General features: G+C 38.1%; 6 protein-coding genes, 1 long non-coding RNA gene and 1 other non-coding gene across 14 annotated transcripts; 3 read left to right on the top strand and 5 right to left on the bottom strand.

Moving 5' to 3' along the window:
• Nucleotides 1-3,254: 3,254 nt before the first annotated feature.
• Nucleotides 3,255-11,478, bottom strand: LOC124159027 (holocytochrome c-type synthase). The gene is made up of 7 exons (XM_046534518.1): nucleotides 11,387-11,478; nucleotides 11,024-11,166; nucleotides 10,882-10,941; nucleotides 10,641-10,763; nucleotides 9,899-10,018; nucleotides 7,875-7,987; nucleotides 3,255-4,330 (listed from the first exon to the last, which is right to left on the bottom strand). Exons 2-7 carry the CDS (start codon nucleotides 11,162-11,164, stop codon nucleotides 4,060-4,062), a joined length of 828 nt encoding a protein of 275 aa, XP_046390474.1. The 5' UTR covers nucleotides 11,165-11,166; nucleotides 11,387-11,478; the 3' UTR covers nucleotides 3,255-4,059.
• Nucleotides 11,437-24,015, top strand: LOC124159010 (S-phase kinase-associated protein 2). Its single transcript, XM_046534494.1, has 8 exons — nucleotides 11,437-11,624; nucleotides 12,341-12,699; nucleotides 12,829-13,058; nucleotides 14,993-15,095; nucleotides 15,821-16,001; nucleotides 18,280-18,407; nucleotides 18,496-18,658; nucleotides 23,055-24,015. Exons 1-8 carry the CDS (start codon nucleotides 11,545-11,547, stop codon nucleotides 23,239-23,241), a joined length of 1,431 nt encoding a protein of 476 aa, XP_046390450.1. The 5' UTR covers nucleotides 11,437-11,544; the 3' UTR covers nucleotides 23,242-24,015.
• On the bottom strand, nucleotides 24,013-39,413 carry LOC124159018 (translation initiation factor eIF-2B subunit gamma). Its single transcript, XM_046534507.1, has 10 exons — nucleotides 39,168-39,413; nucleotides 38,638-38,792; nucleotides 38,121-38,280; nucleotides 35,873-36,068; nucleotides 34,252-34,400; nucleotides 32,855-33,075; nucleotides 31,453-31,533; nucleotides 30,722-30,870; nucleotides 24,250-24,353; nucleotides 24,013-24,118 (listed from the first exon to the last, which is right to left on the bottom strand). Exons 1-10 carry the CDS (start codon nucleotides 39,322-39,324, stop codon nucleotides 24,066-24,068), a joined length of 1,425 nt encoding a protein of 474 aa, XP_046390463.1. The 5' UTR covers nucleotides 39,325-39,413; the 3' UTR covers nucleotides 24,013-24,065.
• A 54-nt stretch (nucleotides 39,414-39,467) lies between these two features.
• Nucleotides 39,468-87,043, top strand: LOC124158991 (cyclin-G-associated kinase). 4 transcript variants are annotated; one of them, XM_046534471.1, is made up of 23 exons: nucleotides 39,468-39,697; nucleotides 39,849-39,910; nucleotides 40,000-40,059; nucleotides 40,143-40,257; nucleotides 44,250-44,389; nucleotides 47,496-47,621; nucleotides 54,161-54,386; nucleotides 56,522-56,665; nucleotides 58,087-58,462; nucleotides 59,833-59,880; nucleotides 62,132-62,480; nucleotides 62,704-62,837; nucleotides 64,489-64,602; nucleotides 64,733-64,838; nucleotides 65,069-65,244; nucleotides 65,894-66,117; nucleotides 67,077-67,582; nucleotides 68,452-68,566; nucleotides 72,664-72,834; nucleotides 73,180-73,281; nucleotides 73,619-73,791; nucleotides 76,555-76,728; nucleotides 84,468-87,043. In XM_046534471.1, exons 1-23 carry the CDS (start codon nucleotides 39,565-39,567, stop codon nucleotides 84,576-84,578), a joined length of 3,885 nt encoding a protein of 1,294 aa, XP_046390427.1. In that variant the 5' UTR covers nucleotides 39,468-39,564; the 3' UTR covers nucleotides 84,579-87,043. The 4 variants fall into 4 exon arrangements, with proteins under 4 accessions (XP_046390427.1, XP_046390410.1, XP_046390419.1 ...); XM_046534454.1 differs by having other exon boundaries at nucleotides 68,452-68,662; XM_046534463.1 differs by lacking the exon at nucleotides 59,833-59,880 and having other exon boundaries at nucleotides 68,452-68,662.
• LOC124159036 lies at nucleotides 50,645-56,147 on the bottom strand. Its single transcript, XR_006864897.1, has 4 exons — nucleotides 56,052-56,147; nucleotides 55,897-55,946; nucleotides 55,643-55,787; nucleotides 50,645-51,124 (listed from the first exon to the last, which is right to left on the bottom strand). It is a non-coding gene; the product is annotated as an uncharacterized LOC124159036 (long non-coding RNA).
• Nucleotides 87,044-88,578: 1,535 nt separating the features above from the next.
• Nucleotides 88,579-119,185, top strand: LOC124158962 (leucine-rich repeat-containing protein 40-like). Of its 2 annotated transcripts, XM_046534408.1 has the most exons (11): nucleotides 88,580-88,909; nucleotides 89,014-89,207; nucleotides 89,292-89,498; nucleotides 90,504-90,627; nucleotides 99,268-99,437; nucleotides 101,945-102,087; nucleotides 105,593-105,817; nucleotides 107,683-107,829; nucleotides 111,418-111,609; nucleotides 115,110-115,295; nucleotides 118,394-119,185. In XM_046534408.1, exons 1-11 carry the CDS (start codon nucleotides 88,744-88,746, stop codon nucleotides 118,497-118,499), a joined length of 1,860 nt encoding a protein of 619 aa, XP_046390364.1. In that variant the 5' UTR covers nucleotides 88,580-88,743; the 3' UTR covers nucleotides 118,500-119,185. The 2 variants fall into 2 exon arrangements, with proteins under 2 accessions (XP_046390373.1, XP_046390364.1); XM_046534417.1 differs by lacking the exon at nucleotides 111,418-111,609 and having other exon boundaries at nucleotides 88,579-88,909.
• Nucleotides 119,186-119,324: 139 nt separating this feature from the next.
• On the bottom strand, nucleotides 119,325-370,881 carry LOC124158974 (ras-related protein Rab-3). 3 transcript variants are annotated; one of them, XM_046534442.1, is made up of 5 exons: nucleotides 369,920-370,881; nucleotides 141,515-141,754; nucleotides 129,855-129,973; nucleotides 124,924-125,095; nucleotides 119,325-124,289 (listed from the first exon to the last, which is right to left on the bottom strand). In XM_046534442.1, exons 2-5 carry the CDS (start codon nucleotides 141,752-141,754, stop codon nucleotides 124,143-124,145), a joined length of 678 nt encoding a protein of 225 aa, XP_046390398.1. In that variant the 5' UTR covers nucleotides 369,920-370,881; the 3' UTR covers nucleotides 119,325-124,142. The 3 variants fall into 3 exon arrangements, with proteins under 3 accessions (XP_046390398.1, XP_046390390.1, XP_046390383.1); XM_046534434.1 differs by lacking the exon at nucleotides 369,920-370,881 and adding an exon at nucleotides 238,139-238,469; XM_046534427.1 differs by lacking the exon at nucleotides 369,920-370,881 and adding an exon at nucleotides 201,985-202,126.
• On the bottom strand, nucleotides 246,042-246,146 carry LOC124173799. Its single transcript, XR_006868762.1, has one exon. It is a non-coding gene; the product is annotated as a U6 spliceosomal RNA (small nuclear RNA).
• Nucleotides 370,882-457,072: the final 86,191 nt, after the last annotated feature.

The following is a 457,072-nucleotide window of genomic DNA, read 5'->3' as shown; positions in this document are numbered from 1 at the left end:
TGTCCCATAGAATTATTGTGAAGCAGTTCTTAGGCTTCCATCTGAAAGATGACGTCCATGCTAACATTTATATAGAAGAGTAATCTATCGTCATCAGGGATTCTCAGTCCCATTGAAGTGATTCTCCACCACCATAATTAGAACTAAATTGCAAAAGTTTGGCCCATTTTCAATGATGGAGTTTGTCTGGCAACTCAAGATGATAATGGCAAAACATGGACATAAATGGATACTAAAGCTTTGGTAACCCATACACACTCCCCGCTTACATGCACAGGAAGAACATGCAGAAGAAATAAAGGACAAAATTCATGACCTTCAGTATCAAAACTGATGATACTCTTTCCATCCTTTACAGGTCATTTTTAAGCATTTGAGAAAATGAACATTTAAAGGTTGTGCATAATGCAAAAATCACAGCACAGGGAGAAATTTTAGGAGCATAGGCAGATATAGTGGGGGAGGGAGGTTGTGCCCCCCCAAATACTCACCCACTACTAATGACAAAAATATGAGGCATGACGTTTCTTGACCTGAGAGACGGAAGCAGTGAATTTTTGTCGCAGATTTTTCTACGCAGGAGAGCGAATGACAAAAATATGTTTCCTTACTCTCTCCCTTTTATGATGGTCACGGGTTTGCAGTCTTAGTTTTGGGACCCAACAAAGTGGGACTTAGCCCGTACCCTCGGAATCCAGGAGCAGGTACCCGGACCCGTCATCTTATATTACCCCTCTTTGTCATCAGGGACCGGGTCTTTCAATTGTTCATTCAGTCAGTTTTTGAAATATATATTTGTTCCTTTCTAAAAAAATATGAAGTAAGAATTGAATTCTTAGTCTTTTGAGCCGCATTTACAATTTTTAAACAAAATTCAAAGATAAATATTAACTTACACCTTCATTTCAGTATTAGCATAAAAATGGAAATTGTTGCTGCATTTAATGCATTAACATTGACGGTAGAGCTTCCTTAAAAAATTTGACGATTATAAGAATAAAACAAGGAATTCAATTCTAAGAATGCAGTTTATGTGCAAGCAACAATTATCCATATAACTAATTCATATAAACAAAGCATGATTGATCTCGAACCAATGCCGCTGGTAGGGCTATAAACCCTGAAAGTAGGGAGCCCAACTACCCTTGGAGTCCGAGATAATGCGGAGTCCCCGTTAAGAAGGGTCAAAAAAGTTTGGTGCTGAGAGTGTGTGATTATCCACGAGACCCTTCTTAATAAATGTCTTGCAAAAATTCTCAGTACAGAGGGGACGGAAGTGTCTTTGGGGCCAGTACAGCAGTCATGCTAAGGAGAGAACTCCAATGTCTTGAAAGGGTTAAATAATTGACAACATTTTTAATACAGTTATCATTAAGTTCGCTTTGCTTTACGGAGTCTAAATCATTTAATTTCATATAAATAACTATGATATTAAAATGAAGACAAATTTTTTTAGCAATTCTTATATCTTGTTTTTAATCTCAATTATGAGAAGATCGTTTGCCTGTAAGGTCTTGCATCCCCCCAGAAAAAAAATCATGGATCCGCCCATGGTTAGGAGTATACTAGAGATGGTATTAATGAAGGCAAGGCCTGCGAAATGTGAAGATAACTGGACCTGGGGTATAGTGTCACATGGCTCCACAACTCTTACATAAGTTTTCTTTGATTATTACTAGAGTAATACTCAAAACAATCAATGGCAAAATCTATGGGAAATACACCATATTCCAAAAAAAATCTCAGAGAAAACTTCCCAAATCCTAATCTTTTAGTATGGTTAGAACCACAACCACGAACAAGGAGGCTTGAATATAACTTCCTTTTCTTCTAACCTCCTGGATGATGAAGACTAATGGTTCCCCATACTCTGGACTGTCTTGGCTCCACATATTCTTATGAGAATCACTATTTTCCAATCCCTGATAATTTCTTCTTGTTAGTGCCCATGTTTCAGGGGCATAAAGGACAACAGGTCTTAGCACTGCCTTGCTTGAAATGATTTTGATACTTCTTGAAATATTTCTTCACTTAAAAATAGGCTGCCTAGCACAATAGGGTATAATGACTATGCTTTTTATTTCTATACTATATTCCAAACATTTTAATGTATTTGCTCCACTGATGTTGATTCACTTGCGATATTTATAGTATATACTTCATTAAGCCTTTAATACCCAAAAATACCATGGGTATGATTCAGGTGACTGATTACTGGCTGCTCGAGACTTAAAGGATGAATTATCCTTGGAAATTCAAACATAGGACAGAGCTCATCTACGTAGAGTAGAATCAATCTTTTGACACCTAAAAATAATATATTTAAAATGATATTAGGTTCTTCTTTAGGCATAAGAGGCCAAAATTGCTCTCTTTCTTCCACATTGTAAATTTACTCCCCAACAAATCAATGGCCATAGAGGAAAAATCCTCAGGAAATGAGCAACAAAACTTTGGCTTCCTAAACCACTGTCCAGACTACTACTCTATCCATGTTCCTTGATTCCCATGGAAATTTACGAAGATTTACAGTGGAAATTTTTATGTATGTACTTATGCTATAATGGTTCCCCTGATTTCATGTCCACCGCTGTATAAGGATGCTCTAATGCACGTCTGATACTTCATCTATGGGACCCATGTTAGTTCTTTTTTGTGATATGAGACATGCCCTTAGTTGGCTAGCAGAGTCTCTACTAGAGGTTTATTGTGTGGGTAAGCCAGCCATACGTTTACCAAACGCTTGGCTCCTACATCACAGTTGAAAATTCACTTTGGATATAAGTTGAATAGTGGCCTTTTCTGGTAAAAAACACTCCGCCTACCCTATTCCATTTTTCCAGAACAGGAACAGTTATAACAAATGTTTGAAGGCATAAAACTCCATAGGCAAGACATCCATCACCAAAAAATGGGTTTGATACATACTAATATGTTACAGATACCATTTCATTTAACCTTTATCGTCCGTCCAGTCCCGAAAGGGACCACCTAATGTTTTCCTTTATGGCCTTACGGTCCCTTAATGGACCACTGAGACACACTTCATTTAAAATTGATTTTTAATGAGTTTCGTTGCTGAGATAGTGAGAATATTTTTTTTTGCTCCTGGAATGACACTCGCTAAGATCAGAAAATAGGTTACACTTGCCGTTTGACTTAAAGTCATCCTTTAAAGGTTAAGAGGTATGAATCTTAACTTTTAAGCATCGAAGCAGTTGTAAATTGTTGGTCATCATTAAAAAATGCTACAATCTTTTTCTTAAAAATATATGTATTATTTCTAACAGGAAAAGTTAAATTATTCTATTAGCTATACATCCATTAAGTACAGTTGTCCATCAACAATATCAGTGAACATAAGAACAGACCTGTAGCCAATTTTCAGCAGCAATAATATGTGTAAAAAACAAATAAATAACTCTAATTATTCTTCAGTAGCTTCAGTTACTGGGACACTAAAATTACTGTCTATCTGTGATACTTTTGATATTAATGCACTAAATGGAAAAACAAAAATAATGGCTTAAGTCAGCCAAGTCAACAATAGAAAGATTTTCTGTAAAATTAACTTGGAAATAAATTATTGAAATCAGTTAATATTTATATAAACATAATGAAAATTACATTATGAACATGGATTATTATCAGGGATGAGAGATTTTTTTACTTCCTTAAAGATGATCATTTTGGAATGAAAACAATTTTTTACTATTTTCTGACTCGAACGAGGGTGGTAATAAATTATTCAATCAATGTTTTCAGTCAAATTTTCATTGAATCCTACCAGCAGAATTTGGTGTAAGGGAACATCAATGGCATTTTCCAACAGTCGGCTCACATTTGTTCTTGACTGAATTTCAATCAATACTTCTATTTACAACACTACTTCCACACCCATATATGGATGCTAAGATGCAATAGGTATTAAGTTACTTTAAAATAAAAACAAGTACAATGTTTGACTAATGAAGGCGAAAGAGTATGCAGTTCTTTTTGAGCAAACAAATATAAGGAATTTGGATCACAATTATCAGGACTAACTTCAGCTTCAAAAGTTCACCCTCCTAGTTTCTGTGTACTTTCGGATGAGTTGTCATGGATTTCACTTTCAGAATCATCACTTATTTCATATCGCCACCTCCACCAAGCAACCTTCATGCGGTCCCAAATATTTTCCCAAGAATCCATTGCTGGGCGCACATCCAGAAGAGCAAATCGGTGAGAGCTTCCGTCAACAACACCACCATCATAATAGTCAATTACATATCTGACCTCCTTACCACATCTATCTACTATCCAATCGTGGCGGTCAAATGGCAGTTCATAACTGTAAGAAAAATGAAGAGTCATTCCTCATTGTCATCTAAATGGAAATAGCAGTTTAGACACTTTTAAAATAGACATCAGTATAAATTAAAGAATGTTTCTGAATAAATAATAAACCGCTAACAAGTACTCACAAATAGTAGAATTAGTTTCATCCTCGTAAATGTTTTCTTCAAAAGAATTGGATGATTTAATCATGTTCCCCAGCAAATATTTTCTACACAAATCATTTCTCATTGAAACATAAAATTTTTGTTATTACAGAGGAAATTCTTGAAATCAATGTCACCTGCATTACTCCCTCAGGCCTTAGCCAATAACCACAATCAAAGTCAACATCTGTTCCTGGTTTTGTATGAATACTTTCCCCAAACTGAAGTATTTAAGTACGTAGTCTTTAGCAAGTTCAACACTTAGGATACAGGATCAATTTTGTCTCTTTTCAAGAATTAAGATGTTGCAGTAATAAAAGATAAAGAAATGTTACAGTAATGGTCTTCTTTTGGCAAATAAAATTCTGGTACTAGAGAAATCAATTTTGCCAGGTTTATTTCCCACAAATCAAAAGACAAAATGTAAAAGAAAAAGTAATCTCACTGGTGAATGTATTTATAGTGTATGTCATTGTAATTTCCCAATTACATTGCAATTTTTTTCATTCCCACATCCAATCGTCCGATTGCAATAATCTACATTTACCTTGCTCACATGTTAAGTTATACATATCCTTAGAACTAACCTCCTGCCAAACACCCTTTTACAGTGATTTTCATGTCCACTCAGTGACCCTTTGTTCTGACAATATGGTATGCAATATAAGTGTGTGCTGTTCTCGCATACATATAAGGTGTCTCCGAGGTTTTTTTATATTAGTTTTTTTATTTCAGTAATTTAAACATGCAGAGTTGATTTTCTCAAAACATTTTGCTATTCTTCTCTTTGCATTCAAGGAGGGACATTCTTTGATACCAGGTTCAGATGTTTCATTGACTTACAGATGCATCCATGTTGTATTTGAGTTGTGTAACCGCCTCCGATAGCGTAGAGGTATAAGAGATGTCATTTTTGCCCTCTTTCTTGTTACAAAAAAAAATGCAAATGAGTTCAATTAATGGACGTCCGTGTTTGAATCATGCATGCACTTCCTGATAATCTCCAAAGAAACTGCTCCTGACTCTTCGCTGTTTTGTTGTTTCTGTTGCTGTGTGATTACTTCATGTGTTTCTCTGAAAATTGAAGTGATTAGTGAACACAATACTTGCAAGGGTAAATGTTGGTACTTTTGACCATTTAGCTGGCAATAATTTTGCCTAAGTGGTTGATCTGCACTGGTTCTCATTTCTAGTGGAATTTCATGGCCGTCATTCCTTCAGTTTTATCAAAAATTCTACATGACTTGGTCCGTGCAATATATCTTACTGTTGAGTAAAATGTACAAACATTGTGATTCTCTGACTTCCATTGTCGTATGCCTATCTTCACGGAGACCTTGGCAGGATTTATTACAATTTATTTCACGGTAGTATAGTGGAGTTACCTCATATCTCCCCAGGTGTGCTATCAAAGACGACCTACCCTAGTATCAATCCTTTGCCCAAAATCCAATGCCTACATCTGAGAAGGCCGTGTCAGTTTTTATGTTTCTAGTCATGCTTATTAGCTGCTTTGGGTTTATTATTTATAAACTTTGTCTATTGCATGATGATTGAAGGCTAGTCATTTCCAGAATGTTGTATGAATGTGCATCTTTTATCATTTAAGTGGGTGTGGGACTAAGGCGTAAGAGGGTATTTATTGGTTTTCTGTTAGCCGAGGTCATTTATCTTCTGTATATGAAGAGTCAATAAGGCAGAAAATTGATGTTTGAATTATTTCGTTTTCCATTGCAAATTGTGTTTTACTCCATTGTGAAATTGCCTTAAGGACAGTGTGCTTGCGTCCTATAAGAACAATAACAGACGGTAGCGCCGTTTAACAGAGTTTTTGTCATGTTTTCCTTGCTGCTGTCTTTGTCTAAAAAATTCAACACAGCAATCAAACTTCTGTTATTTTCAAACTCCCTCCCTGTGAACATAATATGGTGCAACACCAGTGGCGTAGCGAGGGAGAGGTCTGGGGGGTCCGGAACCCCCTGAAATATAAAAGCTAACTTACTTTGCATCACAAAGGAAAACCAAATATTGAAAAATCATGCATTTACAAAAGATTTATTTGAAAAATAAAGTTTTTTCAATTATGAAAAGTGTTAAAATTAATTTAACACCCTTGGTACCTTGTTTTTCAAAAATTTCCCTCCCTGGTTTTGGACCCCCAGAACAAAAGTCCTGGCTATGCCACAGTGCAACAAAGTATATTATGCATATCTTTTTCATAGTGTTTTCTTTTATCCTCTGCTGCTGCTCCCCTTTTGCCTGGTTTGGACACTGGTGGTGCTGACAGGAAGAGAGGGTTAAAAGGGCATGCAGCGAGAGGAACCATTAACATGGTTTCCCCATTTATTTCTCCAGGCTAATTTCATTTTATCTCCTGGTGATGTTCAGGAAATGTATACAAGTTTTCTTTATTTGTGCGAATCTTGTTTTGATACAAAAGCAGAGAGATTCCTGTGTATTCATTTTATTTTCGAATACATTTTGCTTTAGCAAAAACAACAATTACTAGTGTTTGTGTGTGTGCAACAATTGCTCAAATAACATCCTTCACTCTCATGCTCAGCCTGAGATGATCCCTTCAGTGACACCCGTATTTTTTTAAATCTTTCGCGGTTCTTGCCAGAAACTCATGGTTTTGGTCACAATATGTATCTACAACATTCTCCCGGCAGTAAACTCAGGAAGTTTTCAATTTTCATACTTTTCTTAAGTTCTGTAGGAAATCTGAGCTATTCCATGGCCAACTAAAGGGCTTACAACAAAGGTAAATTTGTTCATTGTTATTCATTCAATAAGAAATAAGTAAAGTTGGAATAATTGCGATATGAAGATTCCAGTTTTTTCCCTGCAGCAAATATTTGGGTAGCCTAGGGGCAGTTTAAGGCAGTCATTTTTTTTCCATTACGTTCTGCTGGACTTTGGGGGCATGGAATACCCCTCAGCAATACTGCATCTGGGTCTGAAATACGTAGACTAGTAGCTTTTAGATATTCATCAATAACTAAATACAGTTTGTTAAGCTGCTAACAGCTAAAACAGCTAAAAGCTAAAAGCAAACTTTAACATCAATGTTTTCAATTTTTCCAGCCCCTCCCACCCCCACTTCTAAATCCACCACTAAGATGGGCTAATGTAAATATTACTCCACACCAACTCTATAAAAAAGTGGAGGATATTGTAAAAGCTTCCTATATTATGGCACCAAACTCATATTCTCATGCATAATAGGTGGAAGTATGTAAATTCAAACAATGACAAAAAAATTCTTAACATTAGCTCTGAAAAATAGGTGACTCTATTTTTTGTTGCTATACAATATAAATGACATGGGTAAAATTCAAATTTCTCAAAAAAAAAGGGTAAATGCATGCACAAGAAAAAAATCACACTGACCCCATCCAGTGCCTAATCCTTGCACGAGGGGAGTAATCCTTGGCACGGCCACCAAAACTCTTTAACTTCGGTGTCCAACACTCACGGGCATGAAGTGCTTCCCATTTAAGTACCTGGAATTCAATGACATTTAAATAATTATCAATTCCAACAATTTAAATGATAATTATAGTGAATTAAGAGCAATGAGGTTCCTCAATTTCAAAATATTTAAACAACACTAATCAAAGAGTCTATAGTATATACAGCCCAATGCGTGACTTAACACTCACTGATTCATTCATATATACAAATTCCTGACCACTTCCAGACGTGCTGGGAGTACAAAATTTTTTCCAAAGGTGGGGGAAGGAAAATGATCGGGGGAAAAATCCGAAAACTGCGACTTTCCCCCCAAACAAATTCAAAATCGCAGAAAATTCGTAAATTTCGGTACCTTCCGACACGGAAATCCAGGATGAGGCTTTCGTTTGACATCGGTTTCATCTCGACAAACGAAACCTGCACAATGATTCAACAAAGATGGAAATGAGTCGAATCCTTTCCCCAGCTCCCACAACGTTTTGTAACATACAACACATACCCCGTGGAGTTTGCATCCCACCGATGCACAATTTTCAGAATTTTTTTTTGCCACTTCCCGACGAGGTAGGGACACCAAATTTACATGAGTGATGTCTTTGATTGATTTGATTCGATTTATATTAATTGATTTGTTTTATATCTCTGGCTGTCAAGAGCATATGCTCCAGTTAATTTAGAAAAAAAGTGAGATTTTTTAATGCTTTGCCAATTACATTTCTCTCAGGCTTTAAGCATCTCTGAGATAATCATTAGCTGATTATGAAGCTTAATGATGAAGTTTGCCTGAGGCTCAATCACAAAAATTACTGAAACAACACAGACAAAATCTTGCAAGAGGATAGATAGCCAACATCTGCAGTTCACATACTGACACTGTAGGCATATATCATTCTATTTAGCATAATTTCTGACTAATAGGGCAAGTATTGTAAGTAGTATATCTATGAAAATGTTTGACGTTCGTGCACAAAATAATGGCAGATAGGATATTCATCTATCTAATATTACAACTAAGTTACAGTAATTTGTTTTTTGAAACCCTCTCTCTCTCTCAATGAATGTGTTGCTGTCATGTGTATTTTGGTCACTTCAACAACAGGGCTACGAACTACATTCTACCTTAGGATACCTAGCTCACCAACCCAGTAGAATCACTTTTTCCTCCGACAGAAACATGAAATAAGAATTATTTCATACCTGTAAAGTAGAAAATCCTATAAACTCACTTTAAAACACTACAACTCCTCACAATACCCTGAGCATGCACCTCTAATCTGATAACGTTCATAAAACAGAATCAGCACCTGATTGAATCTAACCATCATTATCATTCTTGTTTCATTCAAACTCTCAATAATACACACAAGAAGCATCATGAACCGGGCCTGATCCTTAACAGTCCGCTGACCATTGGTATTAGAACACATAAAAATTACCCAATGCCTTTTACATTATTGGAGTCTATATACTAGTTTAAAGAAGGAAGGACTGAGGAAGTGTTCTACTACTTAGAAGAATATCTAGCTAACTATCTTTTTCAAAACGCCTTTTGTACTTAAATTGCATTGTATTTGTAACACCTTGGTGCGTCTTATATTTGCTTGTTTAACTGTATTCGAGCCTTTCAGTTAAAATAAATGAAATCTTAAAAGGCTATCTCACCGAGACTGCATACCACAATGAGGATGAATTCATTTCTGAATGCTGTTTTATGTGCTATGCAACTATAAGTGTACTGTACGCTTCATTTGTATTACCTTGACATGTCTTATATTTGTTGGTGCAAATCGCTGGGCAAATAAAATTATTATTAAAATATTTCCGGGCATCTCTGAAAGTGCCTAAGATATTATCTTCATTACATCAAAATTAGAATCACACTAAATGAGATAAGCTTATATACAACTAACTACATTTGAAATTTTAAATAAAATAATCACCTCTTGCCAAGCCATCTCATTATTTGCATTATGAATTTTGATGATGTGGTCCATATCTGTTGGGTTCAGCTCAGATTCCTTCCACCTCCATCCTTTACGCAGCATAGCATTCCAAAACATCTGTGGAAAAATAATAATTTTTGCTTGCCATCATGACCAAGGTTACATACCAGAAAATTGTGATCAAGTCTCTGAAATGATATGGCAAATTATCAATTCTCAGATTGAAGTAGCACTACATTTAACAAATGAAATTATTCTTAATAAAATCGCATCCCCAATTTTAGAGTTATCAAAAAATCAATCACTCGTTCAGTGAATTAATTCAAAAAACGGGAAAAAATGCCTGGAGGTAACACCGTACCGGCTTCATAAATATTCTAAACGTGTATAAAAGTCGCTTATGAAATTTGTAGAGTAAATAAAGGTAATTCCGACTTAAAAATACATTTTCGAGCCTGAGGAATATTCAGGCTCGAAATCCATCATCCTCCATCGATGGATAAAAACCTCTCCGAGATCTTAAATAACCTCTTAAATGAACGACAAGGCAGGGTATTACTTCCCTGTATACAAAACGTTAATGTGACCATGCCAAATGCCATTCTTGGGTCACATAGCTAAATAGCAAGTGGTTATCTGCGGAGTCATGCTTTTACGGGGTCAGTTAAGATTTGGAAACTATAATAATGAGTATTAACCTAGGGGCACTGAATCTCTAATATACCACTCGCAATCTGACCTGTTGAGATGGGTACACCCAGAACTCATCCTTAGTTCCTGCTTTTGGTATAGTGGAGATTTCACGAGACGTGGGGAGGGGAAACGGTTGATCTGGAGCTGGCTGCTGATTGGGAGGAGGCATCTGAAAGCAATATTTTACTCGAGAATTATCCCGCAGGTAAATATATGCATTAAATATAAATAACTTCGATGATCATTCTCACTTATATCTAATAATTAAGTTCTTTCGGGTTGTTTACCATATTTAAAGGGTTTATATCACCTCCAACATCCCGTACTGGACATCCACCTGATTCTACCTGAAATCAAAATAATTTAGGCGTTTTTATTCCGATAGAAAAGAAATGGAATGTACAACGACAACAAACGGATCAAACTTACATTGTTCTTTCCCATGTGCATTGGGCATGTTGACGGTATATTAGAAAGACTGTACTTAGACTTAGATTCGGCAGTAACGAGGTCGGAAGAATTTAGTATCTTAGCGGCAGCAACTTCGGCGGCTGCCACTGTGTTCCCCATTTCTGAAAAAAAACATAATATTCTCAATTACAAAAGATTTAAAGAGGGACATTTTAGATCGCAAGATCTAGTTGTCCAACAACAACAACACCGAATTTAATAGACACAAATCAATACTCTGGGAAAAATCCAATAGAATCAACTAGTTAAAAGAGTATTAATAAAAATTGGAGGCTATAAATAATATATGAGGTTCTTAAGTATTCATAAAACTCAGTTCACCTTTTTATATTTTCTTCTGCTTCAACTTGCAACCCGAGCAATTTTCCAATTTCGTAAGAATTAATCTCATTGGTTAAGGAGACACGGATTTCCATTGGTTCATTCACCGATTTTACGCCGAGCCACATTGGATTGTTCTTCAAAAGACTGCGCCAAAAATGAAAGGTGGGAAAATTGCCTCTTCGGCAGTTTCTGAAAGCAATTTATCTAACAATAACACGAATGGCAGTCTAGAAAGGTATGTGTGTGCAATAAAAACATTTTTCATGATATTTGAGCTCGCTTTTATTCCTTTTAAACGTTGCATGGGTTAATGCTCCTTATACAAAAATTCTACTGTTTCGACCCAAAGAGAGTAAACACGTGAAATAATGTTATTTTTTGATTATTTTGTGTGTAAGGTGTAGAAAATATGGTTGTTTTTAAGAAAGACGACAAAATTTCGTCTCTCATCTTCACCCAGAACAAGGAGATATTTCGTATTTTTTATGTAGTCTGGTATAAACAAGAGTTTGGTGATGTGGCGCGAATCTGACTTGTGTCATGTTTTCCTACTTTACCGGCTTTAAAAAATTTATGTAGCCATAGTATTTCAGTAATAACATAGTAATTAATGTTTACAAGTCATTAATTACCAAAAATTCTGTAATTTGTCTAATATAAATTATTTAAGATACGAATTTTCACTTCCTACTTAATCCCGCCGATTTCCGCGGTCGTTATTTGAGGGCTGAAAATTTTTTAATCGACTTCCTTGCTTGAAAACGGTATCATTATAATATCCTAGGGTTCAAGGTGATTGAATTCTGTGTATTAATTTTCTCTTTTAGATAATTTCTTGGTAGTTCACTTGAATGTTACTTGAAATTACGTTGGACTTACGTTCATGCCTCTGAAATTGTCTTGGAAAAGCGGAAGCCGGTACGAATTTTAAAGGTAATTATTCATTTGCAGCAAGCGTAGAAAGATGGGAGAGGCTCAATCAGCTACTGATGAAAAATCATGTGCAGAAAATTGGAGTGACTCTAGCAACCTTCGTGATAATCTAGTGCTTGGAACTGGATTTGGAATGAAAGATTCGGATTTAACTGATAGGATATCTTTGGATAGTTCATTTGAAAGTGATCACGAAAACAATAATGGAAATGTACCCAGAGAGAAGAGAAAAAGGAGACAAAGTTCCAAGTGTGTGAATGATGTAAAGGATCCAACAAATATATCTCCAAGCCAAGATAAAAAGTCTAGAAGTTCTGTTAACTTGGAATGTTTTACTATCCGTCGTCGAAAGAAGTCGTCCCAGCTTCCTGGAAAAGGTTATATATTAGTTTGTTTTTTTATTGAAAATATTGAAGCTCATTTTGTTCATCAGTTCATAGTTCTGTATTCATCCATTACTCTCCTTATGTATTCAGAGACTAATGTTCCCAATATTCCTTCATTAGATGTATTCGAACTCCTCTCTGATGAAATGGTCATACAAGTATTCCGTTGGCTCCCAAAAGCTACCCTGAGACAATGTGCCCCAGTAAGTCGACGGTGGCATCGTTTAGTCAATGATGAGTCTCTGTGGACCCGTGTTGATTTGGGAGGTAGTGGAAGAACTCTTCGTCCAAATGCCTTGAGCCTGGTTTTGTCTCGAGGCACTCAAGTTCTTAGACTTGCTTCAGCAGAGGTAATGATCCTTTTGTACATAAGTATTTCTTCAGGAAAGTACTATTTTGGAAGGTGTTAATTAGTGTTTTTATCTTAGCTTAGTCCTGTATTTTGTCAGTTGTTATATCTGATATATATTATTTATCTCTTGGTACTATTTGGTCTATACTATCATTGTGTTTTGTGCATAAATTAGTAATCCTGATGCCTTTAGGAGCAGGACCCACATTTAGGCAATCAGAGTGATTGGTCCAAACTGGTGAATAGTTGAGGGCTTATCAATGATTTGAAGGGAATATTCTAATGGGCACTATGATGGATGAATTTAGTGTCATTATAATTGTAGGTTACTTTATACATCCTATTTTTTCTCAAAGAAACATGTGGCATACCCTCTGGCCTCTTTTTGAATTCAAATATTTTAATATGTTAAAGTAATTAATATTTTGAGAAGACTTTAAAAAAATTAGAAAAAGGAGTTCATTCTGGTTATTTATTATTAGAGGTTGCCAATTTGAGCTGATGGAGGAATTGGCAGTCTTGCTTTGTTTGTTTTATAGTCTTCTTTTGGCTTCTAATGGGAGTTTTGCCTTGAATGAACCCTTCACAATGAAAGATTAAAAATGGGTGTTGGCTAGCTGATATTTACTATTTTTTGCGTGTTTAACTTTGACATTTGATGCAGGCCTTAGAATTTTTGTAGTAGTGGTTTTATGAACTGGAGCATTTTCCATTTCTACCCGTTTATGAACTAGGGAGTCTGAAATGGGATCTTAGACTGATGACTTAAGTTCATGTCTAAATAATATGAGTAGTATGGTTACTCTTCAGAAATCTGTATAAGCATTATATGCTTTTTATCACTCCTTGCAAACATCACTAACAACAGAAGTTTTGGCTGTCTATCAGTGGTAGAGTGCATCTTATTTTTCAAGAATCCTAATTTACCCTCTAAAATATTTAGATACAACTTATGTTATGATAACTATTCCTGGACACTGAGATATGTTTTCTGCTTTGATATTTTTTAACTAAATAAAAATTGAAGAATGAGGAAGTATTTACCACTTATATCACATTTATGAGTGCTCTAGCTCACAATTTTGCAACAACAGCAAAATTGACATGCATCAAATCCACAATCAAACATTTCAGAAGAAATCGCACATATTCATGTTGCCTTTCTAGTATGATTTTTCAACAGCATGCACCATACTTAGAGCAATATCAGAGATGAACATCTGAAGGCAGTAAGTTGTGTATCTTCATCCCCAAATTTGGTATGTACTGTTGTCTTTCGCTTGAAATGTAGGAAAAACTCCTAGTTAGGGCAGCAGTAACTCTCATACCCATTGTATAAATCCTTATACAACCTTTCCTTTCTTATGAGAACCAAAATAAATAGGTGACAGAGGCAAGGTTTGGGAGAGAAGGTGTATAACCCTGATGTCATTGATAAAAAATAGGAGTAATATTACTGGAAGGTCTAAAATACAACAAATTATTACATAAGCATAAGGTTTCATGATGGTAAAAATACATACATATTAATTGGAAAACATTGAAACAGCACAAAATTATTGAAAAATTTATCAGACAAGTGGCTGGAGCAGGGAGAGCATGGGCTCACCCCCACGTATGCACACAGAACTGAACACTAGAAATAACTCTGCTATTAAGTCAACAGATCTAAGTGGCTGTTGTAAATGGGCATATTCATTAGGTAAAATGAAGTTGTGACTTTCATTTTTTGCATGAGAATGTGCATGCTCTTAAGAAATATAGTGGTCAGTAAGTTTTTTTAGAGACTGCTATAAATCTAATTTAAAATGAAAATAAGGTTTGAAATGTTTGTTTTTGCTGATAGCAAAGGAATTTCAAATCCACGTTTTATGATTTCTGGAAATTATTTTCAAGCTACAGCCTGTTTTGGTCATGAAATTTTAATTTCAGATTCCTGATCCAGTGTTTGCTCCTGATTCTAAATTTATCACTGAAAAAGCTATGTGCAAAGTGCAGTACCTAGATCTAAGCATGGCAATCATCTCTAAAGAAGGTAACTCCTTAAATACCTCCAGTGAATTGTTTTACAATTATGGGAAAATACAAGCAATAGGTGATACAAGCTGTAACTTTGGTATTTCTTATATTCTAAAGTCTGTTTTAGTTATATTTTCTCTGATATCTCTGACAAGATTGTGACAGCCCTATTTTATTTAACTTTCTAAAACATGCTTACCCATGTTTTAAACGATCTGTTCACCTTCGGCTGATGCTCAGGGTCAAAAGTTTTCCTACTAAACACGTCAGTGAGACCTTATATTCTCCTGTAATATGTGCAAGTACATTACTCGGCCTCTTGCTATGGAGAATGGCACTAAAATTACCTAAGGTTAAACATTAAATGTAAATTAAGATAAAGAGATTAGTGGAGCTATGTAACAGTTCCCTGGAAGATAGTGGCTATTTTCTATCGTCTTCCTAAGTTCACTTTGCTTCTTTGATGTATTGTAACACCTGGTGAGTTGGTACTCGTTGGGGTGGGTCAAATCATGTTGGAATGTTTGCTGGTTGGGGAAGCATGAAAAAAGTTCTTTTTGAAATTTGATTTGTTTCCTGGGTTCTTAAGAGTGGTGTTTTCTTAACCATATTTTTGTATAAATTAATGCCCAATCTTAAAAGAGTAAGTTTTTTGTGGCACCTTCTGCTTATATGCGCCCATATTTTTTTCAATTTTTCATTAAAGCAGAGATTTAATGTTTATTGTAATCTTCCCCAAAGGTTTGACAATGCTACTGGAATCCTGCCAGCAATTGAAAAAGTTAAGCTTGGAGCATTGTAGTTTACAAGAGAAAGCTTGTGTTGCCATTGGAAAAAATGAGAATTTAGAGGTTCTTAATCTCTGCTCTTGCAGTGGAATCCATGAGACTGGTATTAGAAGTATTCTTTCAGGCTGTTTGAGGTAGGTAACATCTCAATTTTTTAGTAATAGGGATGGAACAACACCAGAAATTTCTTTTACTGATGTCATTTCTAGTCTCTCCAGTACCATTTATTTACTACTTTGCCCTCAGCATAATCGAAGTTCAATGTGCCTCTACAAATATTTTTAGCCTGGCTCAATCAACTAAGAAACCAGGTCCTGAAAAACTACCATTACTACAAAATATAAGTTAATAGTCATAAGCTCATCTGCCTGCTAAATGCCTGATTTTCATTTTCCACTGTGGCTGCAAAAGATATTGTTTTGATGATTAAAATTCACAAAAGAAGCAAACTCTGTGGCGAAACTCACTGATATCTGAACACTGTGGTGGTACAATTCAGCACCTCGTTTAATTGGCCAACGTGGCCATAGAAGCTGAAAATTTAAGATACAATGGAATTGCGAAACAGCAATATTCAAGAGACTCGAGGAGCTGCTAAACTTGCTGAAATATATCTATTGTTAATAACAAGCACTCACTTAAATTGTTCAACCTTTTTTATTGGCTGTAATACTGTTTGGCGACGGCATCAGGATGTATTTTTTTGGCTATGTTCAGCAGCATTCCAGTCTATTTGCCATAGGTCTCTATGTTGCAGATTAGTAAATCATAATTGAAAATTGAGTTCAAGAGAATTGAAACTGCAAAAAAGTTAAATATTTTTTGCCTTCTACTGCTAATGTAATTTATGAAATTATGGCAGTTCCATGATGTCACCTTGTGAGTGACATTCCCTGTTTTGCAGCAGGAGCTATTTGTTCGTTGATACGTGGGTTCTTTTTGAACATGATATTATCAGAAATTTGTTCAATATCTTTGGAATTGGGCAAAGAGGATCACATTCTGCACAAATCATGGCTGTTAGAGACAAAATGTGTTCCTAATATTCTATCGCTGAGATTTGTTCATGCTTGTATTGGATTCTTCGTTGTTGCAATGTCTTCAGGGCAACAACTCCATTACCATATAGTGACTGACCAAGATGCAGTGTTGTGGTGTGCTGCGGTGCAGCTTTTTATGCATTAATGATCTGAGTGCCATAAATTAATCATTGCAGACTGAAAATTGACGAGTTCAAATATTTATTAAGTGGAATATCAAGATTGAATAATGAGTTTATTGAGTAAATTTTGGGAGCTAGACAATATTATTTTGAGTGGACATGGCATTGACACTCCAGCTTAGACCAGTTGTCTCTGTTTGTGGCACACAGGACTAGGTTTGCGTACCTCTCCGAGTCTTGTCCCCTAATTTCACCCTTCTCTTTTCTCTTCACCTTTCTTTGCATTCTGGGGCCTTGAATCGGTTATAGGTCTGGGGCTCGGGAAAAACAATAGGGTGTCACTTAGCTGTCATATTGATGTTGCATGAATCGTTATTTCTTGCTGGTTATTTCTGCGAAATGTAGATTAAGTGGAAAGCATTACTCCCAATTAGGGTGATTTGACTATGTAATCGTAATTAGAGGTAGTTTCTGCTGACACAGTGAACTATTTTATGCTACATGCCAAGTTGGGTGGAAATAAAGTAGTGAATCTCCCAGAGTACATGTTCCTAATTACTTTGGGTCAGTAATAGAATGCATTTAAGATATGTGAGATGTTTAGTATTATTAATAATTCTTGCATTAAATTGTAACTTGATATTCTCATCCATGGAACTCTATTTTTTATCATTACTGACCAATGGGTGTGGATGCCGGTAAGCTTTGCAGTCATTGAATTTTTATGGTCAGGAGATGCATCTTATGGTAATCCGATGATTGACAACTGAGCACATCTACTTTCTAGTGCAGGAAATTGTGAAACTTGGATGAATTTTGTAAGAAAGTGAAGAAACATGATTTATGCGACATTCAATGGTTTATATCATATCAGAGTTAAGGTTAACCTCAGTTATAATTGTGAAATTTCTTTATAAGGAACCTTTCGTATGTTTTGACATGTTAACTTTGTTGGGACCACAGAAAACTGTGAGTGGTTGTGAAATAATGTTATGATCTTGGTCATTACATCGCTAATATACTGCAATTGTACATATGTATGGGTAGGTGTCATTCTACAGTACAATTGCTACCACCAGCATATACCTCAGATCAATATGGATACAGGTCCATCCTGCAATGTTAATTCAAGCATTATAATGTTGTTCACCTTTTATAGGATGAGGTTAAAATTGTGCTTTAATAATGAAATAAATTAATACTTATCAGCCTCTCATTTCTTCTGAATTAATTTTTTTTTCTTTTGACAGATTACAGTCGCTCAATATATCTTGGACGATGTTGGACTTAGATTCCCTGAACTATCTCTGTGCTAACCTTCCTGCCGACTTACAGCGGCTAAACATCAGTGGTTGTCGCAAGGATCTTGAAGATAGCCGTAAGATGTTAATTTGGACTTAATGTAATTTTCTTTAATGCTTGTTGTAGAAGTCCGTTAATCTTTAATAACTTATTATTATTTGTAGATGTTGAATGTCTGGTTAACTGTTGCCCAGACCTGGTTGAGCTGGATTTGAGTGACTGTACTCTGCTGACTGAAGGAGCTGTTACAGCAGTTGTTAATGGACTAGCAAAAATTGAATACTTAGCTCTGAGTAGATGCTACCATATTCCTATCTCAGCCTACACGTGAGTATATAGCTTTCCTTGAATACTTTAAGCGTTCCAATGATGTTACCTTTGTTGTTTAATGTTCAATGCCTCCAATATATTTGTGAGAATACTTAGTATTTTTTTAATAAGAAGAGTCAAACACTGATTAGTTCTTGATCCATTGATGTAGAAATCCTTGTTACATGGTGTCCTTTCTTGATAGGATTGCCAATTTATCTGAATTATTTTTAGTAAGTCTAACACTTAAATTTCCCTGGAGTAATTCTAATGGTTTCGCTTGTATTATTGATTGATTTTTTAGCAGTACTTATCATGTTTCTATTCCAGTAATAAATGCTGAATGATTAAGGTTGGGATGCATGGCTAAGTTTGATTGCAAATATAAGATGCTCCAAATAGTAAAGACTTCACTAGTATTCCAATTTCCTGGAATTTTTGATATTGATTCCTATTTCTGGAGGCAATGTATGACTACTCCCATGCTAAATTTGTTAGGCGCAGTTTATTTTATCTTTGTGGGTGAGCTGGTGTGGCTAAAACCAGTGGGGGTGAGGGGAGGGAAAGTTTCTCGACACGTGACTTTCCCTTGGCCAATCAGCAATCAACAGACCTCAGTCAGTTACTCTCAGACCTCCATCGAGTGAACATCGTGAATCTGCTGGTGGAGCAGCGTTGCCAAACCTCACTCTTTCTCCTTTTATGTCTTTAGGTAATCCTTTCACCAACGGTCCTCATTCAGCATGGTAGCTGACAATGTCATGGGCTTATGTGAAGGGATTATCCTCAATATCTTCTAAATGAGTGGGTATTTTGTCTTGGCTCCTACGTTTTCAGTGACAAAGTAGGGTAGCTATGTACATTTGGCAGTGTTAAGTTCACTCCTCCTCTCTCTCTTGGTACTAGGGATGTGCAAGTACTCGAAAATTTGAGTTGAGTCGAGTAGTTGGTACTCGACTCGAGTATTTCAAGTAGAATTGTGAATGTCGAGTCGAGTAGCTACAGGTTACAGAGCTTTCGAGGCTAGTAGGTCCAGCAATCTGCCGGCAGGAAGTGCTATCATGAAACTCATGTGATAATACAGTTTTCAAAGCGTATATGTCATTCTGATGCCTTAGCCTGGTAGTTTCAGCTTTCTGTATACACTATAGTTGTTGGTGAGGGCACAGAATACCTTAATGTTAGCTGCGGCGGCTGATCGTCTTCCGACCCAGCGCACAGTGGTCCGAAATGGGAAAAAGGTGGACTAAAGTTAAAAATTACCTTTTTTGAGATAGAGACTTAAAAATTAGCATACATACTCATAAATTATTACCAGACATAGATTTATATTCCATTTTACATAAATGCGACCCTTTAGTGAGATACAGTGGCCCAAACATGACCAATTCTTCAAAAACCATGCGCAATATCGTTTTTCCTCAAAAATCTTTGAATTTTTCCAGGTGGTGTTGTGTTGGTATGATTTGCATGGAATAAAAAATGCAATATTCCGTTGACCTGGGGCTTTGCCTAAACTTTCAATGACTTTTGAAGATTTTGGCTCTCATCTGTCTGGTTTTACAACACAAAATGGCCGACCCGTTTTTCACGTGGAATTTGATATATAGGAGGCATTATCTTCCATTTACAAAAAGTATAACTCGGAAAATTTGAACCACAATGGAGAGTAGAGATTTCTTAGTAGTACTAAGTAGAAATCCTGGAAAAAAAACTTTTGCGGCTAAGAAAATGAGAGAAATTTTTCAATTGCGCATCAAAGCTGAGCTACTCGCCGTGGGACCCTGAGGTGCAGTAACTGGAGTAGATTTTTCAAGTTTTTGAAACTTCATTCTTGAAAATTGTCATTTAAAGCATAGAATATTGTCTTCATTGACCTAAAACACTAAACTGAGGACGTTAAAAAGGATTATGTATAGATCGACTTGAACATTTAACTAATTACTCGAGTTAAAAGTACAAAGGATTGGATATTTTTTGGAACCATCCCACGCATAAGCAATATGGCGCTGATATTGAAGTAGAGTGAAGAGATTTAGTCTGCGTGCTTAAGAGAGAGAAAAATGAACTGTTTCCGTGAAAGGCAACAACCGATACAGATCCCTTCCCACCTTCACCGAGGTGGGTAGTGCGGGAAGGGGAGTTTTCACATCATATTTAGCCTTTTTTATTACTACGTCCGTCTGATGTTATATTCATTTGTTGTGTTTAATTTCTTACTCGAACTTGAAAAACCAAGAGTTTTTAAGATTGATTAAACGATGTGAGAAATGTAGAATTTTTTTTGCTCTACAAAGCTAAAGCTAAGGTCTGTAATTCGTTCGCTTCGTCCACTTGAATTCCATGAAGATTCAAGATCCATAAAAATCATTGATACAATTTTTGATCAAAATTCCAAAAGTTCCGAAATCTTGCAATTTTGGCGGGAAAGTACTTGCCCAGCCGCACAAGTGTGTAGCAAAAGGCAATTTCCTGCAGGCAGTAACACTGAAACATGGAGACGTCAAAACCTGCTGGCTGAGCATATAGAACAATTGATTTTCCTACTTAAGAAGTTGAAAGGACCAAATATTACATTAATCATATACTTAGTATGTAATCTTTATTATAGCTGTGAAAATGACTATACTCAGGGCTCTCCCTTGTAGTTTGGATACATATATGACTTAAATAGTCGACATATTACTTGAGGTAAATTCATTTCAATTTTGCCTATGGAACTATTGAGGAGATATTAATTTTCATTCATCTCCTACCTCTGACAATGATCATCAACGATCCTAATCATATTTCCCTTCAGGCTAGGCATTCAGAATAGAAAATTGGAGTAGAATATATTGGAGTATGCATTTCTGTATTGCCTGGTTCAGAAATTATCATACTCGACTCGGCTCGATACTCGCGAGTAATTTTCAACTCGACTCGAGACCAAAAAGTGCTACTTCCACATCCCTACTTGGTTGCACCCCTGCCCCATTAGCAAAGCCCTCCGAGAGTGTCCGGGCTCTCAAGAAAGTTCACCCGCAAACATAAAGTGAATGGGTTATAGTCCCCTTGATAATAGCGTTGACTGTTTTGAAACTCAGGTGAATAGAAAATGTTTGAGGAACAGAAGTGTGCCGAGGAATGCAATCACTCTTATGCACTGCTCACCTTTAGTATGGAACCTTGCAGAAGTTCATAATGTTCGAAATGGCCATATTTTTATCTATGCACTTGTTACGAGGGCAGTTTTATTTTCAACCTCAGATCGCTCAGCAAAAACACCATACAAGCGACAGGCAGGTTTTTGCAGATAGGGCAACTGCGTATCCTCCGCATCACACGCTCAAGTCATTTCTGATTGTAGGTTGTTAGTTTAAGTTTAGTGGCAATTTCAATTAGTACACTGCCTCAATTGATTCTCCTGCGAAATGGAGCGACATGTAGAAAACTCACCAAATGGCCTCAGCATAATAATCTTTTGACCTTTATGTCAATAAAAGAGAATTTTTTAAATGAACAGTGGCTAGAGTGTGAAACATTATGTCCATTCCCATTTAAAACAAAAGAAGAGACATCCTAACTTCTGGAAGTGTTCTGATCCATGGCAACGGCCGTCATCTCAGTGCTGATGCTGACCAACTGCTCCTTTAGCAATTTAAATGGGACATTTTCGATCACCCACTATGCAATGCCATCCTAAAGCCCTAAACTTTACTGTGAAATGAAGATGTGGCTAGGAGGGAAACGTTTTCTAACGGCTGATGAGCTTCAGGACAAAGGCAGAATTCATTGGCAAGCCATCAAGTCAATGTTTCAAGTCTCCATACGAACCCTAGGCAAACCTCTTTTTTTAAATGCTAAAATTCTCACACTGTCTTCTTTATATATTTTGACATGTGATTGCTTCATGCACTTCACCTGGGACAAATTTTCTGCAAATGCCTCTTACTACAATTACTCTACCAGCTCCAGAAATAATATACACACTCAGCAATACTCAAGTTCTCTCTGCCTGAAAGGCCCCTACCACCCCGCCTCTGCAATTTTTATTAATATCCCAGATGAAATTAAAGCCATCGCTTCACCTGCTTTGTTTAAATTGAGGGTTAAAAATCTCCTATTCAAAAGGTGCTATTACAGTGTCCCTGAATACCTGGAAGACTTTCATAAAAACATATGATATCTGTATTGTATGATTTTACTTTTCTATATTTTCGCTGTATATGCATATATGGTATACGCATTTTTGGATGTCATTTGTATTATATATATGCTAACCTTGACGTAGCCATGCATTGTATTTTGCCTACGGTGATAAATAAATATTATTATTATTATTATTGAGTTTGAAATGAAATTTCTGTAGATTTTGCAGTGTTATTTCTTCTTTTAATTATCTGTTTCATCGTTTTCTTTGTATTTTTTCCAGTTTGTTGACACAAGCAGAGAGTCTCATGTATTTAGATGTCTTTGGTCTCATGAATGAGCAATCATTGGCAACCCTCCAGTGCCGGCTCTCCGAAGTGGACATCAATAAATTTTATTTCTCAAGTGTAGCTCGGCCTACTGTTGGGATACGACGCACAAGTATTTGGGGACTGAGGGTTAGAGATTAATTTAAGTGATATAATATTGAATTAATGGGCTTTGTAATATCCAATTTTGTAGAGGATTTTTGTATAAGCCCATTAGCTTACCTATGAGTTCTGGAAAATGAAACTGTTATGCAGCAATGCACTCTTTGGCTAGTCTATTGTGTAAAGTTTTGATGAGGATTTAATTTTAAGAATTACTTGTGATATGGCAATCTACAACTACTCGCTAACTTACTGAAACCCACCTATTTAATGGTGATTTCATTAAGTAGTTTGGCACCAGTTTACAGTGCCATTGTTTTCACTGATCAATTTAAAATTTTTAGTTGCTCTTCCATAGCCACATACTTCCATTTCTATCATTTGGGACCTTTTTACTCTTATATACAATGGGCATAGTAATGTATGTACTGAGTGAGGCCTTGCCTGTTGAATGATGGCAAATGAGTTTTTCCTTAGTATTTTTTATTTATGAGTATACTTTTTGTGAATTTTGGAATAGGTTTATTTTAATGAGATTTTTTCAATGTAGCACATTACTACAAGTAAAATTGTTTAAGTATTGAAAGATTTTCATTTTTACTGTCTCAATTGAAACAGGTAGTCTATAGAAACATTCAGCTGAAAAAGATGTTTTGATGTAGAAATTTATGGATGTGGCTGATACAAATGTGCTTGATTGTTACAGTGATTTCCATAATTGTGATCTTTATCGGAAAGGCTGATACCTTTCCTTGTTGTTATGAATGAAAATTTTTGTAGACTGATTGGGGAAATAAATTTAAAATACACTTATGCCAGAAATTCATTTATTAACAAAAATTACAAAATATTCTTTCCTGGCATTATATTTCCATAAGTCTATCTACATCTGTGAGAACTTCATTGCTGTGCTTGGCTGGAAAAGCAAGGAAAGTAAACTAAATAATTCAAGTAGTAGGAGCAATAGCATTATAGGTCAATCGAAAATATAGCTTTCAAAATTTCATTACAGACACTATTTTCAAAGGACAAAGAGTGCACACTTACCACCAGCCCGTACTTGATGGCCACTACCAACCAGGCATTCTTTCAGATCACTGTTGTTGCCAATATCAGCATCATCACAGATGACACAACCTTGCAGAGAAGAACTGTAAAAAAGGTAAATTTTTAGAAACTTGACCATATGTAAAAACATTTGTGAGCTTTCTTACTAAGCAAACAGCCAGATTTGATGCTCATGATGAGTTAAATCTTCAGTTAGCCAGATTTTACAAAAAAGCGCTAATTGTAAACAGTGAGTGGTGATTCAGAGGGCTCACAATTGAACAATAATGTTGTGTAATTAATTTTCATGTCCATGGGGATCTATGGGGAAACAGATGAAGATATAGGACTATCAATACGTTCTTTCTGAGATAATTGTGGGCATGTGGCCTCCCCTTTGCACAGAGAAGCAAAACATCTCAATCTCCGACAACACAGTAGAGTAAACTTGGTGTGAATGTTTAAGAACAAAATGAGTAAGAGCATGCTAGTACTCATCAAACTTTCTCCATTCCTAATCTTTGAGAGTCGATTGATAGCGATAATGTCTCGACAAGACATTACATGGGTCAATTCTTTGTTACCCCCACTCTACATTTCATAATGAGAGATATGTAATGCCTTTGTTGGTGCTGCAGAAGACTGACTTTGTAAGCAATTAGGTATACAATCAACAACAGACTCTAGTACCTCAAATTCTCTTCAGCTGTATGTTTCCTCCATGTTCCTAGGTTTAGTGTCTGAATCATTTAGATGGCATTGAATAGTATAATTATTGGTTCCATCCCCTCAGTTAGGCCTTTGTTAGGTTGCCCCTTTTCTATACCCTTTTTCCCAACTCTAGGCGGGTGACCTTGAATAGGCTTGTATCCCTTGCACTCTTCTGGCCAAACACACCAGAGTGGCAAGTGAAAGTGTGGAGGAGCCTTCATCGCTCTCCAGCTCACAGTGTTGCCAAATTGTTGTCAGTTACTGCCGTTCGTTCCACCTTGCATGCATTTATTCCCACAGACTGGCAATGCTGGTTGGCCACATGGAGGAAAGCGTAGGGTAAAACAGATTGATTGTTACAGTGATTCCCATAATTGTGACCTTTATCGGAAAGACTGACACCTTTCCTTTTTGTTATGAATGAAAATTTTTGTAGACTAACAAATAACAATTTAAGAACTACCTTTGTGCTACTGTAATAGAAATGCAATATTATTTTCAGTATATGAAAAGAAATGTTTGTAATTACAAAAGTTTGAGTTAGTAATTACAAAAATAAATTCATTGGTCCCATTAATTTCACAACAGCAACAACCTACTTAACTTAAGTCCTTGAAATATGTACTACGGTTGTCCTTAAATTAAGTTTGCCAAAGCCTTTTCACAGTGAGAAACAAGTTTTTCTGGCAGAGTAATGCAGTTTTGGAAAGCTTGGATTTTCCACTATTTGCAGACTCCATTGCTGTTGAAATGGATGCAATTTTGTATGCAGTGTACCATCTTACTTGTGCCTGACTCATCGAACTCTCCCACTCTGAACCTAGCTTAAAACCTCTTCTCTCAGCTCCTTTCTGATTCTGGAATGTGGCCCATTGAGGCACTTCTTCAATTCATGGATGAGATGGCGGTCAGTTGGGGCTATGTCTCCTTTTGAGCAGCTGCGCAACAGTGTCCCATCCAAATTTATTGATTAGATCAGTTTTTGAACCAGTGAATTTGGGCTTCCATTGTTAAGTGGTCTTTGTAGGCATTGTTGGGACATGCCTTACCTTGGCAGGCCTTGAAAGTTCTGAAAAATTCTTGTCATTGCAGATCTTGTTGATATTAGGAATCAGCATTGTGTCTTTCATTCTGATTCAAGCCTGAATAGCACAAGGTTTTTTGTCCAGAAAAGCGAAGCGCAGCCGATGATTTCCACCTGGCAGGAGTAGCAAGTGGAAGCTCCATCTTCAACAGTTGCCAATCCAGTGCCGATTGTTGCAGACAGTTTGCATGGGCAGGGACTGAGAAAGATGCCAAGATACACGTCCGCGTCACTGGATTGTGCTTTGCATCATTCTTTGGGACTTTAGCTATAAGGGAAACTTATTCTATGGACAGCATCCGTAAATACTAAAATCATATGATGAAACCACTGAATGTTAAGACTAGAAAGGTGTAGCTAAGAAATATTAACGAACCTCAGAACTCCTTTCATATGATAATCATTACCTAGTAAAAACGTTGAATAGGAAAAGCTCATTTAAAGACAAATTTTTAAACATCTCATTGTATGGACTCCAGTCTCGCTCAGGCAGTGAAGGTGAACGGTCGTGTTGTTCTCGGTCGCTCGGTTTTCGCTTGAGACCTATTCTCGCTCGCCTCGTAATGCCCAATTGCGTAATATGTGGCCTTCCTACAAAACGTGGCTCTAGCCTCTCCTACACTGCATGCAAGAGTTTGCAACATCCGTCCTGCAATTCTCTAACTGAGGAGGACTTCAGGACAATCCTAGATCTGCAGAAGCCGTGGACTTGCAGCAAATGTCTTGGGAAACATCGCCTAGACCGCAGAGAGGAAACCCCCGTGAGAGGCATCCGTGCTGCGTCTCCTACTCTTCCGGACGAGGAGGAAACCACAAAGGAGCTGTTGCAGACCCTTCTGCTGCGCGTCAACCCCACCCACGACGAGCAGATTGCATTTAAGGATACCATCTCTACATGGCAGGTATCTGTGAGTGAGCACGCGAAGTCTATTGAGCTTATTAATGATAACCTCTCAAAATTAAGTAATAAGCTGGATGAGCTCTTGAGTGAAAATAAAGTTCTAACTAGCAAACTGTCCGATTGTGAAGTTCGCTTTACCAAATTGAGCAGGAGCAATTGCGGAATGTGGTAGAGATTAGAGGTATTCCTACGTCTGACGTTGAAGTTGTTGATGCCCTCGTTATTGCAACGGGATTATCATTGGGGTTAAAAGTTGACATCAATGATATCGACTATGCATTCCGCGTTGGTAGTCGCTCAGCGGATAACCCAAGCCGTGCAATTTTAGTACGCTTCATGAGGTCCCGTGTTGCAGAGGAATTTGTCCAGCTACGTAAAAGGAAAAGAAATTTATACTTGAAGGACTTAGATGTGCCCCATTTGAAGCCCTATTCACTAAATCCCCTCATCTACGTAAATGAATCATTGACCCCACTTAACAGAAAACTACACAGCATAGCCTGCAGCCTAAGAAAGGAGGGTAAAATCAAGTTTGTCTGGATAAGAAATGGAAAAGTGTATGTAAGAAAAAGTGAAGGTGCCGATCGAGTCCAGGTGAACACCGAAGAAGACCTACAGAGGGTCAAATAGGATACATGTGCATGTATAAACTCTGAAATCAACACATTACCTTTTAGCACCAAAGCTACTGTTGTACGCGAGCCACAAAAACTTAGTGTATGTCATGTTAATGCTCAATCTTTATTTGCGCACATTGATGAATTTAGACATTATTTTTATGCAAAAAGTTATCATTTAATTGGAATATCCGAAACCTGGCTGAAAGAACACATAAACAATAATATGGTGAACCTCCAAAATTATCAGTTAATTCGGAATGATCGACTCGATAGAGTTGGTGGTGGTGTGGCTACGTATATCCATGATCACTTTAATTGTAAAGTCCTTGAAAAGTCCGATGGTACTCCTCGAAAACCTGAATTTATGTTTATTGATGTCTCTAATGCTAATGGCAAGTTATTGTTTGTAGTCATGTATAGACCACCAAATAGTTGTTATGTATGTGATGATTTTGAAACCTTAATATGTAAGTACATACCTATGTATAAAAATGTCATTATTTGTGGGGATTTCAACATTGATGTGCTTAAAGATACACGTAAGAGTGCTTATCTTAAGAATTTATTGTTTAGTTATAATCTTCATCTGCCTTCTTTTCAAGCTACACATATTCTGGAATCAAGTCAGACTTTGCTTGACCTAATCATTGTTGACGATGCTAGGAAAGTGGATGACTTTGGTCAACAATCTGTGAACTTCTTATCAGAGCATGACTTAGTGTATGTGAACTATATTTTCAACCAGACACCATATAAACCTCCTGAAATCTGTTTCCAGGATTTGGCTAAACTTGATTACGTTATGTTTGAAATGGACTGGAACGGTCTATCATGGGAGAATTTCTTTTTAACGCGTGATGTCAATGAAAAAGTAGCAATATTCAATTTCCACCTTACTTGTCTTTTAGATAGACACGCTCCCATAAAAAAAATAAAATTGAGACGTAACCCATGTCCCTGGCTCTCTCAAGAAATAGAAAATGCCATGAGTCACAGAGATTCTTTACGTAGGCACTTTCGAGGAACTCGGTCTGCTCAAAAATACAATGAATATAAGTCTCCCAAAATGAAGTGAAGCAAATGCAGCATAATGCAAAAGTTAACTACTTCTTTTCTTGCTTATCAGATAAACATGACGCTCGTTCTCTGTGGCAAGAAATTAAAAGATTGGGTCTCGGAAATTCCAGAAATGAACCCACCAATATTAATTTCCCCCTCAATGAGCTTAATACCTATTTTCTAAATAGTTCCACATCGTCTGATTGTATAGATGAGGAAGAGTGTCTCGATGTCAATACTTGCATTGAGCGTGAATTCAGCGATGAAAATCTTTATTTCCCTCATTTTACCCCAGATCTACCATTAAAATACATTTCAATGGTAAATTCAAACTCTACGGGAGTAGATGAAATCAGTATTAAGGTAATTAAAAAGATTCTTCATCTAGCTCTTCCAATTTTGCTTTCAATTTATAATTGCTCGTTAGATTACTCTAACTTCCCCTCCTTGTGGAAATCTGCTCTCATTCAACCAATTAAAAAGAAGCCCAATCCTGTAGAAATGTCTGACTACTGCCCTATTGCAATACTGTGTGCCTTATCAAAACCTCTTGAAAGATTCGTGTTTAATTGTGTTACTGAACATCTGTCTAAAAATAATTTTTTAAATAATTTTCAATCTGGGTTTCGCAAAGGTTATAGTACTCAAACAGCATTGATTAAAATAACAGATGACATAAGACTTTCAATGGATAAGCAGAAAATAACAATATTGGTACTCTTCGACTTTAGTAAAGCTTTTGATTGTGTTAACCATAGTATACTTTTAAAAAGACTATCTAATTTGAAAATATGTACTTCTGTTTTACAATGGTTCCGTTCTTACTTGAGTCAACGTTTCCAGGCGGTGAATGATCGGAAAAACAATGTACATTCTGAATTACTACCTGTCGAACATGGGGTCCCCCAAGGGTCAATACTGGGGCCATTGCTCTTTGTCATTTACATTCAGGACCTCCCAAATAACCATCTATACGCTGACGACTTGCAGATCTATATTGACTGCGATCGCAATGCGATCTCTAGCGCCATTGCTCAAGTTAACGAAGATATCTCAATTATATGTGAATGGGCATCTAAAAATTGTCTGACACTAAACTCACAGAAAACAAAGAGCATTATAATAGGCAGTGCCAAGGTCTTGTCTTCCATAAACATCGGCTCACTGCCTAAAATTCAAGTTAATGATGTAGAAATAGATTATTCTGAAAAGGTTAAAAATTTAGGGGTTATTCTAAATAAAACACTAACTTGGGACGAACACATAGCATGCATCTCTAATAAGGTAATTAAATCTTTGCACCAGTTAAAATGGTTCCGTAACCTAATGCCAATACCATTGAGACTCAAACTAGCGAATGCTTTGTTGATTCCTCATATTGATTACTGTTCTTTGGTGATGTCGAACATTAATAAATGTCAGATATCTAAATTACAGAAAATACAAAATTGTATCTTGCATTATGTGTGCAACATTGCATATTATGAGCATGTCACTCCATATTATAACGAATTAAAAATTGAAAAAAGAAAATTTCAAATGGGTCTCTTTATGTATAAACTTTTAAAAACTGAAACTCCTTGTTACATTTTCCAGCCTTACATAGATAAATTTATGAAAAAAACAAGGTTTACAAGAAATAAAAATAAATTAATTGTACCTATTCATAAAACAACCATGTACCAAAATTCATTTTATATTAATTCATGTCATGTATGGAATTCGATTCCTCAAGATTTAAAAATATCTCAACATTCAATAATTTCAAAAAGTCTTTGTTTTATTTTTATTTTTATGATACCTGGATTATATAAGCGTCCGCAACTTGCAACTTATGGGTTTGTATGTTTTTTGTATGGTTTTTGATTTTGTTTCATGTTTTTGGAAATCTGTATAAAGGTGGTTGTTTGAGTTGGTTGGTTGAGTGTGTCTCATGATTTCTTCTTTATTTTTATGTTAACCTTCTCAGTCTGAGTGTTTATGATTATGTATTTATTTAGGCTCCAAAGGAAAGGATTCCTAGAGCCAATAAAGTTTATTTATTATTTATTATTGTATGGATTGATGAAAGAAAGAGAAGTAATAAGATATACCTACCCTGAATGTATATGAACACCATCCATTACAATGCAATTTGCCAGTCTCACTTTTTCTTCAATAACACAACGACTGCCAATGACACAGGCTTTCAGTGATGTCTTCTCGGATACTTTAGTGTCATCTCCAATCATGCAGTGTTCATCCACCTAGGCAGGATTTAGAAAAAAGTCAACCCAATTAGATATTCTTTTGTGGTATACTAAAAATATTAGTGTGAAAGAAGGAACTGTAAATATGTATCAGGGATATATCAAATTGACTCTAGAACTCTCTGTAGTAAAAATATATAAAATTGCAAAAGAAACAATGTGCATTTTTAAGCAAGTTGCAAAGTTGTGTTGCTAAATTTTGTGTTACAGTAATCAGTGAAACTAGAAATAATGTTTTGTAAGCACTTAAGTGAATAGATTGTTTTCTTATTGGTTATAGTCTGTAAATCATTGGTGTAAAGAACACTCCTGTATCAGCAAATATCAAAGTCAAATTTCCCTCATGTTGTCACATCCTTCGAACGTATATTCTGTGACTGAGAGTAAAATGTTTTGGAATTATGAAAAATTTATTATGAAAATATACTTCATGTGCACTGTTGTGCCCTTTTTAATTTTCAGTAATTGATTAACAAAATCATAGAATCAACTGATGTGACCTTAATTTATAGAAGCAAAAGATAAAACTTATCACTAAGAATTAATTTATTGCATTTGTGACTTTTCTCATTTACTTACCTGAGTAGATTTAACAACACTAGTAGAACTGATTCGAGGCAGATCTTTTCCACCAGTTATCTCTTTCCATTCCCGGAGAACCTAAAATAATAACACGGATTCAGTAATAACGATAAAAGGAAATGAAGTAGTAGTAATCATCCACTAGGAGAATCACTTCCCTAGTTCAGAATTTTCAGCTTCTCCATTAACTACTAAAAGGGGATGATGCTTGTATGGTCTCTTGGGCAGTGGCAGATCTATGGAGGGGGAAGGGGTGGATCTATGGGGCTATAGACCCCCTTGGGTATCCAATTTACACTAGGTAGAATGGTAATTTTTTTTGACCCCCACTACTGCTGGAATTTTAAACTCCACTTAGCCCCCCCTTGTCCCTAACCTGGATCCGCCACTGCTCTTGGGTACTGTACTTAAATCAAAACTTGAAGTTTGTACATCGTGGAAGGGCTCCATATGATCAATGAAATGAAAAACATTTTGTGACTTCCACAATTTAACTTAAGAAGTGTGGAAGGACTTAAATTATGGAAGTCACAAAAGTGTTTTTCATTGCTAATAGGGCACTGTACTGATTCTCCTCTGAAGGGCATAGATTTAAGTTTTGATTAGGTTGATGTTTTATTGCGCAAATTCATTCTTATATTGGTAGTTTGTGGAAAGTGCTCGATTGGCTGAGTGTTGGCTGAGCCTCGTACGCAACAGCTTAATGTCACTTAACACTGCAAGTCCTGACTTGGTGTAGCCACATTGGCAGAATAAGGTTGTTGTTATAAACATTGTTTTCCAAGCTGATAAATAAAAAATTTCATCGATGAGCCTATTCAAAGATTGCCATTTTTCAATTTTTCAAGATATTTTGGGGAGGTTGCCCCACCTCCCACCCCTCCAACCCACTCCTTAATCCACAACTGCCTCGCCATAAGTTGAAGAAAGCTATGGAAGGACAAGGAGGGTGGTCTTACGTATTGACACACCCATTGAAAGTCCACTAAAATCAACTTCATGACTGATGAAAGTTGTCAACCATGATTGGTGGTAATGTCACAAATTCATGTTTTACTGTTTCCAAAAAGCCATGTTTTGCCAAATTAAGTTGTTGAGGAAGAGGCAAGAGAATATTCAAAGTTTCGGTGGCTGCATTTACTGCACACATCACTGTGTATAATGTGAATTAACTGTAAAGGGCCACAAAATAGGTGTCACTGGAAAAACATTATTACTCTGTCTACTCTTCTTAACACAAGTTACTCACCAGCTACGATCTTAATGACATGAAGGGTGAGCATGAAAAAATAATTCTTCCACTGACTCATTCTCCATAATTCAAGCTGAATTTGCATGAAGATGGTAACAATGTTATGTTTTCTATAACTTAGAATAAAGATCAATTACTATAAAATACCATTTGATTTATAGCACAGTAATTTGCCAAGGTATTTGCACGAATTCCAAAAGGCTTCTTGCTTGAATCTTTATTGTCAGTTGTCTCCGGAACTAAATCAGCATAGCACCGAATAGAATCCCCATGAAAGGCAGGAGACACATCATTGGAGTGATCATTCCACACTGACATTTGTCGAATTCTTAGAGTTTCATCATCTTCTTGGGCAAATTGGAAAATATCTGAAATTATTAATAATGACAAATAAGTTTTCACAGTCGAAATCAATGTTAACAAACTTAGAATGGCTGTTTACTATTTTTTTCTATAATTTAACTTGTTTAATGTTTTCTCTTAAAATTCCTTGCATGAGATTTAAAGGAACTTCAGAGGGGCTACACATCTAATAATTTGCTTCAACAGGACGTAGGAAGGGTGGAGGTTTTTCCTGATTATCATTCAAAAATACCTTTTCAGTTTCATAAATTCTCAATTACGCCATCATCCGTGAAAGGATTAGGAAAGAAATTTCACTTCATACATTCTATACTTTTATTTTTTTGCTATTATGTGTGACATTGTGATAACAAACAGCATTATTATCACCGTGTGGAAGCCTTGGTGCGGAAAATATATTTAGAGTATAAATGGAAATTTCTTTCCCAATGTATATTAATTCCACTAAGTACAGCCAGAAATCTTTGATTGTTGTTGGATAGTTAAGATCTCTAGTCCACAGATACGTTATGGACTTTCCATGCTAAAAAAATTACGAAAAAACCCTGTGCTTAGGAGAAATATATACATAGTCATACCAGCAAGAGCGAAAATCACCTCAAATATTGAATATATATGTACCTTGAAATTTCAAAATTCAGTGACTACCTAAATAATCTTTATCGTAACAGGCTCAACTTTGTGGAGGTTCATTCTAATAAATAAAAGCGAACAAACTATGTATAAATCCACCAATTTATTTTTGTGGTACTACTAGTTTCGACGCAGCGGCGTCATCATCAGGTATCAGGTACCTGATGATGACGCCGCTCCATCGAAACTAGTAGTACCACAAAAATAAATTTATACATAGTTTGTTCGCTTTTATTTATCTAAATAATCTTATTGAAAAAAAGCGCTATGTGACAGATAGTTCTTGCTCTTCCAACTGGGTGTGCAGTTGAGAGTAAAGTAGGGTTTCATATAAGAATTTAACATTGAAATAAATCTTTTGAGTTATGAGAAATTTAAATGATTACCCAACTGACCAACAGAACAGGTCCACTGCTTGGGCCATCACCAAAATTAACATCAAAGAGAAATTTCTCAAGTTTCTCAAACTGCAGATATCTCCTAGGTTATTCATATTAAAAATTGTGAAAGAAAAGTTTTGCTTCCAGCATAACTTCTTTGATTTTTACCTTTTTTGTTGCAAGAACTGTTAACAATGGATTCATCTTCTCCAGCTCTCTCAGATATTGCAGTCTGATCAGACATCAAATTCAGTCTTTTAGAAAGTTGTTTTTTCACAACATAGGGTAAAAGTTCACCCTTGATGGTGCTAATGGTCCTGTAATAGTAAATTCTCCAATTAGGAACCAAAGTAAATGTAGGTGGATCTCCATTAGGAAAAGAACATAGACCAGTAACAAAAGTCATTCCTAGAAGATAGGTTAGTTGTCTTAATCAAAGTAAACAACCAATCCAAGGCACCATGAGTTTGTGACATCATTAGAATTCTGATTTGTTTATTCGCTCAGATAGAACTTTTAAGAGAAGGGATCTCTTAGAAAGATGTTAACAAATACAAATCAGACAAGGCTAAGAAGCTGTGATCCCTTTGACATGAGCTTGAGACATCAACTTATCTGGGAAAGGGTTAAGGCAGGTGATTTGTCGTCAATATTAGCTCAATAAGCATGGCACGGATTAAAGTACAAGTCTCTTTATTTTTCATACTCTATTGCAATCAAGAGTAAAATAAAATTGGTAAATGAGCCCACTAGCAATGAATAAATTATTATATGCTTTGCAAGAATCTCAAATGAAATTCTTGAAAAAATTTCAAAATCAATATATGTAAAGGAATGGAAATCATAGAGGAGGAAATAATTACATATATAAAAAATTCCATATTGCAATATACAATATGTATCTGCAGGATTTAATGAGTGCACATTACATTAACAGAAGGTTAAACATGTGTTTTTGGAAAAATAAGTCTTACTTTACAACACCAACTTTAATTGGGTAGAAATATATCCATGTAACAAATACACTGGTAACTTTCTGCACAAAATATTTTATAACTCAACCAACCATGGTTTCAGCATCTAGCACCATTGTCAAGATAATATTTTCATATTGTATTCCAAAATATATCACATACCCAAAAATTAAAGAGAAGGAACATATTACATGTGACATGAGAATGAAGGTCGAGTGGGTACAACATGGAAAAAGCTGTACGCGGGGAATATCTCCAGAAATTGCCATAGGATTATCAGATGGGAGGGGGCGCAAGAGACTGATAATCCCCCAACCATGCTCCCTGACCTTCATCACTTTCCCTGGTTTAACCCTTACCTTACCCTCTTCCCTCCATTCCAGAGTACATTTTTCAAGTTATGCTTGAAAATTTTATTACTGTCACTAAATGTTATGAGGTGCTGAAACCATATTCGGTTAATATCTTCAGTATTTTGTGTGAAAACTTATATCCAAAAGCATCGAAGGTGATTCTAATTTTTGACACTAGTTTCAATCACTTTTGTCTAAATCTCTTATCACTTTGAAAATGAAAGTTCAAACATGAGAGACTTACGTGCTGCCTACTGCGCTACCGAGGCCTTTTTACCATTTTTTGTAATAAGGCATAAAGTAAACAGATTAACACATCAATATAAACTGAATGAGTTTATGTCATGGTGACTTATATGTTTGCAAAATGAGCCAGTTACAGCACTGAGCATAACTTATATATGTATCTTATTTTTTAATTTCAATAATTGCAGAGAAAAATTACTGTCGTATTTGACTAACCTCTCATGGGCTAAAAAATCAACCACCCATTTTCGTAAGATGTATAAATGAGAGTCAACAAGCCGACTGTACAATGAAAGCCGTTGATGCTTTTTCAACATAGCTCGTGGGAACTGCACACTGTCTTCAAAATCTGAAGCTGAGGCCAAAAATACAAGACGAGACGTAGCTGGATCCACTCCAACCAAATCTCTCTCTGCAAGAAAAATTGATTCTTTACTGATACATGAATGGTTATTCACTATATTAAAAACACAAAACAGTGCTAGAACAGGCCTAAAAAGTGCTCATAATACACTTGAAATTGCTCACTATATTGGACACTCACTACATCTGATGGTGAAGGATGTTAACCCTTCATTCCCATATTCTCCTATGATTACAGATTTTATTCTGTATCAGAACTAATTAACAAGGTGAATTTGCATTAAATTGCATATTTGTAGATAATTTTCTAAATGAACTGCTCTTGAATACTGGCTGATATTTTCACAGGCGAGGTTGCCCTTCCTCATAGTCAATCATTGCAATGTACTTTTCATCTAGATCTTCAAGATTGAGAGGGACCATGACAATCTGGCATGGAAACACCTTCTGACATACAAGTACATACATGCAAAGGATGCTACTGAGGTTCCATTTAGTTTTACAAATGGCATAAGATGTATTCACAAGGGAGTAGAAGGGACAGAAAATGGAAAATAACAAATCATTCCAAGGCTGAGATCAGTGGTGTGGGGAAGGCGTTGACAGATGTCAACCAGATGCTTTTCTGACTGGTCTACCCCCTGCAAACATTGAAAAAATCCTAGTTAACTCTACCATTTACCCACACAGTCACTCTCAGCTGTTGTTTAATTAGATGCATCTCCTTCCAATGCCAATACCACTTCCTGAATTCAGATTAAAGAAAAAGAACTGCAAAAAAATACGATCCCGTGAAAAATACAGCAGACAAGGCTTAAATATTTGAAGATTGAATCACCTGTGTGCGTCAATGTATATTATTTTCCACCTTTGACAGCACTCTGGTAAAACCTTGGTTAATAAAGCATGAATTAGTGATTGACAAAGATAAATTGCTTCAATAAATTAGAAGTGGAATAATAAATTAATGTCCAAGTGATGAGATGATTTAATAAGCATCATGGCCTGCATTTGTGTACTATAACACTGGCATTTACGTAAATGAGCATGATTGGAGAAGGTAGAGTTGCTTAGACAAATTATCAATACTGAGGTGATGCTCAGACTGTTCACATTGTAAATGTGGCACATACTACATTCTACCCTGTATCTGTCAAACGATACTGCTAGAAAACAATAGTTTGTGGTGAGATCTCTCCACAGATGTGGTGAGGCAGCGATCAGCCTGGCGTTTCTCCGATTAGTCCTGTGCATGGCCTAGACAAGCTCTTGATACTGCCCCCAATCCACAGTAGGCATCCCAGCACAGAGACTGAGTCTCCTTCCCCACAAAGTTTCACTGGCCTTAATGTTGCGAATCTTTCATAAAGATTCATGCCCACAAGCTGGGTAGTCAAATTCAGTTGTGTCTAGTGATTCAATCGGTGCGGTGACGTATATTGTACTTGTGATGCTTAGACATATAGTGGCTGGTGAAATAAATATAATACACCTGTTTATGAAGTTATGTATATTTTAGCTGTCTCTGGTAAAATGGGTGATCCCTGTTACATTCAAGTAAACTAGTTATGAACCACTCTGAAGAGATATACCCCATTATACCATGGGCATACAGAGGCAGGGACTTCTTGGTCTCCCTGTTTCCATATTTTTTTACATGTTAATCATTGCCTCTAGGCGGTAAACTACACATTACACGTTATATTGCCATTCTTGCCATGTGCTACACTCACTTAAACAAGCTTCTGTTGAACCTGCTCATACATGCATGTGCATTATGTTTCAACAGTTATTGATAGGAATGGATCAGGACTCAGATGTAGTAAATATGAAGAGAAACATTAAATGTATCTGTTAAAAAAAACTGAATTAATTATGATTAAAACAGTTAAGAAGAAAAATTCATTGCACATATGTAAAGGATATTTTTAATACTTCCTAAGAAAGACCATTATGTAATATTACTGCACAACCCGTGAGCACATATATATATCTTTATTCACACGTGACACAGAATTGGCATTTAATCTTGACTTTTAATAGCTATAATCTGAAAAGACTTTGAAGAGAATTTACATTAGCACGAAGAATTCCAAATTACCTGGCCTGTGTTTAGCCTTTGGTCCCGGAGTTGAAGCTACTTCACTTAGCGAGGGAAAGAAAACACCAACTAGGGATGCATCATACTTGCGGAATATGTTCACAGCTTTCATGGGTATAATATTTGTCACCAAATCACAGCTTACAACAATAATATCCCTCTGAAGCATAACAGAGAAGTAAATTAAGTCAAACACATAAAATATTAGGAAAAAGAACTGATAGAAAACAGAGTAAATTTGTTTGCATAATTTTCAAGTACCAGAAGTAATACTTCAGAGGAAAATTGACTTTTTTAATTACAATAATCAAACGACTAATGGTGAGTTTAGGGGAGGGATAAATAATAAATTACGCTTAAGGCAAAAGTTACAAGCTGGCCACGGGCTACATGGATTCAGTAGGAAGGTATTACAAAGAAATGAAATGAGCTGAACTGGCAAGATAAGCCATTGTGCACAATCGAGTCAGGATATATTTTCTTGATAAAATGTCAACATATTTAACCCAAAATTCACCTTTATTTTATCATGTATGTGACGAAGAGAATCTGCTGTGCCCCAATCTTCATCATTTGGCACCCCAACTACTTCACATTGTATGTTAAATTTATATCGATCAAGAATATTTTGCAATTCTACTCGAGCTGACTCTTGGGAAATAATTATGGCATCTGGAATAAAATACACAGATTAATCACTGCCCTGGGCATAGCATTAATATATTGTGCAGGAATACTATTCTCACTACAAATTACTATTAAATTTCAATCTCACCACGCATATTTTAACAAACAAAATAGATTAAAAGCATACATATTGACAATATAAATGCAATGAATTGTCTTCCCTCATCCTGGACGCATGAATATTCAAAAAGCAAAAGACATAGAAAATGCACAATAACAATATTGTGCAGTATAACGTTAATGAGAAGTAATGACGACAACCAACGTGAGACCACTGATAGGCAAATTACTGAAAATAAAATAAGGAGAGGGTTCTCAAAATCACCGCACGAATATAACCATTTAAGTGGCATAACTTACCTCGAAATCCAAACCTCTCCAGCATCTGCAGAGGGTACCAAATCATTGGGTGATTACAAATAGGCAAAAGACACTTCAATTTACAGGCTGTTAACTCCGTCATTCTTGACCCCTTCCCTCCAGCCATTACGACAGCCTGAAATTCTGGAGGTATCATTTTGCTTACAATATTTTTCACCGTACGTTTAGGTATATACCCTCGCGACACTTCAAATGAAAACAAACATGACGTATTTCTGGCGCAGTCGGTAATCTTTTGTTTTTATTTTAGTTCCCTTAATGACTGCGACACAGTAGCGCCAATTGAGTATCAATATTGCAGGTCAGCGATGGAGATCTAATATGCGGTGACATAGTTAGCGTTTCTGTGGTGATACTCTTTGACAGCTCCATCATTATGTCTGAACTTTTTAAATCTGCTCTTGGATATTTTAGTAATAGTAATTCTGCGAGTCAAGATAATGAATTGGTGGGGCAAACGGTTGAAATAGGCAATGCCAAACTTCGGGTCAAAAAAGTCATCGCAGAAGGTTTTTATCATTTAGCACACCTTAATTTTTATTTTGACGTATAAAATTGATTTTTAAACTGTCAATCCAAAACCTATGGTCTTGGTAATATTTTTTTTTAGCTTAAGTGTGATTTTGTTCTCTTTGAATAATAAAATTCCACCCCCTTTAGGTGGGTTTGCCTTTGTTTTTGTTGTGCAAGAATTAGCGTCTGGTAAGGAGTATGCACTTAAGGTGAGTTCAATTTTGATGATTTTATACTGTGTAATTGTTTATTAACTACTTCTGATGTATATTATCGTGTCTTTGTTGTACTTTGTTAGAGGCTAATGGCAGCTGATGAGGAGACCAATAGGAACATCATTCAAGAGATAAATATACTGGTAATTAGTAATTATAGAAATTTATTGAAGCACCTGAATGAATCTTAAAATTCCACTTATGACTGAATTTTTACTTTTTCTAGAAAAAATTATCTGGACATCCAAATGTTATTCAGTTCATCGCTGCAACTCAAATTGATAAAACGAAATCATCGCATGGAATGACAGAGTACCAGGTGCTAACTGAACTTTGCGTAGGTGAGTTACCCATAAAATTTTAGGAGTTATATTTGCAGTCAGACTTTCATCGAAATTGCATTTATCTTAGTTGAATTGAATCTTGAGAACTATACTTACACCCCTTCACCTGAGGCATCTAAAGATAGATAACAATTTTTAAAAAATTTGTTTGTATTTAAAACTGTGAAGACATTCTATATATTCTAAATGACACACTATTATTAAAGGTTATCAGTTATATCATTTATTGTTATCAGCAGGCTAGCATGCCAACATTTGTTAATCATAAGAGTTATTTTTTTTCACAAAATGCCAAATTAGTTCATTTTCCATCTTCAGTTATTTCAGTATTAGTAAAGCCTTTTTCCATGTGGATAGTGCTTCTTTTTTGTTTCATTTAATTTTATTAAGAAACTTTATTTTACTGTTTTAGATGCAGTGCATAGTTTGTGTTTATCTTCTTTCAAAATTGATAAACCTTAGATATGTCTATGCCTCTCCCAATGTTGTTGATGCTTATGGAGGGAGCATGGTGGCCTAATTGGTGGGACTTACTTTAAAAGGTGGCCCAAGGAAATGTTCCCCTGACCTAAATATTTGGAATGCTAGTGCCTGTGACTCAATATTGAGTGAGCTCTTCCCTCATCCCTAATCTAACCTAACTAACCTTCAGTTGCAGCATTTTTGTGATTTTTGTGCCAGAATTATTGTTACTGTATTATCAGTCTTTGAAAATTGATGCATGTCATCATGTAACACAGTTGAAACTCGCTTGAACTTTGCAATGGAGTCACTATAGGGGATTATCAGGAATATCGGAAATTATTACATTTTATAAGTACTGGTTTCCGGGAAACATACATCCATGGATGTGTGTTATGTAGTGACATGATAACTCATCTACCATGGAGGTTGGCAAGGATGAGTGAAATCACTGCACTAAATCAAAAATTATGTTCTCAGGCACTGCGTCGTTCAGTTGCTTGGAGCCAAAGTTGCCCATTATGCAACTACTGTGTTGCATGGGTTTGTGATCATGCTCTGCAATCACTCCATTCATAAACTTGGAAACCAGATTTATGGGGGACCCAATTAATAACTGGAGCTCATCAATCATTTGAGAACCTGTAGTAATTCACATTTCCAAAATAATGACTTGGAATTCTCATAACTCTTGAGAATGAGATACAGAAGCCCCAAGGCTATGAAAGCAGAACCTTGTAATATGTTGATTGCTGATATTAGATTATTGTGGCATCACTTCTTCCATCGCTTTGCTAGGACAGATAGGGACAGATTCAAGAACCATTGCAAACAGGAGAGAAATGACCACTGTTCAATCTTTGGGACTTAAGTTGAACCATGATAAAGGTTAAGAAAATTCTTTTTCCATATCCCATACCTACACTTTATACAGCTAAGGTCTATTGTGAAGTCACTTTGGAATGTATTAAGTGAATTTTTGTTTTTGATAGAAGTGATATCATGAGCTAGCAGAGTTTATTTTTGCCAGTAGCAGTTCAAGGTATGGAGTTCCAATTCCCCCAAGATGTTTTCGTAAGTGTTCCAAAGTGCCCCCAAAATTAATCATCCCCTTAAAAATTCCCTCCTGATATTATTTTTGCTTAAATATTGTGGTAAGTATAGGATTATTCTTGAATTTGTATCACAGGAAAATTTCTCTCCATTATTTCCAATTTTCTGATTATAATAATAATAATAATATGTTTTATTTGCCCAAAAGACCAAGGTACATTTGCACAGGTATAAGGCACGTCCATCAAAAAAATAAGTGACTTCACAAGCATAAAATCAGTGTACATATATATCACATATAATAATCACTCATTACAAAGAAAGGAAAAAAAATCACATTGTATAACATTCCATCAAGCCCTTAACTCATGTAAATATTCCTCGAAAGAGTAATATGAATATGAAAGAAGGAACCTTTTTAATTTATTTTAAAAGCATTACATTTTTTAGTATTTTTTACATCAGCAGGGAGTTTATTATAAAGTCGTACCCCCATTCCCTTGGGCCCAGTTTGTTTAAGTTTGTCCTTGTAGTAGTGTAATGTATGTCATGCTTGCATCTCGTGTGATGGGAGTGATGGTCACTATTAAGGGGAAAGCTTATGATATTAGATTTGATGTACAGCACAGTAATCATTATATAAATGCAAGGCAGTGGCAGAAGGCCTAGCTCCTTGAATAAGGGTCTGCATGAGTATCTGGTTGGTTTCTGGGCTATGATTCTAACAGCCTTTTTTTGAAGTCTGAAAATGCGTAATGAGTTGATATGAGAGGAGCCCCAAAAAATTATACTGTGTAAGATATGGGAATAAAACTCCCCATAGTACAGAGTAAGGAGTGTATTCCTTCTTACTCAACTACTGAGTTGTCTCTGTAAGTAACATGTGGAACTTAGTGTATGGCTCAAGAGATCAGTATGTTGGGTCCAGGAAAGATTTTATATTATGATGATGAGTTACATCAGATTTATTTATGATGATGTGTGTGATATCTGGTAGATTTATCGAGTATGAGTGACTTAGATTTAAAAATTGATTGAAAAATAACTTTTTGGTGAAAAAATTATAGCCCGGTATTATTCCATTCATATAATACCATTCGTATAAGTCATTATTCCAAGGTGGGAGTGTAGGTATGTATAGCATTTCATATCTTGGCGGAGGGATGAAATTTCTGCCTTAACTGTAGCATTACCTTTTCTGCAGAACATAATGGTAGTTCTCTCAGGTCTCTACCCGCTTATGGTTCCCTCCTCTAGTTTTGTTTGTTTGAAATTCCCAAGGTCATGGCTATGATGGCTCTTATTATAATGTTTCGTTTAGCCACTTATTTACTTTCACATTTATATAAATTTGTCTATATAATTTCATAGATGTAGCATGGAAAATTCAGAGCATGCATTAAACTTGCAAAAAATCACATTGTTTTCATAAAAATGGCAAATTTACAGCTTGGAAATTTTATTACTTCAGCCTTGAGACCATGGCATCATGTTTAGAATTTCATTTTGAATTTAGTGGACACCATGGAGCAGATGAATTGTTATTTTTAAAAGTAAAATCATTAAATTAATTAGGCCTTTGGTTAAAAATAACTCAGAAAAATCATTATTATGGTAAATTATAATTAACATTTGGCTTGTTAGAAGCCTCCTGCCAGCTTTATTTTTCATGTTTGCTGAAAATGGTATTGCAATATCCATTCTATCTGCTTTGTAAAATTGGAATCACAGATTTTTATATGAAAATTCATGTTTTCCTTAGAAATTTATTTTATTAATTATTGAAAGTGGAATGTATGGTGTGTATAGAACAAATTTGGGGTAGTGTATGTCTTTCTCCGTCATTTCAGCTTCTGTTGTTCATATTATTTAATTCCATTTAAGTCTCTTGGGGCAATTGAGACTAACTTTTGTGCAAGCAGTCTTGGTTATCTGTGAATATAACAACTAGCTTTTTTCAGCTGCTGCTTGTGGTCGAAAAAAAATCAAAATTTCTCTGAAGGTTTCTCTTCCCACTCATTTGGAGAATTTTTTTCTAATCAGAGGTTTTTATGTATAGAGCTGATACAGCAAAAGATATCATATGACAGCTTCTAACAGGAAAGGGTGGGGTGGGATCTTGCAAATCCTAGAGCCTATAGCTGAGCCAACTCACCACCTCATCCCCCTGCCAACTCTGGTGACATTGTCAAATCTAGCTGCATACCTTTCCCTTCCTTATGAGTTGCTGACCATATGCACGTTGGCCTAGACAATATATGTACCTTAATGTTATTTACGAAATGTCATGCTGGTCGTGTGTGCCATCCACCTCGTCCTTCAACTACTTTCCTTTGCTCTCACACCGTGGATTTTTTGTGTTATCAGTGATTTAAACTTTACCTACATAGATCTTTACAGAGGACTACCTGAAAACTGAATTGGTTATTCTGAAATGTAATGCCACTTTCTATGTATCTTAATCATGATTTCAGGTGGTAGCTTGGTAGATGTTCTCCGTGTACGAAATGGGCCCCTTACACCAGAAGAAATATGTCGAGTATTTTGGCAAGTATGCAAAGCGGTGCAGCATATGCACAATCAGACACCTCCAATTATACATCGTGATTTAAAGGTATGCTTTATATTTATACTTTTTCTGTTATTTACTTGTGACAGCTTTCCATTGTGTAAAAATGAAGTCATTGGTCATTTGCATTAGATAACTGACCCTTAAATCTACAGTTCTTGAGAAAGTAAATTATTGAATTATGTATCTTTTTATTGAAAAATTTTCACGTACCTGTAATCGATGTCTGTGTTCATCCTTTCCATATGGCGGAAGATTAATGTGTTACATGATGTGGAAATAGTGGTATGTGGTGAAGTAAATTAATCATGAGTAATGTTGGGAAGTAAATAATGATAATCTATAGGCATACTAAGTTGGTTTTATCCTTCAGTGAATTCAGACTGAATATGCATCAGATTTTAATTACATTTATGTTCTTCACTCTGCCCAGCTTGGTACCTTTTTTGCACACTTTTTGTTAACTTGCTTCGTCTTGCTTAGAGTTATTGAATTATTTTACACTTTTTACTAATCCCAAAACTTCATATCACCTCCTACACAGTTTTGATGGTTATTGAGGAGAAAATTGATTATAAAGTTCAGATTTTAAAAATGGATTTGGCACTGAAAAACTGCATTTGTATAGATGCAAAGGATGATACAGTTGATTCCAGTTAATGGGTCCATCAGTTATTTGGTACAGCCGCTTAATTGGGGCAAATCATGAAAAACAGAAACCAATAGAAGAATATCCTAGAGTTTCCTTCGCTTAACTGGGACAGCATGTCCTATTGGGCCATGAATCTGCAACATTGACTCGCGACAAAATTAAAATTTTTTTGTGTCAGAATACAGTTTTTAAATATTCTCCTCCTTTAATTTAGTCTTATTTTTCACAAGATTACCTATTCTTACATTATTCTTAAAGTTCTTGGTGTTATACTAATCTTTAGACGATTTGGATTCCATTGCCCGGCCATGAGACTTCATACAACTTGGTGTTGCTTTTAAGTGGAGAGGACTCCTGTGGCAGTAGTTGAGCTATAGATGATACATAGTGGTGAGGGTTTATGAGTGGGTATGAGCCAATTTCTAGGGATAACTGGCCGATGCCAAGCAGATGGGAGACTGGTCGAGATGAACAGTGTAGCTTACTGAGATCTTTTTGTGTGCAACATGTTGCACAAAATTAAACTGACTCATGTGGTCTATACCCTCTCCTCCTTTCAACTATTCAACTAAGCAATTGCCATTGGAAGATGTTGTAAGTGCAGAGGAGTGGAAGTAGAACAAATTGCCCAGGTTGATCCAGAATTTTTGTGCTGATGACATTTACAACACCGATGAAACGGAAATGATTACCCAGCAACACCAAATTGCTCTCTTCTTTACAGTTATGTAGGTTCCAAAAAAGCGATGAATCGCATCACTGTTTTGTGTTGTACTAATGTTTTGGGAACAGAGAAAAAAAAACTTCTGGTTATTGAAAAAAAGTACTAAGCCTCAATGCTTTAAAGGGTTAAGAATAAGCAGTTTACTAGTGGAGTACCTCGCCAATGGCAATGCTTGGATGACTGCAGGCCTCTTTGTGCAATGGTTGATCAGTTAGGATAAGGAATATGCAGGAAAATCAAGAAAGGTCCTTCTTGTATTTGATAGTTTTACGATGCATCCTAATTACTCAAGTGAGTTAAAAAATTTCTCTGAGAATAGAAATTTCTGCCTCCAAACACAACATCCATTGTGCAACCAATGGATATGGGGATTATTAAAAATTTGAAAGCACTTTACCATGGGAAATTAGTAGATTATATTCTGGAATGCATAGAAGATAATCTTCTGACATCGACATCCACCACCAGCAAAGCAAGTTCAAAGGTGAACATTCTGGATGCGATAATGCTTCTGGTTGGAAGCTGGTGTGATGTCACCTGCTAAGCAATTCAAAATTATTGTTTTCATTGAGGTTTCAGACATTCCAATTCAGTTTTCAACATTCCATGAGAACCTGGAAGTGAATTCAACTCGAAACTGCACCAAGTAAGAAGCCATGAAGATTTCAATAATATCGAATGCAAAATGAACTTCAACGGCACCAATGAAAACTGTGAAGATGATATTATTGAAACCATGTTATATAGGCAACAAGGTGAAGCTGAAGATGAGGATATAGATGGAGATGAAATCACACCTCAGCATAGCCTAATGAGATCTCAGGATGCAAGAATGTTCATTGAAGGGCTACGACTCTTCTTCATGCAAGAGGGCAACGAAAGTCACCCGATGCTGCCATTGTATGTCTGTGCTGACTTTGTTCATGGCACAAGGATGACGAGAATGCAGAAGATTATAAATGCATGAAAGATTTAGGAATCACATTTTCTTAACTAATAGCCGTGAATTTTTCTTAAATAGGACAATAATAGACATTCATCCAGCGTCGCATGAGTGTTAATAGTAAACCATTCTCACTGATTTATTAAGAAAATTAAGTTTAATGAACATTGTTTGTATTATAAACATTCTTTCATCTTCTTTCAATCATTTCAACGTTCGTTTATGCCCATACATGGGATAGTTCGCCTAATTGGGCCAGCCGCTTAAATGGGGCAAAGTGTGCCTGCCCAATGTGTCCCAATTAACCGTAATGTACTCTATTTGTATTAAATGTCATCTTTTACTTCTGGAGTATCTTTTTTTTTCTCTTTGGTCATTACTTCTTTTTTCATACTTTCGCATGCATGGGAGTTACTAGCCATTATTAATAAAACTTATTCTTGCCCTGGAGTGGGCTCACAAAATACTTCATTAAATAGTAAAATATAAAAATAAAAAGATGGAGCCTTCGGGGGAGGGTTCACCCCAATTTTGAATGGGACACAGACCATCAAAAATTAGAGCGAACTCTCCTGTAAACTCCATATTTTAATTTTTCACTTTAGGGTCAGAAGGAGTTACAGAAAAATAATTTCTTTTTTTTTTAATAAACATGCTTATATAAGGTTGGGACATTTGACTCTGTCTTTTCCCAATACTGAAGCACATGCTCCGAGACGGAAGAATGTGACACTGTCAAAAATTTGAAACGACACGTGTGAGTGTTTATTTTATTTGTGCCTTCATTTTTTTTGGCCTCTCTTGGCATATATATATTTTTTCTTCCTTACAGATTGAAAATTTGCTGATTGGAGCCGATGGTACTATAAAACTTTGTGACTTTGGCAGTGCTACTCTTAAAACTTTTTGTCCAGATGCATCCTGGTCTGCCAATCAGAGATCTTGTCTGGAAGATGAGGTATTTTATTTTTGTTTAGCAAAATCATTATGATTCGAGATTGATGTTTTACCCCCTGTAGAAAATAGTCCCTGCTTGGAATCTGCAAAGAGTTCTCCCCTCCACTCAATCTCTGGGATCAAAACTTGACCATGAGCAGTGTAGTTTCGAGTAATTTTGTTTCTTTCCTGGGAGTAAAGTTTCGTCCCGGGAACTAAACTCCTCGGTGGTTTTGATTTCCCGTGGGAACGAAACTAAACCCATGCCTCTTATGTTCGTTTCCCTCAAAATGAAACATTTTCCTTTCATTTCACTTGCCATCTCTGCTGAAAAATATTTGCTTGACTGACTTTTTTCTTAAATACAGGCAGTCCCCGACTTTCGCACACAATGCGTTCCCGAAAACTTGTACGAAAGTCGAATGTACGAAAGTCGAGCCATTGACTTCCATACTAATTAGGGGTTTCGTTCCAAAAGAGCGGAATATACATACTAAAACCTTTTTTTTTCACGGATTTTATTTCAATTCACTAAATTTTAATAATATGATAATAAAATTCCTCAAATCATCTAATTTCTTTCGAAAATACGCAGATCTTACTAGTTTTATTAAAAGCTATTTGATGATGTCTAGTCAACTTTTTTGAAAAATCTCTCCAAAGAAGGCTTTCTTCTTCTCTTGATGAAGGAGCCCATAACAGGCAGTCTCTCTCCCAAATAAATCACCTAGATTAGTCAATTACCAACAATTACCTTCATTGTATACGTTCGTATTATTCGCATATACTGCCATTTAAAACAATTGAATGTTGGGATGCGCATTAAACACTGCGGGAATTTAAAAAAATTACAGACCAACGTCCTAATTTAGCGTACGAAAGTCAAGTAAAAGGTGTCAATTTTGAACGTACGAAAGTGCGAATTGTACGAAAGTTGAGTGTACGAAAGTGGAGGACCGCCTGTACAGTCATTCCACCGTCCCTTTTTTCATCACTTTTTTGTTGTGCTCTATGTTTACAACTGTCATTCTGTTTAATGTCCAACTGGTCAAACGTGGCTTTGCAATCTCTGTTAGCAGCCGTAAGTTATTGCTGTGTAAATTTATTATGTGTCTGGAGCATTGGCACATGCTGGGAAATATGATGGATTAAGATAAGTTTTAAAAAGGAAATGATACTTCAAACGTGACTCTGAATTAATTTCACGATTTGAATATCTCGGAGTGTACTTAAAAATTATTTCTCATAAGTACTTTGTGGGCAAAATTTCTTTGCTAAAATAAAAGAAGTGTCATGATTGCAATGCACTGTAACCGCACTACCATAAATAAAAATCACCATTTAAAATAATAGTAAATTAAGCATAATAAAATAGCGTATAACAATAAATAACTGAGGATGCCTAAAATAAATCAATATTTACATTGGAGGAGTTCAGGACGATGCAAAATAATAAACAAGTAACAATAAGTGATGGGGGAAGTCAGGACAGATAAGTGAAGGAGATTAGATAAAATAAAAGCCATGCAAAGGAGAAAAGGAAGAAAGTTGAAAAATAAATATGGCACGAGGTGGAGACTAGGCTGCATCAAGGTGACGAAAGAGGATTCAGTTATTTATAGAGAAGCCAGCAGGAATCAGACAGGAGATCGAAAAAATAAACCATATAGCCCAGAATTTAGAAAATAAAGGAGGAGGCAGACCTCGACCCCATACTTTCAGCCATAGGGGTGAAGGCAAGAATACCCAGTGACCATTGGTGTAGCCTTAAAAGATAATAAATAGAAGAAGTGCTATAACCTCTGTAGCTAAAATTTTTCTTGTCTGAAAAATAACGTAAATGTATTGAGACTGGAGCATAGAGATTAACATCATAAATTAGGCACAAGGTTACCTCCTCATTAAATCAAAGTGTTACACTAATTAAATGATTGAGCGAAGTGTTTTCTTTTATGTGTTGTACATTAATTACCAGTAATCCTTTCAGCATGGAGATTAGCTTTGTAAGTGCTTTGTGTAATAGCGAAGGTGTAATGACATTATTTTAGACAAGAAAGAAAAGCATGACCGGGATTAGATTACAGCACGTGCTTAGAATTTTTTCAAGCATTCATTGGAAATCAGTGGATTGCAGACTGAACATAAATGACTTGTTAGTAAAAATAGACTTGTTTCCAGTAAAAAATAAAGAAACGGTAAAAAATCTTTGAAAACTGTGAAATTGCAAATAAATATTTCTGCCATGCCTTATTTTATGCCTTGACGATGATGATCAGGTTGCCTAATTAGTTCCTGTAGTATTTGAGCTCTGATATAAGTATTACCTTCTTTAATAATAAAATAAAAAATGAGGCTATGATATAGGCTGTGTCATTAATTATTTTAGGATATTTTGGGCAAAAAAGTTAGGGTCTATAGTCTGAAATGTTCAATAATTCTTTTCCAAATTTAATTTTTTTCCCTTGTTGTGTTCCTAAAAAGGGGAGGAATATGTTTGTATCACAATTGTGTTAGTCTTCGTGCTCGTCTCAGATTCGTGCGTATATGTATGTATGTATTTTAATGTAAGAAGATTCCTTTGATGTATATACAGTCGTTAATTAAGAATTTGTGAAATGAATTTTCATTTAAATGTAAATTAAAAATGTATTTTCCATATTGCAAAAAACACAATAATTGCCTTGGCCTTGCATGCCATTGAATACAGCCCAAGGGAACTGGAGATTTTGTTACACTCAGGAACGTTTACGCCATGACCAGTCAAGGTCAAAATGAAGAGGAAGGTAGTAGTGGAAGTGAATATAGTGAGGGAAGTGGAAGCAGAGATGAAGGAAGTAGATATCGCATGAGTCACAGCCAGACGCTTGCCTGGGTAGACAGTTTGCTGGAGTATATGGAGCAGCAGGAACATGAATACATTGGCATTATCTCTGCTAAAATGGTATGCAGTCGGGTGAAAAAAGCCCTCAACAAGTCCTTGAAGCAATCTGAAATAACATACTATTGCATTGATAATAATAATTATGCCTTTTTTATCTACATAAATTATCAACAATATCTTTGTAAAAGAGAATGTGTGTTTGTAAAGCGTTTCCATGCGGTGGCATGGATTGCGACCAAAGTTTGTACATAGGTGCATCTCATGCTCCCGAAGCTTGCAGTGCTACTTCCGGTTGCATCCGACATGTCCTTTTCATTGTTTTCTCTGGAAAATTTGTTATGTTAGTCACACAACTTCTGCAGTTTGACATCCTGCCGAGTAGGCACACCTCTTTACACACTCTGAGGTAAAACATATCTCAGAATATACTGCACCTACCCATTAATCCTCTTCGTGCAAACCTTTTTTTGCTGGGGTATGCATTCACACAATGCATTTGATCTATGCACGTTTGGACGTACAAAATGATGAATGCTGTGGAGTGGGATATACTTATCCTGTGTGCGGTGTACGGAAATCTTTTTTCTCATTGTTAGCTGTTCAGTATCTTCGTTCACTGTCTTACTTCAATTTTGGTCAACCTCCTGGTAAGAAATACATAAAAGTGAAAGTCTGGATTATCGACGTTATCCAATCATTCGTGTTGCCTCTTCACATTGTTAGCCCGAATAATTGGGAATTAACTCTAAGGTCTTAAGTTTTCCAAAATGTGGTGCAGTGAAATTATGTACATATTCCTTTATTTTTTCCATTTCCTGTCCTTTTTACTGAGGGCGTGCATAATAAGGAGACATTCAAGGTTTGAAGCTACAGTTGCTTTGGTAAATTTAAAATATATTGCTAGAAAAGCATTATGTCTATGTAAGTTTAATAGTTACATAATGCTTCTGATGAAACTTTACTTGGGGATATTTGCTTTCAAAAGAAGGCATTTCATGCAAATTGCATATGGCATACTTTGTTCTATTAGTCTCAAAAATGTATTTGATGTTATAATTAGAGATGTGCGAATAGTATCCGCGAATACTCGAATACGAGAAAGTATTCAATATTCGAGATCTCGAATAGTTATGCCAAAGGTACCGTCTCGAATACCTCGAATACTTTGAACTTCGCGTCATACACTGTCGCTCGCACGTCGGTGGTAGTTGACTCGGAAAAATGAGGAGAACTCTAGTCGTTTGGTGCACGCAGCGCTGTTTTAGGCAAGCTGACGAACTACATCAAATTCGCGGGTTAGAGCGGTGAAAAGAGTTCGACGTGGGGAACCGAAATTGATCGGGTGAAAAAAATCCGAAAATCCCAGGTGTCCCCCATCTGGAGAACCTCAGTGCCGTGGGATAGCAACATTGGCGCATTTCCCACGATCCGCTATCCCCTCCATTCAGCATTCACCCCACCCAATCTGACGATTTCCTCTTCTCCGAAATAAAAAAAAAGGTCCCAGCTCGTGCAGGGATCGTATTATGAAGACCTGGCTTGAAAAAATATCAAGTTACCGGAAAATAATAGAATCGCGTTTCACCCTTCACTCTTTCTCCCCCACTGACCATTTTCCCGCATCCATCTTTTGATAAAAATAAGACGAGGTATTTACCATGTGCACTTTGTGGCTAATAACTACAGGCACTTTTGAATCTTCCCCAGGAGATGAAACCACCATAGGGAGAAACTCAGTGCCGTGGGATAGTGACATTGGCGCATTTCCCACGATCTGCTATCCCCCTCCGTTCAGCATTCGCCTCTCCCACTCTGACGATTTCCTATCCGAAATCAAACAAAAGATCCCAGCTCGCGCAGGGATTGTATTACGAAGACCTTAGCTTCGAAAAAAATATCAAGTTACACGAGAACAATAAAAACGTGTCTCACGCCCCCCCCCCCCCTCTACTCACCCTCTGGCCTTTTTCTGATTACCTGCTTCGAAGTTCCCCATTTCTGGAGGTCAACTGCTGCATGAGTCATCTACTAGCCCAAAAGTTGTCTAACAATGACTTTCGGCATTTGATATTACACTTTTATTGGATTGAAATATTAGTAATATGCGCGTAATTTGAGAAAGAATAAGACCAAACACGACATATTTCTGACTTTATTTAAGCATTTTACGCAGGAAAATAAATGCCGGAAAGACGAAGAAATACGACGGAGGCTTAGCATTTTGGCGTAATGCTCAAATACGGTGCTCTCCTACTATTTTTTATAGCCTCAATCGAAATATTAATACTCCTGGAGTACGTATTTAACGCTTTTAGATTTCTATAAGACGATATCTATTTTTCGCGTTTAAATTAAAAATGAAAATTTTCAAGCGCGCGAAAACGCGACGGATAGTTATGAATGCCAGGAAATCTCCGTGTGACGCCATTCTGGTTCCCTCTGCCGCAAGTGAGGTGACCTTGGGGCGAGGCTCTGAGCGCTAATACGACTCAGGATGCTAGCAAGTAGCCGAGTACCATGCTAGCTGGTAGCGCTTGGCTTAAATAAGGATTATTAATACCTTATCAAACGAAGAAAACTTTCCGACCTTAGCCAGTTTAAATAGGTGGTTATTAAGACATGTTTCCCTGAGCTCTGTGCCTCATGCATGCATTGGTAACCTCAGACGATGTAAAACTCCTATCCTCTCGTGTAGAAACTAGGTCCCTGTGATGTCACGCGGAGTGGCATCGCATGGGCGCTAATCTGGCCTTTTTCAAATGAGGATAAAATTGACCATTGCCATTGGTCTAAACCGGTATTTCTAGAACCAAATAATTTGTATATTATGAATACCTCAATGGTGGGTAACGAATCACAATCAATGCCTTTCGTTTTCTTTAATGAATGAAACTACCCTATTGTTTACATAAAATTAAAATATTCCATTAATCAGCTAAATTCCTGTTTGAATCCTTTAAAGGCAATCACAATTACTCACCAAAATCTTGGGTTTCCTGCTGCATAGGCGACCTAGTCAAACATTTTCACATTCATCATTTAGTATTCGAAATTCGAGGTATTCGAATATTCGAGCAATGATTTGATATTCGAATTCGAGAAATCTACTATTCGACCCATCCCTAGTTATAATCCTTGTGCATGTAATTTATCCCAAATCATTTTGAACCTAATTAGGAACTGAAATGATTTTTTTTGCCTCTGTAACAGAATTTTATTAGCAATTTGGTTATGCATTTGTTTCATTCCAAGTTTTTCTCTGTGTAAATCTGTTCCAGAAAGAATTGATTTTCATTTCCCATTACTCTGGACCCAACCCATCCTATAGCTGCTTGTGTTATGAAATTTCATCACATTTCATATCCTGTCATACCAGTGAATTGTGTACGGTGTCACTCTTTTTTTTTCACTCTCTTTTGATTTTTCTTTTCTGGTATAATATGAGGTAATATTATTGCAATGAGATAAAATGATGAGGTATTAATTTTAATGAGTTAAAATGTTAGTCACTTCAATTTTTTAAGGGCATGAAATTGTTTTTTTTTTGCCCCTACTACTCTTAAAAAGCTGAATATGTAAAATGTAGCAATTACATCTTTTTCATCTTCTTATTAGGCATGAAAATCTCCAAATTTTTAACATGTACCCTTGAATATAACTTTTACCTTCTATTTTTGCAGATGTCTCGTTTTACAACTCCTATGTATAGAGCTCCTGAAATGGTTGATACTTGGAGTAATTATCCAATTACTGTTGCTGCAGATATATGGGCTTTAGGCTGTATTTTGTACATGATTTGCTTTGTGAAGCATCCCTTTGAAGATTCTGCTAAGTTGAGGATAATGAATGGAAATTACACCATACCTCCTAATGATGGGAAATACATTTGGTACCATGAGATTATACGTGAGTTTATATTATTTTCACAAGCTGTTTTATTGCTTTAAATTGTGTGCTTAATATAACCACCATTTGATGCTACCTTGTTTGCAGTTTTTACTTCAAATGTTTGTTAACTTTTCCAGTATGTATATTTACAAAAAAACTATTTTAAAGAAATACCTGTGTAATAAAACATGATTTTTTCATTGACAAAATTATTAGCTCTTATTGTTTCTGGAAGGCTTTATTGTTTTTCATAAGCTGAAATGCTAAAAGACTGGAATTTTGTGGCCTTACTTTGCTGAAATCTTCAGGGACAAGAGTTGTGATTAGTGGAAATTGATAGCAACTTGTACTACCTTTTGTCTTGGTGGAATGTTTTCTTTAGGAGAAGGAGTGCATGTGGTTGTCTTTCTTTGCTATAGTTCTTTGAGGAGATTGGTAATGACTGAAGGATTCAAGATTTGGTCGGTAAGTGTAGGCTGTTACAATGAATTCCTGCGTAAAATTCTCCCTGGATCTAGTCCCTAAATTTTCGCCCAAACATTGCCACAAACTGTCATGCAAGATTGATGATTTTTTTGTGGGATACACTAAGTGCGGTTGTCTATGAGCATATCTGGTGTATTTTTTAGTGTTTTAGTGCAGAATTAACTGAAATTGAGTTTGATTGTGAATAATTTAGTAATGAAAATAAATGTGCGGAAAATAATTTTAACTTAATTTTCCTTAAATACACCAAAGGATGAAGTTCGCCGTGAAAAAATATTTGGCTTAGCCGGGATTCGAACCCGGATCTCCCGATTGCCGGTCAGGCGTGCTGCCAGTTACACCACCAAGCCATCTTCTCAGAGCGAACTTCGAGATGGGTTTTACCGAACAAGATGTTGACGTCACAAGTCCACACTGTGGCACATGTGGCGATGAAATCTCCCGATTGCCGGTCAGGCGTGCTGCCAGTTACACCACCAAGCCATCTTCTCAGAGCGAACTTCGGGATGGGTTTTACCGAACAAGATGTTGACGTCACAAGTCCACACTGTGGCACATGTGGCAATCGGGAGATCCGGGTTCGAATCCCGGCTGAGCCAAATATTTTTTCACGGCGAACTTCATCCTTTGGTGTATTTAACTTTGCACCCGTGCGCGTGACTGCGTACAAAGTCACTTGTTCCTTCAGTGCTTTAATTTTCCTTGTTTAATCCTGTATTTCATTAGATAAAATTCAAGGAAATCAAATACATATTATAGTTTTCTAATATTTTTGATGAAAGAAGTACCTGTTTTTGAGGGCATTTGAGCAAATTGATTTGTATACTAGACGTGAGCTTTCTCCTCTTGTGATCCTTTGGGACTATTGTTAAATTCAGGTTGCATCATAGATGTATACTCCAATTTTATTGCTGTTTCTGTGGCCGCAGGGAACTGGGAGAATGGAAAGGTGACAATTCAGCAATGGTTATTTACCTTCAGCCAAGAAGTACCTACCGATAACATTCACTTTGGTTGGTACAAATTAAAATACTTTGCTGACCTTATAGTTAATTACACATTGGTAAAGGTGTGGGCTTGTGGATAACCGTGCTGTAAAGAAAGAAACTGTACAACACCCCAGTTCTGTTTTGCCCCTTTATTATGAAAAGTGTAACAGCTCTTTTTTTGAAGGACATGTTTGTGATTGTAACTTACACTATTTATAACAAAGATGTATCTCTCTTATATTATAATTTGGTTTCATCAAGGTGCCTTGTTCAATGTTATGAATTATCAAAGCTGGTATGTAGTTTGTTTGTTCACCCTGAAAAATTGATATTTACTTCTTTCATAGCAACCGCGATCAATACTTTAAAAATATATTTCTGAAATTGAATATGAGTAAAAAAAATGCTGGATTGCAAAAGGGATGTGGTGTAATAACATTTTATTTTTTCATTTTTTGTGTCAAAATAAATTTTTTTGTCATAACATATCGAAACTTGAGTGCATATAATTTCTGTGCCATTAGCAAGTGTTTATCCAGTCTGTTATATGGTATAACCATTGATGCATTTATAGATTTGTAAATTATTTACCCCTTTTGTCTCATGTATAAACTTATTTATTCATTCGGAAGTTTTTAAGGGTTAGCTAATGATTGTCAATTTTAAAAATATCATTAGGTGGAGCCCTTAAGGTTAATCCTGCCCAAAGAATGACAGTTGCTGATATCCTGGAGCGGTTGGCTGCCATTGCTGAGACACATGGCATATCTCAGAGGGAACCATTAAAACTGGAAGGGAAGCGTATTGACACCACTAGTCCAGGTACTTAGTAAAGTTGTATTGCTGTGCATAAATCATGCATCCATTCATGCTTAATGCATGATTCATGGAAGTTGCAAGGGAATGATGGAAGAACTCAAACTTTTCCATTAATTCTCTCTACTTTCAGCTGGATATGGATCAACGATATATAGTCATACCACACCTAGATGGTGAAATTTTTTATTACAGTAGGGCTCTAATTTTCCATCATATTGGAGGGGCAGCTTTATGAGATAAAAAAGCACATGAGCCGTTCACATTGTTAGCTTTTGTCTGTGTTGTCTTCTAATTGAGAGAGGTCTTGGCCACCTCACCCTTGAGTTTGACAAATGCTGTAATAAAAATACCTCTGTTGTGAGTTTATTCATAGTAAGCATGAGGTTGGCAGGTCATTGAAATTTTCAGCTTGGTTCTGGTCATTGTCAATACCATTGTGTATAGGTTTTAAATTTTGGGTCCAAAATCAGGGCGGGTCAGAAATTATTTTTAATGGCAGAATAATAAAAGGTAGTTGCACTTTTTCACAAAAGACCAACTATCTTTCATTTCAGTATGTTGGACTTCCACAATATCATGCCTGAATTGGTATATCAGAAAAACTTATTCAGAAGGGGATCGGGTTGATATGGTGGCTATAGTGTTGACTTCCCACCCGGTGGGCTCGGGTTCAAATCCCGTTGGTGGCTGAGAATTTTCAGAGACTTCCCGATCCTTGCTTGAGAATGTTGTGTGGAGGACATTTTAAGCACAACACTCCATCCGTCGGATGGGACGATAAGCCGTGGTTCCCTTGGTGCCTTTCGTTAAGAGCAGGCTAATGCCGACCCCGGGTTTTCTCTCCACACTTACTTCCATACCCTTCCCTCATGGTGCAAATGTCCTCAACTGTCGCTCGCCTCCTCCAAATACCATACCAACCTTATTCAGAATCATTGGAGTGGTAGTTGAGATGCTGGTGCATCATACAAGCAATACCTTGTTTGTAATTCCATAATTATTCCATAAAATCCTGGCTTTAATAAAATGTTATCCTTTCCCATTGTATATATTGAGTAAGGCTATATGAGTTTCCCATAGGATCAGTTTCAGCAATGTAAAGCCAATGGATCAGTTTAATTGAATTAAAGCACGTTCAAAGGAAGTTAGAATTCTGTGCATATACTTGGATGCAGTTGACTCTCTACCCTTAACAACTGTGCTTCAATGGACTTGGTGGGAAATCATGGTGTAGTCTTCATCAAAAATAGGCAATGTTGCCAGATAATGAGTATGACCAGATTTGTGATCTCTGGATTGAGAGTGTTTAGCTTCATATTCTACATTTATGAAAAGAGTTATGGAGGGCTTTCAATTAGTTCATGTGCATAGCTGCATTTTTTGTCTACAATTCACTCTTAAAAATGACACCTGTTTGTTTGCAGTTCACACACCAGCTGCAGCACCATCAACACAGCTTGGTTTTGGAGCCAATTCTGCTGAATCAGCCAATTTTGCAGATCGCCGGTCGCCACAACGCCCTCCAAGGCCCACTCCACCTCATCCGCCACCTCCTCGCCCTGGCCCACCCAGTCCCCAGCTCCCGGTACGTGGTCCCCCTCCACATCCCAATGCTCATCCATCCATGGCCATGCACCAACCATCTCCTCAGCACCAAATGCCTCCTGGTCACCCAGCTCATGCAGGAGTGGTTGCAAACACGGCCAGTGGGAGCCTCTTCTCATCTCTGCGAGGTGGTGCCGGTAGCTTTCTCAAGAATCTCAGAGATACCTCCAGTAAAGTAATGCATACAGTGCAGCAGTGAGTATTTTTATCAAATGTTTGTATTTTCCATTATCTTTCATTGTAGTAATTTTGGAGTTATTGATTTTTTCAAGGCAAATGATTGTTAAAGCTACAAATCTCAGTGTTTGCGGTAAAAGTGTATTGTAATGAATGCCGATGAAATAATGATTCTAGTCTCGAGTTTCTTTCTCCCAAGATGGAGATGCTGTAAGTGCGAAATGCTCTGACTGCCTAACTGTACTGGAACCCCCTCCTCAACTAGTTAAGCCTTTTAGCAGAAAGTAAAGTAATTAGCCCTACTTTTTGTTCAATTTGACACTTATTAATCCTTTTATTTAAAGTTCTTGTATAACTTATTTCACCAAGCTTTAATTGAATTCTTTATATTCAGTTAGTGATAGCTTTCCAAATTGCCTTTTTCTAATTGCAAATTACTATCACAAAACAGCGATAAGTAATTTGAATACTTGAAATCTCATGGTGTTCAGACACATTTTCTATTGTGCTGAGGAAGGTTATTTCCGCCATTGTGATTTTTACCAGACTGCTGTAAACCTACATATTTATTTTGAGAACTTATTTCCTAGTTTGGATGCTGGGATGTCTACAGCAGTTGAGGAGTGTTCTATGGAGTTTTGAAGGCAAAGCTTTACTAAGACAAGTGTGTATTTTTTTATAGATTCAGTTGTATCATGTGGGTATAGGAAGGTTCACAGTCATGGTCTGGGGTTAGTGTGGTGAATGTGTACCTCTAAATCCAAGCAATCCCTGTGATGTGTGCAAGCCAAATGGTGACCATTCCGAAATTGACTTATAAAATTATCTGGCAAATGTAGGCTGGTAAAATAAGTAGATGAACTCTACATGCTTTTAAAATTAATCAACCATTTCAAAAAATCCCTTGCCATGAATCAATACGGCTGTATGTGACCCCCTTGTTACTGTCACATGACAAGTACATTATTTCCTTGGCAATTATTAAAAAAAAAGAGGGCTACTTGCTAAACTTTAGTGCATTAATTTTTTTTATAAAAATATCCTGTGAAAATATCATTTGTGTCTGGCTTGAACAATTTTTATTGGAACAGAGGAACACTTAAAAAAAAATGGCCCCTGCCAAATGCTTATGGAACTTGCTGCTGGTTACTCCTGTGCATATAGGAGAAAGTTTTAGAGCAGTTAAAAATTATTTTTTTTATTTAGTTGATTGGTTTTACTTCAATTCTCATTTGAGAATCTGAGCAATTTTCTTGAAATGCATTTCTTGAAGCTTTTTTTTTTTTACTCTCTGCTTGTTTTTTTTTACTGAGTTCTAATTTTTGCTCCTCAAATTTTTATTTTTTTATGTTGATTTCTTATATTTTGGTTTTTTTCCTTTTGAAAAGGTCAATAGCCCGTTCAGACGGAGATTTGGGGCCATCTCAGCAACAAACGTAGGTCAAATATGCTGTTTGGCAACAACTTAATGCATCTCTAATTTTGGGTTTGGGCTCATCCGAATGTTGCCTGATTTGGACTAGCTAACTCAGATTTTTTCGTTTATTATTTAATTTCTATTAATCTTAACAGCATGCAGCTATGTGTTCTGTGCTCACAGCTTTTTTTTTCGAAATAGTACAATTTATGCAGAATATGAGCTCCTTAGAATGAGTTTCTTACTCTTTTCTCTGCCCTTCTCTTTGGTCACCAGGGTAGCTGAATTTATTGAAACTCACCTTCTGCCCGTACTGCAGAATGCACTGTAATCAAGGGCCATTTCTTCGTGTTTTCCCAAATTCTTTTTCTCAAATTCATCTTTTCACGTGTAACAATTAAACCGGTGCATGATATAAGTGCTCTCTTAATATAAATTCTCTAAGTGCAAAATCTTCTTGTTGATGGGAATGTTGTGTCTTCCCTCTAAACACATCTTATGTCCAGAAGGGTTAAATACTTAATTAAGATCATTTAGTCATTTATAAGTACATGGGCTTTAATTCTTATGTTTTATTCTGCAAATCTGATTTAGTATCTTAATTTTCATTTAATTAGCTAATTTTAAAGTCAATAGAGAAACCGGATTCACTTCATTAACAGAAGTTATTCAAAAATTTTAACAAGATCTCTCAAGTGCATGAACCTTGAAGGAATTCTCAGCAAAATATTTTCATACACCACAGTTTTTAAGAAGTGAATTTTCTGACCTGTCTGATCATCTAAGTCAATATGTGTATCTCATTTTGAGGGTCTTGAGTGTATAGATTATTTTGTTTATGTAGCTTAAGATCTGAAGATAATTCTCCCTCCTGTTTTGTGGTTTTTATCTGATGCAGTAAACTGTTGATAATATTGTCATTGGGACCAAAAAATGGGTAATTCATATAATTTCATGATTTTTTTATGAATCCTATTGAATGTTTTATTCAATCTGCAAGAGGATTCTTCCCCATCTGAAAAATTTACAACAGTGAACATCCTGGGAGTGGTCTGGATGTCAGAGGCCGTTGACCCTGGGCGTGCATAGAAAATCTATAATTTATGCTATTTTGAATTTTTTTGGTGTGGAATGGCAAGTAAAGTCAGGGTGTTTTGGAAATTTTCACCCCATAGTTTTCAGTCCCCTATGTTCGCAAAAATTTTCAGCTCCGCAGCTGTTCCAGAAGAAGATCGTTTTAGAATTCGGAGTATTTTCCCAGAAAAATTGACAGGAATTTCCGGTTTTCAAAATTTTACAGTACATATAGGGATTTTGATACGCTGTATCTCAACCAATTTTCAAGGGGACACCTCCTTCATTAGTGGTAGGAAAAAAAATCCCAATGTCAGTGTGTTGCGGGTCATTTAACTTACGAAACCTTTATTTTGGCTGTTGTAATCTCTGGAAAATGTTGTCTCGAAATCTTATCTTTGGTGGGATTTGGCAGAACTGAGATAGGGTATAGAGAAATTTGTGACACGCCGTATGGATTTCACATCTATCGTGCGTTCAAATAATTTATCCCACTTGATGTAAGGGCAATAGTTTTTTTTTTTTTTAGCTAGTAGTGTTTATGTGCTGGAATGTACAAAAAAAAAACCAAATCTTCCACCGATGTTCTTTTTTTTTTTGGGAAGGGGGTTGGGGGTTTTCAGATTTTTCCTCCGTATCATTTCCGGTACCCTACCACCGTGCCAAATTTCAGCTTTCCACCATTTCTGGAAGGATCTGGAATTAGTATCCATGTGTGAATCACTCACTGGGTTTTTGTACAGATAATAAAGATTTTGATTTGTCTTTCACTTGTTTATACCTTTTTGTTCAGTTTTGTGGCTAATGGCAGCCAGATTTGGTTAAGCCATAATTCTTGGCCCATGTTAAGCCTCCCTTCTCTGAACAGGTTGATAGGATTTTTTTCTCTGTTGATCAGTCCCAATACCTGTTAAATAAGCTAATGAGTTCATAATGATGATTGGTCTCCAAATAATCTTAGATATATGCCTCTATCAGGGGAAATTTGATAGACATGCATTCCAGCTGCAATGTTTGAGCAGATATCTATGATATTTTGCTTTGGCACAAATAATGTGAAGAGAAATACATACATAATTATTATTAGTTATGCAAATAAAAAGGTAGACTCCTGAGCCATTTAATGTTATGTAAAAATTAACCATATCTGGAATATAATTGTGACTTATTAATTCAGTTCGTATTCTTTATCATAGGTCCATTGCACGCTCTGATCTAGACTTCAGCTATGTTACATCAAGGTTAGCTGTGATGTCACAACCTGCAGAAGGGTTAGTTGAATCTGCCTATCGAAATCATGCTGAAGATGTGAGGGCCCTTCTTGAAGGTCGCCATAAAGGCCATTACACAGTGTATAACTTGTCAGGGCGGAGGTCTGGTGCCATGATCGGTGATGCTGCACACATGAGTGGTGGCAATGTAATGGACTGTCCTGGGTGGAGACCTCACAAAGCTCCTCCACTGTCAGCTCTCTATACTCTATGTGAAGTCATGTATGATTTTTTGGAGGCTGATCCCAAGAACATTTGTATAGCTCAGTGTATGGTAAGTTTATTAATTGATGGGCATCATTAATTTATTATTGCTTTACTCCTGCGAACACTGATATTTCTTTTAACTTGTTGCCATATTTGCATCAAAAACTAAATGTGATGATTATCGCAAGGGATAATTTTCTACAGTCTTAAAAATTGTTGAATAATAATACCTTCCCATTGAATTTCCGATAATTAAGTGTGTTATTGTTATTTGGCGATTTAATTTTCAGGATGGGAAGGCATCTTCAGCTACCTTAGTATGTGCCTTCCTCATGTTTGTGAACATGTTTCCTAGACCTGAAGATGCAGCTCAAATGTTTGCTGTTAAGCGCACGCCTCCTGGTCTTCAGCCTTCAGAAATGAGGTTTGTGACTCCTTCCATAGAGTAAGCCCGCAAAATACACATGTTTAAATTGCTTAGATCATAATTGGAATGAAGAGGCAAGAATTGAATAATTTTCCTGGATGAGTCCTTGTTTTAGCCCCTTTGTTTTCAATACCTGATGTGAAAATTAAATTTCCAATATCTATTACAGCTACACATTATCTTTCATCCTACTTAATCACACCCTGGCAAATCGATACCTCCACTGCAAAAACGCTCAACAATAGGCCAACGAGTCAAATCCGCTCATCTAGTAGACCAACAATACGAATGCACTCAGCCGGTAGCAGCCGGAGTATAAACGCTCACCTCTGAAGCTTGGATAATTGTTGAGCGTTTGTGCAGTGGAGGTATCAATATATTGCTTCCATTGTTATGTAATTTTTTGTTTTGTGTTCTAGCATTTAGATGAGGTTGCTTTTCTATTCATGTGGTGGGTATTGTATATATAAAGAATCACTTTGGAAGTGATGTCAGTTAAAAAGTTTTAGTAGTGACAGTACGCGTTTACTCGCCTACCGATGGGCCACAGCCTTAGCCCGGCTATTCTGCAGCGGTGGGCGGAGGTCGTAAAAGTGTTAGTGGAACAAAAGTTTCCTAAATTAAAAATGATTTGTTATCTGGACGATTGGTTGTTCTATAGTTGTGATGAGTTTTGTATGTACAATGTATGTGATTATTTAAATTCAGTGCTTGGTATTGAAATCAAGATGACCAAATCTATCTTGAGAAATGTCAAAGTGCTTAAATATCTAGGTGTCACAATTGACACAGAAGAAGGTACAGTGCAATTAACACCAAGTTCAAGAAAAAGAGGGCATACAGTGATCCCACTCATCCCCAAGCTAAGAAAAAGTGATGTACCCAAAGTGGCGGGCTATTTAGCATGGGTTGCTTATGTTTTAAGGTTACCCACCTTCCTCATTTCACATGTATACCAGAGGAACATCAAATGGTGGTTAATATTGCAAGTGTCCGAATTGTTCAATAGGAAAGTACCCTATGTTAGGGCAACAGAAGAACTGACAGTGTATACAGATGCCACTCCCACCCAAGGGGCGGTAGTGATACCAGTTTGGGAATTATCATAAGAGTTTTCCGATTCCAGAAGGGTTCTCGATCAATGCGGCTGAAATCTACGCAGCCTTAGAAGGGCTTAAACGCACCATGGACTTGTTGGATGCTTTCAAATTGTATAATGTTGCCTTAATTATGAATGTCGACTCACAAGTTGCGCTATACTCCCTCAAGAAAGGGCAAGGTATTGTTTTCAGAACTCATGAGATGTTAATTGAATTGTACATGAATATTCTAATAAAATATGAACAGTCACACACCGTGACCTGGGTCTGGGTGCCTTCCGCCGCCAACCTGGCTGACGAGCCCTCGCGGGCCGTGCGCTGACCGTTATCTGCTTCGTCGTCCATCTTGGTGGGCGGCGGGTATATAACGCGACACGCGTGCGCTAGCGGGGTTCGTCTAGTCTGTTGGTTAAGTAGGGAGGGCACCGGGGCCCAGCAGCAGCAACTTTTTAGGGCATGAATTTTTTTATTATGTCTTTAATGTGATATATATTAGGTTTGCATTTGTGATGCCTTGTATTTCTTATGAAATTCTTATTGATTTACAGGTATTTGTTCTATTTTTGGAATATAATACAGAATCCCCCAATATTGCCTCATAATAGGCCAGTGCATTTGGCGTACATTACTCTTCAACCAGTTCCATTGTTTACAAAAGTGAGGTAAGTTCATTTCAGGGAATTAGGTATGCATTGAATATTATTTTAAATTAACCTTCTTGTACAGTGATTCTTGACCAGCTTTAATGAATTACTTCGCGAATGATAGAACTTCTTTTTATTTTTCTCACAGAGATGGATGCAGGCCTTACTTAGAAATATATCAAGGTGAAGAAAGATTACTTTCATCTTTACAGGAGTATGAAAAAATGCAACTATTTAACATTACAAAGGGGAAGGTAAGACATGAGGATGGAGAATTATTTTTCCTAAAAATCTCTATTTCTAGCTGCTGATATTTTTTGTCTGAAATCTTTGATGAAGTGTGAATCTTAAAAATTAACTCTTAGGTCATTCTCAATAATTCAAACACTTATGTATCTAGTTTAAATAAAGTGCTTAAAACATAGTTACTTAAATCACATTCATATTTAAAACTATTGATATCTCTTTTCTCCTTTTTTTTAAGGTTACCTTACCCATTGAAGTTGATGTTTGTGGAGATGTAACAGTGTGTGTTTTTCATGCAAGGAATACCTTAGGAGGTGTGATGTCTCAGGGTCGCCCTACTGGCATTCATATTGCTAGGGTTCAGTTTCACACTGGGTTTGTTTCTCCTGATAAAACATCTCTTCAGTTTTCTAGGTATGTTGAAACTCTGTTGAAGTTTTATGTGTCTGTATTGTAACATATATGGTGTCCTATCTTAGCTATTGTATAGTTTATTTTTCTAACTTCATTATTATATAATTTTATATACTTATAGTAATGTTTAAATTGTTGCTATGCCTAGGATTTTGTTTGTAAAAAATTAACATTCAATCTGGGTTTGATGGCAATGCAAAGCTTCTGTCGGATTTGGAGCTGGGACCCTGATATGAGTTGCCTTACACTTTAGCTACTAGCCAGTCCATCATGCTCCCCTCATTATATACAGCCTGTATGCCGCCAAAACAAAGAATTAGTCAAAATTACAAATGCAAATCTTAAAAAAAGTTTAGCTCTTCAAGACTATAATTTCCATCTGCAAGCCCTGTTGCTCTTAACCAATAGAAAACTGATTTCAAACCCTTTGCATCTCAGTCAACTCAGGCGCTTCTACCTGTTTACATATAAGTCTCTAAGTGGTAAAAGCTCAGCTGTTTTGCAACTTGAGTCGCGAAGCAATCGAGCCAAGTATCGGCGTCTTTATATCTAATCCAACAAATCTAAGAAAAAAACTTTTCTATCTCTTTCAAATTGTTCACCTTTTTTTAATTGTGTTTTCTCATGAATGTCATTTTCTCCATCTTAGGTCAGAAATGGATGGAATGCAAGAAAGTACTGATCACTATGGGGAGGGGTTTTCCTTGACTATTACATTGTCAGTTGGTGAAGTTGGTTCAAGTATCTCTGGTAAACCATCAAGACCACCTCCTCCTGCACCCTGGCAAACCCATCCTCATCATGCGAGAAATTATGTTCCTGATGTTCTCTTCTCTACAAAAATAGAAATGGAAGAAAACTTTGACACATTTGGTAATTATCATAGCTGTGACAGTAAGAGTGACTTAAATTTATTTACCTTGATAATTTTTTCTTTGTACCTTGGAATTCAAGAGACCTCTTATTCATGATGAGTGTATAAAAAATTCATAAAAAGTGAGAGTATCCAAAAAAAAATACAATAATTTGTGATGTGTTTTGAGTTGAGAAGGATTAGAAATGGGAAACTTTTTAAAAAATGAATCAATCAAAAGTCCTTTTGAGAGTTTGTTGTGTAATGATGTTTGTTCTGGTTTCTTTTTCAATGGTGAAATAAATTTGTGAAAATGGTATTTCATGTTTTATGAATGATGAAGCTACAAATAATATCTCAACCATATGAAAAAAATACAAGCATTAAGTCTGAACTTGAGGTTCAACGATAATAATATTTTAATTGTTAGCTAGTTGTTTCTTTGTATGGTTAATGTTTGGAATACCAATACTCAAATCTTGCCGGGGAAGTGAGAAGTAATAATCTCTTAGATTGAATATAACCATGATTTTTTAAAGACATCTTTTTCTTGACTGTCAAAAGTTAAAAAAAATATGCATAATTAATACCAAGGTTATGCGGCTTTGTATAGCATCATGAGCAAGGAATGTGAGACTTAAGATAAAGGTGGGTGGGGAAAGACTTGAACAGGTAGAACAATTCAACATGTTAGAATAAAATGGATACAGTAGTAAGGACAACAGAAGAGAATCATGCTATCAAAGGAGGCATTGAATGAGGAAATGGTTGATGAAGAAGACTTATTTTTCATTACAACTAATCTTTCCAATTCTTCTTTTGAATTCTTTTAATGAATTGTGATTCTGATGTGAGGAAACTACCCCATTGCAAAAATTGTACGTAAAATTTTCATTCTATCAGCACGTTAACCACCCAATTTATTCTCTATGAAGGAAAGGCTCAAATTTCTTCCTCTTGCAATTTTATCTTTTCACAGTTCACCGGCCTCGAAATCAGCAGCCATCTCCTCACCAGAAACCACCCAAACCACCAGCTCCAAATATTGGCCCCCCTCATCCACCTCCCCCCCAGCCTGCCCCTCAGCCTTGCACCAAAGATGAACCAGAAGATAAAACATCCCTTGCCGAGCCCCAAGTTATTGAAGAATCAAAAGATACTCAGGAAGCTGACCTCCTTAACCTTGCTGGTAGTGGTGGAGGTGATTTAACTTCAGGGATCAATTTCTTGAACCTAGATGGAGGTTCTCAAGGTGCCTCAAATGGGAGTAATGTCGACCTTCTTGGAGGGTTTACAAGCTCTGCGAGTGGACCATCTCAGGCTCCTGGTGGGGCTGGTAAAGGTGGTGGTGCATTTGATGGATTTGATTTGTTTGGCGGTGGAAGCAGTGGGGGGCAAGCTGAGAGTCAAACCACTGCAAAACCTCAGTCTGATCTCTTTGACCCATTTGGCACTGCTGGATCTCAGTCTATACCAACCTTGCAGGTTTGTAAGACTTTGGAGCCTTCTGGATGTAGTGTCATCCTGCATCTCTATGGTCACCTTGACTCATTTCTATGTAGAGTAGAGTAACTTTTTATGAGTAGATACTTTAAAATGGTTTTAATTTTCCCTAAAATTAATTTTTACTTCCTAACTGCAGCATTATTGAAAATCTGGCTGTAGTAAATTATTACTGTTTTTTCAAATTTTGAATGAAATTGGTGGATTTATTTTCATATGTTTGCTGCCAGTAAATGAGGAAATGAATGACCTTAAATTTAAATGAATTCATTATTGCTTGGTAGTTTTGGTTTGGCATAAATTTTAGCCAAAATTAATCGTACTAGTTTTTACTTTTGAACCTCAATTTTACCTGTGCCCAAATGATGGTGTGAGGGCTTTTGAATGCAATTATACTTTCTGAAATTGCAGTTTCCATTCAGTTGAGAAAAAAAAGAAGTACACCCAAGCTAACATAACTAAGGACAATTGGCATGTATAAAACTAGGTGCCACTGGTGCTTGAAAATCATTTCTTGTACTTGCAGTGCAATGGAGTGCTGACAATCTATCCAATCACTGGCAATCACAAATAATCTCTCGTTGTTATGCCATGTATTCTGTCTTTTGGCATTATTTAATGCAATTTAAAATATGCAAGTTGCAATTGAGGATGGTCCTTGTCATGTCTCTCCCTTCCCTTTCTTCACTCCATGTTGTGTGTCTTAGAATTTGAACTCTTCACTCTGTATTGCTTTATATGCCACTACCAGTAGTGTATACATACTTATTTTCTATGTGAATAGCTTAATTCTCTGACCATTCATACATTTGGACATGCCTCTTTATGAATCCTGATTATTTTCTATCTAGCCTGGAGGAATCAGTACTTCTGCTAGTCAAGGCAGCTTCACAGGATTTGAAGAGGCGTCTAGAACAAAAGGAGATCAAAAGTCTGGCCCGAACTTATTGCTGGGAGGATTAGGAGGTGCATTTCCATCACCCAGTCCTAGTGGATCTATTCCAAGGAATGCCAGCACACCAAATTTAGAAAGTCGTGCAAGAGATCCTTTTGCTGATTTGGGTTTGTTGCATGTTTTTATTTTTCATTATTTTTGTTAGAAACAATTAAACGCCAATGCAACATTTTGAAATCCAACCCTCTTAGAGCCGAAATTTTGTTCATGTGCCGCTAGCCAGTGAATGGATATTGTTACTTCTTTTGAAATCCTGCAAGGGAAAATAGCAGTGGAAAGTTATGTTTCTATGTCTAAATGCAATAGTTTTGTAGTTACATGCATATTTTACATAAATTTAACTTAATTGGAGTTGTATAAATAGATAAATTGTTCGAAAATTCAGGAAAAGAGTAGATATTCACCCAGTAAATATGCTATTTTAGCATAAAATTGCTTGTGGTGTTATGTAAAGACGTTCTTGCTGTACTCAAAGGTAGCATATTGGTTTCATAAAAATGAATTTTAATGAATAGTGATAACTAGGGATGGACGGATCCAGGATTTCTTTCGGATCCGGATGCGGATTGGATCCTTGATTTTCGGAGTCGGATCTTTCGGATCGGATATTTTTGGATCCAAAAGCATTTTCAAATTCCTGCTATTAAACGAAGTAATTGTTCAAGTTTATTAAGGGCACATGCAATCAAAGGAATGCTTGTTAGATTTTCATACACATTTTAATGTTTTTATAAATAAAAAATCATAATTATAGGCTTTCAAGTTGTTTTTCAAAAACATCTTTACATGCTCAGGACCTAAACTGTTTAAACTGTTAACTGCTTGGGTTTGGAAATGAAAATAGGAAAAATCTTCGGATAATCTTCGAAGGAAAAATCTACGCCACTGACCAGTGGCGTAGCGAGAGGGGGAAGTCCGGGGGGTCCGGACCCCCCAAAATATAAACAAACAATTACTTTCCTTCATAAAAGGAAACCAAATATTGAAAAAACATGAATTTACTATAGATTTCTTTGAAAAATGAAATTTTTTTTTATTATGAAGGGTGTTAAAATTAGTTTGAAACCCTCTACTTTGTACCCTATTGTTTTAAAATTTTTCCCCGTGGTTTTGGGCCCCTCCCCTAACGAAATTGCTGGCTACCCCACTGCCATCAACTGAATTCAAATATTCCTCACGCACGTTTCCCCCAAATTTTGTCACTTCCTCATCGCATACCGACTTGTATTTCACCTGAAAATGCTTCAATATGGTGAGGAGCATTTAGCACTTCCTCGCAATAATTTCACGCCACAGTGCATGCACATGGCGTACATTGGTTCTCCTTATCTCAATAGAAATGTTTCTATGCAATGAAAGACATTTTTATCAGTGTATCATTAAATGAAATTGCAACTGCGAAATCAGCTACACAGTTAACAGCATTCAAAACAGCATTAACGTCATTTGCGACGAGGTGCTCGACCGGTCAGTGTGAGGAAGGGGTGGGCAGCAGAAGCGGGTAAAGGAGAGGGTAGGGAGCTTGCTCCCTCCGTATTTCAATCCACGAGGCTACAAAAGAGGGAGTCCAGGATGAACAAGTCACATCTTGCTTCAGTGACGTCGTTGCCTTCAAAGCAAAGCCATGCGAGCTACGTGATATATGCAGTTGGCGTTTCCAATCCGTCTCTACTTGTTTGAGGGGCTAATGCTGCACTTATTTCTTTGAAAATTGTGCTGTTTGAACAATGTTGCATATTGATATAGTCTAATTGTAAATAGAAACTTAGTGGCAATCAATTAGAGCTGAAAAATAAACAGAAATATCGTCAGGAATGCATCGGTTTGGTCTAATTCTTTTTTAAATCTCGTGCATGTCATCTAATTTTCGAAGCTATCGAGACATCTTCGGGCCCAGAAAGTCGCTCACCTAGCATTTGTCATCTAGAAATGGAGAATTGCAGCAGGTAGGCTAAAAAATGTCAGTTTGTGTGACGGGGTAGGGATGAAACACGCTTCAATTGTTCTCGTGTAATTTGATATTTTTCTTAGAAGACAATGATTTATGGTCTGTGTGATTTCGGAAAAAAACAACAGAAGCATGGGCTGATTAACGGCCGAGGATGGTTTTCTGAAATCTGAGACGTAGTTACTTTTGAAGTGGTTATTATCCTACGATGCTGAGATTCCCCTGATGATTGTTCAATCTCTTGGGAAGAGTCACACTATGTGCCAGTCGTATTTTGCCTTTTTTATTTTCCACGGCTGAAATTCTCCTACGTAACCTCTGCGAGAGCTTTCAAACAAAATGCTTCATGAGTAGGACAAGAATCGCATGGAACAGTGCATTTGAAGAGAGAACTCTATCCACCCTTATCCTTTTCCCTACTAAAGACTGAAATATGTGTGGACGTTTCTTGACCTGGGAGATGAAAGCCGCATATTTTCGTCGGAGGTTTTCTTACGCAAATGAACGAATGATGAATATATATGTTTCCTAGCTCTCCCCCTTTTATGACGACGATTGGGGGTGTAAGACGTCTTTGTTTCGGGGTTCTGCAGGGTTTAGGCTTTACACTATTCTTTGTCTTTTGAGCAGCGATTAAAATTTTTAAGCAAAATTCTATGATAAATATTATATCTCGAGTTCTGTATGAACTGGATTAAATGTGTTAATAATGACATTAGAACTATGTTTAAAATTTGAAAAAGGTCAGAAAGAAATGAGGAATTCAATTCAAAGTCAGCAATTTACGTGCAAGCATCAGTTATCCATGTGCCAAATACATATAAGCAATCCATAAGTTGACCACAAACCAATGCCGCAGGTAGGGTCGTAAACCCAGAAAGGAGGGAGCACAACTACTCTCGGAGTTCGAGATAATGTGGAGTCCCCACTGAGAGGGGTTGAAAAAGGTTGGAGCTGAAAGCTTGTGATTATCTGTGAGACCCTTCTTAACGATTGTCTCGAAAAATGCTCCGTACCAGGAGCGAGTCTCTTGCGGCTCAGCACAGCAGTCATGCTAAGTCAAAAACTCCACCGTCTAGAAAGGGTTATGAGGCATTGCATTTACTGAAGCTATTATTTAAAATTTCGGATCCAGATCCGATGTCTTCTGCGACTTTGGATCCGATGTACATATCCGATGAGGGGCAATATCTGCGGATATTTGGATCTGAGGTAACCGATCCGACCATCCCTAGTGATAACATGGCGACTAACTGCAGACTAACAATCTGCATGGTAACAACAGATATACCATATGATTTATGCATTACTTTTAGATGGTTGACTGTATGCCACCGTCCATTTTTTATCTAATTTGCATGGAAATCATGGAATATTGCTGCATTCGAGGTCTTAATTTTTTTGTGTCTATTTCATTATGTCCATCCTCATAATTAGAATGGGAGACTGTTTTTTTCTTGTGCAAATAATTTTGTTAATAATATGGTGGTTTCCTAATTTTTCCTATTTTTTAAAAATTGCCTTAATCAAAAGATAGATATTTAAATAATGATATCTATATCTCGCGATTAATTGAAAAGTAAAAATTTTCAAGTGCACAAAAACACGATGGCTAAGTATGAATGCCGGGAAAAGCCCGTGTGACGTCACTCTGCTTTCGGCTGCCACCATGTGAGGCCACCTTGGTGCGGGGCTGTGAGCGCCGCTACAATGCAGGCTGCTAGCAGGTAGCAGAGTAACCTGCTAGCAGGTAGCACGTGGCTTAAATAAGGATTATTAATACCCTATCAAGCGAAGGAAACTTTCCGACCATAGGCAATTTTAATAGGTGATTATTGAGAGATGTTTCAATGAGCTCTGTGCCTCATGCATGCATTTGCAATCTCAGAGGAAACTCCTGACTACTTTTATAGCACCTACGTCCCTGTGACGTCACATTTAGTGGCATCACATGGGCACCAATCTGGCCTTTTCAAGTGAGATTAAAATTGATCATTACCATTCATCTAAACTGGGATTTCTAAAACCAAATAATTTGTATATTATGAATACACTAATTGTGGGTAATGAATCGCAATCAATGCCTTTCGTTTTCTTTGATGAGGGAAACTACCCTATTGTGAATTTGTAATATGTATTGTTGATTGTATAAATCTAAAGGTAACCTTGGGGGCCTAGCTGGAGGTGGATGGAGTGGTTCTAAACCTACGACACCAAGAGCAGGGAGTCCAAGTCATGGAGGCCCTGGCCTTGCTGGTGGTTCTCCCCAGCACAGATTAAGTGGTGGTTGGCAGCAGCCGCAACCGACCACTCCAGCTAGAACGCCAACTGGTATGCATCACAATGGATCCTCTTTTAATGTCATTTACAAGAGATAATATTCAACATAGCATTAAAATCCACTGGAAACAATGAAAAAATATAAATTTGTTCTTTACTTTTACCTTTATCATAACATAATTTTTGTAAGATATTAAAGAGGAAGTTTTAAACGATAACTTGATGGTTAAGATTTGATATGACATCCATTTTAGAGTTGTAACTGGGCTGTAATACATACATATATGCTGTATGATATTATTTTAGTGTTTTTGCCAATACACCGAGCAAAAAGTGGTTTCGATGGCATTCTTGCCAGCCATTTTAGTAAGGGATGCAATTTCATTGCTCCACTAGGTACCCCACTTCACCAGGCAAGACCTCCTTCAGATGGCACTCCACGAGCTGCTGATTATAGCCGTTCACATTTTGACACTGCAAACAACAAGAATGATGCAGGTGAGCAATTCAAGTATTAATTATGTGCATGAATGTTGATGCTTCCTCTTCAATATTATTCTTACTTGTCCATCTCAGCAAACGTGGAACTTCAATGTTCCATGATTTTAAGGATGGGTTGGTTCCATTTTTCTGTTCATTCTGATTCAAGTTCGTTTCCTGGCATCAGTACCCTGTCTCAGTTCTCAGTTCCTGTTCTTAATCATGCATGTGTACTGCCACCTTTCAGATTTAGACAGTTAAGTTTTCAAGGATAGCATATTCAATGAATAGATTTTTACTGTGATGATATTGAACTGCCTATTCTATATTTTTGTATGTTATCTTTTAAATTAAGGGAAAGGATTTCCTGGAGCCAAAACAGCCAGTGGTGGCACTGGTGATGTTTTCAGTGATCTTTTAGGTAGCCAAGGTTATCAGTTTGCCTCTAAAAAGGATTCTGGTCCAAGGACTATAAATGAAATGAGGAAGGAAGATTTGGTCAAAGATATGGATCCTGACAAACTTAAGGTAGGTAGCAGAAAATTAGCAGTGACTGCAGAATTATGTTTCCACTATGGAGGGTCACAACCAAATGAGGAACTTGCATGGGTCGTAGATTGCTCTAAAAATTATTTTGAATAAGTCAAATGGATACATTAGCTCGCAAAAATACCTTCAGTGTCTCCATTCAACATCAAAAGAAATAAAAAAATTGCATTTAAAAAAGAGAAAAATTTCTCTGAGCCGACCACTGCGCGAAGACACCCGAGCGTTGCCGAGGCCAGGCATGACGTCATAGGTGCCTAAACAACCGTAGGGAGTAGGGAAATACGCTGAGCGCATGGTGTAAAATTTGTTTTGAGGGAGTATTTAGCCGCTCATCGTCACTTTATTTTGTTCTGTTATTCTTGGGCAAGTTTTCCTATTGCTATTGTGCCTAGATTATTACTTGGGATATTAATAATGCGGCATCGGGATGATGAAGTACAAGCGTTTCACTTCGTATGTTTTAGTTATCAGAGAAATGGATGATAACGTTGCCACTCGCTCGAAAAGTACACCTGAAATGCATCCACATCTGCATAATACCCCTTAAGCCGCCAAAAAGGCATGTGGCATGGGGTGTTAGGACACCAGCCTTTTTTTAGGACACCAAAAATTGATGCCACAACCCTCATGGAATTTGTTAAGACAAATTATTGCTATACGTCGGCGGCAAATTGAGATGTAAAAGAAACTTGTAATACTGGAGGAAAACGATCGTAAGCTGTGCTTTTGACATTAGAGTAAGCTGTGCTGTTGAATTTGGCAACGCCGAATTAGCGGAGAAGGTAGTCCTATCCGTCCTACGGTACGAATTCACAGCAAAACAGTCTGCACACAATCCACACGTGAGATCGTGAATCGGTTCCGCTTCCAACACACACACAAGCTACAACCTATTTCAATAATATAGGTAAATCCATAAACAATATACTACCATATGCCATAAAAATATAGTGGGAAATAGGCAAATACTCTTATCAAAAACTGGAAGTCACTGTCACATTCTTATATTCATCACGTACAACTTACAATAACAGAACTCGTTATGATGAAAACAACTATTTATTCACTGATTTCAACCCTTAAATTAGCCCACACAAGTGACACAGATGACTTTTCTCACTACTATTCGTTGAAATAATGGAATAACAAACTTCACACACAGTTTTTATTTCAATAGCGTGATCGTGAAATGTCATATCTATGGTGAACAACGGAGATTAGCACGTCACTGACAATTTTTACACTACTGTTAGACATTTATCGATAGCGTAATAGCACTTTTTTACAATTCAATTACGATGGAACACTGATAACTCTTGGCCGATATTTTTCAACCTTGTCAAACTTTGTGCATTACAACCACTGGCACTATGATTATTAGCAGTAGCTTAACGGGAGATGTCACGTTGAAAATAACACTATTTTGGCACAAAAATGTTCCTAGATGTCTCCAATCAGCGAGCAAAAGTTGCATTGACTGGAATTCACTCCATAATACAAGCAAAGACAGTCCTAAACGACGAATTCTCCGGTACCTACGAATAAACGGATGAAGTTATTGTATATAGAAGCTAAGCGGACATTAGTAAACATCAAAATCGTTCTAATTACATACTTAAATGAATTATATGCCGTCGATAACATCAACTTACAATTAACGTATCCCCCTTCCAATGGCCGTGGCTCAGACTCCTACAACGATGTTATTTAGGCATTATAAAATTTTTGGTTTAACTGCTCCAGTTTTATATTTTTTGCCCTTACTCAGATATTAATATTATAAATAATGCAAAATATGAGGGCTTCCAAGCCTCTATCGTCGGATATTTATGTATCTTTAAATATAAAATAATCAACACGTCTAACAAACGAAGCTCTCACAACTGCTGGAAACTATTTCAAACAATCACAACAATAGCTTCGCGTGATGTTTAGGCACCTTTGACGTCATCGAGGCTTCGTCGGCAGTGGCTTGGGGGGTGAGGGAGTTTTTCCCGCGCTTTAAAATTCGTTAGATTTATCATTGAATATCTCGCGAAGGAAAACTCAGATATACATGCAGTTTTCTTTGTTGTATTCAGAAAATAATTTTCTGTCCGCCTGTGAAATAAAAAAAATTCATGCAAGTTCCCCATTGTCTTTTCTAATGAATATTCTAAACTGCTTGGTGATGTTGTTACAATGTCTTTCAAAATCAATGCATTGTACAATCAATTCTCTTTCGTGCTTTGAGATTGCAGTTCAAATGTGTTATATATTTGTAAGCTAATGACATGAATCTCCATAATTGCAAGATTCTCTTTGAGTATCTCTTTGTAACATCTCTTTTTCTATTGTTCTAAAAAGCAGGGATCTAAAGCCTTGATTATCCTTGATCATTGAGAGGGAAGCCAAAATGGTTCAATGAGATAGAAAATCTGTTCATGATAATCTGACTGGAAGTTTTGGTCTTTTATTAAGTGTCATAATTTCTATGTCTTTTGCATCTACTCTATGCAAATAACCTTTGTATTTTAGGTGGAAAGGGAAATAAAGTAAGCGAGGGGAAGAAAGTAAGAGTATCAGAGGGCTTGAGGGCCAAAAAAGTGATTGGGGGATAGTTGAAAAATGGTTTATTGAACATTGGATAATGGACATCTACTTTATAATCATTAATATTTTTTCTATTGATGTTTTGTTATTAGGGGTTATTCTATTTTGTTGTGGAAAATTGTTGATATTTTGGTGCTCTTATTTTTGCAGATAATGGAATGGTTGGAGGGAAAACAGCACAACATTAGGGCACTCCTATGCTCAATGCATATGGTGCTGTGGGAGGATGCAAAGATGAAGAAAATAGAAATGTCTCAATTAGTCACCCCAGCTGATGTGAAGAAGGTGTATCGACGGGCATGTTTAGCTGTCCATCCTGACAAGGTAGATATTCTGAAGGCATGTGGGTGGTGTATGAGTTCTCTTGTGTAGGTAGTATAGGCCTACCTGTGTTTCTAAAAAGTGGTGTTCACACTTTGTAGGTGATACATTTATGCATGTGAATTTTCAACAGATTCAGGCTTCAATTGGTGACATATATGTAATTATAATTGGTGGTTAGACATATTTAAATAAATAAAAGATCGTAGCACTTTTCCACAAGATTTTTTATAAGTCCTTTTTTATAAGGTCTTGTACTAGATGATGGCTCAGTGAGCTGAAACGCGTTGTACGCATTAAAAATCTTGTGGAAAAGTGCTACGATCTTTTATTTATTTAAATGTATGAATATATTGTGATAAGTTTTGTAGAAATTAGGGTATCCATTTGAGAAGTGAAAAATTACATTTCACGTAAGCCTAAATAACTTTCCACTCTTAGCTGAATATGCATGAAGACACTTAGACTAGATGCACCAAGCACTGAGATGGATGGCAGTCTTAGATAAATTATCACTAATCAAATGAAATAGTTCCTTATGAAATGTATCAAATGAAGAAAACAACCTTTAATTAGTTTTATGTTACAATAATGTACTTCTTCGAGTATGCAGTGAGTCCTCGTTTAACGTCACCTACCGTTCCTGAAAAATGTGTCGATAAACGAAATGATGTTAATCGAAGCATAATATCCCATAAAAACAATGTAAAAATTGAATATCAGTTCCTAGACCTCACAATTCCTATGCGAAAAAATTTTAGCGTATCATATCTGGGGCATTTTTTACGATGGGAATGCCAAACTATGGCATAAATACGAGTTCCTGTCTTCATCGACGACAATAGCAGCAGTGACATAAATCCTTCTCCATTTTTGTATCTTCCCGCATTTGCTTTTCGGCTTCGTTATAGTGCGGTCCAATGAATACTACCAGACGCTACAGACCGGGGATCCGGTGCTCCGGTCCATAGGCCCTACCCTCGCTACGAGAATTTCTTTTCGGACCGGTCAGGAGCGAAATCAAAATGGCGCAAATGAGCGAGGGCGGGCAAACTGGGATTATGAAATCGAAGAGATGGTTTTAATTGCGAATTGAGGTGGACGGGCGTCGCCTGGGCATCATCATCGCTGAAACATCGTCGCAGTAACAGGAACCAAAATTATTGTGAACATTGTTTTCTTGGACATTGTCGTGGCAATGTCTCTGATGCTAAAATTTGCCAAAACCGTAATCGCAATTAACAATATACACACCGTTTTACACTTTGAATAGACTGACCGTATTACCCCCCACGAAACAAACAACCTGTAACGCCTGCCACTTCGCCTTTTTTCTCGTGCGAAATTTAAAATACGTGACGTTATCGCGAAATGACGTTAAACGGGGTGACGTAGAACGAGGACTCACTGTAGTCACCTCTATTTTGCCTAAAATCTCATGGAAAAAAGTCATTGGGGCACCATATAGGGGAGAGTATGTGACCAAAAGAATGAATTATGGAACCTGAACGCCACCTTCAAGGTATAATTTACGGCATGGCAGACTTAAGTATTTGCTATTTAATCATTTTTGAAGGTTACTAGGATTGTAAATTGTTTTGTTGACAGTGGGAGAGCAGAGTATTTCTGTCATATTCAGTTTGCAATCCAATTTTTGAGGGAATGATTGCAAGAAGTTGAAATGCATATGATGGAATCATGATGATTCTTTTATTTCTATAATTCTTCAGCATTTCTTCTTGCAATTACTTTCGGTGCCACCCTGACAGACCGCAAGTGGTAGAATAAGTTCTGCCAGTTGGGTTTTAATCGTTATTTCCTTTTTGCATTAATCTCTACACCTAAGTCCATTGTATTTCCCAGCGTGTACCACTACAGCAAACAGTGTAAATTTATTCATTGTAAGCTATTGGTTGCCTTTCGCTGTTATTTCAAAACTTAAGAATATCTTTCTTTTTAACCAATTATTTATGTGGAGAGAAGGCTCTTATTTCCTGGCTTAGGGATGATGGCTTAATGTATCAGCTACTGTTTAACTAGATACAGCTACATTTAACTAGTTCCATCTAGTTAAATGTATCAGCTACATTTAACTAGTTCCATCTAGTTAAATGTATCAGCTACATTTAACTAGATGGAACCTCGTTAAAGCGAGTATGGGCTATAGCGAGACCCCCGCTATTACGAGAGATAGCCGATGCACCGTCGATTGACCCTATAATAAGAATGTTAAAAAATTCGTTTTTACGAGGCCCTTTTGGTGTTGGCTGTCGCCATAGCGAGGGTTTCACCGCCGGAAAAACTTACGTCAAGACTCCTTAATCTCTGTAATTGCTAGCGATCTGTTAGAAATGAAGTTAATGGAGTGCTCAGTCTCAAATTTATGTGGTAAACTGTCGTTTGATAAATAAGTAGTTAATTTTGGTGAAAATATTGTGGCATTAGCATTCGCGAATGCTTGATCTTCTTTTGTTCCTCGGGCGTCAGAAAGTTGTCGTCATCATACCCGCACGTCCATGAGTTGCATGAATAGAAAGCATTTGATGGTAGACGCCATGGCCAAAAAAACACCAAACACGTCTAAGCGAGAAAATAAAAATAAAGGAGTAATATGAGAGCGTCGAAATTAATTTATCTTCCTATTCGCTCTTCACAATTCAAAAAAAAAAATAAAAGAGTCCAAGGAATGCAGACTATGTAGAGTTATAAGGAGCTTTGTTCGGGTGGTTTTGCCCACTTCAATCTGCGGGAACTTCTGAGAAAGGGGCTACGCCTAAGCCTAAAGCGGAATATTTCAGGGATGGACTGCGAATCGAGAATTTCAAGAGTGCGGAAGGTTGATTATACTAATGCAAAGCACCAAAGCGTTATCTCCCCTCATAATTGCTGGTGATGCCTGCAGTCTAAACCCGAAGTCGTGGAAGAAAGGACTCCGATCATAAGTATCTTAAGAAGTATTCCTCGCGTGATATAACATAGACGAAACGGAACTTTTTTACATCCTACTCCCCGACAAAATCCTTGCAGTACGAGGTATTTCTTGCAATGATGCCTCTAAAGGTATGTAGTGCGCCTTAGCGATGATGTAGGATGTACGATGCAATGATACTGAGCGTGAATTGTCCGGATGGACGTATTTATTCTCCGTTGCGGATTCACAAGGGTGAACTATTCGCGTCAGTGGTCGGAGTCGTACCGGCGTTCTCTTCCGTCACGTGGGTAGCCGAGTATCCCCTGGTGGCCGCTGGAAAAACTCAAAGAACAACTGACTCTCGTTTGCAGTGCCGTGGTAAACTCGGTGTATTATTTCAAATACGTCGCGAGCGTAACACTCAAAAAGGATTTTTTTTAACAACGGCAATTTTAATCACATAATTTTTCAAGCTTAGCAAACTTTTTACCGTAGATAATGAAGATATTACATTATCTGATAGAAAAAGTCTTCCAAGGTAGGAATGTTATACATTCACTGCCGCTTAATGTACAGGAACAATAAACGTATACCAATGGAAACATTTGAGGCATTAAATAACCGCAATACAGTTTTATTAGTTAATTTTTGAAATTTCAGTGGAAAATACCAAAATAATGGAATGATTACGTAAATGCTCTAATTAAGTGCATAGAAAAATGGCTTCGTCGGTTGTGCATTGGCATAATGATTGATAAAACAATGCTTTGCATGATTTTTATTCAGTAAGGTGCTTATAAATTGTTTGAATAGTAAGTCGTTGTTTGAGTAAGGAAATTAGTGATGCAAAAAAACATCACCTTTCGTCTGGATTTATGCTTACGTTCATCGGATAGAAATTTATCTGTCGCCGCACCACTCCTGTTCCTGTATAACTGTTCGCAATAGGTATATTGGCTATTATTTGCTCCACCTCCGGTAAAGCGACAATTCGCTATAGCGAGTGTTTATTGGTGCACCGTGGGGTGTCGTTATATCGAGGTTGCACTGTAATTCTCAATTTAGTTGGTGGTGTCATATTTTCATGTCTTAATTTTTAAGAGCAGAATAAGTAAGGGTAGGCATGATGTCACAATAAACTGTTGCTGATGAAAAACTAAAGTAGAAATATTATTTTTCTGTGAGCTTCTAATTTCAAGAAAACCACCAGAAGATGATGATGTGCCGCACACTCCTGACTCTTGATAGTACAAATGACACCCTTTTAGTAGCAGATAACCCGAAATTACACAGAACATATGTGGCTGGGGATATTAACTAATGGCCTCTCCTCCATCCCGACTCCCAGATGCCTTGCCGCATAATCCCATCCCCTACCCCACCCCAGTTTTGCAGGTAGCATTATTTTCATCCTCAAATGGTGACAAGGTTTAATGCATACGAATGAGAAACATACGTTCTGACACAGCTTTATTGCAGATAATCCAATTACAATAAAAAGGAGATATTTATTGAGTCACGGAATTGCAAAAATAAATTTACAAATACGCAAGCACAACATCATGGCAAATTTATAGTGACAAAGAAATCTCAGAACAAAAAAAATCAATAATGCTTGACTCGCGATATGCAATAAAAATTTTAACTAGCTTCTATTCCACTGAATGAGATCCTACAAATCCATAAAAAGAGGCTGCACTCAAATGATCTGCATGGTGAAATGAAGAAAAAAATTTTAAGTATGATGTCCACTGTCAAAAATCCGTGTTTTAATAAAAATCAAGGCTATTGCAGAATTTCTTGAATTTGAAATTGTTATTCACGATGCACATATCTCCATCTGTCGAGATAGGGAGAGAAGCACAGAAAGAGAATTGTATTCCAAGATGATTATACTTTTTTAGAGACCAAATGCTATCCAAGGCTCTCGAATAGGGATGAAAAATTTCATTGTAAATGATACAGCGGAATGGGCTGGAAAAGATGTAGAATTTTGAATTATGGAAATATGAAGAATCAAGGACATGATGGGAACGCAATATAGTATTATGTAGTTCTTGGGTGTATACCCAATACAAAGTTAAATGGGACTGAATTTTCACAAAATTCATCCAGGAAAAATTCAGTGAACAATTTTTGAATTTCATCCATGGTTGATATTGTTCTATAAGCTATCCAATAGGTCAGAGAGATGGCTGTTTATAAATATCAAATCACTTATTCCAATACATTTTGCAAAATGTAGGAATATGGTGATAAAAGAAAGTGATTCCATGGACTTACCAAATCTCAAATTAGATGAAACATGTTTTTTTTACAAAATGCTCAATCCCACTAGGTTAATACTTGTCAATGACGGGTGAACCAGATTTATGATGAGTTTGTTTAAGCAGAAGAATACAGTGCAACCTCGATATAACGACACCCCACGGTGCACTAATAAACACTCGCTATAGCGAATTGTCGCTTTACCGGAGGTGGAACAAATAATAGCCAATATACCTGTTGCGAACAGATATACAGGAACAGGAGTGAACGGCGACAGATAAACATCTATCCGATAAACGTAAGCATAAATCCAGACGAAAGGCGATGTTTTTTTGCATCACTAAATTTCCTTACTCAAATAACGATTAACTATTCAAACAATTTATAAGCGCCGCACTGAATAAAAATCATGCAAAGCATTGTTTCGTCAATCATTATATTTATCGAACGACAGTTTACCACATAAATTTGAGACTGAGCACTCCAGTAACTTCATTTCTAACAGATCGCTAGCAATTACAGAGGTTAAGGAGTCTTGATGAAAGTCTTCCGGCGGTGAAACCCTCGCTATGGCGAGAACCAACACCGAAAGGGTCTCGTAAAAACGAATTTTTTAACACGCTTATTATAGGGTCAATTGACGGTGCATCGGCTATCTCTCGTAATAGCGGGGGTGTCGCTATAGCCCGTACTCGCTTTAACGAGGTTCCACTGTAACTGAGAAAAATTTATATTCCTTTGTAATGGTCCACGCTATCTATATTTAATATGAACTTTCCAAATTATTACCTGAGAAAGTTATGCTGCCGTTTTGCACTCATCCAGGAACTACGGAATGAGGCTTACTTTCATGCCCATTTGCCCTCTTTCAAGTTGCACTACAAAAAAAGGTATGGCAATGCAACAGACTTAGGTGAACATCCTTGATGTTTGATACATGATGCTTCTATCTAGAACTTCATTTTTACGGCCTTAGGATATCATACAACAATACAAAAAGTCAATTTATTCATTCAAAATTTTCTGCAAATTCTTCAAAGTATTGGTGGAAACCACCGACAGAAAGTCAAATTTTGTTTAAGAGCAGAAGTGACAACATTCCATTCTTGGAAATGCTTTTTTGACTGTTAGTACCTAGCTGCATTTTTCCTTAAATCCTCACTAATGGCAGCTTTGCCATTGGTATAAGTCAGGAAAATTTTAAAAATATTAAGACTGGAAATCAGAGAAGGATGAGGGATATTGGATGTGGAAAGTTGGTATAAACCCTGTTGTTGAATGGAAAATTACAATTATGTTCAAGCTCTTCGGGATAAAAAAATTAAATTCCAATCTTGGGTGTGGGGCTAATTCAAGGAAGTATACATGTATGCAAATTAAAATGTTTTTAAATTATGGTACCCCATCCACGATTAACATTTTTTGATGAGTGAAAGCAATTGTAGCTGTTTAGGCAGCTAAGTTCGTGTGGTTGTTCGTCTTAAATTAATGGTGTTGTTTGATTTATCTTTACGTATATCATCTCCAAAATCACCTTACCATTTTATTTTGTAAACATTAGTGAGTATTCATTAGTGAATTAAATGCAAAATCAATTAGTTTTTCCATTTGTTTCAATTATGACTATTAAGTTGTTAATCTGGAATTAAATTAATAGGTATAATTTTTGCAAAAAAATGCAAAATAAGGCATTGCAAATAAAATCAACACGTTTGAAAGACTCCATTTCCCATTTTTCCAAACACCTGTCCGAATCCGGCCACAGCAGTGATTTTAATATTAAAATTTTACATGTACATGACAGAAGTGTAAAACTGGATATTTTAGAAATTTTAGAAATCACCAAATGCACACTTGCACGTAACATCGAAATTTTTAATGATATGACTGTATTCAAATGTTCTAATTTTTTATCTACTGTTTTAAAATCTGACTTCTTCCTTGATAATCCTTCCTCCTCCCCTTCCCATTAACCTCGTTACCACCCGACTTTCTATCTGCCTGCCCCCCCCCCCCCCCCCCAAGCTTTTATACTTTGTGTTTTGACCCTCCAATCCAACCAACAATGCTCCTCCTCATTTAGTTCCCCCCCTCCTCCTCCTTCCCTCACACTATTGTTGGATAAATAAGGCTGGGCGTTGTACGCTATTGCTCAGTTAGTCTTGATAATGACGGTGTAAACGTTGAAACTAGTAGACAGCTTAAATAAATTTTGTGGAATAGTACTGTGTTTTTGATTCACCATGAATAAGGCATTGCAATTCGAACTCAACCTTAAACTCGTGAGCTTTAGCCCAATTTGACTTCATTTTAAAATTTGGTGTTTGCTCAGCTCTATTTAAAATGAAAAATTGAATCATCCAGTTGAAACTAAAGAAAGAGCCAAAATAGATATAATCTCTAAATTAAATATAAGTGCTATTTTTCAAATTTATATCATGGCATGAAATATTTCTCCAAATAATGATGATGTTTTCATTTTATTCAAAGCTTAAGAGTTTGCCGAAGATTTTGTATTGTTTTCTACATTATCTAATATCAATCATGACCTTTTTCTGAACAGCAAATTGGAACACCAAATGAAAACATAGCAAAGTTGATATTTATGGAGCTGAACAATGCATGGAGTGATTTTGAAAATGATGCCAGCCAGCAGCAAATGTTTGGAAATTAAAATTGATGCAGAATCACTATTTTTGAAGTTCAATGGTGATTATATCGCTTATCATTCCATATCTCTGACATAAATCAAGAAGACAAAGTATGAAGGAAAAGAAGCTATTGCCACAATTAAACAGCACTGCACACTTGGTTAGTTCTCTCCCAAATACACAAATGTGATAAAGGTCTCATATGGTTTTGTGGCCTGTATTTTGAACATAATGTTTTTATATTTGCTTTGTTATTATTCTCGTTGTTGTACATTATTTATGAAAGATATAATTCATTACTAGACCCATCATTGTCAAAAGAGGTTATCTCATCAAGGCATGCAACTTAATGTACCTAATTGTTTTATTTTATTTGCAAGTATGTAATGGCAAATATAAACCATTGCCATTGTGAACAGCGTAAAACAAAGTTGAAATGTAGTGTTGCAGTTGAAAGAAACTATTGGTAATTCTCATCATGATTGCATCAATAGCTAAAAGAATCAACTCATGATCTCTTGGGTTTGTTGGTTTTTTAAGTGTTGTACTTACATTTGACTTTCCCTTTGAAACTGGCCACCCTCAACTGTATTGATTGGAAGCTCATGTAGCAAGTACACCTTCTTGTTTAAGAGATGCTCCATCTTGTAATTCAGGTATTTTAATATAAAAAAATTTATCTCTTCTCATGTGGTTAATTTATTAGAAGTAGCTCCAAGGTCAATTAATGCAGTCAATAAATATATTGTCCTTAATGCTTCTTGTATTCGATGCTAGGCATAAATGAAGGGATGAGAAAACTCTTTGGTAGAATATGATGTCTTTACAGTTTCAAACATCAAACTGATATGTGATCGCATGCCATAAACATTTGATGTTAATGCTTAGTACTTGCATGTTTCATGTTCTATTGTGTAAATGAAATGAACTTCATGGTGTCTGAGGGAAAACAAGAGTCTGGTGTTCTTAGGTTGGTTTCCCTATATGGTGGCAACATTTAATGAGTTACGCTTTCAGAAATTCATGGAATTTGGTCATCATTAATGCTTATGCGTTTTTTTTCCCAGTAGGTGAGTTTGTATTGCATTATATAAAATCACCATATCAAAAGTTTAATTTTCCAAATTCATAAAGAAAAAGTTCTTGTAGGAAGGGTAATTTTTGTTACCTGCTCTAATGTGGAAATTTATTTATTCTTTTATTCATTATTAAAATATTTTATGGTTCTTTCTTTGAATATTTTGTGTTATTTTTGTGTAACATGTGTGCCTAAGTCATACATTTTAAAGTGTCCCTGTATTTATGGTAATTTGTATTGCTTTTATTGTCAGCTTATTATTTGTTAAGTTGTAACATCATTTGCAAATTATGTCAATTAATGTTTAGTTCGTAATGTTGTGTTACGTGCTTATATTTTGGTGCAAAAACATTCACTGAGTTCTAAGGCATTCATATTCATTATATGTACTGTAGAATTCCCCGTAAAAATACTAAAGGTAATCCATTTATGAGCTTAAGTCTTCGGATTATGTTCCTAGTGACTCAATTGCAATTTATGTGATATTTTCTTTACTCATGTAGCATACTATGCCTGACTACAAGTTATGCAATTTAAAATTATAGTTTTACACTGAGAAATACTAATGAAAGTTATAAATGCACTGTGGAATTACCCTGATAACCGTGCATTTGTAAATGACACAAAGTGTATTTAACTTTTACAGCTACAATGGAATTTACTTAACTCCAAGAAAGAAAGTAGTACACGATTATGGAATGTAAAAAATAGATACCATAGGTAAAAGAAGTTGTTGCATTGCGCTGACATTGTACATTTCCAATTATTAAGTATTTATGTAAACTACTAAGTGTGAGCAATACTATTGGATGAAGTGGTTATGTAAATCTTAATGTTCTAAAGCATTTTCCCAGTTGTTTGGATTTATATACAGTATATACTAGATTGTATATTACTAGCCATTGAAGTCATGGCTTAGACCAGTGTTGCCAGTTGTATGATTAGTAGAAATGTAAAAATTGTAAATAATTTATGACTGTGATCAGTTGAGATTATATATGGCATAGTAATGCTAGTCATGATAATTGAATTGTAAATGATTTTCTTCTTGGAAGAAGAATCAGAATTTGAAAGCAATTCATGGAAATAGCTTCTTGAAATGGAGAAAGAGAGAGATCATTTCACTGGTTGCTCTGATAATAACAAAGTGAAGTACATTCCTGATGCATTCTTGGTAGTGAATAAATCTCCAAGGATTTGAATCCCTGTAATCCTGTCGCATAATCACATTTATGGATGTGTATATATATATGTATGAATATATATGTGCATGTGGCCATAACCTTAATTTAAATGGAATCCATTTAATGCATTTCAGTACTGCTGTTGATAACCCATGTAAACCTTAAAGTTATTTTAATGTATATAATAAGGCATTAAAGAATAAAAATATTTTTTTTGCTAATATAATGAGCATTTTTTTCTCTGCAATACGTGTAAAAAAAGGATAGTACTTGTGCCAGTTTTACTTTTGAAGAAAAGTTTGAATGGATCATCTTAGACTTTTGGAATTAATTTCTGTTGTTTGTATTCCAAGTCCTTAGCTATATGCATCTTATATCTAATGCTGTGAAGGCTCTATTGAATTGATAATTCAGTCTCAACTTCAAATGATGGGAATTGGGGTGAGGACCAGAATCCCTGATGGCCGAGCTTGCAATGGATGCAAAATTTTGGAAGACTTAGCTCCTGAAAAAAAATTAAAATAATCCTTGAAAAAAATCTTCAAAGTATCATAGTTTCAAAGAGAGATAGCTTGTCTGGCATATAGTTTTGTGAGTGAAATGAAGGGGTTCATTTCAGTCCAAAGAACAGTGGTTAAATGGTTAAATCAAATTCTCTTCTTAGAGGTCTTTGTTATCTTGTTGCATAAGCAATCATTAGAAGAATTGAAGACTTCAAGACTTTCTGCTGGAGATGGACTGGATGGGTTTGGTGAGAAGCTGTGAGCTAAGCAGAGCAGTGGGATAAGAAAGTTAACTATACATTACATGATATACTAAAACATATGTTGACAATCCTACAGTGCATGAATTGAAGGTTCAACCCTTCTTGGTTTCAGGGGTGCAGCTAGGAATTAAGGCTGGGGGGGGGGGTTTAGGTGAAACTAACACCGGGTGTGTGGGGGTATGGTATACCCACCAGGATAAGCAGTAGGTGCGAATTGTGGAATTTTAAAGATAAATGGTTCAAATTGGTGAGTTTTACGGTTCCCTGAGGGGTATTTTATTCATCCTTACACTATTCTATTAGTAATATCAATCCAATTCAGTAAAATGCGTTAAACTTAATAAATTCTTTGAGCTCGGGGGGGGGGGGGGGGGGGGTTTCATCCCCCAAAACCCCCCCCTTGTTGTGCCACAGCTTGGTTTTACCCGGAGCTCTTAAATTACATTTCCTTATGAATTTTACTGTCTACATGCATGCAATAAAGTCATATCTAAAGTAAAGTTCCATATTTTGGTCTTGAATTGATCCCCTGCTATGTATTTACTTCAAATGTAGATTTCTGGATTTTTGTTGAAATTATTTGTGAAGAACGTGCAATGGAATGAAAAATTACGAACAGCTTCTGGAGAGAACCGTTAACGAAAAGTGCATTTTTGATTGTTGCGTCTCCATGCTAATAAAATAAAACGAGATAGCAGAAACGCCGATCGGTAGACGCCTTGTAATTACACATTATTTTTTCTCTTTTCTAAAACAATTTTGTTTTCGCGAAACAACGAAAAATTTTCCATATATTAAATACTAGAACGCTCTCAATTTTTCTAACGTTCCTCTGATGCCACACGATGAACCTTTGCGATGAACGTTTTATTCGTGCGGCGCGCGCAACCTCGACTTACACGTACTACGTACTAAGGGTAGAATAATTTGAAATTCCCGCTACAAGCAGTGAGAAAGGAATGTCATTTGTTCTTTTTAGGAATTTTTTGCGCCGCAATCCCACGATCGGTAACCGCAAGTGTTTTTTATGCACTGCGGATCGGTTGTTTACATCGGTTAGGATGGCAGAGTTGCCCTTATATGTGCTAAGGAAAGTTTCTCGCTGCCCTACGGAGACATAAATCAGTGTGGCAAACCCACCTGGCCCTCAGAAGTAGAAAATGTCTCGTTATAAAGGAATTAAGTCCAAAATTGTCCACAGTGACCTGAACCCTGTGTTTCATTTACAAACGAAGGAATGTGATGCCAAGGAGTTATCACCGCACTTAATCAAGCTTGCACGTCGAAGTGGACAGTTAAATTTATCAGGAAGAGGATTAGGAACAGGTTAGAGCGGTAGTCATCCAAGAGAATAACTTTTTCGTCTCGTTTTCGCATGTGTCTTTTAGTGGATGATGTGTTTAATTTCTCGGAAAAATAAAACTTTTCAGCTCCAGAGAAAATTTGGGAAATCAATGATTTAGATGAGGCAGAAATACGATTGCTTGATGTCAAGCTAGATAGAGATTCAGATGGAGATCGGTGGTGGGAGCATGAGCCTCTTCACCATTTGGATTTAAGCTCCAACAGCTTGACTAAAATTTCGTCTAAAATACAAAACCTTTCCACCCTAACAACATTAAATGTATGTGAAAGGCCTAGATAACTAGTTGAACAGAATTCCTTCAATCGGAATTATTTTCCTTCATGTAATTACCTTGTCATTCAGTTACAGGATAATGGATTGGAAAGTTTGCCGTGTGAAATTGGTAACTTGCAGAGTCTTACAAAATTGAACGTCAACTATAACAAATTAACTGACATACCCAATGAATTTTTTCAACTACGAGAATTGAAGTCACTTGCCATTTCACACAACTTTCTTGAATCGCTCTCATCGGATGGAATTGGTGATCTAATAATGCTCGAAAATTTGGTAAATACCTTCAAGTATCATTATAAGTTATTGATTTGTATATCACTAATCAAATGCGGTTCAAGCCAACAAGGTCAATGAAAATGTTTAATAATATTGTGATTCATCCTCCCTGGCTTCAAGTGTCATTTTTTTTAAATACATGTAGGTTCAGTATTTTTGTGTTTGCCTAAGTTCAGTAAGGTAGCCAGGCATTTCGTTTGGGGAGGGGGAGAAAAGGGTGGGGAGTCCAAAACCAGGGGAGAAAATTGTTGAAAAACAGGGCACTAAGTAGAAGATTTTTAACTAATTTTAACACTTTTCATAACTGAAAAAACTTTATTTGTCAGATAAATCTTTTGAAAAGTTACGATTTTTCAATATTTTGTTTTCTTTTATGAAGGGAAGTAATTGTGAGTTTATATTATGGGGGGAGGACCTCCCCCTCTGCCTAAGTTCATGTTTTTTCTCAAAAGTTATACTGTGTGGCATGGCAGAATACTGAAGATCATAATGTTAAGGTTGAAAAGAAATGTATTACATAAACAACTTTTTAATTTCCACAGAAAAATTAATTGAACCAATCCATGTTACCCATTGCAAAAAATAACAAACCAGGGGCAGATAGTGAAAAAATTTCCAATCAATCTGAAAATGAACTGGGTCTAAACTAACATTTTCTGTAAAAGTATTGGCTCGTAGATGATATGACTTTTCAAATTGTATTCTAACTTAATCCATGATGGCTTTCGTCTAACTGTATTAGAAAACAAGCTTAGTAGATTTTTTTTATATTCTCAAGCAAAGATGATGTTTTCACTAGATAGTCATCATCTTTGTTCTTGTATTTACGTATCAACTTATATATTATTTAAGCCGTCATTTTTATCGTCTGATAAGTTTTTTATGGATTTCTGATGAGTTTGCATTTAATCTATGTTTAAGCTTTTCATGCATTTAGGACTAATGTTATACTAACCTACCTCGTGGGATATTTTGATGAATTTACCTTGCTATACTTTGCAGGAGGTATCACATAACAAATTGACGGTTGTTCCTCCTGGTGTTGGCTTTTTAACACGTTTAAAGCAATTGTCCATGTCACATAATGACATCAGTGATCTTCCGCCGGACATTGGAAATTTGAGGGGTTGGTATTTAATTCACATGTCCATGGTTATTTAAAACAGATATTTGGCACCATATTTTTCTGAGATCTGAGTTAAGGTTTTTATTATACCAGTTACTTTTCAAGTTATTGGGTGTGGGTGCAAAATTTATTTAAAATGGAAATATTTAGAATTTATGAATGCAATATTTCACCCAAATTCAATTTGTTGGCACCTCAATTACCTCCTTTATTTTGAAAATTGATTAATACATAGCTCTTTATCTTCATCGCTTTTTTTTTAAGCTTTTTGGTGACAGGCCTTCTCCTGGGTTCTTCTAACCTTTTCATGATTAAGGTGTAAATGCACATTAACATTATTACCTAGGTACATCATTGATGTGCATCATTAATGTTAACTTTCTTTGCTGACTGGATTTTTGATGAAAGCATAAATATGCCCTGTAAAATCCTAGGTAAATAAAATTCTTTATTTATTCATTCAGCACATTATTTTCAATTTAATAATCTATTTGAGAGGAAATGTTATTCATTATTTGATATAATATTTTCCATTATGTAATTTCACTTGAGAGGATTAATTGAACAGTAAGATCAATGCCTTGTGTTGAGTGGAGGGTTCTTAAAATTGCCATTCATAAATAAGTTACATATTGATATTTTGGCGACTAAGTTATTGTTAAGAGATTAATTTGGATGACCATTACAACTAATTATTATTATTATTCACCATTGCTGCTTGCTGGAATTCCTTTCCCTAATGATTAAGCCATATAATAACCACTTCTCATAGTATTAGAAACCTCAATATAGTATATAATTGCAAGGTGATCTCTAACCTCATTTTCAAGACCTGGGCCTGATACAAGGCCATAACCATTATTTTTAAGGTGATGACAACAGTGCTTAGTAAGCAAGACACTTAGAAGGGGAACACGTTTTTGAGGGTTCATTTGGAGCATGTACACTTGAAAAATCTCCTTAAAATTTTGGGGAAGGGGTTTGAACCCCAAAACACCCCATTACTACTGCAGCCTTGACGTGATATTAATTTATGGCCGTTAGTTCTATTGATACTCCTCTTGATGGAAATACTGTGTGCATAAAATATTTTCTTACTTAAAGCAATGAAATGATAGTAGAACTTCTTTTTTTAGGATCACTTGAATCAGTGTTTCCTGAAAACACAGGATCCTTCAATACTAGTCCTTTGGAATGTTTAATCAATACTACTTGCTTGGTAAATTAATGGCAGAGCATTTGTATTTGGAGGCTTTCAGGAGCAGCTGCATATTATGCTTATTTAAGGGAGCTTTTGCGGCCATTGCAGGGGGCATCATCATGCGATGAATAAAAAATTTGAATGGTGGAATTCGTTGATATACTTGACAACCCTTCTCACTCCACTGGAGTGCTACGGGTAGGGGTGACCCTGACGTCAGGGGATCTCTCTGCCCTTTCCTTGGGTGGGAACCATTGTGGGTAGGTGAATCATTGTTAAAAACATTCTGGAAACATATAGGCCATTGCTTCTTTAGAAAGGTTCTCTTCTATGTCTGGCTAAGTTTAATGCCATCTGCTCAATTAACATTCTGGAGGTATTTCTCAATTTCGATTGCCTTGCACATTAGGCGTCGGTGATAAAATCTTTCTTGCGTTTCGTCAATTAAAATATTATGTCCATCAGAGAATGCATGCATAGTTACAGCCTACTTCTCCGTGTCTTGATGTGATACAGTTGATGTTCTTCTTTTGAGCTGGCAGTTACGTAGCACCCTATCTGCACTACATAGGATTTCCCAGGTCAAGGCTCATGTGTAGCTATTTTTTCCGTCATATTTTTGTTGTTTATCAGCTGAAGAGTGGGATTTACCATTCCTGTTATTATTTGACTTGAAAATGGTATTTTGCTGCATGGAATTTAAGTCTTCACACTTAACTTCGGCTTTGCTCTACTTAGATGCTCCAATTGGCCTCCTTCCCCAATTGAGTAACTCTTTGATCACTCTGTGATGGAATCTTAATTTTTGCCCCCCCTAATGCTAAATTTTTTTCGGTGTAAGTGATAATAGAAAAATTTAGCTATAATTCGAAAATGAAAAAACTTACAAATCAATGTTTTTCACAGGAACTAAAAATAAGAACATGTATAACAATGTAGAAAATATAATTTTTTGCAAAAAACACTTTTTCTTAGTAAGAAATAAATACAGTGGAACTTCGATTTATTGTTTTTCCAGAGAATGGATGAAAAAAAAACAATGAACGTGGGAGAACGACCGATGCAGGAATGTTTGACTAGGTTGCCTACGTACCAGGATACGCAGGATTTTTGGCGAGCAATTGTGATATTCTTTAAAGGATTCATAGGAATTTAGTCGATTAAAGGAATATTTGAATTATATGGAAACACTTTGGGCATTTTGTTGATGCGACTAATACCTCTTTCAAATATTCTAAGGGAACACATCACCTAGCAAAAAATATTTACATGCTGTCTCGACACTTACCCTGCTACGTTGGATTTCTGTCTGATGTAAATCTTATAAATGATTCTTATCTACCAAACAGCATTTCAGCGGCATGCCCACCCGATACTCAACTTCGTCCAACTTCTTGTTTTCACCAGGTAGCTCGCTCTACCCCAACTCCTACCGACGTGTGCTAGTGGACAACCCTATGCATTTTGCAATATTAATGCACTTCTCCCGCTGATTCTTTTCTTCTTACTCAATTACTTTCATTCCATCTTTTAATGTTCTCACCTGCTTCTTCGGAAGGTCCATGATTCCATGGCAAGTAAAAATGAAACAAATGAACATGAAAACTGACTTTATTAAACCCAGAATGAAAACACTCACTGACTTGAAGTTAAATCGCGCTGGAAAGCACAGAACAGTTCGAACGAGGTGAAGTTCGGAGCTGACACTATGGCATGCGGTGTATGCAGAATCGACTGCAGAGGGTGAAGCATGACCAAATGACTGTGCCATTAAATTTTTTGTCCTAAAGAGAAGGCTACTTACCCACTCATTTCGAAGTAGCGTAGCACCAACTAAGCAGATGAATTCGAATGGCAAGTAGGGAGAAACAAAATATCCTGAGAAGATATCCCTTGTCAGTGACTGTGACTAGAGAGATTTATAGTGTAATTCCTAAATTGTTAACTGATATCTGTTTTGGGAAAAAAATGCTACATCAGCTTCAGAGAAGCTCAGCTGCGAGGATATTGATTTTTGCTAAAATGCTAAGTCTTCATCCTATTCTGTCAACTATTTCCTTGCTTAAAATGCGTAAATAATGTTAGAAATATGTCATGTTTGGTCTCATTCTTCTTTTAATTACGTGCACATTACTTACATTGCAGTCCAATAAAGGTGTTATACCAATTTCCGAAAGTCATTTTGGGACACCTTTTGGACTAATAGATTACTCATGCAGCAGTTGACCTCAGGAAACTGGGAACTTTGAAGCAGGTAGGCTGAAAAGGGTCAGTGGGTGAGAAAGAGGGAGGGGTGAGACAGGTTTCTTTTACAAATTCTCGAAGCTAATGATTTATGGTCTTCGTAACATGATCCCTGTGTGACCTATGCTATTGGATCTCTGAAGCCTTCTGGTTTGTTTAGGAGAGGAGGAAAGCATCAGAGGGGGGGCCAAGGGCTGATGGGAGGGGGATAGCGGATTAATATCCTATGACGCTGAGCTTCTCCCTATAGTAATTCTATGTCGTGGGGAAGATTCAGCAATGTGCCTGTCGTTTCATTTTTGTCAAAAGATGGATGCGGGAAAATAACACATCGGAACCATGATCTTCAAAAGATCAAGGCGGGAAAACTATGCTTTGGGAAGCAATAGATGTGGGAAAAAATTAAATTGTCTGTATGGGACTTTATTTGGGACCAGCGAATGATGTATGCGGGAAAACGATGAATGCGGGAACAATAGATTGAGGTTCCACTGTAATGGCCTAAGGCCACTTAATTTTTGAACATTTCAAATATTTTTGATGAGAATATTACAATAAGTTTTTGGAGAACATTTCTGATGTAAAAAGCGACAGATTTTGTGAAGAGACAAGAATGATTTATATTGACCAGTAAGTACATATTAGTTTTTTGTTTTTGATTACTGTAATGTTCTTCTTAAACTTTTTGTAACTTTCTCATTGAACATATGTATTTGAAATTTCCAATAAATTATGGGGTCATTGGCCATCAGTTTCTTTTTGTTAATAAAACATGTTTTTTTTTACCAAAAAATTATTTTTTTAAGAATTGTAATATTTTAGTGTCCAATTTAAATTATACCGGGACTAGCCGCGGTGATAACTTTTACGGGAGTCACCCGCAATGCACAATCGTGCGAAAGATCCACAGAGAAAAAATCATTCGCCTTGACCGGGATCCGGGTTCGAATCCCGGTCAAGCCGAATGATTTTTTCTCTGTGGATCTTTCGCATTTTAGTGTCCATTTCTATTAAGTATTTCCAGTGTAGGCTTGTTTATTTTCTTTTGAAGAACGCTTTATTTTAATGACAAACAAATCTTTATTGGTCCATTTTTGTGGAAAAATTCCCTGTTGCATTTGTTTGGTGACTCATTGTGGATCAACTCATTAATTGGAGACTCAGAGATTGTTGATATTTTCACCTACTCTCACTTCATTTTATTTTAAGATTTTTAATGTTAATGACACTATGTTTTTTTCTTATTATTTGACTTATCATCGGTTGACCAAAAAAGGACCTTTTCCTCCTCAGTAAAGAGTACATAGAGTAAAAAAAATATTTCTCTATTCAGTAGAATGCTCAATGGTGAATGATTTTGAAAATTGTTAATGATTCAAATTTCAGTAGTTAAAACTAGGGATGAGTCGATTCCAAATGTCGATTCTTGATTCCACCGATTCTCGGGCACGGAATCGGAATCGAGAATCGATCGCCTAAAGTCGATTCCGATTCCTTCGATTCCTGGAAGATAAATGTTTTGAGCATATACTATAAGTTTGGGGCATTAAAGGCTGCCACACACCTAAGCGGCCGCGGTGTCAGCCTTGCCCACGCGTAGGATACCCCCGGCACCGGGGTGCTGCGACGAACATGCCTTAGAGGCCTCGGAAACATGAAAATGTCGGCAAGAGAGACAAACCGACGAACCCTGAAATGGTGCGTGTTCATGAGCAACTCTCAGAGAAAAAAAATTGGAAACCACGGGATCGGAAAGCAATGCATGCGTTTTCCGTTCAATTATTAACCGCTGGTCACGGCAAATCAAATTATTGCGATTATGAATCACATTCGGAGAATTCTGGACCACCAATTTTAAAATATTATAGATCGAAATATATATTTTTTATTTTCAAATGATATTTGAAGTCTGATGATAATAAAAACGTGCAGAGAGCGAGTTTTCCTGTGAAAAAAAGTTTCTTATAAATACGTGCTGAGAGCGGGTTCTTTTATATAGAGCGGGCTTTTTTAGACTAACATGCGTCTGCGTCAATAATAAAAAAAATTAGACACATTCGCGTTTGTATAGCCCAGTTTCATCAATGCAACCCTTGAGAAAGTTGATACTTGCTTGGCATAAGCCGCGGCTTCCGGGCAGACTCGACAGGTTGCGTTCGGCCGCCACCGCGCACCCGCCAGGCTGCTCTCGTATGTATGGACGCAATGAACGCTACATTATTGTTTAGCCACCGCGGCCAAACAAAAATGTAGTCACCGTGGCTATTGTTATTTTTAGGGATGGTCGGATCAATAACCTCGGATCCAAATATCCGCGGATATTGCCCTTCATCGGATCCAAAGTCGCGGAAGACATCGGATCTGGATCCGAAATTTTAAATAATAGCTTCAGTGAATGCAACGCCCCATCAGGGTGGAAAGAGTTCCGATTCTCTCTTCGAATGCGCCGTCGCATGCGATTCTTGTCCTACTCATGAACCGTTTTGTTCGAAAGCTCTCGCAGAGGTTACGAGTAGAATTTCAGCCGTGGCCAGGATTTTCAGCTAGAAAATAAAAAAGGCAAAATACGACTGGCACATGGTGTGACTCTTCCCAAGAGATTGAACAATCATCGGGGGAATCTCAGCGCCGTAGGATAATAACCACGTGAAAAGTAACTACGTCGCAGATTTCAGAAAACCACCCTCGGCCGTCCATCACCCTGTGCCTGTTGTTTTTTTTTCGTTTCCGAAATCACACGGACCATAAATCATTGTATTCTAAGGAAAATATCAAATCACACGAAAACAATTGAAGCGTATTTCATCCCTACCTCGTCTCACCAACTGACCTTTTTTGGCTTACCTGCTTCAATTTTCCGTTTCTAGACGACAAATGCTAGGAGAGTGACTTTCTGGGCCCGAAGATATCTTGATAGCTTCGACAATTAGATGACATGCACGAGATTTAAAAAAGAATTACACCAAACGAGACGCATTCCTGACAATATTTCATTTTATTTTTCAGCTCTAATTGATTGCCACTCAGTTTTCTATCCACAATTCTACAATTAGACTTTACTGATATGCAACATTGTTCAAACAGCACAATTTTCAAAGAAACAAGCACAGCATTAACCCCTCAAACAATTAGAAACGGATTGGAAACGCCAACTACATATATCACGTAGCGCGCCCGGCTTCGCTTTGAAGGCAACGACGCGACGTCACTGAAGCAAGATCTGACTTCTACATCCTTGACTCCCTCATTTGTAGCCTTGTTGTTTGAAATATGGAGGGAGCGCACTCCTTCCTCTCCACCTCTCCTTTACGCGCTCCTTCCCAGTGGCGTAGCCAGGGGGAGGGTCCAGACCCCCCCCCCCCCCCCCGAAATATAAAAACACAATTATTGTCCTTCACAGAAAAAAATATATTGAAAAATCAGGAATTTACAAAATTTTTCTTTAACAAATTAAGTTTTTTCGATTATAAAAAGTGTTAAAATTAGTTTAAAAACCCATTTTTTAGTGCCCGGTTTCTTCAAAAATTTTCCCTACTGGTTTTGGAACCCCCCCGAACGAAATTCCTGGCTACGCCACTGCTCCTTCCCCTCCACTTCTCCTTTACGTGCTTCTGCTGCCCACTTCTTCCTCATACTGAGCGGTTGAGCACCTCGTCGCATGTGACGTTAATGCCGTTTTAAATACTGTTAATTGTGTTGCTAATTGTGCAGTTGCAAATCAATTTAATGATACACCAATAAAAATGTCTTTCATTGTGTATAAACATTTCCATTGAGATAAGGAGAACCAATGAATGCCGTGTGCATGCACTGTGGCGTAAATTATCGCGAGGATATGCTAAATCCACCTCACCATACTGAAGCATTTTCGGGTGAAACACAAGTCCGTATGCGATAAGAAAGTAAAATTCGGGGGAAACGTGCGTGAGGAAAATTTGAATTCAGTCGATGGCAGGGGGTAGTCAGGAATTTTGTTAAGGGGGGGTCCAAAACCAGGGGGGAAATTTTTAAACAACAGGGTACAAAGGAGAGGGTTTCAAACTAATTTTCACACCCATAGTAATAGAAAAAACTTCATTTTCCAAAGATTCATTTTTTTCATTTTTCATTTTTGTCAATTCATGATTTTTAAATATTTTGTTTCCTTTTATGAAGGAAAGTAATAGTGTTTTTATATTTTGGGGGGGTCCTCTCACTACGCTACTGGTCAGTGGTTCATCCTAAGATTTTTTCTATTTTCATTTCCAAACCCAAGTGTAACAGTTTAGGCCCTGAGTATGTACAGATGTTTTAAAAAAAACAACTTGAAAGCTCATAAAATAATTTTTAATTTATAAAAATATTAAAATGTGTATGAAAATCTAACAAGCATTCGATTGATTGTATGTACCCAGAATAAACTTGAATAATGACTTTGTTTAATGGCAGGAATTGGAAAATGCATTATGAATCGAAAATATCCGAATCGAAAGATCAGGCTCCAAAAATCCTGGATCCGTCCATCCATAGTTATTTTATTCCATTCAATTATTAAATTTTAATTACAGCAATACTACAGATAAATCAAAATCCCACCTGTTAGAAGGAATGAGAATCGATGGAATCGGAATCGAGAATCGGGAATCGATTTGAAAGAATCAAAATTGGAATTGGAATCGAAAAAAAGTGGAATCGACTCATCCCTATTTAGGAGTTTTAGAAAAAGTCACCCATTGCGCCAAATTTTTTTCCTTTTCTTTTCGCGTAAATACTTGGATCCTTTCCATTTGAGTTTTCATGTGCTTTTGACCACGTGCGCCTGTGCGATCACGTCATACTGAAGTAGCTGCGACCAATGGGATACTATGAGAGGCCAATAAAGTGACTCATTCTTCTGTTATTATGACAGAAATGGCATGAAGATGAAGCATGCATCTCCATCATTATGACCGAAGCAACAGTGAACGTGTTAAATACTCTGTTTAAATACTGTTTATAACATTGGATTTTTACGCTGTTTCATAGAATTAACTGTTTTATGAATCATCTTAATCATTACCATGATTTAAAAAAAGCTTCTATATTAAAATCACTTATACTCTACTCACAAAAATAAGTTTTTGTATATAGAGTAGAAGTGACGGTTCCTCACTAGTAAGTTTTTTAGTTTAATAAAAAAATAAGTTGCTCATTAATGAGTATGCTTTTTTTTTTAGTTCTGCAGGTTCTTGACTTGAGTTATAATAAACTCACCACACTCCCTCCCTTGGGGGAGCTTAGGAAGCTAGAAATGCTCTATTTGCAGCATAACCTCTTGTCTTCCACCCCTGATCTTGTTGGTTGTGCCTGCTTGAAAGAAGCTCATTTTTCTGACAATTCTATTAAGGTAAATTATGACCTTATTGTATCCAAGTGGTACAGCTGCATGATTTGATGATTTTAGATTTAGAAATGATTTTAATTTTTACTGTGATCATAAATATCTTAATGCAAGATGTATTTCTTTCAAGAGCCCACTTACTTTTTTGGTACTTCACTCATCTCAGATTACAAGGCATTATTAATGGTTGTAGTAAAATAAAGTGACTTTCACTCCTTTCCTCAATATTTAATTAAAAATATAAGATAGATGTATTATTTGTTGAAATGGGCCATAAAAATTTTCACTCTGATAAATATTGTGTGTGGTGTTAAAATATTGTAGTACCATAGCTGTGCCTTGGAATTTTATATTTCATTTGCAGATTTTTGAAGCTAGTTTAAACTTCTAAATAAAGCTAATATCTCACCCAAAAATAAAAGCTGCTGTGTGTTGGTTAAGGAGTAATTATTCTTTGTTGGGGGAATACTATGGAGCATTGATGGTTAACCCATTCTGACCTGCAGTGATCAGGGATATTTTAGGCCCGATGCCCATTAGGGGTAAAGATTACCCCATAAATGCTGCATTCGTGTGTCATGGCAGCAGCATCTACAATGCATCAACACTGACTGGAAGCAATACAGTCCTGCATATTTTTTGAATGACACCACATTGATGCAGTGTATCAGTAATGGCTGGCAGTCTTAATTCAAACACTGAGTAAAAGCTGGAGGGATGCCACAGTGTGATGGTGTCATGTGCATTAGTGCATAACAACAGGCCTTCTGCTGATAAGTGCAGGAGATTGATGCAGTGCAAAATGCTTGTGTACACCTGGCCTTAGGATTGTGTTGTCTTAACCATCACTCACTCGGAGATTCAACCCGATGGTTGGCATGGATAGTTGTAGGCAGGGGCGCAGCCAGGAATTAAGGCTGGGGGGTTCAGGTGCAACTAATACCAGGGTGCGTGGGGGTATGAAATACCTACCAGGACAACTGATAGGTGTGAGATGAATAAATTGTGGAATTTTAAGATAAACAGTACAAAATGGTGAGTTTTACGGCTTTCTGAGGGATAATGTATTTATCCTTTCACTATTCTATTGGTAATATCAATCCATTTAAGTAAAATGGATTTAACTTAAATATTTCTCTGAGCTCTGGGGGGGGGTTTTAACCCCCAAACCCCCCTTGCTGTGCCACTGGTTGGAGGTAGATCTCACCCCTGATTTAGCAGCTAGTGTGTGAATTTCATGCATTCGGGGTTTGGGGGGCCATTTACTTTCCCTTGGTCACCTTGCTCTTCTAGGATTTTGTTTGAGGGTGTCTGAAGGCTCCACCCTAGATTTGAACCTTAGGCCTTTCAATCAGCAGTCAAGCGCTCCACATACCATGCTCCCCACTGCTAGGTGGTACTCTTAAAAATTAACCAAATTTTAGCCCAGGAAACTTGAGTATGTTAGGGAATACTGTATTTCTCCGAATATTGTCCCCCTCTGAAAATATGTAGTCCCCCCCCCCTAATTTTGAGGCTTGAGTTTCCTCACGGAAATTAAAAAGTGCATTTGAATATAGTCCCCCCTTTTTCTTTTATCATGGGCATTTTTGGAAAAAAAAGGGGGGACTATATTCAGACAAATACGGTATCATAACTTTCTCTGACCTATGCACAAGGCCTTTGAAATTGGGAAAGAGGTCTGACAATTTCAATCTCAACGGTGTGATTTCAGCTCATTGGGTTTTGCGGCTGTTATTTTGAGTGAGAGTTGAGACAATCCTAGGCCAATGGAAAAGGTATACATATGTAGTAATAAATGGCAGAGACCGTGGTTGAGGATTAGGCAAGCTAATGATGATTATTTTTAAAACTATTATTTAAAATGAATTTTGTTATCTCAGCTTCACCATTGTTTCATCGTTACCTGATTTAGTGATTCCTAATGTGGATCTAGAGATGGGAATACATAATTCCAAGACTTGGAGCTTTGTCAGAATTTTGTCAGTCTGATTGTGGAATTGGGTTTCTTTAAAGCGTCACTTCTCAGGGGCCCTCTTTTTTGCATCCATTCTATTGGATCTTGGTGAGATAAAGCTGTAACCTAAAAGATTACATTTGATGTATCTTTTATGCCAAACCTCAATATTTTTTTGAGGTTGCCCCCATTTTTATGAAGCTGGTGAATCGGACTAGTGTGTGTAAACATATTTTTGGAAATTAAAGTTAATATGTATCAAATATGTGGTGAATTGTAGTTCTGTGTGATGGGCATCCTTGATAAATATTTTTGATCCCATTGTGACCATTGGTTATAGGTAGTTGTATTGGTGTAGTATTGCAGCACCTCTTTTAATTGATCAAATTATGAAAGGATCACAATGTATCAATATGGGTGGCAAAATTATGTTGCATTGAAGTTGAATTTCTTCTATTGCTCTTTATTCTCTTACATGGAAAATGCACCTGGTAAAAATAAGACATTTGATTCTAACTTCATTTTTTTGTTATTTAAAATTGTTGGCTATTTATAGGATGTACAACCAGAAGTTCTGGAGAATTTGCCGCATCTGAAAGTTTTGAATCTTCGGGACAATAAATTGGATGCCTTGCCTGATGAAGTCTCCTCTCTGCGGGCACTAATCCGTCTTGACCTTGCTAACAACACACTCACCACGTAGGATATTTTTCTAACTGTCACGAATAATTAGTAGTTTTTAGAAAATAATTCACTTTAACTAAATTTCTGATTACATAATTTTATTTACATCATTGCTTTTGAAATATGCACAGTAAAATTTTGTTTCTTCTCTTCTTTCTACTTTTTTCTTTGGAATTCCTATGTTATTGTTCCAATATTTTGCTTCAATTTTAACTCAATGGAAAACATGCAAGTATTTAATTTTCTAATATTATGTACTTGGAAAAATAGTTAATATTGTATGAACTTGGTATTGTAATGCTTAACTTCTTAATGTAATTGGGTATTAGAGGAATATTTCTGTAACTGAAGCACCTAATGTATTTAAGTTATTCTTAACACGTTAAGTAACAATTGGCTATTGGTTGGTTATTCAGTGGTAGTTATTTTGCATGAATTTTTATAAATTTGTTAAAATCTTTAATTTTTATTGGGGCTGTGCGATTACCTCAAAATTCAATTTAAGTCGAGTTGAAGAAAATCATTTCATCTTGATCACTTTTCAAGACTAACATCGAGTCAAGCTTTCAAATTTTAATAGCGGTGTTTGATAAAAGATTTAAACCAGACCAGGTAATCGGGTATTTTTATGCCTGGGAATACAAATTGCTTCTAATTTTTTAAATGTAAGTATTCAACTGTGATGATTAGATGACTCAGAATTAAGACCCTCTTTTTAAAAAATTAACAAGAAAGAAATAATAACACTGGCTATAATCAAGTACAGGTTACCAAACCAACCTGATATTTACGGCTGAAATACAAAATGTGTGGTGGATGATGTTACGTGTTATTCTCAAATTTTGAGCCATATTTCAATTTATTATTTTTAATCACAAATATGAATAAAAATGGGATCATGTTTGGCCTCCAATCCATGGATTTTGATGTGAATGTAAGGCAAACACAAAGTGCACAATTTGGACTATTGTTTATGATCTCGTTTTTACTGGGATAAGAAATCTGCTATCATGTATTTTTAAAAGAGTGTGAGTAACTCCCAGTTTTCAAATTGAATCATTGGATGTGGATTAATTTTATTTACAGCACACTCCCAGTTATCCGGCTGCGGTATATCTGTGTTGCGGATTATCCATGTATGATTATCACTCTCGCTCAATATTTTTGGCGATGTTTTTAAAACAATTAAATTGGACGCAAAATCATTGGAATTACCGCGTTAATGCTACGATACACCGGGCTTATTATTTCTGTTAGAATCCCCTTTGTAAAATGGAAGCAATCGCGTGCTAGCTGCATTCACGGGAGCACCATGTTCCTCTTTCCCAAGCCTCGCAATGTGCGACCGCACTCTGTGATCACGCATACACGTCCCGCAGCAGTTGCAACCCAGGCAGCGTGTGCGAGAGGCGACTACTTGGCATGGTGCCTTAAAGTGTTGTTTCCAACGTCGAGCAGTGGTTTTGAAGCATTCGTGCAAACCAATTTTCTGTATCCATGATCACACAGCCACGGAAGTGTGGTTTTCGAAACCAGGCCTTACATGGAGCATTAGCAATACGAGTACAACCATGTTATCGCCGCTAAAAAGATCGCACACTAGCGAAGAAAGCTCTCTAGGAGTCCGGGAAGCACTCTAAAATAACATAATAATTGCAAAGGTAATATGTAATAAATTTTTTTGTTTTACGTAAATGATGAAAATTACATGACATTAAAGTGAAAGTTTGGGGTTATCCGTGTTTTTCGATTATTCGTGCCGTCTCTCCCCATCATTAGCCCCGATAATCGGGAGTGCACTGTATTTGGTTTTGTGATCTTGCCGAGGAGAAAATATGATAGAAATCATTTCTTTTTTTGGTATTTTGATCATGGCTTGAAAAGTATTCTCTCATTGCTGAGAAAAAGTTACTGCGATGACATTCATTCAAAATTACAGAAATAAACTTACGGAATTGTATAGATGAAACTATGACCTATGAAATAAGTGTATAGCTATGATTATGATTTTATATCCGTATAGTCGGTATTATATTGCAATATATATTAGTATAATATTAGGAATTTTAACCCTGTGATTTCTGGCTTTTTTCCATCTACCACAGCATCGTTGTCCTCGTTCTTTTTCAACTATGTGTTCCTATCCCTTTCTTTCCTTCTCTATGAATTTATTTGTATGTTTGCGCTTTAGGTGTTATGTGAATGGATGAAGGAGAGTATAATATAAGGTATTTATATCAGTATTGGTGTAAGATTATGCCATCGATAGCATGGAGAGTAGGTATTTAAAAATGGTTGATTTTCCTATTCTGAATTCAAAGTGAAACCTTAATAAAGAAAATGTAGGAAGTATTCCAGGCTTATAAATGGTGGTAATTTAGTGACAGCACCGAGTGTAAAAATGGCTAATGTTTTCTCTCTTGATTAAAAAGTAAGCCTATAAATGGGATTAAAAATTTATTCCAAATGATAGAAATTTAGAAACAATGGAGACACTATAGAAGTTATAATCTTGGAGTAAACTTAGTCATATGTATGTAAATTTGGAAAAAAGCCTTAATGCATACTTTGCTCTTCTTGAATGGCTGAAAAAAAATATGGGGTGAATAGTTAAGGGAGTAGTATTCGTAAAAGGAAAATGGTATTTAATATACCATACTCTGCATAATAATATTGTTTTTTTTGGTGTGTAGAAGCGATTGTTAAGTACTGCTTATGAACCTTAGTCTAAAAGGACCCGTTTTGATGGACCCGTATAATCGGCCTAGTTGTGTTAGATTTACAATTCCCCTGCCTAAATTCTACAGTAGGGTTGCAGTTACATGCTCCAAAGTTATTTTACCATATTATTTTCAAAACAGTGGTAGCCTTTGTGAAATTTAATGCAAAATCAATTACATATTTTGTTTGATTTACTTTATGAAGACTATGTAGAAGCTAATCCAGAAATGATAAAATGTTATAATATTTTCAGAACTATATATTATATATAATTGTAATAATTTACATATTTTTTTACCAATGGATTTAATTTTGCACTATAAACATAAAATTTAGTACTGTAACTTGAACTCAAGTAGGCTCAATAGACGTGTTGAAAATTTGGTGTTCGCACAGCTCTGATTTTTTTATCAATTAGTAGTAATCAATTTCGGTATGATCAATCCATTAATAAATCAATGCATTCAAATCTTGGGTCTTTCTTGAAATATATGTATTGACTCCTTGTTAGTATATGGAAGTTTCTTTAAATTCTTGTTAGGTTATTATTGTGGTGCCGTGTCATATTCCTAGTTATTGGTGCCAATTGATGGTCAATTATGTTAGTAAATATGTACTACTTATGCATTATCCAAAATTTAATTAAATGATGGTGATGATAAATTAAGCTATCATAATGGGAATATAAATGGTATTAAGCCAAGTTTTTTTCATAGGACAAATTAAATGCACATTTGATTATCCGAAGATGCATGATGTGTGATAGATATGTGCTAATGTATGTTTCCAAATATTTCAGATTACCTAGCTCATTAGGTTTATTGCCCCATCTTCAAGCTCTTCAGGTGGAAGGAAATCCATTGAGAGGTGTTAGAAATGATATTATTCGATGTGGTACTGTGCGGCTGTTGAGATATTTACGTGAACGATGGCAGTCGGAAGGTAACACAATTGAAGGAGAAGATGAGCATGGTCCTTTGCCTGGTGGTGCTCCGGATCAATCAGCAAATGGGTTTCCAGATAGGCAAGTGTAGAATTGTGTATCTTGTAGTCAACTTGATTTTTTCACTTGTGTTTGCTTCTTATCGGATATTTGAGTTCATGTACAAATATGTACTTGATAGCCTGGGATTTTCAGTGATGGTTGTAATTGTCTGGTTGAATTTTCTTGCTTTGGAAGTTCACACAGTTTCAAAGAAATGTGTTGTGATAGTTATAATTACAGTGGAGGACCTCAAATTTGGAAAGCTTGGGACCAAAGGGTTTCTGGATTTCTGGTCTTCAGCACGTGAAAAAAGTGGTTCACCTTTTTTTGAGAATTTAAATGCCAATATGTCAAATCACGACCATAGCTTTGGCTGCATAAACTACACGTGCTTAATACTGGATGAGAACAAGCAATGAATACACCTTTTTTGTCATGCTCAATAGCTTTCGTAGACATTGCGATACCTAGCGATACCTTCCTCAGTCTGACAGCAAAGCTGTGCTTCGAAGGTATGCTTCTATGTTTTGTTAATTAATGAATTTATAAATTCATTCAGGCTCTTGTGCTTGATATTTGATATCGCTATGTGTCCCTGCCTAGGTTGTTAGCGTATGTTCATAGCTTGTGCTAACTTCCTCCTCATCCCAGCTCAAGGCTCGGAGAGTGGTGCCATGAGGTGGCAGGTTGAAACACTATGCAGAGGAATTTTCAAATGTTCTGGATTTCTGGTTTTCCGTGTTTCTGGATTTGAGGTCCTCAACTGTATTTTACTCAACTGTGAGGCAAAACATACATATTGATGGAGGCACCAAATTTTTGCATGGAGCTTTAACGTGATGATGGAGCAAACTTGATGTGGTTTTACTACTAAGATTTTGAGATGGTTTTGTAAGAAAGCAATCATCCAGTATTCAGAGGTGAATCACAATAGATTGTCTCTGTTGCTCCCAATCAACTAACCTTATTCTGCAACTTACTTTTATTTTAAGAAAGGTCGTGGAATGGTATACGGCAGGGATTGTATTGATTCTATGTGAACTACATTAATTAAAAATACGGTGGGGAAAATACCTGACAGACATTTATGGGACGTTTTATATAGATATGCATGCATATCACTGACTGTTGTGGTATTTACCACTTTTAAGCAGCCAAAATTCTTTCGAAATTGCTCTCAGATGTCATGTTATAATTAAGATAATGTGATAAAAATGCCCGTGAAGGTGGAGCAGGCAGCATTTCTGGGAATTGAGATGTTGTTGATAGTGTCGTCTTGAGAGCAGTCATGCTGGTTCATTATTCTACAGACTAGTGCATGTTTTGTTATTACATGGGTGACCTCTCCCGTTGTGCCTGAAGGGCATAGCGGATCAGTGAGGTGATGCAGCTCTACCTTGTCCCTTGGATGTTTTCACTAGACAAGTGCAATGCTGACTTTTAATATTGACTTTTTCTGTGAGTGTTGAAGGATGGGGCAAAAAAATGCCAGCAAACTAGAATGAATTTGTTATCTTTTCCTTGCACATGTGTTTTAAAATTTGTTGGTAAACCATATATGTATACCATGTATATTTTAAGCAATTTTTTATTGAAATTTTTTAAATGTATTCAAATTTTTATGATGAAGTTGAGTAATACAACTGAAGTTGACAGATTTGTGAGAAGAAATTTTAAGATTTTATTCACCATTAATCTTTGCCTCTGCATATTGTTATTCTCTTCATGAAGAAAACTGTGCCAAAAAAGTATTTGGCCCGTTTGCAATGGTTAATAGAAAAAGGAATCTGGAAATTAAAATCTTGTTTTTAAGTTAATTAAGAGAAAATTCCACTTAATTACAAGCTATCAAAATTAACTTAATATCATGTGTTAAAGTTACATGCTCAAAATTACATTTGCAGGTATAATATGCTGAGAGGAGGGAAGATCTTAAGCTTGGCCAACAAGAGTCTTGCTACTGTTCCAGCTGAAGTGTTTGAAGAGGCAAAAGCTGTGGATGTTTACTCTGTGGATGTTTCAAGAAATATAATTTCTGAGGTTCCCAGTGGGTAAGCTATTGGTGAATGCTAGTTTTAGGATGCATTAAGTAATCCTCCATCGTCCTTCTCATATTACAAATATGTCTTAGGGTAGTTGGTACTAATCTATAATTATTTTTAAAACGTCTTAGGAAAGTTCAAGTGATATTTTCTAATTAATTGTTGAGTCATACATAAATATGCATTTTTAATGAAATATTAAAAAAAATTAGTTTACCTAGACAATGAAAGCATTAATATTCATGAATTTAATTGAACATATAACTCTTTATGAAGGCGGAAGCTATCGTGTTTGGTTCTGAAGCATAGCATGGCATGCCTGCAGGTAACAAGCCCTTGTTTTCACTATTCAATGATTAGAGCATGTAGCCTTAGTTCTATTGTTTTCAAAATTATATTAACTATATTGGAGAAAAATATTGCAAACTTCCCAAAAATAGCCATTTTTGTTTGGATATTACTTGGCTCTACATTGAGGTACGAGAATGAATCCAAGTTGAGACTACGGCTTCATCTTATATCTTTTTGCCAAAATATCATTGCAGCAGGTGCATGCTTCAGATAAGGTGTAAAATTGTTCTGGGGAATCGATGTACTGGCTGTTGATGGATATGTGTTTACCGGTTTGCATTGCAGTGTTAGTGATCTGGTGCTGCTCTCGGCTACTGCCTTTACCTCCTCTAACTCTCTATTTCCCTACTCTCTGTTCTCTATCATCCCTGCATTGCCTTGGGGAAGGACTTTTTTTGGGGCTCAGTGTTGTGTTGTGCTTTCAAGATTCAGGAGTCAAGGTTCCTTATTGAGTCAAGAAGGATACTCTAGCATTTTGCTTAGCCATTCATTTGGTGGTGCTTTCTAGATATAGGAGATGGATCATTACTCTTTTCCATCCTACGTAAAAAAATATGTAAGAGAGAAAAGATTAAAGTTATGTTTATTGGGCATACATCAAACTCTGTGTGATATTATGTCCGTTGCATTAAATGTGGAGTATATTTAAAACCATGTTTTTCATAAATAGCTTTCTACCACAAGCCCCAGAATATACTCTAAAAACTTTTTGGCATCGTATAAAACGTTGAGAAAATTGTGTAGAGGGCACAGTCTGCTTTTCTCTGCTAGTCAAAAGAGATAATCAACTAAAGGTTGTGGGTCCAAACTAACATATTAGTAGCTCATTCCTGATGTCCATGGTAGCCTTGGCAAGCCAGAACATAAAGTTTTCTAAAATTTCTCAGCCTTGACCAAAACTTGAGGGAAAAATTAGAGATGGAAACTCGGGCACAAGATTTTAATGGAACTTGGCATACAGAGAGGTGGAAGAGGTTGACCGCTTCCTGATTTGGTCATACGTGTGGTATAATATTGACCATGTTGAAGGAAAAAGTAGGTGATGATTAAGCTGAGGATTTAGCCTAAAATGCATATTTTATCTTTTGCTTGGATTAGCAATTCCTTAATAATGTTATAAGTTCATTTAGGATCATTAATGGCAAAATTAAAGCCATTTTCAATGTATACAAATGCTTTATTACCTAAATATGCTTTTCTCTCATAAATGTTATAACTTTCTTTAAAGCCTAGAAAGAAAATTTTCTTCTTGGCATCCCCACACCTCTCTTTATTGGGCAGCCAGTCTGTTATTTCAGTTTCTTTTTGCAGAGTAAAATTATCAAAAGTTATAAAAAGAGTAGGAAAAACTTTGGAAATATTACCTGCTGTGTACTTGAGATGGTTTAAATTGCATACAACTTGTTTTTGAAGGCACCGCTTAGTATTTCTAAGTTAAAAGACATATGTACTACCCTTAGTGGATCTGCTGCTAGTTCTGTTCTTCTTGGTAACATGGCTAATTACTGCATTATTTGTTCAGTCTGTGCTTAAAAAGGGCCTCGATGGGAAAGGTTTGGGAGTTCTGTGTCCTTCTTCTCATTATCATTTTTGAGGCAATTTATTTAAATCCAAATCTAAGGTTCATCTGTGTAATATCATGGCACATTGGTAAATATGGCAAAACTTGAAAGGCCTTTCTTCTAAATACAAAAATCGTATGGAAATGTACCTTCGAAAAAATGTTACCCCCGAGGTATTTTTCTCCAAAGAAGCATTTGGACTCCATAAAAAAATTGGTACGTATTTCATTCTTGTGTACTTAAAAACATGCTCTCTCCTGACTTAGCGAAGCAAGCCTGAAATACCTTTTTTTATTGACTACTTAATCCTATTTATTCCGCAATGAGTATGAAAATCATCATCATTTTCTTCCATCATCTCAGATTCATCATCTGCAGCCATGATGCATAGAGCCATGCATAATGCATTAGTATGAATGCTCATGTGGGGAAATTTGAAGTTTTTCATTTATATCCTAGTTTAAATTTAAGTTTTACCTCACTATCATCTCTGACCTTAATGCCAGTACTGATTTCAAACCAATTCAGACACCCTGTTTAACAAAATTGTCTCAATGTTAGCACATGAGTTTGTGTGTAAAATGTAATAAGGCTAATTTTTTTCATTTTCAGCTAATTTAGTTAGGCTACTCTGTGTGTAATCAATTTATTTTGGTGGGTAAATTTAAGAGAGGGACATTTAAAAAAATCATGGATCTCATTTCAGTTGTCTCATTTAAAGTTAAGATTTTAATTTGAATGATTTGAAGTGTCATTATGATGATTCAGTTATCTTTACCAAGTGTGTCATTATAATCATGAAAATTTAACGTAATTACTCTTTTTTTGTTATATTTTTGAATTTGTTTTATTGTGCTTTGATGTGCTTTGTGTGGTAATGATTTTGTAAAAAGTTTTTCTGTTCGTTTGTAAGAATTATTGTGTACTTTTTTATTTTTTCGTGGTATGATTTGAGAAATATTTTTTCTATTGAAATATCTATCATATGGTTCCTAGTTTTGCCATGTAGTAAATTATTTGCATAAAGTCTTGGTATTTTCATGGGATCATTGTTCAGATGAAATCATGATTTTTCCTGTTAGGTACTCTGATTTACGTAAATCAGAGGGTGTTTTTAGAGATGGGAGCAGCTAAAAATATGACTTTGTGTAATGGTCTGTGTAATTATACCCTCAGATAAAAGTGTGCTCTTCCTAATTTGAAGGTCCACTTCCCTCCTTTTTCAACACATCAACAATCCACCTGGTCATCACGAGGACCAGTAAATTTTTCATGCTAATAAAATTTAAGTAAAAGAAGTAAGGAGCATTAAAAATATAAGTTAATAATCACCAATGCCACTAATGTGTACTGTCTTAACGTCATTAAAATCTTAAAGATTACTAGTGTATAGTTGTGATTGAGTTTATTCACCTAGATCAAGAGATAACCCTACTATTTGGTTTGCATTCAAGGGAAGGATTACATGATCAGTACCACCTGAACTTACTTTCCCTCCTTCAATTTTATTTGAAGTAGTGGTAGTTGGTATTAATTATTTAGTAGCTCAGGGCAATACTGAGACTTTATGTAGCAGCAGAACATTAGTAAGTAGTTGTTATTTTTGTCTCTCTGGTAAATTCTGTATTAAGTTCAAAGCTTTGATTGTGTTCTGTGTCAGTAAATGTTGTGAATTGTTCTCCAGTCTGTTCAGCTTGGGACAAACGTTGAAGGAATTGAACTTGGCATCAAATCGACTGACTGCTATTCCATCTTCCCTTGGATTATCTTGCCCTAATTTGACATTTCTTGATCTTCAAAAAAATTTCATTGAAACGTTACCAGAGGAGTTATCATCTCTGAACAGTCTGAGGGAGTTAATAATTGCCTTCAATAAGTGAGTGTGACGTATTTGATACTGTAATTTTTTTCTTAAGTAGCTTTATGTATATAGTTATATGTAATTAGAGGCACCCAATTTCTATGAACCATGATTTAGTGTTAGGTTCAGTTAAGTTCAGTAATCTATAATGGCAATGCCTGGCCACCAACAATGGGGAACATGGATGAAATGTGTTCATCATGCTTGTAAGTATCACTGAATAGACAATTTTCTCACAAGTCCAAATATATAAGCCAAAACTCTCCCAGTATTCCACAAACATCATAAATGCTAATTAAAAGTGCTTGAACATCGCTTAAAGTCACATGACCTGAAATCCCTTTGGACGTCATCAGATGGTACACCATTCACTTCACTAAGAGAGTAGAGCGGTAGAGTCTTGAATGCAAGATATCGAAGTAAAAATCGTCGTCGAGGTTTGAAGTAATTCCTCGAAGGACAAATTGACTCAATAGGGATTTAAGAAGGCACAATATGAAAGTTTACTTTTGGTCGACTCCCTTTTGGCGGCTGAATTTCTGAAAAAACAGTAATTCCATCGTCACTCTTGCAATGCGTGAAATAGGAGAAAGCAGGTAAATAATTATGCAGTTAATAAAAATTATATTATGAACGTTTTAAAATATCTATTTATTTTCAATTAAGATTTAATAGATCTAATGCTAGCTGAAAATCTATCTTATGTATTTACCTTGTAACCTACCATGCGGAACTTAGATAGTTTTCCCAGGGGATCGGGTTGGTGTGGTTGCTAGAGTATTGGCTTCCCACCCGGTGGGCCCGGGTTCAAATCCCGGCAGCGGCAGAGAGTTTTCAGAGACTGCCCGATCCCTGCTTGAGTGTTGTGTGGAGGACATTTCAAGCGCAACACTCCATCCGTTGGATGGGACGTTAAGCCGTGGTCCCCTTGGTGCCTTTCGTTAAGAGCAGGCTAATGCCGACCCCGGGTTTCTCTCCACCCTTCCTTACCTACCCTTCCCTCATGGCGCAAATGACCTCAGTTGTCGGTCGCCTCCTCCAAATACCATACCATACCATACCATAGTTTTCCCCAATCGGCCAGAGTTATGATTCCAAAGAGCCAAATGACCGTTAAAAGGTAATAAAAAGTATTTGGTAGGCACAGAAATAAGTTTGGAGTACTATTTACGCTTTATTTACTCCTGTAAATATAGCGTAAGTTCCTGTTTTTCAACCAATACCCACTGCCAAAATGAGATTTTGTGACCACGAATTTTTTAATCGGATCATTTTGAAAAAACAAGGGCTGGTCTAATGTGACAGTTTATAAAGGATGTAAAAGAAAAGTAATATGTCTCTTTGAAAAGGTTAGTAGATATGACAGAGGAATAGAGAGCTTTGTCAAACTGATCTAAGGGTTTTTGACTCATGATGATGATGAATGTTTACTTACAGAATCATTATAAAAAAATTCTAGTAATGCCTTAACAATATGTTAAACGTTTCCATATACATAGTCTGCATTACAAATATGGAAATAATCATTGTTGAAATGAACGGTGCACCATCTCAATTTACATAAATTCAGTGCCTCTAGTTATAATTATTGTTTTTATAGGGTATAATGTGGTAGTTCTATTATAAGCTCTATGTATGTTCATGCCTTTCTTCCTTCTTCTTTCTGCTTGTTCACAGCTTTCTGTAGATTGTTCAAATGCCTTTTATCTCTACTACGGCTATTGAATTATTGTTCATGTGTAAATGAAATTTTGCTGTGCTTTAATTATTTATTCAAATGTGAATTTTTTTAAAATAAACAGGTAAAGAAATCAGGAATCTGAAATCTGAAGTTTTTTTAAATTTAAAAATGTAGGTAGTTGACGGAAAATATGCTGAACTACAATCCCAGAAAATTTATTTGTCCTTTTCAATAGCTTTTTAGTTAGAGCCAATTAAAGTTAGTGTGCCCTCATGGGCATTCTTTGTCCTGAGTGGGGGATTAATCATGTGCCTAATTATGCACATTAGTTCGTTGAATGTTATATGTATACTTTTGATATTTTTCAATTGAGTAATGCGATAGGGATTTTAAGTTGAGTTTTCTAGCCTCTATGGTCTGTTTTAAAGGGTGCGTTTTGAAAGTAATGCAATTATTAAAAAAAATAAATCTAATGAACCTATTTGCCCAAAAACTGTAAATTATTCAAAGTACTTCCCATGTTGTTCTACATATTTTTTTCCAGCGAATCTACCATGACTGGTATGTGCTCAGGAAGGCTTCTTTGAGGACATCTTGCGAGGTCCTCATCACAACTGATTGTCTCTCTTCTAAGGACAAAAAATGGGTTCATTTCAAAGCTGCCTTAATCTAAAGTGACAGAAAGAAGTCTGATGAAGTGACTTAAGGACTATGAGGGGTTGGGGCAGTGTTTGAACGTCATATTTTGCCAGGAACTCGCAGACTTGTAGAGTATTGTTGTAAGGTACCTTTGTCGAGACGAATTTTCAAGGTAGTGGTGATGTCTTTTCTCGTCCTGATGACCCTATTTTGTAGTCTTTCTAGCGGGTATATGTAATAAGCAGCATTAACTATCATATTTACCCGTAGAAGCCGCACACCATTTATCCGGAAATTCTGGCAAAAGAAAGGGGGTGGGAGGTTTACAGGAGTCCTCCACATTTTTTATGTAAGCTGCGTACCATTTTCCCTCAAATTCTTTTCGTTTATTTCTTCTGAGTTTAGCATTGAACTGGGAAACCTTTGCAGGAATAACATTTCTAAATTTATTTAACCTTATTAATCACGGTAATGTAAATTTATTGATTTAGCAATGAATCCCGAGTACTTATATTAGACAGTACCCAAAAAGCATGAGAAAGTTTTTTCTTCCTCTCGAGCCAGCCCAAAAATTGGGGATACACGAGGGTGCGGCTTACACGAGTAAATATGGTATCTGTCCTTGGGAAACAAATTCCTTATAGAATACTCGTTTGCTGTCTAAAAAGACAATGAGCACGGACTTCACTTTTGATTTGCTCATTCTTGCCATTTTGGGGATTTACCTCTTCCCAGTCCTTCTTACAGGCCTTTAACCACCTTAGGACAGAGCAGAGTCCCCATAAGCCTCAGAAATAATTTTTTTTTGTCTCCACAAGAGATTTTTTCAGTTAAGCACAAAACTTAAACTTTCCTTGATTATTTGTTCCATTTTTTTCATGATACGGTCGGCACGCAGAGGTTTACAATAATTGTCAACCTGCAGCTTCCACATCTTGGAGAGCACTGAAACTGATTTCATTGTGAAGCTTAGCGTTGACCCCATCTATTCCAAATGGTTTGCTCCCATGCCGATTAATAGGAGTAGTCCAGGAAATCCAATTGCATTACTTTCAGTACGCACCCTGTATAATTCAGCTAATGGTTCAGTAATTTTGCGGGTATCTCTGTGTCAAGTACTGACTTATGTTGCTCTGGTTTATGGGTGAATAATTTGTTTAGGAAAATAATGTTTTGAAATATCTTTTCCATGAAGGATGAAAAGTATTCCAAGCTGTGTGAAGGATTTACCATCCCTGGAAATACTCATTGCCCGTGATAACCAAATCACAGATGTGGATCTTACTATTCTAAATGGGCCCAAGTTTTTGGCTACTTTAGACCTTTCAAATAATGATATCCATGTTGTTCCACCTGAATTGGGCCTTTTGGAAAAGTTAAGGTAAGGTTGTATTGTTGTGACTTGTACAACCCAATAGAAGGTTGAGTTTTTGTATTAAATAGTTGTTCATTGCAAATGTTAAACTTATGAATAAAATTAGTTAAGTTTAAATTAGGAGATGAATAAAAGGGATAAGAATGAGATCATCAGTCAGCTATCTTTATTTTTCTGAAAAGTAGTTCTTTTCATGTTGCAGTAATGGTATTGGATGGATGAAGGTTGAAATGGTTGTACAACAGTAGAGAAACGGACTTTTAAGGGGCAAAGCAAAATGATAATGCACTGCATCAAATGGTTATTAATGGAAAATCAAATCAATATTCACTGTTAAATAAGCAACCTAATTTATGTATTCCATTATTCATAATAATGTAGAATTTGGTAGCACCATGAAGGGGAATTGGGTAGATTGAACAGTGCTACAATGTGTTCAATAAAGGCTTAGAAGTAGTCTACTGGTTCATTCCTTCATTGAATTTGAGCAGTAAATTATCATACTATTTTCATACCTGCCAGGTAAATAGCAATGAAAATCACACGAAAAGCATGAGGAAAAACTCACCTAAACCAGATGTCAAATTGCAGACCTAGTTCTATCCTGCCTGAGCCAATGTAGAGTCTACAATGTGTTCTATAGAGGATGCTCTGTACTCAACTTTGATTGAAAATGCCGAGATTTAACTCAATTCTTGATTTCACATTATTTTGCTCTATTTCACACTAATATAGCTATATATTTTGGTCTCACCAACTGTGTAAAAACAAGGTTTTACTTCACCCTTAATTCTGAATAACCAGCTTTACCATTTAATTTCATAGCTATCTCACATTATCATCTCTTGTCCAAATGAATGCCATTATTGGAATGTAATGCTGCTCTTCAATTTTAAATGATATTCCTCGGCATTTGATTGCATTATTCAATGTGAAGCTCTTGAGCCGAAGTACAGTTGAGTGAGCTGTAGATAGCTGATTCAAAGATTTCTGTGGTAATGCAATGTTGGTGCATATATCTTCAGGGTTGTGTCAACATTCATGTGTAGGGAATAATGGATGATTTTTATTCTAGCGTCTTCAGTTGTAGAAGTTAGAGAATGCTTTCTTTCATTTTCACTTGGATGAACTTCAGAACCAAAGCTGCAATGTTACTGTGTGCAAGTTTGGTGCTTCATGGACTTTTTTTGTGCATAGTATCTATGTTCAAACCTTGTGTGGGAGCTGTGTTTTTTCTCTTTGAAAGTTGCGTGGAGTTGTAATGCTCACCTCTTTCTTCCTCCTCATGTTACCTCTAAAATGATGTACACATAGTATCAGATATTTTTATCGGAGTTAAAAGAACTTAATTTTACCTAAAAAAAACTTAAGAACTTAAAAAAAGTTAAAGAACTTATTGGGTTCAATTTATAACCTAACAAATTTGCAAACATAATCATCAATATAAAATTTATCAATGGTTTGAATTTTATCAATCTCAGGCCTTACATTCTCCTTAGTAAATACTACGTTTTCTCTTTGAGGTTACTCTTTTTCTATAATCATAAAGTTTGTAACTTTGATTTTTCACTTTACACGTATCCTGCACATTGGCGCTTGCTGGCTCCGTCAATGTTTCAATTTGTCCATATCTGTGTCACCTCTGGCTTGACTCTCACTTCTGCCATAACTCCTTCCTCTGCTGCTTTTTTCCCTAATTCTCAACCCTTTTGTTGAAACACCACGAAAAACTTGTAATCAGGCATTATGTATATTTTTCATTCCACTTTGCTTCTTGGCACCCATTCATACCACTGTCCCGTTACAACTTTCCCTTCTCATGCAATGTAAAGGAGTTATATCATCCATATCCAGTTTTCCTCAGACTAGAAGCTGTCCCCAATATTAAATTTATATATAATGAATGACTGACTATCTGTGTGTCAGTAGAGTTGGTGATTGCCTGTGAATACTTCATGCATGGCCTATGAGAAATGATGAAATTCACATTACATGAAATGAAAATTTTAATTTTTAAATCTTGATTTGGACTATTTGGCAATGTAGGAATGTATTTATGAATATTTGATAGATTGGTTAAGAAGCTTCCCAATTTAAAGTCTGGCAGATTATCTTGAGAGATATTCTAATGAGGATCATGATCACCTTATTCCATCCTCTCTGCTCCCTTTTAGTTTCCCCCAAGTTAGCTTGAGTTTCTCCAAATGGAATGTGCAAATTATCTGAGGGCAGGCTTTAGGTAGGTTGGACTCCAATTTATATAAATATCCTGCAGAAGCTGTACTCTCATTCACAAATAGAATTTCATGAAATGGATTGTTGATTTCTTCTCAAATATGGCTCAATTTAAGGATATGAATGGCTTTTGCCTTTGGTCCAGTTTCCCATTTCACAATTTTTTAGGTTTTGACACTCTACAAATGGTTGAAAAACTTAAAGAACTGTGTGTATCACAATCATGGATACAGCTTTGTGTACATCTGGCTTAAGTTTTGAATTAAGTTCAACAATTTTGTCCTCAAATTTCTTATTAGTGTTGCTAACTGATCTTTTTCATCAAGTGCTAATACGTAAACACTAAATAAAATGAGGCGTAGCCATGGGGGATTTTTTGTGTTACAACTTCCCCCTTGAGCCATTAAAAGAGGTGCCAAAAACAAGTAACATGGCCTCGTACAAAATTTCTATTTTTGAGTCCTGAAAATCACGTTTTAAGCATCAAAAATCCCCAAATTTTCCAGGCTAATACCACTACCTTTTTAGACTCTCTAAAAAATTATTCACCTTAGCTAAGAAATGGTTTATCAACTGGATTGTTTCCTAATTAGAACAAAAAATGATGAAATCAAATTAATGTGAGAGATTTTACATGTAGTGGTGGAATGTAAATACCAATACATAACATCTTTTATGCAGCACTTTCCTCACCAAAGGCCTTGTATTCTGAAAGCTAAAACTAGAGTCAATAATCGATTTTTGCTATTGTTTTTGATTCCTTTGTAGGCAAACACATATAATTTGCTACTTCAAAATAATTTTCTGATGGTTTTTAGACTGTATATGTGAATATTCACGTTTAAAATTAGGATTTTTTGTCGTTTTAGGTGCTTGGAGTTGTCTGGAAACCCTTTTCGTGTGCCTCGACATTCTGTCCTTTCTAAGGGAACTCCAGCAATTCTGTCATATCTAAGAGACAGAATACCTCACTAACAAGGTATAGAAATGAGGTATATTTCAGGTAAAGTCAATCTAATTAAGGATTAAAAGTAAATATTAGTGTATGTATTGTGGACTAGTGGGAAGCTAAGGTACCTGTTTAAAAAATGAACCTGGGAATAATTTTCCTGCTTATGCCATAAATATGATATTAAGCTCAGATTTTTATATATACATCATTTTAGATCATGTCTATTAATGTAGTGCGTTTGTTGTTTCAAGGAAAGAATATTATTGCCTAGCAAGTTGATGTTCCTGTGTTAGATAAACTTTATTTTTGTATGCATTTATGTGTTGCCTATTTCCTTTAGTTTTGCTAAACAGTATTTTTGTTGGAATTAGGTTTTACATCATTTGTTGTGGTTTATTGCTACTTGTGTGCACTTACATGTACAAAATATACCATTTAAGTAATTTTGAATCCTGATATGGAGAAACTAACTTGTCTTTCAAAAAATTCAAGTTCAGTTATGTGAAATGCTGTATTGGTTGTGTTATTGCCATCTATGACTGTACATAAGTGTGTGATTATAATACATATCTGTTGGTGATGTGCTCTTTGAGCTTTTAGAAACTAGCTTTTATGTGAGTTCCTTAGAAAGGCAGCCATATTAATTCTAAGCCATACATTGTACCACTATTGAGATTGCATATTTCAATAAAAATTTGTTGAAGAAAAATTTCATTTCCTTGAATGTTCTTCAAATCTTCATGCAGAAACTCATTTGGTGGTGTCTTAAGATGAAGAAGGGTTCTTAATATTTTATAGTTGATTAGTTGACATAACCAATAGGATCATGAATGCAATAAAAAACTCCCTTTTCCCATTCTGAAATTTTTTTGCTGTTTTTATCTGTACATAAGTACACGCACACACACACAGCCGTACATATGTGATAGGAAGTTAGTGGCTTGTGAAGTTATCAAACAAACATCCTTTTTTCCTATTTACAATGTACAATAATTAAATTATATTAACTATAATACTCTTTTATATTTATGGTCATATTTTCTTTGGTTTAGCTTGTTGGGAATTCATTACACCATTAATTCTCATTTGAACATAATAAATTTATCAGCCTCATGTGAGTTTGGTTGATGACTTCTCATTCTGTTATACAATCTTCTATGTTTTCAACAGTCTGTACATACCATGCCTACTTCTTATTATGAAACACAGTAATGAAAACAACTTCATAATTTTCATAACAATAAAAACAAGGGGTTCACAGTTTGCTACCCAATCACACACACCTGTACAAGTGCTACTCCAGCCTTTTGGCAAAATGGTTGCTAACCATGCCATTTCAGCTTCTTTGGAGCATTGAGAAATAAATCGTACCCTATTAATGATGTTAGAACATCATGCACTTAACCATCAAGTTTTGCATTTCCTAGCTTCTTTTACTTCTTCTAAATACTTCAACACATGCAGTTCTTTTATATTTGGTTATTTAACCTCCCTGTACTCTTTGAGGATTCTCTTCCATGGGTCTATAGCACACTGATAACACACCATTTCCTTGATCTAACTCCTTTACTAATGAAATTGACTATTCAGTACAATTGCTTATACTTTTAATTCTCGACACTTGATATGTGCCCCCCCCCCAATTTCCCCCCTCAACCATTCTCCTATGCCTTTGTACCCATATGAGAGTCAATGACCAGTGTAATTCTCTCCATTGTACACATTTTTCCCATGTTCCATTCGTTTGCTGAAAGGGAATCCTAAAAACCAACAAGCTATTGAACATACTAGTATTCCCTTGGCTGTTGTTCCAAAAGGCTGAGGAGGTTGAAACAGCATACAGACCTAATGCTATTAGATGTGATTGCATTCTTGTGGTAAGGATTATATAATATTTCATCTGCACTTTAAACTCTACAAATATTTTTCTGTATATGTTGTCACAATGATCTCGTTTGAAGTATGAACAAATGAATTGAAATATTTTAATGAAGTTTCCTCGTCCTCAGTCATTATGACATTTTTTTCAGATTAAGTCTTGATGTTTACCGGACATGAGTTGATCGACTCTGACAATTATCTCCAGAAATTTTAAGCTCACAGTTATCAGTGATAATATTATCATATGTTAACCATTCTTATCTTAACAGCACAATAAGACCAAGGAGAGGGAAAATAGTCATAATGATACATTATCTTACACATTAAACTTTCATCGCACAATGATTCTTACGGACAATCAGCATCTGGAGAGAAAAGCCCAGAATAAGCGCAACATTCAACAGTAACTATACGTATGTACTTTTAACCCATTCATTAATGGTTTAAGCCCAAATAGAGATAGATTGAGTGTGCCAGATGTACATGCTGAGTAGAGTCAGGTGACATCACTGTTGTAAGTTGCACTAAGACAGAGTTTTTCACTGCATGAAATTTTTACTTTTTTTTTTGGTTCATCTTTACATTTTGGAGATTATTTGATGTATACATAAAAGACCCCCACATTTCAAAAGCATGGGAAGCTTTCTTATGCATATTCACTAAAAAATATATGTCAAGTCCCACGCATAAGAAAGAGGGGTGTGTGCTTTCAAGTGGAATATTAGTTCAATGGATGTCAATATTTTTCACTTGTCTTCATATCCAGTCATTTTTCCCGCTCAAGGAAATTTTTTAAGGTAATTACTGAAGAATAATTCTAAACTTCGATCCCTGTTCATGAACTTATTTGGACAATGCTAATTATATATTTTTCTCTAATTAAAAAATAATATTTTAATGGTAAATATTTCATACGTGCGAAATATTCTGACAGTTTCTTATGGGACAGCAGGGTATTTCAACCTAATGGCATCAAGTTATTAATGATGTGAAACCTGAATCTTGGTTTGGTTGTGAAGTTTGAAAACTCGGAGGAAGAAAATATATGCTATCCTTGAACTGATTTGCCTCAACATATTTCAATCTTAAAGTTGCTCATATAGGATTTATTGGCTGTGATTATGAGGAGAAATATCATTTAAATATTGATAGTTGTGAACTTGGAAAGGTTGGTCCTGAAAGTCAGTGATAACATTATAGTAGATTTAACTGAATTAACCCTGAAAGAGTATCAGATTACACATAGACTGTCCCATAAAGTGTCTGTACTCATCATTAAGGGAAAAGATGGAGGAGTGTTAGAAAAATTTTGTTCATTCGATCTGAACATCTGCCCAAACTTGGGAAATTGTTACCTCAACCCTAACTGAGTTTTGTAATTTCATGGTTTGTTCTCCTAGCTTTGAAGGCCATACGCAGCAATAGGAAACAGTGTCACAAGAATGTCTGCCTTATGAAGTTGATTATTTACAAATTCTAGAAGGACTACTCGAACTAGTTCTCTTTTTGACCGAAATCTTTTCGATAGCACCACTTCCCATGATTTTTTTGACAGCATAGATAAGTCACTAGTAGAATGATCTGATGTTTTCGTGACAGTAAAGAAGATTGCATTTGATGAAAGTGAAACAAATTGTGGCCAATACTTAGTCAGAGGTAGTTGAGGGAGATAACACCATAAAGATATTCAAGAAGCCTGAGAACTAGCAAGTACTACATCATACTTTATTTAGGCCTCTTTTCTTTAACAATGATTTCTGAAACAAATTGAATCACGTATTTCACTCTTTCCTCTGCATATTTTTTCCAAATGAATTCCATAGTAAGACCTGTCTTTTTTGATATTTCTAACAATTCAAGAACAATGCACAAACAGGATAACAGGAAAAGCATGTATTTTACCTAATATATGTTTATATTATGGATGTGAAACAAAAAAGAAAAAGTAACAATGGAATATATATTCATCAACCAGGTTAAAATAATTTTGAAATTACATTTAGTAAAAATTGGGCTTACGATTGCACCCATAACAATTCAATCTCCTGCCTCAAAAAAATACTGCGTTGCTGTTGAAATGAACTCTTGAGGGTTTTGCTGATTAATTTGATTGCTCTTCCTGCTAATGAAGCTAATATTGCCAATAATTCAGTAATGGCAACTTTATTCTCACTTAATGACAACCACACCTGTATCATGCATTTCATTTATCCCTGAACACAGCTTATCTCATAAAAACAAACAGCAGATCACTTAATTTATTGACTTAATTTTTTGCCCTCCTCTGCTTTAATATATATCTTATATACTTTTTCTAACTTCACGTTGAAGGAAGAGAGAACTGCTGAAGCCTTTTTTCTGGCATTATAGGGCATTATTAACATTACCTTTAACACATAAATGGCTGCTTTAAAGTCCCAAGTTAAAGTGGTAGTAGTTTCATCAAGGAGGACATGAGAGTGTGCCTGATTTTATATAATAGGCGTCCAGAAAACAGTCAGAATTTTAGGGAGAAGTTAAGAAATGCACCACCGAGAGAGTGTGTGTGTTTTTACCATTAATTTCAGGAATTCCACAAAGACATAGTCACTCTTGCAACCACCTTAGCAGAGGTGACTAAGAAAGTGCTGTTGAGTCCCTTGAACTGTGACTAGCCGTACAAGTGGTGCGTGCATCATCATTGGAGGCACGAGGCTGCACCTCCTGTGCGTGGCTTTGTATTTTTTTTGGAGAGAATGATGGGGTTTGAAGAGGAGCAGAAAGGAGAGGGTCAGGGAGTCATGGACACAGGAATTTGTTCGGAGATAGTTTTTGAGGAAGTTAAAAAAGAGGAGAGGCAGTACTCACGGGAAGGATAACTATGTAAGAGCCTTACTTTTCTGAGTCGTGTGTTTATATTATATGTATATAGAGATCTTAAATAAGTCCTTTTCTTCATTTTCTTCAACAGCAGCGAGGGGTTATTGGAAAGAAAGAGGCCAAGATTGGGAGTAGAGGACAGAGAGTGTGTGAGAGACAGGGATTTAGGAATTGGGGAAAGTATCAACCAGTGAAAAATGCCAATTTGTTGGCGCACACTTAAAAAATTGGATCTCCTATACATGACACAAACAAACTGAAACATTTATATTTCACACCATCATCAGAATTTGCGTGGTCTTCCAAGTGTGTGCATGGCCTCCCCACCTCTCATGAACTGCACACCCCCTTCGTCTCCGTCCTTCTCCTGCACTTTCTCTGCTGATTCTTATCTTCGTTGGGTTGGCGAGGGCTTAACCGGAGGGCAGAGGCGTCGCCGAAAGGACAGCGACTGCTGGGTACGACGCTGAAGACGTCGACGACGCCCCTTCCCGGACAACCCTCCTCCGCTCTTCCTCCACCTCCTCCTCCTCCTCCTCCCCACATTTCGTGGCGAAGTGGTAGACTCCGGCCCCGCTGTTGATCTTCGTCCCCCATCCCCTTCCTCCTCCTCCTCCTCCTTCTACTCCCCTTTCGACCGTACCAGAGTCCGGGCGGCCGAGACCCCGACCTCCGCGGCCGGCGGCGGCGCTCGACCCTCCAGCTCCCCGCGAAGACGCCGACTCGCCGCCTCCCGCCGAAGCCGCCGGCGCGGCTTCTGCTCGTCCGGGGTGGTGGTGCGGTCGCTTTCGCGGGGGAGCGAGCGGGTTCGCTGACGTGGGGGGAGGAGGAGAGGGATGGTTGCGTCCCGGGGGGAAGGCGGAAGGGGAGGGAAGGAGGGAGGAGGCAGAGCGGTGGCGTCTCTGGTGGTCCGCAGTGGTGGCCGGTTAGCAGTTGCACCCGGCGTTCTGGGGGGCGTTCTGGGTCTCCGCAAGTCGCGTGCCGCCCTTGGAGGCGTTCATCAGGTTGGGGTCGGAGTCGAGGCTTTCCGACATCTTGTCGCAAATGATGTCCACCAGACGTTCAAAGACAGCCTATGGTCACAAAAAAAGAGAGAGGTGCAATGAGAAACGAATGCTATCACAATTAACTCGATCCTCCGAGGCTCGTGTGCATTGGGTTTTGCTCTTACTGTGCGCCTTCTTTCGTCGGTGTTTGGTGATGAAACGGGGAAAAATACTCATTAACACATTCATTGCGGGCCCGATATTCATGAACGTCGTCAGAATAGGCCGATAAAATAAGCAAGAAAAAAAGAGAGTGACTAAGAAGTGGATATTAGTCACGTACTGAGGCAGAGAAATGCAGATCACGTCAATTGACGTGCTCCGTATGTCGGCTTGGTCGGGACCACGTCAATTGACGTGCTCCGCGCTGAATGTGCTAAGTGACCACATATCCACTCCTTACTGTTTGAATAATATCGTTTTCTTTAGCATATAAAATTTTATTTTTCCTCTATCAACATTTCTGAGCTCGTTGCAAACCCCTCACTGGGTGCTAAAAGTTTCAAAATTCTGCTCATCAGAAAAATAATTTCAAAACTCATGGGCATTGCTCTCACGTTCAAGGGTTGAGGAAATATTACATGTACCTACGTATTGGAAATAATCAGAATATAGAGGCAGAGATGATGTGGAATAGCTTAATTTATCTGAAATATCTTACCTTGACGTTGACATTCTCTTTGGCAGAAGTTTCGAAGAACTCTATGCCTAGCTGCTCCGCCAATGATTTGCCCCTCTCAAATGAAATCACTCTTTCGTCCTCCATGTCACACTTGTTTCCGACAAGGATCACTTGGGCGTTGTCCCAGGAATACGTCTTGATTTGAGTCACCCTGAAAATAAATGGAATGAATATATTAAGAATTCAGAGCATGAAATATTTTAGATAAAAACATTAGTACCTTAGCGCAGTGGCGCATCGTGGGGGGGTTTTGGGGGATAAAACCCCCCCAGAGCTCAGGGAATTTTTTAAATTTTATCCATTTTACTCAATTGGATTGATATTACTAATAGAATAGTTTTAGGATTAATAAAATATCCCTCAGAAAGCCGTAAAACTCACCATTTTGAACCATTTATCTTAAAATTTCGCAATTTATTAATCTCGCACCTACCGCATATCCTGGTGGGTATTCCATACCCCCATACATCCCGGTATTAGTTGCACCTAACCCCCCCCCCCCCCGCCTTAATTCCTAGCTGCGCCCCTGCCTTAGCGCGGTGAATACATTTAACCCCCTCAGATAGGTAAAATTGTTGAAAATTGACGGATAAATTTTCCTCAGGAATGACGAAAGTAATGTTTTAGCTGCAGGAATTAATGCCGAAGAATATCTAAAAGACTTCCGATGGTATCGAAGGGCTACTCGCAGGTTGATGTAGTGACTCGAATGCGCGGCATGATCGAGCTACAATTGAAAATAAATGAAAGCACCATTGCGCATTTGCTGTTCATTCTGTTGCGGTCTATTGCACGCATAGAATATGTTATCAGCACGAATATTAAAAAAGAAATAAGGTAAAATTAGGGGAGTCAACCGAAATTTACGTTCATGACCTTCATGATGATGTGATTCACAAATATTACAAAAGGGAATCCTCAAGTCGGCCTCTAAATGTGTTATCACCCACCGCGTATTTTAATGGCTTTACAAAAGTCGCCACGCGTGTCGCTGACGGACAAATTGGTCCGAGTTTCACGGGGAAATAAAGTATAACTTGGGGTATTAACCGAAATTTATACACATGATGATACTATCTATAAAATTCATTACTTTTCAATGCTGTTTATCGCAGTGACAAACATTTTACTGTAAAATATTGGAAAAAAGTGGATCGCATTGCACTCATCGCCGCGCCGCAGATATTTTAGAAAACTGATTAAAATGCGACAGAAGAGGCAACAGAAATCACCCTCCCATTGAATACAGTCCCTTTGGTATGATTTATCAAATTCATAACTCCTCAATGCTATTCCTAGCATTTGTACAGACTATACTGAAAATTATGTGAAAAAAAAGGATCACATTGCACCCATTACCGCGCCGCGGACATTTTTGAAAGCAGTATTAAATGCGACTGAAGCGGCAACAGAAATCAGCCTTGTATCGGATGGAATGGGGCCACCTCTTTGCAGTCGCATTGGTTATTAGCATTAGAAAATTTTTCTGTCCGGTTAGCTCAGAAATATGGTTCGCTGACTGTTTAAAATGTTCATTATATCCACAGCTGATTAGAGTCTCGTGACGCAGGCAGTTAACCTCTAGTGTATTTAGTCTTCTTAAAGGTCGTCTTATGGGTCATACGTGTCTGTACTGTTTTCATTGAAGGGATCTCTGTGGAGGAAGGACCTCGAATACCGTAAAATCGGGGAGATGACGGTGAGTGACTTATCTGGACTGAAGAAAATTTTTGTGGCTTAGGAGCTTATAATTGGATGAAGTGCTGTTTCATGCGGCGGTGCTGATTACTTACACTTATCAGCTCAAAGATGACGGGATAAGTTTCCGATATGTGAGTACCTCTACACTAGTTCTGATAGTTTGCGTATAAAGCCTAAGTTTTTAATGTTACCGTTTCTTAAGGCCGTCGAACATACTCTTCGTGGATTGCGTGAACGTTTGTGTAAGTACCAGGCTGTTAGGTACCAGGTTAGTAAAGTACTAGTTGCACGAACGCATACCCGATGGTTGTTGACTGAACGGTGAATAGGGCTTGCTTCATTCATTCACACTCCATTCATTTATTTTGCTGGGTATACATTTCGATATATTCTGTTGTTAATTGTCTTATACCGTGTAGAAGGCCACAGAAATGAATCCAAATGTGAAACATAATGATGTTTATCAGTGATAATTCAGAAATTTCCCAAGTAGCAGAAAATATTGCATGGATATCCAAAAGGGGTTGAAAATATCCAAATGTCGTTACATCTCACCTGTGATATTCCATGAATATTCTAAGAATATTAGACAGTAATATTCATACAAAGATATCCAAATTGTTTTATGCCTTAGATGCCTCCAAATTTTATTACTTGAACAAAAGGGAGCTTTTGACACTTATTGGATAGGTTTCAAACTTATCTTTGATGTGAATGATGGAATTGGACAAATTTTTTCAACCTTATGTCAGATTTAGGTATTCAGAAAATCCAAATGGAGAGGCAAAACCAATAAATACATTGAAATCTTTGGGAAGGACTGCTTTAGTTAAGCTTAAATTCGTTCAGGAGGGAATAAGAAGTCATTGACCAGAAATTTACCAGTAAATAACGCTGATTTGTAATTTAAATTTTTTATAAACTTAAAATTTTTAAGAAAATAGTTCCTATTTGAGATGTATTTGTGAATAGCCCCAATCTAAGTCTTTTGATCCTGATTGCAATGGCAATATTTGTCACTATTATCATCCAATAAAGTCTGTGAAAATTTAGTTTATGATGTAGTCCTTCTGATCCAAATTCCAAATATGTGAGGAGGGAATTTCTTTGTTATAAATGTAGAAAAGGTAAAAGCTTAGGGGACATAATTCCAAACTGAATCATTTTTGTAAGCACATGTTGGTAGCAAATGTGAATGTCATTCTTTTCATTCAGCAATATTTAATTCATTCAATGTAAGAATTTGTGTGCTGATGAGTAGATTGACTTTGAAAATGTCAGGAGCTTGAAGTTGGGTTTAAAATGTTCTGCCTCTGAAGCATTCTAGCAGATCAAAGGTCACTTTGGATGGCTTATGATTTGGTATTGAGATGATCTGTTGGAATGCTATAGGCTGCTTCTGGCTATCATTGTTACTACTGTAGGGGACGATACAGTGTGAGAAAATTTAAATGTCATTATAATAAACAACGGGGAGGGGTGATTTTTGGTGCTCCGTGGATATTGTGCCTATAGATATCCATGTAACTGTTCTATAAATTCTATGGATGCTAGCAATTGATATTCATTGAATATATCTAAGTGGGAAGTTGGGATATTCTTCGCATATCCGTTCAAGGTTATATGAATATCTTATGGATATTAAGGAAGTTATTTTGTAGCATTAAATGGATATTGTATGAATATTAGCTGCTGCTTGGGTTCGGTGGGCTAGCAGTCAGGACTTCAGCTAGCAGAGGGATGTCAAGGGGTTCAAAACCCATAGATACGTTGGGAATATACTGCCTTAAAAGCTCCCCCACCGGTGAGCCCCTAAAGTCTACCACTTCTCCTCATGAGTCCCCGTTCGAATTTTTTTCGAGCCACTGCTCAGCTTGGACTTGAGGAAAGCAGTACTACTAACAAGAGCAAAAGTAGAAAATTGCTTTCAAATAGCAACACAAGTAATAAATATCAAACTGCCTCTAAAATCTTTTTTAAGGAAATTAGTCGTATAAATAGCGTTAACAAGTGGGTGAGCGTTATAGATAACTTGGAACAAAAGCATTTTTTTTGTTTTGTTACCGTTGTTGGGCATAAGACATAAAAAAAGAATTTATTGTGAGAGTTACCACCTATCGAATATGTTGGCGAAAGAGATCCAATCTGGATGATGGAATTTGGGTCAACCAGAGGTATTTATGGTCCCTGTGCAATGCTTTCTTTATTGTCCTTTCCTCCAGCGGTGCCCTCACCTTTAAGATCGCCCAGAATGAGAGAGAGAGGGGGGCAAATCTAATGCAAGTCAACTGTTTCCTTTATATTCCGAAAGTGAAAAAAAAAATCCGTTGCCGCCAAGATCACAAGCTAACTAATGTTTAGTGGAGTCAGTTACACTCAGGCAGTATTTATGGGGAACCGGAAAAGTTCGGGGGATGTAAAGGCCCCACCCCTCCACCCATGGTTCTGCTAGATAGGTTTCCGTGGCACAAGAATCTAAGTTCCATGGTTTCAGAGAGGAGATGACTGGTTGCCATACCTAACTCCGAAAGCAGGTGCCCACATCTATTTCATGTATATTTTTGCATACACCATCATATATATTTGGTATATATATAATCTGGATCCTTTCTTATATTTTTAACATGGGTTCCTCTAACAGGTTTAGTTTGTTTTCCTCCCCCTAACCCAACTTATGGGAGGAGGTCAATGAAACGCATTAGCCTTTCCGCCACGAAAGGATTATTGGGATGGTTGTTGTAGCTTTTGCGAGTAGGGGATTCATTATCAGTATGAAATACTTGCTATTCTTATTTCAGGTTAGTTATGACGATGAGCATATGAAATATCAGTTACTAACATAAGCCATGAAATTCTAAATTTTATTGAAAGTTTTTCTCTCCGAAATTAGTCATTAACTCGCATAGTATTTTTATTCTTTATTTTAATTTTGTCATGAATTCCTTCGTATAAATCACGCGGATGGAATTCAAAAGATGTAGAAGAAAGATGAAAGTCTCATGAAACGCTATATCTATTTATAAAGTAAGTATTATTGATATATTGAATGTTTTAGTCATTAATTGTACATCGGGGAATATACAACATGCATATTTTCGGTTGCGGGTAACATTTTTACTAAAAAACTATCATGGTTTTCACATATTAAGCATTAAGCAAAGCATATTACATAATGCATGAAAATTCAGTGTAGAAACATTCATACTGACCAGTCTTGTACACTGTTGAAAGATTCTTCGTTAGTGATATCATACATCAGTATGAAACCCATTGCACCACGGTAGTATGCCGTAGTTATGGTCCGGTACCGCTCCTGTCCAGCTGTGTCCTGTAAAAAATATCAGTGAGTGCATGTTAAAAAATTTAATTAGTGTTTGATTAATTTTAAGGTACTTTTGTTCATTACTCATTGATATTATCAACGCCTTAAAAAAATTCCCGCGTTGATAAAGATTAATCATCTTGGTATACCATGATTTACGATATTCGCGAGTTTCTTTCCCATATTTAGGACGGACAGAAGAAAAGGGGATGGGTAAAAGGAAATATCTGAAGGAAAGGCGCTGAATATGTGAACCGCGAGAATAGCCCAAGCAGTGCGGGGGTCAAAATCAGGAGAGTATGGTCAAATGAGCTTTGTTTAAATATAGTTCCATTCGGGTAGTCCAATGATGTGCTGGGGTCAAATAAGGAGAGTTTAGGGCCACACGAAGGAATGGTAAAACCGGTAGAGAAAAATCCAAGACAAGCAAGAGGTCAAAATAGAAATAAATAAAAACAATTCGAACTCACGTAATTAAGGGAACCACCATCACAAGCAAGATGACAACTTAATGTGTCATTTCTAATTCCTACCACCAGGTAGAAATAATGAGGGGATTCTATGCAGCTTTCGCCTACTTACCAAAAGTCGACGGCTTTCCTGCGTTTAAATTGATTTATATTACGCGCCCAATAATGAGGAAAAACAAACGAAAACGCCTAATGTGCATTTAAAAGTGTGCGCAAACCTGTTCAAAAAATGCACCGTGTAACCACCTATTCGTGGACCTTGTCCATGTAAATGTATACGAATCTGTAAAGGAAACCATTCAGAAAAATGCGCCGAATCTTGTACATTTTAATGAACCGTGTTAACCAGGCCTTAACTCGGCACAATCATACATCACATTCACATGGTAACCCTAACGAGGAGAGTAAATGTATGTCAAGAGTGATTGGCTCTAGTTGAAATAGGCGATAAATTCAAGATAATTTCGGGAAAAAAGGATAATGCTATAGAAATAGTCGGGACCCAGTGATTAGCGAAGTATCCATGAGTAAGGGTCGAATTTCTTATTTTTGTTCTAAGTCTCATCTCCACAAGGGGTGCTAATTATCTTGCGGTCAATCTAATCTCAAGTAAATGTGCTTAGTGAAGAGCAGTATAGGGTTAGGAGTGTAATGTGGGGAGAAGAGAAACCTACCGTCTAAATTAGCATACGCTCTAAAATAATATGGTGTATTAAAGAGGCGCAAACATCCTGTGAAGGTTAGAGATCTGTATTTAGCTAAACTATTTCTCCGAAAAAATGTGATATGGATTGAAGTAATCAATAAAGTAGATACTAGTGAATTCGATGCTTCTTGCAAAGGTGACTCCGGTTTTTACTTTAGAATCTTGAGATCAGCTTTGCGGGTTTCATGTCACAAATTAAATTAGTTGGGTGAGCAATGGTTTTTATGCAGTTTCACTGAGATTTTATAAAATATTTATAAACCACAGGGACTATAATTGACTCCAGATGTATGAAAAACAAGGATTCCATGATAAAAATTAAAATTGATTCCATGATTCTGATTAAACGAGGATTCCATGAGGATGTATGGGTGAAATCTAATAGGATACATTTCGACCTGCTTGGAGTGACGCCTTAATTTTCCTCGCTAAACTTCAAAATGTAGAGGCCGCTAGAATGTTCATCAAATAAACATTGTGAAATTTGCGCCGGAAAATAAACGAAATGGAGGATTGTGACGTTCACATCTGTTTCGGAAGGGGAGATTGAACTGCTTAAACAATGTGGTATTTTAGTAAAAATACTTTAATTATGAAAGTATTCGTCGAAAAAATCACTATCTTGACTCGTGATGCATATAGCTAAAAAATAATGATTTTTTTCAGGATATTCATTAGTTCGAGTGCATCCGTCGAGGTTATTCCCAGCTCAGCCGATGAAACCATGGATGAGAGTTCGACATTTTTTTTCCGTCGCGACATATTGATTGTATCTTCCTCATTGATGGGTGCCCGCTTTTTAACTTATAAAAAGTAAAAGGTAACAATTTTTTTCTAAACTTTGGGGAATGGATAAGGGGGCTAAAGTTTTCCGCTCCAAATTTTATGCGTATAGATGGTTATAATTTGAAATTTGCTCAACCTACCTCAATTTCCAAAACGGAAAACTGTAAAAAAGGATCAGTAAATATCCCGTATTTTCTCCGTGGGTTTAAAAAAACCAGTACGTGCCGATATCGTAAATGGAGGTTATTTATTTCTTAACGATGTATTGCCTATAAGTTATCATGAAGTCAATTACAAAACGTTGGCACTGTCTCAAGTGCAGCCTACTGTAATCAAATTTACATGTTCGACAACGTCTTATGAATCCTCGATATCTATTTTTCTTTATTCAAGACACTTCATTGCTTTAATTCCGAAGTTTATCAAATACCACGGCATGGTTTACTTATGTTGAAATCGACCTCAATGGCCTCACTCAATTCGTTTTTTGAATAAAGAGATCATCTGTGGAAAAGCTGCCCTGCGCCATAGCTTCATTCCGCGGTTTATGCGGATTTAGTATCGTGTCTTCCTTGGCTTAATTCCATCATTTGTCTCTGTTCAGCAGTACCAGCAGCAGCCAAACGTTGGTCACCATAACATGTGTGGCAAATAAAGAATAAACTTCCACCACGGTTGCGTGTTTTTATGCCAGTTCGTGCGTGCGTTTTTACGATGATTCTCTCGGATTCCGTAAATGGCGCCATTTCCGCTCACGTCCGCGTGACTGAGCAAGGTCGAGTTTATTACCCTCACTCCTTCCCTGTCATCCGTGCCACGAATAAAAGATTTAGGTTTCTCGTTCTCACGTGATATCTTGCGGAAGAGGATGTACCCTGTGATCCCTCAAATCATCTCATTTGTCCTCGCATGTTGGACGCATCTTAGGGAAGTGGCAGCTGTTATTAGCATACGTGCGAGGAATTGAAGTTTCTTATTAGGTAATTACGGGCAACTCTACGCCGTTTGTGCTGATAGGATGGTGGGAATCAGTGGATAGTGAGATATTACTCGCGAGTTCTCGAATGGGCGACGAAAGTAAGTTCCGTAATGGCCATGTTTATGGGCTCTAGATATTAAATGAGCCTTGGTTTTTCGTTTTGCCGGACGGATGGATTACTGTGCTCGAGTTGCATCCAGAATTTCTTACGATATCATCAGCGACCTGTAGGATGAATTCGCAGGCATTCCAAATTACAGTCTATCAATTTTGAGTGAGCAAATTCGTCCAATCCTGTCGTCGATTTGGACTGAAAAAATAATAGGAAGTTGGAAGAGACGTATGATCATCATCATCACTGGTCAACAATCCTAGGATTGGTTTGACGCAGCTCTCCACTCAATTCTCCCATAGGCTAATCTTTTCACGCCTACGTATTTCTTCTCTGTCACATCTCTCTTTACTTGTTCCATATATTTTGTTCGAGGTCTTCCTTTTCCGTTCTTGCCTTCCACTTGTCCTTCGACGATTGTCTTCATCAGGCCATCATGTCTCAAGATGTGGCCTATAAGGTTGTTCCGTCTTCTTATTAAGGTTTTCATGAGGCTTCTCTTCTCTCCTACCCTTCTTAGGACTTCCTCGTTACTAACTCGGTCGATCCATTCGATTTTCATCATTCTTCTGTAGCACCACATTTCAAAGGCCTCTATCTATCTATCCTTGCTTTCTCCGCTGTGGTCATTGTCCATGCCTCACTTCCGTATAGGAGCATACTCCAGATGTAGGTTCTTATAAATTGTTTCGTTACTTCCATATTTAGGTTTCCCGCTGTAAGCAGGTCTCTCTTTTGGTGGAATGCTCTCTTCGCCTGGGCTATTCTGCTGATAATTTCTTTCTTACTTCTCCCGTCACTAGTTGTCTTGCTTCCCAAATAACCGATATCATCCACCTCTATCAGTCAGGAGACGTATGATATTTTTTTAAATTAAACAAGAATAGAATGGAAACAATGAAAACATTTTAATGGTGAAAAATGAAATAGTCTAGAAGAAGCCTCAATATGAAATGCCAATACCAAGTGAGAATCGAGTAGATAGACAGAAAAAGAAAGAGGAAAAGATAGCGTAATTGAGTTATTGAAACAGAGGGCAATCGAGTATGAGAGGAAACATTCCAGAGAATTGCCGTTGTGTAGATAATGATGGAGGCTAGCCGGTGATTTCCTGACGGTAATTATATTTTTGCATTATCCGCAGCTTGATATTCGACCAGCAAATTGACTTCATTATCGTGTTAACTACAAGCATGGCGGAAGGAAGACAGTTTAATCTATTGTAAAAGGAAAGAATGCATTCCTCTTTACAGCGATTTCTTAAGTTATTTCATTGACAAATATCGCCCCCATAGCACATTAATTTATTTCTGTGATTAAGAATATTATCCTTAGAAAATGATTTAGTTTTATTCGGCCTGCAAAAGTTTTACTAAGGTGGCTCTAATTGTCTTCAATACAATGGGAATAATTAACGAATTTTTGATATTCCTCTTTATTTAAATATATGCCATTTACTGCCGTTGAAAATTTGTAAAAATGTGGTGACCTTTTCATAGAAATTTTTATGTGAGATTCAAAGCACAGATTTAAGAGTGTAGAAACGCAGAACGTACATTCAGGGTTTTCATCAATTAAGTATTTGCTTCTTTTTCCGTGCTTAGGCCGAAATTGAGACATGAATAGGTTAAGGTATATAATTAATGTATGTTGGTATGAGAATAAAATTATAATTGCCGTAAGATTATTGGGAAAGATTAGCGTCAACATAGTGGCATCCTTTTCCGCGTGTTTTTGTAACTCTTAATCTAATGCTGCCGAGTGATTGGAAATATTCCTGTTTTTATCATTTATTTAAGGCAATAATAAAATCGCATAGTCGTAATTAGGTTTAGACATTTCACTGGACATCGCTTTGGCCCTAAATTACTTATTTATTGTGAAAATTTTGTAGTTTTTCCACCTCAATTGGTTTTTCTTTCATCATCAATAATATTTTCCGTATACCACCGAGTCGATTTTCCCTTAGAAGTTACACTTTCAGCGAAAAAACCAAAGAATATGACATCAGGGTGGTTTTTAGTCTATAGTCATATAATTAAATTGCCGACTTTGAAGGAAAAGAATAAATTAGAATGTATCTTATCGCAAGAGAGAAATGAGGCGTAGTGAAGTTTTGTGCATCGAACGACTTTGTGAGTTCTTAAAGAAAGGCGTTCTATTCTGAGTGCAACGTTAGCTTGATTGAATACTCAATGAAAATTTTGGTTTTTTATTAATTAGGTAGTTAGGCTTATGGACAATGATTTTCTGTACCTGGAGAGTTAAGGTACTGAGAAATTGTGTTGCAGTTATTTATTTTTCATCGGATTTGTGCTACGTTTACCCTTTTTAATTTCAGATATGAAAAACAGATTGTTTTTTTTTCATACCCATGAATTATACTAAGTCTTGCTACATCTTTGGCAGTATTATTACAGAAAACTCTACTTTTGGATTTTTACCTCAGCGTCGTTTTTTCTTCCTTGTACAACACCCGGAGAATATAAAGTTCACTTAAACCTCTCAGTGTCGCATATAACAAGTTTGTTTTTGCTCATAAGTGAATCGGTTTGCAGCATGCACAGTCTGTTTTTGGAAAAGAGAAATATTTTTTTTCACTAAGTCCATCTGATAAGAAACAAGTAAATAAGTATCGCGTCGAGGTCGGGTATATTGAATCTGGATGAAGCTTTGTGGTCGGTTGTGAATCCTAATCGGTCACCTTCGTATTTTCAATCTATTTTGCTAGGTTTAATAATTTGTCTTGATTGGTATGAAAAGGAGTAAAGTGAATAATTGGTGGAGATAAAGGACCTATTTCTAATCGGCCACCTTTGTACGGTCCAGCTCTTATGTTAGGTTTCATAACTTATGTTACTTTGTGTGAATAAGGCAGTCCGTGAGCCTCTTGGCAGATTTTGAAAGAGTACTACGCGCTTTCCAATTTTAGGTAAAGACGAAAATATGAAAGCCCTATCCCATTTTTGGAACGCATTATAGTCACGAATGATTAGGGTTGCACACACAGGAACTCGTAAACAAGATGGGTCAATCCGTTCAAATACATGGCATGAACATCAGCATGTAGGGAGATTAAATCCTTACGTGCTGCTAGACGAATCTAAAGGTGCGTGCTATTTCAGAGGAAAGGAAGGTTGGCCAATGAAATCTTACTTTTGTTTCGACAGCGATTGAATAAGGCTAACGTTTGAAAGATTTCATGTGCCGTGTTTATGGAGATTAGATTGTATTTCCGCTGGGCAGGTGTTTTGCTATGAAGTCGGCGGTATTCCGGTAAAGGGGGCAGTCTTTATACATTCACGTTAGGTGCGTCGGTATATAGAGCAGGAGGAAATATCGTGCTAGAGGTGACTTCTACTCGAAGTTCAAAGAACCAGGTCACATGGAAAGAGTAAAAAAATTTAATCCCGTTAAAATTGTATGCGACACAGTTTCCGTAATGACGCTCATTGCAACAGATAAGGGCGGCAATTATGGCTGCGGCGATTGAAAGATAGCTAATAATAATGAATACGGCAGTCCGTGTTCACACAAAGCAACGGACAGAAATTTAGTATCCCCAAAAACTAGTTCCCTTATTTTTACAGTTAGGTACTTGTTGAAAACTTCATTTGGAGTATTAATAATATTCAAGGGCGGATCCAGGATATTTTCTGGGGGGAGGGGGGCACAAGGGTCTGACAGCCAAACAATATTATCATATTTGCGATTAAAAACAACATACGACAGTTACTCTAAGAAGTGTTTTACTTATTTTAACATGAAAGTTATTAATATGAAATTAAATGATTTAGGCTCTGTAATATACAAAACAAAACGAAAGTAATGATAACCGTATGAAAAATCTGTTCTGTTTCTTAAGCCCCTGGGGGAGGCTATTGGGCATGTTCACCTATTCCCCCTACCCTAAATCCCTATCGCCTATGCTAATATTTGTAGTGTTTCTTAGTACAATTCATCTGTTAATATCAATCGAAGCGTTCAAGTATTATGTAAGGTCGTTTTTGGCTATTTTTGAACTCCCACACGATGTATTAAAAAACAAGGATTAGTCGAACCCCTGAAATGGGCTAACTCATTATCCTACTTTCCCCAGGAGTGCTCACGTAATATGTATGTACCTTCTTGAAAGTCCCAAATCTTATTCTATTTTAGAAATTTTTATTATAAATTAGCACTGGAAATTTTTGGGTCTCCAGCTCAAGTGTATGGATATTTTTCTGTAATTCACTTTATTTTTTTAATGGTCTTAACTTATTATTATGACGTATTATTGCAGCAACGAGTTGCAGCTACATACATCCTGTAAGTTAGATAATGGCGTGCATAGTGAGTGCGATGCGGGTTGTCTACCATGAAACTTGGTGGCTCAATGCTGAAAACTGCTTGGCCACGATTTCAAGAATAGGGTGGTTTCCTATTATTTTTTTATTGCCTGAATCGAAAGATTATTACTCCTGGAGTACATATTTCACGCTTTTAGATTTTTTAATGACGATATATATTTTTCGCCATTAAATGAAAAGTGAAAATTTACAAGAGCGCGAAAACGCGACGGCTAAGTATGAAATATATAAGTATGGGAAAACCCCGTGTGACATAATTCTGGTTCGCCGGGCGAGGTGACCTTGGGGCGAGGCTTTGTGCGCTGAAACGATGCAGGCTGCTAGCAGGTAGCGCTTGGCTTAAATAAGGATTATTAATACCCTATCAAACGAAGGAAACTTTCCGAACATAAGTAATTTTAATGGGTGATTATTAAGAGATGTTACCCTGAGTTCTGTGGCTCATGTATGCATTAGTAATCTCAGACGATGCAACACTCCTATCTACTCGTATGGAAACTAGGTCCCTGTGACGTCACGTGGAGTGGAATCGCATGGGCGCCAATGTGGCCTTTTTCAAATGCAGTTAAAATTGACCATTAACATTAGTCTGAACTGGGATTTCTAAAACCAAATGATTTGTATATTATGAATACACTAATGGTGGGTAACGAATCGCAATCAATGCCTTTCGTTTTCTTTGATGAAGGAAACTGCCCTATTCAATATTTCTTGGTAGTATCGTTTCCAAAAGTTTGTGTGCAGCAGTTGTTTAACTTAACAAAAGTTTGTGTGGTCTACATAAAATCGTGAATGAAGGCTTAGTTATCGTAAACTGCACTTAAACCTAAGCTTCTCCGTATTAGATATGAATCTAGTTGATCACAGCAACGACTACTGGAGGAATTCGTGCGTTACAGTAAACACAAATGTGATATGTCCGTGTCTCGGTAAATTAGTAATCTCACTATTCTTCAATGTTACCAGCCTCGTAAATTTCACCAATAATCAAAGAAGAGATAAATATGATTATGTGTAGGTCGAATTCAAAAGGACTTCGGAAAAAAATTGTACTTGGTGCTTATTTTTACGAAAGCTTAAACACTACTTTCAGTTTCCATGAAGCTCTATGGCGATCCGATCACTCATTGCTTCAACTCAAAGGTTAGTTTGGATAAGGGAGGGTAAAGCTCCGCATATGGTGCCAGAGAACATGAATTTCACATATTCATTGTGAGGGTCGATTTCTTTCCCTTTATTTCCTCATATTTTTATGATTTTTATTGTAGGGTGTCTGAAGGTTTCATTCGAGATTGGAACCCGGGATCCATTCGTCATTAGCCAAGGCTCTATCCACGGCTGCCGCGCTCACCAAATAAAAACATGAATTTTAAATATTTAAGTATACCGGGACTAGCCACGGTGATAACTTTTACGGAGTCGACCGCAATGCACAAATAGTGCGAAAAATCCACAGAGGAGGGTAGCTTAACTGGCTAAAGCACTCGGCCGGAAATCGAGGGATCCGGGTTCGAATCCCGGTCAAGGCGAATGATTTTTCCTCTGTGGAGTTTTCGTGAATTTTAAATAATTATTAAATCAGCGGTGAAAGATATTGGTGAAGAGTGGACTCGGCAGTTATGATATTACGCTCCATGTTTATTATTTTTCCACGAAAAGAATCTGAAGCAGCTAGTTCATTTTATTTCGTCATTCTTTTCGCGGAAGCAAAGAAAATCTAGCAACGAAGCAAGTCACTTAAAAATCAGACCCTACCACCAAAGAGGTCTCCTCCGTGGTAAATCACCGAATGAAGTATGTTCCTCACTTCCCTATCTCTTCTGCGATGGACAGAAAATTATTATCAGACATCCACGGCCGATTATGCAGTTGAAAATATTTAACTGGAATTGCGTAATAGTTACGTACAAATGGATTTTTTATTCGGAAATATTCTGCCAAGGGATACCCTCAAAAATGGTACCTGCGGATGAAAAGGACGGCTTCAGAAAGCATCGTTACTTAACTGCGTGGAGAATTCTCTCTCGCGCGGGGGCTAATAGTTTCGGCTCACACCCCATCATAGTAATAGCGGGTCAAAACGCGGTCTTCAAAACTCTTTTTGACCGGCTGGAAAGAAGGCCCTCGCTCGTCCCTCCTATTGGTTATTTTTATTTGCAGCAGACGCATGGTTCAGCGGCATTACCAAGTCGGGACATAAGAAACTTTTCGGCTCTCGGGTGGTAAGATTTTTACTGTCCGGGATTGTATAAAATGTGGAATCAAGATTGCCGTTTGCTTTATGCAGAAAAAATAGAATAAATCGTTACGATTAAGGACAACAGCGTGAATAGCTTGCAGCATTGGTGAATGGAGGCTCACGAATACATTTGTATGGAGAAACAGAAGTTGCATATTTGTGTGGCAGTAAATCGTCTCCCTTAATGTGCTGCGAAAGCCGTTAACGAACGTTCTCCATCTCGATATCTCCTTTTAACCGTCACTCTTCCGTTGAAAAAAAAGATGTTCAAAATTGCAATTCAAGTGTTTCAGGTGGCGCGGTTCCAAAACATTTGACAAGGAGACGGCACGAGGCATTGTTATCAGGGCCTTTAGACCCCTCCCCACTCCCTCGCCAACAGGGAAATCAACAAGTGAGTCTGCCGACGACGACCCCTTGAACTAGGTGAAATTTAACGAACTCGGGGTGAAAGTTCATCACATCGTATTTAAGAACAAAAAGCCGATGTTTCACACGATAGCAATAACAAGATACATATGACTTTTCATTCTTGGAGCTTTGCGGTATTTCCTCGATTATTTACAGTCTTAAATTGAAATTTTCTTCAGAAATGATACAGCTAAGCCTTAAAATAGTCGGTGCATATTTTTCAATTATTAATGCTGGAATTCATTTTTTATTTTGTGGAATGAGATTCTTGTTTATTTATTGGTTAATTGTTGCTTGTGAGATATCTTTGAAGATGACCTAGAAGACAGGAATGAGAAAAGTTAACTTAATAAATTTTGCGGTAAGATCCCAAAGGGTTTTACGCTTACCTCTTCTCCATGGGGATATTTCATTTTAAATATATTTCAATGGAGAAGGATTCAAAACAAGTGAACAACTGTAACCGTACGTTTCGAAATAAAAATGCTGATTAAATATGTTCCAGCGGAAAGCAAAGCTGGTTGCAGACACTACTATGGTAGTTTTCAAGTCAATTTGGGTGAGAATCAATGCAATTCATACCTATGTAATGGGTCTATCCTAGGGCAACGCGCCCTGCGAGTATCGAAAACGAGTCCACGCCGCGACGCTGCCGCCAACTCATTGGCCCGTGAGACCAGACTCATTGGCCCATGGAAAAAATACTCAACATATACTGTCGGCACATCAAAGTCTATTCAATTATTTAGTAAAGAAATTTTCTATCTACGCAAAAAATTTATCTTCCAATCATGTATCCTGATTAGGATGTGAGGTCAACGTTTTCTTTCACAAAAATAGCTTTTCTTGGAATAATAAAGATTTAGATAAGCAGTAACCTTTCAAGCGCCATAATATACACAGTTTTATTCAGGAGTGAATGTGACTGTTTTTTGAAGGGATAATTCTTTGGTACAGCTATATAATTTACTATATAAGACACCGTGAGGGCTGCCACCTCGAGTTTTGACGAATGTCTGAAAATTAATTTAAAAAGCGCTTAACTTAAGTTTTTAAATAAATTTTAAAATATAATATAAACCTAGAATATGATCAAAATACAAAATAACTCTGGCTTAAATTAAAAAGTGTGCAATTGAATGAAATATGTCAGATTCCTCATACAGTGGACAGTCGAAGTTCTGCCCCCGTTCCTCAAACTGTGTAGCTCCCTGGGATACATTATACGTTCCCATATTTGGAAATGAGACACACTGTTTTTTCGAAACTTAAAAGATCGAGGAACAGAGGTTACATTAAATGCTCTACGAGCGGATTTGTGGGATTTTAACGACGTTTTGTTTTATTACATGCGGGAAGGATCTTCCCCTCTTCGCCAGTCCATTCCTTAAGGGAGGTGGTATTGGCTCAGGTCGGAGGGAAAGAAATTTCAATGCTGAGTGTAATTAAGGGCACAAAGGCGTGGAATTTAATTTAGTATTTTCAAGTGGCTCACCCATATTTGCAGTTTCACCCTCTTGTCGTGCCGGAAGACGGTCTTCACTTTGAAGTCGATGCCGACGGTCGAGACGAACGCAGAAGTGAAGGAGTCGTCGGCGTAGCGGAAGAGGAACGACGTTTTTCCCACGCTGCTGTTCCCGATGATGAGCAGTTTGAACATGTAGTCGAAGTTCTGGTCCGCCGCATCTTTCTGCCACTTGGGTTCCCCTTGCTGCCCGCCGCCGCCTCCCGCCATCTGTCGGAGGGCAAAAGAAGTAGAAAAGACGGTCAGAGGCGTCAGAGGTATAGTTAAAATGGGATGATAAATTTTGCCAGCTGGATGTTTATTTTTGTGCCAAAATTTTACATCGCTAATTTTACAGGCGTAACGTATCACTTGATAATAAATATCATATAAAATTAGTGGTGGAAAATGTAGGAGACAGGTTAAGGATCGATTAAGGATCGGTTAAGGATCGATCGTTAATTCGATATATACGGTCGCACCGTTTTAAAGTCAGTTCATTGTTGGATTGGGAAATAAACACAAATTTTAGGAATTCAATGGTATGTTACTCTATAATGTCTTGTATTCTTTATGCTTTTGGGGTATTAATTTTACATACGATTTCTGGCATGATCGTATGTGCTATGAAACTGTTAGGTTAACGTGAAAAATGTAAACAGGTATGACGATTGCGAAGACTACGGTAGTAGAGTAATTTTGCTTGGATAAATCTTGTCCACCAAAGTCATGTTAAAGCATGGTTATAATCTCCGCTTCTTCATGCAATGTATTTGAGACTCAGCGAGAAATCAGTGCGCCTTTGAATGCACTTCGACCGTCAAGAACAGGAAAAAATGCATTCGTTAATGAAGTTTTTTTTCATGCTGGGAGCGAGATTCCCCTTACTCATACCAACCTTTTGTTATTTTTTTAAGTATTGACTTTTTAGAACAAGTTCCAGTCGCCTCCTCTACAAAAATCTCCTTCATTATAAGAGGAAATGAAAATCTCCAAATAATATAAGGCTTTTAGGATGGATATGGTAATGTCCTTTCTTCATTCATTTTCTTTTATGAAAATTAGTTTCCCTTGAGAGTGTTTTATAATGATGCTGACTGGCAAAAAACTGATTGATTTATATTTTGGCTGAAATCGAGCAAAGAAAAGGGTTATATTTGCACTGCAGGAGTAGGTTTTTAAATGATAATTATATAGGAGGAAAATAGAACTTGCGTCATTTCTTGGCCTTCAGTAGATGGCTGAAAGCATTGTTCATTTGACAAAGTTGAGTGGAGATGTATAATCTCAATTTTTTAAAATTTTGGCATCCTTACTCATTTTTTGGAACTATTTTTGGGTCGTTAATATCTTCGTTTCAATTCAGAAGATGTACAATATGGAAGATATAATATTTTTTTGATCGGGGTTAATTAAAATAATAGTTAAACTAATGTAAATACTGTGAAAAGCATGAGAAGTTGATACGAGAAAATTCAGTTGGTGTATTTGAAACTTCGCTGCCATCAAATCTTCAAGTGATGACGACCTTGGATGACCTCTCCTTTAGGGCTCCTGGGGCTATATCTCGGAAATAATTGGTAAATTTTGATAATATTATATGAAGAACACATCAGCAGTCCAATTCACCTTTCCGTATGAAAATAAAGTAATTTTTAGGCGCTAAAGTGTCACTATCTCCCGATATCCCCGGAAAACAGTTATCAGTGTCTATAATTGTTACAACTGTGAGCGCGATGCGGTATGTTTTCCTCGTTTCCGAGTGCAATGATATTTCGAATAATTTATTTTCTGCACTGAATTGTTGAGGCCTTTACTTTGTAGAATTCCATATTTAATGTTTGGAAGGAAATTTCTTAGCTTTTCTACAAAAAAACACACACTTTATTGCCGACTAGTTTCGGTTACACTGTACCATTTTCAAGACTAGTGATACACATCAGAATTTGCCGGTATATATACTCTGTGGTCGGGTGATTGGAGGGGAAGGGGAGAGGTAAGTGACGGGAATGGTGAAGGAGGGAAGGGATAGGGGAAAAACCAGAGGTAGTTACAAAGAAGAGCGTGGGTTGGCGTCACAAGGATTTTTTGGGGTGTAATAGTGGAATGTCTAGGAGGGGGGAGTGGAAAGGGAAAAGGTGGTCATTAGCAATGGGTTCTTTCCTCTTTACAATTTTTAAAATTTCCAACTGTTCTCTGATGTCCAGCTGTGTTCCTTTTTTGACTCGGTGCAGCAATTCCGGGGTAAAATCCGCTTGGTGGCCTTCCTCCCGAAGATGGGTAGCGAATTGGGACATCCCAGTGTTGTTGTAGTAATCGCGCCGGTGTTCCTCCACTCGTACGGTCAGACTTCTTCCTGTTTGTCCTATGTATTTGGAGTCACAATCACCACACCTTAATTGGTAGACCCCGCTCTTGAGGGCTGAGTCAGTGGGGTCCTTGACTGAAGGTAGCATGCTCTTCAGGTTAGAATTATTGTAAAAGGCCGGTTTTATGTTGATTACTTTGAGTAATTTTTCCAATTTAATAGAAGGTTGGCCTAAATATTTTATACGTCGCCATGACTGTTGATCCGTGGGGGTGGTAGAGTAAATACCTCTGAGTAAGAATTTTCTCTTTTTGCTTTCAAACAAATCGTTGATCAATTTTTCGGTGTAACCATTGGCTATCGCGATTTTTTTGATGGTGGTAATTTCTGAAAGGAGATCTGAGGGCTCTAAAGGGATCGACAAAGCTCTATGCAGCATGCATAGAGCTTTGTCGATCCCTTTAGAGGACAAACAGGAAGAAGTCTGACCGTACGAGTGGAGGAACACCGGCGCGATTACTACAACAACACTGGGATGTCCCAATTCGCTACCCATCTTCGGGAGGAAGGCCACCAAGCGGATTTTACCCCGGAATTGCTGCACCGAGTCAAAAAAGGAACACAGCTGGACATCAGAGAACAGTTGGAAATTTTAAAAATTGTAAAGAGGAAAGAACCCATTGCTAATGACCACCTTTTCCCTTTCCACTCCCCCCTCCTAGACATTCCACTATTACACCCCAAAAAATCCTTGTGACGCCAACCCACGCTCTTCTTTGTAACTACCTCTGGTTTTTCCCCTATCCCTTCCCTCCTTCACCATTCCCGTCACTTACCTCTCCCCTTCCCCTCCAATCACCCGACCACAGAGTATATACACCGGCAAATTCTGATGTGTATCACTAGTCTTGAAAATGGTACAGTGTAACCGAAACTAGTCGGCAATAAAGTGTGTGTTTTTTTGTAGAAAAGCTAAGAAATTTCCTTCCAAACATTAAATTTATTTTCTCACTAAATGGCACAAATTGAACGACGGTCACGAAGAAAGTTAGATAATCACAAAATCAGGATCACACTAAAAAGCAGTTATTTTTAGTCATAAGTTTTCGAACTCATTCTATGGGAATTAAATGGTAATGTTGATATAAAACTTTGATCTCGATGCTTGGAAATTTCAAGGAGAAAATTCATTTTCATTGAACTGAACTACAACCGGGAATTCGCGAATTTGAGCCCGGTCCTCTAGCAAACCAAGAATGGATGGTACAACGAAAGTTACTACCTATTTATATTTTAGGGGATGACTATTGAGGTACTTATTATTCTCAATCGACATCGCTATATTGTTCTTTTTGTTTTTCGGAACTTCTTCTCACTCGCATTTTGTCCTTTTTTATCCTGAACGATATCGGAAAAGATTCCGAGTAATAATTGTTTGATGTAAACATTTTTCAATTACGCTCTTAGATGGGGTTGACATTTTACATCTTTTTGTGTGATTAAAAAAAAAGAAATTTTTTAAATGGGAAAAAGTGGAATGGTTGCCATATGCATCTGAGCCACATTTACGTCCGCCAGAATTCCAAAGAACTCGTTGAGGGTTGCCTCCTACTCATTGTGTGAATGGTGTAGCTGGGATGGAAATGTCTCCAGCAATGCGCTCGCGTCGCTCGCTTCTGAATCCATACTTGGAGGTGTTGTCCATCTTAAGTCCTCGGAGAGAGCGAAAAGCGCTTGCCTCTCCCCCGGAGGAGAAAAAAATGGTTTCCGACGTAGCGACTTCGCGCGAGAGAATGCGAAAAGGGGGATGGATGGATGGAGGGGCTCGCTGTCTTCGAGGTAATCCACGGGGACTTGGGATGAAGGCGACCGTATTCTTGGGGAAGTTTTTCATGTGGATGAGTCGTTGTCTTCCATCCAGTATCCACTCCGAAGCCGGTCTCTGACATATTCTTCTCCAAACTTTTCGTCTATTTACGTACTACATTTGGTCGCGGATTCGCGACACTATCAAACTGCAGTACACTTAGTTTACATTTGAAGATCCCTTGCGCTTTTGGAGGCAACGGTGGATGCGTCTTGTCATCATGGTCTTTCAATTGATATAGGTGATTGAACGATCTACGGCCGTTGAACAGTAGAAAGAAAATAACCATAAACGGCTAAAACTGATAAAAACGGCCTTGGGGAATTTATTTTCTTTCAAACGATCTTTCAAGCTGAGTTTTCTCTCAATTTCATGATTTTTTAAATTTAATCTGTGCTGGTGATATAAAATTATTATGAAATTACTTAATATGTCTGACACGGATTTCATTTGGATATCAGTCATCTAAAAAAAAAGGAAATTTCCACTATGATTCTCATCTGTAATTAAGATCTGCTTTTTGATTTTCATTACCGATTTCGCATCATTACCATATCGGTTTTTGTAACCTGGAAGATTCGCATGCTATTGGTGTGTAGCTTCATTGAGTATAAAAAATTAGGAAGTGGACAAATGGTGGACAAAAATTTTGCCAAAGGAATATGTTATTTATAACTAAGCTATTTTGTTGTTGAAGTTATCAGGGCTTCAGGACATCAGGGCTTGATGACGATGGACGACACGACCATCGAAACGTCGGCAGAGATGGAGAACCTTATCCGGTGGGAAACCCGAAATAACTTCAACAACATCATACGCCGGGAAAACCTCAGATCTTTCTTCTCAAGCTATTTTGGTCTAAAAAACCTAAGGGGACAGTATTACACATTAATATCGGTTGTAAAAATTATATTGGATCTCTTAAAAGTCTTTTTTCTGCTTATAGTTTATAGCTTCTGAATTAATTCGTCCTTTTGGTTGATTTTGACGTTTATTCATCTAAATTGAAGGAGGAAATGAGTCGTTTGCAAAAAACATTATGCGAAATACCATTGTCAAGTGGTAGAAAACTTGAGACGAGAGCAAAGCAGACTTTATTGGGATTAATACCTTGTGCATATTATTAAATTAAATATATTATTCCTTTGCTCTTATTAACGCTTTCCCATAGTATTCTAGTTGAGTGGACTTGATTACTGAGATTTATTCTATCCTTATCCATTCCTTCTAGAAAATATTCCATTTAAAGGAAATTCTCGCGCCTTACGATGTTTGTCTCGAAGGGAATTAGTGCACTAACTGACCGCGGAATTAAAGTTCTTATCTAGTAGAAATTTTTTAATATTTGGACTTGAAATTTAAGTGCCAATTATTTGGCGTTAGCTTGGTGGCGTATTGCCGGCAGAAAATATTTTCGCCCATTACTAGCCATTTATTCGTAGTTAAATATCCTAATATAATTTATATTTCCAACAATGAAATTGGATTTTGAAATTATATAATGGGATAGAATCTTGAGCTACTCACAAAAAGCATTCTTTAACCGCTATGCATAAGTTGCGTAAATTGCCAAATGATTAAACCGGCATTAATGTTGCCTTCTACGTGCAAGGCATCTTCAAGTGAAAACTAAGTTTACCGTAGTTTGATAGTGTAGTAGGTACAACAAATGTAGTAGGTAGACGAAAAGTTTTCTTAAGAATATGCCACAGTGGTCTTGTCGACCTGTGGTTTCAATCTGGAAGAGTGAGGGTGAATGTGTAAATGGGCATAAGGAGCAGCTATTTCTGAAAAAATCTTGTTTTGAAATACGTTTTCTATTAATTCAAAATGTCACATAATACCCGCCGGGTATTCCGACCGCTTCTCGCAGACGAAAATTTGAGTGCCGAAGGAGTGGTCGTGGAAAAATGTATGTGGTTTAACGGGCGAGTTGGAGAGGGAAGGAAATCTCTTTGGGATCCAGTCAGACGTCTCGAGTCGAACTCTTTTGAAAATTTCTGGATTCCTCACGCCGTTTCCCTTTCTCGCCAGCCCCGCGAACACCTTCCACACTTTCACTGTCTGGAAATCGCCTCCCCTGCCCGACTCATGAACACGCCCCCGAGCGCATTAAATATGTAAGCGTCCCACATTCTTCCAGAATCGATTTTCCATCCTGAATCTCGCCCCCACTGCTGTCGGCGAAGATTTCCTTCCTATCTCCCACTCGCGTATCATAGGTAGAGGATTATGCAAAGGAACGCAAACACCAATCGGTGATTTCAGTGGCATCAGCTTTTTGATTCAAATCGTGACTACCGTAATCGCAAAAACTGCCCTCAATGACTGTGATATCACAAAATTGAGATTTACGCGACAATTAAATACTCAGAGAAACGCGAAAAGAAAATTTTACAAAGCTACTGTCATATTATAATATTTTATGTAAACAGGGATAAAATTCATTTAAATTTATGCAAGAAAAATGTCTTTTGGGCCGGGATTTAATATGTCACGATGTTATCCATCATCCGGAGCGCACTTTAATGTATGGTGGGGTTTAATTTTTATCATCCTCCATTTCTCTGAATCTAAATCCATCGTCAAGCTCGCAGACTCTTCGTAGTGGATTACTTTATTTCAACCATTGATTGTCTTACAGAGCACTTGACTACTGTATAGAAATTACATAGCTGAGTTCAACTTGAAATCACGTTTGGAACAATAAAATTAAACATCTTTTTTATTACATGTTACATTAAAATCTGTTGTTTCCACTCTTTCCGTTAGATATTTTGTGAACGCATAAGTGTTGAAATATTTTCCTTTGACAAGGTTAATGAAAATGGAACGATAGACAATATTTCCTGTTTCCCGAATATGACATATCGGCATTGGCGTTGTGCTTATGGCCAGATGAATATTTGTCTACGGCTCGCTCATAAATGAATTCGACTGGAGGTAATCCTGAAATATTTGAGCTGGAATCTAGATGATTATCGGTGATTCCATCGTACCTGGCTAGTGCATTGGCCTAAAATCAGCTTTAACTATTTTATTTTTCATTTATCTTTTTATATATATTCATTACCCCGAAAACTGCACAATGCATCATCGGGGGCTACTACAAATAAAAATGGACGAACACGAATTTCCATGCCCTGAATAGTGGATAACCTACCCCGGCGGTTCTCGAACCCACGACCTTCAGTTTGGCTTGCGATGACTGTACCCCGCCGCCCTTGAGGCCGTAAATCATATCCCATGAAAAAAACCTAATATTTTTTTAGATTTTAATAACTATTACTCTATTTTACATACTTTCTTTTTCCTCTTCGTAAAAGTTAATTACGCACATTAGTCGGTGTACATATAGCTAGCGTCGCCCTACATCCTCCATTCTAGAGATCAACCTCCTGAACCTCTCCTTTAGTATTTATGTCGAACAGAGGGTTTCAAGCTAAAGTAAGGCCCCATGAGGCAAAAAAAGTTGATTAATGGAGGGAGCATGGCGTGCATAATCCCATACTGAGAGGGATGCGACTGTTAGGGAGACTTTAGTGGAGGGAAATGAGCTTCCAAAGGTACGGGCAAGTTGAAAAAGGTCGGGGACAGCTCGCTGGAGCTGAGCGTCGCCTTTCAGAGTTCACTCCTTTGCACGTTACCCTTTCACTCGCGGAGGTTCTCCTTAATTGTCCAGGGGAGAGCTGCCGGGGTAACCTCTCCAAGGGTTTAGAAGTGAAAGAGCCTGGGGGGGAGAAAGTGGGGGACAGGGGTTGTGATGGTGGTCAGGGTACCTCAGGGGACCGTGCCCTAGAGAGGTCTCCAGGGTAAATGAGAGACTGGGGATGGACTCCGACAAATTTTAGGGCTCGGGTCGGAAGAGGTGGTGACCGATCACCTCGGCCGTCGACCTGTCCTCCACGCGCTACGTCGAACTCCACAGGATGCATGAATAAGTAGTCCCCTCCATGAGACTAACCCTAAAAGTCGAGCTAACTAGACCCTCCACAACATCGTATGAAGTACGCAATCGATCATGATCTTACATTCCGTAGCTCTCCTTGAATCCAGTCACTTTTTACGCAGTCACGCGCAAGGCTGCTAAGTAAGTAAAATAAGCGTGCCCTTACCACAACCAAATTTGACTTTGTTTAAAAGATGTTTTTTGTACGTAGAAGCAAAGGTTTTTAATTTGTTACCCAAGTCATGCTTTATTTCAAAGTCTTTGAAAAAGTTTTTGCAAAATGCACATTCTTGGCTTCTCACTAAAGAAAGTGTAGAACAAATATTGTAATAAAATATTGATTTAAATGAATTATAAATACTACTTTAGTTGTTTTTTTCATGTACGCACTTAAGCTTTGTTAGTATAAATTATCAAGGTAACACAAAATGAGCTACACTATGTGTAAAGCATAATGTATTATTATTTTGGATGGTAGCCTCAAACAGGTTATCCTTCGCGGCTACCTAAAATTACTCAATTCTGCTATTGTCATATAATTTGTGTGTGGAGTAATTAAATAATTAATAATTAATTATTATTATTTGCTCTGAGGGTGAAATTTGCTGTGAAAAAAATGATTTGTCTCAGCCGGGACTCGAACCCGGATCTCCCGATTCCCGATCTGGTATGATACCTGTGACAATATTGAGACAACAGAATGTAAGACTTTTACACTAGGGGTTAATATTACATTCCGTAGTACGTAAAATTGGAGTCGATACATTTCTGGAAGCTGGTAGCTTGGTAACCTTAGTGAGTCGAGTGCTTGGCCATTGAACGACGGGTCTCGGGTTCAAATCGTTGTTGAAGCCTTTGAGCACCCCCAAACGAAGATACTCGAAATTCAAGGTGACCAAGGAAAAGAATCTTGCCCGTCTACCCTGAAAGTTTGAAATTCGTATCCCCGTACCCTTTGCTTTAGGTGGCGTTAGCTTTATCGCTACAGCTACATTCTACATTATTACATTCATAAGGAAGGAAATACAAGACGGAGAGAGGCTACGTGGCGTAATATATATATTTCTCATTGAAGCAAACATTATTTTCGTTTGAAAAGAACTGTACTTGTATATTTATGCCGTTCTTAACGGCTGAATATCGCTTCCATATGCCATCAAAGAAGTGGCTATACTCCTACTCTCTCAAAGAGTCAGATATGTCCATGGATAGGTGAAATACAATGACCACGGGAAGTATCTAATGAGTTACGGGGTGGGTACAGTGACCTATGCCTCATATTTTCTCGTCGTCTATCTCATTCCTGGATTCCGACTGCGCAGACTTGCCATGCAGAAATAAACTAGTTTGATCCCATACCATAGGAAACCCGCGGTTAAATGTGGATACCGGAGAGGGATTCATTAGTTATGGGATGGAATAGCGAAGCAGGTAATCGGTCAATAACGAGGCTACTAGCTTCCTGTCTTAAATGATTTCTCCCCTTTATTCCTCCTGCCCCTTTTCTGTTCCGCAGGGGTGTAATTATCCTATTGACAAGAAGGAGCTATATTGTTCAACACAAAGATCACAAAGTTGGATGATACGGGTTCTTCCCGGAGACATAGACTCATAATAATGATATCATTAGGAATGGAATGAGCATGTAAAGAAATCCATCATGTATATAATAATTTATTCAATTAAGTGCGCCGTATGATAATCGGTATTCAAAAGCAGAAAAGTGACTTACTTCATAAATTTAGCACGAGAGCGAAAAGAATTGTCTTCGACTTAATAAATGCTCATTAATGGCCAAACTATTAAAATTAATTTCATGAAGTTTTTTTTATATCTCCGCTCAATGTGTGAGACTAGGACAGGGAAAAAAGGACGTTTTGATGATATTGAATAATTGGACTTTCTCCCTGTCGTACCTAAAACTTGACATCCTTAAAATTTTTATTTAATATACTTCAAGAGCTTACTGATGGTAGAATCTACACCGTTTAAGTCAAGTTGTCCAGCAATGGCGTATAGTAGCGGCGATTTCACGCTGCTGGGTAACCAGCCTAATCGCTCTCCGTATTCATCTACGTCTACATACTACCCCTCAAGTCTCTTAAAAATAGCGTGCGGCAGGGGGTGTTGTGACACCAGCCGTCTACATATTAAAAGCAAGTATTTAAAAAATGAAAAAATTACGACTATCATTTACTAAAGTCCTTTATGGTTCTGGAGAAAAACGATTCTAACCGTATGATTTCCGTGAAGAATAGCAGTGCTGTTATCTTTACCAATGCAGTAGGGAGTCAATTCCTCCACCATCAATGTATCCGTCAAGTCCTTTGGGAATAAATATGGCCTGAAGTCGAAGCGGAGACGGATCTCGGGATAAACAATCCTCTCATTTTGTTTCCCCGGACAGGACGCCGAATCTCTCCTCGTTTAGACAGAAGACGAACGGATTCCGCGTCTCTCCTTTCTCCTTATAAGCCTCTTACTCTTCTTCCCCTTCCTTTTCTCGCTCCTTTCATCGAAATTTCTCTCTCCATCCTCGCACTCTTCCGCTCCTTCCTCTATTCCTTAAGCCCCTTCGGTGCCTACACACTCTACTTCATACTAAATACATAAATCCCCTCGTAATGTTCCACACTTGAGTATTTAGTTTCTCAAAGAGGTTTAAACACGTAAACGAATTTAATAATTGGTGTAGACAGATACGTTAAACGTTGTTGTTCCTATATATCATGCACTCTTTCGCACAATACCTGTTATTTTACTCTCTCTTTCCTAACGTCCATTCAAATGCCCTTGGCTTTATCCTTAGAGACCAAGAGCCATACTCACATCTTTAACATATATTTTATACTATACCTTCTTCTTATTAACTCAACTTATTCATCGATCACTTTGAAATTAAATCTGTTGAAGACTTCTTGACGGGAGAGAACATGGTGTGAATGAGGTGGGTCACTCTTGAAGATGACTTAAGTACGTTGAAACCGCTACGGGACAATAAATACGTAAGTGTGTAACATTAGGAACTATATTTTCAATACCGTTGGCAGCCCAATTCATGGCGATCAAGGGGATCAGGTTAATCCCATCGCTGTCGATCAATCTCATTTTCTTTCTCTCTCAAAGTATTCGACGGATTAGCAAGCTGGAGAAAGAAGTAAAAGATGCTGTGCTGGTTTGCGGGTTTAGGGAGATATATGCTGTGCAAGAAGCGAATGGTTCTAGATAAGGCTTGGGCGATTCATCGGCGAAGTTTTGGAAAATGTCAAAGAGATATAAATGTGCCTGGTACCCGACAATTATTTTTGAACCTTTGCGATGAATGGTGGTCCCATAAAAATCGTGATGTTTCGCCTTATAGCAAAATTCACAATATCGCGATAAAATACCGCAAGGTATGAACCGATAAATATCACCATATGTCATCGGATAAATATCCGATATTACGTTATATCTTCGGATTTCGATGAGGGTCTCAGCGGACGGGTAATTTCTAGAACAATTCAAAACGAGGTAACTTTTGAGATGGCTCTCCAATGAAAGTTTTTATTTTTAGCCGGTCTTCCAGCTTAACAAACAAAGCTCTAAAATAATTGACGAATGACTTAAAGCCACTAGTATACCTACGCACATCAAACCTCAGAAGCGTTATCGCTGAGAGTATTTGCATATCACCAATGCGCCATAGCAAATAATGAAGCGCCTCCATCAATAACAACGACCTTAATCTGCCCCTGATCGGTTATAACCCGATTCATCTTGAAATTAAATCGGAAGGTAATTTTTTTAGTGTGATAATTTTACCGGGGCTGATAAGGTGATATTAACCTTTCCGATATAAATTATCATAATGAGTAACTATTGACATTAAAAATAATGGTATTCCGATACAGAATTTTTAATGTCGTCCAGGCCTAGGTCCGAGAGCGAGCATTTTCCCGCCCATTTCTTCCATTTCGAGGGCAAAAAGTCAAGAAGGCGCGGTTGAATAGGCAAGCCAGGAGGAAATGAAAGACGGAAAAAAATAAACGCGAGGAGGCGGCGGAAAAAGAGATGGTTCGAATAGTGAATCTCGCGTCGGGGTCACAATTCGAGGGCATCAAGGCGAGGGGTGGGTGTTGGTTGTGAATGGATGTCTGGGACGAAGAGGTTTCTCTCGGAGAGAATCGAATGCGACGGCAAAACACAGTGCGGGGGAGGCACAATGGGAAAGGAGGAAGAGCGTAGTTGGGGGGAGGGAGGAGTCGTATTATGTCACACAAGAAAGGGAAGGGTTTGCTTGGAGACGCGGGGATCAGTGGAAGAAAATTGAGAAAAATAGCTGCAGCCTTGAAGATTGAGATTTAGTGGAGACGGATATATACACTGGGTCTGTGCGTGGAACTCCATCTTTTTGGTAACAGAGGGTGTCTGGATACGTGTAATATGGCCATCTGTTTTGGAAAAAAACATTGAAATCTTATCAGGTTGTAGGGCAACTTTAGCTTCGCAGTTTTGATTGACTTTATCAGCTGGATTGTTAACTTACTTGCAGGGGTATTATGTTCTTTCAAAGTATGAATTTGTAAAAGTAGTGCGACAAGGCTGTACATTGTCACCCGTAATTTTCAACGTTTACATTGAAAAAGCCATTAATGAAATCAAAGAAAAGGAATTGGTAGTGAATATCCATGGAGAAAAAATTAGCATGCTAAGATTTGCCGATGACATAACCGTTATAGCAGAAACAGAGAAGGATTTGAAAAATATTCTGGTTAATATGGGTAGGGTAATGAGTAGATATCAACTGAAAATAAGCACGAAGAAAACCAAGATCTTAGTATGCAGCAGAAGAGAAGAAGTCAAGACCAACATTAAAATAGGGAGGCAAAAACTGATAGAGGTGGATGAATTCTGTTATTTGGGAAGCAAGATAACTAGTGACGGGAGAAGCAAGAAAGAAATTATCAGCAGAATAGCCCAGGCGAAGAGAGCATTCCACCAAAAGAGAGACCTGCTTACAGCGGGAAACCTAAATATGGAAGTAAAGAAACAATTTATAAGAGCCTGCACCTGGAGTATGCTCCTATACGGAAGTGAGGCATGGACAATGACCGCAGCGGAGAAAGCAAGGATAGAAGCCTTTGAAATGTGGTGCTACAGAAGAATGATGAAAATCAAATGGATCGACCGAATTAGTAACGAGGAAGTCCTAAGAAGGGTAGGAGAGAAGAGAAGCCTCATGAAAACCTTAATAAGAAGACGGAACAACCTTATAGGCCACATCTTGAGACATGATGGCCTGATGAAGACAATCGTCGAAGGACAAGTGGAAGGCAAGAATGGAAAAGGAAGAACCCGAACAAAATATATGGAACAAGTAAAGAGAGATGTGAAAGAGAAGAAATACGTTGGTGTGAAAAGATTAGCTGATAGGAGAACTGAGTGGAGAGCTGCGCCAAACCAATCCTAGGATTGTTGACCAGTGATGATGACAACAAAACCAGTAAAAGGTTTTCAATGTAGGATAATTTGAAGAATAAGCCATTAACACTGGCATTCGTAATCACGTTTCATTTAATTAAGTAAAAAAATGAAAATTCCCCTATATAAACTTCGGGTTGAATCACTGATTCAGTCAACGTAAATATTATTTTTAGTTTTCATTCATTGCTTAGTACTCCTTAACATTCCGATTGTATATGTGCATGGCAGTTAAAATGTTTTTTTCCTCTACCAATCACTCAACTACTTATCCCTGGGTCCTTCTCGGGGGACATCTCCTTAAGTTTTTCCCGCCTTTATATTACCCGATTTGCTGTGTCTTGTGATATAACTTGTCCAGTGGGTATTCTTCTATTCTTTCTTAATTCCTCTCCCATTCTTCGGTACACTTATATGTTGATTCCTAATGAAATATCTGGAAGGAAGCAGCTACCGGTCACATTGTTGACTCTTTAAGGTTTTATTTTTGGGTGAAACCAAGGTGAAGTAAAAGGGCGACGGACATTTTCGTTTCAAACACTTAATCCTGCCCAGTTAGCCTGAATAGTAAGGGTTGTGGTTACATTGGTGGTGTCGGTGTGGTACATCTGTGTGGTACATCTGTGTCGGTGCGGCACAGACGACGAAGTGACTTTAAGTGCGGTGAAACCGAAGTGCCGCAAAACTTAAGGGTTTTCCTAGCGTTTTTAAATTCTAGTTGTTCCATATCCCACAAGTGGAAAAACCATTGGAATTTGAAGTCAATTTAGGTTCTTCAATATTACACCAAGACTTAGGGAGGACGCATCACTCCCAGAGCGAATATATTGTCTTTTTTGGTTATGCATTACTATTGCACTTAACTACTTTAAAACTTAAGTTTTCATCTTGAAAATTTCGGGATATTTGTAGAATAACTTTAATAACATTTGATTTCATCTCGAATATTTAAAAATTCTTTTCTGAGTAAAAACCGTGGTTACATTTTCAAAAGTGATATAAACGCAAAGGTTGAAGAGGGTCTAGTTTATATGCTCTCAAACCTTATGGGAAAGAGAATGTTTTAAACGAGTAAAATGCAACGAAAAGGAAACGGTGAGCCTGAGTGATGCTTCCTCTTAAATTAATCGATCCAGTCGTAAAATGACGGCTTGAGTCCAGTTCAAGAGGAATGGCTTGTTTCCTCTGAAATTTTACACTTGTGGGTGACTCCGTAGATATACACCATTATCTTGTCACTTAAAAAAATACTACTTTGAACTTAGTTATTTAGTGAATACGGGAGGTGTTCCTTGATGGTAACGTAAAAATAACAGTTTGAGGAGAAAATCGATATTGCTAGGGATTAAAATTTTCCTGTGGGAAAAATATTCTTAGTATCAAGCCTTCAGGTATCGATTATCTCGCTCCCTCTTTCTTCGCGGGGAGACAGAAAGTTTTCCCATGGTGAAAAACGCGGGAGTGGGGGAGAAGGAATGTGGTAAGATTGGGAGTGGTTCGGTTGAAAGAGGGGCGTCAAATAAAGTCCCCTGGTGCGGGCGGGAATCTAATTCGCTTTTGCATTGCTGTCAAATACTAAGCGTACCGATGGCCATTTGCATCATCGAAAGTCAGTCAAAAATCAGTAGATTGGTTTCACGCAGCTCTCCTCTCAGCTCTCCAATCAGTTAATCTTTTAACACTCATAAAATTCTACTGTTTTACATCCCTCAATCATCTGCTCCATGTATCCGATCCAAGGCCTTCCTTTGCTGTTATTCCCATCCACTTTTCCGTCGACGACTGTTTTCATCAGACCGATGTGCCTCATTAGGTGGCCGATTAAGTTGTCCCGTATTCTTGTCAAAACTTTCAAAGGGCTTCTTCTCAATTACTCGTCTTGAGACATCCATATTAATCTCACGAGATATCCTTTTGATCTTCATCAATTTTCTGTGGCACCGCTTACAGTCTTCCATCGTTGTAATTCGTTGTATTGGTAGGGTGAGCTATCTGGTGGAGGGAAAGCTGGAGGTTGGGTTATTTAATCCCTTGAGAGAAGAAACAAGGGAGGTTAACCTTACTATGCCGTTAGTCTGACTTTGACGAAAGGCTCCTAAGGGGCCGCGGATCGATGTTCATTCTGACCAACAAGATTAGATGGAATCCTTGAAGAACCATCAATACTTCATCCAAGCAGGAGACTTCCTGTGATGATTTGTTTGTGACCACTGGTTTTTAAACTCGATCCGCTGAGATGGTTAGCCTGAACGCTTTCATCATATTTGCGATATATCTTGGAGGGGAACATATCGGTTTTAATGGATATAACACATGAAAATTTAAAAAAATTAGACATGACTGTAATATCTTTTCTTAGCATAGCAGTATTTCAAAACCCTCAAGGAGTAGGCTGAAATGGCTGAAAGAAAGGGCTTGAGACTCCTACCCTACTTAATATTGGACATTAGCTCTCTATCTCTACGATTGCGCTAGTTATCCAGAAAATTTACAATAATTTTATTCATATTATGTGGCTACATGACACTAGTGTTGCAGCAATATTTCACGTAAAATTACAATAGAGCGTGTTACTTGAATATCTTGGGAACAATTCCTTAAAGTTGATTTTCTCTTTGATCGGCTCAGCCTAGCTGATTTTTAGAGGGAAAGCAATAGGAAGGGTGGTGCCGAATTTGAGTGATTTTTTTAGGGTGGCAAGAGGCGCGGTGGGCCAGGGGAAGGAAGGCGGCGGCGCGTTGTCGGGCGCCGGAGAAGAGAGGGAAGGAAGCCTCGCATCCGGGATCTGTAGACAAAATTCCCTCCACCCCCCACCCGGAATCTTTTTCATACTTTCACTTCGGCGGCAACGAAGGCGCTGCTCCGCTAAAGGAGAGGCAAGACTGGAGGGATGGGGAGACTTTGGACCACAAACCAGGTCTCTTGATCCTACATACACCATCCACCACTCTCACTAACCTCCACGACTTCTCCCCGCCCTCGTTTTTCCCCTCGGCTTCCTCGGAAGTCGTCGAGGACATTCAAATCAATGGGAGCCTCTGAAGATGGTCGCTACGGCGTCCAAGACTCCTTTGAAAGACTTTGGAGGATGAAATGGTCCCATCAAGTTCGTGATGTCAAGGCTATGCGAATGAAAGCTGATCTCACTCACGTTTCTGGGGCCATGTTTGATCCAGTTTCTGCTGGTTGCATCATTTTTGAGTCCGTAAGCCCATACCCAAGACCTTTCTTGGAGCATTTTCAGCCTCCTACTCGAGGATGTTGCATTGTGTGTCAGGAAGAATACTTTTTTATTGTCACGTCTAAGATTTTTTACAATTAGCATGCGTATAACTATTACATAACAAAATGCTCCGATCTGAAAAAGGAATATTTTTTAAGGTAACTGAATCTATTGCTATCGTGAGGGATTGAAGCTGAAATAACCATAATTAAAACTAAGGGGTTGTGTAATAATATATGTCGGAGAAAATGACAACGGATGTAATATTACTGGCCTATAGTCATATGCCTATAATCTGTTTCATTAATAATCTTCCTGCAATAAGGAAACACATATTCTCTATTCATTTTTGTAGCTCTCTAATTTCTACGATTTTGCTCGTAATCGAGACTTTTTATAGTCATTATATTAACATTTATGTGGCATCTTGAAACTTTCGCAGCAGAAATCTATCACGTAATATTACAATAATGCATGTTGGTTAAATATCTTGGGAAAAATGTCTTAGATTGGCTCACCCTATGAAGAGTTTAACGAACAAACAGGATTTATTGTGTTCTATATTACCATTTGAATCACCATTTCTGATCTGAGTCACCATTATTCACGATGCTAGGGAGTCAAGAAGTATGGCGGTATCAGAGTTTAGTAATCTCTTTTTCTTCTCAGTCCTTCCATCTCATCTCCGAATGCAACTTAGAGGAGTGATGGCATCATGATGACTCAAGATATGCAAATTCGATAGCATTAGTAAGAAACTGATACTTAAAAGACAAGGTCAACTTCAACGTATACTGTATTGGAATATTGATCCTCCTCCATGAATTATCCAGCTGGTTTGGTTCATGTGATGCATATGAGGTTTTCCTGGGTACATCTATGCGGTAACGAAATTAGTCTTCATCTGAAATGATGATTGCGACTCACTTCGAACCAGGGCCATTATGAGTGGCCCCTCCTATTTCTAACCTTTCCTCCTTCATTAATAGATCATGCTTAATTCCTCATTTTCCCCTTGTGTAGCCCTGCATGTATTTTCTGGAAAATAATCTGGCTCCTTTCGTACACCCGTATCGTATAATCATTTGAATGACGACTTTAATTAAGTGTGGTTTGACACACAATACTTTACATCATTTCTTAAAGAATGAGTAGGGGGGAAACTGGGTACTGACTTGGTACTGGGACTGGGTTGTGACAATTTTCATTTGATTGCCCTTAGCTCTGGAAGTAGGCTACTAAGCTGAACAAAGAGTGTTTTTTGTTCTAATTTGGGCATTATTACACACTTAAATATTAAATTTGTATCACTGAATACAATTGTTAGCTCATAGGAGCACGTTAAAAAAAAATTATAATGTGCCACAACCGACCACACCCTAAGGGCAGTTGTGATAGTACTTCGGTTCGGTAGTGACAGGTTTAAAAAATACTCTAAAATGGAATGAAATCATTTTATTTGCAAGAAATATTTAATATAAACAGCATAATCTTCTTTCTGAAAACATTGCAACTTAGTAAAAAAATAAATAAAATATGGGAACACTTCAATAATTTACAACTAATATAGCCGTATAGTATCTAAAATTATTATGCCAGTGTTAACATGTACGCTATAGTTAATACATCAGTCTTCATCAACAATTAGAAGTTGAGTAAATGTATCTAGCTATGCTTTAAAGGAATTCTATGGAAATTTAAAGTCCACAAGGAGATAGTCCAAAATTAAAGTCCGCGCTTCGTGTTAAGTATTTTGATAGCTGCTGCTGTTGTTCTGCCGAAAGGCGAAAACACTTTGTTGAGAGCAACATACCCCATACTGAAAATGCTTTCATTTTCACCCGCACCAGGGCTACCACGTTTAAGAACATATCTTAGCAAAGAAATTCGATTAACTCTGCACAATACCGCATTTCTCCGTAAAGAAGTCTCTCGTTTCACTTCTTTGTAACCGTATCCATAGTGCAAAATGCCACATTGTCCTCTTCTAGCTTTTCTCACGCATATTCTGGGCATCCAAAACAGGAAAAAACAACTTCTACTTGAATCACAACCGTACCCAAGAAAAATGTCACAGCCATACCCAAGCACTCTTTCGCAAAAAGAAAGCCATGTCGATACAAAATAACTTCCAAACAAAGTAATTCAGCTATTGAACCAATTACATCTATCTTAAGTTGCGAAAAAATACTGAAATTTCTATTTACATTCATATAACAAAAATCATCACAATAAATCGAACAAAAGCATACTTTTGAGTGCTGAAAACTAATATGGGCCCCTGCTAGCGTTTATGGCGCGCGATGGCTGACGCAATACTGTGACATAGGTTCAGATGTGCAAGCTGCTCCACTATTCTCTTGCATAGTCCGCTATTCCCAATAGTTTTGCTAGTAGGACGACTGTCACTACCGTACCCTGGCACAACCGTACCCAGTTTACCCTACATTTAAAAATAGTCTTTAAATGTCACTACGTAGGTTTCCGCGGTGTCGAGGTTCCAATGTCTCAATTCTTCCCGTGCTACCAATTACCTTTTTTCTACCAAATTTTCTACCGCGTTGTTGCTGTTGCGTAGGCTGTTGGTTTAAGATAAATGCTGTCTTAAACCAACAACCGATCGGTAGCACCGGAAGAATGGAGACAATGGTTTGTAAATATTTAATGTGTCCTTCGTCTTGTGATATACGTTTTATTTTAGCATATTTATTTCTCTTGTAATGTCATTTACGTGTGTGACTAATTTTCCATTAATAGAAATTAAATTTTAACTTTTTTTGCGCATTTAAATATTTTTGCTTACTCTTGATTGTGAAGGCTTTGTTTGAATAAAGGTCTGTTTGAATACAGCTGCTTAGGCTTATCGATAACATTCTTAAATTACATCAATTTAGCTGTCCATTCATCATAATATTATATAAAAGCGCTAATCTCGGTATGATATGTTTTGTTAAATTTAGCGTTTTTTACCAAAATTAGCCAAGCTGAAGTCGGTGGTACCTTTATTAGTTTGATAACCGTTTTAATCGTGGGAAGAATTCGTAAGTTTTCAACTTCATGTTTTTCTCAGTGGGGTAAGCAATTTTATTCGAATTATTGGAAAGGCTAATCATCAATTTGGGTATATTATTTTTTAATATGACGTTACAATAATGCATGTTACTTGAATATATTGGGAACAATGCCCTAAGTTTGCCTATATCTTTGATTCGCTCACCCTATGTAGTGTTTAAAGAACTAACAAGATTTAATTTGTTCCATGAGGAAGAGCATGCGCATGAATATTTGATTTTTCAGTGTAGAGTCACGATTATTCACGATGCGCGGGAATGAAGAGATGTGGCGTTATTATGAGCACTTTCCTTCCATGTAATTGACCACGCCTTCATGGATTTAAATGGTGCATTTTGATATTCACGTGCAATTACGCGTCTCGTGCAAAACAGGCTTAAGGTCTTGTACCTATCCATCCTTTCGCTAGTATTCCTCTTCATTTTCTCTCTTTGCGTGCTTTGCACAAATTCGCCGTCTCTCACTTTATCAATTCTTCCATTTTATTCCATACTCTTCTCATTCCGCATTCGCCTCGCGCTCTTCACATTTCAGCCAGTTTCGATTTCCCAGTCGCCGTCTCCGGCCTTCTCTTTCTCGCCCAGCATTTTCCTCCCGACTGACTGGCCCTTGCTACAGTTCCTGCCTCAGGGAGTCCTAGAATTCCACCCGTCGCTTCCCTTCCGAAAAACATTGCTATCCCAAACATTCCTTTCAAACCCATTGTTTTCTCCGTTCTTCTCGCTCCGTTCGCTATTTCCATTCTCTTTGATTTCCGCAAACCCACATCTCCCAGTTTGTTTTCATGAAATGAGAATAGGGTTGAATCACAGGTATTATTAAAGGATTCGATCAGGCATGGATCAGCGTAGGAATTTGGAAAACGTAAATGGCTTTATTTTCCTTTCTAAAAATCGTAGGCATTTTAAGAAGAAATTTATACTTTCTCCTGAATTGAAATTTTCAAACATTGAAACTCCATAAGGCAATATCGGGTTTTATCACAGCTATTATTAAAGGATTTGATCAGGTTGATGTCAGCGTAGGATTTTCGGAAACGCAAGTGGCTTTATTTTCCTTCCTCAAAAACCTAAGACTTTTTAGGAAGAAATTTCTACTTTATTCAGTATTGAATAAAAAATTGAAAATCCATTTGGCAATATTGGAATTTTGGTTTGAAACCACATTATGTGGTCATTCGCTGGGTCAAATCTAAGTCTGACCTGGCTAAGTGAGGCTAGAGATCCCTGCGGACTTATCCTCTGGCCATTCACACATTCAGGGAGGGGAAAAATTCCAGTCCGTGGGCCACCTTTCGCTTTACCTGGGGGATTATTATTTATCTGTAAGCTTCACTCAGGATTTAAACCCGGTATCTATCTTAAGCTCACCGCTTCACGCACTGGGTCATTTATGCGGTCGAAACAGCGGATATTGGTTGACTTTTCACATAACGTTCAACTTTTTCCAAAGTGTATGCCAAGGTTCAAAAAAAGTTTTCAGGTGCATCTAAAAGTTGAAGTCACAAAAAATCATGCATTTAATGAAGCATGATTAGCCCACTTTGTCCATGTAACATCCGCGAGAAATTCGATTTTGTTTTTCATTTTCTCTCAGGACTGCGTTTAAGAAGATGTTTTTTTTGTGCTAATTTTGGATAGATGCTATCTAAAAAATATCACCCTTGTTCTGTAATTGATGCATATTTTTTTACGGACGCTAGGGCATTCAGCTCGTTTTATTTCTTTTATGTTGAGACTGTGGGATTGTCATTTTTTAAATTTGAGAATGGGGGACGTGTATGTATTTAAGCATTAAACGTTGTCTTGTAATCAAAAGTGAAGGGAATGAGTCAGACAGCCACAATCGTTAACTTGGTCCGCGCCGTGTGATCTTGTTCGTTGTCGTAAACTGTTGCTGGTCCGGGGATGGAAAAACATGGTACACTCAACGGCCGTTGACATTTTGATGGATAGGTCGCGTCATGTCGAACAATAAAGCAAACTGTGTCCTTGTTTCGGGTGCTTAACACCTCCTCAGTGAATTTTAAGTCCTCGCGCTACATGTTCATGGCATCTGATCTCATGTATAACATTTAACCCCTCAAAAATTCCCCAAAAATCACAATCCATTAATGCATTTAATATGCACGATGCTTTTATCCTGCTTTTGCTTCTGCGAATACAATGGTTTCCTGTCCTTGTCCATTATTACGAATTCTAAACTGAATTTAAAAATTTTACGTTATTTTTAATGAATTTAATTTCTGATATTGCGGTCGATTAGTGTTCTATAAATTTTGTAAATGGTCTCAATATGATTTTTATAAGGAACATTATTGCTCCTCAAACCTATAAAAAATACGTTGGTGGTATGGTGTTTGATCGTAAGGCGGTGTAGCATCACGCGCAAATTGTGCAAACGATTTTCACCACTTGTTAAATTTTGCCTGTCACTCACTAAAATTTTAACTGTTATAATGAAAAAGACTTAAAATTTGAATTATATAAGTTAGTACAAGTTAAAGGAATCAGAAGAAAATACTTAAGTAGATCTTATGAATATGCTAGAAACTAATGAGGTGGTGGCAGTGAAGATATGTAATAAAAATTAAAAAAGATTGCTACACATATCTTCGATTAAATACGTATAAATTAAGTTAAACTCATAGTATTTTAATAATGTTATTCGTATAGAATTATCTTCTAAAACATTTTCCCTAAATTGTATACTCGCTGTTAAATACTTCGCCTTAATGTGTAGCAAAACGTGCCTAAATCACTGGTATTACTTAGATAGGTTAATGTAATATTAAATTTTCAAAAAAGGTGAATTGCAGATACTAAAATGGCCAAATACCATGTACTTTAATATAAAATGTTCCTGTTGACAACTATGCACTACATATACCCAGTTTTACCATCCTAATTTACTATTTTTTCCTACTCGTGTTTCAAATTAAGACAATCTCTCGTAAAAGCGGTCATTGAAGATTTCTGTTAATTGTTCCTGGGCGATTAATTTTTGCTTATGGAAAAAGATGAGCTGTATTTATCTTCCAATCGAAATTACTCTGAGTGAAGGCAGAAATGGCAACGTTAACGTCCTTCTCGGTATGCATAACACTCAAAAATCTTTTTTAATGCGCTGCTCGTTGTCTGAAAGTGCTTACTTGGATTTCTCCCTTTTTGTTTATGAGCTTTTTTCGTGCTTTATTTTTGAAATTGCCATAATATCTGTCCTCCTCCCTATCGTCACTGTCTCAAAAAATTGTAGCAAGTTCGCGATTATATCCGAAGCATATACTTCTGGATTTACTAAGAGATAATTTGCATTAATGCTTTTGGTAAATAAGAAAGAATCATTGGACCATATAAATGAGAAAGAACCATTCTTCCGAAGAGGAAAAAGGCGCAACTTTCATCTTGAGGGAAAAACTAAGTTTATCCTACCTTTATGAAAGGTATTGGCTTCTTTTTCGTCATGTTAACTTAATAAAATGAAGTATATCCCAAATGAATATTAAATCGTCAGGCGTTTTAGCTCTCCTGTTTTTGTATGCTATAAAATGAAAAAAAAGGTAAGTTCTTTAACCGGCTAAAATTATGAGGGAATTTCATCCGACTTGCTTGGAGATTCCGTACTTAATTCCAGTTTACAGCAACATGGCTTAATTTAACTTAATATCACCCAGACCTCTGATTGAAAAATCCCACAAATTAATGCTTAGGCCGTTTGCCAGCCGTGAGACCGATCGAAAAGAACTTTCGTTTCTTTATTCGATACAATCTGTCACTGAAACTATCGATAGAAATTACAGTTCTACTTACTATGGACTACTTTTAAAAGGAGCTTGTGCTTTTCTCAGCTAATGACGATTCCGAGTCCGAAGTACGCCGCACTAGAAATGCTCTCTTCACTTCAGTTTTCCACTCCGCATTTAGGCCAAGTTAAGTTTGATTCAGTTGGTGTGTACGAGTCCGCAGTGGCGGATCTATGCTCCCCCTCCCCCATCGAGAGGAAACATATGCTAGATAAAATCGAAATTTGTGGACGTTACCACTTTGCACAAAAATATTGGGTTATAGTTTCCGGTAAATTTACCTACTATTACGATTTGAATTACAAATTAGTTTTAAACATAGGGAATATTCGTATCTTTTTCTGTCAAAAGATTAGCCTAAAACAGCAGTTTTTGTACCTTGAAAATATCCCAAATTTCCGAAATTCCCTCCCTTCTAAGCTGGGAAGAATTCCCCAGACTCCCTGTTGACTTTTAAATATATATTTCGTTTTTCCCCGAAAATGTATGGCAGGCTAATTTGGGGGTTTATTATTTTCCACATATTTCGTTGATAGCGAGCTCACTCGTTCCCCCTCTTTGGTCCAAACCTAGATCCGCCACTGCGAGGTCTTAGCTAGAGGGCGAATTCTCATCGGAATGCACCCACTCGTACACGTGGGCCGCGACTCCGCTCCTCCGAATCCGTTCCTTCCAATCTCTCTTCCTCGTCTCGTCACTTCACTTCCCGGATTCATTTCCCTTCCTTCCATCCTGTCGTCGGCAGTCGCCCTTGACCCCTTAATTACAGGTGACCCGCGGGGCACGTACCCCTCGCCGCTCCGGCAACCCTCTTAGCTCGTCCCTCTCCACCGTTCGTCCTCTCCATTGAGCTCTATGAATGAGGCCCGGCTGCTCTAGCCTGCTCCGCCGGCTATGGCGTTCTCGAGCATCGCCAGAAATTAGTTTTTACCACGAAAAGAGCTCTATTTTCGCTTTAAGTTTTTTTATTAATTTTGTTTTCGAAATTATTCTCAATATTAATTCTTAAAAGGAATTGTAAATAGTATAATAATAAAAGGTTAGACGATTTATTTCTAGAATATGCTTCGTTTTTGAATTTACGGTAATGCATGTAAGGTTTATTTTTCCTCATACATATTTCGTTGATATATTCAGCTAGCCCACTCGTTCAGCACGATATTACTCCACGGTTCGTCTTCTCCAATACGTAAAGATTTCAGCATGTTGGACTTGCTGTGCAGTATTTTGGAATCTCCGCCGATATGTCACCGCATGACTCAACGATTCATAGTTTCTTGTGAGTAATTAAGAGTAATGGACCACTAAAATAGCTGGTGATAAGTTTTGGAGGAAAAATGTGGAATATGAAATAGATTATGAAAAAATGGAAAAAAATTCTTAGATTTCAGTTTTTCATGTGTTTTTGGAAATTATGGACTATGATCTAACTCAAATGGAGTAAAATTCACTTTTTTCCTGTTCTCTTTGGATCTTTTCTATGGAATTACATATGCGGATTCCAGTGATTGCTTCAGCCATTGTAGCTCTCAAGAAAGATTTTGCGAAAAGAGACAAAAAATGGATGATTTTCATAACACTTTACTTTAATATAAAGTGAGTGTAAGTGCAAAGTATATGTGAATTGATTATATGGTGCTTAAATGCCTATGAATACGGGGATCTGGGCAGCTTAGTGAGATGAGCGCTTGGCGCGTTATCGAAGGATCCCGTGTTCAATTCTCGGTTGAAGCCTTCGGACGCCCTAAAATAAAAACCCTCTAGCAGCAAGGACAGAAATTGGCAACCCTACCCTGAATATTTTATATTCGCACACCTTTGGCTTCGCATGGGGAGAGCTCAACTCTCACCTATTCAAAACATCTTACCGTTGAATCGCTGAGTGAGTGAGGGGAATCTGAAATATGAAGTAAATGATGAAAACAAATTATTTTATGTCAGTTTTTCTTGTTTTATTGGAAACTGAGGACTACAATTTAACTCGTATGGAGAAAAAAATATTTTATTTTCGTTCTGTTCGAATCTTTTCTGGCTCATATATATATGCGAATTCCAGCAAATTGCTCCAACCATTGTGTCTCTAAAGAAATACTTAGGGAATAGGAACGTAATTTAAAAAAATAATACATTAGAAAGTTTGTATTTATAAGTTTAGTCACCGTTAAATTTTCACGAAGTGGAGGCAGAAAATATCGAGTTCGTTGCCAGCTGTGCGCTCGTTCCCTCCTTCATCAATTCCAGACTCTTCACTCCCTCACCCCTTCTTTCCTTTTTCTTCATTCCCTCTCTTTTTTTCCTTCCCATCCGAAAACCTCCGGTGCCTACATCTCCCTCTCTCATCCTGTCCCTTTCCGTTTTCCCTCTCCACCAGCATATCCCTTCGTTGTCCTGTTTGCGCTTTTCTCCTCGATGGCCGTCGTCAGCCGTACCCTTCGCCGCGGCCTCATCGATTTCGCCCGTCGTGGTCCCGGGCCCACATGTTACGTTTTAGGCGTCGAAAGCGACATTATGTTGCCTTCCTTGCTTGTGTCAACTCCAGGTGGACAGGTCGATGTTGTTTTTATTTTTCCTGTCTGCTTCTTGAAGGGTCATGGTCGTTTTGTAAACTCCGCAAGGTTTTGATATTTTGATTTTATTTCAAGGTCTGGTTTAGCGCGTGATCTGACGGATTAAGTATTCAGATTAGGCATAATTACTTAAGTAACTCTAGTTGTCCGAATCTCACCGAAGTTCATTTTTCTTTCATTTACATATTACCATCATGATTTAATTTATAGTTCATTAACTGGTAGGTTGTTCTACCGCAGTCCATGAGAATTAAATTTAGGAATCAGAAATCGCTCATCATAGTGTATGAAGTGTCATTGTCTAAGGCGGTATTTCCTGACGATATTCATACTAAATATCCGCTTTTTCCAGCCGCGACTGATAGTTCACCCTGAAACTGATAGAAATTATTCCGTGTGCAGTTTTTCACCACAGTATATACCTAAAATTAAAGCTTCAAGTTTCCTAATTGTCACGAAAACACCGCATGGATGGGGGGCTTCGTTGGCAGAGAGAGAAATTTGCTGGGAAGAGAGGGATTTAGATTTGGGATTCTGAGAAGGGAAATGGAGAGCTCTGCGAATTGGAGGAAATTCTGAGAAAGATGGATGCAATTATTGGGAATTAGGTAAGGGATTAGTGATGTGCATTACGGTAACGAAGGTGCACGTAGGAGTATTGGCAGTTGATGGGCCTAAATTTGTGTAATTCTGTTTGATATCGGTGATTATTATGGTCATAAAATTGACTCGAAGGAAACTTTTTAAATTGATATGTAAATGTTTTCATTGCACATCATTCCAAAGGATAGGGTACCATCATTACATTAAAAACGTTTATCCAATTTATAATAAATAATAATAGTAATAAATAATAATTATAATAACAATAATAATAATTATATAAAATTATAATTTATTCAGAAGTTTGAATAAATTTGAAGTTACATATGCGAAAGTTTAATTTGAGCAGTCGAAAATCGCAAGAGCAAGATGAATAGAAGAACCTCTTAAGGGATCACTCTCATTCAATCACCATTGGTGTTTAATTGAAGGAGATCTTTGCGTAATTATTATTTCATCTCCCAAATCGTTAAGAGTAGTGGTTTATGGGGTGGTGGGCTCCAGAGTCGGATTACTAATCCTTGGGCCGTGGTTTTTAATTTCGCCTCAAGGGATTTGGGCAACACAAGGTGTGTGTTATTTACGATAAAGCAGGCTTTCAATCAAATGGAAAATCTAGTGAGAGGCTATAAATGGCTTTCGCGTCTTTTGAGTATCACAATAATAGTAATAAAGATTTTAGAACTTAATTTGTGGAGGAGCATCCAAAATAGACAATATTTCAGATATGAAAACCTTTTTTTTACTATTTTTATGTTAACTCGACAGAGGTTGATTTGCATGTGATTAATTAATAATTGAAGTTTAAGCATGGCTTAAATACATATCCAGGCATGAATTGAATTCCGGGAAGTTTGGCTTTTTCTTGAGGCCTGCTCATTCCATTTTGGTACGTGTGTAAAAGTAGGAATGTGTTAGCCTATTGGTTAGAGCGCTTGGCTGCTGATCGAAAGATTCTAGGTTCAATTCTTGGGACCTTTTGAAGCCTTCGGACACTCTTCACAAAAATCATCGAAGCGGGAGGTGTCCCAGGGAAAGGAAATTCTACGCTCATTCTATCCTCAACTAACCAAACCAACCATCCATGGAATCACGTCAGCGTGTTAGTGCAAAGAGCACGAGAAATTATTAACCTATGCGAATTAGACCCTCACGCTGGAATCTCACAGAAAAACAAAAGACGATAGAAATATTTTTTTATTAGCCCGAAAAATTGTCGGCTTCTAAGATAAGTACTCAAGAATTTATGATGGAATGAGGATATATTGTCCTTTTTTATTGTGTCACTCATTACAAGTTTAGGTTTTTTGTTTTGATTGTTTGATTTGAGCAGAGGCCAGTGTTGTTTTTATTTTTAATTTGTTTTGAAAGATAAACAAGTTTTTTGTTTGGTCAATATTGTTCTTGGCCAGTCGCTGTAAAATTGTCGTTGCTAGGAATTGAGTTCTAAATAAGTTTGAGCAATAAATGTTTTTTGCAGCTGGAGTTGCACATATTAATAATTTATACTGATTTTCCTTATCCTTTATCAGGAATTTCGCGAAATAATTTCCCTCTGATTATCTTCAGCCCATCTGTGGATGTTTTCCTTGATTGAACCAAAATTATTCCAGGACGTAATTTCTCCCACTATCAGTGTTTGATGCGTTGCATCTGACCCGCAATTAGTATTTGACGGCGCCGGCAAGTGTTTCAAAGCAATATATTTCGCGCGGCGCGTAATTCCGGGAGAGTCTTGCCTAAAGTTGTATCTTGCATGGGCATTACACCATCTTCAACCAGTGTTCTAACTCCCGCGCGCCGAGCCGTTGTCTTCATTCGCGTCATGGATCCTTAGCGCTCTCATAATCGTTTCCTTCCGCCCTCCCACCCAGGATTTCCTCCCATCCGCCGATCCCTCCATTTCCCTTCTCAGAATCCCAAATTGCTCTTCTCCTCTTCCTCTGCAAACGACAGGCGACCCAGCTCTCATTCTCGCAAACGACTTCACAATTATTGGATAGCTTTACATATGCATTTAGGTGTATTTTATTAAATTTGAACGCATGGCTATTTTTATCAGTTTCACTGCGTATAATTATCAGTTTCTGCTGGAATTCAGACGCTTTTGATAGATAAATTTTGCAATGATTTTGATATGGAAACCACTTCGCTCAATGAGATTGAGAAGGTATTGACTACAATCGCGGTCATAGTACAAATATCGATTTCGATCATAGAAAACTTCTCTGTCACAAAGAAACGGTTCCCTTGCAGTTAGTGTCTTAAAAAAAGCTTTATCTAATATTTTCAAACGAAATAGTGTATTGGCGTGGTCCTTATTTTTGTAAAGTGGGAAAATAAATGTTTTTGGGCTATTAAAAAAATCAAAATAGAGTGTAAATCCATATGCTTAAATCACTTTAAATTTAATATTGGCGAGCCAGTTCCCCAAAGTTTGTGTCAGCACTTCATAACGCAACTACGTAGTTCTTATTGACCAGAAATGACTCCATCCCCGTGTAAATTTCGTGAAGTTAAATTCATCGAAGAATGATGAAGATAAAATGGATCGACCGTGTGAGTAACGAGGAAGAGCTAAGAAGAGTGGGAGAAAAGAGAGGTCTTCAAAACAATTTAAGCAGAAGACGGGACAACTTAGTTGGCCACATTGTGAGACATGATGGCCTCATGAAAAACATCGTAGGAGGACAGATGGAAGGGAAGAAGGGTAAGGGACGGCCCCGAATGAGTTACATGGGACAGGTTATGAAGGACGTAAAAGAGAAAAAATACGTCTCTATGAAAGGGCTAGCGGATAGGAGAGAGGAATTTAGAGCTGCGTCAAACCAATCCTTGTTGAATAATGATAATGAGGTTTAAATTCCTACTTGCTAAAACATTTACGGTGGCTGATGTCTTGTTGAATAAATGTGAATAATTTGTTGCTCTTTGTATTAGTATATCAAATTTAAAAGCATTGAATCGACATATTTTATCAAAACTGCACGAAATATATTCGAACGTAGACGTGAAGAAAGGACAAAGGATGGAGGAGGAAGAAAGAAAAGAAGGCGGATACAAACTTCTCGATTTTCCTCCAGGTCAAGGCCTCCTTGCTGGCTCATGCTTCGATTTTCGACACGAGCGACGTCTTTAGGGCGACCGAGAGTCAAGTGGGAAGCGGTTATCTGCCAGTCAGGTGCCAGGTGATTAGTCGCAGCGGAGGGAGGGGCTCTAGGTGCCTTCTTCCTTGTTGGAATAATGCCATTGTGGGCGCTCAAGTTCGACCCAAAATTGGCGCCAAACCTAAATCCCTCGGCTTCATAGAAAGCTCCAAAGGATTTCCAGTGGAACATACTAGGATGAAGCCTTTAAATTCCCTTTTTGATAGGAGTAACTTGTTAAAATTTTCTACTTTGTTTTTAAGCCGCGTGGTTGTATGGGAATAATCTACCTTTTTTTCATCAATAACGACATTCTTAAATCCTGATTTCACCCTTTCATCAGTTTCAAAATTCTCCTCTTTTCATTCATCTTGTGTATCCCCGCTCTCTCTGCCCTCCGATCGAGTCCCATTATTCGGATACCTGCTCCCATTCACTTTCCCTCTCCCTATGCACTGCCATCCTCGCTCCTTTTCTTATTTTTCCCTAGAGGAAGTGAGTAAAAAAACTACCTGGTTGGTATTCTAGCGTAAGCGGTTGTTCTATCCACTTTGCATGCAATATGTTTGTCACATTTCGGTATGTTTTAGGCCCAATTTTCTACCCGGCTTCAAATATCACCTCTTTGTCGACCGATCCCCCGTTTCTAGATGATTGTATTATCTGCTGTTTCATTATGTCCCTGAAGTGCTATCCTATATTTTTGGCTTCCTTTATCTTGCGGGTGAAAATATTGCATCATATGGAAAAGTGTTGCGAGGTATATGTTGACATAATTACCTCCGCAAGTATCTTCTCTAATCGTTTTTTTCACTCATCACTAGGAGCCTCATCAATATACTAGCTAAGAAATACATTTTGCTTGTCTTTCGATGAAATGTTCTTCTAGTATTTTTCTCCCTTCAATTTATAGTATTTCATATCTTGGATACAATTATAGTATTGAAGTTTTATGAATTCCAGTTGACTAAAATACTCATAGGTTTCATCATCATCATCAGTCAATAATCCTGAGATTGGTTTGACGCAGCTCTCCATTTCTCTCTCCTATCCGCTAATCTCTTCATAGCTGCATATTTATTCTCTTTTACATCATTTATAACCTGTCCGATATAACTCATTCGGGGCCGTCCCTTGCCCTTTTTCCCTTCCACTTGTCCTTCAACGATTGTCTTCATCAGACCATCGTGCCTCAAAATGTGGCCAACTAAGTTGTCCCTTCTACTGCTTAATGTTTTTAGGAGGCTTCTCTTTTCTCCTACTCTCCTTAGCACTTCATGGTTACTCACACGGTCAATCCATTTTATCTTCATCATTCTTCGGTAGCACCACATTTCGAATGCTTCCACTCTTGACTTCTCTGCTGCTGTCAACGTCCAAGCCTCGCTTCCATAGAGAAACATACTCCATATGTAGCATCTGATGAATTGTTTCCTTACTTCTATGCTGGTATTTTCAGCTGTAAGAAGATTCTTCTTTTTGTAGAAAGCCCTCTTCGCCTGCGCTATTCTACTGTGTATTTCTTTCTTGCTCCGTCCATCGCTGGTAATTCGGCTTCCCAGGTAAGAGAACTCGTTCACCTCTTCAAGCTTATGCTTTCCTAGGTTGATGCTTGTTTTAGCCTCCTCTCTTTTACTGCAAACTAATATCTTAGTCTTCTTTTTGTTGATTTTCAGCTGATATCTGGACTCATAGGTTTATATAAGAGAATTATTTTTATCCCACGTTTTTGGATCAACTTGTTCAACTCAACAAGAAGTTGATCCTTATAGTTGAAAACCAAAATACATATTATTAAACTGATTTTTTTGGTGTTATCTCTATTTTCGTTACGTTTAGGTTGTCATCAAGAAACTGATTATGGTCATATTATATCAGTCATCACAACAATATGATGTATGTTCCCAATAATGCCAACCTTTATACTTATAGGCATAGTTCTGGATGATAAAATCGGTTGTCGACGTCACCAGTAATAAAATCGGTGACACATATATATATAGCTTTCCCTTAATAAGTGGAACCTGTTTAGTCCTTCGTGGATAAAGCGTGTAGTTGGATAATGGGTAGATAGGTAATCGGGAGTAGAGAATTACAGAAAACTAATTTCATGACTTCAGATGATGACGAAGTCCTTTCCATCTTATTCTAGTAGCAATTTTATACAGAAACTTTATTTTTAGCCCCAATCTATGATAGCAGTCAAAATGACCTGGACCATGCCATGACTCGTTCCGCGCAAGGTAGTAGGGGAAGGTGTCGTAATATATGAAAGAAATACTATCCATTTACGATTTTTTCCATTCGTTTGGGATATGCGTGGTTTCATGAAAACCTCCCAGAAAAACCCTGCAACCCCTCACGCAGAGGCGAGCCGTACCTTTTTCCCATTTCACTCCTCTCCTCGTGTTTTCTATTCAGAACCCTTCGTTATCTTCTCTGTCGCTTCATTCTTTTTTTCGGCATCGTACGTTCGTATGATGTTTTCTCCTCCTTTACCGTTTCCTTTTTTTTAAATTTTTTCCCAACCTCCCACCACCCTTCAGAGAGCACCCCACCCTCTCCAACCCATGGCTACGTCACCGTTCCACTACCCCCCTCACCCATCCCACCCCTCCTCATCTCCTCCTCAACCTCCTCCTACACATCCTCCTCCTCCTTCCCTCCGACTCGCGTATTGATTCCAGGCCCCTTGGCTCCTTCCCCACTCCCCTCCCCACAACTACTCCCTCCCCTTCATCCCCCCTCCCCTCGCGCTTCCCCACCGCACTCCAAAACACTCCCACGCTCTTCCTCGAACCCCTCGCCTCAAACTCGAGTCTCCCTCGTCACCGTCGCCCTCCCTCTACCTTTCTGCCTCAATCCTTCCTTCCTCCTCCTCTCCCTTCAGCAGCAGCCCAGAGGGACGTGGATTTCTTTTCCGGCCTCTCCGCGAAAACGCCACCTCCTTCCTTCTTTCTATTCTTTGTTCCCTTTTGTTCCATTCTTCTCTCTCTCTCTCCCTCATTTACGACGTCATCATCACCGATTCATTCGCGACGCTACTCTATCTCGCTTTCTCTCTCTTCCCTCCCTTTTCCTTTCTTCGACCCCTTCTTTCATTGATGAATACAATCCGTACACCCCCCAGCTTCATTGTTTTGTGGCGGGTAGCCGGGTATTAATGTTATCTACTGAAACCGAGATTCTTATTGCAATTACAGAAAGGTGGTGGTGTGCGGTGTTACTCTGGAGATCGGGTCATAATTGAGGAACATGCAAATTTGATCTGAATTCAGTTAAATACGTGGTTTTTGCAGATAGTTTCAGAGTTGAAAATACTGCATCCAACGAAACCTTGGACTGATGTGACTCCAATGGTTATGATGCTATGATATACATTTAGCTCATGTAAAAAAATACGGTTTCGAACTGAAAAATGTATGCAATAATGGTCTCATGAATATTTGTGACACAATCCTCAGTGGTTTATACTTCCTCTATTCTCCCCATTTCTCTCTCTATCTTCTATCGTCCACATTCAACCAGCCAATTGTTGAATGATGGCGATTCCAACTCCTGTTATCCATTTTCCACCTCTGCCTTGTGGTAGTTTCAGCCTTAATTTCTGATTTGCTTATCAAATTCGACTAGTACTCCTTTACTCTTATATCCATGGTACTTCTCATGTATATTGTTTTTGCTACATCCCTATTGTTATCTCTAAGTATTATTTGCAGTTAATTTAGCTGCTATACATTATTCCCTCTATGCCATAATATCATTGTCACATTTTTCCCCGGCTGTCATTGTTGGCTTTCCCATCTGCCAACAGTCATTTCGTAGAATGTAACAGCTATACCATTAAAATAATAGGGACGCCCTTTTTTTGAAGTTAGAGTTAAATCTACTGATTAGCGCATTTATATTCGTTCCATGACTTAATAATCTCGCACCGTGTTCACTGACATGATTCAGAGTGTTTTTTTAAAGGGGTATCGAAGTCTCTATGAGGAAATTCAGTAATATTGGTTATCTGGTGATAAACGAAAAAAACTTTGTGTACGTCCATAGTTTTTATTAGCATACGACGCATTTCAGCGAATCGGCTTCGCCATCAGCAGGTACAAATACTGTCATTAGGTATATCAGGTACTGATGTAATCTGGTAGTAATCATCAGGTACATCAGGTACTGACGATGGCGAAGCTGATTCGCTGAAACGCGTGGTACGCATAAGCGGATATAGGGTGGGAGGGGGGGGGGGAACGTGCCCCTCCCAAATCCTTAAGAAATATTGAAGATTTTTAATAAGGTCCCATTATCATTGCGTTCGTTTTGTATTACGAGGTATCCTTGTGCAGAACAAAATCTTGATACAACCTTACTTGTGCTCCCCCCCCCAGGAAGAAATCATGGACCCGCACCTGGTCGTATTCTAATAAAAACTGTGGAAATACACAAAGTTTTTTCATTTATCACTGCAATATGTTGCACAACATCTCGCCGAGTACCGTTGCATGCTTGATTATCTGGGTACCTCAAAACCAAGAAGCATTCATTTACATCTTACGTAGCTTTCTTCATTGAGGAAACACGACACAAATTCACTGTGTTACTGTTCATTAGCATCATTTGTTTTTTAGTGTAATCATATATAACGTCTATTTTCCATTTTGATTCCTTTCATATGGCCGCATTATGTTTTCAGGGTTCAGTCCGTAATGAGCCTAAAAGTTTTACACTGATTTTGTAGGTCTGGGCATCAAAGCAGTAATTAAGTTTGAATTTTTGCGGTTAGAAGATTCCGTGCAGGCTAAATTCTTCATGTTATGCTATCGAAGAAGCAGGAAACTGAAATGGATATAATGAAATAGGTCGTAGAGAGAAAATTGTAATACGTAGATAGAATAATTGTAATATAAGTTTTAGCAAGTTTAATAAAAATGATAATCAACTCTTAAAAGGTTTATTAAATCCATAAAAGCCTTTGCTAAATTACTGGCGAGAAGAAATATCTTTCTCACCGGGGAGAATATAGCAGTACGATTATGAACTTTAACTTTATGTAGCGTGAAAATATTTCGTCGTTTCCACAAAAGGTGGCATTATCACAAATGACTTCACACTTACAGGTGCAGATCTTGTTTTGAATATCTACATGCTAGACCATTTGCTTTGAATATTTCGGATGATGCCGTACGTGAGAATTGCAACTAGCCTATGAATCGATTTATGTCTGATTAAAATATATATTTGGCTATGGAAAATTATCGCAGATTAATGCTAAAACCATAAGCGCGTAGCATTACAGTTTAAGTCCAAAATAACATAGTTGTCCAAAAATGTAAAAAAAAGGTTTAAAAAATTTAAGATAGCCATTTTTGATTGTAAATTTCAAGTACATATATCAAGCAAAAGCTCTTACTCATCCCCGTTCCACTATTTCGCTCATCCAAGGCTTTAATCCACCCCCCCTGCCATTTTTTCCCCGCCTCCGGCCCCCGTTGGCTTTGCGACGGTGGGCGGCAGAATCCCGACTCGCGGTGCCAGGCTAACCCAGATTCTCCGAGGTCCTTCACTGCCGCGGCGTATGTGCCGGGCTCCATCCCATTTCCTCTCTCTCCATCCCACACACCTCCCCAACTGCCGGATTCTACGATGCATTTTTCCCCTTCCTCTCATTACTCACCGATCGTCCTTCCGAAAGACTGAATGCCGTCCTTCCGAAAGACTGAAATGCTTGGGGCGAGCGGGCTGGCTGCGCAGTCCGTGAAATAACCATTGATTGATTTTAATCAGAATGGACCACGTTACTGGTAGGTACCATCGTCTGATTTTATGAGCGAAATACCTGAAAAACTTCCTAGGTAAATAGCACCATAGTACTCATTGATGAACGATTAATACGAAAGAAGTAATTATTACAAAAAGAAATATTCTACATAATACCCCGCAAGCCACCTAAAAGGCGTGTGGCGTGTTAAAAGGGGGTGTTTGGACACCAGCCGTTTACAAATAAAAAGGAAGTGCTCTAAGGAAATTACGACTAGCATTTATTGAAATCCTTTATGGTTCGGGGGAAAAACGAATTCCCATATCTATCCGTTCGGCAAAACATCTATCTTAATTTATCGCTTCTATCGGACCTGGAAATACAGTGTGGCTCTAATATTATGTTCTCTACGTATTTCGATATATTATAACATTTGTTATAAATATTTCATGTTGTGAATTCACTCGTAATCTTATCTAACTTCAACTACCGTAGACCCCTGCTTTATAATGGGTTCGACTTGCGATGGATTCGGCAGACAACCTGTGCTGAGTTTTAAGCATCAAATTTGGTCGGTTTTTCTAGTCACAAATTTTTTAATCATTCACCGTATTTGTTTTCGTAAAATGTTTGAGCCAGCAGAATTTACATGCGCTGGTGCTCTTAAAACCTTCTCCGGAAACAATTCCGATACGAAACACGATGGAATTCGCTTCCACGAATGGAATTGCGCTCTTCCTCTGTGCGGCACTCTAGCCCTTTACTGCAAATTGCAAGGTATCCTCGCATTAAAACCTCAATTGTTTTTCGGGAGAGGGAGAATGGTGCAAGCCTGGAGTTTCTCATTACTGGTCAACAATGCTAAGATTGGTTTGACGCAGTTCGCTACTCAATTCTCGTGACAAATAATCGTTTCACACCTAAGTATATCTTCTCTATTATATTTTTCTTAAACTGTTCCATACATGCTGTTCATGGTGTTCCTTTTCCATTTTTGTCATCATCTTGTCCTTCGACAGTAATCTTTATCAGACCATCATAAGAAAGACTTAAAAAAATAACCGATTGGGTTGTTACGTCTTCTTGTAACTTCATCACTTACTCGGTCAATCCATTTGGCCCTCATCATTCTTCGATGGCACCACATTACGAAAGCCTCTACTTTTAATTTCTTGTCTGATGTCATTGTCCCTGCATCAGTAAGTCCAGTGTTGGTAATCAAATATCTGCTGTTGCTTGCGAGCGTAGAAAAGAATCGGTTCCCATTGGCTTACTGACCATTTTATCGCAGTTATTGAAAATGAAATGTTGTGAGTTTATACCTATCTGTCGAGTAAAAAATTCTTCAATTACATGATCCCAGTTCAGTTTAGTGCAGTCTAGTTCGATGACATTACTTAAAAAATAGGATTTAGATAACTTCAGCTACTTTTAGTCAACTTAAAAAGTAAACAATGAAGAATCTCTTTCTGTAAACTTAAGTAGGTATCCATCTCTTTCAAAATTACAAATTATTGCTAAATTTCAGACCAAAAAAATTAATAGCCTCTACAGCTTTGTGACAAGTGTTTGGTTCACCTTAAAAGATGTACCATTTTCTAGAAATTTTCTGATTCGACAATATTTTTTCAAGATTTTTTTTGCCTGTAATTGCTTGGAATAATGAAAGCTGGAGCACCGATCGAAATTCTCGGTTTATCTGAAGAATCAACTTTTCATCTTACCCCGATCCGATTTTAGGCGTAAAATTGGCAATTTTAGCCGACAGATTCCTAGTTTTAGTGAGAATAATTATACGCGAATAAAACTTATGCTGATTCGGTTTAATATTTTTTTATTTTAAATTTTGTCGGAGAACTTTAATGAGCGCGTTACACTTTCAGCCTCCCCCCCCCCAAACTGGCTGCACACTTGCCCTACCCGCTCGGCTCTCCCCACTGGTCGGCGCGGGTGGCCGCGTCGTGTGGCTGCTGGCGGCGGGAGCCAAGGGTTGATAACTACGGTATTATGATCGGCTTGGGTGTTCGGTGCGAGGGATGCAATAAGCGTAAGTGGGAGAGGTGGAGCAGGAAGGGTCTCGCGTTGAAATCAGCCCATTGATCCGATCATCGAAGGGAGACCAATTACTCACGCGTACGAACACTCACGTTGAACACGGCTACTCGAGCAATAGGACGACCAGGTAACGGGGAATGACGTGACGAAACTCTTTCAACTGAATTATTTCTCGTTTCATCGCGTTTACTTTTTCCTCTCGTCACTTATCGCATTCTCTTTTTCGTCCTTCCGTTTTCCTCTCGACTTGGTTGCTTCCTTTAGTGGACGGCTTAAAAAATCACATGAGGTGATGGAGGGCAGTGGGGGGTCGGTAAATTTTCACGAGGTATCACCTAAGGGTGCGGAGACACTTTCTTGTTTCAATTTAGTTACTTCAAATTAGTGCATATTTATAAATAATTAATGACAGTACATGAGTCACAATATAATTAAACTTTCACTTAATTTTTAACTTTCCCTTTAGAAAATCTGAGAAGCAACAATGAAAAGTAGTTCCCGTTAACGCTAGAAGAGATAACCCTATTGACAGAGGGATAGTTGTCATAAAAATGTCTCAAAATGTCAACGCATTGAATTGGGGTGGACATGCGGCCTATTTTTCGCTTCCGCTATTTGTGAACACCTTTTCATCGTCGGGTTTATACTTCACGAAACATGGACGTAGCGGGTCATCAAGAAAGTATCCTGCAAAGGATAATCTTCCTCATTTTGAGATAATAATTTACTCTAACATGGACTGGGAATGGAAAGTCGAAATTTTATACGCATATCCCATCGCCTGGCGGTGCCATCATGTTTTTTTCTGGGAAGGTTTCTCTGACGACGGAGGTGATTTTACCATGATAATAGTAGGATTATTATTTCGCGGGTAGGGTCACCCTTACATTTTTAAAATATCTGATTTATTTAAATCGTTTCCATAGAAAAATTACCTCATAAATATACTTAAGTGCATTGCTACTAATTATTGGGCAAGTATGCGAATTTATTAACGTAGGACGTAAAATCATGAAGCCGTTCAAATTTCAATATTGAGATATGAATAAATTGACGAAACATCGACGCAATGTCGGTTAGTTTAACATTCACTTTTTAAATTTGATTTTTCAAGACTTTAGCCGGAATGATATCCAGATGGTGAAACATTAATTGAGAAAGAGAAAAAGAGTTGAGAGTAATTTTAGAACATTTTTGAGGCCTGAAAGCACACCTGATATTGAAAACGGTACGAGTATTCATTTACCGGAACAGCAATCATAATCCACATCGATATTTTTAATTAATAAAATTAGTTTGACGCAGAAAGTTTTTTCAGAGTCTTATGTTCAGCAATCACATTGTCTGACGCATAACGGTATGTCCAGTTTTGATTTGGATTATATCCTTCTTTGGCTATTCATTTTTCAACTTTGCGTAAACGAGGAGCGCCACTTATTGGTAAACACGGCAGGAAAAAACAGATGCCGCTTCTAATGGTGAAACAGTAGTCGGATGCCATCAAAAGAATTCGCTCGAACGATTCCAGGAACGCTAAATTGCGAAAGGATGGCTCTTTTCTGGAAGGAAAAATAAAAGTAACACAGGGCCGCATCCTTTTATTATTTTTTTGTACACCCGAGTCCCTTTGTCCCATTTGCCGTTCCATTCTTGGAGATCGTTAAAAAAATAAAACGAAGTCAAAAAAATAAAATAAACTTCCCATGCGGCTCCGTGGACGTGGATGGAGATGTATTTCGAGCGGAGAGTTTGGGATAAGAGAGGGGTGCGGTGGAAGGGAGAGAGAGAGACTTCCAAATTAAAGAGACAGTGACGAATTACGTGAGCCACGAAATATTGCCCTCCTCTCCGGGGTTTTGCTGGTTGGGTCGCGGGAGTTGCCGAAGCGGTCCAGGGCGGAGTGGGTATTTTTAGGTTCGCAAGAGTTTATCCGAGGATCCACGGTGGGGACGGGAGTCCCTCAGGAGAGAGAAATCTCTCTCCTAGTTCCGAAGGTTCACGAACACCAACAGAATCGGAACACGGTCAAGGGAAGCATCCCTTTCACCCCCTTACAGAACCACTCTCCGTCCTCAATCATCCCCGCTATCCTGATACCTCCTACTCTTCATTCTCCATCTACCACTTTGCTTGCGATGTTTGAAGCCGTTCCCCCAGGATAAGCAAAATAGACCTCTCTCCCTACTGAAAAAAGTAAAGTACCCCCTTGTATTATGACTGAAAATAATACTTTTTGCTTCTCATTCCCTTGCAAATGAGGGTTTCATTCGGCGTATTTCGGTTTGCGTAGTGAAGGGTAGAGGTTGCTCTATAGCCTCAGGCGGGTGCGCTGTGTGTTCCACATTTTATGGGTGCGAGAGCAGTTCCTCTCCGTGGGCCTCATCGTTCTCCAAGGAATTTATCGTGGGATTCCGAAGGTATCACCCGGGACTTGAACCCAAAGCCCTCCGGTCAGTGGCCCAACGCTATACCCTCTGGGCTCCTCTCCTCCACGCTTGCATTTAATTGCAGTCTATAATGAATATCCTCCCTCGAAAATAAATCAAACATTCTCCGGAAGACCGCATACATATGATTTTTTACTCGTCACTGAGCGTAAACATCTCAACACGGTTGTTAATTAATGAAATGAAATGCTTAAAATGCAAAAATGAAATGTTTTCAAACTATAATTAGGGAAAATTTCATTTTTGTTCTGCGCCGGTAAATTATCAGATATTTTGGAAATACCTCTATGAAATACCCTCTTTCCTAAGAGGCAGCAGAGAAGAAGAAATGGAACGGGGAATTTTTCAGGTGAGGAGAAGAAACTGGTCGAGTAGATGGGGGTGTAGGTGGAGCTAGTGCGAATCGGAAAGCGAATGCTGTAAACCGTGATAAAGGGAAGGATGCCGGAAAGCCGGAGAGGAGGCTCATGAATGTAATGAAATAATTCGTATCATTTACCAGCAGTTTACTTTTCGCTCTCGTAATTCGGATTCCTTAATCTTATTTTGCCGACTGCTCGTATTTGCATCGCTAAAAATCTGTCTCTAATTACTAAAGAAATTTTATTTACCTTTTATGTACCAAAGCACCATCAAATTATCACGATACCTTTTGAAATAAATCATTCTGAAGCAACATCCATCCTGAAATGGAAATATGTTACAATGATATTAAAGAGCTTTGTCCAGAATTAAAGAGGGAAATTCAACGGAAGGGAAGGGAGACAGGCGGCGATGATCAGTGAAAATTGTGTGTAAACCTACTTAATCGATAGAACACCCGTGATGATGTCGTGGTCACTTGACGTAAGGCCTGTATCGACTTCTCATAGCTTGCCTCAACAATGCGGCCGCCTCTATTCTTCGGTGGCCACCCCAAAAAACCAGGGAGCCTTCAAGGACTTTCACCTGGGTTCCCCCAGAGTACGGGCGGATTCCGACCTAGGATGCGGATTCCTCGGGACTCAACAATCCCTTCTTTAACTTCCACACTCACCTCCCGGACCCCTTGCACTACCTACACCAGCGGCAGAGTTATCCCTTTGAGACCTTGAGAGAGGGACCAACTTCGCTTTGGCGTTCCTACCTTCAAAACCCCCCCCTCCCCCTCTCCACACCTTTAGCCATCTCCACTCCTCTCTATATCTCCCCCGTGCTTACTTGCAGTGCGAGTTTTGTCCGCCGCCCAGGAGGGAAAGATTGATTGGGTAAATGCGCCCGGAGTCCATCTTTAACCGCCATTTCGCGTGATCGCCGTCCTTTTTTCTCCTTTCTCTCTCTCACCCTCAGTATCTCTCTTTTTCATTTCATTTCATTGCCGGATGGATCTTTCTTTAGGAGAATTTGATTTTGAGGGGTATAGTAATGCTTTAGAGGTGTGTGTCAGGCCGCAGGAAAGAAAGAGGAAGGTAAATATATGTAACTACCCATATTAACAGACTACAAAAGTAAATGTACGTAACTTTTTACCAATATTATGATGACTTCTTTCGAATGAAATTAAATAAAAGACCGTTTATAGCCCTTTTTTCTTATCTGTAGTCCATTATTTTGCATTTATTCCCTAATGCTATTATGCTATCAGTGTATGTATGCGAGTAAATTTGTGTGCATCCATTTTTTTAGTCATCAGTTTCAAATATTGGGCGATGTAAAAGATGTGTCGCCGCAAAGTTAAAAGATCACGGGAAACGAGAGCGAAACGAGGTTGCTATGTGGTAGCACATGGTGTGAATAAGATATCAGAGGAATTAATATACAAGTGATTACGACTTGTAATTCATTTGAATTTTTTTGCGTACTTAATCAACGTCTAAACTTTTATAAGGACGACATTAGAAATCCAGCATATTTTATCAGTGTAATTAATAGCTTTTGAATCATCAATCGGCATGGAATTTGAATTTATGTCCTAGAATTTTGATTGCTCTGTTGAATGAGGATATCTGCACTACCAACTCATCCTTTTCACTGATAAATCTCAAGTCCACACTCAGTCCACACTCATCTTGATCACGACAATACAACTAATTTGCCGTCGTCCTTGCAGAGGTAATCTTGTTTCGGGTGTATGTATTTATGAAATCACGGCGAAGACTCATGGCTATACACAAAATACTCCTTGGTTACCTGAGTACGTGAACACGAATCCAGTCACGTACCTTCATGCATATCTATACTCGCACGCGCGCGTTCGTCATGTGAATTCTTTTCGGGGCTAGAAATATAAAAAGAAAAAATGGTACAGAAAAATATATGTGAGGAGACGAATCCCTTGTGGGGGTGGGGGAGAGGTTGGAGGCGGTGTAGGTACGTGTGCAGTCAGTCGTCCGTGACCTACTATCGACGTCGCTGTCCTCACCCCTCCCCCCATTCCCTTCCCTCTCCCCCGTCTTTAGGAAACCCTCTTCTCTCCCTTTTATTCTGTACTCGAAATGTTGGGTGTTTCCCATCTCACCCCCGCTGGTTTTGGGGTATTTGGAAAATTAATGTTGCTTGCGGAGCGGGACGTCAAAAGCACTGCGTCCGACGTTCGGGGATTAATTTTCCCGAAAACGATTCGATGTGAGAGCCCGAGAGTTTGTCCCTTCAGTGAGAGAGAGGGAGAAAATGGAAGAAAAGAGAGAGAGAGAGAGTGAGATCGTTGGTGGAAACAACAGAGCACTCGTCGCCCCTTCCTGGCTTTCTCATTTCGGGACCTCTTTCTCTCTCTGCCTCCTCCTCTTTCCCTTTGATCCCGAATGGACCACTCTCTCCATTCCTCTCCTCCTTCCTCCAGTCCGCTTTCTCATACGCCGATCTTTCCCGTTAACTCGCCGTTATTTTCGCATTATTCTGCCTCCCATGCTTTATGCCATTCCCAAATCGTCGGCCAGCCCAATTAACTACTTTCTTGTCTTCCCTTTAACAGTGAGTCAAAATAAAGGTTGTTTTGTGCAGGTGGTGATAGAACCCACCCCAAAATAAGCCTAAGAGATATTTACAAACCCCGGATGACACTCCCGAGCAAGTGCGAGGTGGCAAATCCCGTTACCCTGAATACGTGAAGATCACACGTAGGAGGCTTCTACATCTACCCTGAAAGCCACCTCTATAGGCGGATGGCAGGGGGTGTTAGAACACTAGCCATTTTCGCATAAAAAGGAAATTCACTAACGAAATTACGCCTAAAATAAAGCTCTGAAGAAGTTAGGATTCATCTGGCGTATGACGGGAAGATTTTCGGACGAGAAAGTAAAAGAGAGGTGCTATTTCGAAATCGTGCGTCTACACCTTGAATGTGAAGAGAGTATCTTGGGGTCCGGTGCAGATAGGCTTAATCCGTGAACTTAATAAGAAGGGAAGCTGCGCGATTCGTCAAAAACTGCCTCGAACGTACAAAAAGCGTAACACCGATGTTAAACGAATTTGTTGGGAGCCACTAGATTCTCGCAGGCTGGGCGATGGGCTTACATTGTTTGAGCAATTGAGAATGGACATCTTTAAGAGCGACACGGAGATCATCATAAATGAACCCCACAATATCTCTAGCTCCGATGGAAACGATAAATTGAGAGAGATATTTTGGCGAACGGATAGGTTTGGGAAATCCTTTCTACCTCGCATGATAAAGGAATTTAATTAATGCTAGGCGTAATTTCGTTAGAGCACTTCCTTTTTACGTGTAAACATCTGGTGTCGTAACACCCCTCCCCACACTCCTCGCCTATTGAGGCGGCTTTTGGGATAGTATGAAGATATGCCTTATACGTGTGAACATCACATAGTCAAGTTAAGGAGGGAGTTTCTTTCCATTTGCCACCTCGTACTTCGAGGTTATTGTTCGAGTGCTTCCGTAAAAGTCATCCGGGATTTGAAACCAGGACTATTCGATCGGCAACTAAGCTCTCTGCCCACGTTTCCTTTTCCCTAAGTCGATACCTTAGCTCAGTGTTTTTGCAGAAAGTTTGCTTTTTGGCTGTGCTCGAGAGAGATAACAAGGGAAAAATCGATGCTCATTATCTAATTATTGAGAAAATATAAGCTTCCATTCCCCTCAGAACATCAAAATCCATGCTTTTCTAGCTGTAGCTGGCGCTGCCTTAATAATAATGCGAGATTCTCTCTTCCTAAACCTTTTGGACGTGTCCTAACTTTTGAAATCTGTCGTGATCGTAACGGGGACACCCCCATTTTCTTAATCCTTTAAATAATCCAGTCTCTTCAGAGGACAGAAGGTTAAAAGTAAAGTACGGTTAGTTAAAATAGACTTTACCGGGGAGGATTACAGATTAAAATTCGGTGAGTAAAACTGTATGTCCTAAAAACTTCTCGAGGTATTATTTTTGTCATTATTCAATGTGAAATTGAAATAAATGAGGAAAACACAAATATTTAATATATAAGTATATAAAATACCCTATTAATCATAATTTACAGCTGTTAACTTGAAATTCTTTAAGAATTTCCGGTAATGCACATATTATTTTGATATACCATTTTTTTAATTTTACGACCAGTGTGTTGATTATCCCCACGATCGGCCGCCGATGCGACTCGTGGGATAATATCATGATGTAGAAATGAAATATTTTACTCAGAATACGGAGTAAAATATTATTTTGCGATAAATACCCAGGTATCAGTTGAATTTATGTACTTACGAATCGTAATCTGGAAAAAATTAAGGTCTGTATAAACCAGTGAAGATTCCAGCCTCTTAGTCATCCCACAGGGAGTCATACATACCTGGAAAAAAGAAAAAGTTATCAGAAATTCCATTTCCAATTGAAAAAGGCAAACAAAATGAAAACGTATTACAGTCAGATTTTCCTTTCGAATTTTTTTTCCGTCCTTCGTCGCAATTAATGCTTCCCTGTTTCATATTGGAGCCTGTAATTTATAGCATAGTGATACCACAGCGCAAAATGAAGAATTATACCATTATTATAGAATGCCGTAGAGGAATTCATTTAAAAAAAATAAGACGGCGAGCGAGAGAATTCAAACATTTATATATTAGATGCAGATTTATGATTTTTTTTTTAAGCTTTGTCTCGATAAAATGGATTCTGGGTACTCTCACTAATGGTTAAAAATAAATTCACAATGACGAAGAAGAACCATCAGCGTTGGGAAGTAAGTATGCACATTAAATAAAGTAAAAAAGTATCATATACCATGACAGCTAATCATCATTAGCTTATCAGCAATGCTTATGGAGATTGGTTTGACTCTTTGCTTTCCATTCTTCTTTATTATCAGCTAATATTTTAACATTTGTATTAGACTTCTGTTTCACATCCTTCATTACCCGCTCAATGTAATGAAAACAAAATTACCAATAATTAGCGAGTAATAAATGCGTTACGGACTAGCATAACGAATTTGACCAAATTTTATGTGCTAACATAGTAAAGAATGTTCACCGTCCGTCGGGCAACGTAAAATTTGAGGGATACATTTGAGAAATATATGGCAAAACGGCATTATCTGGAGAAATAATTTTATACCCTCCACAAAAACACTTCATTAATTTCGATTGGAATCAACGTAACATGATCATCATACAGCAGCTTGTTAATTTTTTTTTTAAATTTCGCTATTCAAGGAGCATCATTGCGTAAAGTTTTGTTATCACCAGAATAACGGGTCACTTTATGGTAGTTTCAGATCAGGCCTTATCTGAGAATGTATTTCAGGAAAGGAGGTCATTCTAATTTTGGCATAGCAGCCCGATTTGTTCTATCTGGGAAAAATGATTTAGTGTAATATCACAATCTGATCAGATGACTAGATTAAGATCCAAATAAACTCTGATCTGGAATCTATGTAAATTGAAATTTCCAGGAATGTGAATTAGGGTTTAACATTGTTTCTGCAATCGTAATAAAGTCAACGTAGAGGCAAGATAAATATTTTTACCGATAGATAGTTCCAAAAATCATGAACGGTCAGGGGTGTAACTTTCCTGAACAACTCAGAGTTTTCATATGTCTACTTAGTTACTTATCATTGTTTTCCGTAATAAAAATGAAGAGAAATAGAAAGTAGGTATATAGTATCCTAGAGAATACACTCGTGCTTTTTGTACTTAATGCGGAATAATGTTTTCAATCACCGAGGATGAAATGACGTCCCCATGTGGATGGAGAGAGCAGGATTATCTAATTTCGAAAATATAACAATTTACTTCTCTTTGGAAATTGTGCATTGTGAATATGGCACTGTGACGCCAACGAATAGGTCTTAATGTTGAAATTCGAGGAAGAACTTCGGGCGGCTCTCACGTTGTCGATCTTCCAAATGCAATATATAAATTCACGATATAAATAACACACTATTTCCTCATGGAATTCAACTTCTGGTAATCATTAAGTTTAATCCCGTCCTTTCACGACACACGCTATCAGTAAAGGCTATTCGGGTTTTCCAAAATATATTAATGTTCATTATTTTTTTATTATTTTGATGTGGTATAAAATACGGGTAGCCTTCTTTTGGTAATTATAATTAACGAAAATGTTTGGATTCCAATCAGCTGTCAAGCATGAAAATGAGTTGAACATAATACACTTTTCTATGCGGTGTCATTCTGGGCAACCTACCTCCGTGCATTACACACATGAAATTAAATAAGCATACTGCGTAGGATAAATATGTGGAATCAAGAACACGTAATAATTATTTTGTTCACTTATCTTACGGTCATCGATCATACTTCAAAGTTTGATTACATTTTTGTGTAACACACAATAGTTGAAGTGAAACGATATAGGAATTAACGAGGGGTTTGCTAAGCTAAAATAGCACAGTTTTTGATAATAACCACTGCGGTATAAAGTTTCTATTTACAACGTGCGTATCCGGGAATTGAAAACATTACGCTCATACTTTTCTCAGGCATTGTCGTGAAATGGATTCACTCAGTTTTCACTCAGCGCTCGAGTTTTCACGCCACATTTCCCGTCACGCGCCTCGTCACAGTTCTTCCTTGACTCCGTCACGGCAGTCAGAGTTGCGTAGCACCAAGAGCGAGAAGCGTGGAGTAAGCGCTTCAATGGGCCCATTTCATTAGGCGAGGAAGTGCTCTTAACGAGAAAGAGTCCAAAGATGAGGAGAAAGCCCTGAGGAGCTGCTTTAAAGGGGCGATGGTGGTTGGTCCAGCCCACGCGAAAGCTCCTGAGGGAGTCTGGAGAGAAACTGAGACATGTATTCTACACTATACGTTTCACGTCTCCTCGTGTCTCTTTTCCCGTTAGTCTACAGTATTACTTGATTATAACGTCATTTAAGAGGCCACAAAATAATTAAATGCTATATCAGAGTGACTTTTTGAAAGGGTTATTTAACAAATTGATCAGTAACACAGGAGAAATAAAAAGTTACGATTTGTCTTGAAACAAACACTTAACTGAGACCATAGGTGTAAATACAACTAAATTCATGAGTAATAGATCTTTTGCTATATAAATTTTATATAAAAAGTAATCAAAATGAAGTGTTTTATGCAACGAATACAGTATTAATTATATTATTATAAGGAAGGGCACAGTTGTGCCTTTACCCAAACATAATATTGTATTCGTTAGTGTAGTATTGATACAGTAAGTTAATAAAAATTCAAAACTTACAAAAACGTTTAAATGAAGTCCTACAGCTAAAAGAAATCTGAAATTTCATTGTGGACAGTCCTTTATTGCTTGGAGTCGGATTTTGTTGATGTTTTACACGATGTTTTTGAATATACCGACTATAAGTCCGAGGTTTTAGCAATGATTGCAGTTTAAATTTGGCGGGAATTTAGAACGAATGAAGTTATAGCCGTGTTGACGTTACTGCCGAGGTCATAATGACCAAGTTCCACTAAGTATACTTGTAGTAATCGAGATTTCGTTCATACACATTTCTCGTCTCCACTGGCGTCTCAAGATCGAAATCTCTATCGTGGCTGTATTCATTCCATATGTTTGACTGGAAGTACGTTGGATACTCTTTCAACTTCGTAAATAACTACAGAAAGACCTCACAGTGTTTTTATGACCTCTTCAATTTGCTGCCGCGCGGTGGTGGCGTTCTAATTTACCCTGCTGTTTTACAGCTTTTTTTTTCTTCAAAATTTCACTGTATTGGCATCATTGGCATGGCTCGGTATTGGCCTGTGGTACGTCCTGCATGAAGAAGACATATAAAAAAATTAAGACTTCAAACTTACTTGAATTTTGAAGTCGAGTTGCATTCTAGATCCTCATAATCTTTTATGAACAACTTTTTCTATGGTTTCATCTAGCTTTTTAGATGTTTTATTGTTTTTTAAATTCCCCTAGTACCTTGAACGTAATCAAAATGAAGCTGTTGTAAGTCAGAATTGATCTATGCTTACTAATTTGTGTGTATTCACTTCATTACTGTTACATTACGCCTTGTGACCCTCCCATATATGTTGGTATCCCTTTGTGAAAATAATTTCTTTGTAATATTCGAATAGAAAGTTTTGTTGAACTACACAGATCAGCAGCATGTACATTTTTGCATGTTATAAGGAGGGATATCACATAATAACTACATTTATCCCATGAATATGTCCGCATTATATAAATACATAGCATATATTATACAGCTATAGTATATGCTATATAACTTCAATGATAGACTTAGACTTAAGACTTAAGTCTATTTGATGAGGCGTTTGAAGGATTGAGTAAAATCTAATATCCATGTTAAAATGATTTTATTTTTATGGAGGAAGATTGTCAATAAGTTGTCATCCCATATTATTGAGCATTTGGATTATATTATGGATATTTTAAAAGGGGAAGTAGACGATTAAGGGACAGTTTTAATAACTTTGTAGATCTTGTAAATTTGATTTGAATGCAGTGATGCGTATTACAGTAGAAGATAGCTTAAACGCCGCATATCAGGATTGCGGATAATAATGAAAAGCATAGAGATGGACGCTCAACTTTGTGAATCGCTTTAAAGTTTATTAATGTAGAAAATCATCTTAAATACCTCATCTCATTACCATACCTCATCCCGCAGGCACTATGCGAAGGCGTGTACACAGTGCCATGCTCCTGCGGAAAGTCATATGTTGGCGAAACATGCCGAGGAATGGCGACAAGGATGAAGGAGCATGTGAGAGCTACCAATAAAAAACAACTGCACTTGTCAGCCATTGCAGAGCATGTTTGGAGTGAGGCCGGCCATAACATTGAATTCGAAAAAGCGAAGATAGTGGCAAAAGAGAGTCGCTACTACCCAAGGCAAATCAGGGAAGCAATTGAAATTTACAAAAGACAAAATATTAACAGGGACAACGGCTGCCCAATCAGCAACGTTTGGAAGAGAGTTCTGACCAATCAGCGCACAGGAGGAGATCGGCCAGTGCTATATAAGACGGCAAAAAATGAAAACTTCTCACCTTCGACCTGAAGACGGAAGCAGGATGGCTTCCGAAACTGTTGTCAACCAAAAACGACAGACGCGGCTGGAGAACCCGGAAATTAGCAGTCATCCTCATCTCATTACGGGTAATTAGTGGAAGACATGGAGATGGAGGTTCAACTTCATGAATCCCTACCATCCTGTAAGAATTTTGTAATAATTCCCCAAAAATCGAAAGTTACCGTTGGTGCGTTCTAACAATCAACCAAGATCGGGAATTCTTTGCTCAGCTTTTTTCTTCCATTCCCCTCAACCTCTTAAAAAAACGACCCATTTGGTTGGGTCCATTATCGCCGCTCCAAGCCCCTCCATTTTACTTTTATCGCACCCACCTCCGTCATATTTTTTTCGTTATCGTTCCCTTCGAAATCACACTCGATACACACGATCGTTCGGAGGAAAGTGGGCCATGAGTCAAGAACGGAATATTGAGCGGGAGGAACGGGAGGGTGGCGGGAGGGCAGTTCCTCGCTCACTCTCTCTCTTTGGAACCTTGCCTCCATACCCGCTGGGACCCTCGCCGCCACCTCCTCCTCGGAGTCGACGGCGAACGTTACGGCACATAAAGGGAACGGGCCTCATATCGCACGGGGTCGGAGGGAGGGACGGCCAGAAGCACGCCTTTAAAATGATGACGGTGTCTAACAAACGCTTCGTTAGCCATATGGCCCAAGATCTCTGCTCCTGCGGCACATTTTCTAGATGCGTTAGGCCATTACCGCGGGCGAGGAAAAATATATAATATCCTTGTAAACGACGCTCGAATTATCTTACGACGAGATGAAAAGTTGCTTTTCACGCTGGGCGAGCTACAACCACAATGTTTTTCGTAAAAGTTATGAGAGAAATGTGCTCAATTTATAAAACTCCGTATAAACCCGTCGAAGAGGTGTACCCATTTTTTAAGCGATTAAGTTAGAAAAGAAAGTTAGAGGTATACTTAATCCTATCACGATGTTTAAGGACGTTAAATTACACTTTCGGCCAATGTTCGTCCTCCTAATCCTTCGTCTTCGTTCCATAATTTACGCGAGCAAGCATCAGAGTCATGTTCCGAGGAGTTTATTAGGTTCAGTGAATAATAATAATTCATAGTGATGTAGAACGTAGCGTGATTTGTTCCATTATATCTACACAGCTGCAACTTCAGGATGTATGCAATTTTTTCTCCTAGATATAAAACTCTAAGCTCAGATAAAAACATCGACCTCATTTCCTATTAAGTTAAATTAATAATTTCGTTTAAATAGCAGGGTTTTTAAATTTTATACTACGTAAAATTTATTTAATGTGTGCTAACTAACCAAAGGAATTTGATTAGTTAGCTGTTGTTTACTTTTGATTCGTTTTCACGAATATTTTGAGAGTCATTTTCCGCTCCAAAATAATGATCGGGCGTCTCGCACCAGTCAGGATATATATCCGCTAACCATGCTTGTCTATGGGTTTGTTTATTTCCCCCCTCCTTCTCTATCCTGCTACCTCCCGTCACACTGTTCTCCGCCCATCTCCTCCAATGTCTCAACCCCACGTCACGGTGGTGTGGACTCAGCTGCCCTGTTTTTTTTTGCCCTTCGCGTGTGCGCGAGTGTTATGTGCGGAACACGAACGTGGGTTGCCAGTGTTTGGAGTGGAGACCGACGCGCCATCTGTGTAAGGCACTCATTGCGACCAATGATGGTGCAGCTTCGCCGCTGTCTGTCCCGCCGGCCATTCTTCACAGAACCCCTTCCCTCCCGCGCACACGTCCTCCGAAACCCCAGCCACATATATGCAGTCTCCCGCGGGTTTCTTTATCCCCCAAACCTACAAACACAGTTCCATTTTCCCCCACTACCTAGGTACACCTAATACGACTCCCTTAGAAAAAAAACAGCCGTGGATCAAAGTACGAGTGCCACTCTCACCAAACTCTCATGTCTTCCGGCTTAATGGACGATTCGGGCAGCGCTTGCTGCCTTACCATCCAAGACGATATTTACGACTACCGACTGTGCAACCAAATAAAACCATGAGTACTCAACCTCAGAGGGAACTGAGATGAGTGTATACTCTGCTTTTAAGTTTTTTTTTACTTAAAAAAATATGCTGAAAGATATTCCGATCCTTGGATGGCTCCTGCTTTTTTTATGCACGACTTTCCACCGAGTGGGCAAAAGCTTAGTAGAGAGTGGCTTTTCCAGATATGAGCTTCTGAGTTTTTTTTTCGTGCGTCAGGGATATTTATTTGGGGTTCCCTCTGAGCTAGGGCAAAGGAGATGCTCTTTGCGTTTATAAGTTTCTGCGCCTTTAACCCAGAATGCTTTACACTTTTTCTTCCAGTTCAATTCTTTTTTCTTCGAATTTTCATCGATAAAAATACCTATGATAAACATTTTATTTTTATTTTCCTCTCTCACCTATTCTCTTCCTTCTTCCATGGCAAAATAGCGCTTTTCTATCATACACAAATGCCTAAAATCTAATTATTTTTCCACAAGCCTTCTCCCGCATTTCGTCATCTTGGATAATCCCCTCGTTCTTTTCACCTCAACTTAAATAATCGTAAATCTTATCTCAATACATTCATCCCAGGTTCAAATCATCTATTTCATTATTAGTTCATACATTTCTCTTGGAATGTATTTTAGTGTACTCAAGCGGCTAAGGCAGATTGTGCAAATCTAGTTTCTTCACGCGGAAAGAATGATTTGATGGAACTTATTTATTTTTTCTTCATAGTGATCTATAACTTGAAATTTATTTAAAAAAATACTTAAATTCTGTTTATGTTATACTGAAAGCTGCGTCAGATTCGTTGCTTAAGAAAATTTGGATAGTCATTGCAATAATACGTCACTGTTGTAAGAAATACATTATATTAAGCTAATTCGTATTTTATACGATCCATAAACGTCTTTCTGGTGTTTTTGTGTCCAGACGATGAAGCAGTCGTAGGACCATCAGAGCCGAGAGACATATCTCTACTCGATATTTGGATTGCGTTACCTCAGCAGAGTAAATCAAAGTTGGGTCTATAGTTCGAAGTACTTTGTGTCTTTCCATATTTAGTAATGCATAAAATTTGTTCCGTGGGAATATCTATGTTAATTAGTAGATGATTGTTATATTATCGCCGTTTTTTCCTCGTTTAATCTCCTTGGTAATTTTATTTTAAATATCGAGACTGGAGATGAAAGATCGAGGGGTGAATTTTATAAGCTCCTCTAGTGTCACAAGGGGAGGTATTCCATTTTGTTTTCTATTCTGAACGATTCCACCGTTCTCGAATGGTGAAGAGGCAGAATTGAGGAGGTTACATCGGGATAAATTTAGAGAATGATTGTTCCTTCCTTCCATTCATCCTGCCTCAACTGGGCACGCCATTTGCAATTCTACATTTCATCTCTCTCCCTCTAAGGAAGGAAACGCGAGGGAGTAAATCCTTGGGTGAATTGCCGGAGGCAGGCAGTGGTGAATTTGTGAGAACAGCAGAGGAAACTTCTTCGTCCGGTGGGTGGATGCTCAAAAGAACTTCCGATGACTCCCCCAGTTGCATACTTCGTGAAGCACGTGGGCGCCAATATTACAATATACAGAACTCTCCAGTCGGCCTCTATGTGTTTTTTCACACTCAGCACAGTCAAATAGGTTTACAATAGTCGTCAGTTGACTCCCTGATCGATCCGAATTTTACAATGAGGTTGTAAATATCTGGAGGCATTGTTTCCGAGTTTTCAGCGTGGTCAAAGTTCCGCCATCTTGGTTTTACAAATTTTGGACTTAGTCTCCGACTGATATTTTGAGGTGGCTAAGTTTGTTCTGTAAATGAACTGCATTCGGTGAAAAATGCGACCATAATCACTAGTACATAGCCAGTGATTGTCATCGCATTTTCCCCATCATTCGCGATATTTCTATTAATGTATAAACTCTGTGTCTGTTAGCCACTTTACTCGTGGGGTTTCCTTGAAAATATACTTTATTACAGTAATTGTTAATTTTCCGTTGTCTATAATAAAATTAAATACCAGTATGAGTGCAGGTTAAAGACTATTTTACTCTCGTTAAGTTTTATTTTCAGCTGAGCTGGTTGTAGAACGCAACCATGGTGATTGATAACAATTTTTCCCTGGTAAAAAAATGTTTGAGTCATAACTTCGCGAATTCTGCCAATGAAGTAAGAAAAAAAGGTTTGCATCGTGCGTTCCTTAGGTTATTTTAATGTATTAACGAATTATGACCAAAACTTACACCAGATAGTAAGCATTGACCCTTATATGATTGTCAATGTTTTGGCTAAAGTGGGCGTGACTTGTTCTACCCAAGTACCCGCATTCCGGCAACACATTCGCAACACGCTCGAAACCAGTGGTGCCCCCTCCAGTTATTTAGAATCCTCCTTGGAATTTGACGAAGAAAGAGGAATTATTAGCCTGTTTACCGATAGTTACATTCATATCAAATTCACAACTTTTCAATGCTACTCGTCACTATTATTAATATTATTTAGCAAATAAATGGATCTTTCTGACCGCATCGCCACGCTGCGGAAAATTTTCAAAAATCTATTGAAATCCTCCTGGAGTGGCAACAGAAGTCAAGCTTTAACGAGACGGACTGGTGTCTCCTCTATGCAATCCTTTAGCGCGTGGGATATGCTGTGGGCGATGATGGCAGACCCTCTACCGGCAAAATAGTGGAGGCATAGTACGAACAAAGGCACGGTGGTATCCTCTGCGTCGAGCGAAGTAAATTAGAGCGATGCATGATGGGGAGACTCGAGTTATTGCCGCATGCTTAACGGGAACCCACTGTGAGCGCTCCGGTTGCTGTTAGGAACGCCTGCAGTTACGGTACGCTGTGCGGGCGGTGATATTAATTCAATGCGGTCGTAATTATGTGGCGGTCTCAGCGTCGGTAATGGATTGCTCACGCGCGAATTGCTACCCCTTGATGGCAAATTGTATACTCCTGAGATTGACGCGTTTGAGTCGTCTTTTCCTTCGAACCAAGTATCACGCCTCTTTTCCGAGTTACCTTTAATTTTCACCACTCTTGCTTAGTGCCTATGATATCAATGTTAATACTTAAATTTAGATATTATCTCCAATATCAAGGACGGAATTGAATTGAATTTTCATCGAGTTTCCCCTTTCCTACGATGATGTGAAATTGTCCCCCGCAAGCCTTTTTATTATGTCAAGCTGCACGCGTTAATTACTGAATAATATGATAACATTATTAAATTTCAAGTCATCATATGAATAATTGGAATAATAATAAAAAAAAGAGGTTGCTAGAGATATGAATGAGTTTTGGCTGTGTAGCGTGTGTTCCAATAAACTTTTGCCAGATAATATAGGGAGAAGTTTGTGTGAAATTGATGTAAACTTTGTGAGATTTGAAATAGCTACTAGTTTCTGCTCTTGCGATTTTAAATATATATGATACTTTCCAAAGCTTTTCATTCAATAAATAGTGCACCAGTGTGTGCTAAATTTGCGGAACGGGCGGGGAATGTTTCATCCCGCAGAGTTGAAAACTTTTTTCCAGCAAATCATCATCCTCTTGAGTGGGATAGAAGAGAAAATATTCTACTGTTGTAAGAATTATTTTTGCCTTTTAAAAATGTCAACTAATGGGATCTAATGATTCAGGCTCTCTGTTGTGTAGATATAGTGGAAAAGAATACGTATCTAATTTGAGTTGTATCAGTTTTGTTGTAGAGTTGTGGAATAGGGTATTTAAGACACATGTCACATTTACGACACACATTTTGAATTGAGATTCTATGAATGGCGATATGAAATAAAATAAACTCCTCGTTCTCGTTCCGTATTGTATATCTCGACCCTTGATTCAGAAAATGATGAATATTTTGAAAGACTGGAATTGGCACACTTTTTGTCGGGTATATTTAAACTAATGAGAATGGCTATTCCAAACTGGAACATTCAGCGAGGGTGCCGAAACATTCGTCAAAAACAGAGACAAAATAAATCACTTCGTTTAATATTGCCCCATGTACCGCAAGATAGGAATGAAAAGTGATTAGATCGTGTTAAACTTGCTCATTCCATCCCATGAGCTATACCCCATGGGCTGACATTCCATGAGCTGACGAACCACCGTAACATTTGATAGTATTTGGTTTTCAGGTGCATCAAGTTCATCAATTTATCGATCATTTAGCACCTCCTTTATTAATTTATGTCTTCATTTACTACTGGGAATGGTAATGGAGCATTTCGTTTTCCATTTGATAAAGTTATACCTCATACTTGTATTTTTGAAAACAGTTCTGTCTCATGAAGGACCGCATTAATATTATCTATGATAATGGGGCCATTACCTGGGATCTATCTAAGTTCATTAGACATTGAAAAGCGTTAGTAGTAAGTCTGGTATTTCAAACCATTGGTTTGTATCTTTTTCGATTTTTAAGCGATAGGAGTATTTTAATACGCTATGCGTCTGGGAAGGAGGGGGACGTGTCCCCCCCCCCCAGACGCTTAAAAAATAGACAAATATGTTTATTCGGTTATCACTAAGTTCGTTTTGTTTTCTTTTTTACGGATTCTCAATCATTTAATTTCATATTAATGAATTTAATAGTAAAATAAGGAGAATATTTCGTACAATATTTGCTGTATCTTGTTTTTACTCTTAATAATGAGAAGATCTTTTTACCTCTCAGACTCTTGCCCCCCAGAAAAAATCCTGTATTCGCCCCTGGCTATGAGCAATTCTCAATGTATTGATTACTACCTCTTATCATCTCTTACTTCTTACTGAAGACCACTAAACTTTTATGTCTGTTTTAGAAGTTGGCTGGTTCTTATGTACTGCCAGGTGGTGTTACAGGGTTTAAGAACTGAGTTTCTTGCACACGATTTCAAGTCACTGTGATGACGCGTGACGGTGACCCAGTAGCTTTTGTTTCATATAGGTTAAAATTGTTTAAAGGGATACAGCAGAAATAAAGTGAATGAATGCGTCATCGTGAGCGTTTAGTTGGACTTTAATTGCATTGAATTCAATGTAATTAGAGCGTATCTCCTTCGGTTGAAGAAGCGAAAATTAAAACAAAAAAACACAATTAAAGTCTCCCTTTTTAGGTGAGCGCGTGCTCGCGAGACAGATTCTAAGCGCTGTCTCAAGCACTTCGCCGGGAACATGTGCGCTGAACAGGTTAAGAGCGCACACACAAAACACGTATTATTTGCGACGCAACAAGTGCCCTCCCACATCGGGAGAATGTTTGAATAAAAAGCTTGTTGCTTAGTAGCGTCTCATCCCCTTCTTTTCAGAGGAGCGTCGGACTACTGCGTCGATGCGTGCGCAAAGAGCTTGTGGTACTTATCTGTGTGAATGCAAGGTTAAACTCGGGCATGAGAGCTATGAAACCTTTCCTAAGGGGATGAGAATACAGGTGGGTGGATGGTGGTGGTATGGCTGTGGAGATTACCTTTCGCATGAAAGATGAAAAGAAAATATTTATGCTTGCTTCTTGGAAAATCCCAACGGTTTACGTGGAAGGGGCATCGGAAGATCCGCTGGCTCGTCTTAAGGGCTTTAAACACCAGGAGTAATAAACACCCCAAGGTTGGGAAAGACCCAGACGAGACTCAAACCTGCGACTTTGGTTAAAGAAAGACAGGACCTTTGATCGCAACGCTCTTAAGTAAGATACCTTAGTAATATAGTAAGCCTACCAGCTACATTTAAATAGATTTTCTTTCGGGAGACTAGAGACTTGGGCTGAAACAGAGCCCCCTCGAGGATGATAGATATTTAAATAAATGATTAATCTTTCCATTCATTAAAACATGTGTGAATCGTTCTACTACATTTTTAAAAAACTAGACTTTTATCACATTATGAAAATCGTCAGTTCATTTTATTTAAGCGCCCGAAATATTTGTTTAGATTTTTCTGTTTTCCAAGCTTTTAAAATTACCCTCCACATTACTTTTCAATGTGAAAACCTTTATTGTGCGTCAAATAGCTTTTTAATTCGTATTTGTGACTACTAAGTTCAGCAAGATTCATGGACAAGCGTATAGTATAGTATTAACGAAGCCATGAAGTGAAGCAATATTGATTTACGAAACTCCCTGGGAGTGAATGGAGAGTATGGATGGGGTGAAGTGGAGTTAGTACACTTAAACTTTGCACCGAACGAATTGCCTTCGAGCTATAAGCATGTAAAATTATCCAATCCTATTTCATTCCTTTCTTCAATATAAAAAGCATCTGAAGATTAGTATTTAACATTCAGTTTAAAAAAATAATATTCACTGTACAACACCTGGAAATTCATGACTTTACAATATGCTTTATAATTTAAAGTAGCAAATAGCTCAAAGTAGCAAATAGCAAAGATTTCCAACATTTTTTGATACCATTTGGTGAGTACCGGCATTTTGTAGATAAAATGTATCCATATGTTATCGTATTGAAATTATTTTTTAAAGTTCTTTTGTCATTATTTACGTTTCACTCTGATTGGCACACATTTTTCGTCATGCGTAAAGTTATATAAAAATAATTTCTTGTGGTTTGTTTTTTTTCCGAGGGTTAATAATGCTGATCATGCAATTTGCCAAGAAATTTTAACATGGTATCAATTTGGGCCAAGTTTGGTGGACTACGATTCTTAATATCGAGAAAGAATGAGATCGAGGTAAAGTGGTTGACGGTCCAGACGAACGAAGTCATTGCAAAATTTTGCCGTTAGTTCAGATTACTTGCTATGAAAAAGAAATTGAGGCCGTGATGAATAAATAAAAAGTTACTGCCACGAACATAGGTTGTTTCTAGAACGCTGCTATGTTTTTTAATGCGTTATAACAGAACCCTTGTCGAGATGCTCCTATGGTCGTGGACTAATTGAATGCTGCTTTTTAAAATCTTCGTCTGTTTCTATTGCTGTTTATTTTTCTTTGCTCTCCGTAATATGTATTACTATTGATATGCTCGTAAAAACTCCGTGTGTTTTTATCTTAATGAAATCAAGCATCAAAACGGATTTTGGTGTTGGTCAGTGACTTGTAGTTGTCAAAAATTTGCACAGCTTGTCTGAGATCTCGGCAGCAAAAAGTCTGCGCCGTCTAGGGCGCAACAAGCTGCTTTGCTCTTTTGAGGGGAGGAGTTTGCGAGGAAGGTCTTAGAGAGAGCGTGAGAATTTTTCGAATTCTCTGGAATCACTATAAAAAAACTTACAGGCCGTCAGCGGAAAATGGAGGTTAGCCTAAGTGGTTGGGTTGAGGTAAAGTACCTATCGGAGCGAATGTAGAATGTGGTAGGAAACCTTAAGCCTCTGCTGAGCCATGCGGCAGCTAATATCGAGAGCAAGTTTATTCGATTGTTCTATTCATCGAAACCTTAATGAACGGTTTTGATAAAAAACGGTGATGTTACTGGCCTAAAATGTCAACGGAAAGCATTGATTTCTTTACTTTCAACCGTCGTTTATTATTTCTATTATTGTTATTGAAAATAGTTGTTAAAATTGGACAATTAGTCCGGTAGTAACAAAAAAAATTAGATACAAAAAAGATTTTCAAGATAGTCATTTCAATTATTTACTTGAAAATATTTTTAAATTTCAATTTTTGGGCTGGGCTCGAAAAGTTTTTCTGGTAGATCGTTCGAGTTAAGTACGGTTGTGTTCAAGAACGTAAACTTTTTTGCATCCTTTCTTTCTTTCTATGTTACCGGAACTTTATCTTTCACTGGTGATCATTTTGCCCCCACAAAACTGGGTTTCGTGACGTCTTTCCCAATTTCTTACCATGCTTTTTCCCCACTGATAATTCTGAAAATCACTCACACTTTTCCTCCTTAGTTCAAACTCTCACATACCAGTACTTAAAGCATTTCCGTAACACTTACTGTCTTCATCTGACGATGAATTACAAAATGCAGTGTCTGGAAAGCGTTTTTTTTTAGCAATACCTTCCACTCTTGGACCCCATTCCAAATTTTTGGACAAAGGAGCACCTAAGTATTCGATGCTGTCGGACTTAAATTGCCTGAGAATTCATAAACCCTGTTTTCGGTGTTAATTTTAATGCTGAAATTTAGGTATGTGCATGTTTTTACATTGATATCCATCCCATTTAATGATACCCACTTAATCAGTTCCTGTACTCGTTTATGTTTGCTCGCTCGTCTGGTCGAGCTTCATGATCTCTCTGAGTCGAGCTGCATGGTCTTTCGATAAATAATACAGTCAACTGTAAAAAGACTAACATCAGATTTGAAAATTTCTGGGAAACCCTTATTTTATTTGATAAAAATTTTTGGCACAAATAATCATTCCATCATAATATTTTTAAAACCCTCCCCGATTTTCTACTCGCTTTACCCTCCACTTACACAACCAGGGAACCTATTCCATATAAATATTTGGCACCCATTGCCATCCCCACTGGTAAATTGCCATGTTTTTCTTTTTTTTCGACCCTGTACGTCTTCTCAGCTGAGATAAGCGTACATGGCTGAATTATCTCTAATTATTTTGAGAACATAGACCCCTGGACCCCAATCGTTTGGTCTTAACAATATAACGTCGAGGGTATTCGATCTTTCGAGAGAGTTTCCTGCTGTCTTGTGAGTATCCCATTTTGCGATACCTGTCATCGATAACGGCCTTCATTGGTCAATTTAGGCCTTTCGCCTTATCGAACAAGCCAAAGCGTTGGTGTATGGCAGGCGGATAGGCAGGAAAGGATGAAGTGTCAGATTACCTGCGACATGACTGCGTTCCACGCCTCCGACATCGTCCTTCGTGCTTGCTGGATGTCTACCTGGGGGTCGTGGAGGATGTTGGCGGGGTTTGAGAAGACGGGAGAGGGTGCGTGCGAGGAGGAGGGGGAGGAGGGGGCGGAGGAGAAGGGGGAGGGGGTGATGGCGTCGAGGGTGGGCAGGAAGAGGGAGCAGTGGGGCGGGGGGACGGGGGAGTCGGGCGAGAGGGGGGGAGGGGTGGGGTCCTTGGTGTAGTTTCGGAGTATGTCCACCATGGAGACCATCCTGGCCGCCCGCTTGCGGATGTAGAAAGTCTTGTCGCGTAAGCCGTCGTCTGGTGGCACCGTGGGGTCGGGTGGTTGTGGTTGGGGTAGTTATGGAGCGGGCGAAGAAAAAATATTGGATGGGGAACATGGAAGGAATTAAATCATAGAAATAAATATTTAGCTAAACTAGTCAAAACAGGATTTTTGTGGATAGGGTATCACGAGTGTGGTGGAGATTTAGTGGTGGTGTTTAGAAGTATACATGAGTGGGTGATAAAAATATTGGATTTGGAGTATACAAATTGAAATGTTAACTTATAATAAAGTAATCATGTTACAGAAATAAACAATATCGAATAAAGCTACTCGAAAGAGATAGTTCAGGAAAAGATATAAATAATTTTAGAGGTGTTAATTGGTGTTTTTCTATAATCGAATGTGAAAAAATTGAATATTGGTAATTGGCATCAGCGAAATATTTTAGTATTTAATGAAAGGGAATAAATAGCATTATAGAAATGTACAATGAATATTTAGCATAGCTCCAGAACAAAAAATGCCCAGTGGGCTGCATTATTAGTTCAGGTGATGAATGCAAATAATAGAAATACTGAAAACATATCCAGCAAAGCAATTTCAATAAAGGATTCGTTAAGGTAGGGGTATGATTAGGCTCATCGAATGAAATAATTCCTTGAAACTCATAAAGGATGAACTTCAGCAATTTTAAAAGTAACTTAGCAAGTAAACAATAACTTAAATAGGTATGCCTTAATAGTGTTTAATAATGGTTTTGGAATAGGAATGAGGGCTTTTAATGGAAAATATCCACAAAAAGAGGTTAAGAGTACTCAAAATATGGGAGTGCATTGGGATTAAATTCTGAGCTTTAGAATATTGATGACTGTAGAAGGAAATTGTGACTGACGACGGCATGATTACAAGTATAAGAAGATAGATTGCGCAATTATACGATGGGAATGATATTTATATAGGGAATAAGCCTTATCAATTATTTATTTAGATTTTGATAGTGATGTTTACATCAACCTCTCTTCAATAGTCCATTGAGTTGTTCTGCTATGGCGGCTAAAGCGAGAAAGTAGATCGGAGAAAAAAGATCCGACCACCTTAATTGGAAGGAGGATCTTTTTTCCCCTCTAAAATTGGCTCAAATAGAGCATCGAGCGAGGGGATAGAGATGAAGCAGAACTCGCAGAAACCCTACCGAGCAATTCGGTCCCAGATCTTATTTCTCTGTGCAAGAAACTGCGATCAATCTTAGGCGGGTATAACGTCTTACGAGAGTAAGTACCTACCTACCGGGAAAGGCTGTACATTTTTTTTCGTCCGTCCCGGTGACAAATTTCCTGGAAACGATTCTCAGCGGCAGAGGGGAGGGGGTTCTAGAGCTTCCTAAAATCCCCGCTGGGCTCTTACGTTTCTCCATTCCACCGCCTCATGTGTAAAGGGAGCTTTTTACTTGCTTTCCGAAAGGGCGACCTCAAGTGGAGTAAATAGGAAGCAAGGCCGTTCTGGGAATTGGAAGAAAAAAGAGTTCGTTTTATTTTCTCCCAGAATTTTTTTTTCAACCTTTTTAAACATCCGCTCCGAGTTTCTTGCTCTTATTGCGAAAGGGATGGGAGTGCATTTGATTCAGGGAGAAGAATGAAGGGGGGATGTGGGTTAGAGAGGGGTCTAGGTGGGGGGTCAGGGACGATGCAAGGTCAGGAAATTGGATGCTGAGGTGACTCACAATCCTTCGAGATCCTCCTGGGATGATTGCAAGTAGTTTTGCTAAATGTTTCCTGATTAATGTGAAACCGTTTACAGGATCTCCAGGGCTGCATTTAAGCTGAGGATATCCAGGCTGCGGTCACGACCAAGGATGGCAATCGAAACTAAACGAGAGTCAAAACCAGTAAAATTTCAATAGTTTCGTTCCCGGGAGCGAAATGTGGAAACGAAACGAAATGGATTTAAACCCGGAGAGCTAAACTGAGGGTCGAAACGAAATCCGAGTCAAAACTATTTCGGGTGGAAACTAAACTAAAACTCAAGGACGAAAGGAAACGCAGATAATATTTCGCACCGGAGAGATCACGTGCTTTACCGTCGAACGGTTTAGTTTCGCCCCACACACCGAGTACGAAGTATGGTTGAATGAAGTGGAGATTCGGCCTACTGCCATTAGATGCATGGGGCACTCATATTTTACCACAAACAGGAGAACGGTGAACGCAAACTGACCATTCGATTTTTAAGCTAAATGTTTTAACCTCTCCTTACGTATGTCAAACATAATGGGTCGGAACTATTCTCTTTTTTTCCACTCCACTCAACTTTGGAGATCGAAACTTAACTATGAGCAGCGTAGTTTTGATTAATTCAGCTTCATTCCCGGGAGTAAAGTTTCGTCCTGGGTCGAAACAAAACTCCTTGGTGATTTTACTTTCGTGCAGGAACGAAACTAAATACAGGCCTCGTATTTTCGTTTCCCTCCGGGTCGAAACGAAGCATTTTCGTTTCGACCCGGAGGGAAATCGTTTCGTTTCACTTGCCATCCCTGGTTACGACAGCGCGGAGAGCTAATCATGAATCCCAGCCGTGGAGGCGATATATGTGCCCATTTGGAGCCGCCGTTGAAGTGACGTCGGCGTATTGACATCGATATTAATTTTGCTGCGTAGCTTTCGGACTTAAAATATTCTTGAAACCATCCTCATTTTATTCCGGAGAAAATGCATGTCATTCAATCTATAACCAAATGAAAGGCGTAAATGAAGAAATTCCAATTCTACGGATTTGAAATCGCCGTTAGATTACTTATAAATGCTTCTCACATCATGGAACTTCTTTCCTAACTCCAAGATCATGTTATATACCTCAGCGGGCATATTTCTAGCCTTAACTCGAAGATGGTCAATAAAAAAGGAAGTGGTGGTTTTCCAATGAATATTCAAAAGATCACCTCAATTATCATATGCTGGAATCTGTTGCATTGAAGAAAATTAGTATTGTTGGTATTGCTATATTTGCAAAATCCTATCTCTTTGGAAAATCAGCCTTCTAAGACGAAATAAGTTTGAACTATTTCTCTTTGAATGCCACCTTTCAAATAGACATTAAATTCATTATATCAACGATGTTCATGACTGAGCCGTATTACAATGGAAATTAAATTTTTAGGGTCTTTTTGTCAATGCAATAAGGAAGTATTTGCAAAAGATTGATCGGAAATCTTAATGAAACCAGATAATATATATGGGTCACCATATTAACGATAAATAAATTTGCCCGTGCGATCATTATGAGAGGAATACATTTGAGCACAAAGGTTAATATTTTATTCTGTCAACTAAGCTCATTCTGTGCTTCGGTTCGAATTATTCTTTTTTGTCCTGTTCGCTGCCAAAGGAATACATCCACCGGTTTAAATTGTTTATTGAAAAATAGCGTAAAAAGCTTTAGTCTCTTTGATGGAAATTTACAAATCGTCGGTGGGAAGAGGGGAAGAATTCTCTTTTATTTAAGCGAAAGGTGGTTGACGTAACCAAAGACACTTCTGCATGATAACATTTACCATTCACTTTTTTGTACATATCAGTTCATAATATTTTCAAATAATTACATTTTATAGCTCCAATAGTCCGTGATGGATATGAATTTTCTATCCTTAAAAATTTTCATGTGACACTGTGAGCTTTAATTTTTTCGATGTCATCTCATGATCTCTTCTTAGTCATTTGCATTTTATATAAGGGACATTCTTCGGTCTCTATTAATAAAGCCTTGTAGAAAAAACAAGTTACTTCCTTAAAAAATATTGCCGTGGAGGACGTTGCTGGTCTTCACATGATTGCAAATTCTTACACCCGGATGCTTCTGAAAAAATTAATTAATAAGTGATGAAATCCATCATAAATTTAGTGTTTAAAACGAAAAACGAAAGATAAATTGCAATCCTTTTATGAATATATCTAGTTGTCTGCGATTCTCCCTTTTTCCGGAAAGCTCATTAAAGTTCTCTATTATGCTATTCTTAAAACAAGTAACGTATAACATTGCAAACTATTCTGAGTGGTTGCGGTACCTTATATTCTTTCTAAAATTAATTCGCTTCTTAGTCCAAGCTATTAATATTTGCTCTATACATACAATAGCATGCTCCCTAGCTATTGCGCGTTACCATTAAATAATATGGATTAGATAATGTGTTACTCTAAAATTTTTGCCATACCAGTCGTTACTCTCGCAAGCTCGATCAAAGCGTGCTCCTGTTGTATGTCAAATGCCGTCCTGTTGTATGTCAAATGCCGTCCTGTTGTATGTCAAATGCCGTCCTGTTGTATGTTAAATGCCCTACGTGCGTCGTATCGTCCAGGGTATTGGCGCATTTTTAAAGCTTGCATTGGGAAAGGATAGAAATGCTGCCGAAAAGCAGCTTTAGGAATTGATCGCATCGGTATACGCTCGGGCAGCGTGGTCGTAATTTTGCTGCCGCGGGCCGAAAGTCCCGAAAGCTGGACGCGCTCGCAAAGTGGAATTCTTCCTCCTTTGGCAGACTCACCACCGACGGCACAGGGGCGATGCCCTTTGAAGTGATATCCTTTGTCACGTGACTCGGACGGAGAAGGATTAAAATGGGCGGTGGAGAGAGATGGAGAGAGAAGGAGGGAGGGGAAGAAGGGGAAGGGTGAAAGAGAAGAGTTTAACCCTGAGGGATCGAGCGAAATATCCTTTGCACGAGACCAAGGCATGCTTTCATACACTAACGCTCCCATCATGTTCTACAGTGGTCAAAAGTCTCGGGGGAAAAAAGAGCCCGCTGGTCTCGCGACACAGATATCCTTCAATTAAGGCATGAAGACGAAGAAGATGGTGTGCGAGAAATAGTGGAGAGAATTGGAGTGGACTCTGATGCTTCACCACCTCTGCTATTTTTCATCCGATCTCAATATTACACGTGAAAGGCAGAGCAAAATTGTAGCTAAGATTCATCAAGGGTGTTGTGGAAATATCCTCGGACAAAAATGAGCAAAAGAGGTTTTGCATCGCTGCTCTATTGCGTGGAGAGTGAGTAAAGTATATTTTTTAGAATACACTCGCAGATTTTCTGGTAAATGGATAAAATTTTAGTTTTCTTTCAAAGTAATAAAGAAAAAAGACAGCAGACAGCAAACGAATTTTAATCCGCAAACTGCCTTCAGTCAACAAATCATCTGGAATGCATTAAACTTTTCTCGGGTTTCTCTGGGTTCAGCGCAGAAAGTTGCATCCGCGTACATGCTAGCATGTAAAGAAAAGCGGGGAGATTCGTCAAAGGCTACCTCGAAGGAACAGAGTGCGTTTCACAGCTTTTAGATGAATTAGGTTTGGGGGCCCAAGTGAATTAGGAGAACTCAGGGGGCTTTGATGCTTTCAGCAAATTATAACATAAGTTTCAGATCAGTTTAAGAATATCATCTAAAAACTAGGGATGTGCGAATAGTGCTTTTTGATCTCGAGTCGAGAATCGAGTCGAGTTTGGTCATTTCTGGATCTGGCAATATGACCCTGCATGCCACAGCTTATTCTCATTTTTCTGATCCCCTTGGGAATTTTGTTTTCTGAATGCCTAACTTGATGAAAAAAGGAAAAGATAATGAGGAATGATGATAGTAATTGTGTTAGAATGGGGTGGTTTCCTATAATTTTTTTATTTCCTAAATCGAAAGATTATTACTCCTGGAGTACGTATTTCACGCTTTTAGATTTTTAAAAGACGAGATCTATTTTTCGCGATTAAATAAAAGTGAAAATTTTCAAGTGCGCGAAAATACGACGGCTAAGTATGAATGCCGGGAAAACTCCGTGTGACGTCGCTCTGGTTCCCGCTGCCGCAAGTGAGGATTGGGGCGAGGCTTTGAGCGCTGATACGACGCAGGATGCTAGCAGGTAGTAGAGTACCCTGCTAGCGGGTAGTAGAGTACCCTGCTAGCTGGTTGTACTTGGCATAAATAAGGATTATTAGTACCTTATCAAACGAAGGAAACTTTCCGATCTTAGCCAGTTTTAATAGGTGATTATTAAGACATGTTTCCCTGAGCTTTGTGCCTCATACATGCATTGGTAATCTCAGACTATGTGAAACTCCTATCTACTCGTATATAAACTAGGTCCCTGTGACGCCACGTGGAGTGGCATCGTATGGGTGCCAATCTGACCTTTTTCAAATGCAGTTAAAATTGACCATTGCCATTCGTCCAAACTGTGATTTATAAAACCAAATAATTTGTATATTACGAATACACTAATGCTGGGCAACGAATCGCAATCAATACCTTTCGTTTTTTTTCATGAAGGAAACTACCGTATTAGGAGATGAATGAAAATTAACGTGTCATGAACAGTTTCATAAGCACTATTGGAATGAATTAACCTCTAATGCGGTCAATTCAATTAATATACATGTATCCAAACTGTAAGAAACAGCCCTGAGTAAAAGCATTTGACCCTTGTAATAAGTATATGTTTCAAGATAGCGCCTCCTGTTTGGCAGATTTATGAACTTACTGGACTCGATAGTTCAGTAACCGAAACTACTCGCCTGGAATCGACTTTCGCAATGCTACTAGAATCACTCGAGTCGAGTAACAACTACTCCACTCGACTCGTATTTTTGAGTACTCGCACATCCCTACTAAAAACCACGCTTAATGTGCAAGTCCGATAGACGCGATAAAATAAGGAGGATATTTTTGGTTGAAACTGTTTGATACAGGCATTATTGTTTCCTTAGATATATATTATACTTAAATAATGAATGATGGAACTCAGGCAGTCAAAGCTGTCTCATCGCGTATCTTAACTTTCCTTTCCTTTTGCAGGTCATTGTCTGGTGTTCTGCAAATCGCCTATTGAGGCTTCTTGCGGGGTAGTATGTAGATGAATAATCTCTCCCATCGAAGGATAGTTTTTTTTTAAAATATCATTTTCAAGAATTGAATTTCTTGGACACAACATCAGGTGTCATTCATCTTTATCATTTTCTGCATTCCTGTGGTACCATTAATTATCTTAGTGTAACTGTAATATGCCAAGTTATATTTAATTAAGTCTCTTAGGAATAGAAGGGTCCACAAATGCGTAAAAAGATTCTAAAAAAAATGCATAGGTTTTACAGTTCTTTCTTACTATAAAGAGAAACTACCGGTAAATGATGAGAGACTTCCTCTTTTATATAGAAAATACTTACTTAGAGCATAATAAGATTTAATGAGATGTCAAGGGGGAAAAGGCCCCAGCGTGGGATGGGTTGGGAAAGCCTAGCCTACCTTTTCAGCGTCGAATAATGGCGAATTGAGATGAGATTGAGAATATGAATGGAAGGAGAGGATGAGGATCATGATACATGGACTGCGAGAGAAACTCTGTAAGTTGCTGATGCACTATTTGTGGCACGTGTCAAGTCTGAGTTAGCTTTTACCGTTAATGTTTTAGGATGATGGTATTTACTACGTTAAACGATGTTAGTTGGAGCTGTGAATAAATCTTGTGAATTTCCCATACCCGGTCACAAAAAAGGATTGCTGAAAAGGAAGAAAAGGAATGAAGAGATACCGCGCCTTGTTTTAATTTAATGAAAAAAAAAATGAAAACGAACGCGAAACCTAGCGAGAGTTGATGAGGGGTCGAATGGGAAAAGGCTTCCCTGAGTATAGCGGATTGGAAAAAGAGAGGCATACTAGCTTACCTCCTCAGCGGAGGAAAAAAATGGCAAAAGAGTTGAGATTGAAAATATGAATGGGGCTGAGGATTATGGTGCGTGGGAAGAGAGAGAGAGAGGGTTGAAGAGGGTGGAGTTAGGAGAGCGGATGTTGGTTATGAAGTATGAGTGGTGTGGGGAGCGGAAAAACGGGTGGCATGGCGTTTGGAGTGGGGAGGGTGAGGGGAGCTCTGTAGGGTTTGATTCAACCCTGGGTGCGGAGATTTATTAAGGAAATAATGGGGTGGTGGGCGTGGAGGGGAGTTGAACAAGGGAGGCGGCGGGAACGGCGAGTGAGTGGGCGACCGAGATTATTCCCGCGAAGGGTTTTGAAGGGGACGGGGGCAGGCAAGCAGGCAGGGTGGTTGACGGAGCGGCGAGAGGATGGAGATTGTTCGAGAGTCAGGGTAGGGGGGGGGGGGAATGTGAATATGTGTACGGAGGAATACCTCCTACCTCGGATCTATAGATGATGATGGAAGACCCTAGGATAAAAATGATGGGACTACTTTTTTACCGCGGGTGGAGAGAAGGTGGAAAGACAGACCCATTCATGGAAAAAAGTTCTCAAGAGCTAATTTTATCTTTCATTCTCTTTTCTACATGCTAGGTAGATTACGGTTATACAGGCCTGGAATTAGGGGTAGTTGCGTGCTTGCAAAAATGCTCCAGGACAAGCATCCAGGTGAGGAATAAAATTGACTCCGGTTCATTGAGATTTAAAGGCGTTAAAACGGGCCACTCTTCTGAGTCATTTGCCCATTAATTACGTCAAGATGTACAATTTTTTAACACTGGAAACCGACTACATAGTACATTCCCTCTTCTCTGAACTAATACCTAGCCCATTTCCTATTCCATCGTCTCCCTTTCCTCTCAATAAGTTATAAACGCAAGTGTCTATGCGTGGAGAGTGAGTCAAGTATATTACTTAAGTATATACTCTCAGAGTTTCTGGTAAATGGTTAAAATTTCAGTGTTCTTTCAAAGTAGTTAATTAGATAAAAGACAGCAGACAGCAAATGCATTTTAATCCGCAAACTGCCTTCAGTCGACAAATCATCTGTAATGCATTGAACTTTTTTTCGGGTTTCTGGCAAGGCTACTGAGAATGGTTGACGAGTCGGAGCCCGAAACGTCGGCGCTCTTCGAATATCTCACCCGCGCGGAAACGTTTAAATATTCTGTTTGCCGGGAAAGTGTATAATCACACATCTGAAAAGCATATTTAGGCAGCTGAATTTCCTCTGTAAAAAATCATGTGTATTTCGAATCGAATCATCGATGCCTGGAATCGATCATATTACAAGAGTAGAAATGAAAAAAATACATACAATGAAAATAACCCTAATGTTTTTTTATAGCAGGGTGTATAATGTGGTAAATGTAAAAAAGATGGGTGAAATACTAAATTTCCTGGAGAGAAGGAATAAGGAACTCGATCAATAGGCTGGACCTTGGGATGATTATTTTTAACTGAAAGAGGAGAGGCATTGATGGAGGAGTAGCTTTTATGCATGGTTAGCTGGATCAGATGAATCTCCACTGAAAAAAGTGGTATGGTTTTCGAGAAGGGAAGTACCGCTGAAAAATAGTTGGGTTCCCTATAAAATATTTTCTCATATCTATTTTTGATTTCTTCCTACGTTCGCCATTTGCATATTTCATTTCTTAGTTAAGTATTTTTAGTCTGCAGTGAAAAGTCTGTTGGAATAAAATTAATCAGTGGATAAAACCTCGTGACCACAGTATTAAATTGCTTAGATCCTGCAATTTTAAAAACTCAATCAAATTCTCTCTGCGGTTTCATTTTACATTTGCGAAAATGTACTCTTATAAATTAGAGACACGTATAAATTTCTTCCATGTCTATTTAATTTCTGTGGTAGTTCCCAGTATGAAATCGGTCGATTATAACGTATTTTATTCACAAGCGGGTAAAGCAATTTTCCATGTGTTTCTTGAAACTCAATTACGGAATTTCAAGAGGAGTTTAGATTAGTAATCCGTATAAAGCGAGTTTCAATACAATACTTCATTGGAATAGAATGCAATAGGTAGGATTCAGGTTAAATTGAAACTATTTCTCTCAAAATAATAATTTTTGATGTGCTCTGTCGAACAGATCATATCTATATTCCCTTTATTAATGACTCGCTCCGTATTCTCTATTTTTTCTAACTTCCTACAGTTTTACATCGATGCAAACCGAAACCTCTTCAGGAAGCCTTTGCAGCCACTACAGGCGTGTACAGATAAAATCGGTCTATTTAAGATTACGGATATCGTAAATGAGTATAAAGTTCCTCAATAAATGTTTGAGCAAGTAAAAAAAAAAAATTAATTCCTTGCCATTGCTACATTACGCTTTTGAAGATACTTCAGGGAAAATGAATCCAGCAATCCTATCTAAGGGGTCGGCACAAGTACATACATCAGCTCGCCCTAATATGGGAGTGCATGGATTAAAAAACATAGGGCTCTGAGGATGAGAAATATTATAAGATTCACGATTGGTAGAGCTTTATTGAGCCAATTCAATTATGTGACACGTGAGGTTTGAAAGGGTATGGAGGAAATGAAGTCAATGGACACGATATCGGACAAGCTATTAATTCAGTAACAATAGATTTAGGTCTCAATTTACAGATTTTCAGGTATGTCCCCGGGCGTCTCCATATGACCTATCGAAAGTATATGAAGTTAGGGCTTACTCGAATTTGTGAAATTGAATGAGTTTTCTTGAATATTACACAATTGCTTATACCTCTTATTTTTTACGGATCGCGACCCGGATTACGATGAATTATCATCATCTTCAGGCGCAAATTAAAAAAAAATAAGTGGTCATAAAAAGTAAGTGGTGTAAGTAATTATGTAATATCCAAGAAAACTTACAATGGAATACCACAAAGTTAATCATGAGTTAGTGAATTTTGAAATCGAATGATTTCAAAATTAACATCGGTTTGATTGAGAGACTTAACGCGGGATAATCTTGTTTACATGAATTGGAGAGTAAAAAAAAGGAGATGACTTGGAAAATCTTTGATAAAATCCATAAAGAAACGCTACATTTGGCGCCAAAGGAAATATACTTATTTCATTCAAATGTAAGAGCGGTTATACCTTTATTTCATAGAAATGGGTGGTGGTATGAAAGGAGGTATGGCGATGAGACAAATGTTGGGAGGAGAATGCTGAAAACTTCCGGACCGTGACGACGGTTTCAAACGCGTCGTTTCGATGAAAGGAGGATGCCAAGAGCCCAAGTGGAGGCGGGCAGCGAGAGAGAGAGAGAGAAGATGAAGTATTGTGAAAAAAGCGGTGCAGGACGTAATGAGGGAAAGGGAAGGAAGCATTTTGAGACGGTGGCAAGCGAAAATGACCGAATTCAAGCCGCATAGTCGATGGTGTGAATTCAAAAGAATCTTTTCGTGTAACTAAAACCCCGTTTTTTAAAGTGCAAACGTTAAGGAACACACAATATTTACATCGTCAATTAATCAGTCTTTAGAAGTTCCCCAAATAATGAGAATTCATAGGTTTTTCCTATTATTTTTATCTTCAATATGATAAACTAGAAATATTTCAACCATGAACAGCTGTTAACAGTCTGCCGCAGACACAACAATAGACATATTTATACCAACATCAATGAAAACAGCTTTTGGGAGTCGTGTTTCCTCTTCATGTATGTTTGGAATCCAATCAAACTGTTGCTATTTAGTTGTGTATGAATAATGCCTCCTATTTCTCCTAATTAGTTATATAACTATGTTGAAATCGGTGAATGGTTGGGGTCGTTTACAAATTGTTACTCGGGGACTTCTTTTGACTTGATGAAGTGCCATTACTTTTTATCAAAAGTCATATATAACATGAAAGTCTATTTAAAATTGGTGAGTTGGATTTAAACATAGACCATTTCATTTAGATATTTACGTCTTTAATCATAGCCCTACAATTATCTTAGTTTCAGATGTTTCCAATTGAAGTTCTTCGTGAAACAAGATGTTATTTTTCACCTGCTTACGCATTAGACTTCTAATAGCTTAAAAATAGCTGTCTCTAATTGTCCACGTACGTACAGTTGGTTCCTTCATTGACTTAACCATCCATTGCTCTCAAACAGTTCGTATTGATTTTTTTTCTGTTTTCGGCACAGAAAAATCAAATGAAACCCTTCGGAATCTCAAACGAAGTACATTTTTTTCAATAGCTACTTGATTCCTGTTAAGCCATCCAATTGCGATAAAATAGTGCTTTCACTTAAGTATCCCTTGCTTCGTTTAGCCCTTGTCTTATGGTTAAAGTATCCTTCGGTGATTATCTTCTGGGTACTGTTGCGGAGCAATTGGGAGGATGGGTATGAATGCGAGGGAAGAGAGGGTCCGATTCGGGAAGAAAGAGAGAGACCATTCGCCGGCGGCCATCTCAGCGTGCGAGAGACGGCGAGAGTTTTCGACCAAGTGCCGATGTCGGTCGCTGGAAATCGAACGGGGAGGCAATTCCGCAGTTACACTGCACTGAAGTGGTAATGGGGTTGCGGTGGTTTGCCACAAAAAGGAAGAGCATCCCGGAAAAGGCCGCGAAATGGAGTGGAAGTGAGTTTTCGTTAATGCGACATCGGGCGTGGTGGGTGCCTTTGGTGAGGCGAGCAGACGGATTAACTGAAGCATTCACGACGCCTTTGTCGGCAATCGGCCAGCTATTAATAGGTTTCAGCAAGCTGATTCCAATTTTTTAAAACTTTTTTATTTTCTATATTTAAATAATAGTTTTATGAAAGCCATATGAAGTTTATTACGCATTGATTTTATTAGAAAATATATTTTTTATTCTATTCCAGCTGTCGATTAAGATATTACTATAATTTTAACTACCTCGTGTAGGTATCGTGAGCTTCTTACCGTGATGAGCCAGAAATTATTTTTTACACGATCCTGTGAATTTCCAGGCTTAGATCTCGTTATGCATCAGGAAGGCGAATTGGGTGTAGTAAATGACACTTTAAATGTGTAAAAGCAGTTGTGTGATATTAATAAAATGATTATCTAGAAGTATAAATTGATAAAATAGAATATGCCCAAATATGTGCCCTTCCTAATTTTTGTTATTCTGTTATTCAGTTCCTAAAAACATCGCTCACCTTTACAACGACCTAGTATTTACGGTCGATTGCGGTGTTCGATGCGTCGCTTTTCCAGTCGTTGTAGTCATGAATCATCCCTTATTCAGCACCGTACGCCTGCTGCGGAAAGAAAAGCGAGCATGTGTGGTGTGCATCCGAAACGTACGTTTACATCCATGTTTTATCTTCCTGGGTATTTTCCGCGATAGCCTGTTGCACTCGGGAATTCAATGGCCTACATAACAGCGAGGGTAGTCTATTGTTAGAGGAGGCTCCATACTCGAGTTTGACGCCCAAAAAATTGCCCTTTTCTGGCAGAGGACTGGAGGATCAATATTTGTTAAATTTCAAGGCTCTTTGCGCAGACGAGATGCTCCTGCGTCCCTCTTCCGTAAATCTTTTTTCAACCCGTCTCGTCAATACGGCTGGCAATCAATACATAGCTGGACTGGAACATATAAAAGTTACATGAGCTCCGGAGTTTAGGTCGTCTGCGCCACTCTAGGCTGTCAACTAAACCGTAAATAAAGGAAGTAACGGCTTCGGTCCTGTGAAAGGCAAGTGTGGAATAATCGCAACGAAATGCTTATCAAACTGGCAATCTCTTTGTTTTGGGGTCTCTGATATGAGAAACAAACCAGTAATTACGTAGCCACTAATCCGACGATTTTTGGTGTAATGTGAGCGTTAAAAGGGAGATGGTACCGACGTAACGTCTTCATTGAAAAATTTGGACGCGCTTGAGTCATCCGTGTTAGGAAAATGAAGAGTGAAGATTCTATCCAAGAGAGAACATATTTCCTGACCGGGATAATAATTTTCTACATGGAATTTATGGTGAAACAATGGCTATTTTGCAGTTGTTTCGTGATAATTAAGGAGTGTGAGATTTGGAAGGATAAAAAGGTATATTAAAACCGTAGTCTATTCAAGCTTGTCTTTCAGAGAAATTTGATAATTTTAAAAATTAAATTAATTCTTATAGGCGAAAAACATGAATATTGTAATGGAGGAAGGAAACAACTGTTTTTACTCTAATATGATCCAATTAAATTAGATAGGTTATAAAGGATGTAAAAAATGAAAAGTACGTCGCTATAAAAAGACTAGCGGGTAGGAGAGAGGAATGGAGAGCTGCGTCAAACCAATCTGAATAACTGAATAAAATACAGGGGAAGGCCGCGCGTTCGTCAAAAACTGCTACGGACGTAAAGACAGCGTTACGCAGATGTTAAGCGAATTAGGATGGGAATCGCTGGAGACTCGGAGGCTGCGCGCTAGGCTTAGATCGCTTGAACAATTGAGAATGGATATCTTCAAGAGCGACACGGAGAACATAATATTAGAGCCACACTATATTTTCATGTCCGATAGAAGCGATAAATTAAGAGATGTTTTGCCGAACGGATAGATATGGGAATTCGTTTTTCCCCCGGACCATAAAGGACTTTAATAAATGCTAGTCCCAACTTCGTAGAGCACTTCATTTTTTATGAGTAGACGGCTGGTGTCCTAACACCCCTTGCCACACGCCTTTTAGGCGGCTTGCGGGGTATTTTGTAGATGTAGATGAATCTCAGGATCGTTGACCAATGATGATGATAATGATGATAAGAATGCATCTACTGTTATTTCCTTTAAGGTGAGGCGAGTCTAAGCCCCATTAAAGCCCTCACATTATCATTAAATAGCCAAAGCAATGAGCGTCTGCGAACATTGATTCATGATTATGGAGTGAGCAGTGAGCGATGAGGATTAACGGAGTGCGCTGATTGGCTAGAGGGACATTAATACTGATTGATTTTCTCCCGCTCGTCAAGGCAAGCTGCCATTATGTGCAGCCTGGTGCGTTCAATACCCTCTTCTGTTACATTGAGGAAGTTTTCCAAAATCATTTTACGTTTCTCCTTGATGCCTAATCACATCGAAAGATAATATTTCCAGTAACTCGATCGAAAAATCTATTTTTTATGATAAGCTGTGAAAACACATTTTCAAAAATGGAAGTGGTTTTTGGGAAAAACTTCTCATTGAGTCATGATTGAGTAGAGGATAGGGAACGTATAATGGTCTTAGAGCTCTCCATCATATTTTTCCGTCGGTGAAGTGCACCTTCACCCGTCTTTGCTCTGAAAAACGCAGCAGCGGCTGTGCATCCAATGTATGCACTTCAACGTCAGGGGTAACACCAGCACGGCGCTATTGTATATTTTTTTTGGCGAGAAGTGGCCGTAAGGGTTGGAAAGGAGAGGTGGATGGGGCCGTTACGGTCGCGTGGATACCAATTGGTGGGGCAGGGAACCACGGGGGCAGGTAGGTTCGGGCGAGGGGAGCGGAGGAGGAGGGTGAGAGGCCGTACCTAACAATGATGCGACTTCGATCGAGGATACTTTAAGCCCAAATTTCCCCCGCAACTCTCATATACCCTTCCTCCAACGCCCCCTTTCTGCATCCCTCCTGACCCCACCCCGCCTCAATAACCCCTTGTAGCCTCCGACCCAGATTCCCCGTGTCCCTCATCCCCGATTTACCATAAAATCTCTTTGACCAACACTTCAATCCTCTACCCGTCACATCTATCTCCCTCCCAATTTCCCTCTCTCTCCGTTGAAACTCTTAGCAACTATAAACAGGACTGAATAACACAACTTGATTACGCTATTGCCGTAAGACGAGGCCAGCATTTAAACCACCTGACTTCGAAATAATGCTAAGATCGCTTCAAAAACTTGAATGCGTTTGTAGATGATAATTTTTCTTACCCTGATCCCTCTGATTCAGTTTGCCCTGATAATTTTCCTTGGAAAAAAACGCAATTTCTGCTAAAATGAAAACGATGATAACAAATAAATCAGTGAATCGGGAGCCGTTTCTCTCGTGAATGTGGGGTAGGTCACACAATTACGGGGGTCTCAATTTAGCCGCATACGCAGAGGCCAATAATCGCTTTGCCCCATCTTTACTCCGTTTATGTGACAATAATTCGCATCCCTCACCGATATCATCACGATATAATGGCAGTTCAGCTCCACGACAACAAAATGCAACTCGATTGATTCGCTGGTCACGACACGTCATGCGGTAAGCCTGAAGACACCAGTGCTAATGAAAACATCGATGATATAAACCTTTCATATTCGCTGTTTTTGTGAAAATTCGTCTGATCAGGGTGATATTAAGAATACGAAAGCTGGAATTCTTCTCCAACATTTACGGGTGTAATATACTCGTAGTATTTTTTAAAATAAGAGGGCTCTTTAGTACCTAGATCATTTCAAAAGGCACTTATATATTATTGAAGGTGTGTATTTTGTACCTTCAGCTGAAACAGAAAATGTGTTTACGCTGTTAGATTTACGATTTACGCACTGAAATTTCTGAATGCACTATTCTAAGGCCGTTTGATTGAATGCTATGTGTGAATTTTAATTATTAATATTTATTATTTTAATTACGACCTGGATTTTATGATAACGCTTCTTTATATAACTAGAGTTCAATAGATCTAAGTTTTTTTCTGGCTTTCTCGGGGATTCCACCATGTCTCACGGTTATAAGCTCTCTGTTTCTGTAACATAGGGTTTCTGAGGCTGACTCCATCACCGCGCTCCGAACTCATGGCCATGAACTTTTAGGACCTCCCGGGTACCTTCACGCAACCTTCATTCCAGGAAAGCCGCTATATATTTCATATACAAGCCTGGAGATGTCGTATCTGGCGATACCGATTCGTTCTGTTGTTTTGAGATGTACGGAGTTTCTGTTTTTGTTTCATTTTCCATGTTTCCACGGAGTAATACGTAGCAGTGTTTATTTTATACGGATGATCACTCCAGCACCTCACTTCCATCGTTCATTCGCTCGCGAAAACCCAGGCTAACAAAAATAAATTCATTCCATTGTGGGATACGGATCCGCCTCTCCCTTCTTCGTCTGAAATAAAATCATCCATCATGCTGCGATGGAAAGATCATGATGGATGGATAAGAGAAATATAATTCATTGCAGAAAAGCATGAAATATCATTCTTTCCTCGAACTTTCATGCATAGGTTTTCGTTATTTCTCCGGCCGTGTCCCTAAGGGCTTGCATGGTCGGACTCTTTAAAGTTGGTCACAAGAAAAGGCAAAAGCACCAAATAAAAAGCAGCTGTACTTAGTTAAAGTTACTATTTAAGGTTAGTAATAAGTTGCAATTAGAAACTCAAATTTTAAATATCGTAAATTACCTCATGCATCTGAGTCACCTTTTTAAGCGAGTCGGATGTTTTGCGACGGAAAAGAAGCGATTTCTTTTATAAAACAGTCGATGGAAATAAAGGTGATAGATTTATTGGTACAGACAATATGTAGTTTTATTTTTATGAACGATTATTATTAACGATTTCATAACATGGTAACTTTCACTCAGTTACTGTTTTGTTAGTTTGCGATCTGGTGTGGATATTATAATAAAATCTATCTTGAATTTTTACTGCGTTTTGGATATCATGGACGTAAGCACTATAAAGATATCTCTACTGAATGATTCTCCTTTACGAAATCCACTTCCATTCATATTCATCTCATCTCCGAGAGCTAACTTGCGGGAATTGTCATTCCGAGTTTGTACTAGTCTATCTCCCTCTAACTCTTTTTCCGAGTTTCATACCCTCTTTGTACGCTCTACATCTCCCTTTCAAAACTTTACCTCATCTCAATCTATCGTTTGCCTTTGTCAGGATCCAGACTTAATCCGGGACTGTGAAGCTGGTAGAAAAATCACGGAAATCACATTTGGTTGTGGAAGTTGCTAGTCTCTCTAGCCGAGAAGCTGTCCTTCAACGGTATCCTTATGGTGAGTAAATTAGTGATTAGAAGCTAAAATTTTATAAGCAAAGTAGAAGCAACTCGTTACGGCTTCGAGTTGTTTTTCATGATAAGCGCAGCAAAGATGGGTATCAGTATTTTAAAAAATGCTTTGATTTGCTATTGAGAATGAAATTAACAAAAGTGTCTAAAGCTTCAAATTAAATTGCATAAAGAAGCTAGCAGAGCGGCATGATAATTAATTGGCCCAGTATTCACATTCATCATTGTATGACATAAAATGTTTCTCTTGTGCTTCTTCTAAATGCTCCATACGAAAACGCTATAGGAGCTTGTAGTGAGTACATGTGAGGAAAGTAAGTTGAGTAAAAATGAGAATAACTGGGGTTGCAGCTAGGAAGAAAGGAAGATATACTTTAAACTAACGGAATATATACTTTCATACAGCAAGTTGGAGAACTTTGTTTTTGAGATATTTTTGTGCGCGTGTGCGGCTGTGAGGGATATGATAACGTGTGAGATGATGAATAGAAATGTTTATTTTTAGTCTGAGAGATATTTAATCCTTGCGAAAAGGAGAGAAAGAGATATGTTTCCGCTTCATGTGGATAAAATTAGGAAAACTTTGGAGGAAGTAGCTATGAGATTAATTGATATGGAAGTAGAAGCGTGTCTCTTTATGTCATACCGATTGACTTAAGTGAGTTAGGTTGAAGGGGTTCTAACTGCTGACATATTTTCAAGAAAAATGATGAAAAGCTGTAATTAATATTCTGATATTACCATATTTCAGTACATTTTCCTACCCTTATATGTTTTCCCTTCTAAATGCAGGAAAAGTTGTTTAATTATTAATGTGATAATTCGATTGGCAGAGTTGATGAATGTTGCGTTCTGATCACTTTAATATGTAGCGTTATTACAAATGAGTGGTTGATTCTTCCATAAAGAATAAATTATAAAAGTGTGGCCCTGTATGCCTAAAATATATTTATGAACGCAATAAAATATGATAATATAAATTTCAGCTTTGAAAAAAAGGAATAATTACAAAATATTTTTCAATCGCTCTTTCTCCATTCCTTCTGAGGGCGTAAATATATGTTTAAATTAGAATGCGCAATATTTTAACAATAGCTTTTTCTATGAGATTTAATTTATTTTCAAAATCTAATATGCATGATAATTTACTACTGTTATGAATGCTCATCTACTTGCAGAATATTTGAGGTTAAAGCAGTCTCATGAATAATGAAATGCTCGACCTACCAAGATTAATGTGAAACCGCAGAGCGCGGTTGGAGCATGTGGTATGTGAAAATGCAAAGGGCCTTACGAGGGAGAAGGAAACATGCAAGTGAACGTTTTGTATCGAGAGTTTTGAAAGTTTTGGTGAACTTTCCACCGATCTTCATCACAAAACACGAAGCGCTCTCTGCGCTGCCGGTGAAAGAAAACAAAATGAGGTCGATGAGACTTAAAAAGAGGGTGCACGTGTAAGGAATGATAAAAATAAACCACCAAAAAAAAAGTAATGAAATCGAGACGCGCCCCCCTCATTTCATGAATTTGCTGGTAAACTCCGTGTTCCTTTTTACGCCACCAAAAATGCCAAAGGCCTTTCTTTTCCGGAGGGTCAAAAATCTGGTGACTTGGGGAGGATGAACGCATTGCCACACCCAAAGAACTTTCTTGAATCACCTCACTCGAGCGACGGAAGGGGAGGGTGGGAGTTGAAATTGGGGAAAGGGGAGGAGGAAGCGGGGAAGGGGAAGATAGGGGGCTACCGCTTCGTTTCCCGGAAGGAGGTGGACAGATAGAACGGCAAGGCATTAAAAAAAAAGGACTTTCGAGCAAATTTTTTAGATTGGAAAAATATTTTTTTTAAAATCTGTTTTGAAGGGGGAGAAAAGAGCTGTATCAAGGCACCGTTCTCACTCCTCGAGTTGGGGTGGATAACGCATTAAGGCGTTCCTGAAGAGGACGAGCAAGGAGCAAGAAAGCAAAAAAAAATGTTTTTTTAAAAATCCATCCCCTTACCTCATACTTTTTTTTAAACTTTTTAAGAAAAATCAGCAAGAGCAAACAGTGTCTCCCTTTCTTCACTTTTGATTTTTTCTGTTTTTTATTTTTCAATTTTATTTTAAGTCCTAACTTCACCTCTCCTTTCTCTTCCCCTTACGTTAATCCCTCTCTTTTCCTCGGCTACGAATCTGCGTTCCGCGCTGTCTTACCCTTTTTTACCCAGCGCCACCACCACAGGGTTCTCCCGCGAAGGATTTACAGTGGTGGAAACGACACTGGAGAAAGCAGATATGGGAGGAAAGCTCTACGTAGGGGGGGGGGGCGGCAGGGGTAAGAATTAGCAGTGGAGGTGGTATGTGCACTTGAGTGAGAGAGGTTTGGGCTCTTGGTATGAGAGAGTGAAAGGAAGTTTTTTTGGAGGAGAGGGTCTGGGAAGATGAGCATATACAAAGAGTTCGGTGAGGATTGAAGGGCCGGATTACTCACAACCGCTGAAGAAGGCAGGTATGGATGGAGAGCGAAATATTGCGGACGAATTTTGGGATGCCATCCTTTAAAGAAAAGGCTAGTGAAGAGTTTGATCTGTGGTGTAGTGCTTTACGTTGCGTAGACGTGGACTCTTAGTAAGGAGGACGAGAGAAGACAGGAGTCGTTCGAGATGTGGTTGTAGAGAGGAATGGAGAAGGTGAAAGGGATGAGGGGATGGAGAGGGTAGGAAAGATGAAGTGCTGGACATGGTGGGTGAGGAGAGGTAGCTTCTAGATGAGATACAGACTAGACAGAAGGTATGGATGGTGGGAATTCTTAGCGGGGAAGGGATGTCAAAAACGGAGTTAGAGTGTAGAATGTTAGGAAACGAGGGAGAGGAAGGAAAAGAAAAGGATTTTTAAATAGAATGAATAGGAGTAGACCTTATTTGAATTGAAGAGGTAGTAGTACATGAAGGAAGAGGAGGCTGCCAGAATTCTTCTCTAAGTACTCTATGAAACCTGCTTTAATCAGTAGAATACTTTTAACCCATCTAATTATTTTCAATTTCAAACATCCCGCTATGTTCTTGAAATTTTCTGTGTAGGTACATGTAATTATTGACTCTTGTATCTATTTTCCTGTATCTAACTTTGAAAATATTGCTCCAGTATTTTCTCAGATGTAAAATGTTTATATTTGAGGTGTATGAAAGTGTTGAACAAGATCTCTTCTGTAATTTCTGTTAATGTCAAAATATTAGCGTTAGTATTAAACAAGTAACAACGAGTATTCGACCGGTCGAGCGAGAATGATGGGTGCTATGAAGGACTGTTCAAGTCACGGTTAAAGGTTTTGCCGCTCTACTCAACAGATGTGCTCTGAGAACGAGAGGTACAAATTAGGGTTGGAATTAATTAGGGTTAATTTTTTAACGAATTTTATTTAGGGTTAACTTTTAGTAATTAGTTACTTTTTACTACTTCAACACTGAAGTAAATAGAACTGAAAATTAGTCCTTATATCTATCTCCTCTATCATATGCACCTTAAGATATGCAAACGACTTAGTGGTTATATCACGAGAATATGAAGATATGGAATAACTGGGTGGAAAAATAATTGAAGATTACCAAAATTGGGGTCTTGATATTAGTATCGACGAAACAAAACGTACATGTATAAGGGGAGTAAAGGAGGATCTTATACGAGAAAGAGAGCAAGAAATAGGACACTATAAAGAGTATAAATACCTAGAAATGTAGAATCCAAAAGAGCAGCTATTAGGGACGTAATGAAGGAATAAAATGCAATTGCATTCTTGAATAGCTTATTATTATTGGACTAGACAATATCCAGTAAAAATAAATTGAGAATATAGACTACAATAGTGAAAATCGTAGTGAATTACAATTGTGAAGTATGGTCACTAACGGAAAAATCAAGAGAACCGACGACTAATCACAGCAATGGGATTCTGATGAAGAGAAGCTAGCAAATAAAAAAAGAAAGAATACGGAATTCAAGGATAAGGAAAATCATGAATATTATCTAAAAAATAATAAATGAACTAAAAGCACAGTTGAAGTGGTAAGGGCACATGCAACGAATGGAAGAATCCCGAAACAAATGTTGCAATGGAACCAAGGGGGAAGATGAAGGAAAGGCAGGTCAATGAAAGGCTGGTTACCTGAGTTATAGAAAAAAATGGCTGAAGATTATATAAAGAGCTGTGGCAGATTCGGGAGATTGGGAATAGCGAAACTGAAGATTCAGTCACAATGCAAGAGTACAAGGGCGTACCCAGGATCAAAAATAGGGGAGGGTGGTAAGCCATGGCCGTTCAAGTGTTAACATTTTAGCATGGAAAAGGTGAATGAAAACAAAATTTTAAGAAAATTGTAACTGCGCTTTATAAGTTTTTTTAATTATTTGCCTGAAAAACATTTTTAGTCACATGTCTTACACTATTATCAATTTTAAAGAAAATTTTTCGAAAAATTTGAACTTCAATCCAGTCCTGAATTTTCATAAAGAAGTTTGCGATTTTTTCTTCTGGGGACGGGGGGGGGGGGGGGGGGGGGTGGTACGGTTTCTTCCCGTGGCGTAGGCAGGAATTTCGTTCGGGGAGGTCCAAAACCAGGGGGGGAAATTTTTGAAAATCAGGGTACTAAGTAATTGGTTTTAAACTAATTTTAACACTTTTCATAATAGAAATATTTCATTTGTTAAAGAAATATCTTATAAATTCCTGATTTTTAAATATACTTTGTTTTCTTTTATGAAGGAAAATAACAGAATTTTTATATTTCGGGGAGTCCGGACCACCCCTGGCCACACCACTGGTTTACGCCCCAGCTGGGTACGCCCATGCAAGAGGGTATGTGAAATGTTAGAAGGATTGCAAGTGAAATATCGGACCGAAAAAGATAACCACCACACTTTCAATTAGCCCTCCTAGAATCTCTACCTTTATTGTGGGTGAGTTAGCATTGATATATGGCTCTTGATAACTTTTAGTTGATTTCTGGATGTTCTTTTCTTTAAACTCACCTGAGGTCGACATTTCAGTGCACCCGAGGGCTTCACTTTTCTGTTTTGTGCGACTAGAGGGAGGCACTACGCCCACCCTTCCGGGCGGCGAACTTAATCACAGGGCGGGGATATGAAGCACAGAAACTGAACAGTAGCACTGACGTATATCCTAATACCCTGCCCGCCTATTCCACCGACCTCAAAACCCTGCGGACTTTCAGTTCACTCACGTGCCGGGCGCAATCCGGCTACACTCCGAAGAGACACATGTGGAACGACTTCTCTTGCAGTGCGTCGCCTCGAACACATCTTGCGTAATTGCTTGAGAGGACGATCTCGAGTAGCTGAGTTGCGGCACAAGGAGCGGAAGTATTACGTGTACAGGGTGGGCGATTAGAACTTCCTATCTCTCTTCCTCGAGTTTAAAAATGAAGGTTTGGGGGAAAACAAGCCATAGGTCTGTTTTTCCTTAGGCTGATGTTTATCTGACTACCATCGTTTGTGAAGCACCCAAGCGTGATTAAGTTTAGCGAAATTGCGTTAGTGCTGCTTTTTAACTCAGAGTTGAAGTCGTTTAGTTTAAAATAAAGACAGGATATTATAGCCGAAGATTTGATAGCATCGATTTAATCAATATCTTTGGTAATTTATAAGCTGGGTTGGGTACAAACGGCACAATCCATTAAAACACACGTCTTCTGAAAGTACTTTGGTTTAGGGTCATTCTGAAGGTACTTTGGTAATTCCGTTGCACAGAAAGTTTCATCCAAAAATTAAAGTATTTACAGTTTTCATTGGCTGAAATTTAAAAAAAATGATTAAGATAAACTTGAATATCTTGAATAAACTAAATAGACTGGGAAGAAAATGTATCATTGATGAATTCTTTTAAATTTATTTTTTTAATTCATTTTAGCCTGAATGTTGCTCATTATTTTAAATACAAAGCGAACAGAATACCCAGAATTAATGCCCTTTTAATTCTGCATACAGAGTACTTATCCTCGTGATTAAAACCGGGTGATTAATGTTGAGTGTTTTTTTTTGGATTTAGAAACTGTTTTTGCCTAATTAATTGGTACTGATAAAATTATTTTGTTTGTACTTAATATTTCCTGAATAAAAGGAGTGTTTTAAATTTACTAATTTACGTGTTTCAAATTACGAATCTGAATGAAAACATCCTTTTATGGGCAGCACTATGCGTGGTTTTCATGATTAAAACTATTAAAGAATATGCTCAACATGTGGTTGCTTGGCTTGGCAAAATTAAGTATTTCCCCAAAAAATAAGAATTGGTACTGAATCTATTGTCCTCAACCAAATGCGGAGGTGATTAAGTAATGTGACTTTCTGCCAGTCTTGATGAATGGCAAGAGAGGCCAGGGGGAACCAGGGGAAGTGGGAAGTTACGCAAAGGAAGGCAGGTTAGTAGGAGGAGGAGTATTTCAGTGGCTCTCTGCTAGGTGGTGCTGTCGCTGATGGACGCCTGTCCCGAGTCGGTGCTTTCCATTTCCGCCGAGCGGAGCGGTGTCAAGCGTAGAAAAGGGACGACATGGCATGACGGTCGCTTCCAGTTGCGGAAAAATAAAACGTTGGATGCTTGAAGGGTTGCGACAGTTGGAGACCAAAAGATTGAAGCGACGGGGATGGAGCGTCACAAGAGGATTACGAATCAGCCAGAGGACCAGGGGATTTGAATGATTTAATCGTGAACTCCGAATATATTTAGGGCCCCGGAGGGCTTTACCACGCAGAGCGTAGCAGTGGAGGATTCGCGTCCCGCCAATCGCAACCTGCTTCAATATTATTTTTACATTTAACACGATATTAAGATCAATATAAAAGGATGAAGGAAGATTTAGATAATCGATGGAGAACTAGAGAATGAACCTACATGGAATGCGTGTTAATGTAACTCGCGCACCTGGCTTCGCACCGTTTCGATGAACGACTATACCTATTATCGTTTTCAAGAACCGAACGATATTATGAATCGGATCTGTGGGATTGCTCGAATTCTAGGATAAAATGGATGACTGGATTCCTAAAGTTTTGAAACGTAGAAGATTATGAGAATCGAACCTAATATGAGACTCAAAGGCTTTAAGTTAACATGGATAAAATTAACTTATAGCCTGAAATGAGAAATATTTGACGTGTCCCTTTCGTATCTGAAAAGAGAAATTGCCGACGTAATTAGGAGCTCGACTGGTTATTGACTATTGAATGAAAATTGGAGATGTCAGAGTATATCAAGAGGCTATTTAAAATAAGTAAGCGAAAAAAATATTTAGGGAGCTTAATTATTTTTTTCAAATCAAGGTTCCCGCGTACATCTTTGTAATCATTTGGCCCTCCCACAGCGTAGCTTCCCACCCACTTCCTACCTCGTTTCCACTGACCTAATTACTTTCTGGGTGTTATTTTCCAAAATTTCATTTATAAAATAATAAATTTGGCTGGAAAATGTGGACAGGGAAAATTTGATGGTGGGAAAATAGCTTTAGATGGGAAATGGGAAAAGTTATTCCATAATTCTTTCTTTTTACCCTTTACTTGAAGGTTAGATGCTATTATTTTTCGAAATCCGAAGCAAAAAATCTTGAAAATTATTAGGGAGGTACAAAAATTGAACCTTGAGTATAATGGACCTATAGATAAATACAATTCCCTTAGTGCTTTTAAATTAGTAATCTAAAAATATTTCTCGGGCGTACTTCAAGTAATGGCTTTAGAGTTCTGGTCGTGGCTATAAATTACCATCATGATTTGTAGGAGTACGTGACACATGAATCGTATAAATGTTGGGAAGCACCTTTTTAGTCTTTTTTTGCCCTTGGTGCATGAATAAGTCCACATTTAAGCGTTAATTTAATGTTGTCGTCCAAGTATTCTTATTCATCGCAATTTGCGATAGAAGAAATAAAAAAAGGTTTTATTTTATCAATAGGTACATGCCATGAAAGAAAAATGGATACCCTCCTTTCTGATTGTAAGCAAACCTTTTTCAATAAAATGGAATATGAAGATCTTTAACGCACGAAATTCTTGACTCGGAAAGAATTTTATTCGTTTTTCTTTCTTATCCAAATATTTTCACCGTGTTACAAGTGCACACTATACAGTATGACGTGTGCTGGCTCTGCAATTAGCTTGTATTTGCCCAAAAAGCGGTACTTCGAAATGTTTTCTCTCCTCATCTCCGTATCATACTACCTCACATCAACAAGAGCACATATTACCCGTATTACTTTGCCTCATTATCGAGCTTAACGGTTAGATCACCATCATCCCAGAATGCGGTTGGAAAAGGTCAAGTTTATCTTTACACGATTTTTAGATAAAAACAAATATTATTTTATTTTTTACATTACATTTCGATTAAAATAGATAATTTTGTCCACGACTTTCGACATATTTGACTAAGAATTAAGAGAACGAAAATTTTCGAAAATATGGTCCTTTTAATCTAGGTGTTTGCATAGAAAAGAATTAATAATTTTGCATCCAAGTTTAACGTTAAATTTCACAAAATTTTCGCTAATGAATCACCGATTTATTTTAGCCTATCGCTTATTAGTGGCACTTGTTGCAATGTTTTCACGTGTGATCGATTCAAAAACTAACATAACCAAACGTTTTAGGCCAAAGGTTTTAAGCCCATATTTCCTCGTGTGCGTCACTCAGGAAAAAGCTTCCAATTAGGATATCTCTTCCTCTAGAACTAATAAGATAGATGTCTGGTCAAGGGCCGAGAAATAGACTTCGATAAGCGATCAGATAGAAGATCACAGATGCTTTTGAGTTTGGGGGTACAGAATGATCTGGATGTCCATCATATGGAAGTAATATGATAATGCGGAGTAGAAGCTAGAAGACGAAATAAAAGTGGAATAGACAGTACTCTTGAAAAGGAGTCAGTCGAAGTTAGGGAAACCTCGGATGGCTCAGGAATGAGAAGGTGGTGGTTGAATGCTCCCTCATCACTGATGTATCTATCTTTACTATTTTAAGAGACCGATTTATGGTCATTAACACCACTTTTTCACGAATTTAACGCTTTTCATTGTATCAATTGAAATCGGGAATGTCTGATTGTTGATGGTACAAACTGCACATTTTATATTAAAAAATATATTATACATCTTCAATATGCAAGTGTTTATGGAGAATTTAAAATTTCCCCTTGATTTTTAGTCACTATAGATCTCCAGTTATTGGTAAAGAAATCATGTGGTTATCAACTGTAGTAAAATCCAACCTTTATTTTGTCAGCAGTGTCCTTGATTTCATAACTGCCCTGCCTCTTTTGGCGGTGTGATAAATTAGAATATATGTGGTGCGCAAATCCTTCGGAATTCCTACTTCCTCATACTCTTTAAACTTAGAACACTATTTAACGTGAAACACGTGTGGTAATCAAGGATCATAAAAGAAAATCACGCCAGGGCAGTCATCAGATGTTAATGAGCGGTTTCAAAGAATGCTCGAAAGGGAAATTAGGTATTCACAGAGGCCTCAGCGGCCTCGTGATACAAACACGCCACACAATGGTCACGCTATTCCTTGACCCAGGAGATAAAAAAATGCATTTTTTCTCACTTGTGTATAGCTTCCAAAACGTACGTGTCGTAGTTAAAGGTTAAAAAATGCGTGACGGAATGTAACGCGTAAATAGTCAGGGTCATTTGACACGATTTCAAAGTGTGCAGAGGTTGAAGCGAATTCTTTGTTCGAAATATGTATGAAAGCGAACTGTTCAATTCTATGTCCAGTATAGCGAAAATATGTTGTCGCATGCCTCTTAAAAAAATCAACCCATATACTAAGTCTATTTGTCAATCGTATTTATGGCCATTTCATTGTCGCTGAGTTTCACCCAGAGTGCAGAGAGATACTTGTATATTATTGTTTAAGGATACTTCACACACAAATTAAGGATTACGAATCAAACACCATCACTCACTCAGTGACTCAATCCGGGGGTTGACACCGATAGGCGTGGGCTGAGATTAGTCAGAAAGGTACAATAGACAAATAGATATCCAGTATTGGCGAGCCAATTTCTCTTCCTGATTCACTTAAACTGTCAGGGATGTATGATTGCTTCTCCTGTAGTTGAACTGGAGAACCTTCGATCACTACACAAATACTTCACCCACTTTGCTTCCGTGCCCCACTGCCACTGACTCGGAAATGGAATCAATATACTCACTTCACAGATTTTACTGATAAAATTCATATTTATTTGCCTCTACAGTGGAAGGGGAAACGATAAAAAATTATGAGCGGAAGGTTGGTATCATTTTCGGAGCGGATGCTAAACCGGAAATCGCATAGAATTTTTTTTTGTCACCGGGAACGATAAGAAGAAAGAATGTGGGGCACCGCCGTCTATTGCAGTGAAAATTGCACTGGAAATTAACTTTTGTTATGCTGAAGAGGCTAAAAATCGCACACGCGGTAGAAGAGCTCAGTAAAAGTTATTCGCAAGTTATCGCTTTTATTTCTTAAATCGAAGAAGATCGTGCTCTGTGAGAGGACAAATCCTTTTTTTCTCGGCACGAGAACAAAGGATTTGTCCAAAAATTTGAACAAACATTTCTCCGCACCATTATCTAGCGTTGTGATTTTTATGTGGTCAAACATAAGGGTAAATGGCCTAACATTCCGCCAATAATACCTTGCATTCAATGTTTTTAATTGAACGCAAAGAATTAACGAAGACAGCTACCTAATGCTTGGCTAATTGACTGTTGATATCCTTCGATAGTCGGCTCATTAAGTTTTAAACAATTTATGAGCTTAGGGAACAAGGCATTACGGGGTATCCAGGAAAGTACAGCTTGCTCTGTAAGATCATTTGCGGGATAATATTGAGAAGACGATGAGGGACGATTTATCAATGGAAACATTTATTAAATCGAAGATTAGTCGAAGTAATTGACTGGAAATAAATATAATTTTCCGTAAGGGGCGTATCGATCTCCAGTAATAATCCATCTCTTTAAACCTGCCAATCGAGTGAAGCAAATGATAAGAGTAATATCATGCGGTCGAATTTCCTTTTATGTTGTGAGCTTTAAAAAAATGCATTGTTGTACGACGTAATGTGATACACTGACACACGTACTATGTCCAGATTCGCGGATATCCATGTAAATGAGTGAATAGCTAACTTATATAAGTATAAAATAGTTATTAAGATTCATTCAAGGTGGTGTTGGCAAGTAATAGTATTAGTGAATTTTATTATTATGCCGTAACTTTCGTTATTTCCTTAAAAAATTTGCTGTAGATGAAAGTTGATACCTTGAAGCACCCGTGCTTTTCAAATTCGTGAGTAAATGAGCGGAAAAATACCACTTCAGGATTTGTATTTATTAATATTAATTAATATTATAGGTATGCGATGGTGATCAGCTAAGGTCTATGAAATGAAAAACACGCCCCTGGACAACGAAGTCATCGGTGTTACATCGGAAGAGAGGGAAGGTGGGTCGCGACAAGCGTAATTTGACGAACACGGCGATGGTGTTGAGAGTGTGTGGCGGAGATAGGTGTAGGGAGGTGTGAAGGAATGATGACGAAATTGAATGACAACACGTTAGCGGGACGAGGTGGTTATAAAGGAAAGGAGGAGAAGTGGAAGAGGGGCATCGAATACCTTTTCAGGACGTGATCTTGATGGGTGTCGAGTTGTAAATCGCCCGATCTCCGTCTCGCAATTTTTTCATTCTTGTAGGGATCGAACATTGGGTTTTGTTGGCGGATTCTTTGGTAGTAAGAGGACAAGGTCGCGCCAAGATTACCGGGAAAGGGCGATGCCTTGATAGGAGACAGGGACGGGCGACACCAGGTAGGTTATATTAAGCTACATGAGAAAGGAGATAAGAGGAAATAAGGATCCTCACAGGACGCAAGATGGAAGGAGCAAGATCAGAGAATAGGAGACTGCGAATTGATTCTCGGAGGAGATTCTGGATAGGTAGTGGAAATACATCTTTCTAAGAAATATTGAAATAATTCGGAAAGGGCGTGAAAGGGCGGAAAATATATACTGCTCAGCACTGCTCTAACGTGATAACGGATAACAAAATTCCTTCTTGCGAGCCAATGAAGAGTGTATTCACTCCTCCTGTGGAAACGTCTATCTGAAGAAATTTTCAACGAAAAATATTCTTAGCCATTGATTATAGGAATCTCAAGTGTAAAGCAGGAAACGTAAAATATTTTTCATTAAAAGGATTTGAGGAAATTTTCGTATTTTCTTTGTCTTAGAAGAGTTTAATTTTTTCTTACTTTGGATAATTTCATTGTCTGTTTTCTGTTATATCGTTTTTATGAAGTTGAGCCTCAAAGCTCTAGTAAACCTAATGTTTTTTTTAGCCGTGCCAAGGTCACGTAGTTTTTGATGAAGCGCTTTTAACTACTCGGTAGCCTTTTTTTTAAAATGCGAATAAAACTCAAAAATGGTTTAACCATCGAAACCATGGTTTAACAGTAACGAAAGACGAAATTGCGCACAACGCCTTAACAGAGCACATTTACCCCGCTCTAACGATCGTATTTTTTCTTTTTTTCGTTACGTATTAAAAACTAACGCTCTTATCTTGTTAACCGCAGAGTTTAGATTTCTTCCTCGTAAAGCCTTGTTAATATTTACATGTGTTGAAAGTGTAAAAATCACACCAAGAAAATTCAGGGGAAAAATTATTATTTTAATGTTTTTTATACCCGCTGAAATTTTTCAAATGGCAGTTCAAGGTTAATAGAAGTGAAATAAATCAGAATAAGAGAACGGTGGTGCGGGACTGGCGCGCCCTCTAATGTAGGAAACATAGAGTTGCAAGAAGTTGACTTCTTTCGGAAAGGGGAGACTCCTAGGTTCCAAAAATTGATCTCTAGGAGGCTATGCGCTAGTCTTAAGGCTGTTTTACAGTGGTCACGCACTTGTACAATCGACGTGTGTGAGAAGGCGCAGTCAAAATTGCGTCGTGTAAAGCGGTGAATTGCTAGAACACATGCGGGAATGCGTGGACGTGATATTCGCGCAATTCCACGCCATAAAGAGAGATTAATGCAGTCCTTACCAGCGCAATTGCGTGCCCTGTGTTAAACGGCCTGTAGATTGTTTGAGCTATTGAGAATAAATATCTTTCAAAGCGACACAGAGAACATTATGTTAGAACCTCATTACCTTTAGGCCCGGCAGAAATAATAAATCAAGAAATACATTTTGCCGAAATCTTTTTTTACCCGAGCAATGAATAACATAAAGAAATAAGATAAGTGCAACTCAGTTTGAACATTTCCTTCCTTTTAAACGCTTTTATATTGAATTTCGATGCCTTTTTTCTCTGTTTGTCGTCCTGTGGATTCAAATCTTAGAATCGATTTTTCGCCCACTTCCGGAGGTGCTACAGCTTTGGTACGGCAATACAGTTCAGATAGCATAGCAACATTAGTTCATTATTTTTATATTGACGGTTGGTGTCCTGTCGCCTCCTGCCACACGCCTGTTGAGGCGATTTGCGGGATAGAACGTAGATGTAGATGAGGTTGGGGGAGAGATAGAGTAATGGCCCTGCGATCCGATGCAACCATCCACCTGCTCTCCGCTCTTCGCCGGGACTTTCACTCGGCACAGGCTCCCTCACACAAATTATCCTCGACGTCCCAAGCAGCCCCCTTGTTGCTTTTTCCGACTGGCTGGGTGGGTGTTGTAGGAGGAGGACGCGGGCGAGAGATCGAATGGGATGGAAATAACGGCGACGAAGATGAGGAGTCGTAGGTGGCGGCGGAATGGGACAAGTGGGGTGTGGAGAGGATGGGTGGCGGAGGTTATTATATGACCTTAGGGATGAGAGTGGGGCTTCCGTGGGAGTACTGGGAGAGGACGCTACAAGGGAAAACGCCCTTAACCTCTTTCATTACACCCCTTCGCCTCTCCAACCCCTACTCCATATTATCAAGGCCAATGGATGTGGAAGATAAATTGGTGAGCTTGAACGTCATGTTAAAGTATCTTGGCTGTGCTCTTCGCGCTGGAAAAGGAACGCATTTCGTTAGAAACACAATTTCTCATATTAGCAAATTTTCTTATAGTGTTGGAATGTGTGTATGAAGTGTAAGTGTATAACAAGAGGGTATAAACCATCTGAGGGAGACTATAGATGAAGATAAAGCGTTGAATCAGATGCAAAAGACGTGTGGTGGGTAAATTTTTTAAATCTCTGTTACGTGGATTATTACTCTTAGGGATATCCAATTTTTTGCGCCCATTAGCCCATTGATAAATCTTAAATGTCCCATTCTCTAGCGGATATTGTACAAGTCAATGATATTCTTACAATACTGTTTTTAAATATCATCTAAATTCATCGAGCCATTCACTCGGAATTTCCAATAGGGTGGTTTCCTAAAATTTTTTTATTGCCTAAATCGAAAGATTATTACTCCTAGAGTACGTATTTCACGCTTTTAGATTTTCAAATGACAATATCTATTTTTCGCTATCAAATGAAAAGTGAAAATTTTCAAGCGCGCGAAAACGCGACGGCTAAGTATGAATGCTGGGAAAACTCCGTGTGACGTCGTTCTGGTTCCCGCTGCCGCAAGTGAGGTGACCTTGGGGCGAGGTTTTGAGCGCTGATACGACGCAGGATGCTTGCAGGTAGCGCTTGGCTTAAATAAGAATTATTAATACCCTATCAAACGAAGGAAACTTTCCGACCATAGGCAATTTTAATAAGTGATAATTAAGAGATGTTTCCCTGAGCTCTGTGCCACATACATGGATTGGTAATCTCAGACGATGTAAAACTCCTATCTACTCGTATAGAAACTAGGTCCATGTGACGTCACGTGGAGTGGCATCGCATGGGCGCCAATCTGGCCTTTTTCAAATGAGGTTAAAATTGACCGTTGCCATTCGTCTAAACTGGGATTTCTAAAACCAAATAATTTGTATATTATGAATATACTAATGGTGGGTAAGGAATCGCAATTATTTGGTCAATGCATTTCGTTTTCTTTGATGAAGGAAACTACCCTATTCTGCCTTTTTTCCGTCGGCCTTTCATATTTGTATAAAAGATATTTCGACGCCATCCTGCCCTGCGGTTGGGTTGGTATTTGTTTGACAGGAAGTCAAGATTTTATCATGATTAAATACGGGCTACAGATTTGTTAAGGGCAGTAATTGATGGTTATATGAGAGGATCGGGTAACTGGGAAATTAAGCCACCATACCACCGAATAAAATTAGGCTTATTATGAGATAAAAGATATCTAGAATATCAAAAGTCTCAGCTCTGAATTAAGTCAAGGTTCAAAATCATGCTATTAAAACTAAAAGCTGAAGGACATCTCGATTATATAACCGCGTCCCCTCTTTCCATTTACAGTTTTGCTGTGACATAGAAGTATACGGGGCCTTGGAATAGAATCCTATCTATAATATTTCCGAACAATTGAGGTCATTTATGTATCCATAGAATATAAAACATCGCGTTGTCAATTGTCATTAATTAACTAGCATTTAATTCCTTTCATTAAAACTTCCTATCAACATCCTTTTAGCAGTAAAGTCTAATATTTTGGATGTTTAAACCTCCCCGAAACGGAGCCAAAACGTTTTAAACCTCATGCTTCTCCAAATCCGGCAAATACTTTGCGACGATAACTTATGTAACTAATTTTGCTTTCTCTTTTTTTAAGTACTTTATTGTTACATGAAGTAAGCCCCTCATGAATTGAAGCGATCTTATGCAAAACAAAACCTTTTTACTAATCAAAAATCCCAACCCCTTGGTATCGCTTTCTTGATTCGAGTGTGCTGTTTGTGTTCATTCTCCCCTTATAAATTATTTTTCCACATCTTTACTCAGGCTTTGTTCAACTGGCCCCGTCTTTTGCATTCATCCCTCATCAAGGCACACATACAACCGTCCCATCCTGCGAGAGAGAAACGAGTTGCCCCATGGTGTGATGGAAATAACGAGATGAGGGTTGGAACATCAAAACTTTTATTTTTCAACGTTGTTTGCGCAAAGAATTTTCAAGATGAATGAATCGTAATTCCAGCCTTGCTGATTTTTTTGCTCATATATTTCGAGATAAATTAGAGGTCATCGCAAAGCTTAGCCGTGGTGTAAGTGAAATAATCTTGAAATTAATGAAAATATCAAATTATAATTACGGTTATTACGATTGTGTTCATTTTCCAATTTTACATTATTTTTTCATATCCTTACTCAAGACTTTGCTCAACAGGCTGCGTATTCTGCATCCATCCCTCATCAAGGCACACATCCTACCCTTCTCAGGCGAGAGAGAGCAACGAGTTGCCCCTGGGGGTGTGAAGGAAATAACGAGATGGGGGTTGGAGCGAAAAGGACTGATGGGCGGGTGCGTTTGGGGGAGGCGAGGGAGGGAGGAGGGTTAAGGTCTGGGAAGGAGAATGTTGGAAGGCAAGAAAGGTACTTACGACCCACCTAATTTTCTCCAGGCTTCAGCTCGAAGGAGTGGGAATCAATTCCAATTTGTTTGCTCCAAAACAGTTCGTTTACGGAAAGAATCCAGCGATTTCCGTCGACAAGGGGACGAGGCGAAGAATGCGCAAAAGACTTTTCTCTCCCTTCCTCTCACTCCGTTTTCTCTTGCTCCTTCGCTTCCTTAGGTATTCATTCCATCGTAAGAAAAGTGGGAATGAAAACCGAATCAAGTCAGGGGGATCAAGGGGGAAATTTAACCCATCTCTTTTTATTCCGGACCCGTCGATTTTTTTATTGAACCCCGCGAGAAAATTGAGGCTGTTCGAGGGGATGATCCGATTCTAGTTTGATTATCCGCGGTGTCGTCTTTCCCCGATTTTGTGCGAATGTAACTAACTGGTGGGGATAAGACAGGAGTGGAATGGTTTTAAATCTCCTCTCCCTTCGTTGTGACACCCATGTGAATCGATTTTATTTCTGCGTTCTCGCTTTGGGGACGATGTGGCCGAGATTCATTCTGTTTGCGAGTGCAGCTACAGTAGCAATGCGGAGTAGGAGAGATTACCTAAGACGAGAAATTCAGGGAAGTATTAAATTCAACAATCAGAAATGGCATCAGTGTGATTATATCCACGATCGGGGAACCATATCATTTCGCTCATCAAAATGTTAAAAATGACGCCAGTTATTTACTTCATGATTTGTTACAACTATTTTATTTCAGTTTTTAAAATAACACCAAAAGTATGATATTTCGATATAGCTTGCATAAAGAATTTTCATGCTTAATGAAGAACGATTCCAGCTTTGATGATTTTTTTTAGAATGTAAATTTCGTGATAAATAAGAAGCCATCGCATAGATTCGTCGAGGTGGATTAGTGTTAAATTAAATAAATATATCAAATATTTTCACTATTTATCGAACAACTGCCAATCCACTGGCTTCATGAAGTGATTAGGCGAGTGAGCAAAAACGAAGTATTAAACGTCGCGTCGGTGAAGGAGGTTATACTAGTTAGTCTCTAGTATTTTTAATCATATAGAGATTCATTCATTTGCATTCTGCCAATTTAATATGAAAAATGTTGTCAAATAGCGTCAGAATTTAATTTACTATAAGATTCCATACTAAAAACCTTTCTCTTTTCGAAGTCATATGAACCGAATTTGTTACACCGTTACATAGTTTCCCTGGAAAATTTCATTGTGTTTCTCGCTGCTAGGAGAGTTATTCAATATATTTCAAAATCTGCCAAAAAATGTAAATATTTTATTCTTTCTCATTAAAATATACTTCCAACGGTGCGTTTTAGTTAAATATGCCTGAAATTAAAACTACTTTCCAATTTACTAAACATAACAAGTGAAATTTGGGTATTTGGAACTTCATTAAATTTAAAATCATCTTTCAGTCAAATTTTTCTCAGGCTCGTAACATTTAGAAATAAATCATTTAAGCTTTGCATTTTTTAAAAATAAATTTGAATAATAAAAAAACAATTTACATTCTTACCACTCAATTAAAATGCATTTCATCTTGTTGATTCACGAAGCAATAGAGAGCATTCAAATATGGATTTATGTAACCGAGCATAACTTCAATAATTATTCATCACGTTCCCTCTGCTTCAAATTACCCGAGTACCACTGAAATCTAAAGGATTTGCTCACCTCGTCTAAGATTCTCATTCCGGCAGTAGCGGCAAGAAATCCTCACTTCCCGCGAGGCTAGCTAGTCACGTATCACAGCGGCAGGGGGGCAGTGTGCCTACCCCGATATCCGTGTCGTTGCACAAACGTCGAGATAGGTGTAACGGGAGCAGGGCACTAACGAATCCCCGAAGGGGCCGCGCACAATCGCCGAGGGAAAAAATATCACGATCCCCGTGTTGTATTCGGGACGCCAGTAGGTCGAAGTTCTCTCTCAACTAAATCCCAGAACAGTAATTTTATCGGAGAGGAAAAAAAATGAAACACGAGACGTGAGAGCGTGGAACAAGGAGAAAAAAAAACACAAAACAAAATGAGAATGGTTGCAAAGGAATAGGCGGGGATAATCCAAGAAGGCTCATCTTCATGTTATATTTTCTTTTTACTATTTTTTTTCTCCTCCTTCAGATTGAGATGCTGAGGAGACGTATTAATGTGTGGGGTCGGAGACAAGAACATGAGGGGTAAAGGGACTGATGAGGGGAGGAGGTCGTGAAAAATAGGGTATATCACCACGAGTCGTGGGGATGAGGATCGTCTGGCGAAAATGAAAAAGTTGCGAAAACAAGGCGGGAGTGATGTCTGGGAAAGTCATGAGTGCGGGAGGAGGAGAGGAAAGCGAGAGTGTAGAGAGAAAGAGAGAGAGGGCACACGAGGAGTGCCTCCTTTTATGGTCGGAGGGAGAGAGGGTTCTTTTTTCTCCTCTCAAGAGTCATTGCTCCGCGGTTGAGACAAATTTCTGCCGTGGATGATCCGTGGTGAGGAAACATGCGGGTAGGATGGACGTAGGCTAAAAAAAGAACGAAATATAGCTAGGGGTCGTGTTTGATGGTGCTGTTTACTAAAAGATGATATGAATGTAGTATCGGTGTTGCGTGCAGTATAATAAGAAAAACAATTATTTTTCATCATGCAAGTATGTTATTTTTAATGACGGTATGAATGTGTGAAATTTACAGCTACATGAAATATAACAGGTTAATTTATTGGGTATTAATGCATATTAATATATTACTGTGGACATATATTGCAGAGCAAATTTCTCCATAACCTAAAAGTATCCACTGGGAAGTAAAAAGCACATAAATTATAATATGTGTTTAAAAGTACCATGAATATTTTCTGTGCCTGATTCTTTCACTACCATAAGTTCAACTACTCTTCTCCGACAAATAGATCTTCAGGCGTCATACCTAATTATCCCTCTCCAAAATAGTCTCACGTTAAAACTGTAATTTTACGTTTTATTAGCGATTTTTTTTCTTATGGTATTTTTCGGGTGAGTTGAGGATGATCATGTTAGACATTCATGGCGAGGCCGGAATTTCAATTAATTATTGGTTTCCTTCGTTTGGGACTCTATTAGATTCGATGCCGCAGTCTTTATGTAAACAAACAGTGGCTATGGTGGCATACGAAAAAAAAGATGAAAGAGGACAAAAGATAAAAGTAATCAATATCTCCTTTTTGATTTACTTAGCGACACCGGCGTTCAAAATGTAACCGCTGAATTGGCTCATTGTCCTGTGATAGGGTTTTAGAAATGTTTCCCGCCCAACTAATGGAGAGTAAAAGTTTCAGCGATCGAATTGAGCATATTGCGATTCTCTATTTGCAGCAGGGAAGAAAATTAACAGAATGCACATGATTTTAACCAGCGTAATAGCTTACCCTGACATTCGCAATAGCAATGATGTGACTTGTGACTCCCTATTTTTTCCCCACCCTTTTCACAGATTTACGACGATTCATTAGCGAAAGAGTGGATGTGTGGTTTTTGTTTCAGGAAAAGTGCGGGGAGATAGAGAGAGAGAGTGGGTAGAGTAGAATTGGAGGACATTCGTCTCAAGCGTGAAGGAGCCCTGCTACTCAGACACTACACGTACCACGCGTTTACTGCAATACTCATCCGTACTTTTTTTCTGCCTATTTTTTCCCCTGCGCAGTAGTAGTTGACGCTCCTTCGGAATAGCGTCCACGGTTTGCGTCAAGGAGGGCGTGGAACGTGAAGAGGACGTGGAGAAAGGTTTCACCGACATATACACACACGCACACATACAAAAAAAGCTCACACACTGCCGCACACACCTTGAGGCACCGAAACAAACAACAAACTGGCGATAAAATATTATATAAAATCGCAGCGGCGAGAGTGGAGCCCGCGGCGACGGTCGTTAACAGTGGTTTCGACGTGGAGTCGGAAGGCGGAAAAGAGATATGGAGGAGGTTGGAAGGGGAGGGGGAGAGTGCAGATATGACGATGATGACGACAAAGTCGAGAGGGAAAGGGGAAGGGGCTCTCTCTCTCTCGACTGGAGAATATGAGGAAACGTGATGAGGGAAGGATCTCTCTTCCTTTCACGAGAGGAGGAGGATTTTACTATGGGAATGGAGGGAGTGTAGGGAGGTTGTGGTCGGAGCCCCACCACTCGCTTCGGTCGCAGCTCCGGATATTTGTGGCAGCGGGAGGAGGTAGATTCAGAGCGATGGAAATGACTAGGGTTTTTGGAGCCCCAAGTTAGGACACCTAAAAGATGATTTTCAGCTCAAGGGCATAATCTTGGTCAGATGTCCTCATTAATTGTCACGGGGAATTCCCTATACCTGGAATTAAACTGAAGACGTTTTGCTTTCTGGGCCTCTGTGCATGCCATTCAAGTTTCTTGATTCCCGTGCAATTAATTTGGATTTTATCACCTCTATTGCGGCAGGATTGAATTATGCAGTAGACAGCATGAATATACCGGTACTTGACCAGATGCTCTCCCACCATAAAATAAGAAAGGCCGAGTGAGTGTCGCTATCAGCCGGCATACTTTTACATGAGTTAAGTGTAAACTGTACCGAGCGATATGCGGCGGAATAACTTTTTACAAAAAAGTGATAATTTATTCCACACGTCCAAGGGTAGACTTGCCATCATGAAGTGTTCGTGCGTGTAGGGAAAAATAAGTTTATCCTCTCTTTAAATTTAATTTTTTTTAAATTTAAATTTCATGCACACAGTGCCTCCTCCCTAGGCTAAAGCCAGAACTTCGTATGCTAGTGGGTTCACTATTGACATTGTATTAGGGAAGTTGTGTAGGAAATTATTCATTCATGTATTCAAATAGTGAGAAAATATTTATCCGAAGGCCATTCGAACCATATCGACGGCCTCTACATCGTCTAACGTTTCTCGTAACGTTAACGAGTTACGATGGAGAGGGAAAATTCCTTCTTTGTGTGCTCGAAAGTTTGGGAGGAACTGAACAGGGGAAGGAAGGTGGGGTAGTTCATGTGGAGGAATGTCTGTTGTGTGCGTGTGAGGTTCTCTGGGATAGTCGAGTGTGGTTCTCTTTCTCACCGAAGGGAAAGATAAGGGCTCTAGTTATGGGGGAGAGCTGTGGGGAGGAGGGCTGCCGAGGAAGTTCGTCGGTCGGAACCCTGGTCTCAACTCTTGCTTACTCCCTTTATTTCCCCACTGTTACCGGACTCCACGACTCGCTGCTCTCGCCTCATTCATTTCACTGCTTCAGAACTATCCCTTGATGTAGCGTCCTGGATTTGTTAGTACCAGCCATTTTCCGTTTGCTATGCCAATGCTGGGAAGTACTGTTGAAACTCTGAGCGAAAATTTCATCGGCCGGAAACATTTCTAAATTTTTTGTAGCTCCATTAAAATTTTCATCCCTTTGAATCTTAATGTAGTGGTAGTGCTTTCTCTTAATATTTTAAGGTAGGTTCAAATCAATAGTGAGCTTCTTTTCAAAGGTGTTAAATGAATGCTGCTCGTATAAGTTTTCTTTTTTCCACGCGAATTTAATATTTCCCGAATGATAGAAGTATTATTATTTTTCCATCATATAATATTTTTTTCTTATTTCGAATTCTGTTCCTCATTGCCTAGAATAAGTGGCCTGTAAATGCAATTTCAGCCATACGTTTCCAGTTATACCTAACGTAACTTCTCTCATACTGGCTCTAGGGTTATGAGAAGTGGAATAAGTAATGAATTAAATTATTAATTCATATCACGCTTAGACTTTTTCTATGTTTGACCACACATTACGTAAAGTGATGTAAGATTCGCCTTAAGTAAACTTTTATTTCGAAATAATAATTTGCCGGTTATAAGAAAAAATAAACATTTTCTTCACACGTGCTTAGAATACGTGGATATCAGCTATTTTTACAATTTCCTTCTGGTATTTATGAATTAGTGGGAGATCATTGCTTTTCCTTTGTCCAGATATATAGTGGGCCGGTGGAACAGATAAAAATCTCAACCTCCATAGCCTTTTTTTTTTTTACTAATGATAGACTTTATTTCGTAGACTTTTTACTTTTAGCTCTTAGTGCTCAAAATTCGCAATGGTGCTCAAAATTCAAAATTCAGTCATTACCCAGAGATGAATACCAACGCTCGCCTGGATATAAAGTGCATATCATTCCTTGATGATGCATTGAATTATCGACCCGGTTACCACGTGGTACCTGCGAGTTTCTGATCATGGAATTGATTTCTTTGTCATAGAGCCACTTTATTTCTCAAGACAAAAGGAGAGAATGCGGTGCTATTTTTGTTCAAAATGGAGTGTAGATAGGGGTGTACGTTCAAGATATATTATAGTCTTACTGCACAGATGCTGAAAGTTGAAATTGTCAATGGAGATGAAGTGGAAGTTTTTGTCCCCAATTCGTTGAAGAAATTCATAGCTTATTTATTTTTAATCTGATGTTTCCAGTATCAATGAGCCAATTACAAATCCATTTTTTTCTAGCTGACGTGATGTTACATCTAATTCAACATTATTTTACTTAAAAGCAGTCAAGTGATCTACTTATTTTTATTTTTGCATAAACTTAATGCAAGTTTTGTTACAGCGAAATTTGGATTCTAGTCACGGCAGATATTTTTCCTGTGCTTAGATCACTACCGAAATGGGAGCATGAGCAAAAATTATGGTTTTCGAATTAAATTAAAAAATATAATTCTGAAAACTTATTCTATTTCAGTATTCATTGTATGAAATTCTATTAGAACAGATTTTTCTTTGGAATTTAATGATGAATGCATTTCCAGAGATTTTCAGAGTAACCTCCTTTATCAGTGTACACATAATAAAATTTGACAGTTTCAACGTGGTTTATGTGGTATGTGAACAAAACCCAGTTTTAAATTTGCCATCATTGTATGTGTGTGATCATTGTGGAGAAAGAAGAAGACGTGCGCCGTGAGTCCTGGAGAAAGAACCAAGATCATCCTGTTCACCGAAGGAGGCGACGCCTTTTCTCCACGTGTTCGCTCGAGGAACCACGTCCTGATTCACAGCTATCGTCGAGTGCCAAGGTTCTTCCACTATTTCCTTCTCGTCCCATGGGAATGTTTTTCTTTTGAAAATTGTGCCGTGAGCTCGAGGTGGCAATTAGGTCGCGGAATGTATCTGCTGCACTGCAAGCACAGCGTCGTGTTTGAGCGATAATGAATTCTTTATGTGCATGCTCAGCCTGAGCGGCGGTGCAATCTTATCACTCACTTTTTCCGCGAGAGAAAAATAGCTCCACGGTTGGTCAGGACGCAAGTGTGAAAACATTTTCATCGTACCTACCTGTTTGTTCATGTAAGAGTTTTCTCGCTAGTATTTTTCAAGCTTTTGAGTTGGATATTCGGTCAAAATAGTCCATGTCGACAAAAACAAAACACTGGAATGGAATCAATATCTTGGTGTATCATTGCATCTCTATAGAACAATGATGTGAAAAAAAAACTGACTTTAGGTATCCAATTTTAATGGATAGTAAGGTAAAATATCTTCGTATAAAGTTTATACTCAAATAAACCGCGTCATATTTGCAGCAGTTGTGGTAAAGATACTACAAAAGGAATGCCTAGTAGTCCAGTCCTCCATAGGTAAGGAGCGCTTAGGTTTTGCCTCTCGATAGTCACATGTGCAGTTCTCAATCCGTCGGACCGGACGTTTTCGTCCATTATGCTATGGGCTGTAATTTCTTAATTTATTACAACAATTTCCCTCGATGCTACTGATGATGGCTAAATTACGTATTTCCGACATGCCAGGATAATACCAAGCGATGGTTATCCACCATGGAATTTGTGAAACTGCATTAAAAAATAGGCCGGAATTTCCACGTAATAATTTAACTGTCCTCTGGTTCGTATCAGTCTCAGCTACTGTGGTTTATGTCATGCCAGTCTTTTATTTTAATTGATCGCGATTGTATCAAATCAAGTATTTCACTGCTGCATACATTAACCCATTCTAACCCAGAGCTGCTTCTGGGAGAAATTAATTTTTAAGGCTTCCATTTTAAAAATATGAAAATTTTCTACTCAATCATAATTACTGTGGAAGCTGCATATTTCGACATTCAACTTTAAAGCAATAAATACCACGTAGTTTAAACCTTTGTATACATTTTTGATGTTATTAAGAAGCAACATTGGGTTATAATTCGCTAAAAAGTTTCATTGAGATATTGATCCAGAATTTTCATCAAATTGATAAAGTTCGGGTATTTATTTTGAAAGTAGGTATTAGAAAAGTATCTTAAACTACTTCTTCTACTTGTCTTATAATTATGTTTTGTTTGTATCTAATGCGTTTCCGTCGAGAGTCCACAGTCTTCTAAGGGTCCCTTTAACGCAGGTGAATCGTGAAGGAACACGAGAGAGCGTGCTTACGAGGCGAGGATACTAGCGGGAGCGTCTGCATCCACAAGAGGGCTCTTACTCCTGGCACAAACTATTTTAAAGACGTTTAGCGCCCTCTCAAGAACGTCACACGCTGCTTACTTCTCCCTCATGACCTCCCCCCCCCTCCTCTGTTTTAGTCGAAAATTTCATCATTTTCATTTCTATCATTTCCACGCTCAAATCTAGACTCCTAGGCTTAGCTACCATCACTGATTTCAGTTTAAATTTCACGGAAATCTTCTCAGAGTGTTCTGTCAGTTTAGAATAAATAATGCTCAAATGCTTCAATGGTCTGATATTCCTTCGTTATTCAGGAATTGACGATTTTTCGTCTCCTGCGTCATCTCCAACAAGAAAATGATGATAGAAGTGTGTAAGTGATAGTACTAGAGGAGGATAATCAATATGGTGTCTGTTTCCAGGCTTAATCTGGTGGAGTACCTACATTTCAATGCCATGCACTGGCAATTTTCCCCAAAAAAGTTTAGTTAAATCCGGTTTAGAAAGAGGTTGTTTGCGTATACTAATTAAACATTTTTGTGTGAAGTTGGCAGTCTGTTACATTATGAGAATAATTAGGATGAAATGGATGATGGGTTAAGAAACGAGGAGGTGTTCAGGCGAACAGGAGAAGGAGAAGGGGATCTGAATAGTTAATAAGAGATCACACTGAATGGGTCGTGCCATCATGAATGGTTCTTCCTCACCGAATGGGTCGCGCCATTGCGTCAGAAAAAGTATGGTTGGAAAAAACGAAGAAAACGTCCGTTAAAAATAACCAAAAGGTGAGACAATGGATCCGGTCGGAAGAACCCAAGGAAGAAAAATTCTGGGGTACTTAAGGAAGTAGATTAGGTTATGGAGGAATAGCGAATAGTTGTAAACTAGACCTAACGTTGCAGAACTATCAACGAAGGAATGGCTACGATGGCAGAGAAGGACATCGAAGCGTTGGTGTCAAATATTTATTTATTTTTTAAATTAAATATTTTTTTCCAACTTTCCAGTAAGCAGCGCATAACGGCCTCTACAATGAGGGCTCCAAAATTTACGTAGCACAGTACAAACATCCATGCCCTGGATAAGGACTACATATCCAGAAGGAATTCGAATCCACCACCTACGGTTTGGCCGGCGAGGATTTCCCACCAACGAGGCCGGCATGAAAATAATGTGGAACGCTTCACGATTTTACGTGGCATCCATGCGTAGGGGCCATGCTAATCTTCTCTTTTTCTTTCCAATTTTTTGTATATGTCTCGCCGAAGCGAGTGCAAAATATTCTAACGAGAATGCCATTCCGAGAAAATTTTATTTGTTCTTTCCACCGCCAAAGCTCTAATTGTATTGCTTGAATGATTTTTATCAACTTTTTTATTGAATTTGGAAAATGTTGCGGCACACTTTTATCGTTTTTTTGTTACAGTTTTAGTAGTTTGCATGGCCATTTTTGTTTGCACAGATTGATTGGATGAAAATTGAATTGGCTGAAAGAGTGGTCGGCGAATGGTAATGAAGCTATTGAAAGTCGCAAGGCGAAGCGGTCTGCGGTGTAAGGAAACTTGGGCTTTCCCTCAGCCATTGGGAGAAGTTTGTCTTTGTGGAATTCTATTTTAGTTCCAGGAGAAACTAAAGGTGTGAGTCCATCCGACCGAATTGAACTTACCTAAGAAATATCTTGGAGTAAGCTGACGACGCGGTAGTTTCGAAAAAAAAACGTGAAGGGCGTTATAATGTTAGGAATAACAATCTATTTCTCTGTTGGTTCGTTTATTCAGTTGAAATAAGCATAAAATATTGCGTTTGATATTTGCTAAACACATTCTTCCCCATGTATTATGACTTGTATAGAATAAAGGAACGTCAGATATTTATATTCGATTCGACTTATTTATAATGATTAAACATGTCCTCCAAGAAATCATCAGGTGAAATAAAAAAAATTAGGAGAGAAGCTAAAGATGTCCTCTGGGAATGAAGAACTATATTGCCTGAGAGTGTCAATTTGTAGAATAGGTCACGAATTTTTATATTTCGAAGAATAATTGTGCGTTGAATCGCTGAGTTGTAGTGAAAATCTGTCTACTATTTTTGGGAATAACCTCGTTGCATTTTACCACTCTTTTGAAGTTAATGGAGTTTACAAAATTGTTATTGCGAATTAACGTTACTTCTTAGGTAATGACATATCTTTATCATTTAAAGAGGCTTGGGAGTGTTCATCGCTATATTATAATAACTGAGTGTGGATAAATCTCTGGTGATTAGACACTTTTCTTTTAGACGACGTAACTGTGCATGGTAATATACAAATTTGCTTGTATCTATTTCGGAGCAATGAAAGTGGGTCGAAATTTATTGCTTGTATTGAAAATTTCATCTCCTTCTTTGATGAAATTACTGTACACATTTATAAAACATATTCCTTTAAATATATTAAAATCACTCAAATTGCCATTGATATGGTTTTACATTAATTAAAAAGAATGTTTACAGCTCAGGAAACAGGTTAGCAAGTTTTTATAGACGGTAAAGTATTCTGAGTGGCTGGAGAAATGGCAGGTAGCTGGGTCTATCATCATACGAGTAAACGTAGAATAACTGTGGCGATAAACTTATTTGAGGAATAATCATTCAATATTTTCTAAAAGATCTTTGCTTGCAAGCAAATGCACTGTAGCGTTTGATATTTATAAACCGTTATTTAAGGTTGTCAGGGAGTTGTTGATGAAAAAACAGAAAGGGGGATTGTTGAAATGAGGAGCAAAGGAAGTTACTTGAAGAAGTGAGACTATAAAAAATTTTAATTAGCAGTAAATAAAGAGTTTTTTTGGAAAAATAATCGTCTGACGTTACAGTATTTATGAAATAAGAATAAAAATTCTATGCATTGGGCACGTATTTTGCACTAAATTTTTCTCTCGCTGTTCCTTCCTTTTCGGCTCTCATCAAAGCTTCTCAAAGCTCTGAATTTGCATTTCCATCTTAAAGTGTTAGCCTCAGACATTCGGTTCGACCTGAGGCGAATTTGGAGCAGATTGGTTACTCTCCGCGGAATTGCATTACGGGTTCCCTCGGCCTATTCCTTCCAGCCGAAGTGAAATCCCGGTCTGGCGGAGCAGGAAATTTAGTTCGGGTTTATGCTGACGAGATACCTCGGCTTTGTTTCCGTTACATTAAGCCTCCTTTAAAGTTCTGTTTCTGAGATCATAAACACTAGCATTATGGCTTTGAAAAAATGTGATTTAGTTTTTTCGTTGCCTTTGAAACTCTATGACACTGGAGATTGGGGCATTTTTGACACAAAAAGGCGGTGACATGAAAGAAAGAATGAAAAATGGCTTCGGAAACCAAATAATTTGTACATTTTTTTAAGCTGATAAAACAAATTCATGAAAAACCTGAAAATATTAAGATGAACGTCAGTGGAATCTCAGTTATGAAACTGATTTTGGCATAAAACATGAAATGTCATTTCTTCCTATTACTTGATTGGGTATTACATGATTGTATATAGCATCGATCACTGTGTGATATTAGGAGAGAAAGAAGCACCATAAAACAGGTAGTGCACGACATTAGTCCTGAACACAATAAATTAATTATAAAGCCGTACATCGACTAATGTTTTGGTAAAAAATATTTTTTTTAAATGTGCATCATGACAAAATTATGCAGGTTCAAGGGAAACTATTTTAAATAAAGATAAAAATAATTTTTGTCCTCAGTAGCCTGCCGGAAAATGGGGGTGCACGGGATACACGAGTAAATAAGGTACTTCAAAATTATAGATTATTTTGAGTAAAATCTCTAATACCTAAAGTCTTATTAGGTTTCGTTGCAGAGTTTAACGCCTAAATCTCTTTAATAGAATGTTTCCCACTAAATTACTAAAATTTTACTAACGAAAATTACCAAGTAATACGGAGTGTTTCCTTTAAAGATTTAACTATTTTCATCGCAATGTTTAAAAATTCAAGTACGAGTTTTAGGACGACTCCTTCATGAAATACATTAAATTTTTATTGATTATGTATGCGCCTAAAAATTTCCATATTAGTGGCTAAACTCAGTAATATTTTTCTACTTTAACCTACGTTTGGATGAAAAACAGGCAAAAATTACTGCTTCGAAAGTTTAGCTGTACGAAAAACAGGTAACTTAATTGGCATAGGATTAATTGAGAAGGACATTTTATAAAAATTGCATAGTCTCCACTTTTTTTTAGATAAATAATGCCATCGTTTCCTGCTACGGCAAAATTTACTAAATAATTGTTTAGATTGATTTGACGAATTCAAAATCTTCTAATCCACTTGCATTTGAAAGTGGCTGAAATTGAGAACGTCCGGGGTTAAGGAGTCTCAGAGTCCAATATGAATCAGAAAAAGAGGGAAAATTATCTAATGCGTATGCTTTGATCCTTTCTGTTCCCTCGTATTTTACATTTTTTATTAATTTGAGTTTTATTAATGAAGGAGTATTATATTATAGCATGCCTGATAAAATAACTGCCAGGTGAAATTTGAACGACTGACAAAAATCAAAGCAGTTTGTCACACCAAAAAAGTTTGTCACACAGTTTTCTCAGTTATGAGTGAGCTGAGTTATGATCAGTTTTCATTTTCAAATAATAATAATACTCTAATAGTAAAAACGTTTGAATGAAATATTTTATTAGCCATCAGTTCCAGAAATATTTTTAGATTCAATTTCCTATCAACCTAATGCGATTTATTATAACCGTTAATTCTTTATTTTCAGAAACGGACATGCCCTGGCAGCGCTTATCATTACTTTTTTATGAACCCAGTGGAATAATATTTTTCTCCGCTGGATCACCGAAATCGTCACTAGAATAGCTATCAGTTTTTGCTTATGAGGTTTTGGTACGGAACGCATTTTTCATGACTTGACAGTTCCCTGATGAATTGCCTTACCAATTAGAATAGTCGGTAGTATATCCAAGCTGCTCACGGATGATGCTGTGTAGATAAAAAAATTGTCATGTATGAGATGCATTGAGGTGATATTTTGTTGAATTTCGTGGGGATTTTGTTTTAGTGATATCATTTTTCGTTGAATACGCAGTAAAAACTTGTGGAACTCGTTCCATTCGTTCCAAACAGACTATTTCTGTTTGATGATTGCATTAATGTATTAAAGGATTTACTAAAAAGGTCTGCTGCTCCACTCCCCTCATAAGACACATTCATCCTCGTATTCAGGAGTTCCAATGGATATTCAATCCCACAGATAGTCTCTGGGAAGAAATTCATTATTACAAGGGTATCTAGAGTTGTTTTTTGTTTTTTATCCATTATTGTTGCAATCAATCACTTCAAATTAATGTCTCTCTCTTTGCAAGTCATTACTTCATGTTTACCCACGTCTTCAACATCACATCGATTGCTCTCCAAAAAATATATATATCGATGTCCTGTCGATACTCTTTCTGCTCAATATTTGAAAACTGCTGAAATACTTATCAAGTGAAATAATTTTGGCAATGGAACATTCTTCGTGAAGAGGGGCGAGACCATGTATGTATATATTCTTTCCCATCAAGCCTTCTCGTATTTATGCACTCGATGGCTTCCTCCATTGTCCCAATCCCGGTCTTGGCCGTTCGCACGAAGAGCGCGCCCATGGGACGCAGTGGGAGGAAGTCAGTCGCCTGCAACGCCACCCTCGGCATTTCCCGTAAATAATTCACGACAAACCCTCTTCCCTCCGTCTTCCTCGCACGTCCAACTCCCACCCTTTAATTGCTAATTTTCGTCTTCTCTCGCCTCGTAAAATTTCCCCCAACTTTCCGAAACGTGTCTCGACCCCTTGTCGTATTCGTTTTTCCTTATCTCCGATCCATTTTTCCTCCTCTTGCTTTTTCCTCATTACCTAACACTTTCCTGAACTTCTTCGTTCGAGTGATTTTCTTCGAAATCAGCATGAATATTTCGATCGCTCTGAATTTTAATGCCAAGAGCAAGCTGGCTGGCTGTGTAACAGCGTGATATCCCCCTCCAAAATGTGAAATTTACTGGCGGTCAACTGCAAAGGAATCATAATGCGTATGTGTGTATTAATTTGGTCGCAAATACACAGGAATTTCCAAGCATGTGGTTACTATATTTAACTTCAATACATTTGTAATTTTAATGCACATAATATTAGTAATATTCTTGCCTATATTGATGGATGCGTTTATATATGTACCTATGCATGTATATGTGCCTCATGGTTTGCTAAATATTCATGGAAATGCCATGTAATTAATTAAAGTTGAATATCGAAGTATCTGTGGATTTCCCTGTCAAATTTGGCTTCAACTTGCTATAACTGCATGCTGTATCGTATTATTTGTTATCAGGTGATGGGAGCAACATTGTTAGAAGAGGCAGCTTTGTTAAAGTTTATAATTAGAACTTCTAGTTGGTTTATTCTCATTATTTTGTACCTAAGGATTTGCTAAAATTACCGATCGCTAACACAATAGAATAGCAATTTTTGTGAGACTTGCTTATTTATTCGCTTATTTTTTTAGCTAGCAGTCACTAATAAAAATCGCAATTATCACCCTGATGGCGTTTTTTTTTACGTTTTAATTGAATTTTGTGTTTTCTCTGTGCGCAGATGGACTGCCTATGCACATGAGATCAGTTCCTCACAAAGCCACAGTGGGGGTGAAAAGTAATAATTGAATGAACATGATATGATTATTTGTGTGCTAATTATCCGTATATTTATATTATTTTACAATATTAGCTTCATTTTATCTCATTATCGATATAACCTTATTACTATTAATTAGGGACTTATCTGAAAAATTCGTTATTGAAACGGACTAAAATTGAGGTATAGGTAATATAAATATTGCTTTACATAATGATGTAAAAATGTAACATTCATATGAATTCAATCACATTAATCTGTGCTGTTAATGAATTCGGTTTGAATGCTGCGTGTAATGAGAGTAAAAATAGAATATTCAAATAATATTACAATTTCATATAGAATAAATATTCGACGAACGCATAAAAAGCAAGGAGCGGGATATTTCATATACTCATTTTCGTTCCTAATACATTTTTCTCTAATGATAGATGCATTAATCAAGAGAATTTAAAAATGTATTGTATTACTGAGGATATGGCGTCGAAACTGAATGCTTAATATTTTTTTGAGCAGAGTCTGCAATTTAGGGTATGCATAGATAGCTACCTAATTTTATCTTTTCGACATGGACATGCCTCAAATGTTTGGGTGAATTTTACATTCCATCCTAAGTTATTTTTACCCGTAGTCTAGGCATATATAGAGCGAAAGATGGTCGTCTTGATGGAAATATGAATCACTTCAAAGGTAAATCGGTAAGAGATGAATTTTTATTTAGAAAAATGAGTAATGTACCTTAGTCGTGAGCGATTAAACTACTATTTTGATCTTATTTTGGCAAAATTAGTAGTAAATGCTCTTAGCCTGTCGAGCCTGTATTCTAGCAACTCGTGTATACTGAATTAATTTGTGAGTAATCCTCTGATATTTTTCCCGGACTCGTCAGAATAAGGTAATCAATTCAATTAAGTAATCTTTTACATGAACTCCTTTCGGAATTTCAGCCGGTTTAATTCGTTGCATAATAACAAAGTTTCAACTGACGGCAAGGTCATCATCATAAGGGCGAAAGAAGAACATACAAGGAATTTAACAGTCGGATATACCGAGAAGTCTTCACTTAAATAATTCGTCGGGAAATAATTACTTCATTCATGGCCTATTTCATATTCCCAAATTATATTTCTCGTACCTTTATTTAAACGAATTTAAATCACAGAATCTGGGTATAAATTGACGAAGTGCAGCATAAAATAAAATAGGTACTTTATCCGCGATTTTCATTTTACAGGAAAAAAAGCGCGTTCTGACAAATGAGAGCATAGTCATCAGGTGGTTGGTTAGATGTTCTATTTAAAATGTGAGTATATTCATTTGTCAACGTAGAGTCTGGTTAGGATGCAGTAATGCATCGAAATGCGAAAATAAATTTGGCGAAGGTAAGAACCTCGAGAGAGGAACTTGGTTGAGTTACATCTCGAGTTTAGAATTTATATTGAATCGTGTGAGTGGAATTTAGGGAGTGAATTAATAAATATTCATTTAAATGGCTAAAAACCTTCATGCTGTAATGAATTGAAATATAAACATTTTATGGTAGGGTTTTAAATGTTGATAAAGCCTATATTACACCTAAACATCAAATACAACGTAAAATTAAGTCAATAACAGTATTAATCAACCATAAAAATAAATATCAAATGTAACAATTCGTATGATGATTAATAATAAAACGTTATTGTACTTTTCCACACGATTTAATTAATACGACCGGTTTCGTCGCAGAGGCGACATCATCAGGTACAGAAACCGTTATAATAACAGTTATTTTGTAAAAAAAAACAAAACCGTTATAATGTCAGTTATTTTTTTACAAAATAACTGTTATTATAACGGTTTCTGTACCTGATGATGTCGCCTCTGCGACGAAACCGGTCGTATTAATTAAATCGTGTGGAAAAGTACAATAAGTTTTATTATTAAGAATGGATTTTCACAAAGTAAAGCCAGAAACAATCAAGCGTATGATGATTATTTGGCTATGACTCGCATCTCCTTCTGTTGCTGAGTCTTCGTATCTCTTTTCCACTTTTTCTTCATCCTTCACTGCACCTTCCTTAGCCTTCTCCGCTTCAAATGTTAACCCATCTCTTCTTCCCATCGTCATTTTGTGCGCTCTCCTTACCGACACTTTCCAACCACCCAAAAAAGCTCTTACGCCGCCCACCCTTTTAAACCGTACAACCCTCCACGTCACTCAACTCCTCCCAGCACGAGTTGGTCCGCATGAATATGCTACGGCCTTTCTTTCTCTCCTGGACCCTACCCTCTCTTCTTCCTATCCCCTCCCCTCAGACCCTTACAATACTCCCACACCCCTTCCATATTATCCTCCCTCTCTCACGTAATTGTCTCTTTCCCCTGTCCCGGCTTACTCTCCTTCGCTTTCCCCCCGACCCGCCCGCCATCTTCTCCCGGCGACTGAATGTGAGGCAGCCGGCGAAATTCCCTGGCGCTGCCCGAAGACGCGTGCATAGCGGAGGTCAGTGCTTAAATGGAAATGTCTCGAAAATTTTTCGCGTGCAGCGTCAAGCCTGCACTTTGAAGAAAGCACTTTCATTATGCAAAGTCATAAAAATCCTCTCGTGCCCCAGACGCGCTGCCATTATTGTTTTCAATTATTTTTTTTAGTCGTAAAGTCTTGCGTGCTACTCGTGTGGTGTGCTTTTTTTGTCTGCTTTTGGTTAAACTGTAGTAATTTCGAGGACGGTTGGGAATTACGGGATGCTTGCGAAGAGCGTCGCCGGTCTCCGAAACATTACTGCTACATTTTAATGATTTTATTTTCGTGTTGGAAAGTTCATTTAGATGTTCGATAATACAAGGCTTTTTCATCTCTTCATTCTTAAATTTTTTATCACCTTCGATAGACTGGTATATAAATTTGGCGAAGCTATGAACCTAGATGGAGGAACTTAGTTGAATTATATCTCAAGTTTAGAACTTCTTTTGAATCATCTGAGTGGAATTAACAACATGAATTTATAAAAATCCATTAAAATGGCGGCTTAATTCCTTCATGTAGGAATACACCTAGTCTATCAAAAATTATAAAAAAATAGCTGTTAATAACCCATAAAGGCTCAGTTCAAATGTAATTTCCTCTATCTTCACACACTGCCTAGCTTATAGCTCTTATATGTTCCCATTTAGAATGAGGTAACTTTTACGACTTTGTATGTACGCGTTCCCCTACATAGAGCATACGATTGAAAAATTGGATGGAAAACCTATCAATTGTGCCATTCTAGAAATTTGAAAAAATGAAATTAATGTCTCTTACGAATATTAATTGACATAATTAATCCTGAAACACCAGCGAAAATGCAACTTGGCGAATTGGAGTCAGTTTCCCGCATGGAGTCAAAGAAAGTTTTCGGGCTCCTAATTAATTATCAGCCGTTTAATCACCCTGTCACTTTCTTCGTTCCCAAGCAGTGGCACGGATTGGAAATAAAAATTAACGGAATATTTATGGGTGGTACTTGACCTCCTGGAAACTTTATCAGTAAACAAAATTTCCACCTCCGTTCGAAAATATTGTCTAGCAGAAAAACAACAACCCAAACTTTACAGTTCATTGATTAATGGAGAATCTGCCTGGTGTGGTGGCTGGAGTGTTGGTTTCCTATCCTGCGGATCCAAGCTCGAATCCCAGCGGTGGCTGAAATATTTCGCATCGAACGATTCCTGCTTTGTTGAGCAGTGGCGCAGCGAGGGGGGGTTTGGGAGTTAAACCCCCCCCCTCAGAGAAATATTTAAATTTAATCCATTTTACTTAATTGGATTGATATTAATAATAGAGTAGCGTAAGGATTAATAATATATCCCTCAGGAAGCCGTAAAACTCACCATTTTGAACCGTTTATCTTAAAATTCCGCAATTTTTTAATCTCGCACCTTCCGCTTATCCTGGTGGACATTCCATAACCCCACACACCCCGGTATTAGTTGCACCTAAACCCCCCCCCCCCCCCCCCCCCCGAGCCTTAATTCCTGGCTGCGCCCCTATTGTTGAGGGCACACCGAGTTCAGCATCCCATCCGACGGGTGGGACGTAAAGCCATGGTATTCTTGGCGCTTTTGGTTTAGAGTAAGCCATTGTCGACATATGTTAGTAAGTATAGTAGTAAGCATATATTTTAAAAAGAAATTTCCTCACGAAAGAGATCGAAGAGACAAGACTGCTGCGCGAATTCGCTTTCTTGCGGGATAAGGAAAAAACGAGAATAAGGGATATTTCTGCCCAAGGCCTTGGGATTACATTTGTGAGCAGGGAAAGGAAATTTTATTTATTCTCATCCGGAGTTAGGAGGAAGAGGAGATTTGAAAGGAGAGTCGGGGGACGTGTTGACGTCATCTCACGAGAGGCGGCCGGCCGGGAAACCGTCTTTTTAGGATTTGGGGAAAGCTGAGTGAGGTCGCGCGTCGCGACAGTGGTCGAAGGAAAAGGAGAAAAAAATTATAAAAAAAAGGTTTTTTCCCCTCCCTTGTCACACCAGAGTGAGGAATAGGGGAGGCATGGTTGTTTTCCGTGGAACAGGAGAGAGAGGGAGTCGCCTGCGGGCATCCTAGCGCCGCGGTTGGAAGGGTCCTTCCTTTTTAATGCATTTCACTCCTCGCCCTGTATGTGGGACACGGAAAGGATTTCGATTCAAGGATCCATGGAAGTGTCGAGGCAGAAGCGGTGTGAACCTCACTCTTCCTCCTCGAAGGCTCGCATAGTTTGCACCAGCCTATGGAGATGTGCGAGTGTGTCGGAAACGGATAGAATCTTACCGAATAAAGCGTGCTTAGATTCGATGCTCCCAGCGAATATAAATACGAAATGCTTCGAGCTGTTAAGTATTCAACGTGACGGAATCGCTTTTAAAGCTGGTCACTGAGCATTTGTTATTTTCCGAGTCCAGTCAATCGTGGATGTGATGCTTTTAAGAAAGTACACCTCCCCTGGTTAAGTTACTCCCGTTACTGTCGTTCTTTTCATCCATATTAAACTCGTGATTTGTCGGTGGCGCTTGTTTTATATTAGAATTTACCATCGTAACGACCGGGTTAAAACATTTTTTGTATATTTGTAGGTGCTTGTTTTTTAAAATTTAGTTTTTGGAAATTAATTCCTTCAGCTTCATCAGATATTAAGTTGGGATTTCCACCAAGGAACAGATGTAATTTTGTATCTAACTAATAAAGATTTGTCGAAGGAAGTTATTTTAGGATAATTGCTTGGATGGAGAGAAAGAGAAGGGAGTTTGCGAAGAAGATATGGTTAATAATTCTACCATTCCCTTATTCATCGGATGAGTTATTTTTGCATTTGACTTTTCCGCTGATGCTATTTTAAGGTAGTTCTAGGGGTCGAAAAAAGGAAAAGGGAGTTGAGCTGGAATATATTGCTAATTTATCTCCCCAAAGTGTTATGATTCCTTAGATGAGTCGGTTTAATTTTATATTATTCCCTCACTAAGGTTTCGTGGAATTTTCCATAGAAATTTTTCGGGGATCTTCCTCGTGATCCGCGGGCTGTCTCCGCTTGAGACCCTCGTGCCCGTCATGCCTTTTGACCGCAGGAATTTTTAATGCGCTCATCCCTGCATTATTCAAGCCTCGAAGCTAATAAAAAAAATGACTACCGTTTAGACAAGAGCAAAACCTGCATCACGGTCAGCGACTGATGCTGGTGGAAATTGTAATGCAAGGGAGATGGATAAAGACACTCCGAGCGAGACCGGGAAAATTTACCAGGGAATGGTGCGGGAGTTAATTAGCTTTTTCGAAATTGGGTTTTTTCTCATTTAAAGTGACGCTCCTGCTTTTTGTTCATCAAATATTTGTGAAATTAGCCCTGTACTAGTTGAATGTGATGGTGATCATGGTGTAAAGTATGTGGTATACGGTCCACCATGCTCTATCATAGAAAGATGCAATATTCACGACATTGGTCATGTTTATCCCGAGGTATGTATCAGAGGTTTTCAACCATTTTTCCTTCCGTACCCCTCTTTATGTATATGACTAATATTGTACCCCCAAAAATGTAACGTCCACATTTGATTGTATAATTTCACTACGGGTTGGTGACAATTTAAGCTATACATAATTATATAAGTAGAATATATGTGTTAAATATTCCGTATACTTATTTCCTGGTTAAGACTTACGGCGCTCCACTGTTGCCAGGCTACTATTAGAGGACGTACCGTCTGCCATTACCGATTATTTTCGACGTACTCCGGGCTTGTTTGTCGCGTACCCCTAAAGGGCACGCGCACCAATGATTGGAAACCGCTGATCTAGATGATGACAAAGTTTCTGTAAGTGCGAGTGGAGTTAAAGTTAGTAAAAGTTTTCCGCTCGGCTATTCTTAGCACAAGACTACGACATTCAAGATGCTGTGTCACTTTTTAACCTAACAAATGGTATAAATTTCATGAAAACTTTCGGATTATTTCAAGGAAAAACGAAGTAGAAGGTAGATTTGGAACGCAGCGCCAAAATTAGTGCATAAAATGCTGTTAATCTAATTATTTTATTTTTTAGTGCATTGCCTTTGCAGCTATTCGAGTCTATCGTAGCGCTATTTTCATTAATGAAAAAAATTCTTAATTTCCATGAAAACTGCAGAACTTTTTCTTACATCGGGGCTGACAACAAGTAACAACGGACTATTGCAAACTCCTATGACCAAGATAGGGGTAGCATACCCCGGCGGGACTCGAACTCGCGATCTCGCTAACACTTAGGCCGACAAATGTATTTTCATGCTAATAATGTAATTTTACTGCAATTACAGCACTCATTTCCCTAATAATTCAAACATTATTGCGGTGACGAGTTCTGTAATTCAAACTAAAGACGGTAGCTTAACTGGTTAAAGCACTAGACCGGAAAGTGGGAGATCCAGATTCGAATCCAGGTCAGGTCGAATGAATTTTTTCTTCTTTGTGGAATTTACACAAAATTCTAAAAGTTTCCTATTTCGGCATTCAAAACACCATGGCAGTCGTTTTTTACAAAACGACAGATATATTAGATCGTTAGAAAACATTTTTATATCGTCGTCAGTTGGCTAATTACCATTAGGAGAGCACGCGTTGAAATTTTTAGCGAAATGACATGAACTTTTGAGCTCAATGGTCACGCTCACGGAGATTCCGAGTCTGAACCACGCTCGGTCTTTCCTGAATGAGACCCCTGTTCCCATTTGTCCCCCCTCACTTTCTATCTCGATCAAACACTCTTGGAGGCTCTTCGTTTTAGTTTTATGCCTCCACTCAATCCGTCGCGTCGGGGGGATTCTCCACCTGCTGATGATTTATGCCCGTTACGAGGGCCTCTGTGTTACGGCTTTATGGCCTGTTCGTCCGCTGAGCTATCCTCGGATATGTAAAGAGGAAACGGAGAAAAAATTATAATCGGCCCAAAGATGAAGTTTCCCCTTGAAACTTTTATAAACGCCTCCCATATTGATTTATTATATTTTTTGATCGATCACGGGGACGTGAACTTTAGCCCATTATTTCCTGAAGACAATTTACATCCTCGTGTTCGACTCAGTAGTTTTCTTTTCGAAATCCATCGTAATAGAGCTGCCAGATGAAGGCTCAACTGGCTCTTACTGCTCTTCAAGAAATAGAATTGCTCACCATTTTTATTTATGTCGATTGTGATAGTTAAAAAATAAGTATTTTCGCTTTCATCGATCCGTCGTTTACTTTACATGCTATTTGCGAGGAAAAACTCGACGTCCTTTCTTATATAAGGTGATGACGTCACGAACTCTTGCCCAGCGGGTCACCGCTCTTCCGTCACTTCTTTTCCTTGCCTAGTACCCGCGAGGATTCGTTGATGTTTACACTCGTTTGAGCGAATTCTTCCATCAGTAAAAGGTTTGACGTGAAAGATTCAATTTATCTTGAACTCTAATAGCGTTACCAAATTATGAAAAGTTGGCGGCAACTTTTGCCTTTTCTTATTTTAAACTAATTTAAGAACGGCTGAGTGGGGTATTTTTTGTCTTAACTTATCTTACCCATCCATCAACCGAATTCTTCTGATTAACATCGATTTTGAGTGTAAGCTAACGACCCCATTCTACTCAAATGTTTAGATTCTGATCCCTCCTAAGGATCACACTAGTAATTCGTTAATCAAATTTTTTGGAGAATATTTTCTGAAAAAAAAGATTTTTGAGCTATATCTTTTGCATGATGCTCTGAATAATGCCGACGAAGTATACTTACTTAGTGTATTTCACTGCAAAAACGGCATGGTACTCGTCGTATACCAATGGATTTTGGGAAGAGCGGGTTTCCGTAGTTCCATACCGCATGATGTAAAGACGATCTTACCTGCAAGAAGATAGAAAAGTATGCATGAACTCGACGGAAAGTTGCAATGAAATCTTTGTATTAAAGCTAGAAAGTCATATAATCCATCTCTTACATTGCTGAAAGTGATTAAATAGTTTTTATGGTACCACTTTTTGGCTATTTATAAATGTATATACACTGAGGAAACTAAAAAAAAACATAAATTTTTAAAATCCCACGATACAAGATAAACCACTTTCGCACCATAATCTTTTTTATTATAAATGGGCTACTGAGGATTCTTAGAAGATTCATATTCAATGTTATTTAGTCAAATTATGCTTGTGTTCATCTGAAAATGCTCAGGTATTTTTATTGTGAGTAATTTTAGATTATTTCTGAGTAGTCCAGTCGAATAACCGCATATTAAAATTGTAAGTTGACCATAAATCTTTTGATCTAATCAGTCTCAAACAAAGAGCAGCCTCACTTAACACATATTAACTTCACGTATTATTATTAATCGAATAGCCCGAGGTGTTTACATTTGAAGGCCCTTCTCATGCATGAATGCTCATAATTTGTAACATGTAGAAAGTAAAATGTAGGCAAAGACATTTTGTAATACGTCAGCCATCATTCGCTAAATTTAAATTTTCAGTTGAATCTGCGGTACTGATATTCTCATGCACCGCGACCAATTTTTTTCCCTTTGGAATGAGTGCTTAGCGCAAGCAAGACCTGAGATCATCGGTAAATGCGCGAAAACATTAGTTTTCATCCAACTCATTGTTCTACTGATGTGGCGTAAAAATCGGCAGACAATTTCATTTTATCCAGAATTCGGATTTTTTTCTCTGTCAGAATTCTCATTGACTTAGTTGAGAAGAAATAAATTTACCTAATAATTATGGACCAAAAAATAAGAATCTATGCCTAATTTGTAAAAAACATAGTACAGTAACTTAACCCAGTTAAATTATTTTTATAGGAACTGGTACATTGTGAAAATTCCTCTTTCAGTAGCAATGCCACTGCCAGTAGGGGGGTAAAGTGGTTAAAACCCCCCCTGAAGTACTTGGAAGATACAATGGTGATTGTTATCCCTCCAAGTGAAACCCTCCAGCATGTTTTGGGCTACAGTCGTAGTAGTTAGAGTAGTTATTTTATCACCGTAATTCACGTTGTAATAGATCTATGGTTACACGGAAATTCAGTACAGAATGAATGGGTGCAAAAGATGCCACTTAATTCTTAGTATTCTTTATTTACATTGTTTTTCATTGGTATGTATCACCGTATGTTTTTCTGCCGATCTGAAAGCTCAAACAGAGAGGAAAGAGAAGAACGGGGAGTCGGAATATGGATGGAGCCTCGGGATGAAAATGTCGATAGATGCGCGAGGAAGGAGACCAAAATTCTTTGCTTCGTCGCTCGAGGGCGAAAGACGTTGGGGGGTTTACCTTTTAGACAGGAGAAGTAGTTGGAGCAGTCAATAAGGCAGGAATTCTTTGATGAAGGGTCAAAATTCTTAATAAAGCGACGCAAATACCTCTCGAGAAAGACACGGATTGTGCAATGTCTAGAAAAATGGACATCTCTCGGAATTTTGCGAAAGGAAATACCAGGCATGCTGAGGAGGAAATTCCGTTACCTTTATCCCAAACGTCGAACCGTTCTTTTCCCCGAAGGTTCTTTCATTCTCAGCTACCAATAATTTTCAATAAAAAGTATAGGGTATTGAGTTGACCTCATTCCATCATTGTTTACCTAGTCCTTTCAAATTCTATGGTCTTTTATCTCAGGTCTTTTCATGTTTGTGAGTTGCCGTTTAAAATACATTGCATTCTCGAAGAATGTGCGTTAAATTTTTGATGGCTCTGTATCTTTAAAGAACTCATTCGAAATGTTTTTATGGCAATAGCTAGTGTGATTTCCCTCTCCCAATGTTTATGTGCAATTTACAGGAAACGAAAAAGTGGAGTGTAGGCAGTGTTACCACAACCACCACGTTACCTCGTATAAAAGCCTCGCCGAGAGCAGCCTTTGAAATAGGAAAAATTGAGATCGAATGAGAAATAAGAAATTATCATGCTTAATTGTGTGTTTTTATACCTTGAAACGAAGTTCTGCATTCGTGCGACTCTATTCTCTAGCGCTGTCATTGAACATCGTTTCCGAGGATATTTCTGAATATAAAAATGTGAAAAAAATTATTGCATTTATCTGAAGCAGTATTTCCCATTCATTAATGTATTTATCACGGATTTCGGGATGGCAAGTAACTGATCAATCGCCATACGTGCTTGAGTTACTTTCTACCCCGTCAGAGATGAGACTATAGATGGAAAAGTATCTTTTAATCCATGGACTATTACCGTATGAGGTAGAGATGAAGAGACGAGGTGATTCATCACCGTCAATTCCAAATACGACATCTAAATATTGAACATTTACAATAATTAAAAATACATAGCCAATTCACATACCAGCCAAATAAGTATAATATTCAAAGGCGCTAAATGTATTGAAAATGTATTAAATTAATCAAATAATGCCATATTACTCGCTTAAGTGTCAATTTAAATTTGGAAAAATTCCATGTCGATACTTCCACTGCAAAACGCTCAACAATGCCCACAGGATCAAATCCACTCATCTAGTAGCCCTAGTAGTACTAGATGAGTGGATTTGATTCGGTGGGCGATTGTTATGCGTTTGTGCAGTGGAGGTATCGATTTTTTTGTATCAGAATACTCCACTATACTCCATTTTTTATTTTGTACCAATAAAACTCAGCTTTAGATCAAAATTAATGAATTTTCCCAACGTCATATTGCTTTAATGCCTTGCGGCTAATGGATTAAAAACGGAAAAAATATAGTAGCAAGTATCTGGAAAACCTATTACGCAGTATTGCTTACGACCCAAAATTGTTTACCACCCATAATATGTCTCGAATATGGAGTCAATGACGGCGTATTTAGGGAATTATGGTCATTGTAATAGCTTTTCAAGCGTCAATCAGCGACTAAAAACTGTTAAGAATATAATTACCCCCTCTCTCATTCCATTCCAAAAATATGTGATACCTTACAGTACGTTTTAGTTTAAGACGATTTATTGGGATTGAAGCATGTATCTACTCAATTACAGTCGTGGAAATTATCATATTCCACAAGGTATTTGCAGGAAATATTCCAATTTCTGCATCAACGAAAAATATCATCGCCAGGATTCTTGGATGAAGCCCCGTATCTATATCTTTTCTAAAGATGACTCAAAAAGAGTTCACCAATCCGGTGGGCGTAATTGTTATGAAAGTCGCTGGAATTCGTTTTGAAAACGAAATTTCATCTCTCGATTGAGAAAACGACAGATACCTTTATTACGATGATTTTATGAACTGATTCGTCTGCGCATCGCAAACGTAAGAATTCATCAATACGATGTAGATTTCAATGAGATGAAATGAGCTCTCTTCGAAGAAAAAAAAGTAATTTTCATTCCAATTACCTATAAATTAGAGAATCCCATTTATCAGGAAAAAAAAATAGTTTTAAATATGACCTGAAAAATCGTTGCCTTGCGAGATTATTAGAGCTCCCATTGTATTTTACCCTTTCCTTTTGATATGAGATTCTTTACGAACAATTGAGGCACTGGGGGCAAAGATTTTTCTCGCGAGAGAGGAGGCAATATTGAAGGGAATGCAAAAGGAGTAAATTATGGAGTGAGCGAATTACTCAACGCCGGATTCTTGAGCAAGGTAAAAAAAATCGTTCATTCAGTTGCATCATAACAGAATCGGAATGAAAAATGTCATAAGGGGTGAAAAGGAAGCGTTGTCGCTTTAAAATGAAAATATCATTTGAGGAATGCGAATGAAATTACACATTATCTATAAACCCCAGCCAGATAAAGAATCAATAAATACCTCGTTACCTAGAAAATTAATCAGTCACATATTTAGATCACACTTACTCCAACGAAATATAGTATTTCATTATTTTGCGATCCTTGCCATCCGTTTTGCCTAATTAAGGTATTGGGGTACCGACGAAGATATTTCCGCTTTTGATTGAAGTTAAATGGGTAGAATATGTCTTTTAATTGATTTTCTATCAGTTTCATTTACATATGGTGTCGCTGAAAGTGATTATTAAATTTCCAAAGTGTTAAGATGAAAAACCCTCGTCTTATACCAAAAACTAGAAAGAAAACCAAGGACAGTGAATACGACTTAAAGACAGTGTATCTTATGATCGTACCACGTAGAAGTGACTCTGGTAATGCTTTATTTTCTCATTTGTCTCGGTATTCTTACTCTCCATAATGTTGACATCCCATGTCATTATCAGGGGCGATAATAAATGCTTGGATGATGGTATTCTGCGTCGACAGAATGGTGGATGAAATTGCCTAGTGCGATGTGTTAACCTCTTGTAAAAGAACTTGAGGGATTCAAGTGCATTCATTTCTTGCATGTGGATCTTGTCGTTGGAAAATTCACTGAATATTTGATGCTATTCCCAAATTATGTCTCCGGACCTCACGCATGACTCAGTAAGGATTTTCAACGTCTATTCATTTAATTGATATAGCGCTTCATTCTCCTGCTGCAGCACGGCCTGGTAGAATCATCCAAACAACTACAGCATTGGAAAAATAACGCTGCTCTACATTAAAAGAAGAGAAGTGGGGGAACTTATGGGGGAATACGCTTGGCATACATCTTTCACTGGGTGCTAGCCTACCTTGGCTAGACTCATTTGCGTTGCGGAACTTTCTGTGAATGTTTACCTTTTCTGTTCCACGCCGCTTATTTGCTCTTTTTAGTACATGCAAGCGATGCATGCTTGGTGGCAGCTCACACCGGACTCATACGTGCGTTTACTGGAGCAATGTTTTTTTCACAACAGTGAAATGCACTGCGCTGTGGATGTTGGTGAAAACTCGGCTTCACCACGAAAAAAATGGTGGTAACTAGCTGGATTTGTGTGCCTAGATGTACAAAAGGAAAAAAAAACAAAATCCGTTGGAGGCGGAGACATGTATTATAAGGACAGAGACCCGAAGGGAGCAGGAGACAGACAGCAGAGGAGAGATGTGGGAGGAAGAAATCGTCGTCAGTTGTCTGTCGCCTGGGAGGGCACCTGTCCGAAGAAACTACGCGAAAGAAATCGTACGTGGCGAGTGGTCTGAATTAGTGGCGGACGAGAAAAAGAAGATATAGCGGTTGGGGATGGGAGCAGTGGCGTAGCCAGGAATTTCGTTCGGCGAGGGGTGTCCATACCCAGGGGGGGAAATTTTTAAAAATTAGATTACTAAGTTGAGGCTTTTCATAATCGAAAAAACTTCATTTTTAAAAGAAATCTTTGGTAAATTCATCATTTTTCAATATTTGGTTTTCTTTTGTGATGCAAAGTAAGTGTGCTCTTATATTTCGGGGGTGGTTCGGACCCCCACGGATCCTCCCCCTCGCTACGCCAGTGGATTGGAGATGCGCCGACTGAACAATTCGATTGCGAGTAGTCTGAAGATAAATTTTCGGCGCGTAATGACGCTTTGGCTGCACGCTACGGTGCACATTGGTCACCGAAGACGAAAAATTGAAAACCATTCGTTATGAAATGAAAAATAAACAATAAATATTGAGCGTGCATCAATGAATGAGTATTTTATTTAAAATTCACGATAGTATTTCAAGCAAAAGCGTTGTCAGAGTTGCACCGTGGAGCAGTTGTCGGCGGAAAACAGGTCTAGCATGCATATATTGGAACGGAGGGAAAGTTGTTGTAAGCTGTTACACATGTTAGCAGAAGCTCCACCCACTCTGGTCTGCACGAACCAGGTGTACTTGTATGCAAAGTGTCTTTGTGAGGACAGGTTGTTCGATGGGAGCGTGAGGAGTAGGGAAGGGAATGGAAGGGGTAATCCAATGAAGGGAGTGTGTCTGGTCTCCGCATCGACAGTCTGAGTCAAAATGATGGTAAAAATAGCGGGTGTGGGTGGCTGTGGGTTGGATTGAGGATGGGGGAACCGTATGATTTTTACTCCAATGAATAGGAGATAAGATGGATGGAGGGTGGATGCGGAGGAGGGCATTTTAATTTGCTTGCTAATTTATGAGTGGGTTCACCCTTTTCGGAAAAAAAACAATGTACAATTCGCCTCTAAAGATAATTGCACGGTGAAGCAAATGGTATTATTCCGGACCTACTGCGGAGCTCTAATTTAAGCGAAATGATTTTTCCCTTGCGAATCGCATCCTAGACACGTTATACTTCGTACGTGTGTACAAAGATAATGTAGAGATTTGGCGCGGATGACTTTCTCGTAGAGTTATTTTGATATCATTTAATGTGAGTAATGCTAAAAAATATATAATTCAAGTGATATTAAGTGGCCATTTTTTGATAACTACAGATAATAAGTCTGTCGAGATAATTTTTTTAAAGATAAATATATAATAATAAATACTTAATTCTAGTGATCCTTAATTCGTACATATAATTCGTTATTTTTGTAAATTTCATGGCCCATTTTTTGGTATTCTTTTCAATTACTTCTTTAAAAAAATCTTGAACGCTAAAAATTTAATAAAAGAACTCGCCAAAACAAAATACCAGCGAGAGTTTGTGCCTGAAATATAGAATTTATGAAATGGATGCAATCCGTATGAGCTTTTTTTTACTTTTACTGAAGGATAACGTATTACTCAATTCGGTTTCTTTGGTCCTAAACTGCTCGTTGAAATTTAGAGGGTGTCTATAGGATAGGAACAGCCGTTATGATGTCGAAGGAAAGAGAGGGGTAATGTTTTTGTGGGGCACGCGACGCATTCTTTTCCCGCGTGTTCTCTGAAGGAAAATGAAGATCAGGTGGTGGTGGGGGAAGAGGGCGGAGAGAAGGTCCTCCGAGATATATCGCGCGAACGTGCTTGTGCCCTCGTGTTTGTGTGCGGACCCAGAGTCGAGTGGCCTCGGCTCGTTGCCGATGCGCCTCCGTGGTTGAAGAAGCGAGGGAAGGTGTGGGGGTTTTGTGTTTGCGGAGGGGAAGTGTGAGGTTGGGGAGACACCGGAGGGTGATGCCGCTTTAAGAGACATCCGGAAGGAAGCATGCAGAGAGGCAGTGAAGATCAGGCATCAGCTCCCTTTCTCTCACTCTCTTCTCCTTCGACGGTTACCACGATTCATCTCATTCGTCTAACTTGAATTTAATTTTAATTCAACTCTTATGTCTCTCCCGAATTTCATCCTCATTTGAATATAAGTATTTCTAAAACATCCTTAATGCGATACATGATTTAAATTTAAACTCTCATTAACATTCATAAAATAGTGTACAGCTTGCGTTACACATTATTCGGAAATATTTTATTCTTATTAGTAACAGTCTATAGTGAGGGTAATATTATTTCAGTTATCGAAGGATCTTAATCATCCATTACCTTTACATGTTTTTTCAATATTATGCTTTTATTATTTGCCGTTTCCTCATTTCTTTTAGTTATCGTATGCACATGACGCTTTTCCAAAATATTTTCTCTCTTGGGGAATTTGTAATTGAAACCCCTCAAAATAGATCTCCGTGCAATTCTGTACCAATTGCTCTTAGTTTGATGTTGCTGTGAGCGTGCTGAGTTCGGAGCACAAATTCTCTGCAAGGATTAAAAATTAATTCTAGAATTAGGCTCCTTTATTTTGCGTACTTGATTACTAAGTTAGTTACCATCGTTTCTTACTCATCAAATCATGGATTCATTATTAACATCATATCTCAAGGTATTCCTTGCGAGGTTCCATACTTGAGAATAACTGAAGTATACGAAGTATTACGGGGAAACGTTTAGATTGCCAATTCCTAAGGGAGTGATAAAGCGACATGAGGCGAAGAGTCATAAAAATTATTAATGTGAGCACATAAGATTTCATGGGAAACGTTTGAGCTACAAAACGTTCTGAGATTTAAATTAATACTTGCATGTAAATTTGAGATAAAATATACCGTTCGCATTGCGGCGTCGCCAAATTGGGGGACATGGGTGTCGAATTTTTTAAATTTATCCGAGTGGTGTTTTCTCTCAGGGAATCTCCATATAACTTAGGTGAGAGTTACAGACACAATTAAACAGTAAAATATTTGACTTGTGTGTTATCGAGATACGGTAGTATGAAATGAATTCCTTCATCTTCATCGTTAAAACTTTAAAAAATATCTTTTTATTCCCTGAAATTCCATAACTTGGGATGAAATGGGCATCTAAATGCTTGCGTGACCTTTCTGGCTTGTTTTAACCTCCTCGAGTCGCCAGTAGAAGCTCTTTGAATAAATTTGATGATATGTGAAAGATTGTAGGCGAATTTGATTTCTCACGCAATTTAACGATTTGTGATATTTATCGTAGCCTTTATTCTGAGGAACTGCTGACATTTTGTCTGCGGTTATTATACCGAATAAAAGTTCTGATACAAGTTGACTGAGGTCATTTCTGTGGTTCTAGATATCACATTCTTTCTAAGAAGCTATTTCATTTTTTTCCGGTTCAGTGTAGATAACTAATATCTATTGAAATAGGCTAATAATAGCCATTCTGTTTTTTTTTGACTTCCTACACATAAAATAGAATCGTTATTTATTCATATTTAGAATTTTCGTGTATAATATAAATATTTAGCTGGCTCATTCAGCACCAATATAATTCTTTATTTAAATATTTCAGTTGACTACCGGCTTATAAAGGATCGAAACGTTATTAATCACGTGAATTTTAAAATATGATCTCCCTCGTGATTAAACAGTTCTCAGTCTCTTTCACGGTCATCATTCAATCGAAAATCAAACTCAATCCAGTGGTTTGATAAAAATTCGGGAATCGAGGAAATATATATCGTCAGCGGCGTAAATCTGTCCAAAGTTATACTTACCGCAAGCCTCCATTTCCATTAATAGGAATAATGATGGAAAACCTCGGTCGGGCGCGAGCAAATAGAATTCTTTTTCTTTTAAAAAAATAATTCACTCCATGAATGAATTTAATTAAAAAAAAACCAGACGCGTTATTATCGGAGAATAACCCGTGCCCACGAGAAAACATCGCGAGAGTGGATATATATCGTTGATTTAGGGCGGTGGAGGAGTGGGGGGGGAGGGAAGAGGCGCTTGGAGTGCTGGCACCCCGTCGCAGCGCCCACGTTCCACCACAAGCGTGCGGATTCACATATGGCCGATGCCATTACCAATATCGAGTACGGTCGGGGGAGGCAGAGTGGTCGTGGAGGGGGTAGGGTGGTGAACCCTGGAGGGGAGGGCGTTTTTTTTTATTCGCAGACACCATCGGAACGGCACGCTTTCGCCATCCCCTACCCAACCTCCCTCATTCTCTCCCTACACAGCTTCCTCCACCCATTTTAAAGCGCTCAGTGAACTACTGAATACATTTTTAGATTCAAATTCGTTAAAACATAAAGTATTTGTTTCCATTATGCATGAGAATATTCTAATGCACTCTCTAGTCTTCGAAATTTTCATCCCAAGGGCCGGATTATCTGTGTTACAGAAGTTTTGTGGCCGAATACACTCTCGAGGACCAAGTAGAATCAAATCACGGGTATTCATTGTTACTTATTAGATATTGTTTAATCAATGATCGATACGTTACAGATGAACGCATCGTATTCCTGGGAATAGAGTTTTTGGAGTTATTTCTAAAGTAACGTTCGATTAAACGGTACGTGGTATTTTTTAAAGGTGAAAAGGTCTCCACGGGCAGAAGGAGAGGGCTTCGCGGGCTATAGTTAAGAGAACCTTGAGGTAAATGATATATAAGAAGAATAAATAGGTTGAAGGGACTGGTCTACTGTTAAGACTAAAAACTGTAATTATTCCGAATCTTTGCCCGCCTATGTTCTCGTTTACCATGAGAGAAAAATATGGGTCCGTTTTTGGGCAAATAAAATATCTTAGCAAGAAATAGTTATGAAATTTTCTAGATAATATATTAACGGAGTAAACCCTCGTTCCTGCTATTTTTCGATAAAACTTAATGGGTCTCCGAGAAAGCAGCAAGCCATTCTCTGTTCACATACAGCTTTATTATACTTCACAGTTTCCTTTTTGGTGGACTCTCACATTATACGTGCTTAGGCACTAGTTGCACTTTGCGTAATGCGGTGTTTGGTGAAATATGTTAATGGAATATTTCTGCCACTTGTGTGGATCTGGGGAACATTTTTGACTGGTAAATAAACTCATTTTCTCACAATATTTCTAGCGAGAAATAATTTGTGAGTGGAGAAAGTGAAGATTATTTTATGATTTTTTTATTCTCGTGTTTCGTTACAAAGGTGTGAGATAGTGGATGGTGTTAGTGTTGGGGTAGTAGTGTGATGGGGAGGGGTGTATCCCGGAGGTGAAGGGAAAATGTTTTTATTCATTCGGGGACCGCATCGGAACGGCACGCTCTCCAGAATGCCCCTCCCCTCTTATCCCACCTCCCCTCCCTCTCCCCAACCACTTGAACGGACCCTGTTACCCTTCAACACATTCTCCTCCCTCGCGTATGCTTTTTTCGGGAGGTTGTCCAAAGGACGTTTCTTTCTTTTTGCAAAGTGAGGGGTGGGGTTCCTTTTGGGTGTGGGGAGGCTGGTCCCGCCGTGTCTCCAAAGACTCTTGCCAGTGCCAAAATAAAAGGACTGGCGCGGCGTTTCCCTCGCGCCTGGACCAGCCGACTGTGCCATTTTTTCTCGTGCGCCCGACTTGGTCGAGGGGTTGGACGAGCCGAAGTTATTTTGCACTGTTGCACCCGCCTCCGTCCATTCTCTGGGATCGTTTAGGTTAGAGTATGCTATTTTGGCCCGCAGATGAGATACTTCAATTACTCCTTCATTATACAATTATTAACCCCAATTTTTCACAAATTTTAAAATATCCATCCCACTTTGGTTTTATCTTAAGTGCAGGCAATGCCGTGATAGCGACCGAACTCAAATCAAAATAAGGAACGGTTGAATAGCTCTGATTTTGAGGTCAATGCAGTCGAAATTAATGGAAAAAATAGGTTTAAAGAAGTATGTTACTGCTTGTTTACCGTCTAAACTTAATTTTTAGTTCTTCTAACAACGTGTGCAAATCTGTATTAATCGATACTGGTAACCCGTTGAAAATTTAGTAGTTTATATTAAGATATGACAATGGATTAAAACAGAGATAAAAATGATTTCGCTATCATGTATGGAAGTTTATTGATAAGTACGAATTATCTAATACTATTGCCTGGTGTTATCGCACCCTTCTGCGGGAATACCTGGTGTTCAGGATAGGTGATATATCGCAGAGGACATTCGCGCCATGTAGGAAGTGAAGGCATGGAAATATGAGGAGGAACTTGATGACAATGTCAAGGATACTGTAAATATTACTGTGCTTTTCTTTCCTAAATTCATCTAATCGGGGGTGCAACTTCAGTGGAACGCCAATCGAAAGTTTGCTGATGCCACCTAACGAAATTCTGAGAATCACCATCATTGATTAGGTCAGTGGCCCCACTATCTCCTCTTTATCACCCACCTCATCTTGGTGTAATGGGAGGCAGTTGTCCCCGAATATATGTAACGAAGTGCGGAGGAAAGGAAGAATAAAGGTAGTGAGAAAACTGTTTCGAGGGTGAGTGTTTTGTCGCAATATTGGTGAATTTAGTGTACAGGGGAGGGGAATAGGAGCAGAGATAAAGGAAAGGAGTAAAGGTTGCCTCGAGGATGGAGAATGATGGAGAAGGAAACGGAATGAAAGAGGTCTTTGGGAGTCGGATGAAAAAAGGAGAGAAAATTGAAAAGAAAGGAAACACCGGGAAGTTTTGAGGATTGGGAAATATAGGAGGATAGCTGCCCGGGTAACGAGAGAAATAAATGCGAAACAATATTCACTAAGGAAGTCAAAACCTTTTAATGGTATTGCCGTCCTATTGAGTGGAAATTTTTAAGCTTTTGACTCGACAAAAGTCGTTATTTGCTTTTGCGATTTACAAATTTCGAGAAAAATTCCAACCCTCTGAATTTCCATGAATGGCTTGATATCTCAATATGGCTTCAATGGCATTATTGGCTCAAATGAAGGTATTTTTCGTTACTAATACTTTTCGAAGAATTGAAGGTCTACGAAAAAAATATTTTAGTGCATTATTAAAATAATTTCTCCTGCATAATTTTATCTATAAAATTTCTCTTTGCAATAATTTACTGATCGAAATTGATACCGCTTTAATTTTTTCATGGGAAATTTTATTATACACTTTATACACAATTAAAGTACTGCTTTTTATCACCTATGAAGGTATTTTTGGGGATAAGAAATGTTTGTTTTATTTTCGCATAAATTATTTGGAAAAGTGCGTCAATGAAATTTTTTTCTCAAATCCATGAAGAAAACTGAGGGTGATGCATTCTAAGCATGTAATACCACTTTTATGTTGAAAATTGGACGATTATACGTGCGATGTTAGTTTATAGGATATATATTGGAATGTATATTGAGAATATTTGAAAGAATTTGGAGGATTGGAGAAAGACTGTACAACATGTTGGAAAGGGTTTAGCATCTATGTATAAAGAATCTAAAGGAAATAAATAATAAATATAAAATGTGATATTTGATGGTATAGGAATACATTAGCAAGGTTTTATTTATAGCTTAATATTTTGAGTACATATAAGAATTTAGTGGTATTTGATGATTTAAGAAGACATTTGCCGGACACAACATATTATATTTTGAGGACATTAAAAAAAACAATGGACCCTGTTTAAATTAATTATGAGGAAATGCGATATATTTTTAGGAGATATTTTAAAGAACGTTGAGGTTCATTAGAGAACGTTGATACATATTTGGATTAGAGCAGCATTGCATCCCATAGTTAGGGGTAGGGAGATCGGAAAGCGAAGGGGGTGAGTCGATGAGGGAGGGAGTTCTGAAAGAGAGTTTTACGGCCGACGCTGAGTGGAGGAGTGAGGAAGGAGAGCGGGGAGGGAAGAAGTGGAGACGGAAAAGGGGTTTGGCTGGCGGCAAAGGCACGTCTCCTCTACGCGTAATGGGGGGGTGTGCCTTCCCCTCTCTTAGGATTTTCAACCCTCTCTCTCACGACACCACACAAAACCCTCCCGACCCTCTCACAGGATTGCGTGAATCGATGGAAGGGGAGGAGTGGTGGGAGGAAGAGTAGGGGAGGGGGGGGGGGTAGTGAGTGAGTGGGCGGAGGAAAGAGAGGGAAGGGAAAGGGAAATCGGAGATCGATCCCGGGGTTTTAGAGGCTGGGGGTCGCACTGCGCATGCGCGAGACGGGGAGTCCACGCGACGGAATGGGCGGGGTGGGAGGTGGAGGGAGGGAGACGTAAGGTTGGAGGGGTGTGTGTGTGTGTGTTTGTGTGTGGGAGGAAGCAGGGTTTTTCAGGGGTGGCCTCTCCTCGCAGAGAGAGTAGGGCACGAACGTGGGACAACCAAGGGGAGATGTATATGATAAAAAGAGGAAGGGACACACGGTCAGAAGAGTGGCGGAATCGTAGATGGATCTGCACCTTAATGCGTGTTGCTTGCAGGCAGCCGTAAACATGTGTGGCATGGGGCATGTCGGGATGTGGAGCAAATTCTTTTATAGCCATTTTACCCTTTGAAGAGAGTCCGCGACGCGAGTAGATATTTCTTTTATATTTTTTTTAGATGGGAGATAGTTGGGGTTCTCCTAACGATGAAGTGCATCATACAATGGAGAACGTAGTTATATACATCCCCTCTCTGTATCATTTATACTTGCTTTTCTGTGTATGTGGCTTGAGATAATTAATATGTTCGACCCTAAAGATAGGTAGAATTACAACTGAACAAAGTTGTTATATTCAAGATATCGAGTTGGTGAGCCGAAAGTGGAAAGAATTTAACTTCAATAATCAGTTCAACTACGGATTGGAAATAATAATATCGGATTTATAGGTGGTGGAAAAACATGAATAAGGAGGTATCGCACGTGGATCTTTACATCTTATGTGCGCTTTAATACTACGCAATGGTCCGCTCAAGTCAGAACCTCGCGATTCTCCGTTCAATCCAAAAGCTCGGGAGGTTTTAAGTTCTGTTTTATCCCTACCTTCGGGAGTCTTTGGTTCATAGTAAATGCTAGAAGTTTGGTTCGCTTACGCAGTTCACATTTACCACAGGGGTAAGGGATGTAAGAAAATAATTAAATTTTTCTTCTTTATTATGTTTTTTGGATCATGTTGCGTAGTTAACAACAGTTTCAACCATTTCTTTGAGGATCAGTCTCCTATTTACGTGGGGATTGGGTTAATCGTACGTGAAAAAAAATCAACATATTTTTCCCATGAGCTGTCTGAATTGAGGATGAGGCATATTACCTTATTTTGCCACTGCAAAATAATATAAGACAAGAGATAACAATCACATGTAAGGAAAAGAAAGGATAGAAAATGAGTTGTTCCAACAATGGATTCGGCTATATTTTGGGAAAGAAATCTGAATCCGGATTTATATAGAGAGAAAATACAATATCCACTTATAATAATTGGGTTTTGGAAGATGCGCGAAATTTTTTTTTTCATCACGTGTAAAGCAAAAATGAAAAGTATGCTTTCGTTTCGGTCCTCGCGTTGACGCAAAAAACATTCGAAAAACGGAATCCGAAAGATGAGTGAGAGTTTGCGAGGAGGATGGGTGCGGAAAGGAAAAATGTCACCAATTACGTGGTTATTTTTTTCTTCCAGCTCGATTTCATTCCAGCCCTTATTTGAGTATGGTGATGGTTTTGGTGATCCGAGAACAGAAAGATTGCGAGAATGACAAGTAGCGTGGTAAAATGGAGGAATAGAATGAAAAATGAATGGATGAATGCGCGGCAGTGGCGTGAAAAGGGAACGATATGTTCTAGCGGGTAGAGTTGAAAGCCTGCGAATACATGTTTATCTACCCGTGATCACCATGCAAGAGGAGATTGTTGTTTTATGTATATCTTACAGGCACCAGGAGTAATAGAAATGGGGCAGAAAGCCTATTTACAAGAATGTTATTATGCATAAGAAATCGGATTAGCATGAGTAAAATGAAAAGTATTATGAAAGCTTTAGATATTTTTATGGGAAAACTAATAACACTTAATAGGGTACCGATAGAGCGGAATAGATTCCTTTCCTAGATAAGTTTCTTTTTTCTCACATCCTGCTACTATCGTAACTTTTGTATTTATTACACCTGGACCGTTGGAATAACTGTAACCGATGCAAATTTGAAAATAATTTCCAGGTTCCTCAAGAATAGTGCCAATAGATGGCAAAGATTAGCGGCTTGAATTTGCCAAGAAATAAAAACAGGTAAATTTTCAATTTAGTATTATTTTGTTTAATATTTGCTTATTTTAAAATATAATGTTTATAATAACTACAGTAATGAATGATCATTTTGCCTTTTATTTTTGATAAATTTGCAGTTTTGCCTGATCATTTTTGAACGGTAGATATACCAAAAATCAGATGGATGTGGGTGAGAAGGCTTGTTACAAACACTTGGATCGTTTTCAACAAATATTTTCAGTGGCACACACAAAGTGCTTTTTTTTAAATTTCCTAGAACAAATAAAAAATATACCGCACCTCACGAAACAGGTAATAAATATAGCAATCGATGATCATGGAAGCAGGGCGCTTGGAAAAGAGGCTTAACATAAAAGCAGGCTGGAAAGGGAGGAAATCGACTGTATTTTGTATCTGGCTGAGTAAAAAAATCAACGAGGCAAAAGGTGAGGTGAACGGCGTGGACATAGATCGCGTCCGACGCCGTGGATATCAACGTCGCTCGGAATATGGGCTAGTGCTGCGAAAATGAAAGATAAGAGAGATGACAGTTTGAGAAGCGGGGCAGGGTCCTGGAAAGAGAAGATAAAAGGTGGGCTCCGGGAAGGGTTGGATGAGGGGGTTGTAAAGGGAAGAAGAGATAAGGAGTGGTAGGAAGTGGCAGGTGGGTCAAAAATAGGCGAGAGATGGGGATTCTGAAGAAAAGCTACGTATCGGTCGGACGTGGAAGAGGTACTGCGCAACCACTTGGTTCAAAACAAATACGCACCTCTTTCTCTTGAAAAACATCATATTAAGAACTAGTAACTACCCTCTAACATCACAGCAATGGATAAAAAAAGAAAAAAAATATTTGGTGAATAGCAATAGCAGAATATTTTATGTGATGTTTGTGTGTCGATGAATATGAATTCAATGAATATATTTTCCAGTGAACAATTTTTAATGCGACTGTAGAGATATTTTTATTCGACTTTTCAACTGATGTACCTATACACCAAGGATGAAATTCACCATGAAAAATCATTTGGCTTAGCCGGGATTCGAACCCGGATCTCCCAATTGCCAGTCATGTATGCTACCAATTACGCATGTTCTGTGTAGTGCTTCAATGCACCAATGTTGACTTCAATGCAGCCCGAATTCGCTAAAAACTCATTAAGTGGTACAGAGTGTTTACCAATGATTCATTTTCCCTTTGAATATCATTTTATGGTCAACGTATGGTCTATTTCTCTCAAAAACATTGTAGTTGCAATCTAAATTTATGTGCTTATGGATAATTAGCACTTTTTCGGCCACGTATAATTTTTTTGAACTATTTAATGCAATTTCAAAAATGATACTGCTACGGAATCCGATTTTTTGAAAACGAAAGTCCAAAGAGGGCAATTATATTTTGGATCGCTAACAAAAATGGCATTTACCTTGTTTCTCGGAGGAAAGAGAGAGAGTAATTACGTGCCCCACCGAAGGTGGAGCGGCGGTCAGCGCTCACGGCCACCGCTATGTTTGCGTTGCGTGGGTGCGAGATTTAATGACGGAACGATGGGGCTTTTAGGCGTGGTTGCCGAGGGGTTAGATCGGGGCGCCGCCACTGAGCCATGATGGACAGAGCGTTTGTTTGCTACTGCGCATGCCCACAATGCACATAGTGTGGGTACTAGCAATAATTAACAATCAAATTGCATCGTTACAACACTATGGTATTTATGTGGCTGCAATATGCTGTTGATATTTGGCACGATTCATAAGAGTTGAGGTCCTAAATTATTTCATAAACCTCAGATAGGAGTTTTTTAAAATTATATTTTCGCTCGGTCAGAATATTCTCCGGGCCGATTTTGTAGACAATGTTGTAGCTTGAACATTGCTAAAATACCAAACCCTTCCTCGGCAACAACTTTTGCTTGAACATTTTTAATGGATCAGATGGTAATTTTAACGTGATAAAATCCGCAAATAGCATCTTAGGTATTCCGAGGACACTCCGACATCATCCAAGTGGCTCCAGAACTCTTAGGGCCTGCATTTGCCGTTTTGTCTTCCCATTAATTTCATCAGTAACCGTTTTTAAATGAAAGAAAGATATAAATTGCTGCAATAATGATCATGGCAATGTGGAACGTCCGATTACTTTTTTGTCAGAGTTTTGAGCAGGTTTGCTTGTAGGAGAGATTTTATCTCAGAGTGAAACGCCGCCTACCTACGAAGCGCAACGATGGAATAATGAGTGCTCGATAACAATAGATTGATAAAATGCATCGCATCGTTCGCTTGATTATATATGATGAGATACGAAATCATGAATTGCTTCACGGCAATTGTTGTTCTGTCCGATTGATCACGATCTGAATGCTGCATCTCAAACATATGCCATTTTGAGTTGATATTCCGAATATAACTGGGTAAATGAATTCGAAAGTTATAAAACATTGCGCGTATATGTTGTCTTGTGTCATAAGATGCGCAGAAATCTGTGCAAACTTTCATTTTAACCAACCATAAATGCGCAGGGGAATGGATATCCGGGTAAGTTTAAGCAATGTGCACTGAAGCTGGTGCTTCCATTTCCAGTCCAGATCAAGGGTAGTAATTTTTCCAGAGTGTATGTTTCGTAAATTCATTGTAATGTAAAGCCTCGAGAAATCTTACATCTTACTGTATTTTCTGCCACTCAGCCAAGGCGTTGCAGTGATCCAAAAGTAGGTACTTGTTGTCATGGCTGATGTGTAAACAGTACCCCGGGCGGGTGAGGTTTATTTTCAACAATTAGCAGGCCATCCGGCGTTGCTCGGGAGAGATAGTACATAGAGAAGTGAGAAACTTGGAACTTGAAATTTATGGCCGCTTAGCAGGATCGTAGTATTTCCTCCGTCATATATTTAGTTAAGAGGTGTGCCTACCCAGCAGGATGTCCAACCACTGAAGTTATATCACGTGTCGTAACACACGGTAATGAGAAAACGACGAGTTGGACGCACCCAAAAGTAGCACAATGGGACTAAGAATCATGAGATGCCTCTGTGTACTAATTTTAGTAGCAATACGTGGAGCCCTATGGAAAAGCATAGCGGACAGACAAACAGATATCCTCTTTTATATATATAAAGAAAGAGATGGTTGAGCGACTGCAGTGTGCGAAGGCAGTGAACCGGTCGTGGTTTTGGGCGAAGGAATGAAATCCGGGAAGGTTTCGGCTGTGGGCAGGGGCCGAGGACGGTGGAATTGAAGGGTTTCGAAAAATCGGGGTGGAAAAGGAAGATACAATCCGTAAACGGGTGTAGGATATTTTTTTAAAGTCGCCCCGCCGTGAAATTGGCTCGAGGAAGACTAAGGAGGCGGAAGTAAGTGATGACTGCCGAGCGGCCGGTTCATTATTCACTGTTAGAGTGCAAACCCGGATTTGAGGGTCGGATCTTTTGTGGTGGTGGTGTGCGGTATTTGGAGGAGGCGACCGACGGCTAAGGTCATATGTGCCACGGGGAAGGATTGGGAAGAAAGCGTGGAGAAAAAAATCGACGTCGGCATTATCTTGCTCTGAACGAAAGGCGCCAAGGGAAAGTTCCATTCGACGGACGGAGTGCTTTAAAAGATCTCCGCAGACCTCTCTAGTAACGATCGGGAAAACTCTGATACAGCTCTGTTATCTCCGGGATTTGAACCCAGACGCTCGGGTCGGGAAGCCTAAACTTTAGCCAATTCACCAATCTTCTTTTGTGTTCGACATCTAACACAGGACAGATTCCAGTTATGACACAATGCTTTCAGATGCACTTTGTGGCCTCAAGAAAAAAGATCTTGTCATAGCGGTTTTGTTTTCTTAATTATCAACGTGATGTTTTGATGATAGCGAAACACAAAACTGAAATTCGATAACATTCAAAGATGCATATATTTAATTGTAAAAATTGAAAACTTAGAAATTTATTCTGCTGGTATTTTCATTTCTCTTCCGTGTTTATTGAAAGACTTTCAGAAATGTTCAAATTTCCTTCTTCAGGTTGGGGTATAACCTTCACTACGACTTAAAATTTTCCAAAACATCCTTTAATTCAAGTAAAAATAAAATGGGAGAGAATTCAATGGACTATCTTCTTCCAAGCCACTCAGTTGATGTAATCTCTCCTTTATCACATTTCTCATTTTTTTAGATTTACTCTGCCAATAATGACCCAAGATTGTAGTGACCAAAAGGGTAGAATTTCAATCGTGCTTCGATGATGACAATGAAGCAGAACGCAATGCAGTGAGAAGGTAGAATATGTGCCGTAAATACCGCACACAACCTAGACTGCTCTTCGTAATCTACTCTCTCCGCTTCTTTTCCTCTTCCTCCTGCATCCTCCGATATTTACAACATTCCCAATGTTGAGATGATTTGAGGTTAAATATTGTTCATATTCTGAAGTCATCGTATCTGATTATGGCGTTCAAGGTGGACACCTTCTCTCAATATTCACGTGCAATAGCTACGGTGCCATCTAGATTTACAATTCCCTAAGTCTTTACCTCTTAACCGTCTTTCACCATTCTATTTTTCAGTAAATTTTCGAGTTGATTATAATTCGGGGCGTTGAGTAAGGGAGAAGCTACACTCGGAGAGTTTTAGTGTACATATATCGAGCAAGAGAATGAAACCATCCAGAAGAATAATGGAGAATTGTCGCCGTAATTTAATAATTTCAATTTTCTATAGAATCACTTGCAATGAACAATCATTCGTCAAAGCTGTTATCGTCAAAAGTACGTAAAATATTCCCAAAATATTTTCTTTGCGCAGGCATGTAGAGTTTTGAAACACCTTTACGGGATTAGTAGTCATAAGGAACGCTTCTCAGTTCAGTTTTTTTCCCTTTACTTTATTATTCCCTCTTAGATTTTTCCATTTGGTTCATAATCCTTACCTTCCTCATTCAGTTTTACGGGTGAAATATCAGCACCTTTCTCTCTTTTAGGCTATCATATATGCTCTTTGGATTGGCAAAAATTTGCGCTTTACTGAATGTGCACGCACTTTCATTTCTGTTTTCTCTCAATTATCACATATATAATGTACTTTTATCTCTGCCTTCATTCTCTCGCTGCCAGATTATTTGTTGTTTATTCGATCGGTAATTCAGTGGGACGGTATTTTATTACTGTGCTATATTTTCATTTTTTATAAAAGCAAAATATTATTCCTGTTTAGGCGTGAATTCTTTGCCTAGAATTATGTTTGTAATTTAAATCTTAACTGATTAACTTTATATCAAAGAACTTTAATATGCACACGGGCCGAAAGGCGTGTAGAATTCAGAATTACAGTAGGAAGTTAGGATAGTTTGTGAGGGAATATTTTTATTTCTTGAGTTATAATGACGGATTAATAAAGAGAGGATATTCCATTAGTGATATGGAATTTAAATTTGTAAATGAGTGTAAACATAAAGTCACACATTGACTTGAGATCTTATTAGTTTCTTCGTCAGATATATAATAAATTTGAGTCATTTGAGATATAATAAATTAAATATAATAAATGGCCATATCTATTCTTGGGGCTGGAAAAAGTATTATTCTATCATCATGTGTTGATTTGTTTTTTTTTGGCTTCGGAATAGATATCTCATTTGTAATACCTCCGGATAAGATTTCACATGGAGCATTCAATCGGGAAATGCAAAAAAAGTGCTAGAAGTCATTATTATCTCATTGCTTTGAATGATTACAGCGAACGTACGGATCAGTCTCGATTTTATTGCTTCAGATTTACAATAGTAAGATCCTCCGAATTCGGCAAGGAAACTCTGAAGTAAATATCATAAAAGCTTTGGTATTAGGTTGGATGCAAGGAGGGGCATGGATTTAAAAAGAAGCGAACCGGTGTTTTAACCGTGTAAATGTTGCACTTTTTTTACTCCATCGAAAAATTTTCTCTCACTCACTGAGACATTCGACCCGAAGGTTGATTTGGGTATTCGAGCGTAGAGCTCACCTAAAATTAAGCTAGAGGAGTGTGAAATTCACACATTCGAGGTAGAGGGGGGTTGTTCCTTTCCCAGGGCCACCTCGCACCTCGAGGATTTTGTTTTGGGCCGTTCAAAGGCTTCGCCTCGTTTTAAACCCATCAAACCGCGATCACCAGTCAAGCGCTCTATCTGCTAGGCTGCCACGCAACCAAAGGTACCCTAATATTAAATATTTCATATCAGTCTTGAAAATTTACTGATTTATGAATTTAATAATTTTGCGGTACAAAATTCATCATTGTGTCACCACCACAAACTTAATTCAAATGAATGCTTGTAGCTTTACTGAGGTTTACAAAGGACGCGTTCAAAAACACTTACCACCCTTGTAACACTCTTTTAAAATCTTTGAAAATATTAGTATTTTGTTGCCTGTACTGATGCTTTTGTTTAAATGTCTAGTTTTACAATCAGTGTCTCAAATGAGGAGGCTGTCCGGCTTAATAATGGCCGTGAAACTTATATTTACCTTCATTTAGACCTCGTTGAAGACTTTAACGGGTATTTATTTTTCCGAGGCGAGAAGCTGAGAACAGAGCATTGTTCAAGATATACTATTGCAAACATATATTTGGATTTTTTTTCAAATATTGGCATAATCAATTGAGAATTTTAGGTAAAATCGTATCCCAAATGGGACCAGCAGATCGAATATGGTGCGTTGGATAGCCTCTGCAATGCTCATCTTAAACCTTATAATCAGTTAAATGGTGGACTTATCGCTCTTTCTTTGCAGAAAGAACTTCACCAAACTAACGTTTTGGGATTTAATATCATGGAGATGTGGAAACAAACGGCTAGGACTTGTGCTGTGGTTTCTGTTATCGATAAAAATATTTAGTTCACCAGCAGGGATTGTTTCTCAATCAGAAAAAAAATCCCTTTTTGGGTGGTAATTTTTCCTGACACCCAATTTTCGTTGGTTGTTTGCAAATGCTCTTGAGTATAGAGACATTTGGCTCTACTGTGCTTTGGCTGAATTTATGAAAAGGTATTAGCGCATTCGGATTGAGGTGCGTTGGCTACCCCTTTTGGACAGGGCGTGGCAATTCCTTTGCGTCCCTCAAAAATTCTTTGAAGGGACTGAAATTTTTCAAAAGGGGTGACATATCGTGACGGTATCATAATTGAAGGTAATGGTCAGTAATAAGAAAAAAATTGAGGGAGCGAGAAGTGGAGGTGTGCTAAAAAATTAAGAAAAAAAACAGCGCAAGAATGGATAATCCCTCGAAACAAGGAGATTACGTGCCGTTGATGAATGCCGAACGTCGATTCGACATGGCCGTGCGCGAGTGGGGCGTTGATCGAAGCCAAGGGCACACGCGCTCCTCGTCACGCGATTAGCTCGAGGGGTGAGATCGATTGGGGGAGGGTTAGAGGGTTGTGTGGGAGGGCGAAAGGCAGCGCTGAGGAAATGGGATACGAGGAAGTAGGCTGGCGGAACAGATAATGGAAGTCCGGTCTCTATTCCTACGTACTACCTTGCAAGTCGCCTCAGCAAGCGTTTGTCCGGTGATACTAGGATACCAGGCGTTGGATATATTTATGTTTATTCACAAGAGGGCATGCTCTAAACAAGATAGTTTTTACATTTGTTTTTATGTGTATTTTTTCCGATCATCAGAATGGATTGTGGTGGCATCTACCAACAAGCCTTTGGCCTAGCTGGACCTAGGTATAAATATGAAATGCCTTTTTACAGAAAAACGAACACGTTACGTGTGTTTTGTCTGATCACTGAAATGGATTGTGGTGGCATATGATAACAAGAATTTGGCTAACCAGGACATAGATGTTGATTTGAATTGTCTCTTTACAGAAACAAAAAAATGTTTTCTTGCTTCATTTAAAAATCGTATTTCAGTAGAACTTAGTTTTGCGCGGAAAGCTTTGGGATAGTTGTGATTCCTTCCTTGCTTTTCTGAGAGCTGAATCCGCATCTCAGGTTTGCTAACAAAGTTTCGGATCGCAGGATTGAATAAATATAAAATAGGTAAAAACTTTTAGTTTTGGATTGGTTGAATGTTTCGCGTTATTTTTTTTTTTTTCATTTTCAATTGCATGAACCTCATTTTATAAAATGGTAAAACAATATGCTGAGGAAAATAAACACAGCTTAAAGTCATGCTCAATGGATTTATATATTTGAATGGATGAATAAATAAGTATCTTGAGTGCTTTTCGTCAAAATTATTTGTCAAATTTTATAATTTCTTTGGAATGATATCGCTAATTCAAAATATACATGGCTAATTAGGTTGACTTGGAATTAGTGGCAAAAAAGTCAATTATGTATAAGCAGGTAAAATCTCAGAGAAATTCCGCCGCTAGATGAGTATTTGAAGAGCTGAGGAACCCCTTGAAAAAAAAAACCCTAGCGTCAGGCTCTCAAAATATTTGCTAAGGCTTTTCGATGACCTTTTAAAGGGTAGCTGCTTTGAATTTATATTTGGAATCTCATGGTTTCCTGGAAATATACCGTTGCCGAGAGGAAAAAAAAATACGCTGAGGGTTACAAATTTAATAGAACACACCATTTATGACGCAATGATATTTGGAGGTGAATATAATTGGAAGAAAAAGTTTTTATGAAGAAATATTCCTGGTTTTCTGTTTCCAGTTTTGTGTAAACTCAAGTATTGCTCATCACTCTGCATCTATAAATTGAGTACAATAATTGGATATTATGAACATGAAGTTCGTATACTTCTGTACCCTTTGTAAGTAGTGTTCAGGTGACTAATGACGTATACTTGTGTATAAGTTTATCTCTGGAGGAAATCGCTCACTTATATTGGTGACCACTGATGAGTGAGATCTCATTGCGGTATTTTGAGAAAACTTACTATCAAGCTCGAGATCTGAACACGCTCTCTGAAGCTAAATTGGCTCTGAGCAATCAGCGTCCTTTCTGCGAACTGATTCTTCTTGCGCTTGCGGCTTCAGACTATCGGAGAATTTCCAAATATAGAGCAGAGGGAATTCTTGGTGTTGTCAGGTAGAATATTATAATGTAAATTCACTGGAAACCATCCAAAGGATCTTCTTTGTTTAGTAATTCTATGTTGTGCACGAAGGAGACTTAAACAGCTAATGGAGACTTTGATATTAATAAATTCCATTTTTAGCATACATACTCCTTTTAATGCTTCGAAAGGTAGGTTACATGCTTTCATTGATCTTAGGTCACCATCTGCCATTTTCAACTCCGGTGAAGTATTATGTTTTGGAAATTATAATAGATGAAGAAAAGTTAATGGAGTCTGAAAGAGGAGCAATGTGAAAATCAAATACTTTTTTACGTCGAGGCGAACTCGTTAAATCAAATATAGTCTCAGCGCTGAAATGTGATCTAAGGGAAGTATATAACTAAAAGTGATTAAATATATAATCCCAAAATATATTTCAACCGTTATTTAAAGCTCACTGATAATACCCATATTTGAACCTCTGTCTTGGGAGAATTGAATTGATGTGTCTGCAAGGGTATTACCAGGAAGGTTCTTTTGAGTCTATATTTGCTCAATTCAAATTACAGTCATATTGACTGATTTTAGTCGATCCATTTCAATTAAAACTTAATAATGATTGCTAATGCACTCAACTAATATTCGTACCTTGGGCTCTTAAAATGCGAAACGAAACTTTTGATTGCATACCGCACTCTCATTCACACACGATTTAAATTTATCAGAACTATAATTTAGGTCAAACGGTGAACGAAAACCACAATTCCGATATTCTAAAATGTTATTGATCAGAATGGCGGCATCAGTAGAGGAAATATGAGGGATATATGCCCTACGGCTCCTTGAGTCGGGCACTGAGACCTCGTTCCACCCAACTTATTTGTGCTTTGTAGCTTTTCAAGTATAACCCCTTGCAGCGTATGAAGTTTCAGTTTTATAATTGGAGATTCCATCCCCCGAAATTTAAGGTAAGAATTTTTCACTGAAACAAATCTATTGACGCTTGAATTTTAACTCCACTCTTCTGAATTAAATCACTCTTAAGTCCTTCGCTTATACATAAATTTGGAGCCAGATTTTCCTCACGTTAGATGTCCTCCTTTAAGAAACGTATTCAACATTAAATTTAAATTCTAAATTTTTCGCCTGGTTAAAAATATTTGTTAAGGACCTAATCATGTAGTGGCGGATCCAGGATAGGGAATAGGGGGGGCTTAATGGAGGTCGGAAAAAATTATCACTCTATCTAGTGTAAATTGAATACCCAGGGGGAAGCTATCTACCCCCTAGCCCCCCCCATAGATCCGCCACTGTAATCATGTATTGTAAAAACTATCTTTTGTGGCCACTACTGTGCCAAAATATAGTGGTCTCACAAGAAGCTGGCCGCTCACAGGAGAGAAAATTTACATTGCTCGCAATGGAAATATACAAGTTTGTTTCTGGATTAATTGGCCGTTATTTCAGGGAAATTTTATTGTTTATAATGATGGAGAGAGATCAGAGATCAGAATTAGGGAGAATTATGCACAGAGTAGGTACTCTCTGATATCATATCGTAAACGCTTACCAAAAGACCCCATCAAAAATTTTATATCCATACCCGCCAATATTACTTTCCTGTCGGTGGTTCATGCCACAAGTTATGGAGAACTAGTGGACCGTTGACCCTTGAACGAGTAAAGTCGAGGAAGGGCTAGCGGCGTGGAAAATGAAATAAAGGAGTCGGGGGATGGGGAGTAGGAAATGTGGGAGGCCGGAGGAGGATAGCGTTGCGTTGACATAGGAAATCGATGATGGAGGAACGGGAGAGGGTAGGAAGGGTCAGGATGTCGGGCGGTGGAGGGAAGGATGGCGGATCATGTGGCCCCGGGGATGCCAATGAGTGGAGTGGGCCGTGATGATCGTGAGGAGAGGGGGGACACGCTGGTATGGAATAACAACTTTGAGGACGTTTCACGAGTACGGGGAAGAGGAGCTTTTCCTAGGCCCATGATAGAGTTTACATTCCTCCCCGGACGGCCACGGCTTAAGCGAGATGCGAGCAGGAACTCAACGGAGCATTGGGACGGTTATAGGTCGTGTTATGCTCCTTTGGTGAGTGTGATTTCTTTTTTTTACCTCATCCAGCAGTTCTTGAAAGAACCAAAATATACACACACACCCCCCACGATGGTGATCTTTGAAATGGTTGACTAAGGTATGATAGCAAGAACTTCTGCTTTATGAAAGCATTATGGTCAGAAAATATGTTGCAGATCTATGATAAAAACTACAAATTGTAAAATCCACCCTTTAATATAAAACTCCAATACCTACCATGGTTTCGAAATTCTATGTCATTTTTAAGACGAGAAGACCTTGGAAATGATATATAATGTCGAAACCACGGTCGTTGAAGGAGTTTTATATATTGAAGTGTGGGAATTGCAATTTGTGATTTTTATCACGGATATACCCTATTTCCACCGAGTGAAGTCTGAAACGATTTTTTAAGCTGTAGATCCTGATTTAGGAGTGATTGTAAACGTGGAAGATGGGTACCATCGCAGTTAAATTTTTGTGGCTTGAGCTTAAATTCCCTTAATAAATTAAAGGAGGACTTGGCTCCTGCCTCGCATAGAGAAAAAGACATGGTTTACATCGGAAATGCGCCCGATTCTAATATAAATATCAAAGATGCTGGAGTTAGTTTTGCTTTTTGGAACACGTGCTTACGACGAGAATAATAAAGAAAATAATATGCTCGTTCTAATGTACGCATTTTTTCAATATTTCAGATACAGATGCTGCTAATGATGTTGATTTATATTTTTATGAAAATCATCCAGAAGGAATAAAAAAAACTCGAAACAAAAGTATCAAAAATTCTTATAATATGATGCCATTAATGTATTTCACGCATTTGCACTGATAAAAATGATGAAAAGAAATCGATTGGAATTAATGTATTTTAACATATGCTGAGGCTATTGATTAAAATGGTTGGTAATACTCAAAATTATTGGTGTGTAAAATGTTGAACTGATATCGGGTCAGTGAGGGTGTGATGGGAAAGTATCGCAATTTATTCGTTTTCCGAAATCAGAAGGTTCATTGTATATGATGCTGTTTTATGCGAATATATATACATTCACAGTTCATCAAATATGATCGGAACTATACATGTATATTCTTATTATCGTTCAGTCAATGATGAACTTGCACGGTCAAACATATTCGGAAACAATTTTCCCAATTTTTTCCATCACTGCAGACTTAAGTATCTGCGGGGGATATTTTTAGATCGTCAGCTTATTGCTTGTTATCTTTTTTGGCGATTCACGGAATATTCCTCACATTAAAATTATATTAAGGCGTATTGGTATACATAAAGATACAAAATTATTCCCTGTCCTTTTTTTCTTGCGAGCACCACTAAATGATTACCTGCCAACACCGCTAATGCCTTCGAATCAAATACAACGCCCTTTGCCACTTTTGCGAAGGAAGAAGAGAGGACATCAAAAAGACTGCCATCAGCAGAAGAAAACTGATTCCGACGGCAACGAGAAAACACAGCGGAGGCGTAGGAAAAAAAATAAAATTTTAGCCGCCAAGCGAAAGCTATTTGGCCCGGGAGTAAAGTTTGCCGAGGGAATAATATTCCATTAAATCCTTCTGGAGAGGTCTCTACTCCAAAGATGGGGGGGGATGATACCAATTTGGGAGCGGAGAAGTCGGGGGGGGGGGGGGGGGGGGAGGGGAAATAGGGGGCGGTAAAAATAATACGAAGTTGAGGCCGTTGGAGAGAAGAAAGGATGCGAGGAAAAGATAGAGAGTGGGAGAAAACGAAATAAGGATGTCAAAGGAGGAGGAGGAGGAGGTGTTTTTTCTTGCCCTGGCTTTTCTTCTCTCAAAATGGACAAAGGGAGGGTTTGGAGAGGGGGGGGGGGAAGGTAATCTCTAATGGAAGGCAGCAGGTCGATGAGGAAGACCACGGATCAGTTTAGAATGCGAGGGTTCCATTCTGTCTTGTCGAAAACATGGAGTTCGCGAAGAAATATTTGTTACAGTTCCCCCGCATCATTGTCCGAAAACTACGGGAGAGTATGAAGAGAAAGGCGATGCGTTTGAGCGCAGGAGTTAAGCTGAACATCCTTTTCAACGCAAAGAAAAATATATAGATTATGAACCAAGTCACAATACTTCTGTCTAGCAATATTTGGTTTCAATTATAGAATTCCGCTTCCTCATATTTGAAATGGAAAACGCTTCTTTATTAAGTTGAGTATGAAAGTTTGTCGTTTAAATTCCTTCAATGCAAGAACTTAACTGTATCGCACCATTTAGAATGAACAATTGTATGAATATACGAGTATGTATTGCGAAATTTTGTGGAAGAGAGAGATGCACTAATGACTACATATAGTAGTTTAAAGTAACAAATATTTAACAAGTAACTAAATTACATACGGTAAAATATGTGGAAATCTATTTGGACTCGATTTATTTAGCAGTAAATTATCATTTCCGGCTCTCCTAGGCCCTTGGTGCACATATTTTCGCACCCATGTCAGCAATTGCTAACGGACCTAGTTTCATCCGTAGTGATTTCCTCGTAGGATCGCGTTTAAGCCGTGTTTATTCCTTGGTTCGTGCCTTACTCAGAATATCCGATGCCGAAATGTGAACTCTTATCTCTGAATGAATTGTTATTATAGCTGGTTGTAGAGCTGGGTTCATATCACGGTCAATGTAACGGTTTGAATAATTTCATAATGCAACGGAATTGCTATGGAAAGTAGGTGCAGTGGCAAGAGAAAATTTAAATACTTAAAATTATCAGTAGCATCAAGTTTTAAAGAGGAAGCGGGTTGGTGTAGCAGCTCGATTTTTGGCTTTCCATCCTGTGGGCTTGGGTTTAAATCCCAGCGGTGGCAGAGAATTTCCAGTGACTGCCCCATCTGCTTGAATGTTGTGTAGAGGACATTTCAAGCGCAACATTCCGTCGGTCGGATGGGACGTCAAGCCGTGGTCCTCTTGGTGCCTGTCGTTAAGAGCAACCTAATGCCGACGCCGGGTTTCTGTCCTCCCTTCCTTCCATACCCTTTCCTAATGACCTCAGCTGTCGGTCGCCTCCTCCAAAATTCCGTACCGTCAACCTTTTAAAAATATTCTTTTATGAAGAGTGGTGTGTACAAATTGAGCATTAAAATTGCGGTGGGTAGCTTATTTCATCATCACAACGCCTGTCTAGCCTCCATAGGGTAGTGTCTCTCTTTCCTCCAAAAGGAACCGCCCACCCCTCAGCGGTTAATTCCACCGCTAGTGATGGTGATTTTGCGAGCGAGGGGCGTAACAACGAGTTCTGAAGCGGAGCCTCGACCGTCGTTTTCCCACAGTGCTTTGCGTCACTCCCCCATCCCCTCCTGAGGGTCCATTCCCTCTTCCTCCCCCTCCCTCATAACCACCCTCTTCAACCCACCCCTTTCCACCATCCCTCTTCCCCGTCGTGACGCACCCATAACACCCCTCCGCCCTCCATTCTCGTTCGTTACTCATTTTTTTTACCCCCTTCGCAATTTGTTCCACGCCTCTCCGGAATTATTATTTTTTAATATAAAAAATTTTCATCCCCTCCCTTTCGCTTGACACAGTTTGCGCCTCGTACGCTCCCTCTCTCTCCCGTATCTCCTCTTTTTTATCCTCTTTGCCTGCTCGCAATCTTAATATTTTTTTGTTCCATCCTATTTTTGGTCGCGAGTAATTTTCGCGAAAATGTTCACATTTTCGTGTCGCCTTCTCAGCAGATGCCCTCGTTCAATGTCAAGTTCCACCTCTGGAAAGTATGTCCTCAAATGCCTAATTTACAAATATCATGGCCTGAAAACTTCTGATTCTCTTGTCATAGTTTTGGATCTGTTCTTATTGTATACCTACATGAAATATGCTCAAACATATATTACGTCCGCATTGTTAAGAGAAATACAGCGGTATTTACAGGGGTAGTTGCATTAGATCAAGAAAAGTACCCATTTTCATAAGTACCCAGGTATTTTTAAGTGCCACCATAGCCACATTCCGCGAAGGCCTAAGCCATGTCATTTATCCTCAACCAGTGGCGTAGCCACGAGGGTTTTTTCCAGGTTACAACCTTTAAAAGCCTTCAAAAGAGGCGCCAAAACGAGTAAGATTATCTCAATAATGTTTAACTGATTAAGAGTCCTAAAAATCACGTTTTCCACATCGAAAATCCTAAAATTTTTCGCGGACCCCCCTTCGTCCTCGGGTGTTTTCCATACACCCCGGAAGGACCCCGAAATCTGCTGTAAAATCTACGATACTGATTTAAACAGGTTAAGAAATGCAAATTGCTTGTGTGGGGATTTTTTCTTTGAGGGATGCAATTAACTAATTACATCTTTACTTTTGAAAAATCTTTAGAAAAGCCCTCTTGAAAGTATTTAGGATATTTTATGGTTTAATTAAATTCTGATTGTGGCCATTACTTCATCACATGCAAAGAAATTATTTATAAATGGGTTCGTAAATTCTTATCTGTTCTCATTTTGATTTTTATCCCAATCGTACGTAAAAACTAGTCATTAAATGCCCTACATACTGTTTACTTCGGTATCGGTAAATTAATAGTATGTTATTATCAGAAATATCTAAATATATCAGAATTCAAACCGTTTCCAAGTTTTATATAAGAGGGTTCTTCTTAACATTACCTATTTATTATTTGTCCTATTACCAAATACATTTTAGCGTAATATACGGACTTATTATTAGCCATATCCAATCAATATGATTGTATTTAAAGTAGCATTTAAGTTCGATTGTAATACATTTGATTGTTTTTAGTTTTTGTAGTAAAAATGTAAAAATATACGAATAAAAAATTCCATACTATTCTATTTGTACATAGCTTTCACAACACGGATTTCACCACAGGTGCCATTATAAGGTACACTTTCATAGTTGTTTTTAAATACCCAAAGCACGAGGGATAGTGATGGGACAGGTGGCAGGTGGAGGTAGTTTTCTATTTCGCGTAAGGCATCGTCCCGTGTTATTTTTTTCTCCAGATGGATGCATTTCAACGGGGTAACTCCGGAAACTGTTACATAGACGTTGAAAAAAGGTATTTCTTTCCATCTATGTAATAATGATAACAATAATTTTAATGCTCCCGAACATGCACAATTATAAGAACAACATGTAGATAGGGAAGCTCTAGGTTATCCCCAAGCTCGAAACCTGTGCGGAGTTAGCCGATACCGTGAAAATATTAATACGAAAAATAATGAAATATTGCAGTGATATAAACGTTGCAGATTTTTACAACAATAAGCGTACAACAAACTTCTTTAAAGAATTATTTTACTGATTTTCTTTACACATTTATGATTTGAAACTATTTCATATAAATTCTAAATAAAATTTCGATATGTGTTGAAATGTTTGACATAAATTCTTAGCGTCCCCATTTTCACGAAGCCGAATTTTCTCTTACGCTCACTTCCACGATGTGTATCGCCCTTTTGAAAACGCAGCATATAACCCTCCTCTTGCATGCCGCCATTCAACCCCATCGACTTCCCCCTCTTCAACCGAGCAAGTCGATCCAAAATGCGAATTCCTCGCTATTTATCTCCTTCTTGTCCCACATGGAGCGCTGATGCCGGTAAGTGCTCGCGACGAGTAATTTCCCGAATACTTTTCATGACCAGAGGGAAACGCTGAAGGCAAATGGAGAACCAAGAAACCCGTTCTCGCGACCCTGGAATGCTGTATTGAAATGCGAGCTCTTTGAGCAGCATAGCTTCCTTTTTACCTGGATTCCCTTTATCCCTCTCTCTCTTGAAATGCTTGGAAGGTGGATATTATATATCCCACGCGTTTTCCGCCTTCTTCCCGCGATCGGAATATATCGTGGAAACAAAGGAGTAAGAGGCGTTTTGGAAGGAAGGGACTCTTTGTTGCTCGAAGGACTTTCGATTCGATTCAATTCTCTCGAAAAATTTCACCGGGTGGCGAGATGGAGGCACTACGACACTTTATTCTCTAAAATATATTCTCGGAATTCTTTGACTACGGAGTTTCTCCCATCTCTACGGTAGATAAATACTCCAGTACGTATTATTTTTAGAGCAAATATTTGTTAAAAACAGTCGCACCAATAAAAAATGCAATGTTTATCGCTGTCAGAAGGAATTGAACTTATTTATTTATCGAAGCAAAAATAGATTTTACCGGGAGATTTTCTCGGTGCACAAGAAATTATTATTTCATTATTATTATTCATCATTATTCAATTTGAAATTGACTCGGTATGCTTTGGTGTGTTGGTTTTGGATAAATATGATCGCCAAATTCTTTTCATGGCGAGTAAAAATAGAATATTGTAATGTGTTAAAATAGTTCCGACCATATGGTATATATGTAATGTTTTAATCCGACCGTATCCTGAATTAAGCCTAATATAGAGTCAGCATACTTCCGTTGCAATATGTTTTATGCTTAGATTTACACCTTGCATATAGTCTTATTAATAATTTTTTCATATACGTAGGCTTTAATAGCCTTATGAAGATAAGGTTTCATTTTGTTTTGCTTGCGAAATTAAATTCAGCATACGCGAATGGCTGGGCTCTTGTCTCTGAGAAGTGCTGTGATTACAGGTCTAGTACTGGTGTCACTTTATTTACTCCCTGTCATCCTCCGCTATCTAACTGTACCCGCTTTCGCTGCGTAATCTCCTGATTAGAAGTGCAAAGATCGTGTTTCAAGATCGTATCTCCAGCTTATGCTCGTCGTAGCATAGGCCACCTCGAGCTACATTCATCAACGCCTTTGGAGCTGTTCCAAATTTTTATGACATTGTTGCAAAGTGGTAAGCTTTATACGGAGTGATGAAAATACTCACTGTTTGCTTTTTTAATTCTCAAGAATGTATTTTTAAAGCGTTCTTAAGATTGTATCCATGCTCAGCTATCGTCGATGATTTTAACGCAATCATTTAATCTGTCTCATTACATTTACTTTTCATATTAAGTTATTGTAAACGCTTTCATCACAATAATCGCCGTAGCCAAATATATTAAGGGAATAGAGGACCTTATTTTATAAACTGTGAAAAGGATAAAAATTCCATTCCCTGACTTAATGAGACACGTAATAATGAAGAATAAATATCTGTTAAATACTCTTATGAATTATGGGAGTGAAAGTGATATTGAAAGTTGCTATTATAGGGGTAAGGAAAGGAAGTTATAAAGAAGCTCTTATGTGGGTAATGTTTCGGTGTTGTCCTTGACACGAAGAAAACCACAACAAAACCTATGCTCGGTCAATCTAGATCGTTTCCGATTTGCTTAACCTTGGAGGAGAGGTGGTTTAGCCCCTGCCAATTAGGCACACTCGGAATCATCCCTGTGTGAAACCCTTTGCATACCCTTAGGGATGACCCTTTTTGCTCACTCTCACTCCGTGAGCGATTACGCCGAGTTGAAATTCCAATGCAATTGTTGATAGCTCAATTTAATGCGGTACTTATTGATATTTACATCCAAGTTGCCATTGAAATTATCTCTAATTTGATAGTTGCTCTTTGACACAAAGCAGAGCTGATTTTTCTTGGTAATTATTTTTTCAGTTTACATTTTATCTCGATTACAGACTCGATTATCTCAAGGTCATAATCATCAACTTGTTTTCTGTCTTTCATTGGCATGTCCCAAACACCAAACTCGTCTCCACCTCACTCTGTCCAAGGCCTCCCCATTAGTCTCCCTGTAGCTTCTTCCTAACCTCACTAAGTCTGTTATTTCGGGCCTTCTTCTTTCTTTTCTCTTTTCTCCTTCCACTGTTCCCTCGACTGCTGTTTCTTCCCCCTTAAATATGCCCGATCCAATGGGGTGGTTTTCTATTTTTTCAAATGCCTAAATCGAAAGATTATTAATTCTGGAGAACGTATTTCACGCTATTAGATATTTAAATGACGATATCTATTTTTCGCGATTAAATGAAAAGTGAAAAATTTCCAGCGCGCGAAAACGCGACGGCTAAGTATGATTGCTGGGAGGAGCCCGTGCGACGTCATTCCGGTTCCAGCAGCCGTCGTGTGAGGCCATCTTGGTGCGAGGCTATGAGCGCCGCTGCGATGCAGGCTGCTAGCAGGTAACAGAATACCCTGGTATCAGGTGGCGCTTAGCTTAAATAAGAATCATTATTAGCCTATCAAACGAAGGAAACTTTCCGACCTTAGGCAATTTTAATAGGTGATAATTAAGAAATGTTTCCCTAAACTCTGTGCCACATGCATGCATATGTAATCTCAGACGATGCAAAACTCCAGACTACTCGCATAGAATCTAGGTCCCTGTGACGTCACGTGGAGTGGCATCGCATGGGCGCCAAATCTGGCCTTTTTCAAATGAGGTTAACCAATTGACCATTGACATTCGTCTAAACTGGGATTTTTAAAACCAAATAATTTATATATAATGAATGCACTAATATTGAGTAACGAATCGCAATCAATGCCTTTCACTTTCTTTGATGAAGGAAACAACCCTATTCCCCACTCTCTTTAATACAGTTATCAATAATTTTCTTTCCTCCCCAACTCCTTCCAGCACCTCCTAATTCTTCACTTTATCCTCCCGCTGCACTCTCTCCAGTCTTCTCCACACCCACATCTCAAAAGCGTTGATCCAATTCCTATCTCTCCTTCCCAAGGTCCACGTTTTGCATTCATATAACACAACAGTCCACACACTCCATAGCATTTCACCATACTCTTCCTCAGCTCTAGGTTCACGCTGCTTCATTATCCCTGTCTCTTCTTATCAAATGCTTTCTCATTGCTATTCTTGTCTTTATCTCTGTCTCAATCCTCCAGTCTTCAGTCAGCACGCTTCCTAAACATCTATTCCTTCTAACTCAAGGTAGATAGAATAAAAATAGATAATAAGGTAGATAAAAAATTTTACCTCGAATTTTTTCATGATAACTCGTCGATTATCCAATTTTCCTGTGGATTACCGGTTTATTGTCTCGAGATGGTGCAGAAGGGTATCTGCAACATTTGCGAATCGGGCAGAGGACAGGAGTCTACGATATGTGGTAGATGTGACAGCAGAAGAAAGATGGGAGGGCACAATTTCGGGCGGTGGATAAAAGGAGACTTACTGAGGCTGTAAATGGTGGGATGGATGATGGATAATAAACGGGTGAGATAAGAGAGATTGATAAAAAAAACGGAGAAAGGAGATAAGAAGGGAGTGCGCGTAAGAGCGATGGGCGTTAAAAATGTGGCCTGAGCAAATTAGACACTCATTCTCCTTCTTCCTCCACTTTTAGAGTTCCCCTCTCCGTAGGATATTGCGCTCTTTTCTCTTCAGCCCTTTTATTTTTACTATCCCTCGTTCCACGGAGGAACATATATTGACCCCAGCTTTACTCTCACTTAACGTTCACCCGCACTTGATGCTCTAGTATTTTCTAATGGCCATGATTTTCATGGGCATAAAAGTTTGAGGATGCCAACTTGTCGAATGTCGCTTGCACCAAAGTCCCTTGATTTAATTTCAAGATCGTGGCATACGAATCAGAGCAGTTAATTTACCACCAAGGCCTACCCGTCACTGGAAGTTTAATATTATATTGGAGACTAACTACATAGCTGGGGTGGAATGTTACAAATTGGAACTAGCCCAAATATTGTCTGATAATATATAATTAATGTATTATTTTCTTAGTTTTCAATTTTTTAAATTTTTTTACCTCTTTGAACATTTGTGCTAGTTGCTGACTGCTGAGTGTAAAATCAAAGAATTTGCTCAAATGTATCTCAAGAATTCCTGAATGAAGATAGAAGCTAGCCTAACACTTACTACATGCTACTGTTATGCTTGTTTACACTCATGTTCTTGCACGGCTGCCCAGGGTTTAAACAAGTAAATGAAAAGCAATCGGAAAATAAATTTGAGAACATTTACGTGCTCATTTTAAAGCTGGCTGACTGGCATAGAGGTAAATTTTCGTCAAATAGTAAGGAGATTTGTTTTGATTGAACATTGCGATCTTTTGATTTAACGCGAAGCACAACAAATACGCTATATCCACGTTGGATAACATGCCGAGGCAGTCCTTTTTCTTGCCCAATATACGCACCATGGCGTGAATGCCGATCAGCAATGCTCACTCATTAGTATCTTCCCCGCGGATCCGAAGGAGCGCCGCTGTTGACTTTAGTGGGCGGTGGCGAACTGCCCTCCCCCTCGATAGGGCGAAACGCACGGAAAAGGAGTGGCGTTGTGTTGGTACCCTCCGCCCGGAGAAAGTAGCAATTATCACACCGCTCCCACGTCCAAACATGATGCTTTTCACCAAATGCAAAATTTATCGGAGTCAGGTGAATATTAATCAGGTAGGAATGTTTTCATCCAAAAATTAGGATTGAACCTAGCCAGAAAAATACTTCAATCGGCAAAACACAGTTTTCATTCCAAACTTTCCTTGAAAAAAGTCTAATTTTTTAAAAATGCAACCAATTGAAAAAACTCAATAAACTAGCCGTTACAAAATGATAAGAATTTTTGGTCCGCAATTATATATTTTCATCGCTGCGTCGCGAAAAAAAAAAATATTCTATTTTTTGTAAAATGTAAATGCTTATTTTCTACCGATGTCTGTAATGAAAAAAGCAAAGTGAAAAAATAGTTATAAATTTTCTTATCTTATTTTTAGTTGGAGATCTTATTTAATCTTCCCAGATGGCGTGGAGAGTTCCTCTTCAGTCTCCTCTTATGCTAATTCAACGATAAAGATTCCCTCCAATGTGCTACTCGGAGCATGCGCCGCCTGGCTCCCGCTGAAATGAGGCAGCCTTCTCCGAATGATCCAGCCATCGAGGCCTCCGATTCGACTTGCTCGAGCAATTTCAATGCGCGCGATCGAGGGGAGCGAGAACATCGATAATTGGGAGTAGGGACGGCGAACGACGGGCGAAGGAGATAGAAGGCGTTTGTATATTACACGGTGAAGACTGGGAGACCGTAATGTAAACGGGATTGGAGCGGTGAAGAAGATGCCAAGTGTTTGAAGTCATTGCGATCATTTTGAATGCCACCAATTTCAATTCGTCATTCTTTTTTTTGCACAGTAAGTCAAATTTTGAGTTGGTTGATTAAGTAAGTCAAATTGTGGAACTGCCCCCACGTGTTCAGGTGCCGTGGGGAGGCAGTCAGCTCGTAGCCACCAGATAGAACGATAGAACGCTTGTACTTAAGAGTTCTCCTCATTATTTTCATGACATAAATTCTCCATCTAAAAAATTGCCTTTTCTGTTGTCTAAAATTGCCTGGTTCTTCGGAACATTATCTTCATACCTATTGCGTACACCAAGTATATAGAAGAAAGCTTGTAAGATAGGGGAGAGGTAGGAATTGGCGGGATGAAACTGATGGAAACTTGGTTTTATTATCCATAGCCCAGTTAAATATGAACAATTTAAAATAGTCATTATTAGGCAGGATATTGAAATGCAGATGTCATTATTGCACAAATTGTGTTCAAAACTTGGTATAAAATGATTATTGCTCGAATGCGATAATTTAAATCCAGGCTGTAGCTCCTTCAAAACAAAGTTTCTTGCTAAGTTTAAAAGTTTAAATTATAAATCACTTCAGTGGTCTTAGTCTCATCATCTCTTAAGTCATAGGATTGATTTCAGGGAAATGTTGCATTATTTCGTACTGATTTGAGAGTTCAGGACCTCAGGCTAAGAGGGAAGGATGAGAAGAAAGAAGGAACTTCGTTGATGATTTTGTTCAATCAGCGTTTTAGTTGAATTTCCTAAGTGCATTCAAAAGATAAATAAACAATGCACTAAATACAATGGAGTCTCTGTTTTCTATTAAACTCTCATAATCTAAGCTGATAAAATTTATTAAGAGCTATTAGGCACGCTGTAAGTTGGGACCCGTGACTGACAGAAACTGAGTATATGCTAAAGAAAACCTCTGCCTGTTGCATAAGTATATCGTATTTTTCGACTTCCTCTGTTCATGATGTCCATTTCAGGATTTTCAAACAATCGTCGTCTTTTTAACTGCATATTTAAACATACCCATTCTAATTTATCCTTGGGGTAACTAAGACAAATGTTTAAATCCCGGGTCTTTCGAAGATTATATCATACATTATCTTTTGCATTATGAGTGCAGAAATGCGTTTCAGTTGAAACCTAGAAAAGAGAAATCCGAGTTGGAAAACATAGTGAAGTAAAGGGATTCAAAGTATAAAAGATGTAGCGGACACCATTTAGGTAAGTAGCTGAAAATAATAGAGAGAAATCATGAATGACTAACGTGGACTTATGGCAAAAAGGAGGACGTGACTGGACGGCGATGAAGACAAGAGGAGGCGGAAAGAAAGAGAATTGAAAGGTTAAGCAGGGCGTAAATGACAGTTTCATGAGGGACATAAAATGGGATGGACGTGTTGAGATGGGAGCAGAAGTTGAAGTGAATTGAGATAGAAATATGGAACAAATGAGATAGCTGGAAACATCGGAGATTGAATCTTGAAGTGAACCAGATGCCACGAAAAGGGATGGAGATTGACGGGACAAGTGCGGCTTAGGAAGGAAAAGGGGAAGTGAGAATATGCTGGGGGGTCTTAGCTTGTGGGAAGGTTGGAAGCTGAGCAGCTTTCCATAGCTGGTCGATGATGAACACAGTCATCCGAGGATTACCACGGAGAAGTGAAGTTTGATCCTCAATTTCACTTATTTCCTCGGCTGAACTCTTTTCAGGGGAAGTTATTAATCTATGCTTTCCTGACACGTGCACCGTTGGTTGTCTCATTTGAACTCGCTGATGGCTGGGTGGCTCCAGTCTGCTGTTAAAATGGTGGGATAGTTTTTTAAAATGAATATTTACTGCTTCCTATTTTCAGCATCCGTTTCATATTAAAATTAATTTAATAACTTGACTTGAATTCTCTGTTCTTTGCCTTGTATGAAGATTGCGCTCCTCGTTGATTACTCCTTTTGCTTTTATATTTAGTTGATCCCATAGGCTACATGTATAATTTTATTCCACGCACTCCTTAATTATTTACAGGCTTTTTGGGAATGAAAAACTTTTGGTAAAAATAGTAATAACGATTGTATTTTTGCCAGGATTCTAGATTATTATGAATTTTATGAGATAAAACACGTTTATGCCGTGGGATAATTTATTACGATGACTTATTTAGCCAAACATTTTCTCACTCATTTCTACATTACCTAGTATAGTTGACTGATTGCTCATTGAGATATGATGGTATGAGTGAATAAGTAGATGGAATTAAGTGAAATGTTTTATAGATCTATTTTGCGTAACTGCAAATCCGAAATAATCGGAAATTAATTTGCATTCGTTCAGATCTTTATTCGTAAGAAATTATTAGACACAGGTGCTGATTTTGTTATGTGATTTTTCTCTAAATTGAAACATATTTTTCTTAAAATTAATTACGTTAATCATTTCCTTCCTCAGTTTCAAGATTTTAAAAGGTTTTATTTAAAAAAAATCTACTAATGCATTTTAAATTGGCCGTCTAATGCCCTTTGCGAAAATATTTCGCCTGCACATTCACTCTGACTTGAACGACAACGACTAACAGTGGTTTTGAAAATTTAATCCATCGTGAGTACTTCGAAACTTGATATATATATTCTGCAAGCCTGCGTTTGTGAAATTTATTTTTCGCAAGCATACCTGAAATTTAAATATACTAAAAATTAATAAAATAAAAAGACAATATATTTCGCGAGTTACGATGAAAATAATCACTTAAAATTGAATGGGTTGCTTGCCATCCGAGAATGGATTTTAATGGAATGAAAATAGAATGCTGGAAAATATCCCACCGCTGTTCTGGATACCCATGAGAACTGTTCACGATATCACTCGCGCAATTTATGTCACGAGGTGAGTGCACATGTTGGAAACACGGACAAGCGCTCTCGGACAGACTCATAGAGTAGGGAGGCTTTTAGGAAAAAAATATCTCTTGCACTCTTGTAAGTGGGTTTATATCCATTCCGAGTCTTAAAACCGATCCAATACATGACAGTTTTGACCAAAAGTATTTAATTGAATGGGAAAGCCACTAGAAGTAACTACCTGTTATTTTTCTTTCATTTTAAGTTCTACAGGTTTACATTAAGCTACTACAGGTCTACATCAAGGCTTAATATTTTTTCCATCAAGTTTCATGATAACAGTGAAGATATACGGAATGAATTTTTTGACTGTTCACTCCAAGTATACCAGATGAGTACTTTCGGCTGGGGTCTTCAGAGTACGGGATTCTCCGTAGGCCAATTACGTGCTGATCATCTTTGACACCTTATTTTTCTATGTTTTGGAAGGTGAGCCTTCGATCTGTTCGTGGTAAACATCACGCGCTAAGGGGTTAACGACGTTCTAGACAAGGATATTTAAAACCTGGGCTGTCGAGTGAACGACAGTAACGTTTTCATGGTTATCTTTTGGCCATCTATTAATCCACAGACATTGATACATTGAAAGCCTGACTGAAGGCAGGCGTCCATTTAAGTTGCTATATCGAAGCTTAGGTTTTGAGTTTTTAACTTAACATTATTTTAGCGCATAAATTATGCAGGGAAATTTTATTGCGACCACATATGTAAGAGGCTCTAGTGGATGCGTTAGACGAGCGGTGCGAGGAGTATGGGATGAGGATCAATCACATGAAGACCAAGGTAATGCGGTTTTGTAAATCATCGCTAGCGAGGAATGTGAGACTAAAGATAAAAGTGGGTGGGGAAAAGCTTGAGCAGGTATAGCAATTCAACTATTTAGGCAGCACTTTAGAGGAAAACGGATACAGTAGTAAGGATATCAGGAAGCGAATTGCATTAGCAAAGGAGGAGTTCATTAACAGGAATGAGCTTCTGAGAGGATCGCTATGCACGAGTTTAAAGAAAAGGTTAGTGAAGAGTTTGACCTGGAGTGTAGCTCTCTACGGTGCGGAAACGTCGACACTGAGGAAAGAAGACGAGAGAAGATTGGAGGCATTCGAGATGTGGGTATGAAGAAGAATGGAGAAGGTGAAATGGACGGAGGAAAGGAGGAACGACGAAGTGCTGTACATGGTGAGTGAGGAGAGACTGCTTTTGGATGAGATACGGAGGATACAGAACGTATGGATGGAGCGAATCCTTAGCGGGGAGGGGATGTTGAAAATGGTGTTAGAGGGTAGAATTTTAGGGAAACGAGGGAGGGGAAGGAAGAGAATAGGCTGTTTAGATGGATTGAAAGGGGAGTAGGCATTACAGTGAATTGAAGAAGGTATCGCAGGAAGGAAAGGGAGGCTCCCAGATCACTTCTTCAGTACTTCATGGAAACCTACCTTAGTAAGTTCCTTACGTTAGTACGCTCCGTACTTTCCTACGTTAGTTATTCCATATACCTTCTCCTTATGATGTGCAAATGATTTTAATGCTTCGAAATGGAAGACTGAGCTACATCAATTTCTTTGATTGCTATAAAGAAATTGATGTTGCTCGTTCTTCAACTCAACAATGAACTTTGATGTCCTATTCTGATGATCTTAGACATTGTGTGCTTCGATACTGCGAAAACCAAAGGCCAATATGCACTCCAAAAGATACTAAAAGAGTTACTTTCCAATCTTCACCTCGGTGGCTGCTTGGATTTTTCTTCATATTTGAAATACCTTGTCAATACCGATCCTTTTTTCTCCGTAGACTAATTTATGAGGCAAGACTAGGATCCCTAGTGATAAATTACTCTGAAGAATCCTACGAGCAAACATTTCTCGTGAATTTCGTGTCTCAAGATCTGCCTCACGGACGAAGATGAGTGGGTAAATACATTTTAGCTCGCCTTAAAAAGGGTCAGCGGTTTTCTTTTCTGAGAGTTTTTTTCCCCAAGCCTGGGTATGAACAAAAAATATATACATCGATTTCCGTTGCTGACGCAAGACCGTCCCTAGCCTGGAAATCCTCGAGATAAAGAAAGGCAGAAATAAAAAGAGAAAAGTAGGCGCGTGGAAGGAGAGCTGAGGCCGGGTCAGAGAATTGTCGGGTGGCGGGGAAAGAATGTCAGCTGCCCACGAGTTGTGTATCCACTACACTAACTTAAGGAATCGCATCACTCTTGCTCGACCTGCCTTTTTACGTGTTGTAGAAATCGTTTACAACGTAACACATCTTATTAATCATTGTTAAAGGATTGGACGACCTTTCAGAGATGGAACATCTTAGCAACTCATAAATTTACAATATATGACATATGCTATTGTAGGATCAACAGCCGATAAGTTCACGCCATGGATATTCATCTCAATAAAAAGAGAGCTTCGTAACCGGTTGAGAGGAAAGTAAAAGAGTGTAAAATCACAAGGTTGACTCTCTTTCTCGTCGTTCTTTCACCGTAAAATTTCAGGATGCATTTATGTACCCCAGTCTAATATCCTGTTAAAAAAATTTTACCCCATTATTATATGAGATTTCAAATTTTTAAATTTGAGGTAAAGCCAGTGTTGACAAAGGTCTGATACATATGCCTCGAAAGTTTTATGGTCATCATTTGTGTACAAGTAGTTCACCGTGGAAAGAAAAACAAAATGTGACTGGTTAAGAGGGGGTAGGAAATTCTTATTTCCAATTATCACCACCTTCTGTGAAGTAGTGGTATAGCCTGTATCTATCGATGTGAACTCATTTTATCTCGGCTCCAAGTTCAACCTTGTGGGTCTCTTGATGTTCACTTTTCGTATGAAATCTGACTATATACTGGGAATATGAAGTTTTTATAGTCATGTATTCTTGATAAAGTGAGAGTAAAAATGTCATACGGGGACTGGTAGTCAAATTCGCGGTTATCCACCGCTCATTTAAAATCTCCTCAGCGTATGAGGCAAATGCAGAGACGATCCCTCTTCATAGGCCGTGAATTGGACGAAATAAACGAAAAATTTCGATCCGCGCTAATTTTAACTCGGCCAGCTCTCGAGTTACACTCGGGCGTATGGAAAAAATAGTTAATGAGGGCCGCATCATCAAGTATTCACAGCAAATTTAATTGCTTATGACTGGGTGGCCGTTAATAATGTGCATGGGGGTTATTTCATTTATGCGATTTTATTACGGGGCATGGAAAAATTAACTGAATTCATAGCTCTAATGGCCATGCAAACACTTGGCCTGTGACGCACCACCCTATTCCAAATGTTTTTGTATTACAAACTCATCACTTGCTAATATCTTCCACATAGTAAACTATCAGAAGGGCGAGCCAAGCCTTCGTCTTGCCCATTAATTAGCGTCTCGATGTAATGCTACAAACAGTTTTTGGAATAATTTAGTCCCTATTTCTAGATGTATGAACAAAATCATAAGCATTAGACTCAAATATCGCTGAAAAGGGGAGCAAAAATTCCACCAAACACGGTAATTTAGCTTCTCTTTACCAGGTTAAAGTGGAAGGGTTTGTCACAATGGAAATTAGTGCACTTGAAGATTGTAGATATACGGCACGGATGAGCAGGCGCTAAATCTAAAAATGCTCATGTGCTTTTTTTTATAATAAATGATGGCATTCCATTACTAGGTTAGTTATGCGGAGAGCGAATAAAGTTAAATAATTTGTCAGTACAAAAATGATGTTAGTTATTTTCAAACTATTATTTAAATAAACACTAACTCGAACCGATTCCGAATGTTAAATTCTTGTTTTGAAAAGCGTCCGTCCACATTCATTGATTTTATTATCCAATAAATGTTTTTTGTTCAATTGCAAGCGGATGAAGACCGAATCGATTGTTTCCTAAAGATGACGCCGCGTAAGCGTGGCACTGATCATTCAAAATTCAATCGACACGGTGCCTAGATAAATTAATTAATGATAAACAAGTATTACTTTTTGAAAAATATATCACTTATATACTAGGATTGAGACTATAAATGAAAGAAAAAGTAGAGATTTTTTTATTTAATTTAACTTTAAGCTATTATTAAAGATCGCGCAATTAGAGCCCTTTACTTTTCTTTCTTTTACAAGAGAAACTTTTCTCATCCCTGAAATTAAAAATTCTGAAGAGCAATCAGATAAATAAATGTTGCAGTGTTCATGATGTGAATATATTCTTATATTGCTCTCCTCTAACCCTCTCTTTCTGTCATCATAATCGTATACAATCTATTATACGAAGATTGGTTGTGCGAAAAACTACACACAATTCTCCTGTCAGATAATCTTTTAACATTCACAGAATTATTTTGTTTTTCACCCTTTAACACAATTGATGATGCTGAATGTTTGTATTCCTGCCAATACGTGAAATAAAAGTAGTATTAAAAATAAGAAATTATAAAAAGTAATCATAGAAATATATACATAAATAAATGTTTCATGAAGAAAAGGACGCCATTCTCCGTTTTCCATGTTGAAATTGAGGTTAGCCGTGAGTTCTACCTTGGATTTTCTCTGTCCTCTTCCTACTCTTCAGTTCATCCCCTTTTAGGGCAATGAGGATGTGGAGCGCGACACCGCCTTCGGGATGAACACTATCTCTTCTCCGCCCCCTCCCCTCTTTCTCATTCTGCAAACTCTGCCACCCCTTAGGGTCCAATACCAATATTTCCGATCCCGCTCCTTTAGCCGCCCACCCCACTGCACCCACGAGCCACTCCCTTCCCCCCACATCTCATCACGCGAAAAACCTCCTCCATTTCGCTCATTATTTCCACACCAGGATTCCTCCCACCGCCACCCCAATCCCTCTCTCTCTCTCTCCATGCTTTCTCCCCTCCTCACCACCAGCAATAGCCTTTCCTCCTCGAAATCTTCCCTCTCTTTTTAGGCCTTAGAACCCTTTCCCCATCCCCCGCTACCTCACCACCGGTCGATGCCCGTGTGGGTGGCGGGATCCAGGCGGGTCTCAAGGGAAGGGGGCGGACGTAGGCTGTGTTGTGTGCACCGGCTGTGAGGGGATCGAACGTGAGGATATGAGGGCGGGGGAGATGTTTCTGGGTGAAAGGATGTTTTGGAGGGGTGACGGACACACTGAGCGCCAAACTGCTCTGTCGCAGCGGGAGTATGCCTCGTTGAAAATCATATATTGTTGTAATTTTACGATTTTATGAGGAATGATTCGATGAAATAGTGACTGCCCGTTTCAGTTTTGGTCACATTTCATGTATATATAAGACATTGTTGTCTTATACCAACTTATTGACAGCCAAAATTGTTTGAACTGGTTTCTCTCTTACTTAAATGGACGAAACAGGCCGTGAAAGATTAGCAAGGAAACCCATCCTCATGGAAGCCAACAAAGCAAGGCGTCCCCCAATGGTCTGTCTTAGGTCCTCTTTTGTTTTCTTTATGCATGTTAGGCCTTCCCGAAATAAATCAGAAATAGTAAATGTATCTTACATGCGGACGACCTTTAAATATATCTTTACTGCCGATTGAAAAGTCATATTGAATCCACTTCAAAGGTCTTAAGTGGTGTAGATGCAATGTCGGTTTGGGCCAAAGAAGACTTTTTACTCCTAAATGTAGCATAACCAAGTAAATGATTATTGGCGATGTTAGCCTCAATAGTAAGATTAATTTTGAAACAACATTCCAGTATTGTACTTAATGATATAGCTATTCCATACTATCATTTTGTCTGCAACCTGGGTATTATTTTTTACAACAGTCTGACTTGGCACGATTAGATAAATGCTTGAGTCTGACATTGCCCTCAGGGCACAAAACGATAATTTTTAGACCCTTAAGTAATTTTTTTTAAACTAACGTATGAGTTAAAAATGTCCTGCTGTGCCCTGAAGAGGGTGGCAGACTTGGTCACAGAAAAGTTGGCTTTAATAAACACATCGACCTGGATAAAGAGAGAAAACTTCATTAATAAATATCCTCATGCTTCCCACCGTTGGAGAACCAGGCAGAACCGGTTGAAATTCACAGTACGGAGGTCGTTTTCTGCGCGGCTTTAGCGCAGGGTTGAGGCTCTCAACCGGTAGTGGCTTCTTGGAAGTCCTTTCTCCCTCGCGTTGCCATCCTTGATGGACCGCGAGGGCCTAACGCCTAGTGCCATGAGCCTCGGTATAATTGCCATGGGAATTAAAGAACCTGGGTAGCGTAGTGGTCTGCGCATTGGCCCGGAAAGCCAAATGTCCGTGGTTCGATTCCCGGTCCAGGGGAATTTTTTCTCATGGCAATTCTTGTATATCCTTTCTCTAGTAGTTTATGTAACATTGGAATACACTCCAAATTTATCAGAACTAATCACTTTGTTCGACTTTTCCCGGTCATGCTAGTATCGTAGACTGAATAGAGTTGAAAGCTGTACCGCATAGCATATATTTTGTGATATGTAACTCTCTACTCTAATGTAAAATGATTGTTAACATACTGAACGACGACCATCACATAGCACGTTTGATACATAACTCTTCAAAGAAAATAATGCTCCCCTTGCCGTTGAATGTCATTGGATAAAGAAAAAATTGGAATATTGCTGCAAATGAGTAGTCTTCTGTTCATATACTTTTACATGATCCCCTGGGAGCCGCCTCTTTTGTGCTTGGCAGGGGGTGAGTATTTCTCTTCGACAAGCATGTAGGCGCCGTCAAAATTTCACGAATTCCACAATTGCAGAGGGAAATACTATCAGAAAATGTATTTCTTTGTCAACGTTTTCATTTTCTGCCCTCCCGCGTACCACTAAAATACTCTGTCTCTCTCTTGTTCGTGCAGAGCGGGCAAACAATGAAGCCAGAATGAAAGAAAGACCCTTTCCCTCGACCAAATTCGTCCCGAACATATTGCCTCTTTCTCTCTCCTCCCGATTTTCCTCTCTCCAGCCGTGCGTCGAACGGAAAGAGAAAGAGAGAGAGTAGGAGCCACTTCAGAGTTCTAGCTAGTTCCACCCCCGGAAGACGAACTCTCCTCCCATTTCGTACACACGTTCGCTCTTCTTTTAACCCTAGAGTGGGCGCGCCTGATATTTTAACACGACCGGGCGCGTGGCGTACTTTGTCCACGAGATATGCATTTATATGATATCATCATCATCATTAGTCAAAAATCTTAAGGTTGGTTTGACGCAGCTCTCCATCGCTGTTCGATTGATATTTGGAGGTCTGCAGCGACGAGTTTCAGACGAAAAGGGAGGTGGAGAGACAATGAGTGCCTCGAGTTGTTTGTGTTCGTGCATGTGCGAGTGATATTGGGAGCAAGATTATACAGACCGAGTCTTCCGAATCGTTTGCGTATTGATCACGCAAATCCTTCTCTCGTAAAGAATAAAAAGGAACAACAACAGAGGATGTGTATAATCAATTCACATTCTCATATTCACGGCAGAATTTACAGTGAAAGTGATGCCAATTACAAAGACACTGGCTGCTTCGTAGTGCTAAACACGAGTTATTATAAAATGCGGTATTACGAGGCATATTCGTAAAGTAAGCATCGTTTGTTTATATTTAAATATTAGCGCTTTTCAGAACACAGCTTTAACTGTTGCAGCGCCATCTATTGATTCATTGAGAAGCTAGGGTAGCATTTGTTTCGTTTTAGAAGTCGTTGCTTGTCCGTGTATGCAAACAACAATGTCCGCAATAATCGTTGAATTGTGAAGTGCGCTCTGTCATACGATTCTTGTATGGATCAGGATTGTCGGCTGCTGAAATTCATCGGGAATTATGACCAGTTTATGGACCTACATTTATGAGTAAAGGAAAGGTTAGACCAGGGGTTCCCAAACTTTTTTGTACCACGCCCCCCCGCCACACATATCAGCTTTCCATTTTGCAATACCCTATTTCCACGGTGCCTTTCATACCAACTCCTACTTGTACAAGTACTTGTACTCGTACAAGTATGTGCCTACTTGAATCGGTAAGTAGGTAGATTTTTTTGTTCACTGATGAATGCGGTAACGCAGAATGGAAAGATTCAATAATTGTAGGCATGATGAAAATTAAAACAAGTATTACATGAAAAACGAATTTAATTACTGATACAAAATTTAACATTGTATCACAGATACATTTTCAATTTAAGGAAGGTGAAGATGCTTCATTTTTGTAAGCAGATGTATTGAAAATAAAAAGATCTTTTTATCTTACAATGAATATGATCTATCGAGGTAAGTATCACACTCCTATTGCACTATCAATTGCTGTTGTTTATTTTTATGTTTTCAAGTTTCGAAAAAAATGGAGAAATCTTCAAAAATTTATTGATAAAATTTTTGTAATTTTTTTATTTATATCATTTGGGTTCACGCCCCCCCTGAACTTTCTCCACGCCCCCCAGCTTGGGGGCCACTGGGTTAGACAATGGTTCCGCGAAATCAACTTGAAACAGTAGCTCGACGGACAAAGTTTCGAAACCGAAGGGGAACTCAGGAACGGCATTGTCAATTGGTACAACTCTCAGGCGGCGAGCTTCTATGCAGAGGGGTTAAAGAAGCTGGTGCAGCGATAAGATAAATGCTTAGAAGGGCACAGCGATTATGTAGAGAAGTGAAGTAGGTTTGTAGCCGACTAAAAAATGCCAAAAAAATGTGTTTTGTATGAGTAGGTACATTTTTTCCCGTGACCAAATGGTCCTTACTTTACGAATTTGCCTCGTAGTAGCAAGAGCTATATACATTATGTGTTTTATCAAATCGTTAAATTGACCGTGTATTTACGAAGGTATAAGAAGTTAAGTGGCCATGTAAGTGAAGGTAGAGTTAACCATAAATTAGATGTTGAATTATCTCCTACTCTAGTATTCTTAGCAAGAATAGCCATTGTTGAAAAATGGAATTCCATGGAATTGTGTATTGAAAGAGCTTCAGAAGAAGAACTCGGATAATATAAGTACATGAACTAAATAATTATGTCTAAAAAGGAGTGTTTTTCACTCAGGAGATTAGACGAGAGGAATAGTAGAGAAAAATCATTATCAAACGTCTAAGAGCCTAACATTATATAAGTGCAGTAATGCCTGATCAAATTCTCCTAAAAAAAATGGTAACTCTTTCCGCCGGAACGTTGATTCTTAAGCCAAGAAAACTTGAGAGTATCGCACAAAATTGAAAAAATTCCACTGATTTACTATTTCAGAATCAAATAATTATTTGGAGTTCAATCAAAGCTTTTCGAGGTGTAGGAATATAAAAAATAAGATGAGCTATTAATATCATTCGGCAACATCTGTGAGAAAATTAAGAAGACTTTCTATTCTTCCATTTTAAGGATTAGCATAATTAGGCACTTAAATTTGAAAAATTTGATTGGTTCCCCTGGAAGCTGCGTGTTGCTTACTTGAGGTGTATACCTTTTCCTGAAAATTTCAGAAGCTTAGGAATAATGGCTATTGGCACAGATCACTCGCTGAAGCGAAAATTATTTGTGAGAAAAAATTTCAGTGTTCACTACGATGCTCATAATGTTTTACTCAATTTCTTGAAATTTGAAATTGATTTTAAAGAAAACTCCAAGAATTTTATTTAATATACACATAGTAAATACTGATTTGAGACCATGCCAGTTATCCTTGCTGTGTGCATCATTAGTTGTGCATAATCTACTTGGAAATCGTTTACCACGGAACCTGTTGCTACATAGCTCATAAGTAGAACATCCATTACCGTAATGAAGCTTTAGACTTAAGTGCAAGACTATCAGATCATCAAATGCCCTTAAGCAGTTCAATGAAATGCTTCCTACGACCCAAGGCGAGTTAATCGATCATAATAATTAATTCACGCATGTTAAGTCTAAAATCATCTCAAGGATGAGCTTTACCTAGAATGTGACCGAATTCAAGGTACGGGCTTGTAATCCATTAGCCTTCGTGTCAGCCCCTATTCATCGGAGGATCTTACGTCACGAACTTAGCCGTATCATTTGGGAGACTGTATTAATAATTGATGAACTGCCACAACCAAATCCTACATCTTCACTTCTTTATTTTAAGAAGCTAAGAGCGTTATGGTAGATTAATCCACTTCATAATATATGCTTTCATGAAGAAGTGGTGGTCTCTACATTTTCAAGATATTAATGAAATAATCTTCTCCGCGCCTATGTCATCAGCGGTTTTCAATTCTGGGATTGATTTAACGCGCTTTCATGAGAAAAATCTCGTGATCGTAAGTAAATTATTACATAGCGTCGATTTTATCGACTATTTTACTTCTTTGATGAATTATTTGTTCTTTTCGGTCTTTATTAGAAAAGATTTAAGTTCTTGAAATAGGGATTTTGTAACTTAATTTCCAATGTTTGCAGCATGAGTTTTTGGTGGTAGAATTGAAGTCCTGGTTTCCAGTTGGCTGTTCTGATTTCTGATAGTGTCCTATTCGTCTTTGTTTTTAGTTATGCACATACCTCAAGCCCTGACGGTGCAAAATAAAATTGCTATACATTGGCCACGGGGTGATTTGTATTTTTTGGTCTTCAATCTACAAATAACAGTTGAATTATGAGGAAAGTATGTTTCGAAAATTTTTGATAAACCAATTTATGTACCTCTCTCCCTGCATCTCATCGGATCGGACACATCATGTTAAGAGAGAGAGATTCAACAGGTCAAAATGAAACCCGAAAAATTTAATAGCTCGCATCACTACTCTTCAAAATTAATTTGTCATCTTGAAATATTCAAAACATTCAGAGTAAACTCTAGGTAGTCAATATTTTGCATATTACCTCAGATGCTGCAATGCTGGAAGACTGAATAGGTACTTCACACTGAAACTTGATTGCCAAAAAAAATACGCTGAAAAATGCGAAGTTAAAATTTCATTTTTAACGCCTGTTAACACGGTACATTAACGCGTACACGTATGGGTTAATGTCAGAATGTGTGAAGGCAAGAATGAACGCCAAAATGCGCCGTGTAACCACCCAACTTGTGCGAATGCATGGAAAGAAAATAGAACTTGTTCTATTTTGGTTCATGCATTCTTACATGTTCCGTTCCGGTCCACAAAAATAATTCATGCAAACAGACATTAACTGATACGTGTAACGACATTAACTCTATCGTGTAAACAGGCCTTTAAGGTACAAGCACATGTTTGAAAAGTCAAATCTGTATATGTTATAAATTTATAGATGAAATCATAAGTTTAAAAAAAGTTTCACGTTCTCGAGTGAAGGAGAATAGTCAAGCTGAAGTGATGCGTGCTCTCTTAATTTGCTCAGGTGTCGTTTTGACCCCTTGCATCTCTCGCTTATCATCCCATTTCCGACCTGTCCTTTCCTCCATGTACCTCCTCTCCTCCTACAACCCTTCCCGACTTCCTGCCTCTCCCCTTTTGTTTTCCCCGTTGCCGTTCCGAGAGACACTCGCATCCCAATTTCTGCGCGATGATTGGCCAGTTCCGACCCGTTCTCACCCCTCTCCCCGCCCTCCGTCGGCGGCTTTAACGAGGTGGTCGTCCTCCCACGCCATGAGACCCAAGCATCCCAGCGTTAAAAAGACCGACGAGAGGAATTGCTGTGGGTGAAGCGAAAATGTAGGAAAAGAGAAAGAAAAGAGGGAGGTGTCGATCCTTCAAAGAGATGCAAAAAGCCGACGACGTCACCGCAGCATTGAGGGTGCAGGAAATTTAATCCTCCGCCTAACCCATTGCCTTTTGACGTGCTCACCACCGTGATTGGGTTATCTGCTGCGCGGGTGAGACGATACGAGGAAAACCAAAAAAATGAGAAATTATCAAAAAAAGAAGTACCTATCCCGGGTGGAGTGATGTTGTCGAGGCATCTCATATTCCAGGAAAACGTTCCTTTGTCGTAGCAATTCAAAATTTCCTAGTCACAAATCATCCAGATAAGGGTATTCACCTGTCATAAAAAAGAATCTTTGAAATTTCCTTTCAAGTTAAGATTTCAATATGCATCATTTTCTATGGACATTGAGGTATTTTAAGTGCAAAATAGCACTTTTGGAGACTGAGAGTCAAGTTAGTTGCCCCTAGTTGGTAGAGGTGTGAAATAACACGAGCGATATTAATAATGCGGTACAGAGTTGGTTTAACCTTAGATCAAGCTCTCATAGATCTTATCATAAGTGGAAATGAGTCATACTCAATGACTCATTTCCACTTATTGTTACCATGAAGTTGGGCTAGTCACAGGCTTAATGCCTTAATGGTTAATATGCTTTTAAGAATAAAAATATATTTTTTCCGTTTCATTGGAACAATTACTGCTATGGTTCCAATCTTAAAAATATCAAATTCCGCAATAAAACACGAAGATTGCTATTGCTACTGAAATGGATGTAGAAAATATGAGGTGTTAAATTCAGGTAAGATAAATAGTACTCAAAGAACCGCAATAAAATGATCGAGAACGGGTTATTGAATTAACATTATAATTTAAATAAATTTTGGGCTAATTTTTGCTGGGGTTGAGGATACAGCCAATATTCCACAGAGTTGCGATTGATTTTGGTTCTAATGTATGAAAAATAAAGTATTAATGGTAGAAACGTGTGATAAAATTACAAAAGTTACAAATATTAAGGTTTTCTGTGAAATTATGACCGCACAATTTTCTTGCTTAGCTCGCTTAAAAATTACCTTGGGATTTGAAAAGTTTCTAGTATTTTCTGAACGTTAGCGAATGAGAAATGGAATTTCACAGCCTTTTTTTTAATTCCAACATTTGGGGTGGAATCGTCGATATTCTAAATCTTCAGTTCGTATTTCTGAGGCTAATCAGTGTTCGCTAGAGTCTAGTGAAGGTTATCAACTTAAATTGTTTTGTTCTACTTTCCTTAAATAAACACGATGATGAGGTGGCCATTGAATTTCAGGGCTACATTTCTTAAATTCAAAGCCTGTTATTTTCGGGATTTGAGGACAAGGCTAGTTATGAAAACTCCCTTTGGAAACGAATATGCAAAGACTTCTCAGAAGAAAAGCATTGCATTCCCACGTGTAATTATCCGCGCCAGTGATCCTTGTGTCCCATATTTCAGGTACATCACCGAGTGCCTTAATTGAGGAAGCCAAAAGCCAGGATATACCGTCTCGAGCAGCAAATCTTTTGTTACGAGATGACGGTGAATTATTTTATTCTGAAGCAGGAAAGGATAAGGCCCTTGTAGCATGCACAATCCTAGTATTTCAGGAAGAATGAGGAAAAATGAAAGACAATGTGTGTAAAACTGTAGGAATTATTATTTTTTCACTTTTACATACAGAGTTTGTGCGAAGCTTGATCTGGTGTATTTCTTTTGCTGTATCTGAAATATTTTGACTTCGAGTTCCATGAGATAAAGTACAGTTGAATAATTCTTCGATTGGTCGTCAGTTAGGTAAACATCACCGAATGTGGGCGTTGACGTAATTATAAGGAATACTCGTCTTCGTTCGGGAAATAACTGCGGGGAAACTTAGTAGTAAAGGCGTTGGCGTGAATATTTCTGAATATTCAGAACGCGGTAAAGGTGTATTCATTCGGGAAACAAGATTATTTTGTCTTTTCCATGGCCTAAAATTATAAAACAATCAAATTAAAACTATGATCTCAAAGAAAATAAAGTCGACAAGCGATTTCGTCTCATTTGTAGCATTGGATTCATTTAGTCATTCCACAATGCTGACGTGAATTTTAATATTGCACATTAGTTTTCCCTCATTAACGTCCGAGCAAATTTAAGAAGCAGCCAAACGTAAAATATTTTTAGTATAATGATAAAATAGCAGGTTCTGAATAAAAAAATAATACCAGGCTCGGAATTTAAGGTATTTAAGTACATTTAAGTAAAGAGAGATTTAGTGCTTTCTCGGCGAATAAACTTCGTGAAATGATCTCGGGATCGTCACCGGGTCAGGAATTGCGTAACCGCCGAGTCGGCCATCGAAAAGTCGGAAGTTATGCAGTCCCTGACCCGGTGGCGAACCCGAGAATAATTCACGCAGATTTAAGTAGCTTTAAGATTAAAGTAGCTCTGAAATTCATTGACCACCTCATCAAGTGTTTCAAATAAGTCTAATAGGTTAATGGCTAATGAGGCAATGCGCTGAAATCCTCGTTTTTCGGAGTGTTGTGCGATGTGTGTTTCGTATTGCGCGAATGGACGAGAAGAAGGCAGTGAAAGAAAGTAAGCATAGCATCACAGCAATAATATTGTAGAAGATAATTTTTTTCACTGATCATTAAACTTAAAAATTACACATACACCACTTACTCTTCCACATTTTGTTCTACTTTCAAAAGAAGTGGGGAATGAATGAAATTAGCTCGTGACATGGGACATGTTCCGGTGTTGTGAAGTCTGCTTCCCTCTATTTATTTCTCTTGAATACCGAGAACGAACCGAGATGCGCTCGTTTGATCACCTTTATTTGGAAAGGCGAGCACAAAACTCCATCCGGGGGAAAAAAACGAGAGTGGTCCTCGAAATGAGGAGCTGCTCCAAAGGTCAGCGAGTAGTCCCTTTAGTTCTTTGAACTTCTCCTCCCGTATCCTGGGTCACCGAGAAAAGAGAGCCTCGGGAGATTTGTGACGGCCCCTCGCATCTCGAGTGCCTCAGGCTGCCATTCCGGGGATCATCATGGCTGCCGAGCGCAAGGACACCGTCAAACACGCCTGCGGATTTTATTTGCACACTAAGCTCTCTACTTGCCTCTTCTGTTTTTTCGGGCGGGTAATACACGTAATTAGAAGGGTAGTTATGGGTGATATTCAATCTGGGTTATTCATGGCCTGGCTAAATACTCGAGAAGAGGATATCTATGATTTCATGATCTCCAGCATTAATTTCATACGACATTGTTAGGTGGATAAATGATCAGCGATGAACTCGTAGTGGTAAAAATTGCTATCCCTATATTTTCCCTGTACGAGCAATTTTCCCTATATTTGGAAAAAAATCATTCATCAATAACATCCGTCGTTATGGAGATTCTCACCCGTGTAATCTGAGTAGCTCTACTTCTTATCTCCGCTACACTGAAGGAAAGTGACCATTACGGGTTTCGATTATCGTTTGAGACGTAAAAATTCTGGACTGTTTTAAGTAAACGGTATTTATAGGTAAATTAAATTACTATGGATAGGTTAGATGAAACAGTCACGGGCTCTCCACCTAGTTAAAATTGGCCCCAAATTAGAGTTTTGACAGCTGACTTTTAGTCAGCCAACCCTGAAGTCAATCATCGGGATGGAATAGCTACTAAGCGCTCTTATTTGCCCCACACTGCTGCAATGTAAATGATGAAACTTAAACCAAGAATTTACTTAGGTACTTATGAAGTTGTAAAAGTAACTCTAATGATATTTCTATTGGTGTTGCAGTTTCACTATTAACTAAGATTGACGTAACAGTCAGGAAAAAAAATATAAGAACGAAAACCTTGATACTTATTCATTATTTTAAGAAGTAGAAATTTGAGATGGTTACTATTATGATACGACGTACTATTATATAATATTTAATACCTGATTTACATTACGTTTCGGAATAATGCACAGTTTTGAATCTATTCTAGCACAAGAAAGAGCCCAGCATATATATCTTGGTATGTAAATACCAGATTAAATTTCGTTTGAAACCGTAACTTCCGCTCTCACGCACGCTGGAGAACTATTCGCAAAACGGGGGAAATATCACGTCGCGTGCCCTTCATACGCAATCTGCATCCCCCTCGCTTTCATCAACAAAATTTTTAATGACCGCGCGAGGCAATTAAATCGGAGAGGAACGAAGGAGGAGTGAAGGAGGAGAGGAAGGGGGAGAGAGGTTGGAGTAACGTGAGGGAAGTGCTCATTTCCGTCTCGTCCCATGTCATTCACCCCACGCAGCGTGGACTTCATTTGTTCAACTCCGTTTTGTTTTGTTGCGAAGGACATTTTAGCAGTATGAGAGCTCTGCACAGTAATCTCCCCGGAACAGGAGCATACATTCGTCTAATTTGACGCCATTTTCCAGGCTAATCTTCGCCATCGATGGCTACGCTTAACGTAAATGAAGGACGGGTAATTATTACATCAGGTTTAAGGCTGTTCAGAGTTTTCAGGTTCAACAAAGGTTAATCATCTCTACTGTAATTTTCCACGCGCATTAATTAACAATTACAGTATCTATAAAAGGTCATCGATCAAACCACATGGCACCATAATCTATTGCGTCAGTTTTTATGTATCTTCACTGTTAAGGAAGCAGGGTGTTAACGTAGCGTAGCTAAAACTTTTGCGGTTTTTTTCAGCACAAAGTCTCGTGTATTGAGATTTTTCTCCTGACTTGCATTTTGCTACTTCTAGATACAAATATTAATTACTGTTTGGTTGGAAAAATTTTTATGCGGGAGTTACAGGTTTGATTTCGGAATACTTTGGACTTTTTCATTGCAGTGTTTCAGGGGCATCATTCAGTACGTTGCCTGAGGATGGCGTAGTGCGTCGAAACCGCGGTCGTGATTTAACAAATATTTATGTGGATAAACAAAGTTCATTTTCATTCGTCATGAGTAAATTCCATAAAGTGACGCCTCAAACCACCAACTTCAGTATGTTTTCAACTTTTACAAATATTTTGCCGCAATGGCATGCATGAAATAGAATTTCCCAAAATTATGAAAACCCCCTTGAATTATACATGTTAAATATCCGGGTTTTTACTAATTACTTAAACGTGCGATTAAAATACCACTTTGCACTTCATTTTATTGCGTGAGTGCATTATTTCAAGCGTGTTAAAATGCTTTTTTGAAGAACTGAACACATTCCGGACAACTCTATCTCTTTTGAAAAAAGTTTATCTCATATCTGTAGTTTTGAATTTGGAATTTTCCACAACGCAAACGATATTAATCAAAGGTATCTGCTAAATTTCAATTTTGTATGTTATTTGAAAACAAGGTAATGAAATGGGATTTCTCACATGCCAATTGCGGTGAAAATTCTGTATCTCATTAGGTAGAAATTAAAAATAAGGAATTTTAAAAAATGAAACTGGAATTTTAGTGGATTGCTTATTCCCGAGAAAAATTAAATTAAGAAAAAGGGATTTATTTTGATATGACATATCTACCCTCAGATTGAAGTTAAACAACGGCCTGTTTCAATTCCATAAAATCTTGCAAACAATGAATAATTTTTAAGTGGCAACTTCTTTAATTGATATTCAATCATTAGATAAAAATGTATGTTGGGATAGTCATGAACAAGAGTGTTTTGTGATAACTGGGTGGTTAATAATTTAAGTTTTTTGTTCACATACATTTTTTCAAAAGTAGCCCACTGAATTAGTCCAATTGTTTTCCTGCAGGAGTCGCATGATTTAGCAGCCAATATAGTATATATATTTCAAGCAAGGATGAGGTTTTTCGTGGATTACTGCGAGCACCTTTTTGGATGTGGGTGGGTTGGGGGAGTGTACGCTTCTACGTCTGCCGGGGCGACTAGATGGCGCCAGCGGGCCCCTAGACCTGTCATCACGCCCACGCCGCCTATTACTCATCTAGAAGGGGCTAGATGGCCCTATACTTCCGAAGAAGACATCCCGGCGCGGACGTACGTAGTTCTAAAACCAGTGGTCTTAAACCCATAGCTACAAATTGCTGCGGGCCAATTTAAAAAGTTATCTGGAAAGAGTTGTTCCTGAGTTTTTTGAAAGTTGCAGTATGCCGTAACTGCATGATGTAACATTCTGGCGTAAAAAGAGCTTGGTTTTCTTCCAATTTTGATTCATCCTCATCATATTAATATGACGATGCCTTTCCGTTATGGCCATTTCATTCTCTTTATAGCTGTTGCCTTCATATTTCTTGTGGTTGCAGGTAAAATTCCTTGAATAGGGATAATAGTCAAGCTAAAAACACCTCTTTATTGGAAACGAAGAATATCCTCTGTTTTACTTTTCATCATGATAAAATGTATATTTTATAAATTAGAGAGTAGGTATATTTTCATTAGGTCTAGTCACTTGGGTCTTGCATATGCGTACAATTTTATTATCATCTGTCCATTCCAACGTTTTTTTTTGCAAAAAATGTGAATTGCAAACCTTTATTCGTAGATATGAGGAGCTACTCCGTTGGAAAGGACCTGTCTCTCAAAGGAAGGAGTTTGTTGGAAAGACATCATTACGTGGTAATATTAAGGCTGTATTTATTTTTTTAGGCCCTTAGACTATCCTTGACTTATTGCCCTTGAGAGACGAGTAGGTGCACTAACAGGAATCGTTAAAGGACATCAAAGATGTTGAGCTGAGAGACAAGTCCTATGCACGGGACTCTCCGTAACTAAAGTTGTACTTATTTTTTCAATGGAGAAGGGAAAAGGAAAATCCAGCGAAGTAATTCACTTATTTTCTAATATTTGTTAACGTATGCATTTCACAATTTTTTTTCGACGAATCAGGATGAACAACGCGAGAAATTCTAGGCAAACTTATTTTACGATGCAGAGAGTATAAGTTACAATTAAAAAATCGCCTTTTTTGTAAATCAAGAAATGATTTTGATTTTTAATCTATATCTTGAGCTTTAAATTTCGTTGAATTGGACATGCCAGAGAATAATTTAAAATTAATTACCACCGTGTACGGTTAGACTGAAGTATGCAGATGTATTGGAAACAGGGGGCAGGACTTGTGGGGCATATTCAGCGGTATGAATAATTGGCCAGCCAATTTAAGGAGAAATGCTGGACAGGGAAAGATGTAATAATGAAAACTACTTGATATGATTAAACTGTTTACGGAGAACTTGTACTATACCAACTTCATACCAAGAATTAAAAAGAAAAGCAAAAAAACTGGGCGACGGGAATAGGCAAATCCAAGGACATTGTATGAAGTCGCAAGTATTAAAATTGCATGAATTAATACCCGAAAGGTAATCTTTGAATTTAAAGCATTTAGGTGGAACAATAATGAAACTACTTGCTTTGGCTATGGTGTATCATTTGGAGAAATGATCATTATACAATGATTTATCTCTTTAATTATGGAAATTTGTTATGAAATGAAAATAGAAGGAATTTTAGCTTTTCAGCTATTTACTGAACAAGCATTTTTTTGCATCGTCGAGGAATACTTCTATCTGCAGATTTATCTCGATATTATCTCTTTAGTTACGGCAGACATCTTGGCTGGAATGACGGATCACGGATGATAGAGATGGATTCATCCGGAGCACCTCCATTTGTGGTAATTTTGTACCATTTTATTCTCATCTTGTATTGCATAGACGGTTGATTGTACAAGTAAGCTTTGTGACACTTGATATTGCCTCCAAAATTAAAATAAGCATTATGTTACTCGCTGTTATTGATGTCCTGCGTTGCGAAATTATTATGTATAACAAAAATAAGAGTATGTTTCGGTACTTATATAGGAATAATAATGGTAAGTGGAAAAATATTATACACTGTGGCGGCTGGGTAGGCCTTTGCTACAAGAAATATCATTTACCAGAAATTGTGGTAATATATGAAATTTTTGAAGTAATAAAGTGAAGTGCAATATAATGTGCTCTAGGTCAGTGGTATAAGTCGGGTAAATACAAAGTAGGCATTACATAACTTATGCCTGGGTGTATCCAATAAATAAATCTATTGGAGTTGTTAATCAAAATTAGGATAACAGGGTAACTTAAGTATTCCCGTAGGAATGAAGCAGACTTTTTTAATGGTATAATTTGACTTTTTACCATCGATACGTTCATCTAGAGAGGGCTTGAAATACACCATGTGGTAACTTCAAAAGGACATAATATCATTAATTTCTTTTGTGATAATAACGTGTAATATTGGAATTAATTTGGGGACTAAACAGGAGCGATTTCCCGGAATTCGGTGGTCACGCGAGGATTAAAGAACTGATTTCCGCGTATATTAATTCGCAGTGTAAGAAAGATTAAACGACCGTTATTGCAAAGAAGTTAATATCCAACAAGTTTGAAATGAGGAACCTAAAAACGTAGGAGTCTGGTTGACGTTGGTACATTAATTTTTTCACTATTTTACGAGAAGACTTTGACGGGAAAATATGATCCCATGTGACTATGATAAAAAAAATCAATTTTAAAGAACAATATGTATTTCACTCAGATAATCTGTGAAGCATTCTCGTCCTTCAGATTCTTTCTTCGACGGTTTGTATTCATTTTCCAAGAAAAATTCTCTCACCCAAAAGTAGTTGTTACCAAATTTGTTAAAAATAACCCAACGAGGATGAATTAATTTGGCAGAACATTACCAGGGGAATTAATGCTTCGATAATTTTTAAATTTGCTAGTTACTTTTTCCTGCATACTTTTCTTAAGTTTTTCTCTCGGCGATGGACTTCTTAAGCTAAATTCAATCGGCCATTCAAATGGCTTGTTTTTGCAGGGCGTGTAAAACTATTAGAAAACTCAAGAAACATCCATCTGTTGGAATAGCATTCCAGGAATTTGAGATTTGAGTGAAATTTCGCGTCCCAATTTGATGGAGCAAAATTTGAGGATGAAGGTAAATTTCCGTACGCGGAAATCAGGGCGCTAGTGTCACGGTGGCGCTGATAAGGAAGTCCGGACGTTTCGGCGTCGAGTTTTGATGGAGGACCGCACGGCCCAAAATTGCATCCGTCATAATCACGTTCCGAAACTCACACGGCGCATTCACTTGGACTTCCATTCTTACCCTTGGTGTGAGGGCAGCGAGGAATTATGTCCCGGCAACCAGCAGAAGGGATTAGATTTTCCGTCGCTCTCACACAGGTTTTCATGTATTTAATCGCGTCTGAATTGTGCTCGATTGCAGTAAAATACTTTCGCACACTATTGATTGCGGTTATATATAATATCTTTCCGTCAGCCAGGTGGATTATTTTTACTGCGGTAGTAAGTATCCGTTTATATCTAATGAATTTCTTATTATTTAAAATTTTCTATTGATAAAAATCTTCTACTTTTAAATAATTGCTAATTATCATTTTAAAATGGCCGACGACTATAAGTAACCCTTAGTGGGTCATTCTCATCCCTGTAGATGATCGCAGGATCAATCGAAAATAATTTTCGTATAAATTATTTTTCCAAATGTAATAAACTTTTCAAATTTCTTATTTCGGACCTCTTTATTCAATACAATTTGCAGCTCAACTTTATATTACAAAAATCATTCAATAATCTTAGATGAACTTTCACTAATAACACGCTGTTAATTGAGAAATATTGGGGCATTAGACAAACACCTCTTAACCAATTCCTTGATCTGAATATTTAAATCAATACCTTACTTAGGAATCTTTTGGGCAAGCATTTATATTTGGAAATGTATTTTTCTCTCAGGGAATGATAACTTCTAAAGCATTTGTGAGGAAAACTTGATTCTATTTTTACTCTCACTGTGACCAAATCAAACATTGATTGCGCAATTAAAAGCATTTAATTATTCATTTTACTCCGTACACACTTTGGTTGACCTCAAATGATGCACCCTGTCAGTATTTTTATAAGTATTTCATGTTATCATAAACTCGGCTGTTAGTTCGTGCATTTTCCTTTTATGGTCGACATCCCGTGGCTCAACATTTCTTTCCAGTAGGTACTCGTGTTGATCGTAGCCCGGCTTCCCGAATGGCTGCCGGTTTAAGCGATGCAGAGATGGGCCCCTCTCCTCGCCGAGTTATGGAAGTAATGGTGCAAATATTGCCCAGAGATCATCTCCGCCCGTGCGAGAGCGTGGTGGGCAATAATTTTCCCGGCTCTTCCATAGAGGGGATGAGTGAGGCTCGCCGAAAATGAAAAAATAAAACACCTACGAGAGAAATCATGCTTTTCTTTTTATTCATACATCCTACCATAACCCTCACGATGGAACGTCAAACCGGCCTTTATTTCACCCACTGTATCGCACTCATTGCCACGTATATTCCCCCTCTATCCCACCCATTTTAAACCCCTACATATTACCCACCATGGGGCGGCTTTAGGTAACGGATGGGGAAGTATAAGGCTAGAGTGAGTGAGTGGTGGGGGACTCCTGGTGGCGGCCTGATAAGGCTCCTGGTTTGAGGAGAAGCGAATTGTGGGACCAAGGGTCCCTCATTCAGAATGGGTCGATTCTTCCTCGACAGCTCTCCCATCCACCATTCACTACTGCTGCTACAGGCTTGAGCGGCGCTTTAGAAACGCAGGGATCAGTGAAGATGCCTCATCGGGCATAAAACATCAAGTGATCGATGTTTTGCGATTTCCTAATGAACACACCACACCATGACCGTCCAGAAAATAAAGTCCCAAACAGAGCTTCAGTAGAACGTAACCCTCTCTTTTTCATCGCGGAATTAAAAGTCCCACGAATGCTAATCATAATGAGGAATATTATTCTTTGAATTAATTCGAACTATTTCAGTAAGTTGAAATAGTTATGGTCTCATCGTAATATGCAAAAAGTGTGAAGAGTTAAGCTATAACATGCATAAATCTTGGCCCCTAAAATTTTCGCGGAAACGTAACCACATAATACCATATATTAATAATGCTCTTTATATAGTATTAATTGTTTGCATGAAAATTTATCGGTATTTCATGTTGTTTTAGGGGCACATAAAATTATATTTCAGTTACATACATCAAGTGGACACATCAGGCGATACATACTCATGAAAATTGATGCAAAAGCTGAAGATTAGATTGTTGGATAATTTTATAATGGGTAGAAAAATGATTTATGAATAACTTATCCTCAAATGTAGGATTGCATAGGATACAAGGATAAAGGTCTTATTTATCAGTTCCAATGGTCTGCAATTCCAGCCGCGGAGTATCCAGCGGTAGACCATTGTGGAGTCACTTTCAAATGCGTTGAATGGCTTACATTCTTCTGACGAGAACTCATTCGCAATAGCAAATGATTGTTATATTCATATTCATGTATTTTCATCTTATTTTAAGGCTTTCTCTTTAGAGACTGTGCACTGTAAATGGATGAAAATTGCGTGCGGAATTATGTTAGGGTCATTAATAATGAGGATAATTATGGCCGAAAAGTGGAGCAGAATATGACGTGGTAGCAACGGGGGGCATATTTTTGTGAGAGGTTAGGGTTAGAATGCCCACAGTGAATGCGCTGGCTGTGAATCAGTGTATAATCCCAACAGTGGAGCATGATTGACGCATGTAGCATCTCGATTAAGATAACCAATATTTGAAAGCCTCATACATTACTAAGATATGTAGAAATAATTAAATTGGCTTTTACACAAAATACCATTATTTAATGAGGTAGGAATTGAATTTACCCTCTTGTGCAGTATGCTGATGGCATATTGCCTTTTGAATTTTCGGACGAAACGTACGTCGGGCCGATATATTGATGAATATTGTAAATATATCTTTTTATATTAAGACGCTTCAATGATTGAATTTATTTTCCAATGTAAACTTTTATCATAATGAACTAGATTCAGTTAATGTAAAAAACCGCATATAAATGAAAAATAGCATCATGTTTTTTTTCTAAGATATCAACTATAGTATATTAAATATCTCTCACTTTATAGAGGGTTGTTTCAAGATATATATGATGAGATTATTGCGTAATCTTAGAGTAACTGAAAATTTTCCACAAGTAAGTGTTATTTAATGTAATATAATAAATAACAAAAAAGTGAACCAACGCTTTGTGAAATTAAATTTAAAATTACCGGAACCTTTTGATTTGTTTATATTCCCTCTACATTCATCGCTAATACTCCAAAAAGACGGTCAGCGCTGAAGGGATTAAGCCACTGTCACATGATATTACTTATATTCAGTTTGAGGTGAAATTGTGTTTTCGCGTAGGTATAACTAACTACCTATTAATCGTACCATGTCAATACTGATATACGTGGGAGCCTGATATCCCATAATGACCCTAGCAGAAACTCAGCGGAACAACCACCTCCTAATTGAGGTGTAGCGGCCCAGAGATGGAGGCGGCGATGAGCATGGCGGAGGGGGGGGGGGTGACGTTGTCCGCAAAACTCCCGTTTCATTTCCTTTCATTTTCGGACCAGTACGTGACTTGGCTATCGTGCCTTCTGTGTTTAGCCTCCCCGCCCCAACCTGCGGTCTTCTCATGATTCTCGCAGCTCATTTGTGTGTTTTCACGGACGTGATTAGTATTGGCTTATATTCACAAAGGGCTACGCGTGTGTATGCGCTTATGTGACGATATCTCTCATTTCCGCTGCTCGAATAACATGCGCCATTCTATGAATAGGTGTTTTCGGATAGACTATGGAATCGTAGGCGTTAGTCTGCATTAGTTATGTGTAAGAGACGAGGTATACGACCGTTTTGACTTTATGTGCAGTTGTGCGAAAACTCCTACCCGACCGTAAAAAATCAAGTTATCCTTTGGTCCATTCAGTTTTTTTTTGTTTCTGTTTGGTAGTGACAGTGAAGAAGATTTTAACTGAGATGTTTTAATTTTTAATCATATAGGATATATATTTGGTAATTAATTATTCCCATGCGTGTAAATTGCGTATTCTGGTCTCCTTTCGTTCTCGGCACCTCATCACCTTCAACAGCTCCCATTTAAAGTTTTCTATGCACTTCAAATGCTCAAAATGCAAAGTTACCTTTTTTCCTATCACTTGCGAGACCGGACGCGAATCAGCACCTTATCTTTGCATGTAATGAATTTATTGCATGCTTATTATATCTTGGCTTTGCAAAGAATACTAATTATTTTCTTTTTGAAAGTTCTTATAGGAAATTTTTTTTTTTTTAAGTCTTGATATATGGTGGCAATGGGACATTTTTGCGCATTTTATAATGTTCTACAGACGAGCAATTGTTGTTTCTACCATTTCCTTGTTAAAATCTCGTACCATTTCAGCCACGAGGTTTCTTAACCTTTGAGAAAACCTTTCATTTTTTAATTTTATTTCTCATATTCGTCCAAGTTATGGCGGATTCAAGTCCGGCATACCTTATGAAAAACAATCATTCCTTGAATATTTTAGTCTCAATTTTGGACACCATAGCAAAAATTAGGTTAGGTCATGTTGTTGGTACTTAAATTGTTACAATTAGTTCAGCTATGGACCTGCTCTTTTGCTTCACGTTATGCTCTTATTTTTCCTTAAATAACACTTATTTAACATCATCATCTCATGCAATACACTATCAGATGACATTTTAGCCGTCATCATCATTTTTGACAGTTATCACCGTACTAATATTATAGAATTAATACTTGCTGCTCAATAGATAATTGTTTGTATGCGAAAACGAATATATATGTGCACCACGTTTTTGTAATTTTTGATATCTGAAATGATCTTCAAAAACTTGTAACTTTCTTATAAAGCATATTTGAAATTTTTAGTAGTTTAATGGGCTATTGGCCGTTACTTTCTTCTTTCTAATGAAACGTGTGTTCCATATAAAAAATTATATTTTTTATATTGTAGTATTTTCAGGCATATACTCCGTTCAGAGTGTCCAAGATGTGAGAAAATTCTCTTGTTGTTAAATTATATTTACATCAGACGTGTATCCTTCGTTATCTCTGACCGTCATTCTCTACTTCGTACTCCATTGCTTGCAAATATATCTCAGCTCGGTCTGCCGTTGTGTGACATCCACAAGGGGGATAAATTTTCCCATGAGGCTCTTATTTTATGATATCCGATTTATTTATGTAGTTACTGCTCCTTCTCCCGTCGTATGGACTCTTTGTTTTACTCACTTTGAAGGCTGGCGAAGCGATCTCGTGTAAAGCACCCGTCGATCAAAAATGGACCCAGACCCTCATTTCGCGGCGCCCGTGTTTGCCGTTTCCTAGGCACCCGCTTCGAAAGCGATGCTCGTCTCCAGAGAGGCAAGGAGTTGCTCCACGACACACGTCGTCGCTCGAGGAGAATAGGAAACTGGGGGAGGGACTGAGTGGAGGGAAGGTGCTCGTCGTAAAAAAAGAAAGGTATCGCGCCATCGCCGAGGAAGACGCGACGATGCGAAGAAGGACTAGAGGAAGGCCCACAGTCTGCGCACACATCCGAAGTTGACTGCCTCTGAAGGATGTGGAAGGAAGGATGCTGGGATGAGTATTATGTGCCATCTTCACGCCCGAACAGGAAGGGGGCGAGAATGGTATTCGAAAACCAGGAGCGTAGGCATCAGTGGGTGATGCGCTTTACGATGTCAATCTCCTATCCTCCAGTGAAGCCAAAGTATTGCGCATTCAGCTGTTCTTAATAAGGGCTTGTTGCAAGCGTAGTGCGACTACGCACGAGGAGTTCATGAACTTCGGAATATTTTTTCAACTGGAATTGCGAACGCAGTTTCATGGATCAAGTACTTAGTCCTGCAAATAGAGTTACTTCGCTTCGAAATATAATTTACTCTTACGGCTGGTTTTTTGTTAATCCTACTGATATATTCTGCTGATGAAATATTACTGAGCTAGAATACCTGGTCAATCATTGAAAGTTTTTAATATTTTAAGAATTCCGAGGGAGAGGGGGAGCGATCTATTAATCCTTCACTGCTGGACCATGATTACCGAGGCTATTCTCATTTCCGCTGCTTTCGGGTACCCTCTAATTTTTTTCCGAGGGGGTTTAAAACATATCCACCTAGAAAACTTGCTGCTAGTACTTGTGGATATATTTAGATAAGTTGCTCCAATGGCTATCCTTAGTAATCCAGCGAACATTTTTGTGATACAACAACTTGTTTCTTCAGAGCAGGGATGGCAAGAGAAACCAAACGAAAATGTTTCGTTTCGTCCTAGAGGGAAACGAAAATACGAGGACTAGGTTTAGCTTCGTTCCCGCACGAAATTAAAATCCCTTGGGAGTTTAGTTTCAATCAGGAACGATACTTTACTCCCAGGAACGAAACTAAATTAATCGAAACTCCGCTGGTCATAGTTAACTTTCAATCCCAGAAGGTGAGTGGACCTTAATGAGAGGGAATAGTTTCGATCCATTACGTTTGACACGTGAAGAGAGGTTAAAATATCGAGGTTAAAAATCGAATAGCCAATTTGTGCTCACCGTTCTTCAGTTAGTGGTAAAAATATAAGTGCCCATAATGGCGGTAGGCCGAACCTCTACTTCTTTCAACCATACTTTGTACACGGTGTGAGATTCGAAACTAAAGTGTTCGAAGGTGAAGCACGTGGCGAAACATAATCTGTGTTTCGTTTCGTTCCAGAGTTTTACTTTAGTTTCGACCCGAAGAAGTTTTGACTCCGATTTCATTTCGACCCTGAGTTTAGCTCCCAGGGTTTAAATCCATTTCGTTTCTATATTTCGGTCCTCGGAACGAAACTATTGAAATTTTACTGGTTCTAACTTTCGTTTAGTTTCTATTGCCAACCCTGCTTCAGAGTTACCCGTACCCATAAAACTACACCGGGTGGTTACGGGGTCGGACTGTAATGTTGATCAATTTCTACGCGTGAGCCTGATGGAAGGAATAGAATCTTCATAGCGAACATATTTTTGGATGGAGGAAAGTTAAAATAATCCACACAATGCCATTTCCTGTTTGCTTTCATGATGCTTGCTTGTAATTTACTGAAAGTACGCGTCCATATTGAATTTCCGTTTTGCACCCTTCTCTTGCCATCAGTGGGCTCATTCCAACCGGCTTAAAAAATGGACTAATAAGTGGATCAAGTCATCGCAAGTTTCAATAACATATTTGTGACCACTCGATATGAAAAAGTGCGGGTTTTCTTACAGAGCATAATATACTCAGAATGGTAGGATAGAGCCATATGGCTGCGGTGGGCGGAAACGGGTCAAAGTAGGGCTACATTTTGGGAGGAGGATTCATTTAGAGGGGGTACACTCTTCATACCATATCAAACAAAGATTTCTGGGGGGGGATTAAACCCCTTGAAACACCCCACTCCCCGTTCGCCACGGCCTTGGCTGGTGAATGCGCAGCGGGGGGGGGGGGGGGGAGAGGGGGGGAATCGCAGAGGGCTAAGTGTGGGGGCTAGCGAGCAGATCCCAACCTCGAGCGAGAGGAGTGTCTTCGCATACTGATTCGGAGGCTGCCGGAGACACCGCACCGCTTCTCCCTCTCCCCTGCCTCACTCGAGAGCAGCGTCAGAATCTCGGCGGTGTTCTCGTTCGGGGCATCGCCTGTTTATTCCAGGGAGCACCGCGCCGAGGTGGCTCGCGATCCCCATAATAAAAAGGCGGCGACGGCAGCTCCCGAGTATTTCTTCATTCGCACGTTTTGCGAGTTCTTCACTGCACCGTCATTTGTTAGCTCCAGATTTCTATACGATCGCAGACCTTCCTGGGGGATTTTTATGGCGATATTATGTGCATGCTATTTAATTTTAAAAATCTTGATTTCTTTACGAAATAATTAAATGCATTAAAATTATAAACACCTGGATGAGTGATTATGTGCAAGAAATTAATTTGTTTCACGAATAAGATACGTCGAAATAAAAACCTCTACCGTGATTTTTGCTTGTTTTTCGGAAGTTTTCATCACTGTTATTTTTCATTGAATATACATATTTTTACTGGTTGTAAATCTTTAAATAAAATGTCAGTCGAGTCATCAAATCATAAAAAAATTGCCACATTAGTATAGTGTTCCCCCAATTTTCAGTGGCTAGGCAAAGATTTAAAAAATTATGCATGGTTTTAGGTGTAAACTTTAAATATTTAACTTCAAATAAAAAAATCAGTATTTAGGATGCATAAAATATCCCAGCGGATAAAGATATTGCTACTATGTGGAATCGATGCTGCGGATGAGTCTATGTAGTAATCGATACCTCCAATTCACAAGCGCTCAACAATCGCCCACCGAATCATATCCGCTCATCTAGTTCTACTAGCGCTACTCGATGAGCGGATATGATTCGGTGGGCGATTGTTGAGCGTTTGTGCAGTGGAAGTATCGTAATGCCTGAAGGTCTTCGGAGCATCGATACTTTACTTCGAAGGGAAAATTCACTGCGGCGAACCATCTTCTGCTCTGAATTTCTTGCTAAAGGGACTCACGGAGTGGGTGGGCGCCAACGTGGGCGGGAAAGGTTTTTAGCGGAGAGATTGTTGGCGTCGCAGCTCTGGGAGGGAGAAGGCGGGGGAATAGGAGGGGGGGGGGGAAATATTTGGAGCAGAGTGGAAGGAGGAGGATCGCAAAAAGGTGTGTTTGTGCGACTGGGTGCAACTCGAGTGGGCGGGTGTGTGTTTGTAGAAGGAGGGGTAGGGAGAATAAGAGGCGTTAAATGGTAAAGGTTGTCGTCGCCTCTCCTTATACACGGTGCGGAAGGCGGTATATAGCCGCGGAAGGAAGCAAAGTCGGGGGGGAGAGAATGGGCGGAAAACTGCGAGGGGAATCGCGTCGTGGATGGGAATGTATATGTGGGAGGGAAAACGCGATCGGAAATATCGAAAAAGTCTTCCTCAGGCATATCCATGTGAGACGCTTAACGCCGTCGCCTTTATCCGTCTGAAGGCTAAAAAAAAACACAGAATGGCCGCACGAATTTCGTCGATAACTGATTCTTTTTGTCAGTGAGAACATGGAATTATTTTATAGACTTACTTTAAATGTTTTATAATTCAAATATTAAAGCCGTCTTTATTTTGAAAGCGAATTCAGGACAAGATAATTATTTTTTACAATATACTCGTTTGAAAATCACATGAATCCATGCCCTGGATATAAAAACCAACCAGACGAGATTCGAATCCGCGATTTCTAGGTTAGCAGTCGCGAAGGTTACCCCGGCGATGGGGTAATGTGGTTTTATGTCATTTTTCAACGGTTTATTTATAAATGAACAGATATTGTTCCCATTTGCCCACTGGGTACATTAAAATATATTCGCTAATTGGACTAAGCATTAATAAAAAGCGATTTTTTATTGAATTATAAGCGATTTTAAATTCTAATGGATGATTTTTATGTTTATTTTTGGTGTTTCATACGGTATCATACTACATTTTTAGCCACCACTATGCAGAATGACAGTATTTCGGCGGACGTAGAGAAAATTAATGCTGGCTAGGGCAACGATGCAATGCTTTAGCTTGATTGATGCCAGCTCTCGACGTCGTTTATTGAGGACAATGATAGTGTGAGTGAAGATGAAATTTTAAAATTTATTTTCATCAGCGTATAAGTACCTATATTGTCGCCTTTTGACTTAAAAGGTGAATAATAATTAAATAAATTGACGGTATATGTTCTTGTCAGATATATCTAAACATGCACGTCATACATTTTTTTCCACGTTTGTTATTTGACGAGCAACGTCATAGTCTCTGACTGAAATGATTATTCTACCGGTTGCATCTTTCTTCTCTCGACGAAAATTTTCTCCGCGTTATTTATTATTTTATTTTTTCTTTTACAGGAATAGTTTCAAATTTCGTATGAATCTCTAGATGTAATACGTTTGGAACGGAATCTATATTCCACTCTCACGTCTTCGAAACTTTTTTGCAGATTCACAGAATCCAGGTCTCTTTTGCACCTCAACGAAAACGGTTTTAATCCGCGGTGCTTCTTCTTTTGAGAGCGGATAAATTTGTTTTTGTTTTAAGCGGGCGGTGAGGAGGGAGGAATAGAGAGAAAGGCATCAAGATTGTATGCCATGCAAATGAATTCGGTTTCGGTGACGCAAATGCAGGCGTATTGATTAACTTGTTGAATGTTTCCCGCTCCTGGAGCCCGCTTCCTCTAATTCAACTTCTTGTGCAAGTTCAAGGTGCATCACTCGCGGCCGTCGGTCGTGACGTCATTAGGAACGCCGGAGGAAATTGGAAAAGTTTCGAGTGGCGTATTAAAATCTGTATCGCCATCGCTAATGCCCCATATTCATGAGCCTCGCTTAGCATTGACTGCGCGTGCGAGAGGATCACCTTGGTATGATTTAATATTTTTTGAAATCGGATTTTCCCATCCCATGGGCTTTTAGCTGCAGAATCGACGTAACTTCCATCGAATATTTCGTTGAATTGATCGAAAGAGAACGATAATATGCAACGGTTTGCCTTTGGCGCAGAAGATACATACGTGATGTTTTCTAATGTTTTAAAAATTATATTTTAATGTAAAAAATGAGCATGAAATTATTGATTTTCTCGCCATTATTTGCCAATTCTATTTTTATGCATCACAAGAAGAATTTTAGGATGAGGAACCATTCACTGCAGTTTTATTGATGAAGAAATGGAACTAAAAATAGGACTACACAATTTCTTTTAATAAAAATGACCGAACACGGGTCTAAACCTGGCCGGTTAGGAAATATGCTATTGAAATTTATTTTATAATTGTATGAATGACCTAAAATTTGATTTCTGGTTGAGAATGGATCAACATGAATTCTAAAGCAGTGATTATCAAGGTAAAATGTTAAAATAAGGTTTATAAAAAAGTATCTTATGAAGTTTGTGTTGAATTTTCCTGCGAAGTTATTTTTTTGGCTGTATTTAGTGCTTTTTCAAAAATCCTGAAGGAAGATGTTCATTTTCTTAGCTTAAATTGGATGGGTGTTGACCATTATGCAACGAATGACTCAATATTGTTTATTTTGCATTACGTTTTCTACGGGGAACACTGTTGATTCTCTATCAGAAACCAATTTGAATGTTAACCAAAGTTCATTGCCCAACGTATTGAGATTGAATATTTTCTTTTTAAGAATATAAGCATGCCTATCATTTTCATCTTTATGTGCGAACATAAATTTGAAGCCTCTTGCTACAATCATTTGACGTGTTTAGGGATCTAATGGAGACGATCCCGAAGACGGCATAGAATTTTGATGTGACGTTAGCAAAATATTCCGCATGCAGAAAACGTAAAAAAAGGGAATTTTGATGCGCGAAATTTTAGTGAGAAAGAACATAGGAAAAATAGCAGGAAAAAGTTACTCTGTGAAAACTGTTTTCCGTTCACTCGATGGAGATAATGAAGCTCTGGTCGACGTGATCTACGTGGAAAGATGAAGCTCAAACGCTGGAGAATATTAATATTGATTGTCTTGCTTTTAGTGAAACACATCTTAGCCCTGGTGAAACATTGAAAGAGAATAATCCACCGAATATTTCTCGGGCGCCAGGTGGGTATTGGCATCATGGCTGATCGAGCGAAGTACGGTGCTTTGATCATCCCGAAGTGTTCCAGAAATGTCATAGATATATTTTTCCCCTTTCGTGGGGTAATCTTGGTGTAATGGCTATTTTGATGGCCTCAAGAGAAGTTGGAACTGGGAATCGGAAGCCGGAGCTGGTCCTAACTTTTTATGCCGATGTTTACGGCGAGTTCGTCCCGCAGTAAAAGCGACCATTCCAGCTCTGCCGAAGGATTTTTTTGCCGTCAGAACCGCTTTCAATTCGAAGGATTAGTTTTTCAGTGCAGGAATTAACTGTTACAGAGGCACACCAAGGAATGTTTAATCCGTCATAAATTGATTTCCGTTGATTAATTGATTAGAGGCTGTCATTACTCCCAAATCTGGATTGATTCCATTAAATTGTCTGAATTGAGTTAACTTAGAATTGAACTGATAGATTAAATTGATGTAACATCATTGACATCGAGTTTGAGCTTGAGTTTTTTACGTTTACCTCAATTAGTAAGCAGAACGAGATCAATTTTTTTCACTCCATTCCTATGAAGATTGACTACATAGCTACATTTTCAGTTTTGGAAATTTGTTATTTCAATTCAGCAGGCATCAATTCTAGGTTTTTACCTTGGTTATCATTAGGGTATCTCTTTCGGTACACAAATAACGCAATACTAGCGTATACAAATAGCTAGCAGGAGAGTGGGTCAAGTTTTACTCTTCCTTGTTTTAATATATGATACCTGTAAATGAGTATTGACTTCATAGAATAAAATAAAATTACTTTGTTCTATTCCACACTTTATTTTAAATAGCACCACCCGGGTTTCACCATCTTATGCTATCATCAGGTGATAGCATAAGATGCTGAAACCCGGGTCGTGCTATTTAAAATAAATTGAGGAATAGAACAATGTGATTTTATTTTATTCTATGATGAAGCGTTTCCACAAAGTAACGCCTGAGACCGCGTCTTATATTAAGAGTATTGACTTTTTGGTAAAACCTCATTTTCATATTTTTCCATTTTATTTATATCTTTTAATGGCTTGAAGAACATGGAAATTACGGCATAATTATCCCTAAAGTAATTTGAGGGGCGTTTTCGAATTAATGAAAATAGAAAATGAAGTTTACTAAGATTTCTAAATGGGCCAAACTCCACTTTCCAATAAGGGATTCATCTTGTGATATAAGCATTCATCTTCTTTGATAAAATAAAAAACTCGGGTCGTGAAGCTGTGTCGAATAGTACTGGTATTTGACAATTAGAGGAAAAGAATTTTCTATACTCTCGCATTTCAATGGATGGCCGGGAGAAAAGAAAAGAAAATCAGGCTCCACCCCCTAAAGCTAAGGTGACAGTTTATCGAATGCCTGTTATTCCATCCATATTTAGAAGGCTTGAAAGCGGTTGACGTCCAATATTTCCAGTGAATTTCAGCAGTAACGGTCAAATGACAACTTTTTCCTCCATTGTTGATGACGTGATGCTTTAAAAACCGAGTTTTTCTCAGACATCAGTGCTTCTTTATCAAATCACTCAATTACTTCGCTGCACGCGTCACATTTTGTTAGTGGTGTATGTACGTTTTATCAGATAATAGGATTACCCATGCGAATTAATGCCAGGTTGTTTCCAAAAACAATGCTGAGTAAATTTGCAACGCTGTCCTTTTTACCGTATCTTTCGATCCTTTCCGTAGATTGGTGAGCGTAGATAACGGACATAAAAGGGATTGTGTAATTCTTGGAATGAGTGAATAGGGTTTTGTCAGGGTTGGTTGATTGTTTCGCGAGGATGAAAGGAGAGAGAGGCAGGGAAAAAAAGGCAGAGAGATACAGAAAGGGTGTTTTAGCCGAAAAAGTTTTTGACTGGCGGGAATGAATAGAGCAGGGTTGAAAGTTCCACCGTCCTAGTCCTAGAATTATCCCGCCATTTCTCCCCGGGTAATCACGTAAAAGGATTTCCTCTTTGGCAGGAGCGCCTGTCGTGTTTCGGGCCTCCGCTTTCGGCGATAATACGACGGCAGCGTCCCCGTAAGTGGTGTAATGAGGAGAATGTGGGGGGTGGAATTTGATTCGGGGAGGGTGCTCTTGAGGAAGGATGATAAAGGTTGGGATGATCTATAAGGGGTTGGAGGTAGGATTCCTCGTCGAGGTTACTGGAAAATCACTCTTGACTCGCTCCGACATCATCTTCCATCTTTATCAGCGTGAAAGGCCTCGTTATCTCTAGGGGAACATTTTCCCTCCTCTTCGTAATAGTGTCGAATCGAAGCCAGACCTGACAATCGAAACGAAGCGAATGAAATTCGAGTAAAATTTCAATATCTTCTTTCACGGGAACGAAATTTTGGAATGACACTAAACAGAAACCATCCCATGTAAGTAGATGTTGGCATCACTAAGGAGGTGGGCTTTTTAAATTTTCCCTGCCTTCCCTATTTTGAAATTCCCTCTTTCCTTCCTCGGGCGCAATGCGGTCGTCTTTTCAACTGATTCCCTGATTAAATAATTCCCTGATTATCCCAAGGGGACTGCGTAAAAGAGGCGCAATTCCTTCACGTAGAAGGCTGATTTCTGTTGTCACTTAGGCCACTTTTCAAAAATGCCCGTGGCGCGGTGATGAATGAAATGCGATTCACTTTTTTTTCATTGTCTTGCAGTTTAATGTTCGCAAGAACGAGGAATAACATTGAATTTTTATGAATTGCATAGATCACATCATCATGTGTATAAATTTAGGTCAACACCCCTAGTTATACCTTATTTTCCCGTGAAAATCAATTTGTCCGTCAGCGACGTAAGTGGCGACTTTGTGAACCAATTTAAATGCGCGGTGGTTGACAACTCATTCAGAGGCCGACTTGAGGATCCTCTTTTTGTAATATTCGTGGCTTTACCAATCCCAGCCCTGAACCTCCCCCTCTAATAAACCCCAATAACAAACAGGCTTGATAGAAAAACTGATAGTAATTTTTAAATTATTTGTGGAAATCACGTAGTATTATCATTGGTAATTATGGATAAGGATTATTTGGATATTTGAATGTCTTGAGATTTTTCGTCTGCTCGGGACATATCTGTCTAAGGTGAAGGAGAGAGACAAGTGGACTGCATAGAGGAGGCCCAATTCCATCCCATAATATAAGGCTGATTTCTGTTGCCACTTCGGTCGCATTTTAATCGGTTTTCAAAAATGTCCGCGGCGCGGTGATGAGTGCAATTCGATCCAGTTTTTTTCGAATATTTTGCAGTATAATGTTTGTGATTGCGAAGAATAGCAATGGATGGAAATGAATTTGATACATCACATCATCATGAGCATAAATTTCGGTTTATACCCCTAATTTTATCTTATAACCAGTGTAACCCGTATCAATTTGACTGTCAGCGACACGGGTGGCGACTTTCGTAAACCCATTCAAATGCGCGGTGGTTGGCAACACATTTAGAGGCCGACTTGAGGATCATATTTTGCAATATTTGTGGAGAGAGGAGTCAGAGTGCAATACGCGCTTGGCTGGGCAAGTCAGCCGTTAGCCTCGGGCGAGCGCCTGCCGGCATCGCAACGGAAGCAAGGTAAGCGCCTACATCGTCATCTATCTTTACTCCCCTAATAGTTTTTGCTCTCCCTAGAACCTTTCCTCCCTGTTTATTTCGCTTTGCACCTGAACTGTGTAGGCTTGCCTCCCATTTCATTTTTCGATGTGGCAGTGCCTAAACGCCCCGAGTGGGAACAGTAGACAAGGGGCTGAAACTAAAGTGGTGCCAATGAAAACGCTGATTGAATCCAAACTAAAGTTTCCGAACAATACTGTGCTCGATTTACCTTTCACATACTTTGCTGACGGTTTGGTTTAGACCCGCAGCTGAAGCCGATTGCTATATTACAAACTGTGCTACGTTGCCGGTTCTGTAACCTTGCTTCAGCATAAAAACCATTGAATATTTTTGGATTTTAAATTAACTGCGCAGAGGAGTTGCGATTAGTTTAGTTTTTAAACTGTGCGAATGTTAGTCGTGTTAGGAACAGTATGAATTGATCAGACCCGTATCCGGAATTTCTTCCGCTCGACAATTCTCCTAACAATATAAATTTTTTTTATTAATACGCAAGTATAATCTGTAAATTAATATACGCTGTAAGTTCCTAATTCTGCGAAGAAGTAACGTTGAATTTGATGGTACAGATTGTAGAAAAGGTGAAATTTGAATTTCAAACTGAGCGAAACCATGGAAATAAGACATAGGGGAATTTAATCACGGAGAAATGACATGTCCAGGTATTTTTAGTCCATTTTTCAAGTGAAATTTATTGAAAGATCGGTCAATAAGGCATACATTGGCCGAAGGCCTACCATTGACGGTAGTTGGCCTCGTGTTATGGCGATATTGTGGTGAGAAATTGTGGTCTGTGAGTTGAAATTGTGGAGGGGATTGGAAAAGCTTTTCCTATTAAACTTACGCGATTAGTGAGTACGCCAGATAAGGAGTATAGCACGGAACGGAAAACATGGCTTGTTGGGCTATGATACAAATCCAAGTTTTGCTCTGTGTAGAAAGTAGGAGCATGTATTGGTAGAAGACGTACTAATAAGGGAAGTTGGGAACATGGTCGGGTGATGATGTGCGCACAAATTCCCGCATTATAGGCCATCCTCTCCGGGGATAAAGGTACCTCGACCCGGTAGACGACCCACGGGAGAGAGCTTTTCAGTATTTTATTTCCGGACGAGGGGAGCATGGTTGAGAGCGGTTGGCGGGGCCGACCCGGCGCGGCGCGTGCGGAGCCGAGGGTGCGTGAGGGTCCTCTTCTGTTGGTGCGGAGGGCGTGTGCCGCCGCCGACCCGCTCCCCACTCGCTTGTATTGGATTTCGGCTAGTGGCGAGCAGTGCGTTTGTGTGTGGGGCGAGTTGGGTTCGCTCGTTTGCGGCGGCGGCGGTGTCGGTGGTGGTGGTAGAGATATCCAAAAACACACGGATCGATAAACAAAGAGGCGTGGGAGGAGGAAGAGGAGGGTTGGTTGCCTGTGACTCGTGACGCAAGTGCGAGTCCATGCGTTTTCCTCCTCCGACTCCCCCTCACCCTACCCCTCCCCAGCCCCTTGCTTCCTGCCCCCGGCTACTCTCGGTAGTCTCGGTATTATGGGGAATTAGGGGATTCGGATTAGCTAGTGCGGCGTTGTTTCCAAGAAATGAAAGACTGGTCGAGATGTAGAATAAGCTGTGATTTTGGCGTTGATACGAAGCTGCCCGCTGGTCTGGTGTCTGCGCAAATGGGTTCGTAAGAGTGTGTTGATTTGTCCCGTTCAAAATGTGGAATGGTTTAATTTTAAGGGGTAGGTGAAAACTTTTTCACAAAGTACTATACTAAAATTTTATATTTGAGCGTTTATTGACCTTCATTTGGTTCTTCTAATATCAGCTAAACTTTTGAAATGGTTTACACAAAGGCTGGAGTAGCCTGCTTGTGTAGATGCATGAAAGATTTGACCTTTTTCTTTTTGTGTTCCATTACCTCTGACAACATGAAAAAATGTTGACCTATTTAACTAAAATATCTCCTGAAAACTGAAATTTGGGATTTCACTCATCACTTATCGGCCAAGCTTCCAGTAACTATCTCATTGTTATTTTTTCGAGGCTCGTAGAAGGTTCAAACAGAAAAGAGTGATTTTCTAAATTAGACGAATGCCTAATTTTAATTTCGGTAATCTATGTAATTTTGAAATATTTTTGAAGCCAAATGCATGAGTTAATATTTTAATACGACTTCAATCGATCAAAAAACTTGAAGCAGTAAGCAGGTCCATCGCTATCTATTTTTTGACAAGACATTCATTCAAATCAGAGCTTTAAAATTTTGCTTTAATATATAATTTCGGTAACTAGTTGTTTTGTAACAGTTTTCTCTTCCCTGTCCCAGCTTCTGCGTTCCGCAGTCTTCTATTTCTGGAGCAAAGGAGGATATTATCCGATTATACTCACTCTCCCGAAGTGATCCGCCATCTATTTCGCTTGATTACTACTCCCGAAATTCTCGCGTTGTCGTTCCCATTAGCGCAATTAAAATTTTTCCCGGCTGCATCCGACGACGCGTTCGCATGCATGCATGTGGTTGTCAGGGTGGAATTGAGCGACCAGTGGGTCAGCTGCGGCTATTTCTCACGGGGTCGAAGTAGATTGACCGAGGCCGTTGAATGAGAAGGGGCGCGGGAGGTGCGGCGGTCTACCTGCGGCTGGCCAGTCTCACCGTCGCGCTGATCCGTCTGATCTCACATGCAGGCATGGAACGCATTGAGCCCTTGTGACTTCGCGTCGTCGGTCCAATTAATTAATTATTGCATGCTGGAGACCAGTTTGAAGTCGAATGCCGTCCGATGGGCACATGTGGAAGCAGCCTAATTCACACACTCGGCGTAGGGCGGACAATATGTGTCTTCGCATTTAATGATATGTTTTTTATCGAAATTATTAAGTGCTCTAATTAAAAAAACGCAGGTCTCGGACATTAAAAGAGTCTCTTATCATCCTGTTATACATTATGTTTGTTTCATTCGAAAAAAATAAGCATGACGTCAATGAAAACGACATCAATGGAATATTCCAGCATACAGCTGATCTGGAACCTTATTAGAGTGTCTTATCATCCTGTTATACATACACTGTGTTTGTTCCATACGAAAAAATTAAGCATGACATCAATGAAAAAGACATTCCAGAAAATAGACTTTTTTAAATTGTCCGCGTTGATTGCATTGCAACATCCACCTTTGGCGTCTGGTAATGTGAAAAACCATTAATTTTGAAAACGGCGGAAGTATAAGTAGGTCTAAGTTCTATTAGGGAAAACCGTAGGTCCATGGCTCAAGTCCCTCACCAGGTGAAGTTTTGGTCTGGTAATCCATGTCCACTTCATCTGCCACACCGTTCACCGTTTTGAATTATCGCACTTACGTACAACAAGCGTGGCTAAATAGGTTTATGATTCAAGACAACTTTTGGATACTCACTTGAAAGTTACGATTCCTGAGCAATTCCTTCCTACATGAGCCGCAATAAAGGTGGTCCATCATTCGTCGTATGAAATCGACTTCCCGTAAAATTTCAAACGGCTTTCATTGATCGTAGATATCGTGATGTTTGCACACTTTCCTGAAAATTCGAAGCTCCGTGGTTCGAATCCCGCTTCATATGAAATTTTCTCATGATAATTCACATGATTTTTTCGTCATTGACGTGGCACGAGTTAAGTTTTGAGGCAGTGGTAGTTGAAAAAAAATCAGTTTGCTACCCTGATGAAGGCCTCCGTTTGATTTTGAGATACACCTAATAGCTGAATTACACCTAATTGCCTCCTCATTACGACAGTGCTGAATACTGGGAAGCTCAATTTGAATGGCCGAACTGCGTTCCGAAAGCCTCTCGTAAACATATATTCCTGCACTTTTTGTGGCGACATTTAGTGTGAAAATCTTTCGTCGACTCTTTGATTCGTATTTAACTGAAGATATGTACACTGTACAGTAATCCCTTTTAAATAGTTCCGAATATGTTTGCTTCGAAAGTTGGCGCGTTCAGTGCAATTAGTTTTATTGCATTATATTATTTTAAATTATAGATATTATATTAGCATTCACTTGGAACTCTATCAGATTCATAAAATTCGTCGGAGGAAATGCACTCTTAGTCTGGAGTAACTCTCTGTAACATTGATCAAGGTTGGTTTGTGTGATTTAACGGCACCTAATACAATTGTTGACGAATTGAATTTAAGATTTAAGAGATTATTGGCGGAGAAACGACATGAAAAGAATAATACATAAAATCGATCGCAGAATTCATGATCAGCTTCACTCTTCGTTGTTAGCTAAGTATCCGCTATTATTTTTTCACGAGAAATTTCATTGTATATCTGAAAAAATTACATTGCATGAAAAATTTCATTTCTTGTCAAGATTTTCCCATGAATTTATATTAAGCAATATATTTTTCTCTTACTTTGATTTTGATTGCACTGTTTGTCAAGGAGTGCAGGGAAATGAGTTAAGTGACCATCTTCAGGAAAATAAGTTTTATGTTTTTTGTCAAGAGAGGTTTGTGAATTCAGAAACCCACCAAGGCATTCTCATTTAATAAAATTATTGCATCAGTTAGGTTAAAAATGCCTCTATCTATATGAATTACGGACGAAAATTTAAGCGTTGCTGCCTGGAGAATGTTTTTTTTTTCATGCCTGGTTAAATAAATCACAATTTCCTCAATTAACAGGGGATTATTTAGATCGTTAATTGGCTTTATTTTACTTCACTGCCGTTAAATTAAATTTTTACTTCGAAATTTAGGTCAGTGGGGATCCGAGATTTTGAAAATAAATGTCGTTTGTATAAATTTTTTTATATTTATTATGCAGAGGAATTCCTTCGAGGAAATGTTTCATCAATTTTCCACCACTCTTCTTTTTAATTAGAATTAATCAGACCGTGAGCGCAAGGAAGATTTTTTTTACATTTCGCGGCAATTATCCATTACCTACTCCTCAGTATCTCATTCCAAGCATATCCGCAGCATGGTAGTGGTAGGTTATTTTGCTTTGGTATCTTTAGAATCGAGAACTTATACTGAAGGGCCGAGTAATCGAATGGATTGGCATCGTAAAAATACATAATTTTGCGTAAACGGAAAAGTACTGTCTGTTGGAGTCAAGTGAGGTTATAAATGCTGTATTCAGTGATTTAGAAGAACTTCGGTGATATTTAAACGCGATAAATGCCGTCATTTATACTTTTTCTCATGTCACTTTTCATTGGGGGTATTAACGCGGGTAAAATTGCAGGATAAGCAATGCAAATAGAATGATGTCATTAAACTGGAAGGATGATGGGGAAATTTACTTTTTTCTCATTTTTTTGCAACCTGTAGTATATTAGATAAGCGTAAAGAGTATGTTTTCGGGCTATTTCTTATGGAAATTCAACATGTGTAAGAATAAGACTTCATTTTCCATGAAAACATTTGAATTCAATAAATAATTGTAACTAATGACAAACTTTATCGAAATCGGTTGAAATTAAATCATTGTAAAGGAAATATTATAAGTCTCTTCTATTAACTCTTATTTGTTAGCACCCCAGAACTTCAGATTTTTAGATAAATGACTTTTTAAAGACAAAATCACGCGGAAATATCTTGAACAATAAAGCGGTTCATGCATAGTAATGTTGTTGATGGAACGCTAGGAGTACGAATCCAAGATATTGTCTTCACAACGTTGTTTAAAAGGGATATCTTGGGATGTTCTCTAATATGAATCTCGCGGTGCGATATTATATTCTCAAATCGTCGCAGTGAAGTGGTTTTCGATTTATTTCCGAGACTATTTTAATTTAATTTTTGATTTCCAATTTATTCAGTCATGTGGCTGATTGGGGAAGTATCAAAAACATTTCTACCCATCCTTTTCCCCTCTTCTGGCGTCCGTTTTGAAGTTAATCAAGTAACTAGGTAACAATAATAAGATTAAAAAATCATTATTTGGACCTGAAGATGATGATAGTTCGTTGAAACTCGGGTCGCGCTCTGTAAAAAAGAAGTGGTATAAGTAATTGTGTGATATCCAGGAAAACTTATAATGGAATACCACCAAGTAAATCAAGAGTTAATGAATATTTAATTACATTTTTTACTGCATTTTCATTTTATTTTTCAAATAAGGGAATTAAATGAACACATATGGATATGAGGACTCGTATATTTTTATAAATAAATTGCACTTTGATCATTAAATATGTAATCATGCCTTGCACATGGGAAAAATGGGCCCTTAGCTTGTCGTCTTTCCTCCTCCTACATTGCCATATCTAACTTGACCAACAAGTTTTGTTGCTGATAGCTGAATCACGACCCAGCCGTCAACATCATCCGTTATTCACCCCACAAAGCTGCGGCCGCGCCGCCTCCTGCCTTCCAGCGTGATTGATTCATTTCACCAAGGGCTATTTACGTCACCAGCGGATGGCGGTGACCAGGAGTTTAGATACTCGAAAAAAGGACCAACGTTGAGTAATCAAATCGGTAACGGTTATACCTGTAATCCCAGGGCAAACAGCGACGATCCTTTCAGCGCAACAAATATTGGTTCCTATTAGTTCGGCTATTGTTTTCCTTCTACCGGTGCTGATTCAATTTCTAATCAAACAAGGGGGTTAAATCAGCATATACTTAGTCATCTTTTGACTGATATATCGATTGAGTTGTGTATAGCCATGGTGAAGAGTATCACAAAATTGATCCAAAACATGCATAGTCATCTTTCTCTATATAAGTTCATAAATTCGAACCATTTTTTATTTCAAATTTTGATAATCGTTTACATTAGACTAATTGCCATTGATACAATGGAAGGCTTAAATTTTGAAACATTTGAAAATGAACATTTATCATATTTTGTCACAATATTTTCGTAGTCCTCATCACCATTATTAGTCATCAACCGGAAGATTGGTTTTAACGCTGTTCTCCTAACAGCTAACCTTTAAATCTCAACGTACGACTTCTCTTTTACATGCTTAATAACCCATCCAATATACATCATTTTTCGTATTGTGTTATTAAATTTTATCCATAACCTGACTTATGATTTGAACTGCCTTAAAATTGATTATCCATCGTGTTTTATCTTCCTCAACTCGCGAAAAGTCCTCGAGGACTTGAAAAATTGCAAGAATACAGGAAGAGCTATGATGGAGAAGAGTTGAGATGCGGCAATTAGTCAGTTTCTAATTCCCTCCGATAAATGTCCTCCGCCTTGAATCTTCACTGAGAAAATGACTGTTTACGTTGATGGCTACGTTTTTGTTCACGAGAGTATTGTTTACGTAGAATAAAGTAGAGTTGGTTTAAATCTTAGTCTGAGCATTTATTTTATTATATAATAATCGGAAAAAAACATTAACCAAATTACAAGGAGAAGATATATATTTCACTTCCCGAGCGGTAATGAGTTTCGTATCTGGTGATCTTTCCGAAAGTTAGATAAGGAAGCGGCATTCATTCTCATTAAACTAGGTGCCTCGAAGTTGGCTGTTTTAGGAAAGTTATTGAAAACTAAGTTGTAATTCTTTTTTGAAGGGAATTATTTTGTTTCCTCGGGATTTTCATCAGTTTAAATCTTTAATCTTTATATATTACCAACGTTTCTGCAGTTAACCCATCAATTTTTATGATCAGGGTAAATGAATAAGTTTGAGTCGATGAAAAAAAAACTCATTGGGATGTATGTGAAACTAATTCACTCACTGTGATGACGATGAACGAGTCGTCCGTAGAAGCTTTGGTGATATAATGATATATCTGATGAGATTCCCAAGAAAATTTCACCAAAATTTAAAAACTCCTCAAAAAGAAGGCTTTGATGCCGCTATATCGTATCGCTATTTCGGAGTATTCTTCCATAGTAGATCGGATACTTAAGTCTTTAAAATGTGTTCAAACGTAAACGTTTAGCTTATACGGTCGAAATGAAAAACACACGAAAAACTATGAGAACGTCGAAACGGTCGTCTTCTTCATCTCGTCACGGGCAAAATATTTGACAGGTGCACTTGATTGTTTTTATTAAGAGAACGACGAATTTGTATTAAAAATAACTTTTAAAAATTAAATTTTACTCTTCAATTGATTTTTAAATGGCCGAAAGGTAGTTTTGAATGTCCGTGTCGAAGAAAAGTACATGAATATTGAGTTACGTTTGCAATATGGGAAAATATTTCCAAACTTTTCATGTAAGGAAATGTTGATATTGTTCCTCTTGCTTAGAATAAACCACAAAGACAAAAATCACTCCGCGGAAATGCACGCGACCAAAATGGTTTCAATTCATGTATGTATTAAAAATTGAAATTTCCCAAAATAGTTTGAATCCATTACCCTGAAAATAGCATATCTATAACCAATTGCGCTTAACTTTTAGCTTAGATATATAAAATTAGTATTGCAATGCATTACATCTTGTATTCAATTCAATTCCTATTTCCTTTCAGTCATCTAAGGTATAATACGATCGATCAAGAATCCTAACTCCGCACCTCAATGAAATTCATTTAGGACCATTTTTGAGAGAAATATGACTTTAGCGTCCACTGTTAGTAGTTTTTATCAATTAGATAAAAATTACAATCATTTACCGAGTGCAATAAATGGCTTCCTTAACGTTTTTGTTGCCGTAATTATATCATTATCTCCCATGTAAACGGGAATCTATGATAGAATTGAAATATAAATGAATTCTCATTTTTTGCTACAACTTTTTATGAAGTTTAAAATATTTATGAATATACTTAGCAAGAGTTTGCTTGCCGCATTTGCCTGAGTTTGGTAGCCTTGCGCCCAAGAATAACGGGAAGTGCTTTCCGTGGTGACACCTGCAGCTGCTGAGTACGTGCGAAAAACTAGATATCTGGGCATGGGCGCTGAAATTGCGCCCGCATCATGACCATCGAAGGTAAATGCCCCTTTGTCTGCTGTCAACGAAAGGTAGGAGCTCGAGTTATCTTGACGAGAAAATATTATCAAGTAGTTCGATTGGCTGAAATAAAACGAAATTGGACGACAAATGAAAACGTATGAGAAAGCATTTAAGGTACCAATAAAGTCGAAGTGATTTGTTCTACCTATGATTCATAAAAATTTAGAAGAGTTAATTCTTACTAGAGTGAGTCTTTAGGAAATACTCAGCTAAGATAATGCTTCCAGTATTAATAATAATACATAAATATTTACCAAAATATAAATAAGTACATCCTCAATTTTTATCATAACTTTATCAGTAGATTTGGTAACATATATCTTTCCTGTTACCAACTGGATTGGACGGGCTCTTTTTCTACGGTGTACATCCGCATTGTGAGGGTATGGATTTGTGATAATTGGAAAAGTGGCCTTTCGAAGTTTCATTCACCTATTTATATCTGCATGCAACCAATCCACTATGGATCGAAAACTTTATAAAAACGTCCTGTTTAATGTGCCTACTGAACATCGAGGAATAAGGGCATTTTTGCACCCATTTTAATTGCACAAGCTTCGATAATTTTGATAGCACTTTCCACAAAATTGCGTCGATGTCTCGTCATGGTTGACTCGGAAAATTTTATTGAAGCAAAAACAGAAAAGAATATGTGCACCTTTTCATTTTGAAGTGGAATAAATTGTAAGGACAGGTTTGTCTGACGTGAGTATCGATTGGTACGAAAGGCCAGCCGGTCGTAAAACTGAATCTGGAGATTTTATTTTGATTTCAATGGTTTGTGGATTCCTTTTCCTTTTTTCCATTAACGTCCCGAATTATCTGGGTAAACTTTTCCGACATTTCTAGCCCCGATTCGGCGCTCATCCTTAGGACTGCTGAATGTCGTTTTTATTTGTTTTTTTGTTGCTAAGTCACATTTTTTACAATTAATTTCGCGTATCAAACTATAAATATACTAATAAGCATAATGCCAGATGCTTTATATTTGTGTTTTTTTTTCAGTAAAATCTATCTGAGGTGCTTGATGGCTTTAGTTCCGTTTTCTCTTGCCCGTCGTAGTACACTTTCTTTCACTGATAACAGAGAATTTTTTAAAAGCACAGTGGCTAGACTGTGAAACAGTGTGAAATATTACTCCCATTCCCATTCAAAACAAAAAGAAGAGGCAAGCTGACTTCTGGAAGCACTGATATTTTATTCATGACGGGTTTCCAGGCATTGATGATTGAGTACCCAAAATCTCGATTGAAATTATTATTTTTCTCCAACTTTATCTCTATGGCTTCCTTTGTGAGACGATCCCAATACCTTTGGCGTAGCAAAGTGTTTTCGCCTCTTCAAATTTAATTGTGTGGTCTGGGCTAACAAAGTGTTGGCAACGGCAGATTTTTTAAAAAGTCCATACTGACGCTTGCGTTCCTGAGGATGAGCCCCGATTCGAAGCTCGAAACGTTGGCTATAATTGAGTATTTAATCCGGGGCGAATCTCGAGAAAAGTTTACCCACATAATTCGCCGGGAAAGAATCAAATTCTATTCCCAATTATCAACTACCTTCAATTAAGGCCTGGTTACACGGTACATTAACATGTACGAGTTAATGTCTGTTGGCATCAGTGGCTTTAGTGGACCGGAGCGGAACAGGTACGAATGCATGAACCAAATTAGAACAGATTCTATTTTCCGTTCATGCGTTCGCACGAGTTGGGTGGTTGAACGGTGCATTTTAATGTTCATTCATGCCTTTATAAATGCAGACATTAAATTGTACGTGTTAATTTATCGTGCAACCAGGTCTTTACAGCATCAGAATCGGCTAAGATACATTTTGAACAAAAATTGAGCCCTTATCGATATTTTTACGTCTGATTTAGGGTCAAATCCCATTCTACGTGAAGCACAGACTTACGGCCGTAACTTAGATTCTTGCCCGTCTCCATCACAACCACCTTCGTCGCGTCTTCGGGGCAACCTATCCCTTAAAACGGTGACGTCTCACCTCCAAGCGTCATATTTTTTGTTCCTCTCTCCCACACGCCCACCACCGCCGCCATTGCCGATAAGAATGCCGAGTCGATCGATGGCGAGGCGTCGCGGGACGTGCTTTAATTAGCGGCCCTCACGGGAGAAATCTCTAACGAGGCACGTCCTGCCCTTGTGGCTCTCACCCTCGCAAACAGGGGGCGCGGGAAGAAATTTGCGCGAGGGTGAATACGAAGAAAAAAAATTATCGAAAATTGAGGAGTTCGGGTGCTAACCCTGAAGCGCACGATCATTTTCACCATCCCATTCTAGGTATATCTCCGAGTGATGGCTTGGGAATGACCGTTAAAGGTGAAATAGGTAGACAAATATATCAATTCTGAAGGGTGGTATTTCCTTTCTCTCACCATCGTGACCGATAAGCAATCGTAATATTAGTTTGGCACTGCTCTCCGCTCAATTATTATATCAGCTAACTGCGCTTAACAGCTATTGCTTCTCTTTCTTATCTTTAGCTTCCAGTTGCCAGTTCCATATGATTAATTATTCCGAGGTCTTCCTTTTCCGTTCTTTCTTACCATCAGCTTGCCCGGCGACGATTTTTTTCATCGAGCCGTTATGATTCAACATATCGATGGTTAAGTTCTAGCAACACGTATCTCAAAAATAGTTACTTTTTAGGAGAGCAAAAAACCGATTAATTATTTTACTTGTACATTGAAATAAAAAACCAAAAGTTCATAAAACTGAAAAAGAAGCATTCATTTTCAAACAGAGTTGTTTATGCTTTTATTTTATTTTTTAATGTTTCTACACTTTGCTTGAGATACCTTTCTCAAACAGGTCCAATTTCAGATACGTGTGTTTAGAACTTAGCCATCATTATGGCTAATTCAGTTGTTCCGTCTTTTTTTTTAGTTTTCACAGGGCCCTTCCTCTCTCCTGCCCTTCTTAAGACTTTCTCATACCTAACTCAGTCGACCAATTTGATTTTCACGATTCATAGGAGCTGTTTCATTATAAAAATCTTGTTTCGCTAGTGATTGATCGAATCACATCAAGGACAGTGCACGAAATTCTTCCATGCCAAATCGTTGCCCCTACCCTGGGATGTCGTTGAGCTCATTACGGCGAAGTCTTCCTCCATTAATCTTTCTCAACATCAAACCACTTCTAACAATGCAGCGTTTAAAGTACATTGACTCATAGACCTGATCTCTGGAGAGCAACCCCGAGATGTTGGACGACTTCGTACCCGTTACAGCAGAACTATATCAAGGAGGGTTTCGGGGTCAGGGGTCTTATGATCTACCATATCTACTAATTTCGTCATGAAAATTGAACTCCACAGATGGGGTAGTAATCTGCGCGGTAGTTTCGCGAGCCAAATGGCTTTATTTATAGATAATTGAAGTTCTGATTGGTCCTGATTATTTATGATTAGTCGCTGATGTCGATAGTATCCTTATGTAGACCTAAAGTTATTCCCATGATGCTTTTCCAATGATTGAACATACAGAATACGAGGGCGGATTTTTTTCAACATGCGATGTGTCATGAACAGAAGACGCAGTGATTGATTTAATATTATTTTATTACTAAATATTAAAGACACTTGTGGTGTACTTTCGACATAATGGCCTCAGCGATTGAGGAATTGGTCGAACTAGAAATGCCTTTGAGAAACTAGTACGTGCTGCTCATCAGCCCACTACTGCGCGTTTTCAAAGGGTAATCATCAGATTTTAGCATATATTAGAATATTATCTCGTGCGCCAAAAACTGAAATCATTAAGGATAATTAATTTCAGTCATAAACGTTGTTGATTTCCTTAATAATAAAATGCATCTTATTATTTATCACAGGAAACGTTGACACACCCATTATATTTTTACGACATTTTTGATGAGTGGCGTGGCAACGTATGAGAATATTTGGTCGCTCGAATTTTTTCGCTCGAATTGATGACTGTTATTAAAGTCAATCGCATCGTGCCGCCACATTAATTTACCAGTAATTACGCAAGATATATCCGGACTGTCGAAGTTCATAATGAATTACTAAAAATAGCTAATGAAATAATTTTCTCACTGGGAACAAATCAGGGGAGGGAGAACCTTAAATCGGCGCGCTTGCTCGCTCGCGTGTATTGAATCGTAATTAACATTCTCATTTCCCTCATTACCTTTGCCTTACTGGCGCGCTTCGAAAACTTAATATCGCTCGTGTCGAGGGCCGTTGGACCTTACAACTCTTCCGCCACCTCCAGCAGCTCCCGGCAACCGACACGGCCGTCTTAACTCCGGTGTCATCCCTCTGTGCCGTGCCTTCACTATTTTAGGGAGAGATATATACACATTCTCCCCTCCTGAGGCCTGCATTCATTATTATACGACCCAACCCGGCGCATTCGGGCCTTGTAAAAGTTTCCTCGCGAGAACATCTCGTTTCCACTTGCTTCGCCTGACGTCCGGACGGAGAGATTTATTTATGGGGATGGAAAGCGTGGCGGAGGCGAGGAGGATTAAATTTCCTGAGTAGGTCTCCTCCCGCTCCTCCATCCCCCCTCACTCAGCCCCGCCCTTGTCTTCCGCGGCCCTCCTCTCTCATCCCAAACTTCGGAGTGAACCCAAGAGAGTTTGTACACGGTCCTTATGCTACATCGAGGGTATTAGTTGGAAGTGACGACCAAAGTTATGCTGTCATATTAACTCAGCTTTTATTTAAATATAAAAGCAAATGAAATTTTCTGCATTCATAAATTTGTTAATTATAATGTGGTTCATATTACAGTCCAACTGTCCTATCTACCTGCTGAAGTACGAGTAATTGCGCTAGATTCATTTGGGCAGCACGTAGAGTACTAGAATTTGCGGAAATAACGAGAGAATAGTTGGCTTCAGTTGAGGAGAAGAACTCTCCTGAATAAAGAGAGTCAAGAGATATATTGTTGCCAAACAGGGCTTCCGTTTTAATAACTGTTCGCAGGGTGGCGGTGAGCGCAAACGATCTATTTATTTTCAATATTTTCAGTATTATTCTTGCACTCGTAAGAAATAGCATTGAATCCGTCAGATAATACCATTTCGAATATTATCTCGGATCAGAGCCCTAATTACAGTTTCGTCCTCAGTAAAATTTTGATCGCTCTGCCCTCAGGGGCGTTAGAGGCGACTAGAGTAAACACATTTGATTCCGCGTTGCTTGACAACAGACTAGTTTTTCGATTAGAGGATTTTGCGTTGTAATATCTGTGATGGCTGCTTACAGGGCCTTACTTACAAGTCTCCTTCTCTACGCCACATCTCCAACCGTTACGACCATGCAGACCCGGGCACTTTCCGTCCGTGCGAACGCGACGGTTCACGTACGACGCGACGGCCCGTCGTCCGCTAGTGGTGCGAATGGGAGACAACGGCCCTCTGGCCACTTAATCGCGGAGAGAGGAAGAGCAGGAATGATGGGACACGCAGAGACGCCCCCGTCGTCGTCGTTGCAGGACATGGGCACCTGTAGATTCCGATGCCGATGGACTGGAAGGACGAGGAGCCGGGTGCTCTTGTGTGTGTTTACTGGGCGGGGGAGTGAGACGCGGGAAAAGCGCTCGAGACATTTGATTGGATAAGGTAGGTGGGGGCAGGTACTTCCGGGGGTTCCTCTAGATCAGGGGTGGGCAAATTGCGGCCCGCCACAGAGTTTGTGATGACCCGACACATAATTGAAAAAAACGTGATAGAGTATACTTGTCTCATTAAATTGATCATGTAATTAAATGTGCTAGCAGCTAGAATCTAACTAATATAAAATTAACCAAATAAATAAGTAGAAAAGAACGCAATTATTTATAATTTTATTATACAATTTATATTTTTTCTGATGTTAAATATAATGTTAACTGATGAATACAAACATCGGTGTAGATGTAAACTGCGCGGCCCACCGATAACCTCCGCCCATACAAAGTGGCCCTCGAGCCCGAACAATTGCCCACCCCTGCTCTTGATGATGGTCACTTTCAACTCCTCTGCCCTCCAGCGAATCTTGAGTCATCGTGTGCACATAATGCTGAGTTTTAACTATAGGCGAGTGATTATATATATTTAGGAAAATAGGTATCCCATTTGAACAAAGACTCCGTTTTGGGGTTACGGACTCGTTTTACATTTGGAATGCTTTGGATGTGTTCTACATATTTGAACAAAAGTGTATTATGCAGGAATTAACAAGATGAATTCACGTGTTGAACAAACTAAGTTTGAATTTTATATGGAGACAATAAATGAAAGCACTTAACTAGGACATTTGGCATTACACCGATCTACCTTATTCCATACATTATCTTGTCAAATTATTAAAGGTATGCAACCGATTTCTTACACTTTTACAATTTCTGTATTCATTCTTTGCATGAGTTATAAATTTAGGTAATACCCACCATACTTTGGATCCCAGGAAATGGAAACTTTGCTTAAAAATTCTGTTCTAGGTCTGGGTACATCTACAATGTTATAACGACGAAATTCAATATTGACGAATTATTTTCACCACCTCAATCAAAGAAGACCCTAAGAACCTTACAGATCAATAAATACCTCAAAAGCAAGGTATTCATTTTCTTGTATAGCGGGAAGTAATGCGTTTTAGTTAATGGCGTTAGTATAACCCTTATTCATAACCTTTTTCTGGTCTACCAGGAGAGGTTGCAAATTTAAAGAAATGGTGTAGTCATTGAGAACATAAAAATTCAACTCTCAGCGATTATTTCATATCGGGACTAGGGTCCCCAAGATCCTCCTGGATGAGGCCAAAGCCATTGCAAGAGCATATTCGTATTATTCACGGCGACATCCAAGATACCTAAACAGCCTTTATATTTTAATATGGATGATGGCTTTCACTTTAAAAATGCGTGGAAAAGGTAAGTTTCCTTAAATACGGGTGTGACAACAAATTAAGATATATTTTCCTGTAGTTGATTGTAAATTTTACAAATTGATTGCGTTAATATGAAGGTGACAGGCGGAAGCAGTTCATTATCTGGGGAAAATATCAAGGGAAATTTCTGAAAAAATATTTTTTGCTCGGAATTATATATTTTGGTCTTTTTGTATTTACCTGGTATGCGTTTTAAGAAATTTCAATCATTGCAGTTGATAAAAGTTGACATTTTTAATTTTTTAAACATTTCAATTTCTATGAATTAAATATTATTTTTATTTATGATTAAAATAAAATAAAGTATTACTCGGGATTGCAACGTTCCGTTCAGATAAAAACAGGTGTATCCAGTTTCCAGTCTCCTGATGAAGTTCCCAGTTGGGGGAACGAAACTTTAAACTTTAAAAGCTCATTCAACGCAACAAAATACCCGAAAGTTGTTTATAAAAGCGCAAATTTCCACACTTAAATATATAACTCAACTGACGACTATGTTTAGACACTATAATTTCCATGGTCATTTTAAAGGTAGAGTGTCGAAACCATGGTCGGTGAAGTATTTATATATTTGAATGTGGAAGTTAACTATTGTTTACTTACCTTTTGTTTGTATTTCATCATGGATATATCACATTTCCTCCTCGTCAAGCCAGAAACGATTTCATACGATACACTAATGCGTCTGAATATTTTAATCTAAAAACAAGGGAACATTTTTACTTTGCATGACACACAATTACATACATTTCATCCTTATATGATATTCTTTCTCATTGAGCTTCTCCCTGCGTCCTTAACCGCTCGTCTTCTGCCGGAGACTGGCCGCGCGCAGCTTCTCCCGGAAGGAGCAGATCACGCTCCCTAATTGGAAATCACTTCACTCCCTGACCGATCGATGGGTGATTGGTTTTTGATGGTTGGGCGGGTACGTTTAACGGGACCGAAGCCACATTGAGACGAATGAGGCGTGAAATCCACTTATTCGTGGACCTCGACTCCTTTCAGTGTCCTTTGCGCCTCCCTGCTTCCCAAAAATACCCGAAAATTCGATCCTTAATTGAAGAATCTCTATTCATAAAATGCGGTGTTTGAAAATAAATATTTGCCTAGTTTATCGAATCGTGGACTCCCTAAGTCAAAATTTATGAAATTTTGGATTTCCCAATCTCCTATAGAAAATATACTTAATCTCAGGAAAAATACTGTATGTAGTACATTTTGGTAAAAAGATATATTTTCCTGTAATTGATTGGGAATTTTACATATTGATTGCGTTAAAATGAAGGTGACAGGCGGAAGCAGTTCATTATCTGGGGGAAATATCAAGGGAAATTTCTGAAAAAATATTTTTTGCTCGGAATTATATTTTTTGGTCTTTTTGTATTTACCTGGTATGCGTTTTAAGAAATTTCAATCATTGCAGTTGATAAAAGTTGACATTTTGAATTGCTTACAGAAAATACCGGTCAGTACAATGAATTGAATCTTTACGCAATCATTCCAAAATGCGCTTAAGTGAATAGATTTCCATTGGCAACCAATCATTTTCATCAAACTGGACTTAAAATTTTAGGTTGGATGGGGATAAAAAGATATTAATCGATATTAATGAAGAAGTAGGGTTTACTGTCAGTTAGCATCGGGACATAATCTCATGAACCCATCGATTGGAGGAGCTTTCACGATAGAACGTAACTCGATCCATAACTAATGATTGTGATACATCACTAAAACCCTAACTCCGAATATAAGCTCCTTCGTCTATTTTTGTTAATGATTATAAATGTAAACATAATATGATTACTCGCTGTGAATTGTTACCGGACCTCTACCTCGAAAACGTCAAAGGCTGTTTTACCTTTTTTCACCGATTTGGAGTTTATCTGTATATTAACGTGTATTGACAAAGAAAATGTGTCTCAGCGTGATATGATGGAGGTTTTCCATGGCGTTTGCTTGTTTTCTACTGAAGCTCTTTCCAATCTTCTGCAGATCGTTTCTCACATTGACTTTGTTGCGATATCATTTGTACCGAGTACTCATTGTTAAAGAAGAAGAACGCGATTAGTTACAGATAAGTGCGTAAAACACTACTCGAAACTAAACACTAAACGTAACTTTGGTAATAAGCCTGGAACTGGTGGAAGATCTTAATTACCGTGAGAATTGCCTTCTATCTCTAATGGCGACGGCCAAATTGGTGATGACTATCCTCGCTCAATGCTAAGGAAATTTTAAGGTAAAATTTATAAATTTATGATTTTAAATTCGAATAATTATTAGTAAGAGTCCAATACTACAATTCAAGACACTTGAATTATTCCAATTTTTACGTTTAATTATGATTTTTGTCGCAAACAAGCATTTTATAGATGGTAGAGTACTTAATTCTTTTCTTAATCAATTTTAAAGAGAACGATGTTATTTTCTCCCCGCTATTTTCCCATATGTTACTTAACTAATAGAGTGCGATTAACTTTTGTGGAGGGTACTAAAGCAACTATTTTCGGCTATATAGTCCGCTGAAAACCACTTCCCACAGGTAATTATCAGCTGACGGTGATTTATGGGAAGATTTTAGTCTCTCCTTCTCGTTTTGCGTTTAGGTTAATTACACGATGAAGCCACAATTCACATTGAATAGTTCCACGCTGCATTCCTAAAGATTCCTAAAGCATCGAATGGCTATTCTCTTAGAAATGCGATTCCGTTTTTGTATGGGTGCTTAATTCAAACCAATCCAGTTGGAGTTCCGAGAAATAAATAGTATTTATTGATTTTGATGCATGTAGTCTTTTCAAGATTTTTTCTACTGCTGTTATTTTATTGGGATATGTTAATAAGAATGTATTAGACATGTATATTGCTTTCTCTTGGGGACAGAGCATGAGTTTTGGCAAAAACGAACAGTAATCATGCAACAAAATGGACTAGGAATAGCTTGATGACGGTGAAGAGTATAGTTTTAATTTTTAGTCTGAGACATTAAACAATTTTGGTTAGCCTGAAAGAGGGATGATTCCGTGGATATGCATTTAATGTATTATACGCTAGTCCGGCACACCTTCACCATTACACTCCCACTATTGTAAAAAACTTATAAATTCTACAAAACTAGACTTAACATACACTGAGGATTAATTTCCACGAACCTTTTTTCCCATAAACCTACGAGTATCAGGTATTTATGAAATTTATAATTGAAATTCGCATAGGGAAAGGATTTTTGTTTCATTGAAATGAATATTTGCTCGCTTCTGCCAGCAATGCTAATGTTATACTTTTTTTATCGAAAGATCCATTTTCCACCTTCTCAGGAGAAAAATGTTAGTTCCAAAATGCTCTGGGTTCATTTTTTACAGAACATCTCCAGCTCTCTATAAAATGTAGCTCCAAAGGTATATTAATTTGACTCATTCCTAAAATAATCCGTACTAACTGCTCCAAATTGGATGGATGAAACTGTGATTGGTCTCCTAAAATTGTGAATCGAGGCGGAAATCTTTCTCAAGCCATCTCAGCAGAACCTGATTGAATTGTCTTATTTTGGCAAAAGGACGGGAGCGACCCGAGACGGCCATCTTCATTTTACATTGAAAACGGAGAAAGGAAAGCGAAGATCGGATGAATTCCCAAAAAGGAGGAAATTGTAGAGGGAGAGAAGAGGGGGGAAGATGCCTAAGCAGGGGGAGGAGATGGGGAGGGTGGGCGTGGAGGAAGGGAAGGGATGAATAAAACCGGGGAAAGATGACGGGGACGATACACTCGGGAGGGATAGCGAAGCGCTCCCCAGATTGGGCCCGATATCCTTGAAAACCAAAGAAAACCCTCGCCCAAGAGGTCAGGTCGTCTCAGCGATTTCGAGGGCGAATTTTCCCAGGGTGACGGCGCGAGGGAATGGATGTTCCGAAACTTTCGCCGCTTTGAGGAGGCTTGAGAAATTAGCGGAGATGGGAATAGGTACCCTTAAAGAAGGTGAGGTGGTGGGCGCGGGAGTTTGTCCGGAGACCGCAGTTGGTTAGGGTCGAGGTCGGTGTCCGGAGAGGGAGAATGGAAGGAGTGAAGCTTTGTTTCTTCGAGTAGTGGCCAGGAAAGTAAAAAAAATTCACTAACTCATTATTAACTTTGTGGTATTCCATTATAAGTTTACTTGGATATTTTACTATGGGCTATACCACTACCTTTTTACATAACGCGACCCAGGTTTCAATGAGTTATCATCATCTTCAGGCGTAAATTATGATGTATTTATCTTATTCTTGTTATCTAGTTACTTGATGAATTTTAAAACGGACGCAAGAATAGGGCAAAAGGATGGGTAAAGATATTTAAAGGTATTATCAGGGTGATGTCCTGACTTTCAATAACTTTTTAAAACTTCCAACTGCTCTTCAGAGTCCAATTCACGGCGGTCGTTGCATAATTTTAAAATATTCATTTTATTGCTCCAATGGCAGTTGCATTTTAGGTGTTTAGCAAAATTACTTTTATCATCTTTGTTATTTTTGTAAGCAATTAAATTTTCTTTCTTCCTGATTTCGAAGCTTCTTCCTGTCTGCCCCACGTATGCACCATTGCAATCGCTGCATTTCAACTAATACAATCCACGTCTGTCTAATTGGTCAATCTGATCCTTACATTTTACAAGCAGTCTGGCGAGGAAAGAGTTACGGCTTAGGTATGTAAGAGGGTAAATGAGGAGTAATGAGGGATGGATAAAAATTTCTCTACATACTTATACAGGGTATTTCAGGAGGATTTTGCAATACTTCAGGAGGCGGTAGGGGAGAAAGTTTTAAGAATTTTTTGTCCACAAACATGGGGTCGTAGCATTCTTCTATATATTTTCTTTTACCGACACCTTTGCCTGCCTTTTGCCCTGATGATGCCGCTTTGGAAAGTAAAAAAGTTGTGCTCATTCAAAAATAAATATTTCTGTTCTCACCAATGGTGGAATTCGCCGAGAAAAATATTTGGTTTAGAATTCGAACCAGGATCTCCGTAGCACCGGTCAGATATGCTAATCAGTTTCAACATTAAGGTGTGGAAATTAAATCGCTTGTTCCTTGTAGCATTTTGATTTCCATTCAGTCTGGTGTTTTTCTCGTGCCTGGTCTGAAATCCTCCGAGTGCGTCCACCAGGTTGCGCGGATGGTGGGTCGACCTCTAGATATACAGTATATTTCAGGAGGAATATGCAATACTTCAGGAGGTAGTAGGGGAGACAATTTTAAGCATTTTTTGTCCATAAACATGGGGTAGGAACTCTTTAGTTACCGAACTATGGCAACGCAACTATTTTTTTGCATTCACTTTCCAATTACCATAAAAACAGTTTTTCTGGGCTATACAGCCTTTTTGACAAATTATCAATTGCTCTGAATTTTTAAGGGCATTAAATGATTAAGTGTGGACGAAAATGTGCGATTATAATTGTCTGAAACAATTAATCTTTGAGCTTGATTAAACGATAGCTTTGAGCGAGTATTAACAATACGATTTCACAATCTCACCCATTTCGAAATTTACTGTTTTAGACAATTAAAATCGCACAGTTTTTTTCCTATCCTATATATTTAATGCTCTCAAAAAACCCGATCATTTAATAAAATGTCGAACAGCCTGGAAATCCTAGAAAAACAGTTTTCATGGTAACAGCAAAGTGCATCCAAAAGAATGTTTGTATTACCTAGCTCAGTAACTTACGAGTCTCAACGCCATGTTTATGGACAAAAATTACTTAAAACTGTCTCCCTTACCACCTTTTAAGTATTCCGATTCCACCTGAAACACCCTGAATAATTGTGTCGAATAAGTTAAGCTGCATCTTGCAATTAGCATTGAATATAAGTAAACTTTTGACGACGTGATATAGTCCCCTGAAGATGTCACGGAATTTAAGTAAAAAACCGGCATAGCCATAGCAACCGACCAAGTATTCGGATAATAAGAAGAATCGTAGAATAAATCGCGAAATAACAATTTATAGGCTTATAAAACCAAGGGTTTCACTTTTAAACATAAACTTACGAGCTATTAAGACGAAATAATATATTAAAACCGATCGTATGAATAAAATTGTTTGCGGAAAATTGCTAGCGAGTTTAAATTTACAATATGTATGAGTTCCACCAGAAAAAGCCTAAAAAAGCTCTCTATATAAGGGTAACACATAATTGCTTGAGATAAAAGCAAATAACATCGTAATCTAATGGAGATCAAACTAATTTCTGTTCGAACTGCATGTACTCGCTAATTTCATAACTAGTTGATTTGGGTTGAAGTCAGTAACGTTTTCTTTCCCATCCGAGTTCTTTAGTTGAGCACTATAAAATTACAAAAGTAACTCAAAAAAAGGGACATATATTCACATTTTACCGATCAACTGACGAGTAAAAAAAGCTGCATTTTGTTTTCAAACTTGAAATTGTAAATTAACCAACGCACAAATATAATAACATTGACTCAGGTAATGGTTACAACCAATAAGATAGAGTTAATTAAGCGTTCACTTCATGCATTGAATTTGCATTGCATTTCATCAATGCAAAGAGAATGAATTAACCATTCATCTTACCTGAAGCTCCCTGCATATATCGTTTCTGGAGATTAAAAAATTGGGGCAAAATAATTGGCTCTCGCTGTCTCAAATTTCATACTTTAATTCTCCCCCCTTGTTCAATTTTTTTCGTTGGCCTATGAATTTATCCTTCAAAGGAATGAGTTTATATCCATGCCATGCATTCATTGAATGATATCCTCATAAATATTAAACTAAATCTCTCATTATCTTCTTATCGGATGCTATTTTTCACTCGCTTATTAATTCGTCAGGAACTTTGTATTTCCGGTTTCGCAGGAGCAATCTTTTCCTGGATGATCGTTTTCAAAATCACAAATAATTTGCCCTTATGTTTTCCGTGTCGGTCATAATTTAAATTCGCCATTTCGTCATTGATTATAATTTCCAGAAAATCAGAATGAGACTACAAAAGTAATCGGACTTTACAAAAGTGCCTCTAAAAATAGGCTATATCTAATCCCATTTGGGGTAATTAAATGTGAATAAAGTCATGTTTTATTTCTAAATTATAATTATAGATAACAACTTCACTACAAGTTTTTGTTTTATTCTTAGATCTACATGCTATTTATTTCTCGAGTACTGCATGAAGTATTTAGTCATTAAAACTAGAACAACAAATAATCTCACTACATGAGATATTTTGTTGTCCACCTATATTAGGTAGAGGTGATAGATTTGTTATTGGATTTTTTTGCAATGTAATTTAAATTATTATATGAAAAAATTAATCAATAGAGCTTTCTTCTTCCAGTACAAAACTGGAGACAAAAATATGTTTTAAGTGGGTGATATATATCAACATTATTTGTCTTTGTTTTTGATGTTGAAATACCAGCATTTGCGATTCTTACGATAGTCACCCAAAGAAAGCCAATTTGGTTTTTATGAAGCAAGAAATATCTATTGTGCTATCGGAAGTATTTGAAATTACCTAAATTTAAGTGATCTACGAAGGAAATTCCACTTGAAATATGATATTGGATGCATTTGAATTTTGTCGATTGAAAGTAAATGTTTTATTATTTCATCTCAATGGAATTTAAGTACATTAGTACAGTAAAAGTATATTTATTATATTTCCTCTGGTCATATCATGGATTTCTATGCCAGCATAATTGAATTATACAATAGATATTATCAAGGTATACGAGTACGTGTTCTGAACTTACACAGTGGTATTTTCTCTCATGGTCTCCTAAATTGCAGTCCTGCCATTATTTGATGTTACCTCGTTGGCTATAAACCTTGTTTTTTCACGTTCAAATTGAAAAAAATCCTAAAATCCGATTTATTTTTATGCACTGGGGTTGAAAAAATCACTAGCACACAGAATTTGGCTGATGGAAGAGTGCTCAACAAGTTTCCGTTACTGAGAAATTAGGTGATGAATGAGGGACTGATGAATTCACGTTGCTCTCGTTTCTCTACAGTCACTGAAGCCAGGAGTTGCAAGTATTTGAGCCATTTGTGTAACAGGTATCCCTCATGGAGTGAAAAATTCATTTGCGGGAGGCTTTTTACAAAATTCCGTTTATTTGGAATCTTAGGTCCGCGCTTTTAATTCTTAGCTCACGAACGATTTGAGAGAAGAAGGACTTGGAAGAGTTAAAAATGGCATCAGAGAAAATATGGTTAATTAATTCGATCACAATCATTTTACTTGTCAGGTTTTATTTTTTATTTTCACCTATATGTGGTTTGAAACAAGTACTCTACTCGAGAATCAATAATGCTTGCTCCTGCGAAAAAGAGCATAGGTTGACTTTTCAGCTGTCTCCATTAAATTTTAGCCTCGTGATGCATTATATGGAATACATGGAGGTGAGAATTGTCACCGAAAAGGTACACTCATTATTATATTTTTTTAAAGGTTATCAAAGGTTGTACGGCTGTGGTCAAAGAATTTTTTCCCGAATGATAGATTTGTTGTTGGATTTTTTTGCAATGTGCAATATACCTAAAATTTCAGAAAACCAGCCATTAGGAACGGGCCGAGGAATAAAATTTGCATATTTACATGTTCTGCGTCATATTACGCTGGAATTTTTTTCTCTATGCATTAGACTTGTGGGCCGAGATGATGTTGACTCACACTTCTAGGGTTCATTTCCTTGAAATGGAATAATTCACTTACAATCAGCGTAGAGAACGGAGGAAATCCAATGAAAATAAAAGGCTCCAAAAACATTTTGTTTATTTCGTTAATTGGATACTTGCGAAGATATTTAATAAAGGTTTTAGTCATATTGCTATGCTGTTGAAAGTTGATGGGAATGTTAGGAGTATACATCGATCGAACGACTGCGGCAGAGAATGTTCAAATTAATTTTATTGTTTAAGTTCCTCTAAGTTAGTTTCCAATGGAACGCCAAGATTGCGGAAAAGAAAAGAAATAATTGAAGAAAGATCAATATCAGATATTACGATGCATGAAATGAAATTTGAACAAATTCGCATTAATATTTTTTCCGCGTTTTTTCTCTTCTGCATGGTTCGGACTGAATTTAAAGTTTCCCGTCGTCGTTTAACTATTTGACTTCCTGGAAACCAGTAGTTTTCTTGATAGCCCTTTTATTTTAGTGATGGTATCCCTATTTTTATGACATACTCAGAATAGCTTAAGACCATGAACTGTAACTGTAACTTCTTATGATAATTTGAGAGTTATATAAGAGTTTTTTTATTTTGAAGGCGAGGTAGCCGAAAGCGTTTGTATCCTTTTTGGTATCATATTTACTGTATAATGTGTGCTTAGATAAATTTTCAGAGACAAATTTTCCTCGTGCAATAAAACTTTCTGATCTCAAACATCAGGTCTTCTGGTGTCGAAATAATGTTCTCTCACAGATTTGTCCACTGAACTTGACATTAGGAAAAAGAGGTTGCTAGGTGGTGAATTTTACTTCCTAAAATGCCTCATAGTAGTCACTCAATGTTTAACTTAGGAAGGCCCCTGGGAATCCAGCGAGAGAGGACGGAGAACTTCCCTCCGGCGAGGAGGGCTAACAGAGCAGTGACGTGCGGATGGAGGACTCCCGGGCGTCGCCCACGTCATCCTGGCGTTCTAACTGTCCCTTCAACCCTATCATCTGGCTTGGGTGGAATGGGTAAGTTCCCCTGCTTTGTAGACTAGGCCTTGCAAATGTAGCTACGCTAAAAGTACTGTGACATATTCTCACGCTGTTATTACCACACGGAATCCTATGAAGTTCTTTGTTAGGTAATGTTTGCTTACTGCGCAGTCAACTTATGGAGTGCGTACCAGTTGATATGATCTATTTTTTATCTCTAGACGAAATATTTATGTCAACTGAGATATATGAATTCATATTACTTCCAGTCATTTTTCCAAGTTGTTCCTTACTAAATGCGCTGGGCTCTTCACCAATCTTATTTATTGTCGCTTGTGATAAAGTTAAATTAATAAATATACCCGTATTTTTTCATCCTTCGCCTACTTCTCGAGCAAATCACGGCGAAAATGCGACGGCCTTACCTTTTCACGGGAAAGTTAATGACTTCACAGACTCCTGCCGAGCAATTCACAGGTTCTCAGCTACTCCTTGCCTCGACCTCTCATGGTTCGTTTTCTTTTAACCTTTTGTGAACGTTTATTTCCTTCAATGATCGGTTGCCGTGAACGAATACATGACCCGAAACTCTAATGGCTATACAGACTCATGAAAAGTGAGCGATAGCTTTCGCGTTTTTTATTCATTTTAAAATAATGAGAGAATGACTGAATGACGAAGATTTTTTTTCTTCGCAAACTACCTTCACCTTCCATCTACCGAATTCTCTTAATGAATAATAATTTTAGTGTACAACCCCTTTTGTGCAAGTGATTTCCTTTAAACCATGAGGCCTAAACAGCTATCCGCGACGAAAAAATTTGATGGTAGAGCAGTATTCTACGCATCTATTTGAAATGGCTTTTGAAAAGCTGGGAGAACGGATTTAACAACCTTTTTTTAAATAATTCAGAAAATTTGCATGGAAATAGCTATCACTACGGTAACGAACGAGCGTATATCAGTGTATGGGTTTACTTAGGATAATATACAGCCAACCGTTGATGTCGATGGTGGCAGAAAATAAATACATCTTTTACTATTGCAAATCTATATATTGAAATGTTGAAGGCGTATGTGAGCTGGCTAATCCCTGGCATTGGCTGAGTCGTAGTGACGGAGGCCCTAGTTGAAGGGATCATATTGGAAAAGTGGAGAAGGGAGCAAGAAAAACATAAATTTGTGGGAAGAATGAGTATAATTAAGCTAACTACGCGCTGAAATAGGAAATAAAAATGTAGTGTGGAAAACTGAGAGTTTACTGACGAGTTTTAACCAATCGCCCTCTGAATTAACTAACCGGAAATGTTAGATTACCTCTTATTGTGGGATTTTACGGCCACTCCTTTGGTACTATCGCTTGTTAAGAACTCGGGCTTCCAGAATAGCATACTTCGATACTCTTTACTTTCGGATATCGCTCTTCATCAATACCAGAATTTGTTGTTACACTATCCTCCCGGTCGTTTATCTATGTTTTCTAGATATTCGTGCTCTACCACCTGATTTTTCTTTGTTTTTTAGCGCGATTGTTTCCTGCGTTCTTTGGCGGAGTCTTTCCCACTAGATACTCCATCATTTCATGGAATTAGCTATATTTGCATCCACGTAAAATCGATCAAATTCTGGATTTTCACGTATCTCAAGAAGAAGCACTCATAGAACACCACATACTTTTCATGGAACATTTCTTCCCTCCATCTTTCCATGCTTTTATTTGTCTTGGCCATTATTCGTAATGATGATCTATAACATTGCCTTCAAGCTTGAAATTTTATTTCACAAATTAGTCTTATTTTTTTATACAAGAACCTTCCTTTTGATGGCCATGGCAAAGGAAGAGTGAAACAGAACCAGAAACATCAAGAAGTCTTTCCGTGATTTCATCAGATATTTATCATTAATCTCCGTAGTTACTGAACCCAGGTTTCTTGAAGTCGGAAGCCCTCTCAAAATCCTGCGCTTCTATTCTCATTATGTGATTTTGGGGAGGGCAAAACTGCGGGCTTGTGATATCAAGCAAAGCCGATTGAGTGAGAAAGGGGATTTTTGTTCTCTCCGCGTGGCCAATCTCGGGATATGAACGAAGAGGGGACGTGCGACTAATACATAGTGTGGTGTGCGCTCCCAGCGGGGATGAGGGTCGTTAGAACGGAGGAGACCACCTCTTCTTCTTTATATTCAAATGGGAGTGCTTTCGGTCCACGAATTTCGAAGAATTGCCATTAGATTTTAAGGATTCTTTGCCGCAGGAATGTGATGCAGTGACTCTCAGGAGAGCGATGGAGAAATGGTGCATATTAGGGCAACTTTATGTCTTGAACATGGAGGTGTAAGACGACGAAAATGCTGGAATGTCCATTTTAAACAGTTAACGCGCATAGTTATGGAAATACTACCCATAGACTTAATTAATTCTTCATAAGATGAAAAGCAAATAAAACTTTGTTATTCCACACAAATATTTATGTGGAATAAGAAAATTTTATTTAATTTTCATCATGTCAAGTAGATTCCATAAAGTTACGCCTGAAACGACTAATAATTCTTCATACTTTTCATAATTTAGTGCAAATATATTTCGTATACCATTGGATTGTAATGAAAAAGAGGGAATTAATTACTTCTTCAAACTGCCGTGAGTAAGATTTTATGTGCGTACGTAATTTAAACCACCCGAATGCATCTCTAGTCAGCTTTCTTAGCAATCCCCTCTGAGCAACATTTTTTTCATGTTAAAAAATGAACATATTATGTATCTGTAGGAGTTTTATTTTATCAGGGGGTTCAGTAAAATCAATAATTTAAATATATTTTTTTGCTGCCTCAAAAGTGAAAATTACTACGAAATTGAAATTCTATAATGGGTGCAATGAGGGATTCGAGTAGAAAAGTAGTGTGGACTGCCGTGATTTTCAAATGAAAGAATTCGGTTTTATCCTTGAATCATTGCCAGCACTTGGTCTATGCGGTCGCATTACTGCCCAGTGTTTTTCATCGATCATCCCTGCACGGAGTGACCCATTATTTTCCTTGGAGAATGTCGATGGCGTTTGGCAGCACTTTATATGTGGCATTAAATTGGAACCTGCTAATGCGATTTAGTTATTTATTAATCCTTTTATGCGAGAAGGCGTGAAGTAAAGTTGTGTTTCTGGTGTTAAATGGTGCCATGCGCTTTTTTAGTCCTAAAATCCATCAATGCTTTTGCAGATGCATTAAAAATACGTGCGCAGAGATCTAAAATTCGGATTTGATCGTCGATTGCTTTTATAAAACTCAATCTCCACTCACCATGCATGAGATGTATACCAGGATTTTGATGCATACGAGCAAAATATGCATTCAGTACGATTATACGTTTATTGCTCTTACTTTCCTCATTGCATCATGTTCAGCTAATGTCATAGACAAAATATGCATTCAACTTCAAAGCTATGCATGAGATATTTGAATCCAGATATTTTGCCTTCACGCTACTATTGTTCAAAACTGAAAATCTGTTGAAAATAATTCATTCAAATTGGTCACGAAAATTTTTATTGCAATATTAATAGGAAGATTTAGAGATAAGTTATTCTTGTCCCGGAAAATGTCAAATTGTAATATTTTTGTATCTAAGGAACCCTTCTTCACTTACAGTTAACAACTTAAACGGGAAAGAGTCCATAAATAATTGATATTTCGATATGTGAAATAATTTGTTCAAGTAAGATCGGGTTGGTTGGTCTATGAGAACTTTTGAAGACAATCTGTTGAAGTATCGAGTTAGATAAAATTACCATCGCTTAAGAAAGAGGAACTATCATTTCGATGCTAAAATTGCTTTTACTTTGAAATAATGTGGCGTTTTATTTGTTCTTTCGAAAAATATCAAGCAGCTTGAAGCTTTTTTTATTATCTTAAATTAGAATTTGACAGCGTGTTAATAAGTCTTTCTTGTAGTGCTTATTAAACCATGGTCCCCCTTTCCTACATGTGAGATGCCCCATTGAGGAACTTCAAATGGGTTATAATTTGCATTTTATGTTTAGAGTACCCCTAATAACGCTTGTTGAAGCTTCCAATCCAAGGAGTTCTATCAGAATTAGCATTTAGAAATCGAATTCATTTTTCAAAACATTACGATATTCTATGGTAAAAAATGATCTAACCGCACTTAGAAAAGGTCCGACATCATAACTAACACGTAAAATGTGTACAAGAAGAATCGATTTGCCGTAAAAAATATTTTACCCATTGCATTGCAAAAATGTAGCTTCACCCGTTGTGGTTTCACTTGGCTGGTATTTCGTATACTTCTCTCATCGCTGTCTTGACTGCCTGGAAAATGTTTCTTTTTGATATCATGACTCAAAAAACTCGGAACATTGTAATGAATAATATACCGGTGATTTTTACTTTGTATGTTTAGAAGTGATTACTAGCTTTTTTCATTGTGTGAATCCCTTACCTATCTCCATATTTCCCTCCTATAAACAGATGAGTCCGAACCCCGTAGTAAATATTGCTATTTTTCATTCTTTCACGACGAAATCACTTATAGATACATTCCACAAGTCCACCCTTTGTTGATACAACTCATCGTCAAGAAGCTTAAATTTAAAAAATCTTTTTAAATGAAATTATTTTTAAGTTGAAATTTTAAATTAATTTAAATGAAAATAATGCAGTAGCCCTTAACTATTGAAAAATTATGTTTCTTCCATTCGTGAATGGATATAAGTTTATGCTAGTCCTAATCTACAATTTTCTGATTGAGGCAGGTGTATAGTACCTATTCTTATGATAAATGATTGCGTTCTCAGTACCTATATGGCTGATGGACTGCTATTCTACTTAGTTGGTACCCAGCAGAAGTAATATTCTCTGTCTAGATCCAAATACAGCTAAACTTTTCTTCTTAAACTAGTTCTGACCCTTACTTTTTCTATTTGTCGACAAGCAGATTTCAGATTTTGTAAAAAAGAACTTCATTCAAATCAATACAGCCGGGCTAAAAATAATCTGATATTATGTTCCAATCAGGTGCGGTATAATATCGGAAATCGGATCAATTGTATGCGAAAAGCCAACCCAAGACAACTCCAAACTAAAACCTTTGATCACTCGAGCATAAACTGTTGCTATTTTGTGGCTCCATGTTCTTGTGAAAGTAGATCACGTCGTAACATAATAGAGAAAATTGAATTTTGGGTAAGATTTTAAAATGAACTTTGTACCCACTAAACTCACTCTTCATTCCCGACTATGGTATCTAAGATACTAAGTATGCCATTATCAAGGAATTACTGTTGAAACCATAGTCAGGAATAATTTAATATTGTGGAATGGCAATGAGAATTTTTACTTCTCATTTCGTAACTTCACAAAGCGAGTGTGATTTTAGGTGATAAGTTTCTTACGGCCCAGTTCCCTTAACATACTGTCCATGTTGCATATCCATTATACTATGTGAATGTTACATTTCCACCGAACCGGTTTTGGTTCACCTTTTTTTCTCAAATAACATCAAAATCTAAGCTTTGAGGCCTCAATCGAGAAACATTTTCCCTTTTTAAGCTTATTTTTCGGCCAAGAATTTTGGTATTATACTTCAGAGAGTAATTTTTGCGGTTAATTTAGCCAAAATGCACGACCATTTTAATCACTACTCAGACGTAATGTCGTCAATACTGTTTTAACAGCTTGAAATTGGTTATATTTACAATTTTTGTACCAAGTGATAGTAACTGCGGCTTGGTGCTAAAAGGAACAATGTCACAATCGCTTAATTTTCTGGAGAGCAGTCTGAAGTTATGATGGAAAATTCAACATTATTTTAAACTGAAGCTAAATAAGTTATCTACAATAAATTATCTTCTACAATAATGCTTTTTTTCTATTTTTTAATTTTTTTGTAGATTAATGTTTTTAGCGTTCAATAATGTGTTGTGACCATGGACAAAAACAGCTATAACTTTTTTCCTATTTGTTTCAGACATTGGCGCTTTTTACAATGCATGCCTAATTCCCAAGACTGGAAGTGCTATGGAGGTATAATCACAAAAGTGTAAATTTTGACGTTGGCCATTTTAGCACCAAGCCACAGACATAAAGTAATAAATGCACATTTTTCTTGTTAATCGCTTAAAAAAAGAATATATTTCAAGATCATTTGTTTCCAATCACGTAGACAAAAAATATTTTTCGTTATTTGCGAGTATTGGAGTCTTGAGTCGGTGGAATAGCCAGGAATTTCGTTCGGGGGTCCAAAACCAGGGTGGAAATTTTTGAAAAACAGAGCACTAACAAGTAAGTAGAGGGTTTTTAACTAACTGTTACACTTTTCATAATCGAATAAACTTAATTTGCTAAAGAAATCTTTCGTAAATTCACGATTTTTCAATATTTTGTTTTCTTTTGTGAAGGAAAGAAATTGTGTTCTTATGCTTCGGCGAGAGGGGAGGGGGTTTGTGCCCCCCAGATTTCCCCTTGGCTACGCCACTGCCTTGATTAGCTATGAATAATAAGCGAAAATCGCGGTTCCTAGAATTGGTCGTTTCTTGCAAGGCGGGCTGCTTGAACGCGCCAAGTGCCGAAGGACGGATCGAGGAGCTCTATCCTTCCCGCTAGCCGCCCCCCGAAGTATTGCGGTGTGCCGAATCGTCCGGCGCAGGGCGCAGACTCCGTACTCAAATACGCATCCGAAACCGCTTTCATTCTACAAAATCCACTCCATATGTTTTTCGATTACTGCATCGCGAGTACGCCCTTTCGTAACAAAAGCGCGATAAACGTTGCGCAGAGGTTGGCAAGGGACCGCGAGAGAACGTAACCGCCGCCGCCAGTATCGAGGTCGCTGTGAAAAGCGACCGCGGCAGGGCCGTGCTCGACTGTCACCGCAACTCGCCATCGCAGGGAACCAATTCGGGTCCCTGGCGACCGTGGAAAAGGAAATTAATGACATAAATAAAGAAACACGACAGATATCTATTGCAATGAATCAAGTCAGCTTGGATCAAAGTGTGGAAATTCATTGAATGCATTATATTTCTCCAAATGAAATGAACCAAGGATTTTAATTAATTTCACGTTGTCTTGTATTCAATGAGAAGGAACATGATATCATTATAGTCTCATAGTGGTAATAGAACGAAGTTGAGCGCAGTAATAGCAGCCTCTATTCGCAAGCTAAGCCAATATCATCAGATTTTGTTTCAGAGATGTCGCTAAGTTGCTGTCTTTCCTTTAACTACAGTCATACGTTAAGTTACAAGCAGTTTTTTCTTGTAGTAATGTGATGATTTATTGATGGTATGCATTTCTCTATTTAATTTAATGCGCAATCTTCTCTGATCTCACGAAAACTTATTGCGATGTGATCTTTAATTGAGCACCTAAAACCCACTTGTATCTGAGGGTTCAGGGTTCAGTTAAATTGGTTCGCGTAAATAGACGCACGTTTAGTGTGTAATTTGACAGCTATAGAAAAATATAAATTTAGGAGGTTATTTTTAAAGTGGTGATTTGAAGCTTACGGAGCCTCTGTGGAGAAATTGGCCATATTTTCATAGTTTCTTGCTGTGTAAACGTGGTACAAATCACTAATCAGATGATAATTGGTTTTGAGGAAAACTAGGGCACACCGGACTCGAAGAAATGCACATGACACACTTAAATTTCACGTAAGCTCAGGGGAATGGACTGAAGTATGAGTGGAGGAGTCTGAAATCGCTTCTCTACTCCATTATCCCTCACCAAAGAAACACCGCGGAAATCAATCAATAACTTCGAAAAGATATGCATGAGCAGATAATCAGGCACAGAGTGTAGACCAAAAATATCATCCGAACCCCTGAAAGAACCTAAAAAATACGCTGTATTCGTAGTTATACAGGCAATATCGAGCATGGGAGAAAGCTGAATGACATGCCGATGTGTTCATAGCAACTCGGCGAATATTTTGCTCTTCCTACGATGCGTGCTCACAAATAACTTGCCTTTGAATGACAACGATAGGAATTAACACCATCATAAACCGCTATACATCCGTTAGGAAAAACGGCTACGGTGGTCCAATCATTCGTCCCGTATGTCAAACACGTTCATAGCGGACGAGAACACTAATGGATATGCGGGCGAACGTTGAAGCGTTGCACGATGATACAAAGAAGAATGCGTGATGATGTGTAATTTCAAAGTGTGGCAGTAATCCGTCGATGGGTTAGTATAAGTATTGCGAACGGTTTTCCTCGATGTGAGAACGGTGGGAAGAAATGCTCGGGGTGTCAATATGAGGGGTTGCTTCCTCCTCGCGCCGTGCGAGAATCGACCCGTGTTGAGCCGTTTCGCCAGGGTGAATAAGCAGTGTAGGCGAACACTCTCGAGCCGAGAAAAAGACAAGAGAGGAGTGGAAGAAAAGACTTCCCGTCCCCGAAACACTAAGGGCACTCGCAAGTGTGGAAGAAAACTCGAGATAGACAGAGAGGGAGAGAGAAATTGTTCGCACCCACCTTTAATTAATCCGCTGGTCTCCACTCAAACTCCCAAACCGCTTATCCCCACGTCCACCGTCCTCTTTGATCAGCTTACTTCCTCAACTCGGCGGGCTACAACACCAGACGTCGCGGATACCGTTTGTCGTTCACTCCTCTTCTCCCGATCTTCTAGCGACGAGCACAGTTAAAAGTCGCGAGAACGTTAAAGCGACGTAGGGAACTCTTGTAGAAAATAAATATCGACCCCTCTCGAACTGGGTTGTTTTGCGCGCGTGTGATACTACCGTTGTGTTGTTAACGATCACGAGCACCACTGTAGTACCGAGGTTTCGTCGTGGATTGTGTGACGGTTGCGTGCAGTGGAGGGATGCACACTGGGAGAAACAAAAGGGAATCACTGAGCCCTTCCTCGCTCACTCCGCTTGTGTTCACCTCTCGGAGTTAAGTATCGCGTCGGCACCGTCTGCTGTCTTAGTGCGAGTATGGAGGCGGAGATGATACGGGAAGGTGGCGTTGGAAAAGGGGAGGGTTGTTTTTCGAACGAAAAAGGAGCGGGCAGTGGAGGTTTCGTGTGGTTTTAGGGGAAAAAAGAGGCACAAACGCGCACTGTAATGGTTAATCACGGGTAGAGTGCGTCGATGATGGTTCACGGTGGGATAGAAGTTTCGGAAGCCAGGTTTTCTTCTTACGGAGATTTCTCTATCTCTCTTTGGGGGTTCGGGAGAGAGAATTTTGCGGGGAATGGCTCTCCCCAAACGGCGGCGTCGACCTCTTTTATTTTTTTCTGTAAAATAAATATATATATGTCCCTCCGGTTTTGATGTTTTTTTTTAGGGGATCAAACGTGGTCCCATGGGATGGATGGTCAGTATATTTCTCTATCTATCCAATAGATGATCCCCCGAACTTCCGGCCTCGGTGATTCCCGTGGTTTTCCTGGCTCTGCGCCCGCGACCAGTTAGTTAGTCCTTCCCCCTTTTCCAGGTCGTCTTTCTCTCTCTCTCGCTCCTGTCTCTCCCTCTTTCTCTGCGAGCGCCCCTACCCCTTATTCCACCTGCCTTACCCCTCCCCTCGAGCCTACATATCCCAAAGCTGCCCCACCCACGACGCCTTCGCCCTTCCTCCCCTTCCCCTCCCCTTTCTCCACCGTCCCCCGCCCGACGTTCCCTGATTATCGATCTGATGGAGAAGAGTCACCCGAAACAGCCGTCGACTGCGCGCCCCGTTCTTCGCACAACGGAACGCGGGAGCCACCTGTCGATGGCTTGTCGTAAGTTGGGGACTCGGCGGAGAGTTTCAGCGCCCTAACATGTTTTGGCGCCAGGACGGAAATGACGAAATGAGAGGTTCTGACACTTATGCTTTTATTCCGTCTCTCCTGAGATCGAATTTTTGATGGAAACCCCTCGTTAACAGTGTAAACATTTTTTTATTTGAATATTTGGGAGCGTGGTAGTCCAGTGGGCAGAGCCCTTGGCTACTGATCAACGGTTCCCGGGCTTAAAACGGGTGAAGCCTCCTTCAATCCAAAATCCTCGAAGTGCGAGGCGGCCCAGGGTAAGGTACTGGCCCCATTACCCTGAATGAAAGGATGAAAGGGCGGATCCAGGACTTTTTTCTGGAGGTGGCACCAGGCAGTGGGCAGTGGCGCAGCGAGGGGGGGGGGGTGGTTTAGGGGATAAAACCCCCCTAGAGCTCAGAGAAATTTTTAAGTGTAACATTTTACTTAGTTGGATCAGTATTACTTTTGTAATAGTGTTAGGATTAATCAAATATCCCTCAGAAAGCCGTAAAACTCGACATGTTGAACCGTTTTTCTTAAAAATTTTCTGGAGGAAGGCCCTTGCAACTCCTGCTTACCCTGGCGGATATGCAATACCCCCAAACCCCTAAGTATTATTTGCGCCTAAAACCCCCCCAGCCTTAGTGCCTAGCTGCGCCCCTGGCACCAAGGACTAATGGGCAAACGATTTTCCCATATTTGGGATTAAACACTACAAGCAACAATTACTCTACGAAACATACATTTTACATAAAAATTATTAATATGTATATATTTATTACTTTTATATTAAAATATGAAATTTATTTATATTTGTATAAAAAATCTCATCTATCTTTTGAGAGTCTGGGGGGAGGGTGCACGTGACCCTGTGCTCCCCCTAAATCCACACATGCCTAAATGTGTGACATACACATGCTCGTAGCTTAGTTCGGGGTGAACTCCACCACCAACTATCCACATCGACCTCAGGGTTGAATCACTGTGTTAAAATGATAATATGTTTGCTTAGATATTAAATTAAGTATTAATTATTTACTTTGATATTAATTACATATTATGTTAAAAAGAAATTTATGTTTTTATTGGAATACATCATTATACAAGCGGGAAAGGAAAAATAAAACAGTGGGCATGGGGACAAAGGCCCTCAGTGCCCTGCCTATGGAAAAAAATCATTTGCAGCAGACTAATTCTAATAGTGATGTGCTCTCCGGCAAAAAGTACCACTGCGAACAAATTTTTTGTGGGATTAGCAGTTTTATTACCAAGGTACTGGTATGGAGAAGAGAGAAAGCTTTTGTAGTTGTCTACCTCAAAGGAGAGTGATTGGTGTGAGATAGGATGATGTGATAGCTAGATTTTTGGATATCCACCCTGTGGGTCTCAGTTCAAGTCCTGGCAATGGTAGAAATAGTCTGGCAATATTAGAAATGGTAGTAAATAGTCTGGTTCACGTTTTGGTACTGTGTGGAGGACACTTTAAGTACAGGACTACATCGACTGCAATGACTGAGGTTGAGCTGTGTTTTCCTTTGGAGCCTCTTCCAAATTCCTATCCAACTTGGGAGTCAGTGAAATCGTTAACCTACCTTGGGAGCAGTGGTGTAGCTAGGGGGAAAGGTTTGGGAGTGAATACCCCCCCAAGAACTCAGAATTTTTTTATGATTTAATGCATTTTAGTTAATGGGATAAATATTACTAATAGGGTAGTGTAAGGGTCGATAAAATATCCCTCAGAAAGCCATTAAACTCACCACTTTAAACCATTTATGTAAAAAAATTTCTTAAATGTCTACAAATGTTCAATTTCATCTATTTTTAGAAGTAAAAAAGAAATTTTTGGCTCCAAAATGTAAAGAAATGGGTATTTTAAAAATTTGACATGGGAGGATTTATGTCTCTCTAGGGGGTATTCTATACTCCCGGAATCCAGGTCACGCCCCCCCTCCGAATTTGATGCTGAGTCCCACTGGCTTGGAATGTGAAGAAATAGAGGGCTACAGTGTACCCCACCCTCACCTCCTCCTCCTCTTGCGTCCCTTGCCCGAAGTTCCCTGATTATTGGTCTGATGGAGAAGAGTCATTCTTAAATAGCAGTTGATCATGTGCCCAGTTCTTCACTCTGCTGAGCGTGTAGATGGCTTGGTCTAAGTAGGGGATGCGAGGAAGAGTTTCAGTTCCCTATCAAGTTTGGCAAATGACAAAATGAGAGGTGCAAACTTATATGCTTTTACTCCATCTCCCCTATACATATGTGGCTGATTAATTGTATCATCCAAAATATATTTTTTGGTTAATTGGAAGGAGTTTCTCTCTCCATTTACTTGTCCAGTGCCACCTGTAGGTACACCCCTGCATTAGGTATTAGGTTTGGATTGAAAATTAAGATTTAAAAATAACAGAGAAACTTTGTGGCATAAAAATCCTCATGCTTGTAACAGAACGCAATTCTTAGTGATTCGTACTCCTTGTTTACTCCAAGGAGTGGGGTAGCCAGGAATTTTGGCCGGGGGAAATCAAACCATTGGGAAAAATTTTAGAAAAACAGGTTTCTAAGTAGAGGGTTTCTGGCTAATATTCATACTTTTCATAATCAAGAAAACTTCATTTGTCAAAGAAATCTTTTCTAAATTCATGATTATTCAATATTTTGTTTCCATTTATGAAGGAAAGTAATCATGTTTTTATATTTTAGGGGGGGTCCAAACTTCCAGGACCTCCTCCATTACTATGCCACTGACTCCAAGCAAGTTTATTGACGGTGGAAATTTCAAATTCAATCAAAGTTAAGTTTTCGTTTGCATCATAAATCTTTAACACAAGCATGTACCTGAAACCATCAAGCCAATGAACAGCTAGGACAATTCCCTCTCCATAGCTCAGTGAAGAATGTTCTTTGAGAAAGGTCTGCGGTAATGATAATGTGGATGAATATTGTTGCTAAAAATACCCTTTTCGGCTACCATAACCTATCCCTGGCCTGAGGAAGCTGGTTGGAATACCATAGGAGCTGTCATAACTTTAAAAGTCCCTATGTGGTAAAGTTCATAAGGTATGGAAATGTTTCATGTATTTTGATTCTTAATGTCTACTTATGTCAGTAATTCCAATCATCTTTCTGTTAGCACCTTTTACCCTCAATTCAGGATCAGAATGATTTAACTCTTTCCTGCCAGTGCCTACAAGAGGAAAATATTTTCCATGATACGAGTAGCATGAGAATACTTTAAATATCTAAGTAGCTCTTTTTTGAGGAGGAGTTGCCCTGGAATTCTCATCCCTCAAGAACTCAACGGGGCACACGACAACTACCCCAGTCACTGGACTAGACCCTCTAACCCTGTCTTAGCACGAATCCATGTTCAACTCATTGCCTTAGCAGTGTTTTTTTAAGCCAAATATTGCTTTTGATTTTCAAAATTTTATCTTCTATAGGAATAAATAATATTTGTTTAAGCATTGTGGCATTTTAAATGGATTTCTAGCATAGATAATAACAAAGTTAGTGAACTCAGGGTACTAAGACTCTAAATCCAGAATTCCGTCATTAGTTATGATAAAATTTTGTTTAAAAATTGCTTGAGTACAGAACAAAATGAAGATTTCATTTCAAAGTATAAAAAACTGGAGTATACAACAAAATGTTTCTTTGCAAAAACATTGATAGTATAATCTCTTCATAATGGATTCCTATAGTGAGGAGGATCATAAATGAGTGGGAGGGCCAGGCTTGATTGCTGAGGTTTAGCCCTAAGGTCTCGCTAAGCTAAGGGTCTCAGGCAGGGCCTGAATATTCAACCATTGCTACCTCAGCAGTCATTTCCCTTCCCCTGTGCCAGCTATAGCCGATGTCTGGTCGTTTTTCCCCGGCTACCTGAGTCGGTCCCATAGTTTTCATGGTCGGTCCTTTCCTCTCCCCGGCACGTGCGCTTCACGGACCAACTGACGTCGGTAGGTGGCAGGCCCATGCGCCACCCTGCAGTATACAGACTATACATCTTCTGAATATGAAAACGCTCCTTGGTTCCACCTGATGTTTGCTGCGAAAGGGCTAATGTTCAATCTGAATGTGGGATGGTCTCTCATAACCTTCGTAGTTTAAATCCGGCAGGACCAGCTAATTTTTTAAGCCACATTTTGATTGGATTGATACAGTGATTAGGGAGGGGCCTTCCCACCTTGTGAGTCAAAGTTCAGATCACAGGAATGAGAGAAATTCTTCATAGGATATCAGGTCAGCGCTTGAGTGTAGTCTAGATGCCACTTAACTTTTTTTTGGTATGGGATTGTAAGCCATGCTCTTCTCAACCCTTTTCTGTAGGGGCAGGCTAATGTTGATGTCATGTTTTTCTCCAGACTTACTTCCTTTGCCTTCTCTTTTAGTGAAAATGATGTAAGCTATTTGTTTCCTCCTCCATATATATTAACTTTTAACTAACTCCTGTGTTAGATTTATATTTGATTTATGTAGAGATGAACATTTGTCCAAATTCTACCCTGATCTGAATTGGTTACCTCTTCACAGCCCAAGGGATTATATCCTGGGATCTTTTCTGTTCTCCTTATTCCAAAAACAGACTCCTGCATACCTGTACGAATTATTCATCCCCCGCAAAAAAGTTACTGGAATTTCCACCTGCCGTGTTTCTGACCTTCAAATTCCCCAAGCCCGCAGCAATATATATTTCAAATCTTTTCATCCAACTTTGTCTAGATTCTGGAACTCTCTTCCGCCAAATATAAAGTTGTCACAATCACTTCAGTCGTTTAAAAGAAGGCTGTACTCGTATTTGAAGTCTGGGGCTTAATTCAGTCTCCTAAACTCATTATATCTTTATTATCTTAAAGTTGTAATGTAAAAAAAAACTTTCTACATAAATATGTATATGTATGTGTGTGTTTATTACTGTCTAAGTTAAAACTTATATTTCTGTGTTATTAGTATTGAATATTTTACATCTTTTGTATATATATCTTATATCTACTACTTGTCAAAATGCCTTTATTAAGATTTAGAACATTTCCTGTATTTTCCATATTTTTTTTTGCTCTCATAGGTTTTACCTAGAGCACAATAAAAATATTCTATTCTATATACACCTACCTTCTTTAGGCACAATTCCACACTTTAGTAGGTGGATGCATAGGCGGATTGAGGAAGGGGAGCATGGGGGCCCTAGCTCCCTCCCCCCTCAGACACTCAAAAGGCAGATGAGAATTTTAACACCAATATTTAAAAAAAATTATATTTTAATATCAAACTTATAAATATATACATGTTGATAACTTTTATATCAAATTTAAGGGTATATTTTGTTGAGTTCTTGTTGCATATTGTGTTTCATCCTGAATACGAGAAGACTGTTTACCTGTCAGACCCTGGTGCCCCCCCACAAAAAATTCCTGGATCTGCCCTAGGGTGGATTGGTAATGGCTACCAAGAGCTAAATATGTTGCTGGGTTAAAGGGTGCCACTCTGATATTGATATCCACTGAATGCTGTACATTAGGAGGGATGAGAGTTAAGGGATTCAAACTCGACCCTTGATATCATTGAGAGGGTATGTAATTAAGTTGCAGCACTTACAAATGAACCTAACCCCAAAATACATTGCCACACGGAAAAATAATTTGCTTTGACCACGACCCAAAACACAGACCTCCTGAATTCAAGCCAGATGTTCTGCCACTTAATCTATCAAGGCATCTTTTTACTTCACGGGGTTTTGTTGACATCAAAGAAAAGATGGTTCAAGCTACCAGGCATGCAATGCCATAAGGCAACAGTTTTGCGCATAGTGCTACAGCCCTAAGACTAAAGCTAGAACTTATGCTGGGGTATTCACCAGAGTGCTATTGCTAATGCCAAAATCCACAAGATAAGAGGATAACAGAGTAGTTCAAGCAGTATAACACACGGCAGGAATTCCACAATTTCAGTTAGAGACTTGATCGAGGCTTCTCCTCTGCTGAATGTGGGTTATTTATGGTTTTAATTCCTATGTTGGTCATCCTTAGATAGTGAAGATGTGTGAGTGAGCAGAGTGAGTAAGCTAGTAAAACAAATTTTGTTACCTTCGGGTGCTTGGAGAAATAATACTTAAAGTATAAATGGACTTTCCAGGCATGGAACTTATTATATTCACATAGTGCAAGTACAAATAATTACAGCAAATGATTAGCAGTTGAGCCACTAATATGACACATTTGATATGAGCATAGAAAAGTTGGGACCCATATGTGCCAGATATAATTATTAAGAGTCTACATATTACATTACACAATAGTCTATGATTTTATAAGTAAGCACTCTCTGAGTATGTCATTAGATAGATCTCCGTCATGAAACTTCCAATCCTCAAGGAATAAGTGGGGGAGAAAGACAAGATAGAAGGTTATAAAAAATACAACAGATTACTATGCAGAAGGTGTTAGCTCGAGAATAGTATTGTTAAAATATTTCCCTAAGTGTACAAATGATCTCTCATGCAAAGGAGTGTTGTGTTACTGTATTTATGTTGGCTTTCTTTGCCAATTCTTTCTATTTTCTTGGTATTTAAATGAATCTATTTCTTTTTACTGATGGTGTATTTTTTTAGGAGCTGTGGTGTATGCCCTTATCAGGCAATTTTCTTTATCAAAGGATCTTTCATTTGGACCGATTGCTTTAAATGCATACCTGATGCTTCGGTGGCTCATTCTTTTTGAATGCTACCTATTGACTTCCTGAACTCAAATATGTAATTCAATCCGTTAAAGGGGTCTTGAAGCATCTGCAGAAAGTCGAATGATCAAAAAGTAAAAGTTCCAATTTGTCATCCTCTTTATGTGAATACGGTGTCGTCCGTGCTTGGCGGTGGCGGTAGAGTGACTGAATGGACTGTTCTTCAGCACAGACTATAATGTAAATATTTGATGTATAGTATACAAACACACATTTTTAGCGTTTCTAATCCCACCATACAAACATAAGTGACAAATCTAGACATATCATTCGGGATGTTCCATAATGTAGCTCTTTATTCATAAATGAAGTTTTGCATGCCATTTACATTTGAATAATGAGAGCCAATATAAACAGCTTTTTTTGTAAAATCCCATATTATGGGGTCAAAAATTCTTTTTTATGTTTGCTGAATAGTAAGGAAAAATGGAACTTGTAAGTTACTTTTCCTCAAGTCAACTAAAATTGAACAATGTCTTTGAAGGAGGTTAATTCACTTCAGTAATACACAGGCATACACAACAAATATAAATTTATTTGCGAATGGCAAGTTACACCCATGAGGCAGATGCACACAAAATGGCAGACTCAAGTGTTACACTGAATGACGTCATCCGTGCTCGACGGTGGTGGTAGAGTGACTGAACGGACTGTTCTTCAGCACTCCACAGAGGCAGACTCTGGTGGCAGCTGTCATAAGGATAAACAGTCACCGGCGAAATATGTCTCTCTACAAGCCGACACATCTTGTAATGACTGTAGGTACACATTCATTCTACTGAGGAGATAGTGAAAAATTTTAATGCACGATGGCCAAGGTTAAGAATCAAAATATATCACCATGAGGGTCTACGGCAATGTTTTTTGCTGAAGTAGTGAGTCCCCTTGAATGCTTTGACCAGCAATAGTTGGCAAAATATCTGATACTGTTTCAATTTTTGTAGAGTGGGTATTTAATGGTCAGTGATTAGAATCATTGTCTTTCTACTCCACTCAATATGATGCTTCATGATTTTTTATTATCTCTAAATTTCTACACACTACCGCTACTCCTATGCAGTGGTGGATTAAGGGGGAAGTGGAGTGGAGGAAGGGAGGGAGAGCCATCACCTGCCATAATTTCTGTCCTACATTAATTCTCGGCCACATTCCAGCTCTTTGAACCTGACCCAAAGAGCTTGAATGTGTCCAAAACAGTCATCCACCAAAATTGAGTCAACTCGGCATTAACCTGAAAAACAATTAGGTATCAAAGATTTTACTATCCCCAACATGCTCTCAAAGAGTGGGAATGTATTACATTGGCAAAGCAAGGTAAATTGACCAAAAATTGCTAAGAAACTGATAATGGTACAATAGGTAAGTGCCCAATGAACAAAATTGAAAAGGAGGTTATCTTTGAAGTGGCTCTACAATTAAAGTATTTATTTCAACAGCTTAAAATGCCATGTTTAAAATTATTGATGAATATCTAAAAGCCATTTCCTGACACGTAACAGTCCTCAGATCCATTATCGCTGAGAAGCACCTACTGCATGCCACCAAGGTGCCGTGGAATGTAATGCGCAACAACCTTTATCTGTCCCACTATGGCTTCAACTCTCTCTTTACTGATCTCAACTTTCTTCTTTATTTCACTATTGTATTGTATGGAGGCTTTCGTGGTGATTAAATCAATAATTGTTTTTCGGGTTAATTCCACGTTGACTCATTACTGGTGCATGACAGTTTCAGGCAACATTCCAGCTCCCATCTTTGAAGCCGAACCAAAGCGCTGGAATGTGCCAGAAACTGTCATCCACCAGGAATGGGCATTAACCTGAAAAGCAAAAATCAAAGATTTTATTATTCCCAATATGCTTTCAAAGAGCAGGAATGTATTAAATTGGCAAAGCAAGGTAAAATGACCAAAAATTGTTAAGAAAATGATAATGGTACAAAAGGCATGTGCCTAGTCAATATTAACCAGTAGCAGATCCAGGATAGGGACAAATGGGGGGCTAAGTATGGGGTAAAGCCCCAGAAGTTGTGGGTCCGAACAAAAATTACCATTTTATCTAGTGTAAATTGGATGTCCAAGGGGGGTGGGCTATAACCCTCTTAGCCCCCCCATAGATCCAACTCCAATTGATATCTATGTTGAAATCGAGATATAAGTTAATATTTATGGTAGAATTTCTTTTGAAAATTGTAAATGCTGCTCAAAAGACAAAGAATTTAATTCTTAGTTTATTTTTTTGAGAAAGGAACAAATATTTATTTTGCAAACTGACTGAATGAACTGTTGTATGACCTTATTGCCCCTTGCCACAAAGAGGGGTAATATAAGGCGAGGGGTGTGGGTACCTGCTCCCAGAATTCGAGGGCACAGCCTAAGTCCCACTGTGTTAGGTCCCCTAATTAAGACTTAGCAAACCCACAACTGTCATAAAAAGAGGAGAGCAAGGAAACACATATTTTCGGCATTCATTCTTCTGCATATGAGAATCTGCGACAAATATTTTTGGCTTTCTTCTCCTGGGTCAAGAAATGTCCTGCCTCATATTTCCATCATTAGTTGTGAAAGGGCTAATTTATATAGATTGTAATGAACATAATGTTTCCTTGTATTCAGTCTTATGCTCTTTGAAAGAAATGGTGCTCTTTCTAACAAGAATTCACTGTAAAGGCCCCCAATGCTCAGCCTCAAAAATCTCTATCATTGCCTACATGATAGGAGATACATACTAGGTGATGATAACTGGCTGACATCCTACAGGCTACAATTTTTTTTACCCCTGCTACCGAGAATTCATCTTTAATGGAAATTCAAGAGCTGATGCTTTGTTTGAATGTGAGGCAGTTTAATCTTCTTTGATTATTTGTAAAACAGGTAAGTGCTTATGCCAGTGGCACAGCGAGGGGGGGTTCTGCGTAACCTACTCTATGAATCTCATTTGTGGCCTACCTCTGCCTTTCTTCTTTTCCACCTGCCCTTCAAAACCATAATTTTCATTGGACCATCATGCCAAACGATGTAACTGATTGAATTGCCCTACCTTCCATCCAAACTTTTCAAAAGACGTCTCTTCTTTTCTAATCTTCTTAAAACTCCTCCATTACTCACATGATCTATCCATTTGTTATTCATCTCGAGCTTCCAAATGTACTGTTGTAGACTGATCAGTCTACAACAGTACATTTGGAAGCTTCCAAGCTTAGTTTCACCTCAGCTATCATCATCCATGGCCCATTTCCACAAAGAGCCATATCCAAAATGTAAGTCGTGATATATTTCCCTCCTAACTTCTATGCTTATATTCTCTGCTTCATGGAGACTCTTCTTTTTGAGGAATGACCTCTTGGCTTGGGCTGATCAACTGGTTATTTCCTTCTTACTGATTCGATTGTTGGCCACTTGGCTACCCAAGTAGGAGAAATCCTTCTCCCCCTCAAGTTCATGGTTTCTTAGTTGTACGTTTGTCTTTGCCTCTTCTCTTCTACTGCGGACCAATACTTATATTTTATTTGCTTTGATTTTCAGCATATATCTAGAAATTATGTTTTATATAATTACTTAATCAATTTTCTTCAAAGTTCTATCTGCTATGACTGTTGAATCTTCAGAAAGTTGCAGCATGCTAAGTTTTTCACTGTGGATTTTTACTTGCGGCACTTTCTCCTTTATTACATTGATACTGTTCTCAATGAATATATTCAAATTTATGGGGATCAGAGCCAGTGGCTTCAACAGAAGTAACTCATGTGGGGTGCATGACATATCTTGAGCTGCCTTAACTTTCATTGTAACAAAAACATAATCAAGTTACGTGCAGGAGCTCATGAGAGGTTCGCTATGTAAGAATTTAAAGAAAAGGTTAGTGAAGAGTCTGATCTGGAGTGTAGCGCTTTATGGTGCAAAAATATGGGCACTTAGGAAGGAGGATGAGAGGAGACTCGAGGCATTTGAGATGTGGGTGTGGTAAAGAATGGAGAAGGTGAAGTGGACGGAGAGGAGGAGGAGCGATGAAGTGCAGGACATGGTGGGTGAGGAGAAGCTGCTTTTAGATGAGATACGGAGGAGACAGAAGTTATGGATGGAACTACATAGTACTTAGCAGGGAGGGGATGTTGAAAACAGGGTTTGAGGGTAGAATGTTAGGTAAATGAGGGAGAGGAAGGAAAAAAATAGGATTTTTAGATAGAATGAAAGGGAGTAGGTCTTATTGTGCAATGAAGAGGGAAGTGCATGATGGAAGGGGAGGCTTCCGGAATTCTCCTTAAGCACTCCATGGAAACCTACCTTAATCGGTAGAATACTTTAATAAATAATTCGTGTAAACAAGACTATGCCATCTTATGATATAATACAGGTACAATTGTGGTTCTACAATGCTCAGCAATGTAGGCAGCCCTGCAAGGGGGAAGGGGGTGCTCCCCCTGCACCCCTATATATATATACATATATATATCCACCACTGGACAGAGCATACCCTAGTCTCACTCCTTTCCATTGGTATTTTTGCTTCTTCACAGCAGGTTCCAGATTTAATCACAGCTTCTTGGTTCTTAAATGAATTTTGGATAATTATCTGTTCATTACAACACATTCGAATTCTTTCAGGATTTTGGCCATTGCATTCAAATCCACCTTATCAAAAGCCTTTCCCAACTTCACAGATACCACATGTGTTGGTTTTATTCTTCTCCATTCCCTTCTCTAAAAATATCTTAAAGGCCCATATGTTGTCCATTGCTCCCTCATTTTTCCTAAAAACCAAATTGGTCTTCATCCAGATATTCCTCTGTTTTCTGTTCTATTCTCCTTTGGATGATTCTTGATAACATCTTTGACATATGAGTTGTTGGGTATGCAGTCCTAAAATTTTCACATTTCATCTCTATCCTCTTTTTGGGAATAAAAATGATGACATTCTTCTCAGAGTCTCTTGGTATGTATGTATCATTATAATTTTTAATTATATAAGTGTCTGAAGAAAGTAACTGACAAACATTCGAATTTTTAAATCAAAATTATACCTTCATCAAGTTAGGATAAGTCATTGTTGAAAACATATCTACATTAAAAATATGAAGGAGTGGTAAAACTCAAGTGGTTAAAATGAGTGCAAGAACACCACGTGGTGTTCTTGCATTCGGAGGGAGTAGCAATAATGGGTAAATAGTGTAACTTCATGTCCTGCTGAATTAAAAGAAATATTAGTTGAGATGAACTACGACTTACTTTGTAAAAGTAGGTAGCTAGAGCATTAATGATTGTAGAAAGATCTTATCATGGATGTAATTATTCTCAACAGGTACTTTGAAAATTGGATTGAATCAGCCCTGCATTATGCCCTCATGTATGCTAACCTTTTCTTATTTATGTGTTTCTTCTCTGTCTTAATTTGCCTTTATTCTTATTTGCTTGTCCTCCAATTATGTGGGTGATGAAGTTGTCCTGTCATCCAGTGGCGGCTGGTGGTAATTTATCTAGGGTGTGCATTAGAGCAGATATAGGATGATTTAATTTTATTATATTAATCCTAATCCACGAGCATCATATTTCGTCGTAATAGAATACATAGCAAGCAAAACATATCACTGGTACACTCTACCCTTAAAATTGCATGAACAGAAATAATATTAGCATGTGTGAAAACAATTATTCTCAACACACTTTTACAAGTGACGGAAGTTGAAATTCATTCTCTTTTCCTTACACCCTATGAGGAAGTAGTGTAGAAAACGGCCATACAGATGGCTCTGTAGACGGACTAGGATCCTTGGCGCAGGTAGTGTAGGTGGCGGCTACACCACTACACTACCTGCTAGTCAGTCACCAAAAACATGCACGTGCGCATTCGCATGGTTTTGAGTCTGCTCCCATCTCCTAAGGTTCTCTCCTAATTAATTCTCCTAATTAACGTAATTCTCTCCTAAGGCTTTGAACAGCATATACCCCCGCTTACCTCGTCCCGCCAGAGCACCCTCAAGCGATCGCACAAACCAAAAATGCGCCCGGCATGATGCCACGGGATCTCACACTTGTAGAGCGGTGAATTCGAAAAGGAGATAGCTGTAGCGTTCGGAGGCTCATGTTTCTTGCATATGCAGACTGTATTTTTATCCTTCGCGTTGCAAAGGAATAGTTTTCTTTTATAATTTATTCATCTTTGGGTGTGCACTTGCTAACATGCGTATATGCACGCGCCGCCACTGCTGTCATCTCCTAAGGATTTAAGAGTACTTCTTTTTTCTCCCCATCTTCTAATAATGTCTTCAATGCTCACTTTGATCCAATATTCTCCATCATCCTTCTGATGCAACTCATTACAAATGCTTTACTTTGATATCTGTGCTTTGCTGCCATTAACCCTTTCGCACTGATCATTGCCAGTATCCAACAACCATTTTTATATCCAAAAGACATAACGTCGGCTCTAGCTGGTATGGATTTTTCAGTACAAAAGAACAGACTTTGACTAGAGCCGACACAAGGGAAGGGAAGGGAAGTGACTGCTCAGGTAGCAGTGGTTTGAGGCATTCATGCCCTGCCTAATTTTCCTCTCAAAGGAAAGGGTTAAGATGCATGATGCATGCAAATATAGCATATTATGTATTTTTTCCTTGCTTCTTTACTTAATTCACCAATGAAAGTAGTTAATACTTTATGTAGAAAGCCTTCTAAGCCTGTGCAATTCTACTGATGATATATGATTAGTTTCCTCCTTTTGATTTTCAGCTGATACTTTGCCATTGCCCATTCCATGTCTTAAAATCCTCTTTCTCTTGCTTGTCACCGTCACCAAATTGATGCATACTCATTCTTTTCCAAGCAGGATGACTCCTAAAGTCTTCTATTTTATATAGCTTTTTTATATTCATTTTCTCTTTTATGGCTTTCTTTAAGAAAACATAAAGAAAAAAGAGGGAAAAGTGTCTTGTCTCAATCCTTCCGATATTGATGCTTCTATAAGGTTGATTTCATATTTTACCACACCTACTTGTTTAAATACTCATTCTTAAGTATAAAATATCATGTGCATTCTTTAAGTACCAGATCACGAAAGCAAGCATGCATGTAAATGCTTTTTCAATGTTTTGATTATTTTTATTTCAAACAATGATTGAATCCATTGCCATTTACCGTTGACCAGTGGCGCAGCAAGGGGGGTTATGGGGAATAAACCCCCCACCCAAATCTCAGAGAAATTGTAATTCATTTCACTTAATTGGATTAATATTACTTTTAGAATAGCGTTATATTAATAAAATATCCCTCAGAAGGCCGTAAAACTAATAATTTTGAACCATTTACCTGAAAAATTTTTGAGGGGAAGGCCCCTACTCCTCCCACTTAGCCTGGCGGGTATTCCTTACCCTCAGATGCCCCAGTGTTTTGCACCTGAAACTCCTCCTAGCATTAATTTCTAGCTGCGCCCCTGCCGTTGACTACTGGCAAGTTCTTCCTAGATGAAGTTTCTAAACTCCTTCCCTAATAGAAAAAATTACTCGTACTTGATGTCAGGCACAAGGTGGTGGATATTATAAAAAGTAAAAAAAAACAGAGCTCTGAGATTGCAGGTAATGCAGCCGACAAAAATGCCCCATCTGTTATGCTGATTACTTCCACCCTGCCACTCGCATAGATATATTGCTGAAGTGAAGTATTGCTGAATATCCAACAAAATCGTATTCTACAATTTTCATTAAAAATCTAGGTTATGTGACACTATTGAGAAGCCTCCACGGAAAATATTCATGTGCTAAGTCCTTCTGATTAACATTGCTGGTCTTCAAAAAGGTGAGTCATTAATGCCTACTGTATTTTTCGTGATTTATTAACTTCTCCTAACTTCATGTTAAAATTTTCAACATTTTAGAAATAATTATGTATTTGAACGAAACCTCTGACTGAAATTTTTAAAATTTTCAGGAATTTTTAAATAGATGCAACAAAATAGTTCCCTTGCAGCCCATGAATAATGACAATGGAAGATAAAAAAAGTCTTCAAAGATGCCAGTTAAAGCTTTCAGAGGTAATACAATGCGTGGTATTGGTGTATGGGAAGGGTCAAGGATTTTCTTTAGTGGAGGGCTCAAGCTCTTGAGGTGGGACAGGGTGTATATTGAAAGTATCGGACACAGTCCAGGGGATGGAAGAATTTGTAGTACCTCCCCAGCAGAATCTAGATGACTAGGGGAAAGATAATGATGACAGGAGATAAGATTGATGGGAGGAAGAGTGGGCTCCTCATGGCTGGAGCCATCCTTGAGCAACAAATACCATCACCTGACAACACCTCAGGTCTCCTTACCTATGGTCCATGTAATTCACTTGGTGTTCATAATGGATAAAAGGCATGTTTTGCATTCTGCTCAATCATGCCCACGTAAGACACTGCCTCCAAAAGGCGCCTTGAGGGCGCCTTTCAGGTGCCTAGAGCAGGCGCTAGTGCCTTATGCCTTTTTCAAGGCGCTTTAAAGGCGCCTTTCAGTTGCCTTTAGCAGGCACCCCAATGAAAAATTTGTACATAATTTCTATACATGGTATAAACAATGTAAAAATTTTATATACCTATGTATATAGTTCCATAGGACGTATAAAATATGTAAATTCTATAGAATGTACACAATTGCCGTACGGAATGCGTGCAACATACACATTTTGTGCAAATCTGTGTACAGTTGTATTACCTGTATAAAAATTGTGCGATAAATTTACAAATTTTATATAAATTTTTAGAGCCATAGCAATTTATACATTGTGTACACGGTATACAATTTGCACAAGTGAATACAATATTGTATTATATGAATATTGTATTATTATGTGAATATTGTATTCACTTATTGCATTAAATGCATTGATTGCATTAATCATGATTAAAAAAATAATAAATTTACCAATGTTTAAGTTTTCAAGCCTTCACAGAGAAAAAATAAAATCTGGTTGGCAAGGGTGGAGAGGTAAAATGTGCTCAAATGAGTGGAATTCGAAAACAAAATCAATAAAAGGATAATATGGGCATGATATATCAGTGTTGAATTTTCCATATAGCACCAAAATTGTTTGTACTAAGACAATTCCACATCTGCATGCTGTTAAGGGTGGTATTTTTACAGGGGTGGTTGTTTGTGCAACCTATGTTTTAAGTTGACCTTTGGGTGCCTAACTTCCCTGCGTGTCGGGAAGGCTTATAGAGCTGGTAAATGGCAAAAATATGGAATAAATAAATTGAAAACTTTGTGGAACCTACGCCTTGCTGTGACGTGTAGTTACAGGTGACAGAATATTACCACTTAGGGGCGGTGGGAAATTCCCCGGAAAATTTTGGGAAATTGCATGCCCGGAAATGGATTTTGACACTAACATGGCTCTTAAAAACTAGATAAAAGTTAATAAAAATAATGATGTAGTCAGAAAAAATCCTCTGAAAAATGATAATTTCACATGTTACAAATTTAAGAGAAATCTAAAAGAAAGCTTCAAAATATTTCCGAATAATCCTATAAAAAAGTCAGGTTTTCTTTATGCAGTTGACAACTTAAATCGTATTTATTTTTATATGATCTTTTTACATTGAGTATGTTGTAAATAAAGCCAATAAATGAAAACTTAGAATTTCATGATTGCAAAAAGAAACTTTGATTCAAGTAATCTTGAGTCTTTTTGATCACACCTTTCATATAGGCATCACGATAGACGCGAGCATTGTGGGGGGGCCCCCCTAAGCTCAGGGCCCTCTGTGATTGTGGACCAGCAGACCAAACCGCAGTGCCCCTGCTCGTTTTACACGGGGAACGGAGTTGCGCAGGTTAGAACTGCATTAATTTCTAAAATGGCGTGGAATTGCGCGAATGCATAAACAAAATTAGAACAGGGGCTATTTTGCCATCTCACGTCCACGCATTCTCTCATGTGTTCTAGGAATTCACCGCTTTACACAACGCAATTTTGACTGCGCCTTCTTACACACGTCAGATTGTGCAAGTCTGCATAAGTGTGCATAGGCGGATCTAGGTTGGGGGGGGGGTCACAGGGACACGTGCCCCCCCAGACCCTTAAAAAAATGCAAGATTATTAATGCGGTCCCATTATCATTGCATTCATTTTGTATTACGAGGTATCCTTGTGCCCCCCCGGAACAAAATCCTGGATACGGCCTTGCTTGTGCCCCCCCCCCCCCTCAAGAAAGAAATCCTGGATCCGCCCCTGCAAGTACGTGTCCCGTGTAAAAACGGCCTTAAGAATGGGCTAAAAGAGATATGCATAAGATTGTAGTCTGCAAGATAAGCATGGAACTGTAATCAGCACTACAATATCATGTTATTTGGGTTCAGGCAGAACTTATGTCAGGTGGATTACGTAATTTGATGATCGTATTCGCGTGATAATGATTTCTGCGGTGTCAAATTTTATAATACTATATCAGAATATAGATGTATATAACCTGATCATATCGTAGCTTAATCGTTTCTCCCCGATCTTTTGGAAATTCTTGGCTGAAATTTGTCGATGAATACCGTCACCTGTTGGTGTCTCCCGTGGCGTAAATGTCACTTTCAAAGGAGGCATGTCTTCGAATGGCACGGGCGCGCTGTAACTACGCCCTCTTCTGTGACTCAAGATGAGAGATCCGGCTCAATGGAAGGTCAAGGGTCCTGACATCACAGCGGCCGCGCTTGACTGGAAGCTTCTCTGACGAATCGACTTATGCGACGGCGTGAAATCACCGCATCCCATAAAGAGCGTTTAAAAATGCTATTATTGCCCCCCTGAGGTACTTTTGCTGCACTCCCGTACCTGGGAAAACGAAAATTATGCGTGGAAATACATTCTACGGTAGCCAAAAATTGTTTTCGCGTATGGAATAGGAGTTAATTTGAAGCCAAGAAGGAAGTACCTCCCTGGAGGATTAATTTTGAGGGTCTGAACTCTGTCTTCCATAGCTTTCTTTAAGTGTTGGGAAGGTTTCGACGCATCAAACCCCGTACCCCCGCTGGTTGCGGCCTTCGAAATATGTGCCGAAAGTGATATGAAAATTATCATTTATCAAATTACCGTGTAATATGCTCCATTGCTTAAGTGACATGAGTATTAGAACGACATTAAAATGTACTTATAACGCGAATCAAGTGTATGTAAATCATGGCACCCGATATAAAGGCCGGATCCAGGATTTTTTTCTGAAGGGGGACGGGGGCACTGAGGCCTGGGAGGCAAAGGGTCTTCTCATATTTGAGGTTAAAAACAAAATACATCAATTACTTTACGAAATATTCTCTTTATGTTAATATTAAAGTTATTAATATGGAATTAAATGATTAAGGCTCCGTAATACACAAAAAAAGCAAACGTAATGGTAACCGTACTAAAAATCTTGTCGATTTTTTAGGGTATGGGTTGGGGAAAGGGCTCGTGCCCCCTCATCCCCCCCAAAATCCGCCTATGCTCACTATTCTAAATTAGAAACGAACGCTATGATTCTGATTCACGATTTTCTGTTTTCGTTAATATTATTTGGGTCACCCTTTAGTTATTTGATGTGTAGTTCATTTAGTGCTAATTCGACCATGGACTGATCTGAGATGTAATCTTTTTGCAGATCATTTGGCCGTCGTGGACTTAAAGGTAGACCTCTGGACTATGGACCAAAGGGTCCCGTATCAAAGTCGGGTGAAGCCAACGCACACCCCGACTAAGTCACCTAGACTAAGTCATCTGATCATCTTACCATCAGAATTTCATACTGATACGCCGGCTGGGAAAAGATGTTGCACATCTACCATGAATATGTAATGACTTTTGCCGGTATGTCATTTGCTCTTCCTGGTCGAATAAGCCTTCCGATTAGTACACTGGGTGAGTGAATTCATATTTTTATTAGTAGGGTAAATTATTTCGTGTAGTTTTCCAAACTAGATTCGTTTGAATTATCTTAGAACATTTAACCTATCCGAGGTAACGGCCTCAGGACTAATTTCAATATCGTCATTATGTTAAACGGTTTAAGTCTGTTTGTTGAATCTAACAAAGTTTATCCTTTTATTTTCCGCAATGGAAAAGTTTCACGCAGTTAAGCCTGGAATCATCTGTATTTAATTTTTGATCATTTATAAAATTTCACCAGAATAGACTGTTCCCTCGTCGCTTGCCGCTTTATGCGTAGGGTTTTGTTCAATCTCGGGAATTACAACTGTTTCTTTCCTCATCATTGGATGCGAGTTCTTCGATGCCGTAGACTGATGGTGGTTCGTTTTCTAGCGATTTCCAAGGTCATTTCTGTAACTAACCGTTTACTGTCCAAGGCTCTTGGCAGTCCATAAGAATGGAATGGTGACCTTTTACAGTTTTCCCATACATTCCATTTTCTATGGCTGAAGAGGTGGCGTTTATCTCTTAAAAGACCTTCACCATCGACCGCTTATGGAAATAATTTCCTCCAGGCCGAATTTAAAAGGTGAGAATCATATTCCCACATTCGACTACGAATACTAGAAATGGTTGAATTCCTCCCATTTGATTTCATATACGTTGGCGTACTCTCATGTGCGTTCATTTTATCAGCGTTTTTACTCACCGTTAAATTTCACCATCTTAAATATCTTATAGCTTTAGGAATCACCTCGTAGAAGTTTATTACATTCGTTTTTTACGTATTCTTGGCGTAACTAGGAATATGCTTTGGAGGGGAATGGGATGGCTTGGGGTGGAGATCCCCCCCAGGAAAAAACCAATGTCTGGAAACAAGTTTTGAAAAATAACATCCCTGAAAATACATTTTACATCATTTTGGCACTAAAAATTTAACTTAAAGCAGATGAAGTTATTATGTGTCTAAACTAGACAATAGCTTTTAATAATTCTTTTATTTCTCTGAGACTTTTGGGGGGGATCCATCCCCTCATCCTCCCCATAGCTACGCCACTATATTATTTTATATCTTTTCTTTTACAGACGTGTTTAGCCTTTTGCCCTGGTGATGCCGCTTTGGGAAATAAAAAAGTTTTGCTCATTCAAAAATAAATATTTCCATTCTCACCAAAAGTGGAATTCGTCGTGAAAAAATATTTGGCTTATTCAGAATTCGAACCAGTATCTCCGGATTGCCGCTCAGATATGTTAACCAGTTGCAACACTAAGGTGCGACAATCCAGGTTCGAATCCTGGCTAAGCCCAATATTTTTCCATGAATAATTTCACCCTCGCACAGTTGGCGGAAATCGGAAAAAGCCGGACAAAATTACAAAATGGCTTTTTTTGAGTTATAAACTTGAAACTACGCAAGTATACTCATAAACGATTTAAATTTATGGATATGTACTTCATTTGACTTAGATCCCACTCGTTACTGAGATACAGAGGCTCAAACGTGAGCAAATTTCCATACAAACGCCCGTCTTCAATTTTCTCTGAAAATCTTACGAAGTAATTAGATGGTGAAGTTATAGGTGGATTCTTGCGGAATAAAAAAACACATAATCTGTTGCCGTGGTGTTTTTTCTTGAATTTTCCGTAATCTTAAAGAATATCATCAATAAATTTTTACCATGCAGTTTAAAAATGGCGGATACTGTTTTTCGACAAAGTTTTACATTTAGGTAGAGTTTCAAATAGGTTTTCGGCAAAGTCACGCGGAGTAACTTATATGAGAGCATTTTTTGAAAATTTCTGGAGGTGTTTATGCAGTTATCTTTGAAATTAGATTGTGATGCCGGAAATTGCATTGATTTTTCGATCGCGCGGCAGGGTTCGTCTCCGCGCGTCGCGTCGGGAGTTGGATTATCCGCGACGCGGTAAGGTTATTGGAACTGTATGGGTTTTAACGCTTAGCATTCACCGTTTTTATGTTTTGCTTCAAGACACCGATTCTCAAATGGTCTATGGTGAAGACAGTGGAGGATTTTCAGTCGAGGTAAGTGCACGTTTCATTGAAGTTCATTTCGTTTTATTTGGATACGATCGAAGACCCTGCTTCTATTAAAAACGTCCAAACCTCGAAAAAGTGAGTTGTTTTCCTGGGACTCATACAAAAAGACCTGCCAGAAAGATACCAGCTGAAACTCTTATACCTCCTTTACTTTTCGATCCCTGACCCCCAGGATTATACTTACTGCGGAAACAGTCGTTTTATGACACCGCGGAGCGGAGTCTTTGACGGTCTTAACGGGGTATTTCCAAGGGAACATTTAGCTTTTTTTAAATGTGTATCATACCCTCAGTTCTATTTTGACTGTGGAGAAGGAAAGTTAAGTTCTCTTGAGTGCGCAGAATTTGTGAAAGTGATTTGAATTGGTTTATGGAGGGTAGTAATTTCAAACTTCCACGTGTCGGTAAGTACGTTTTTTAATAAATCCCTGAACATATTTTTCAAGTTTATAACAAAAAAAAAGCCATTTCGTAATTTTGTCCGGCTTTTTCCGATTTCCGCCCACTGTGCCTCGGTGCGTATTTGCACTTGTTCGCGTGACTGCCTACAAAACCACTTATTTCATGCCGTATTTTTATTTCCATTCTATCTTTATTTTTCTCGTGCCTCAGCTGAAAGCCTCCGAGTGCGTCTATCAGGGTGCACGGATGGGTCGACCTCTTGATGCACAGGGTGTTTCGGGGGGAATCTGCTAAACTTCGGGAGGTGACAGGAGAGACAATTTAAAACACTCTTCGCCCATAAAAATGGGGTTGCAACTCCTCAGTTACTGAGATATGGCAATGCAAACATTTTTTAGATGCACTTTACAGTTATAACGAAAACGGTTTTTCTTTGATTTCCAGGCTTTTTGACATTTTATTAGATACTTTGGATTTTTAAGGGCATTAAATAATTAAGGTTGGACGAAAATTTGCGATCATAATTGTCTGAAGCAATTAATCTTTGAGCTTAGCTAAACGAGAGGTTTGACCGAGTATCAACGTTAGCATTGCGCAATATCACCCATTTTGAGAATCATCAAGCAGGGATCGCGCAGCCTCTAAAAGTCTATGTCACCCTATCCCTACTATCTTCCTTTGAATTACTGCAACTGCCTTACTCCCTTATTAAGGTAAATTACGAAAATATTTTGTTTATTGTCGTAGTTTACATTAATGAAGGTATCATGTATCGTTTGGAAACCGTATGTTTCGAAGTGGGTGGCCCACAAATTCACTGAACGCGCGATGCGAATGACTTAGCTGCCTATTTTGGAGGATACCGATCCAGCGCATTTTAATTTTACGTATTACCTTTTAACTTAAATAATTGAAGTGATAATTATCCAAGTATGAGAATATGCATCCAGGAGTTATTTTACGGGGCGTTATATACTCTAAGGCAGAAAGCGTTCAGGAAATTTCAGAAATTTCTAAAATAAAAGATAGTACGGAGAACGAATGCTGAAGAGAATCTAAAATAAATAAAGGGTTATCATAAAATTATGGTGCGGTGTTGAACATGGTTTAAACTTGCATTTTAGGTTTGTTCTTATTTTCCGCATTTATCCTCTCAAACAGTTTTTTTACGTAATTAATAGATTTCAATATGTGCGTCCTCAATCACTCGACAGGTGAGAAACCCTGCGTCGACATTAGTTTACGTTCTCCTAACGAAAGGCACCAATGGGACCACGGATTAACGTGCCAGGCGACTAACGGAGTGCTACACTTGAAGTTCCCTCCTCAAGGCAAACAAGCAGGAATGGGGTATCCTCTGAAAAATCTCCCCTCAATCCCTATTATCTACCTTTGAATTGCTGAGACCGTAACACTAGTTTATGGTAATGTATTTTCTATTCTATTTTAAGGCAATCTAAGTCTTTCAAAGGCTCATATAGTTACTATAGAAATTAAGGAATTCATTTCCTAAAAATGAAATTTGTCCTTCTTTCCGCGCCGAGGCTAACATTTGCCTTTGCTTCATCTGGTTCACCACATCCTTCTTCCGCTAGAATTTGAATAGTATGGCATTCATACGACGGTTTTACCATTACGAAAAACCGTGTCATCTAAACTATCTACCGTGTCATCCAGCACAAAATTTTCTTGAATGAAAATTAGGAACAAATATGACACATCGGAACACTAATACTTAGGACTTTTCCTTTTTCATTTAAGAAGAGTTTGAAAGGGAAAAATAACTCAACTTCACGACATAAATGTTCTTTGAACAGTACACAGAATCTCCAGTTGATTGGGAAAAATATTTTCATTCAAGCCGCTCAATTTTCTACTGCCCCTCTCTTCAAGAAACAACTAGATATATAGTATGCCGTGTTTTCATTTTGTCGCTACCATAGGAATAGCTTAACTGTATTTTGTGTTAATAATCTGGAAAAATTCCATACGCTCGAAATTCACATGCGCCAAGGTAGGCATTGCTTTTCCTAGCTGTGATTGCCTTGACCTATGGGATCAATTTGTGGTATAAAGCTTATCTTGGTTGTCAGTACGTTCTATTATCCACTCACAAGATTTGACGATATGAATTAAAAATTAACTTTCTTGGGCAATGATAAAGTTTTAAATCAAGAAGAGCTCATGAAGTAATATGATCCATGGTTTTCATATCAGCTTTGTTTGCAAAATGTCGTTTTTTTACGGAAAGAAACTTGAATAAAATTTTGGCTAACCCGTATCATTCTTTTTCTTATTGAACCTTGACTTTTATTTCTAAGCTATTCGCAGTAAACCCAGAGTTGCATTCATCTGTAAAATTATGCCAAAATATTACCATGGGACTATCCAAACGGTTGGAAATCTAGGCCATTTGTTAGCGAGGCAGCAGGAATGTTGAGAAATAATGATCGTATCGAGCAAGGAACTTCGGGATGTTTCTTCCTAGGTTGATTTTTATGACAGCAGATTGATATGCGAAAGTTAGCAATCAGTGAGCTCTCAGGAAGAACTTCCCTTGATAAAGTTTAGTTGCTGATTATTAATGGTAGGGTATTAGAATTGAAGTCGACCAGGAAAATCTCATTCTTGTCAGCAGCGGATGCTGAAAAAACTCGAGGGGGGGGGGCACAAAAGATATCTTGAGTTACATTTACTTTTATCCAAATAAAAAATAACCAAGTCACATGCAGAGTTTTAGAAACTTTTAGTTAAATTTATTACACTCATATACAAGACAATACCATCTTATGATATAAAAAAGTTATAATTGTGGTTCTGCAATGTTTGGCAATAGGGGCGGGCCCGCAAGGGGAGGGGGGCGCCTCCTACGCCCCCCATCTGTATCCGCCACTGATTCTTGTATCCTAATCTGCTGCCTCAACAGATGTATAGTTTGATAAAATGTTTGAATTTTAATCTAGGAGTATTCTTCTTGCATGAAATGTGATACTACGCTCCACGTGGAAAGTAATTGATTTCAGCGTGACGAGCTGCACTATTCGTTGCGCGCGAAAAACGAGCTCCTTTTGCCTCCGGCGCGTGCTCTTCGTCGAGTGAGGCCGAATCGGGAGTTAAAATGAAAGTAGATTTTCTAGACGGAAGAGATTTGATCGGTGAAAGGTTTAATTGCTTCCGTTCACGGAGCAAAGACGGCGCCAGTGCTACCAAGATATTGCGGCCCGACGTAATGTTTGCCCGCAACGACCGAGCGAGATGCATATCTCGGTGGTTGTGGACCGAATGTTTGATATTTGTAGGTAACTCTTACCGTATGGGAGGATCGAGAGACGATCTTATCGAATGAGCACTTCAGAATCAAGCGTGGGAATATACCGGTCGACTTAAATAAAATAAATTATAACTTTCCAGCTGACCAGTGTGTACGCATGTACTTTTGTACCAACCGACTGCTGGGGAGAAGTAAAAGGAAGAGCATCCCCCGGTGTTTTCGTCTCCATCCTCCTAATTACATTAGCACTACAAGTATACCCCTTTCAACCTATTTTAACCCATTTCTTCCCAACGTTGCGTGAACGCAACGCAAACTTTGCGATTTTTTCTCCGTATTTCTTATTGATACTTAGTTCCTATTTTTAAAGTAATCCAATGCTTTTTAAAATGTTATGAATTTTTCTATAGAAGAAATTTCATAAATTTTGTTTTTACAATGACCTTTTCATTTATTGGTAAGTCGTTATGTTTGGTTATCTTTACATGTTATGTAAAGTTTGAGGCACTCGATGATTATATCTCTCTGCAAATGAAATGATGCATTTGTATTTTTGGCCATTGCAACGAATTGGGCGGATTTGGCGAAGTGGTTTTCGAATTATTTAAGAATAAGCGAAATTTTGAGTTCATGCAACATTGGGAGGACTCCAGTAATCCAGGGCAACGGCGCGCCGCGCCGCGGCGGTAGTCGTTGAGAGTATTTATTTTGGGACTGAAAAATAAAATTCTTTTCAAGAATATGTTACATGTTTATGGTGAAAAATTGTACAATATTTTAGCCCTACATTTACATCTACATAAGTTTTGAAGTGTCTGTAGAAGGATGTTTGGCAGGTGGTGAGTTTTCACCGAGTTGTGATTGTGTTTGATATTTTTAACTTCACGTATCGAGCAAGATTTAATCAGCGTTTACTTACGCTATAGTGGGAATTTATTGTGGCCTTAATATAAAAGAAGCATAAAAACTTTGCCATAAAGTTGTCCAGAAAACACAATGATTTCTGTAAGCGTCTGAAATTCCATGATATACTGGCATCCCAAGGTAAGAGCGACCACTGTTGACTGGTATGCTAAAAGCAAGTGAGTATGGGGGTTAGGAAAGAAATCATAGAGTGGTAGTTACGTGGTGTTGTTGACTAGGTTTCAAAGGGAAGGGAGTGGGAGGGAATAAAGCATAGCTAGGCTGGGCGGGGATATCCCCGGCGCGCCGGTTGGTCTCCGTGCACAGCGGGGGTTGGCGAGTGAGCAAAAAGAATGCCGAAATAGGAGGGAACACACTATCACAGTAATTGAAGATGACTATATGATAATATGATTTAACCAGGGTGGATCGACTTAATCACTTATGAGTGTAGTCATAAAACTGAAAACTGGAAATAATAACAAATGGAATTGAGGAGTTAGTCAGAATTTTGCCCTATTTTTTCAATGGACCGGGGACCATCGAGTTAATTTATTTCTCCTCTTTATAAATGAAAGTCTCTAGCTTCTCCTGGTGGATGTGTGAAATTGTGCCTTTTTTGGTCCGTTTGGTTTTTTTAGTTTATAATATAAGCTTCACTAACTCACTTAATGCACCAACTCTTTAAGACCAAGGTCATTTGTTAGTGAAATCAAAGTCATGCCTCTCATGCTTCATTGCTCATCATATGGTCCCTCGGTGGTCTTATAATTATAGACATTTTAAAAAGATCTTTCAGGTTAATGTTGGACGAGATCATCTCGAGCTCAAGTAACTCTCCATCCAGGGGTAAAATTTGGTAGAATTTTTGTTTATAGATTCGAATCCAGGCTTGGAGTGTCTTTTACGTGCCAGATAGAGCATAGGCATCAAGCTGGCTAAAAATAAAAATAGGATTATGTGACTATAATCATTATTCACATAATCCTAGTTTTATTCGAGAATTAATTTTTATTTTAGAGTTATAATTCTTTAATATTTTTGAATGATGAGACTTCCTGATTGATACCAAAAACTCTTTAATTTGTGTAAAACACTTTTACTTTTAAAAATTCAATCATCTAGGTCCCTGTGCTACCTTGAGTTTTTAGGGCATATAAGTTGCTGATTTTAGATTTGTGCGCTTTTATTTATTTATTTTTGTATAAATAAATGCTTCAAGGCTCTAGTATTTGCACTGTGCTCCAAATGAATATATAGAATAGCTTTTTAAGAGACAGTAAACTCTAATTTACTTGCAATTTTCCAAAAATACTTAAGTCTTACTTCACGATAGTTTTCAATGCATTCAATGGCAAAATGTATTAGAACCGGTTGTGAAGTAAAATTAATGTAGTGGGAACACGGGGTAGAACGGGGTACGGGGCAGAATGGGGTTCGGGTTTTTTTTGCAACTAGGAGGTGCTCTCAACTATCAGAGAGTATTCGAAATAGATTAACTTGTTATTGCTCATCTTCTGAAACCATGCCGTTTTAGTTAATTGAGTGTTAACATGTGAACTGTGAGCTGTGTGCATTTTAGCCGTTGTTTTCTAATTTTGGAAGATTTTGTATCGATGGTAAGTTATATTTATGCATTTAAATACCAGTAATTCTTTGTATGTTTTTGAAGCACGTCTCATTATCGTTAGTTTCGTATAGCTGAGCATCTGAATAAACGCTATTTTCGAACGTCAGTTCCTAGTCAAGCGTAGCCGTGTTCTTGGGGTGGAACGGGGAAATAATAAACAATGGAAAAAAAGAATGTTGGGATGAGAAGAGACAACTCTATGTTTATACTGCAGCGATTTTCATTATAAATCAGTTGAAGTCTGGGTCGCTTGTTCCATTTGTAAGAAATTAGCTCACAACTTGTGTGCAGGAGTGGATAACGAAGCAGATGATTCTGTACTTACGAGTGAATGTTGTGATTAGGCTTCAAAAAAGACTTAGAAAAAGTGTACTGCACCTAAAAATTCATTCAAATTAAAAGAGAAGAACATACAAGTTGAGTTTTTCTTTTGTGTCACATATATAATTTGTTTTTCTAAATCATTCTCACACTACCCCATTCCGTCCCATGCCTGGGGCAGAACGGGGCAAATGACATATTCTATGATTTTGGGAAAAATATATAATTAATATTTTTTCCGCTGTATAATTGTATTTTTATGTTCAACAAATTTTAAAAGATTATTAAAATGCGAGGTAGTTTTATTAAACCGTTCTGTGCTTGTTTTTTAATGTTTTGAACTTGATACCCCATTCTGCACCGGGGCCCTATACTTGTGAAAATTATCAAGTTCATTTTGTTTAGTTTTATGTTATTATTTCCATCAGATTGGGCGTGAAACAACTTTTTATATTCGTAAGTCACAAAGCATTTAATTTGGCAGACCCTACTGCCAATATAAGATGTCTTCTCCAGGTTATGACGGTGCATCAATATTTTGAAGCTAGAGTCGTTCGATTTTTACCACTTTACTGGAAGTCACGATTTAACAACAGTTTTTGTGATGCATATTTTCAGGCAGTCCGTTGAGGAATGCAGACTTACTTTCACATGGAACATGAATATGTAATTCGGAGGTTGCGGTTTTTTTGAGTTTTGGGTCGTCGGATTCTTCTTTGTCCCATTTTTAATGAAAGGATGCGGAAGTTGATGACGTTCACTGTGCTTCATCAAGCTCGTAATTATTTCACCATCGTAAAACAGGCCAAGGTTTCGGTGTTACGCGCTGGCTTTATTCGTTTCATGCTTTTCAGGAAACTGAACCTGCACTTTTACTCGTATATCCCGGTGAGGTGGTCGGGCTTATCTTCTTTTATTTGGAAACCTATTGCATCATAAGTACTCATGTGTGCCGTAAGAAGTGATGACGCTCGCCAAGTGAGAAATGGAGGACGTATACGAGTTAACATAACGCATGTGGGCAGTGGGCAATCCTAAGTGGGCAATTTCTCGCTCTCTGCGTTCTGTGAAAATTGCAAGATTCTTAGATTTTGAAGGATCTGATGTTATAAGTGGATCGTACGGTGTCCAAAGCAAAATCTCTTGGGAGTAGTCCTCACGTTTTTCTACGGGTGGCTGGCACTGTAGTTTAAATGGCCAAGTCTGCCGTTATATTCCGGCATTATGCGCTTGCGTCATCCTCAAAAACTCCAATAATATTAGCCGTCGTAAAATCACTGCTCATGGCCATCGCTCCATTAGAATCGCGAGTACACTACGGAAGTGTCACCAAGCCACGCGATAATTATGGATTAATTATGTCCGTAAACATAATGGTTTTAATGTACATGATTTATCATCTTTCCTCAGTTTTTCCTTCAATTCTTCAATATTTCCCGCATACGCTTTCCAAATAGATATGTATATGCTCAAAGATTGTGAATGGAAAATTAAAAAAATAAAATACCACTTTATTGCACATATCGCTTAATAAACACCTAATATAAATTTTTCATTAATGTGTATTACTAGTAAAATATGTTTATTATCCCTAAAAATGCTTTATTATAAACTCACAATGCATTCATTCGTATTTTAATCACTTTTTATTGTTTAAAGTTTCTTTTTTCTTCTTAATTAAAATTCTTCGGCTTCCAACGGCTCAAGAATCCTTGCTTCAAATTTCTATATGGAGTTCAGTGCATTTACTTTTCACAATAAAATGATTGATATAGCACATATAATATTTACTAAAAGTAATTTACTTACATATAGCTCATTTTATTTCATATTATTGAGGTGCATAACTTTGTTAACATTAATCATGTCACGAAGTAATTTTGAAACTTTAAAAAAAATTGCAATTTCATGAATAGTTTCTGATCAATGAAGAAGCCAAAAATGGCCTAAATATCTGCAAAAGACCGAAAATTTTGGAAGAGCATGAAATTATCAATCAAATAATCAATTCATCGGCAACTTTCTGAAAAACTGAGGGATTTATGTCAAAGCTCATGATCTGTGCACGTATTTCGTCAAAGGTAGTATGCATGATTAAGAGGACAATTTGCTCCATCAGAATAGTGAACTATTTGTCATGCCTGAGAATCAGAACAAACTCATGGTATTACTGCTCATATGGGTTTAATTTTTTTAATTTTTGAGAATTTCGGGAGAAATATTTTCCAGAACGATTGATAAACATGGAAGATGTAGTGGATCTAAAAAAAAACATGAATAATAGTCCTGCAATGCCAGGTAATATTTCGGAAGCAGCTAAAAGGCTGCTCGGTCATTTGCAAAATTGTCTTGATCCCCTCTGAAGTTTGATAGACATCTTGACCTTTGAGTATAACAACCTCATTTATATTCCTCCTCTCCATATCAGATATCGAATTTCCGCCCTTATCAGAAAAATAGGAGTTCCTCCGTCCTTCCTCCGCCCTCTTTGGAAGAACGGACTTTGCTTTTGCAGTGGAGGACTTAAAGAACACCTTCCCCATGGTGCATTTGCTTTAGGAGACAGATACTGTTAACCGATGTCATTCCCTATTCGCATGCAGTAGGCATTAGTATGAAGTGAGGAATATGTTAATGATTGAAAAACTGTGTGTAAATAATCGAAAATACACATGTACCTCCAATCCTAGATTAACCGATATTACCCATGTATGAATCTAAATTCGTTTATATTTTTAATTTCGTCAATCGCAAGTTCAAATCAGAAGAATAAAATTGGCGACATATAGAGAATGTACCAAAATATGTAACGCTCAGAAAATATTTCTAAAATCTTTTGAGAAAAATGTACCAATCTATTTTGATTTACTCTTATATTTTTGTATTTTTTGTTTCTATAGCTCGTATTGTCTTTTATGTCAATAGTTTAAAAGAGAAAAAACAAAATAGAGTATTTATAACCCCGACAATTGTAAAATAGATGATAGCGTCCCTGAGAACGACTCTGCTTCCTAGGCAATATATAGTGCCTCTTGTGAGTGCCCATATACTCATGCCATCTCAGTGACGTCAAATAAGTCGGATTACTACCGCTTTATGTTTTATTTTGAAAAAACTATTAGTATCGATTGCTTAGCAATATTCAATGACAATTTTTATCTTCACGAAGAAAGCTATATTTTCAGTGGCATTTATTGCACTTGTGCTGGCCCGCGTGTCCAAGTTTTAACAAAAAGTATGTAGTAACATAGTAGTATCCAAAGTACTTCTTTAGATGATTTGTGAATATGGTGGCTTACTTAATCTTAGGTTAAATATGTAGAAGTTCAGGGATATCCTTACCTTTTTGGCTTATAATTGGAAGTGGTTTAATTAAAATGATTAAGTAATTTGATGTTTTTAAAAAATCCTTTCCTAAGTAGCACCAAGTTGATGAAGAGTTCCCAGTTTTTTAATTTAGCATCCTAAGCCTAAAAAATCCCAAAATGCTTAGCATTAAGCCTAAATATTATCAGGGTTGTCAATGTTTACCTCTAACCTATTTCGGGATTTTCATTGCATACATAATCCATGTTTTTACGCGTCTATCGAAGCCTACATCGATTACTCGAATTGTTGTTGAGGTTGAAACCAGTGGTATAACTCTTATTTTCCATATCATTTACCTTTGATTGTCCATTGTATCTCACCCTGACGGCTTTTAATATTTGCTCATTCGCCCTGTGGTCACTTGAGGGCCATTAAAAAAAGTTACGTCATTCCTTCATTAAATTTAACCTGGTAAATAAACGGGCCATATTCTTTTCTTTGGAGACGAGTATTTAAATAGCTAATGGGAGTGCAAATACCTTTTCCATCATTTAAAGCCTATTCAGACCGGACGTTTGTTATGAAACATGATTTATGGTCATGGTGATCAGTCGAGCAAAGTTAAAAACCATGCATAAAAAAATATATTTTTTCATTTTCCCTTGGGGCGACATATAATCCCTCTTTCCGAAATATCGACGGGGCAAGAAAAATGGGACTTTCACGAAAATCGAAAGGGAATACCTTTAGCCTACGGCTCGCAGTTGCCTGGCCTTGGGTGCCGTACGCGCGCATCGCTTGCCGCGTGAATCGCTCCCTTTCGCGGTCAATGCGCTGCTCCGCCGCCGCGTGCGTCGCCGGGAGGATCCGGAACACGTTCCCCTTTGACGATGAGTGGGGGGGGGGGTGAGTTTCGAGGGATGAACCCCTCCCAGAGCTTAGAGAATATTTTTATAACAATATTTTAATGACAAATTGTGTAACTAATATTAGATAGACGGATTACTCACAAAAAAAAACATCAAACTATAAACACAGTCGTAAAGCTCTCCATTTTGAACCATTTATCTTACAAATGTTTTGGGGGATGACCCCAGCACCTCCCGCTTACTCTGGCGGGTATTTCATACCCCCAGTATTAGTTGTGTCTAAAACCCTAGCCTTATGCGCCCTTGTTGACGATCACTAATATTGCGCGGAGGCATACCTCCTATAGCTTTCGGCCCCCCTTTCCTCTCGCTATCCGTCGACTCCATTTGCTCTAGCGTGGACAGTCGTGATTATTTTCCTTTCCGTCATACCTATTATTTTATCAGTTTGAACCTCACGTTGCCATGTTGGAACAGAATTTTTAACGGTCGGTTACTTGTGTGGACCATTTTATACATTTTTCTGCATCAAAATATAGAAGTTTCACTTTTAAGAGAATACTGAGGTAAATATTCGTAATGGAGATGTGGTTAAATGTTGGCCAGGATGTACACAATGAAACGTGAGAATTTCCTAGTGATGACGTAAGTAAAAGGCAACTATTATCTCAAAAATTAAGACTGGTCATATTTTTTCTAGATTATTTTATATAATGATTTTTTTAAATTGCGGTATAATCTTGAAAATTTTAGACTTACACAGCTGATGTTTATCAACGTTCACCTGTATCTCAAGAATGAAAATTTTACTGCCCCAAATGTAGTAATTATGAGGCAAAATTTACGTATGAGAAATATCATACAATTTAAAATTGTCTAATCATATAGGCACTTTAATGATTTCTAGATGGCCATCTAAATTTTGGACAAGTTCAGGAAATCAAGGAAAAATACGACTGATCGAGCGCGCGTGATGCGTCGTGTCAATAGAGGGCCGTAATATCAAGCTTGAAATGTAGCCTGTCTTGATTATGAGATTCACTAAGCCCTTAGTTTACGAGATGAATCGGTTTAACTATTCCTGACGAGGTATGACTCAGAACATATATGGATGAGGAATAGATTTACATAACTACCCGCAGAAATTGCCTGATACCTAGTTTATTTATCATTTTTATCATGCGTCTTAAATCAGGTCACAACATTTTAATATCACAATTTTTATGAGGAGGTGCATGTCCATCAATTGGTGGCAAACTTTCGTTCTCATATTAAGTAAACACATACTGGTTTAATTAGTGGCGATTCCCAGGGTATATTGCAACGTTCGCTATTTAAATAGGTACTCAACTTTTTTTATTTGTACTTTCGGGGAATATAAATAGGTTTAGCTTAATGCTTTGGAAAATTCCGTGTTCTCGTAAGTGGCGCATATAAAAGATTGCGGCCAACGCTATCGAACGAAAGAAATTGTTTCAAACCACAGGGCAGCGGTGGAAAATTGGGATTATAGCTTTTCCCCGGTCGATTCAGGTATTTGAAGCCGACGAGGCTAAAAATAAAATGTTTGGGTGCTTGCATCGCTCTTGCCGTTGAGAAAAAGATAAAAAAAAATCCTGGACTAACTCGGTCTCCTTTTACGTGATTCTATGAATTTATCCGAGGAGAGGGAGTGTATAGTAGTTGGAAGGGAGCAGGCGAGCATAGCGGAGCGGCGAGGACCAATAGAAGTCTCGTTGCATAATTTGTAGCTTTCAAATGCTATGAGTTTCTCGCTTATTTTCATAAACGTCACGCTTCTGTGCTTCTTGTGCTGCTGTGTTGTCCGCATGTAATCCGATGTTTTGACGTTGGCTGGTAGAGAAAACAGAGCCTTTTTTTGCCGAGTTGCCATGCGTACTATCCATTTACAAAGCAAGCCAACGATAGGGCCTATGATAGTGTAAGATATCTATTTATGAATACCGTGAAAAAACGGGTAAAAACATGAAACAGTTCGTGTTTTTTTACTAACATATATTTCTTTTGCATACGTCAGTTGATTTAAAAATAAAACTGTTGTTCCCTTCTTCGTACTGAAGCCTCCTCTATTAAATTCTCGACTTCTATTAAATTCTCTAACACTGCATTTCTAAACATAAACTAAAAACTTTTAACTCTTCAGATCTAACTGAGATATTTCTACTGTTTGATACCGTTTATGTTTCATAAAATACTATTTTCCCTCAATTTTTAAGTATTTTTGTCAAATTAAGGTTTAATCTTTTTCCCTGTGACGTCTCTTCTATTTCTTATTGAATATTTAAATATAAAAATGAATTAATTTAAGACTGTTACTCATAAATGTCACGGCAACGAATTCCAACTGTTACAATAAGTCCTTATCGAATGGTTCTTAATAAAAAAATCGTACAAAATTTCTTGGGACATGATTTCCTTCAATAACACTCACAATCTAGGTATCTTGACAAACGACATCCTGCCTGTAATTTTTTCTCCTCTTTTTTGATTCAGGAGATATTTGAAAAGTGATATACGGTTCTCTAAAATACATAAAAAATATTTGAGTGTTATTTTAACTACGCTGTCATTTAAGTGTTTATAGTGGAGATGAATTCAATTTTAAGCTCTGGACTTCACCGTTTCTAGAAAGTTTCTGTCGTACAGAAACAAAATTTATGTTATTATTATATATTATATGTTTATATTATTTATGTTATTACTATTGCTGTTTTCTTTTTCAAATCTCGTAAACAGTAAAAAAGCTAACACTAGCCAGTAATTCGCTACCTTGGTTTGACAAGGTTCTAACTGACCTTCAGCTGGTTTTGAGATAAACCTTGTCAAAGTTTTAAACTGCTCTATTTCTATTATTAATAGGAATTTATTTTTGATTTTTGGCACATACACTAGTGATCCACTTGATACACTAGTAATTATTACTTTAAGAAAATATGTTATTTATTTTATTTTTTTACATGTTTATATGAGTAATAAAATAAGTAAAATGCAGTTAGAACCTTGTCACACCAAATATTAGTTTTTTCTCCTTGCAGTTGGAACTTTGTCACTGTTCTAAATCTGTTATTATTTTACATAGAGGAATAAAAACCGGTGAACACATAGAGAAACATAAACTTAGTTATCTCGAGTGAAAACACCAATTTTTGCAAAAATGTCGGTTAGAACCTTGTCAAACCAAGGTAGCGAATTGTGAAGCAGCTTAATTTCCAGACGGTGACTAAGTCAAAGGAGAGTTTTGTGTGGGTGTCATGGGTTTGGGTTAATAACTAGTGCATTGGGAATGTGCATTGTGCCCGTGTTTTGTAATTCAAGTGTCAGCACTTAAGCCCATCAACGTGATTTTTCTTCCTCAGTCTCAAAATTTAATTTTTTTGTGAACTTCAAGTGTGTAGAATTTAATATACTACATTGCAACTACTACTTGTCCGCTAAGTTTGTAACAGTATGTTTTTAATTTCTCTTAATAGTTGGGAAATGAAAGAGACTGTGATTGAACAAGTTCATCGTCTCCTTTGGCTACGCTGTTGTTTTATAATCTATGAGATCTCGTAGATTATAAAACAACAGCGTATATCTCGTTTGTCTCGTATATCAAATACCTACTTAATCTTTGAAATGATCTCCGAATTTTCATAATTACGTTCCAAGGCTTATTGATGACAATATAAAATTGTCAAAACGTTGACAAGGAGCTTAAACACTCTTATGTTCACCAATATTCAGGAAAAAGTGCTTGCATACCTTTACTGCATAATCCTAGTTGTTTATCATACTTTCAAATTAAATAATGAGCTAGGTGTTGGCATATTGGATAGACTTGGCTGCTTAAATAATATTATATTTTTACTCCCTCAAGGTCTTATTTTTACTCACAAACACGAGAATTTAAGTTCCGAGGGTTATTGAATAGGGGTTTCGATAAAAATTAAATTATTCAGGAGATTTTCATGAAGGAAATCATCTTTCGATGGAAATATCTACACAAATTCTGTAGAAACTATGGTGTTGACATAGCGTGCCGTGCCGGTAAGCGTTTCATTATCATTCATGGTTTGCATCGATATAGGTTGGGCTAGAGTAGTTAATAATTTTCTTGAAAAATTTCCCCGGCGGTGGTGGTTTCCTTCTTTTTTTTTCCGACGAGCGTATATGTGCATTAAAGGTGGTAATGTCGGTGCTATTTACTCTATCGCCAACCTAATGATATTCAACGATCTTTTTTTATGGATAGAAATTATTTAAGAGTAAGATCGAGTAGTCTACGAAATCGATGGAAGAAGGGAGGTTTTTGCACTGAAAGCGGGGACACTTGCAGAGACGCAGCGCCAAAGAGAGCGACCTTCGTGACAGAGTGGGGGTTGGAAAGGTAATTGGCACTGGACAGCTCTGTATAGTGGGAGGAGCAAGGCGTGTCGGACCACGCTTATTACCGGGTCGGCCGCAGTCGAAGCGTCCCTGCCACTGGCTCTATCTTTCTGTATGTATGCATGCGCGTCGCTTTATCCGCGAAAGCATCGGTAACGGAGCTCGAAAGAGTCGGGCGAATTGGAGAAAAATGCGGCTGATTGCTATTCCACGCCATGCATTCATTACGCTCCCGTGCTTGGGGTATCTTTTCGCGAATAACAACCGGAAGTTTCCATCCAGTCCGAGATGGAAATTTGGTTCAATTATCGATAATGGTCTTGGGAGAGTTTTTGCTCGACTGCAGAGAATTCGAGGAGCATAATTCTGGTTTTCAGTTTCTTTCCTCTGCCCGATCTTGGTGTGCCTTTCGAAAAAATAATGTTTTTGTGTAAAAAGGCAGGTGGTCAGCAAGATTTTTATTGATAGAGCTATTATGGTATGGAAAAATATGTTGACATCTCGTAAGATAGAGTGCGTAAACGTTTCCGGCCGATCAAATAAGCGGTTTATGCTTTTAGTATTTGCTATATTATGGTCGAATTCCTATATTGTTGAATCAGGGGACATATTATTAACCTTTAGACTAATTTGTCCTAGGAATGTCACCCTTTCACAATTATTGATGTATGTTCAAAAATATTCCAAAGGTGAAAACGTAGGTTCTTTCTTTTTTAGCGTCATTGGTAAAAATACTTTTATTGATATTTATTTTTAACAAGTGACTCACCATTTAATACGGTTGTGTTCTTGGCAGTGATAGAAATAGAAAAAATATGAAATTACTTTACATTAACACTTCCCGGTGACGTTTTCAGGCGAAACTGAAAGGCATTTCATTAGGAGACCACTTAATCGATGATATACGCGAAGGGGTGAGTGGCATAATCCAACCCGTGGAAATTTTGATATAAGAGTCCCGAAATGCTGGCGGCTTTTTGTGGCTTTGTGTCAACCCTGTCTCTTCAGAAATTACGTTAGTTATAGATTCAATATGCAAATTACTTTTGTGATTATAATTCAGCTGCCATTATTATGAAAAGCTGCAACAAAATCCATAGTTATGCATAATGTGTATCCGGAGTTGGTTTTACTCTTTCACTCAAAATTGAAACCATGAAAAAAGTTCGTTTTCTGCAGAGTGGAACTTAAGGAAGGACCACTGGATAACGTAACTGCTTGCTATGCATCTGATTACGGGTTTCAAACGGGAGTTATCGTGAAAAATAATTCGTTTCTAGATGAAAGATGAAATATAGTTATTAGGGACATAAGGATAATTTTTAAGCAGCCCCTGAAGACGACAAACAGACGCAGTTTTTGAAACGTCGTCATTGAGCCAAGTCTAACCCGGCTGAAAGATCAAAGGTGTTTTATACTGATTTCTTCCCGAGAAAACCAGAAGTCTCGTAAAAGTATTTTTCATCATAAGAAGGACGGAGAAAGAAAAAGTATTTACCCAAGTTTCTGGTGCGTATTGAAAAATTCAGTCTTGGAATTTTATAATATGTTGTCGTGAACCAAATTTATTTGTAAAATTTAGGCTAAAACGACAAATAAAATAAAGCTTTGCGAAACTGAGTAGCGAAAATATCACTCTCTTTTCATCAATTCAACTTGTAGGTTCGTTTGGCTAGGTAAGGGTAGAAATCATCCCAGACTATGGCTCAGATTGCGAATTTCACACGTTCATGGTCGTGGGACCAGTTTCTTCCCTCTTTTGTTTGGGAACATATCAATGAAATCAGAAGGGAACACTTGACTGGTGGACTTAGATATCTGTTCACCAATAGGAGGTTTAGACTATACACGGCTGGTATTGATATAATTTAATTTAACAGAAAAGTATCACATGTGAGGAATTTTCTGGGCACGATTACGAAATTGGACGGTATGGCATTTGCATGGATGCCCAACCCACTGGTTATGAGTTTTGTCTTCGGGAAAGTGAGAGGAGAAGTGACATCATGAATGACTCAGGAACGTGTGAGAAAAATGGGACCTGTCATGTAAGTTCCCTCGCCCTAAACGGTTATTTCATTCATACAGGAAAATTACGAAGTTTTGCGCTGAATTTAAAAGGGTTAGAATGAGTGGAATAAAAAAATTAAGCTACGTGGAGATGAGAAAGGATCTTTAGTCTGTGATATTATTTCTAAAATACAAAAGGAATACAATCGATGTAATATGTAGTTATTCGGTGGAATTGAGCAGCCCTGTCATGACTATTGTTTTCTACCAGCAATCTGCCTTATGCTTGCCTTTTAAAGTAAAATATTTTACGTATGCTGATGAGAATTGAGCGTGAGAAAATATTTGTTTAAAAAAATTCCTAATCTTTCTAATGTGTTACCTATCGCATCATATTATTAGAAGTTCTCCACGGCTAAGTAGTTCCTAAATTCTGTAGATATATATATTAAATTTTTACCGAAAAATATTATACATTTTTTAATGTCCTATTATTAATAGGGGTATTTGTGTATTTTTAGGGTGCTTAGATGATGCAAGAGGTCATTTCTCACAATTTTTATATCGTTTTAAAAACCTGTATTATATCGCCAATGGCTTTTTATTGATTAATGATTTTTTTCATTTCAAATTACGTAGCCGTCGCTTGTAAATGTATTTACATACTTCACTGCAGATATGATAGTTTTGGAAAAACAGGTGAAAGTTTTAATTGTGTACGATCAATCCTTAAGACATTCTGCAGTAGTTCTCTAAGACACCATGTATTTCGCGCAGCAATCGATACCACTCGTACCCAAGTATTGACCTTCTTTCGAAGTAATACACCGTGTATTTGCCGCAATAACATCATCGTGATGGTCATTCATTACCTCTGCGTGATCAAGGCATCAATTTTCTACACTGTATATTTTATTTTCAGGGATGTCACTCTTAAAATAACTTTTTTCCATAAAAAAATACCTCTTTATTTCAGATGCTCAAATAAGGACATCAAGGAATGTAAATTCGTTAGCTCAGAGAAAGTTCCTTTTTTACCCCATACCACAAATATCATCTAATTGTAAGTATTAAACTTTATTTGGCGCTCAGAAATAAATGATGGGCCGATGAAGCGCGCGATACTTCTCTCTATGAACTGATAGGATTGCAAGCCTCGTGTTAGTAAATAGCCGACGCCTATCGACTCATTACATTTTATGCAGCGGATAAGACAGTTGCGAGATTGGATATCCATATCAAGTCTCCAACTAATTTTGATCGCACCCATTTGTGATGGAACATTTACCAGCTTACTTCTAAGCCATAGTTTAATATAAAATAAATATAGGTGGAGGGTGTATCCAAAATACTACTCTCGCGTCTGTCCCCATAACTAATACTACTAATATTAATTCGATGATAAAAATGTTCTTGTGTACGGTAGCCACACGAAGGATGAGAAAAGTGTTTATAGATTTCCTAATCATCGCAAACACATTGAATCTATTCATGGTGTTAAGTTTCTTATTAACAGAGCGAAGATTAAGTTTTTGTTTTATTCCATATTATTGTGACACAACATGTTAATGCCAATTTCAAGCAATACCACGGTTATAACAATTTCACGGAATTAGCATTGGTCGGGAGAGGTTACGCCTGAAACTCGCTAATTACACGTCTCTGGTATTAAAAAAGAATGCTTGCCTTGTGGGAATAGCCTTGGGCGATAGGTCGGTAGGTTCCAACTTATCTTTAGGGTGAGGTCTTACGTAATCCACACATGAAAAAGCATTTGTTGTTCAGTTTTATGGTTGTAAACTCTGTAAAGAATCATAATTGGTTTGAAAAACGGAATCCTTTTATGCTCAATGCTTTGCCATTCAAATAGATTAGTATAAATTCTTTCAGCCTCGCTATTCCAAGCTAGGAGTAGAAGCCATGAGTGCAATGAGGGAAACAGGAGTTTTACGCTATGTATATTGATATCATTAAAGTGTTTTTATGATATTTCTACGTTACCTACTTCGGGATAGGGAGGTATACGGCACTGCACTAAAAACGCTTAGGAGTGGACTTGCAGTTATGAAGCATTGCGACGAAAATGAGAAAGCGATGCCGTTAATTTCCTCTTAAAAACAAAATGCAGCCCAAAGGTCCGATTCGACGATGATTTTAATTAATTGTTACTCTACTTCTCACTCTACATGTATACGTAATGGAGTCGAGAGGAAATCCGAAGTGAATGTTGAAAATTAACTGCCCAAAGAAATCTGTAAGCATTTTAGAAGACTTGAACTCTGGTTACTCGTTAAAGTAATTCAAAGGATGAATGATGGAAGACAACTTGAATTTAATATGCTGTACATATCTATTGCACTTTAAATGTATACGTCATGGAGTCGAGGGCCAAATCCTAAATTTATGTTGAAAATTAACTGCTTTGGTTGCCAAAGAAATCTCTATTCATATTAAGTTCTGGTTGATCTACAAAGAAATGAGGATAAATGATGGAAGTTTGGGTGAGGTGCTCGGAAAACATTTATCGGAGGAAGTGTTGACCTTAGGGTGGTTGGAGACGACGCGGCGGGATAGCAGGCGTGGGGTGGCGGGCGGCGAACGGGATGTGGAGTAAAGGCTGAGGAGAGGGCAACTCCTTTTGTGGGGCAATGTATCTGTGGCGGCGGATAGGGCGGGTGGGAGGCCTCCCACAGCCCTTGGGGCGGTAGGGTGTGGCCGGTCGGCCGGTTGCAAGAGCGGCGGCGACGGCCTCCACCGCCTCCTCCACTGCTCGCTTCCTCGTCCCTCACCACCACCTTGCCATTTCCCTTTCACTACACCGTGGACCATGCTGTCGCAAGGCTTATGCCCACATCCATCTAACGCACACATACGTACACTCGAGGGGAGGGAGATGGTAAGTAATGGACCCGTTCGCGTGTGCTCCGTCCGCCGAGCGCATGTACACGCACGCCCCGGCAACATTTGTGAGGTTGAAAAATTCAACGCACGCTCCCTTTCTCTAAGAGTGTCCCTCTCCATATCCTACTTAACCCCATCACCTCCGAACGACCCACCCACTCGCCCGTTGCAGCTGCAGAGGGCAGCCGCGGATCTCGTCCACCCCTATCCCAGCCCCCTCAATCTTTACCCACCTTCGCCCCCTAACGGTGAGGTCCGCTGGAGGTGTTCGCGCTAGACCAGTTCGCATTGATCATAGTTTAAGGACGTAGAGCAGCTTAAGATATGGCTGGCATACGTATCTTCCGGGCTGAAAATGAGAATTCTACGGATGCTAATTCCTCATACTAGAGTTTCCTGATGTTGCTATTATTTCTATCAAAATAATAGGCATTCAACCGCGCAAGAATGCTCACATTAAGTGTTTCACTAATCATCCCGGCCTGAGCCCCTCTCATATTGAACTCGCTTCTGTAACTCACGTAAGCCTTTTCCCTCTCCTTCTATCTTTAAAGCCAATTCTCTTAATCTGTAGTCAGTATGAGTTGAATTGATTAATTATCACTATCTGACTCTATGACTGTTTTTAGCATCCCCTCCCCGATTAGTACTAGTTCCGCTGTTGAAGAGTAATTCTGCAGGGTTATTCCACTAATCGTATGACCGAGCCATAAGTTGAAATCGACCATAACTATGGCCTCGGGACATACGTATGGCTTCGAGCGACTCTCTTCTGAGGGAGATACCATAAGTCGGGCGGTAGCTAAGGCCTAAAGGCCGTAATATCATGACCTGCCAAGTAGGCGGTCATAACACGGGTCATAAGAAATAACATTCAACGCCTAAGGAGTTATAAAATAAATTTACGAAGTGCCATCGATTAATTAGCGATTGTTTCAAGAAATATATAAATAGTGCGCACATGCGGATTCAACGGACATTGGCTAGATATGTAAAAGAAAGACGTCGATTACATCTGGAAATGAGGAGGATAAAGGACACGTGTAATCCGTTCGCATATGATGATGATATTTTCATTAAATACCTCCCCGCGTCAAAAGAAGTTGTTACTTACGTTGTAAGTAGAGATAGTTGATGGACATAGCGTTTAATATTTGTTTTTTTCAGATTGTTTTTATTAAAACGCGGCAATGGTTTTGACGATTAACGTCATCTTCTGGTTTACGTCACCAGAAGATGAGGTTAACCGTCTAAACCAGGGATGCCTACTTGCAAAAAATATTGGGGGGGCCCAAACCGACAAAACCCCCGAGAAATTTTATAAGTAGTGAGTTTTAAGTTTTTAAAGCATTTTATAAGAGTCATAAGATCAACATTAGAATCCTGATAACTCGAATCTCGATATCTGGACACTCCGGGGAAAATCGACAAGCCTGGCACATTTTTTCCTCACACCCATAACGAATTTTTGTGGGGACTCGGGCCCCCTCATGCCCCATGGAGTCGGCGCCACTGGTCTATGCCATGGTTATGTTTTAATAAAAACTCTGTGAAAAACAAAGTTTAAATTTATTCATTCAAAATGTTCAGCTAGTTCCAAAAAATATCTAAAGTTCATAAGCTAAAACTCTGTGAAAAACAAAGTTTAAATTTATTCATTCAAAATGTTCAGCTAATTCCAAAAAATATCGCCGGAAACCGCTTACTTTCTCCGAATACTAGCTCCGTTTTGATCATTCCACGACCGTACCACATACTTAGTAATACATAACTTGCTCATGCCGGACACAATTTCGTTCACGATCCATTATAATTTTCCTTTTCCCCAGTGATATTTTTCCCCAGGCACAATAACACGAACGCGCTACCGTAACAACCGGCCACCTACTCGGCTCTGCACTAAAAGGTCAATCCAACTAGTTATGAGTTGGTATTTAGAAAATTCCTCTATGCTTGCATTTGGTTTTCGATTTGTTTTAGCGAAGTCTCACCACTGCCGATGAATAAACTTACAGTTTTTAATAGGCTTATAGTTTTTGCTGAAAAAAAGATTTTTGTACTGATAGTATGCCGTAGTAGTAGATAGTAGTAACCGGATCCAGAACCAAACATTATTAATTGTCAACGACTGTGGTTTTTAAAGAGCCAGATATAACCAAGGCAGCGTTCATTCAATTGTACTACCAACAATTTTCAGCGTTGTAACGCTTTACATTCACCACTGTTACAGCTCATGAGATAAAAATCTTCATATAGACGGTGATCTATCAGAAAGTATTGCTTTTAAACAAGAATACGTACTCCATAGCCGTTATCTTTTTAATGCTATACAACTGATGTAAAACATAGGAAATGGTATAATTTCATCCTCATAGCCAGTTGAAAGCCACGTTGTGGTAAACTTATTCTAAAGGTTAAAAAAATCAAACGCAAAGTAATGCAATCGAAAAATCCTGAATTAAGCCTGAGTTTCCCTTTGCGTACTACGAGTACAGCACTCAATTCAATGATTCCATTTCCTGCTTTTATTTAAACAGCCTATACGTTTGGCAAATACAATTTCCATTGGAATGAAAATAGAACTCAAAGAATTTTCCATTTTTAACAATTTACAACAATAATAGACGGTGAATTTAATCATACGATCATAGCTATGCACATATGCACAGAACGATATTTTAACGATAAAACATCTTTAAGTTATTGTAATTGGTGTGTCATCTTAAGTATCTCTGCCTATTTCTAAGACCGTCCCTTATTCTCATCCTCGGATGTCCTCAGCATTAACTGCTACTGCACATAGAAAACCTGTCGTTACAATCAGTCTGAACTTGAATGCAAAAGTCTAATTCTTATATATTCACAAATAAATTATCTAAAGAATTGTGTAAAATAAATCACTTCGGCATCGAAACTGACCGAGAGTGATTGAAAAACTGTGAATAAATTATTTTGTCGTCTGATAGTCGTCGTAGTATAGATGTCGTCGTAGAATAGATAACTGGATCAAGCAAACCAGTGATATGGCATTGAATATTTATGTCTGTGAAGATCTTAAATTGACTGGATATGTAGATGCCGACTGGGGTGGAGATATACAAGATAGGAAATCTACAAGGGCATATATTTTTAAGTTGGGAAACAGTGCAATTTCCTGGTCCAGCAGGAAGCAGTCTTGTGTCGCTCTGTCTACAACAGAGGCTGAGTATGTTTCGGCAGCATCTGCCAGTCAGGAAGGTGTTTGGCTACGACAATTACTGCATGATCTGGGGGAGGTGCAGAATGAACCTATAATAATCTATGAAGACAACCAGGGATGCATAAAAATAGCTTCAAATGAAAAATTTAGTGCCAAAACGAAGCACATCGATGTCCGGCACCATTTTATAAGAGATTTAATGAAAAATAATGTTATTCAGCTTGTTTACTGCAGGAGTGAGGACATGATTGCTGATGCACTGACGAAGCCACTTCCAAAAATAAAATTTGAAGAATTAAGGAATGGAATGGGCCTGACGACATAAGCTGTTAAGTGGGGGTGTTGGAGATATAGTAACAGTTGATGTTTGTAAACAGTTTGTTATCACCATTGTTGTTCTAGTTTACGTGCCTTTCTAAAGTAAAGAAAAATAAAAGGTTGAGCTACCGAAAAGAATAAGCTGCATTCTTTCTGCGCAAAATCCAACTGAATGAAGTAGAGGGTCGGGTTACCGCCATTAGATTCATGGGGCACTCATTTTTACCACTAGCAGGAGAACGGTAAACGAAAACTGGCCATTCGATTTTTAAGCTCAATGTTTTAATCTCTATACACGTATGTCAAACGTAATTGGTCGAAACTATTCCCCCTTATCTCCCTCCACTCAATTTCTGGGATCGAAACTTAACTATGAGCAGCGGAGTTTCGATTAATTTAGTTTCATTACCGGGAGTAAATATTCGTCCTAGGTCGAAATTAAACTCAATGGTGATTTTAATTTCGTGCGGGAGTGAAAATAAACCTAGGCCTCGTATTTGCATTTCCCTCCAGTATAGACAACATTTTCGTTTCGTTTCACTTGCCATTATGGATAAAAATATTTCCGACTTGCTTAAAAATTAAGCGTAAAAGCCTACGTCACACAATTGAAACGGTTTCGATTGTGACGTAGTGTGATATATGATCGAGATGCACAATGGCTTGCCTAATGCATTAGTATCATGACTGCAGGAAAACCCTCTCGTATCCAACCTGTAGCTTGAGGGACAACGGCCGCCCTTTCGAAACCGACGGGAGAGAATACCCTGAGGAAGGGACAGCGAGCAAGCACGGCGCGCAGGCAAGCTCAGGAAATTACGGTCGGCACAGTCTCTCGTTGCCTCTGCTCCAACGGGCGGCGGCCCTACATTACAACCCCCTACTATGAACTCTCTCCCCTCTTGTCAAGTCTCCGGACACTGCTGTTTTATGCATAAACCTGGACGCGACGGGCGGCCAGTTTAGAGATCACATTGAGTTGGACTAACGTACCCACCTATGCGATTATTTCTCTACTTCGCTCTCTTTATTTGGTTTTAATTTCTGATGGCTAATTCTCCTCTCGCCGTAGAATGAAAAACAAGAGACTGGCCATTATTCCTAAGAAAGAATTCGCTTTCGAAAGCCTTTTGTATCGTTTCGTGATTGCATCATTAAATAGATTTTTTTATAAAACTATGTGCTTGCATTTAAAAAATGCCATTTCTTGGGTCGTAGGGTAGATTGTCTCGCAGGCCCATGAATATTGAAAAGAACTCGACTCTAATCCAATTGTGTAAGCCGTGTAAACCATGACTCGAAAGCCAATGGAAAATGATTTTAGCCATGATCGATACAATGGATGCTGCAATAAATTGAGATACATTGAATTGAGATCAAATTAATTATTTCTTACGGCATAGTCAGCGATAGCGAGTGAATCTCACCAAAGATTCCAATTGCATATGACAAAGTTTATCTAAGTCTCAGATACTCCAATTATTTCATAGTTTTTGGTAAAAAAAGAGATGTCTCGATTAATAAATTCGAGAAAATAAAGACTCTGCATTAAAATTACGTTCTCTCAGTTCGATAACTCAGGTAAATGAGATAAATAAATTATTTCGCAAAGTTCAGATATACTACTTATCGGAGGTGTTTAAGTGCGCTTTATATCTGTAAATGCAGTCGATATTTTTATCCCAAGGCCCATTCTAACTTGGAAGACTAGAGTCCCAATACTTCGCCTGGGTTGATCAGAAGACCATGGACTTCTACAACGTACCGGAATGAATCTAGTTACAGAAAATTGCCATGATGAGGACGATAAACATAGTGTACACGGCGATAATAGAGTAATCATTCGCCGTAATAAACTAGCGAATATTTTTTAAAAGAGGAAACATGAACAATTGATACATATCGCCATATAACTAGAAAACTAGATGTTTAATCCGACTAACATTTTGGGTCTTGGATCATTGACAATCACATTGTCCTATCATATATATTACTTTCTTATTTTTGGTCTTTTTTTTCTACTATCCTTATTAATCTCACTAATTCGTAGGTATATTTATGTGTTCCCTGGATATACTTTCACAGAAACCATTGAAAATTACCTGGACAACTGAAAACTTCATCTTCCTTTATTATATTCATAGTTTTCCTGAGTTTAGCTGATGCGAGTCTTAGAACCCTTTGCATATTTTGCGAAGCAAATTCGAGACGAAAAGTGGCCAGCTGGGGAAAAAAGCTTTGGACAAATTTAATCGACCTTTGCCCAAATGCATAGAGAAGGGCGTCGCTTGCTAGGTGATTGGCGCCAGAGAGGATAATGGCGCGTGTGAATGCTAAAATGCCTTTCCTTCGCCGCCAAATTGACCTATGTCGCCGATTTGCATCTGAGTATCTACTGGCAGAGAAAATTTTCACGATAAAAATCGACTGGGTTGTTCAAAGAGTTACTGGCCTCACTAGTATTCATTTGTTTGAATATTCATGCCACTTAAAGGGTGATTTATGATATGCCCCCTCGGCTCTCTCGCATTTTGAAATTGAAACAACGGGAAAATCCCACCGGCAAATTTTTCGGGTTTAATTGGTAAAAAAGGCAAACATTGCACGTAATAAAAGTGCTTCTGACTGACCCATAGATCCAAACGTAATATATATAATATGCCGGCAGTCATGTATCGGTAAACACATTTATTGTCCGAGTTCAAAATTTCTTTTTCATTCCCATGCTTTTCATCCTCTTATTTTTAAATAACATTTATTTGAGTTTATTCTATTACATTTAGGTTATTAGATCCGAAGATTTGATGCGTTGAAGATAATCGAAGCTTAATCGTATTATGAGTTTTCCTGGATGTTACGCAGTTACTTATACCAAGATTGATACTTATAGATGGAATAAGTAGGTAATTGTGTAGCATCCAGGAAAACTTATAATGGGATACCGCAAAGTAAATCAAGAGTTAGTGAATTTTTTTCTTAATCGTATTTTTCTGTATCAAAATGGCTACAGTATTTTTAATTTTTGTTGCCTCTTAAAAAAAGGTTATTTTAATTACATGGGCATTTCCATGAAAATGTAAACTTTTTCTCTCAAATTAAAATTTAGGTGGGAAATATGTTATTTGGATATATCAACAGTTAAATGATTGAATTTTATGAAATCGGTATTTAATTTGTTCATATAACTTAGTTACTCATTTGTTCATTGTTGAATTCAAGATGGCCGCCAAGGATTGGTAATGAACTATTTTACCATAGTTTAAAGAGATATTTATATCAACAAAGAAGTTAAGCTGTTTTTTATTAAGCTTTTAGTTTTATGTTGTATAGCTTTGGGAACGTTTTAAAACAAACATCACCTTAAATTTGCAATGTAAAAAGACTTTAAAATATATATGTATGTGCAGATGCATAAATGGTAATTCCGTCACAAAAACTCGAAATTGTTTTTATTCTATCACTATTTTATATCAATGAGGGATAATTTTCCTCATGGAAAGGTAAGTTCTGACACCCTCTAAGGTTTTAATTTTAGTTTCTCTCAAAAATGCTTAATCTAGGCCATATGGCAGTGTGACGGAATTACTGCGATGTGACGGAATTACTGTGACAGAATTACCTCAAATTTGGTGATGTTTGGTAAGGTATTTGAAACAAGTCTAAACAATTGGTTATTCCGTCATGGTAATTCCGTCACAGTAATTCCGTCAAGGTAATTCCGTCACGGTAATTCCGTCACTTGTTTGTTTTTGACTGTCATATACATATTAATAATTTCTAGTTTTGACAAACTGTGCGATCATAAGCAATGACTCAAACATTGTTCATAGCCATATTGAAAGTTTTAAAATTCATCTTAGATTCACAGAGTTTGAAGATGTTTGAATTCATTACACCTAGCAGGTTGACGTGAGAGTAATTCCGTCACAGGCATACTTTAGACAAATTTAGAAGATATTTGATGATTAATTTCGTTTCTCTATATGATCATCATCGTCATAACAGGAATTTGACTATGTACAGTGAGAAGTGTTTCAACATTTTATTAATTTACAATTTTATGGAAATATCCTATTGCACAATTCTCACCAAAGGTAATTCCGTCACGCATGGAATTGCCCACATCCATCTGGTGCATCAGAAAATCCTTTAACCAGAAATATAACTTATAAAAATGAATATTTTTCGTGGATAAGGTGATCTCAGGGCGAAATCTATGCGAATCGCCCATACATGTGGGATTCAGTGTAAACTATAGTACCTCAGGTACCTCAGAAGTACCATAATTTCACATCAATCCGTCCTTGGGGGATTAAATTCATTAAATAGGCAAAATACTCTGAATTTTCCGTTTTAAAATCCTGGTATCCAGATGTTGTGTGCCATTATTTTCCTCTGAAAATACTTGGAATTAATAAAAAAGATATTTATCTATGGTAATTGATTCTGATCCCATATTTAATGCATAATAACAAACCTTATTGAGAAAGTATCAATTGTCTTCCTTTTTAGGAGCTCTCATAGTTGGAAGTGCATTCTGAAAAAAATAATGATTCGTGTCACATGCGATTTGCATATTTGCTTCAAACGTCGAGATATTTTCATTTTTAATGAGGACTAAAATATTCAGATTATCTGAATAATTCAATGTTTAATTTTACAAAATCATCTCGCATAAAATGCGAGATGATCTCTTCGAGTAAAATGAAATTATCTTAAATCTCGACGGTAACAAAAATTGTTCCAATTTTTTTTCGCTAAAAAGTGGCGATCACTTCATAATTTTGCATATTTGCAGTATTGATTTTTGCAATTTTTTAAGTGCTCCCATAACATGCCCATCCTTTTTACTTTCGAAAATGGGGTCAAGAAAGAGGCGTATGATTTATTATGATATGATTGCCTACCACTCAATGCCCTTAAAATCTTTGACGTGAAAGTATGGTACACCAAATTTCGTATCAACCCTAATTTTGCCTTTGCGGACACCAATTAATCGAGTGCTTAATATTTATTTTTTATGCCGAGAAATGAATTGGAAATAAGAGTCGGCTTATAATTGCATTATTTGCAGGAGAAAATATGAACCTTAGTCTGTAACCAAAGCACGGAATTTTGCTTAATTTATATTTGATCAGAGCGTTTGAGACTCGAAAGAGAAAATATCTGGATGGAGTAGTGTTCAGAGCAGCGACCCTGAAAGACTATGGTCTGTAGTACGCTTGCTGGTTATGAGGAATTTTTTCGATGGTTATTTATGTAAATTACCCCATTGTTCATGCGAAAGGTCAAAAATTAATCCCTGTTATTGTCTTCTTTGCCTATATGTCTACGGAGTTTATATATTAATTGTTTATCTGTCCTCAGGTTTATTACTTATCCGTGATTTATACCAATGATTAATAGCGTATGCAAAATGCATTCCTTATTTTGAGATTCATTGTTTTTTTAAGGTACATAACCTTCAGAACTTTTATATGGTGCTAAATCATGGAAGAGGGAGTCCAAATAGATAGCGGGAAATTGTATATATAAAGACATCTAAAACACCGCCCCAAGAATATTTTTTAACCCCGGGAAGCTTAAGTAAATTATGATAAAATGCATTTTCAGGGCCTAAGGCTTGTGACGAGGGTAATAAATTCACCGCATGACCTTTTGAAAACTCATCTTTCAATTTTACCTCATCGTCTTCTCCTTCTTCCTCATCACGTTTGGTTCATCTCAGACCCTTTTTATCCTCCATTCGAGCTCAAAGAAATTAACTAAAGAGATAACTGAATAACTGCTCTTATCTTTAAGACACCTCTAGAAAGGAACTTTCGTTCACTGAGGGAAATAGTTACTCGGTATTGGGAAACCACTCAATTTGCGAACCTCGACCTTATGATATCCATGACAATGGTTGGCTTCAAACTAAAAAACGCCGGAAATATTTCCTAGCAGCTTATCTCTACTCACTGTTTCGTCTCGAACAGCCCGATTACTTATATACACTATTTAAAATTAAGCAACAAACTACTTCGATTACCACGAGATCAGATATAAATTTTATATATTATCCCACCCATCGCACAACTTCTTTCCAGAAATCTTTCCAGGTTGTTGGGTCAAATTTCTGGAACGAGTTGCCTAAAAATGTGAAAGAAATTCGGTCTCTGAAATTATTTAAGTCAAAGGTCTATAGCTTATTGCTTACCGCCACGCTGTAATTTTGATTGTAAATTGTATGTCTTACCGTTGTATACATTGTATAAAACTTGTATCATTGATTGGATATTGTATAATATTTTTTTTCTTTTTCTCTATTACTGCTCACAATGAGTAATTGAGCAAATATATTGAAGTATGTATATATGCTTTGTAAATTGTTTTGTTCTTAGAGGACATCAGTCCTAGAATAATAAATAATCTTTCTATCTATCTATCAAACAATAGATCTTTCTTGAATTTTTTAATACTAAATATCTTTATATTTTTTCTTGCGATTAACATTTTTGCACGTGATAAATTCTTAAAGGAAATTGTTCTATTTCATTGTTGTTTTATTGTGGAAGAGAACAGAGACATATTGTCAAAATAAACAAGACATTTTATTTGACAGACGTGGAGGAATAGTTAGCATTGGAATGGTTGAGCGGGCGAATATTCGATTAGTTAGGATTTACTTCGTAGTAATAATTATTTTCGTCTCAATTTAAACACGCATCTTAGTATAAGAATATAAAATAGCTTGTTATTTTTATGTGAATACTCTACTACTGTAATCAGTGTAAAATATATTTCATTACTGTATTTTCATTATGTGTATTGTTCTTTTTACGGATAGCAAGCACGCTAAAGGGTATCAGCTTCCGGCAGATAACCAAAAGTAAGCAAACATGCGTAGAACGTTATTGTCAAAAGTAAACGAAAATGGGAATAATGAATTTAAAAGTCCGTATTTTAAAAATAATGAATTTAAAGTTCCGTTTTTTATCTGAATATTAGTTGTATAGAAATATTTCTCTTCCTCCATATATCTCTTCAATAGTTAGTTTCAAAATAATAGCTTGCTCATTGATGGAGACAACTTTACCCAGTGATATGTTCGATGATTGATACGCAACTTTACCCTTTGTTTATGGTACCCCGGCCTTTTTTTTTGCTGTGAATATATAATATTTACAGGTTGAATTATGAGATGAATGTTTAAATTTTCTTTTAAAAATACTAAATTTTAAAACAAGTCTAAGTATTTTCCAAAAGTTATTTTCTATTATTCTTTTATTTATTATTATTTTCCATCAAGCTTCTAACTTTATCTTCCAACGTTTTAATATTTATCAACTTCTTTCCTTTGATATCTTCAATAAATTGTCTTCACCCCGGGCCGTCCATCGCCTTTCTAGTCCAATTGTCTTTTGATAATTGCTTTAAAAAGTTCTGTTTGTATAACCTAAAAATGTTCTAGATTTTAAAGTTAATAATTATTATGGGGGTAATATTTCGCGAAAAAGACAAAAATGAACGATCGAATGGGAATGATGTGTCCTCAAATGAATATTAACATAAATTGTTTCATCACTATTTCAAATGTCTAACGCTTCATGAATATATGAAGGAAGAAAATATCAACAATCTTTCAATTTCAATGCGTGCTTTGATTCATTGCCCTGCCGGTCACAGCTCTTCCCTTGACTCCACCCTTCTCTCTTGAAATCACTGACCATCGCGGTATTGGATGGACCAGCGTGGCGCCGAATGCGCAAAATGCTAGCGCCATCCATCGCCTCATTTATCTCGGGAGTTTATTGGCAGGGCGTTCGTTTTTCACTTTAAGCTCAAGGGAGTGTGAAAAATTTCGCCTGTCATTTAAATATCAACCGCACGCTCGGAGCACGCGAGTGGAGGAGTGACCTTGCGAAATCTTACTTACCGTGGAAAGAAAAAAAAGCAACTACACGATCCATTCTCCGTCCTTCTTTTGTGAGCAAGCTCTTAATTTTTTTTATTGACGTTGCAAATTTCATGCATGCACACTTCGCTTGTACTCCGATTCAAGGGTTCCGTTTTTTACCACTCCATCTCGTGTGTTATTACCTTTATATTGGTTGAGTTTTACTTTTTCTCTTCCTTCTTTCCCTTTCTATACGGGTAATCAATTTCACCTTGAGAAGGACTTATTTTTACCGCTATTCCGTCCTGTAGAGAGAAGAGCCAGACGGTCCTGTGCCCGAGGAAACCCTTGAAATTGCTCACAACTCTACTCATTGGTCATGAAATTGCAGCACTAGAATTACCGATTCTCTCAATTTTAGACGCGATTTATTAAATTACGATGAAAAAATATGGGCAAATAATTCAGATAGTATGAGAAGAAAAAGTACTATTAGCTTCATCATGATTTTAGCTGTAAACTTCATAGCCTAATTTCCGTATATACATCATTAACAGTTACACTTGTGTTCAATAAACTGTTTGTGGGATGAATCAAAAAATTATACATTGGTTTTATGAAATGGAGATAGGCACGCACAAAAATGTAGCTGTGGCCTATTTAAGTCTTCATTAGCCTTTTCAAAATTTCTAATTATCCTCTTTGTTCACTAAATGTTAACCTATTTGCAATCGATAACAATTGATAGTCCATTCACTAAGGAAAAAAGTTATTTCTGCAAATAAATGCCAATATTAGCCTTCTAAAACAAATCCTATAAACTTAGTTCAAGCCATGTAACGAGGAAGTGCTAAGAAGAGTTGGAGATAAGAGAAACTTCCTAAAAACCTTAAGCAGAATATGGGACAACTTAGTTGGCCACATTTTGAAGCACGATGGCCTGATGGAGACAATCGTTGAAGGACAAGTGGAAGGGAAAAAGGGCAAGGGACGGCCCCGAATGAGTTATATAGGACAGGTTATAAAGGATGTAAAATAGGAAAATGTATGAAATGTAGCTACGAAAAGATTAGCGGATAGGAGAGAGAAATGGAGAGCTGCGTCAAACCAATCCTAGGATTGTAGACGGAGTTGTGGAGTAATGACGATGACGACAAAATAAGGGTTTACAATATTTCACGAATAATAGGAAAAATATATGCTTAAATTTGATTAAAAGTTTCCAGTCATATTTCACTCATTAAACATGTGTGTATTAGGACTGTTTTTTACTTTCAAAATTCATTATTAACCCTCATCGAAGCTGTAATACGCCATTTTAACTATTTTTCTAATTATCCATTACGCCATCATTATCACATCCGGAGGCTTGAAGGCAAGTTTCCTTCTCGAATCTTCTGTCGGCGGGCGCATATACCAATCCATTTTGCTTCTTACTCTCTCCGATTATTAATGTTCCACACAATTATGGGTCTTCTTTGTTTTTTTAGTGAAATTTTCTGGAATAATCATTTTAAAATATTGCCTCTTAGGATTTTTATTGTTTCATTAAAGATTCTCTCATGAATTAGGCGTTATCCAACTGTTCTCATGGCATTCTCGTTGGGATCACGATAAAAAGACTTAATTTCCATATTAAAAGCCTCAAGTGCCAGACTTATCCCCCAGCCACAATGTTTTTTTCTGTAAATGTTCAATGAAAATCGTGCTTTACCTCGAAGTCAATACATTTACATCTTATTATGAAATCATTCTGATGGAATTGCCCTATCTATGAAGAATTACTCAAATACGTGTTTCACTTTATTATCAAATTTGAACAAGTCCTATCCAAACGTTTTGCCTATCACTGACATTCTTATTTTCATCCATTCTTTTCACTCATTCTGATTTAGTATCTATATTACAGGGGCCGCTATTTTATTAAAGTTTATTTCCATTCATATCTTCTCTAAGTTATTCTTTACTCTCTCTGAACATTGCTGTTATCATTTTCTTATCTACGCTGCCTTATTTTGTCTTCACGCTGTCTCTGTTGTCCCATGCTTATCTATGCTAAACAGCGTTTATGTTTGCAGCATACGTTTTATACATGATAGTAAAATTTTCACTATTTTTAAAATTCATCCTAGCAAGTCGAAAAATATGCTTCTTAGATGTTGACGGTTCAGTAAGATTGCAATCCGTCATCGATCATCCAGGAGATTTAAAGCTGCCTTCCAATTTCCTCCTTTCCACTTTTGAAAGAAAATTTTGGTCTCGTATTACACGTACGCAAAGGAATTCAGGGTCTTTTTCAACTGAGGATTTTTTTCTTACCTGCAATATGTCATTACCTCCGTGCCAAGTGATTTTATCAATCCTTCTTCCTCCTTTCCTTTTGCATGTCCACGCCTAATCATTTTGTCCCTGAGGAAGACCAATTTTTTCATGTACCTTCAACCACATTATTAACAATTCTCTTTAGGCGTATTTCATGTATTTATGGTTCATTACCAAAATACAAAGTGTTTCGACGCGATTTATTTCCATTTTACCTTCTCCAAATTTTCTTCACCTCAAACCCTCGAATGATGCTTTTTTGTGGGGCGCGTCGAGTTCTACGTGTTAATTGAGGTTACCTTGTTCAAGAGTTCTCTTCAATGACAAGTCGTCCCCTTTATTTATCTTCCATATCTCACTTCCTCCTTTCTTTGCGCCTAGTTTATTCCGCATTCTCGGTTATTTGTGGTGGCATTTCCAAAATTTTATTATGATAATCCAATAAGGCAGTTTCAAATGAGACAATTAGGCGAAAAATATTTTCCCCCAACGATTAATTATCGTTTCTACAAGAAATATAAAATACAGTTTTCATAATATTAGAAACAAATGTGCTTGATGATGTAATATTTTATCACTTCTCATGCATAATTTTGACGAAGTAAGGAAAGTTTGGACTTATTTTCAAACTGGCCTCTCGAAATCCTTAGGATATTTTAATAGAGGTAGTTTTCAATCTGTTAAACTACTTCCACTTAGATTTGAGATTTTCCACGAATAAAATTGCCCTGTGACAAAATGTGTGAACGTCTTTGCTCAAGTTTAAAATCAAGAGAAGTGTTTGATATCTTGAATAATTAGTGTGGTAATAGTATTTTTCATGGCTACCTTAAGGGTAATATTTTTTCATTGTAAATTAGTTGATGAATGTATCAGAAGAAAATTAATGTGTAAAGCTGTATAGATCGATAGCAGTAGTTATGCTTTCCGGAAAATGCATCAAGGCTGCACAGATTTGGCTATAATTCAAGGCCAATCTAATGGCAATTAAAGTTCCGTTTACTCATTTCCTACTTCGCTTAGTATTTTAGAAGAAATTATGCAAATTGAGGCTGTCGCAGCTCATTACCTTTAATGATTGACATTGAGTAATATAAGTGAGTATATGTGTTAATTGCCTTTCATAAAGAGTAACATTTCAGTATTATGCCTGATCTAATAGATTCTGAGTGATTGCTCATTCCCTTGAACCCGTTATCGATGGCCCTTCCTCACTTGCGTCCGTCCCCATGCATGTAATTGTTAGAAAGTATGGTAGCCTAGTTACTAGAGGGCTTAGTTCTTGAATAAAAATGAGTCCTCGGTTCAAATCTCGGATGAATGCTTCAGAATCCCCAAAACAAAAATATTTGAAATGCGAGATGTATTGGTAAAATACCCTGGCTCACTTAGCTTGGTAATGTGAAATGTACACACCTATGACATTCTTGGGTGATTTCTATTCTTGCTTAATCAGACTAACCTCCGGGTTTAATCACAGTAATTTACCTTTCTTAGGACTTGTCATCAATTGACTGGACGCCAATTAACTCGTACACAAAGAATCGTTCGAGGGTCTGAGGAAAAAATAATGTTGAGAAGATAAAATGGAAATAAATTGCGACGAAATATTTTGAATTTTGGTAGGAAACCATTAATGTATGAAAGACGCCTGAAGAAAATTGTTAATGAAATGATTGAAGCTACATGAAAAAAATGGTCTGAGGAGGAAGAAAGAGCGAGCATATCACTTGGCACATAGGTAATGACATATTGCTGGGAAGAGTTGGTCGAGCATTACTGGGTACATAATATACTTATAATTATAACATACTTAGGGTACATAATCACCTACTTTGATACTATCTACAGCTTTACAGCTCTCAATATTTAGCACCAAATCAAAATTCAACTAGAGGGATAGGATTTTTACATGACATGTATGCAAATTTTTGGCCATTGACGTCATGGTACGGAAATGGGAATCTTTCGAATGCAAAAATAGATCATGTAAGGAAAAAAACTTTCTTCTCTAAGATGGGAAAAATATCAAGAGGAAAATATTCCCTCCGTGCAAAACGTATTTGTATGGCTAAGCATTATTAGATAAAGATTCATGTCCCCTTGGAGAAGTAATCATTTCGAGATATTTTATGCAGTTGCTTGAAGTAAATTCTAATAGTTAAAAATGTAGAATAAATTCTTTTTCTTGTTGTGTTTTAAATATGATTTATTGCCATTTTTCATCTCTCAATGAGGTGTAATGCGGTTGTAGACGGCGCAGAAAAAATTGGAACATTTGTGAATTGGAGAAAACTGTGCTACTAAGCTGTAATTATGTTATTTTGAAAACTGTAAACCATGCAATTTTATTTTTCGCAGAGATTTTTAGACATGGATTCGTTTTGAATTAATTTGCAGTTCCCCTCTGATGGAATGCTTCGACTTTAACTTTTTGGGAAATCTCTTGGCTAACGCCCTCTTCAGATTCTATTTCTCATGGAATGCAGGAAGGGAGATAAAAGGGAAGGCCAAGCTGACTGATTTTTATAGGTCTTGAAGGTTAATACTTGCATGTAAAGCTCTTTACTTATCCACCAAGCTAATCTAAAAGTTTGCCTCTTTGAGTAATATAGCATATCGTGGGTAGCCGGAGCAAGAAATTCCCTTAACTGATGCTGCTACGCCCATGCTCGGAGTCCTTGACCCCTGTGTTGCCAAGCGGGTGATTTGCTGGGCTACCTACTTGGTGGGCCGTTTGGGAAAATGATGAAACGAGTTTCTATGGGTCATTTATTACTGCCGGTGAGTTAATATAAAAGTAGAAATTTGCGCGTCTCAACCAGACACATCTATTGTGAATTCTTTTCACTCTCCTTACTTTTTTGCTACCAATCGAAACCTTCGTCTGATGATTAAGTGAATGAAGCACTCTTTCCCCTACTAGCCTTGTTATTCTTCCTGCACCCCTTCTCTGAAACGCTTGATCATCCCCAGTTGTTTGCTACTTCTGGAAGGATAGACTACGCCCACACCCATACAAAGTCAATCCAGGGAACAATTCTGATACACTATGAGTTAAAACGAGCCGTTCTTTCTTAAGATGATGCAAATGACTGTTGATATTTACATTTTAACGCTAATATGACCTATCCTGTTGCTTAATGAGCTAACGTTTTTGAGCTCTTTCCGCGGAGAGAGTGTGACCTCAATGATCATCGGGGAAACTCAATCTCGCGAAACTATAGTCGAAGATGAGTTCTCTACTTAGCATTTGCGAAGAAGCCGAGTTGAAAGATAAATTCTAAAATTAAAGTGAAGATTAGAATGAATGAATAAGTGCTTTGCAAAAATGTTTTGCTTCTGCTATTTTCAGATATTAATCCATTAAATCTCCGCTAGTGATTCTCCGAGGAACAACTGTATTCCAAGAATTTGCACCAATCCACTTTTATGCATCTGCCCTGTTCTACCGCCCGATCAAATTTTACTATCAAGAAAAAATATGCTTGTGTATCATCTTTTAAACTTACTATGCGATCGCCTTTTTGCGCTAATCAAAACGAGTAGATATTATAAAATTAGGGGGGCCTATCTCAATGCAGTGCTCAACTATTCCAGCAATCGCATCGTTATAATACATAGTCAATGAATTGAAAATATTTTCTATAGATCTTCCATTGTCGTCCGTGAAGGGACATAACTTGTCTTGGCTTAGAATTGTGCTGCCTTCCAACCTCATCCCTGTAAGAGTAAATCCAGAAGCAGGGATATTAAATGTAACGAGAGAGAAAGTGATCTCGCTTCAAGGTTGCCAAGGCTTTGGGTGGAGGATATTGGGGCTGATGGAGGGTGGTGTTTGACATTTTGCGCTGGAAACCTATCTTATTTCTCGCGTTGGAGACGGGGTCGGGAATATCGTGGAGAGTACATAGCGGGCAGCGAATAGGAGATTGACGGCGCCGCAATAATTATGGGTGAATGAATAAAGCCGCTTCATTTGAATGGGTCCATACAGTTTGATTTGTGATCGTCGACTGGAGAAAAAATGGCTGAGAGTCACTTCTCCAGACGAGTATTACGCGAGGGAGGAGTAAATTGCTTTTGAGGAGGAAGCCGGGGGAGAAATTAATGGCTGGGTGTGGCCCCGGAGTGACTCGTAAGATGGGAGCAGTGCAAATATCTCGGGAAGACTGAGGTATATTAAGATATTCACGGGTTATCTGGTGATTAAAGGAAAGTTTCGAGAGGTAATCGTCTTCTCTACTTCGTATATTAGGCTAAAGTAATTTTAGCACTGCTCAATCCTTATGAGGATTCCCTCCACCTCTTATTGTCGAGAATCTATCGATCTAACCTTGGCCATAAGACGATAGGAATGAACTAAGGCACTTGGCAAAGTTCGGTGTCTCTTTGCTGTAATTAGCATAATCAAAAAGTACCTAAGGTCTGAATTAAGAAATACATTTCAACCGTATTCTAAAAGAATTTAGAAGCAATCGAAGTTAAAATTAGAAGTGATATGTAAAATTACTTTTTCTGATAGAAAAAAATGTCATTGGAGTGATATTAAAACTTATAGTTGGGTTGTAATAGAAATTACGAAAAAAAACGATCGTAGTTTGTCGAGGGGATGTAGAAAGCAAACCTTTATCCAAGAAAATTTCGGTTCCAATACTTGCGACGTTAATCATAGAGATTGGCAATCTCTATGATCACTGTTAGGTGGACAAGGTCTTCTCAATTATATATAAATATGTTTTAGTCATTTCGTGACGAATAGTATGGCGTTAATATTTGGAAGGGTGGGCTATCCTAGGTCATTTAAATTTTCGTCATTCGTATTCGTATTTGACGTGTACAACTTTTTTTATTCCAGAATTATGATAGCTTTGGAATGTAAAAGTCAAATAATGAGAGCAGACGTCTCGTTATTTAGTAAGCTCATAATTTAATGCTTAGTAGAAACTGATGGCCAGGTTTTCGGAATAAGCATCTTTGTCCTGTGTCGTCAGTAAATTTTGTGGCGCAGATATACATGACTTGCGTTATTATTTGTATTAATTTACTGTTTTACAATGATCATGCGTATTTATTTTACTAGCAACATAACTCAACCTTCTTCATTTTTGGGGAGATGATAGTGCGCCTAAAGTTTTTTGTGAGCAAACCCTGACCTGGTAACAACAAAATTTTGTCTCTGCATTTAACATCCTAAAATGAATTCATTTATTATTAATTAAGGGAAAGAATATCAGTGCTCTGGCCATTGCGCGTAACCTAGGAACATTTGATAATCGATCGAGAAACCAGACAGCCACGCTATTAACATTAATGACTGAGCCGATTTTATGAAAATAGGTCCTGAACGCCTTATAAAAAAGAGTGCGTAGCTCGAGGGTGGTTGCAATTGGTAGCAACGCCTAAGAAATCACTCCCCGAAGCTGTCTAATTGCGACCTTGCCATGATTTCATGCTTTCGTGACGAAACTCGCCCTCTCATTTGGTAACACACTGCATTTCATCGAGGTTGAGGTGGAGTTTTAGCTCTAAGCTATTAAAAAAATGATTGAATTAATTTTCAGTTCGTGTTTTATAGGCATTGCAGTGAAATGTATTCGTGTAGGGAAGAGAGCAGGGGAACGCGAATCAGAGGTTCCCGGGCGCAAAGGTGGGTGGCGCCATTTGGCTCGGTTTTTTAAAGTAGCCGTAACATCGTGGTAATTTTTTTGCTAGTCAGTGAAAGCTCTAGGTATCACTTTGCACGAGAAAACAAACGTCCCGGTACATTTTGAAGTAATCACGAAACTAAGGTTGTAACATCAGGTAACTGGCCATTGCGAGAGAGTGTAATCAAGTGGTTCCACGTCATACTTTCTAGGTCAGCTAATCAGAGACTTTAATTCTTCCTTAATATTTTATTGTTAATATTTATCGTTAATTTTCATTTTTGACTATCATATTAACTTTTTAATTTTATACGGAAAAAATTTGCAGGAAAAATGGATACTAAAGAAATTTATGCAACTGACCCATTATTAACTAAATCAATTAAAGACGCAATAGGCAATTTGCTGAGCTGGCTGATGAATTTTTAAATTTAAAGTTTTGACCTATTTGGTCGGGATGAACTCAGTTCCCTTTCATAAAAGACAAATTTCGGGTAACATTACTGGGTGAATATGAAACATTACAGAATGAATCTTATTTCAGAATGACGTGTACCGGTGAGTAAATCTTTCATTGTTTACATGTTGGTAGTAGCACATTTTTGTGAATAGGAAGCACTTTTTTTTTAATTTTACGATATTGATTTTTATTTTGGATGAAATTTTCATTTCTTTCATGGACGGAGGTGACGAATGAAATACACCCTTCTGAAATTCAATCGCAAGTCCCAAGGATTCCTTAACCGTGTCGTCGTAGATGGATTTCTAATCCCGTGTGATGCCTAATACCCCGCTCGCAACTCTAATTATAAGCCTTTAACTGGGTGTTTCAGCTACTATTAATTTCTACTAGGCTGCCTAGGCGACAGCTGGTAAGCCTCTGTGACAAGCAAGGACTTACAAGTCGAACCTTTCAAGGCTGCTGGATAAGACCACATCAGAGCACTTGTGTTAGTTTCACTAATAATTTTCCCCTATTGCCGTAAAAAATACGAATAAATATTTCTAGTCAGTAACGCTGTATTGTTTTCAATGATTAATGGTGAGTTTTTCGGAACACATATTATGGTCTTTCGAATATAAAATTGAAAGATAAATGCTAGTAGTCAAGATTATGCTTATAAAATTATAAAATACTTTTTGTATTTAAATGATCAATAATTAATAGAGAAGCATAGCTAAATATTGGCATTGGTAACTGCTGGACATCATAATTATGTATTTAAAGAATTGTTAGCTTATCGAATTGCAATAATAACTGAGAAATATCTAGCTGAATTTAATACGGTTTTTAAGTAAGCAATAAAATTAAAGAATTTTATCAATGAAAGTTAAATTCTCGCACATTTAACCATACTTAACATATTCAAACATAATCATTCTATAATAAAGAGTAATTTAAGAGTAAATCCATGTTTTGAGATATCTGCTATATCCAGTTCTCCTGATGATATAATAGTGAATGCAAAGTGCACTAAAAATATATCGTCAAGAATAATGATAAAATAATGACCAAATATCTTTATTAGCACAAAGCAGTCTTCCTGTTTGCCTTGTCGTCTCCATAATTCCTGCCATATGCATAGGTCAAAACAGATTTTGGAAGGTGTCTATCACGTTTGTTCTTAAATTACCTCGCCCATTCCTATTATTCGTCACTAGGGAAGGAGACCAAGGTCGGTCATGGCGATTGCAAGGTGGAGCAAGTAAAATGCAATTATAAACTGGATCGAAGTGAGCAAAGGAGTGGAAGGGGGAGTACATATATGGGGCAATGACAAGCATTTAGCCATTTACTTCCTGCTGACTTGGCAGTGTTCCCGCTAAATATTAGATAAGAGTAAGGAATTGAGAAAAGTATACGGCGGCGAAGCAATAAAATTTTTCTCCTTTGTCCATTTTAATAATCGGAGAGAGAAAATATTTATTGAAATAATTACAGCACATGTCTTTAGAAACGCTTTTCCGACACTAGAGAGTAAGTTTCATGCTGATTGGTATTATTTCGTGTGGTTGTCATTACGATGTGTTGATTTCGAATGGCCAGCTACGCGGTCAGAACATTTTTTTATTTAATTTTGAAGAATTCTTCATTCTGGCGGCAGAATGAGACCTCGTAATTATGCGTTGAACTGAAAATTTAAAACGCCTGATCTCTTATCGTATTGCCAATTACTCAGAATCGAGCGCTAGCATTAACTAGGCAACAGGGCGAAATAAATCCTATCAGTTTCAAACTCACTCCCCTGGGATATTTGACGGTTCGACCTGATTCTCCCGCTTCAGATTATGAGCTACTGGTTTGATGCATTGATGGAACCCTTATTTGTGTTTTTTTAATGATATGTTTTTTTAGTGGCCCTTAATTTGCGTGGCAATCGCCATGGCTTAACAGGCACATTGATCGAATGGCATTTTTCAAATGCAGTACACTGAGAGTTATCGCAAGGGATTAATTCAACAATGGCCCGGTAAAAATAAAAGGGCTTAGAAACTGTAGGAAACCAAAATCCATTGTTGTGAGTGACGCGAATTATGGATCACGAATTTTCGAGGACATAAAAAGACCAGCACATGGGGAGGGTCAATTAGTTTCGCTCTTGAGTTGACGTGGTGAAGGTCGTTTGTCATCGATAATCGCTTCTCAGTTTTTTAACTGACCAAATAATATCATCGGTTTTTTTAGGTTGTGCTGATGGAAAAATGTCTATAAAATAATTTAACCCCGTAATTCTAAAGAGTATGAGGTATCCGTTGATAGAAGCTTCTAATATATGCACTTTATAAAAAATATTTTCACCCAAAATAGTATTTTGTATACACTTGTGGTCAGAATAGAAATGTTTCCCATAGTGGTTTTATAACTTAGTTCATGGCAGTACGTAAACTAATAAATAGCATGAAGTTTATCTGTATACAGCATATTCCTTATTTGGTAAAGAATAATTGTGTGGGAATAGGAAGAAATTCTGTTGGGAAGGCGTCGAAGAAGCTGTGAAGTCCTTGATTCTTTAAATCATATATGTGGTACTCTTGCTCGTTATTTTATAAGGAAATTACTTCCATTTCAAAATACTTCGCCCGAGCAATTTGGTGGGACTTCTTTCAAGAAAGAATACCATACTTGTGTAATTTCAAATGATTGGATCCCATGCTTTCGAAGTGAAACAAAAAAGTGCTTGGTTTTAGGCACAGCAGCATGGGTATGCTGATATTGCTAACTTTCATTCGATACAATAGATGTCTCGCTTTCCTAGATTTCTGTTAATTAGTCAAAGAATCCTCGAGAATATATATTTGGGCAATATTTTAATTTTATAAACACGGGATGTTTTTCAGTGACTCGTAAAATTATTATATTGTATTAATTTTTATTGGTATGTATAATGAAAAACTCATTAAAATTAAATCAGCTGTGCAGGTACGCTAGGTATTCGACCTTAAAGGCTTTCTTTATTTCCAATATTTAATGTTTTCTTTGAATAGTAAAATTATTTTTTCATCAATCGATAAAGAAGAATCCTTTTTTGAATGGAATTGTTTTCTGCAGCGACGATAAGAGTAATCGCTTCAATTCCTGACGGACCAATATCTCGAAAGTAAACGTGTGGGATCTGGTCTTCTGGTTCCTTTATTTCAATTTTAATCACTCTGTATCGCGAATTTGAGGACGATGTTACTGATTGATTACGTTTTCCAAGGGACTAAAACATTATGACAGATGTTTGAAATAAATATATCGTTAATAAAAAATTATTTATTTAATTTTACCTGATAAAAATTCACTAAACATCATGCAAAAATATTATAAGGATCTGCGGTTTAAGGTTGACAATTAAAATTTGCCTTAATAGAAGATTTTTATTCCGGAAAATGAATATGTACACTCTTTGAATGTTACACCGCAAGTTATTTTGATTTTTTTGCTAGTGAATGTATGCGATTCTCAAGAATATTTCGAGAAATTAATTAAATTAGATTTTCATTTTTTAAACTTACCGTTGCAGTGGTGATATTAATGTAAACTTTCAAACATTTATAATATGATTTCTCAGCCGCCAGCACGCTTTGATGTAGGATCTCTGGAAATCAGAGAAAAAAGTACGGATTTATTTTGGGATTTCATATAATGAGGAAAAGTTTCTTCACGAGACCATTCAGTTGAAAAATATCAGCTGTTTACTTGTAGTATTGTGAGTAGAAATGACTTGCATTCACCAACAAAGAGGAAAAATATAGACATGGATGCTGTGCTAATTTCTCCCATTTGTTATCAATATCTTAGAATTAGTTACATTCGAGCAATGATGATGCCATATTCTTCGATATATGTACTCGTTAAAATAACATATTGTACCTCCGCGCTGGTAGCTCCCTGCTACTCCGCCGACAGCGAAAATTAGTCATGCCGATACGACGCCGAGTCTGCAGAAAATAAGATCCTGAATTTACCGGAATCTCTATGCTAGGGCTCGCTTTCACTCTCCGGTGGTATAAATGATTGAACGCACTACGGCCGTTAAACAGTTGAAAAAAAATTAATTCCCCAGGGCCGTACTCTTTGGAAAGACATTTATGATATGTCTCCACTCTTTGGAAAGAGTACGGCCCTGGGGAATTAATGTTCTTTCAACTCTATGGGGGGATTCTGCCCCCCAAATCCCCTCAGAAAAGACCTGCGCATTTTTCTGATCAACATTCACTAACTCGTTCTTCACCGTGTGGTATTCCATTATTAGGTTCCTTGGATATTTTACTTTTCTTTTTAGAAAGCATAACGCGGTAACAAGTAACAGTGAAAGATCCAAGAAATCTTTTTCTGATCACTCTGCCACTTCTTACCTTTTATTTCTGCCGTTTGTTCCATAAGATTTGTTTTAACGGTGATATCTACCCTACTTGAATTGAATCCTATGAATACCTAACAGTTCTTGGCTTCCAGAATTAATGACTGTTACAAGGTGTGGATCAATGGCTGCCACAAAGACTTTGGTACCATTAGTAAGCTTCACCGCGTTGTTCGAATTCCTATTTATCATTCATTTTTTGGCATCCTAATGCCACCAAAAAGTAGAGACATAGAGGCAGTTGGCAATACTGTAATAGATAGAACATGTAGTATTTCGACAATTTTTCCATGGTTTAAGACGATTTTAGAGGGAATCGATTAACTGTGACTTTTTGTCGTATCTCGTCTTGTTCACCCTAAACATTTGTACGAGTGAATCAGTGTTAGGAGGCGGATTAAATGGTATGCAGATGTATATTTTATATTTAATAAATGTTAAGCACTTCTTAGAACTCAATTTTTGACCTCTAGAGATCAAATCGCGCTGCGCAAAATTGGTTCTGAACGCCGCAAAAAATTCGCCCGGACGTCGCCGCCATAGAATGTTCTATTCTCGATGATCACATCTACTTCCTCATGAAGCGATGGATTTTACAGTATATTTAATATTGTACTCCGTACTTGATATTTTATCAATCTTTGAAACATCTTAGAACTCAATGTTTGACCTGTAGAAACAGTGGGGTAGCCAGAAATTTCGTTTGGGGGGAGTTCAAAGGAAATTAAAAAAAAGCAAGGTATTGAGTTGAGGGTTTTAAGCTGATTTTAACACTTTTCAAAATGGTAAAAAAATTCATTTTAACAAAGAAATCTTTTGTAAATTTATTATTTTTAAATATTTTGGTTTCTTTTATAAATGAAAGAACCTGCATTTTTATAGTTCGGGGGGGTCCGGACCTCCTGGATCTCCCCCCTCGCTACGCCAGTGTGTATAGATACCGGATCGCGTCATCGGCGCGAACGCTGGCGCTCGCCGCACGCCGCGAAAAATTCGCCCGGACGTCGCCGCCAACGAATTTTCTATTCTCGACGCTCGCATTTATTTCCTCATGAAACGGCCGTGGGGTTTCCCATCGCTGGCGCCCCGGATATCACGTGGGCAGCTTCACCTCCTCAGCTCCTAGTTTTAGCTCGTCCTAGACTATCGATTCCGTTGCTTTGGGTAACAGTGGGCGTCGGCGGGCAAAGTGCTTTCGGCCGAGGGTCACCCGTCCACAGAGAGTGAAATTAATGCCACCGTCCACTCTGGAGAGAGAGAGACTCACACACAATCGCAGATACCGCCAATTTAAGCGGAGAAATGAAGTTTTGAAACCCAGCCCAAACCCCATATACGCTACCGGCTCCATAGTCACTCCCACACCCACGAAGGTGAGCTGTCTCCGGGTCGTTTCCTTGGCGACGCCACTTTGCCAGACACCGGAGAAGGGGTTGAAGCGAAAGGTCGGTGGAAGCGGATCGAAATGGAGGAAAAAACGAAAGAAAAAGAAGTAGAGAAAAGGGGAAGTCGAGGCTACACGGAGTGCTGAAACGTATGTCGTGGCTGGGAATTGAGCTTTGAGATTACGTCTCTTATGGTGAACACGGTATATATTGCATAGATGTGAAAAATGTGTTAATCTGTTTTCTTACGGATTTAAATACATATGCGTGATCATATTATACTGGGATATTCATTTGGATTTAAAAATGATATTGGAATATTCCAGGGCAAGTTTTTCCCATGTTTGCTAACGATGATTTATTTTCCTTGCCGGGCCCCTTCACAGACTTTTTTTTACTGTTACGATTTATAAATCCATAATATTTTTTAAAGAATGATATGACATACCTATTCTCGCATTATGACGTCAATTGGCGGGAAATTATTCGCGGCGGAAACCGGTGTCCCAGTTCGTGATTGGGGTCCATTGGAGACAAATTGTGGGACGGCTCAGAAGGGTGCTCTCGATGTTTCTAACGAAGACATTCCTCTACCAAAAACTACATTTTTGTGTGATGCCATGCAGTGATCCCTTAGGGAAGGACATGGGATGCTTGCAGGTGGCGCAAAAAGCATGCTTACGAAATGCATCTTGGCCAGGTTATATACGTCACCCCACGTAACTTTCGCGAAGGAGTTCTAAAAATGACTTAGCGAAGTTATTTCTAATAATTGTAGCAGAAAATAACGATTTTGGGTTACGAACTCCTCACATTAATTCCAGATTGGCCATATTACGATGGAATCATAATGTTATCACGAGAAGTATAATATCTAGCTTCAGTGGCGCAGCGAGGGGGGTCCAGAGCGTCCGCATCCCCTGAAATATAAAAACACATTTACTTTGCTTCACGAGAGAAAACAAAATATTTGAAAAATCATAAATCTACAAAAGATTTTTTTGAGAAATGAAGTTTTTTCGATAATGATAAGTGATAAAATTAGCTTAAAACCATTTACTTTGTACCCTGATTTTAAAAAAGTTCCCTCCCCCCCCCGGTTTTGGATCCTTCCGAACGAAATTCCTGGCTAGGCCACTGCCTAGGTTTTATATTCCATTCCAACAATTGTCGCGGATGGCCACTTCAATTGCAGTTGTGTTTGCAGGGTCCTTCAATTTTCTGCTAGACATCCTGTGCAAGCGTTTACGTAAGATAGTACATAGGCTCTTTTTGAAGCTACATAGTCCTTAGTACATTTCTTTTTCAATTATTTTCGTTTTATCCTGTGTGTGCGGTTACCGAACTGTTTTTGTGTCAATGTCAACGTTTTTTTCTCTTTTTGTAATTAGGTAAATTGATAAACAATAATGCAACAGTGTTTTTTATTACCAAATCCTGTCTTTATTTGCATTTTGACCTTACCTGAATTTTAAAGAATGAAAATTGTATTTATAATCTGTAACTTAGTGTGAGTAGAACGCTGATGCGGTAGAAGGTGCTACCTGGCCGCGTTCACCGCAGATTTAATACATATATGCAACACTGTGTAAATTAGAGCACTAAGATTTTCAGAGCTATCCCTTTACTTTTTGCGCATCCTATTGGAGATTCAAAATAAATGTCTCTCTCCGTCGAAGAGGACGTTTTGTCGTGACCCTCGTACCGTTTGAAGCATGCTAAAGATCTGCTTTTTTATTGTTATACCTGAGCAGCAGTCAATTTATTTCCTTTATTTTGTCTTTTCTTGCGTTCCCAAAGATTTAATACGCCACCATAAGAGTATGCTATAGCGTAGTGAGAAACGTGGGAGATCCAGTGTGGTATTTCGTACATTCGGCTGCTGATTTGGTTACTAGATTACCTACCTAATATCCTATCCCTGAGTTCGGGTTAACATTATTAATTCCGACAACGATCTTTCGGTGTTTATGGTTTACTGCGTGCATATTAGTATGAGGAATTACACTGAGAAAATTTGAGGTGCGCGTCTCAGCTATCTTGGATCGACATTTTTTATTTATTTATATTTGCAGTCTATTTGTGCTCCGTGGCCCGTCAAGCCAAACATGTATGTACTCTTCATTTTATCATCGACGATAAAATTCTGGTTTGATTTTTCCCTGGACAGACACCCATTAGCGTTTCGCGGGTCGATTGACGTGGTGCAAGTAATCTAAACACCGTTATTCGTTGTGATAATACGTTAGTTTGGTGTTTAATCTATATTTTCGTGGTCATTTATTGATACATGTATTTTGCAATATAATATAATTGATTCTGCATTTAGAGCTCGTAAATCAATCCGTAAATACGGTATTGATCGGTAAAAGTAATTCTAAAGTTGTTGAAAGCGGTCCTAACACCACCAGATGAACTGTTAGGGTAATCGGAGAGGCTCGCCCACGAGGTTCAGAGAAGGTTACTTTAATGGCAGGGCCTCTCTTCACTATGCCTTTCCTTCCCATTCCTTCCCAGACCGTAGCTTTGGTCACCTCCTCTAGCCAATCAAAACCACTTCCCCGTAGGTGGCATGATGTTAAAAAGGGTTGGGGAAATAGATCGAAATAAAACGGAAAATGAACAAAAAGGAACAAAGCGGAGCTGCGAGAGGAAGAAGGAGGATAATGGACCTCGCGAGCGACCTTGGACCGAGCCGAGAGACCTTGAAAAGGAGAGAGATAGGAGGAGGTATAAACCTTTCCAGCCACTTTGTATCCTGTAAGGATATTCGCGGACTGGGCGTAGCCACTTGCCCCGCCCTCGCCGCCGCCTTCAGCCCGTTCGCCTCGGGCGGAGGCGCCCGCGTGATCTCCGCAGCATCCTCTCGCCCGGTCCATGACTCCTCCGCGCTACCACCCCCGCCTCCACCTCCGCAAGAACTCCGCAGTCGTCCTTACGAAGGTCTCCTCGCGGCCGTCCCCCCTTATCTCTTTATTTCTTCCTTGCAAAGCCCTCCGGATCTGAACCGAGCCTCCCTACCACACAAGCGCGCCCCAAACCGCTCGTTTTAAACCGCTCCGAGACGTCTTACGGTGGAGTTGTTTTTTTGCTCTCTTTCCTAGTGGAACAGCTCGACCGTTGGGACTGAAATAAAAATACCAAAACGGATATTATCCTTTGTGAGATTAGTAATCGGGTTTTGCGATCGAACGGAATGCATTTTCTCCCTGGAGATCCGAGGGTTAACATGTGGTGCAGCTTTTATTAAGTTTATCGCACGTTTGAATGCGTGCCATAGTTTGAGTGCTTTCTTGCCTTACCGTGTTCAAGTCCCGGGAATATCAGTAAAATTTTCAATATGGAATCGACATTTAGATGAGGTGCTTGGTAGAAGGCAACCGAGTGAATTATTCCGGAATAGCTCGACCGTTGGAATTGAAATGAAAATACCAAAACGAATATTCTTCTTTATGGGATTAGTAATTGAATTTTGCGCTCGAAGGTAATGTATTTTCCACTTGGTGATACGTATATCCGAGGGATAACCTATGGTGCAGCTTTTATTGCGTCGAAGGCTAGACTGTTGGAATAGGTGAAATGGTTTGAGTGCTTACTTGCCTTAACATGTTCAAATCCTGGTAATGTCAGTAAAATTTTCATTCAGGTCTCGGACATAAGATGATGAGCTTGGTAGAGGACAGTTGAGAGTATTATTCCGAAAGAGCTTGACCGTTGGGATTGAAATAGAAATACCAAAATGGAAAATCTCCTTTAAGAGATTTGTAATTGGGGTTTGCGCTCGAAGGTATTTTCTCTCTGTTGATAAGGAGAGCCGAGGAATATCCTGTAGTACAGCTTTTATTAAGTGTGTTGCAGGCGAGACTGTTTGAATGGGTGTCATGGTTTGAGTGCGTTCCTGCCTTGCCATGTTCAAATCTTGGTAATATCAGGAAATATTTCAGTAAAAAGGTCTCAATCTTTACATGAGGTACTTAGTAGAGGACAGTTGAGAGTATCTCAGACGGATCATCGGACACTGTAGCTGTCCTTGCTTATTTAACAAGGAGTCAAACAATTCCTCGCTTCCTTCCACTTTGTCCTCCACTATTTTTCAGTAAGAGATGGACTTAAAAAGTATCGATGATAGTTTGTTAATTATTAAAGGTGCAGACGTTTTAAACAAGAAAAATAACCCTTCATTGATTTATCAAATTTAAGTCAAATTTTCTGTGTCTACCTACATAGAGAATATGGTTTAAATAGATTAAATAGAGAATATAAGTTAAAATTGAATAAGATGCAGAGAATTTACAATTGAAATTCTCTTTGTTTGCCACTATCTCTGAAGATAAATGTTTTATCAACCCTTCAACTTTGGCGTTGGACATAGTAATTTTCATACTGACACAATTAGTATAACAACATAATAATATTTTGAGTTTATCCCCTGGAGGAGAACACTAAAATTTTCTCTCATATTCGTCTCTTCGTTCCTCCAGCGGAACAATCTTGTCTTGTCAGCTGAGGTCGTTTGGCGGGGAACCGCTTCGATGTCATTTCTTTGAGAAAAACTGACATTGGTATTGGCCTGCTCCTGACGAAAGGCGCGGGGAGGACCACAAATTAATATCTTGTTCGTTGGATGAAGTATTTTTCCATAAGAAACTTCGACGCAGAACTCAGGTATGGAGGAAGATTTCTTTGGAAATACCTGTTCCTGCCGGGATTCGAGCGTAGACTCTAAAGATTCGATATTCGTATCGCAACCCGGAAAAGATTGTTATGATCACGAACTTCAAGGAAGTTGGTTGTATAACTATCATGTATGTTCTCTGCTTAAGGATTCTCAGATACTTTAAGGTAACTATTGGAATGGAAAATTTATCTCTTAATATTTTTCCAAAATATTTAACCAATAACTAATGGGCATATTAAAATTATTAATTTTAAAATTTTTACGGTTAAATCACATTGCCATTGATCTTGTAAAATTTAGCGTTATGATTTAGAAACTCAAGTCACTTTAAATACTTCGGTTTAATATTGGGATAAATGTTATATGTATTATTATGTTTTATGTATTAAATTTTATATGTATTATGTATATGTATTTTTCATGAATATCCATTACAATGATCCCAATCAACTGATCATTAAGTCCCTATATAGCTAGAAACTAATTCACTGATTGGGTGATTGATACAAATTAGTAGCCCAAACTGTGATATGTGTGGCTATATGGAATATTGGACGTAAAAGTAAAAAAAGTGAGTATATATTAGTATTCCACTTACTGTTCAATAGAAATCAATGCAGAGGATGGGCTAACTTTCGATAAATAACGAATCTGCGCTATCATAAAATATATCGAATTGCTTTGACATTACGTGGTGGAATTTTAGAACTTTTCAACAACTTATGGACACGAGACTCGAAACCACGTGACACAAATATGTTTTCTCTACCCTCTCCAACCCGCTTGAAGAATTCAAGCACCCATCCACTCGTTTTAAATATATTGTCAGAAATACCCTGGAAACATGGTGCAAGTTTGCACATACGATCTAAGTTTAAAAATTATTAATTCCTAAAGGATTAAGTTGATGTATTATTTTGAAAATTGTGCGACCTTAGTACTTTGCCCTTTTCAGCGGCCTCCTTATGTGGCGGAAATTCGCGCTCGTTCGATATTAGATCGTTAGATAGGGCGACGGTGTGAAGATAGCCAAGGACTCGGGTCGCCCAATGTTCAATATTTCCGTCAATATGCCGCTTCAATATTTCCTTTCGTTTTCCATCCGTCTCCTAATATTGTCCCAGGTTTTGTGGTCGTTTTCGACGGGAATGTGAAGGTGAAGACTTGATGCTTCCGGACGCCGGAAAACTTGACTGGATCCTGACATTCAAAGGTGGTGATTAAGGAACGGTGAAAATGAGAGGGCGTGGCCCGGTTGGTCTCAGCAGTGCAGCAAATGGCTCGATGACAATTGAGCTATTATCATCCGCGGAGGTGTTTTTGGTGGCTTTAAAAATTCCCGACGGCGAGAAAATTGCCGTGCGCAGATCTTGTGATTGCATCGGTCGCCAATCATCAGTATATGGCGGAAGTCAGTTTTTTCGGATTTGAGGCGAAATGTGTGATATGGGTGAGTCGATCCGACATATTTGAGCTGCATAGCAAGGCCGTTCTGACTGATCATTATTTCCATTGGTATTCCACGTGACCGTTTTGGCACCGGGACTCACTGTGAAAAAATACATTTCAGAACGTGATCTCACCCATTGGAGGTTGACTACGGAACTTTATCACTAGGCTTCCATTCATGCAGGAATGGACGACTCGCGGCTGGCAATCCTTGAACATTCTTCTACCCCGCAATATACACCGCATTTTCAAAAAATAAATTTATGTTACCGTGGCCACAGTAGCGAAAACCAATGTATGAATTGAATATTTTTAGTATAATAAAATTACATGAGTAAATTGAGAAATATGTGGTGAATTATTTTAATGCGGTTGGTGTTGTTATTATGCATTTGGTCCACATGATCATATTGGTTTTCCACTCCTCCTTTAATGCCTGATAGACCTGAAACTTATAATGTTGCAATTTCAGGAAGTCTTTGAAGTAATAAAAATGAATCACTCAAGAAATAGTTGAAAGAAATCCAAAATGTTAACTTTTTATTCAGTTAATCTAAAAAAGTCTACATAAAAAATTAAAGTACTCTCCGTACTATATTACCGATAGGTATTTTTATATCATTTATTCAAAACTCGTGGCTCATATGGGCGCACCTTAACCCACCAAGACTAGCTGCCACTCCTCATTCACCGCTTAGATGGAACTGAATAGATCGAATGATTGGATTAGTGATATCATATTGGCATTGTCATTTAGAACAATTCTTCCCTTGCAGGTATTTCAAATCTTGAAAGAGTAAGCGAGTAAGAAACTTTGCGATGCTCGGTGATGCTATAATTTGTTTTCTTCACATTTATCTAGAAAACGAAGGTCTTCATGTGATTTTTATAATTATAAAAGATTGGGAAGATCTCAATTAAATGAATTTTTGTTTTCTACTAAAATCAAAAATCAAATTGGACCTTGATCTTGGAGAATCCGTAATTATTTGCATAGTTATTGTAACGCTATTCTCATGAATACTGTTAATTAATTAGAGCGAGACAAAATATTGTGAAACATTTTTAACGTCAAATCCATCTCAATGAATGGTTTTGCAAATTTTCAGCTTTCAAATTAAATACAAAGAACGCTTTGAATTTTGGTCAGCTTTATATATTACAATTTCAGCCCGTTGTGAGTCGTTAACGGTGCACAATGGTTGGAATGAGAACTAGAGCGAATGAAAAGAAAGAGGTGGAGATAAGTTTCCACCTCTCGCACTCATAACGAGAATTCAGACCAAACCCTTGCCGGAGGCGGTTTCTCTAAGGTGTAGATCGTGGCCCGGCACGCGTGGAGCACAAAAAATATGTACTACATGGCTGATGTCGGAGGAAGGAAAACACACAAGACAGTGAGAACAAAGGAAGAGAGAGAGAGAGAGGAGGAGAGAGAGAGATAATGTCCGGACTCCGTGAGTACCGTGCGAGTTTTGAGTGTGCCAGCGGGAGGCTGAATTTTCGAAACCGTCTCGGGGAGTAGACGGGGGCGAGAAATAATAGAAAGAGACCCGGCGGAGAATTCGACACGCCCACGCAGAGGACTGTGTAACATACGTCAGCCGAAGAGTGTGTCCTTGGGAAGTGCGAGAGAAGGCATGACCCCAGGGGACAGGGACAGAGTTCTAAATGGAGGGCAGATAGAGAGATATTGGCGAAAAAATTATAATAATTTGCATGTAATCTATTGGGTCCCGTGACATAAAACCTTTTTGCTTACAGCGGCTGGGGATCCATCATTTATCTATGGTGGCTGAGAGAGTGTAATCGGCTAGTAGAGAATAAAATAATGTTACTACACAGGAGTGTAGCCTAATTTCTTCATCGCATCACGATTCGTGTACACCTGTTCCGCAAAATTTATGGTAAAAATATGAAATTGTGATTTATGAAAAATTTTCTGGAGCATGGAAAAACCATACCTTTATCGTAGCTGATTGCTTGCGGTCTTGCGGTGGCGTTAGGGTGAATTCGTAGTTTGGAGATTCATAATTTATAAAATAGTAATAAGCAGAGCTTAGGAGAAATTCGTATAACCAGTTCAGAAGGTCTGTTGCGGCCCTTCTGGGAAGAGCCGCAAAATTGTTCAGTGCTGCGAATCTTTTCTTCTTCTTTCTCTCCTAACGACCTTCTCTCTTATTTCAGGCCCAATTTGGGATTTGATGGCGAGGGTTGAGATTATCCCGAGCAAAGGGTTCGATCATCACCCATTGGCTGCAGGGGGACAAGTTACTTTCTCTGATTCATCCACAATCTTTCTTCTAATTCTTGATGAACCAGATCATGAGTATTTTATGGTGGAGGTGTATAAAGGTATCACGCTAATCAGCGATCCAGAATCTTAGGGAGATGAGCGAAGATCTATTCCCCTTTCCCAAATTAGAAAAAGGCAAGTAATACCCATTCCATTTTAAGGGTAACTGATGACTTCAGGCTTAACTGAGTGAACATTTTCCATTATTTGTTCGGCCTCGGTGGAGGTGGGGATAAAGTCCTCGCCTGCCAAACCGAAGGTCGTGGGTTCGAGTTCCGCCTGGATATTTGTTCCCAATCCAGGGTATGGATGTTTGTGTTGTGCGCTGTATATGTTGAAACACCCGTTGTAAATGCTATAACGCGCTATTTACGTGGGAATTGGAAAAAAATAAAATAATGGAAAACGAAAGAATTAACGTTGTTAGGTTCATTAAACTACCAGCAATAGCTGCAAATTAATAGGAAGGGTTCCCGAAGTGGATTCAGGCGTTTAATTCATTAGGTTTTTGAAAAAGCACGACCCGCGTTTCATAATATAGTTACTTCTTCAGGTGATGAGCCAACCTAATGATGTCATAAAACCCGGTCGTGTTTTTTCAAATATATCATTGAATCTAACAAAGTTTATTCTTTCATTTTCCACCATTTCAATGGCATTGTTTTTACTCGCTATCACCCTTGCGATATACATAGTTAAATGATAAATTTGTTATTATTACACATCCCTCGTGACTTAAATCGCCTGCGATCTGCCCCCTGCCCATCGTTCGAACCCAGGACCTTCGGATTTGAAGACCAACGCTCCAGAAATAGTTCACAACTCTCTTAGTATTAAATTCAAATAAAATATGTTGAATGGTTTCTTTCTTCGGTTACGACGTCGGCTTAATATTATCACCGCTGTAAAATATGCGCTAATTGCGAGGTCTGAGCCGGAAGAGGTGGAGGCCACCATCTGCGCACCTCCGCCACAAAGACAAATGAATACCTCCCGCACTCATTAGAATTCCAACTCCAATTCCATTCAATCTGAGGACGCTTTCGTCATCCCTGAGGGCGCACGTTGGATGGCTACCCCATCTCTCTCTCTTGCTAGATGCGCAATGAGATCGGAAAGAGAGTATCAGTGGAGCGGACCGCAATTATCCCGGAATCCACTTCGGGAACCTTCCTATTAATTTGCAGCTATTGCTGGTGGTGGCGCCGTCAGAGAAAGCTGATATGAGCTTGAAAGGTGGGTGTAATGGTACGTGTAGAAAAATCGTCACTTAGTTAGCAGTATTGAACGCGTAAGCGAATTGGAGCGTCAAAATACTTCGCAATACCTCATAAGCTACTTTTACTATCGTATTTTAATGCTGTTATGGTGTTTTAGGACCGATTCACGATTGTGAAAAAGTGAAGCGCTACGTGAGACATCTAGTAGTAAAGAAATTAATCGGTATAGTTATTTTTTTCTTCTCCTCTTCTCAGTTTAACTAAATTCTTACTATGTCTTTTTGACACAGAATGAGCTCTACCCTTAGAGAACACACCTCATGTGTAAAAATCGTGGTTTTAATTCAACCTAGTACCAATAAATTCACCAAATCGAGTAGCTATCGAGATATCTCGGATCTATAGTTCCCATAACAGGGTATAATTAGTACAAAATCTCTCACAGACATAACACAATTTTGGTAGAGTTGATAAATTCCTCGTAACAAGTTTAAAGCCATTAATATTTTAATATTTTAGAAGCAAAATATTTTGTATTATTCTCATCTATCCATTGAAAATCCAAAAGCCTTATCATTCTAAATTAATTAATCAGCCTTCACGGGATGTGTATGACAAAGAGGTTTGAGCGATTCTTCATACATGTGTTTTTGAAGATCAATCATTGGAATAAGGAATTGTTGACGAATTCAATTTGTGGGAATTATCTTTTGGAATGAGGAAATAATACTTGACATCCAAGATAATAAGTGTGGGGAATACATTTTATATTATAATTTTATTTCTTTGGCCGCAGTTTGTTGGAAACCAAGCGACTGCCAAGGCTAATGAGGACTAGGGAACGGCTGCTAACTTCTTCATAACGCAGTACGCCAGGGGAACTATGGATCAGTGTTCCAGCTGACGGACTGCTAAAGGCGCAATTCATCTACATATCTCTCAAAAAGGCAATGATATTCTTCCCCGATTCCATTAGAACTTGTTTCTGAGGGCTTTGGGAGTAATCCAGCACATCCGTTACCACAACAACCCGGCCTCTTTGTATTTTCATGAAGGCTACTTCGTATACCATCGAAGGGACTAAATTTGGATTGACTAGACGTTGATAAGTTCACGATAGTGATGTAACTTTTACCATACCACGCATCAGGCTGCATGTGTTCTTTATCCATGAGAAATTTTTCGCACTCGATGTGGTGATCTTAGTGAACACGTCAAAAGAGTCACCAACGTTGCCCTGGCACCGGAAACCAAAAACGCAAGTAATAAAATATGGGCAGCGTGATGTATACGGTACAAAGGGGCAGAACCGGTTAAAAACGAGCGATAACCTATGGGTGAAAGTAACGAATAGTGAAGAGCGTTATGAATCATTTTAAGTTCCCACATAAATTTTGGCACGGGGGGGGGGGGGGGGTGGATGAGATAGTGACACCATTCCCATGCTACGATTTCTATGCTGCCTAAATATGTGACGCATGGTCGTATTACTTCAACTCACAATTCAGTTTTGAAATCGTGGTCATTATAGAGTGGGCAATTAAGAATAGAAATGGATTATGCAACCGCAAGAGATCCTAACTTCCCTTAATCTCTTCAAGAACTTAAAAATTCCTAATTTTCCTCATAACTCTTAACTCAAGTGAAACGAGGGCGGAAATCAGAGAATGATTTTAGCTGAAATCTCCATTCTATTGTGCATTAAATTTCCCTCTCAAATGTATTTGTACATTACCGTTTGGAAATCACATTAATGTTTTGATTAAGTGGTGGCCCTTCGTTTTGTGAGATAATGGTCTGCACACTGTCCGTTTATATTCTTCCTGTAAAAAGTTGTTTCCTAATTTTTCAAATTATCATCAAATTCGTTATAAAGCCTCTACGATCATTATAATCAAGAAAGATATACAAATTGTTATTCCGAGAAGGTTTTTGAAGCACTAATTTGCCTAAAGACATTCATTTTGTGATTTATTAGTCCACACTGACCGTTTTCATTATTCCTGTAACATTTTGGTATCTAATTCGGCTTGAAGAGAACTGACTTCAAGCTGAAAAATCATTCCACCACAGAAAAGTATAATTTTAGTTTCCTTTCTTTCCAATGTATCACGAAAGTTTTATAATACCAAAAAATACTAAACATTAGCTAAGGTACAAAGTGAAAAAGCAAGTTCTATTGTTATCGTGCAAGAAAATCGGGTTGAAGAAGCGTGCTAGCGGTGTAAATCGGCTAATACTTCAGTCATGGAAGGAGTTAATGATTTACATAATGAAGATGTTCATGTATGCATTTTGATCAAATAGGTAGATAATATAATTGGTGAAAATGTTCAACACCAAACTTAAGACCAGTGTATGGACCAAGTGGCTATAGAATTGGCCGAAAATCGCCTCAAAATTACATTAATCACCTTGAAATCGGTTAAGAGTTAACTTATATTACCTTGAAAAATCATTAAGATGGCGGAGCTAAGGGTTATTCATTTACTACTCATCTGTTACACCGTTTCAAAATTTGCTTGGGAAATTGGAACGGCATTTTAATCAACGTTTTATTCTTTCGATGTCCTAAAATTGTGCTCGGGACGTGGTTTGATAACGTAAAAAATGTAGGTCATTCATGTGAAAGGAATATCCTTTGGCTTTAAATATTGCGAGAAGGCTGGCAGCGTATTCTCCAAGTGATAGCTCCACGATAACATTCACCTGTCAAAATAGGAGTAAAACTGTTAATTTACTGATGAGGTGAATCTTATTTCGGCCTGTGCTTGATTATGTACGCAGATTTTGAAAATCGCCCTGCCCTTTTGTCGAAATTTATGGGTATCTATCTTCCTCGGCGTGTCCAGTGTTGAGGAACTCAGGAAACGTTGGCGAATATGTACGGATTCCTTCCAACGTCACCCCTAATTACATCCTCATCAGTTGATGTCCCTATAGTTTATTATGTGCGTCACTCTATTACTACCAAATCACCTTCCAACTCATACTCCTATGTTTGTTTTTGGAAATAATCTTACATTTACATGTTCGATTTGTACTATTGCTAGAAAGTGCAGTATATGGAGGTCTCAATCTTGAGCAGGAATCGAGGTATCTGCCGAACAAAATATAGTCCAAACATGATCATTTTTGAATCTTTATTTCTCATATTCATTTATGATTCACCAGAATACGATTATTATAATAAAGACACAGTATTTTATAGTATTAGTATTATATAATAAATCAGAGCGTCTACGCATGATTCAACTCAATCTCAACAACCACGTCTATTGAGGGGTAGTACTGCCCTTAATAGGATGACCTATCACCTGGTAGTATGGACATCCAAAAAGATTTTTTTTTTATCGACAGTCTAAAAAGCACTAAGAAAAGTAGTATTTTAACATGTTGCGATTCATTTTTGAATGCCTATTTTTCTCATTCTTGTCATCTCATTCTCATCTATTTTCGTACTATCAATTACATAAAGAAAAAATAATATTTGAATTGCCGTGAAGTTTTTTGAAGGCCTGATTTTCTGACGCATTCATTGCTGCTGCCAAGCCGAGTATTTTTTATTTATTTTTTTACAGGGCCCGGGTATCCAAAATCACTTCTCCGGTTGGATCAATAGTATTCAATAAATAGTAATAATTTCAAATCCTGTATCCGGTCATCCAACGATTTGATCGCTGAGTTTTTCTCTTTAATAGGAAAATCCTCCATTATCGATGGCACATTAATGGCTGATGCCGGGTTTCGCTAGCTAGTGGGCCCTTTCCGCTTCTATAGCGGTAAGGTGTTTAACCCTGTCCCAGCCCTTCCAACCCTTTCCCTACCCCAGAGGCGTCGACGGGCTCCTATCGCGGCGGCGCCTCTTTCCTTCTTCCTTCCCATCCAACCCCCTCCCCGGGTGATCGGGCGTATCAGCTAAATTGCTGGTTCCCGGCCCCGGTGCGTTGTATCTTCGAAGGGCTCCCATGAGCCCTCATTTCTTCTCCAGTTGGACCTGCCCTCAGACACGATATCGGACGAATTCCGTTTCGCCTCCCCCTCCACTCCACCCGCGTTCTCTTTTTCGCACTCCCTATTAGAAAAAAAACCCTCTCTCAGTTCCACTCGCCGTCTCGCAGTCCTCATTGCTTGAGAGAGCTAATACCCGCCTTCACCTGGGGCTGACATTGGCCTCCGATATTAAAAGCAGACCTCCTCCTTTGGTTGCCACTCCCTGCTCGCTGTTCCACCACCTCACCCACGCATTCTTAAACCACCCTCGGAATCTGATAATCTGGAGATAAGATTGTTGGTATTGAGGGATTGCTGTCACACTTACTTGCCAGCGTAAGAGTTGCCGCCTGAGCGAAGGAGAATAGTTATGGAGCACGCGTCGTGGTAGAAAACTGGTTCATGACCTTCGAGGGGGACGCGTAATGCAATTCTTAACCCGCGTGTTATCTGTCCTGAGCTATAATCCTTCCTTGCAGAATAGTATACGTATATATAGCCTTATCGCGGTAGTTGCGACAGTGACTGTATCGCCAGGTGTGATATCACAAAACATGTCTGATTAAATAAATAATCACAGTTATTCGGAATTTAGGCATAGCTTTTGGCTCCGGTCCATTTTAAAGTCCCTAAATTTTATTTTTTTGACTTATGTAGACGTCAAACGAAATATGTGATCGCGACGATAATACATCACTGATATAGACGAATTTTTTAAATACATAAAAGATACAATAGAATACTTAATGAATCGAACGGATTTCAACACCATCTGATAATGTCTTTGCGCTAAATTCCTGATTGAATGAAGTTCAATTTATTGATAATAAGAAATTGAATATTTAAAGGAAAGATGTATTAAAAAGTTGCGAGATTCGGTTGATTGACAAATATTATGATGGCATTCTAAATGCTAATTTTTGTTTGATCAGGGTGTGTGATTATTATTTCATTGTATTTGGCAATTGTAAAGTTTTGATACTGTGGGCAGATTTAACTCATGCGCCCGTGAATATTTTGAGCGTTTCGCAGGATTTCTTTTAGCCTTGGAATTGATTTATGGTCGTTTCTTAACCAAATTCAATGTAATGTAGCCAAGATGTTATCCTCTCAGTGAGTACGTGAATGTGTTATTTCAAAGCAGATAAAATCTAGATCGCCGTTGGACTGTACGAAATTTCTCCTCCATGAAAATGAGAAAAAACACACTTGAAAAATTTTCCTTTCTTTTCGTTTGAATATGATTCATGAGGCTACTAGGATATGCTGGCTGCTTGGAGGCCGATGAGATAGCCGGTGGTCATTATGAAGTGAATCGGCCGTGATCATTAATCGACTTTGCAAAGAACAGGAGTGAACCAAAGAGAATTTGGCGTGGGTGTGGTTAAAAAGACAAATGATTGCTACCTTAGCGCCGATTCGATTGTGTGGCAACGCATGAGTTCAGTTTTTCTCTCGAAAGGAAAGTAATAAATCGTTGAAATATCTTTAGCACTGCGTATGACAAGATCAGTATCGAAAAATTCACGTTCTGATTAGAGAGAACGGTAAGTAGCTGGAGTAGGAGATATTATAAGATAGTCTCCAGAGTAAATTTGCGGTAGCAATGCTTTTCATCCAATGCCATTAGTTTATGAGGCAGTAAAAATATTATTACTACATGCCCAGTTAAGTTGTTTCATCAGTTAATCATACATCGAATAACGATCGATACAGGCCATAATCAGCAAGCTTCAGTGCGCCAAATTCTCTGTTATTCTGCTTATGAGATCAACTTAAATGTATAGATAATTATTAACTAATAATAGGAATAAGTGAAAGTGCATTAACTTGGAGGAGGTGTAAACTCCGTTGTGGGTATTTCAGTGTGAGAGGTATAATATTTTCAAACGTTCATATCTGAAGCGTTTTAGCTCGGGTAAGTTCGGAGAGGGCGTTGGTCTTTGCAAGCTTCTTTTTTGTGTCATGGATTTCTATTGCCTATTTGGTAAGAAATAGATGTGTAAACGAGCTGTTCATTTTTACGATTCTTCAGAAATGTGCTTTGTCGACATCTGTAGGGTAATAACGTGGCCACTTAAGGTATAAAAGCAAGTTTTTTTGCCTATTTATAAGTTGATGTAATGCTTTATGATTTCGGAATATAATGTAGAATGATATTAGGATAAAATAATTTTAAATGCTTTTAATATAAATTAACCAGAATGTGAGTGAATATTATTCTGCGAGTTGAATTTATGCACCTAAGGCACCTAAATTTATGGACTTCGAGGACTTTGCTTCGAAATATTGATTTTTCAAGTCATTCTGCTCATATTTATTCATTATGAAGAAGATTGAGAATGTTGAGGGCAAATATAATCCTAGCAGCCTTTTTTAGTACAAACCAATGATAATTATTTTTGTTGTAGTTGTAGGGAGTATAAAATGGCAGAGTTGGCAACTATTTATTTTATATTCCGTTCACTACCCAATTTCTTTCTTGTGAATAAAGGTGATAATTCAATCACAAAATTACTGATTTCTCACTTTATTCCTTAAGTTTTTGAGAACGCACATTAGAACGCATTTTCTAGGGTACGAAGAGCTAGAATTTACTTATTATTCCGTTATGAGTGCCCCCTTTTTAATATCTTCCGACACGATTCAGCCGCGTTGAGTGAAATAATAGCTTGAATAACTAGCTCTCAGTTCGTGCACCCTATTGAAATTTTGATTAGAAAGTGGTACTCGACATCGAAGATGTTACCTTATTCCCATAGAACTCTGACTGAGAATTTACGTTTAAGGAAATATGACATTGATTTGTCCTCTTTTGAATTTGTGACCCAATATATCTCCTCCTATCTCTTCCGCCTCTCTCTCTCCCTGGTCCACTGAGTTTTGACTTTCCTTATGAAATAACGAAACAATATCCTAAATTCTTAGCTGTGGGCGAGACTTTCTCTCGTTGCAAACTAAATAATATTTCCAATTCCCTATGGAAACTGTATCTAATTACATTTCTTGCACATTATACCATATGTACAGTAGCGGTTAAAAAATGAGCACATAACTCATTAGCGTCTAAAGACAGCCAGATCAGGAATTGCTTGAAGACGTACGTCTTTCAAAACTGTCCTCATTAATTTTCTAAAAAACCGGGGATTTACTAACCAAATACCCCTTGTACCGGGGTAATTTTATCATATTCGTTTAAGTATGACTACTCGTAAAAGACTTAGCTAAAATTGTTCATCCATTCATCTGAATTATTCTTTCGCCTGAGTCTATCCTAGAATAGAGTTTACGTTGGTTGGAACATCCGCGAATGCAGCCAATGTATTGGGCATTGAAAGTGTCTGAGAGCACAATCGTTCCGGAGATGTCGTGGTTGAAGTGTCGTGCTACGGACTAGAGGTTCTACAGACCAATCTTCTTGCGGGCCATTTTGGAAATGCATATTAACTCAATGCTAACTCAAATACATATTAACCAATGTTGATCCATATATTAGTGTTTTTTTGTTTGTAGTGAAAAGTGGAAACAACTGTTTATTATTATTGTGTTTACTATTACTCATATCATCAATTTTAGTTTGATATTTTTATTGATATTGTCGGCCTCAGTGTCGGCGGAGTAAAGTTCTCGCCTGACCGTAAGTATCAGGTTCGAGTCCCGTCTGGGTAGGTTGCCGCTATCCATGGCATGGATGTCCGTGTACGTTTCTTTGTTCATTGCTGAATAATCCCCGAAGCAAAAGATCACATTTGTGGTGTTTTCGGGGAAAATCGATAATAAAAAAAAATATTATTCTTAAAAGTAAGTGTAATGAATCTCGCGGGCTGGAAGAATGTTCAAGACGGGTTGATCCCCCCTGCTGTGGGATACAACATCACTCAGGGGCAGGGACGGCAATAGAAATTAAACGAAAGTCAAAACCAGTAAAGTTTCAATAGTGTGGTCCCCGGGAGAAAAATATTGAAACGAAACGAAATGGATTTAAACCCAGGGAGCTAAACTCAGGGTCGAAACGAAATCGGAGTCAAAACTACTTCGGGTCGAAACTCAACTTAAGCTCTGGGACGAAACGAAACGTAGGTAATGTTTCGCACTGGAAGGACCACGTGCTTCATCTTCGCACGGTTTAGTTTCGACCCACACACCGAGTACGAATAATGGTTGAAAGAAATAGAGGTTCGGCCTCCCGCCATTAGATGCATGGGACACTCATATTTTTACCACTAACAGGAGGATGGTGAAGGAAAACTGGCCCTTCGATTTTTAAGCTCAATGATTTAACCTCTCTATACGCATTTCAAACGTAATGGGTCGAAACTATTCCCTCTTATCCCCCTCCACTCAAGTTCAGGGATCGAAACTTAACTATGAGCAGCCGAGTTTCGATTAATTTGGTTTCATTCCCGGAAGTAAAGTTTCGTCCCGGGTCGAAACTTAACTCCTTGATGATTTTAATTTAACGAAACATTTTCATTTCGTTTCACTTGCCATCCCTGCCCATGGGGTTGCGACGAAAATCTACTGTCTGTATTCGCTGTTCAAGTGGTCACCTTCCACCAGGCCTGTGCTGGCCCGCTTGGATACTGGGACGTATCCCAGTGCGCCCTCCAGCGTGGAAATCTTTGGCGCCCTCCTGTTCCATAACTGACAAATTTTACAGTCAGAATACCAACATTGAGCGATTAACTTGATTTCAAAGGTGTCCCATTTAAAAGCATAATTAACATCATCTTGAGTAGGCAAAACAACAATTAAAATTAATATATATATATATATTTTTTTTTTAATATCACGAGATGTGGGTCAAATGTAAATATTTTTTTAAATTTGAGGATGGACAAATATAATGTCCGAAACGTAGGCAAAGTTTGAAAAAATAAATAATATTTACATTTGACCCACATCTCGTGATAAAAAAAAAATATATATATATATAATAAGGGGTCGTGAAGTATAAAGTTTGAATTAAAATTAATATAGTTCATTCTGGATCACTGCGATAGTCCTCCCCCTGCATAAGTAGTGCTGGCGCCTTCTGGCATTGGCCGTCCACCGCCCTAAGAAGGGATCCGGCACGAGCCTGCCCTCCACCTCTCCCAACTCAAAACTATGCCTGTGACTTGCACCAAGCGCCTCTTTCTTTCTTGTATCTTACAAACTTACCGATATCTCTCCGAGGGACTTCGCGCCTCATTCCTTCAGGAAATTGCTTGCCATAACTGCGCTCGGGCGCCCATCTTAACATTCTCTTCCCCTCAGCGATCTCAACTCCGTGCCTAATCCCACAACGTGCGCAATCCTATTATATATCCTCTCCAACTCTTACCCGTCGACTGCGCGCAGTCAGTCGCCGAAACTTTCCATATGATCTATCTCATGAATTGTTTCTCTTTCACCAGTGATTTGCTCCGTCAAACTCGGCGTCCCCTTCTTCTTGCTCTGTCGTGCGTGGTACCTCAACGCATACCTAAAGCAGCCTTTGGAACTCTGCGCATTTGGAACCGCAAAATTGTTTCCGGAAAAGTCTGGCAGCTTGAGGTTTCGTAAAAAATCGCATATTATCACCGGAGGTGGATGATTGAAGGGAACTTCGATTGCACGTTCGAGATTAATTGGACGTCATTTTATCGACCGCGCGCCTGTCAAATCTCCCTAATTTTTTTATCGATTTGGCTGGTGATCGACTTTAAAGTTTCTAATGCTTTTTCATGGTCCGCTAAATTCGATTTAATGGTTAAAATACCATGCTAATGATTCATGTCCTCTGGTGAAAGGAAAGTGATTACCAATCAATAGGATTCCTATGTTGCTTGCAGAGTGATTATGGAATAAAAATATGTCCGATGGGTACTTGGGCTGTATATAATAAAAAATTCGAAGTATATCCTTTCACTGTCTGAATTTCCACCAAGTGGTTTAATATGAGATGTATCATGATGATTAAAGAAATTGAAGCTGTTGATTTACGATGGAGAGATGGATTTTTCGACATTAAGCGACGATTT

Source organism: Ischnura elegans, chromosome 1, assembly GCF_921293095.1.
Source record: "Ischnura elegans chromosome 1, ioIscEleg1.1, whole genome shotgun sequence".
Taxonomy (NCBI): Eukaryota; Metazoa; Arthropoda; class Insecta; order Odonata; family Coenagrionidae; genus Ischnura; species Ischnura elegans.
The sequence above is the reverse complement of the archived record's forward strand: the minus strand, read 5'-3'. Positions and strand labels throughout refer to the sequence as shown.

Bases quoted from the DNA above. Each gene is read 5' to 3' on its own strand.
- LOC124158991 (XM_046534454.1), top strand. From the start codon at position 39,565: ATGTCTGAACTTTTTAAATCTGCTCTTGGATATTTTAGTAATAGTAAT. The intron at 68,663-72,663 runs GTTTGTTGCATG...ATAAATCTAAAG, and splicing joins AGATCCTTTTGCTGATTTGG to GTAACCTTGGGGGCCTAGCT. The intron at 76,729-84,467 runs GTAGATATTCTG...TTTTCTGAACAG, and splicing joins TAGCTGTCCATCCTGACAAG to CAAATTGGAACACCAAATGA.
- LOC124158974 (XM_046534427.1), bottom strand. From the start codon at position 202,017: ATGTCGGAGGCGTGGAACGCAGTCATGTCGCAG. The intron at 141,755-201,984 runs GTAATCTGACAC...GCCCTCCGACAG, and splicing joins GGAACGCAGTCATGTCGCAG to ATGGCGGGAGGCGGCGGCGG. The intron at 129,974-141,514 runs GTGAGCCACTTG...TATTTTTTACAG, and splicing joins GGGTGAAACTGCAAATATGG to GACACAGCTGGACAGGAGCG.
- LOC124159027 (XM_046534518.1), bottom strand. From the start codon at position 11,164: ATGGGGAACACAGTGGCAGCCGCCGAAGTTGCTGCCGCTAAGATACTA. The intron at 10,764-10,881 runs GTAAACAACCCG...TATTGCTTTCAG, and splicing joins ATATAAACCCTTTAAATATG to ATGCCTCCTCCCAATCAGCA. The intron at 7,988-9,898 runs GTGATTATTTTA...ATTGAATTCCAG, and splicing joins ATGAGATGGCTTGGCAAGAG to GTACTTAAATGGGAAGCACT.
- LOC124159018 (XM_046534507.1), bottom strand. From the start codon at position 39,324: ATGATACCTCCAGAATTTCAGGCTGTCGTAATGGCTGGAGGGAAGGGG. The intron at 31,534-32,854 runs GTATTTTATAGT...TTATTATTTTAG, and splicing joins ACTGTGCTATAAATCAAATG to GTTCTCCGGGAATGGAAAGA. The intron at 24,119-24,249 runs GTAAGTGTGCAC...TTGCTTTTCCAG, and splicing joins CCATCAAGTACGGGCTGGTG to CCAAGCACAGCAATGAAGTT.
- LOC124159010 (XM_046534494.1), top strand. From the start codon at position 11,545: ATGAAAGGTGGGAAAATTGCCTCTTCGGCAGTTTCTGAAAGCAATTTA. The intron at 15,096-15,820 runs GTAACTCCTTAA...TCTTCCCCAAAG, and splicing joins GGCAATCATCTCTAAAGAAG to GTTTGACAATGCTACTGGAA. The intron at 18,659-23,054 runs GTGAGTATATAG...TATTTTTTCCAG, and splicing joins ATTCCTATCTCAGCCTACAC to TTTGTTGACACAAGCAGAGA.
- LOC124158962 (XM_046534408.1), top strand. From the start codon at position 88,744: ATGTCTCGTTATAAAGGAATTAAGTCCAAAATTGTCCACAGTGACCTG. The intron at 88,910-89,013 runs GTTAGAGCGGTA...AAAACTTTTCAG, and splicing joins AGGAAGAGGATTAGGAACAG to CTCCAGAGAAAATTTGGGAA. The intron at 111,610-115,109 runs GTGAGTGTGACG...TTTTCCATGAAG, and splicing joins TTAATAATTGCCTTCAATAA to GATGAAAAGTATTCCAAGCT.